Here is a 513,308-nt window from a genome sequence, read left to right as displayed (position 1 = left end):
AACTCAATAGAGATTCTGCTCAATAATACTGAGAATTCATAGAGTCCTTACCAGGATCAATTACAATCCTGGCATAATTGATGGACAAAAAAAGAAATCATCTACTTAAGTGTAAGACACCTTCTGTTTTCTTAAAAATTATTAAAATAAATAAAATTTGACTTGTAGGACCTAGATTACTCTGTATCTTCATACAGAAAACAAAAGGCAATAGCACTATTTATACGAACAACATAAATGCAAATATATTGGAATGCATTTATAAAATAGACTGGATGGATTTTTTTTGAGCAGAGTGGGGGTTTTTTCTCTGCAACATATATTATAGTGCACTGTGTTAATTTGGTTTATCCATAAATTATTGACCCAAACCAGCTAATATAGAAATATTACAGTTTACATTAGCAATCCATTTTTCATGCATCAATATCAAAGATTTTATCCTAACAAGAAACACAGATTTGCCCATTTCAAATTATACCAAATCTAATTTTTCAATTCACCCAAATGATGAAGTAACTTTGGCCAAAATGTCTTTCTGTCTGATTAATAAATATGGAACTTCAAAAGACAGCAGAGGAGAATCTTTGTAATTTTCAAAATTCTGAATGCGTAAGACTGCAGTGCTGCCAACTCTTGCTATTAAATGACCTGATTTTGGACAGGAGGGAAACCAATCTTACAACAAAAACAAGAGTGTGTTTGCAAATTTCTGAGAGCAGGGTGAAAAATGACTTACCTTTAGGGGAAATGAACATGTATTTAAGTGACTAGAACATTGCTAATAATAAGGGTGTTAGTAGGACCAATTTTGTCAGTACATTGATACTGAGGTATTCTCTGCCAGGCTTGAGTACAACAAGGAAATTGAAGAAACTGTGGCAATTAATATTTGAAAATAAAGGAATAATATCAAGAAAAAAATCACTTGGTTCACATACTATAGTCTGAAAATACACACATGGAAATTTCAAACATTCTCTAATGATTATAAATACAGACTATTTGTCCGTTATGGTATTTTTAAAAGGAGGAGTTTACTGTTTGGCATATACTACATGCTAACAGATTTACATGAAGCTATTACACCATCAAGTCCTTATGAAATCAATAAAATTGGCATTACTACTTCTCATGCAAACTAAACACTCAGACTGTGAGAAAAGTATGTGTATGTATGGTATTAAATACTTTCTGGGAAAGACTAACAGCAACTGTAGATACATATCAGTTATACTGGCTGAAAGATTGTGGAAACAAACTGCCCTCAGAAATGGTCTTAAGGAAAAAAAAGTCTTAAGACAGTAGAAACTCATCACCACTCCTACCTCCCTCTCCCTCTCTTTCTCTCTTCCACATACATATGCTATTTTACAGCCACTAGTGAATTGAGAATCAAATATGTAACATGGCAGGTATATTTCCTGAAGCAGAAATGGATTCAGTTTGCACAGAGATGTTAAAAAAAAAGTTATAACTAAAAGCCCAATTATTGTATACTGAAAGGTTACATTCCAAATAAAGGCTAAATGAAAAACAGTGCAGAGCACTGATGGAGAGTCTCTTGGTTTCCATGTCACCCTCTGCACACTATATACTGATAAAAGCAGCTATAAAGCAGTTCAGACTTCTGTCCCCAGTATGCCACTGTAGCATTTTTGTACTTCATGTATATGCTAAAGTTTAATATTTAAAAAGTCAGTAAATAAAGAGACTAAAATAATAACAAAAGCTTACTCAACAGATACGCTGTCTCTTACAAATACTTACTTAAGAAAAAACTGCAAACTCAATGAACCAGTGTTTTTAATACAAAACAGCAGGTGGTTCTGCATAATAAATGAAAACGCGGGAAAACCAGCCATATTCTTTCTACCTATATCAAAGGCTTTAAACACATTTTAATCAGATGCAGTTTAGCAACAATAATAATAATGAAGTAGAATTAATTAGATGCAAAATTAGAATTTCTCAGGGCTCGTAGTCTGAAAGAGAAGAGGAGGGAGAAAAAGGGAAGTAATATATGAACAAACAAATAACAGTTGTGCCTTTTATAAAACGTGTACGTTCAGAAAAGTTGTATGAAAATAATTAGGAAATAAATTCAGAACCATACAATGGCTCTTGCAACCTCTCCGAAAATAACTGAACTTAATTCAAACTATTTTTGGTAACCTGAAGGTACTTTACAAAATTTAATTAAACTATTACCTTGTGAGAATCTCAGTTTCACACTTTGGAGAATAAAGGAACACACTACAGGAAAGCTGCTTGTCTAGGGTCACTGCAAGTAAGTGGCCGAGATGAAAAGCATCCAATTCTCTGCATATTTTGCAAAGATGGACTTTTACTTCTTCCTACATGATGCAGAAAAAAACACGTTAGTCCAAACAGTGACAGGAGTAGATCACAATATAACACTTCCAGAGCACAATTAGCTACTAAGTCTAGAAATTATATTCTTTATGAAACAAACTTTATGCCAAACAAATTTCTCCTTATGTCTCTGTTCTGTTTTTTTCTCAATTTATTCAGATTAAAAAAAAAGAAATCACACATTCAGCTGCTTTGCAAACACTATAAATATTTGGAAGGAGAAAACCACAGATAACCTTGCATGATTTAATCACATGAGCTGATCACTTGAGTTTGACATATTTCTCATAAGAACATTTAGCTCAGAACAGAAGTAGCTTTATTTACTAGAATTTACTAAGAAATATTTTATTTACAGCAATTATGTAATCTCACCAAACCAAAATCCCAGTTCAAATGCTTCCAACATTTAACCACTGTATTTCTTAAAATTCTGTCTCTATCTAATTTGAACTTCTTTTAACTGTCTGATGCTGGCCAGACTTGGCATGCACACTGTCTACAAAAAAGCAGAGCATGCCAAGTCTAAGGCAACAGAGAGGAAAGCAATTAATACTCCTAATTATTCCAGGAAGAAGACCAATATGTAGCAGTGGTACTAGAATCAGAAATACGACTTATTTTACCTTCAAATTCTAAGCAATTGGAAGCTTTGTAATCCTAAAATTGATCCTAACAGATTTGAACACAGTGGTCACAATGCTAAATAGGATAATCAACTGATCATTCGTCAGACTTTGTTAAAAATGTAAATTTAACTTTAGCGTGTTGATTATTTTCATTTTGCATATGAAAAATATGAATAAATATAGAAAGTAACACTCAATCATAACTGATTTGCTTGCTAGTGCTTTTATGAGATATGGTGAGCCCCAGACCTCCGTAAATAGTAAAATCACCAACTGCACATTTCTTTTTCAATATATGGAGATTAATTGATGCTCTTCTTCTCAATTGAATAACTGCTGTAATTCTCACTTGGTGGTGACAATTTTATTTTAAATTTCTGAAAGCATTATATAGGAGGAAGTTTATTATGGTTTCAGCAGTGAAATAACATTTAAAGCTGCACCAATATTGCTAGATTATTAGCACAAACAAAAGCAGAAAAAAAGTGTATTCCTTTGCTTCATGAAATTGTCAGCATCAAGGAAGAAAAAGTGGGAAAAAAGAAGGCAGGGAAGGAGAACAGGAAAAGAAACATAAGAAAGCGAGGTCAAAATACTTACTAATGATAAAAAAAAATTTGTTTCTGTGCTGGGAAAAAATTGTGATGGGTTAACCCTGGCTGGACGCCAGGTGCCCACCAGAGCTGTTCTATCACTCCCCCTCCTTCTCAACTGGACAGGGGAGAGAAAATATAACAAAGAGCTTGTGGGTCGAGATAAGGATAGGAGAGATCACTCACCAATTACCGTCACGGGCAAAACAGACTCAGTTTGGGGAAAAATTAACTTGATTTATTACAAATCAACCAGAGTAGGGTAATGAGAAATAAAACCAAATCTCAGAACACCTTCCCTCCACCCCTCCCTTCTTCCCGGGCACAACTTCACTCCCGGATTCTCTACCACCCCCCCCAGTGGCACAGGGGGACGGGGATGGGGTTTACGGTCAGTTCATCACACGTTATTTTCTGCCGCTTCATCCTCCTCAGGGGGAGGACTCATCACACTCTTCCCCTGCTCCAGCGTGGGGTCCCACCCACGGGAGACAGTCCTCCACGAACTTCTCCAACGTGGGTCCTTCCCACGGGCTGCAGTTCTTCACGAACTGCTCCAGCATGGGTCCTTTCCACAGCGTGCAGTCCTTCAGGCACAGACTGCTCCAGCGTGGGCCCCCCACGGGGTCACAAGTCCTGCCAGAAAATCTGCTCTGTGGGCTCCTCTCTCCACAGATCCGCAGGTCCTGCCAGGAGCCTGCTCCAGCGCGGGGTTCCCACGGGGTCACAGCCTCCTTCGGGAACCCACCTGCTCCGGCGTGGGGTCCTCCACGGGCTGCAGGTGGATATCTGCTCCACCGTGGACCTCCATGGACTGCAGGGGGACAGCCTGCCTCACCATGGTCTTCACCACGGGCTGCAGGGGAATCTCTGCTCCGGCGCCTGGAGCATCTCCTCCCCCTCCTTCTTCACTGACCTTGGTGTCCACAGGGTTGTTTCTCTTACATGTTCTCACTCCTCTCTCCGGCTGCCGAATACCGCCGTCCCAACTTTTTTTTCCTTCTTAAAAATGTTATCACAGAGGCGTTACCACTATCGCTGATTGGCTCGGCCTTGGCCGGCGGCGGGTCTGTGTTAGAGCCGGCTGGTATGGGCTCTCTCGAACACAGGGGAAGCTTCCAGCAGCTTCTTACAGAAGCCACCCCTGTAACCCCCCCCGCTACCAAAACCTTGCCACACAAAACCAATACAAAAATATATACAGCAGTAAGATGAGCAGCCCTAGAATCTGACTTCTCAGTACTGAAGAGAAGTCCAAAAGCAGAAATATAAGTGAACTCAGCATATGAAAGCTGCAGAGATAAAAAGTTGCACTTAAAAATTCCCCTAAGGAATTCTTCCATTCAAACTGAAGTAAAGCAACAGTATATAAAGCTATCACTGCAGATGCATCAGTCATGTCACTTGTGCATAACTTTGCATCTACTTACACTTACCAGCAAGCAGTGTTTAAAAAGAAAAATCTTTGTACTGCTCTGAATCCACAGTTCACTGCCCATTCATCAGCACTGAAAACTTTACCTCTTGAACTGCAAGCTTTAGATAGATGGAAGTAAGAGACACCACTTTTTACCACAGCCCTTTTGCTGTTATATGGGCTGATACCATGTCATTGCTTTTCTGCTGATCATGGTGAACCTAGCTCCATTTTTACCACTTAACCATAGTAAACCTAACTCCATTTTAACCATTGTAAACCTAGCTCAGTTTTTTGTTTGCCTCAAAGGAAGCTACTCAAGACCTTCACTGGTGTCAAGACTCAAATTATTCCTGGCTCTGTCATAACACTTTGTTCTGAAGTGCACTCAAAATTTTACACATCCCAAGAAGAAACAGCTTCATTTCTATTTTCAAGAAGAAATGTGGTGTTACTTTATATTGACTAAACTTTCTTCTGTAGGAATGGGATTGCTCTTGATTTCAAAACATGCTGATTTTGTGAAGTACTGAACATATTCAATTTTCTGGGAGACTGCAAAGCAATTGATTTTGAATCAGTAAATGATCCAGATATTTATCAAGATACTTTAAAAGATGTTGTATGTTTTCCAATAACATTAACTTAAGAGTTACTGAAAGTTTTCACTGGCCAGGAAAGCCTATGTCTGAATGAATCAGTTTACAAGAAAGAAAGAAGAATATAATGTCTCTGTAAGCTGCAAAATTTCAATGCAAATATTCATTAAACTCCATACTTTGCTATAGTGTTTTCTTCCTTTTTGGTTCTGTATAAATTACTCTTATCATAAAGAAGTGGAAAAAGTGTGGGTTTTTTTAAGTCAAGGAAATTCTTCCCAAAAGAACTCTTACTATTACTACCTTTAATTACATACTGTTTGCTTGACAAATTTTCTGTCAGTCCATGCTACAGTAAATGCTAGAATCTAAAACTGATTTGAACTGTTTCACAGATTGATCACACATTAGTCACTGAAGCTACTAATGAATCTTTTTCCTATAATTTTTTTATACACTGCTCTCCAGCTGAATAACCCATTTCATTCCATTAGATCAGCTACATCTACAATTCCTTCATCTGTATGCCAAGATGGATGCCAACAGCAGAGCATTCCAATTCAAATGAATATTTCTAATGAAATCTGAATTTGATGGTATTAGTACTTTGCTGATTACTACATGGAAGCATACAACATGTTTGGTAGCATTAATTAGAGATTTTAAAAGTAAGCAAGTTTCTGATTTCCATTCTTTCAATGTAGACTCATTCTACAGTATTTTTAAATCTGAATAATATACAGGTCTATGGCATCTTTTCTAGATATTTCATAACCCCCCCAAAAAAGACAGAGCACGTTGTCTTCACAATGTCATTATTTCATTATGTTACTGTCAATTAAGTTGATCAAGAACGGACTATCAGTTTCTTTGTAGCTAGTTCTTTGCATGTGTTGGACTTTTCAGCTTAAAAAGAAAATGGCAAAACTAGACCATTAGCTGACAATAACACACTAACTGCATGAAGATTAAAAGACTGGATGTACAAAGTAAATTGCCTAAATAATTAACATGCTTCTTCAAAAACATCCTCAGATCTTCCTAAAGTAAACTGACTTTGCAAACTTGTCACCAGCTCTTTAGTGTCAAACTCATGAGAATTTAATATGAAAATTTTACTCTGCACTCTATGGCCTCTTGAGATACTTGTATACAGATGCAGCAAGAGAAGTCTGCATTGACTTGTGTTTGCAACACTACTTTCAAAATGTTATCCTTATCCTGTGAAAGACAAAGTTCTGCAGAGATAGTGGTCTTGCCTCTCCATTCCATGGAAAGCTTTCTATTCCTCAATGCAAACTACCAAAGTGGATTATCTCACACTCCCTGTGCTCTTTCACGCTGGACAATCCTAGAAAACTTTCCCCCTTTATTTTCCATTGTCTTAATTATTCCTTTAAATCTGTCTCTGATGTTTCTCTTAAATGCTCGTGCTATTTCTTACCCCATTTGTATCTTTAGTATCTGCAACAACTAAGCTGCATCTACTGTTCTTATTTCAGCTGAAATAGCTATTTCAGAATTCTCTTTTTGTAAATAAATTGTTTATCTCATCTTAAGCACAGCCTCAGCAGTTTCTATGGTTTCCTCAGGGAAAATAATTTAAAATTTGAAATTTAGTGTAATGTTAATATATTTCTGTTAATACTATACATGATGCCAAAGCCTTGATGTTCTATCATTATAAGGAGTTATGATCTGAACTGTGTCATAATCAGATTTATAAAATTCACCTGCTACTTCTGTTGCTTGTGGGACCTTTACTTTCCAACTAGTAGTGACCAAATGAAATAATTTAGTGGAAAACAGAAATGAAAAACCAGAAATTAGTTTAAAGTACATTCCCTTTAAAGGAAGGCTGAGCATATGACTCATATGATATACTGGGTTGTTAACACTTATTCCCATTCCCCCAGTTTTCTTGTAAGAAATATTTCTACTAAGCAGAAAATACATAATTAAGTATAACCCATCTTCAAAAAGGAAGGAATTATAAAGTATAAATCACAAACCTGCCTGTACAAGGGATTTCAGCATTTGCTTAGAAAACTAGCCGTAAGCCAGATCTAATCTATAATGGGACAATTCTCATGGAAGTTGTACGTCCTGATGTGACTTCCAATTACTGTTCTTAATATTTCCATTGCCTTGAATGCCATGTTACCTTTCTAACTACCCATTTCCCTGTCTATAGACTTGGATAAACCTTGTATCTTTTAGAAGTAATATTAATCTTTGGAGGTGGAAAGCACTGAAAGTGTATAGTTACTATGATTTAAATAACATTCTGATCTTAAAAAAAAAAAGTCTTCTACATTTAAAATGTGAGTTTATAAACAATATTCCACTGATCTGTTCAAACTCTTGCTTATAAAACAAGATACTGATATCCCTTGTATTATGCTCAATGATAACAGATTTTAAAAAAAAAATTATGAAAAAGCTAAAAGGTTTATTTACACAACATTTGCATGGAGAAAAATATACTAAGAAGAGTTGCTTTGATGACTGGGGAAAGACAATCAGTGTAGAATTTATTCTCTTCAACAGGATCTAACTGTTGAGCTTTGAGATAAGCTGTAGACAGTTCGTAAAGGTATACTTTGTCTACGAGCAGTTACAATTGTTTATTAATACCCGATAATTTATCAGAGATGAAATAAAAAATATTTTATTCTCCCTTCTCTATGCACAAACATATTTTTACATATCAGAACAGAGTCAGATGTCAAGCAATGCTGCCTAGAAAAATGACTAAACTAAATAGAGTTGGAAGCCTATAATATACAAGATATGATTGAACATTATCAGAATCCACCTTTTTAAGGTTAGAAGAGGACAATCTTGAAATGAAATACATCACCTAGATCCTCTTAGAGACTCAGAAATTGCTGTCTATGGAAACAGACCTGGGAGAACACAAAGCAAACCAAACTGCATTGAAGTTGGTCAAAATATATTACAGGCAAAGCTGGGAAATCCTGTAACACCCCATTTTTTCAGTATAAAAGAAACCCTCTCATATCAAAAACATTTTTAGAAATAGAACTTTCATATTAGTTTATTTACTCATATTCTCAATAAACTTATTAATACTAACATGAGACTCAAAAACATTTACTTCAAATCACTTTTTTGAAAGAACAAATGGTGCCTTTACCCTCTTCATCAAATGTTGATATAATAATGATAACCAATGGACTCTTTTTTTTTTTTTTGTTGGGGGGTTGGTCAGAGTGGGGTGGGAAACATCAAACACCACCACCACCAGACAGATCTGGAGGGTGGGGAAAAATAGGTAATTATTGCATCCTCTCTTGTTTTTCCTTTAGTTCCTTTTTACAAAGAGAAAAGTTGGGTGTAAAATTAAAGACCAGACTGAAAGTGCTGGAAATTAACTGTCATGGGCAAATGGTCTCTCATTCAGAAACATTCCTGATAGTTGCACTTTGTTAAGAATTTGGAAAATGCCTAATGGATCATGTGGATAAAAGGCACACACTGAAAGGGAAAAAAGGACCTATTTTACTTATACAAGCCAGTTAGTTATTTCCCCAAAGTTCATGGTGTAATATCTATGTATTTCAAAGCTGGTCACAGTGATGGATTGGTCATTAGATATATTTACTCAGCAGTAGTTTAATCATGTAAAAATATTAGAATGGTAAAATTTTGGGCCAAGATGTTCAACTTAATGGCCATAACATTGAACTTGGCCCCTGAAAATTGGACTTAAAACCAGCCTGCGTAATACCAGCAATGTAACTTCTTATCTGAAGTCACTTTCCAGCATAAAGCACAAACATGCCAAAACCGTGCATGTCATACCATCACTGGAAGACAGATTGTATAGTACTTATGGATCGACAAAACACATCTTCTGTTATTAAAATCTACTACATAGTAACTTGTTTTCACTGAAGTCAACTTGCCAGGGAATGAATGCCAGGATTAGAATGGGCAAGCTTCCTAGATCAAGAAACAACTTGGAATATGTTCCCAAAAATGTGCCAGAAGCTTTTAGAATAGGATAAGCTATTGAAATTTTGAATGTCTGCTCTAGAACACATACATGCATAAAAAAACAAAAAATTCATGCATGTTTCAAAATATTTTCATGTATTAATTACATAGTTGCAGTTTGATATTCTAGAAAATTCCACAAATTTGCCTGTAGGACAAAAATATTCAAATACTCCTAGCAGAAGCAGGATGCCAAAGATAGATAGTTATTTCTGTAGGCACATTATATAGATGTAAGATACCACAGTATGCAAGAGAAAGATCTTTACTGCAAGGAAGTTCTGCATGGAATTAGACTGGCTGGACAAATAAGGTCCTTACGATTGACTGTGAGAATGGTACATGGCAGGAGGGCATGCAAGGAAGATTGCTGAGATGTCATTCACTGCTTTCATGTTCTACTGATAGTTAGGCATTCCCTGAAAGTTAGTCAGGCATCATCCAAAGAAAGCAGGTACCAATCTGGCTACCAAGTATTTCTCAATGAATTACATTTTGCAGGCTGTGGATATTACAGTAAACAAACCACCTGGAAAGCAAGCTACTACTTGGAGAAGACCACTACAAAAGACCTTCAAAAAACTCTGGCTGTTTTATTAAAGACAGTGTCAGGAGAAGGAGCATGCCAACGGATTTTAGCATTATGGTGCTCAATTGTTGTAGTTACTGCTGAAAAACACCTCACGGTCAATGTAACATCAAACAATTTGGACAGCACCAAATATGACTTGCTTAGGATAACGCTACAGCTTGTAACTTATCTTAGTTAACAGAGAATCATCAACAATAATGAATGAAAGCTACATATGCTTTCAATATTTGGTGACTGCTAGTTTTTTCGTTTTCCAGAGGTTTTCTGTTATTGAACTTCCACTGCTGTGTCCTTGAATTTTTTGTGATTTTGAACAAAAAACCAATGGTACTGGCATACTGTGTCCATATATTCTAAGCGGATTCTTTCCAGTAGTTAAGAGTTATGGGTATATCGTGCTAGTGAAACCATCTGGTTGGAGGCAGACACCCCGGACTGGTGTTGCTTGCAACCAGACAGTCTACTAGGCAGACTGAACAATCACAGCTCATTTGGAACAATGGTAAAGACATGCCATATGCTTTACACACCAGGTAAAAATGAATGGAAAAAATGCACTAATCCACTAATGCAAAATGAGGCAGGCTGTTGACAAGTCTGTATAACAGCCGTACCTCAGTCAAAGGTGCAAAGAATGTAAGAGACTTTTTTCTTCTTCTAAGTAAGTACACTACACTTGGTACAATTTTCTTAAATTTTTCCTCACTCTCAGTTCAGATAAATTCCATGCTGGCCAGAGAGTTCGTACTATCTTAAACCATTAAACTTTCCAATTTCTTTTATTACTATTTTGCTTTCTAACCTATCTTTTAGCAGACACAAAAACACCTACTAAAGACAAGGCCAATTTCATTCCTACAGCTAGTTAATGTAGAAGTGACAGTTATTTGAATGAAACTGGCACAGAGCCATTTTAAAACTATAAAACTCCATCTATCCGTTACCAAAAGATGTACAGAATATAATAATTTGGTAGAATCACTGAAAAGATTCTCATGCCCTGTACTCATGCCCAGGAAGCTAGTCTACTATTGCAAAACTTTCTCTTCATCTAAAAGCAAGAAAATCATACTTCAAAAGTTTCTCTTACCTATTTTTATGGGGTTGTGTGGTGCAGGTTTTTTTTGGTAGCGGTGGAGGGGGCCGCAGGGGTGGGTGGCTCCTGTGAGAAGCTGCTCGAAGCTTCCCTAGCTCCAAGTCGGAGCCACCTCTGGCCAAGGCTGAGCCCGTCAGTGACAGTAGTAGCGCCTCTGGGAAAACAGATTTAAGAAGGGGAACCGGTAGTGAAATGTGAAAGGAACCCCTGTGCAGATATGGGGGTCAGTGAGGAAGGAGGGGAGGAGGTGCGCCGGAGGAGGGGATGCCCCCGCAGCCCGTGGTGAGACAGAAGGCTGTCCCCCCCCAGCCCATGGACAGGAGCGGAGGCCCCCAAAGATGGCTGTGACTCCATGGGAAAGCCCGTGCTGGAGCAGTGTGTGGCTGAAGATCGGCCCGCGGAAAGGACCCACGCCAGGAAAGTTTGGGAAGAGCTGAAGCCTGTGGAAGGGACCCACGCCAGGGAAGTTTGTGAGGAACTGCAGCCCGCGGGAAGGACTCACACTAGAGAAGTTCGTGAAGGACTGTCTCCTGTGGGAGGGACCCCACGCTGGAGCAGGGGAGGATTGAGGAGTCCTCCTCCCCCTGAGGAGGAAGGAGCGGCAGAGACAAGGTGGGATGAGCGGACCCCAGCCCCCCAACCCCTGTTCCCCTGCTCTGCCGGGGGGAGGAGGTAGAGAGAACTGGGAGTGGGGTTGAGCTGGGAAGGAGGGAGGGGTGGGGGGAAGGTGTTCTAAGGTTGGTTTTACTTCCTAATATCCTTGTTTTGACTTGTAGTAAATTAAATTGATATAGTTTCTTCCCCAAGTCAAGCCTGTCTTTTGCCCGTGACCATAAGTGGTGAGTGATCCTTCACAGTCCTTATCTCGACCCACGAGCCTGCCTTTATATTTTTCTCCTCATCCCACCATGGCTGTGGTGGGGGGGCAGTGAGCGAGAAGCTGCGTGGTGCTTTGTTACCGGCTGGGCTTAAACCACAACACCTATGCTTCTGGAAACTCTATATGGACATGCTACAAAATAAGTATTCATCTAATTAACACAGAAACTCTATTCAAATGTATCACATAGTACTCTTAATGGGCCTGGTACCTATTAGATGAGTGTGAAGGAAGACAACTTACCCCCACCTCAAATTATGATATCAACAAAAGACAGAACACATAGGGTAGCAAATGATAATCGTAAAGTACAGAACAGGACATGACTTCAGAAGAGGACATGACTTCCCTATAGAAAAATCCAACATCCAGTCATTATTAATCAGTTTAAGTATCACAAATAAGCTTTATTGTACAGTTTATAGTAATAATATAATATCTTCCTGCCCCGAATAACCATATGACATAGCTCTGTCCAAGCTACCAGAAACTCTACGTGCTCTTTAGTGTATATGGTACACTGGAGGTATTAGGCACTTACACGCACATTTCATGAGCTACCTCATATCTAGAGAAGTTTTCCAAGGTTCATCACTCTCTCTGTAGCTCTTTTAAGTAGCTGGTAACAAACTGCATCTGCTTGGTTTCTAGAGACCACACACTATGCCCCTCCCTTTTCTGTTTCCTCCCTTCCTCTTTCTCTCTCCCCCCCATAAAAAAAGAGAAAAAGAAAAAAAAAAAAAGGTTTGTCCTGTAAGGAAAGTGAAACAACCTAGCTTTTTTAGAGTTTTGGCTGAAGTATAGCAAAGATGAAATTTCAGTTTGATTTTGATCATAGGCTTCTTTCATTGCTTCTCTGCAAAACACTCTAGACTCTTCAATGTCAAGCTGACAGTATTCCTACTCTTCTTGTATATGGCACATAGAAGACAGTATCTGTAACTGAGCTCAGAAGTTAGTGTCACATATTAAATCACTAATAGCACTAATCACAGCAGCCTTATCGCAGGCCTCCAAGTTAAATGATTCAAATTAAATTATTCCACCTTTAGAACATGGTAACTCAAAAGTCATAACCAGAAGTAGAACAGGGGTTTTTTTTTTTCTTTTTTTTTAAAAGCAATCTTAAAGAAACCTTTTTAGTAGGGAAGAAGAGGAAAGTAAAATTTTTTCCCCAACTATTCATTTAAACAGAATTATAAATCTCTTTCCTGTTTGCACAATAGGTAGATTAACTGGATATCATGAAAGACAAAGAGCATCTGAACACTTAAATTCCTAAATATCCTGTTTGAATACAGAGGAAGAAGCATCAGTGAGTCTTAATATACAGCTGCATACCAACTGTTGTTGTAAAGGAGTGCAAATCAGAACAAAAGAGAGGGTAGCTTAAACGTGCATATAATTAAGATTTTGCCCATTTAAAATAGAATCATAGAATCATTTAGGTTGGAAAAGACCTTCAAGATCATTGAGTCCTACCATCAACTATGCCCACTAAACCATGTCCTGAAGTGCCTTGTCTATGCGCTTTTTGAATACTTCCAGGGATGGTGACTCAACCACTCCCATTGGCAGCCTGTTCCAATGCCTGACAACCCTTTCAGTAAAGAAATTTTTCCTAATATCCAACCTAAACCTCCCCTGCCGATTTCCTCTAGTCCTATCTCCAGTCACCTGACAGAAGAGACCAGCACCCACCTCACTACAACCTCCTTTCAGGTAGTTTTAGAGAGCTATAAGGTCTCCCCTCAGCCTCCTTTTCTCCAGACTAAACAACACCAGTTCTCTCAGCCGCTCCTCCTAAGACTTGTGCTCCAGGCCCCTCACCAACTTGGTTGCCCTTCTCTGGACACGCTCCAGCACCTCAATGTCTTTTTTGTACTCCAGGTGCGGCCTCACCAGTGCCAAGTACAGGGGAACAATCACCTCCCTGCTCCTGCTGGCCACACTATTTCTGATGCAGGCCAGGATGCCGGTGGCCTTGTTGGCCACCTGGGCACACTGCTGGCTCATATTCAGCTGGCTGTCAACCAGCACGCCCAGGTCTTTTTCCGCCGGGCAGCTTTCCAGCCTCTCTTCCCCAAGCCTGCAGCATTGCATGGGGTTGCTATGACCGAATTCCAGGACCCAGCACTTGGCCTTGTTGAACTTCATACAATTGGCCTCAGCCCATCGATCCAGCCTGTCCAGATCTCTCTGTAGAGCCTTCCTACCCTCAAGCAAATCAACCCTCCCTCCCAATTTGGTGTCATCTGCAAACTTGCTGAGGGTGCATTCGATCCCCTCATCCAGATCATTGATAAAGATATTAAACAGAGCTGGCCCCAATACTGAGCCCTGGGGAACACCACTTGTGACCGGCCGCCAACTGGATTTAACTCCATTTACCACAACCCTCTGGGCTCGTCCATCCAGCCAGTTTTTCACCCAGTGAAGAGTACGCTTGTCTAAGCCACGAGACGCCAGCTTCTCGAGGAGTATGCGATGAGAGACAGTGTCAGAGGCCTTACTGAAGTCTAGGTAGACAACATCCACAACACAATGGAAGTTCAAGACTAAGATTTTATTCTTGAAGGCTGCAAATGCAGCTGAACTATCTCTTAACGTTATTGCCCCCATTAAGTTGGAGTACCAATACATATAATGAAAACAGAACAGATAAAACTTCAAAATTTAAACCTGCATTGTAAAAAAGTCAGCAACCTCATAAAAATAAAGAGCTGGAAAAGACAGGTTCCCTATACTCTTTCAGAAAAGAGTAAGGTAATTCAAGCTTGTGTGATGTATTTCATCAGAAGTACAGCTGAGACAATCTAAGAAGTGGAAGAATTTAAACCTAAAGTTTTCATGCTCCCAGAACCAGTTCTCAACAAGTAGTTGGATTACCCTCAGATTTATTCGTGAAGACCTGTAACAGAACTACTCAAACAAAAATTCACCTTCTGCAAAGAGATGTATGCAAAATTGTCAAATATTCAGGACCAAAAAATTTTGGAGCAGAAAGTGTGACTGAATATTTGAAGTTAAATCGTGGCTTAAGGATGCACATTTAAAGGTTGAATTGACACAAGATTCTGGAAATAATGCTTATCAATGGTATGCAAATACAGCTAAGAAATAAGAAAAATACACTTACAGCTTCTTCATTCCATGATGTGGTTCATAGTTATGAACATTCAGATCAAGCTATTTTGTAGCCGCATTGAAGTACAAATTACTATTAATTCCCAAGTCACTTTTCTATTCAAACCACAAAGAATGTATTTACACTTTTCCAAATCAAATGTTACGCTGACCCTCTTCTTGACAGTCTTTTTCCTTCATATTCATCCTAATTCAGTATGATTTGTGAGTTTTAATATGAAATTTAATCTCATTGCCAGAAGCAATAATTAAGCTAAACAAATGCACACCAGTTTTCATGCTTTCCCATTAGAAACCGCTTCCAGCCTAGTTAATGTTTTACCAAACCCTTTTAAAAGAAGACAGGTGTTTTAAAGACCCATAATGTATACAGATTTCTGGGGTGGTGGTGAAGGGGAAAGAAGTGTTTTTAATGTCACACTTTGTCCAGAAAAACATTGGCAGGATAATTTAAATACAGTTTTAACAATACTTTTATGTGTTAAGATAGAGAAATTTGTCCAGAAAATGAAGTGCTAGGGGAAAAAAAAAAACCAAAGCAGCTGTATTTTATGACAATACAGTTTAAATCCATGGATTATTTCTGGAATAAATATAAGTTAGAACAAATTAAGATAATGTAAGACATCCAAAAATGCTATTTAAATGGCTGTAATAGTATATACATCTTTATGTAATTTAAGATTTGTACATTTTCATTCAAACTTGCATTTAATTTTTTTATGTCATTAATCTTATACTAGAAGTATAACTTAATCTGATATTTCTTTTAATATTTTTAAATGTAGCAGAATATGTAGGGAATTAATTTTATGCAACATGATAACACAAGCTGAGTATTCCTTTACATTAATTAGAGGAAGATAAAAATGCTCTTAGCTCCTCTGTTGGGTTTCTGAGATACGTCAGCCACCTGTTCACTCCTGTAACACTCAATGTCTATGCCTGCCAGGCTTTTTACCTACTTAACTGGTCCTTTTTCCTTCAAATCATTGTCCCTTCTCTTTTCATCTCTTGGTATTTCCATTTCTCTATCTTTGTATAATATACAGGTTGTTATTTGTAATCTGCTTAGCAAAAATGGTGTTCCTCACTGTTGTGTGTGCAGCTTGTTCTGAATTTTAGACAATATTATCAGTAATTAGTAAAAACAGCATAGAGAGGATTACACTGCATTACTTATAGCACACTATTGATAGACCCGTATTGATGGGCATTGAATAATACTGAAAAAATAATGTCATTTATTTCAGTTTAAGATATTAGGTCATTATTGTTTTTCATCTGACATGCAAATCTGGATGTTACACCTTTTACAGCATTGTCCCATATATTAAAAGGTAAAGTTACACAGGGTAAGTATAGACAGTATAAGAACCTTCCAATAGCCTTCTATTATATAAAATATGACGGATCTAATTCTAGTGGCACTGCTAATACTACGGAACAAGAGGTGATCACAAATATCTAAGTCTTCAGTCATTTAGGATTTTATGGATTAAACCTAACTGCATAAGCTCAACCATAACCCAAGCAGGAAACAAGTGCAGATGGCGTACTACTCAGGCTAAAAACCTGTTAGAAAGTGGGTATTCTACCACAGTATCTCTTATCCAAATGATTACTGAAGAGTATATGTAAAGGAACTAGATCTACAGAGGAATAAATATTATTTAACTCTTTCATTAGTTGTGGGACAGATTTGTTAATAAACTGTAGGCTGTAGGTAGAAGTGAGGTATCTTGTTCATTTAAATATTTCTAATGATCCATGGCCTTGGAAGAACTTACACATGTGACAAAAGCAATACTAGGCAGGTGGTGTTACCATTGTCTGAACAGAATAATTACAAACGGTCAGTCTCTCGCTTTATCTCCTGTGTTGTCTGGAAGCTAAAGAGAAGCAATTCTGCTCTAATAATGTTTTGCCAATTACCACTGTAAATCAGCATTCTGGGGTCAAAGTTAACAAATTCCAGAAAGTGAGGTGGGTATAGAATATTAGAGAAAGCAAAAGAGAGGAACAGAGAAACAACCATGATAGATCCACATACGATAGCTCATGCAACTAACCACTTTTTCCTAATCTGTTAATGTAGTATGGAATTTCTCAATAGGTATTTCTTAATAGGTAACTGTGGAATGCAGATATTTTAAAATAATAATATTCACCTGTTAAAATAATTACTCAGTAAGTCTTTATTCTTCTCTAAGCTATAAAGCTTTTCAGTGCAACTGGCTACTGAGATGTAAATCCTACAAATAAAGATGTACCATAACAAAAAGCTAAAAGATGAAATTGTAATTGAAATTGAAACATTTCCAAGTAACACTTGTTCAAGTATCCTTGAGAAACACAGGATGTCAACCATAAGAATTCTGAAGTAACTGATATTATTTTAAAAAATTGCAGTTTATAAAGGCAATTTGATGGGGCCACAGTAGATTTGTTTGGTTGTTTTTAAATTGGGGGGAAGGATATTTTTACTGTAAAAGGGGCTAAAAATTTCAATCTTTTACAAAAATAAATCTGAAATTCTCATACAATATGAATCTAGAAACAGGGATATCAATCTAGAAATGGGGAAATAAAAGCAAATCAATCTTAGCCCCTTGTACCGGGTTTGCATGGCAAGGTTTTGCTAGCAGGGGGGCTACAGGGGTGGCTTCTGTGAGAACCTGCTAGAACCTTTCCCTATGGCCGACAGAGTCAATGCCAGTCAGCTCCGCTGCTGGCCAAGGCTGAGCCCATCAGTGATGGTGATAGCACCTCTGTGATAACATATGTAAGAAGGGAAAAAAAAGTTGCTGGGGCACAGAAACGGCAGCCAGAGAGAGGAGTGAGAATATGTGAGAGAAACAACCCCGCAGACACCAAGGTCAGTGAAGAAGGAGGGGGAGGAGATGCTCCAGGCACCAGAGCAGACATTCCCCTGCAGCCCGTGGGGAAGACCATGGTGAGGCAGGCTGTCCCCCTGCAGCCCATGGAGGTCCACGGTGGAGCAGATATCCACCTGCAGGCCAGGGAGGACCCCACACCAGAGCAGGTGGATGCCCAAAGGAGGCTGTGACCCTGTGGGAAGCCCGCGCTGGAGCAGGCTCCTGGCAGGACCCGTGGCCCCACAGAGAGAGGAGCCCACACTGGAGCAGGAGCAGGTTTTCTGGCAGGACTTGTGACCCTGCAGGGGACCCACGCTGGAGCAGTCTGTGCCTGAAGAACTGCACCCTGTGGAAGGGACGCACGCTGGAGCAGTTAGTGAAGAACTGCAGCCTGTGGGAAGGACCCACATTGGAGAAGTTTGTGGAGGACTGTCTCCCATGGGAGGGACCCCATGCTGGAACAGAGGAAGAGTGTGAGGAGTCCTCCCCCTGAGGAGGAAGGAGGGGCAGAGACACCGTGTGATGAACTGACTGCAACCCCCATTCCCCGTCCCCCTGCACCGCTGGAGGAGGTAGAGAAAATCGGGAGTAAAGTTAAGCCCATGAAGAAGGGAGGGGTGGGGGGAATGTGTTTTAAGATTTGGTTTTATTTCTCATTACCCTACTCTGATTTGACTGGTAATAAATTAAATCAATTTCCCCAAGTTAAGTCTGGTTTTTGCCTGTGACACTAACTGGTGAATGATCTCTCCCTGTCCTTATCTCGACTCATGAGCCTTTTTGTTATATTTTCTCTCCCCTGTCCAGCTGAGGAGGGGAGTGATAGAGCAGCTTTGGTGGGCACCTGCTGTCCAGCCAGGGCGAACCCACCACACCCCTTGATTAAAAAACATGTGATAATGCTAAAACTGAAATAGGTATAAATCTAGCATCAGTGTAATTGAGAAAAACAGCCAATATTAAGATTAGGGTATATTAGACAAAGACAAAACAGAAATATAAATGTTGTAGAGATCTTAATGTCCAAATTCACAGGGTCAGGGGTACATGACCTTGCATATGTAACTATGACAAGAGGCCAGAATTTCCCAGATGGTTTGTAAATTTAAAGACATATGCATACGCAGGTTAAGAAGCAACAAGATAATGTCCACATTTTTTGCAAAGTTATGTCTCTTGAATATATATTATTGAAAGAAGAATAATTAAAAACATCAGGGCCAACACTGTGTGGCTCTTCCTTTGACTGAGGACTTAAGTAGATTCAACATGACAGTTTACAGTATTTAGCCATGACTTTCATTAACTCAAGAACACAATTAGTGTTTAATGTCTAGGTGAAACATTATCCTCCTTTACTACTGCTTTTTTTTTCTCATGAAGAAATCTGCTACTGATTCTCCTTTCTCAACTTTTATCCTTCTTTCACAGCGTATTCTTAAACACCCACCATACTTCAAATGGTATCACAAAACAATCCAGCCTGATTGAACTACCATCTTTCTTCTCCATTTATAATTAGCAGGGGAAAAAAAAAGGCAATAGCACTAGAAAATCTTTTCCTTATGTTTATGAAATAAGTAATTTTTTATAATAGATCTAACTATGCATGCTATCGATTGACTACCAACAGTTTCCTAATTGTTTGATTTTTGTTGTTAACTCCTCTTTCACCAGAAAAACAGGATTCTCGTTTGTTACTGCTTCGTGAAGCATTAAAAGCGCTAATTGCTTTGGAACTGATTCACAGTTGGGATGAATTTTTTTTTTTAGAACTTGCAATGACAGCTGGAAACAATAGTTTTTTTGAAAAAGCACCGATAACATTAATCAAACATTTAATGAATTTCATTGCAACTCCCTTTGTGAAGCCATACTTTGTTTACCCTTGGGATACCTTTCTTTGTATTTTTATTAGAAGTATTTTTTGGAAACACTGTCTAGGGAAGAAAAGGTATTTATTATAATGTTCTACCCACACTATACAGCATTATGACTCATACACAATTCATGAAAAACCACAGAATTAACTCAGTATTGGTGTTCAGAACTCCATGAAACTTCAGTACCTGCTAGTTAAGATACTGAGGAGCTATAAAGGTAAACACAGAGCTATAAGATTAATTCCTCAATTCAAGTCACTCAATCACTCAATTTAAATACTTTCCTTATTTTACATATGAAGGAGACCAGTCCATAATAACTTTAAAAAACGCAAACCAAGTTCAGTCAAAACATAGAATCATATTCTCATCCCTCAAATTATGGTAAGCCTTACCACATTTTCAGCAAAAGAAGGTTTTAAATGTATTTTTGTTAATGACTGCTGTTATCTGCTATGTATATCCTTTACAAAGACTCTGCTTTGAAGATATACAAATAGCCTTACCGGTATTCACAGCTTTACAGAAGTTACCTCAAAAGTAGCAGTTTACCTTTAATTTGCTCTTTCTCCTCAAGGTCCTCCTCTCAAAATGGTCTATTTAACAGTGGAAAATACATTCTTAGGCCTCCACCATCCTCCTGTTTTATTTTCATCTAATAACAATAAATATTTATTGTCAGTGTTTAGTGGAACATTGAAGATCCAAGACAGGTCAGCAAGAGCTTGTCATCTTTGGGTTTGGTTTCACTTTCCTAGTAAGAAGACACTCTGTACTAACAAGGCCTAATTCTTAGAATGACATCTTACAAGCACAATTTTCTGGACATGAAGGTCTATATGAATAGTGGACGTGAAGGTTTTATGCTAGCGGAAGGAAACAGTATCTTTGCTAGTGCAGAGTACAAATACGTTCTGATTTCACAGTGATCAGACACTTTCTGCATATAATCAAGAACCTCACAACAGAAATATGTATTTATATTTTGCTTCTATTTCCTACGATATATTAAAATAGAAAATTATTGTGTATTTCTCGCTAATAGCACATGTTTTATAAGAGGGTTCGTGGCAGGGCAAGACTGAACAAGAAGAATTAGGTAAAAAGACCCTTTTTAAGAACAGTTCATACACAATTACATATTAAATACAAGGTTTCAAAACCACCTGGCTGAGGATTCGTTTTGGTTGTGTTGAAAATATTTTGATAAAGAAATTAAAATCTAATTATATATAAGAGTTTGGTTTGATTAAGAAGCAGAAAATTGTGAAGCATAATGTATAGCAGCGTTAAGTTTGAAATGTAGTCATAGAAACTTTAGGAACTGTGTTATGTGTGACCATAGGAACCTTAGTATTGTTAAGTTTGAAATAAGCTAACCATAGAAACCTCACCAGGAAGTTACTGGTCTTTCTATGTTTTGTTTCAAGAAACTAAGGAAACCGTCATGGACACCAGTTTGCTGCTTGGAAACCCCCTTATCGAGGATTCCAATCAGTAGAGTTAAGTGAAATTGACCAATGATTGTTTTAACATAAGAATATTAATAAGGTGGTATGATTAAAAGACCAATCATTGAAAAGAAATTAACATTTTGCTTGGAAATCTAGTGAATATGTGTAACAGGTGTGTATTTAACTGTATTGTTAGACAAGACAGGTGCACACGATAGGTGGAGCAATCCCCCGTGTGCCCAGAGCTGCAATAAAGGAGTGCCTGCTTCTTAACTTCTCATTGCTGTTAAGGAGTTTTATTCTGGATTTCGGCAACAGTTTTGGCGACCCAGATGGAACCTTGCGAGTGAGACTGGACGAGATCGAGTGGTGATCGAACTCCAGCCGGCACCGAGGGATTCTCGGGGGGAACCATCGCTCTCGACTCGCAAAGCTCCTCGCAACGTTCCCTGGAGAAAGGGTAAGGCACTTCTTTTTTGGAATCTGTTCGGATAGCCTGCCCGTAAGGCGTGGCGAAAGCTTCGCAGGGTTGGGGCTCAGAGGGTACCCGTCTGTGTAGAAGCCTAGGCGTCTGCCCATAAGTCATAAGCGAAAGCTATTGCTGGGTTGGACATCTGTGTATCTGCATCTGCCCGTAAGTCATAAGCGAAAGCTATTGCTGGGTTGGACATCTGTGTATCTGGGACAATTGTCATTTGCATTTGTTTGGTATTTGGTATTTGATATTTGATATTTGGCATTTGGCATTTGATATTTGGTTATTAATATTTGGAACTTTGATAATTGATATTTGGTGCATTTGGTATTTGATATAAGTATAATGGCATTAGCCAAATTATTTAAGAGTAAGAGTATGGGAAATATAACCACTGATGAAAAGATACCGAAAACATCACCATTGGGATGTTTATTGGCACATTGGAGTGAATTACATGATGATTTACGTAAAAGTCAAATGATTGAATATTGTAATCATTGGTGGCCTTTGTATGTTTTGGAAGATCAGGAAAAGTGGCCAACAAATGGAACTTTAAGTTATAATACTATATTACAGTTAATGTTATTTTGTAGGAGAGAGGGTAAATGGAGTGAAGTGCCATATGTGGATCTGTTCTTTTATTTGAGGCAGAGAATAAATTGGCAAAAAGAATGCAAGTTAATTAGTCGAGACAATTTAGTGATGACATTAACTTCAGAAAATAAGAAAGCTAAGAGTTGTTGTTTGGCTTGTGATATTGGAAGGAGGTGCATTAGATGTACGGTACCAAAAGAAGATGAAATGGAACTAGAATTAGAAATAACCCCACCAAGGGAGGAGCAGGATCTCTCTCCCTCACATTCACGGGAAAGGAGTATTGAGTCAGGGAGAATAATTTATTGAATAGTACTGAAAAACAGATGGTATTAAAAACTGGAAAAGCACAAGCAAGGCAGCACTTATGAATGAAATGCTCTCTGGAACTTTGGAACAGAGTTTTCCTTCGGGAGATCCCCAGTGGGATCCAAATGACCCTGTACACAGGAGAAGGTTAACTCGGTTTCAAAAATGGGTATTGTATGGAGTAAAACATGCAATGCCGAAAGCTTTGAATTGGTCTAAATTATATGAGATAAAGCAAGATAAAAATGAATCTCCCTCTGTGTTTTTGGAAAAATTGAAGGAAACTGCTAGAAAATATACTGATTTGAAATTGGAAACAGAGGCAGAACAACAGCAATTGACTTCGATTTTCATGGGGCAGTCAGCAAAAATGATGACTTTAAATGAATGAAGGGGACCGGAGGGGAACCCAGCTGAACCTCTGGTTACAATTAAACTGGGAAATGATAAAGTTGAATTTTTAGTTGATACGGGAGCAGTATATTCTGTTTTGAATACTTATAAAGGGAAATTGGGAAATAAAACAGCGAATATAATTGGAGCGACTGGGAAACAGGAAAATAGACCATTCTTTCAACCCCTTGATTTAAAATTTGGAAATAAGGCAATTACACATGAATTTTTGTATGTGCCAGAATGTCCGATACCCTTGTTGGGTTGAGATTTGTTATCCAAATTAAATGCACAGATAGCTTTTGAGGGAGGAGAAATTCTTTTAAAAATACCAGAATCAAAGGCAGGAGAAATATTGATGATACAGGAGAAGGTTAAGATTCAGGAGATGCCACAAGAAGTTGATGATGCTGTGATCCCTACGGTTTGGAACACAGAGATACCTGGAAAATCTAAGATGGCACAACCTGTAAAAGTAGAACTGAAGGAAAATGTGAAGCCAGTGAGATTAAAGCAGTATCCAGTTAAACCTGAGGCTAGATTGGGAATCAAGAAATTAATTGATAAATTTTTGGAATATGGAATCTTAGAGGAGTGTGAATCTGAATATAATACTCCAATTTTACCAGTGAAAAAGCCATCAGGAGAATATAGATTAGTACAGGATTTGAGGGCGATAAATCAGATAGTGAAAGACATACATCCTGTAGTGGCCAATCCATATACACTTTTAACAGCTCTAGGGGAGAATCACCAGTGGTTTACAGTGCTTGATTTAAAGGATGCTTTCTTTTGTATACCCCTGGAAGAAGGAAGTCGAAAATTATTTGCTTTTGAGTGGGAAAATCCAAAAACAGGACGAAAGACACAATTGACATGGACAAGATTGCCGCAAGGATTCAAGAACAGTCCAACAATTTTTGGGAGCCAATTAGCAAAAGAACTTGAGATGTGGAAACAAGATGGTCCCAAACCTGGACATTTGCTCCTACAGTATGTAGACGACATATTGATAGCGACAGAAGAGAGACCAGTGTGTATAAAGGTAACAATTGATCTTTTAAACTTTTTGGGGTTAAGCGGATACAAAGTCTCTAGAACTAAGGCCCAGATAGCAAAACAGACTGTGATATATCTGGGTTTTGAAATCTCACAAGGGCAAAGACAGTTGGGAACAGACCGCAAAGAAGCAATTTGCAGCATCCCGGAGCCGAGAAATACCCATGAATTGAGAACCTTTTTGGGAATGACTGGGTGGTGTCAGCTATGAATAATGAACTATGGTCTGTTGGCTAAACCATTATATGAAGCTCTTAAAGGTCCACCATTTGAATGGGGTCCAGATCAGCAGAGAGCTTTCAAGAATCTAAAACAGGCCCTGATGACAGCACCAGCCCTGGGACTTCCGGATCTGACTAAAGACTTCCAGCTATTCGTACATGAGAAACAACACATTGCACTGGGAGTGCTGACTCAGAAGATGGGAAGTTGGAAGTGACCGGTTGGATATTTTTCCAAACAATTGGACTTTGTAAATAAGGGCTGGCCTGCTTGTTTGAGAGCAGTAGCAGCCACTGTGATGATAATACAGGAGGCCCGAAAATTGACTTTGGGAAGGATGATGGTGGTATATGTACCACATATGGTGATATCAGTGTTAGAGCAAAAGGGGGGCCATTGGCTCTCCCCAAGCAGAATGATGAAATATCAGGCAATTTTGATGGAGCAAGATGATGTAATTTTGAAAACCACTAATTTAACTAATCCTGCAGTCTTTTTGAGTTCTATACAGGAAGAAGGACAACTGGAACGTGATTGCCTGACTACCATTGAGTATGTATATTCCAGTCGAGAGGATCTGAAGGATGTACCTATGGACAATCTGGACTGGGAATTGTACACAGATGGTAGCAGTTTTGTTGAAAATAGAATCCACTATGCAGGATATGCGGTAACAACTGAAAAATCAGTTATAGAAGCCAATGCTTTGCCAAGCACAGCTTCAGCTCAGAAGGCGGAATTAGTGGCTTTGACAAGGGCTCTAGAATTGAGTGAAGAAAAGACAGTGAATATTTGGACTGATTCGAAATATGCATTTGGTGTGGTCCATGTCCATGGGATTTTATGGAAGGAAAGAGGATTATTATCCTCTCAGGGGTCCAACATTAAATATAAAGAGGAGATTTTGCATTTATTACAAGCAGTTCGGAAACCAACTGCAGTAGCAATCATGCACTGTAAAGCACATCAATCAGGGAATACAAAAGAGATTGTAGGGAACAGACTAGCAGATAAATCAGCTAGGGAAGCAGCCAAAAGGAATGCCCTACAAATGGCATTAATTCCTACAAAAACTATTGCATTACCAAAGGAAAAACCTAAATATTCAGAGGAGGATGAGAAATTGGGGAGACTATTAAATGCAAGGAAAAATTTGGAAGGATGGTGGGTGACATCAAAAGGACAAGTAGTAATTCCACCATTTGTAATGAGGGAAATAGTACAGACAAAACATAAGGAATGTCATTGGGGAGCAGAAGCATTAGTAACTCTTTTGAAAAGGCAAGTAGTATCAGTAAAAATGCTAGAAATAGCTAAAATGACAACTGCGAAATGTGAGATATGTTTAAAGAATAATCCAGTTGTAAAAAGGAAGGTTCAAATGGGAATGTTGAAATCAGGAATGGAACCAGGGGATTATTGGCAAATAGATTTTTCGGAGTTAACTCGACAGAATGGGTATCGATACATTCTGGTGGGGGTTGATACGTTTACAGGATGGCCAGAAGCCTTTCCCTGTCGGACCAATCAAGCAAAGGAGGTCATTAAATGGTTATTACAAGAAATTATCCCGAGATTTGGAGTACCAATTGGAATCTCTTCTGATAGAGGTTCCCATTTTGTTGCAGAAGTGGTCCAGGGTGTTAGTAGAATTTTGGGAATTACATGGGACTTACACACACCTTGGAGACCACAATCTAGTGGGAAGGTGGAAAGAATGAATCAAACATTGAAAAGACAAATTAGTAAAATATGTCAGGAAACTAATTTGAAATGGCCTCAAGCACTCCCACTGGCCCTTTTACGAATTTGGGTTCAGCCAAAGAGTGGGACATTAATCAGTCCCTATGAGCTATTATATGGTAAACCTTATGAATCTCCTGAACCAAATCTGAGCATGCATTTAAAAGGAAAACAAGATGTATATAACTATCTGCTTTCTTTAGGAAAAACTTTAACTGCACTTCGGAGTGCGGCTGTTTGGAACAGACCTCTGTCTTTGGAAAATCCAGTACATGATTTCCAACCAGGTGATTATGTCTATGTGAAGACATGGACTTCTGAACCTCTTCAGGAACGCTGGAAAGGACCCTTTCAAGTATTGTTGACTACTTTCACTGCTGTCAAGATTGCTGAATCAGATGCATGGATCCACTATACTTGGGTGAAGAAAGCTCCATCATTTTGGAAAGTTATATATAGAGACCCTAGAACCTTAAAACTGACTTTGAAGCATGCCTAATCTTCCATATAATTTTGGAATCTGGGGGAAATGCATTTTGATTTGGAAAATAATATTGGTGGGGGTCTGGTCTGAGATTGTGGCTGAACAACAAGTAACAGTGAACCATGGAGGTATTCTGGGATTGGGATGTAATTTTACTCAGATTCCAGAATTTAATCCTGACAAATTAGAAATTAGTTAGATGAGAGATAAGGGAAAAAGCGAGTATCTAGCAAGACAAATTGAACTGAAGAAAAAGGCAAGAAATAAGAGACAAGCTGAACAATTAATTTACCTCCCAAAGAAAACTCAGGAAGAAAATTTGATGGTAGGATTGATTAAGGGATTTGCTAATTTCTAGAATGTGACACAAATTACTGCCTGTTTACCAATACCAAGGGCAGTTGGTGAATCTATTCCATGGGGAATTTTGACAATGAATTTGACTAATTTAGAACATAGAAATGTGACTAGCCACTGTGAACAAAGACCAGTAGTTGGATGGCAAGAACAAGTGACAATTATCAAGAAACAATGGAAGTCTCCAGGGAGCAGGGCAGATTGTGAAAAATTATTAAATTCTTTTTTTATTAAAGTTGGGAGATTTCATAATGTAAGATATTGTACTTATGATGAACAAGTTAAGAAAAATACAACTCGAATGATCATGGAATGGAAATGTGACAAGGCTAATCAGACAATGTTAGAAAGGACAATTAGTTGGGACTCAGTGTGGTCTATGACTATACTGTCTCAATTCCAATATATGGCTAAAGCTCCTTGGTGTTTTACTTGGGATGGAACCATTTTTACAACTTGACCATCAGTAAATGACAAAGGGAGTACATTAAGAAAGAAGGAAAATTCAATACCTTGGTGGAAATGTGAGAAAATATACAATTGCAGTACTAAAGACATGGCAATCCAAAGAATTCCACCTTTAGCAGCAGCCGTGAAGTATGGCTGCTTGTGTAGAGGACTTAAAAATGATCTTCAATTGACTGAAACCTTTAAACCTAAAAGAGGAACAATATTTAGTTGCAGAAAAACTACTATTCAGAGTCCAGGACACTTAGTTTAGGCAATGAGTGATGAAACCTAGACAATCCACCTGCCTCTTGATGAGAAGGTAAAACAAATCACTTTGGGAATGCCAACATTATGCCCAATTTGGAAAAAGTCTCCTTTTAAAGGATCATTAGAAAATTTAAAATTGGAATGGGCAAAAAGATCAGAAATAGATGATGAATGGAATGAACCCTCCACTGGAGTTAGAATTAGTTGGGCCCTAGAATCTCTACTAACCCCTTTGAAGATATATAGGAATCGAAACTGGCTGTACCAACTAACAAGACAAGTAGAGAAACTAACCAATGTGACCAGAAAAGGATTTAGAGATCTAAATATACAATTACAGACCACTTCCAAAATGACTCTGCAAAATAGAATGGCTTTAGATATGCTTTTACTCAAAGAACACGGAGTGTGTAAATATTTAAAAGACAGAATAGACCATTGTTGTATACACATTCCGAATGTAACTCAGGATGTAGAACATGATTTGGAATTATTGGGAAAAATTGAGAAAGACACTCAAGAGTTGCAACAAGATATGCAAGAGAGTTGGATAGACAAGATCTTTAAGGGATTAGGTTGGAATTTAAGTTCTTAGATCAAATCATTGATTAGTACAATATTAACTTTGTTGATAATTTTTGTAATGATCATTTTGATTTATTACTTTTTGAAAAAGCAAATTACTCGTAAAACTTCTTTTAATCGCATGATCATCCAAGCTGTTACAAGACAGCAAGATGGACAAACAATCTCAGAGTTTCCTCCACCATATAGTGAGTAATTAGTAAAATGATAGTGAAAGTATTGGAATGATTTTCAAAACTTTCAAAGGGGGGAATGTTGAAAATATTTTGATAAAGAAATTAAAATCTAATTATATATAAGAGTTTGGTTTGATTAAGAAGCAGAAAATTGTGAAGCATAATGTATAGCAGCGTTAAGTTTGAAATGTAGTCATAGAAACTTTAGGAACTGTGTTATGTGTGACCATAGGAACCTTAGTATTGTTAAGTTTGAAATAAGCTAACCATAGAAACCTCACCAGGAAGTTACTGGTCTTTCTATGTTTTGTTTCAAGAAACTAAGGAAACCGTCATGGACACCAGTTTGCTGCTTGGAAACCCCCTTATCGAGGATTCCAATCAGTAGAGTTAAGTGAAATTGACCAATGATTGTTTTAACATAAGAATATTAATAAGGTGGTATGATTAAAAGACCAATCATTGAAAAGGAATTAACATTTTGCTTGGAAATCTAGTGAATATGTATAACAGGTGTGTATTTAACTGTATTGTTAGACAAGACAGGTGCACACGATAGGTGGAGCAATCCCCCGTGTGCCCAGCGCTGCAATAAAGGAGTGCCTGCTTCTTAACTTCTTATTGCTGTTAAGGAGTTTTATTCTGGATTTCGGCAACAGTTGTATCCAAACCAAAGGCCAACTTGGCAAATCAAATGGGCTATTTAAACCCCATTCATTTTTGGGGGAAAAAACCCCAAACAAACCTGCAAAACATAAAAAGCTTCCGCATGATAAAAAAAAAAACAATCAGACTCATAGTCCTTGACAATGATCAATAACATGTTTTCAGAGACCTCCAACTTAGAAATGTTTCTGAGATAACCAGCAATAATGTATACTGCCTCTCCATTTAAACTTGCTGGACTGGGACCTTAATATTTGTAATATTTATAATACACTGCTCTTTTACAATGAAATTTTATATTTCCCCTCTTATTATACCAGCTAGTGGAAGTATTTTACAGAGGCACAATTATCCTAAGCATTATTTTAAATAAAGAAATTCTCTTGCAAATGTAACGTATATTTCCTGCCCTGTAAACATTTATATATTTAATTTATTTACTACAGGTGATCCCACTGTATGAATCTTTGAATGGCTGCCTCCTTTAAGTCACATGAGCACTATACCAATAAGAATTCCGTTTTATTTTGAGAACTCTGTGGAACTATCTGGAGGACTAGAGACAGAAATAACTAGCTGAGACTAATCTTCCAAGTACACGTGAACAATAAATTCACAACAAATATTTAGAAATTCATGTGACTATCACACATTTCTTAACAATTGCTGAATCACAACATTGGGGTTTTTTTTTATTAAAATCTACAGTTTCAAGAACTTCGTATTTACTCAGCATTGTTTAAATTTTATTTTTGAACAACACTTTAACTTGGGAGATGTGTTATTTTAAACACTTGTCAACACTAAACTTTCTGGGAGAACATATATAAGGTCTCTGAGCCTTGGACTGGAGGATCACTCTGGGAAACTACTACCCCAGTAGCAATTATGAATGAGGATATTTTAACTCTCCATTGTTCTACCCAGTGTGCTAACAGAAAAAGAATACATACAATTAATTGCCAAGAGTAGTAAAAGTAAGTCCTGCACCCATAGCACGTGGTCAGCTTTACCTTTACAGTCTTTTACAGATTCCAGCAGCTGTCCTTATTTCATCTGCAAAAGCTATAACCTTTGTTTGGCTGCAGAGCCGATTCATGAGAGTCTGGGCCAAAGTTTATGACATTTTGAAGACTCCATATTATTTCCTACCAAACTCTCTTATTTCAGCCTGCAGTGGTTTTGAACCTTTCTACACAGGGTTCAGAAGGAGAGACTGAACCAAATTTGAGATGAGTGAGGTCTCCTGTCCACTGAGGCAGCACAGCATCAGCTACCCCAGATTTGCTCCCTCTGTTCCCTTAGGCAGCTCACTGGGGAAGGTGGTGTTTAACTACGCTCATAAGAGTCAAGTAACCAAGAATTTACTTTTAAAAAAATTATTATTAAACATTTGTAGGTGGCAGGTTAAGCTACCTCCCGTGAAGCCACAGTGCCTGGAGCAGTCTGGCCTGGCAGCCTTTCCCTCCGCAACTGGGGGGCTGCCTGGCTCCGTGGCTGGGAGGTCACCCGCAGAATGGCACCTCCCAGCACCGCTGTGGGACCTCTGACAGCCCGGAACACCATTATTGCGAACATAACAGCAAGATCTCTCTCTGCAGTTAGGACTAAGTTGCCAAGACCAACGCTGTCTAATAGCACAGAGACTCCACAAACTTAAGTAAATCTGACCAACCGTACGCTTCTTAAGCATTTCCTTAGGGACCCGTTCGGACCTGCCTGTGGCCAGCGCAGCCACCACCGGCAGCCTCGCCTTCAGCTGGGTGGACCGAGACGGTCCTGTGCCTCCTTAACTCCTTCCGGGCCCGCCGGGGCGCCCTGCGAGCGGCAGCCGCCGCCGCTGCCTCCCTGTGGGTGGTGGAGTCAGGGCAAAGCGGCGCCCCGGGCGCCCTCAGCGGCCCCGCTGCTCTGTCCCTGGGAGAGCGCGGCGCTCTCGCTCCGGAGTCCTTCCCTCGAAACCCCGTCTGCTCGGGGGAGGGGATGAGATCTCTGTGTGCTTGATCTAGGAACTGAAGTGATTCTGCTTTCTTGGAAAGAAGGGGAGGAGAGGGGAAAAAGACGGCGGTTTCTTTCACCGGTGCCCCAAGTCTCGTTACTCTGTTCAGATCACGGGAGTACCCGGGTTCCCTCTGCACGACCACTGCAAAACCAGTTACGTTTGCTTCTAACTCATCGCAGGATCTGCTGAAGGTGAGGGGGCCTTAGAAAAGCAGAACAAGGTTCAGCTGTCGAGGCTGAGGGAGTCAAAGGGCAGGCAGCGTGTTGGAAGGCTGGGGTCTGCATTTTTTTAATGTCTTCTTAAAGAAATACTTATATATATAAGCTTCTTAATACAGGCTTCCTCAAGGGTCATGCAAGAGTACTACCTGGTTTCATGGAGAAACAAAAATGTACTGGAAAAGGTAGCAGAGGAAAGGTGTGGGCAGTCCTGAAACAGCAGCTGCGGTCTTGAGCAGAGCTCAGGGTCTCCAGAAATGCAACAAGTAAAAGGTGGGGGGAAAAGCAAACAAAGTTTGTCTGTACTATTCAGAAAATAGCTTCTTGGGTTTGTTTTTTTTTTTCCTCTGAGTCACTACATTTAGCTAATAATACTGTAAAGTTAGGTGAGATTATTTAAGTTCTAAATAATTATAAAATTATTTTCAAACAGTTTTGAGGTATATCAAACTAAGAATCACAAAATAGGAATAAACTTGGAGACACTTTGAACATTTTGAATGGTTAAAGGTAATCATGGACTGCTGGAATTTTGTGGAACCCTGTATGAGACTGGATTGTAATGGAAGCAAGACCCAAACCAAAATGAGAGTATTAGAACACCTTATTTTAAAACAAACGCAGATCAGACTGCAAATTTTGCCAGGGATGAAGTAATTAATGATAGGTGTCCCTCTGAGAAAATAGACTGATTTGGTTCTAGCTATTAAGCAATAAAGGAATTTGGAAGCTCTTCCTCTCCTTTGCCTGTATATTGTTTAATCTGTTGTAGAAAAAAAAAGATCTCTGACCTTATTTTATGACTTCTTAATTTGACATTCTTTTTAACCACCATCCAGTATAATGCATCTCAAAACATTCTGTGGTCAAGTTGAGATACACTGAACCTAAGGGATTAACTTGACTAGGTAGAATAGTGAACTAATTGAAACAGGTCACAACATTTCCTTGCCCTATTTTTTTGTCTCTTTATTAGATGCCTTAACATTAATTTTGAACAGTTTTCTTTGTTGAAGCTGGTTAGACCATTTAATAATCTGAGTGATGGTGGTCTTCTATACCTGGGCTCATACCTGTTCTTACCTAAGCTCTGGCTTTAGCTAGGCACTGCTTCATCTAGGGTGCAATGTCTCTTTGTAATTGATTAAAGTTAATATATTCCTTTTCTCATCCAATATATGAATGAAATTGATTATATTACACATTTCTAGAAGAGATTTTGAGCCTATGTTAATCTAAAGTAGTAGATGAAAGTAGATTTTTTTTTTTTTTTTTTTGCATTTTTAGCATCTTTCTTTCAGATTTTGACTCCTGTATCTCGGGAATATTTGGAAGAGTTAATTGCGTAATTGGTTTCTACATTTTTCCCGAGAGGTCATATCTAATACTTCCCGAATCTTGTTACAAAAGTTAATTAAAGCATCTCCAGCACATTTTAATTTGCTGCAACACAAGTCAGATTAATACTACAGTTGAGAAAAAGCATCGATTAACAACTTGTGACAAAAGCCTTATATTTGACAATTAAATCACCTATTTAAAGCTGTGGAAAATTAACAACAAAACTTGAAAGTAAAACCAAGTAAACAAAAGAGGTGACATAAGTTGGAATATGCATAAAGGAGAAGTGAGAAAGACTACTTCTTTCTAAAGTACGCAGCAATTACTTACCAATAAGCTTGTGCTCCACCAAAAGGCACTCAGTGCAGCACAAGTCACCTTCTCTATGGGAGAAACTTTTTAGGCTTGTTTTTTAATCATTAAGAAGTGAGGGAGCACTTCTGTGAACTCTTTGCAGGTAATATAAAATTTACAATTGAACCAAAGGTAAGTATGAAAGAAGCACAACAATTTTGGATGACAATAGTTAGGAAATTTTGTTACAGTGGTAGTTATTTTTTAAGGGGTAAGAATGGGAGAAAGTAGAGATAAGGATTAATTTGTTCTTAAAGGAGCTGTAAAACAGAATCTGCCCTTCTAATGGTCATTTAGAAGGGAGTTTAGCAGCTTTGGGAAATTGCTGAGAAGCTACCAGATGGTAGAAACCTAATTCATGAATATACTGATGGAAAAAGGGCCATTAGAAATTGGTCAAGCGAAGGCTTCTTAGGCCTTTTCTCACAATATGTCACATGCAGCTTTTGTCTTGCATATCTCTGTTAGGTTTTCATGTTCATTAGCAAATTGCTTCCCTACCACTTATTTTCATTTTTTGTATTTACTGAGCAGAATCTGAGACTTGCACAGATCAAATAGTGTAACTTTTTTTTTTTTTTTTAATACAACTGAAGTAAGAAGAAGAATCTGTGCAGGCAGTTAAAGGCCTGCATGCACTTGTTGAACAAATGTTGCCAGCAGACAGCTCCTTTCATATGTAATTATGGAAAGAGAATTAAAGGCAGGTAGAGAAGGAGACCTCTGGTGGAGGAAAAATACTGAAGAACGGGTTTGTTGCACTGGAAAATTAGGAGTTGATAAACAGTAACACAGGAGAAGCTGGGTATTTTACAAGCCCTAGATATGGCTCATTTCAAAATACAGCTGTAAATCTTAGCTCCCATTAGCATTCCTTGGACTACCATTAAGCTTACCCCATTTTTGTTGCTCTCTTGAAGTAAGGCTGTCAAGATTTCTGATCCTGGAAGTCCAGAACAAGTTAAGACATGGAACAAAAAAACATGCCTAGGAGACAAATTTGGTTTAGATAATGTTACTATAAGCCTTTATAACTCTGAGACCCAAATATGAATTCTCTTAGATTTCTGTGCCAATATCACATTATTTGCAATTCTTTTTTTCTCTAATGCCAGGTCAGGTAGTTTGTTATATGGACAGCTGGCAATTTGATCAGTATGTGGAGATTTGTAACAAATAAATGAAAATGTTTGAAGGCACCAGAAGAAATGGCAAAACAAGGGTTAAAAGAATGGCCTGAAATAATAACAGTAGTAACAACAATAAGGAACACCCTTCCCAGTGGTCCACTGATTTCAGAATTTTTTATCAAGACCAGAAAGCCTGCTCTCTCATAAGAGGATAGTGCTTGTCAGTTAGACCCTGCAGTCTAACAAGAAGGGCATGGTAACAAGGTTGCAGAATATGGCATATGCTCTTCCTTGTCCTGTTTGCTTACCAGGGAAATAGACATTCAAACCTACTTTTCAGACAAACAGAAGAAAACACACAATGAACAGCAATCTTGCCCAAAAGCTCTGTTCATAACCTACTGCACTGTTGCTGATTAAGAACTTCAGGGATGTGGTGAAGACTCAGTAGTTGGCATCCCTTGTACTCAGTAATGTGCGTAAGTGATTCTGGCCAGGCTGCTTGGGCAAACATATCTTGGAGCTTGCATGTGAGTCTGAGTGAATAAAATCTATGAGAGAATGAGTTTGTAAAGTAAACTTCAGGGATTTCTGTAAATAAATAATACTAAGTAAAAACTTGCAGTGAATGTTGTTACACATTTTTTTCTGAGGAAAACACCACCAACTCATTAGCAGAAACATGAAAAGAATAGGCAATAATTAAAAAATTATGTGTCATAACTAAATTTATTATCAGTTTTATGAAACATTACCTTTAAAAGCATTAAAGTTGCTAGGACTACTTAACGATGGTTTGTTGTGAAATTATTGTTAAGATTAATTCACAGTCATTTTTATCCTTGTACCTGAATGGTCACCAGATTCTTCAATTAAGATGTTCCCACTTAAGGTACAAATAAACACAAGTTTGCTGTCTAACAATGATGGAAGGAGTGTTGTGCAGAATGCCTAATATTTCTAGCAGCACTTCCAGCCTCTGCTACTGCCTCACAAATACGTCGTGTGCATTCCCAGTGTTAGAAAATAGCTTATGGAACAAAACATAATTCTGTTGAATGGTCACGACAACTGATTGTTGCAAACAGACTTCCACTCTGTGACTATACTTTTAGAACTTAGTATGGACACTTTATCTGATTAGCAAAGCCAGTGGCGTGTAATTTCTTTGATGGAAATCAGTCTCTAACTTGTAAAAATAACTAAGCTAGATGTTTATTCAAAGCTTTATAAAGATATGCAAAGGTATATGTAAAAATACCTGTTATTTCTAAATGTAACATTTTTACAAACAGGCATTCGATTTTCTAGGAGCTATTCTGTAACCTTTGCACATACTCCGCATATTCTAACTGTGAAGTAAGTGGGCCTGTAAGTACCCCGAGAATTTTAACCTAGCTCCTGCAGGAGCACTACTGGATCTGTGCACCTAGACCTGCCGCAGCTGGAGACAGGCATTCCCTCAGCTCGAGCGGGTTTGCAACTCAGCCTTCAGTTACCCTAGTTTGAAAACAGTGGCTTTGCTTAAGGCACCGCACTTCTCTAGACACCCAGGTACAAACCTGAGAATGCTCTTAGAAACAAACGCAAGACGAGGGATACCGAAAGTAAATACCTCTGCAATACAGCACTGCGGTGGCTTTTTTTCTCTTTCTCCTATGTAGAAGAGCTCGAACGAGACGACACCGAAACCGAGCGCACAAAATGGCGGCCAGGTTTGCAGTGGCCACGTGGCGCCTGCGCGAGGCCGCGGTGCCAGCAGGGGCCCTCGGTGCTGCTTGGCCGTAGGAGGGGCCGGGGCCCGGAGGCCGCTCCGGAGGAGGTGGACGTTGCGGGACGGGGAGGGAGAGCGAGCTGTGGAAAGTCTCCAAACACGATGGAAACTGAAGAAGAAAAGAGAGGGAAGGTGCTCCAACGAGGAAGGTGAGCGAAAGGTGGGGTGACAACTGAGGAACACAAGGAGGGGGCGAAATGTAAAGCAAAGGGGGTGGGGGCTGCTGCTGCAGCAGAGGCGGGGAAGGAGGCTGAGGGTGGTAAGGGCAAGTGGCAGAGGGGAGCTACGCAGAAAGACTGGTTTGCCCCATGAAAGTCACCATAGCAAAGATGAAGTGTGGAAGGAAGGGCGGTGCAAGCTCACAGGTGCTGCAAGTTTTCAAATAGTTTTGGAAAAGAAAAAAACAAACCAGCAAAAGGAGGCTCTAAGAAGTGTGCGTTAAAATAATGTCTCAGAAGAGAGATGCAGGCTTTCCTTCCCTCTTCTGCGAGTTAGCAGCTAGCAATGCAGTGCATCCTCTGAGAAGAGGACTCGGGACCTGGAAAACAAGAGCACGTGGAAATACAGAAGAAGCAAAAATTAGATTTGGGGTGGAATTGCTGAGGTGTTAGGTAAGCTGGAGTAGGTAGCAAGCGGAAAACCAAACAGGGTATTGGGTGAATGTGGGGAGAGAAGAGTGGGTATTACACCTCAAACTAGCTTCACACTAGTTGTAACACTGGAGCCGTGCAAGGGTGGAGAGTTGGTAGTACTACCTTGTGGGAATGAAGAGGTGAGAAAGTTGTTTGAACAAGGTTGGATTAACAAAGGATGTGAGTTAATGGGAGCTAAAAGCCCCTGTTGTTCGCGGGAAGTTCGACTGAAAACGGAAAGTAAGCAGGAGAATTGAGTATTTACGTTAGCTCATATATGGGAGGGAATGATACTTTAAAAATTACAGGAGGCTTCCTTGTGGGTGATGTTGAAGACTTGGTTCTGTAAAGGTTGTATGTGTACTGTGTTGCTGTGTATAGTACCTCACACCATTTCCTTAGAATGACTTCTGCAGTACTTGAATTTAATTGCAGACCTATAGTAAGATTAAAAATACTGTACCATGGCTTTAGAAGAAAGCATTTGCTACATTAGACTTAAAATTGCAATCCTTTAGTGCCCCATGTGTAAAGTGTTTTTTGATGCCACAGTAGTGTTGCATAACATTTCCTTCAGTTGTTTTATAGGCAGCACTACGTATAAATTCTTATTTATTACAGTTTCTTTTACTAGTGCATGTGAGGAAAAAGATGTGGGGTTTTTTAATTTGGTGTCTTAAAAAGAAGTTGGAATTCTTTATTGAATGGAATACAAGTCTCGTTTTAATTGATTTTTTTACATCTATATATTATTGGTAATGCCAAGTTTGTTTTTAAAAATGACTATTTTCTACAACTGAATTGTAGTTTCCATATACAGCTGTTCAAATACAACTTCAGGTTTTGAAATCCCGTATTTGTAGGTTAGTAGGAGGTGGAAGGTTTTGTGACAAGACTATTGCAGCAGATTTGCTCTGTTCTATTACTTTTTTTCTGAAGTATTGACAAATGGGCAGTACCAGAAACAGGCAGCTGGGCTGAACTGGCCTTTACTTTGACTTAGCAGCCCTTATGTAACTTTCTAATTTTATTTGCAAATCTAATATAAATGTGTATATACATTTTCAATTTATGTGGCTGTCCAATTTGAGTTAGGTCTAACTAGAACTGGCAAGATAAAGACCATTATGGTTTGTATAAATAATGGTGGTATATTTGGTATACCCAGAAATGATACCTGTTTATGTGATACACAGTCTAATTACTATATGTCTAATAAACTAGAGTAAGGTTATGGACACTTAAACTTTGTAAGACTGTACTGTCAGCATAATATACAAGGCAATTGTGATTGTATAGTGATAGTCAGGATGCTTCTGACATGAATGGAGTTCAATATACACTATATTCAAAATTGTTTTTGACTATTAATCGCTTCCTATGACCTTCCTAAAGAACCATTGAACCAAGCTGGTAAAATGTCATTTGCAGACATTTTTCTCTTTAAAATTACACGAGTGATTCTAATTCTGAGACCTGATTCCAGAAAAGTGAATTGATCAGACTTTGGAATAATGGTACTCAGTATGTCAGTGTGGCCTTACTTTTCAGTCATTGATTTTAGCATTTGCTGTATATAAATGAACACTGAGAATGCAGTCTTGCAGCTGGCTGCTTTCTTAAATGGGCTAATTATTAATTTTTTTTATTACTGGCAATTTTTTTTCGTATCATCTCCTTTAATATTTTATGCATCAGTTGCCATGGTCAGTAGTTATGGCTGGCGATCCTAGTTCATAATAATCCAAATCTATTATAATTTCATAGAATATGAAAATAATCTAAGCAGTAAGAATTCTATTGTCACTTTTACTGAATTTTACTATTGATATCAAGGTCGTCATTTGTTACAGGAGGTGTTGTGCTTAGTGCATGCATCTATAGCTTATTTTGGGCTTGTGTGACTGTGGCATGATTGTTTGCAATTATGGTGGACTCGACTTCATATGCATAAAAGCTCATGTCTCTTTATATTTAAGACAATTTATCTAGCATGGTTTGTGTCACAGTCACTTATCTGCTGTCATGTATGGCTCCAGGATCTTATGTGTGGGTGGGTAGGTGTGTTTTTTCTTTATTTTACACCCCCCCCCCATCTTTCCCCCAGAAAAATTGTCTGAATGTTTTTTCTGTACCACAAAAAAAATCTAATGAATGCTACTGATGACAAGCTGTATAATTCATGTTCTCCTTCTTTTAAACAATTGGGGGGGGGGGGGAGGGGTGTGTGTGATACAAAATGATGTATTCCTTCCAGGTTCATAGAATAAAGATACTTCTTTTCCATAAAATATCTTAATTTTTTTTTTTTTTGTAAAATAAGATATGTTGTATAGGGAATAAACTTTTTGGAGCTATCTTTCCTTGCAATTCCTGGGAAAATTAAACCAGAAAAAGCTTCTGATGCTTTACAAATAATGGCTTGTGTGTGTTTTTCTACTGTACATAAGATTTGCTTCAGAAACATTCTTCTTTAGTGTGTATTGCTATTTAAAAAAAAGTGAAAAATCTTGCACTTTATTTTGGTTTCATAACTAATGGGAGATTTTTTTCATTCCTTTTGCTTTGTCCTTTATAGCTCTTACTGATTAAGAACTCTGTGCTCTTTGTATAGTTGTAAAATATATCTAGGAGAATTCATGTTACCGTTGTGTCAGTTTAAGTCTTATGCTTTATAGAAGTATGATATGGCATAATTCAGATCTGGATTAAAGAGGTTAGAGACTCAGCCACGTATTGAATTGAAGTCAACTCAAAATTGCAGACCTACTTGTGCATATGGAAATTACAATCTGTAACCACACTTAAGCGTAGAGTTTCTCTTCTTTTCCATGTAGTTTCAAAGATTGAATTCATATGTACTATTTTGTGAACAGACAGTAGGTTTATATCAAAATATAATTCTATTCCTTTAAAGTCTAACAGATTTATTTCATTATATGCGTCTTTTGTGCTAAGCGCTTTCCCAAGCATGCAGATTCCTCCACATAGTTTGTAAACTTTGTAATCTGAAATTTTTGATGGTACACAATAGATTAATAAAAATGCCAATTAAGAGATGGTTGAAATAATAGTAGAGACCCATCTGCTTTCATCACTTATTCACTTTCATCTCAGTAATCGCAGCTTGCCAAATTTTACCCCATAATGTCAAATTATATACTATGACATACAAAACTCATGGTTGGCTTTTGGTGAGAGGGTGTTCTGAGAAAGTTGAAACTAGGCAAGCCAGCAAAGCTACCAAGGCTTGGATCTGAAGCAAGCTGCCAGGGAATCAAGAGGATGTTCATGTTGTACATTCTAAAGATCATTTTATCATATTTAAGTTTATTAGTAATGTTTATATAATAAGGAAGTGATTGGTGTGTAATTTTGGTCATTAGGAACAGCCAACCTAGCATGGGGCATAGTGCTACTCAGTTCTTAATAATTGAAATACTTCACGATTGTTAAAAGATATTATTTTAAGTTGCAATATTTCTAAGTGGAGCTTAAAATATGTTCTCTGAGGCTCCTTGGAAAACCAAAACGGATCTACGTTGCCAACTATTCTTATACAATATACAATTCATAAGAAAGCAAGCCAGCCATAAATACAGGCATCAGTTAATAAAAAGGGAGACGTATGAAATAGGTAGTAGGAGACCCAGAAGCGTAAGGGGTTAGAACGTAAGCCACAAAACAAAATACCACAGGTAAATGTTAGTGTTGGGGAGTAGGATACTATCAACGTACACTGTAAGTTTCTCTGGTTCCTGTCCCCATCACAGCTGTCCCTTCTTCTGAGCATTTTTCTGGAATTGGTATTTGACTAGGCTTACTTTGTGATACAGTAAAAATTACTTGCAATAGAAACTATGCATTTCTTAGCTTCTAATTCTTTCTGTGCTACTGTGAGATCTCAAGCTGAACTGGCTTTATGTGGAGTTATGTCAGTTGAAAATAGGAACTTATTAAAGATGTTCAGTATTTTCAATAAATGACCATAAGTCATTTTCTGTAGTCAGAGTGTGTATTAACACAGTTAATTCTTTTTAGAGGAGGAGTGAATATTGAAATATTTCATGGAGTTTAATAATGTAGATTAATTTTTATATAATCATTTTATATACGGTAGTTAAGTATTTATGTAGAAAAGCTCTGAGAAAAGGGAGGTAAATCAGAAACCACAGTAAATCCAATGGAGAATGCTTGCACAATTTTCTCCCAGGAAGTCCAAAAACAGTATTGGGAGACTTATTTTACCAGTCACAGCTGAACAACACAGCTGAAGCACTGTATATATACAATCTATTCATATTTAGCTGTTCAGATTGGAAGAATTATAGTAAATGTATTGACAGCAATTGCAATGGTCTTGCAGGTAGTTAGCAGCTACAAAGCATTGAGATTTGTAGAGAAAGTTATTTTTAAAGTTGCAGCTCTATAATTAGCTGATATGGTCTTGGCATTTTATGGTGGTAATTCTTTAACTACATGGTAGATGCAAGAGAATCTCTTAACTACATGCTAACTCTTAATTTTGTCATATTCTATTTTGATAATTTATCATCTGACTTATGTCAGTACTCGTGTTTAGGACAGTCAGCTACTCAACATTGCTACTTCAGAACTTTTTTCTGTCTCAGTTCTTTGGAAATGGTTAGTTGTGCTTTTATTGCTACCAAACTGAATTAGTGCAATTCTCTGTTGGCTGATGGGCCGAAAATTTTTTGCATAAACTCCAGGTTGTTCATAATATGTTGCCATAGGCACTTCCGTAAAATCATAATTTAGTTTCAGTGAACTCTGTTCAAAACATTGAAAATCCCTCATTAAAATTTCCTAATTGGTCATTAAAACAGTCTATATTCATACGCTTATAGAAGATTAGTGCTGAAACTGTCATGCTTGATCTATGCCAGATGGATAAGTTTTTGGGAATATATGACAGGAAAATAAAGAATTTCAAGAATAAAGCAAGCTTAAAAATATAGGTTTGTCCATATTATATACACAAGAAACTTAGTAGTTTGGAGCAGAAACATGAAATTCGGTATTGGTGTAATTTTGAGATCAGGAATGGTTTTTGTTTTCCTAGAGACAATCCCATCATATCTTGTAACTTTTTATGAGTTATAAGACACAAAACCAGCATTTGTACTTACTCACACTCATTAATTAAATTCTTATTCTGCTTAACCAAAATTCACAGTCCTAGTGTTTTACACCATGTAAGCTCTAATTTATTTGCTATTCGAAGCATTGGCTTTAAGGACCTAGTCTGAGTTAAATCTATCTGTGAAGTTCAAGTGAAATGTATTTTCCTGTTCACTTCTTGAGCCCCAGTTTCACTTTTTGTTAAGTCTTGCTATTTGGTGTGGGAATAGTGCCTTGTGTACATGAATGTGTTATTTTATTGTGATGGGGAACTGAGGTGGAAATTATGGCCAAACAGTGAAATATGTCTGCTAGTGTTTGTGAGTTCTGCTTGGGCCATCTAGAACTGGAGATTTTGGAGAGATGTAGAAAATCTTTGTTTTGGCAGATTTAAGTCAACTTGGATTGGAATAACTGTGGTTTTGGAAACAAGAGAAAGTCCTACTCATGTATTGGCATTTCAGGTTTAGGAGGAAACTTGTGAGCATACTTTTTCTTTGGGTTTCGTTGTTTTTTTTTTTTTTTTTTCCCTGCTTCTGAAGAAAAATGAAGAATCTGCAATGTCAAAGTTCATAGCACCATAGACTATAGTAAAAAATGTGTTGCGGAATTTATAATAAAATTGCAAATGAGACTTCCAATGTCTTAGGTTAAAATAATGTGAATGGTTACACTTACCAACTTAAGTCACAGGCTTTTTCTTTTTTTTTAACTTATACCACCAGATGGCAATCTAACATAAACATTAGATCATTGGTGAAAGAATGAGTTTTGAGCATCTGTTCTGAGATACTGTCTTTTCCTCATTTTGAATTAAGTAGTGTTGAAGTTGCTTGGAAAGTCACTGAATTAGGCCTTACAAACAGTACTGATACTATGCTGTGGATTCAGTAACGCTATAATACACTTTATTGTTTCCGTATTCATAAGGAATTGCATCAAAGATTCCCTCAACTTCTAAAAACAAAATGAAACTTTGTGCTATGTAACTGTCCTGGTTTCAGCTGGGACAGAGTTAATTGTCTTCCTAGTAGCTGGTACAGTGCTATGTTTTTGAGTTCAGTATGAGAAGAATATTGATAACACTGATGTTTTCAGTTGTTGCTAAGTAGTGTTTAGTCTAAAGTCAAGGATTTTTCAGCTTCTGATGCCCAGCCAGCGAGAAAGCTGGAGGGACACAAGAAGCTGGGAGGGGACAGAGCCAGGGCAGCTGACCCAAACTGGTCAACGGGATATTCCGTATCATGTGACATCACATCTAGTATAGAAACTGGGGGGAGTGGGGGTGGGGGGATCACCACTTGGGAACTAACTGGGTGTCGATTGGTGGGTGGAGAGCAATTACACTGTGCATCATTTGTATATTTTAATCCTTTTATTATTGCTGTTGTCATTTTATTAGTGTTATCATCATCATTATTAGTTTCCTCTTTTCTGTTCTATCAAACTGTTCTTATCTCAACCGACAAGTTTTACTTTGTTTCCCGATTTTCTCCCCCATCCCACTGGGTGGGGGGGAAGTGAGTGAGTGGCTGCGTGGTGCTTAGTTGCTGGCTGGGGTTAAACCACGACAATAACAAAGCATTGACATAGCATATGCGTAAAGCCCCAACAAAAGTAATTTTTAAAAGGACAGGGAAAAATGTAGATGAACTTTGGAAATATGTGTAAATTAATAAAACCATTTTCTCTTTAAATTGCTCAAACTAGTAATCTTCTGATGAAGGTTTTCCTCAGCTTGACTAAGATTCTACATTTTCCACAGTAGATTGTAATTTAATTCCTACAGAAGAAATAAATAAAAAAAAAGCCCAAAACAAACTAAAACTTGTTAAGTGCAAATTCACAGGAGTAGTTTTGTCTTCTGTGAATGGAATTTTAACTTGTACAAAGTGCCTAATGTTTGTGAACTGGACAAGTTGACTGCCTTAATGCATGGGCTGAAAATAGTCAACATAATGAATTTGAATACTTTTGTGAAGTTTTTGTAAAGGAAACAATGTGTTTCTTTTAATGGCTTTTTAAAAACTGTATTGATACGTATTTTTGTACTTAAGTGGAGCATAAAGAATGCAGAGACATGTCGGTCTTTTAAGCAGTATCTAAGTTTTAGCCCTTAGGCCTGTAATTATCAGTGGAGAACACCGTTTTGACTCCGCCCAACAGACTCTTAGGTAACTGATATTACCCATGCTTTTGTAAATGCCAGCATGCATGTTTTTACCATTACAGGTTTTGTAAGTATCTTCTATTAGGTATTTGATCTGTCTTTGGTGGTGTAATTCAATCTTCAGAAAGGTGAAATACAACAAAAAGTGGTTTAGATTCAGATATTCCTTTGTTACAGCAGTATGATTGTTTAGTTCCTTTTGTAAAATTCATGTTACTATTTTATTGCCAGGCTACTGCCACTATAAAAATTCTGAGTTATTGTTTGGTGGCAACAGCAGTGAAGCCTGCCAAAAGCTAACCTAGAATCAGGAACTCATGTGAAGAGTCACTCAGCCTGAATCCCTTAAGTGAGAGGGAAGAGCTTATGTTGGAGAATAAGCAGGCAGCATGTTTGTGCTGAAAACAGAAAGGAAGTTTTCCTTAAATTTGTTTTGTAGACAAGTTCTTTTGGTAGCTTTAAAATACCATAGAGTCTGACCAGAATGTATTCAGCAGCAAAAGTGCTGAATTACAGATTTACAATTGATTGCCATAAATAAGATATCAAAAAATACACAGTGGTCCTAATTCAGATTATTTGACCTGTGTGGGTTTCACAGTGGAATGCTGCACCTTACAGTCATCTCCAGTAAAGCAGTCACTGTGTGTATATGTATATACACACACACTGTGTGTGATATGTGATCATTTTGGATTGATTTACTGGGATGACCTGATGTCACTTTCTTTCAATCATGGCTTAAGTAAATTTAAAAAAAAAAAAAAAAAGAAAGAAAAAGATTTTTTCAAGACAAGTTAGTGTTAAGAAATTAGAAATGCAAGGCATTGTACTTTGTGTAAATGAGACTTCTGGTTAAGTGTGGTTCCATAAACAGCCAAATCTCAATCTTGGAACAATGGGGAAGTCCTGGAAAAAAACTAAATGTGTCTTGAGGAGATGTACATTTCATTATGCTGTAGTAGCTGAATATTTTTCTCATTAAACTTACAGGCATAATACCAAGCAGAACAAAACTCTAAGGAGTAGAAGTGCTATGAAATGGTTTTGCAGTTCACTTGACAATTCTAAAAAGATGATATCTAACCAAAATATTTTGCTTTGAGGCAAGAAATTGTTTCCCAAAACAATGCACAGGCTACTTTGTAAAGCTGAGTATCAAACAAAGAAAAATAGAGGGACTTACAAAGAGAAAAAGAAACCTGTTGGTGAAATTTGACATGAATCAGAATTTTAGATGTCTTATATGATCTCTTACAATGCTAGAGGTATTACCAATATTCCTTTTTCCATATGCTTTGTCTTTTGTTTAAAAATGCAAAGTGAGATCCTGGCATGTTGACGTCTGTTTAAAAAAAATTAAATTGGTAACCTCTGTAGCTGCCTTTATTAGAAGTTGCAGACGTAGGTGTCTGTAGCTATCTATATTAACTGACATAAATATAATATTTTACTCAAGAAGTGTCTCAAACTTTCATAGGAAGCATTTTGATGGAATACTCCAATATATGAGGAAAAGACTTGAAAAGTTATTTTTCTTTTTTTCCCCCTTTCCATTTGATTCAGATAGATTTATCTCAGCTCTGCATGTTCAGAACTTACTATCTGGAAATCTTACTGCAGTAACTGAAATAAAACTTGACTAACAGATGTACTGCATGACATTGATTTCTGTTTGTGAAGGAAATAGAACACTTGTACTTTTTATGAGTCATGAATTGCACTTTTTTCCTCAGGTTTCTACGTATTTCATGTTTATAATCTTTCAAAGCAAAGCAGTATGCTTGAAAGGTTGTTTCATATAAGACATTACAGAAAAGCTGTCCTTACATGTGTAGATTTTGCCATGCAGTACATGTATCAAATCCATTCTAAATATAAATGTATAGATAAGCATGTATTGTCAGTAGGCCTCTCTACCTGATCTGTTTTTCAGTAAAAACACTGAGTGGCATGCTTTGACTTTAGGCAAGTTTTCCGCACTCCTCTGATTTTTTTTTTTTTTTTTTTTTTTTTTTTCCCCCTGGAATAACTATATTCCGTAAGGAAGATCTGTTAAGTTTTGTTCTTTGTATTGATGAAGAAAGAAGTAAAACATTCATTCAAAGATGGCTGGGGTAAAAAAACGCCACAAGAACCAAACACAAAACTGGATGTTCAGAGCAGCAACCAAATCAGTTTTGTGGCACTTCAGAGAAATATTTTTCTGCCACATTGCCTTTGTCTTGTACAAAGCTATCTTTTTCTTGCTCACAGCAACCAACAAAAACTATGGGATGAGGGGAGTCCATGGACTGGCAGGGCCAGCCTGTGCAACTATGTCAGCTAGAGGCTTCAGAGTTGCTTTTGGCCTGAAATTGCCTGTTGCTGAATAATGGGATTGTCATTTTTTGGACGGAGTTTCTCAGGGTAGTAAGAGGGAGTGAAATAAAACTTTTTTCAAAGCATTTTGCCCTTCAAGGAGAGAAACTGTTGGGTATCTCATTGTTTGGCTTTTGTAAATTTTTACTGTAATTAGTGGAAAAATCAGAATACTACTGGGGGGTGGGGGAGAAGGGCAGTATGCATTGGGTTCCATGTCCAGAGGACAATTGTATATAAACATAATAGTTTGTGGACATAGAGAATCTAGTTTCAGTTTTCACTGTGCTACACTTGTCCTTGTGACCCCAAGAAAGTTATACTTCCCTTACCATCATGCCCATGTTTCTCATTTGTAAAACAAAAAAAGGCTTTTACTGAGAAAAAGACTGTATACATATGGTACACTGTAAAGGTATGTATTGATGTAAATACGGACAGCACAAAGTTTAGGTAATGCTTCTTAGGGGTGGATTGTATGGGTAGGCTATGGTTGCAACCTTACCACAAAATGCAAGATCATATAGTGAATTGGCTGGCTAGAGCCTCCTTGGTGCTCTTTTCTCCTGTTTCCTTGTGTCCTTTCTCTTTTCCTCCTTTCACTTAAGTAAATTTTGTTCTGGAGTTGATCTATTTTTTTCCTTGCTCATTTGCTAATATTGAAGTAATAACTATCAATTTTCATTAATTAAAAATTTCTTCATTATTTAACTAGAATTTAAAGTTATTTTAAGTTTTATTTTAACATAACTGTGGTTTATAGGTCGTGAAGTAAATTTGTACCATCCTCTATACGTATTCAGGTGCAGTTCTGAAAAGGTACAAACAAAAACCTTGCAGTCCTCAGGATATATGTATAAATACCATTTAAAAGGATAGCACAAATAACTACATATAGTAGGTTCAGATCATTAAGTCATCTTGGAAATCAGATTTGCAGCTGCTTATGCAGAGAAGCAAGACACGGAAGTTATTGTAAGCAAGCTGAAAATATCTGCTGTTAAAATCAGCTTGTCCTGTGATCATCTGATTTACATCCTTCTGCTGCACAAATCAGTAGGTTCAAAGCTGCTGAATTTGGTACATTTCAGTGCAAAATTGGGTACCCTGATCTGTGAAAATGGAAGTGCAAGCTCTGCTTTCATTAACGGTTCATCATTATTGCTGTTTTGACCAGACAGTATCTGGGGAAAAAAAATCAACACCTAGTGATACATATAATGCTTCCTGCAATACCTTAACGGTAGCCTCTAGGGTAGAGAGAAAAGGAAAAGAATTGCTTGCCATGAGCTGGAAAAGCAGCACAGTTGGCTCTGGCAGTGAGGGGGTTGACTGACAGTCTGCAGTGCAGTGGAGTTAGCTGAGCTCCCTATATGGCTGTGGATTAGCTATATGCTAATACTGATAGGAGAAGAGGAGCTGTACCGAGTGCAGTGAGCTGACGGTGGAGGCGATCAGAGTCTCAGCAGAGCTGACTCCTCAAGAGCCATGGCTGAAGGGGGTGAAGGAGGGGAAGATGAAATACAGTTCCTACGAACTGTAAGTATCTGCTTTTTATAGGTCATGTACTACAGGATTTTATGTCTCACATCTATTCCTTTTCTGTTGTATTAAAAATAAAGTGTTATTTCTGTGCTGGGCTTCGCCAAACAGGAGAATTGATTTAGTCAGTGGAAAAAAATAAAGCAAGAATATGAGCTTTAATAGCATCAGGCTGTCTCAGTGTGTTCTTCCTTGAATCTGCTCAATAGCCAGTTTGGTATAAGGAGACCTATTTCCTCTGTAATCCCCTGTGTTTGAAGCGTCCTCGTCAACTTTGTACTTGGGTTTCTAAATGTAGCATGCCAAATATCTGACCTCTGAAACTTCTGTCTAGGTTAGATTTCACTGACATTAACAGAAGCTTTGCAAATAGGAGAGCCTTAAAATGATGAATAAACCAAGCAAGCCCTTGATGACCTCTTCTGATAAACATGCACACAGAAGCACACTTGTGTGTAGGGAATACCAACAGATGTTGAAGTCAGGGGTCTACAAATGTTTGGGGTCTTTTCTCTGCTTAAAAGAAGCTTATTTTAAAAGGAGATAAGGATTTCTTTGGGAAGGGGTGTTAATTAGTGAAATAGCCTTCACTTGGTGTAATTTTCTATATAGAGCCCTCACACCATTCTTTTCTAAAGCTTTACACAAATCTAGTATGACAACCAATTTGGACTTATAAGCAAGTAGTGTTCATGTGTTAATTTTTGGGAAGAGGATAAGATCCTTTTCATGTGTCATCTTGTGTCTCATTATTTTTACCCTGCATGACTAAGAGCATGTTGTTGTGTAACTAGCACGAAAAAACTGCTTTGATGTGTGTATTCCCTCCTCTTTCCCCATACTGTATTTACTTTGCATTTATCACAAATAATGTTCCAGAAACAGTCTCCTCTAGAGTTGATACAACTTTAAAAGTTTAAGTCTCTAAAATAAAACATGTTAAGTGCCCAAAGTAGGAAATTACAAGTCTGATTTCTAGGAGGCTGGGAATATTTATTTCTGGGAATTAAAGGTTGAAGAGTGGTGATGGCTGCTGCTGCTTATGTAAATTGTTTAGGTGTAATGAAGTGTCATTAGCACTTTTATGCCTGGGAGAATTTCATGGGGGGAGGGAAATGGATAATCACAATGAAGTATCCTTTCCAACATCCCTTCCCTCCACTCCACTTTTTAGAGATATCTATATTACGTGGTTTAGTAGATTACTCAGCCTTTAGGAGAAGGTTTTATCAGAGACTGGAGCTTTAAATGCATGTCCTTCATCCTTTCACTTTGTAAGATGTTGCCTTGACTGAACAGTCTTCCTCAGCGATGAAGTGAGAAGCTTTGCCTATTCATAGATAGCCTGTGTGTGCTACATGAGATAGCAATTTCTGCTGCTGTGACCCATTCTCATGCTAGTAGAACTCTAATGCACTTCTTTCCAATGGGTAAAATAAAGTGCTAAATAGAGGTGGGGGCCAAAAATGGAAACAGCAAAAGTGAGGCTATGCAGAAATGTTCCTTCCCCCTAGGTGTTAGGAAGTCTTTTACAGGGTAAAAAAAAGGACTAGATTTCTGTCTTGGAAGCCCTAGCTTCTCCTTTCTGTGAACAATCATACCATTTACGGCTGTCTCCTCTCAGTTATAACTTCCTTCACCTTAGTGGAGAAGGGAACAATTGTTGCTTTGCAGTATACTGAGAAAGGAACCCTTTATTAGGTATTGAGTGCTACAGTGATGTAAGCCTTCAGTACTTATTACTTACAGCTTTTATTGCTGCCTAATCACTGTTCGTACATACAAACATGAAGTACAGTAGCCCTTTAGAACTCTTCCAGTGAAAGTGTTGATCAGTCAGGATCTTCTCCAGATCAAAATGTTTTCTGGGAATTTGGATTCCTAGTGAATGTTTCCTAGGCTTGTGAGCTGAATGTTCCTTTGAAATTGTTGATCTCTGTATTCTTATTTTTGAGTCTGTAGACGGAAGTGCTCTAGGATGTTTTAGTCTCTCGGAGATAACTCTTGGTGAGGTATAAAGTAAGATTAGATTTCTTTTGAACAAAAAATATCCTGCAGTATTTTTTGAAAGAGCAAGAGTATTAACTCTTAGAAGTCTAGTAAAATTAATTTTTGCTTCCTTAAAGGGAAATTTTCCCCTTGTCCACCATTTTTTGTTGGTCATGATGCTTTTTTCTTCCAGATCTAAGTTATTGTATGGTTTTGTGCATCATTTTTAGTCTCTGCTCATGTAGAAGGGCTAGAAGCTCAGTAATGCAAAAAAACCCCTAACAACCAAACATGTATTTGTTTCTAGGGAGCAGCAAACTTACGTGCATATTTATAAACTTTGGAAAGTTTTTCACTATCACTTTTTGTTCCAAGACATTGCTCATATTTGATTAATTTGGCAGCAATGGGAATGACAAAAACCTTAAGAACAAATTCCAGAGGGGAGAGGACAAGAACACTTTCATTGTCATCATTGTTGTCGTAGTAGTGTGTCTTCAGTACCCATTTCAAGGCAGTCCCAGTTCTTGTGTGAAGTCTTTATGTGTAATGATAGCATTTAAAGGAAGATGTTACTAGTACAGTGTCCCTGACTTGTAAGTTCAGTATGAATATAAATAAATATATAAATACACACAGCTTTTCCTTACACTGCTACCCTGCTGCTGTGTCTTTGTTATGAAATCTTTGATGTTTTGTTTCTGTAATAATGCTTGGAATTGTTTCTCTAGTTTTCTAGTTGGTGGCTTTCATCTAGATTTGACTCTGGATATTTTGTGTATGTGTGCCTACTTATGAGTTTTGTATGGATGGGAGAAGCAAAGCACTTGTTACGTGTGTGTAAATGCAATACTGCTATCTCTTAGTTTCCTGCCATGGTAGTGTTTGTACTTTAGATGAATTCCCCCTACCATTTGTTTGTTACCCCTTCCTAAGGTAGGAATGCATAAGAAATTAATGAAGTTTATGCAGTGTTAGGTGAGAACACATAGGTTAACCTGTGCTGTTTCAAGATAACATGCTGACCTATATAGAGGAAACCCTGTTGCCCTTGGCAGTGTGGATGAGTGAGTGTAAAGTGTTCTCATTCAAGCCTTTCCTAGCTACTGAGACTTTATTGCTGTGACAAAGTCCTCTCCTCTCTGGAAATTAATCCTGAATTCTCTGTCATTTCCACTGCTGCCGAATTAATAAAATATGAGGTGATACCTTCAAGCAGATAGCTTTTGTCTGCATCAGAAATACCTATATAGTCACTTGCTAACAGAGAGCATGATTGGGGGGTAGGGTGGGGGAAAATCACACCCCTGCCCAAAGCATAGGAGCAGTTTAAATGTACTTGTAATGAAGCACGTCAAAGTTGTTTGCCATCTTAGAGTCCGTGTTATGGTGGTAACATTAGTTAATAAGTGTATTGCTTTGTTATTTTTCCTGAATTTCATTGTATTAATGGAAAGTGTTTCCACTTATTTTAATACAATCTTTTTTTGAGGTGGCTCATAACACATTAGTCAAGAAAGTTTTGCCTTGTTTTCCATGGATCTGAACAGACTGTGTGTTGGTGTGTATGGGTATTAGCATGTGTATGCCTTTGTGCATGTGTCTCTGTATGCATGACTCTTTCCCCAACTGGTTACAAATTCTTCATTTCTCTGAGTGACAAAGGCCTTAACAATTGATTCTTCTTTGAGTTTTGCTCCTTTAACAGATTGTCTCAATGACCTAATTTTAAGTGTTCTGATAAACCTCTCCAATCACTATCTAAAAATTTACACATGGGAGTGGGAAATAGTTTTCTGTCACAGACTGAGTGTAGTTATCTGTTATACTTAAATAGCAAAGTAGTGTTGTTACAAAGACCTAGAACAGAATATTTGGATTTAATTTTTTTCAAGATCTAGTTCATGTACATAGATTTACACAGTGAGTTTACAGATTTTTCAGGTATGTTTTTGATCATTTGTGTGTTAAATAGCTGCTCGGAATCAAGACAATTGGGTGGCTCATACACATTTATATGTGGATACACTTCACTATCTATATTGCTTGAAAATGAGCTCTTCTACTGTTCAGGTGTTACAGATGAGAATGGGAAGTTATCTCAGTTTTACAATATGAACTGTCAGGTATAGTACGAGTTAGATTTTCTTTTTTTCAATCACTTTGTTGCCAAATATAAATATAAGAAGTGATTATATCATGCCTTTTTTAATTATTTTAGTAGTTGTACTCAAGTGCTTCAGTTTACCTAGGATTAGTTTGACATAGAACCAGTTCTTCTTTAGATGCTTTTAATACATGTTGTTTTATCAAATCTGTGTCCCTAATGGTGTATCCCTAGTGAAATAACAAAGAACGTGTGAAGTGGAACCATTAAAATAATTCATTCTTAACCGTCCAACTTAATATCTAACAGTTATGTTACTAAATGCATGTTGATATTCTGTACCACAGATCTCTGTGGCTTGATTCAGTTAAGTATGAATATCTGCTATATAATGCTCACCAGATATATACTTGCAAACAAATATATCAGACAAATGTCCAAATGTCAGGCAATAATGGAAGATACTTCTTGGGAGAAGTTTTTAGCGGTGGTTAATTAAAAACTGGGAAAATATGGAAATTGTTCTCAGTGAGTTTATATAAAAATGAGATTATATAAAAATGATATAGAAATTTATGTGTAGTAAAAGTCACAAAGGCGAAGGAAAGCTGTAAGATCAAATCAGTGGAATTTTCCTGAAGCCCCTTTTAAGGGAGCTGGCTCAGGTTCTACATGCTTCTTGAACAGCTGAGTGTGTTCTGTGGTATTGTTTTCAAGTTAATTAGGACATTTTGTCTGTTGTCACTGAAATGTACTGCAATTCAGGATACAATAGTTGTCCATTAGTCAGTCAATTCCTTTTAGGAAAAGGGTAAAAAGAAAGGAAGAATAATGTTATATAAAACTTGAGTTGCCTCTGAGAACTGGTGTGTATTGGGAGCTTAAGTGATTTTTTTTAATTAAATGTTTAAGTATCTGTGTATCTATTTATCTCTGTGCATTAAATCTCCCCCTTCTGATCCTATCACCACAATTTTTAACAGTTGTATAGCAGTCCATACTTCTAAGTCTTCTAAGAAGAACAAAATTTGTACAACAAACTAAACAAACAACAACTCCACCATGTCTTTTCCACTCCATTTAAAAAAAAAGTCTTAAAAATAGATTTCTTTTTGCTTCTTAAGCTTCAGGCTATTACCAGTATAGCTACTTGCAATCACTCTTCTTGCTTTATTATCCTTCAGTTTCTACCATGGAAATCATACTTAATTTTACGAATTTATCCTGAGTTAAGTTTCTTAGAACTTGTAGTGTCCTTCTTTGTAAATAACGTTGCTCTGTTTATTTTCACTCATCAAATTGCCACTTTTACTCCCTGCATGTGTTCTCAACTTTGTGAATAGGTTTGCCCAGTTTGTCACTATATGCAAAACAGATAGCTTACGCTCATTCTTTGCCTAGGACTAATTCCTTGCTGAAGCTCTGGGTAATATTATAAGATAGACTTACAATATGACAAATTTTCCAGTGCATCATATGCTGTAGTACTCTGTGAGTGTTTATTTTTGATGAAATAAAGATAAGATCTTCTGCAATTAGTTGTAACCCCTTGTCAAGGCGGAATTTTAAGCAAATGCTCTACTATACTATAAACACAACAATCATGCCTTCAGACTGTGTAGTGTGTCTGGTTTTTAGCTCTTGACAGACTGGAGTAGTGGCTTGATATCTATATCAGTCATTTAATTAATTTGTAACAACTTCTCTTTTGGAGTGAAATCATCTCATTTAAGCAGGTATTTCAGGCTCCTGGTAAGGAATAGTTCTTTGGGAAAATTGCATCATGTTTACATGAAAAGGGAAACGCTTAAGTAGTTTGGTATGTTTAATATAATGAAAGTTGAAGTTTATTTAATGGTTGGAATTTTATAGCTGCTGTTGAGGAAAAGAGGGTAAGTGGTATCACCACAACTGCACTATAATTTCATAGAACTTCACGTGATTTGTCTTGATATACTTGGGTCTTTCTTATTCTCTAAGTTAGGATCTTGAGGTCTGTTCCCAGCTTGTGGTACAAATACAGGATGAGTGGAATGTTTATGCCACCAAAAGCTGGCAATTAAAGTAAGAGGAAAGATAACAGAGGAAGGTAAAAAGGGAATACAAGAAGGCAGTGAAATGATATCCAGTATGTTGTTAGGTAGTAATTTTTACTTTCTAGTTACAGAAACAATTATAAAGTAGATTTACTGGTGTCATGAGGAAAAAAAAACCACCTTTAATAAATACTGGGAAAAATGCATTTGCTAGGTGATAGTGTATTGAAAGACTATATCAGGTAAAGGGCAGGCAGAAAGGAGAAAAGGCAAATAGAGTTTTTGCAGATATAACAGGTAGACAAGGCTTGCATCATGATTAGTCAGAGGTGAAGGCTGATTTCTCCCTATCAAATTAAAGGTAGTTGAGTTAGGGACACACTTCTCAAGGTCCTGATGTTACAGGCTGCTGTTGGAGATGGTACATTGGTACCATGCTCTGTTTCCCTGATACCTTTCTTACATTTTGTTTGGCATGGATGTATAGAATAGATTGTAAACCTCGTTTTTCCTACAAGGACATAGAGCAGTAATGTTCAGAGATGCACTGTACAGCATTGCATGTTGTATTATATGATATTACAATGTAATGTTAGTACATGTATGTATGAAATATGTGTCTATACATATGTCATCATATATACATATATATGGGATATATACATATATATGGAATATGTGTAATAAGTTGCACTTTTGCAAGCTGCTTCATATTGGCCCAGTCTACACCAGTTAAAAACAAAGCAACGTTGCACTACATGAACTCAGCGTCATGCTTTACTACTGTTTCTACAGCTTAAATTAAAAAAAATTGCTATTTCAAAAATAGATCAGTGCATGTATTACAATATTATAAATACAGTATATTGTTACAAAATAATTGCAAGATTGGATACAGTCATGATCAATTTAACTCCTAGGATCTAACTAACTCCTTGTCAGTTTCTTTTCCTTTTTTTTCTTTTTCAGTTTTATTTTTTGGGGGTACAAGCATCAATGCAGGTCTGCTGTAATAACATCGAATTTGTTACAATCAAGCAAAACTCTTCAATCTCACCTTAGAATGCTAGTGAGTTAAAAGCCTTTTTGATAGGATTTGTGACCATGCAATAATCCTAAATTAATACTTCAAGTACACATTTCCCTATTTCCCCCTAGCCCCACTGGTGGCTGTTGTGGACATTTGTCTTCTGCTCAAGCTCTGCTTCTTGGTGCCTGAAGGGGGATTAATATCTTCGGTAATAAACAGTGAGTTTGCTAGTGATGTTCCCATGTTTTTATAGAATGTAGCAAGTGGGTTGCCTGATCTCTGTGCCTTTTTTCTAATCCCCTGCCATGCTAACTGGGTATGATTCATATTGAAATCCAGCTGTGACTATTGCTTCTTTCTCAGTTCCCATGGCAGTGCTGTGACCACACAGCCAAATGCTGCCAGGTGCATTAGATACAGATTCCAAAAATTAAAACAGATGTGCATGCAAGGAGGAGAAGAAAAATAAATTTGGCATGCAGCTATTTAGAATATATTGAATTCAATCACAGGACACTAGTTTAAAGTCATGTATTTCTTAACTTCATTCATGAAACATGTGTTTTCCCCAAATGGCACATAATAGCAGTGCAGATATATAATAAGCACAGACTTCTATAGACAGTAAAATTATCATCTCAATTTAAGAAAACAATTGCTAACATAAATACACTTTAAAGATTCAGAAAGAAAACATGAGGCATTAATGTATGCCTTAATGAATGTTTTTGTTTATTTGCCAAATGTAGAAATTTTAAATTTAACATTCTTTTCTTAATGTCATTAAAAAGTCACCAGACTATTCCTTATGTCTATGAGTTAGTAGGATGTAGTGGTTTTGGTGCTGGAAGATTTTAAATTGTGTACCAGACATTAGTTAAAAAGAATGTGTGTTGTTCTAATTGCAGGAGATGTTTTCCTTCTAAATACTTAATTTGCTTGGGTAACTTTTGGAAACTTGTTTTCTTAAAATTGCAGTAATGTTCTGAAGCACAATTGGCAAATATGTGACATCCTCAGAGTGTGTCTAAAGTAGTTCAAGATTGGGATATGCATAGGAATTATGAAAACCTACAGGAAATTGGATTCCCCCCCCATCCTAGATGTACTTTTGGTAGTGTCTCCCCTGCAGTATGATGCATACATACATGTATTTGTCAGCTATTGAGCACCTGCTGTCAGTCAACTCTGAGTCTTAACAGATGTGGTTCAGCTGTAAATAGGAGCTGATGGCCAGTCTGTTGATCAGGTAACCTCTCTCTTCCAGTTCCTCCTTCTGGCACATCATGTCTATGGTGAGGAGTGGCAGCTTCAGTCAATAGAAGCAATGGCAGAGAAAACAGCAACCTAAGGTGAAAGATTCAGTAGTAACATCAGGTTTGTTCCTTCTACTCGGCTTTTATCCAAATAAGCAAGTGCTAGTTCCTTAGTAAGATGAGTAGTCAGCACATGCCTGAGCTGTTTTTAGTCCACAACAAACATCTCTGTCAATCTTGAGCATTTCAGCTACTTCAGCGCTCAACCAGGTTCTCCAATACCTTGTACCAGAAAACCAACTTCCTTTGACCCAATTGGAACAACTTGAATTCTCTCCAATAACAATATAATACAAAAGAACTACAGCTTAAATAAAATCCTTTACAAATTACTTGTACAAACAATAGAATTTCAACTTGAAGACTTGAAACAGCTGTTTAGCAGCAGATGCAGAACTAATTTAAAACACTGAAGATTTAATATGCTTTCAGATTGCATCAGCAGGACCATGTACAAACAGGAGTACAAGGATCATCAGTCTTAGAATATATACTGAAATGCCTCAGATGATTCACTAAAATGTTTAAGGCCAAATGACTTCCATCTCCCGAGACTCCCTCTGAAGTTCATTGACTGCACTGTCTCATCTTTTCTGTACATGAAAAATGCCCAGAAGACCTATACACCTGGTACATATTAAAGATACTTAATGTCAGTAGTTTGTAGAATTCAGAAGCTGTTTGATAATGTGTAGAAATGTTGATACAGTCAGTGTACAGTCAGTTAACATTTTGATTAAAAAAAATTAAAAACCCCAACCTGTCAGTATTATACTCCCAATAACCTTCTTCTAAAATGCATATCCATTTCTGTTGCACCTTCCAAAAGATCAAAATCAATAGACTTTATAGTTCCTATGTAGCCAAAGCTGGGAAAGGTAGACTTTAGAATTTGGAAGACCTCAGACTGATCTTGTATGTCATGCCTGCATTTTTTGTTACCAGGTAACCTTTTTGTGAAGAACGTTCACAGGACGAAAGATTCTTTTGCATGCATGCATGCATGTATGTTGACCATCACAGGAAAAAGTGCTAATAGGGATTAATAAGATTTGATTTCCTCATCAGTCACTGTCTGTGGGAAGTAAATAGTAATTGTATTAATAACGTGCCAAACTTTCATTTAAAACTTTGCATTTTTTCCTTTATTTTATGTGCTATTTACATACATACATTAGAATTAATAAGGAGTGAGGCTTTTAAAATGCGTAGAACAATATTAACTTTCTAATATGCAGACCCCAAACCTTTGCTGTAAGAGTTCTGGGTTGCTGTGGACTGAATTTAAGACCCCTTACTTGCTTTCTTAGTAAGGTTTTGCAGATCTCTTGAAAATAGTCCTGTCTGAATAATGTGGAATTCAGCCTTTGTTATCTTAATTTAGTTACTTTATTACCATGCCTGGAAATTGTTATAGCTAGTCTGGTATAGGTGAAGTTACAGGGAGTGGCTGATGGTGACTAGCACTTTTGATGGCTGAATCACCCAGGTGTTTCCACTGGGATGTTAGATGCATTTTTTTAATTTTTTTTTTTTTTAACACAATCTAACAAAAACTGTGAGCTCAAAGTTCTCTACTTACTCTACTGGATCTTAGGTGACTGTTTTAGGTAATATTAAATTGTCCCTGTCTTTAATGTAACTCTGTCCCATGAGTGGATAAAATAGTTGTGTGCTTGAATACTGAGTAGTATCTCAATACTAACACTTAAACGAAACCTTGATTCTAACAGATAGATATTCTCACTGGAATTGGTGATCATTGATGTTATTATAAAAGTTTCCATTAAGCCTCATTAAACTGAAATCTATCTATTTTAGTGAACCTTATGCTGTTAAAACCCTTTAAAGAAATTGTGTCAATCAATGTAAATCTCTTCCATCAGTCACTGGGAATGCCAATTATTCATGTTTGCTTTAGGTGTTTGGTTTTGTTCGTGATTTATTTATTGCGTATGTTGTCGTTTTGCTGAAGATAGCCATCAACTTTTAAAAATTGCTTCCATAAAACGGAAATCAGGTAAAATTTTGGATCTTGTACAGATCCAAAATTTTTCAACCTGTAAAATTAAGTGACATTGCATCTCATATTGTACCAGGTAATATGAATGTAGAATATTTGGATTATAGGATTATCTTTGAATTTGTATCTAATCAAACCCATAACATTTTTTCTCATGTTTTTCTTTATCTTAATAGAGATGTTGATTTTTTTTTTGTATAATCATGATATTGATGAATTTCTTGTAGTGATTAAAACTTTCTTTTTAGTATTTTGATTTTTATAAACATGGAAAAAAATGGTTGCTTTGTATATACATGATGACATCAACTATAATAGCACTTACAAAAAAAGCATCAATATTAGAAGTGTGTTAATATAAATTTGTGTTTTACAAGAGAAGGAAAATTCAGCAACTACTGTAGGACTTTTTTTCCCCACCCTTACCTTACGGTTTTGAAGCAATGATTTTATGCAGGACTGAAAAGACAAACTTAGTGGCCAAAGTTTGTTTCATAGAAGTGAATATAATGGTGTTACTGGAGAAGTGTATAGGGTGTGAGATTATATTCTTCACCAGTGATGTGAACATTCTCCCATTGTTACTTCAGTTTAATGTGTGAAATTGTAAGAGCTTAGTATATCAAACTTAGCTTGATGAAGAACTGCTTTGCTTTACTCATGCAAATCAGCCTGAGTTTCAGAATTGTTTGTTACCCATTTTGCACCCAATCTCCTTTATGCACAAAATTAACTATGCTGTATGGTGTGCTCATATGATTGTGAAAGTTAAGAGCAGCATATAGCAGCTACTAAACCAGCTAGACATAAACAAATGGCGAGGTCTAAAAGAAGAACTTGGTATGATATGTCATTTGTTGTAAACATTGTTTAAACAGCCAGATTGTTCTTCCAGTATAGAATACATTCTAATCACTAAGTTGTTACACAATAATGAGTTTGCTCAAGGAGGAAAAAAGTCGGTTATCACCTGCATTTAAACTTTCCACTTATGAAAATATATTGATAATGTTAAATAATTTACTTTATTAAGGAAGATAATTTTATCAGAAGATAAAATATTTTTCTCACTCAGGCTTTTGCTCATTTTTTGCTTTGAAATACCACAATTTGATGACTCATTGTGAATGCCCTAGCTAGCCTAACTGCAGATAAGTTACAGAAGCTGTCGTTAATGACCTTTTACTGCTAGCCAGAATATAGTTCCTATTTCTTGTCATACCACTGCACAAGCAGTAAGCTGTAAAGTTGTATCCACTAGTGCCTTTTTATTGAAAAAACACCAACTTTGAGAGAAGCTGGATCAGGAAGTACAGTCTCCCCATGATTAATCTGAAATTCAGGAAGCTTGATGGTATGGAAGATTCTAGATTAATTCTGTGCATGTAACTTTCATTTCATGACAGAAGTTTGGTTTTGTTAGAAAGACTTACCCATTATTATTTGCCAGGGTTCTTCCCAATTCAGCTTCTCTCAAGGTGGACCTTAGGCTTAAATAAAATTGTTGACTAAACATGGTCCTGTATATAAGACTTAACTTGCCAACCTTTCCTATCCTTGCCAATACTAAGACCAACTAGAATCATTTCACAACATTCTAAAGGGTGAAATGTGTTCACCATAACATAGAAAATGGGGGGCAAAATCTTCAGGGAAAAAAAAATGATGGCCAAAACATGATAGTGGTGATACTGTGTTGTAGGTAATCTGTGACATCAGTAGAATGTTTCTAGTGCTGTTTAGAAAATTAAACACGTAATCGAATAGTTCTATCATGTATTCGTGCAATCTAAGTTTATCCTAATCCATTTATCTTTCACATCTGTGTTTCTTTTCTTTTGTTTATCTAAAAAACCAGTGTCAGTAATAACAGAAGTCAATAATAACCTGGGAGCTGATGGAAGATTATCCTGACCTCAGGCTACTTCCAGGCAACATCAGTTAACAATATCAAACCTCTATTTTTGTGCATCCCTTAAATCTCCAGCACCCATTGCTGTAGGGAAACACCCTGTCAGCTAGCTGTGTAACTTAGCTATCTCAGAACACCAGATTCAGATACCAGTTTCTGTGTACTGTTTTCTCTTCCTACCATTTCTTGAGCCAGGTGTTTTCACAGTGAACTGGAGCTTGCAGTTGTTACAATAGAAGTCACTGAGCTATTTCTCTCAAGTGCAGCTGCAGAGCACAGAGGCAAAGACACAGTTATTTTTTACTGAAAAGCAGGTATATTGTATAAACATGGCAAAAGTAGGGGGCTTTTAGCAGTGCTGAGTTAGCTTCCATCAGATCATGTCACTGTCCAGGTGCGGTTTTCTTTGGTGTTTGAGGTGGCATCTCAAGCGTAACTTCTATCTCCTTTTGTTTAAGCAGAGATTTATGTAGTCAGGGTTCTTGGCACACATGACCATTATTTGGTTTCTTTAAATGGTTGTGGGTTCTGTACTTTTTCACACTAATCAGATGCAAGGTTACTGGTTTGCTTGTAGGATAACGGTGCATTGATCATGTAAGTGTTTTGGGGGGGATAAACAAGGTGAAGTGTTACAATGTTTGCAGAAATGTTGCTTTAGATAATTGTGGGCCATGTGCTGCTGTCCTAAAATAGTGGTTTGAAGCAATGGCAACACCTGCTTCTTCGCAAGTATTTCCTCTCCTGTTACAATATTATATACGTATAGCAATTGCTGTTTGGTTACTTTCTGTCTAGTATATGCATAGTTTGCGTGGCTTTTGTGACTACTAGATGTGTTTGGATCACTGGCTGCAGGCCTTAGCTTCAGTTATTTGCAAGTTAGTGTAATGTTCACGTGTAGAGCTTGATAAAATGTTACAGCTGTGTGTAACAGTCAGTCCTTGGTAGTTACATGTGATGAGAGTGTAGTGTTGCTAAATAGTTGGAAAGCAGATGTGCTGGACTTGAAAGCTTGCAGATTCAAAAAGGGAGATCTAATGCATATGTTGAACAACCAAAACTAATCAGAAATTTAATTTCTATGTTTATATAAAGATTTACTTGTGAAACAATGATTCAACATTAAACAAGTAGAATGACCACTCCTTATGTTACACTGAGCACTAGTAATTTCAATCCAGTGATCTAGTGATGGCCAAACTTGAGAGAGTTATCTTAAACCATGGTTTAGCCTAATTAATGTGCTCTGAAGGATTCTATTAACGTTTGCGGCTGTTCTTCTTCAAGCTGTGGTGTTAATGTAAGTAAGCAAAATAACGTCTAGTACCTGTGATTGAATACAAATATGTAGATTATCTTGGTAAGCAACATTTTTCTTAATATTTGAGTGGTTTTGATTTAAAAATTGGTAATACTGTTGCATCCAGATAAGGCCATCTAGGTGCTGTACAAACACAAGAAAACAGTACATTGTCTAATACAAAGAGTTTACCTTGTTCTGTGAACGGACGGGCTGCAAATGAGTGCACAAGGAAAAGAGACTTTGGTCATTGTGAAAAGCAGTAAATCATAACACAATTGAAATGTTACACTGCAAAATGAAGGTGTTACATAAAATAAAAAAACAAAAACAGAAAAGGGGAAAAAGGTAGTGGGTTACATCTGCAGGGAAGTTCCATCTGTGGGAGGTGGTAGGTGATGCCCCAACCAAAACAAAAAACCAAGCCCAAACTTAAATATTTTGTAGATGGGCATTTGTGATTAGTACCACAAATTCATCAGAAATGGGAATTTGCTTGACTTGAAGGGATGGCAGCTAAAGGAGGAATAAGTTGTAAAATATTTAATTATTTAATGTGATAAGAAGGAAAAGGGAAAAGACTAAGGTGCAACTATCCCACAGAGGTGGATTTTTTTGGTGTAACAGAAAGGATAGTAATACCATAGTGATTAAAAAAAAAAAAGGAAGTATGGGGGTAGACTTGACTAGGGAGACAAAGAATCTTTATATTCAGTTACTGTGAGTATACATTAATAGCGAATATTCACAAGGAGAGACTGGAAAGAGAGAGAGGCTGAGACACCAGGTCGTACACATTTCCTCTTTAGCTCTACCTGAGGCTGTAAAAACCAGAGTGAGAACAACTGTCATCCTGTCTCTTGTTGCTTGAGGTCATAAAAAATTCAAGAAATTATGAGAAATGGCAGGCTTCTTATTCATTTTTGACATGCATAGCTTGCCAAAATTGGGAGTCTTAGAAGGAGTTTGCTTGCTCTTGATGGAAAATTACAAATAAGTAGGTATTTTTTGTGGAAAAGAAAAACTTCAAAGTGGAATCTACATTAAAAAATGAGCAAGGTCCCATCTTTTTGAATACAGAAGGAATGCAACAAACAGATAAAGATACTTTGCTGAGAACATTGAAATTCTTCTGTCATTACTACTCAAAGTTCATCTTCATAGGTTCTTTTTCAGACTTGTAAAGTCACTGAGACTTTCCAGTCTTTCCGTTTGTCTGCTGTCTGTGCCTTATTTTCACCACAGCATCTATCTGAAGTATCTTTGCTTAGATTAGTCTTGCATTTGCTTTCATTACATGTGGAAACATTTATTTATGTATCACAGGAACATAGAACTGGAAAGAACTTTCTAAGTCATCGACTCCATTTTGAACTGCAGTTCAATTTTAAAGCTAATTATATTTTTTTCCCTGCTGCTTTTATCAAGGTACCAATTCATTGTTCTAGTAATCTTCCTTCATTTTTTCAGCTTAAATGTATTTATATATTTCTAGATTTTTTTTCATGTATGTCAACAATGTTACTTGTCAATATATTTATAGAGAAGAATTCTATTCCCTCTCTAGTTTGAATTTTCTGGAATAAGTAATGTGAGTTTGTTTACCTTACTTTCATATAACTGGAGCTTTGGTTTCCTCACAATTTTGTTATCTCTTGTTTATACTCCTGCTGGCTGAGTCTCCCTTACACTTAGGTGACAACCACTTGTTGGACAGTGACATAATACTTTCCTGTTTCCTTGGCTAGGACATGCTCACCTTTCATAGCAAGGCCATATTGACATATTTTGAAGAATATAAATTCAACCTAAAGACCAACCTAAAAAGAGACAAGCTACACTTTTAACCCTTTTTTGAAAGCTGAAAAGTCTCTGACTATGCTCGTAAATGAAATAGCCACCGTCAATTCGCTAGCCTTGAGGTGAAGTGGAAGCATGCAGCTTATGTGCATACAGCTAAACTAATTCCCCAAGGTGACCTTCCTTATCTGTACTGCCTATTGGGAACAGTCCCTGGCCTGTTTGGTACCCCAAGTCAGGCTAAGGTATTTTCTGGCAAGGTTCTGGTAGGTACGGGGCAATATATTTCCCAGGTTCATGCTGAGTTAAATGTGTGGTCTTGTGTCAGTGCAGTCACTCTCTGTACTGTCTTAGAGAAAGTAGTGAAATGTCAGGTACTCAAGCAGTCACTAGTCTATATATTGGCATTGGTTAAAGAGAAGCTTCATACTGCTTTTGATACTCCTAAGGGTATTCTCTTCTGATGGTTATATTTCTGTTCAGTATCACATTTTAGTTTTGAAGGAAATTTAATTTTAATTCAGAAAGAAGGAATTCCAGGAATATACTTTCTCCTTATAGCATCATAGAGAAGAATCATAGCCTCGTTTAGGTTGGAAAAGACCTTTGAGATCATTGAGTCCAACCATAAACGTAACACTGCCCAGTCCACCAATAAACCATGTCCCTAAGCACCACATCTACACCTCTTTTAAACACCTCCAGGGATGGTGACTCCACCACTTCCCTGGGCAGCCTGTTCCAGGGCTTGACAACCCTTTCAGTGAAGAAATTTTTCCTAATGGCCAATCTAAACCTTCCCTGGCACAACTTGAGGCCATTTCCTCTTGTCCTATCTCTTGTTACTTGGGAGAAGAGACTGGCACCCACCTCACTACAACCCCCTTTCAGGTAGTTGTAGAGAGCGATAAGGTCTCCCCTCAGCCTCCTCTTCTCCAGATTAAACAACCCCAGTTCCCTCACCTGCTCCTCATAAGACTTGTGCTCCAGGCCCTTCACCAGCTTTGTTGCTCTTCTTTGGACATGCTCCAGCAACTCAATGTCTTTCTTGTAGCGAGGGGCCCCAAACTGAACACAGTACTCCAGGTATGGCCTCACCAGTGCTGAGTACAGGGGAACAATCACTTCCCTGCTCCTGCTGGCCACACTATTTCTGATGCAGGCCAGGATGCCGTTGGCCTTGTTGGCCACCTGGGCACACTGCTGGCTCATGTTCAGCCGGCTGCCAACCAGCACCGCCAGGTCTTCTTCTGCTGGGCAGCTTTCCAGTCACTCTTCCCCAAGCCTGTAGTGTTGCGTGGGGTTGTTGTGACCCAAGTGCAGGACCCAGCACTTCACCTTGTTGAACCTCATACAGTTGGCCTTGGTCCATTGATCCAGCCTGTCCAGATCCCTCTGTAGATTCTTTCTACCCTCAACGAGATCAACCCTCCCTCCGAATTTGGTGTCATCTGCAAACTTGCTGGGGGTGCACTCAATCCCCTCATCCGGATTGTTGATAAAGATATTAAACAGAGCTGGCCCCAATACTGAGCCCTGGGGAACACCACTTGTGACCGGCCACCAACTGGGTTTAACTCCATTCACTGCAACTATTTGGGCTTGGCCATCCAGCCAGGTTTTTACCCAGCGAAGATTACACCTGTCCAAGCCATGAGCAGCCACTTTCTCCAGGAGAATGCTGTGGGAAATGGTGTCAAAGGCTTTACTAAAGTCCAGGTAAACAACATGGATCATGTTTCTATGGATGAAAATCTGATGTTTCTTAGGCTGTTTTATAGGAATCCATTTTAGGACAACGACTTTCATAATTCTGTTGAGAAATGCCTGAAGTCACATTCTTGAGATGTATAGCTGTTTTTCACCATTAGTTACGAATTAGTATTTTTTTTTTTAAAGATGTGCATAGAACTTCTGCAGACCTTTAGATTCTGAAATACTTTGAGGTGAGGGTATGCTCTGCTTTCTCTGGCTGTCTTCAGTGCACCCTGTTCAGAGACTTTTCTCACAAGAACCTGTAACAACAGGTAGAAGGTTTAAAATGGTTGAAATTTCTTGTTGGTTTGAGAAAGTGTATATTTCATCTTTGTTGTTTTTCTAATTCTTTATAGAAACAATCCTGGTTCCTGACTCTGGGGGTGTAAGGGTTTTTACTTAAGAGAAAAATGACAGCTCTGGCTTTGGCAAATTATTCTCTGGAACCGCTGAGCTGTTTCATAACTCTGATACATATTTCAGTCTGAAATATAAATAATTCTAAAATCTCACATTTTCAGTATAGTGTCTTACTGTTTGCCTTTCCATTGTGTTGGTAATAGATAACAGATGAATAACATGAGAGGCAAGGGTGAATGAACTTGGATGGAGGAGTCTGTTAACAGATTATGTGTTACCACTGACTGACTTAGTTCTTCTAACAGTGTTTACTTACCCAGCTTTATATTGTACGAGGCACAGGACTTTTCCAGAATTGTACCCTCTGAGACAGAATCAGCCAGCAAAAAAGTCTTTAGTGGCAAGTCGGAAGGAAGAATATAGGAATAGCACTGTAGCTTTTCTACAGGCCAAAACCCTCCAAATCAGGTTTGCAGGCTTAGCTGGATTTCTGTCAGTGAGAGAACTGTCCTCAAGTAGCAGGAAGGGCATTCCCAACCATTGAGTGTTTATGAAGAATACGGTGTTAGAAGAAAATGTAAACAAGTCTCTGACTTACAGGGATGTCAGTCTTTTAATATGCTTATCCTTGCTATGTGAGATAGTGAAATATTTTTGCTCATGTATAGTGGAGATCAGGGGTAGCTCTAAGGTTAAATGACTTCTGCTCATGATGCACATGGTAAAAACTTGTATCCAAGCTAAAACAGACAGTCAGGGGCCGTTAGGGCAGAACTAGAGTTAAGTGCTATATTATCCTTCTTCATGAGTGCATGATGGTTTACTTCTGCAGATTATAGAATAGTTTATGCTAAAAGTTTCCCAAAAAACTTTACCATGCCCTTACCACCATGGCTTTAGAGCTGGCAAATCCTCTTTTCTTGGAGTATGCGTTAATTAGGTCTGAGGCAAAAGACAAACACATTTCATGAAAGACTGTGTCTTGCCCAACTACTGAGAGCTAATTTTTATAGCTGTAATTTTTTCAGGCATGGGGTGCCATTTATATTATCAAATTCAACAGTAGAAATGCAGTTCCTAACAAAGGGGAAAGACTGAAGTCAGCATTCTCTCTCTCTTTTTTTTTTTTTTTTTTTTTTTTTTACATTCACGGTTAAACAATGCCCCTCAGTTTACTTGGAACCATTGTTGATAGCAAGTAATTATATTAATATGGTGAAGACTTGCATTGCACAAGAAACTTCTCTGCAATTCTCAGGCAAAGATTTCTAAATTAGAAATGCTATGGCCGAAATACTCGGTAAAAGCCTGTAAAAATCCCTCCCCTGAGCTTCCACTTGCAGGTAGAATTTAAGTGACCTAATAAAGCCTGAAAGTGGTGCAGTGTCATTTATTTGGCTGCCTGTGTGCTTCCAACAAATGTTTCAAAATGCTGTAATTTTTTTTCTGTGGGAGTCTTAGCTCCATGGTAACCATATCCAGTTTAACTCTTAAGGAATCTTGTCACTGTAGAGAAACCCTCTTACCTAATGAATAAATCTACCCCAGTCTCCTTTTAACAGTCTGCCTTTCCTTCCTACCTTACCTCTTCCCCTGAGCAAGGTTTTGTCAAATATGAATGCAGTTGATCCTCTGGTTTACGATGTCATCATTTCAGAATAATTCTTCATGTTTTCTTCCTGAACAAGCAGAGAAAAACAGGGTACGGACAAAGGAATGCTAAGATGATGAGTCAGACTGTAGTCTCACAATTTACAGGACCAGTACCACTGCCACCTTTGAAGTTCAGGACATGGGAAACAAAGCATGATGAGTATTGAAATATTCTTGCATGAAATGATGCTGAAATAATTGTGACCTTTAGAAAACAAACAGGGCTGTGACAGATATAATCTGTAAGTTACATAGGAGTGCCTTTCGGAGCATAAGATAAATTTTGAAGGTGAAAGGTGAAAAATTCCTTTCTAAAGAATCATATTGAAGTAAAAGTCTCACGTTCAGAAAGAATTAAATGCTCTAGAGAATATAGGTTTTATAGTAAGAAGAAATGTACAACAGTTTTGCAAGGAGTCCTGCACCCTAGTACATGAGAAATAGGGTAACCTCCATACATTTGAAGATTTAGGAGGAAGTTTCCAAAAGAATGTTTTAAAATAACTGACTTTTTCAGATTTGCATGGTAATTTGTGGAGTGTGCAAGGAACGGGAAGGGTGGTTGTGAATATTTTCTACTACTTTCCTCCAAACACCAGCGTTCACTATAAATCACAGTGACATGTCAGTAGCTAGACCACTGATCTGACTGCTGAAATTATTTGATCCAAAACTTAATGATATATATTTTTGTGGATTTCAGTTATTTTCAATCAGCTGTCTGTGTATAACCAAGGACAGAAAGTTCTGTCTCATCTTGAAGTCTGATGCCTGGTGCATACTGAATATAGATTATTTTTTTTAAAAATATATGTATACCTGTTCTCTCTTAAGCAGATACCATGTTGGCAATCTACGAGGGCATTAAATTCAACTGATATTAGTCCTTCTGCCTACACTTCCATTTTACTATCATTGTACTATTGCTTAGTCATTACAATGAAGCCATACTGAAATACTGATGACTTGCCTGAGACCTTCACTTCATTCTGTGTTGAAATAAATCTGTATGCTACTATTCTGATAAGATTCACAATAGATTGATTTTTTTTTTTACACTTTTTTGGACGTTATTCAGAATTACTGTTTTTTCTACTTAGTAGAAAACATAGCTATAAAAATTTAGCACAGCTTGAAAACCATACACAGTTTATTATAGCTGAAATTGTTTTGTTATTTGCTTGTATCGCCAGAGGCTTTAATGGTACTACATGTAGTACTCTGAATACAGCATTTTAAAAGAATGTCCCACTTCTGTGTACCTGAATCTTACTGAAACCAAAAATTATTTGTTTGAATTATTAGTTGTCTTTGTCCCACGTTGCTTACATAATACTGTCAGAGAGCACGGATCCCTGTCCTAGCTGAAACACTAAGCTAGGAAAACATAAGATTAAATGCCCTCTAGAATGATAGCACGAACCATTTTGTTAGTAAAGTCAAATCTATTTCAAGTCTTACCAGACAAGCTGCATTAACTGATGAGCAGAATAGGAGTCTCCTCTCCTGTTTTTCAGGAATAACACATTTGAGGGAAGTTGTGGTTACAGCCCCAGGACTATGTATATATATTTTTAACACTTAACCTGGAAATTCAATTTACTTTATGCTCTCTGTGGCCATCACTGACCAAAAATGTGCATATTAACTTCACAGAATCAAACCATACTTTTTTTTCTTTTTAAATCTTTTAGGATCTTGTGTTTTAAAGCTATGCCATGTTATATTAACTAAAATATTTTTGTGCTAAATACTCAGAGTATACTCTCCTCTCTAAAACAGGGAAAAGGATAATTTTAAAGGCTGGTAGTAATTGGAAAGGGTCTGTTGTCAGGTGATCCGAGAGAGCCTTTTCCTTATTTTTAGTATGCAGTTACATGATAAATGCTCATTGCTTATTTAATTAGTGTCTTTTCAAACTGATATACAAATGACAGTGAAAGTTTCATAGCTATGATCTTTAAATATTTGTTATGCTAAATTGTTTTTTAAGCCATCCTTTCAGACCTTTTAAAAAACTTGGTCTCTGGATTAAAATTTCAGTGTGACATGAAAAATGAAATTATAAATATTTCCCTGCCTCCTTTAGTCACCCTTACTGTTATTTCTACTGATGATACACACTAGTTTGAATTTGATTTTTTAATTTCCTTTATATTTTTGGTGTAAACTTCTGTTGAGCAGAGCTCATTGGTTAAAAAATGAACATAATCAGAAATTGCTTCTGTGCCGCTGTGGTTAGACTTTATTCAGTCTTTTGACTGAGAGCGTGATGAGTTCTTCATGTCTTAATGTGTGTGACAACACATAACTACTACTGTTTAGTGAGACAAATTATCTTTTGTAAATATTTTCAGGCATTTTCAGGGAGAAAATTGAGACCAGCAGTTTTATTACCTCTCTTTTTTGGGGTACTAACAAGTTGACTTGTTCTTTGTATCCCCAAATTGGGTATCTGTTACATTAGCATAGCAGAATAAATAATAACTGAGTATCTGATTTATTGCAGTATTTTCTTAAGTTTGGTGAACAAAGGATTTTATGTAAAATTAAGAATATTAGAGCCTCAAAGAAGAGGAGGGAAGAAAGGGAGAATATTAAGTCTTCTGAGTAATAATTTTTGAATTCCCTTTAAAAAAACCCAAACCTGCCTCTAAGAGATTCTGCTTAAATAAGACAACTTTGGTCAGTTTTTTTCTATTACAATAATTGAAGCACTAAGTAAATACTCTATCTAGCTACATCTCTATTTCTGTATAAAGAAGTAGAATAAGATGGTTTCTTCTTCTATCGCAGATGACCCATAATCCACAATAGATTTGAAAGTCATATCACTTCCTGCCTCAACCTTGATTCACCAGCTTCCTAATTCAGAACAGAAAATTCAGTTCACTTTTCCTTCTGGATTTTGTCAGCTGCTTATTTTTTCCATGTAATGATATCAAAGTGTTACAGCCTTGCACCAACTTTTGATTATGTTTGGTGTGCTAGAATCTCAGACCACAAAGGTGATCTTAATTCAAAAAGTCAGTCTTTCACATCTGTCTGGTAAATAGCTCTTGTAACATTAATCAAACATCACATGATAAAATTTAATAAATTACAAATACCATTATTATCTTGATTATGGAACTGATTGTCTTGAATATGTATTATCAGTTTTGTGCTTTACCTATTTATTTTTTAAAATTCTCTGTGAAAGCCAAGAGGAGACTGAAGTCTAGGAGATACATTACTTGGAAGGTAGGAAGCAGAAAAGAGTAGAATATTAGCATGCTTGACCGGTTCCAATATAAAAAAGAGCTTTAGTAATGAAAACCATTGAAGAAAATAAAACAGTTACTCAAGTAAAAGCATTGGAATTAAAATATAAGATTAGCACTTAAACTGTGGAGAGAAACAAAATTATGTACTTTCTGTACAAAAAGCAGAAAAGTGCCAATTGAGTCACTGAATTTGTGCTCTTAGACAAATAAAAGAAATTTAAGGAAGATACATTGGGAAGTTTCTCTGCAAGGAAGAAGACAAAGGGAAACAGAATCTTGTAGGAACAAGGGAGGCAGGAGTCTCTTCAAATGCGAACCAGTACAGGCCTCTACCATTGCCGAGTTTGGTCATATTGAGAACAGCCAGTTCAGTTCTGAGATGCTGAGGTTGAGATGTTTAAGCAAAACTCTGAGGGGAAGCACTTTATTTGGGAGATGGGCTTTATTTTAAGTTCTCCACATACGTTATCAGGTGCAGGGTGAAATCCATCTTGGGACAAAGTGTTTTATACTTTTTTTAAAATGAAGAAAGATTAACATGAAGGCTATCCCATGAAGGCTGCTGAAGTCATGAACAGCTGATTGATCTGATTGTGATAAGATTTGTGGAATATACGTTTTTGCCAGATGTGGGGTTTAGAATAGGCTTATGTGAACAAATTAGCTGTGAATGTTTATCTTAATGATCATATAATGTTCACTAGAAATACATATTGAGTACTGGAACTGTAGATTGTACTTTTACTAATGGTGTAATCTCTGTGAAGCATGCTATACTACTCCAGGTGTTTAAATAAAAATATAGTAAGATCTCTTAAGCAATTTCAGGCTTAGCAAACATAAATGCCAGTTTTTCATTATGGTCCTAAACTATCTCCAGTTAATGCAATATATTTAAAAATAAAACCTGTTTTAGAAATTTGAGTCAGTTATTTATATAAATAACATATAATCACCATGAAATTTTAGTGCTAGCTGTAGCAGATGACTCTGTAGTTACTTAAATATTTTTGTCTTTATCAGTGATAAGAGTTATTCCTTTAATTTAAAATTAGTTTTGTTTGGAGTTATTAAATAATTCTGAAATTATTATATTAAGAAAATATTCTAGCATGCAGTAGAACCATCAAAGAGTTTTTTACACTTGATGCTTAGCAAGTGACAAGCCAGTCATGCGAAAAGAAATCTGATGTCCTAAATACCATGACATGGAATTGGAAAGTTCAGGAAGTCTCTGTACAGGAGTTTTCTCAGGCTTGCATTAGCATATTAGTCCAGATCTTTCCAGCATTCACAGCTGTGCTTTGTTTATGCTGATTTTATATGTTAATCCATGTCCAACCTTAATGGAACTTACACAAGTATTTACATATTCTTATTGCCTGGGTGACCGTGTAACCCTTTTCAATTTTTTCTGTGTATAAAAAATAGTTTATGTAATTCACTTGGTAAAGTATACTGCATTTTGAATTGCAGTTGGCTGAAAAGCACTGGCAGCGATTTTATGTTAACAATGCTTATTTTCTGCAGTAAAAAAACTTTTATTCATGGTTTACTATGTAATTTGGAACTTTGTGCACAGAACTGCTGCTTTCTGAACTTCGTTCTGATTTCTTTTGATGGCTTATAAAAACTAATAGAATTTGTTTGATATGAAAATAATGTAACAGTGTATTGGCTAATGTATATCCCAGCTATTCTTGCATTATAACCAGAAATGCTTGGAGATTTTACGTATGTGTGCTGTATAGGATTTCCACTGAAGGTAGGGGAACGGCTCGGTTTTGCACCAAATGATAATCATCAAGCCTGTGATTGGTTCCACTGTAAGTTAGCAATACCAGTCCTTCATATCATGAAGGTATATGATGTCAGGTCATCATATACCTGAGTGTTTGATGAGCGTGTGGTATATGATGCAAAGTTGTCATATACCATAGTGTATATGACAGTGTATACTCGTAGTGTATACACTCCATAGTGTATACTCAGCTATGGAGAAAACATTAAGAACTAGGAGGTTCTAATATAATAACCTCTTAAAAGTATTCCTTGTTTCCATTGGTGACTACAAATCAAATCTGCTTTTTTAGAGAGCAGGATTTGTTAACAATTTCAAAGATAAGTGTTTCAGTGCAGGCTATTTGTACAACTGTGTATAATCTTAAGTGTATTATAATGCTATGTATAGCAGACTTCCTCGATTATTATTTAAATTACATTTTAAATGAGCCTACTGATAAACAGTAGAAAGCATTAATACTATATATAAGCTCGAGTCTTCACTATTTTATGTGATTTGGGGAAAAAAGTAAATTGTATTTTTGGGTTTTAATTTAGGTTTTTCAACAAGTTGATCTAATGCTTTTGAGGCAGAATTTTGATACTGCCCCTACAATGGCTTTCTGTCATATTTCAGTAGTCTTTTTAGTTAGCAAGGTATTGCATATGATACTCTGTAATACGAGAGAAGCATTTTATACTGCGTGGACCAGAAGACTTTAGGAAGGGATAGTACTTTTCTTGCCTCTGAAATTAATGTGCAGTGCCTCGCAAATACGCTAGAAGCTTCCGCAGGCTAAGTTTTCACATATTAAAAAAGTAAGTATACTGTCTGGTTTATTGTATAGGTGCTGCGAATGCTTACGTTTTCTGATGTACTTCTTAGACTAGAAATGAGATCTCAATTTTATCTCAATTATTTGTGCGTTGGAAATGCATAGAGTGAAAAAGCTTGGTGACAAAAGTCCTTCAAATTTAGTTGAACCCATTGCTTGTCCTATACATTTAGTGAAATAACTACTTAAGAATACTTTTGTTTGATCACGTTGTGCTTTGCTGCCTGTCAGATTCTGTTACCTGCTTTTCTGTTTCTTTTTTATTTCTGATAAATTGAGATGGAATTTCATCTTTTTCTTCAGTTTTCTTTAGATGGAAGAAATTAGAATCACAGACTGTGTTGAGGTAGGAGCTAATATCTTGGTAAAGAAAGAGAAGTAATAGTAGGGTAGGAAGTGCCAGTGCGAGAAGTGACTCGATGAGGAAGGAGATAGATATGTAGCATTTGAGATACAAAAAAGAAGGGTGCTGTGCTCTTTCAAATAGATCATATTCACCCATTTGGGCTTCCCACGCAGAACTGAGGAGATAAGAGGGGTAGAAGTAAAGATCCTGCTAAGCAGCAAGTGACTACATAATAAAGTAGAAGGAGGCACAGTGATAGAGAAGTAGAGAAAACTGGGACTTTTTGTTCCTCTTGGCATTTGGGCTGGAGAAGGGAGCATGGAAGAGGTGGTAGAAGCCACTGTCCCTGACCTTCTTGTCACTGGTGACCATGAGAATACATATGCTGTTTGTGTTTGGATACGTTTGTATGGCGTGGAGGTCTTTTGATTGACGTCTGCCTCTTACACAGATGCTCCTAGACTCTTGTAGACAACCTGCAACAAGCTTGTGGTAGACAAGTCTCTAACCTGTTACGTTTTGCTCATCCTGACAATCGGTGGTCAGACAACTGTATTTAGCATATGTGAAGTGATCTTTGAATGGAATATATATGATGGCATACCTCAAAGAACAGACTTAGTGTAGAGATAAAGAGATCTTTGTCTTATGTTTGGGACTATTTACAAATAAGGAACAGATTAACTCGATTAATGGAGCCCTATTAGCACTACCCAGTTCAGCACGTAGTTACATATTTTTCAGTAGAGACTCTCTTTAGTAACGGACTGTCATGGTTTAACCCCAGCCAGCAACTAAACACCATGCAGCCGCTCACTCACTCACAGATCTGCATTTTCTCATGCGTAAAAAAACTGTTTATAGCGCTATTGTGTAATAAATTGTGCATATTTTTTTATATGCTTTACTGGGTCTGGCTGGGAGATTTGGCAACCTTCAAACCACAAAGCTAACAGCCATTTAGAGTTTACAGCAACTTCTTTGGTTGCATACTTTAAAACAATTTCTTTACTTTTTTTTTAACTGGGTATAAAATTATCACACCAGATGTGTCTGCATTGTGAAAGACAATTTAAGTTTTAAAAACAGTAGTTGGGCATTTGGTATGCCCATGCAGATCAGAAGTAGCCAGAACTCTCCTTTAACTGAAATTGAAACATCGGGTGTGGGGTGGAGAAGGCAGACAGAATACACAGAGAGAAGCAGTTACAAGATTGACATGGTAAATGAAGAGTGAAGAAAATCAATATACGACAAAGGCTGAGGTGAGAGATGATGCAAGGAATGGACATGAGAGATGTGCAAAACTGAAAAAGAGGAACTGATAGCTAGGCTAGGTAGGTTCAACTTTTAAAAGCTTTCTTTTAGGGTCTTTATGTAGAAGAGCAACTGTTAAAAACACATGTAAACTCATTAAGATTTTGCTGATTCCGTATAGAGTGTAATTTATAATAATCTAGTGTCAGGTAGGTTGCCGTGAATCTTTGGAGACACCTTTTGAGTTCCCGTTAAAACAAAGACCATGAAAAAATTATTGGTATAGGCCTTAAGCTGATGTTCTGTGAACTTTGTAGCTAGTGATGCAACCTTTTGAAAGAGAAAGAATGGCTATAGTTAGTAGTGATGCAGAAAACTTTATCTAGAAATAGGAGGATACTTCAGGAGTTTTATTGTTCACATAAGCATGTATTCCTTTAGCAGACATTGTTGAAAGTACAGGAACAAAATAATTGTGTTGGAGCTTCAGGCATCTTTGAGCCCTGTACTAATGACTAGATACAGAACCAAGAATGTAGAATTGAAGGTTTTGCTAAGTTTGGGTGTAGTAGGTTTATAAGTTTTCTGAAATTCTAGCCAATACTAGTTTGAACTAATAAAACTGTACTCTGTTGAAGATGGAAGAGAGGGTGTGAGAAAACTTGAACATGGCAGAGAGTCCTTTTGCACTCTGATTGCAGTATAAACCACTTGATAGTTAACATCATTACTTTCATACCTGCCTTTCTGCAAGTATATAACTCTTCATACTTTAGCATATCACCTTTGTAGGGGACTAAAACAATTAAGCTTCAAAGAGGTCTGAAGTACTTGTTTGTATGTGGGACAGTATTATTCTTACTATAATTAAAATAATGTCAGCAGTCTTGCGAACGTTTTAAAAGAAGATAGTGAGTGGTGTCTTTGCAGTAGAATTGCTTTTTCTGCAGTATAAGTAATCTATTTACACAGTGTCTACAAGTAATATGTTATCTGACTGCATTAATAAACTGTAGATGCCTATAAAGTATGAGGAATAAAATATTGTAATTCCTGTCTTGCTTAGAAGAACTGTTAGTGGGAGACATGACTGGAATCAGTCATGTCTCATTTAATTGTGCAGTAGATTTAAACACTAACTCAATGCCTCACTGTAACATCTGATTTTATAGGTAACAATATTTGGAGAATACTTTAAAAAAAAAAAAATTTTGTATCAGATACAGCTTTAAGTAAAGTCTCTTTTCTTTAGTTCTCCTACAAAACTGCAGAGAAGTAATCATTAAGGATGGTTAGTATGTTTGTGATCTTTGTCATGAATGAAAGTGCAGAAAGGCTAATTTTCATTCACTTAATTGTCAAAAGTGTCTGTCTTCTAATTTGTGTTTTTGTGATTTTAACTTTCAGCCCTATATACTTACGCATTTATGTGCTGTGTTTATGATTCAATTATTTGGCTGCTTCTCCCTGTGAAGGAAATATTACTCCTAGCAATTAACTCAGGTTTACTCTTAGGGTTTTATCATAACAACCACACTCAAGGGTTCATGCTGCTGAAGGTGACTAAAGATACTATGTAGCCTATTATGGTGATCTGAAATTTCAGTTTTATTGTTAGATTTTTCTCATCTGAAATCTACCAGCTGACAGAACGAACAGTCAGAATTTAGTAAATAAAAGTGAAAAGACTCCTTCTTATTGTATGCTCAATCATAACATGCTTAAGCACTGTTTACTTATTTAACCAACTTAACAAAAGGTGTGTATGTGGGGGCTAAACAGCCCTATGCATGCCTGTAATTTTCTTGGTGTATGTAGCTATCTTGGTGCAGTCATTTAAAGAGAATGTCTTTTACATGTTCAATTAATTACTAAACAGTCAAATAAGGTTGGAAGTTTTTCTGTGTCTAGTTATCCTACTGTTCTCTATTTCTGCCCAAAAATCTTGTCTGAGGAGGAAGAGATGTTCCAAAAGTTCTTCAACATACAGCCAGTTTTCACCACCATGCATACACGTACGCATATAGAATTTATCTAGAATAGGTTCAGTTCTATCCTTTTATTGTGGCTTTAGAAAAGTTTCTGGTGGATGTTGAAAAAATATTTTGTAAGGCAGAATGCATTATTGACTACAGAGAAGGAAGAATAATATGAGGGTCACGTGGCTTCCTGGAATTACATCAAATAATTTCTACGTTATTAATATTGCTGTAATATCTTCTGTGACTGTAGGCAGAATATGCTTTAGCGTAATTTTGGGGGGCGTGTGGTTTCTTTGGGGTTTTTGTTTTGTTTGGTTTTTTTAACATTTTAAGTACACAGCCATTGTTGAGTCATGGTTGTAATTTTGGCTGCCAAGAATGGCAGGACTATTGCCATGTGCCAAGTATTTCCTGCCTGTTGCTGTTGATACTGTAAATCTTTTGTAATGTTCTCTGTATTGTAAGTAATAGTAGAATAATCTAATGCAAATCTTGTCAAATATGAATGAGCTGTGCTTTTCTGAAGGTACTGTTGACATTTAGCAACTTCTTTCTGACTAGCTTTTCGGATATCAGCAAAAACTTTCACCATTAGAAAGAATTACACAGAGCAGTTCTCTGAAAATGCTTGTGTTAGGTTCAGTAAATGTTTACCTTTGTTTTCCATGGGATATGATGTAAAACAAATTTTGTCATTTCTAGTGAATTTGATAACTACAGGGGTTGCTACATTTGCTTTCTGAGTGGCAACTCTCATTTCTTCCTGTAGGCCACTTGACTAAAAGTCAAGAAACGTCAGGCTGAAAATATTTGGATTCTCTGTGGTAGTTTAAATTGGTATTTCATCTTTTACTTTGTATTCATGTTAAATTGAGATATAAGTGTTAAACAACTAACATGAAATTCTGAGTCTGGTTCAAGATCAAGTCAGAGCCCGCTGGGTCCCCAGATTATATTGAAGTCAAATATTCAACCAAGCTTATCCTTAGATTAAAAAGCATTTTACAGATTTCAATATCTGAACAGAACTTTATACAAAAGTCTTAAGTGTTTTCTGTCCAGAAGATTTCCTGCCCACCCCCAAATAATAATAGTAGAAAGTATCATGGGCCAGAGGCAGGAAATTTAGATGCAGATTCAGATTTTCAGGAACTCAGGGATACAAGTTAAGAGGACCTAAACAAAGGAGTTCAGGCAAGAATCTGTCTTTGCTTCCTAATATTTGTATCTGGCACACATCATAGTGTGTACCTTCGAGCCTGTATTGTTGGAACTTGAATGAATGAAATAAAGTCCAGTAAAGAGTTTGTTTATATAATATCTTAATTTTCACTGTTCAATGAGTGAGACTTTTCTGGAAGTTTATTGTGGCTTCCAGGTCAAACTACTTGTATTTTCTAGCCAAAAGGTACCAAAATGACACTGTCAGAGAACGTCAGTAACAACTGTTGAAAATCTCTGTATTATTTTACTTAAGAAGTCAAATTTTTGTGCCTTAAAACAAAAGAAAACAGTTGTATACCAATTTGGTTTTGAGACAGTGTAGCATTTGAAATAAATAAATCAGCCTATATTGTTTATTTAATAATGAATGAGTACCTAAAAACCCACAGAAAATTCCATGGCTGCAAAAATTTGGTGGTGGTGAAGCATAGGTTGGTGTTGAATTGGTAGAACTGATAACAGAAGGTAGATGTGCAGATCTTGTTTAAAAAAATAAAATATCTGGTTACCTAATTTTGAAGATCTATGCTTTGTAGTTCATTCTAATGATTACTAGACTTTTACAGGAACTACAGTTATTCTCTTCAGCTATATTCTGTGATACCATTTTTAGTTATCTTCAACCTCCTGGCTTGTTTATGGCTTCAAGGTGATAATTTGAGATGATGTTTATATGGAGATAATAAGAAGTTTGTAGCAGAGCCAGAATATTTGTTAATCCAGGGTAAGGTATGAAAGGAAATGAGAACCACATTTTACAGGAGGGAGGTGGTGGTGCCAGGTGTGTTAGTTTGGAAAGATTTTTCTCTGTATGTCCTGGTTTCAGCGGGGATAGAGTTAACTGTCTTCCTAGTAGCTGGTACGGTGCTATGTTTTGATTCAGTATGAGAAGAATGTTGATAACACTGATGTTTTCAGTTGTTGCTAAGTAGTGTTTGGTCTAAAGTCAAGGATTTTTCAGCTTCTCAAGCCCAGCCAGTGAGAAAGCTGGAGGGGCACAAGAAGTTGGCACAGGACAGAGCCAGGGCAGCTGACCCAAAGTGGCCAACAGGGTATTCCATACCATGTGACATCACATCTAGCATAGGAACTCGGAGAGTGGGGGTGGGGGATGGCCGCTTGGGGACTAGCTGGGTGTCGATTGGCAGGTGGTGAGCAAATGCAGTGTGCATCATTTGTACATTCCAATCCTTTTATTATTACTGTTGTCATTTTATTAGTGTTATCATTATCATTATTAGTTTCTTCTTTTCTGTTCTTTAAACCATTCTTATCTCAACCCACGAGTTTTACTTCTTTTCCCAATTTTCTCCCCCATCCCACTGGGTGGGTGGGGAGTGGGTGAGGGGCTGCATGGTGCTTAGTTGCTGGCTGGGGTTAAACCACGACACTGTATTACTGTTGTATAACTGTGTCTTCATTGTTTAAGTCAGTGGCTTGAATTCCTACTAGCTTGTTTGTGTTTAGGAAATTGCTCTTGTGATCTTTCCATATAACTTCTCAACAAATGGATGATTTGTTTGTACTCAAGTTTTTGCCCTCAGTTCACTCCTATTGAATAAGCTCTGTGAGTGATATTTTAAAGCACACTAGCCTCTACATGAAATAGAAGGCATCGAAATAGGAAAAAACAGTATTTGAGTATGTATAGAAACACTGATGCTATAGAGGCTGTGATTTTTGCAGATTTCCAATCCTAGATTTAGTAACATCTCAGTGTTGTGAATGTGAGTCACAAATGGTAGAGCACTCACAAGAGTCATACTAGTTGCTCTAGTAGTTGTTTATTTCCAAGCTTTTGGTCTTGTCTGGACTCAGCTATACAAAAGTTGGTTCTCATCCATTCTCTAATTTCAGACACCTGATTTGTAACTGAATTAATTTTCAATCGGATCTGAGTAAAATTGTCATCATAAATGTTCTGCTGCATGTTTCTTCACTAGCTTCCCTGATGTGGATCTTAAACAAGACTAGTAACAAAACTGGCTGTGCTAGCCTAGCTTTTTTAGAACATATAGTTATTTCCTGAAAACCATCTTTGATAGGCAATATTTGTTCAAAGTTATTTTCTAGGGATGGTTGAGTTTGGGACTGGACTGGGTAGACTGGGAAGGGAGGGATGGTTCCTTTCCTGCTGCTAAGCTTGGGAGCAGTGAGGGGTGGGAAGATTCTACTGTGGTGTAGCAGAAACTTGGAAATAGCATGCAAGTGGGAGGCTACAGCTCAGGTAGCATCTTCTGAAAGGAACCTGGTGCAGCCATTGAGGCCTCAGTGAAGACAGAACTTTCTGAGCGCTCAGATTTGCAATCAGTCAAAAAGTAATTGATCTTTGTACTACCAAACTTTGAAGCAAGGACGTGTATGCAGGGGCAAAATGGGCAGGCAAAAGTTGTTTACCCTCTTCTGTTTGTACTGCTGGGTCTTCCCTACTAACTTTATTTTTTCCTATTTAGAACAGAATAGTGCAGTTGGAAGGGACCTACAATGATCACTTAGTCCAACTGCCTGACCACTTCAGGGCTGACCAAAAGTCAAAGCATGTTATTAAGGGCATTGTTCAAATGCCTCTTAAACACTGACAGGCATGGCGCATCGACCACCTCTCCAGGAAGCCTGTTACAGTGTTTGACCACCCTCTCGGTAAAGAAATGCTTCCTAATGCCAAGTCTGAACCTCCCCTGGCACAGCTTTGAAACATTCCCACGTGTCCACGTGGATCCCAGGGCGAACAGATCAGCACCTCCCTTTCCACTTCCCCTCCGCAGGAAGCTGTAGAGAGCAATGAGGTTGCCCCTCAGCCTCCTTTTCTCCAAACTAGACAAGCCTAAAGTCCTTAGCTGCTTCTCATGGGACATGCCTTCCAGCCCTTTCACCAGCTTTGTTGCCCTCCCCTAGATGCATTCAAATACCTTAACATCCTTTTTATTTTGTGGGGCCCACACATTTTTCACTATTTAAATTTTACTATTTAAAGTTATTCTGTTAAAGTCTGAAATTTTATTTATCTGTATATATTTTGGTTTAAAGCCTCTCTGTTTTTCTTGTCAAAGTCACTATGAAGAGAAGGTCTAGCAGATACACTCCAAATCTCTGGCTATCTCACCACTACTGTTTGTTTTGAAGTATGAGTTGAACTGTTAAAGTAACTTTGCTCACTGATCTACCCAGTGGTACTAAAATTAGAACAAGAGGTTTTGCTTATCCATTGCAGGTTTAGATGAACAAAAAGTTATAGATTCTGTATGAAGCGAAATGTGGCTCTAGATTTGGGGAAAAAAAAAAAAAAAATAGAGTGGGTCATGGAATACTTGAAGATTCATAACTCCAAGTAATTTTCTTACCCCAGATGAGTTCCGTACACATTAACATTTTGAAATCATGGATGTCAAGCAGTAATTTCTGTGGCAGAAACCCACTGTGGGAATATAACAGTTCCCCTGCAAGACAGCTTGAAGTGGTGATAGATTTTGTAATTTCCTTTTTCTTCATGTGTCAAGAAAGATATGAATCCAACTTAGCACATGCAAGCATAAAATCAGCCTCAGTATTCCTGATTAGAAAATCTAATTTAGCTCTCCAGCGATAACTAAGTTTTCATGGAAGCAGGCAGTACGGTCGTGAATTTTGAAAGTTCAGGCACATAGTAACTTGTAAACTTGAGGAAGAAAATTTGTAACTCTCTGAAACAGAAGAGTGTCTGCATTTGAAATAGGATATCAAAAGTAAAACTCTCTTCCATTTTATCCCTTACAGCTCTGTGCTGCATAGTATCTGCATCAGCAATCAGTTGAACCAATGGTGTTCATGATGGTGTAGCATTAAAAAACCGCTAGTGTTCTATACATCTTGGGCCATGTATTTTGATCATATGCAAACCTAACATGCTGTGAAGCCTTTAGCTTTTTCTGCTGCATAAAGCGCTCATCAAGGAGTGCACCTGTTGTAGCTGGTTTTGAAATGACAAACTTCAAGCATTCTACGGGGTCTTTCCCAACTCATTTCATTCCTGAAGTAGCATGAAAATCTTCACTGAATCTTTTTCCTTTCATTCTTAAAACAAGGGCCAAGTAGAGAAAAAGGGGTGGAGGGAGGGAGGGATTGACAGATAAACAAAAACGCACAGAGATACAAACCTAGTAGACATGGGAAAATGGAGATAATGACAAAGACCGAATCAGCTATTAATTGATGGTCCATTAAGAAACTACAGCCAGCACCTTGGAGAGGGCCAGTCTGGACTTTGTAACTGATAAGAAGGCAAACATGAAGATTTTGAATATTTGGGGGGGGGTCTGTAGGACTCGGCAAAACTTAGGAAGAGACGTTTAGGGGAAGGGGATTGGGGAAGAGCAAGGTGGTGCTAGGGGATAGAGAGGAGAGGATATAAAAAGGGCTGGTTGTGTGTAAACTGTGTCCAGTCAGTATGCTTGCCTGACAGCCTGGTGCCTGATCACTGCAGTTTATCCTCCTATTAAATACTTTCTTAACTATCTTTCATGTAATCTCACCCTCTACCCTGTGCTTGAGTGCTGTAAGGAATGAGTGCTAGCAACTGGGGAAACTAGAGGGATTGAATCTGGAGCCAGCAACCGGAATCAGACCTCAGGTGAAGCAGCCGCTGTGTCTATGGTGCCAGCAACTGGAGCAAGTAAGAGTATCTCCATCAGTAGCTGGAGGGGCCATGGATCATAGGTCCTGTGTGTCCTAGGTGCAAGCTGTGGGGGTCTGGGGTGAGTGAAATAAAGTGAGGGTCTTAGCGTGAGCAGCTGGAGTGGCAACTATGGCTCATAGGGCCTATGTGCCTAAGCACCAACTGCTGGGGGGGACTGGAGTTTATATTTTCTGCTAACCTGGGGTGTGTGGGCATGTGTGTGTAATTTGCTTAGCAAACTACAAACTGGACTAGCTGGCAAGTATGAGGCCCAGGTATTAGGCAGGCAGAGGGCCTGTGCTGGTAGTTGAAGAAACTGCAAATCTTTGTGTGTTTTGTGGGTCTAGAGAGTTTCACTAACAAACTCCAATCCTGGTCCTGAAAATAAAATAATTTTTTCTATGGTGGGGATGGTCAAACACTGGAACAGGTTGTTCAGAAAGGCTGTGGAGTGTCTGTCTCAAGACATGTTCAAAAGTTGACTGGATGTTGTCCTGAGCACCTCACTGCTTTTGACTCTGAGCACAGGAGTAGGACTAGACAGTCTCTAAAGGTCACTTCCAACTCAACATCATTTGATGTGACTCTCTGTGGTTAAAATTTGTAAATTGCAAAGGATGTAAGTGATTATTAAATAGTAGTAAAATGTTATGAACTTCTCTGCTGAAAACTTATCAAGGTTTGGTGCTCTAATTTCCAAGTGAATGTGATGGCTGATTTTTGGTAGAACAGATACTACAGACTTCGTAAGTGAACCCTATGAAGCGATTTGCAAATAAGCAAGCACTGCTAACATCTTATCTGGGATAGAAGCAGTGGGAAATACAGTGATACTGACTTTTCTATAGAAATCAACTAATTACAAAATTAAGTGCACTTTCCTTTGGCAGGGTCCACCATCTAATTTATGAAAAAAACAAAGCAAATTAACATGTCTTTATGACGCTTTGTAACATCAGTTAGGTAGACGCTGAGAAATATTTGTCTTAATTTTATGGGAAATCATTCTATTCCCATTAATTGTAGTTGTTCTCAATTATAGATCCAATGTAATGAGAGCATGGTTGACATAAGACATCTGTGTCTGAACATGTAGTTAGCTCACATATTTCCACTCAGTTTGCTAAAGGGTACTGATTGATCTGTCACTTTTTTAAAACACTGCTACTGCTTGCAGATTTGTAGGTATCTCCTGTTGGAGTAGCAATAGCTGTAAGACATCTGTAAAATCACTATGCGGGGGAAACTGCCATGCAGCTGTTTGTTGGTGGTTTGAATTTTTTATTTTGGGGGATATATATGATGGATATGATTCATTTATGTTCTTTCAATATCCGGTCCTTGCCGGTTCTTGTCTAAACCTTGAGTATTCCACTTTCTGTAGTCCAGCCTGAGTAATATGTGTAAATATTTGACATGGGGTGGACAGCAGTTGAATGTACTTCAATTTTCACATTTTATTTCTGTGCCATCTTTTTTACTTTATTCTGTCCTTTTTCATGTATTTTGTACGAAGGCTGTTAACATATCTGTTGTGTTTTTCAAATCCTGTTTGAAAAATTTCTGTTGGAATTTTGCCTGCCTCTGATGCCTTTTCTCTTTTAAACTGTAACAGGTGTGGTTGATTACTGAGTATAGTGAGGTTTTTGTTTTAAAGAATTGCCAAAAATATGAGAAATCTCACTTCTGAAATAAATTTTCAGCAAGTCATTTCAGGATTGTAACATAGTTAAGTTTAAATATACATGATAGTAATTTATGGTTTTCAGAATTTATAGAAATAGGAGTGTAATTCACCTTCGCAGATTCTTGTTTGAAAAGTTTTACTGATAGAAAACATGGTAAACTAACAGGTATGTGCATATACATAGTGCAGTATCAGCATAGTCGAGTATGGACTAAGAAATGGAAGATGTAGCTGGATTTCAAAGGCATATCCTCATATTAAGCATATTTTAAAATAATTTGTAGGTGCTATAGCTCACTTTAAAAAGATTCTTTTAATTCTGCACTTTAACATTGAGCAAGTAATTACAGTTGATGATGAGTTGTGTGTATATAGGCTCTTGGTTCGCAGAATGGAATGTGCTATCGAAATGTAGTAATTTTCCTAGTGAATTTTAAAAGCTTTGCCCAGAATTTAGGGGGTTTTGCTAGGTAACATATACTACCATATATATGGTGGCATTATGTGCTGTTCTGACATTCAGTCAATAAGGATATTATCAGAGAAGTTTAATTAATTGTTTGAAGAGGAGCACTGCGTGTAAAAGCTCTTTAATGTTCTCTACATTCATTAATATATCTGTACATTGACTGAATATACCCATATGTGCCTGTACCTTAATATATCTGTATATTCACTAGTATAGAATAACCATAGGTATTGTAGTTCCTTTAGGATTGTTCCTTTGTATAATTTAAGATCCTCCCTGTGTACATGTAAACATTTGACCCTGATTCTTATCTATTCCATTCTTACCAACACCTGTATGCAAGCCTGGCAGCTCATTTGCTATATATTCACAGCCATATTTCAGTCTTGTCTATAGAAAGTTTGGGGAAGAAGCCTGGGATTTACTCTAAATCTGCTTTCATGATTGAAAACTCCTTTCAAATGTCTCATTGTTTTCCCCTCGATATAAAACAGTTTCGGTTAAAAAGGCATCAAGTAATTCTAAAGCCTGTGGTTCCCTGCATTTCTGCTTCAGACCTATCTTGCCTCATCACTGATGTCATTCCACCTTTGGGTCTTTGGCAAAAACTTTTTATTTATACAGTGACGTTCCAGCTCACATGTTGTGGGTTTTTTTTTTTTCCTTGCTCCTAAAAACTGGGTAAGTAGTATTTAACTATTTATTGGCTATTCATTCACAGGCTCTCTCTGGTTCTGAGACCTGGTGCAAAGACCTGGGTCTTGCAAACACTCTGTATGTCTTTAAATGCTACTGCCTGTTTTTTTGTGGCTCTGCTGCCTACACCTGACAAGGACAGGACTTAAATTTAGGTAACTGTGACACTGTAAAATGTCCTGTCAATACTATTTTAAAAAATATTTTAAAAGGTTTCCCCTATCTTCATGTAGAAAGCAACTAGCCTATAATTTTATATACTGACTGAGCAAATACCTGCTTTGTTTCATCTTTTTGTAGAACCTTTTCCAATTTGTTTTGACATCCTAAAATTTAAGATAGATAATAGTTTGTCCTGTTGTAGGTCCCTGATTTTCAAAGCTGTACCCTAAGTATCCCTCTTGCCAAGAGTTGGTATAGACAATACGTAAAATCCTGAATGGTATTGCTTTCTTTAAAAAGATCCACAGGATTTTTGCCTCAAAGTCACCATTTAAGTTTCCTAGCAAAGGCAGTTAGTCCAAAAGGGAAATCTTACTTTTTTTTTTTTTTTACAAACTGTGCTCATAAATAAACATCTGAGATATTTGTAGTTAATAGTTTAGAGATAACAGTGATCTTATATACAGAATACATGATTTAAAGAATATGCTAAATACTGTGCACACCCATTCTCATTTGAAATAGATATGACCTAAATGGCTGCTGCTATTGGTATCTTTACTAATCTGGTAGTGGTCATGCACTAAGATTCCAAAAGGCTGACAGCTTCTATTTGGATTCCTTCTTGCTGTCAGGTGCCAAGTTTTTTGAATTGGTTAATCTGTAATTGAGACAAGACACTGGCTATTCCATGATTTTTTCTGATAATCTGTTGAACAGTAAAAATTTATAAGTTAAACCTTGCAGATTGAGTTTATTATGCCAAAGTTTTTCTCTTATATTTGCCAACTCCAGTTACCAGTTAATTGCTGAAATGAAAATAAATTTGTTGTTATGGATGTCCTATGTTATATCTTTCTGTTGCTAACTGGTTGGTCTGCCAGTATATCACTTGCACCAGATGTAAGAGAAATGGGGAAAACAAACAAAACATATGCAAGTATGTACATATGCAATAATGTTTCTTGCATTCATTTCTCTATCCAAAAGGATGCTTCATTAAAATGAACTATAATACCCTCCTTTCCTAATAAATCTTGCCATTTCTTCATTTGCTCATTTAATAATATGCCAGAGGTCATGAATGTCAGAGGTGCAAAGCATGCCAATACTGACACCACAACTCACAGAATCATAGAATGGTTTGGGTCAGAAGGGACCTTTAAAGATCATCTAGTCCAACCCCCTGCCACTGGCAGGGACATTTTTCAATAGATCAGGTTGCTCAGAGCCCTGTCCAACCTGACTTTGAACAGTTCCAATGATGGGGCATCCACAACTTTTCCCTGCACAGCATGTTCCAGTGTCTTACCACCCTCATCCTAAAAAAATTCTTCCTTGTGTCCAATCTAAATCTACCTCCTTTCAGTTTAAAACTGTTGCCCCTTGTCCTGTCACTACAGGCTCTGGTAAAAAGTCTCTCCCTATCTTTCTTATAAGCCCCCTTTAAGTATTGAAAGGCCCCAATCAGGTCTCTCTGGAGTCTTCTCCAGGCTGAACAACGCCATCTGTCTCAGCCTTTCTTGATAGGAGGGGTGTTCCAACCCTCTGACTGTTTCCATCGCCCTTCTTGGGACCTGCTCTAACAGGTCCTTTCAGTAGGTAATGATAAGGTTCTTATGGAGGATACACCTTTCTTGGCTGATTCTACTTCCTTGATCAGCATGGAATATATCTTGATGCTTTTAGTTAACCTGCCATTCTGAGAATTAATGTGTGTACTTAAAGTCACTTCATTTCTTAAAGCAAGACAGGACTCTGCCTGATGGGAGAGGATGTACTTATTTTGCCACTGATTTGCATCAAGGGGGTCTGCATGACTAGTTCACCCCAGCTCTGTTAATAAGGCTTCTTTTTCTCCTGCCTTACACTTTGAAATCAAAGGAGTGATTTTAAGGAATGTTTAGTACTCAGCTTTTATGACAGATAATGAATAAATATTTTGGATGTTGCTTTTGGTCTTGGTATTTGGTGTGGTTGTTCCTTTGTTGTCGCTATCTCATTTCCATGAAGAACTTGGGGAGAGGAGAGGTGGGGAAACCTGTGATACAAAAGACAGCAAACTATGTAAATGCTTCAGTGGCAAGTCTACAACCTGGAAATTGTATTGAAAAAAGCAGCAAAATGGTCAATACTGAAATACCTAACTTTCTGAAGCAATTTTTCATTCAGAAGTATTAGTTTTTGTGAAAAGGACTGGCTACAATTTATTGCTGTCTAATGATTTGCTTATTCTGCCTTGCTGATGACCTGATACAAGATATGGAAGTATGTTCGAGAGTTGAGATTAGGCTTTGATCCAACCACTGCTGAAGGAGTAGACTGACAACGGAAACCCCAACTCTATTTTTAAAATCTTCTGAGAACTGTCAGATCGTGGTGCATGAATTTCCATCAAAATAACTCTGCTGTCATCGTAAGGATCCATTTGCAGTGAACTGGCTGTGTTTACTGGGAGAAATTCATATACTTACTGAGGGAAGAAAGGCCTTGGTATGTTACTACCAAATAAATAAAGGCTTTTAATTTATAAAAAGATGTTAAAAACAACTGTTAACAAGTAATAGAAGTAAAGCTAAATCTGCTGAGAATCCACACACACCCCCTCCCCCCCCAGATTTAAGACCTCCTCTGGATATTGGTTTTCTTCATTTGTTTGTGGGTTTTGTGATGATTTACAACATGACAGTTGTGTCTGAGCACACTTTTGTTTTAGAAATTAACACATGCTGCTTGCCAGATTTATTTATAGACATTTAAAGCAAAGGAAAGCCTAAGATATATTCATGTGACCTCTTCCTAATTCAATTGCATGACTGTGATGTCTGTATTTTGGGACCAAAGTATTTGTGTAGTGTGCACTTCTGTGTGGAGGTCCTAAAATAAACTTAATCGTATTGCAACGGAGCTGTATACACTTTTTAAACTGCAGGAATGAAAAACATAACTTGAATCTTTTATGAATCTTTTTTGGTTCATAAGCTTGCTGTGATACCAAAGTTTGCTTTGGTGCTTGTATACATGCTTTAGTAAACAATATTCCTAATATTAATTTATGTAGTAAGTAAATTAGAATTTATTGAACAATTGGATCTTTGATATTGTAAGTGTGTGGTGTGGGGAAGAAAGTGCTCTCAAGAGATGTACAGAAAAAAGAGCCAAACTTTTGGCAGAATGGCAGAACATAACTGCTGGGAGACAAAACTGGGAGTTCTGTAAACAGGAAACGTCTGCTTTGCTGGCATATATAGTGGGACAAAAACCAGTACAAATGTTTTCGTGACTGGCAATGTAGAATTTAAAAAAAAAAATGGTAGTAATTTAATTCATCCTAACAACTTGATTATCTTTCTTAGCAGTTTACAGGGTTTTTTTTAATTTTTTCCTTGTTATTATTTTTATTTATGTATTTTTTGATGAGCATTTTGGGTTTTTTTCCCCTGCTGCCAGGCAATATGACTTGAACTCTTAAACGTGGAAATACTGAATATAAAATATGGCAGTATGAGTATGTGTTGTACAGCCTTTGAAGTTGAATAGAAATATAAAGTTACCTATAAGAACATTTAAATTAGGAAAATTAAGTATGTCCAAACATAAGGTTAAAAAAATAATTGTTCAAATTCCAGAACTTTTTAAATGTTCACACAGCTTCAGTATGGGTCATACTGAAGTATTGCATATTGCTTCCTTGTTCTGTTTGTTTCTATTTTTATAAGTACGGGATTAAAGTTCGTATTACTTGAATTAACTTACTTTCTTAAAGTAGTGTTTTGTTTTAGCAATACAAATGAGGCAGGAAAGGGTCAGCATCAACTAGTTCCTGAGACAAACAAGAAGGAGGCTTTACATTCGTCTTCACCATTATTTATCCTATTTCATGTTCTGTTTTCCTGAGGAGTTACTTAATGTTTTAGTATTAATTGAACTGAGATTTCTTTACGTAGCTTGTCTCTTAATTTCCAAAGGAAACAGAGTTCATACAAAATCTCTTTCTGCCCATCTATTTTTCAGTACTGTCTTGAACTTGTAAATGTTTCTGTCCAGTTTGGACTTCAGCCTGTGTAAGCTATACTGTCCGAAGGGGCAAAGAAGTGGCAACCCTGATTTAAAAGCAAGGTATCAGGTCAAGTCATATTATCAGTTTAAAAAAACAACCAACCAATCCCCCTACATACACACATGTGCACACACACAAACTAAGGAGGATAAACTTAGGGTGAACTCGGTCTTTCTTTACCTGAGAATGTATCTGTAAATGAAATTGGGGTTTGAAAGTTTAGTACTCCTCTGAGGAGGAGAGAGGGAGAGAAAAAAGAAAAGAAAAAAAGAGAGACTTGACTTGTCAATGAACCAGTTGACTTGTCATCATTTTGATCAGGAGAAGGAAAGAGAATAGAAGAATACACAAAAGAATCTGTCCTGGTAGATGTAATAAACTTACTTTCCTTATGTACATTCTTAGATTATGTCCAAAGAGGAGATTCAGATCACCTCCATTTCCAAGTTGGCAGACCAAGGGTGATGGTTCCTGCTCCTTAACATAACTGTTTCAGTAATGTACCTTTCCTCATGTGCTTGGTAAGGGAAAGCTGCTTGTAATAACTAATCAGTATTCAGTCAATCTCAGGATCCCAGGGGCATCTGTAGTCATTTTTGGAGACTGCTGGTTAATGTGGAGTCATAGGTAAGGACAAACTATACCTCACCAATATGTTGCATTTATAGTTACTACAGCTAAGCCTGTAAGCTTAGCAGGGTGTTGGTTTTTTTTTGTTGTTTGTTTTTCGTGTGTGTGTTTTGGGTTTGGCTTTTTCTGAGGCTTAAAAACCTTTTTTGAGGTTTTACTTGGTTTCCTGTTTCTTCTTTTTCATGACTGGTCAAAAAAAAAAAAAAATTAGTTTAAGTTGACAAAGAGTAGGCAAAGCAAAAAATCCATGACATATATTAGTTTTGTATCTGTAATAAATGATTTTTTCAAGTGAGTAATCTACTGTCTTTCGACAAAAGCAATATCCAGAACTTCAATGTATATTGCATAGTATACATCAGTAGCAGTAATAATGTTACAACAAACAATGTTTTTGTTTATTAACAATGGAATAGCCCTTTGCACAATAAATAAATAAATATATAGATAAATAAACACAGCAGAGCTTTTGAAAATTTCCCCCAAGGAATTTTTTGTTGAGAGTCATACCTCGGGGCAATTTGGCAGAGGAAAAGTGATATGACCATGCACCAAGACTTCTGATGCAGATATATACTTTGCCCTGAATGTAACTTCTGCATGGACATGTGCTACATAATTACCAAACTGTTGTTATTAATTACAGGAAAATTATACCGTTTTCTCAGTACAGGAACCTAAACAAACTGCATTGTTTTAGCTAGATGGCAAGCGAATACATTTAAGTTATTCTTCTGGATCGTAGCCTCAAAACCAAAACAATCTGAGTAAAATTTAATGAAAGAAGCTTTTTGTTTTTATGAACTAATTAATTAGGAAGCCCAAATAGTTAGCACTGTGTTGCCTTGGTAAATAATAAATTCAACAGTCAGAATTTTCCACATGCTTCATCTGAATTAGAAAAGCAGTAGCAGAAATAAAATGCCATACCAGGACTGTTTTCTGTATCAGTTATATTTTCACAATGTACAAGAGAGAAAGTATATAAATCTTGACTTACCAAGTGTTGCAGTAATAATTCCTGAAGTAAGAAATCCTAATAGTAATGTATGAGATTATAGGTTTGCAAAGTTTTGTTCTTTTCAAATGTGGAAGTAGTAGAATCCTTTAAAGTAGCATTGTATGAAGCTTCTGTTTTAGAATGAGTGGAATGATTAACTATATCTGTTAAGAAATTGGAAACTAAGTAAATTGTGGACTTTTTTATTTTAAAAATGGATCATTTATTCAGCAGAAACACAGAAGTAATTTTATTTTTATACTAGTATTTAGGAAGCCTTAGTATACTTCATCAACTTTCTAACTTGAGTCACCTTTCTTCATTTTTCTTCTTTAATGTAGCAAACCAAGGGTCAGCATTTCATATACATTGTTAGCCTTATACCAGAAGGTGTGAAATTCAACTACAGCAAAGTGATTTATCATTCTATGAAAAAAAAAAAAAAATACTGTCAGATCAAGTAAAAAAGTACTTGCTTAATTCTATGCTTTTCGCTATCATCTGGTGACTTAGAATTGCTCCCTGCAGAACACTGCGTAGAAGTTCAAAGGTCTAACCTACAGGTTTTTTTAAAGCTGGTGTATTACCCATCATGAAGATGGATATTGACTGTATCTGATAAGCTATATAATCTTCCTTTTTTATAAAAACTAGCTTTGATACTTTGGGTTTTTTTGAAAATAATACTTCAATGCTTTATATAATTTTAATGGGCATAATTTGTACAATTTTTTAACAATTATTTCCGATATTTAAGTGAATTTGCAATATGTTTTCTAAAATATCTGATTCCTCACAAGAATTTTAGTATTTGTTATTCTACTGATTTGAGTTCTACATAGTTTACAGTACTATACATAAGAATAGATTTAGACTCAATTTCCATTTTCCCAACTTTTTAGGGTCATACTAAACCTGTTTGGAACCAGATATATTTTTTAATCACAGTTATACCTTGTTTATATAGGTGAAAAGCTCTGGGCAAAAAGTATGTGTTTTACCCTATAGAACTTGAGATCTTTAATCAGAAACAGAATTGCAAAAGGGCGAGTACAAAATATTTGCACTTGGGAGCATCAGAATTAAGTTATCAGCAAATGTTTTGATATAGAATATCTCTATGAACACACATTGTTTTTAAATGTACATTGATTTTACTTTATTTTAATTGTGGTGTTGCATTTCATTCCCATGTTGAAATGAACAATTGTCTTGGTTTATTCTCCCAGTCTTTGTCTTGTTTTTTCTCTCTTGAAAGAAAAGTCACTGTCGGAATAGGGCTAGGTCTTGCAGGGGGAACTACCCTATGAGTTACAAAGAAAGAAGAAAGTAAAAAAGAGGACTTCTGTTATGAAGATATTCAAACATTAGCATGCACCAAGTTTTAAAGTAGAAACATTAGTTGTATATGCACAGTTTGTAACAGAGTAAATAAAGTCAGGATGTTTGTTCTCTGGAACTCAACAGTATGAAATTAATGTGTTTTCTGTTTTGTTAGCATCCTGACTGATGGTACATTTGGTAGAAAAGGTAGTTGAGAGACGTAGTGGTAATTTTTTTGAGAATATTCATTGTGATTTGATTTATAATACAATTGTCAAATGTTGATGGATAGAGAACATGAGCACCAATGAGGAAATAAAGCAGTTAGAAATTTAGAGTGCCTTGTTATTTCCCCTTATTACAATCCCAGGTTTAATAACAAAGCTGATTAATTTTCTAAAACTGATAAGTTTTCAGTGTCATGTCAATTTTATTTTGTCAGTTCATTTTCAGTGCTGAATATAATAGAGAATATAGAAATTTGGTAACTGTTGAATTGGTAGGTAACAAACGAAATCTAGGGTGTAATTTTCCAGCAAAATTTGCATATTTTATATGTATATGTAAATATGCATGTATATATTTAGTGTATTGATGGTTTTATGCTTCTTAATATGAAACATATGGAAGTGTGTCTATTGTTGAATACAGCCTCTATACAGACATAAATGTATTGTATAAATGACTATAATTTTTAAATCTGGGATATATGCAACATAAATGAAGGAGTTTCATTAGCTGTTGGAATTTCTTTATTGCCAAATTCTGAGTTGAAAAACTAGTGAACTGAGCAGAAGCAAGGTCATACCTACAATACATTGATTTGCCTTGATCATTGACTCACTTTGCAGCAAGTCAAGTTATTGATTAATTAAAATAAATTTTGCTTATGTTTTGGCTTATTACTCCACCACAAGAATCTCAGTTTAAGTTCGCCATCACTTTATTCTGAAACCTGAGGAGGAAGACAGCCTGAAGAACAAGACTAAATACTGTCTGGTAATGAACCACTGGACTGTGGTTCATTAAAAGCTCTTTTTGAAAATTAGATAGTGTGCTGCTTAATGCTATATTTCTGAAGGCTAGGAATCACCATTTTCAGTTAAAGGAATTTTTTAATATTAGATGTACTTTTGCGAAGAGCCAAGTTCTATTTTGGTAACTTGTTCTGTTTTAAAAGCAGAAGATACTGAGTGAGTGACTCTTGTTTAGAAATACCTTTGTGTCTCAGCCTATGCAGACATTACTATATAGTGCAAATTCAGGTTGTAGCTTCAGCTCTGGCCAAAGCAAATAGAAATTTATGTTTTCCGTACAGACAGTTATGCAGTTCCCTACTTTCAAAAAAAGAAAACAAATCTCCAAAGCTGGTTTTTTTTTTATTTTTGCAAAAGTCATGCATTTGTGTGAATAGATGAGTAATACTGGACAGAATTGTGACAGACTAGCTACACGACACTTGGTAGATTCTGCAGGATTTCAGACCACCTGAAATATATTTTAGTAATATCAATGTGTTTCTGTGTATAAACATTCTTAGAATTGGGGTTGGAGTTACCTGGTCTGTGTCCTTTTGCTAAAGGACTGATGGATGAATCCTAACCAGGAACAAGATTTCTGGATGGAAGGGGACAATTTTCACTTCCTCTTCATTCAGAAAAAAAAGTTAAAAATTGCTGTTCATCTGATTTTGTGAACAGATATTCATTATGGTAGTATAAAATGGATCTAATGGTTAACTTTATGTAATTATTGATGCTGCTGCTGGCGGAAACCAGCTGTTAGTAATTGACACTTACAATGTGTGTACTATTTGAGGAACAATAGTGAAGGCAGTTTCTTGTGCAAGGCATAGTGGCATGTAAATGTATTCTTTTTCTGTGTGCTCAGTAAATCATAGAAGTTTTTTGATCAACCTGAAATTATTCCCCCCATTTGCTCACTGAAGCAAAACCTTGAAAAATTTAGAGAACTTTGATACAACTGTTGCATGTTACAGTTTTGATCTGAAGAGATCTAATGTGTGGTGGAGAGAGAGGTGTAAATCTGTAACAATACCTCAACCTGATCAGAACCTTGAAATGGACTTTGTTCTTAAATTAAGCACATTAGATAATCTGAGAAATGTGATCTAAAGTAGCCCTTCTCTAGTGAGGTGTTGGACCATTGCTTACAGAGGTCCTTTCCAGCCTGTGATTCCATGCAGTCTAAATCTGCTTTATTAAACAAAAAAATGACAAAACCCCCCACCACAACTAAAAGGACTAGAACAAATTAAATTTCTAAACATGGAAGTGTCAGAGCTGCCAGATGAGAGAGACTACATTTGAAACACTTATTAAATTTAAAATATTTAAATTTGTTAAATTACTTGTTGACAAACTGGATCTCAAGGAAGTTGTGTGGGTTTGGTTTTTGTTTTGCTTTGTGTTTGGTTGTCTTTGAGAATTGGCTGTATATAACTTAACTAACAACTCCACTGCTCGTCGCATGAGTCTCTGCATCTCATTGGGCATGCAGGCTTCTCCTTGTCATACTAAAAAAGGTATATTGAAGTAAGTGGATGAAATTCTGTGTAAGAGAAGTGAAGATCAAGGTTAAATGGTTCTGGCACCATGTGAATTTAAAAACTAAGGGAAGAAGAAAATGAGTTTACCAGGAAAAAAGTTGTAGAATACCAGAATTTGTGTGTGAGAAGAGTCAAGAAAACAAGATACTACTGAGACATGGTCTGCAATTTCATTATAGGATAGCAACTCCATAAAACTCCTTTCTATTAGCATCTTAAGGCCAGAAAAGCAATTTCAGACCTCAGCTAGAATGATCTTACTTAAGTAAATACACTACGATACTGAGTAATCTTAACAGCGAGTCATTGTCTTATTTGCAGATTATATAGATTTCTCTGATTCCTTATTTGCAGATTATATAGATTCCACTAATTCCTTATGCTCAGTCCACCTGCACCTGAATGATAAACTCTTTAAAACTCTGCTCCAAAACATTCTGAAATACACTATTACTGCCACTTTTTAGAAACTGTTAGAGTTGTTCATCCTGTGTAGCAAATACGTAGTTTGTTAAATGTTGTAGCACAAATGAAAGAGTACATTGGAAATTTAGGGCAATAATGTGAAACATCGATGTTGAATGCTGCATACAGTCCTTACTTAAGACATTATCAGTGTATTTGGGGGTTACAGCATTTAATGATTGATAGACTTTGTGATGCTAGTGTAAATTCTAAAAAGAAATGTTTATTTTTTGAATTCTAGAAAATCAAAGTATTCATTTCATTATGCTAGAAACTCTTGCCCTTTTAAACATTTGGATTTAAAAAGAAAATAGTTCATTTATTTGAGTAATTCTAATTTTAAGTAAGCTTTTACGTATGTTGTTTGAAGGCATCATTTTATTTTTTAGAAAACTATGAATTACAATAGATACTATGTATATGCCTCTGTGGGATGATGAATACTTTTATGTAGTAGGGAGATTAAATCAATTTCAGCTGTATATAAGTAATCTAATGTAATCCACTGATAAATGCAAGCTAAGTGGCAAATCTCAATTTAATTCTAAATCTTGGTATTTATAAATTCATGGTTTAGTATTTTATTCTTTTTAAATCTCTGAAATATGCATGTTCAAGATTGATACAGGAACTAGATAATGAAAAATGTTTTAAATATCTTTATATTTATCTTATACATGTTCTGGTTTTTTCCCCCCCAAATAGAAATGCTTCTGATGCCAATTTTTAAATATTCATGAGCAGAGGGATGTAGTAATGAGTGCTTAATTGTATTGTTTATATTTTGCAACTTAACTACAGTGAAGATTAAAAGGCAGAAATGTTTTTACTAATGAGTTCAAAAGCTGAGAATTTCAGAGAGCTTTTTACAGAAACGGAAGCAGAAGCACCAGGGGGAAAAAAAGAATTTATTTAGCATTAATTAGCTAATTCTGTCTACCTCCTACTTAACTATACATCTTAGAATTGTTTATACAAATTTCTTGAATTCCCATTCTGTACTGTTAAAAATGCTATTGATTGTTACGCAAAGCTAGATAAGGAAAAGGCTGTCTGGAACTGCCGATTAGTCTGAAATATAATAGCCGTCCATTTTAGTAGTAGTAAGTAGGCAGTGAGGTGTCACCTAAAAGAAAGCCATGTAACCTGCACACACTTGCAAAATCACACAGGTGAAAAACCTGCTTTTGAATTCCCATTTTAAAGGGCATGTCACTTAATTCCTTTGGTGAAAATCACTTTGTCACTCCCAGCTTTTGTTTCAAGTGCCAATATATGTGCTACTGTCATAGTATTGCAGTTGCATAAGGGGACTGGAAAAAGCAGTGCTGCTTTTAGAACATAATTGTTCAAGTGATCTCTGAGTTCAGTACAGGCGGCTGTTGTGTATTTGCTTTGACAGTAATAACTAACACCAGTATAACTTCATAGCTGGATGGGACACTGACATATCGTATTGCTCTTATCAGCTTCCACCCTCTTAAAAACTTCTAAGGCAGTGTCTTTTGGTGAACAGTTACATACCTGTATAAAAATAGGTTATTCTACATGCTAGTCTGCAAGTGGTGTTTTTCTTGGTTAGTGGACAAGTTTTGGAAAATAAAATGATTTTTAATTCTGTATATACCTTTGACACAGTTGAACACTAAAAGTAATCTGTTTTGGCTCTCATATCAGCTTTAGTATCACATGTTAAGAGGTGAATAAGGGCATGGCACTTTATAAGCAAGTGTGTCTTTGGCATTGCATTATGTAACAATTTGTAAAAGAGCTTTTAGAATAATTAGGATAACTAAACAATAGGGCTGTTTCATGTCACTTTTCCAGAGTGTTCTTGTTCTTGGAATATGTCTTTTGAGGAGGCAGTTCTTATGACGTAATTGAACTGTCACTTGAAAAAATGCCTCTTGGATCTTTGGTTGTATTCAGAGGTTTCTAAATTAAACAAGACCTTAGAAGTTAAGATCATGCATTCAGAGGACTTGTGTTGAGGGCTTACTTACTGTGCTAACAAAATAAATTTGTTTATATTTAGGGTACTGTTGTTTGCAAAATCACAGCAACAGGTTTTTACTGTAAGCATTAAACATGTTTTACTGAGTAAAACCAAGTAACACTGTACTTAGAGTTTTTTGTGGCACCATAGCAAGCCACCGCTAAAGCAACAGAAGGACACAACCCTTGTGAAAGCCCTGGAGACAGTATGTAGTCTTTGTCACTTTGATACAGTCTTGAATATAAATCTATATAAACATCTGTTTACATACACATCAAAAGAATCTCTGCATATGTACATGATATCAATTATAGAAGTATAATGTGTTCATGTTCAACAGATTCTGTTCTAGGATTTCTTAGCGTTATAGTGTGTATGTAACTTCCAAATATTTACTTTTTTCCTCATACCTTGTTTTGTGACAGGATGACGAAGTAGTACTTCAGTGTGTTGCCAGTATTCACAAAGAACAAAGGAAGTTTTGCTTGGCAGCTGAGGGACTTGGGAATCGCCTGTGCTTTTTGGAACCAACATCAGAAGCTAAAGTAAGAAGTTGATACTATCAGCTGGTCTAACTGATCAGTGAATGTTAACCTACTTATTGTCCACAAATACGTTTTAATTACGGTTTCTTTAATGTGATGCTAGATGCACCTTTTGTATGCTTTTCTTTTTATGACTGCAACATGAGATTTCTTAGAGATTCTAAATATACTTTGAGGCATACTTGTCAATAGTCAAAAGCCACTATTCTTTATCTAAAATAATTTCTGTAACTGAAATACTTGGTATTTTCAAGATTAAGTCTCCAGACTGTTACTAAGACTTAAGTTCACTAAAAAACTTATTCCTATTACTGCTGTAGGTTCAAATATCTTGATATACTGGATTGATAATTTTAGAAGTGTTGTCACCTGTTGGGTACTGGTGTGAAGTGTTGCTTCTAACTGTGTTGATTAATCAGAAAGTTGAGAGTACAGGGAACAGAATTATTAAGTAATTGAAAACTTTTATAGACAACAAGTGGCAAATGGAAAAAAGAAGCTAGAGAGCTGTGAAGAAAAAATAAAAGAAAATAGAGTAGTAGGAGGAGATTGAGAGGAGAAAGGAGAGATGAAACTTTAGACCTGTGCTAGAACAGAATGTTAAGAATAAATGCAAATGGAGGAGGATCTCCTCAATCTCTTCTTTGTTCTTATTACATCATTTTATTTTTCTTTGTTTTGTGTCTTTATTTCTTTTCTCCCTCATAATTTATTTCTCCTCCTGATTTTTTTTTTTTTAGTGGGGTCTTTGTATCTTTTCTCTTGAAATGTTGCCATGTGGTTCTATTTTTAGTCTAGGTATTATGACCATGTTACATCCACAGTGTTTGTTTATGCAGTATGAGAGGTCCTTGTTCATCTCTAAAGCGAAAAATTATGCTGCTTCTAAATTTGCATTTCTTTGCATTCCAGGAGTTCAGTCAGATAATTTATCTCTGGTGTACTTTACAAATCACCAGTAATCTTTTCACATGCGTAAGTAAAAGCAGTTAGTTTTCACATATGTATTTTGAAAAATTGTCTTAAAATTTAAACAGTGATTGGGAATTTTTTTGTGTGGTGGGTTGACCCTGGCTGGACAGCAGCTGCCCACCAAAGCTGCTCTATCACTCCCCTCCTCAGCTGGACAGGGGAGAGAAAATATAACAAAAAGGCTCATGAGTCGAGATAAGGACAGGGAGAGATCATTCACCAGTTAGTGTCACAGGCAAAAACTAGACTCAGCTTGTGGAAATTAATTTAATTTATTACCAATCAAATCAGAGTAGGGTAATGAGAAATAAAACCAAATCTTAAAACACATTCCCCCCACCCCTCCCTTCTTCACGGGCTTAACTTTACTCCCAATTTTTCTCTACCTCCTCCAGCAGTGCAGGGGGACGGGGAATGGGGGTTGCAGTCAGTTCATCACACGGTGTCTCTGCCCCTCCTTCCTCCTCAGGGGGAGGACTCCTCACACTCTTCCTCTGTTCCAGCGTGGGGTCCCTCCACGGGAGACAGTCCTCCACAAACTTCTCCAATGTGGGTCCTTCCCACAGGCTGCAGTTCTTCACTAACTGCTCCAGCGTGCGTCCCTTCCACAGGGTGCAGTTCTTCAGGCACAGACTGCTCCAGCGTGGGTCCCCCATGGGGTCACAAGTCCTGCCAGAAAACCTGCTCCAGCATGGGCTTCTCTCTCCACAGATCCGCAGGTCCTGCCAGGAGCCTGCTCCGGCACAGGCTTCCCACAGGGTCACAGCCTCCTTCGGGCATCCACCTGCTCTGGTGTGGGGTCCTCCACGGGCTGCAGGTGGATATCTGCTCCACCGTGGACCTCCATGGGCTGCAGGGGGACAGCCTGCCTCACCATGGTCTTCCCCATGGGCTGCAGGGGAACCTCTGCTCCGGCGCCTGGAGCATCTCCTCCCCCTCCTTCTTCACTGGCGTTCGTGTCTGCAGGGTCGTTTCTCTTACATGTTCTCACTCCTCTCTCCAGCTGCGGTTTCTGTGTGCCCTATGACTTTTTTCCCCTCCTTAAATATGTTATCCCAGAGGTGCTACCACTATTGCTGATTGGCTTGGCCTTGGCCAGTGGTGGGTCCTTCTTAGAGCCAGCTGGTATCGGCTCTGTCGGACACAGGGGAAGCTTCCAGCAGCTTCTCACTGAAGCCACCCCTGTAACCACCCCCCTGCTACCAAAACCTTGCCACACAAACCCAATACAATTACTCCAAGGTTTTGTTTACCTGTCTGGTTTGTTGGGAAGTAGAGACTACTTAATGTGTAGATTTTTATGTTTATAGCAATAAAATATTCTAAATAAGTCTTTCCAGACTTTACTAATAAATATGAGACACAAAATCTAACCTAGTTTCGTTTGTAATTCATTTAACTGAAAAAATGACATTATCTTTCTGTGTCTGGTTATGAGAGGCCTTGAATGTAACCTATTAAAGAGTAAGCTTCCAATTACAATCTGTGTGCGCATGTGTGCATGTATACAGATGCTGCACACACACATGCACACATACTTATATATGTATAGTGTGAGTTTATATAACAGAATGGTGTGTGTGTGTATATGTACACAGATGCAATTAATGAATGCTAAAACAAATAGTACCTTGTAGTGGAGATGGGTGATGACAAGTATGACAGTTTAAGTTGTTCCTGTAGCAGTTAATGAAATTATGAACTACTTGCTATTTACAAATTTAGTTGTGTAAGAAAGATGCAAGAGTTCACTTTACCTTAATAATATATGTAACAACTCTCTCTCTCTCCCCCCCCGTATGCAATTTCAATGTCAAGTCTTTTGCCTAAAAGTCTCTTCCAAAATGTGTTTCAAAACACACGCAGAAAAATAATTATAGTCTATAGTAGAGACTAAAGGGTGGGAACTCCAAGACTGTACTTGATTAGCTTACTATAAAGACTTCACTTCAGCAAGTTTAGAAATCTCTGAATTGTGTCATTTCCCTTTCCACCACCTTAAAAGTCAGCATTATCAAGAATTTTATTCCCTCCTGTCACACTGATTTTAAAGAAGAAAAAGGAGTGTATATCCACTTTAAAGCTCATTCATAGCCGTGATCTATATCATACATCACAGAATACTGAATCATTGAGGTTGGAAAGGACCTGTGGAGATCATCAACTCCAACCCCTCTGCTCAGAGTAGGTTCAGCCAGAGCAGATTGCTCAGGACACTGTCCAGTCAGGGTTTGAATATCTCCAAGGATGGAGACTCCACAGCCTCTCTGGGCAACCTGTTCCAGTGTTTACCATGCTAACAGTACAAAAGTTTTTTTTCCCTCTTGTTTAAATAGAATTTCCTGTATTTCAATTTGTGTCAATTTCCTCTTGTCCTTTCACTGGGTACCACTGTGTAGAGTCTGGCTCTGTCTTCTTTGTACTTTCCTGTCACATATTTATATGCATTGATGATTCCCCTTGAGACTTTTTTCTTGGACACATCTTTCCTTGGACACATCGATGCCAATAAATTGAAAAAAAGTCTGCTGTTCTTGAAGTGAATGTAAGTTTCATGTTTCAAAACCGGCAGACATATTGATCCAACAATTGAGAAGATCTCCTAAAATAGTTTTATTGTATTGTAAGGTTCTGAATCTTTGCCATTTAGTGACAGCTACAAATATGTTCAGAGTATCAACCTTATATGTCAAATAAGATCATACACCTTCTATTTTGTTTTGTCAGTGACATTAAGGAACAAATACAATGTTCACTGTGTAATTCTAAAGGACAGGAAGGCAATAATATGTAGGGAAAAACTTCTCACTTTTGGACCTGAAGATGTTTCGTTTTCCTGCGAGGAATACAGCACTAGGAAAAGTAAAGTTACTGCACTGACAAGTTATGAAGAATGGATTTATATTATTTTCATACAGGGAAATAGCATGTGTCTCAAAACCAAATGAGTAAACATTAAGTATGGATTTTAACATTAAAATACATGGGTGTTCAAATACACTTTTCATTCTGTTTTATCTGCTCTGCTGATCTGTTCTTACACTGTTTAATTTATTTTACAGTATGTTCCTCCGGACCTTTGCATCTGTAATTTCGTCCTCGAACAGTCCCTATCTGTCAGAGCTCTTCAGGAAATGCTGGCCAACACAGGGGATGATGCTAGTGAAGGTGTAAGTAAATTGACATCAAAGAATATTAAATTTCTGAATATGGATTGTTCTCATTTCTTTCTTTGCTCCAGGATTTTTTAGGAGAGGGGTGTCATGTCATAGCAGGTTCTTCAGTTTTCCTGTTTTCCTAGGACATTATTGCTCCACTACTATACTCATATTCATTTCTCTTTAGTATTGAGGAGCAGATGCAGTTAGTCTTTCAAAATATTTACAAAACCCAGAAACATCATCTTCAGAGATCATTTATTACCATCAGTCCAGAGCTGGATACTGAAAAAGGAATCAGAGAAGGCTTGGACTGAGTCTGGCTTTTATGAACCTGAGGAGAGTATATGAGACAGGTTTTGTCTGAAACATAAATCATTGCCATAAAAGCATTACTGTATTATAGTGCTATTTATTAATGGGGAAAGCAAAATAATTTTCTCATCATGTAACTATTCTGTTTATTTGGGTTTCTTAATCTTTTACTATATTAGCACAGGCATACTTACTGGAATGCTTACAGTATAGTGTAAAGTGACTTTGCAGTAAAGTGAAATGTTGTAACTATGCTTGCATTTCATATTACTAAAGTTTCAATTGAATTATCACTTCAAATCTAAGATATACTAAGAATAACTGAAAGAGGACTTCCACACTGGAGCGATCAGGACGTCAAAAAGTCCCTGTGCACTATATTATACATTATTATTGACAAAGTTATTTAAGAACTGTATTTTTCATAGAACTTCTAAGCTATTTGGCAAAAGGCGATGGTGTTATAAGCAAAAATTAAGCCTAATCCAAACCCCAGATACAGATTTGCCTGTGTTTTCAATGATCTGTGTGAACAATGATAATTTTTCAATGATCAGCTGAATCTTGTTGCTAGTTTTTGAGATGAGACAGACTTATCTCTCATCTATGCACTAATACTTCTGGAAGTTTTAGAAGTTACATTTGCTGTTGCATCTGTGAATGGCTTGTAAGTAGGTAATTCAGGTGAATTATCTAGTTCTATAGGCTTAGGTAGAGCTGGTGTTTCTCTGAAAGTAAATGAAATTGACCTATGGTCTCCACTCAGTTGGTCACTGCTCTGTTATATTCATGTGTATAAGTTTTAGGAATTTAAAATAAAATGTGACATCACCTTTATTGTTTTATTCTATTCAGAGAACAACTGAAATCTGAAAAAAACTGGAAATGCCACTTCTTAATGTATAGGGTGAAGTATTATTAACAAATTAATATTAAATAAGACTTTACAATGTTTATTTGTTATGACAGATTCTGTAATTGCTGTCTGGTACCATGAAAATGACAAAACTTGTCTAAATAAAAATCTTCTGCATTTCACTCTCACTTAGAGTTAAATTTGGTATTGGTCACATGTACATCTCTTAAAGTTGAGAAAATTCTTGAATTGGTTGCGTGCAATGTCTGTGCATTGATGTTTACTATACCTATCAGATTTTTGCTGCCTGATCAGATCAGCTTGCTCTTATCTTCTATGATGCTGTGCTTTAATTGATTTCCCAGCATAGTCCAAAAGCTTGGGTGGAAGACTTTTATCTTTGATTGCTTTGACCCTAACTCTCCAATTTCAGCTGAATTGAATTGAATTGAACTTTTATTCTCTTATGAACAGAGCATGATAAAACTCTATGGCTTTACTTATTTTATGAGACAAAATGGCAACTAATTACGATGCAAATAATCTGCAGAGCTAGACAGTTTTCATTTTTATTTTATGTAGAACCAGAAAGCTTGTGTATTTTCTTTGAGTTGTAATTTTTCTTTTATTGTACTTACACACAGAGTTAAGACTGTCACATTAAGTAAAAGGAAAAATGAGTGTCTGAGGAAGAAACCAAACATAAAAATACAAGTAATCTCAGTATTATCTAAAGAAATTTACTTAAAGATAACATTTCACTATAATATTTTGGGGGATCAAATATAGATTTATGTGAATTTGTTTCATGATGAGAGATTTCTTTTGATTTTTTTCTGGGATTCATATACTGTGCATGCAGTTTTAGTATTTTCTTCCTTTTTTAGTACAATCCTAGAAAATAAAATAGAATAATGTGTGGGAGGAGGGGAATTCTATGATTTAAGTAAATACCCCAGAAGGGAGAATCAAAAGGGTGTTTTATTTACTTGAGGCTAATTTTTTCACTGTCATATCCATCTATGCAGAAGTAATACATTCAAAATACATATTCTTTTTTTAAAGACGAAAATGTCTATAAAATAAATTTTTGGTATTTTTTTTCTCTTGAATTATAAGCTGCCATTCATTCTTCAGTCTCTTCATTGTTGTGCAACAATTCACCATTTTAAAACACTTTTTCATAGTATCTATTTGTAAATCAGATGCATCAAAGCACTACTTAAGAATTTGTTTACCCAACAGTGAGTCTTGTTTTTCACAGGAAATCTAAGTGTAACTCTGGCTGTGACTGGCTAGACAATGATTGCTTATTGAAACTTTTAACAGACTGTATGCTCTAGGTAATAAGGAAAGAAAAAAAAAATTGGTTTTGAAAACATTTTTATTTTTCAAAAGTATAAAAGTAAAGGTGGTCAAATATATATCTTAATTTATAAAATTTTCATTTGAAGTCAAACAATTTGCCAAAGCTTTATATCATCCCAATGAAACTAACACTAATGATGGACCTTACTTTTTTTTTTTTTTTTTTCCCCAATTAATCGCTGCAAGCATTCAGGGTGACCTATGGAGTCTCTTATTTCTGAAGGAAGAAATTTCACTTTGCAAGATGGCTTCTCAGTTATATAAAATTAGAAAGATGTTTAGAATGCTTGTGGATTAAAATTCCTCATTATTTCATACAGATCAGTAAATATTAAATGACTCAAAACTAGGATTTGTTTTTATCTGAATAACATGGTTGCAGAATTTAAATTTTAAAAAATGAAGGGAAGGTTGCAATTTAAGAATGATTGACAAGAAAGTGAAATTTTACAGTTTTATTCTGTCACAATTTTATAATGCCATCATCAATACCTACCTTTCATTCTATTAAAGAATATTGATTTTTTTTCTTTGTAAGCTTGTTTCTGTTTTACTTAATGTGTGGAAAACATATCAGTTCAATTAAGAGAGATATATATATATTTAGCACATGTAGTACCAAGGTATGTAAACCATATTTATATAGAAATATATGTATGCATGCATAGAAGGGGCATTCTTACTGTCTGTTTTGTGCTCTTTTAATCCTCTACGTTAGGTGCAGTTCAGCAGGCTAAAATCATGAGAAGTGTTTTGTATTATAATTGACGGATAGTGGCCATAAGTCTATAGGAGTGCAGTTTGGGATTAACTACAGAAAGTATCTTAAAATGCCCTAAGGTATTGTATACATTGTGAACACTGTTTGCATAGTATACATGGTGGAATGAAGTAATTTCTAGTGAGAAATTTTCTTATGTGTTAAGAGAATTGTTGCAGATTCATACATTTAATACTCAAAACTTCACTGATAGGAGTCCAGTAGGCCTCCATCAGGTTGTTTTTGAAATGCATGAAACCAATGATTTTATTATTTTATTTACGATTTAAAAAATTTCTTTCATAGCACAGTATTAAAATTAAACTATGGTAGTAAGTGATACATCAGCATAAATAGCAAAATAGAGTAACTTCATATATTGAGATGTTCTTGAATATGTCTCAGGAATTAACTCGTTTATACCAAATTGGGAAAGCATTTAAACAGTGTATAGACTAAATGATATAACCATGAAATTATCAGATACAAATTTTAGTCTTTACCATAATAAACAGTTATTATTATAGTTTATAAATCAAAATCCCTTAAATATTTTCTATCTTTTTTTATATCTTACAAATTAAGAGATAAATATGATAGTGAAATAACAAATATGGATTCTATTTCAAAAATATGTCAGCTTGAAAAGAGAAAGGGAAATAAATTGATGTCTTATGATCACTCATTGTTTTAATTCCATATTAATTTGTCATTCTTTTAGCCACCTTTCTTGTTTAGATTCCATGGGGATGAGATGTGCTGTAGAAATATGTGCTGTGTATTATATGCACTCAGACTTCAATATTTCGGTTAACGTTTTCTCATCACATAGAATCATAGAATCATTTAGGTTGGAAAAGACCTTTAAGATCATCGAGTCTAACAGTCAACCATGCCCACTAAACCATGTCCTGAAGTGCCTTGTCTACGCACTTTTTGAATACCTCCAGGGATGGTGACTCAACCACTTCCCTGGGCAGCCTGTTCCAATAAAAGGATTAGAATATACAAGTGATGCACAATGCATTTGCTCACCACCTGCTGATCGATGCCCAGTTAGTCCCCAAGTGGCAATCCCCCCACCCCCACTCTCCCCAGTTCCTATGCTAGATGTGATGTCACATGGTATGGAATACCCTGTTGGCCACTTTGGGTCAGCTGCCCTGGCTCTGTCCTGTGCCACCTTCTTGTGCTCCTCCAGCTTTCTCACTGGCTGAGCATGAGAAGCTGAAAAATCCTTGACTTTAGACCAAACACTACTTAGCAACAACTGAAAACATCAGTGTTATCAACATTCTTCGCATACTGAACTCAAAAACATAGCACTGTACCAGCTACTAGGAAGACAATTAACTCTGTCCCAGCTGAAACCAGGACAACCACAAGGATTTGTTATATTCAGAGGTGGACTCTTAATTAGCTTCTGTCAACAAGCTGTTTGTAAAATGGATGGGTTATTTTTTAAGTTACAATTAACTGATTCTGTTTTGAGACACGTCATAACTACCGATCGAGTTAAATATTTTGTATTATGAGGCACTATCTTTGGCACCATGAAAGCAAATTGATATGGTAATAACTATTTCTAAACTAGATTTCCAAAAAAGATATTTTTGAGATGAATAGTACAAAATGCTGTCTTTTAATAGTTGTTATATACGTTGAGAAAAATGACAGCATGAAATGTAGGAATGTACATCTTAAAATGTTCATTTACAGTCTGTTCTCAATACAAAGGCATTGCTAAGAATAGAATTTGGTCTCATATAATTAACATTAATCTTTTATTGGTTCCACCAGTCTATCATTCCATTGAATTGTTTGCTTTCCATACTAAATTTAGTTTGGAATAGAGTTGTGCTGTTAGTTTCAGATTTTTCTAGAGGAAGAACATAGCTTATTTAACTTTTTTTTTTTAAATGAGTCAGCCTTAAAATTACAAGTGATTCACTTAAAAGCTTTCAGTAAAAAAATATCATGAGGTGTTTTATTGCTTGTTTTCAGTATACATATATATGTTACAAACTGGCTACGTGTCATTTTCTTCTGACAACCTTTCTGTAATTATAGTTGATTTTGCTGTTAAGGTTTTCCTTGTTGGTTAAAAAAAAAGTTGTAATTTATAAAACAATTATTATATACACTGTTACATGACGTTTTTCTGGTTTTCTTCCCCAAGCAGTGATAAGTTCCTGTGGGATATATTATTAAAACCATTTTTTATGGATGACATATTTTGGAGGAGCTCTTGGAATTTTTTTATTCATTGTTTCTGATCAGCCTTCTATAATGATATCTGAAAGTATGCTGTGTTCTCTGAATGACTAGCAAAAACTATCCTATATTTGTCTCCAGTTTTTTCCAATTTTCTATGTAGATCCAAAAATCATTATCCAGGAGTTTGTGGTGGTTTTTTTGTTTGGTGTTGTTTTGGTTTTTTTTAACTTTGCTACTGGGTATACTGAGAAATTTTACATAATTATATGGATCATATTGTGAAAGAGATTATACATGGTATCCATATAATTCTGAGAAATTTCTCAATAAAATCTACTACTTAAAATTACATAAGACTCTCTACTATCTGTTAACAGCATTAAGTTCCAGCATAAGCAGGTCCCAAATCCCTATTTGTTAATGTCTTTGTTATTAGCTAGAAAAATAGAAGCAGGATTTTTATTTTATTGCAGTTGTAATAAAAGCCCTCTGCTGAATTGCTTTTAGATTTTTATTCTTTCTGTTTGGACAAATAAAATTTCATTTTTAATCCTTTGAATTAGTATTAAGTATTCTTTATGTCAAGCTACAGAATGTAGTAGTTTCCTCAGCTTGATATCTTCTAAGGTGGGGTTCTTTACAACACAAGTTGTACATAGCTTGTAAACCTATTGACCTTATTGGTGATTTAACTGATGTATTGTTCATAGAGTGCAAAATCATTTGCCTACACATGTATAACTGTTATTTGAGTTCCAGGAACTAACTTTAATTATCTTGGTCCCTTCCACGTGAATCCAAGGAACAGAACTGACCTTAAAGGCAGTCCTTTCTAGCAATACGTAACGTACTAGAGACGATCCCTGTTCTGAAGTTATATTTTGGGGAATCATCTGTCATATTTAATGATTGCCTAAATATACCTGAAACAAGAAGACCATAAAGTAAATGCTCTTTTAAATGGAAAAAAAGCTCTCTGTGTGTGTCAGAACAGTTTCAAGCAATTACATGAGAAGTTAGTTATTCGTAAATCAGCAATTTCTAACTTGTTATTAGGATCCTGATGTTAGACCTTTTATTATTACTCAGGACTTACCAGGTGCAAATGTTATGATCTGGACTGAGATAAAAAAGTGAAGTATAATGTTGCCCACCATAGTATAATTAGTATTAACATTAATCATGATATCCAGTTTTGGTGGAGAGCACCACAATAAATCAAGAATTTAATTTCTTGGTCATATTATTTATTTAAATTTGAATAGGCTTGTTATTTATAAATAACTAGGAAATAAGATGATAGATGCAGATGAGAGAGGCAGACTTGAAAACCTATAAAGCTGTTTGTCTGTTGTTCCATAGGTAACTTGTTAAGATTTTTCCCTTGAAATTTAATTTTTTTTGTGGTCACGAAAAGGAGGTCAAAAGATGTGTGCCAAATTCTCTAAAGGAAATGTATGGAGAACCCAGTTTTGCCTCTCCCTGATCTTGTCATAAATTTCCGTATTCAAAACTAATTCAAAACGAATTCAAAACTTTGCTTTGTTGAAATTATGGATGCAGTTGCTTTAATGAATCTGGTAAATGCTTAAGATAACATTAATCCTAGCAAGTAGATATCCTTAGTATGTGCTTAAACCATTCTGGGCATTAGGTGCATTTTTCCTCTTTCAGATTTCAGTTTGTGTATGTGTGTATATACTTACTTTATTATTATTTTTTTAATGCCTCTGAAAAGTTTATAAGAAAGGTAAGTAGTATCTTATTTAATTGAAAACATTTTTTTGAAAATGCTGTGTTTTTACTTTATTATAATAAAAAATTAGGTCACAATAAGAGTCTTTGATCAAGAACAGTATTTGTTCCCTTGGCAGATATTTGGCTATTGCTGTAGCTGCTTCATTATCGTGATCTTTGCCCAGCATATGCATTTCATAATTTGCTTGAATATTTGCACTTACTACTTGAACTGTATTAGCTCGTCTTGTTGTTACATAATTCTGATGGTAGTCCACGCAGTGCAGTGGAGTTCTGACCTTCTCTGTCATGTTGTGTAGGCAGCTCAAGGGGGTGGTCACAGAACCCTGCTGTATGGCCATGCTATACTACTTCGACATTCGTTTAGTGAAATGGTAAGTGAAAGAGGACTTTCACAGAATCAGTAACATGAAACTCAAATAAATGTCTTTTTATCAAAATAAAAAATAGATAAATTTGGAAGAATGTTCTAAGTTCTCTTCTGCACTAGATAAAAAAATTTGAATAGCTTATGGTGTCTCAACACAATGGAAATGGCCCTGATATTTTAAATTCAGATTCTTCAATCCATTTCACTCAGAAATGTAGCTGAAAAGCTCTTTTAGCCATGGATTATTTCTGGGTCCTTAAGGAATCCATTTTAATGATAATTCCTTTAGCAAGTTGTTGCTATCGCAAATGAATTTGTTGTGATATGTGGGGTTTTTTCCATCCTATTTTATAAAATAAGGTGTTGCTTTTAACATCCCATAGTTCCCAGAGACTATGCCCACAAACATGCTATCTTCAGGCTACCTTGTGTAAATTTTGTGTCACTACATTGTACAACTGGAAAATTTTAACTGTTCTGGACCTTTGACTTATTAGGGCCCATGCAAGTATACCTAATAGGAGGTTGAAGAAATGAGAAGTCAAGAAAACTTCTTCCCTCCTTTTTCCTGTACTAGAAGACTCTACATTAGTCTTTAAACTCTGGTATTTATGTTTATGAACCATACAAATTGTAGTTGCCTTGATATACCAGAGTTGCAAGTATGATTACTGCCTTTTGGTATGTTTGCTATGTTTTCATGAAGCAAACTTACTACAGTAATGCTGTAATAAGATGTTTGCCTGTTGTTATCTGATCAACTATGTGAAATTTTGCAAGGCAGGAGCTAAATTACACAGAGAAGTATGTGCTGAAGAGGAAAAGGATTTTGATGTTTTAAAGTCAGGAGGAGCTTGTATACAAATAACATGCTTAACTAATTTAAAAAAAAATAAACACAGGCTGATGGTAAGATGGAGTAATGTGAATGTATTAATTTGGCATGTGTGTTAATGGATTCTGTTGGGGTTTTGTTTTCAATAACTATGCTGTTTTGCAGTATTTGACATGTTTAACATCATCAAGATCCCAGACGGATAAACTTGCATTTGATGTGGGACTACGAGAAAATGCAGCAGGTATGGCAAGGAAAATGTCACGCATTTCTGTTTTTAGAAGAGGCGTTTAGATTAATGGCACTGTAAGCTTAGGAATGTTGTGTTTATGTGTTCATTAGAAATAAGATGACAAAGTATATGATGACTGTCAATACTGATGACTTTCAGTAATTTAACTGACTTTGTGTAAGAATGTGAGAGTGCCTTGCAATTAAACTGAGTTACCACAACTGCAATAAGACTGGTGATAATGGTCAAAGTAAAAAACTTCTGTTGAATAAAATAAATTCAATGCATTTGTCTTCTATTTGTATGGCTTGTCACTTTCAATAGAGTACAGAAAAGCCATATATCGGTGCATTCACAATATACATTGTAACCATGCAACAAAAGAAGTATGTAACTTGTAATGCAGGAAAACAGAAAAAATTTAATGAGCACATTGCTAAAAGAGCTGAAGAAAAATAAAAGCATAAAATGGAGCAATATAATAGTGGGACAGAGTGGAAGAGATATGACACAAACAAGAAATGACGAGAAAGCTTTAAAATCTAATCAATAGATTTCTGGGAATACTGCCAGTAACAGTGCTGCTAACAGAAATATAGGAAAAAAAAAAAAAAAAAGTGCTTCCATAAAATCACATATAAATTATGAGATGCCACCGGGAGCTATGTTAGATTAATTTAAAAGCAACTCAGCCACAAAGAGCCACAAATAGTTTTATGTGCTGCTGTATACATAGTGTTAAAGGTTACTGAAAGTGATGAGTACTCATCAGAAAGTAACAGGTGACCCTATAGTACCCAGGCACAGACATATATCTTGAAGGGAAAATCTAAGTACCTATATACATACCTCATTAATGTGAAGCTTCAAATAAAGAAATGCTAGTTGTATTAATATAAAACCTGTGCTTTCTGTTGTTTTGTCATTATTTTGAAAATAAATTAAAATAAAAATAAACTAACTGATGATGGAGAGGCACTGCCAATGTAGCTGTTAAAATGTTTGTGGACTATGGTCTTTGAAAATTTCTTTTCAGGTGACTCTGATTATCTACATGACCTTCTGTTTTGAATGAGTGAAGTTTGTCTTTCAGTTGTTTGTAGCCATACAGAAGATGGTCTCACAGATATCAGCAGCCTATTACTTGATTGTATCTTTGGTTGCTGCCTTAGATGGAGACCGTTTTCTTTAGGCATGTTGATTAAAGGAATGTGTGTGTTCTCTCTCTCTCTGAAAATAGTTTCAGTGAAATATGTCTTTATAATTTCATAGTTTTTTTCAGAGTTATTGTGCATGTGCCTGCTTGTGCCCATGAGGTTTTGTAACTAATATCTGTAGTTGTCTCATACTGGTATTTGCTTAACTGTACATATACAAAAAGGCCCTTGTACACATAGGTATGATATAAAAAGCAACACATAAAAGGAATGCTTAGTTGTGTTTCTGCACAGAGGATTTTGATAACTACTGCATGCTTGTAAACCTTATAAACTGAACACCATGATATCACTTCCCCTTGCCTTACTCCCCCACCCATGAAACTGTCCTATTGAATCAATTGCAGCTGCAGGAAGTATTCTTCGCCTAGCAGGTATTGAGTGAAAAGCCACTAGATATTTTAAATTATTCCCTTTTAAAGATTTAAAACTTTACACTTTTAGGGGTGTAACTTTTATTTATTGTTTTCTTTATAATTAGTTTCATAACCTTCAAATTTTGTTTTAAGGAGGTTTTACATGAAACTTCTTAGTTGACCAAACAGATTTTTGTGCTTTATCTTATGTTACCAATTTTGCCTTTGTTTCATTTTCTCCCACTTTGCATTGCCCAGTAAGAGAGCTGTATTCAACTTGTTTTCTTCAGGGTCTTAACTAAACTAAACTTGTGGTGAATGGGGTGAAGTCCAGTTGGCGGCAGGTCACAAGTGGTGTACCCCAGGGCTTGGTGTTGGGCCCTGTTCTGTTTAATATCTTTATCGATGATTTGGATGAGGGGATTGGGTGCACCCTCAGCAAGTTTGCAGATGACACCAAGTTGGGAGGCAGGGTCGATCTGCTTGAGGGTAGGGAGGCTCTACAGAGAGATCTGGACAGGCTGGATCGATGGGCTGAGGCCAATCGTATGAAGTTTAACACGGCCAAGTGCCGGGTCCTGCACTTGGGTCATGGCAACCCCATGCAGCGCTACAGGCTTGGGGCAGAGAGGCTGGAAAGCTGCTGGCAGAAGAAGACCTGGGGGTGCTGGTTGACAGCCGGCTGAATATGAGCCAGCAGTGTGCCCAGGTGGCCAAGAAGGCCAATTGCATCCTGGCCTGCATCAGAAATAGTGTGGCCAGCAGGAGCAGGGAGGTGATTGTTCCCCTGTACTTGGCACTGGTGAGGCCGCACCTCGAGTACTGTGTTCAGTTTTGGGCCCCTCCCTACAAGAAAGACATTGAGTTGCTGGAGCGTGTCCAGAGGAGGGCAACCAAGTTGGTGAGGGGCCTGGAGCACAAGTCTTATGAGGAGCGGCTGAAGGATCTGGGGTTGTTCAGTCTAGAAAAGAGGAGGCTGAGGGGAGACCTTATTGCTCTCTACAACTACCTGAAGGGGGGTTGTAGTGAGGTGGGTGTTGGTCTCTTCTGTCAGGTGGCTGGAGATAGGATGAGAGGAAATGGCCTCAAGTTGCAGCAGGGGAGGTTTATGTTGGATCTTAGGAAAAATTTCTTCACTGAAAGGGTTGTCAGGTGTTGGAACAGGCTGCCCAGGGAAGTGGTTGAGTCACCATCCCTGGTGGTATTCAAAAAGTGCGTAGACGAGGTACTCCATAACATGGTTTAGTGGGCATAGTTGATGGTTGGACTTGATGATCCTGAAGGTCTTTTCCAACCTAAATGATTCTATGATTCTAAACCCTGAAGGGTGTGAAATTGTGGAATGAATTGGGTGATCTACTCAGAATCAGGGTGTGTGTATGAGTGCAAAGTAATCTGGAATCTTGTATTTAATGTATAGGAAATGTTCTATAGTTGTCAACCTTAGGCTTGGCTATCCTGTAGTCACATGGTCTGTAGTGCTAATGGAATTGCTCCCAGAACTGATATTTGTAGTGTAGCAATATTGTAAAGTTATGGAGTATTTGTTTCAAAATTCTGTATTCTAGAACATAAATGCAGCTTAGAGTGGAAATGATACAGAAGATTGTGAATTAAATATGAACATTATGCAAAAGAAGACACAAAAGGTGATAATTAAGACTGAGGTAGCTGTCAGCAATTTACTGGCAGTGAGAGCCTTGAAGGAGGGCAGTTCTGAGCAGTGTTTTGTAAGTGGTTAGCTACTTTAAAAAAATACATGAAAAGAGAAATATCAGCTTCAGTGATGACAAAGAAAAAAATTCAAGCGGATTGAAAAGAGGAATGAGGTGGTTTTATAAGGTGAATATTTTATAAGATGCAATTCTTTATTGTGTTATTTCAATGTTGTATAAAGGTATCTGTAAATTTCTTGGGAGTTGTCTGTTTTGTGTACCTTTGTTAAATATCTCTGTCCTTTAGGTGAGGCATGCTGGTGGACAATACACCCTGCTTCTAAACAAAGGTCAGAAGGAGAAAAAGTTCGAATTGGTGATGATCTTATCCTGGTCAGTGTGTCCTCTGAAAGATACCTGGTAGGTTTGTATGTTTAGCAAGTGGACACATGGTGGGAAAAATACAAAGTGCTGTGAGGAGTTGGGGAAAATGGTTGAGATTCTTATGAACAAATTTTTTTCTAATCTAGGAAATGATGCCTGGTTGTAATGCATTTTTTTTCTCAGTGGAAGGTTTTCCTCTGCTAGAACAAGACTGTTTCCATGCTTTTATCCTGAGGTGTACTTCAGCATTCTCCATCTTGGGAAGCTTTTATTTCTGTAACTGTGGAAGATTTCTAAGCTGAAGCTGGAGTCTGCTGATTAGATTTAGAAAAGAGTTCATTTTAAAAGCAAGTGACTACTGATTTTTAAAGAATATTTGTATATTTACTTTATTATGTATTTCTATTTTGTTGCAAAATTAATATACTAAATATTTTTAAGTGCATAAATTTCACTGTTTCCTGTTACTGTTGTCTTTCAGCATCTCTCCATGTCAAATGGAAGTATTCAGGTGGATGCCTCCTTTATGCAGACGCTATGGAATGTACATCCTACATGCTCAGGAAGCAATATTACAGAAGGTTTGTAATTTTATTTATTTAGAAAAGTATATACTTTAGATGACTTTGTATTGCTTTTCATGAAGAGTGAAAATGAAGAAAAAACCACCCTCAGAAAATCAAACCGAAGAGCTTAATGAAAATAAAGAAAATTAGCATAGGAGAGAAGAATAACAGAAGGGAAAACGGGGAAATACAGATACATCAGCCAGATTAACTGAAGAAAAGCTATATAACTGCTGTGACTTTAGAATAGCAAAGCATAAAAAGCTGTATGAGAAATGAAGACTGAGAATGCAACAGATCAGTTTCTTGTCTTCAGTTTAATTTTGGGGAGTAGGAGCTGCAAAATAACTAAAGCTGGTAAACTCTAGATTCTGTATAGGATTTTCAATCACCCTGTAACAGAGATAACAGAAGAGAGATAAAGGTACATGCAAAATGGAAAGCAGGTTTCTTATAATTCCTATTCAGTCTCTTAGATGTGTTTTTTTTAAGGATATTTGCTCAATATCCTTTCTGGATCTCTCAGCCATGCTTTCTTATTGTGTCTCTGTAATAGTCAATGAAAATGAGCCCTCTAAACGCACTCTCTTAATCAGCCTTAAATCCCACACCACAGGGTCAGGACTTCTTTCTTGGCACTTGACTGCACTTCACAACCGTGTTTGAGAAGCATTACCTTATTCTGTTTGAGAAATGTCTTGTTCTGTAATGAAAGGCTCATCTACTCAGTATTGCTCCTTATTTCAATGCCATACTCTGTCATTAACACTGTCATAACAAGCATTGTACTTTCCCTCTGCTGTTCTCTGTTTGAAGTGTCAGCCCTCCACATTAGCCAATGGTAAATGTCTTAAGTCAGGACCATTTTGTATCACTTGGCCCTAAAACTAATCATGATATAATAATATACAGTCTCATAGGAAAAAAATGGTGCTATAAGGGACCTGAAAGAGACATTGCATTTCCCTGGGATCAGCTAGACTAAGTCTTGGTAGAACTAGACTACCCTGGTGCTAAAGACTAACAGTCACTAGGCTTATCTGAACTATGGTCGGGTCCTTCTAACCCCATGTGGTTTAAATCAGCATCACACAGTGTTTCTGTGCACTGGCCCGTAAGAAGCTTGTCTCAGAGTGTTTGTAGGTTTTCATTTTAAGAGCATATGCGATATGGATTTTCCTTGTGATACTTTCTGATTGCTTTCTGTTGCAAGAAGTGTATTATGCTGGAGCCGTATATTTATAAATGGCTGGCTGGTCCCCTGCCATCATAGGTCATAAATAGAATAGAGGTTAACTCTGGAAAAGTCCCCATGTTCTTAGGTTTCACAGGTGAAACAAAACCAAGCAAAGAGAAAAGCCATCGTATAGTAAAATTAAAAACTTGTAACAGATGACAAACGTAATGAGCTACACGGAGAGATCATGGAAGATCAGTGGTATATTTTAGATTTCTGTAATAGCAGGGGTTTGGCAGGTAAATTTCCTCAGTGCTTACAGAATCACAGAGTGGTTGAGGTTGGAAGGAACCTGGTCCAATCCCCTGCTCAAGCAGGACCACCTAGAACAGGTTGCCCAGGACCATGTCAAGGTGGCTTTTGAGTATCTCCAAGGAGGCAGATTCCACAGCTTCTCTGGGCAACCTGTGCCAGTGCTCAAGCACCCTCACAGTGAAAAAGTGTTTCCTGATGTTCATATGGACCCTTTTGTGTTTCAGTTTGTGCCCATTGCCTCTGGTCCTGTCACTGGGCACCACTGAAGAGAGCCTGACTTTGTCTTCTTTACATTGATGAGAACCCCCCAGAGCCTTCTCTTCTCTAGCTCGAACAGTCCCTGTTCTCTCAGCCTTTTCTCATGTGTGAGATGCACCAGTCTCTTAATCATCTTGGTGGCCCTTTGCTGTACTTGGAACTGTTGTACTGTGTAGCTCAGAATTGGACACATAATCCAAAACTGCATAATCAAAGAAGAAAAAAAAAAAAGAAGTTAGGGTAGGGTAAGCAAAGAAGTAGGTTTTCTGTGTGTCAGTTTTTTCCCCAACCACTTAGGCTTAGGTTTAGCTGTATATACACTTCTCAGAATGGTTTACATGAGGGATGATCATATGTCAAAAGACTTAGCAGCCTTGCTCAAGTTGAATAGACAGACTGAGAAAGTAGGATTTCCTGAGTCTAAAATTGGACTGGAAGTCAGACAACATACTTTTTGTGATGTTTGAAGTACTTTGACGGAACATAAATCTCAGGAAAGTTGGGTTGTGGGTTTTTTTTTTCTTTCTTCATTCTTTCTTTGCTTTTACCTTTGTATTAATTTGCAACAGGATAGGTGCCAGTTACTGTTTTCCTAATTTACAAATTTATATTGAATCAGCCACACAGTATGAAAGTTTCCTTCTACACTTCCTCCTTTATGTGTGTTTGTTCTTTTAAAAGGCATTAATTTCACTTACAAGGTCAGAACAGTTTGGACTGAGGGTCTGATGAATCATTCTCATCCTACACCATTTTTTTTCTTTTCTTTTTTTCTGTGAGGCAAAGTTCCTGGTTTTGACCTGTAGTCTTTGTGTTAAATGGGTTGGAAAGTTAGCTTCTGTTAGACTTAATGTTCAGAACTGCTAAGTATTTTTCTGTCCTCTTGTCTCCTGCTGCTTCTATGCAGTTTTGATTTTGACACAAATTATAAATGTCAGAACAAACTGATGAACTCATGAAATTATTTTGTATTGAGAACATTTAAATTGTATTAAGGGCGGGGAAGCTGTGGTATTATATATTTGATTTGGCTTTTACCTAAAGCATTCAATTTTCATAACAGTAATTATTGTAAAAGTTTTTATTTTCCTTTTCTGTCCCAGAACCCTAATTCGATTTTTAAATGTTAAGCGATTGCTTCCTTTTTGTCTTCATTTTCAGAAGAAAGACTTTTAACTGAAAAAGATACTAAAAAATAATATGTTGTCATACTAAATTTGTTCTTGCTGAATTGCAGTTACGAGTGAAAACTTGGAAAACAGATTTCACCTAGGTCTTTTGAATGTTTTAAAATTTTTTTGAGGGTGTTATTTTCATATTGTCAATGTTTAAGTGTCGTGGTTTAACCCCAGCCAGCAACTAAACACCACGCAGCCGCTCACTCACTCCCCCCCCACCCAGTGGGATGGGGGAGAAAATCGGGAAAAGAAGCAAAACCCGTGGGTTGAGATAAGAACGGTTTAATAGAACAGAAAAGAAGCAGCTAATAATGATAATGATAACACTAATAAAATGACAACAGCAATAATGAAAGGATTGGAATGTACAAATGATGCGCAGTGCAATTGCTCACCACCCGCCGACCGACACCCAGCCAGTCCCCCGAGCGGCGAATCCCTGCCCCCACTTCCCCGTTCCTATACTAGATGGGACGTCACATGGTATGGAATACCCTGTTGGCCAGTTTGGGTCAGGTGCCCTGGCTGTGTCCTGTGCCAACTTCTTGTGCCCCTCCAGCTTTCTCGCTGGCTGGGCATGAGAAGCTGAAAAATCCTTGACGTTAGTCTAAACACTACTGAGCAACAACTGAAGACATCAGTGTTATCAACATTCTTCACATACTGAACTCAAAACATAGCACTGTACCAGCTACTAGGAAGAAAGTTAACTCTATCCCAGCTGAAACCAGGACATTAAGCTAATAAGTAAATATCTTCTACAGGATATCTTCTTGGTGGGCATGTAGTACGTTTGTTCCATGGCCATGATGAGTGTTTGACAATTCCATCTACAGATCAGAATGATTCACAGCAGAAGTAAGTGGTGGTGCATTTTTATACATTTCCTTCTCTCAAAAAAGAAATAGATTGTTGGTTGTCAGTTGAATTTGAGGTTAGATAGGTTAAACACTCTTTACAGCAATCTTTAATTAGGCAGTGACATTGTTACAAGAAGTTGAGACTACTAAGTAGAAAATCAGTCACGGGTTCTTTTATTGCTGAAATTCAAGTAGTTGATTTCCACTGATATTTCCAGCCTGTTCTGTTGTTTGTCTTTAATGTGTATTACTATAAGCAGAGGTAAGCATGCATTAGCAGGGAAGATGGTAATTTCAAAAAAAAAAAAAAAAAAAAAAGACCTAAAAAAAAAATCTCTGAAAGTTCAGCATCTACAATGACTTTCATATTTTATATATTTCGCACCTTTTTGCAAGTCCTTGCTCTCTCAAATTTGATTAATATGTTAAGATAATTAAATCATATTAGCTAAATCAATTTGTATTAAACTTAAATCTACAGTTGTTATATATTACGTTGATTTATTATTTGAATTTAACTTTGCATTTTGCTGATAATCAAAAGCACAGCAAGCTAATAATTTTGATACACAAAAACCCCAGTATTAAAAATCATATTCAACAAATAAGGTCTCTATACCCACTGTGGCAAATACCATAAGTAACATTCAGTTATGTCAAGTAAACTTTTTAGCTCTGAATTTTCCATTTTTACATTTCTGTGGAGTAAAAAAGTCTCCAAAAGACTCCAAAAGAAAACCCAAACTGAATGTCAGAAAACTTTGCTTGATTAATTTTTTAATTGCTGTTTTCTTCGTATGTGTATAGAAAAAAAAGATACAAAGTTTGCACTGAGTGTGGGAATGTGCACACCTAGTATAAAAATACTAGCAAAAGTATTAGGATCTAGATACCTTGTGTGGAACAGATGTCATATTCAGACTAATTTTGTAAACAACCAGTCTTAATAAGGTTAGAATAGGTATCGAGCCTTTTCAGTATGTTTAGAAATGCTGTACTTTGCTATTGCTGTTACTTACCTAGAAGTCAGTTATAGTTAAAACCCAAAATAACTGTGGAGTCCTATTGCCCTGTATGGTCCTCCTCTTAATGTGTTTGGTGTGTATTGTTACTGACTTAAGCTCTGCTTCCATTTTTTTATAACTACATAAATAAAAGGGTAAAATTAAAAAATGTTTTTTCTTCTGAATGAAAGCTATGTATTTATATTCCCAAAATAGAGGAATAATGTGAATGCTATATTGAACATTTTCAAATGTGTAATAGTGATACAATGTGCTAAGATTGATGATTTGGAGTTGTCCTATCTTTTGGATTTGTGAGCTGCATAATAGACATAAGGCCAAGTTTGTACTGTGTCGTAGTTGTAGGAATCATGTTTTTACATTATACAAAACAAAATGAATACATGAAAAAAAAACAAATAGCAGTAGGAACAGGAGAAAGAGCTGTAGAAAATGGTTGTGTTTATTTCCATCTCTGTTTAATCTGTTCTATGCATTCCATTAGGACTATTAAATAAGCTAAGTTAGACAAGAGTGATAATTTCTCTTTTCATAGAACAGACATTTGATTTTCTGAAGGTTTCTGTAGAGAATGCTCCTTAATAATTCACACAGTGACTATTCTTTGCCAAGAATCTTAAGGTCTTTTATTACAGGTCAAGTGAAAACACAGGGGATAGACTTATTGAACATCAAAAAAGGCAGGCTTGGCAAAAACTCAGAATAAGATGGATGGTTGGTTGGATAGATGGATGGGGTCAAGGAGAGGATGAAGACATGCTATGTGGATGCTGTTGTGAAAATCAGCAGTTGTCTCTTACTTGCAGTTTTGTTACCGTAGGAGCAGATCACTAACGCTAGTACAGTGTTGCATATAGAAAAAGCTGGAAAAGGGTTAGAGAATTTAAGTAGTATAGGAATTTAAGAAGTGTAAAAGGTGAACACAGACATATCTATGGTATTCCTTCAGTGAAGGAATGGGTGAGTTGGGCCAAGGAGAAATGAGGAAGTCAAAAAGAATGGAAGTGAATTATTAGTTTTGAGCTTAGCTAGGAAGAGGTCATTAGAGTCTGCCAAAAGTAACATCAGTAAGGTGAATGGGACCAAAGAGAATCCAAGATGAAAATGGAAAAGAAAAGCTCCAGACAGTTACCGTGTATTCAGTATATTCATAGAATCATAGAACAGTCCAGGTTGGAAGGGACCTTGAAAGATCATATTCATAGAGTCTGGAAATGAAGATGAATTGACTGCTAGGTTTTTTTGTTGTCATTTTGTATTTTGATTCTAGAGTATCAAAAACATTATTACGAAAGACAAGATGTGTAGGAAATGCTACTACCTTTACTGTGAGGAATATAGATTCTTACTCTTACGGTGAACTATAATTTCAAAAATTTTGAAATCACATGTGTGTTCTTAAATGTGACTCCTAAATAATGTACAGGTGTAGATCTACAAGTCCATCATCTTATAAAGATACTGGATGCAAACAGTTTGTCACACTCCAGTATACTACATGTTAATATACAGATTCTTCCTGGAATGTATTGGTGTTGATCAAGAAGCAGGGTATCATAGAAATTAAAACCTTAAGTGTTCTCAATAGAAGAAAAGTTCTAGGAACACTTGCTCAGATAAGAAAAACACAACTTTCATTTCATGATTTGAGCTCCAGGTCCCATAGTTGCACGAGAACAATGCGAAACAGATTTATTTATTTTCTTTCCTGTTAACTGTTGAACAAGGAATAGAATTTGACAATCTAAAAAGCCACTTAAAATTCTGCATTTCAAAATGCTACTTTAATTCAGAACAGACTGTATAACAGCTAGGTTGTGACATTTTTATGTATGTGTGTGCAGCATTCAGTCAAGTTTGCCAAAGCAGGAAGGCAGATTTTAAATTCTCCTGCTGCACGTTTTTTCAGATACGTAAGTACAATAGAAGGTCCAGCTCCCATGCATGCTAGGGTGGATTAGTCTTGTTTACAGCAATACATGTAACAAAGATTTTAATCTTTCAGTAATCATTCATGTCTTGTCATCCAAGCACCAGAATTTTTATAACCTTTCTCATATATAATGGATACAGGAAATACAATGGATGATAGGAAAGGATCTGAAACTCAGGATAAATAGAACTTTTTTGTTTTGTTTTTCTTTAAAAATAGAAGCCTTTCTCTGCTGTACTGCTAGATTTTTTTGTCTGTTTGTTTTTAGTGAGGTGTAAACAAAATCCTTTCCTAAGAACAAAATTACAGTTTGAACTTTTTTTTTTGTACCTTAATCATATTTTGATACAGTATTTTTTCATTCTGCATTATTCTGTGTTTTTCAGTTTGACTGTCTTTATGGTTTGGGGTCAGTTCCTGTCATCTTAATTAAATAAGGAACAGTGGAACTGTTTTCTTCATTTTTCTTCACCCTTTCTTTCATCTAGGAAAAGGAAGAACAGGTTATATGAATTACCATTCTTACCTCTGACAAAGCTACAACAAAATTTATCATTAGAAATTGATGAAAATGTTTAGGAATAAGCATGAATCGAATAATCTTGCTGAAAGGTTCAATCAACCTCTCCATAGGTATCAATAAAAAAACGTGAACAGAAAGAACCACTGCCATCAAAGCTGAGAAATACAAAAAAGGCTGTCTGCTTATGTTGCTCTAAGAAAAATTGAAGAACCCAACAAACATTTGGAAGTTTGCTGCGCTTTTGAAAAGAAGCTAGTGAATCAGTGTGTTTTGTATCTAGAACAATTTTGCTTGTATATCTGAACCCTTCCCTCATGCTCAAATTATGAAGGAATGTACTGCAGAGTATTACAATTATTAAGAATATGATTTTCTTATTGGTGTCTGCCTGGAGGGCTCAGTTTCTGACCACACTCACAGTTTACACATCATAGATGTTGTCATGTAACTCTTTCAAGTGAAGAGGTATGCATAGCAGAAAAGTAATTGTGTCATCCTCTAGTACTATTTTGCTGTGTGAACAGATTTCCGCTCAATTAGAGCGTCCACTGAGCATTTACTACCAGTAACAGAACATGTCAATTTATTGTATAATGATGGTGCAATAAACCCTTACATAGTACTGTATGGAGGACAGCTTGGGAGTCACATTGTGAAAGCAAGGCCTTCAGTCTAATACAGTTTCCCAATAGTAGTAATGTTGCAGATAGTAGCCTAAAAATGTGTAAAAGAAATTAAATTTACTTAGTTAAGAGATTCTTAAAATATTTGAAAATAAATAAGGTGCACATCAAACCTCCCAAATTATTATTATAACTAAATAAAGTATTTGATTAGAAGTTTATTATTTCCTAGTTTTTTACTGTTGCAGAATGTAACAAATACAATTATTATCTAAAAATATTATTAAAATTATTAATAAAACTATTATTTTTTAAAAAAGGTTCTATGTATCCTGAGTTTCAGACTGAGACCTTTCCTATTATCCATGGTATTTCCTATATCCATTGTATATGAGAAAAGTTATACAAATTCTGGTGCTTAGATGACAAGACTTGAATGATTACTGAAAGATGAAAAGCCTTCTTGCATGTATTCCTGTGAACAGGACTAATCCACCATAGTTTGTATTTGTTTGTATTTCATTATTGAGTAGAATGAGTTTCAGCATCAAAACATGTCAGTAACCCCTGGCCAGTAATTCAAGAAAACTAGATTATATTGAAGGCTGAATCCCTTCACTTCCTGTTATTTATTTCTCTGAGTTTCCTAAAACTAATGTATAATTTTATCTGTATTATCTGTTTTGTAAGGATTATAATACAAAATTTTGGTTTTATCACCACCATTTTTGTCTTTTAATAAGAATGTTAGAAGTAATTCTAGGAATGAAGTCTCTGATGTCATATTCATGCAGATAATTGTATACACATTTGCATACATTAACTTATTTTAATATTTTGTTTATATGTATTTAAGAGCATTAGTAATTTAGATTAATCTCTTGGGAGCTGTATGAATTACGTATTTTTATGACTGATTAAGTAACAGCAAAAGTTTCGCAGGCACTTTGAAAACAACATACTATATCAACTCATGAGAGAGAACAGCTTAATGGAAATAGCCTAATTAACCTGGGACATTTGGATTGTGTGTCATGCTCTCACTGATGAGTAGGAATCTTCTGTCCATTCAACTCCATCTGTTTATCTGGGGAGAAGAGAGTCCTAGACATTTTGCAGAGGAATAAGTTATAAATAGTGTGTAGCACAAATAAACACAAGAGGATGATCTTCTGAATCTTTTCTGTAGGAAAGTACTTTATGAAACCGGAGGAGCTGGTGTTCGAGCAAGGTCTTTGTGGAGAGTAGAACCCCTTCGAATAAGGTACTAATGTTTTTTGAACTTTTTTGTTAGCAACTCTTGTTATATTAACAGGAATTTGATTGTTACAGACCCTTAAGGCAGAACATGAGTAATATATTTGTCCTGCTATATGGTATATGTTAGTATGTTCATTGTCAATAATAAAAAGTAATCTAACATGATATAATCGTACAGGGAATGTCAGTATTTGAAGACTACTTTTTTTTTTTTTTGTCTGGTCTGTCCCATATCAAAAATAGTGTTGCCTGTGAGGTATGTCTGCTTGAGACATTGCTTCTGTCCAAAAGTAAAATGCTTTCCTAGTTTTCACTTGGAATTGTAGAAGTATGGGTGGAAATCAGAACAGTAATATCCCTCATGGGTGTTTTGTTTGGTTTGTGGTGGGGTTTTTTTGATTTTTTTTTTTTTTTTTAGACACTATCTCCTTCCTAGGTGATTAGTTATCTGTTAACTTGTTGTAATCAAAAGCAAAAAGGAATATATATAGCAAACTCTATTTTCTGATTGTCTTTTAAAGCCCCAAATAGAAATATTAGTTTTGCTTACTTCATAAATTATTTTTTGATGTCTCATATGTTTAGCTGGAGTGGAAGTAACATCAGATGGGGACAGCCTTTCCGTCTTCGACATATTACAACAGGAAAGTACTTGGCTCTGAATGAAGATGAAGGACTTGCAATGTTAGACAGAGAAAAGTCGGACACAACATCTACTGCCTTTTGTTTTAGAGCATCAAAGGTAAATAACATCAATGCAAATTTGTCTTAAATGTGGAGCACTCAAATACTAGATCTGAGTTGGTTCAATGACTTTATAAATTATTTGTAATTTCTAAATTGAAGCAATTGACAGGGATTATGCATTTAAATACAAAGGTATATAGTCTGAGTTGAGAGTAACAAAAGTTTCCTTGAGGAAAAATAGAGATGATGAATAAATTTTAGAGTAAAACTAAACTGTTAACAGGTTAAAAAAACAAGATTGAAAACGAATACAATGCAAGACACAGTGGTTTAATCATTATAGAATCATTTTAGTTGGACAGAATCTCATTAGAATGTTACTTGTTCCAGCTCTATATGTCATAATTGAAGTCAGCTGAATTCAGTTCAGTTGGGGAAAATTCTGCCCTTGCTATTCTTTATGCAGTGTGTTGATAGGTGAATTGCAAGGAAAACGTAGTCAGTGATTTCTAAACCATATGTTTTCAAACTGTGCTCTTTAGTGAGCTGCTAATTACATGTTACTAGCTTTTTCATTGTTTCCAGCTGAGAAAAACAGTAGAAGTCAGAGAGAATGAAGAATGATTATGGAGGTAGGCAAAATTAATAACTTTCTTCCAGAAAGTGAAAGGTTTTTACACCAAAGATGATGAAAATTTTTTACGTGCTTTCATGATAATACTTATAAATAGTTTCAATATCTGCTACAATAGAGTTTTTTATTAAGTATGAGAAGTTAAATGTTCCATGTAATTCTGAATGCTGTATGGTCCCAGAAGGGCAGTGAAAAAGAATCTTTAAAGTTAGATATGTACTAGATAAAAGCTAGCATTAAGGGTCTTGACAGATGCTAGACTTTTGTTAGTATAATAAAGCAAATAATTCTTTTTAGCATGTTTAAAATAACAATGTTTATTTTATTAGCGTGACTGCATACAGTATGCTGAGAATTTCTTTTTAACCAATCAAAATAATTGAAAAACTGTCAGGAAACTTACTTAGATTGTTAGATACTCACCAAATAGTTTTTGGTTCTTTCTTCAGTGTAAAGGCTATGCAGTGTAGATTGTAAGTACAATGTTGTGCAGGGGCATTTATTTCAGCTGTAATTTTTTCCCATTTTTTTCAAATCATGGCACCTTGGTAAGGATGGTGAGTATGCCAGGAATGTCGCAGTTACTGGTTTAATATTATGTTCAAATTCCTATAACGTACTCACTGGCTAATTGGGCATCGGCTGTCCTGCAATTTCTTAAGATTTTAATCTATGCATATAAATGTATAAATTTTAAGTATATTAATTTATGTTTATGTATGCATACTCATAAAATAAATAATTTCTGTTACACTGAATAAACATAGCCTAATTTCTCACTTTTTGTTGAGGAGTGCCTCAAAGACACATTAGTGACATTTTTTACAATCCCCAAAATGACTAAGGTGAAGTACAGTAGTAATTAATTATGCTGAAGTCTGTAATGACGGTGTAATGCATTCATGCCTTGTGCTGTGTTTGTACATAATATGGTTGTTAATGTACATTTTTATATGAAGTACAGGCTCAGTGTCTCATCATCCTAGGATTTGTGCTGTCCTATATAGAAAAGAATATTTTAACCTCACAATAGCTTATAAATTTGCTTTTGCCTGTGCCAGGAATAAGAATAGTTGTTTATTGTCTGGGCAGTTGAGAGCTGCACTGGCCCATGGGTAGAGACATTAGTGTTTCCAAAGGTGAGGGGAACAAGAAGTGATAACTCTTCCTGAAGAAAGAAAGGTGAGGTTTTGGAAGCAAATAAACCCTCAGAATTGATCTGGACTGTAAGAAGGAAAGGACTCTTGAAGCTAAATGCTGATTTCATACAGATTGAAGGGAAAAAGAACTGTAGAACTAATAGTTAGGCTAGATATATGCAAGTGTGATTATCTTAATTTCTGCACATATGTGTTTGTAAACCTTTGTCTTGTTCATTTTCTCAATGAAGAAATATTTTCACTTGCCTGGACCTTAATATGGCATGAGTTAAGGGAAATTTCAAGACAACTGTCTAATACCTTCCTATCCAGCTGTGTACAGATCCTTAAAAATAGGGTGCTGGAATACCTGGCTTTTTACAACACTTCTGTCCTTAGGACTCATAGAATAATTCTGATTGGAAAGGACCTTGGGAAGGCATCTAGTCCAGCCTTCTGCTCCAGGTGGGGTCAACACTGAATTCACACCAGATTGCTCTAGAATATATATTGCTGTGGAGTATCCAAAAGGAAATAAAACATTTCTCCATTGAGGTATTCTTTACAGTTTGGAAGCCAGCAAAAGGGTTTTTGTGGAAAAAAGGGATTATCTTTGCTGGTAGGCAGAGCTATGAGGAGTATACCAAATCCCCAAGGCTTCCCAGGAGCCTGTAACACATGACTTAAAGTCTTATTTTTCCAACAGTTGTTATAGAGATCCTCTTGTTGGAAAAGCACACCTTCATCTTCAGTATTGTTACATACCACTTCAGCAGTCTTGTGTGTTCCTTGCTTTTCAAAACCTGTGATTGCATTCACAATGTATTTATTTTGACTGTTTTGTTTCCTTTTACTGTGTAACACTGGAAATCGAAACAGATATTTTAAATTATAAAATTCAAATTAGAGTTTTCCTTAATATGTCCTTACATAAATAAGAATAGAAGGAAGCTTTAAAAAAGGTGAAAGAATATGCTGAAGAACATTATGGTGCTGATTTCAATGAAAGCAGCATATGCAATATATGTCTGTTTACTGCAGATTACTGCAAAGTAAGCTTACAAGCATCAGAAATTGATGGAGACGCCCCAAAATTATGCCTTTTGTTAGGTTTAATATGGAGCTTACTTTGTCAAAAGTTTTGAAATGTCAACCCTTATATTTTAGGGCAACAGTTTGTAATGCCTTGTGACCACAGAGACACCAGTTTCCCTACAGCAGATGGAATCCTATTTTGAAATGGGATGTTGTCATTCCAGCGCAGTACTTGGCTCAGTATACTCTGCTGAGCAGAACCTTGGTTCTGCTTATAAATTTCTTTGAGAACAAACACAGTGAATAACAAGAGCTTATTTAAAAATATCTGTTTATTTAAAAATTGTTGTGGCCCAGAATTAATGTTTGAGATTTCATATTTTATTTTCATGATGATTTATTTCAATTGACAATGAAGAAGTTATTGGTGTAGTTTGAGTAAGTAACATTCTGACACATTCAAAAGTCACAGATGACTCATGCAGAAGGATTTGATATCATTTTAATATTACTGCCAGCATGTAGCTATCTTAGGGGCTCAACATGGCATTAGGATGTCGTAATAGTTTAGTAGTAATCATAAAGTTTAATTCGTTTTTGGAATAAGATGATAGATATTACAGAGTCCTTTACCTACAATTGCCTCTAAAAGTTCAAGTGTTTATTTGTAAGTTCATATTTTACAATTATCATTTCCCAGTAAGTACTGCATTTCAAATACAGTATTAAGCTATTTTTTTCTACTAATTTTATATGAGAGGAGCAAGTAGAAGGTAAAATTAAAATCACCTTTTTTTTTCATGCCTACTGGCGTGTAGAGATGTATACAGCAAAGTATACAGAGTACAGTAAGCCCACTAGCAAGATAGGTAAGTGTATCAGTCCTCTGCTCTTACATTTGTAGAATTTTTATCTTTTTCTTTTGTAAAATTGGGGAAGCCTGTGGCAGTACTTTTAATGCAATAACAGTGTGCAACACCAAAAGATACAATTTTAATTAGCTGCGTAGGTTAGATTTAATAAGAGTTCAGCAGTCAGGTTGTTTTACCATTCTTAGGGGTACGTAAACACGCCCTTAAGATAGCAAGAGTTTTTTCCGTGCTCTGTTTTTACAAGACAACCGTTGAAAAATAGTTGTAAAGACAGCTCGGTTTACTTGTTCTGTTCACACTGCCATTCCTTACTTTCCTTCTATCACGTTGGAATCTGATTCTATGAATTCTCTCATTTTCTAAATCTTGCCCTTCTTCTAGTATATTAAATATCTTGTGAAAATTGCATCTTTGACAGCTTTGTCCTCAAGTTCCTTTGTTCATTCCTTCTTTCTTTTATTTTTTTGTTAGTTATTTTTCCTTTGCCATCTTCCTGACCCATGATGTGATTCGTTTTCTTCGACTTGATTCATTCATGTCCTGAGGGAGTTAAACTGAGAATAGGTTGTGAAGAGAGGATTTTGAAGGAGAAAGTATTTGGATATTTTGCTGCTAAGATATGTACAAATATCTAGACAAGAGATATATTTTTTTTCCCTTCTCCGATAATCTTTATCTGACTATACTTTTCAGCTGTTAGAAAACACACCCTCTCTTTGCACACTGCTTTCAAATGACTTGGCTGAAATCCTAGAGAAACTGGACAGAGCATAAAGAGCAAAACATCATGAAGAGGAATTTATGCTGTATTGCTTAAAGTGAGAACAGCCTTCAGGCCCCCTAAATCATTCTAAAGCTTTATTTCTGAAATTTGAAAAATCTTGGTTTTTCTTTTTTTAGTGTTGTCAGAAAAGATCAGTATCGCTCAATTTTTTTTAGAACAGTAACTTAATTGGATCACTTGTTACTACATTATGATTTCTTTCACTGAAATTTTCATTGATGCCTGATTCTTGACTCAGACGTAATATGAGAAAAATGTTCTAATCTTCAGGGCGCTATATAAAGCCAAATAATTAATTGCTGGCAGTTAATGAATTTGTGCTACTTTATTGTATTTTTCATTTAATGGCCTCACCATAAATGTGTATTGAATGAGTTCATCTTTATCTGTATCTGATAGTGCAGTCCGCATAAATGTGATGTGACATGATTTCCCCATAGTCTTGACACTGTAATGGTATCCCCAAGGAATGTCTTGTAATTTCATTCTACTTCATCTTGGCATTATAATGCTATCTGTTTCAACTAATGTTATTGTTGAAATGTGACAGCTAAATTCCGTATAAATGAAAGTAGATTAGCGTAGCTAAAATAGAGCTTCTCTTTACTCCACAGATGTTGCACATTCAGTAAACTGAAATAAGAACCTGTTACACATATAATAATTTAAACTGTGTATCAATGTCTAACATATTTTGTTTACTTAGCAACAAATGAGCAACTATGTACACTTAAGGTTAAGTCCATCAGCAGTTGAAATCATGGAAAAATGATATAATCTAATTATTCTGTTTACTTAGAGGTTTTTGTTTAATCATACACGTGCACATGAATCCATAATTTGCTATTACAGAATTTGCTGTGTAATTCTGTTCTTATTCCTGAATTCACTTTTGAAAGCAAAACTATTTTATTTAAAAAAAAAAAAGCTACTTGCTGTTGTGCTGGAGATTTAAAATCCTCTGGTTGTAAATGAAGACTAATGGGATTAAGAAGTAGGTGGGGCCTAAAAATTGCACTGAGTATTCCAGCCAAACACTGAGCAATGTCTTTAAAAGAGATTTGAAAGAATCCAGTTCCTCTTATAAAGAGGATAAATGGAAAAATAAAATAAATGTAAAAAAATAAAGAAATGCAAAAGTAAAAGAAATTTAAAAGCCAAATTTTAATTATTTTAAAAATTAATATTTTCTTTTTTGCTGGTTGTTGCAATACAGAGGCATTATTCCAAGTGAAGTTTTTATCTGCATCTAGTATTTATAAGCAAAAAATTCTTTAGTATAAAAATATTTTAACTAAATTTCAAAATATGTTTCTGCTCATTTTTCTTTTTCATATTTAAGATAAAATTTCAAAATTTTAGTAATGTAGAGTTCTACAGACTGAACTAAACTGAAACTTTAATTACATCAGTAACTCAGTTATTGATTAGGTTAGGTTAAATATTTAAAGATTATTTTTTTAATATATATTTCTTTACATGATAATAGATTTTACTTGATTTTTCTTGCTTCAATGAAAATGATGCTTCAGATGTGAAATTATTTTTAATTGGACTCTGACTAATTAATTGGATAGAAACAGAAATTATGTGAAATTAAATTTAGTTGCATCTTAACAACATAAATAGCATAAGCATTGTTCAGTGTTGGAATGTGTTTCAGTGTAGAATTCAATGGTTTATCCTGTTCTAGTATAGAGATTAAATGCCAGCTTTTATTTTATCTTCTTAGGAGCTAAAAGAAAAGCAGGATTCTAGTCTTAAACGTGACATTGATGGAATGGGAGTCCCAGAAATAAAGTACGGTGATTCAATCTGTTTTGTCCAACATGTGGCCAGTGCCTTATGGTTGACTTACAAAGCACAAGATGCTAAATCAGCACGTTTAGGTCCTGTGAAAAGAAAGGTAACGTTTGAATTTTTTTTTAATTACTTGTAAAATGAACGTTAGTTGCGTAACAGTTTTGGTCTGTCCTGGTTTTTGCCATTTTTCCAATGTGGCAATTGTGGGTTTAACTGTTTTGTGCTGGTTTATTGAAAATGGTGTGAATGTTTCATTCTAAAAATGAAAACAATGGTGGATATTAACATAACTATGTAACTGAAGAAAAACTTTGCCACTAAGAAATGTATTTAGCTATTTTTCTTGGCCGAAGAAATTATTAATTTGGGGTCGGTTTTTATTTTTGACGCTTCAGTGAAATGTGGAAATTCCTGATTTGGATGGTCAAATCACTTTTTTGAAAATCTATGTTTAACTGTTTAAGGGCGTAAACTTGTAAGTCATCTTACATTCACTGGTGTTTTAGATTTTTTTTAATTGAGTATATTGTATGAAATGGCAATTAAATTTGTTACGTAAGGAGTTTCTAGGGCCATTTGTTAGGCTTCTTGAGGGATATTAACAAACAATTTCCTGCCAAAATATTAGATGTAATTGTGATGTGGCATTGATAAGGTCAGTCTTTCTCTCAGCCTTATGATCAAAAGGTATGAGTATATTCTTCATTAGTGGCATATGACCTGTTATCTCTTCAAATTATGTTTATATTTCATTCAGAATTAAGGGGTTTAGTACTAGCTTCGCATAACTGCATCATTGCCAAATGATTCTTTGATTCTGTATTCATAGATTTTTACAACTCGAACCTATTGCTAGAACACAAAGAAAAAAAAAGTTCATGACTGAACAGAATTTGCAATTCTTCTTTAATTACTTGTATGTATGTACATTCACAAAAGAATATCCATACACAAGCACTGTAATACAAAAAATGAGGTCTTCAGGACACCCTTGGCACAATCTTATTTATTTCTGCAGCACACATGGTCATAAATGGGCAGTGAGTACCCAACCCCTTCACTACTTCTCAGCAACCTGTCTGATGAGAGAAATTCTTCTTTGTATGCCAGTCATTCAGTATTTTCTTGATAAGAGATTTAATCACACGATGATGGCCTCTTCCTTTCGCATGCCAGTATTAGCTATGGGATTCTGTTTCCTCAGAGGGTCCAATTTTACTTCCTGAAAAGGCAACATATAGATTCTTCCTCTGTATTCAGTGAATAATTTTGCAATAGCTTTCTGTGAAGTTTAGTATTTTTTTTTTCCCCAGTTTTCTGCTCAGCAGCAAGGGACTAATAGAACCTCCATAATTGCTATCACTTTTATTCTCCTTTCAAACTGTTTCATTCTTGTTCAAAGACTCTTTTGTTGCCTCTCACCTGGAGAATTCTTTCCTGTTAAGTGCCTTCAAACAGAAGAAAATCCAGACCTTCTTGCTTCCTGTAACTGATATTCCTGTGGAGGCAAGAAACAGTTTTTCATCCTTTGCAAAATACAGTACTGGACTATAATTTTGTAAGGTAGTTTACATGTATACATCCCTCTTAAATTTCATATCAGATTTATTTTTCTACAGTAAAAGTGAAGTCATAGCTTTGTATGCATACTCCACCATCATTTTGTCAGGAGATTTTCACTTTCAGTGACTGTAATCCTTCTCAAGCTGACCTGCAGTTTTTGTAACATGCCTCAGTAGCCCTAGGAGGATTGAGAAATACCTTACATTTACAAGAGGCAAAGGGTGGTTTTTTTCACATAAGCTAGCTATAATCCACTGACAGCTGCTGCAAATCTATAGAGGGGAGAAAACAACTATGGGATTAGTTTTGTTATAAAATACTCAAAATGCCAAGTAAAAATTTCTATTGTTTTGCTTTCATGTAGTTTCATGTATCTAGTTATCATGCTGTCTTTGCAAAACACAAATATGTAAGAAATTCTAGCATCATTGATGAGGCTTCTGTTGCACATTTTCTGCTGGAATTTTGATCTGTCATATCTCTCTCTGAGATCTTGGTAACCAAGGGTTCAAGACTTTGCCAGGTAGTGATGATGTTTACATTGATATTCTGTTCCACATTCCATTCCCCCACTGTCCAGTGTGAGTGATGGATGCCTGTCTTCGCAGTTTGAGAGTTTGCTTCTGTGCAAGCTATGAACTCCTGCAGAGCTCCAGAATGCTAGAGCTCAGAGAACAGAGAAATATATGCTATGTGTTTTGAATTCATATCCTGGAGACCATTGCTCAGAGTGTTGGTCAATATCAATGCCCTGCTGTACCGCAACAAGCAAGGCAGTGCAAAATGCCCCTTTATACTCAGGGAAGTGGTTTATCTGAGGAATTGGAGTAGGCAGTGCTGGATGCTTCTGGCTGTGATCTACTTACTGGAGATCTAAATAGAACTTTCCTTTAGTTGTGGTGTTTCTGGATGATTTAGTTAAGGTTTTGGGGTGGGGTTTGGGGTTTTTTTTGGGTCAGAGAAATAGGGAAGATTAGGTCCTTTTAAAAGACTTCTCTCTTCCCTGATCTACTGTATATTTAGGGAGAAGTGTGCATATCTGCTACACAGTGGTGAAGGTGCAATTACTTTGTAAAGCGTGGAAGCTTTGGTATCCAATCTATCAGATGTTTTTATTCCTGTACCATTACTGTAGCTGCAACATGTGGAGCTATATGCAATGACCTGAGGAAACGTAATCTGATTGTCAAATGTTTTCTTACTAGTTCTGTGATGGGAAGAATGGTTCCTTAGTTATTGTTCAGTTAAGAGACAGACCTCAGGACCCTTCTTTATGGAAACAGTGATATGTCAGCTAACAAAGTTACCCACAGTGTGACTCTATATAAAGAATTACTTGAAGAAAGAGGAAAAATGACAAATATGTAATCTAGTCTCCTTTAAGATAATATTATCAATATACTTGTTCAAAAATGTCTTCTCCAACACATTTCCATGGATTCTGGGGTCCAGAGGAACTCGTAGGGTGATGTTTGCCTCTTTTAAAAGCACTTCCTCAGCATGTTGGAAGGAACAGAGCACATGTGTACTTTGGATCCTGCCAAGTACAGAAAAACATCACTTTCCAATGCTTTGGTATACCTATATGCCAGTATGTACAAAAAGCTGTTGGTAAATAACCTTCCCATTTGTGGCAGTAACCACTTGTGTAACATTATTAGTTTCTTTGTTAGCTATTTAGTGCCTTCAGAATTACTCATCTAACTGGGAAGTTGGGCAGCAAATTTTTACTACCTCACAGGTAAAAAAAATACATTTTTCAGTGGAGAATTCAGTAGGTTACATCTTGGGCAAAGAAGCAGGATAACTCGTGTTTAATTCTTACAAAAGCGCTGTAGGATTTCAGTGCCTCAAAATGATCAAGACTGGGTTTTGTGATACCTAAAAATTATGATGGCTTTTTGTGAAATTGGGTGCTTATTTAAAGGGAAAAATTAAAAACCCACCAAAGGATCTCTATTGTTGCTTGAAGTTCATATGATATTCACATCTGGTTCTGATAAGAATCCAACATAATGTGTAGAGAATAGTTAAATGAATCAGAATTTACTCATAAATGTTGTTTCTCCTTTAGCTGCATTGTAATTTTTATGATGTTTGTCACTCCAGCTTGATTTTCTTGTCAGTAGTCTTATCATGTGTGAATCCTTTAGTAAATGATGCTTAAGATAGTGAAAAGATAGTGAAGATCCTCTCTCCCTGACAGCCAGAACATAGAAAGAATGACATTTTTTGTTTCAGTTGGAAAATATTTGGTAAGCATGTATGTTTAATGAATTGCGGGAGAATAAAGGTGCATTAAAATGTCTTCTCTGAATAACTTTTATGCGATTGACAAATTTGTAATTAATTAATAAACAGGTGTTCAGATAAAGTGTTTAACAAGTAGTAGCTCAGTATATATGCAATTACTGGTTTTAGTGCAGTATTGAAATAAAATACAAAATATTTTAAAGCACAAAGGTTTTTTAAGTAATTATTGTGATAATTACTGACTTTCAATAGGTTATATTACACCAAGAAGGCCATATGGATGATGGTCTAACCTTACAAAGATGTCAGCATGAGGAATCCCAGGCTGCTCGAATCATTCGCAATACTACAAGCTTATTCAGCCAGTTTATAAGGTACTTGTTACCATCTTATATACCATCATTTTTTGTTTGGTTTTTTTTTTTTAAAGTATTCTGAAATGATAAGAATTTCTCTAACAGAGTCCTTATTTCCTGCTTTCAAGTATTTTTATTTAGAATCTATTAGCAATAGATTTTTACTGACTTAAGTTTGTAATTTTGATGAGTAATGCCATTAAATAGATAAAAGAGCTTATTTAAGATTACACGAAATCTAATACCTTGAAGCCAGAAGCAAACTGGATCATAATCCAGGTTGTAGAAAACATGCTAAATGATCTTAGCGTAACTCCATTAGTAAGTATTCTACAGTAGCTAGAACTTCACAATATTCATAAAAGGGTTCTTATTTTTCTGTTTTTCTTGGTAGACCCAATATTATAGCTCACTCTATTCAGATTTGTCAAACTAATTGAAAGGAATATTGATGCCTAGTACTGTTTAGATCAAAAACACGATGGGAAACCATAGCAGCCCCAAGTCCATGCAAATAAACAATAGAAGGAAGTACAAAATAGATCTGTACATGTCTGGGAGGAGAATACTAATTTATTGCCTTGAAAATCTGGGCTGAAACATTTTACCTGTGCCTTTTTAATCACCCATTCTGTTGATCCCCCTACTTCTCTGTCACCCCTCTGATCATATCTGGAAGATGTAAAGATCAGAGGAGAGGTAGTTCTCTCTGGTGATCTGTATGCAGTATAACAGATTATATGCAGTAACAACAATTACGGCAGAAGGATAACTGTCAGCTGAGAAGGTAGAAGGAACAACTTCTTAACCTCTCTCTCAGCTAAATTATTACGTGAGCATTCCTAAACTTCCTGTTTAAACCAACTCATTTATTTGCACTGGAATGGATTTATGGGTATTCAAAGTCAGTAACAGCATCTTAGAGAGAGACAGTGACTATATCTGATTTTAAGGAATAATTCAAGTTGTGATTCTAAGACTTTAGAATAGAATCAATAGAATTACCTTCTGAATAGTATTTATTTTCCAAATCTTTGCTGTACTAGAGGGCAATGCAGTTAGTAATTATACCTCAGTAAGAATTATCTGAGATTGGGCTGTTCCCCTAACTGTATAATAGAACTAAAAAAACTAATTCCTATTCCACAGGCTATTTCCGCAGATCAAAACACCAAAGCCCTTGGATACCTGGGCATTGTGAAACATGCAATATACGAGTACCCTAAGCATGGAGTCAGTACTACAAAGGATATTAGAAAGTCAGGGAATTTAAACAATTTAATGTGATACCAGACTTGCTCTGTCATAATCCTGGTTTATTGAGAAGGTTATATAAAGAGCTGTACTTGTTAAGTAGTTGCCTAATATCGTTGCCACACATAGAATCATTTTGGTTGGAAAAGACCTTCAAGATCATCGAGTCCAACCATTAACCATGCAGCATAATAGCTTTCTTTTCATGGAAAAATACAACCTTGGCCAATAACAAAACAAATGTGTTGGACACGAATATAATTTAAAGCAGTTTATCTAAATTTGTATGTTGCTGACTAAAGAGCCTTTGCATCCTTAGGAGATGTTGAATCTTAATGAACCATTGAAAAAATGAGCATGAAAATTTACTGTATTTATCACATTTCATCCCTAGTTTGGTGTTCTGGATTCAAGCCTCTATTTAAACAATATTACTTATGAAATAGATTTTTCCGAATCAAAATTTGACTTGCTTTTACCATATTAATGCACTTGCTTCAGCTTGAATTTTTCCAGTCCTCTTGAAGTATGTGTTGTGCTTAAAAAGGTTTGTTCTACTGCTCTGTATCATCTGGCTTGCCAATTTGTGCAAGACTGTTCAGAATGTTTTCTGTCATTTGGTTTAGCTTAATTTTGACAGACCTTAGTTACCAATAAGTTTGAGACTTTACATGGAAATAGTTGTAAACTGATTGTTCTGATGAGGGATTTAGTATTCGGACAGTGAAGGGAGTTATCATGAAAACTGCCTTACATATGTGGTTGTGTTTGACTTTTTGAATAATACCTTTAGCTATGTTAGTTTGAAAATATGGGGCATTTTGAAGCATAATTTTATTATGCTATTTCTTTTGTTTCTTTTGCTCCCCTTCCCTTAATTTTTAGAGTAAATAGTTCATGACATTTATCTTACATTACTAAACTTACATGATAATAGCTCTTTAACAAGCAGCAATACAAAGATCTTCAATTCAGTGAAAGTTCAGTGTTTCCTTCCCTATAGCTCTTCCATACGATATGTTTGTCTGAAGATTTTTAGGGTAAAATACAATTCTGTGTCAATGCATATTCATTTATAATTGCCGAGATCAGCATATAAGAATACACAATGAAATCAGTAAGAATATATGTAGTACTGAAGAAACTATTTTTTCATAATGCTTGGCAGAAGTTTTAATTATTATGATCAAGTGGTCATCCTTGTATTACTGCCTAATAGATGAAAAAATAAAGAAAAAATAGTTTATAATTAAGAATTTCCTTCCACAGAACCCACCATATGAGACTGCATTTAAAACATTACTTCTTCAGTATCACAAGGGACTATGCTACGCCTTTGTATTTCTTGTGCTGAGGATATAAAAACAGAGCCACCTCTGCCAGCAATCAGCTCCTCCAAGCTTATACTATTTATAATAATGAGTCAGACTCTGAAAAATTGGGTTGTCACCCAAGATTGAGGAAATGCTTGAAGAGGAAAGAGACAATATTTTACTGACAACTGAGATTCTTTGAAATGCTTTATGTTTTTTAAATCCCACCCTTCTTTATTTCCTATATAGAGTTGATACAGAAGACCTAATTAATGGTTAGGATTACTTGTTATTTTTGTATTCTTTGTCTAGAAGACTGGGGGTGTACAGCCTCAATAACTGCTACTATTTTAGTCCATCTGCACATTATGCCTATATCATCAATAGGATTTAAAGTATCTAAACAAAATCAATTACTGTAAGAAAGGACTTCAGTACATCTTTCATCTGTTTCATCTTTTTGCTGACTTATATTGTTTCTTCTGCTCATTTTTTCAGTTTTTTTAATCATTCTCTCTCTTTACATCAGTGCAGAAAGGGAAACGTCTTTCCACTTCAGGAAGCTCTGAGCACTGGACACCTAAACAATTGATGTTTGAATGATTTGCAATTCAGATTAGCTGTTGCTCATATACATATGTCATACATATAGCAAGACTTGATTTAGATACCAACAGAAAATAGGCTGTTACATAATACTGTAAATTACAGTGGGAAGATGACTAATGCCACCAGTCTGTCTTGTTGTTTTCCATAGTGGAAACAACAGGACACTATCACCCTCTGCCCTGCCTATTGAGGAGATGGCTCAGACTCTGCAAGACCTGATTACTTACTTCCAGCTTCCCGAAGAAGACCTGGGACATGAAGATAAGCAAAGCAAGCTTCGGTCACTCAAAAACAGACAAAATCTATTCAAGGAAGAGGTAGAGAGAGAATTGTTACATTATTTTAATTTTAAGTGTATCGTGTCACAAACATTGAGAAGAACCTAAACATTATCATCTAGATGCATGCATATGATTTATAATGTAAAGTTCTGTAGCTGATATATATACATAATAGACTGTAATGCTGCATGATAACTTGCTGTTACGTATTTTTCCCTTCCATGCTTGTTACAGGCCACAGGCGTGCTCTCATAAAATTCGGTCTTAATACTTCTGAGCATCTTTAAACAGATGTAATTTTAAAAAGAGATGATTGTGACAAGAAACTTCTTTTTCACTCTGAAGTTATACATTCTGGATACCCCAAATAAAACTGGGATCAATGATAGATGTTATTTCTGATGTCTTTTCTGTTCACTAGGGTGTGAAACAGGAACATCTTATTTCTAGAAACTGGAATAATGCTAGTTTTAGAGAAGGATATATCTTACATAATTGTAGAATTGGAATAATTACACTTCTGTATAAATAGGAAATATATTTTACAATGTTTTTAGACATTTGGATTGTTTGCAGGTTTTCAATACTGTTTTAGTCTCCAATCAAACTGAAATTAAAAATCTATTCTAGTATTTGAACTTTTTTATTTTACAGATATTTTATTGGACAGTAAAATTCCCACCTTTTTTAATAAACAAAAATTCCTGTGTATATAAATTTAAAAGTGGTTATTTTTTTTCCTATGTAAGGAAGATTTTATGTAAAAAAGAGTCTGTTCACAAAAATTATTAAAGCCTTTATTGTCAGCTTTGTTTATTCCTTACTTTTTATAATACTTAGCTGACCAAGGAACAGTATAGAATCATTCTCTAAAATGGATGATTCTGATATAGAAAAATACATATTGAAATCTTGTAAGCACAATAGTTTGGGGTTTTTTTATCTAAGATGGTGCAACTTTTAAATGCGTACAGGAAAAAAATAATCTTTTAAAAGGACAACAAATGCTTTTTCATGTACAGTTCGCTTTCCTCTCTGTCATATGCGTTTAGGGAATGCTGGCACTAGTTTTGAATTGCATTGATCGCTTAAATGACTACAACAGCGCAGCTCATTTTGCAGGAATTGCAAGAGAAGAACATGGTACAGCACGGAAAGAAATTTTGAATCTCCTTTACAAATTGTTAGGTAAGTTCTTCAGTAATCTACTAATGTAAAAGACTAGGATATGTATTCTTTATATTCTTCTTGCTGCTTCACCACCAAAGGATACTTTGTGTGTTATTCATTCTGTCATGTAAATTATAGAATTTCTTCCATATACTTACTGATATTTATTACAGAGAACAGAGTTTATAGAGCAATGATACAGCAGAGAAATAAAGCTCAGCTGGGAAAAAAGATTGGTGCAGCATACCAAATGTGGTTTTGTTTTTTTTTTTAATTATTTAAATGTAAATGTACCTGTGGCATGCAAATAGGTGTGAATTATTTTAAAAGTTAGAAAAACTGTAAAACAGTCTTTATATATGAAGCTGAAGAGAAACCTGAAAGTAATAGTCAGAACTTGTAGGTCTACTGAATCCATGTTTGTCACTTGAGGCTTAGATTTAAATGTTAATAAAAATAATTACATAAAACAGAAATTAAAAAGTTTTTTTTCAATTTCAGTGCCATGCCTTCTAGAGCAAACTGCTTCTGTGTTGTAGTAGGGCCAAAATTATACTTTAGGAGAAGTACGTATATGTGTATTTCTTTAAATCACTAATTTGATACCTGAGTTTTGTAATTCCTCATATGGGAGAATCTTGTCTTCTGATGGAGTTTGAATACATTCTAATTTCATTACAAAGTTAGTCCCAAACCATAGTAAAATACGCAAGTCGAGAGTTAGGACAAGAATAAAAGAAACCAGGGGGAGTGCTTTGAAGCATGAGGTTATTCACGTAGCACAGACATGCAGGTGCTTCTGGTGAAATCTCATTGCTTTAGAAAGTAATGAGATACCATTGCCTGCATTTTAGTACAGTCTTAGGAGCTCAAAAAAAAGTTTGATGAAAAAAACCTCTTTAGTGCTATGTAGGCCTTTTCAGATTTTGTCTTGATTTTCTTCTGCAGGTGCATCTTGAACACACTTGTTCTGATTTAATAAATATTAAGTTAATGCTTCGTAATAAATATTAATTAATGCTTCATAATAGAAATCTTTCACAATTGTATACAAAAGACTTTTTTTGGTTTTTGTATGATCAGTAATAACTTCTGGAAGAAAAAAAACAGTTTTGCTTGAAATACTTGAGTGCTGATGAACTTTCAAAGTGCAGTTGAATAACATAGTGTTCCGTGCTGTTGAAGACGAAAAACTAACCATTCAATAACATGTTTTAATCAAAAAGTAGAGCTAAAGAGCAGTACACCCAGCCTGCAATTGATCTTAAAACTTCTGCATTGACCTTCCCACTCATTGGTAGGAATAAATAGAAGAAGAAGTGTTTCAGCCTCTTGATCATGACAGTGCTTGACATTTGCATCAAACAAGGGTGGAGGATAATTTCTATTTAAATTTAACAATAAAATAAAACATAAATAAACCATATTTTTTGCTGAAATTCTTGTTTATCCGGTAGGTCCCTGTCAACTTCAAAAACCTACGTGGTCTTTAGAAGTTATGTCAGTGTCTGATATTCAAATTAATGAAAATCTTAATTCTTTATTACTGTAACATATGTATATTTAGGATTTGTCTGTTTATTATTTTGTGAAGTTGTTATAAAAATTGTTTAAAATATATGATTAACATTGGTGATTTAAAAATATATATAATTATTATAAAATTATACCTTGTGGGGTTTTTCCAGCTGCTCTCATTCGTGGCAACAGAAACAATTGTACTCAGTTTTCCAGTAACCTGGATTGGCTAATAAGTAAATTGGACAGATTAGAATCTTCCTCAGGTGAGACTCACTTTTATCAATGTAAATTAACTATAAGTACACCATACACAACTGTCTTTACATTATAAATGTCAGAGCAGTTTTCCGTGAAAACAACATGTGTTAGAAAACAAACACACTGCATTTTTTTTTAATTGAGCAAAGTATTCCATTTAAACAGACGTTTTTGTGGCATTTTTTGGTTCTGTACATTGGGTATGTTCAGTACCACATCCAATCAGTGTTGAATGTGACTTTGGTGAATTAATGGATTGGGTCAGACAGTATCAAGACTACTGTCCCATCGCTATCGAATAACACCAGAGTTATTTGTGGGCACAAGTACAAATACCATAGAGAGAGAGACAGAGAAGTTTTTTTTTCACTATGGGGTGTTCAACAAAATATCAAAATACTATACAATGCTCCCTACTAAAACCTTTATCTCTCTCATTGAAAAGAAGGAGCTAAACTTGCATTTTTCTCAGGTGGTTTTGAAATTGTTGGTTTTTTCAAAAGAAAATGGAAATTAACAGCTTCATAATGCATTTATGTCTAATGTGGTTTACATAGTCATGTCAATACTCTTTAAAAGTATTTTCATTCTCTTTTTAGGCTAGAGAAAAGATAGCATCTCTTAAGATACTCTGTTATTTACTGAGCTTTTAGATAGTATTCAGTTGCGCAGGTGATTTAATGACAGTGTTAATTCTGTGGTCTTCATACAGGTATTTTGGAAGTATTGCACTGCATCTTGATTGAAAGCCCAGAAGCTTTAAATATTATAGCTGAGGAGCACATCAAATCCATTATTTCATTATTGGATAAACACGGTCGCAATTACAAGGTATGTTTAGAAAAACTAAGGTTGTATTGATAGTCTTACAATGATTTGTGGAAAAAAAACCCAGAGGAATGTCTACATGGAAGTATGTGATTCTAGTACCTTTAAAGGAATAAAATAACCTTGAAGTACATCTGCAAAATTGCTTTGTTGAGATTAAAAAAATGTGTAATATATAATTGCTTTTCAGTTTCAAATACAGCAAATTTGTATGACAAGCAAATAGTTAAGAAATATTGATAACCAGTTAGAACTTCAAATTTGCTGAGAAAATGAAGCGTTCTGGTGGCTGTAAGCACGTGGACAGAGTAGCTTGCTTTGTGATGCAGGGCTCTGCAGCAGCAGTGAACTACCATTGTTGTATCTGCAGAAAGACAGAACTAAATCCTGTAAAGTCATTCCTAACTTGAGTAATAATAATAGTAGCAGAAAAGAACAAAATAAAATGAGAAATCGGAAAAATAATCTAAATATCTGGAAACACAGGTGTTCAGAAGAAAGAAAAAAATCCTGAATTATATGAGAAGAAATGATGGTGGAAATTAATTTAGACATCAATGTGCAATTTATTATGACAGAAGAAGGTGAATACAGTTTCTGGCTGCAATCAGGATGACATCACAACAGAGTAGGATATATAGTTTTATGTGTGTTTTTCTGATGTGAGTTTCCTTCCTCAATTAAAAATTTATTTGAAGTACTGTTAACCTGGAGGAAGAACAAAGACAGTTTTAGTGAGCTGAAATTACTGATGTACAGCAAAAGTTAATACGGAATACCTAACCAACTACAGAAAAGGTAAAAGTGAGAGAAGTATTTAAGCATGGTTAAGGAGTATGAACTGATATAAGTAGGCATAAGAAAAAAGTTGAAATTACAGCAGTAAGTTTAGCTTACTATTTTTACCTGTTAGCAAGATTATTGTGCTGTGCCAGTCACCTGCAAAGAGAACCTTTCAGCTGGAGCATCTTAATGTAGACCTCATAGTAAGAACTTAAAGCAGAAAAGGAAAATGTTGTATACAGGAAAAGAATTAGACTGGGTAACGTAGTTGTGCATTTCCATTTGTAATGTCCTTAAAAATGAGTAAGTAATGAAATAATGTGAAGTAATGAATTTATTTATTCCTCTGGAAACAGTATATCTTGTTCTCCTGCTAGGTTAGAAATTCTGTTGTGATTTAGGAAATAAGAAACAGTAATATTGTTAACCACAATTGTCTGGGAAATTATTGATTTGAAGGATTTTTTAAATGAAAAGCCTTGTGTCAGAAATATGGTCAGTGAGTGCATAGAGATTATTTCAATAGTTCATATGTAAATTCTGAGTTACTGATAATCATTAATGTTATTAAGACACTTTACAGCTGAGTACTGGTCAGAGTTCCTGTGGTTATTTAAGTTACTACCTCTACCCTTCTGTTAGAGGTTTCTGCCTAATAACAGAGATGGTAGAAAGGAAAATGCACAGGCTGGGACATAGCAAAGTTCACGATATATTAGCTTAAACTGATGTTGAGGGTGGTTTTGTGCTAACCTACTGGGCAGAGAACAGGAGTGGCTAAAATAAATGTTCTGTTCTGCTGCTCCTTGTGTTGTACACTACTTTCCAAAATGGTAATCAACAGTATGAAGATGGTTCTTTGTCTTGGAGATGCTCTCTAAGAGTTTAGACCATTTGGGCTCATTGCTCAATGATTGCTTGTCAGAGCTCAAGTGCATCTTTAAGCTTCTCTGTTTTGCGCAAAAGTGTGCAGCTCTGTCCCTTAGCATTAAACAACGCTATGTTGCTGTGTTCTCTCTTCCAAAACCTTTTGCTCCAGTAATCTGTGGGAGAATTATGTCAATCTCTTTCCCTTTTCAGACTATGACCAAAAAAAAAGAAGCTGAAATTTTAGAATAAGATCTTTCTGAAACTCTGTTTTGTTTTATAGTGAATTCTTTTAAATGTTTTTCATTTAAAAAATAATTGGATCACTTCACATATTGAGAACATGCTTTCAGAACCGAATCATAAAAAGTCTGAGAATTGCAGTTGAGAATTGTCCACTAATTTTGCTCAGAAAGTTTCTTGGGCTGCAGTAAATTTCTCAAAGAATTTAATTTTACATTTCAAAGTTTTAATGAGATTTAATTAAAAAAAATTGTAAAGAGTTGACATACCGCTGTTCTAGCTTTGCTTTTTTCTAATTGAAGTGAGAATAAGGAATCTCAAAGGATGTTTTTTTGAGGTATTTTTGAAACCCTGCGTTCTGAATTTGTGTTCCATGAATGTTTGATATCCTCTATCAGTAGTACAGACTACACTTAGTCAATATATGTGAAAAGTATTTAGAAAACAATAATGATAATATGTATTACATTCCTTCCTTTAGGTCTATTCTGAATGTAAATTAAGCTAACAACTGAGTAATCATATATGCAGCTGCCTTTACCTGACTTTCTTCTGGTTTTTTGTTTTTTGGGTTTGGTTTTTTTTTGAGGTTCTTGATGTGCTTTGCTCTCTCTGTGTCTGTAATGGAGTTGCAGTTCGTGCCAATCAAAATTTGATCTGTGACAATCTACTGCCTAGAAGAGACTTACTCTTGCAAACACGTTTGATTAATGATGTGACAAGGTATAGTGACATGTTTTATTGTTATATTAGAAAAAAATGGAACTTAGATATCTTCAATAATTAATTGAAGAAACTACTGTAACCTAAGAGATGTTCCACAGCTTTCAATATTGACACACACACTTAAGGAAGTATTTATGTATTAACTTCTGAAAAACCCATTTTTACTAGCAATACAGCAATTGTAATGGAAACTGCTCAAATAGAAATTGCTAATTAATAGTAATCTGTTCTGAAATGGAAGGATGAAAGTTGCTTGTTTCTCATTCAAAACAGAGCATGGCTTTACCTAAGAATTATTACAGAGTATGTAAACATACTGTGAACTACTTGTGTGTTTTAAGACGGATTTGATTTCCTGGCAACTTCACTCCTGTTTTTTTGATTTTGGGAAATGATCTTGTTACTCCTCTTTCGACTATCAGTTTTTCAAAGCATGGAACCTATACTTTAGAAGACGATTCTACAGCAGTCTTATAAAGTCATAAAATGGGTCACTATTTTAAATATTATAAGCAAAATGTGGACATCTACACTCTTACCATATTTGCAAAGTGAATTTGATTGTTTTACAGGAATATAACTCATATGTCACGTTTTATGTTTACGCTAACTGGCTTACATTTTCTTTCTTAGCATAAGACCAAACATATTTTTGGGTGTTGCTGAGGGCTCTGCACAATACAAGAAGTGGTACTTTGAGTTAATAATTGATCAGGTTGATCCATTCTTGACGGCAGAACCCACCCATTTACGAGTTGGATGGGCCTCTACTTCAGGTTATGCCCCCTATCCTGGAGGTGGAGAAGGATGGGGAGGCAATGGTGTTGGTGATGACCTGTACTCTTATGGTTTTGATGGCCTTCATCTGTGGTCTGGTAAGTACTTTGTTTACTTCCCCTTATTCTTACATTTAGGAGTTACCTACCTTTACTTTCAGTACCTGTGTGTATGTAGCATGCTGTTTTATAGTGAGGTACATTCAGGATTCCTGGATACCATGAAGTTACTTAGAATTTCAGATCAGGCTTCTTGTTTGAGATTTTAGTCAATATTGAATTATACCAATTACGCTTTTTAGCAGATAGCTTCTATTTTCATGATTTTGATCAAAAAATGGCATTTTCCAGATCTAGATCAATACTGACTTAAGTCTATCTGTTCAAAAACAAATGGATGTATTGATCTCAGACAAGTTCATTGTATATGGATCTACATTTGCATTATTCTTTCACTTTGTATCTACAGTTGAAGTAAAATTACATTATCATCCTCACACCTATTGATAGATTTGGTAAATTTAATTTAAATTTTGAGAAATAGTTTCATCAAATTCATCAAAAGGTAATTGTGGCAATTAGAAATAAGAATTGCTACGTTACTACCAACTTCAGTTGTTTTTAGAACATAAATTTCTGTGGTGTAATATCAAACTGAAAACCTGTAGTTGCTGTGCTGTTTGAGTAAATATTTTTCATGTTATTATCTAAAATAGGCTTAACAGAAAAAAATGGAGCTTTTCTAGGAATGCTTCTTAATGTGTGTAGTAATCTAGGAGACTCTCAATTAGTACTGCAGTGAAGTGGTTACACTTGCAATTTATAAAGAAGGGCGTTAATGGATGCCAACAAATGTATATTTTGTGGTCACTTGAAGATCAGTGAGGGTAAACTTGTGGTCTTATTTGCCATTCTTTGTTCAAGCAAGTTGAAGATGTTAGTGGGCAGAGTTAAGGAAAAAGTGGAAGTCACCACCCATGCAGTCAAAAGTAGATTTGAGTAAAAGCTCTAGAAGAGTAAAAGGAATTTACAGGAGGGCTCATTTGTAGTGTTGCAGTTCAAATAATTTTTGTAATAATGAGTGTGTTATAAAGCGTAACCACTGAGGAAAAAGGAGAAAACAAGAATCTGATTAGGATGCTTTGGAGAGGGACTAGTGAGAGCCCTTTGGAGCACATAGCTGGAAAGTGGCTTTGGAGCTACGAGCAAGGCTGTTGGCTTTTGTGTGGTTATCCCTCCCCCAGTACTATATCCAGGGAGAGGGAACTAGAATATACTTTTTATAAAAAGACAGGTTTGTCACAGCAGAATACCTTTTGACTGTGTCAATGTATGTTTCTATAGAAACAACCAGCAGAGTGCTATTGGCTAATTGTAAGAATCAAATGGCAACAAAGGAGATGCTGATGGTTGGTTTTGCTTTCTTAAAGTTCCTAAATACTCTCTAAATAAGGAACATTTCAGAGAAGAAATAATGCATAAGGCTATAAAATAAGAAAATATTCAGGTAATTAGTTGCATACCCTTAATTACATCATCTGGTATCTTTGTAACACCATTCTTAATTGAACTATCAATAAGTAATGAAAGGAGATAGAAAAGCAGTAGGAAGTGAAACAGTTGCTAAAATTTCTAGAAGATTTTACATATGTATTCTACTTACATAAATATTTAAAACAGAGCTCTGGCAATTAGGTTTTGTACCTAAAACGTGTAACAATCTATCTTAATTGGTAAAGGTCTTTCGTTCACATAGAAGATTTTGTTAAGAATATAGATGAAACTGGAGGATCACCTTTTATTAACACTGTATTAATATGGTCTAAAATTGTGTTTTCTCTGGCTTATACCTTTGTTAATCATAAATTGTTTGAGAGCAAATTTTATTGACTGGGTCTCTGCCTCAAGATAGAATTGAGATGAAAACTGATTTCATTTTCCAGAATGAGATGTGGACATTTTTTTCCAGTCAGTCAGTTTGGGCCACCTCTTCTCTGAAATGTTGAAACATTGAGTTGGGAATGTAACATTTTGTTGTAAAGGAAATTTTGTAACAATTTGTTTCACCAGGAATTTAGCTTTCTATGTTTCCTGTAGAAGTCTTTTAAAATTTGTTCAGAAGACTTAAAAAAGACTTCAGTATCAGCACACTCTATAGATTTGTCTTAATTTAATAGTTTTGTTTCTTGAGTGTGTAGCCATCCATGAGCATTCAGAAGTTTGGGGGAAAAAAAAAGACATTATTTCAGTCCTTGTGTGTACAGTCTTTAATTATGAAGTAACATGTTCTTTTTCCTTCCAGTTGTTTCTTGCATACACAGTAAATGATGGTTATTTTTTAGCTTGTTCAATTTGTAGCTTGTGCTTTATTTATGATACGCTATTCAAGGCATGTATTAAAAATCATTAATTTCCCAATATTTCTTTGTGCCTTGAAATGCTATATACAGCTAAGTACTCTTTAATTGTTCAGAAAAGAATAGTGTGGGCCCATGCAGTTAAAAGGTGTGTGGTAAATACAGCATACATAAGTACGCTGAATTTGATTTTATGGCCTTAATTCTAACATTTACTTATTTGGGTGTGTTTGACTTTTCAATTCTACTAGCATTGTTCCAGCATAGGATTTTGTATCTAAAATATCTGTGTGTGTGCGTGCACACACATAATTCAATACTTTTTTTCAGCACTACTGAACAATTCTCAAATGACAGAAATAATGATTTTGGGGAGTAGGCTGGGAGACGTCTCTAATATACTCCATTAGAAATGGCTGAATAAATCATTAATACAAAATTAAACACTAACTGAACCTCAGAAATATAGTGCTGGAAAGTCTCTTAAATCTCATCTCCTGCAGTAAGGGAAAACTCAGAGTACTTAAACTGTCCTGAACAGCTGACTTGACTTTTTCTTAAGAAGTTCCAAACACAGTAATTTGGAATAGTACTTAACTGCTTAATTAGTCTTGCTCTACAGTTAAAATACAATGTTTTCAAGGGAGCTGTTTCGAAAGGAATTCTGAAGAGATATTCCTTGGCTAAAAATATACTCAGATACTCAAGTACGACTGAAAACCTGCAGTTACCTGTGAATGTGTATAGTTAGATTACTTCAGATATATTATCTCGAGTTAATTGTTATTATAATTGCTGAGTCCTGTGCATGGCTGTAAGATTCCACCTTCCCAGGTAGGGAAAAGCTCCCTCTGTTTACTGTATGGCTGTAGTTGATAAAGAAAACCTGGCCCATTAAATTCTTGATCCGTTTTTTGATAACTCAGTATACCATTCCACCTCTTGATACTGTAAACCTGGATATTGGTCATAAACACAGCTCCAGTAGAATTATAGAATCATAGAATGGTTTGGGTTGGAAGGGACCTTTAAAGATCATCTAGTCCAACCCCCCTGCCATGGGCAGGGACATCTTTCACTAGACCAGGATGCTCAAAACCCCATCCAACCTGGCCTTGAACACTTCCAATGACAGGGCATCCACAACTTCTCTATGGAACCTGTTCCCGTGTCTCACCACTGAATATTCAGAGATATGTGAATCTGGTATTTCACAAATAACTAAAGAAAAAAAAAAATCAATGTATAGCTTTTTATAAAGAGGGCATCATTTACTGTGCCTCAGTACTCTTGCATCAGGCTACAGTGTTGTCCTGGTTTCAGCTGGGATAGAGTTAACTGTCTTCCTAGTAGCTGGTACAGTGCTATGTTTTGAGTTCAGTATGCAAGAATGTTGATAACACTGATGTTTTCAGTTGTTGCTAAGTAATGTTTAGTCTAAAGTCAAGGATTTTTCAGCTTCTCATGCCCAGCCAGCAAGAAAGCTGGAGGGGCACAAGAAGTTGGCACAGGACACAGCCAGGGCAGCTGACCCAAAGTGGCCAATGGGGTATTCCATGCCATGTGATGTCACATCTAGTATAGAAGCTGGGGGGAAGTGGGGGGGGGGCAGGGTGAAATCGCTGCTCAGGGACTAACTGGGTGTCGATCAGTGGGTGGTGAGCAATTGCACTGTGCATCACTTGTATATTCCAATCCTTTTATTATTCTGCTGTCCTTTTATTAGTGTTATCACTATTAGTTTCTTCTTTTGTGTTCTATTAAACTATTCTTATCTCAACCCACGAGTTTTACTTCTTTTCCTGATTTTCTCCCCCATCCCACTGGGTGGGGGAGGAGTGAGTGAGCAGCTGCGTGGTGCTTAGTTGCTGGCTGGGGTTGAACCACAACAAGTGTGAACTTGAGTGATTTCAGCTGAGCATGTTCTGTCTTGCAAACAGTGTCAGAGGTCTCAAGTGATTTTCTCAGTTTATGCACTTTCCTGCCATGTATCAATTTGAAGAAAGTTGACTCACTGTCTCTAAAAGTAGAACCATTCAAGGGCAAGATCATGTCTTCATGACTATGAACAAAAAACTTGATGGTGTTTTTGAGGAAATAATTTCATTGTTAAACCTGTGAGAGTCTGCTTAAAGCTTCTGATTACTGAATACTTTCATCCTAGGTCGAGTTCCCAGAGCTGTGGCATCTGTCAATCAGCATTTATTAGCATCTGATGATGTGGTTAGCTGCTGCTTGGATTTAGGTGTACCCAGCATTTCATTCCGCATTAATGGACAACCTGTACAAGGAATGTTTGAGAACTTCAGTACAGAAGGGTTTTTCTTCCCTGTTGTAAGCTTATCAGCAGGTGTAAAGTAAGTACAACTTGATTTTAATTGTTCTCTTTGCTGTCCTGTCACACAAAATATTGTCCAAATGCCTGTATGATTTGTTCTGTTTTGTTGTTTCAGTTCTGCCCAACCAGCAAGTGGGAGGGAGGGAGGCAGGAAAGTACTGATTTGTTTAGTGATGATTTCACTTCAGGGTGAAATGTGACCCTGTTAGCAATTTGACCAAGTCACAGTGTCTGAGAATTATTATTTTATGGGTATTTGGTGACCTAGGGGAAATTAATTTTGTCCGATTCCAATTATCAGTGAAAAAAAAGCACATTAGAAACATAGCATCACATTTGGCACTAATTAAAATTCTCACTGGCTTTCTCAGCAGGAAGTAAAAAACCTAAATCATCATGAAAATTGCTATTATGTTCACAATAGGAAACACAAAGAACTGACGAGAAGCAGTTTTGGAATATCATTACTAATATTGCCCATTCCTTACCTGTTTTGTAGCTAAAATACTGAGATTCGAACTTACCATTTTCAGGCTTCTGTTGTTATCTCACCTTTAATTCATTCAGAAAATCTTCTGCAAAAGTCAGTCTACTTCAGTGGCCAAAATACTTGTGTTAACATTACAAAGCTGACACAACAACAAAAGACTAGCTCTTGCACTGTTATAACCTGACCAATTTCTGTCCAGTTCATCTTAGAGCATCTTTATTCCTGGTATTGACAGGCAACAACTTTAGGAAGGAAAGATAGAAAGATAATTAAGGAGAATTCTTCAGTAAGAAAGGTTGGGATTTTTCTGTCTTTTGTAGGTTGAGCATGAGTTCTGCATAAAATATGGATAAGTTATAAAAATTTTTCACTATGAAAAAATACTGATGGTCTAGATGCCAAGCTTAGAAGAAACAATCAGGAGTGGAGTAAGAGATTGTGGTGAAGGAGTGAAAAGATGCAAAGGGCTGGCTTTTATCTAAAGGGGGATTTCTCTTCTACATGGTAATTTTTGAGAAATGAAGGTTTGGTATGGCCCAAATAGACAGTATATAGCTTTCATAAGTGTAAGAAAGCTCAGCTTATAAATGGTCCATACATTTAACAATTAAGAAAAAAGAAATCTTTGTTTCTCTGAGGTGAAGTAAATCAGATAACTAGTTCTCTGTGGGCTTTTCCTTCTGTGATCAATACATAAATACTTTGAACATCTCATGCTTAAGAGAACCTCCCAGGTGAGAATACTAACAGAGACAAAACAGCATAAAGGAGGCCTGGGAAGGAGTAACAAATCAATTTTCATTTATTCCCGGGGAGTGACCCTGCTATGTAGCTGCATTAGTACAAGAGCTTTTGAGAACATTCATTACTTTTTCCTGTAAGAAAATTAAATTCGTGTAATTATTTTTCTTGATCCTTATTTGATGTTGTTTGTGTATTTTGTGAGAGCATTTTCTCTTGTAGTTAATCATAGCTGATGACAGTAGCAGGTTATATGTCATCTTCTGTGTCTGTTAATATCAGAGAAATGTTATTACATGGGAATCCTGAGTTCATGATTGGAGGAGAGTGTTCTGCACTGGGCACAAACCCTTTATGTTTCTACTTCTGTTGTGGCTTATCTGCTTTTTTTCTGCTTTCTGTGACTTTCTCAGTCTCTGATTCTGAGAGTAATCGAAAGGTCTGAACATTTATTTTAAAATGAGACAGAAAGCCACAGCTTCTTGGAGTGTTTAGGTTTTTAAAAGAGAGTGTGCAGCTGTAGGAGGATATAGCTGGTGTGGAAGTTTAGATACTGCAGTGAAGAGCAGGGAGAAAACAGGCCTCAGAAGGAATGAGAACATCATAAAGATCAATGAGATTGAATGGTTTGCTACAACTTGGAAAAGTTGACCAAGTTGGCAGGAAGCAAGGAGGTATTTACTGGGGTGTGGTCAGCGAGGGAAGAATTGCATGAGAGTTTTTTCATTTCAATTTTCTTTGACTTTTGTCTGTTTAGGAAGTTAGTCTTCTAGGTCTTAAAATAATATTGACCTCCTTTTTATTTTTAAAGTATTTTATCTGTGTGGGGGCTTGCCATAAAGAGAGGTCTAAGCTCAAAGTTGTCATCTCAAATATTTAGCTGCCTTGGGAACATTCAAATATTTCAAACAATGTATTTTTAAAATGAAATTAGAAAGTTCAACCTTAATAGAAGTAATCAATAATAATGTATTTCTTGTGGACATTGAGCTGTTTCAGATATTTGTGACTTGTGCTTATGTACATCCTGTTTGAGAAAACTTGTGTGTCTTAATTTTTCTCCTCTTATATTATTAATGTCTCTCACTATCAATGAAATATGTTGATCTGATAGTTCTAGTATTTCTAGAAGTGTAAGTAAAAAGTGGTAGAGGCTTCTGGTCACCCCATCAATACAAATATATGGGCTATTTCCTAGAGACAACATTTGTTTTTAATTTTCTGTGTAGGCCTCTAGAGTTTGCCTACATGAGGACCATGAAGTATGAAGTTGGATAGTTTCTTTGTTGTTTTTCCTTGTATACTCTTAAATTTGCATGAAACATATATATCTGAGGAGAAACAGAAAACTTTAGGGGTTTAATGGGAATCTTAGTTACGCTTCTGAAACTCATTCCCAGTTGTAGTACTGGGTATAATTTTGTTTGCTTGATTTATGTATTATGATCATAGTAGGGTTTTTTTACCATACCCTCTGGTTTTTTTCCTCGTGTGTCAACTTCCTGCATGAGTGCACTGAGAAGTTGCTTTAAAACTTTTAAGTAGTATATAAATAGTCCCTATGGGATCTTTTAGAGTAACAATCCAATTTAAATTAGATTTGTGTTTCCACATAATTTAAATGCATTTAAAATTTCATAGTTTACAACCATTTGATTCTAAGTAAGAAACTTTTTTTTTTTTTTTAAATATGCTGCTGCATTGAATAATTATTTTTGCTTTGGCCAAAACAAATTTTCAAAAAATAGTGGGTAGGTGATGATGTTATTGATAGTATCTGCTACTATGAATGCTTGGTAACTTTTTGGTGTTTATCAAAGCATGAAATACACCTGCATTTTTGTAAATGCTATTCAAATAAATGTTTAAGTTTCTAAATTATTTTTTTATAATGTTAGTATATGCTGGCTATTTAAGAGTATAATTTCTTCATTGAAAATTGCAGAGTTCGTTTCTTACTGGGTGGACGTCACGGAGAGTTTAAATTTCTGCCTCCTGCTGGCTATGCTCCCTGTTACGAAGCATTGCTTCCAAAAGAGAAGATGAAACTGGAACCAGTGAAGGAATATAAGAGAGATTCTGATGGAGTGAGGGATTTGCTGGGTACAACACAATTCCTCTCCCAAGCTTCCTTTATCCCTTGTCCGATAGACACTAGTCAGGTATGTTAAGTATGCAATAATGGGATTGTAAAATATGGCTTAACAACATTTAAATTCGCAATATAAAAACTAAGCTAGCTTGCCAGCTTTCTTAGCAATTAATCATTTGTGTGTTGTGGTGTATTTAACTGAACTAGATGATCTTGGATCTACAAGGTGTGGTAACTGGAACCTTTTCTTATTTGTGGAATTGTTATGCTCTTTTCTTAGATTGCTCTTCCTTTTCACCTTGAAAAGATCAGGGACAAACTAGCTGAAAATATCCATGAACTGTGGGGAATGAATAAAATAGAACTGGGCTGGACATATGGCAAGGTATGTTTTGAATGACCTGTCTGGGTACAGTCACTTATATTAGGTTAAGTCTTCTACCGGAAAACCTGGACTTGGAAGTTGAACAGAGTATTTGATGGTGGTTTATACATTACTAACAATAGATGACATGTAAGCTGGCAGGAGACAGTGATATTAACTACTGATTACAAGGCAAATTTGGAATATAAATAAGGTACATATTTTAGGACTCTAAGTAATTAACCATTTGAAAAAATATCTTAATTGAGAAACATACTAGCTATACCAAGATGGAATTCTACTGAAAATCATACCGATAGTGAGTAACCCCTTACCTAACTCTTTTGTTACTGTAGTGTTGCGGATCAAAGACATAACAAGCAGAAAGTCCATTGTGGAAATTTGCTTCTGTTGGTAATGGGGACAGGGTTTTGGTGACTTTTGTAAACATTTAAATTCCTCAAAGCTCAGGTTTTTTTATTTAATTAGTTACATTTAAAACTTATCGTTATAATGATCCCTTATAATGTGGTATAACCTAACAGCTTGAAGAGAGTAAGGCCATCTGGTCAATAGTATTTAAATGCATGTGACAAGGCATTCCCTGCTCAGTGGATGTCACCAAATGAAAAACAGTTAAAAGGGTAGGACAAGAATATTATATTCAGAATGTTATATTAAATTCAACAATTATATTAAAATTGGTACCTTCCCCTAGTAATATAAAATTCTGAAGACTGTATTCTGCCTTGAATTTAGATTATTTCATCTTCTTCTCAAATTCACATTTACTGGGGTAGTCCTCCATGTGCCCATCACAACTGTATCCTGCCTCAGAAGAATCTTTTTCCTTCTCTTGCCTTCTGCTGGCTTTACTTATGGACTTGATTTACCTTTTTCTTCAATAACTCTATCATACTATCTGCTAAAATGTCATTGCTATTGAAATTCTGGGCTTTACTAACCTTTTTAATGTTTGTGAGCTTTGGCAATTGAAAAATTTTTTTCTATGTGAAACATCATAACTCTTAGTTGCCGTCAGGATAGAAGCGCTTGGCATTGAGTGAAAGAGCTTGTTTAATTAAGAGTCAGGTAAGTATTCAAAGACTTATGTCAATATCAGAAAAAGAATGTTCTGCTTTATTATTCCAGTAGAATTTGGAAAACATTACGAAATGATTCTTTAAGGTTTTTGAATCAGAATGTGTACAATAGATCAGATTGTGCTCTATTGAGCATATATTGCTCAGGCGTTCAGCAGAAATGTGCATTGAGTTTACAGGCTTGCTTTCTAGTGTTTCATGTGTTTATGCAGAACACATGAAATAGCTATGTTTCTTCTGATTTTGTTGGTTATGGAGGAGTACTTACTGTGTGCATTATAAATGAATTATGGGAAAGTTCATTTATATAAAGAAGAGTGTCATTGAGCAAAGATAATTGGTATTGTTTACAATGTCTTCATTATTGCAGAGAATTAACTGTTTTTTTGCTCTGACTCTGGCTTGAATCTGGTATCAGGAAGTACTCTGTTCTGTTGCTTTGTTGCAGATACGAGATGATAATAAAAGGCATCATCCTTGTCTTGTGGAATTCTCAAAACTACCTGAGACAGAGAAGAATTATAATCTACAAATGTCAACTGAAACCCTCAAGTGAGCTTTACATTTAAAAGAAAATAAAGTGGTGTTTTAAAATTTTTATTCAAGCACTTCATACTGTTGTAAGATATAAATACATTAGAATATCTCATTCGAAGTGTGTTCTGCGAACTTTGCTAAAAGTTCCAGGAACACATTCAGAGCGATTTAGAAAAACCTTGTCTCTACAGAGATGCAAAGGAAAAAACAACACCAAATCCTGTTGGTTTTAATAAAGTGGCATAATTTTCAAGCCACAGATTTGTACCTTTTTAGACTTTGAAGGTTTTATTTATTATTTTTGATGTTAAAATATTTGGGGTTTGAAATGTCATTATTTTGAATTACTTCCCTGTTTTTTAAATGTCATTAGTTCTGTGTATTTATACTAAAACCGAAAGAAATTTATAAAATGGGTGAGCAATATAATGTTGTGTTTCACTACTGCCATTTTTTTATGTTGGCAGAACCCTTTTGGCCCTTGGATGTCACATTGTTCATGCTCATCCAGCAGCTGAGGAAGATCTTAAAAAAGTCAAACTTCCTAAAAAGTAAGTACCTTATGATAACTGCTATATATTATTTGTAACTACAGGGTATTAATTAAACAAAAATATTTCAAGGTAACTTAAAAAATACTTGATGTGAACCCCATACTCACTACAGACTTACAGAGCACATGGTTGGTCACCTTGCCTGTGAGGAGGGTTGACTGAATACTGCTGCATTGCATCACCTTGTGGAGTGATTCACAGACACCCAGATAGTCACATACTTAAACCAAATGCAATTATATCTGTGTTACATGATCTTAGAATACATACTCCAAAGTTAAAAGCAACATTTCAGTGGTTTTCTATTGGTAGCAAAGAACAGTATATGCGTATGATGGTAAATTGATCTGCTTGAAAGAGGATATACCATTTTCCCACAACTCCTGTTTTAATTTGCACCTCTCTTTCCCTCCCCTCCAAGAAAAGGTTTGTTAAACATACACACATTTCCAGAGACATTATTAATGCATTTCTTTAAAGAAGAAAAAAAACCAGAAAATTACTCTTCTTATAATGTTGCACGTATGTAGATTATTGCATAAAATACAATGGGGTTTTTGCTATAATTTTTATTTGGTAGCTAAACTATTGCAGTCGGAACTAAAATAGTTGAATGATCTTTTTTTATGTAGACATCTTTAAGTCATCAGTAGTAATCATGCCAAAAGTGGCAAAGATTAATCAAAGATTACACCTGTATTTTAGCCTGTGGGGATTCTGTAGTCCTCCTGGGACAGATTAAAGCCCTGTCCTGCAACAAAACTTGAAGACAGAAACAGTGATTTGGATACTTGCCATTTCACATCAGTTTATCAACCCACTAGATGTCTTTCTTCCTGAAACAGCTTTATCCATGAGAAGCAATGTTAGGTTTCTAAAGAGAGCAATAAAATAAATAGTTTTATGATACGGGAGATGGTAATCTTCATCCAGTTGATGGCATTAATTAAAAAAAGGAAAAAAAGAACCTTTCCCAAGGGTCATACTGCAGGCAGTCTATCATAATACTGTTTTGATACTATTGTCTTCAATAACAGAACAAATAAATCTTAGTTTCTGACTCTTGTTAAAATATCTAGTGCCTACATGAATCATCCTAACAAATGGGAATGATCTGATTTGAGCAAGAGGGAGTCTGCATATATCTAAACCAGCAGATTAGTCTTTATATTATGTGGAAGGGTTGGAGAGGGTAGTGTCTACTGCTAAAAAACTAGTAAACTTATTATTCAATGAAAAGGTGGGAAGAACAATAGTTAAAATATGTTTTCTTCTCTTGGAAAAATGGTAACACAATCTTTGTAGACTAGTTTATAAAAAATACCATACTTAATAATGCGTAAAAAATAATTTCATAAGAAGTCATCATGCAGATCTTTAAAATAGAAATTACTTGAAAGGTTTAAATGACAAATATAAAAAAATATAAAGAGTACTCAATAACAATTTGGGGTTTTTGTAACAACCATTTAGGGATGCACATACAGATCTGGGTCACATTTAATTAGATAGGGCGCGAGTATGTGGAAAATGAGACTCTTTGCTAGAATGCAATTTATATCCTAGTCAATGACCAAATGCAATGCAGGATTTTTGCAAAGAAATGGGAGAGTGGGAGGTTGAAAAGTGGAGAGACAAAGGGGTTCACCCTATGAATGCCACATAGAAAACTTTAAATACCATCAGTGGGGTATCTTGACTCTGTTTTCCTTTGTTGACTTACAGTTACATGATGTCAAATGGATATAAACCTGCCCCCCTTGATCTTTCTGAAGTGAAATTGTTACCTTCTCAAGAATTTCTAGTTGACAAACTAGCAGAAAATGCACATAATGTCTGGGCAAAAGACAGAATAAAGCAAGGATGGACCTATGGCATTCAGCAGGTAAGGACTTCTTTAGATGCATTTGGAATCAGTAAAGAACATGAGATTTTGTCTTCTAGAACATCCGTTGGGAGTGTTAAATAAGAGGATAAATACTTAATGTCATGTAATGTCTGGAAAAGTTAGAGGGTGTGGGGAGCAGGAAAAGAAGCCTTGCCCATGCAAGTCTGAGTAGGATGTCAGACCTGCATGGCTGCAGCTGCAGGATCTATGAGAATGTATTTCCATACTTCTCTTTTATTCTTGTCTAGGTTTTTAATATTATTAACAATTGGGCTTGCATTCATGGAACTGTTCTTCATTAATATTGTTTCTTTCCTGTAACCTTAACATTATTTCAGAATACACTCTGTCTCATTATATAATATCTTTGTGATGTTTAACACCATTTTCTTCTTGTTCTTTTTTATAACCCCTTTTAGGATCTTAAGAATAAACGTAATCCTCGGCTAGTACCATATGCATTATTAGATGAACGTACCAAAAAATCAAACAGAGATAGCCTCCGTGAAGCTGTTAGAACATTTGCAGGCTATGGTTATAGTATTGAGCCACCTGACCAAGAGATAGGTATGTACTTTCAATAAGAGTCATGGCCTTTTTTTCCCTCAGTGCTGGGGAAAAAAAACATAAAACACTGAAATAGATAGAGAAAACATAAGACATGAATTAATAATAGTGTATTTTTGCAGTGGACTTTAATGAAACATGCAAATATACTTTGTAATTGACTTGTATATTACTTAGATATTTTTAAAAGATTGGTTGTAATTAATACAATAATTCTAATTTCCATGATTTTTAGATTGGAGAAAATCTGGAGTATGAGTGGACATACTGGTTTTCATTTGGAAATAATGAAAGAAAGAACATAATATGGGATTCATTTAAAAGAATATTTTTCCATGGTATGCAGATTAGGTTTGACTACTTCAATTCAAACTAAGTTCTTAAGAAGTAGTCAAAGATGTGCACCAAATTCAGTAATTTTTTTTTTTTATTGAAATCAGGAGCAGAAATTTGTTCAGAAGTTTTTCTTCATATTTACTATACCATTGTAATTTTTTGTCAAATATCTAAACCGAAACAAAACTTGTTTGGCAATTTTTTTTAAATGTTCTAAACGTATTGACTTGTGTAGGAAAGTATTTTATTGTATTGTAATACTGCGTTATTGCATTGGATTGTATTGCATGTAGTAATCTTACACTTCTGATGTTTCCTCTAGTCAGTTTTGTGTTTGGGGCTCCACGTTGAGTGATACTTTGAAATATTCTGATTCCAAATAGCGGATAATCAGTCATCCTGTATAGAATTAGAATGTGGTAGCTTCTGTATGCTGATTACTATTCCTCCGTTTTTAACATTTACTATGAAGGTTCTTAAACATGCAATGATAGATAATGGCTGTTTTCAGAGACAGAAAATGCTGTGGACAGATGAAAAGCTAAACAGTGGCATTTATAGTTTAATCTAATTATAAAAGGTGGGTTTTTTTTCTCTGTTTATTTTTACAGCTGACCAAACAGTGGAAAAAGTCAGCATCGACAAGATACGATTTTTCAGAGTAGAACGGTCTTATGCAGTGAAGTCTGGAAAGTGGTACTTTGAATTTGAAGCTGTGACAGGTGGAGATATGCGTGTTGGCTGGGCCAGGCCAGGCTGTCGACCTGACATAGAGTTGGGAGCTGATGACCAAGCATTTGTATTTGAAGGAAGCAAAGTCAGTACATCTTTATCTTTTTTGAGCTATGAACAGGCTAGGCAGAGAACTATAGTATAGTTTTCCTCTGTATACTCCAGATCAGCTACTGGAATGTTTTTGATTCATATAAAGATATCTCTGAGCTCTGTTTCATGCTGGATAGTATCTGCATTTCGGTTCTGGTCATTGAAATTACGCTAACAAAGGTCTCTTGGTTTGTATCTGTCTTCCTAGGATATACCCAACTGAGTAAAGAAGTCTGTCGTAAGCATAAACAAAATACAGCATTCACTTCCTTTTTTTTTTATAAGTGGTGTTTTAAAAAAATAAAACAAAGTTTCTTCAATGACTGGAAGAGAGAACCACAGTTCTGTTTTCCCTTTTCTGTCTTTTCTGCTCTCTGCACATTCTTTCTTCCCAAACTTGACTCCTAAAGGACCAGAAGGATGATAATGTCACTGCATGTGAGAAGTGGAATCCACTGAACAGTGGTTATCATCCAGCTTCTAAATTGCTGTTTGCTTATTACTGAAGTTAGGGTGCCTTAGTTTCTCTATGTGAAATAACTAAGATAACAATTAAATTAATTACTTAAAAGCCATCATCAGTACTGCTTGCAAATTACTTTGAGATCCTGGAAGGTGAAATATTTGTTTTACTTTATTTTGTGTTTCATTTTTTAATTTTAGCACGGTGTTTGTTTACTTTTTTTTTTGTTTAGGGCCAGCGTTGGCATCAAGGCAGTGGATTCTTTGGACGAAGCTGGCAACCAGGAGATGTGGTTGGTTGTATGATAAACTTGGATGACAAATCAATTATCTTTACTCTGAATGGAGAGTTGCTTATAACCAGTAAAGGTTCAGAACTTGCATTTGCTGACTTTGGAATAGAAAGTGGTAATTTTCTTTTTATAGTTACATGGTTATGAGAACACAAAACAAAATAAAACCCAGAAAAACTAGTCTGTCATAATGGCTTAGTGAGCTAAGAAATCATATTTCACTGACGTAAACCTTCAGGCTATGCTACACATTAAGTTCATAAAAATATATTTTAAGAGCGCTTAGATGGCACAAATTTATTTTCTTTTTTTCCTTTAACCACAAGTAGATACTAATGGGATTTCAGCAGAATGGGTAAATTTTCTTCGAGCCTTGCTAGGCTTACTCACAGGACTGAATTTCAGCATTAAGAAGAAGTGGTAATAGTAAGCACCTTGAAAAATTCCCAAAAGCTGAAAATATAGTCTCCAATTATCCCACTGGAGCATACATATTATGTTCTTGTCTGTGAAGGATAAAATGAGTACTATGTGGTGAGAGGCTGCACCAAAAGAACAAATCTTTGCAACATAAATTGAGTCTGATTTGTAATTTTTTTTTCTCTGTCCCATGCATAGCTTGTCTGCATTTCTCGTTTTCCTGGACTATTTCTCCTCTTCTGTTTTCAACCTTCGCTTTTTTGAACCATAGTGTCTACATGACTGTATTGAAGGAGGCAGGGAATATTTTCAAACAGTTTTCTTTTATTTTTTAGTTGACATTTTCTCTGGAAGCATGTCTCCTCCAATCAGTAGTAGCTTCATGCCTGTTAGTAATTGCCAGAAGACTTTGCGCTTGCTCACTGTCCCACTTTCATCTGACCATTGATACAGTTTGTCTAATGGTAGAGAATGAGGGGCTGCCTTAAGAGAGCTCCTCTGAAGGCTTGAAGTTGAAGTGCAGGAGAGAAATTTTTTCCTTTAGAGGTTGAACTGTTGGCTTTTCCCTGAAGTTGCTCCAATTTCTGTTTCTTGAGAGATGGAGAAATAATTCAACAGCTTTATTCCCTATTTATTGGCTGCTACAGGTATATGGAGATCAAAAAAGTTCTGTCATAAAAAATGCCAGCATTAAAGAAGTGTGTATTTGTCCATCATGAATGATGGAGGGATGAAGGTTGGCAACAAATTTATAGCTACTGGTGACAAACTAAATTTTTAACAGATGTCCTGAGATATCTGAACCTCATCTCAAAGTCCTTTTGAAACCTCAGTGCCCTCAGAGAGCTTACTTAATATTTGTTGACAACTTTGATTTAGCCAAGGTTGTCTTCCAGTGTCCAATTCATTGTATAAAGGCATGTTTATTAGTCTAAAAATGATGAAGATAACTGATTCTTCTAATAAATGAATAACTGACTTGAGTAAATCTTGGTTTTTCAAATCTGATTGTCCACAAAACTACCTCTTGACTTGACATTTTTTGTTTGTTTTTCACACAAATCTACTACTTACTAATAACACTTGTTAAACTGGTTTAATGTTTAAATAAATGAGATAGTGTGTGTAATGTCCATTCATTGCCTAAGTCCTCAGGGTTTTTGGTAGCAATTATATTGAACTTAGACATTAGTATTTAAGGTGGCTTTAAATCCTTGCTAATGTCATCACTTCATGTGCATTACGTGTAGGAGCTAAAGTTTAGTTCACATTAGATGGATCCCAAATAGAATGCTTGTGTTCTCCAAATAAATTACTCTTGGTTTTTTTTGTTCTTATTGTTGTATCATTTTCTTAGGTTTTGTTCCAATTTGTGCACTGGGTCTAGCTCAGATTGGTCGTATGAACCTTGGAATGGATGCCAGTACATTCAAGTATTATACAATGTGTGGCCTTCAAGAAGGTTTTGAACCTTTTGCTGTCAACATGAACCGAGATGTTGCTATGTGGTTTAGTAAACGCTTACCAACATTTGTCAATGTGCCAAAAAATCATCCTCACATTGAGGTAACATTACATGTTAGGGAGACACCTGTTTATCAACTGTTTGTTTAACAAGCTGAGACATTAAACCCTTACTAATACTTACTGTCATCAGATAGTTTGCCATATAAATCTATTAAGTCACTCTTAGATAATTCCAGATGATCTTGTCTATCTCCAACTTCATTTATGGTAGTATTGCCATTCATATGGATATACCTATCTGTTCTATTATACGTCTTACTAATTTATGTTGTTGCGGTTAGCTACTTGAAACATATCAGTTGTGATTTCTTAGAACCATTTTTTATATTCTATTTTACATTCACTTTCATTTTTTTAAAATCTTCTCTACTATACATTTTTTCTTAAATATCTAAAAATTGTTCAGCTGAATTCAACATCACTTAAGGTCATGGAAGTATGAGCTAAACAGAGACTGATTTAGGCCACTTTGCTACTGTGAGACACATTTAAATGTACCTGTGGTGTCGCTGAGTGATATCTGTTTCATTCATTCTTATGATGCACCAGTGATAGGAATTCCACAACTCCCTGACTAATCTGCTCTAGAGCAGAATAATATATCCTATTTTTTGTATAAAATATTCCATATTAATATATTCCACAATGATATATTTGAATTCCTGATCAGTTTTTTTTCTATAATCCCTAGGCCATTTACTTTAATTTAGATGTTTAGCCTATTATTCCCTAATACTTGTCTTTGAACATTTCCTACTTAAACAAAGTACACTCTACTTGAATTCCAACTGAATGATCTCAGCATTTTTTTCCATTTATCAGGATCATTTCAACTGTATTCCTGTCCTTAAAGGGTTTTGAAATGTTCCTGTCACTAAGTTTAAAAGCATACTCACTTTTTCAGCACAAGGGAAAATAATAATATCAGACTTAGACTTCATAAGGATCGTCTGAAGGATTCTAATTGATATTTCTTCTTGTTGTGGTAGAAAACTACTGATTCTTGTGAAGCAATTTTTCAGTAACTTGTGCGCTCAAAGTGAATTAATTTCATAAAATCTATACTTTTTTTTTTAAATGCTGTATGGAACAACTTGAAAATATTTACTGTAGTCAGGATATACTCAATTTCCTCATCCTTTAGTTGCTTAATGAAAGTTTTCAGCATTTTTCTTGGAATAGTATTATTTTAAAATAATTTCTCTTATTTTTAGATATGGAGAATTGATGGAACCATTGACAGTCCACCTCGGTTAAAAGTTACTCACAAAACATTTGGCACACAGAACAGCAATTCAGACATGATATATTGTCGATTGAGTATGCCCATTGAATTCCGCTCATCATTCAGCTTTGGCATGGGTGTGGAAAATGCCTCATCTGATGTTTTCCAAAAACGGTTAGACTTGGTTTTAGTTATCCTATTTCATGCTCTCAATGTAAATGTAATATGTTCTATTATTCTTTGTTATTGTACACTCAAGATTTCATACTTGTTTTTGCACTAAGCACACACTAGGATGCATGTTACTGAGAATTTTTTTGTTCTTGATGAATAAATTTATGACTTGACTGCAAAATGCTATATCCAGACAAGAGAGGGCTATTTCTGAAGAGGTGCATCACAAGGTTTATAGTTATTCATTGCTAAGCAGCTGCCATCCTTTCAAAATCATTGGGATTTGCAAAGCTCTTCAGCCAGGCTGGAAAACCAGCTCAGAATCTTTTGCCCACTGGATTAATCCTCATCTACATTATTGTTCAATAGCTCATTGGTTTTGGAAAAGTGACTAATCCATGCAAAATAAAAAAGATTGTGGGACAGATTTTTAAAGATGCCAGGTACTACTGAGCTCAGAACCTTCCAGCATTCCCTCATCTTTAGTTAATTGCTGTAAATCTATCTGTTCCCCCCCAGCTCTCTGCCTGAAATGTAATCAATTATTTTGGGTGTATATTTGTATCCTGTACAGTCTTTGCATGCTTAATTTACTCATGCATACTCAGTACCCAGCAAATATGAGTTAGCTTGTAAGTACACTTAGTTTAATAATGAGGACTTTTTTTACTTTTTTTTTTTTTAACTAATTTACTGATGTTCCTTTATCTTTAGAAAGCACAGCCAAGAAATTGCTGCTCCTTGTACTACAGTAAGTAAATACGTTGAGATGCTTAGTTCTCCTTACTTTTTGAAGTAGATTTAGTTGTGGCAGCAGGTTCATTAGGAACTGATCTGTTGAAAGAAGCCTTTTTAATCATTTGCTATGATATAACACTGTGTATAAATAATAATGCCCAGAGTTGTATAACATGAGGCATAAACCTCACTATCTTAAACCACTAGTCTGTTTTGTTTTTTTTTTTTAATTTATGAGCATTATAAATGACTACTTAAGAGAATATGAATTACTATTATTGAAGTTTGATATATAGGAGGTTTTTTTAATCACTATTTGAGTATGGCCTGATAAAATAATTTAGATTTCTATTACTAATATGTTCTTTTCCTCTTTTCAGTATTTTTATTCACTACGGATATTTGCTGGCCAAGACCCATCCTCTGTCTGGGTTGGCTGGGTAACACCAGACTATCATTTTTACAGTGAGAATTTTGACCTAAATAAAAATTGTACAGTGACAGTTACTTTAGGTGATGAGAGAGGCAGGGTTCATGAAAGGTATGGATTTATTTATCCCTTATTAAAGATTGTATTTTAATACTGTTGTTCAAAAGTGAATTATTCACAAGCTTGATGATATTTTAAATGTTAATTTAAACTAATAAGAAAATTCATTATGGAGTAGGAGTGTTCTGCGCTCATCTATATATGAATGTGTTTTACATAGACTTGTTAAAGTGAGTATATTTATCATTAATGTTCTGTTTGAAAGAATGTTTTGTGATACTTCTTTCTTTTAACATCTATATTTGGTCACTGTAGATGAACCTGTTATTTGTTTTAATGTATCTTACATAAGCACACAGAAACAGGTGAAATTGTTTCATAATTACAAAAAAAGGGGGGGGGGTGCACTTAGTCTGATCCCTTACTCATGATGCTTTCATTATTATAAAAAAGAGGGGTTGTTAATGAGAAAACAAAACTAATAGCAGCACAAGCACCTTTGAGGATCTCTAACTATTACTCCATTGAAAAGTACATCTTCACTGAATACTTAGTTAAGTTCAGTGTGACCTAATATTTGTCGTCTTTGTTCTTGCTGTTCTTTCAGTGTGAAGCGCAGCAATTGCTATATGGTTTGGGGAGGAGATGTAATTGCGAATTCCCAGAGATCAGGTCGCAGTAATGTTGATTTAGAAATTGGATGCTTTGTTGACCTGGCTACTGGAATGTTGTCATTCACGGCCAATGGAAAAGAGCTTGGCAGTTGTTATCAGGTATTATCAGATTTTCAGGAAGCTATCTAGTAAGCTGGTCATTTTGATGCTATTATGAAATTGTTTTTTCTTGTTCAGAAGTCTAACTGAACACTATTTGTGTGACAATAACATGTTTTCCTGTATTATTCTGTTTTATCCCTGTTTCTCGTGTAAGGCTACATTTTTCCAGCTTCTTACAGTTTTTTCAAATGTTGAGGAAGGGCTATTGGTACATATGTTCAGAAAAATATTTTTTTAGTTCTCAATTCTTGTGGTTCACAATTTGATTTATAATGTTAATTATTCTTTAAAATATTTTTTGTCAACTAAAACTGTTATATGATATATGGGAAATAATTATTTAAATTAGCATAAGGTCAAAATTAGACTTTAGATACAGTAATTTTTGGTATGGATTGAGAAAATAAATTTAGTTTAGTATTACCAGGGCTTGTGTCTTCAGCAGATAGCTATGATTTGGAGATCTTGTGATTTGATAAGTTTCAAAACCCAGAATTCAAATATGCATTAATGTGCAAAGCCAAAATAAATGGGATGGGCCCTAAATACTATTAATGTTCTCAAAACGTGGAGTCATTATGCAAATGGATCAGTAGTTGACAGAAGTTTTCAACACCAGATTGATGAGATTTGCTCTTAGTAAGATCAGTTAGTTGTCTATAGTAGAGCATCCACTGTGGAAGAGATTATCCAGCGTTGGGAACAATGCATCGCTTTTTTCTATGTCAACAAAACCCGCACAAATCTATAATACAGATAAAACTTAAACGTTACTCAGATAAATATAATGGAACTTTGTATACTGACTTCATTGAAAATGAATGCAGCAGGGTTGCACACAGCCTGTAAATGGGGGTGGGAGATGATTTAGCTGTGATTTTGGTATATTTTGTAAATGTGGTCAGAGACTTCAGTGCCATGCTGGGAGGATATTAAGTGCCATCACTCTGGGAAAAGAAAACAGGAGATGAAAGTGCTTAAGCCCCATGCTTTGCTCTTCTTTTTAGCTAGATACAAATCAATAAGCTTCTGAACAAAACCATGGAAGTTTGGTGTTTTGTTTGGGGTTTTTTTTTTTTTTCATGGAACAGCCTTTACCTGTTTTTCTAATTTTGTAAAGAAATCTAGGAAAATACAGATGTAGAAGATGCCTGTTACTGCTTTTAGTGTAAAAAACACTTTCTAGTTTTTCCTCTTTTGACTTGCAATTAGTGTAATCACCTTCTTTGTACTAAACTTAAAATAATCTCAGAAAATACAATAATTTCTCTTCTGTTTCTTCTATTTTGCACGGAAAAATACCTGGAGTTGCCTTTGGAAATGTTTTTCAATAAACCTGTTAGCACCTGGTCTGTTGAAGCACTTCCTGTAAAGATACAATGGTATATTCCAACAGGAGTGTTATGTCTGAGGGTGAAATATTTCTCAACTTTTGCTTATTTTGAGTAATTTAAATCTTTTCTCTATTTTTGAAAGTAGTGAAAGTAGTCTTATGTAGTTTTGATTTTCATTTACTGATATTTTTACCATAAAATAAAATCTTTAAAATACTTTAGTAAATCTAATCTCTCACCGAAATTGCAGCAAATGACTGATATTTGTCTGCTCTAGAGGCTGCAGGGTAATTATTCTAACCTTGTACCCATTTGCACTCTGTAGTTTTCTTAACTGAAGTAGAGTATTTGTATGCTGTTTTCCTTCTAAAAGGCCTATAGGTCAACAGATTGAGGAGAAGAAATTAATTTTGCTGTAGTTCTTGATCTAACTATTGAATGCTCTGGTGATACTCAGAAAAAAACCCACTGTCTATAATAGAAAAGTAAATGAAAGATAGTGTATATGTATATATTTGAGATTTTGTCATTAATTGTCAGGCCAAGGTTAAGGTATTCGTAGCAGAAAGGAGATCTTAAATACTGGTTTACAAGATATTTTCTTTTATTCTGAGTTAGTAATGGTTTTCTGACTTTCAAAGAAGATTAGAAAATACAAATTCAATTATTATTACTAGGAAGTATCTGTCTTTGGTCAAAGGCTGAGAGTCATATTGTCTTATTAAGTTACTTTCAGGCTTTACTGAAATAAAAGACACATTTTATTAGTAGTGTCTTTCAGTCCAGGATACCTTTTATTTCTGGATTTGGGTTTGTGGGTTTTTAACTTATCAAAAAGATTAGAATGTACATACCTGGCCCTACATTATTTTGTCTATCCCAATAGTCATAGTTCCGAAAAAACTTTATTCTGCATACAGATTTTTCAGTATACAGTATTATTTTACATTTTGTTTAAGTTATATTGTGTTTTGGAGCTGTTTTCTCATCTAAAAGAATATAGTTTTTTTATTTCTTTTTTGTGACTCTCAGTTTATTGTTTTGCAATTTTTGATAGTTTGCCGTCCTCAAAGTTAGGAGTTGCACTCCCTCATAGCACGAGTATTGTAATTGTACTTAGTAGGTATAATGTATATGCATAGTACACAAAATACACAATGATGTGATTAAAATATTTAATTGAACTCCTGAAACCTTGAATTGATCGTATAGACTGTACCTTTTTTCAGCCCCCCTAGAGCGCTGAAATCTTTTTAATAATATACTAGTCTATAAGTATCCTTTTAATTCTTTTTTTCATGGCAGTAAGGGTGGGTGATCTCATAGAGAATTCTTTAGAATAAACTGGTATTACTACTCTGACATGTACTTTGAGTCCAGCTGTAATAGGGAACTGAGGATAATGTAGCTGTCAAAAAAATCCCAAACCCAACCAGACACTTTAAAACTGCAGCACTGTGATTCAGTGTGATTCACTGTGATTTTATAAGACTGGAGATAAATGCTAAGCCTGGAAATAAAGAGATCTTTGAGATCTTTAGAAAAATTACATCCTTCTGCTTTTGGAGTTCAGATCAGAAATTCACTAATCTTAATAGGAAATAAAGATTTGCACTATCCTGATCAAATGATGCGCTATCACCCACTTCTTATCCACCTCTGGTTCCCTCTCTCTTAGAAATTTGTTTTTGAGGTTTTTTGGTAGTGAATTATTTTGTCCAGCATAAAATGTGAAAGAACTCTACAAGATGTGTTGTGGTCTAAAAAGCTGTATTCTACGCTCAGTCTGTGTTAGAGGTGCTTTTCCTAGAGCAAGAGCCAAAGTATGTAGCTCTAAAGAGGCTGGATTTTTAAGGAGCTGCTCTAGAATGAGGTGTTGGATTTGGATATGTTTGAGAAGAATCAACATGTAGTGTTACTAAAGTGCTTGTTACAGGTGTTGAGAGTACATAAGGCAGCAGACACACCTGCCTGAAAGTTAGGTGGGCCTATAAAGATAACTCAGCAAATGCTTTACTGTATTAGAGGTAAACTACAGGTAGACACCAATCAGCACTTTAATACAGTGTCTGCAGTTATTTGATAATGAAGTGTAAGCTATGTAGTGTTTATTTTATATCGTATCGTATTCTGGGAGGAGATTCTTGTTGTCTTTTAAATTTTTTTTAATTTTTTACTCTCATTTCTCTTCTAGGTTGAACCAAACACAAAGCTTTTTCCAGCAACTTTTGTACAGCCTACGAGCACTAACTTGGTTCAATTTGAACTTGGTAAATTAAAGGTACAAAATATTTTCTATAACGGTGCTCTTTTAAATTTGTTTATTTCCATGGAAATTCCTGCTCAGTTGAATTTGTTTAGGAAGATTGAATCAATGGCATGACTTTTTATTTGACTTTTACATTTACTTCTGTAAATGTGTCCTGGTTTCAGCTGGGATAGAGTTAACTGTCTTCCTAGTAGCTGGTACAGTGCTATGTTTTGAGTTCAGAGTGAAGAATGTTGATAACACTGATGTTTTCAGTTGTTGCTCAGTAGTGTTTAGACTAACGTCAAGGATTTTTCAGCTTCTCATGCCCAGCCAGCGAGAAAGCTGGAGGGGCACAAGAAGTTGGCACAGGACACAGCCAGGGCACCTGACCCAAACTGGCCAACGGTGTATTCCATACCATGTGACGTCCCATCCAGTATAGGAACGGGGAAGTGGGGGGGCAGGGATTCGCCGCTCGGGGACTGGCTGGGTGTCGGTCGGCGGGTGGTGAGCAATTGCACTGCGCATCATTTGTACATTCCAATCCTTTCATTATTGCTGTTGTCATTTTATTGGTGTTATCATTATCATTATTAGTTTTTCTTCTTTTCTGTTCTATTAAACCGTTCTTATCTCAACCCACGGGTTTTGCTTCTTTTTCCCGATTTTCTCCCCCATCCCACTGGGTGAGGGGGAGTGAGTGAGCGGCTGCGTGGTGTTTAGGTGCTGGCTGGGGTTAAACCACGACAGTCCTTTTTGGCGCCCAACATGGGGCACGAAGGGTTGAGATAACGACAAACCTGACCAGAGCTTGTTAAAACAAATTTGTTATAAGCATTCATTATATTGGTCTAATAGTCGCTGGTCATTATGTTGATTTATGTGTTCTTAGAGTTGTTGTTCTGGTTTTTAAAGTTCTGTTATGTATCACCTCGCTTGCTGTATGTAGTCCCTCTTCTGCTGCTTATCATCCGTGGGAGGTGGATTAAGGTTTTCGCTTTGATGTATTGTATAACACTGGTTTATGGTATGATAAAGTCGTCGGCTGTGGGATTAATCCGGTACTTGCACCCAGCATTGTCACCTTTATACTGTGGAAGCCATCTGTGGGAAACTATTAATAATTATACCATTTACCTTTCCTCCTTGGAAAACCAGTCTATGGGTGGGATACCTTTCTTCCCCTCTCCTTTCTCCTTCAGTCCAGTTACAATGGTGTTTGAGAATTTTGAAAAATTTGAATACTCTTGGGATGTTGGGACCAGCACGGTCCTAGCCCTACTGCTAGGAATTAGCATGCTTCTGAATGTGGTTCAGCTCTCGTTTAAGGTTAAACAACTATTTAAGAAAATCACCCAGAGATCTGCCCCAAGGCTGGATAATTATGAGTGGCAGGGTGTGTGGGGTAGTATGGGCAAGTACCTAGAAAAGGGGGCACCTCCAGTGTTTTGGAAATTCACCCCTGAACAAGTGCAGAATCCAGAAGAACTAGTAAAATATTTGGAAAAGGTATGCTGTCACCCCGGCAGCTCCAGAGAGATACAAATTACTGCAACGTGCTGGGGCCTGGCCCATGCCTATCGAGCCCTGTTCGACACCACTCAGTACCCTCAAGGGGAAGAGAAGGTCTCTGGACCTAACAACAAAACGATGAGCACCGCGGTCACTCAAACCTCAGCAACGGGCACTGCGGCCCCTCCAGCCCCGGCAATGAGCACTGTGGCTATCCAAACCTCAGCGACAGGCACTGCAGCCCCTCCAGCCTCGGCAATGAGCATGGCAGCTACCCAAACCTCGGCAACGGGCAGTGAGGTCCCTCCAGCCCCAGCAACGAGCACAGCAGCTACCCAAACCTTGGCAACAGACACTGCGGTTATCCAAGACCCGGCGAGCGGTACTGCAACTGAACCAGCGGACCAACCTGCACCAGTATCAGTTGCCCCCGTACAGAAAAAGAAATATACAAAAAAATCAGTTCGCTTAGCGAAGGATGAAGGCGAACCAGGGTCATCACGGGAACAGGAGGAAGAGGCAGAACCAGAGGTAATAACCCGGTCCCTATCCTTGAGTGAGCTGCGGGATATGCGAAAAGATTTTGGCCGCCGTATAGGTGAGCATATTATCACCTGGCTCCTCCGATGCTGGGACAATGGGGCTAATAGCTTGGAATTAGAAGGTAGGGAAGCCAAGCAGCTGGGATCGCTTGCCAGGGAAGGTGGCATTGACAAGGCAATTGGAAGAGGGACACAAGCCATCAGCCTCTGGAGGCGACTCCTGTCAAGTGTGAAGGAAAGGTACCCCTTTAAGGAAGATGTTATATGTCAATCAAGCAAGTGGACAACCATGGAAAAAGGTATCCAATATCTGAGGGAATTAGCTGTGCTAGAGAAAATTCATCATGATCCGGACAACCCACAATTACCCAAAGATCCAGACGAAGTCCAATGCACACGACCCATGTGGCGGAAGTTTGTACGGAGCGCACCATCGTCCTATGCCAACTCACTGGCAATAATGACCTGGAAAGACGAAGAGGCACCGACAGTGGATGAAGTGGCTCGCCAACTCCGTCAAGATGAAGAAAATCTCTCCTCCTCCCTACAAGCCTGCATTTTGGCTGTGGAGAAGCTGTCCGAGGATTTCCAGCAATTCAAAGAGGAGATGTCCTGTTGCCCACCTGTAAGGACCAATGTCTCAGTTATTAGGAGTGAGCGCTCCTCTGCCCAAGAGAGAGAATATAGAAGGTACACACCGCGAGGTGCCCTGTGGTTTTACTTATGTGATCATGGAGAGGACATGAGGAAATGGGATGGAAAACCTACCTCGGTCCTAAATGCACGGGTACGTGAGCTGCGAGGAAAAAACACCACAAAAGGGGATTCTACCAGGAAAAATGCCGTTCCGGTTTCCAAACAGAGTAGAAGGGCTGATCTTATTTCTGATCCTCTTGAAGGGACTTCTGAGCCAATTTTACGAGAAGTGAATACTGGATACTCTGACCAGAATTAGAGGGGCCCTGCCTCCAGCCAGGTGGAGGAAAGGGATAACCGGGTCTATTGGACTGTGTGGATTCGATGGCCTGGCACGTTAGACCCACAGGAGTATAAGACTCTAGTAGACACCGGCGCACAGTGTACTTTAATGCCATCAAGTTATGAAGGGGCAGAACCCATTTCTATTTCTGGTGTGACAGGGGGATCCCAAGACTTAACTGTATTGGAAGCTGAAGTAAGCCTAACTGAGAATGAATGGCAGAAACACCCCATTGTGACTGGTCCAGAGGCTCCGTGCATCCTTGGCATAGACTATCTCAGGAGAGGGTATTTTAAGGACCCAAAGGGGTATCGATGGGCTTTTGGTATAGCTGCCTTGGAGACGGAGGGCACGGAACAGCTGTCTACCCTGCCTGGTCTCTCTCAAGACCCTTCGATTGTGGGGTTGCTGAGGGTTGAAGAACAACAAGTACCAATTGCTACCACGACGGTGCACCGGCGGCAATATCGCACCAACCGAGACTCTCTGATTCCCATCCACAAGTTGATTCGCCAACTGGAGAGCCAAGGAGTGATCAGCAAAACTCGCTCACCTTTTAATAGTCCCATATGGCCCGTGCAAAAGTCTAATGGGGAGTGGAGACTAACAGTTGACTATCGCGGCCTGAATGAAGTTACGCCACCGCTGAGTGCTGCCGTTCCAGATATGCTAGAACTTCAATACGAACTAGAGTCAAAGGCAGCCAAGTGGTATGCTACAATTGACATTGCTAATGCGTTTTTCTCAATCCCTCTGGCAGCAGAGTGTCGTCCACAATTTGCCTTTACTTGGAGGGGTGTCCAGTACACTTGGAATCGATTGCCCCAGGGGTGGAAACACAGCCCCACCATTTGCCATGGACTAATCCAGACTGCACTGGAAAAAGGTGAAGCTCCGGAACACCTGCAATACATTGATGACATCATCATATGGGGCAACACGGCAGAAGTAGTCTTTGAGAAAGGGAAGAAAATAATCCAAATCCTTCTGAAAGCCGGTTTTGCCATAAAAGAAAGTAAGGTCAAGGGACCTGCACGGGAGATCCAGTTTTTAGGAATAAAATGGCAAGACGGGCGTCGTCAGATCCCAATGGATGTGATTAACAAAATAGCAGCTATGTCTCCACCAACTAATAAAAAGGAAACACAGGCCTTCTTAGGTGTCATGGGGTTTTGGAGAATGCATATTCCAAATTACAGTCTGATTGTAAGCCCTCTCTATCAAGTGACCCGAAAGAAGAATGATTTTCAATGGGGCCCTGAGCAACAACAAGCCTTTGAACAAATTAAACGGGAGATTGTTCACGCAGTAGCCCTTGGACCAGTCCGGACAGGACAAGATGTTAAAAATGTGCTCTATACTGCAGCTGGGGAGAATGGCCCTACCTGGAGCCTCTGGCAGAAAGCACCTGGGGAGACCCGAGGCCGACCCCTGGGGTTTTGGAGTCGAGGATATCGGGGATCCGAAGCTCGCTATACTCCAACTGAAAAAGAGATATTGGCAGCATATGAAGGAGTTCAAGCTGCCTCAGAAGTGGTTGGTACTGAAACACAGCTCCTCTTAGCACCCCGACTGCCAGTGCTGGGCTGGATGTTCAAAGGGAGGGTCTCCTCTACACATCACGCGACTGATGCCACGTGGAGTAAGTGGATTGCACTGATCACACAACGGGCTCGCATAGGAAACCCCAGTCGCCCAGGAATTTTGGAAGTGATCACGGACTGGCCAGAAGGCAAAGATTTTGGAATGTCGCCAGAGGAGGAGGTGGCACGTGCTGAAGAGGCCCCGCTGTATAATAAACTGCCAGAAAATGAGAGGCAATATGCCCTGTTCACTGACAGATCCTGTCGCATCGTGGGAAAGCATCGGAGGTGGAAAGCTGCCGTATGGAGTCCTACACGACAAGTTGCAGAAACTGCTGAAGGAGAAGGTGAATCGAGTCAGTTTGCAGAGGTGAAAGCCATCCAGCTAGCATTAGATATTGCTGAAAGAGAGAAGTGGCCAGTGCTCTATCTCTATACTGACTCATGGATGGTGGCAAATGCCCTGTGGGGGTGGCTACAGCAATGGAAGCAGAGCAACTGGCAGCGCAGAGGTAAACCCATCTGGGCTGCCGCACTGTGGCAAGATATTGCATCCCAGCTAGAGAATCTGGTTGTAAAAGTACGTCATGTAGATGCTCACATACCCAAGAGTCGGGCCACTGAAGAACATCAAAACAACCAACAGGTGGATCAGGCTGCCAAGATTGAAGTGGCTCAGGTGGACCTGGACTGGCAACATAAGGGTGAGCTATTTATGGCTCGGTGGGCCCATGATGCTTCAGGCCATCAGGGAAGAGATGCAACATATAGATGGGCTCGTGACCGAGGGGTGGACTTGACCATGGACACTATTGCACAGGTTATCCATGAATGTGAAACATGTGCTGCAGTTAAGCAAGCCAAGCGGTTAAAGCCCCTGTGGTATGGAGGGCGATGGCTGAAATATAAATATGGAGAAGCCTGGCAGATTGACTATATCACACTCCCACAAACTCGCCAAGGCAAGCGCTATGTGCTCACGATGGTGGAAGCAACCACTGGATGGCTGGAAACATATTCTGTGCCCCATGCCACCGCCCGGAACACTATCCTGGGCCTAGAAAAGCAAGTCTTGTGGCGACATGGCACCCCAGAACGAATTGAGTCAGACAACGGGACTCATTTCCGAAACAACCTCATAGACACCTGGGCCAAAGAGCATGGCATTGAGTGGGTGTATCATATCCCCTATCATGCACCAACCTCTGGGAAAATTGAGCGATACAATGGACTGTTAAAGACTACATTGAGAGCAATGGGGGGTGGAACTTTCAAACATTGGGATACACATTTAGCAAAAGCCACCTGGTTAGTCAACACCAGAGGATCTGCCAATCGGGGTGGCCCTGCCCAGTCAGAATTTTTACATACTGTAGAAGGGGATAAAGTCCCTGTAGTGCACATAAAAAATATGTTAGGGAAGACAGTCTGGGTTACTCCTGCCTCAGGCAAAGGTAAACCCATTTGTGGGATTGCTTTTGCTCAAGGGCCTGGGTGCACTTGGTGGGTGATGCGAAAAGATGGGGAAGTCCGATGTGTGCCTCAAGGGGATTTAATTTTAGGTGAGAACAGCCAGAATTAAACTGTATATTAGTTGCTATATAACCCTGCTACTGTATGTTATCCTTACTATAATTATGTGCTATATCCATAGTACTATAGTAAGAATCACTTAGATCAAGCAAGAAAAGAACTGTGATAAAACTGAGCAAAGCGCAGTAGTGATGGAACCAGAATTGACTCCAGCATGCAACAATCCAACGGTGCACACCATCCTCCTGCTGCGCCAAATGTCACCTGCTCGTCACACTGCACTGAAGCCCAATTCGGCTCTACCGACTGAGAGGACTTTGCACCATCCCTCCTGCCCAGAAAGACTGGTATGACAGATGGAGCCCAGAGTCGGAAACTGAATGAACTCAATGAACATTTTATGAACATGACCCATGAACTAAAGGAATGATATCTCTGTGTGTGTATACATATATATATATATATCATTGCTCATATGTCTTAAAGGGATGGAAAGGTGATGATTGATCAGGATGTAACTAAAGGTATGGGAACTGTGCATGACGTCAATGGTATAGAATAAGGGGTGGATACTGTCCTGGTTTCAGCTGGGATAGAGTTAACTGTCTTCCTAGTAGCTGGTACAGTGCTATGTTTTGAGTTCAGTATGAGAAGAATGTTGATAACACTGATGTTTTCAGTTGTTGCTCAGTCGTGTTTAGTCTAAAGTCAAGGATTTTTCAGCTTCTCATGCCCAGCCAGTGAGAAAGCTGGAGGGGCACAAGAAGTTGGCACAGGACACAGCCAGGGCACCTGACCCAAACTGGCCAACGGTGTATTCCATACCATGTGACGTCCCATCCAGTATAGGAACGGGGAAGTGGGGGGGCAGGGATTCGCCGCTCAGGGACTGGCTGGGTGTCGGTCGGCGGGTGGTGAGCAATTGCACTGCGCATCATTTGTACATTCCAATCCTTTCATTATTGCTGTTGTCATTTTATTGGTGTTATCATTATCATTATTAGTTTTTCTTCTTTTCTGTTCTATTAAACCGTTCTTATCTCAACCCACGGGTTTTGCTTCTTTTTCCCGATTTTCTCCCCCATCCCACTGGGTGAGGGGGAGTGAGTGAGCGGCTGCGTGGTGTTTAGTTGCTGGCTGGGGTTAAACCACGACAAAATGTAATTATTATATGAAGTTAATTGTTCAACAAATCTAAACTGCATTTGTCAAAGTAAAAAAGTTATTTGGGGAGAACACCCTTAATGTTGGGGTTTTTTAAATGGATTTTGTTTATTGCAATAACTTACATATTTCTATAAGTTCTTTGCTATCAGTAAATTATACTTCCTTTTGGCATTATAGGTTTATTCATAATTAGATGTTACAAAAATAATTTTAATACGCTTATTTGTTTCAGAATACCATGCCTTTATCAGCAGCAATTTTCAAAAGTGAAGAAAGAAATCCTGTTCCTCAGTGTCCCCCTCGCCTTGATGTGCAAACAATTACACCTGTTTTATGGAGCAGGATGCCAAACAGCTTTCTAAAAGTAGAAACTGAGCGTGTCAGTGAACGTCATGGCTGGGTTGTGCAGTGTTTGGAACCTCTGCAGATGATGGCACTTCATATCCCAGAAGAAAACAGGTACATTTGGAAGGAACTGCAGTGGCTTGGTGTGGACAAAATAAATGTATTGAAAGCTGATAACTGGGTTTTGCTTAAACCTGCCTTGGAGAATACTTAGACTAGAGTTCATTAAAATTTATGATCTTATCTACTATAATATCATATTTGTGAAATTTAAGTAGATCAAGAGGCTGAATAATTTTAATGCCACGTGATGATATTTGCATACATAAGAGAAAGCATGACTATTTGATTTTATTTAAATTATAAAATAATATCTCTTAAATCTCTAGGTCTTTAAACATAGAGATTTTCTCAGCTTGAAAAAAACAAACATAAAGAACATGCAAGTACTATTTTGCTGATATTTTTCTGTAATAAAAACATGTAATCTGCTTCTGTTTCATCTGCTCTGAATTTACATGTATTAAGTTTTTATGTTCTTATTGACAAGATCCTGACTTAGATTTTCAGTAAGTTTTATCTTCAGAGTGAAGATAATAAAGATGTATCCAAATATCAAATACCATAACCAGTGACAAATCAAACTATAAGCAAAAGCATAGCAGAAAGATAATTTAACTGCTGTACTTTTATCATTTTGCAGCTTCTTTTAGTAATTCAATAACCAATTTCATTTATCATTAATAAAACTGAATTAAAAAAAAGAGTAAAAAATACTGTGTTTTGTGGAAGGAATGAAACAGTAATCCTCAATAAACTCTAAAGGCACTATTTAGTGACAGTATTACGGCAGAGTTTCAGCATTCAAAGTACATTTCTTTTAAAAACAAGCTCTAATTTACCATAGCTTCCAAAGAAACTTCTCTATCTTACATTTTTTCCTTTTTTTTCTAATTGTAAATGATCTCAGCAAATTATTATGGCCATTTATTGTGGTTTAATGATGCACGTGTTAGGATTAGTCAGTATCAACTGATTATTAATGGTTTAAATTAGAACTGACCAAAATGTGCAGAGATTATAAAACTTTTCTTCTGCACATTATTATTCATGAAATTGACTGGTGTTCTGTTTCTTTATTTCATGACAGATGCGTTGATATTTTGGAACTATGTGAACAAGAAGATTTGATGAAGTTTCACTACCACACTTTAAAACTCTATAGCTCAGTTAGTGCTCTAGGTAACACTAGAGTTGCTTATGCACTTTGTAGCCATGTGGACATATCTCAGCTATTTTATACAATAGATAATCAATATTTACCTGGACTTCTACGTTCCGGATTCTATGACTTGCTCATTAGTATTCATTTGGAGCACGCCAAGCAAGCCAAGCTCATGATGAACAATGAATTTATTATTCCAGTTACAGATGAAACTCGAACTATTAAATTATATCCTGATGAAACAAAGAAGCATGGTTTACCTGGAGTAGGGCTTAGTACTTGTCTGAAACCAGGCTTTAATTTTTCTACTCCATGCTTTATTGTGACCAGTGAAGAACATCAGACATCCAGCCCAGAGATACCCCTTGATACACTTAAATCCAAGGCCATAAGTATGCTAACAGAGGCAGTACAGTGTAGTGGTACTCATATACGAGACCCTGTTGGAGGACAGGTTGCATTCCAGTTTGTTCCAGTTCTTAAACTGATAGCAACATTGCTCATAATGGGGGTTTTTGATGATGATGATGTGAAGCAGGTGTTACTCCTCATTGATCCCAATGTGTTTGGAGATCACAAGGAAGAAACAGAAGAGAGGACAGAGAAGGAAGAAGTTACACAAGTTGAAGAAAAAGCTGTAGAAGCTGGCGAGAAAGCAGTAAAAGAAACAAAAGCTCCTGCAAAGGGCTTATTACAGACAAGATTACCAGAATCTGTTAAGCTTCAGGTGACCATTTAATATAAATGTATTACATATGTTCTACTATTGATAAAAGAAAGGTAGTGCTTTTTGTCTGTTCTCTGGTTTGTAAGATTTGAAATCCTGAAGATCTTTATTCTGTTTTGCCTTATAACCTCACATTAATAACCAAATTTGATGGTGATGCAATTCTTTCTACATTCATCTACACTCAAAATAGATGTGTAAATACTTACTTACTTCATAGGCGTATTTTAAAAGAGGGAGGGTTGGACCAGGTGATCTTGAAAGGACCTTTCAAACTCAAACTATTCTATCATTCTATTATTTCTACATGTTTTGAGTGCATGGAGTGAAAGACAGTGAACGCAATATACTATTATCAATCAGATAATAAAACTGTGTAAATTTGTCACTTTTACAGTGTTAAAAGAAAAATATGGGAAAAAAGTCTCTCATTTTTTACAGTTTGTTGCAGCGTATAGTATCCACTGCAGTTCTTCCCCAATTAGAGTTTGTTAAACTGTTGAACTTAAGTCTGTTTTTTCTGTCCTAGATGTGTCATTTACTCAATTATTTCTGTGACTGTGAGCTACAACACAGAGTGGAAGCAATTGTATCATTTGCAGACTGTTATGTATCAAAACTGCAATATAATCAGAAATACAGGTACAATGAACTCATGCAAGCCTTGAACATGTCTGCTGCTTTGACTGCCAAAAAGACTAAAGAGTTTCGGTCTCCTCCTCAAGAACAGGTAATATTAAACAAATGGTTGAATCTAAAGATAAAAAAAAATCTTTGTGATGATAAAATAGAGTTCTGACTTCTAAACTACCATTGGAACTGCTAGAGAACCAGAATTGAATTTGAAATAAAATTTAAGATGCCACAAAATGCTGAATGTCAGAATGCTTATACCTGTACTCCAGAATTCAAGCTCCAAACCAAAGCTGACTTAGGATTTCTCAACAGTATAGAAAAATTGAACATTACTTCCCAATGCTGAGGAGCTGAGATTCATCCAGTTCTGCAAGATGATGGTAATTTGATAATTCTAGTTGCTAAAAGTTAGCATGAAGTTAGTGTTGTGCTGACACCTGTATGTATGGAAATATTTTCTGCCTCTAGGAAATAGCTTTATTATTAATTGTACCTGTATTTTGATGTTAATGTACCATTGCTTTAGTAATTCATTTAAGCTGTATTAGAAATCTATGTTTTATGTTAATTTGATTATAAATTTGATTATAAGCAGGTAAAGTATGACTATATATTAGAATATGTCTTAGGCTATTTCAGTTTTTTAACTATGTTTTAATTCCCTTAAAGATTAATATGTTGCTGAATTTTCAACTGGGAGAGGATTGTCCTTGTCCAGAGGAGATTCGGGATGAGTTATATGAATTTCATGATGATCTTCTAATTCACTGTGGTGCGTGGCAAGGTTTTGTTACGTTTTTGGTTTGTCTTTTTGATGCTTTACCTGAAAAAAGAACAGATCAGTTAAAAAAAAAGTACTAGTATGAGGGGTTTTTTTGTTAGGTGTATTACTGTCTACATGGTGACTCTCCAGATGACTTTGGTGCATATTACAAAAGTCTGGGAAACCTGTGCATGGTTTTACGTTTCATTGTTATATATCTATTAAATATTATCCAGTATTATTCTGTTTATATATCAATTTTAGACTTAATTAGGAAAAAATAAAAATTATCCAAACAAGAGAATTGGATTACCTTAAAAGATTTATATAGGCATGTGTATGTGTGCAAGCAGATAAAAGATATTGAAAGAACATCGTTGCTGTGGATCTGAGCAGTAGGAAATTCAATAAAAAACACTGGATGAGGGGTGCTGCTGCTGCTTTAGCTTAGTTTCCTGGTGTATACATAACTGTCGTGGTCAGTCATTACAAAACACTATTGCACTGCAGATTACAGCTTGAGTTGCCCCAGTCATTGAATTTTAATTTCCTTACAGTATCCTCAAGGGTGAGCTATATCAGATACCCTGTGCAATTTATGTGGGTTAAGGAATCACATTTTACATGTGATGCCAAAAATCTTTTGTTAGTCTATTGAGATCTTAGTCTAATCAAGAGAATCATGGAATTATTAGTCCATTTACAATGATACTAACATTTATAGTCTGAGTCATCCAGTTATTACTGCTCGTTCCCAATAATTATGCAGTTAAAACTGATACACACAAGCTTTTCCATATCTACCTACTTGGTAGATACATTGGTAGTCACTCTTCCAGTGCATTTTTTGGTCCTGTGGTTGATGGCACCCATCTTGTTCAAGAAGAAGGGCACAGGTTCATTACAGTGAATTGACAGCATCTCAAGTTCATCCCCAGGAAAAGCACGGTAATCTTAATAGTTTCTTCTTCCTCCTGTTTGATTGAGGTCCCTTTTAAATGTTTGCTAATACAGTCTGCTAGTTTTTCTTCACTGGTTATCCCTAAAACCAGTTTTACCCAGTTCATGGAATTGCATTCTTTTAGTGACCTGTAATTAACAGTTTGTGATTTTTGTATGTAGCCATGGTGCCTCCCATACCATTCTGTGCTTGTATTGTTAATGCTTCTGCTATCATCTTGTGCTGCTATTTCTGAGTACCCTATTAGAATCTCCAGCAACCATCAAGCTGTGATTTCATGATAAGCCAATTACCATTTTTCAACTACCTCAGCCAAAGATGAGTAGGTCAGTGGGGTATCTAGGCTGTGTTTCATCAGCTTATTTCTGAGGATATTGTGTAAGACAGTATTAGAAGTCCTCAAGATCAAGACTTATATCTGTAAGGTTAGCTACATTATAGGTGGAAATTTAGTTGGTTTAATGTAATTTGGTTTTGACAATCCTGTGTTGATTGTTATTCATCCTTGCTTCTAAGTGCTTACCAAAAACAGTTTCTTTCATTCCAGCATTTTTCTTCCAAATGTTAAAGTGAATAGTTAATATCCTCATAGCTACTCCTCTTTCTCCCTGTTTTTATTAAGATAGATACCGTCATCTCCATTGTTCAGTCACTTAACCTGACCTCTGGTTTTCAAAGATAATGCCTATTTGGCATCAGAGTTCTCTTGAGACTCCAGGATGAGGATTATGGAAGACCCCCAACTTACTTGAAAATGTCTTAACTCTGCAATAGATGTATTTTTTACCTTGAAATCTTGTTGCTGGTATTATTATTAAGTTAGCTTAGCTCCTGATCACTTTTCATCTTTTCATGAGGTGAAACCCTACTGATCATGGGGTTTTTTTTCTTTTTAGGGGTGCACTTTTATTATTGTTTACTACGTTATAAATGTGTATGTTGAATGAGAGAGAGAACTGAAGATGGAGAAAGCTCAGTCTCATAATTAAAATAGTTTAATGATCCTCTGGATTCTAAACAAAACCATATTCATTACTTTGTACAGATTTGTCATAGGTGGTCACTGTGGATAAATGCTCCTCATTTTCTGTGTCCTGACTTAGTCCTGAAAATCAGTACTAAGCAATCACAGCTGCAGACAAAATGAATAGGGGTTGTGCTTGGAATATTTAATCATCTTTTTAATACTAAGTATATGTTGTGGTCTAAGTGGAAAAATATGTATGCAATCAAGTAATTAAAGGCTGCTTCCTAATGAATATACACAAATAGTCTGAATTAAAGTTACTCAGGCGGTCTGAATCGTAGCATGTCCTAACTGTGAGTGGTTAATTTTTCCAGCAAAATAATAGTCCTCTGTCATAATTTTTGTGTGTTATTTCTTGGTTATAAACAAAACAAATGTACAACAGATTTTATTGCATAATATCAAATTGACACTTATCTGGGTTGGAACCATCTGTTCTGGTGCACAGACCTCTGCCACTTGAATTAAGTGATTAGCCAGTAGCAGCATGAGATGGTCAGCTTCTGAATGGATTGCAACTCTAAGAGGATGCAGAATGAATAATAAATGATATGGAGCAATGAGTGAGACCCCATCTGGAGCAGTCACAGACCCCATCTCCTCCAGTCCAATACTGTCTTAACTCATCATCCCAGTGCACTTCTTCTTGTCTGTCCATTTCAGCTTCTCAAGAGTTCTCCTCCCAGTGTGTCTCTCTTGTTTCCAGGGCCTAGCTTTTTTTTTTCAACACCAGATAGTTTCTTGCTTTCTTCAACATCCTTGTCTACTTTCTCTTTCCTCTCCTTATTGTCTACAATACTTGTTTTTACTTTCTCCAGACTCTGACTGTAGCCTTCCTTCCTTCTTAGCTTTTCATTTTGCCCAGCCAGTCTCACTCTTCCCATTCCTTAAATTCTGTATGTGGTCTCCAATTTCAATTTCTAGTTCTCTCATTCTCTCCCACTGCATCTGAATTTTTTTCTTCCTAGTCACTTAGTCAATCCTAGTCATAACTTTAACTCCCTCCTCTTGGTAGCTGCCAGCAGCAAAGTTTCTCCAACATGATACCGCATTTCAGTTCTTTTTTCCTTTCTTAGTTTCTTTTTTTAATACCAGCTTTAGCCTCTGCAATTTATTCTTTTCCCTCTGCTCCAGCTTGTATCTCTTTAGTATTCTGTCTGGAAATCTTTTCCTTTTCTCAATTTCACTTTGACCAGCAGCCAAACAGCAAAAGTTTACATTTCAGCTCAGCACAATTAGCTCTGGTCTGGAGGGAACCTGCTTAGATGTTCTGTGCTTCTGCACATAACACATGTGGTATCTGATCATCACTAAGAGGTGTGAAAGATTTGAAAATGCTTTGAATGGTTGTGAAGCAATGTAGTGAACTGAACTGTATTAAACTACCTTGTAAAATGAAATCCCATCTTACTGTATACATTTTCATTAAAAACATCTATCACCGGTATAATGTCTGAACATCTGCCTTCTTACAGTTTTAAGTTCAGCTAATATGTTTGTTTATGACTGCTTAGTATCTCGACTGAAAAATTGTACTATGTTGTGAGATCCAGCCATACATTTCTTTCTTTCGCTTATGTTCTGCAATATGAAAGAAAGGATCACATATTTAATGAAATATGACTCAGAGTCAAAATTAGTTGCCATAGTAGAATCTTGAAAAAATACCACCTCTTTGGTCATAATACTGAAAAAATAATACTATAAATCTGGATGTAAGAAGTATATGTACTGAAATAAACATAATTTGAGGGGTGTTACTGTAGCTAACATGTTAAAGCTGCTGGCCTTACTACATTTTTTTATTTCCTGTATGAAATTTTCTGGTTAAAAAAAATTCCTGTAGATATTTTGGTATTGTTTAAATATTGAAGGGATTAATCTTCAAAGGTTAAATTTTGTTTCTAAGCAGTTTTGTTATCTGCTAAGGTATTCCACTGGAAGAGGAGGAAGAGGAAGAGGAAGATTCCTCCTTGACTGGCAAACTCCGTTCATTAATGTACAAAATCAAAGGTCCACCAAAAGCAGAAAAAGTAGAACCAAAGGAGGAAGAAGAGAAATCTCCTAGTAAGTTTTCTTTCCACATAAATACTTCCATGATGCAAGTGTTAAAGGTGTACACAGTCAACAAGAGTGTTAATAAAACTTTATAGCATACTAAAGGAGACTACATGTTTAAGTTCCTTCTGCCTTTTAGAACAATTATCCTACATACTGAACATCTTAGATGCATTGTTAAACAAGAAGTTAAAATGGGTGGAAGATTTTGGATCCAGATCATTAACTCTGGCGTTGAAAATTTGCATATTCTTTACAAAGAAATATAAAAAGGTAATTATGGCACAATAATCTAGACTTAAGCATTTCAAACTTGAGAAGTTTCCATTTATATGTTGTTGGGGTTTTTTAATGCGAAAACTTTCTTCTTTGTAGCTTAACTCCATTTCATTTTTCTTTGCTGCATGAGAAGCTGTATGCATCTCAATACCAAGATATAGGTGACAAAATGGTTTTACAGTTCTTGGTTTTTGTATAAAAATGGATGGCTTTCACTTACTTCACTTGATGGTGAATATATACATTCATTAAAAACTAATAACTTGTTCTGATTTATCTCAAGCATCACATACATGCACATATATATGTCCATACTATATCCTTTCTGACCTTTCTGAATTTAAAGAAATATTCAATCATTTTGACTAATGAAACAGAAGGAACATCTTTATTTTCACAAGTATAAATTCTGTATTCATAAATGCTTGAGTTAACAGAATTTTCCAGAATTCAGTATTGCTATTTTTTATTCTGCTCTTTGCTTCTATAGATCTTTAACATGTGTGTCTAAAAACAGAGGGCAGAGAAAAATACTGTCTAGATATCATCAGTTTGCCTGAAAACTTTTCTCTTTAGTTTATAAATCTCATTGCCTTTACAGTGAGCTTTCAGGTTGCTTAAATATACATGAGAAGAACAGACACCATTTAGCAGAAATTTTTTTTATGTTCCTTTCTGCAGCAGAGTATTATAGAGGAGGAGGACTGGGATATCCCTGTGTGTTTGCTCAGTAATACTAAGCTACGAACATTTCTTAAAAATAGAAATATTTAACTGAAAACACCTGAAAAGTCTGTGTATATGTTTTGAAACTAGTGAGATAAGAGAGACAATTTAATCCACAGACCTAGGAACAATATGTATGGGAGAATGTATATTACATCACTGAAAACAGTCCTTCCACCTAGCAGAGCTGAAAAAGCATGACAGAGAATTGAGAGTAACTGTTGAAACAATACAGTAATTTATTTAAAGTTAATTAATTTAATGGTGTTTAAGAGTAAGCCAATAGATAGCCTTTATTCCTCTGTTTTCAGATCTGTAATGCCCTGTGGCAGTGATTCATAGAACCACAGAATGGCTGAGGCTGGAAGGGACCTCTGGAGGTCATGTGGTCTAACCCCCTTGCTCAAGCAGGGCCACCTAGAACAGGTTGCCCAGGACCATGTCCAGATGACTTTTGAGTATGTCAAAGGATGGAGACTCCACAAAATCCTTGGTCAATGTGTGCCAGTGCTCAGTCACCCTCACAGTAAAAGCATTTCCTTTTGTTCATACGGACCCTCTTGTGTTTCAGTGTGTGCCCGTTGCCTCTTGTCCTGTCACTGGGCTCTGAAAAGAGCCTGCTTCTGCTTTCTTTACACCCTCCATTCAGGTATTTATATACATTGATGAGATTGCCCCTGAGCCTTCTCTTCTCTAGGCCAAACAGTCCAAGGTCTCTTTTGGTTGATGCTGAGCAGATAGGTTGATGAGCTTTCTTCTTAAAAAGGCCTGACACTACATGTTGCAAGGCACTGTGGAAGTTGGTTGGACTTGATTCACATGATGTATGTATCAGTTGATAAGATATATATCCATTTTGTATATTGTATTAAGAGGAAGCTGTGCAAAGCTTGACAGATGTTAATCAATGAAAGTTTTTACTCTTGAGTTAAAGTTAGTTCTTATAAGAAACATAAATGTAGTTGAATCAAGGTTATTCTACACACAGAGGAATGATGGATAAACCTAGCACTGTAATTCATAGTTTTTCTTATACAAAAAGATGGAAATTTGTCTTTTCTGTAGAAAAGTAAATTAAAACTACATTTGTTCTTATTTATACGCAAATGCCATATTTCATATCTGTCTTATTACTTTATCATGCCTAATGCCATAAAACAAGCAGAAAAGGAGACTAAGAATTTTTCAGCAAGTTTTCTTCGTATTCCTACAACCACTTTCAGAAGCGTTATCCAGCAAGTATTTGAACATTTACAGGATATACTATATTTTGTTATATACTTTTATACAGAGGAAATAAAATAATTTTTTTTTACTGCATTCAATCAATTTTAACTTGTAAATGCTGTCAGATCTTATAATAAGTGCTATACTGTATGTGAACCATTTCTGGTTTTCTGAAATGCTGGATTTTCAGAGAAACCAAGCATGTTCATAACTACAGAGGGATGTCATATATAGCAGATGGTCATTTCTTTATAATGCTTTGAAGAATATTATTTACTTGGTTAACCAATTTAAGAAATAATGCACATGCATTAAGTAATTGATAACTGCATGCAGTCATTTTAGCAATGGAAAGCTTAAAGTAGACTATTGCATGTATTACTGGTATTTCAAAGATACACTACTTTTAATTAAAGGAAGCGCTGAAATAAAAAATTTTACAGATACCTTCCTGTAATGTTTGTTACAGAGGTTAGTTCAACCTCTTTGCTACTTGAGAGCAAAACAGATCTTGTTTGTAAATGGACGACAGGAAAGTCCTACATCCTGAAGTTATCTCCAGTTCTGTCTGCTTCAGTTGAGTAGCAATTTGTCATTATTATTTCATCTGCAATATTTCATGTTGCATTTTGAAGGTATATTGTTCTTTTGGCTCTACTTCCTCTAATAAATTATTTATTGTAGCTGGTTCTGTTACTGGCAGGGAATGACTAGTAGCAAAACAAAGTGTTTGTATTCCTTCCTACTACTACCTCTTCTTAGGGTACATATACACACAAACATACATACATACATGCACATAAACACCCTGAAACACTTGAAATCACAGATGTTTTATTCTGAGCAGTATTCCCGTACATGTACATTCTCATACCCTATTCCCTAACACAGGAGGAGTGTTCATGGTCTAAATAGGCAAGATTGGTTCTGTGCTTGCAATTCCTCTACCATCTGCATGAGCATTTTGTTGAGCCCTTTGAGCAACTCGCCTGGCTTTCACTGCCATGAATTACCCACAGTGAGGTTGATGTGTAGTGTGAATCTCAGAAATTTTGTCTTTGCTGTCACATGTTTATGAATTTTCAGTCCTTAGTAGTGACTATGGACAGTGAAGAATAAGTAAGGCAAAAAGCCCAATTCATTCAGGTCTTCCTTTAGAACATAAATTTTTACTGAGGTTTCTCATTGCCTTTGCAAATCAAGATCGGGTTTTGCCAGCTCTTAAGTTTCTATAACACCTTCCAAATATGTGCAGAATTCTGAAGTGATTTGAGGTTGGTCTTCCAACCAATAATGGTAGTAAGCGCTCCTCTTCTATTTCCAATTTTCTCAGTTTGGCAATAGGTCCTTCTGCAGACCTGGAGCAGTTAATTTCACTTCAGACTTAATCATTTCATCAAGAGTTGCATGAGATTAGACAGCGATGCTATTTTGTAACTCGGGACACTTCTTACATGATCTGCTTGTTCTGTAAAGCACCAGAGAGGGTTTATCCTGCCCTGAAAGCATATTCTGGTCTGTTAGGCTTGATACTAGATTATAAATACATTAAATCTTATAATAATCTCATGTGCTGCACGAGAAAGGGTTTTATTCTCCAGTGACTCATCTGTTAGTATCTGCTTTCTCTTCAATGGTAGTAGGACCTACTCAGTATCTGGGAAGTATAATTTCTTCTTCAGGCTTTATGTGGATTCTCTTGTCAAGAATCAGGAGGCATTCACACCTAAAGCCTCAGGGCACATGGTATTTGGTCCTTGGAACAGAGCAGTTTTTGTATTTCATGTACTGGAGCTTTGGGTCGCAAGAAATGTGGGTTCGACAAGTGATTCTACAGTGTCTGTTTTTCTAGAAATTTTAGATAATCGCTTCATTTCAGATAATCTTGGGCTTCTTTGAGTGATGCATAGTACAAATATACATATGGATCAAGTCATGTAAAGAACAATGAAAAATTATATATTATATTATATCATATTATAGTATATTCTTGACTGTAGCTGGAGCCCGTGAGATATGTAGTCCATGTGTGCACTTCCCCTTTACCCCCCAGGAAATTTGGAATTCAGAGAGTGAAAGGAAATGGGTGCCTGAGGTACTCTAGTCCTCTTATATGCATGAAGAGGGGTGGTGGTGTGCATGGCTTGTGCCTGTTGCCAAGACTAAAAGCTTCTGGCCTTGAGTGTCTGGTCATACATACTCAGGGTGTGAATATTCATAGGAAGGAACTATTTTCTACAAAGAAATCTTCCTTTCCTCTAAGCATGCATTCATATCTACTCACAAATGGACTTTTGTCTTAGGAGAGGAATGCCAGTAATTTAAACTAGTGTTAATGATGAATTAGTAAAATTTGTTTTTAAAAACAAGCTAGAACTCAGAGAATAAACATATTAAGGCAATAAATTAGTGTTAACTACGACGATAGGACTTTGTAACTGTCAAGTGATAGTTTAGATAAGGCATATATATGGAGGACTCATCATGCAGCCTTGAAAGATTGTTAAGGCACTGCAATTTTGTGTTAAAACTTGAAAATTGGAAAAACATTAGCAACTATTTTAGCTGGTTATTGATGTCACCATGCCCAGCATTCAGATTGCTCCCAGCTTCTGTTACAGGTTAACCTGCTGGCCTGCCCTTCACCTTCTTCCCCAAGCCAGAGGCTCATGGTGTGATAAAAGGGATAGTACACTTACACAGAAGAAATGCCAAAGAAAGACTTTTTATTTAAGGTAGTGAGTGATATGTCTGCTCTTCAGTTTTTCTGCAGGTAGAAATGAAAGGAGATCAGTGATCTTGTTCATGCATTTTGGGAATAGAAACTATGGCTGTCAGGTTTACTTAACTATGGCTCTTCAGGTGCCTCTAACTTAGGGAGGGTATCTGCTATTATAATATGAATCTTTCATATAGGACCATATATTCTGAAGGTATACATTTGATTACTGGTCCTAGAATGGAAATCAGGAAATAGAATTTACTGGCTTGAACAAATGCCCTAATTCAGTTGCCATGTTGAAACAATGAACCATGGATCTTTCAAAGCGATCTTAGTGTGGATGTATGAGAATATTAGTGTGAAAAGGCTAGGTCCCTGTTGAATAATATCCACTGTGTGTTCAAGAAAAAAATAAGATGCAATTGTAGCATTAAGTTGAAGAATCACAGATTGTGTCCTTTAAGACTTTGTTCCTTAGAGTGCTACTTACACTGAAACCATAGAATGTTAACTTACTAGTTATTACTTACAATAGACTTCCCACTGGCTGTTAGCTCAATTTTTTTACTTGTTTTTTAATTTTTGGTTACAGAATGTTTGGTTGCAGTACAGTATATTTGTGATTAGCAGTCAAAAAGAATACTATTGCTGACTATTATTGAGATCATGTTGGAGTCATCACATTTGATTGTTTCTCATCTATTCTCATCTTTTGGCTGAGCTGCAAGGAGATCTTTTTCCTCAAGTGCAACAAACTCAGCAGCTTCTTTGTTTTGGTATAGGGCAAAATTGGGTAGAAAGGATTAGAGGATCACTCTCACAATACATCTGATTAGAAAAAGAGACTAAGCAGACTCTCCTAAACCTAAACTAAGTTGCACAGAAGGCATAAGAGCAGCCTAGAAAGAACTATATTCTTATTTCCTGAGGTTTTTAACTCTAATGCCTCTTAATGAATTATTAATAAAGTGTCAAATTTTGCAAGTGTTTCTGGCTTTCCTCTTTGCAGTTTAGCTAGAAGTCCTGAGAGTGTACTGCTGTGCTTAGACATGGGCAAGTACATGTAAGTAGCTGGGAGTGGCAACTTGAGAAGTCTCTGGTTTCAGGCAGTAGAAACTGAACTGCAAAGTTCTGTATCTTTAATAAATATTCAGATAAGAAATTAATCCTCTGAAGGAGCCTTATACACTCAGAGCTAGAAGCACTAAGCAGACTCTACAGTTTTGGAATAATATGATGGGTAAGAGGCTGTAATGATTCAGATCCATCCAACCCAATACCTTGTTTCAAACAGTGACCACAAATGGTTATCTAGGCACAAGTAAGAATAAAACAATCAGATATGATACTTAGAACTTTGATGCTGTCCCAGTCTCCAGTTATCTTCAGCTTAGGAGATTTCCTGAGTCTAAAGAGGTTTTTCTTTTTATATCCCCATTGTATCTTTCTGACAGATATTTGTGTAGTATCCACTTGAGCAAATCTGAACTTTTAGCATCTACCACATTTTTTGGCAGAGAGTTTCAGGGTTCTGTCATCCATTTTGTGAAGAAACACCTTTCTTTTTGGATTAGCTCTTTCCTTGTGAATGGGCTTCATTTGAAGGCCTCTTCTTGTGTTGTATGAAAAGGTGTGACTGAACTATGGATTAACGTAATGGCATAATGTACTCTTCTTTAACCATTCCTTTCTTAATAAATCCGGCTTTTGATTTGATCTTTTTGACTGCCAGTGAATTTGAGTTGATACTGATAATTGAGCTGATGTTTTTATAGGTTGATCAGGGAGGTCTCCCTCTTAGAGATATTCAAAAACCATCTAGACACAGTCCTGGACGAGTGGCTATAGGTAGCCCTGCTTGAGCATGGGGATTGGACCAGATGACCTCCAGAGGTCCCTTCCAACCTCAACTATTCTGTTGTTCTGTGATTTTCATGGATCTATCTGCCAGATCTTATCTCTGTTAACTTCTCATCATTCTTTTTATAAATGAGGACTATATTTTCCTACCTCATTTTATTTACAGTGACTTTATTTAAAGTTAATTCCATCACCATTTTATTGCCTGGTTTTGTCCTTTAACTTCTGCATTTTTTTCAGTTACACACATATTTGCTATCCATCATAACTTTGTATCATCAAACTTACTTGCATCTGCTTATCCCCTTCTCAGGTCTTTTAGGGAAGGAAGATGCTTAACATCACAGAACACAGCATGGATATATGCAGAACTTCACTGCTGCTTCTCCCTCTTTGTGACCACTATCATTTAGTTTTAACCTCCATTTCTTGTCTTTCAACCAAAAATTCATCCATGCAAGGACATGGCTAAATGATTTCTCCAAGGCTATTTGCCATACTGCCTAAAAGTAATTACATATAGCAATATGCTACTTAAAAGTTTATCAGAAGAAAAAAATCAAAACCTTCAAAGGTACTAAAACCTAAGAAACACTAACACTTGTTATGGAGAAACATTTTCAAAACTCTAGAGAGAAGCTCTAAAAAACACAGGACCATTTTGTTGCACTTACACATGGGAACCTCTGCTTAGACAATTCAATATCAGGGAAACAATTTGTTTTTCATTTGTTCATTTAATGAGAATGTGCTTCTTGTGGGATATTTGTAATAAAAATTGTAATTATCTTTTAGTTGTATGTATAAATATCTGATGGTTAAATCAAGTGTATAAAATCACCTTCATAATTGAGTCAATGCAAATAATAGTTTTGTTGCCGAAGTGCAAAATAGCGATTTAGAGTGAATCGTGGTATTTTCCCTCATCAAACAACAAAAATCCAAAATATCACATTATTTTGAAAGTAATATTCCTTTCAATCCAACAAAAATTATATATTTCTAGCAGTACTAAGGAAATGAGGAACTAGATTTGTAAAACAAAAAGATAAAAATTTGTGCACATTTTGTCCTTTAGCCCTGTGAGAGGGGCCATCACCTGAGCTATCAAAGACCTAACATAATTTTACAGGAGGAAACCTTAACTCCTCCTTGAGTTTACCACTTCAGGTTGCTCTTTATCCCATGTTTATCCCCTTCCTCCCTCAGTCGGAACACCAAAGTAATTATATTCTTTAGTAAGATCACTGACTTTCTGACTTAAGAAGCGTGTTATATTTATGTAACCAGAAATCAGTGACACTCAATGAGTTGGAAATTTATAGGTAATTATTAGTTAGTCTAGGAAAGAAGAATTTAGTGCAAGAATCAAAGAAGAGGAGATTGCCTTATTGCAATAAAGAAGAAATTGTTTTGATTGAAGAAAGTTATACAGTGTTTTGGAACAAAGCTTGTTTACTATTTTCATTCATAACATGCATCTAAGAATAGGGCTGTCTTAATGAAATACAGAACCTGTGCCCACAGAAAAGAGCCTGTTTATTGAACAAAATCTGAGAATTAATGATGGTTTTCTATAAATACATCACTAAGTAAACTGTAAGGGAGAAGAGTGAAAGGATAGTGTAAACACAAAAATAAATGGGTATATGCTAGCTGTAAATACTTTTGTGCTGGAAATTGGGAGGGGGCAGTTCTTGCCATTGGAAGAACTTTGGGAAAGTCAAGAGCTAACTTTGCTGGAAATAGAGGAAAGAAACTTGCATTTTTTTAAGGGGGAAGGTGATTATTCATGTTCTACTTGATACCAACAATGAACATTTGTTGGAACAAGGACTGGAGCATGTGTTTAGTTTTCAGGTAAATTTCCTAAACTCTGTGCTCAGAAGAATTGTTTTCAGGGTCATTGAATGTGTAATATATACAACAGAACTGATTCAAGCAATATGCATCGTGTAGTTCCAAACAATACAACTTTTTTAGAAAGCATATTCACAAGTGACAGTGACTTTCCCCAAACAGATGGGAAATACAAATTAAATTCCCCTATTCTAGGTCCGTTTGCATCTCCTACTCCTTAATGTGTTTGCATCACCATACGATTCTGAGATGTTTCCAGGTAGATCATCTTTTTGAAGACAACGTAGATCCTTTGAACAACAGAATAGCTAAATATTCATCAAGTGAATTAGCAGCAAAAGCTGCTCAAGCCACCCTGGCTAGGCCCTGAATTGGCTATTTGATTTAAAAAGGCAGCTATCTCATCCTTTTTTCTGGCAGTTTTTTAAGTTTAGAACAGATTTTATTTCCTCCTCCCCTCTGGCAAGATTGATTGGCAAGCTGAGCTCACATTCATGAATATTTCTGCTGTAATTGAACTCATCCTTGTCAGCCAATAAACTGCTTACTGAAAACTTAATTACCAATTTCTGTATTCCAAACCTAGGCTGATGATCATCAAAAATACAATGTTTCTTTGGCATTATAAAATTAGATTTCAGTCATTCCTAATGAAAAGGTGTTTGTGCTTAGTGCTATTTTATAGATCTCGATGTAGAAACGAAGGATAAATTAAAAGTTTAAATATAGCATTTAACTTACAAGGATGATTCTTAGAGTCATGATGAACTAAAGTTTTCATTGCCAACAATGCTGGTAATGACTTGAACGCTGAGTAGGTGTTTCTTGTTTTCTAGCTCTCAAGAGCATCACACTTATCTTGAAAGATCTAAAAATTCTTTTTTCAGTTGAAAAATCCTGTTCAGTGTGCTTGTGTTCTTTTGCTCTCTTGTAACTGCCTCGTTGTCTACTGTTACCTAATATTTTACAATAATACATTTTACAATAATACAATTTTTACTTTTTGTGGTAATAGCTAGTAACATTTTACATGTTTTATTCTTTTAGCTACGCTGAAAGAACTCATATCCCAGACTATGGTGCGCTGGTCCCAGGAAGATCAGATTCAAGATCCAGAATTAGTTCGGATTATGTACACCCTCCTTCGTAGGCAGTATGACAGCATTGGTGAGCTACTGCAAGCTCTGAGGAAAGCGTACACTATTAGTGCTGCCTCTGTGAAGGATACCATTAATCTGCTTGCAGCACTGGGCCAGATTCGCTCACTTCTCAGTGTCAGGATGGGAAAAGAGGAGGAATTGCTAATGATTAATGGATTAGGGTATGGAATTAACTTAATTTTATTTTTAAATTTGTGTTAAGCTTTTTGTTATATTAGTAAATTCTTTCATTTTAGATCCTGGATGAAAATCATTGCTGTAGTAAAATGCAAATATGTACTAGAAATTTTCATTTTCACAGATATTTCCAAGATGGCTCCAACTGATCTCTCTAGCAGTATCAAATTTGTCAAGGTTTCTGTGAACCAAGGTATTTTCTCATCTAGAGAAAATGGACTCCTTTTACTAAGCCTAATGCTTAAAACTTCATTGAAGTTCATGTTTAGCAGCTCTAGAGAAAACAGATAACTTAAATCGTTATTGGTGTCAGTATTCCCAAACTTAAAGCTCACGTTATAGTTCATGCATGAGTGAATAAACTTGCTGGTGTCTTTTTAATTGGAAAGTTTGTGCAAGCAATTAGGTAGAACCAGCAAAGTGGTGTTGTGATCTGAAATATTTCAAACTGGTTAGTATTTATTATGTCATCATCAGTGGCAACTTAAAGTATTTGAACACGGAAGACTGCTTATTTTATCCTTTATAACATTAGAATTATAAGAAATTGCCTTTATGTAAGGCCTGCTGATGTGAGAATATTTTTTCTGCATCTTTGCTATGAAATTACTTCTGTTAAGCAGCTGTATTATGGTGCATGCCTGCACTTCTGTTACTTCTCTTATGTGAATATTGCAGGATTAGGCCATTTAATGTTGGAAGGAAAAAAAAATCACAGAAAATGAATTATTTCCATTAAAATAGTATATTTAAAGAGAGGAAATGATAGTACGGTTATCTGAGAACTGTATTTATTTGTCCTGTACCAAGAACATTGAACAATTTCTCTTCTTTACAACAGTTGTAAGGAACTTCCATTATTCTTACTATTTCACTATAAAAATGGTATTGTTCTTGTAAAAATTGCAAAGACTAATCTCTTCAGTTGAATTGAGCAAGTCATGGTAACAGCTCATTAGTTAGTATGTGACAGGATTACCTAATTTGTCCCTGATGCTGAGTTTGTAGAGTTGCTGAGAGTTCTAAGAGGGGTAAAGGGTAAGTTTTGTCTAAACTCAGCGTGTGTGTAGCTCCCTTCCCAGAGGTGCTGTATTATGAATCATCTTCTATTCCCAGTTTTCTATATTTCTTTAAAGCAGGCGTGATGTCTGTTATTTGCCATTTGTTTTTAACAGGTTGACCTGAAATGTTAGAAATCCCTAGATTTCCTATCAAAACACATAAATTGTGTTCTGGATTATGAAACCAATACAGCGAATTCTAGAACATGTTGAGAGGATGGTGGGCAGAGTGAAAATGTTAGAATATTCCTATTTATGGGGACTGTATGCCATTTTACATCTTCTGACAGATGGTCTTAGTTTTGGAAATACTGATACATTTAACAGATAACCATGAATTTTAAGTCTATTGTCATCTTCTCTGTGAACTGAGAAAATTAATTAAGGGGTTTTACTCCAGAGGCAACAGTAGATTTAGATGTCTCGATCCCCATTCTTTACTTATAACAGAATATATTCTTTTTGACTTAGATCATCACAGAATGTATTTTTTCTTTAAACGTAACAGATGGTAAGAGTAAATTAAAGATGACAAAATGCTATTTTGAAAGAATTTAAAAGTTTAGATTCTTATTATATAGAATTCATGAAAATTAGAGGAATGACAGCATATTGAAATGTGAAGCATTTAGTTGTCAGGTGTTTTTGTACTATGCTGAAATCTAAGAATTTAAAATGATGTTACTACAGTGAATGCATATTTCTGAGATCTCTAATAATGCATCATTGATTTAAATTTAAATGGTGTTTCTTAAAAATACATTGTTGCCTTTTCTTCTGTTTTAGGGATATAATGAACAACAAGGTGTTTTATCAGCATCCTAACTTAATGAGAGTCTTGGGCATGCATGAGACTGTTATGGATGTGATGGTGAATGTGCTTGGAGGAGATAAATCTCAGGTAATTTCACCATAATTTTATTGTGTGTTTTGCATTTTGACCCTTTCCAAAAGTATACTAGGATGTTTTGGAAGAAGTATCCGAAGAGAAATAACTCTCCGTCATGTAAGATAGGTTTTGCTTGTCCAAATGGAAATATCGTTTATTGTTAAAAATAGAACAGTTTTTACAGTACTAGAGGGAGAACCCAGCATTCTAGGACTTGATTTTTAAAAAGAGAGAGAGAGGTTACAGGTGTTTCATTAGTCTTTTAATAGTACTTTAAAAGCTTTTGTTCTTATTTTAAATGAAATAGCTACATTAGCTGCATTTATGGGAGCTGTAGCTCTGCTAGGAAAATAGACCTTTTCATCTTAGATAAAGTGTTATTAGCAATAAACTATAATAAGAGACTAATACCAACTTAATTTTGAATGCTCAAATTCAAATACTTGAGCGATAATTTTCTTGCAGTGTTGTATTTTCCCATTTCTTAGCATTATGCTTAAATATATATGTGTTAGTTTAAAGGCAGAGTGGCATAAATTTTGAGAAACCTAACTGGACATTTAGGCTACCAAAGAAAGTCAGAAGTGAAGTGGGCTTATCTTCTTTCTTCTCTTTGATTATGCCTGATGTTTTTATCCTATTGCCTCCCTCCCTGAAAGAAGGGTCTCCTCTGATCCCATACTGCTTGTTTTCTTTTGCCTGGCCACTCATTCTTCTTATGTATTTGGAATGATTTTCAGCCCATTTTGCTACCTTGTGCTTATCTTGTCTCTCTGGCAACTTTTCATTACTTGAATGCCTTCTATGTGCAGCTACACCCCTCTTTCTTTGCCTTTTTGGTCACATAGTTTATATACTTCTGTAAAATACTTATACATTGTGTCTGGCTGTACCATCGCAGTGTTACAAAGTATTCACATACTGGGTTTAGTTATTCTGTTTTAATATGCTCACATTTGAGTTCAAGGCAAGCTACAATTAATTATAGGATTAATACTTTGCTAATTTATAGGTGTCACAACTATCTGGTTTACTACATCATGTACATATAGGCAAAGGTGACCAAAAAAACTGCAAAACCACCACCCCACAGTGCCTTCTAATTCTATTAAAAATGTTTTCATTGAAAATGTTAGTAACACAGATCTACAAAAATACTTTACAGAAGTTACTGTGATATCCTTCAAAGAGAATGCAGACCTCGAAAATTACTTGGTAACCTGGTGTTGCAGCATTTAATGTGTCTGGCTACCCAAAACGTCCTATTTTATGTCTCTGTCATTATGAAATGTATGGGGAGAGTTAGGTATCTTAGAAGGGATCCAAAGCCTCACCTACTGAACTGGAACTGGCATAGGAGTAGAAATCTTATGAAGAAGTATGGACAAGAAAAAGGGTGTGTTTGGAATTTGATCTGTTCTAGACTCCAGTGCCTCATTTTCTCCTTAAGTGTGGAAACATTCGGATACTCGTGATTCAGAACCCATAATTTTCTTATAGAGTTACAGGGCTACAGTCACGTCATGAAATAACACAGCAAGGCTTATTAACAAAGAGTTTTGCATACCATTAGCACAGATTTTAGATATTGCAGTGGGGAGATTTCACTGAACAAACCATTGGGCAGGGAACTGTACAGGCAGAGAAGTGTTGCTTCTGAGTTCCAAGCCTGAAGTTCCCCTCACAGGAACTGCAACCTTGCAGCAAGAGAAAGTACTGCTTTTAAAATGATTGTCATCTGCTGTCTGTTGATCTTCTGCTGGCATGCTTACTATTAATCTGGCAGAGAAGTTTCACTTGAAAGGTTGTTGGCACTAGATAGAACCACTAGGCCATGAGCTGGAAAAGGTACATGTTTGCGCATGCTGTGGGTCTTTCACTCTGCTAGTAAGGTATTCTGAATAAAAAGGAGTAGGGCCAGAAACGGTGAGCATGCCTTGGTCAGCTATGGGTTTATATACTCATTGGAAATTCTCTGTGGGTTTGTCCACTGAGTCGCTTATATACAGTTCAAGTATAGTGGTGGCATCAGGCACTAGAACACTGCTTTTCCTGCTCTCAAGCACTTGTCTCACAGCTAGATTGTTAGTATGTTCCCTTTTGTTTTTTCTTTCCAGCTTCATGGACATTTCTTTCTGTTCAGTGTTATAGCTTCAAGAGATGGAATGAGCAACCATGCAATGTAGTCTCTGGTTTAGGGACTGGGCATTTTCTTAGGTTGTGGCAGCAGATGGTTTAAGGTAGATCTTCTGCTTCTTGGATTAAGTGGTTTTATCCTGAGGCTGTATTGAGACGTGTAGTGAGAGTGTTAATAGCTCACACTTTTCTGAAGGAATGGTGCAAAGGTAAAAACTTGTCAGTTCAGACTGAAGAAAATTTATGCCAGGCTTCTTTCCAGCTATGCTATTAATAAATGAGTCAGAAACAGGTGAGGAGATCTGTGGAATATGATGTGGCTAAAGGTATCTCAGTACCTTAGAAGTATTTTGCTAGTACTGGCTAACAAAACCCTGGAAAGGTACTTCATTGGTGAAATGGATATCCCAGAAAATACTCGGGCAAGCTTTCAGCATTATCATCACAGTTAGGTTTTGGTGTGTATCTTAATGCCTAAAATAGTTATTTTAAAGGCTGTGTCTTTAGATCTTAGAATTTTGGATGTCAATGTCATGTTGGTTTCTGGTATTGGTTGTTCATTCATTTTCAGAGAATCCTGAGAAACACCCTTTTTGGCTGTCAGAATTGAATCGTTTTACTTCAAAATTATTTTTTACTGATTGAAAGTTTTAGAATTCCATATTCATATATATTCCTGTCAATAATAAGGAATTTTTTAAATGACAATTTTTAACAACATTGCTGTTACTGTAATTTTCTAAACAAAGTTATGTCACACATTCTGTTAAACTCCCTGTAAATTCAGGGGGTGGAAGCTTTGTTGGATGTTTTCATGAATGAATGTTTTTTCATTAATTTTCATCTACCCTACATTTAAGAACAGAAATCATATATAATGGTGCTTGTATCTAATAGCTCCTTCATGATTTAAATAGACAAATGAGCTGCATATATTAGCAAATAAACTGTGCCAAAGTAAAACTACAGTTAATCAAGTCTCTCAAAGTTAGGAAGTGCACCTGCTGTCTTGAAAAGGTAATACATATCAGATAGCTTTTAATTACATAATCACTTTTTTTTGCAAGATTGTTGTCTCATTAAGTGAAAAGGTTGCATTTCTCAGAATGAGTTACTGTTGTGTTGTAAAGAAGGCAACATTTATTAGACTTTGTTATAATAAAGTATAAACAGTATTATTTGTAGTTGAAAGGTATGAAGTGAAAGAGGCAGGATGTCATACGAAGAAAAAGACCCATGATATAGTGATTAAAATGCTCAGATATCACCTTGGATACAATAGAATATATATCTAATATATAGAATATATTCCTGCTTGTACCTAAAGGGTACTGGTCACATTATTTAAAAAAGAATTCTTCTTGATGGTAATGAATTTTCTCATTAATTTTGTGAGTATCCTTAGGACATAGATCTGCAACTGAACTTGACACTTTTAAAAAAGTTCTATATAATGGTAAATTTAATAAATCAGATAGAAAAACATTTAAACAAGCATCAAAAATCTGTCCCATGATTTTTGATCTTGTTCTTTCGGCTCCTTTCAGTAAAATGTGAGAATGGCATAACTTGTTCATCTCAGAAGATGTTATGACTAATTGCAACTTGTGAAACATTCTTTCATGAGTGCTACAGATGAAATTATTTTCTTTTCAGAGGAGAAATCCTTGCATATAATGTGCAGCAAGTAAAGTGTTGGGGGGGGGTTGTTTGGTTTTGGTTTTAAAAGCATTGGATAGTTAATGCAATTTAATGATTTATTTTATCAGGCCTATGCATTGAACAACATAGGAGTCTTGTAGAAATGTTTTATATGAAGACTGTATATTCTTACTGTAATATGGGTGGATAAACTAAGGTTTCTGAATATTCTTTATTCTGCTATGACCTAATGTTGGGAGTTGAGCTTGTTACCATAATGCTGCTAAGATAGAGTTTTTGTATAACTGTATTTGCTGGTCTGCAGATTGCTTTGATGAGAAGCATGTCTCCGTTTTTTCCCCTTACATGTCCCCTATAGTCCTCTGCAAAATGATTTTTCAACATTTTAAACCTAATGGCCTAATGAATACAAAATTTAAAAGGAAACATGGATCCTTTCTTGTTACAAGCAAAACAACTGTCAGCTGCTTATCACCTTGGTAACTTCACTATACTTTCTTTGCTAGCAGTGCAGGAAGAAGAATTGGAACAGATTGGTAATTAACATATTTCACTGCTTTGTCAACTTTCTTCTTCAGCAGATCATTTTTCCTAAGATGGTGGCAAGCTGTTGTCGATTCCTGTGCTACTTCTGTCGAATTAGTCGTCAAAACCAAAAGGCCATGTTTGAACATCTTAGTTACTTGCTGGAAAACAGCAGCGTTGGTCTGGGTACGTCATGTAGCTGTAACAGCTAAAAGCAAGAGCAGGAGGAACTGTGATATCACAACACTAGTATCTAATTTGTATAGCAACTTGAAGCATGTGATGGAGCCTCTCTGAAGCTTAAACCACTTTGTGGTTTCACCTCTAACTCCTATTTTTTTTTTTCTATTTTCCTTTCATCCTTATGTGTCTGTGAATTGTATTAGAAACAGAATACTCTAAATCTGGTTTTGAACACCTTGAAAAATTTAGGATTCAATCCATACAGTTTGACATTTTTTTCCATTCAAAATAGTTGTGATTGGAAATCTAAGATTAAATTAACCCTTTATGGTGCTTGCCTGTTTCATCTGGTTTCATTTCCCTTCCCTCTAAAGTTTAGGCCACTGATGGGAATTTCATATTTTTCCTTTGGGGCACTGGATGTATGTTTTTTAATGTGTGTGCATTAGATTTTGTAACACAAGGAAAATTGTCTTGGCTAGATAGATGGCTTATGTTAATAAGGTATAACAAGGCAAGATAACATGTGATTTCACCGTGCTTTTGCTGTTCATGGTGACCATTTCAATGCCTGCATTTGCCCATATTAAACACAGAAAATGGGATAAGACTAAAAGAAACAAAACAAGTAACACTGAAGCTTGAAAATGTCTCTCTTAGCTGAACACAGGCGTATTTTAAAATATTGAATTGATAGGGTTGAGCAGAATTACATGGTTAACATATTGCTTTGTTAAAGAAATAATATAATATTCCTCTGATTTGCTATGTTGTTAATACTGATTTCTTCACCTGCATTTAAAACCAGTGTGGTTGAATATGTTTATAGATACGGATGTAAAGTCAGAAAAAAATTTCAGCATTTATTTTAATGTTATTCAAAACAGTTAACCATGTTCTTGATTGAAAAACAGTGATATAACGTACTATTAGTATATTTATGTTCTAGATTCCAGTGTGATTGCTGCCCTCTGCTGCATGACTGTGGTTACTGTAAACTGAATTTAGTTACTGTATATTAACTTTCTTGCAGCGTTTCCTTCAATGAGAGGTTCAACACCACTAGATGTTGCAGCAGCCTCTGTAATGGACAACAATGAGCTTGCACTAGCATTGGAGGAGCCAGATCTCGATAAGGTAAGTGACGACTCTGACCTATTTACCTATTTATTAAATAGTGTACTTCTGCTAGAAGGGAAAAGGGCATGTTTGATCATAGTAATTTTTGGATATGATCTTCTCAGAAATACTTGCTCTAGGTATGTGCTGTCTCAAGGTAGGATTGACTGAGCAGTATTTTCCCTGATTTTGCTTTACACTTAGTGGGAATCACAGCAAAAGAGATTTTTTTATATCTTCTGCGTCCTTTCACTATCGTTATCAAGTAGAAAGGATGACAAGAAAAAAGGTGTGAAACAGGAGAAAGGCATATTGAGAAACACTGTTTGGGGAGGAGCAAATTTGAGAAATAAGAGGAGAATGTGAAGAAAGGAAGCAGGTGTTTGGGCTGAAATAAATCATAGAGATTGATGGGGATGGAGGTAAGAGCTGACAGAATGGAAGGGCAGGTATCTGAAGAAGGGAAGTTGGAACAGGATTTTAAGGGCAGTTGCAGTAGGAAACTGAATTCAGGGCTCAGGTCATTGGCAATGGTTAGAAATAAAGGGAAATGTGAGGAGAGGCAGGATGAACTAGAAATGGTGGGTAAAAGGATACAAAAAAATGGCATGAAAGTTCTTTGTATATCCAGGAAGGAAAACAGATTAAGAGATGGAAGATGGGTGCATGGTCAGAAGAGGAGGAAAGCAGGGAAAGGAAGTGATATGTGCTAGCATAGCATTGGGGAACAGAGAACAGAAGGCAGGGTTTAATGTAAATAGAGGAGAACACCTAAGCACCTAAAAGCACAGTGAAAGCCTCTGTGCTGTATGGGAGAATCCTGTGATGAGAGTAGAACCAGTTGTGGGGGTGTTTGTGATCAGCATATGCTGTGAGAGAGGAAAAGCTGGGAAATGGAAATAAATGGACATATGATGGGGATAGCTAGGAGAAGACAGAGACAAGAATATGGGAAGGGTGTGAGAGAGCACAAGAATATACTAATTAGATAAGGGTAGCATTGAGATCAGTCAGCAATTTTGTATCACCTGCAAAATTGCTGAGAGTTCAGTCCGTCCTGTCATTAATAAAGATATGAAACAGTATTGGCCCCAGTATCGACGCTTGGGATGCACCACTAGTGACTGGCACGCCATCAGTGACTATCATATTTTCATGGAAAGTACTGTAGGGCAAGTCGCTTAAACTGAATTTCACTGTTGACCATTACTGCATGTTCCTTATTTACTGATTGTTTACCTTGGAATACTTGGCACCATACAAGTGCTGAATGTTCAAACAGTAGCAGATATTAGCTGCAACATATGCAGTATTTTATGCTGAAAAATCAGGCTGAACATGTCTCAGACTGGGCTTCCCAAATTCATCAGTCATTTTAGTTGTAAGAATGGTAACATATTAGCTGCAATATATTAACTTTAGTGAGTCAATAACTTCAGTGCAGTATGTGGATGTTACTCAGTAAATAAATCTATATACTGAATAACAAGAAAAAACAAATACTGTATAGCTATCAGTTCGATGAATGTGGCATATATACCCTACTCACAGAATGATACAGCGTTTCTGTGTGACTAAAGTTTGTGCCATAAAGCCTGTGTTCAAAGCAAATAAACTACACATAGACGACTCAACTTTTGAACTTTTGCCATTGCAAATGTGATCTCTTTTTACTGCAAATGTATGAATGGGTGGAAGGTAGAGGACTGCAGAAGAAAAGTATCCCATGGCCTGATGACATGCTGTAGTAAACTGAATAGATTAAAATTATGAGGTTTGGTGGTAGCATAAAATCTGAAAAGAGGTGGAGAAGAGATTTTCTCTAACGGTTTTCTCTCATTCTATACAAGGTGCATCACTAGACTCCTACAAGTGTGTATTCACTCATATCTTCTGAACGGATACTAGAAAACTATCGAGTCCTGTTAGGAATTGCATACTTTTTTCACTGAATGCACTGACTAACTTCCTTACTGCATACTGGAATAAGCAAATTTTTCACATCAGCCCATTTTTCCTCTGTTGCAGCCTTTTAGAGGCAACTTATATACTGTATCAGCAGAGGTACAATTCTTCTTCCTGAGTTCATAACTAATTTCTCTCTTAGGGCATTAGATAATGACTAAGTATGATATCATGGATGGTGGAATTGCTATAGGGTGCTTAAGCAGAATAACATATCTCCCTTTTCCAAATACAAAAACCTATCTCCCTTTTGCCACCTGTTTTTGGCTGCCTTCCATTGTAAGAAATGATAATTTGCATCTCTTCTTACAGGTTCATGAAAGGTTCCTGATATTCATTATCTATTTCAAAATATATTTAACTACTATAATCATGTTCATATGTTGTCCTTTGTGTATTTTAAATAAAAACAAAAATCACGTTTGTGCAGTTATCTGCAGATTTCCTTTTCAATGATTGAGAAATCATTCTGTACATGTTTCAGAAATTCAGTTTACTGTAATTAATGAAATTTGTCATCATTTCTCAAAGATTTCTCTTACTTAAAGGTATTCTTCTTGATAAGAAATGCTGTGTTAGGAATTTACATATTACCAAAAATTTTAATCTTTCTGGTTTCAGACTCTTAAAACTGTTCAGTGATACTTATCAGTCTTCTGAAAAATGTAATTGTTTGCATATCTGTTAAAATTGGAAAAACTTTTGATGCAGTATTTATTTTGCTGTTGTAGCAAATTAGCCATACATGGTTATTGATGTGATTTTTAAAGTTGTTAAATAATATTTTCACTGTTGTTTACGTACTGTAAAAAAAGATCTGAATTCCACAATATTTTATGCTGCTTTTCACATTCCACATTTGTTCATGATGTTGTATTTTTGTGTCATCATATAATTAGGTAACTTCAGAAATAAAGAGTGCTTGACTCTTTTCATCATCATCAAAAGCAAGAACTAGAAGCTAAGACTGACAATAATGAGCTATATTGGTAGTTTCACAGGTGGAACACCTAGTATCTAAAAACCTTGTTATTAAGAAAGAGACTATGTTCATTTTGTTTCATACTTATTTTTAGGAATTTATTTCTAAGCACATGAATAAATGATTGCTTCTGTATTGTAGGTTGTTACCTACCTGGCGGGTTGTGGCCTGCAGAGTTGTCCAGTATTGCTGGCTAAAGGATATCCAGACATTGGATGGAATCCAATAGAGGGTGAACGTTACCTGTCTTTCTTAAGATTTGCAGTGTTTGTTAACAGTAAGTGTGACTTCTTGGCATCTAAATTCCATCAAAAGGTTTCCTTAAAATTACTTTTCTAACCATAAAAATGTGTTAATACTTGAAGAGAGGTTAATGCATACTGTTCTTATTACAAATACAAGATTATTGGTATCTGATGCTTATTGTAATTTTTTAATCTTCATAGTTAGTTGCATTTTTTCCTTACTCTTTCTGCAATTTGCATAATTTAATAGAGTAACCTGTTAAGGTAGCCAATGATGTTAGGAATTCCTTCAGTAAGTAAACTGTGGTATTTACATGTACCACATATGCTGATTATAAACATAACCAGTGAGCACTGATTTTGGACCTTTCTTGGCCACTATGTCACTGAGAGAGTTAGGGGTTTGTAATTAAGCCATTTTGCATTACAAAAAGAAAATTTCCAATAGGCCACATGTTTACACAGTTCTGAGGGATCAGTGTTTGTAAAGCACCCTGACTGTGTACCTTAAATCTGATGTCTTAAAAAAAGAAAATATCTTCTCCTTTAATAACTGTCTTATAATTCCTTCTCTGGGCAATTTTCTTTTGAAATTTATGAAACAAATATGCTAAAATCAAATTTAGATTATCTGAATGCCACTAAACAAAAAGCATCCTCCAGTTCATGTGGATTTTTTTCATAAGAATAGTAATTTAGAGATTAGATGAGATCAAAAGATTTGTCTGTTCACCACCTATCTGGTCTGCCAATATGCAATGTGTTTTAAAGGACAGCTGGGGACAGCCAGAAAGGAAATAATTTTAAACGGTCTAATTTTTAGATTTTGGCTTTTCTATTCTCATACTATTGGTCTGAAATTAGCAAATAATACCTGAAACAGAAACAACAAACATGTTTACTGTTCAGTTCAGTAAACACACCTGAAGTACGTTCATTAGTTGATAAGCCTGTAGCTATTGAGCGAGCTGCTAAACTAATTTGACAAACTGCTATGATATAAGAAATGTAGAACAAGTAGTCATTGAGTTAATAAAGAATGTGGTTTTCATTGTTGATTTTATAAATAAATGTTAACAGTACTTTGTATAATTAGCTGAAGGTAACTTTGATCTTACTTGTGATATTTTACTTAGTATGAAGAGTAAACTTTGCTGGATGGACTGCTAGTCAGTAGAATTAAGTTTTAGTTTCAAGTGTTTCAGCTGCTTTTTTTCTGAAAAACAGTTATGGTTGAGGTTTTGAACCTTCTCATTATGACGGTTTTGGAGACAGCACTTTTGAAAATCAGATTACTAATTTCTCTGTGTCCTGTGCTTGAGAGGACAATTGCAAATATAAATTAGTAAAATATTTGGGTTGTTGAGATAAAAGCAACAAACACACACTTGTAAACACATGAATGAATTTTGATTCTGGCCAATGAATCCTTGGAGTAACCAAAACTTCTTTCTTCAAGCAAAATTCTTCATTAACTTGGCCTGTGAGTTAAATTAGAGCAGGCTGCAACTTATTAAAGCTATTTTCAGCAGTTTGGTATCCCATCAGAAGGGATATGGAAAGGAAATACATATATAGAGAAGGTCAGAATAAGATTCTAGTGGCGAATGCAGTGTACAAGAAACTGTAAATTGAAAATGTAAGAGACAAAGACAAAGTAATTCTTGATAAACTTTTATTGACTGCAGTAGCAACATTAAAGATTAATTTGACCTCTGTGCTTAAAGTAAGTTTCCTTCCTGCACATTTTAAATTAAAACTACCTGCAAGGGGCTTTTGCTGATATGTGCTTCCTTTTACTCTAAATTGCACTCCTCACAAAGCTGTCACTGGTGATCAAAAATGCCTGAAATAAGATAAATTTTTAACATCTAGATCTAAACTGTATTGGAAATGAGCCACTCAAAACAATATTGGTAGTGCTTTTATTAAACTAAAAATTAATTACATTTTATAATTTTGTTTGCTATTTGATTCTGCAATATGGATTCAAACAGCCCCTTTCAGTTTTTAAGGGAGTTTTGTATTTGCATCCTCAAAAGATACATGAAACATGGAAGGATTCAGGAGTATCTGGTAACTGTAGCTGAATGTTATGCATGTTTTGATGATCATTTGTATGTCTATAGAAAGGTATATAGTGAATTTTTTTGAAATTAGTTTTTACTTAATTCATTATTTTAAAACTCTTCACTTAGAAGGTTTTAACCAAATGAAACCAAAATTGCTGACTTTTGACTTCTAAGATGTAAAATCCTGCTTTTTCCCTGCAGTATGAAAATAAGATGAATGAAAAGAAGGAATGAAAAAAAAAAAGACAGAATCTGTGCAAAGTCAGTAGTTAGGGTATATAATCATAGAATCATTTAGGTTGGAAACGACCCTTAAGATCATCAAGTTCACTTAGAAGGTTTTCACCAAATGAAACTAAAATTGTTGACTTTGACTTCTAAGATGTAAAATCCTGCTTTTTCCCTGCAGTATGAAAATAAGATGAATGAAAACAAGAAAGAAGAAAAAAAAAAAAAAAGACAGAATTTGTGCAAAGTCAGGGTATAGAATCATTTAGGTCATAAGAATCATAAGATCATCGAGTCCAGCTGTAAACCTAACACTGCCAAGTCCACCACCACTAAACCATGTCCCTAAGCACCACATCTACACGTCTTTTAAATACCTCCAGGGATGGTGACTCCACCATTTCCCTGGGCAGCCTGTTCCAGGGCTTGACAACCCTTTCAGTGAAGAAATTTTTCCTAATAGCCAATCTAAACCTCCCCTGGTGCAACTTGGGGCCGTTTCTTCTCATCCTATGTTCCATATCAAGATCATACCAGTGTTTTAAGTGGGAAAAATACATGACTGGCATGTTTAGAGTGTTTAGCTGCTCCTTCTAGAGCCAGTCAGTCCCAGTTATCTCACCTACCATTGCCTTCCATTGACTCTGATTTCCTGGTAGCACCACTGCTGCTCTCAGCTAAACCACAGTTCCTGCTTTTTAGGTGGGTGCTAAAGCCGCAACATTCAGTTTAATATAAACTCGCTACTTGCATTTATGTACTGGTTTAGTATTGTAGCTTCCACGTAAAATATAGATACTGATGATCCAAGCTACTGACATCACAAGTTCAGTGACTGTGAACTGTTTCTTTTCCTCTAATTTGTGTTCTTCCTACATGTCCCATTAATTTCATATCTTCCTACAGATTGTCAGTATTCTTATAAGGTATATGTGAATTTCTAAACAGTTGCATTTAACTGTAAGCTGAGCTTTTGATCCAATTATTATTCCTATCATGTTTCCACATCCCACTAACTGCAGTCCAGGAAGCAGTTAGTTACATACAAAGAGTTCATTTATATGAAGGTTCCTTTTCCTAATGACTTGTATTCAGCAAGCATCTAGATCACAGTCTGTCTGCCTGTACTGAATGTATACAATAGTTAAACCCACTCTTTTCCCTTTTCAGATATACATACATTTTTCCACAGAAAGCTGTTATAAATGGGGTTGTTTCAGGCAAGCCATGACCTTTAAAACTGATTCTAATATGATTTTTGTAAATAGAAAAGATGAAGTATTCAATTTCAGGCTTTAAATAGCAAGCAGAAGATTTAACAAATATTTAAACATACAGTAGAAAGCATCAGGAGATTTTGCTCTAGGTATATTTAACCTAAAATACAATTTGTTATTCTTTAGTCATATTGAGAAGATTAAACTCTGAGATGAGTTTTCCACTGATGAAGTACTAAGGACATAATGTTAAACAACATTCCTTGCTTCAGTTGGCCCATTAAAAATCAGATAACTCTCATGCCCTGTACTAGGTCTGGCTGGGATGGAGTTAACTTTCTTCATAGCAATCCCTATAGTGCTGTGCTTTTCATTTATGGCTAAAACAGTGTTGATAACATACCAGTGTTTTGACTCTTGCTGAGCAGCACTTGTGCAGTGTGAAGGCTTTCTCATTTTTTTTTCCCTAATCTGCCCCTTCCCCTTTTTCCCTGGCCCCAGTGAGTAGGTTCAGGGTGGGCAAGAGGTTAGGAGGGGACATGGCTGGGACAGCTGGCCCAGACTGACCAAAGGGATATTCTATACCATGACATTGTGCTCAGCAATAAAAGCTTAGGGAAAGGAGGAGGAAGAGGGGGGTGTTTGTGGTTATGGCGCTTGACTTCCCAAACAACCATTATGCATGCTGAGGCCCTGCTTTCTACGAACTGGCTAAACATCTGCTTGGGAAGCAGTGAATGAATTTGTCTTTGCTTTGCTTGCATGCGTAGCTTTTGCTTTCTCTACTAGACAGTCGTCATCTCGATCCATGAGTTGTCCTATCTTCCTTCTCTTTTCTCCCTGTCCTGCAGGAGAGGAGAGGGAGCGAGAGGCTGGGGGGGGAGGGGGTGGCTGGATTCAAAACTTCTTTCTTGCCCTCCCCAATAACAGACTTCTTGCCTCTTGGGACTGTTAGCCTTTATACCAGAGAGAGTAGCCTTTGCTATAAAAAGCAAATTAACCTTCTAAAGTGAAGCTTTCTAGATTGAGTGTAGTAAAACTTGCAAGGCAAGTCTACACTGTCACTTTTAAACCTCGGTATATTTTTGACAAAGCACATCCAATGCTGCCAACTTGATACATTTTTGTTTTCCAAAATAAGGATGAGGATTTGGTTTATATTTTGCAAAATTTAGGGGAAAATGCGGTTGTCTTCTGACTTAAGGATACCTTTCAGGAGAAAGTATGTATAGTGCTTTTTGGTTCTCAGGTGAAAGTGTTGAGGAAAATGCAAGTGTTGTTGTCAAGCTCCTTATTCGACGGCCAGAGTGCTTTGGACCAGACCTTAGGGGAGAAGGAGGAAATGGTTTGCTGGCAGCTATGCAGGAAGCTATCAGGATCTCAGAGAATCCTACTCGTGACCTTCCCTCCCAGGCATATAAAAGAGAAGGGTAAGTAAATGTGAATGCTTGTTTGGCAAATGATGATTTAATAGCTGGTTTAATCATGCTTGCAATGTGTGGATAATGCGCCCTGTTGTGTAAGGCATTATACAAACATAGAGCATTAGAGATTCGCACCCACAAGCAGTTGTCATATGGAATTCATAAAGCATGAGCTAGATAATAGTTGAATAAGAGTTACAGAAAAGAAGCAGCCTGAAGGACAAAGCAAAGGAGAAGCCTGTTGTGAAATGAAGCTAAGGTAAAGTGAAAGAGGAAGATAGAAGGCTCATGTGAAGTCAGTTATTACTGTTCAATTGCATGCTTACTGTAGGGATAAAAACCCTGTAATCCAGAGCCAGATGAAATTAGTGTATCTGATTAATAGGTTCTGGATCGTGGATCTGGCTCCAGAGAGGAGCTATAAACTTACATTAGCAAAAATGCTCACTGGTATTCTTTACCTTTTAGTGATGATGGTGAGGAGGAAGAGATTGTGCACATGGGCAATGCAATCATGTCATTTTACTCAGCTCTCATAGATTTACTTGGACGCTGTGCACCAGAAATGCATGTAAGTTCATTTCGTCACTTGCTCAGAAAATGTAGATTTGTAAACAGAACTGTACATGTCTATAACTAAACTTCTCTATTCAAAGGCTTCTTCCCTTCAGAAGGTGGACTTTATTGCATTTCTTGCTGTGTCTTGACAGATGTGTTCCCTGAAAGCTGTTTATAAAGAATCATGGTCTTTGGATTCCTTACGCTTTTTTATTTATCTAAAATTTTGAGAATTTTTATATGACTGGAATCAAAGCAAAGATGAACTACTAGTGTTGCATTTATACTACCAATGAAAGTTCTGAAACTGGCCCTTTACTGTTCTCTAGAAAGTCATAAAAATCATTTTCATAAGAATGTGATACAGAGTTGCCTTTGTGTGCACTGATGAAATATGGTAGCTGCACCACAGGAATACATGGAAGAATACGTAAAATAACTGTTTTGACTGTAATGCCTATAACAACCATATGCAAGACTTGGTTTTAGTTAGACTGACTTCTTCTTGTCAGTATTTAAAATTATTTAGTAGCATAAATTCAGCTGAAAATGCAACATGTATCTCAATACAAGAAGAAGCAAGAAATCTGGCTTGTAGCCTCCCTACTTACTATTACCAAAGCTATTAACTTTATTAGCTGTAAAGCTGTATGTAGCTGCCTGTTGCCAGAGATAGTAGTTTCATGTTAAGAAATTTACTGGAAGAGATTTTCAGAGACACAAGTTGTGAATACCTAACTTCTGCTAGAAGTTGAAAGGAATTGGTCAACTTGTTGTTAATGCCTTTTGAAATTTTTACTGCCTAGAAATAATAAAAAAATGTGTAGATACATCAGACAGGTTTGCATCTGTTCATAGTATAAAGAGACAAGCTCAAAACCTGGCACTGTCGGTTCTGTAAGTAACATGAGTCTTTCAGAAATTTTCAGTTTCATCACTTTATCTGCTTGGTTTAGGAATCTTATCCATGTGGGGATTTTTGTGTTATTGGGAATTTGTAATATTGTGGAATTATTGATATGATATCAAAATTAGGACAGATTCAAGAGTAGGATCAGCTGAAAATCAGCAACTCTGTTAGAGTGCTGGGATGAATTGAATTTCAGTGCATTTTTTCCCAGTGTTTGAAAAAAATCTTATTAATATCAGTATTTTGAGGAAATTTTTCTTATGTCCCTGAGTACTAAATTTCTTAATTGATAAACTTTTTCTAACAGCTTATTCAAAGTGGAAAAGGGGAAGCTATTCGAATCAGGTCAATCCTTCGATCTCTAGTGCCAACTGAAGATTTGGTTGGGATTATAAGTATACCACTAAAGCTGTCAACAGTTAACAAAGGTAACTTCAATACTTTTATTAGACCAGTTAATCTTTTTATAAAAATCTTTTGGCACATAAGCCTTCAGGTGTAAAAATAGAGCGGTTTTGTTAGAGCTGAGTACATGCAGAGAACTGTTCTTCAGATTTTAGTTAGGTATGTATCAGAGCTGCTCCAGTAGAAGAGATACTTACTCCTGTGGAGCAGAGAATGTAAGAACAGAAGAAATATTTTACAGGATCACACTAATGGGCCGTCCATCCCAGTACTTTGTCTCCAGCAGTGGCTGTACAGATGCTATCTCTTTAGAAAGAATGTGTATTCTTGAACTCAGTCCCTTTGTACTTCCACATCATCCAGTCATTTGTTTAGAAAGATTAGAGTGTACCTCCCTGCCCATTAATATCTGTTTCTGGACCTGGTGTCCAAGAATATATATAATCCCTTTGGAATAATGTCTACTCACAAACTCCTGTGGCAATAAGTTCAAGAACTTCACTGTTTGCTACATAAAGAAGCGTTTTAAGCATCTCTTTTTTTCTTCTTTTCCTTTTTTTTAACTTACACTGTACTAATTTTAATTATCACCTTTGAATTGTGGTATTTTAGGATTTGGTGTATAGCAGTTCTTCATTCACCTTGTCAGCTACATTAATAATTTTCTAAATGTCAGTTATATCCTTTCTCAGTCCTCAATTTGCCAAACTGAAGAATCTCAACTTTTCTTAGCTCCTCATCATAAGATAACTGCTCCATTGCCTGAATCATTTTAGTTGCCCTTCCGTGTACCTTCACTATCTCTATTCTGTAGTCCTGAGCTATGGAAAATAGCTATGGGATGTATTCAAGACGTGAGCAGGTTGTGCTGATAATGTGGACACACAACAGTTTGGTTTATGTATTAGTTTTCTATTTTATATAGCAGCAAAATGATTCCCTCTCTCATATTCTGAATACCCCTTTCTGATGGTGCCTGATATCTTGTTGACTTATTTGGTCGCTGCTACACATTGAGCTGGTGGTTTCACAGAATTTCAGTGATGACCTCAGGATCTCTTTGTAATGTCGGCTCCAAGCTCAGCATCATGTAGGCATGTCTTATTTTTCTGCAGATGCATTAGTTTAGAGTTGTCTGCATTGAAGTGCAGCTGTCTCTACTTTGCCCGCTCAGTTTTGTTAATGAATTAACCATACAGAAGAATTTAGTATTGTATACAAACTTTTAGTCTCCTTTGTTAGCTTCCTTCTCCAGGTCACTGATGACTCAGTGTAGAGTCCTGTTTGTCCTTGCTTGATTAAAATGTTGCACATGCACATTGCGTTTTAATTGCCTTTCCTGTTTCTAGGAACTGTGCTATTTATTTCTTCCCTGGCCTTTTCAGAGGAAGTGAAAACCAGAGATATTTGCTTTGGGATTGTCCTGATCTGAGGAAGGTGCTCCTCCACACCTATTGTCTTTTCCCCAGTTTCTAGGTATAATGTTCCACTCTGACGTCTAATGTTCAATCCTAGAAGCCTGTTTCTTTTTTTTATTAAGGTGCAGGCTATTTCTGTACTTGTTTGTCTTGTCCCCAAAGAATTCCCCCTTTTGTGATCAATCTAACTAAATCCCTCTTCTGCACAACACTATCTCACCCATCCTGTAAGACTCAAGATCTCTGCCTGCCTCCCACAAGGTCCTCCTGTAAGGTATAGACAAATTATCATGGAATCCTTTTACACATGATGAAGCCACCCAGCTTAGTGTCTAATACAGCAATCTCCCACTTCCACTGCCTGCTTCTTCATATCCTTGGAGTCCCTGTCTACCACAGGAGAATCCTACGTGCAATGGTACATTCTGACATAGGGTAGAGGAGTGGTCTTCTCTTAAGAGATTAGGTCCTTCCTTCCCAGGTAGATACACTCCTTCCCCAAGACTTATGTCCTCCTCAGTACCTCAAGGGTTGCCACTGTGGAGTTGAGCCTATGCTGCTGTGTTGCTGTAGGACCTGTCTGTTTCTCTTACTACTATTCATCCATTCTCACCTCTGGGGAATGAGACTAGTCTCTGAAGACCCAAACATTGAGCACTCTGTGTACACATAGAAAACCTGAAACCAGGGCATGGCATGGACCTGCTACTCTCTCTGCATCAAACTGTGTAGCTTCTTATCTGTACCTGGATCCTGACCTGTCATTGAGGTTAAAATTGAGTTTTTGTTGGTGGAACAGCCTTCTTAACACTACCTGTTAAAGGGAAGTCAGACGCTTGAGTCTTCACCCTGTTCACTCTGGAACTCAAAAATAATTCATGGATGGTGGTGTTCTTGCTTGTTACATGACTGTTGATTCTTTCCTAGAAACGGTCAATGTGGTTAACCAGGGTGGATTTATTTCCACAAAATAACTACCATACAAACTGAAATTTTCTATAAAGCATAAACTCAACAGAGGATGAGGTTTTTATGGCATGTGATCTCCATGTTTCCTATTAATTTCTTCATGTTCCATGGGCTATAAAATATCAGTCTGTCATTTTCTTCTAGGGCAAAATAACCTTATCCTTCTTCCCCTCCTTTTGTTGTCCGTTCTGTTTCACAAGAATTGTCTATTCCGCTTTACAGTCAGAGATGGTTTATTCTGATACACAGTTAACTTCTGTGTTATTGTTGTCTTCCCCTTGGATTCTATGTTCTTTCTAGTTTAGTTTACATGAGACAAAATTCCTAACCTTCTTTGACTTCACAGTTACTATATATTTTTAATATTTGCTGTAATATTTATCTTTAATTTTACCATATAAACATTCTCCGCAATAGTAATGAAACAAGTAGAATACTTTACCATTCATTCTTAAGTTTTCATTTAAGAGTGAAAGATTAATAAATTGCAAAATAATAGGGGTTTTGAAATAATGAAAACTTAGTATTCTTTTTCAGCATACAAGAAAACTGAATAAGAATATAATTTTCATTGAACATGTGATTTTACACAATAAATGTAATTCTAGTGTGTTTCATGGTCTTGGCGTTTCTTGTTTTATCAATTATCTACTATTAAAAATTGCATTATGTATTTGTGTAGATGGCACAGTAAACGAGCCAGACATGTCTGCAAATTTCTGTCCTGATCATAAAGCACCCATGGTACTCTTCTTGGACCGTGTCTATGGTATTAAGGACCAAAGCTTCCTCCTTCACCTACTAGAAGTTGGATTTTTACCAGATTTAAGAGCCTCTGCCTCTTTGGATACAGTAAGTATTTCGCTATGAAGTTTAGGTGCAGTGACTGGATATAGTGGCTCTGTAAGTGTAAGAAATGGAATTTCAAGTCAAAACAGCTTTAAAAGAAAAAAAAGGGTGGTATAGGCTCGCTATAAACACAAACAGTAATAATTCAGTTACTGTTAATTTTTAGTGCTTAAGTCTGATCATTAGCATTCAGTACCACCTTATGAAGCAACAATGTAATGTAGTTTAAAAACTTTCAATACAGGCTTACATTATACAGTAAGTACATTGGATATACTGTAATAGGCCTTATGATTACTTTTACTTCATGTGTGCTTCCAAGAATTACACTGAAAATTCATGTATGTGTAGGTATGAAGAAATTATGTGAGATGAAAAGTGCTACTTAATGCTTTGTGGGTTTTGCTGACCTGTTTAGAGAAGGAAGCTGCATATTCTTTTTTGCTTCTATTGGTTCAGAATGTAGTGGGGCAAGAGATAGGAGATAAGTGGATGAGTTGCGTTTTCTCAAGTTAAAAAAAAAAAGAGCTTTTGTCCTCATCTGTATACTGGGAATATCATGTTAGCACCCAGCCATTAAGGGGACTTACGGAGTATTTCATCATTATGTTTTATGGACTTACTATATAGTAACCTTTATTCCATGTGATGCTAACAATCATTTACTACTTCATACAGGTTTCTCTAAGTACCACAGAGGCAGCTCTCGCACTAAATAGATATATTTGCTCAGCTGTGTTTCCATTACTCAAAAGATGTGCTCCCCTCTTTTCTGGAACAGAGCATCACGCCTCTCTGGTTGACTCCATGCTTCACACAATATATAGATTATCGAAGGGACGTTCCCTTACAAAAGCACAAAGAGACACCATTGAAGAATGCCTGCTTGCTATTTGCCAGTATGTATGATACCTGTGTGTGTACAAATTGATTTCTTTTGTGCAGTATAAGTATTTTAATAATTTCTTTCTTCATGTGTAATGTAGAACTAAGATTATTTTATTCTTGCATGAAATAAATGACCAGAGTGTATGACAGGATTTTTTCATTTTCCTAAGAGAAAATAGATTTGATTTTTCCCTTATGGGTACTGCATTATACAGGCTGCCATATTGATATGAGCTTTATGCTGATATTGGATAAATTCTGATTATTCATAAATACAAACCCCTGGTAATTACCAAAAATGTTCTGGCAAGTCTGACAGTGAGTGTGTGCTGGGGATTTAAGGGATTGACATTTTTTATTTCTGATTGTGGTTTGAAGAACCTTAGCCATAGTTTAAAAAAAAAAGAAGAAGAAGAAGAAGAAAACTACCCCCCCACTCTCCAAATCCTAAAACTGAACTGAGCACTGTAGTTTTATCAGGAATTGAAATGTAGATTTGCCAACTGAATCATAGTTCTTGGTCTTTGTCATAAACTGTAGTGCTACTTGTCTGTGCAGTAGACTGTGAAATTAGTAATGCAACGTGCATTTTCAGTTTGTGCATAGCACTGGACCCCTGCCAAGAGGATATAGTAGAAATGGAAAAGATTCGGGAAACCCTAACAAGAGGGATCAACATAAGAAATAATTTCTTTCCTTTGGAACAGCTTAGTAGACCAGGAATCTTTAGCTCAAAGAAGTCATGACTGAGGGGGAGATGATAAAGGAGCATTTTTACATTGATTTTGAGCCTATAGATCACTGAAATTAAATAGCTAGAAAAGAAATGCTGGGTGATTTATTCAGTCTTCCAGTTGAGATTTATTTCATGTAAGAATAATCATAATGTATTTCCCAGATCAGTTTCAGTTAGGAATGTTTTGTTGCTTTTTAGTGTCATATCAGAAACCATTCTGCTGGGATAATATTCTGTTTCTTTTGCCTAGATTGTCCTCCCTGTGTATTTTGAAAAAAATCCAGCACCCTTCCCTCTGCTGTCATATGGCACAATCATACATGTTGTCTATTCACTTAAGAGAGTCCACAAGCAGCGCATTTTGCTATGCTATATCCTTCTATATGTAGATGAGGCATAGTGAAATTCCTTAAGCGCCTACCATTGGTTTTTCAAAATACTTTTAATGAGTGATTTGAATTCCAATATGCAAATTGATTTCAATTTTTATTTCATTTTCACTGGATTGTATGAACTTTACTAAGAACTTCTATTTTTTAAAATTACAGCCACTTACGTCCCTCTATGCTACAACAGCTGTTGAGAAGGCTAGTTTTTGATGTGCCCCTACTTAATGAATACTGTAAAATGCCTCTCAAGGTAAATGCTTTACTTTCTGTACATACATTCAGCGTAAAACTTCCTTCACGATAATCTGTCATAGTCATGTTTTTAAAAACTGAACGGGGCAGGGTGAAGCAACATGAAATGACTTCTGAATTGAAAATAATGTTGTTTTATAAAGTCTTTCAAATTGAATACAATGATAAAGGTTGTGTGAAATCTTGCCTAATGCAAACAGTATATAGTAAGTTGATTATGCGATTTTGTTTAGCGAACAGTTGACTTTTTCACTGCTTCAGCAAAAGAGTATTTGAAAGTATCAAGTTAAATGTTAGTGTTATCTTGATATTTCTTCTTCTGCTATATGAACTATAGTAACTCTTGGTAAGACACATAGTCCAGGAATAAATTTTGAGTGGAGTCTACAGAGAATAAGATACATGGAACAGAATTCACCTGTTATTTTTGAGCAATCTTAAACTGAAGTCTTACCCGTCTTGTTGTTCTGTAAATAGAGAATTACAACTGTGAGATGATAAATAACTTTTATTTAGAATTTTTCTGTCAGGTTTGCCTCCTGTTCCTGTTGGGATGGAAGGGCCTGATCTTAGGTCTGCAGGTCTTTTTATGGCAGAATTGAAATTATGTCATACTCTAAAGCAGAGCTGCCAGATTCACAGACATATTCTGGAGCATCAGTAATTTTGGAGCAAAAGTGTGGCAAAGAGGGAGTGTTTGATTTGTTTTGTTTTTTTTTTTATTATTATTTTCCCTTCCTAAAGAAAATTGCAGGAAAAATTAAAATGTCAAGATTCTAGTCTGATGCTAAAAGAAATTTTAGAATTTCCCATGGGATAGGAAGTCTTAGTAGAAATTAGTAGAATTAATAGAAATTTGAAATTATGTGGAAAGTACACCAATAATCATATATCCTAGCTCTTTCCCTGGTATGTAACAGATTGTCTGTACAATAGTTCTTTCCATAGGTTTTCCAGAGATGAGCAGGCATGGCTAGAAGGGTGTACTGCAGGTGTCTTTCGCAGTGTTTTGAATAATACTGAGGTCATCAACTACAAATGACAGAAGTAAAATCAATTTGAATTTGTAAAATTTTTTACCAGAATCTATCGTGTCCTGTTTTATACCCATTTCATTGTCTCTATTTTTATCCTGTGAGCTAATCTGTGTTCAAATGGTGACAATCCTGAAATTCTGTAATTTTTCTACTCGCTGTCATCACTGAGAATCCCCCAGCCGCAGCTGGGGATAATACAGGCTTTATACTTTCACAGCACAGGCTCTACTGCTCTCCCAAAAAGAAAAAGAAGGAAAAAAGACCATTTTTATGAGCCATTAGAAATGAAGAGTCAGAAATAAATAATAATACTCATGTAACTGTTTAAACAGATACTGGCAATTCAGACTTCACTAACCAGTATGTTATTTTGTTAAATACCAATGTTTTATGTGCATTTTTATTTCCTTAAAAATCTAGCTTCTGACAAATCACTATGAGCAGTGCTGGAAATATTATTGTCTGCCTTCAGGAATGGGAAGCTATGGAATTGCAGCAGAAGAAGAATTACATTTAACTGAAAAACTTTTCTGGGGAATATTTGATTCCTTGTCTCATAAGGTAATGACTGTAATTCACATTACAGTATGGGATGACTATAAAAGCATTACAATGATAACTTGCTGTGCCAAGTGCAGAAAGTTCCTATTTTAACAATTCTTTCACCTAATATGGGAGATATGGCAATGAATGCTTTTAATGAAGTAACTTTCTAATGAAAAATTGAATGTTGAATCTTAAAAGATTCTCTCCAAACTAATGAAATGTCAAATCTTTGTCTTTATATACTCATATAGCTTTACACTAGTAATGAGGCACCTTGCTTGCTGCAATAACAAGTCAGTGTTGTCTCCTTTCCTCTCTTAGCTCTACTAAACTTTTAAAAATACTTTTTACTGATGTAAAATTAATTTTAAGAAATGTAACATGCTTGTCAAATTGTTTGTGTATGCACAGTAAATTTACATTGTCTGTTTTCGAACACACACTTGTATTTTGTTAGTTTTCTGGTTATTGCCCAGCTTAAGAAATATGATGCAACATTCTTAGAAATAAACATTTTTCCATTTTCCTGTTCCAATATGTGATCTTGGGATTTTTTCACGTACTCATTTTTATTCCAAGTAAGAAAAAGTTACATTTCTGATAGGAGAAATGCCTTACTGAGTAAATACTTTTTGTACTTGATTGGCCTCAAAATTCAGGTTCTCACTATGGGACAATAATGAATTTTTTCATTGCATCTCACTGAATTTGTGTTCCAGTTCTAATCAACAGATTTAGATGATTACTTTTCTAGGCAGTCTGATTTATAGTATGGAAATGAACATGGTCTCTGCATTATTCTAAAAAGGCTTTTAAAGCCTTATTTGTGTTTGATTTTAGTGACATTTACCTCTCACTGCTGTCACAAGTGCAAAGATTGTCAGGAGGGCCTGACACAATGAAATATTTCCAATTAATGCATCTTAGCTTTTTACAGATAAATGAAGATGGCATGTTTCTGCCAATATTGGTGGCCCTCTATAATAATAACATTTTCTTTTTTTCTGTAAGTGGTTATTAGTCCAATGAAAGGAGAATTGTGTAAACCTGCTTAGCTATAGTATTCTCCATTGTTCTGTTTTGTACTGAGATATTTACAGGTTTGGTATTTTCATGGCTTCCATTTAGTGGAAGCAATTTACACTGTGATCTAACTTCTTTTGTTTGTGCTATACACACCGAAGAATGTTGCAGCAAAACTAGAGGAAGTTAAAGTCTCAAAATTTTAGGCATTCTGCTTGCTGTGATATAAACATATAATTCTAACAGCAAGTATTTTCAGTGGACCTTAAACTTGTTCTTCAGCATTTTCTTGGTACAAAGTGGTCATTCAGATTTATAGAATCGTATAGTCTTTCTAATAACGAAGCAAGAGAAATACTTTTGCCATGTAAAATTTTTTTCCTATAAATGCTTGATTGGTGCCTGGGTTATAACATCAAAAAGATGCCTGTGCTATCTGAGCAAAACTTTATAAAATAATTACAATAGCATCAAAATCTTGCACTGTAGTGTTCATCAGTAAACTTTAAAGCCTTTAAAGCTGTACCATTATGCCCGTTTTACAGATGGGGAACCTGAAAGAGAAGTGATTTTTTTTTTTCTTTTCCCCTAAGCATACTAAGAATGTTGTTTGAGAGCTGGAAAGAGAACTTTGGCCTACAGTGATCTGCTGCTACTTCCTCTAGCCCGTTTTTTATAATCTAGTGTGTAACAATTGACCTTGAATATGTTTCATGGCCAATTACTAAGGACAGATTCTTCAAATGTAATTCCACCTTATATTTTTTATATATCGTGTACTTCTATGTTCTCTCCAGAGCTAAAATGACTATTTAGAAGAGCAAATGTGCCAGGTCACCTCTTAGCAGGACAATTTTGAAAAATAATCAACTGACTTTGCTGCAGTAAAACACAATTGCCTTTAACCAGTGTGATTTAAACTGAAATAGACTAGGGGAAAAGAGGGAGAAATGACAATGGCTTCTGCAGTTAAGATAGGAATTAGTCATTTTAGAACTAAGTATTTTATAGATGATAATACTTCTATAACTAGGCAAACAACCTTTGACGCTTCCTGTGTAGGCCTTAATGGCCCAAAGAAAGCTTAGGAGTCATACTTGTATCATATATACTTATACAAGTGTCAGCATACTCTTATGTTAATTTGAGTAGTCTTAAAAATGTATCAAGTTGATATCAAGAAAAATAGATGTCATGCAGCAATAATTTTGCTCTATGCTTAATTTTTAAATGTGCTTTAGTGTTTGTTTGCATCTTCTAATATTTGTACATATGGCTGCTTGGTTTTCACTAACATTTTGCATGTTTTTCTATTGGATTTTCCAACCAGTTCCTATCTCTCCTGCAGAAGTATGATCCAGAGCTCTTTCGAATGGCTTTGCCTTGTCTAAGTGCTATAGCTGGTGCCTTGCCCCCTGATTATTTAGATACACGAATTAGGTCAACTTTGGAAAAGCAGACTTCAGTGGATCCAGAAGGAAATTTTGATCCCAAACCTGTCAGCACAGCAAAGTGAGTCATATAAATCATAGTGATTTCCTTTCCTTAAATATTTTTATACTATTCCTCATTAACATTTTTTTCCTCCTCTGTAGGGAGAGTTGGCTGGTGACTGACATTTTAATTATACTAGTACCTTTCAGAACTGGTTTAGGGATTTTTGCTTTCTCCTGCCAAATACTTCACTGCAACATATCCTGTTTACCAGCTATAAAACATATTCTTCTCAGTACTGTACATATATTAAATATTTCCACATTATATCTGCAGAGTACATAGTAAATTCTATACTTACTATGTACCCTATTACCGAATAGTTCAACTATTTGGGATATATACCCCTGTAATACATTTGATACTGTCATTATTTAGAGTGTTCTTATGGCAAATGTACAAGATCATAAAAATCTGGTAAGTGATTTAACTGGCCTATTGCCCGATTTTTATAAAATCTTCACTTAGTTCTAAGAATTGATCTGTACCAACCTGATAAGGCAAAATAAGCAGATCATGCGTGATGATTTAATAGACACTTGGCCTTCCTAGTAACCTTGTGCTTTTAAAATACAGATTTCTAATACTTTTATATTCAAGAACTGAGGAACACCAGTTGATTCTTGCTATTAAAGCTTTACTCCTCCATCATTATGCAGTGTGAAATATCCATACTAACATTATCCTGTATTAAGAATTACCAAGAAAAATACCTATAGGTTATGGTGAAGCAGGCTTTTTTTTCCTTGTGATTTCAGTTGCTAATAAGTGCAACTGTTATGTATTTGAAGATTCCTTGTAAATGCCATTATAGCTCTGGTTTGTTTTGTGAGATTTCTTCTAAAGAAAATGGAATTGCAAAGCCAAATGTCTTGCCTTCATCTGGAGGTGAGCATTTTGATTAGTGCTATATTATACTGACTTTTTTTTTCATAAATCAGACTGCAGTAATTTACGATTGAATGACCATACTCCCCTTTGTTTACAGCCTTGTACTTCCTGAAAAGTTGGAGTATATTGTCAGCAAGTATGCTGAACATTCCCATGATAAATGGGCCTTTGATAAGGTAGGAATTATTTTAAGACTGGCAAATGTCAGAAAATCACTAGTAAATAATACCTGGGGTGAATATTGAAAGAAAAACTGGACAGTTTAACTGATAGGCCCTTCTTCGGAGTGCATTAATGTCTGCATATTTCTTCAGGGATATGTGGAAGAAACCTTTTGCTCAACAAAATGCTTTGAAATTTGTCACTTTTTCAAAGTGGCCAGAATTTATTAGGACAAAGATTTGAGGGGAATTAAAAAGTGGCACTTGGTTTGATTTTGTTGTTGTTTGTTTGTTTTGGGGTTTTGGTTGTTGGGGGTGGGGGGAGTTAAGTAAGAATATATAGATCTTAGCTTCATTTTGCCTGGTAATGATGTATTTTGACTAGGAGTCAGAGATTCAATTTTACTGCAGCAGTTCTGTGATCTCTGAGAGTACCTGGGAAGTCTAATGTCCTTTATTTTATTTCAGAAAATGTAGTCATAGCTTTTCTTTCTTTTTAGCATTCAGAAGGCTGTTATGTATTGATTTCCTCTATAATTTTCAAAGTGCTCTGTCACTGTGCTGTGTTTCTGTTTCACTACTTCAGAATAGCTATAAGACAAGAAAATATGTACTAAGTGATTTTTGTACCTTTTTAATGTTACAGTGAAACATGTAATAAAGGCCTTTTTAGTGTTACATTTTGCAAATAGATTTTAATGTTAATTAATATAACTTTTAGAGTTAAATTTGAGCAAAATTAAGTTTGATGGAAGTGTTGCAGTTTTTGATAACTGTTGGAAGTGTTTGGATATGATTAAGTCATTCAACTCAAGTATGAATTTTAAGCCTCTTTTCATTCAAGTAAAAAAGTAGAGGTGGGGTTAAGTAATTTATTATAACAAATGATAACAAATTAATAGCAATTTTATAGAACAGATATAGAAGTAACAGTTCTGTTGTTGTGGGGGCCTATGTATGCAAATTTGTAGACAAAGTTATACATATATATGGATGTGTAAATATACACACATTAATCTCAAACCATAAATTTCAGTTAATATTATTTAAGGTAAAGGATTCATTGAAGTTACATTCTTTAGTGCTAGATCTGTTAATGTTACTTTTTTTTTCTCTCTGTTGCTGACTTCAGCCTCCCAGAGAATAGAGACACTTTTGTTTGCCTTAGCTAATACCGTCTTAATGCGTGAGTCCATTTGAGAGGGGCCAGTGTATACTAGACTCAGAACTGGTTGCGTGAGACCTGCTACTCGTAGATGGCATCTCATCTGTCTGGGCCATGTTTTGTTCCAGTGTATCCACAGATGGATGCGTGCTCTTTTAACAGAAATTTCTGTGGCACTGAGTAGCTATTGGAGTAGACTAGTAGTTCAATATGACAAACTAAACTGGCCAATTTGCTGTTACTCATCTATGTTGTTCTCATATTTATTTTTTTCAGACTAATAGTGGATGGAAATATGGTATTTCACTGGATGAAAATATGAAGACTCACCCATTAATAAGACCTTTCAAAACTTTAACTGAAAAGGTAATGGAGGAAATTTCAGCTGCATTAATACAAAGTAGATTGATTTGCGTACTTTTAAAAATCCATTTCAAATATATGCTATAAAAGGAAGAGAGACAAACTAGAATTCTTACAGTTAAGAATAGCAACATCTATATGCTAAAGTGGTTGTTCAGTTAATCTTACACAGAGTCTTATATAGGCTTCCGTTAGACAGTCTTCATAGGCCTGGGCCAATTTGTATTCAAAGTATCAATAGCACAGGGTTTTCAGGCCTTCAGGGATGAGGAATGTCTGGCAGCACCTCCTGGGTTTTAGACAAAAGTGTTATTTAACATATCTGAAGGCAATTTTGTCTCCAAGAAAGATGGTAGAAAAATTGAAAGAAAACATAGGAGATGCTTCAGTTGAAAATGGGGAAAAACATTTAAACTATTTTGAATGCATTTTTTATTTGAAATTCTTGACTAGGCATGAATGTCTTCTAGTTGTCAGAACAGTGAACTGAATTTGAATGCTATTACATATTTTTGCAATGATTCATTGGGTGACTCAAGTCAATTACATTTGTCCCTCTTTACTATACTTTTCCTGTTCAGAAAATGGAGATGACAAAAATCAAGAGGCATTCAAAAGGTTTAATTTCCCAAGGTTTGTAAATTGCTTTGAAATCTTTGGAGTGGAGCTGAAGAATGGTTGGTTGAGTTGTTATTAAAGCAGTTCAAAGAGAATTTTCTGAATTGTCTCAGATTCGAACTTCTGAACCTAAAAATCAGGTCTTTCCATAAAAACTGTCATGTTAAGTAACTGTCATAAAAATTCTTATTTATGTTAAGAACGGAAATACTTTTATTAGGTTGATTTGAGAAGTCTTAATATGACATAATCAGAATTTTCTTCCCCACAACTTTTCAGATTTTCTATAACACCTTTACTTTTCAAAGGAGTGTTGGAATACAGGCTGTTCACTAAGTTTTTTATCGATGGCTGTATGTGAAGAGTATAGATCAGTAATGTTATGTATCCGTGAATGGATATAAATACAGGAAGACTGCAGAAAGGCCTCGTATGCTATTGCGTTCAAATGTACATACTTGCCTAATTTCATAGCACTTGTAGTGCCATCAATTTTTTACTATTTTGGGCTGGAGGAATCAATGAATAAGTTTCCAGATACAAACTACATTATTGCTCCAGAGCTCACTTGAGTGCTGTTAGTTTGCAACACATATCCCAGCAATAAATGCCACTAAGAATAAAACCAAAAAATTTGTAAGTATTTTAAAGCTTCTTTCTCATGTAAAGAGAACTATATCGTGTTTTCAGATATAATATACAGATATTGTTTAATTTTGTGGCATGTGACAATTTAAAAAGAAGGGACAGAATATTTGTATTGAGTTTTTGCTACTTGCTAAATACAGAGAAATTTTACATTATTTTCTTCAAAGGAAAAGGAAATTTATCGTTGGCCTGCCAGAGAATCACTGAAAACCATGTTGGCCATGGGATGGAGCCTAGAAAGGGCCAAGGAAGGAGGAGAAGCAATAATACATCAGCGTGAAAATGAAAAGCTCCGCAGCATATCTCAGTCTAGCCAGGTAAGGTGGAATTGCTTACATTTAGAAAGGAAAAGCCTTGTTAGTTAATTTACTAAGAAATTATACAAAATTATGTTAATTTTATATTCATTTTAATGAAAAGAAACTTTTAATGTTGGAGTTCTGAGATTGGAAGTCTTGTCACTATAATAAAAACTGTGCAGTAACACTAAAGAGGGGATTGCAAAACGAACAACTTCTAAGACAATAAGGATGTCAGAGACCATATCTCTTCAGGTCTTCTGAGAAAATGGATAGAATTTTCATACAGTCATTCAAAGAATATATGGCAGACTATTTAAAGCCTTTTATTTTATAATAAGTAAATCTAGTCATTTTCTTTTTTGGTCAAACAGAAGAGTCTGAAATGGGCATTTGTCAAGATTATAATTATGACTGACAAATAAGGTCGCGCATTTAATACTTTTCATTAAATCTACAGGCAAAATTTGGAGGTAATTATATAGTACCTAGCATTTTGATGTGATATAGACTATTTTTTCATTTGTAGCTTTTTGTAATAGCATGTTGAGACTGCTGCTCAATATGTCTGTGTCTTGGAGTGAGGAAAGCTGTTTAAAACTATGACAAGTGTTGGGAATTTTTATTGTACCCCTTGAGGTGAATTAAACACACATTTGTGCTTATATATAGTGAGATTTAATGAGCAATGCATTGGGCAGAGTCCTACCGCCATAAGCAGTTCTGCAAGGAGTGTGCAAAGATGTGTCACGAGCTGAGTCCTTACGTGCACTTGCACCAGCTCTGATCCTGTGAGCATCAGCATCAGACACCTTAGGCTTGTGATGGGTTCATTCCCCCAGCACCAGTTTTGCTTACCAAAAGTGGCCCTTGAGCACTCTGTTACAAGCATTTCTTACCTCTTCAGCAAACACCACTCCCACTCTGTTACAGGGAGTCCTTCTGTCTCTGGCATCTCTGCTTCTAGCCAGTTGAACCTGTTCTGCAGTTGGGCCTTTTTGCCCAAGAAGATGCATGATAAAGACATGATTGAGTAGAGGATTTCAGCACAGGTTTAACTTCAGTACATGATTGAAATCACTGATTTATATGTGACCGTTCACATTTAACATGTGCCTAATAGGTTTGTTGCACTGGAGCTTTCACACTTTAAATATTTAAGGACTGTGTAAGTATATCGCACTCCTCCTTTTTCTTAGTCTGTAAATTCCATGAGACAATAACCTATTATAACTTTTTGTTGTGATGTCTTGTCTTTAGTATACAGTTCATCCAGGCCGTTGCCACACTGATCTGTCATGTTTTGAAGGCACACCTTGTATGCCTCATGATTGGTCTCCTCTCTTAGGCTGAAAAGCAGCGTTCTTAGTAGCTTGCCATCTGTTGCGAATAGAGAGATCTAAGTATCTGCAACAACCTTCTTATTTCCAACAGATGTAGTCTGTTAATCATCCTGTGTATCTTCAGCACATTGCAAAACAAAAGGTGAACACGGTTTCTACAAGGACGTTTGAAAATGTGAATGGTGTTACTCTAACCAGAACAACAGAGATGTTGTAGTTGAATATTTGATTCTTTTATCCAAAATACTTTTAGCTGAAAAGAATTCTTTTTTTTTTTTCCCTGCAGGGAAATGGGTATAGCCCGGCACCACTTGATCTCTCTAATGTAGTGCTTTCTAGGGAGCTTCAGGTTTGTATTTGTGTTTTGTTTATGTTAATTATGCAAATTAATAGATTTGGGCTTTTATTATTAATGAGTTAAATTTTATCAGGTTTTATGAGTGTATTTGTGACTGTGGTTGTGATATGCTGTTGTAGAAAGGTGAATGCCGTGCTATTTACATATTTAAAGAAGAGATTTCTACGATTTAACCCATTGGTCCTTCCTGAGTTCCTAGAAAAAGTTAGCATGAAGCTAGGGAAGAGGCGGTAAACAGCATGTGATAGATGTGTATCCTGTGCCTGTGCTGACTTCAAAGAACAGCTGAATGTAGAAATGACACTTAACTGTGATGTTTCTTTACCACAAGAGTATAGACTTTACTCAAGACTGTAATAAAATTATGTAGAATTACAGAATTTTTAATTGTCACCTTCTTAATTTTGCATCTTGTTTTTTCTGATGTTAATGTAGGGAATGGTTGAGGTAATGGCAGAAAACTACCATAATATATGGGCCAAAAAGAAGAAGATGGAGTTGGAAAGCAAAGGTAAGCCAGAATTCTGTGAACCACACAAAAAAGACAAAGAAAATGAGGGAGAAGAAACAGTCTGAAAGAAGGCAGTGTAAGGCAATCAAAACCAAATAGTTCCTTTTTGTACTTGAAGCAAAATAAATCTTACAGTAGAAAAACTTACAGTTCTTTCAACTTACTAAAGGTGGAGGTAGCCATCCTTTATTGGTACCTTACGACACATTGACAGCCAAGGAGAAATCACGGGACCGTGAAAAGGCACAAGAGCTGTTTAAATTCCTTCAAGTCAATGGTATAATCATATCTCGGTAAGTTGTGCATTTTTTTGAAATACCTGCTTACATTTCAGTCCACAAACCATGATGATTTTCCTTATCTCACTGCAGTCTGTCAGTTATTAACATAATTACCATTTGGCATATCTTCTGTAAATCAGAGTCCTTGTTATTTTTATGTTCAGAAAGACCCTTCTGAAATAGTGCAGAGAGGTAACAAGCTTGAAACCAAAATGTAGGTATGCCACCAAACGTTTTTATATCCTCCCTAATTGCTTTAGAGTCATTGAATAAGAAAAGCAGGTTTAGTTCCTGCAAATGAATGGTCCTTTGAAACACCAATGGAATTGCTCAAATATTAGTTTTAATATCTCTTTGCAGCTGCGTCTGTCTGGGTTAGGAAGACAGACAGTGTGTTCAGTGTTAACTAATGGGACAAGTCAACTTGAAAAAGCCTGTTCAAACTCTTTATGGGGTACGGGCAAAGAGTTTGCAGTAATTGTCTGTATCAGGATGATTCAAGATTATCCTCTTCTCAGTGTTTTCTTCAGATGAATATGTGCATATTTTAAGTGTATATAAAATCTTTTGAAGTACTGATTGCAATTATCACATTTCCAGAATGTCATTCTGAAAAACATTGGACTAATCATTAAAACATGGAAATTCTTTATAATTGGAAACATATAGGCGGCACACTGTGTGTACTTTACGTATACCATCTGCCTCTGTTTTGATTTTTGCTCCTCTTTCTTTGTTGAGAACAATTCTGAAGCACTTTTGGGTGTTTATGACATACAGATGTATCTCGCAGGCCTTACTCAAATATATGCTAGAAACAACATGGTATTTTGTTAAGCATCTTTAAACCTCTACAAGTTCTTTCAATGTCACCTTTGTTATTTAACAGAACTACCAATGTCTTTCAATATTTAGGAAAGTACATGTAATCTTTTAGCAACCATGACTTACTATAAACACAAAAAGAGAATATTTACAGTGATCTCACTGAAAATACAGATAAATATTTAGTTGCATTATCCTCTGACAGTGAGGCAGCAGGAGATGCCTGTCAACCATACATAGCTGTTAATACATACCAAACCATTTGATTACATATGTGATAAATCAATTAATAGGAGGTCACAGAAGTATATAAACTAGGATTCTTCAAATAGAACTTTTCTTTTTTTTTTTTCAAATGGAACTGTAAGATGGAAGGTTAGAGTCCTTTCATGGTTGTGTGTAAAATGGGATTGGAACGTATTCCTTGGTTCCCTGGTTCTGTTCCCCCAGACTATAATCATTCCTCTGCTCTTACCCATGTTCTGACATGGTCAAGAACATACACTTTAGATGTTTTCTGCTGCATCAGCCTTCTCCTGCAGAATTACTTTTTTCCTTGGATTCACCTCATAGCTGTTTTTCAACTGTTAGTCTAATCTTCCATTTATTCTCCCTAATTTACTCCTACACCAGTGCTAAGGAATCTGTATGACAAGTGATCATTTCCTCCATAGCGCAACAGTGAGTCCAGCAACTTTCCTGCTTTCTTGTTCCTTTCTTGCTTTTGCCTCAGTGCCACAAACTACCAGTTCCTCACTTCTTCCCTACTTCTGACACAGTGTTCAACCCCTCTGTAGTCTGCATCTCCTTTAGCCAGGTCATTTTCTCTAACTGATAAAAGGAGAGTCTTCCTATCTACTACTATTTGAAGAGTCTGTGCAGAAGCAAATGAAGTAGCCATTGTGGGTAACCAGAGGTTTCCCTTAGTGTTACTCAGTTACTTCCTCACTTGGCAAGCCAGTTAGATGTCCTGGGTGTAGGCCACCATCTATCAACTGAAAATCTCAAGTATGGTTTAGTCCTCTAAATGTTGGAATAAAGAGACTATAAAGAAGTTGCAAACTAAGCAAATGTACAAGAAAACCTCAAGGAAACAAAGAAGAAAGAATTAATGACTTGTAAAAACAAGTATGTTTGAAAATAGAATACAGTAAAAATCTATAGAGTTATGTGACTTCAAAAAGAAAAAGAAAAAAATCCCTGTTCACATCCTGGATGACATGACAGAATGCATCCTTAGCAATTTTTTGGAATGAACCCTTAGCAATAAATTGGAGAGTTTGGCTGCCATTCAGAGGAACTTTGGGCTGGAGAAATGGGCTGACAGAACTCGTGTGAGGTTGAAGAATAAATGCAAAGTCCTATACCTGGGATGGAATATACCCAGGAATAGGGAGATTGAGCCTGACAGTGTCTATGCAGAAAAACACTGAATTCTGCAAGTTGAACGTGAATCAGGAGTGTGTTGTTGTGATGATGAAGGCTGACTGCATACTAGGCTGTATTAGTAACTGTGCTCTGCAGGTTGACGGAGGTGATTTTTTTTTTTTTCCCCCTTCCGTTTTGTGATCATCAGACTGTATCGGGAGTATGTTGTCCAGTTTTGGGCTCACCAGTGCTAAGGAAGACACTGACAAAAAGAGTTAATCAAGTGGAGGGCCACCAAGATGCTTTGGGGATTGGCATGCATGCCAGGAGAGGCTCTGAGGAGAGGCTAGATTTTTTCAGTATTAAAACAGAAGGTTACAATGGGATTTTACCACTGTCTTCAACTACTTAATGCAAGGTTATAGAGATGATGAGGGCAAACGCTGTCTCCTCAAAAGTAACAAGTTGTTACAATGGAAATTCCAGTTAGATACATGAAAATATTTCACTGTTATTTTTTCAAAGATTTCAAATACTTTTAGTAATTTGTTACTTGCATTTAGGTTTTCATTTAGTAGCTTAAGTCATTTTGACTTCAGTCTTTCGTAAAATCTAAGGACAAAAATGAAGTTTAATAGTGAATAACTAAATAAAGTGTAGTACTTAGACTGATTTTGTAAAGCTGTAATTGCTGACTTCCTAAACATTTGGCACTTTAATCTGCCAGCAGAAGAAATTGAGTGGCCAACGCATGGCTTTGTTAGATTCAAATGTACCATGGCTTCATTTATGCAATAAGATAGCTCTCTGAAGTTCTTATCCTAAAATAAATGTATTTTGGATACTTTAATACAAAGCTATTATACCTCTAGAGAAACATGAACTGATTTTAACATTCTTGCGATGTAGTTGATAACTAAGAGTTGCTATGGAAGGTAATTTTCTCCTTCTCATGAAAGTTTACCATAATTAAAATATAATAAGGAATGGAATGCTTCATATTACTGTCATCATTTGTACTATTGTCATCATCAGTGCCATTTATCTTAATGCTTTCTGAAACAGGGGTCTGAATGACATGGACTTAGATGCTTCATCCATGGAAAAGAGGTTTGCCTTTAAGTTTCTGAAGAAAATTTTAAAATACGTTGATTCTGCTCAAGAGTTTATTGCACATTTGGGTAAGCTGCAGATTTTATTTTGAAAATAATTAAAATTGCTGGTATTTAAATATTTGGATGGATATGTTTAAATTTGTAGTGACCGCTATTTTTATGACATTTAAGAAACTTAAATTCTGTCTTTTAATTTGCAGATTGAATTCTTGGACATCTGTAACTAGCTAAACTGTTTCTGCTGTTTTATTTGTACTTCACCAAAACTAAGTTTGCAAGGCTATATCAAAGAGCTATTGTGTTATTTATTATTAGACAACTTCTTATCCGTGTCTGCCTTGATTGTATCCTTGCAGAGGCCATTGTAACCAGTGGAAAAACTGAAAAATCGCCACATGACCAAGAAATAAAATTCTTTGCCAAAGTGAGTGATTTAGTATTTCAAGTAATGTATGTATACATTCCATTATACAGAACATGGAAATTTATAATGTTAGACTGCTTTTCAGGTAATAGAAATATATCTTTTTTTCATGGTAAGTAATCAATTAAATGTTGTTAACAAATATTTCAAAATATCTTCAAAAATATTTCACTATAATGGCTTCTACATGAGAAGGAACATAGAAATTAAAAGGCAGCTTATTTATTACATGAAATTAAATACTCTCGCTGAACAGAAATTATTTCTGAAAATTTTTGCCTCAGTATGTCACTGAAGTGCATAGTATCATTTAGTTAACAGGAAGAAGGATTCCTATGCGTAGTAATGTCATACACCTTTGTGTACGTGATAAGATAAATGTTGTCCATAATCAGATTTGAATTAAGGAACATTTAGGATTTAATTTAGGATATTAAAAAAAAAATGCCCTCTCCCTTTATATCTGTACTGGACAGTTATGTAAATAGTGGAGAGGAAGGGTCCTCTTAGTTCAGTGGTATTTATCACTGTTGAATGTGAGAAGAGTAAGCCTGCAATATTAGATCCAAAATAGATTGATCTGTGTAACTCTTGTTTATTATTTGCATAACTTGTAAGTAAAATTGTAAGACTTAAGCTTTTAATTTATATGACTTTGTGTCTGAAATGAGAAAATACAACTGTTACAGAACTTATAAAATTCTTTGAATGAACTTTGACCAATCAGAGCATTGTTGCTACATTTGCCATTGTGCTCTGTGAAAAATACATTTTGTATCTGTATTTCTTAGGTTCTTTTACCATTAGTTGATCAGTACTTTACAAATCACTGCCTCTACTTCCTGTCTTCTCCAACAAAAACACTCAGTAGCAGTGGATATGCATCAAATAAGGAAAAGGAAATGGTAGCAAGGTAAGTAGAAAATTAAGACATACACAGGAGGGTTCTATATAGAAAATTAAAGGTCTCTTCTTAGATTAAAGAGAAAGATAGTTCAAAAGCTGAGTTTCCTCATATAGAAAGTGAATAGTTTATTCTGTGTCAGAACGGCAGTGAGTGAATAGAATTCCTCATTTTAGTATTCTTTAATATATAATTAAAGAATTAAGTATATATACTAATTATATATATTACAATATGTAATTATGGATGATAACATCAAAAACGTTAATAAATGATTCTACAAGCAGTGGAACTAATAAAACTTAGTTTCTGATGGGTTTGTGTTTCATTGTTGATGGTAGTTTCTGGTTGAAGCTTATCCCACTGTTGGGTCATTTAAGTGGTCTCACATTTAAATTTTCAGATATCAAAAAATGTGAAAATACCATGATGCAGCTTTTTTAGGGGTAATTATGAATTCTCCCTTCTCTACAAAATTACTTCTGCCCCTGCACAAAAATTGCTGGAATTTAATAATTTTTAGACATCTGTACTGTTTCAGATTTGGTTGGAATCAGCCATTTGACTCAAAGTTATTCTAGAAAACTCAATTAAAAAGAAACAGTTGCCTTTTAATTTATAATGTGTTGCCTTTACAAAAATATGAATTTCATTTTTCTGCAATTAACATTTTAAAATTAATATTTAATTTGTTTTTAACTATGACTGTCATCTAATATTTTTGTTGCCAATTTTTTTCTCCCGCTTAAAGGTGTGCTGCCACTTATTTTCTTTGGGAAATTTTGTATCATAGTCTTTCAAACTGTATTTTACTTTCATGCTTTCTTACTTAACTATCAGTTTCTCAAATTTCTTTTGCTTTCCTTCACTATGTTGACCAGAGTCGACTACTTTTTCCAACGGAAGAGTAGATACAAAATTTGAAAGTAAAGTTACTTCCTCGTTGTTACATAAGATCAGGCCTAGCACTGAACTTCCTAGATTCCATTCTTCAGCTTATCTTCCAACGCATTTTTGTATTTCTCTAAATTAGTATTACCCTTTTGTGTCCGTCTTCCAGGTGGGTGGTAATCCTTACTTAGCAGTTGCCCATAAGAGTGAATGTTAAATCCCTAAGATTCTGCTTTACTAAGCTTTATATACTCAGATATATTATGATATATTATATACAAATATATTTTTGTATATATTAGATATATTCTAGATAAATGTGCAAAATAGTCCTCCGGTTGCTGGGAAATTGAGCTCAGGTTCAGGAGGATTGAAGTTTCATTTCATTTCATTTCAATTTCATGCTGCTGCTTTGAATATTCTTATTACTTCCCTAAAGTCAGTCAGGTCAGCTTAATAAAGCTAGAAAGATGCTTACTGGAGTTGTACAAAACACCTTTACAAAGACACATGAAGGAAGTAGATGTCTAGCCTGCATATCTGCTATTATAAATTCAGAAATATCTTACAATTCTTTGTCCATTCTTCACTGAAAAAAGTGATGATCAGTTATTTTCATCTTATAGGAAGTATGGTATTTCTTTACTATTGTGAAGATAGCAATGACGATCTGTTGTTAGTAAGAGACCATACCAATTCCTAAGGTATATTTGCTTCGTTTTGTTATGTCCTAAATCCATTTGTCAAGTATTCCACAGATGATAAACAAGTCTGTCTAGCTGTCTTTGTTTTTAGAAGTTAAAGGAGCCCCTTTAATCTTTAGAGAGTTGGTGATTTTTCCTTTCTCTTAATTATGCTATTATTTTGACAGATACGTTAGATATGCAAGTTTCTGACATGCTTGCCAGAAGCAATTCTAGTCTGTGTATATTTCAGGATTCATCTTATCATCAGCAATGGCTAAACACAGATTTATTTATTTATTTACAAAGGATATCTTTGCAAATTGTTTTAAATGGTATGAAGATTTGTAACATTTGTTTCCTGCAGAATGCCAAGTAAAACACTAAAATGTTACTCAGTTTTTCTTGTTCTTACAAAAAAAAAAATCTTATGCAGAAATATAGCCATAAAGAATGACTCAACCATGTAATAAGCAATTGTTGGAAACCACTGTAATCAAAAGAAAGTTTCACATTTCAAGTCATCTCTGAAGTATTGAAGCTTAGAAAATGAGAGAATTCAGCAGCTTCAAAAAGTTATTCTGCTTAATACAGTTATTTGCCTGACTGTTGTCATCCTGTATGATTCAAAATACACTTTCCGGGAACTGTGTTGTGTTTTCTCTTCCATATTCCTGCTACTCTTTACCTCATATTCTAAGTAAATCTTTAATCTTTGTCTTGTCTTGTCTTGCTCTTTCTGTTCTTTTCTACTTCAGCCTGTTCTGCAAACTAGCTGCTCTTGTTAGACATAGGATCTCACTTTTTGGTAAGTTGTTAAGAAAGATCTTGATAAAGTTAAAAATACAAAGAATGTGTAACTATTGCTTCTATCTTACCTGAAGCTTTTCAAAAGCTATAGGCAAAAATCTATAAAATTATGCATAAACTTCCAGTATGACTAGTGAGTGCTTTGAACACGGCTCTGAAGCTAACAGATCTAACCCTCCCTCAAGTGACCTAAGGTGGAAGACTTATGTCGTGTCTTGTTTAACCTGTGCATTGCCAATAATTACATTTTGGATCATTAGATTATCCTACATTTTCTGTACTATTGTACTCTCATAGTATCTCTTTCTATCCAGGTAGCGATTCTGCTACAATGGTGAACTGCCTGCATATCTTAGCTCAGTCTCTTGACACACGGTAAGTTTGCAACATTTGTACCAACTACGAACTACATAGGTGTCTCAGAGCTTTTCAGGAGCAGTTGGATTGTTTCTGTATTTTTTTATTCCTTATTTGTAATTAATGATATTAGCAGTATCAGTAACTCAGGTATTGACTTCCATATTAGCAGATTTCATCTGAAGTGTTTAATCTACATTTTTCTGTTCAATGCCTGTCATTAAAACGTTGAAAACTTTTGTCACCCTTTCCAAGGGTATTTGAAGACTTTATTGGGAGATATAAATGACACAAACTTTGGAACTGCAAGTATTGATACCTGTAGATATTGAGACAGTTCAGCGCATATTGGAAAATTTGGCATTAGAGGGATGCAGAATGTCTTAACATATGGGCATAGTTACATTTGCTAACTTTCACTGTTTACAGTTGAAATGTTTATGTAGATTAAAACACAGGCCAGGATAGTTTTCTAATTTGAGCTGTTTTCTGGCCTGGTTATGTTATACAGCAGCCTGACAATGAACTCATTGTGAATAACAACACTGGAAGGCTTCATTAAGGGATTGGAGAAGAGTGCAAAAAAATTAAGGAATGGGACTGTGATGCTGGTATTGCAGTTGCATTTTCTAGGTTTAGGGTGCTTTGAAGATAGGTAAGCATGTATCCTGACTTGCATACCTAGTTACTGTGGCTCCCATAAAAATGTAGGGATTAAGAGTTACTTTTCTTGAACATACTGTACAGAGGAGCTTTCTCACCACCTATGACATTTGCTGAGAAGGCATTATCTTATTTGAAAGCAGATCACAAAAACTTGGAAAGACAAGACTGAGGAAGCAAGTTCTTTGTTGTTATTTTGTATGAAATACTCCAAGCTAGTTGTTGCTTATACTGCTATGTTGAGGTAACTGTCCTTTTCAGTTTATAATGTCAAGTTCACGGATACATGTGTGTATCTTCAAAGACTGGTAGAATGTAATTAATGTGTGTATATATATCTATACAACTACTAAAGATCAATGCAAAGTTAATATTTTTCCCTTATTTTTCAGAACTGTTATGAAATCAGGATCTGAGCTTGTTAAAGCTGGATTGCGTGCCTTTTTTGAAAATGCAGCTGAAGACCTGGAAAAAACTTCAGAAAATCTTAAACTTGGAAAATTTACCCATTCACGAACACAAATCAAGGGTGTTTCACAGAATATCAATTATACTACAGTAGCATTGTTACCGATCTTGACATCAATTTTTGAACATATTTCACAACATCACTTTGGAATTGATTTACTTTGTAAGTCTTCTATTTTTAAGTTTATTGTGTTATAATAATACAAACACTTTTTAGTAATGATTGCATGAATTCAAAGGATGAAATTCTGTTTTCAGTAGCACAAAGATTTCCAGCATTAAATCTGAAATTAGCTGCATAGTACCTTATTTCTATTGCATGTTTGAAAATAATACTCAGAAAGTTTCAAGTTAATCGTGTACAGTATTTTTTCAAACATTGAGAGAGAGAAATTAAAATTTCCCCTTCAGTGCTCTCTTACCAACTGTGTGGATGAGACTAGTTTCCTACAGAAAATTAAATTATGCTTATTTTTGTTACATACTTTTACTTCATTAGATTAAAGGAGACAACTCATTATTAATTCCATGTGGATTTTTTCCTTACATTTGAAAACCACTTCAGTTATTTTGATTAAAATTTTCCTTATTTTTGGCATCATCTATTTTAAAATTACTGAAATGCCTCCTTGAGATTCAGCAATATGCCGTTCCAGATTTTTGTATATATTTGGGTGATCACAGTTGCAAAGCAGAAGATAATTAAAAGTTTGATAGCCATGAAAAGACTTTCTTTAAAAAGATGGGGAGTCTTTAGATCATGTTCCTAGAGGTTAGACACACAGACTGATGTGGTTTAGCTTAAAATTGTACTCTGCAAGTGTGATAATCTGCAGTATCTTATTAGCAAGTATCTGTGGCCTCTTGGAATGTCTGATGATCTGTTAGGTTTTCGAATGAATGTAGGTGACAGACCAGGTATCAGAGAAATTGAAGATAAATAACACGTGTGGAGTATTGACAGCGTAGTATGTTCAGTGATACATATGCTAAAAGTTTTAGACACCATTTATCAGATTCCATAAAACAGATGTTTATATTTGGAAAGTAGTCTTTAGTTGATTAAATACTGATAATCTACTTCTTATTTTCTTCTAGTGGGTGATGTACAAGTTTCATGTTACAGAATTCTTTGTAGCCTCTATTCCCTTGGGACTGGGAAGAACATCTATGTTGAAAGGTATTGAGTGAAAAACTCAGCGTGTAAAATTTTCTTTTCTTTAGGAGTGTGTTGTTTAGGTAATAAAGCAGTTTGAGAGGTGAATCTGAAACAATGTGAACATGTTTAAAATACACTTTAGCTGTAATGTAGTTTCCTATATCTTAAGAGTTCAATTCCACACCAAAAAAAAACCCCCAACCCAAAACTAAATAAAAGCAAACAACTCTTTCTGCGTATGGCAGTATCTGCAGGGAGTTTATTTTTCCCATAGGGAAAGCTAAATTTTTCCATGGGTTGCCATTAAGGTTCCCAAAGTTTGGCTACTGCATGTTGTTGTGGTAAGTAGGCTGAGTACTAAGTAGGCTGTGTCTGTCTCACACCTATGTCTATACAGAGTTCTCAGTATAGTTGTCCTGAGTATAAAATCCAGAGCACATGTAGAGCATTCTGAGAGACTTTAACTCTACAAAGGAAACCACTTTACCACTTGCATTTTAAAAAGAATAGGGTCTACAATTCCTTTAAGCATCTAGTTGCTATGATCTATTCCAAGCCCTGGATTTTAGATCCTCTTCCATTAAAAGAGGCTCAAATCCATATCTCCTACTTCAGAAAAGAGAACCCTAATTGTTGGTCTATCACAAGACAGGAACTGAGGTAATCATAACCCTTCCTTATGCTTCTGAAGGCTTTAGGTTAGGCACTTTTCATGATCTTTCTTATAATGAAAAGTTTAAGATTCAGAGGGCCTGAGAGAGAGACTAACCTGGAGGAGATACAACTCTCTAGTCTGGTTAGTAGAGGCTTTGCCTAAGTATGAGGAATACTGGTCTTTACTTCCCTCCTTCCAGAGTTTATTCAGTAAGTCTTTAATGCAAAATGCAAGAGCAGTCTGGGGGACAGACTGTCTCTTTCCTCCCACTCTGCATGCATGTACTTGTGTGCACAAGCTCATTCTTGTGTATGTCCACATTCAGTCATTTATATGTCCATCACTAAATTACAAAGCTCTACTCTTTCTTCTCTTTCTGGGCTTGAAAATATTAAATACTCTTTGACACAGATCTGACAGGGAAAATGGGAAGTGCCTTACCCATACACTAACTAGCAGTCAGGGTCTTCTGACAAGAAATAAAAGGTGATTGTGCTTGAGTTGCCTTTCGATGAGAAGAGCTCACAGCAGAGGTCTCCACTTGATTGGCAAGAGCTATAAGCACTGGGCAGTTACATTAGGCGTTGATGTTACCAACATCACCTTTTCCTACTGCAGTTGTCTTCTTGGAAGTGAAGAGTGATCAGATCAGATACATCTGAGGAAATTAATTACTCTCCTAAGGCTGTGTGAGAGGTTTCTAACTGTGGATTTAATTTAGTTTGGTTTTCACAAGACTCACTCAAGTTCTTAAATTAAGGCTGTAGGCAGAAACCAGTGTCTAGGTGGGAGGTAGGATTTCAAACATACTGCTCAATGTTTCAGCAAAATGTAGAAGTGCATGATTGAGCTGACTTGAACAGTTATTCAAGTTAACAATGCTCAGGTTTAGGATCAAAGTGCAGTTTTTCTCCTAGTGAATTTTGGCAGGGACATTATGAAGTTTTGCCTTCCATTGCAGGATGAGTCGTAGTTCACTTTTCATAGGTGAATATCACTTTTCATTGCTGATTCTACAAGACTCCTGGCTGCTGGGGGTCAGGACTAAGTTGGATTGCTGCTGCTGCCTTCTTGTGACAAACTTCCATTGTCAAGGGTTTTATCCTTTGTACAAAGAGCATTTAGCTTGTTTAGGATGTTGGAGATGTTTCTGATTTGTCTGTGGACCTTTCTTCTCTAACTGTCTCCGTGGTTCATAAATGTTGAGGACTAGATGCAAAATGCAGTAGTCCTTGACTACTTCAAGCCCTAATGCTCTACTGGCAAGTATAGTATTATTGCTATAGGCATTCTATGAATTCTATACCCAGGTACCCATTTCTTTTCATTCACTGCATCAGAAATTTAGGTCTTAAATCTGGGGTTGAAAACTCCCTTTTCATACCCAGTACCCAAAATTTGTATGTCCCTTTATGGTGTCTTGGTCTTTTCCTGGTTAGCTTATAGAAACACATTTCCAAAGGATTTTTAGCACAAATTATGAAATATCTGTATCAATAATAAGAAATAAAAACTTTGCATAAGTTAAGAAAGCATAGCACTTTTTTTATGTATGTAGTTAAATATGACAAAATTAACTGCTGTATTTAGTCACACATACATATCCAGACTGTTCAGTTTAAGACTTCAATTTGACCTATTTGAGGCTTCTCAAAATGAAGACTGCCAAAGATGCGAGAAAGTCTATTATGACTGGTATAATAGGAAATGTTTCTTCATTACTATCATCAGTTGGTGGTCTTTTATCTTTCTTTGGTTTTTCAAAGTCTAGTTTGATTTGATTACATTTCAAGTATTTTCCACTTCCTCCAAGACTTGCACATCAGCCTCTGACAGTTCTTCTTCATTCTTTGGAGTGAATGTTTCCAGTTAGTGGTCTTTCTAGCGTATTTTGTCTAAAGGGTTAATTTGGCTTTTCTTTAAGTACCTTTTACTCCATTAATTCTATTGAACCACTCAGTTCTCTGAGTGATTTGTTTTACATTATTTGCTTTTTATGTCAGCGACTATCTGCTCTGAAATTTTTTCTTTTCTAATTTCTGTCCTGCAAAATTACAGGCTTTCCCTTGGTTTCTCATATTTAGGACTTCCATATGACAGAAAATATCTGTGCACTTTGAGCAATTTTCTTAGCCTTGTTGTATAATTGTTCACTTTTTCTTCTTTTGGCTTCTTGGTATCCTCCTTTCATATGGGAAGATGGGTATGCATTATGACATTGTCACGCATGTGATTAAATAGCCTCAGTGCATTTGAGGTTAGTCTTTTCAAATTACTTTTTAATATGTGTTTGTGTACATATATATACACACACACACCGGGTTTTTCCTTCTTGATCCAACAGAAGGCAAAGAAGTAATAAAGTTTCCTTTTTAGGAAAATGTATTAAATCTCCTATATGTATAATATTGCATCTTTCATTACAATTTAAATGGGAAGAGAACATGCTGTGCTATAAATAAAGTAGGAATTCTAACATTATCAAAAATTTGCTTTTTAATGAAATGTTCTGTGGTTGCTATCTGTGATACTAATGCATCATGTATTTTGTTGCAAAATGTACGCTATATGGATGGTCAGAAGGTAAGGGAAATGACATAGATCTATAGGTGGAGCAGAGAATGAATGAGCATTCAGCCTTGAAATAGACTAATATTACGTGAATCATGTTACATTAAATACCTAAGGGAATAAAAATCCTTTTTTATAGTGTTTTTCAATTCTGTAAGGCACTTGCTTTTGCCAGTTTCTTTTGTTTCTCCTGCAACAAAACAAGTTGGAGGGTATATAGTTGCATATCTCTTTACCTTCCAGCACGGTTGTGAAATAAAAATTGACATAGGCAGTTGAAGATGTAGTAGTAGATGGGTCATGATCTTTGACTTCAGGTCATACAATTAGGAAGGCTTTGTTGACACAAAGGAATCTTTTTAGGATTGTTGTTATTCCTGGAAGTTGAACAATCGTAGCATCATAGAATAGTTTGGGTTGGAAGGGACCTTTAAAGGTCATCTAGTCCAACCCCCCTGCAATGAGCCAGGACATCTTCAACTAAATCAGGTTGCTCAGAGCCCCGTCCAACCTGACCTTGAATGTTTCCAGGGATGAGGCATCTACTACCTCTCTGGGCAACTTGCTCCAGTGTTTCACCACCCTCATCATAAAAAAATTCTTCCTTATATCTAGTCTAAATCTACCCTCTTTTAGTTTAAAACCATTACCCCTTGTCCTATTGCAACAGGCCCTGGGACGTTTGTCCCCATCTTTCTTATAAGCTCCCATGTTTCTTATAAGCCCCCTTTACTTACTGAAAGGCTGCAGGAAGGTCTCCCTGGAGCTTCTCTTCTCCAGGCTGAACAACACCAACTGTCTCAGCCTGTCTTCATAGGAGGGGTGTTCCAGCCCTCTGATCATTTTTGTGGCCTCCTCTGGACCCGCTCCAACAGGTCCATGTCTATTCCAAAAAAACTATGGAGCTTCAAAGAATTAAAGGTGTGTGCTATCTTTATCCAGTCTGTATGTCAAGCATAACAAAATCTGTAAGGCATCTGGTACAAACAGTGCTTCAGAACTTCAAAAGATTACCTTAGCTTTAGTTTTAAGCCAATGTGAGTCTGGTCTTAGGCTGAAAAGGACTGTCTCAGCATCTCTTGCACATTTGTCTGTACATTTCCACCCCTTTCTTTTTTTCTGGTCAATAGTGTTTATGCAGCCATATGATGAGTGTGTTTTGTTGCTGTTGGTTTGGCTTGGTTAGTTTTGTTTTTATGGTGAGGTTTATTTTTAGCTGGACCAGTTCCTTCATTCAGCTTACCAAGATACTGTTTGAGTTTTAGTGCTAGCACAGAACAGACAAATAGTAGGAACATAGGAAGGTTGTGTGTGGGAATGCAGAATTGCCCCTTTCAGAACACGCCACACAGAATGCCATAGTCATGAAATCAGTCTTCGATAAGTAGCAGTAGCGTTTCTCATCATTTGACTATGTAAATGGTATAATGTGTGAAGCAAAAGAAAAAAAAGTATATATCTACAGAAAAGAAGCGAAATCTTGAAAAAGGGTATGACTGCCAAAACAAATTCCTATTGATTATATGCATTTGCTCCTTGTTTAAGCAAACCGAAGCTGCGATAAGAATATGCAGTTACTAATCTATTCTTTATGTATATTATAGACATGTTTTCTATAGTTTGTAGTTGTGCTGTGGAGCAGTTTACCTTTAATATACAATATTGGTGGAGGTTTTTTGTTTTTTTTTTTTTAAAAAAGATGTGTTTCTTATACCACTGTAATTTCCAGTAATTTTGTTCATGTGAGAAATACAATTTTTCAAAATTGTCACATAGTTCCTAATGTATTAAAAAGATCAACTAAATCAGCAATAAATGTTAATGCTGCTTTATAGTGCATGTTAGACATTGAAAGCCTAGTGAAAGACTTTTCCTCCCAGGTAACTTTTAGTGTGTCTCATATACAGGCAGCGTCCCGCACTTGGTGAGTGCTTAGCATCTCTTGCAGCAGCCATTCCAGTAGCATTCCTTGAACCTTCTCTCAACCATTACAACCCATTGTCTGTCTTCAACACAAAAAGTGCAAGAGAAAGAGCAAGTAAGTACTGTTCCTCTGCAAAAAAAAAAAGAAAAAAGGTGTTTGCTGCGCACCAACTAATAGTAATAGAAAGAAATCGTAATCATGAAAAAAAACAAGTATATACCTCAGTAGAGAACTTCTACTATTGCTCTTTCATTACTGGTCATTTTAGCCTTGCTCTGCTTTGTTGAGACTGTATTAACATTGTTCCCTTTCTCCTAGAATATTTGGATATTTTTCTGAACATGATGTTAGAGTTCTTTTCTGAAGCTGCATGCTGTAATATTTGAAGCTTAGTAGAAGATGGTATCTACGTTACAAAAAATTTTTAGCAAATTGTACAGTTGTGTTCTTACTAGCAACTTACAAGAGGTGTAATATCTTATTTATGTGAACAGGAATATTATCTATATTTTTTGTTGTCTTACCAGTACTCCAATGCAGTTTGGTATAGGGAACTCCTGACAAAATACGACTTTGATTCCATGAAACCTTAATCAAAGGAGCATGAGTCCTTCTACATAGATTTTCTTTGCTTGCTTCTCTCCTGACTTACTCATGATGGACTCTCATATCTTAAAGTATTTCAGTATTTTCCTCATTGATCCATGTAAGAGTCATTACCTACCAAAATCATTGTTCTTTTAAACAAAACAAAACAAAACAAAGTAGGCAGATTGATTCCATATGCTTCCTAAGTTTTTCAATATAAAAGAAGTTATGGAAAAGCTCGTGCTAGACCTTCCTTTCTGTCAGCTCTACTTTACAGAAGCAGCACTGGTGGAAGAAGAATTTTGCTAGAGTGACTGGCATTAGATTATGATAGTTGTTAATTGCTGAATAAGCACCCTTCAGTTTCTAATGCAAGCATCTGACAACTGGATTTCTTTCTTGGCATTTTTGTTGGGAGATAGATGTGCAGAGTTTGTGAACTAGATACAATTTAATTTTAATCTTACCCATAATTTTGAGCTGTTTGTTTCCTTTTCCCTGAGGTGGATTTGATCTTTTGCAAATTGATGTGAAAGTTGTGAATGATTGTGGAAACAGTGGCCAGAGTTTATCCAGTGTTGACATAAGCTCTCATTTCTGCACTTCTACATAGCTGGTCTGCTCACCAGATAATTGCAGGACACCTTATGGTAAAGCCATAGCTTTATGGCAGCTATTGTCTACATCAGTGCTATATGCACATCATCAGAAAGACATAATTTATGAGATGAGAGACCCATGTAAACCCCAAATTCTTACTATAGTTATGTATGCCCAAGATGGTGACAGAAAAAAAACTGAGTGACAATGTTATTTGTATTTAGAGTTTAAACATAAATGAACGTAGATGTTCTCTTTTATTTTGTTAATTAATCTTTTGCTTTTCTACCCTTGCTTGCAGTTTTAGGTATGCCTGATACAGTAGAAGAGATGTGTCCAGAGATCCCTCAGTTGGATGGACTAATAAAGGAAATTAATGATTTAGCAGAGTCTGGAGCAAGGTATACTGAAATGCCTCATGTAATTGAGGTTATCTTACCCATGCTGTGCAACTATTTGTCCTACTGGTGGGAAAGAGGGTCTGAGAGTCTTCCTCAAAGTGCTGGGCCTTGCTGTACAATGATAACATCTGAGCATCTGAGCATCATTCTTGGAAACATTCTGAAAATCATTAACAACAACCTGGGAATAGATGAAGCATCTTGGATGAAAAGAATTGCAGGTACTGTAAATATTTTTAAAGGGTAATTGTACCTAATAATATTTAATTACTTTGCTATGCTCTACCACATTACCCAGTGATATCATAATAAATTGTAATTAAAAACAGTAGGAAAGAAAGATAAAGAGTAGATAAATAACAATAAGAGAAAGCTTTTTTAAAAAAATTTTTTATTATTTTTATGCATGCATTGTAGCATGACTGTAAGCAGAGAGCTTTCTATACAACATAATGGATTGTGAAAAATCTTACCTTCTCTATGCACTGTAATGCATAAATGCCTTAGCATTTAATTTGGAGTTGTGAGTTCCATTGAGTTTTGAAGACACCTAAGAACTGAATATTAGAGTAGAGGGTGTAAGTCCTGTGAATACTGTTCATGAAATATCAGGACAAAAGGGAAAGAAAGTGTATATGATGAAATAATCCTAGGAGTAACCCAAGTTCAGAATTAGTTGCTTTGCCTGAGTAACTGTGCCAGCTATTAAATGAGCAGAAAGATTTCTCAAAATGTCCTGTAACATTTAGTAGCTAGCTACCTGAAGAAATTTACTGTATCCAAATTTTATCATTCATCTTAAACAGTGTAAGAGTATAATATGCAATAAGATGGTTCAAGAAAACCCATGTAAAGGTAATAATTTCCTGCTAAATTTTAATGCCCCATTGGTACTGGGTTTTCAGTATTATTTTAAATACTGGAAGGTCTTTAATAATAATAAAGATTCCATTAAAATTTAGTAAGAACTTTGCTGCTTAATTGTAGAGAACACTGCTTGCAATTTTGTAGTGGCTGCTTATCTACTTAAGGAGATAATGTACTAGTGTGGTTCTTGCAAGGATTTTTGACTTGTGGTCTGCATTTTATTACTAATGCTTGTACAAAATAGATCTATGGTCTTAGTCATGCATTCTCTGCCTTTTAGCTTGCCCGAGGCAAAAGAGGTGAAGGAATTCTTCCAGAATATTGTCTTCTGACTATGTGCTGACATTGTATACAGAAAAAACATACACAAAAAAAACCCCCCAACAGTACTTTTGTGAGGACTTTGTTTCTCAATCTCTACTTTGTTTAGGTTCTAAGTTAGAGACATGTGACTTGCCAAAACCATGGTAGTTTAATTGACGTAAGACTGAAATACTTATAATCTGGATTCCCGGTAACTAGTTTTTAATCTCTCGATGCACACAGTTGTTACAAATCTATTTTCATAGTTTTATTAATAATTTTATAATGCTTCAGAAATATGTGAAGTACTATGACCTTTATGTTTTCTAGAACTGCAGAGTTCATATTAATATGACGAAAAACATCAATTGTGCATTAATCATAGCATTATCTATATTTTCATGTATAGTTTATGCTCAACCCATCATCAGCAAAGCCAGGCCTGATCTGCTCAAAACTCACTTTATTCCAACACTGGAGAAATTGAAGAAGAAAGCTATAAAGATTGTGATGGAAGAGGAGCAACTGAGAGCAGATAGTAAAACTGACACCCAAGAAGCTGAGCTACTCATTCTCGATGAGTTTGCTGTTCTTTGTAGAGACCTTTACGCCTTCTATCCAATGCTGATACGTTATGTAGACAACAACAGGTAAACAAGAACTAATAATTTAAACTCATATTTATTAGGTAATGTACTGGAGTCCGTGATCAGATAATCGGAAAGAACACAATGCATTTAATGTTATGCTGAGAATCAGATCCTGAGTATTTTAAGATTCTTAACTTACAGAATGATGTACCTTGAATTCACACCTTTTTCTCACACGCATTTGGCTTATTTGGTTGTATTGTAACTGCATTGTTATCATTGAGAACACATATCCTGACCAGACTCGTTATATATGCTATGACAGCCCAATGACATTACAAATTAATATGCCTTTCAAAAACTAAAAAATGGCTAAAAACCTTAACTGTTAATGAAGGAGTGAAAAACTATTTTGCTTTAATTGAATCATTCTCTTTGTAGATAATATCACAAAGAAGTTAACCTTTTGTGTTGTTTTTTTAAGACGGAAATAAAAAGTCTTTGGACAACATTGTTTTGCTTTTGGAATTACCAGAAGTTTTTCTCCTCAACTATTTACTGAAGGATTATTCTGTGCCTACACTTTCCTGATCTATTAAAAAGAGATTGTTATATTCAGTTGTCATATTTTAAATGTCTTATTTCAAATTTCTCTTGTTTTTGTAATTAGAGCCAACTGGCTAAAGAAACCAGATGCAGATTCCGATGAACTCTTTCGAATGGTAGCTGAAGTTTTTATCCTGTGGTGTAAATCACATGTAAGATAAGATGTATACTTTTTCTTCCATTTCATACTATCTTTAAATATAAACATGGCACATGCAGATGAATTAAGCTTCTGGTGATTTTTTTTTTTTCATCTTTAGAATTTCAAAAGAGAAGAACAAAATTTTGTGATTCAGAATGAAATCAACAATTTGGCATTTTTAACAGGAGACACCAAAAGCAAGATGTCTAAAGTAAGTAATAAAAATCTGTGGGTCGGTTAAATTTTCAGCATGTGTTTAGCACGTAAGAAGGCTCTGAAAATCTACTCAGACTGCAGCTGCTGTGCTGGTAGAAGAAACAAAAAAAGGATTTTGCTTCTTGATGATAGACATGACAACTATTATGCAAATATAGGCTATGTACCTTAGAGTTACTTATTAAATGTCTGCTAAGTAGTCAAAGACACAAGATTAAAATAAAGGTCTTGATTTGAAAAAGTTAGACATATAAGAGAATATGGGCTGTAATATGTTATTGATCTTTCAGGAAAAAAAACCCAGGTAGAGTGTTTTATAAAAGCAAGTGAAGAAACATTGGTTGCCGTATCTTTTTCTTGTGAACGTCAATCAGTATTGTTCTGTCAACTTTGGTGGAGGAATGCTGTCTTTGCATATACCTCTTTATTCACACATATAGTGTGCCATACGTGCACTGTTCTTCTCATTTCTTATTAATGATCACACTCTTTTTTTTTTGCTCATTTTCAATATGACAAGATGCCGACATGATAGCTGTAAAGTACATTTGTTACCTGTGTAATAGAGAAAATGCGTGTTGTCAAGGTAAAAAATGCTGCTTTGACATTAGCTGAGGAAGATTGCCTTACTCAGCTAAAGCCAGTTGAAGTCTAATTCCAAATTAGTGTTGGTAAATGTAACAAAGAACCCTTTGTTTTATTCATATTTGTAATGTGTTTGGAGTAATCCTGTTTTGAAAGCGTTCCAGAGAAGTGGTGGGGTTTATTGTTTTGTATTTCACTATATTTTGATTGTCTGTAACCTAGCTACTGTAACTCCAACTTTAGACAATAGAGAGTCAGATAAAATGTGCCATTACATTTCTTAATTCTCTTAAAAAAAAATTTGCTTCTTTTCTATTATATTTTTTAAGTTCTGAAACTTGGTTAAGCCAAACCCTGATACTGGAAAGTTTACAAGCAAAAATCACAGATTTTCTGCTCGTCATTAGTTCATGACTGGTACTGAACAGCAATTCAAACTATAATGAGAATTCAATATTTGGAGAAAAATAAATTTTTGATGTGTTTCATTGTTTTCAAGATGCAGCTCCTTGAAATTGAAACTGATAGAATTGAAATGTTTGTATTATCCTCATTAGCGAAATGAGTAGTGGGCACAGTCGAGGCTACTTAACGATCAATTGCAATAATAGTCTAACACGTAGCTCTGTACTTCTATCATATGGCAGTCACTACACATACATTTAATATGTATACTTCATGATTTATACGTTAGAATTGGTCTGAGGAGCCAAGAGTTAGGTGTACTTTTTTTTAAACCATGATAGATTAGAATCAGGTGATTCACATTTAATCTAAATTGTGTCTGCAGTATTGATAATAGGATAATATGATGTAAACTCTTAGTGTCATATTTTAGTCAATCTTGCATAGCAGGAATGACAAAACAAATCTTTACAAAATAAAGAATAGGTATCCATCATACTGGTCCCATTTGGATAAAATCACAGGAATTTAACATCAAGAATCTATATGACCCAAATTTAAGAGAGTTTGGTTTTAGGATTACATTTTCAAATGCCTGTTATTTAAATATACAGATATATTACTATAAATACTTGTATAAATATATTAATACATAACAGAGATGTAGATGCATATGTAAATGCACTTTTCTTCATATGGGTGTACAGTACAGGGAGATTATAAATTTTTTTATATGCATATAATTTTTTGTAAGCATATTAATATCAAATCATAGCATTCAAGGACACTGTGCATGGGTATTGTTAATATAGGAAGAAGTAAAAGACTGTATTGTTCATGAATGAATTTTTTATTAATATGATACTGTAACTGCAGGAGTGATTGCAGAACAGCTGATCATTTACATAGGCATTTGTTTCATGATGACTTAAATACCATGATACAATACATGAGGCATATTTTAGAAGTGTTGTATTGTTTCTCTATGGTTTCTAAGCAGGAAATTGATAACATTTCGTAATATATAATACATAATGTAAGTGCTCTAAAACCAATGCATTCATTAAAGCATACATTTAGATCTGAATAATTTTTTTTTAAGACTGCATAGTTTTAGAATAAACAAGAAATTCTCTAAGTAACTGAATTTCAGGGTTTCTTACAAGGTTTGATACTTATTTATATCCTCAGAGAATAATCAGTAGAGGACACTACATTAGGGAACATTATTTTTATAATTTCTTGCTTTAATATTAACATTAAGCTCAGGAAGTAGTATGCTAACAGAATAATTAGCACTTTCCTCTTTATCACCGACTCCTCTTTATTCACATTATTTTTAGTGGAAGCAATCACATCCAGTATTTATCAAGCATGAGAATGTATAGGTAACTGTGAGTATGAACATTGGCTGTTAACAGCTGGCCCAAGACAGAACAGTTTGGGGTCTCTTAAAGGAGTAAGGCCCTATGCTGATCTCAGACTGCTTTAGACAACTGTCTGTCTTACAACAGAGACTTAGTAATTTTCCATAATATACAAGATACTGTGATAGTACTAGTGTGTAAGGTGCGATATATCATCTATGGAAGGTTCTATATCTTTACATGCCATATGCAGAAAAAAAATATGCAGAGGATGAAGGATTAGGATTACATTATTTATCGGTAGCTAATAGCAGTGGTAACAAATGATTCATCATAACAATCAATAAATTGATTAAGTACCCATTGTATTTTGATTATATAATATTAACTTTGTTAATATTTTCTCAAATAAATGTTGTAACAGCTGAGCAAGTTTTTTAATTTTTCTTTTCTAAAAAAATGGCAGCAGATTGCTCGGAGGGGAATGGTAAGTTAGAGAACTTTCAGTCTGAGAGAGACTGGTAACTTAGATTGCACTGAAATAACAGATTTGTGATAGCAGTGTTGAAATGGAGAATTTAAACACATTCAACTCCACTAATCTGTTATTTTTGAACCCTTCATAGGTTTGTTGATAAAATGGCATTGATTAAGATGCAATGATGTCCTATTGTGTTTTACAGTTAATTGTTGTAAAAGACTAAATGTATATATTCACATGTACCTAACAAATGTGTAATACATATGTGGGCAATTTTTCTGTGTAAGTTTAAGAATCTAAATGAATGTTTGGCTAGATATATAAACTCAGTTGCTAAACACTTGCATATCCTACTGAACTTATATTTGACTGGCCCTCATTATTAATTTTTTTTGTATCTATTTTTGAAAAGCATTTGGATAGACCTGTTATAGAAGTTTGAGGCAGTCATAAAATCCAAGTTTGTATTACAAAACAACATTGTGGTTTGTGCCCATTTGTAATATGTAATACATATTATTTGCAAGTTTACAATAACTAGAGGATTTCATGTTAATATTTTCTGCAAGAATTTTAGATCTTTTCTTTGAGACTATTTCAATTGCACAGAATACGTTTCCTTTAGATATATTATGGTAAATCATGAGTGGATTACTTTTATGGTGATGTCTAATGAATGAAATATAATTAACGTTTTGTCTTTACTTACCTTCAGTGTATATCTGCTGAGCCATGTCTGCATAGCATCTACGTATTTCACGCAATTGAAATTTTCAATTAAAATTTGCTATTTGTCTGAATAAGGTATTGAAGATTCTAAGATGCTTAACATTTAATTTGATGATTAGTCTTTCAGTCTTTCTTGGCTTGTAGCTGGTTTTCTTCACTGTGTGATATCAATATAGTAGGATATAAAAAGAGATTTCAATAATAGCTTGGCTTCAACATTTTGAGGCTAATTCAAGTATCATAAGAAAACAAAGTTACTGTTAGAGCTATCACAGAAGGGGGTGCTTGTTTGTATTTATGTTTTTTTCTGTTTGTTTTTAACCAACAGTTTTCTATAGTATTTTCCCATGCCTGGTCAAGGATTCTTTTAAGTAACAGTTGAATTTTTTTGCCATTTTACTAGAACTACATGGTTTTGTTGTTATCTTCTTAAGATTGCCTCACACAATGAGTATATAGTGTTGACTATGGAATACACATTTATTTAAGTGTACATATGGTACTAACATAATAAACAGGAAAAAAACCTGTATATGTATGAGAGTTACAGTTGAGTTTGTAACAGTGTTCTCTATTCTCTGCTGAGAGATATGAGTTTAAGTCAAGTTTTCTCTCAGGCTGTCTTCAAAACAGTAACAAGCTATACAATGGGAAAATACATCTATAAATGAAATGCTGCATCTTCAGAGTGATAGCTTGATTTCCATTTCTAAACATATTTTTTTCTCAATCATATTTTGATGGGGAAAAGGGATAGAAAGAGCTATTTTGGTAAAAATGTAACTATTTTTCATTATTGGACTATCCAGAGTTCCAGACACCTTCCTCCTTTTAACAATATTGGGAAAAGATGCAGTAATTTAGTATATTGATGTGCTTACTTACTAGGTGTACTCCCTTATGTGCTGAACCAACAAATGGTAGTGCTGAATAGCAACAGATAAATTCAGAAGTTCAATCATTTAATAAGGAATAAGTTGAATAAAAATTATTTCACTAAGGTCTCATTTGATTATACACTTACAGTCTATTGTTTTAGCTACAAACTTATAATATTTCTATTGTCCTGATAAAGCTGAGTAAGTTTATTACTAACTTGTAAAATTATCATCTTTTCATCTCTTTTACTTATGTTTGTTTCCCTTTATTTTTCTTTCATACAGGCCATGCAAGTAAAGGTACAGGTCAAAGTGCATGATGTGTCTTTGTTTTAGATTTAGAGATGATCAGGCTCCAAGCATTCTTTCCATTGATCATAGCAGTGGCGTCACAAAGTGAAGGCCCAGGTTCCACCTACTATGAATTTTCTCTGAGTTAAAGTGGCAGTATTTGACCAGAGCAGCTGAAATTCCCTTTGGCACTCCCCCATGTTGCTTGATGTGAAAATGTAGTAAAGTTACCTCTTGTAATTATATTAGATATACATTCCGCCTCTGCTGTCTTTCTGCTTTCTGATTTTTTTGCTAATACATTGAAGCAGATGTTGTAAAAGCAATGCCTAAGTAGAGTCATCAGAAACATGTATTTGGCTTATGATAGGCAAGAAAAATATACGGGAGAAATGTGCTATAACCTATACCCTCTCTGTAGATGAATAGAAGATTGTATTAGAACCAATAAGTTTAAGTAAGATACAGAGTTTAAATCCTACCTTTTTCCAAAATGAAAATTATCTTTACTAAACATGTGAGATGTGACAAAGCTTTTGAATAATCCTTGTTTCTTTTACGTATTTAATTTATTCAAAGCTTTCTTTGTCTCTAGTGAACCATAGTTCACCTTTCTTTGCATCATTCATGTTATCTCTTTTTAATATGAATTTCTAATACAGATGAGTACTTTTCAACCTATGGTGTGTTCTTCATTGTCAAAGCACAATGAACAGCCAAATGAAGCATAAAACCCTTTCATCTTTCCCTTCACCCTGTGTGCTGAGAAGCACACATGATGCTGTGAATTTTTAATCAATTAAATTGGAGGCGTAAGTTAAAAAGTGAGCAGTTGTGTTAAACTAATAGACCTGTTTTCACGCTTTGCTATTGTCAAACTTCCCCAGTTATATAGAGTAGGATTTAATGAATGCTTTCATGATAATCTTGGAGAATTGAAGGTTTAAGGAGGGTTGGAAATACTAAAAATATTAATTCCATCATCTTAACCAGTTTTAGCTGGGTTTTTTTAGTATAAATATATTCTTCCTTCTTTTTTATTGTATATTTAATAGTTATGAATCTGCTGGAGAATCTGTAATTCTTCTTCTGTATATGTTTGTTGAATATATGTCCATTTGTGTGTTTAAATCCTCAGACAAGTAAAACCATTATGTGTAACCAGATTATATCATTCTTTTTGTTGAGGTCCTTTTAGCACAGTTAATTATTTATGCAAAATATATCCGATTTAATGCTCTTTACATATTAAAGGAAGGTATTGTGTATATATGCACTCATATAGTGCACATTAGAACTGAAAGAGATAATTTTAATGTCATTTAGGTTTCTGTCTGTGACTCTACTTACACATTTATCAGCAGGAGTTGTGAATTCACAGACAGCAGAATTGGATGGCAAAGGCAGAATGGATCTTCTTTTCATGTTTTAAAAATGTTCAGGTTTTAAGTTTCACCTACCTTGTTGATACCTAGTTGTTAATGTCAAATGAAAATTAAGAAAATTGGATGTGTAAAATGTCCTCAAGCATAAAGATGCAGAAAAGTAAACCAGTATGTCTCCTTTTCCTTTTTTTTTTTAAATATATCTATTACATATTTTGTTATTCCTTATTTAAGATGCATAGTGACGCCACTGGAATACAGTGATACATTGTGGGATTTGTTTGTCTGCTGTCAATGTAGAGTACAAATGATGTCATTATTATAGCCATTACATCACTGCTATTTCTAAGGCACTTCCAAAAGCAAAGCTTTGAGACAAAGTACTCTCTTGCAATTGTTAGTTCCTTAAGAAAGGAAGCCACATCCATTGTGTGTTCCCTCTGACCTGCAAAATGCTCAACACCAGCTACATACACAGAGATTCACCATCTAGAAGACAGAATTTGCCAAAATTTACCACTGAGTAGAACATGTGTGGCTGCCTTTTTTTCTTCCAGTGATTACTGTGATAATAGTGTGGTAATAATTGGTAAATAATGAATTGCAATGGATTCTGCTGTATCCTTATGTGGAACTACACAATGTATTTTAAAAACAGTAGTCAGTAAAACTTAATTGACAGAGGGAAAAGGATGTGGAGGGTTAAATGCAAACATTTGCTATTTTGTAGTGTTGTACAAGCCTGGAGGCCTAGTCCTGAAATCTTATCTTAGGCAAAACTCCCCTTGAGTGTAGTAGGAGTTTAATCTAGGTACAGAATTCAGAACTGGGCTATTTTTATGTTGTTGTTGTTTACCATATGTTCATTAAATATATGGGTCTGTTCTAAAGATTTTGGTTCACTGTCTCATAAAGGAAAAGTTGTGTGTGAAATATTGTTGCACAGTGTTTGCTGTAAGAAGATAGGGCAGGTGTTATTCTTTTGTGCTGTTTACTTCTCTGTCTCTTTTGTTTTCCTTTTCCTATTACTCATGATCTCCAGAGATGCAAAAGACTTAATTTTTCATCCCAGAGTTACTTATATTAGCCAAAGCCAAAGGGTAGTGCTTTTCCCAGAGGCACTAATTCATTGATGTTTTATTGCTTTGAATCAAAGCCTTTTAGATACTGGTATTTTTCATTTGAGGCAAATCAGATGATATTCATTCATTCAGACCCTGGAAAACTATCTTTATGTAAGTTTCTAACAAAAATGTAAACATCATGAATTTCTAACACTGAGAACTAATAGTGTCCCCTGAGACTGACTCAGCTTTTAATTTTAGGGTTGTCTCTGATTTGAGAGGTAAGATCCATAAAATATAGTTAGATTCATATGTATGAATGCACACAAAAGTATGTTACTGCTCTTAAAAATATTAGTTATTGCAATTTCTGCACTGGTGCACACCAAAAGTATTCTTTTACATTTCCCGCTCAAGACTGTACACCCTTCCTCTAATGTAGCATTTTTAATTCATTGTACTACATCAGGAATATAGTTTCCTTGGACCATTAGGGGAAAAGTGTGTTGGAAAAGTGTGTGATCAGAGAATTACAGTCATTTACTTTTCTATTTTTTTCATTATAGTCTGGAGGACAAGATCAAGAGAGAAAGAAATCAAAACGTAGAGGGGATTTGTACTCCATACAAACATCCTTGATTGTAGCTGCACTTAAAAAGATGCTTCCTATTGGTTTGAATATGTGTACTCCTGGAGATCAAGAGCTCATCTCTTTGGCTAAGACTAGATACAGCCATGTAAGTGTATACTTTGTAGTAGTTTTTAATGCAAAATAAGCAGAACTTTATAAACTGAACTTTGAGGCATAGATATCTAAGCAGTCAATATAATTAAATATATCAATGTACTGTAAGCAGTTATAGCTGCTAATGTGCTTTCACAAGAAAAAGTAGTGTGTATAGACAGCTGCCATCATTTCCATGTCATTTTCCATTTGTATACAATGTACTTTTTTACATGTGCATGTTCATTTGGACCAAATACTGAAATACCATTAGTTAGTTTTAATTCCCTTCAAAGTTTAATCCTTTTTTTGTGGTCAAAATTAAAGAAAGCCTTTGTCCCATGCCCTTCTGGTAACTTACGTACTTTGAAAACAAAAGAGGTTAAGTTTCAATATTAAAATAAAAGCTGTTCTATGTTGTACATGTTCTTATGAGATGAGTCTTTCTACCTTTCTACAGAGGGACACTGATGATGAAGTCAAAGAACATTTACGTAACAACTTACATTTACAGGAAAAGGTAATATAAAAAAAATCCGTCTTAAAGATGCTGATGTGCACTCTTAAAACACAGAAGTCACAATTGTTTTGTTTATTGTGATACATAAAAAACAAAAATGAGAAGGTGAAAAGCTATTAGAAAAATTGCCACTTAACACTTTTCTTCATTATTTTTTCATGACAATAATTGTTTATTTGTAGCTTTGGCTGGTGTTTTAAAGTTTCAGGAAGTCCTATAGAACGGGACAAGTGTACAGAATTGAGATATTTGTAGTTTAAAGCTATAATTACTTAGAATCAACTCGATCCAAGAAGAAAATAAAATTAAAACTATAGTATTTCAGCTTTTCTTCTTGAACTTAACTTGCACTGATGATTAAATAGTATTTCTAAGGATATATGCATTTTAAAGTTACTATGATAAAATAAGAAAAGCTTGTGTCATCTTAACACTTAAGAGTTTTACAAGCACATTTATGTTCCTACTATTTATATGCTGAATACACCATCAAAGATGATACCAAAATGGAGTTGTCATCACTGTGTAAATAATAAATAATTTAGATCATTGCCTACAGTCTTTGAAGATAATAGGAGTAACTCATTTATCTGTCATGGGAGATGATTGTCTGCTTGCTATAAATTTGTGCTTACATTTAAATTGGACACACTAAGTAATTCTGATGTGTTTTTTCTATTTCTGTCTTGCAAAAAACCCAAAACCTTTGGCTGTAACTCTTCACCTACTGAAATTCCAGCTGTCTTTTATAGACTCCATAAAACAGCTTTCTGCTGTCAGTACAGAAGTCCTGCAAGGAGTTAAAGTCAATCCATTACTAAATGTGCTTCCTTATTTTTATTGCAGTTAAATGGGATACAAAAGTCCCAGGATGCTTTATTTGGTCTCATGAAATAAAAATACAGAACCTTGCTTAAGAATTGAGTTCAGTTACCCAACAGTATACAGAATCCAACACCACTTTTCTGAGCAGCTAGCAGATGTTAATTTTGATTGAAAGGGGACAGATGAAGTGGGAGTATCTATAACATTCTTTATTATACTATGAGAATAATAGTGGTGGTAGTCAAATTTAATATCTTCATTCAGCAGCTTACATACAAAATATGTTGTTTTTTAGTCTGATGATCCAGCTGTGAAATGGCAGTTAAATCTGTACAAAGACATTTTGAAGAGTGATGAACCTACTGACCCTGAGAGAAATGTAGAACGTGTGCAGAGGATATCAGCTGCTCTGTATCATCTGGAACAGGTAAAAAGTTAAATGTCTATACTGTGTTTGTTTTAAAGTAGCATGAGTATTTTTCCTTGTAGAGATTATTTTGACTTCAGTGAGTGTCATTATTAAAGTTTCCAGATAAAAATCATTTTTGTGCATGCACGCATGTGCACACACACACACATACAGATGTGTATATATGCAAAGTTTTTAATGCAATCTGTTGAAGTGCCTCAGTTTAGCTTCAGGGAAAACTGAGGATGTATTTGCCTCTGCAAAACTTTGTGAACAGTCGCAAGTAGTATAGTATCCAAATCATCACCATTCAGTAGCTGAAAACTGTGTAATTTCAGGAAGAGATGTTTGCATGTGCACTTATTTTTAATATACTTGTTTTAGCCTGTCTCCTGTTTCTGCACCTGAGGATGCTGTAACAACTTTTGAATCTGTTGTCTGTTCATTGAAATGATACAATTTAAATACAAAAAGGCATTTGTACTCTTCCCACATAAAGTTAATCCATTTCATTCACAAGTGATATAGCACAGAAATTAGTTCACATGAAAAATTGAATATGCATAGTTAGAAACAGACAAAATAATCATTTTGGAATTTTACAAAGGAGTCCCATGCATGAGATACTCTGGCATCTTAAGCTTTTCTGTATAAACCGAGAGGTACTATATAGAAGGCCCCCAGTGTTTTTTTCTTCATAATTTTAAAACAAAAACCAAAATAAAACCCCAAAAGAAGATGCTTTTCAGATGATGTTTGTAACATTTTCGAATTTGCTAACTACATTAACCACTAGCTAAAAAGAAAATTTTGAATGAAAGTTGAAGAGTTTCCACTGTATGTACTAGAAGATATTTTCTCATAGGTTGAACAACCACTGAGATCAAAGAAAGCTGTTTGGCACAAACTCCTGTCAAAACAACGCAAAAGGGCTGTTGTTGCATGTTTCAGAATGGCACCATTATACAACCTACCAAGGTAAGTGGATTAAAGATTTATTTTTTCATAACTTTTGTTTGTTTCTGAATGCAAATATTGCTTGTGTGTATACCTACAAGTTTGTTGATTGTTAGGCCTCTGTAATTTTATTTCAGAGACAAAAGAGTTTGTTAGTTATCAGCTAATTCCTCACAGTAGCAAAATACTCGTCTCATGACAAATAACCAGAGGGGGAAAAGACCATAGGAATTACACTGCTTCAAAACTAAAATGCTTCATTTTTGTCAGCTGTTACTCTGTATAGTTCAAGTTATCTGTGAAAATTGTTAAGATGTTGCCGTTTCTGTCCCTTTTTTGCCTCTGATTGGTTGCTCTTCTTACTCTTTATTCTCCTGTTTATATTCTTTTCTCTTTTTTTAACTTTGTATGGCTATTCCTCTCCTATTGCATGAACGCTTCATGCTCTTTAGCTTGTCTGAGGCAATCTTTAGCTACTACATCAGAATGTTACATGCATTAAAGTGGCTATTGGGGCAGAGCAGTGCAGAATGATATTTTGGACTTGTGTTGCTCTGTTTCTTACTCCGGTTGAATGTAGATACCACAAAGTCCAAGATAAAGTGCATCCTGTGCCTGGATCCATCTACTGCATTAAACACAATATTAAGTTCACATGGCATTGGGGTCATTTCCTTTACCCTGTTCCTTCTCAACAAATCTGCTTTTTATTCAGATACAGCCTACAGCACATCTTTAAGTTTGCTTCTCACCTTCTTCTGCACTTTTTCACCTTTCATGTTTAATATTTTTGTTCAAAGATTGTTTGCAAAGTATTTAACAGAAGAGTTGCATTGCATTTTTAAATGCCTTGGTTAAAGCAATCTATATGCTTGATGTCGGCTAAAGCTCTGTAGCTGTGTCACTAACATATTGGAGGAATATTAGGTTTGCACAAGACAAATAAAAAGCCAGTTATACTGTAAAAAGTACACATCCTTCCTTTACAAAAAGTAGTAGTTCTAGACTATAATAACATCTCAGTTGTCACACTACCACCAGGCAATCTTTAAAGAACCAGAGAAATGAAAAGGTTTAAGTACAACATAAGAACAAACTGGCTAGTATCAACCATTTCATCTTCAAGAATTGTGTTTGGAAAAACAAGAGGAAGTGGTATGAAGAGCACCCATTTCAGTATGACATTTTTGTGAGCTTTTTTTTTTTTTTTTTACAACAATATTCTGGATTTATAAATTCTTAAAATGTTTGGAATATATATGAGCACCGAAGTGATAAAAATGGTTCATCTTATTTTTGCCTTTTAAAAAAAACCACTTTTATTTATTATTTTTGAGATTGATGGAACACTTGCCAAGGGGAAAAATGGGTTATGAATCTGTATTTTCATTTTCAAGAAAATTTGGAATTATACTCATTGAAGTAGAACATTTACCTTATCGGTAATTTTCATTAAAAACTTTTCTGTGTTAAAAAGATTGAGGTTCTTCTCAAACTTCATGGTAGATTTTGTGGTGGAGTTTACTCCTAATTTAAATATGAATGTGAGGCAAATCTGTCCAGTTATTTTGTCTTGTAGATTCTAAAACTGAACTGTCATAAAACTATTTTATCAAATTAATTGTGGTGTCTGCATTTCAAAACAGGCAAGAGTGAAAGAACACTTTGGACTTACAATCATAAAATCACAGAATGGTTTGGGTTGGAAGGGATGTTTAAAGGTCATCTAGTCCAACCCTCTTCAATGAGCAGGGACTTCTAGGTATAGTGCTCAATTGATAGGTGCAGAACAAAGTTTTAAAATTCATTAGTTTACAGACACATATTTTTTCTAGATAAATCATAGGATCCTGACAGGAAAATAAGGCTATCACACTATTATGCACCTATAACTATCTCCATCAGTTAAATTGATTGAGTTGTTAAGATCTCTGAACCCTAGGGAGATTATTTCAAGTGGCAATGATTAATTCTAGGAGCTATGTAAATCCCCTTGAACCGGAGTTTCAAGTGCAAGTTTCAGTCTTGTATATTTCCTCATTTTAGTTGCTGCTTTATATTGGGAGTGTTAGTTCTAAATTTGATGCTAGAAACAATTAATTTAAAGGGCAGTAAGCAAACATTATGGTGGTACCCTTTCATTTATCCTAGAAAAGATTCATATCTTCAGTGAATAATGAGCTCACTCATTTGAAAATTTTCTGGAGATTTAGGTGGGTTTCAATATAATACAATGTTAATCTCATATTTTATTCTAATTTTCTTCAAAATACATTCTTATATGTATCAGCTTTTAGGAATTCCAGTAAGGTATTTCACAAATTGAAATGTCTAGTGATGTACAGGTGTTTGTTAAATCATACAAAAATAACTTCTACCATAAATATTCCAAGTATTCCCTTTTCTGAGAAGTGCCTGGAGATAGAAAAGAAATAGTTGTATTTTAAAATATTTTTATTTTTCAAGGAAAAAAAACATCAATTAAGTTAGGAAATACTAATTCTTCATGTTCTGTGTTTAACAAATGTACATTGTGATAAATGTTTTCTCAGTGATGTGTGTATTTATGTTTGATGTTTTAAGGAAATTAATTTGTAAAAAAATCTGTCTTATTGTCTGTCATCTGTATATGCACATAGATACAGCGAAGTTGTACATGGCAATTTTTCATACACAGTTTACGAATACATTCTTTCTGACTACTTTATTGAATTTAACTTGTGCCTTTCTTCAATGAAAACCTATATGCTTTTCTTCAGACACAAAATTAGCAATTTCTTCCTGAGCACCTTTCAACGTGTTTGGCTGGAAAAAGTACATGAAAAAACTCAGTATGACAGGCTTATACTCAAGTTAACGGTAATGTAACTTGTGGAGAGCCTCTTGCTTATGCGCACACTTATTCCTTCCCAGCCATGATTTGATGTTATCATAAAACATGAATTTGTACAATTTTCAGTGGGGATTCTGATTGGTCAGTTTTTGAAATTTGATAATAAAATGGCACCAGTGCCAGCAGGAGAGCCTAGAAGGTTGGCTCAATAGCTATTCCATTATGAAATAATAATTCATGTGCACAGTGTATTTAAACAAGTCATAGTATATACAGCCAATTTGTATAGTTTCTGTTAGTGGTGCAGGATAAAAGTAAATGAAACGGCTGTGTGGAACAACCTTTGTAACCTCATGTGGTGCACCTCAGAAGAAAATTTTCCCTCAAACGTAATGTGAAGATGGAATGGTTTGGCCATTATTATGTGTAGTCTTATTGCCATGAGCTGTATTTTCTGTGGAAAGTTAAATTAACGAATAGTAGTAATTAATATGCCTAAGTTTTTTCTAAAATTGGTCATTTTCTAGAGCAGGTTTTGTGTATTTCTAATCCAGCTTCTTTGAGGACACATTAATACAGCCCTGATTTGGAACTGAAAGAAAAGAAGCTGAGGTTAGGGTTCCCTGTGTGGAAGAAGGCAATGATCGTGTGCAGATAACATGCTGGAAAGCACTTGATAATTATTTTGGTGTTGATAGCCAACTTCTGCTGTCTCAATGTCCTAAAACTAGTAAACTAGATTTACATCTTGTAGGTGTAAATCCCACCCACTCATTCTCAGTCTGTTTAAGTGTGTATTTTTCCCATGCTTGCATTAAGGTTCCAGTCCTGCGGTTTCATGTGTGATGTATATTAGCACTCCCAAAGTCTTCAAAACAAAGAGTAATGTATACATAGGTGTATAAAAAAAAAAAGTAAGAATGTTCAAAAGCACATGCAGGTTTGTCACTGAATGTTAGTTATGTTTTGCATTTTGTTTCACTGACCAATCAGAGGATCAGAATTGTACAAATACTTATCCTTACTAATCATTAACCACCTGAGCTGTTATACTATGTTCCGTTACCCCTCTTGATCTCACTCTCACAACCCCCCCCAGGCACCGTTCTATTAACCTCTTCCTCCATGGCTATCAGAACTATTGGATAGAAACAGAGGAATATTCATTTGAGGAGAAACTAGTTCAGGATTTGGCTGTAAGTACTGACATAATTGGGCATATTTTTCAGTGCCCACTTTAATGTATATTTTATGTACCTATTATAACCTACATTTAATTTTTGTGTACTGTATGCATATGCATAAACTTATAAAATATTAATCCTTATGCTTCAGGGCATAAGGTCATTTTCTGCTGTGGTCAAAAAGCCATTCGTCCTGTGATGCACACTGAAGTGCTTTAAGGTGGTTTATGCCTTCAGACAAACTATATGATACTCATTCTTGGGAAGAGAAATGGATTAGATGAACTGTCAGACTATTTTTGTCATTATGGTAATTCCTATGTTCCTATATTTTATTTACTGGTTTTTTAAAGCTTGACACAATTGATCCTTTTCCCCTTTTTAAAATTTTTGTTGATGCATAATATTTAATTTTAACATTTTCAGCTTTAATACAAATTAATTTTGCTGTTTTCTTGTTGATACATCATAAGGAGAAGTAAATATATGCAGCCATATTCAGCAAAAATTTAGTTTATATCTGTACTTGATAAAAGTGATCGGTAAACTTCAGCATTTTGTTACTGAATATTGATTCAGAAAGCCTACTGCTTTTTCTTTTCCCTCTCTGTAGTCAGTTTGTCTAAAATACTTCTGTCTAAAATACTTCCAAGGGCCTTATCTCCATAGTATCTAAACACCATGAAAATGAATATATAGCTTCATGGATCACATGAAGCTCTATCCGGAGGTGCTTCAGCGTTAGCAAAAGCAGTCATGTTGTGCTTTTTAAAGACCCACTGGTATAGAAGGTTGTATGATTTTTCAAATTTACAGCTAATATATTCTTCTCATACTCTGGACAACTATGTGGTCACAGTCTTTGAGCTTGTTGCTCCTTTCTAAAGGAAGGAATGAGGCCATTAATCAAAACAGTGATTACAATTCTTTCAGATTTACTAGAGAAGTCAATTGAACTTCTGTAATTACAAGTATTACTATAATTACAATAATTCTACAATAATTACAAACCCTACAAAGGGGTGATAACACAAGTAAGGTAAATGTGATACGCTGCTCTTTTGCCAGTGCTGGGTATGTTATATTTCAACCTGCCAAAAAATGTTTGAAGTTGACAACAAGAGCAGTCCTTACATTTGTTGAATCAAGATTACCTAGAAATGATATATGAAAGTATTGTAGCCAACAGTAGTGTGAATAGGATGTATCAGATGATATTATTAAAAATAGTTACATTTACCAATAATTATCCTGCTAAATAGTTGAGCTGGGACTTTCTTTCAATTCTGGTCCACTGGAAACACATAATTTCTGCTGAATAAGGCTTCCCTAAGATTTTCACTGTCTCATTCTCAATACCTTGCAAATGAGAAACTACTGATACTACTATCAAATATGAATAACAGATAACTCTAACTCCTTCTGAGTCATACAGGCACATAATGTTGCAGGTTATACTGTAAGCTGCTGAATATGATGAATATTGGAAGTTAATACAAATTGGACAGAATAAAATTACTGAAATCCTTTCCTAAGCTTAATTACTCAACTTTTTTCTTATTCATGAAGCTTAATTTGTATATTCTGATATAAATCTTGAGACAGACACCTCCAAAAAAAGAGGAAGAGGAAGAGGAAGAGACTGAGAAAAAACAGCCTGATCCACTTCATCAGATCATCCTCTATTTTAGTCGCAGTGCTCTCACAGAGAGAAGGTAAAAAAGCTGTGTTGAAAAGCATGTTGAGTAAAAGCACACAGTAATTGGTTTTCTGGTAACATTACAGAAGTGATTTAACCCAACTGCAGTTCATTATTGTGCGTGGTGAATACTTTTTTTGTGTCTCAGTTTCATTAAAGTTTTCATGTATTTAAACTCAGTATAACCCTTATATTGAGACAAATATTGACTATTTTTGACATTTTAAAAGCTTGGTAAATACCCAATACAGAAATAACCAAGCATGAATTCTTATAGAAACATAAAGTCTACAAGAACTGCTGGTTCATTCAGAGTACCCTCCCCTGTTCTCTGCTGGTAATAGATGTGTGTTCTTGTTGTTGGTATTCATTACATTTTATTCAGTATGTCAGAAAAGGTTCCACTGATGATTAGCATGAATCTCTTTCAGTGCCAGTTTCTGTTTGGAATTTAGACTGTTGATTAGAATATGTATTTTGTATGAGTAGAGTACTCCAGTGCTTCGTATACTTTTTCTGTATGACTAACATAATCTTGCCATCTGACAGTTATAATTACTCTCACTTATATCTCCATAATACCTTTCTGCCCTTGCAACAGCCAGTGATCCTTACTTATCCAACATGACTAAGTTGCGTGTCCAAATATACTTCTAAGTTGTTTAATTAAAAAGTTACAGAGACTTGGTTTGAGATAAGAAAATACATTTATAATATGATTTTCAAGTGTAGTAGCATTTCAAGTAGATATGTGTATCTGCTTTAATAAAATACCCTTTAATAAAGATGGTGTTTAAATATTAGTAGGAGTATGACATCTTTTTATTACTACATCATAAAATAATTTTAAATATTTTTTACTCTTTATAGCAAACTAGAAGATGATCCTTTATATATTGCCTATTCCGCCATGATGGCAAAGGTAAATATATAATTTCAAGCTCCATCCCTCACTCCACTCAGGTACTTCCCATTAATTATAGATGCTTTTTAAACCTTTTCCTTCTGTTTCTTACATGGACTGCTTGATACTAGTAATTTCTATGTTTTCAGTGAAGCAAATGCTGTTCAGAGTTATATATAAAATGAGAAATTTCCTACATTAAAATAATATTACAAAATTCCAGTAGGTGCAATCCTGTTGATATCACTTGGCACTTCGTTTTGTACAGGATTAACTCATGAGCAGTCTTAACATGTTAGTTATCTTTATTCTTTGGATAACTATTATGGAGTTAATATTTGAAGTCTGTCAAAAATAAGTTGACAGTTTTTGCAACATATTGATTACAGCTGACACATGAGGAGAGTTTGACTCTGAAGATAAATATTATGGATATAAATAGAGATATGACACAAGAACATATAGTCTGCAGTTACAGGGTGTGTATGTAGTTGGATGAATACCCTGAAGTACTCATACATTAGGGAATATCAGATTCTTAGTGTGGATGAGCACAAATATTTACGATTACAGGGATTTTAAGTCTTCTTAATGCCTTTAATTATTGCTTGAAAAAAATTCTTTGGATGTTTTTGTAGAAATACTGTAGTAAAAATAGGCATTATGTTTCCTAAGCAAAATCTTGTGACTTCTGTTTCTAACATAAAAAGAGCTGTCAGGAGGAGGAAGAAGAGGAAGAAGAAGAAAAAGAAAAGACATTTGAGGTGAGAGTTTAAATAACATTTCTTTCTCATCGCCTAATGTGCAAGTATTTTAAATATGTCCACTAGAATAAATTCAAGAATAACACAGTGTATATTGAGCTGGTTTACTAGGTCATTCATATAAAAGAAAGACAGTGTGTTCTGAAGTTTTGGAATCAAACAACCCATGGATTATGGCCTTCAACAATTTCGGATTTCTCATCTTCCTATTTTTCCTGAATCAGTTACAGTCTGTATTCTGTTCTCATTTTTGTTCCCAAACCCAGGAGAAAGAAATGGAAAAACAGAGAACTCTCTATCAGCAAGCTCGCTTGCATGATCGTGGAGCTGCTGAGATGGTCCTTCAGATGATTAGTGCAAGCAAAGGTAATGTTCTGTGAAGTATTAATAAAAGTACACGATATACATATCATGTATAATGCTGTACATATATATAGTGTATTATGTCATTACACCTATGAAATGTATATCATATACAGCTTTTATTTTGCCTCATTATATACCATATACATGTCAATTACAACTATACTAGGTAAAATTTCCAGACTGCTTTTCTGATTGAATAGTTCATAATTGCAAGTTTTAATTACCATACCCTTGTTTTGACAGGTCATCCAGGACCCATGGTTGTTGAAACACTAAAACTTGGTATTGCTATTCTAAATGGTGGGAATACCATAGTTCAACAGGTAATGCTTTTCTAACTACTGTGAGTCTTGTTTGTATAAAGGAGGCAAGTAATTTTGAGTATTTTAGTGTTGTGTTGTGTTTTTATTTTAGTGCATTTAATTTTAAGCTAAACAGTGAAGAAGTATCAGGGTATCTTTGGTACAATAACCATGATACCATTGCTCACCAGTGATTTGCATTTGGAATGGTCATTCAGGAAGTTGTTAATTCCATATAATTTTAATACAGATTTTTTTTTTTTTCCCCCCAAAATGTATACCCTCTAGAAAATGCTAGACTACCTGAAGGAGAAAAAGGATGCTGGATTTTTTCAAAGTCTCTCTGGCTTGATGCAGTCCTGCAGGTAAAAGCAGAAATCATATTATTACAGTTTCAGTTTTATTGAGGTTTCTGGCTTATTGTTCAGTGCAGGTGGATTTGTTAGATTTAAATCACAGGAGTCACAGATTGTAGAACTCCTGTGGGAAATTTCTGTGATTAGAGAAATAGCATTGTTAATCTTTTAGAGTATTCTTCCAAAGGAGAAAATAAAGCAAAGACTGTGTATGCCTTTGAAGGCTTAGTTTGGAGACGCAGAAAAGTAAAATGTAATGGCTCTTTTACTGGTCCCAGATCCCTCAGGTTTTCTGTCTGGGTGGTTCTAAGGATGGAGAAAAGCCATCACTGAAGGAGAGACAGGCCAGTGGAGCTTTATTAAGCTTGCAGTTTCTGCACATCTCTTAACGAGTTACATAATCTCTGTCTCTTCATCTGGATCCTCTGCATATGTATTAGGTTCGTTAGAGATGCCATGTGTGAGACTATAGTAGTCCATTTCCTTGATAAACCAGAAGTTCAAATTAGAAGGTAAAGGACTCGCATAAAGAAGGTGGAAAACTGTTGGTGTTTCTGCTTACTCTTACAGTAGGCAACCTCCTTTTCTCAGCCTTTCAAAGCAACAGAAGGGTTCTGAAGGAGTAGACTGGGAATTAGAAGTGGAGAAGCTGTATGAAGACAGGAAAAATGTGGAAGGAATGGTGACCTGCATTGCAGAAATTATTGCTGAGTAGTTGCAGCCTAATTAAATAACATCTATTGTGTAATTTTTCCATTTATGTAGAAAAATTTAGAAAGGACTTGCTCAAACAAGACCTGCAGAGATGATATTACCAATCATGTATGTGTATCATTCAGGACTTCATTAAAAAAGATTTTGATAAAATGACTTCAACACTGATAAGAGCATGAAAATGATGCTTTAAAAAATGCTTTTGGTTTTAACGATGTCGCTAGGTACCCGAATATGTGACTGCATCGCTGTTAACTGAAAAAATTAGATGATCATAGAATTATATTTGGACGGTTTGAATGAAAGTATTCTGACTGCGTGGTGAGAAGAATCATCTTCTGCTGTTCCACATGCTGGGCTATGCCAAGTTAGCAAAAGAAAATTCAGATATCTGTGTATTTTGACCTTGGAAGATATGGAATCTCTGATTCCATATATGTCTTCTGAGTAACATAATAATGCATAATATATACAGTAACAGTATAATAGAAATAATAGTCATAACTTAGTGGAAAACAGTGTGAGTGAGAAATAACTGCAATAATGTCCTTTTGGCAGGCAGGTTTAAGTCAATATAAAGAGTAATACTTCAGGTTCCTTTTCCACTTTTCATTTATACATGAAACCATGAATGACGTTACTGGAAGTGAAGTTAGGTAAGTGATGAGACCTGACTTGAGACTCATTTCTTTTAAGAAATGGACACTGAACCCTTATTTTCATCCCAAGCTCTTTTAGTTAATATTCATATCAAATAAATTATGAGGCAGTGCATGTCACAGTGGGTCAAGACTAGTTGTTGAAGGCCTCCAGAGATTTCCTAGAAGAAAATAGTTTTCTATTGTGTACTATAGTACTTTTTCCTGTTTTGTTTTTTTTTCAATATAAGTGTTCTTGACTTGAATGCATTTGAGAGACAAAATAAAGCAGAAGGCCTGGGGATGGTTACTGAAGAAGGAACTCGTAAGTAGAATGAAATAGATTCCAGTAGTGCTTAAGATATTATTTGTGCTTCCTTCTTTAACTAGAACTGTTATTTACTGCGGCTTGAGGTTTCTGTTGATAAACTTACTATAAGTAATTCTAGGCTTTGAGTTCTGAATATGTTTTATATTTACAAAATCTTTAGCAATAATTTTTAAGAAAAACATTGTAACTTCCAATATTCTTATCCTGTATTCTGTTATTTTTCTTTGATCCACAGTCATCGTTCGTGAGCGTGGTATGTTTGGGTTTATTAGTTTTTGATACTATTGTTGCAAATATGTGTTGCAAATACAGAGGGAAATCTTTCATTGCATCTTCCCAGATATCTTTAGGTTTAGCTTTATGGTCTGCAGCAGGTTGTGTTCAGCTTGGATAAACAGTTTGATGCTTATTAAAGAAGTGTCTTTCATATTTAAGGCATGATTTTAGTTATGACTAACCATTTACTTATTAGGTATATATCCTGTTGCTTTCTTTTTTTTTTTTCTTCTTTTTTTTCTTTAACCATGGATGCATTGGAGCGCTAACTGTTTTGGCTTTGCTTTTTCTGTCTCAGTTTTTCTTTTCATTATTATCAGTCTGTTTCTTTTAAATTGCTTTAATGCTTTTATAATACTGTTTTTTATTAGAATTCCAGTTTTAAAGGTTGCTGTAAAATTATGTGTTCTGCATATTTAATCGTAACAGTTGTCACGTAATCATTGTATTTATATATTTTAAAGGTGAAAAAGTGTTGCAACACGATGAATTTACTCGAGATCTATTTAGATTTTTACAACTGCTCTGTGAAGGGCATAACAATGGTAAGTGAACTAAATTAATTTGGGGGAAAATGTGTGATGGGTCTGTTCTTAGAGTTCAATAGAACTGATTCTAATGGGTTTTTTCCTCTAATTCATTTAGTTTTCTGAGGGGAAACTGGCATGCCAACAATTTGAATTGCGGAGTTCAATTTGAATTTTTAAGTCTTAATGTAATTTCAGTTTTTATGCCAATTGTTAATAGTAAAGCCTATTCCAAGTCATGTGGATAACAGTTCAGTTGTATTTACACTGCGATCTACTGTAGTTCAATTTCCACCACATAAGCATCTGTACCCAACAAGGTACTTAAAAAGAAGGTATTCTCCATGTCTCCATGAAAAGATGAAATTAACTTTGTATTTTTTATTCCTATATATACTAACCAAGCACAAATCACTACTTATTTCAGATTTTCAAAATTACCTACGTACTCAGATGGGCAACACCACAACAGTGAATATTATCATTAGTACAGTTGACTATCTCTTGCGTCTTCAGGTGAGGAAAAAACAGAGGAAAATGGAGTGTAATATATTTGCCTTGCCTTCCTTTTTATAAATTCACATTTTACTGGAATCAAATGTGAAAATCCTCTCTTCAAGGATATCTAAAATAAAGAATTGCGATTTAATTTATTTCATCCTTCTTTCCTTTTAAAATAGACGATCTTTCAGAATTCTGTGTAAAACCAGATGTTTGTTAATTTATTTTATTGTTAAGTTCTGCAGGGAGCATGGTTAGATAAAAATGCAAAAAGTTATTGTCATGAGAAATAGATTGACACAGAAATACTAAATTTCATCTGCTGATGATTCAACTTTTGGTGATACAAATGCAGGCAGTAAATACTGCATACAGAATCCAAAATCAGAAAATATAACGTTGTTTTTTTCTTAGGAATCAATCAGTGACTTCTATTGGTACTATTCAGGAAAGGATATCATTGATGAATCAGGACAACGTAACTTCTCTAAAGCTTTGGCTGTCACCAAACAAATATTCAATTCCCTTACAGAATACATCCAGGTAAACAAAATGTTTTGCTCGAGGTACTAACAGTGAAGTTCTATGATAACATGGCCTGATCATGTCCTATCATAAAGTTGTAAATACTTTGGCTTTATTTTTCTTAATTTTGATGGAATCACTGGTCCAGTGTAAAGTTAATATTAAAACATGTGAATGGCTGCATATTTAACGTGATACAATCTAGTATTTATGCACTAGATACCAAAGAGACCTTGGGAAGCTTTCTCACGTAGCTTCATGGAAGCCTGAAGTTTCTTTTTTTTATTTTTTCAGGGAGAAATCTTAGGAAAACAAATTGTTTTGTTTTGTTTATTTTATATAAATAAAAAATGTGTTTTAATTTTTTTAGGGCCCTTGCATAGGTAATCAACAGAGTCTGGCTCATAGTAGGCTGTGGGATGCAGTTGTTGGCTTTCTTCATGTCTTTGCCAATATGCAGATGAAACTTTCACAGGTATTTTCAGTAGTCAAGTAATCCTTCTTTACATGTGTTTATAAATTACAGTCAAGTGAATGTTGAAAGCTGTAAAGCAGTTAATGTGCTGATACTCATTGGTTGTGCATGGGCCTACTGTAATGTAGAGGTCCACGACTGAGTCTCAGGACTAGCATCTTCATATCACTCCTTTTAGCATTAATCATCAGTGTGCACTCATCTTTTCTAATATCAAACTCACTGCTTCCAACTCAATTATACGTTTCTGATAATGAAGATGGCAATTTGGTCCCTTCCTCCCTGTTGCCAAAACCTGATGATCTGTCAGAGCAGAAGCACCGTTAAAAGCATGGTTCCCATGCTACAGCTAAGTAGGGCAAGAGAAAAGCTGGGAACAATTCAAAGAGAGAGGGAATGTGACAATCAGTCAACTTGTCCAGTTAATTCATCACAGGCACTGAGCAGGAGGGCAACAGGCGGTATTCATTTTACTGTGCAGGGCATTGTGGAGTCCCACCCCTCTTCACAGTTTCAGGCTTCTATGTTCTTTTGCGACTTCTGCTTAATAGACCCGTAGAGTCAAGACACTGGGTGCTCAATGCAACAGTGCAGAGAGTCATTTCCTCACTCTTACTCAGTGTCTCTGCTACCCTCTGACTTACTTAAAAGATTTCTTCCCACCCTACAGAAGTATACCAGAATTTTGAGGATACTGAACAGTTTTTAGGTCCTTAATGTTAGTCACAAATCCATGTTAGACTTACTATGTTCTGTAGTTGAACTAAACAGTTCTAGTTCTGTTTGAGTGGTAATGCATTATGCCCTTAAATATTCCCTGTGAAGTGAGAAAGGATGGATTCTTTCTGAGATTAATACTACCAGATCTATGGAGTAATCAATTTTGTGAGTTTCTGCTGTCCCTTATCTGTACTTCGGTATTCCTTAATGCTTTATTAAAGCTTATCTTTATGGTATTAATACCTCTGCTGTAGTATGTTACCCTCATATTGTATAAGACATCTGATAGTAATCATAATAAAATGACAATGAAATGTTACTGAAGAATGTGAACTACATTTAGATGACCATCCTGCATATGTTTTTTTTCCAAGTATATTTAGTTTTCCAGATAAATACAAAGAAAAAACAACCTTATGCTCCCCCCCCCCTTTTTTTTTTTTACAGGACTCTGCTCAGATTGAATTGCTTAAAGAACTGCTAGATCTGCTAAAGGATATGGTAGTGATGCTCTTGTCACTGCTTGAAGGTTGGACCTATTTTTCTTTATGGTCAATACAATTATCTCAGCTTCATAATGTAAAGTACAACAATTATGTTAATCTTTCTAAACAGTTTGTTAATTGCCTTTATGTAATGCCAGGAAAAAAACTATTTCATAGTTATTTAATAATTATTCTGGAATATACATAGTCATGAAAAAGAGGGCTGCTACAGAAAAGCATGTTGAAAGAAAAATTACAAAGATTTAAGAACGTTTTTGTTCTGTTCGTAGCATGAATATGAAATTTATTTATTTATTCAAAATGTAACAATGCCAAATAACTTCCTGTTTTTACACACTACTTAGGTAACGTTGTAAATGGAACTATTGGAAAACAAATGGTAGACACGCTTGTAGAATCATCTAGCAATGTAGAAATGATTTTGAAGTTCTTTGACATGTTCCTCAAGTTAAAAGATCTGACTAACTCAGATGCTTTCAAAGAGCATGACCCTGACGGTAAAGGCATCATTTCAAAGAAGGAATTCCAGAAATCAATGGAGGCTCAAAAACAATACATACAGTCAGAGATTGAATTCCTACTATCCTGTGCAGAAGCTGATGAAAATGATATGTTTAACTATGTTGATTTTGTGGAAAGATTCCATGAACCAGCCAAAGACATTGGATTTAATGTAGCAGTATTGCTAACAAACCTTTCGGAGCACATGCCTAATGATTCACGCCTTCAGAGCTTACTTGAACCTGCAGAAAGTGTTCTTAATTACTTTGAACCATACCTTGGCCGTATTGAAATAATGGGTGGAGCCAAGAAAATAGAAAGAGTTTACTTTGAAATCAGTGAATCCAGTAGAATGCAGTGGGAGAAGCCACAGGTGAAGGAATCCAAAAGGCAGTTCATATTTGATGTTGTAAATGAAGGTGGAGAGCAAGAAAAAATGGAACTCTTTGTGAATTTCTGTGAAGACACAATCTTTGAAATGCAGTTAGCATCCCAGATCTCTGAAACGGATTCATCTGAGAGGCCTGAGGAAGAGGAAGAGGCAGAGCCTTGTTATGTAGTGGATATTGGAGATGATGAAGAAGAAGAAAAGTCCCTGGAATCTGCTTCAGCTTTTGCAATGGCTTGTGTTGCAGTGAAGAAGAATGTTGCCAACTTTTTTAAAATGGCCACTGTAAAGAACCTAAGAAAACAATACAGGAAAGTTAGAAAGATGACAGTAAAAGAGATGGTGAAAGTGTTTTTCTCCTTTTTCTGGATCCTATTTGTAGGGATGTTCCAACTGTTCTTTACTATAGTGTGGGGAATTTTCCAGATTCTTTGGAGCACTGTATTTGGGGGTGGCCTGGTTGAAGGAGCCAAGAACATTAAAGTTACTAAAATATTAGGGGACATGCCTGACCCAACACAGTTTGGAATCCATGATGATGTTATGGAAGCAGAAAAAGCTGAAGGCGCTGAACATGGCATCAGAGCTGAACTTGTGCAGTTTGTGAAGGGTGAAAAGGGAGAAACTGACATCATCTCAGACATTTTTGGCATTCATACAAAGAAAGAAGGTGGCTCAAAACATGGTCATGATGCTGGACTTGGAGATATTGCAGAAATCCTTGGTACTGATACCCAGTCGTCTTTGGAAAACACAGTTCGTAAGAAAAAAGGATTACAGGTATGTTAAAGAGATATTGTATTTCTTTGCAGAAAATAATAATACAAATATATTACTGAATTTTCTATTAGTAACAATTATTTGTCAGTTAACTAATTAATAAATGTTCTCAATAAGAACATACTTCATAACCCATACTCTTTTAAAAACAAACAGGAGAGTTTGTGGCAGAAAAATTCAGCCCAATGTGTTTAGATTTCACTGAAGTAAATTATTGTTATTGTTCATTTGGACTTTATTCAAAACAAAAATTGATAGCCCATTTCTAGGCCCAGTTTTTGCTTTAAATGGTTTACAGTCTTGTTTATTCTGCATACCCCATTTTTTCACAGTATTTTTCAATTACTCTTACAATCTACTTTCTCCATAATAATGCCTTATCATTATTGTCTTTCTTCTACATGCTTTACTGACCACATACAATAAAATATCCTTTTTTTCCTATTATTTGAAATAATTTTGCCTGAATTTGTTGTTACTTTAATGTATATCATATAATCATTCTTTACTTTTATTCTGTTTTATGAAAAATATATTTTGTTCCACTTAGCTGAGCTAAATATAATTTATCATTTTGTTTAAAAATGGATTGAACTAAACATCAAAACTGAAATGCATTTGTCATATTTGGAAGGCATTATGTTTCATTCTACACTTCAGATCTGTTTCTACTTGTTATTCAAATATATCTTTCCTCTCACCATTAATCCACGTGTTTGTGGTATGCTTTCCAGATATTTTCAAGATAAACCTCCATTGTAAATCTCCAAGTTAATTATCTCCTCTTCATTTGTATGCTTTTCTCCAATATTTTATTGCCTAGACTGAACTATATTTTTCCAGTTATTTTTTGTTATTTATGTGTATACTTAAAAATGACAGTCTTTTAAAATCCTGTCTCATTTAGCATAAATGTAATGTGGTTGGTATTTAAAAATACTATTTTAACTTAAGGATCTTAGCAGGTCTGAGTAAACACTGTAGAATTTTCTTTGCTTGACTTTGATTTATACATTTCTCTCAGATTTGTTTGTAACTATTGATAAAAATGCTCAGTAATTTATGCAGATACTTTGAGTCACTAATGTGAAGTCAGCTATGCAATTTATCCAGTTTTTACCTTTAATACATTATCAAGTGAAACTTACCATGATAATGTTTGCACTAATTCTGTATTACAGAAATTGCTGTTCACATTGTGTGTATAAATGGCTCAAGTAATCCAGTTAGAGCACAGGATATAACTATTAAGTAGACCTCAAAGAAGAAACAGCAATGTAAGAAAATAAAATTCCCTTCAGGAAGTCACCATGTCTGTCTTAAGCATTTACAATAATAAAACTTAGACAAATGGATAGAAACAGAAATTCACTGCTATATACTAGAAAGCAATTGTGTAGTGATAAGGTCAGTAACATTACCGTAGCTAGAGAAACTGCAAAATAACCTATGGAATTGTATATGGTGAAGATTCTTAGGACTTAGTTACTGTGAAGTTCCACAGGAATCTGTGCCAAGAGCCATGTGGGTTCACAAATAGGAAAAGAAATGAGTAGTGAGCTAACAGAGTTTGCTGGTAAATCTAAGTTACTCATAGCAGTAAAATCAAGAGCTAACTGCAAAGTTTCCTTAAAATAGCAGATGAAAATCAGTGAAGTGATGTATATGGGAGGAAAAGTTATGATTTTACATGTAAAATGTTGGGTTTTGAGCTCATTGTTACTGCTTGGGTATGAAATCTTGGGAATATAATAGAGCTGTACAGAAGTATCAGTTCAATGAAAATGTCAGTCAACACAGATCAAAAAAGCAAACTGAAATTTTGAATTGTTGAGAAAGGAATGGAGAGAGGAAAAACCCAGAATATTACTATGCTCCATGAACCTGAAGTATATCTTGTGTCTTGAAGACCAGGTTCCCCCATTTCAAAAAGAATGTGATAAAACTGAAAAAGGTTCAGTGAAGGTCAAAAAGTTATCAAAACTTGATATGGAACAACTCTTGTGTATGGAATTAAGTAGGTTAAGGCTTTTCAGCCTGGAAAAGAGACAACTGAGAGAGCATATGATGGAGGGATGGAGAGGATGGATAGAGATTTATTCATTCTTTCCCCACCCTACCCCTTAGAAGAACTAGGAATCATCAAATGATCTCTGAATTACCCTCCAGCAGCTTGAGATCTTAGGGGAAACTCTTTGTGGAAGAGTTACACATGCTTCCATCACGTGTACTAGATGAGGTTCCCCAGATAAGAGGCAAGATAAGCAAGGCAAGATCGATTTAGTAAATTCTTTCATAAATTCTTTCACTACTTATGTGCAAGAGAGAGGCATCCGGGTGAGTAGCGGGGGAAATGTTTAGATAACTGTATTTATGTATTAACCAGAAATGCAGGAGAACACACTAATAGACAATTGGTGTCTAAGCACTTTGAGAGAATACAGGAGAGGCTGAAGAGTTAAGACAGGTTTTTGCAAAAATGAATGGTCACAAATTTAGGCACTTTAGATTCCTTTGTGAATCTAGGACTTCAGAGCCTGCATCTCTCTGATTTCCAGTGAAGCTTAGATATTCAAACAGCATTTGAAATGAGTTTACTTTGGTCTTGCAACACTGAGCCTAAAGGCGTTTGAAATCCAGGCCCCAGCTTCTTTGCTGCAGTTAGTCATATGTAAAATTGTATATTGTTTTTTCCTTATCTCAAGGGAATGTTGTAAACACCTACTTAGATGGTTGTGAGGTGTGCCAGTAAAGGTTTAATGAACCATCAACCCACCTAAGATAAATAATTTGAAGAAAACATTGCGTAAGTGAAAGTTGTTTAAATATTTGTGTGTTTTCAATTGCATCAGTTGATCTTGACAAAGAAATTGGGGTTTGCAATATCTGATAATTACACAGATCTTTTGCAGGTTTTTTATGCTGTCATTGATATATTATTCCTCGTTTCATATTTGGAATGAGGCAAGCTGATGCTCATTTTCCACATAATCAGTAACTGCACTGAGTCCTTCTGAGTGACTTTTATTAGGGTATTATTCTAGTTCGGAAAGTTTGGCTTTGAATATGACTCATGTTAGGGTATGATCTGAATGTAGTTACCTTCATCCTCAACTGGTCACATAATCTGTCTGATAACCATGTGTAATTACTTTAAGTTGTTCAGTCAACTGGGCTAGTTACAGTATTGATAACACTACACTGAAAAAGGCTATCAGAAGAATTTCTGCAGTTTTCACTGTTAAAATCTAGTCTGAGCTGTCCATTTTTAAAAATCTAACACTTCAAAAGTGCAAAGTAGTATAAAAAATATAGCATGGTAGTTATTGTATTTGTTTCTTAAAAAAAAGTAACTAAAGTTACCAAAATTTTATTTGAATGGATCCATTTTGATGGTTAAAATACTTTTTACAGATATCTGAAATTGCAAAAGAAGCTGAAGTGGAAAGAAAAGCAGAAGCTGAGAAGGCTGAGTAAGTTATTTTTACACAATTCCTGTTTAATTCCTTGCTAATTCCTAATACTGGATAATAAGGACAGAAAGAATCCAAGCAATGCTCAGTATTCAAAGCACTTTATGTACAATTTGTCTCATCAGTATTTTGAAAAGCAGCACAGTCCCTAAGAGGTGGCAGACCATCTCAGTGGGAAACAAAATGGTAATCTGATTTTTGTGGCCCTTGACAATTCTGCATATATAAATCTGTGGCCATTGTCTTTTTTAAAATTTTCATAACTACCTTTAAAAATGAGCACCAGTCTTGAAAATAAACTCTGCAACTTGTCATTACTGCTATTTACACTTTCCCTACTACCCACTATAAATTTCATGCAACAATACTCGATCGTTGAAACACAAGATTTTACTAAACAAACAAGTTTTATTATTGCTGTTTTATCTGTTCTCAAGTTGTGAACTTGACAGCAGATACATTCCTTTGTCCAGTCATCCTACATATGACTTCCTTATAAACAACTGTTAAAATGCTTACCTTGCTTTAGCAGCATCCTACTTCTAAGGGGCATGCTGTCTTTCTGGACCTGCAGCCACATTGTAGGCTTGCAGCCTGATGAATGCCCTTAAAGTATTTGTAGACACACGCAAAAGATCTCCTAGAGATTCTTACATATTCAAAAGCTATACATCATATTTTTATTTGTTTTGTATTTTGCTTCATATTTAAAATGTTTACTTCAGCCTCATTTATCTTTCTCCTCTTACCTGCCCAAGTTATTTTTTTTAAGTGTGCTATTGAGGTCGGTATTTTAGGACTGGATACACTTTGTATGGCTTGTCTGAAAGGCATCCTTTTTTTTTTTTCCTCTGTATTTATATGTTTATATGTGTGTATCTATGTGTGCATATATATGTGTATATACATATATGTATATACGTATGTCTTACATGGACAAGAATGTGTATACATATATGTATGCTCACACACATTATAATGGGGGGGGGTCTGTTACCTCGTTAAAGTATGCCATCAACACTATCGATGATGGTTCAGTATATTTTCATTTCCTATCTGTTACCTTTCAGACTGCATCTAACATACTTCTTCAGTTTAAAAGTACCCTTCTTGCATTTTATTGTCACAGAATTGTTTTAATATAATTTGTCTCTCTTTTCAATCCCTGAAGGGATGTTAAACATATTATTTGCATTGTTTAGAGCACTTCCGGTAATTAAAAAGTGCACTTAAACTCTTCTGTGGTTTTTTTGGTACCAGGTATCCAAAGAACCTATTGATGAGTGTTAAGCAATTTATAAATATCTAGAAATTTGCCCCAAATCTCCTGTGCCACTCATTTTCTTATTTTAGGCTTTTTCACCTCTTATTTTCCATAAGCATGATTTCTTTCTACCTCTATTATTTTAGTGGACTTATTTTCCCTATTGCCTGTTGTCTTCTCTTGTCCGCCATGCTTAATTCTCCTCTCAGGTACTTTTGCAGCATATTCAAATTGCCTTCAGCTTAAAAATTTGAGTTTAAATGGCTTACATTTCTGAGGCTGCAACAGGGACTTTTTTTGGGAGAAGGTAAACACATTTTTGACGCCCATCATATGATTCCTGCTGCAGTAGTAGTGTGATAAAGTGAACCACATACTGCATTTCTTTATCCTCATGCCTAAAACTTTCAACCACCTGAATGCCTCAACAGTCTTCTACATATAAGCAAATTCAGCTTTTTTTTAAGTTTAGTAATTAAATTCCCATATTACTACATACAGTCTTGATACTTAATTTTCATAAAGGCAGTTCAGTGGTGCAGGAGGAATGATTGTCATCTTCTACATACTTTGTAAGGTGCAACCCTCTGAAGCAAACTTCCTTGTTATTACTTGTTCACCTCTGTAACTACAGTGATTGCCTTGACTGAAATGAATTCATTTCATGATACTGTGATTGAATTATGATACTGTGTACCAAATCCTAAAAGCTTTATTTCTCTTCTTCAGCCCCAGGCTCAAGAAAGTACATGTGAACTCTTAAAATTTTTATGTTGCTTGTATTGAGTATATATGTACATCACTGGTTTTGGCAAACATTATCCACTTCACACTTCGTGCAGTAATTTCTGCCTGTTTTTTCGCTTTCTACCCTTTTGATCTCCCCTCAGCGACTCTATTCTTGCATATCATTTGAAACTACGGTCACTTTTTTTTACTCTGGGTTTACTGTCTACCTCAAGTCTTTTACTTGCAACCATTTTTCTCCCAGTGTTAAAACTACCTTTCAAAGCCAAACTTTCCAAATTAGCATTCCTTCTAAGTGAATGCATTTACAACACAGAAGTTTGGCTAGGTATTTTTGTTTAGATAACCTTTCTTCTAGCATGGAAGATGGTGAGAAACAAGACATAGCAAAGGAAGTACAATCTGAGCAGCTAGAAGAGGGAAAAATGAAGAAAAAGAAGCGAAGGCATGGACAAAAAATTGAGAAACCAGAGGCTGTGATGGCTAACTTCTTCAAAGCTTTGGAAATTTATCAAATAAAAATGCTTGTAAGTTTTTCTTAAATTCTTTTAGTCATTGACTTTTTATTTATGTAATATAGAACACTTGTTTGATATAGAAGGGAGAAATGTCATCATAAAAGGAACATTGGCATGAGTTTTCAAATGACTGGCTGTATTCAGTCTTTTGTGATTTTTGTATATACTTCATAGACTTATACAAATAAACTGTTTGTGTGAGTAATTTCTCTTACCTTGGTCAAACAGGACAGGTTAACCTCTTGAGCTCCTTGTTAGGAGCTCCCTATTTTCCATAATTTAACTTCTAGAATCTGTAATTCTATTTTCTGTAAGATTTTTCTTTGTTCTTAAAAACATCAACTGATGAACTGTCTGAAACCTCAGGTAGTTTATTCCAGTATTCTAGCATTTCTTTTCCAGACTTCCTTCTAGAAAGTTTTCCTTAATATTCTATTTCAGTCTTCCCAGTTGCAATTTTAAGCTCATTATTTTTAATCCCGCTTACCATGAAATGGGAGAATAGGCTGACAAGAAATGCCCTTGCTCATTATAACTGGTGTATGAAGGCAACACAATTATGTATTTACTTTCTTACAAACCTTGCTGCCTACTTTTCTTATCTCGATATTAGCTACAGGCCACTTCTAATTTTTTTTTTTTTTTTTTTTTTTTTACTTTCAGCACTACTTGGCAAGAAATTTTTATAACTTAAGGTTTCTTGCTCTATTTGTTGCATTTGCCATCAACTTTATTCTTCTATTTTACAAGGTAAGATTATGCATTGTTCTTTAAATGTTTTTTGGTTACTTCCAGAGGAATATTTAATGATGGTTTCAAGGCTTGTTTAATAAAGCCGTTATTACAAGCCCTTCAAACATGAACTAAAGCATTTCGACATGAAGTAAAAATAATATTTAAATTTTGTAACTAAAATTTGTCATATTAAACCTACTCTGTTTTTATTTTACTCAGGCCAAATGAAAACAGATTTATTTCATTCATCCTTTACAACTGAGCCTGCGTTTCTAGGCATTTTTTCATTTACTCACATAAGTCTGTTATTGTTTGGATTGTTAATCTTGTCATGGGAAGTTTGAAATCTGACTAAAATAACTCAAATGTCAAAACTGTTGCTTTTTTTTTTTTCTCTCATTTGTTTTAAAGATAGTGAGATACTTCAGTTCACCTGATTAATCTCAATGATTGTATTTCTGCTTTTTCTAAAGAACCTACTGACTACATTCTTTTTGACTGAGAAATAGTTTATACATAATTTCAGAATCAGATTAATGTCTCAATTTAACTAGATGAGCTCATATGTTTCAGTTATACTTAATTTGTTCATAATTTTTTTTCATGCCTTTCAGGCCTGGGGTTTGGCCTTTTTGGGGAGAGTGCTTGCTTTATTTAATTTCTTTTTTCATATTTTTTCATGAATTTAGTAACCTCTGATGAACATCAAATGTATATTTTTTTCCTATTCTGTGTTTCCATATGAGAGTTTAATTCAGTTTTCATACTTATTTACTCCAGTTTTTTTGTTGTCATTGCCAATATGGTTGTTAGTGACTATTGTGATGAAGACATTTCTATACTGGGATCGGGACTTTAATTGATTGGTGTGAGCAGGCAGAAGAAATATAAAGCAAGAGAAGCCTTTTCGTAGTAGGCTACAGTTCTTTTTTTTATATCACTGGTGAAGAAGGTTATACATCCATACTTCAAACTTAATCTTAGGGTTTTACCTGAATCTAATGAGTCATTTCAGATTCTGGTATATAACCCAATGATACAAAGCAGAACATCTTTAGCAGCCTTCACTAATTTTATTCCTGAATCTTCACAACTTCTATCCATGAAAAGGAGTAGAATTCACTAAAGAGAACTCCCATCCATAAAAGCCTCTTTCTTTTTTTTTTTTTCCTTTCCTTACAGATTTAAGTTCGTAAGAAAAGTCCTCGTTTATCATTATCCTGGAATCTGGCCCTTTTGATTTTCCCTTTCCAGATATAGGATGCAAGTTGCAATAAGCTGATGAATCTGGTGTTTTCCAGTATTACATTTTCTAGTTCTGTTGTTGACAACCAAAACCTTCAGAGAAGACAAAAGCAGCTGGCTGAACATTCAGTCTAGAAGCAACCGAATTCTGATCTCAGATATCTTGACAAGCAACTCCTATAACACAGTTATAGTCTCAGAGACAGGGCAGGTAAAGACGCAAAAGGCTCTTGAAAACTAGGTAGAATGTACGTGCACCATTCCAGGAGAAAGACCATCAGGGCTATTTAAGGCTCTTCTTGCCTCTCTCTTTCCGTCCCATATGGTTAGAGAAAATGGACTTCAAAGGTATATGCAGAAGTCTGCTTTTGTCTATGCCAGTCCTTTTGTCCCCACTCTCTTCTGCTTTTCATTGGGTCTTGTGGGTCAGCCAACAACCCATTCTGTTCCAGAGCGAGGACAAAAGTTTGTGTCTATCAGTGCAAGTCCATCTGTCATAGATAGGAAGGGGTCAGTGGGAGCCAAACAGGACGACTGAACAGGACTTCAGCTTTCAGATAAAGCTGTCAAAAGAAGGGCACTTAGGGCTTTTATTTTAAAGGCCAGGTTTTTAAAGTCACTGGAAGAATTTAGGGCAGTATGTCAGCTTCACGGCTTGGAGTATGAAATACTGATTAAACACTGTATTGATTTGAAGCTCTAAACTAAGTCATGAAATGAAAATTTATGGACAATATGCAAGTTGGTAACGTGGGAACTTTGTTTCTTTCTAGACTGTAGTGATCAGGGACAATGTAGATTACAAAACAGACCCTAAATTCAGTCTCATTAGATAACCCTGTCATTGCTTGGTTCTTCCAAGAAAACATTTTTGCATAACTTTTTCATTGTTTGTTTTGGTTTTGCTATGGCACTGTTAAAGGAGAGATTTGTAAGCTGTCATATGCCTGTACTTGCTTTTTCTAGATTCTGTTTTCAGTGATGTGAGATGATGTGGAGACTTCTGCTGTGAAAATGAAGGACATTACTGTTCAAAGCTAATGCTCTACCATCTTCCCATGAGCAGGCTTTGCAAACTTCATTTGTCATTATAGTAAAGGAAAAGCTTTTAAGCTTATTGTGTGTTTTCAATGTGCTTGAATTTCTCTCAGGTGACAGAAGAGCCACTTGATGAAGTAGACGAAGACTCTAATCTCTGGAACTCTTTTGATGAAGAGGACGAGGAGGAGGGCATGGTGTTTTTTGTTTTAGAAGAAAGTACAGGTTACATGGCACCTGCTCTCAGGGCATTGGCAGTTATTCATACTATCATCTCCTTTGTCTGTGTGATTGGATACTATTGTTTAAAGGCAAGTCCTGAATCTTATTACTAATACATTATTTGTTGAAGAACATTGGCTATGCCCAAAGTGGGTTTTGGAGCTAATACTGGAATACCTATTCGTACCTACTTGTTTACAAATTCTCACTATTCAATATGTAGATGTTTTTCTCATGTACTCAGTCTGGCAGAGACGGAGTTAACTTTCTTAATAGCAGTGGTTTGGATTTGTGGTTAAAACAGTGTTGATAACACACCCACCTTTTGATTATTGCTGAACAGTGCTTGTACAGTGGGAAGGCTTTCTCTTTGCTTTACCCCCTCTGTGCATCCCCCAGCGAGTATGTTGGGAGAGGGCAAGAAGTTGGGAGGGGACACAGCTGGGACAGCTGACCTGGATGGACCACAGTGATATATCATGCCATATAACATCATGCTAAGCAATAAAAAACTGGGGGAGGAGGGGGGCTTGACTTCCAAGGTGGCCATTGCTCAAAGACTGGCTAGGCATTGATCTGCTTGTGGGACGTGCTACTGTGATGTTTGGTCTTATATAGTATTATAAAGAGTACTTCGTACTGTAGGTGTAGATATCATGGTTTCTGTCCTGGTTTCAGCTGGGATAGAGTTAATTGTCTTCCTAGTAGCTAGTATAGTGCTATGTTTTGAGTTCAGTATGTGAAGAATGTTGATAACACTGATGTTTTCAGTTGTTGCTAAGTAGTGTTTAATCTAAAGTCAAGGATTTTTCAGCTTCTCAAGCCCAGCCAGCGAGAAAGCTGGAGGGGCACAAGAAGTTGGCACAGGACACAGCCAGAGCAGCTGACCCAAACCGGCCAATGCGGTATTCCATACCGTGTGACATCCCATCTAGTGTATAAACTGGGGGGAGTGGGGGCGGGGGTTCGCCGCTCGGGGACTAACTGGGTGTCGATCAGCGGGTGGTGAGCAATTGCACTGCGCATCATTTGTACATTCCAATCCTTTTATTACTACTGTTGTCATTTTATTAGTGTTATCATTATCATTTGTAGTTTCTTCTTTTCTGTTTTATTAAACCGTTCTTATCTCAACCCATGAGTTTTACTTTGCTTCCCAATTTTCTCCCCTATCCCACTGGGGGTGGGGAGTGAGTGAGTGGCTGCATGGTGCTTAGTTGCTGGCTGGGGTTAAACCACGACAGTTTCTAAAAATATATAAACCATGACAAAGATGTCCTCTGTCATTTTCATAGGTCCCTCTGGTTGTATTCAAGAGAGAAAAGGAGGTAGCTAGAAAGCTGGAATTTGATGGACTGTACATAACTGAACAGCCATCTGAAGATGATATTAAAGGACAATGGGATCGCCTGGTTATAAATACTCCGTATGTAAAATTAAATAGTTATATGTAAACTGTTTATAAGTATTATAGCTCATTAAGCCACTCATCTGGAACCTTCCCTGTCCATCTGCCACCTAGCATTTTTCACCATATATTGGATGCTACAGTAGTAGATTCTAATGTGAAATCCTGTATTATCTGTTTATTTATTAAATACTATCGTAACATGTGTATTCCACCTCCTTTTCATTTTTCTAGGGTTTGCAAGGATTGTGCATCTTGCCTCACAAGCTTTCTCCCAAGACATTTCACATATTAGTCACTATTGAGAAAGTTTTAAAAAGATAACTTCCATCCTTTTCAGTGACTCAATTTCACATTCATATTGTATAGCAGTATTCTCCTGCCTTTTTTCCCCCACTTCTTGCTAACAAGATTTGTATATGACAAGAGAAGTAAATCTAGTGTAAAATAGCAATCCTAGAATTTGAGTAGGTCTGACAGGAATTACTGTCAGGTTGTATGCATTAGCAAATACTGTAGTAGTCACATACTAATTCTAGGAGACTCGCCTGCTGTTCTGTGAGTGAATGATACAAGTGTAGGCAAGAAAAAGAAAAATATCAGTAAGCTGCAGCAGTCTGTAGGAGTGACACAGAGAAATATAGCAAGTCAGCTCTCTTCTCTTGAAACAATGCCTCATCTACAGGCTATTTTTTCAGAATTTACTCTTTCAAAACAACTAGAATCACGTTTTGGTACTAGTTAGTACCTAGGCTTAGGTTCCTGTCTTTCCCTAATAGTATCTTAATTTAAGGACAGTAACAGAAACCTGGAAAAGAGCAAAGTTATTTACAAGTCACAGAGTAGTTGTGGCTAGTTTGTGTAGGCATAAGTAAGTATTTGATAAAAACAAGCCAGCAAAAATAATCCACTAAATGCATCAGAGTGACAATATGCTGCGAAATAGCCAAAATATCAATCTTATCAGTCATACTCAATTTTTGTACATTATAAACAGTGCCCTTAGTACTTTCATTAAAATTAGAATGTCTAAAACATTGGAAATTCTTTCTTTGTTTTTCTACATCTGAATTTTAAGAATTTTCCTTAATTTCAGTTAGAAATACAGAGCAGCACATATTATTAAAGTTAAAATAGAAGGTAATTGGGAAACTGGAGAGCTTGCTTAATTTCCAACCCGTTTCTTTAACTATTGATAGCAAGCTATCTAGACATCCAGTAAGTTCATCCTCAGCAAAAACAAGCATGAATTAATAAGATATATTGTCAGCTTATCCCAAATGACATGCTGTACAGTCTGTTCTCAGCATGATGCACTATCATCTACTGAATAAAAGATTAAGGCTAATTTAAGCAGACTAATCCTTCTCTCTGATGTGAACTGGCTCTCAAGGTTTAGTGCAGGTATTGTACCATCAGGATAACCACTGCTGGAGGGTACCCAGTGCTGTGTATATACTGAAGTATACTTTCTATAAATGAAAAAAAAGTAATTAAAAAGGCAAAAGAGGTACCCTGATAAATGCAGCACTGTTAGATGTTTATGGTAAAAGAGATAGACATAAGCTGGCTATGTTAGAGACATGCTTTGCTTAAAAGTCAGAGAAATCAAGGGAAGAATATAGAGCACTGGACCAGAATATACCATCTGAGTCACTGGAACCATTTGCCTTTATCTGGAGTAATTTCATTCAGAAATTCAATTCAGAAAAATAAAAAATTGAGCACTTAGTAGTAGTTGGGAGGTTTGCCTCACGTCCCAGCAGAACAGTGCTCTGGAATCTCATTCTTCTGATGTTAACACTTGCTTTATTTTACCAATACTGTCCTTCAGTTTAAGCAGTTATCTTTCTTTTTTCCCTTCCTGCATATTTGCTCAACTCAGCGTTACATCTAGGAAATGGGGAGAGAAAAACCCTAAATTTTGTAGTGTTTCCTGCTAATTGGCATTCTTCAAAATTGACATAAGCTACAGTAAAGACCGTCAGAATGAGGATTTCTTGGGCACTTGGGCACTGCTATTCATAAGACAGTTCAAGAACAGTATTTTTTATTATCAAGTTGAGGACCAGGGAAATGTCACTGATAAGAGAGAACACTATCTTTTTTTCTTGCAGGTCAAAGCTGATGTATTTCCTAGTGTCTGTTGCAAGACCTCCTGTGGATAAAACTGGTTGCTTATCAAAGCATCACGGTTGCTCACTACTCTCAAAAAAAGCAGGGAATTTTCAATAAAAGATACCCTGATGCCTCTTCAATATTTAAGATTTACTGCTTCATTTCTTTCTCTTTTTTATACACAATAGCTTTTCTTTTAATTACAGGTGTGGGCATGGCTGCTCAGAGGCAGATGATGCAAAATGCTCTTTAGCTGAACTGTCTTGCAGCTTTAGAATAATGTTTTTTACCTTGTCTTGTTCTGGGATGTCAGATCCAGTAACAACAATATGATACACCTGAGAACAAGATTACCACTAACCTCCATTTTTGCCAAATGATCTTTGCAATTTTCTGGGGTTCTTAAAATATTTTTGAATTTTATGTTGGCAAACTGTCCGCTGGTTCCCAAGTGTTCAGCCTCTATTTGACATGTAATCCAGTGAACTTAAAAATTATTTATGCTACTATTATTTTCCTCTGAAAATCATTGTCTGTATTGATTTTATGGCTAGGAGCAATAAAGTATTTGTTTAGGAGATGAATGATATTATGGTGACTACCCTGCTACTATTGAGTTGTTGGGCTCATTAGGTGATAATATTTAGCCTGCTGTCCTTTTGTAGCCAATCATATTTGTGGATTTGTGAAAAAGAAAAGTGGTCCGGGGGGAAAGATGATATTGCAGTGGATGACGATTAGTAACAGTTGTTGTCCACATGAAAAGAAATTGTTTTTATAATTCAAAGTGCAGTGTGTAAATAAATGAAATTGTACCAAAATCTGCAATGATCAGGAACATGGTATTTTCTTTTTTTTGGTTGTTTTTTTCTTTCCCCTAACAAATTAAATAACTTGAAATATATGTGCCTTATCTATGTAGGTCCTTTCCTAACAATTACTGGGACAAATTTGTAAAACGGAAGGTAGGCTTTTTATATTTCTATTATGTTAGTCATAGTAATAATCTTCTATTCAGTTAATTCAGATATCTGTATAATATACTTCTGTACACATAAATACACAAATAATTGAGAACTGAAATTTGTTTTGTGGAAGTCATTGTGGTAAATGTCTCTGAACAGGCAGCTGCAGTGTAGGTGGGAGGAGAGAGGAAGACAGAAGGCTGTGGTTTCCTTCCTAGACTCAGGCATTTGAAATAACTGTGCTGTCAATCTGCCACGCAGGTCTAATTTACAGTCATTGTCATCTTTAGGATACAAAGCCCCCTCATCCCCCTAAAAAAAGAAAAACATGCCAGCTTAAGTGATGGCAAATTATACATAAGCTTTCAGATAATAGCCTTTAATGCTTCTATTTTTCTTTTTTATGCTCCCCTGGCTTCCTGGGAGTTCTGACTGTTCTAGTAGTGTTAATTGTGAAAGACTTTTTTTTATTTTTTAAAAGTCTGGCAACTACTGGCTTAAAGTAGGGTGAATGTCACTGAGGTCTTTCTTTAAGCAAAAGCTTCTCTTCCTCCATTTTTAGGTTATTAACAAGTACGGAGACTTATATGGAGCAGAGCGCATAGCAGAACTTTTGGGTTTGGAAAAAAGTGCTCTTGATTTTAGTCCAGTGGAAGAGAGCGAACCAGAAGAGGCATCTCTTGTATCATGGTATGACTGTTGAACTTCGCAGACTAATTATGTATTGCCATAACTTCACTGTCAAAGATAAAAATGGACTTTATATTGAAACTGTAGTGATGTTTTCCTCGGCATGGAAAATTCGAATGCAGAAGTCTTCCTAGTGTGGAAGCAAAATAAAAAAGCTTTTTGCTCGTTCTAAAGCATACGTATACTTGTGTTATGAAAGTAAGAAAAAATGTCAACGAGTTGACGCTGACTGAAATAGTTGGGCACTCTTTTATTTTAAACAATAATCAATGCAGCATTTAAAAGTTCTTGAGGTGTTACAAGAGAGTTAGTTTATAAACCAAAGGACAGAAAAAGTATTGATAACAAATATCTAGATGCCAGGTATCTAGAAAAAATTCAGAGATGTTTTCCTGACTTAATCCATCAGTGAAGATGAAAGTTTTAAAGTAGCCAAGTCCCAAATGATTTAGGCTACTACAAGAGTTTGGTTTCCTTGTGTCCTAGTTTCAGCTGGGATAGAGTTAATTGTCTTCCTAGTAGCTGGTACAGTGCTATGCTTTGAGTTCAGTATGTGAAGAATGTTGATAACACTGATGTTTTCAGTTGTTGCTAAGTAGTGTTCAGACTAATGTCAAGGATTTTTCAGCTTCTCATGCCCAGGCAGTGAGAAAGCTGGAGGGGCACAAGAAGTTGGCACAGGACACAGCCAGCGCACCTGACCCAAACTGGCCAACAGGGTATTCCATACCATGTGACGTCCCATCCAGTACAGAAACGGGGAAGTGGGGGCGGGGGTTCGCCGCTTGGGGACTGGCTGGGTGTCAGTCGGCGGGTGGTGAGCAATTGCACTGCGCATCATTTGTACATTCTAATCCTTTCATTATTGCTGTTGTCATTTTATTAGTGTTATCATTATCATTATTAGTTTCTTCTTTTCTGTTCTATTAAACCGTTCTTATCTCAACCCACGGGTTTTGTTTCTTTTTCCCAATTTTCTCCCCCATCCCACTGGGGGGGGGGGAGTGAGCGGCTGTGTGGTGCTTAGTTGCTGGCTGGGGTTAAACCATGACACCTTGATACTTAAGGCACACAAGAAGAAGGATTTCCATTCACATGTGATCTAACGGCTAGTAAAATATTTAGAATTTTGCAGAAGGCATTCCCTTTTCTCTTGGTAATTTTGGCAACATTTTACACTAGACAGAACACTTATCTCTTGAATTCAAGCAATTCAGGTTCCACAGAATTCAATACTTAATTTTGACATTGATGCATTTCAAAAATTTTGTATTTCCTAGGTTAAGCTCCATTGATACAAAGTATCACGTTTGGAAGCTTGGAGTTGTTTTCACTGATAATGTGAGTATGTTAGCCTAGAAGAATATGCTTTAGATTTACTCTAAACATGATTGTATGTCTTCCACCATCTGCTTTTATTTTAAACAAACACACAAATAATATTGCATTACAGAGCCATTTTTAAATAGTTTTTTCTGTCTTGTGTTGTAGCAAATTGCTTTAATTTGTTAGAATTTTCTTTTTGATTCTAAAGGGCAATATGCACCTCCTCCCCATTAACGAAATGTCAGCATTTTGGAAGTTAGTGGTACATTCATTTAATTTTGTAGAAATCAATCTAGCAACCAAAGGTGTCTTTTCTAAAATCAAGCACAGTCTACAGAAAGTTACCCTTTTTTATTCTTAAATCATCTGTTTGACGTGGTTGGTTAATTCTTTTCCTTCATACCTTCTCCTTTGAAAGGACCACGCTTATGTTAAAAGTCCTTTTTTTGTGAATCCTCTTTTTGCATTCTCTCAAGCGTTCCCAAACAAACAAGAAGGCCAAGGGGAATCAGCTGAAGATCTATAAATTCATTGTGTGCTAAAAGCACACTGAGCCATTGTTCTTCAGTAAGAGCTTTTATGTCAAAGCGGCTTCAGGTTCACTGCTTGTTAAAAGAATAAGCTGTGTTATGCGCCTTAGGTTTTCTGGGTGTCCTGGTTGATGTGGTCTGAGACATAAAGAGAGTAAAGTGTCTCAAGAGTAATACAATGCATTTTCTCTCCTCCAGAATCAGTGTTAAAATTTAAAGTACTGTGTAACATGGTCCCCAACCAAAACAGTTTTAAGGTAGGGGATTTTGATGTTAATAACATATATGCTGAAGACTGCATTTAAATATGTAAGGATAGAGGTCACATAAGCATAACTAAGCAATAAACACTCCTTAAATGAACAGTGGAGATCATAAGAGATGGAGTAAGAGTCTTTTTGAACATGTAAAATAGAGGTATTGCATTCAGACTGTGATTCAAATCACATCATGATAGTATTACTTTATTTCATAACTTGAGCAACTAAAAGAAAGGTATATTCTGGATCCAATAATGCACATTAGCACCTGCTAACATTCTGCCACTTTTCACTTTCTCTGCAGTCGTTTTTGTACTTAGCTTGGTACACAACTATGTCTATCCTTGGGCACTACAACAACTTCTTCTTTGCTGCTCACCTGCTGGATATTGCTATGGGTTTCAAGACACTGCGAACCATTTTGTCTTCAGTCACTCACAATGGCAAACAGGTTAGTGCTACATGCAAAGGTTTGAAAATGCATGTGTTTTTTTACAGTACTGGAAAGTCTCGTGGTACCTAGGAAATATTGGAATGCAGTCCATTTTAAACATGATTGGATTAAAGAGTAGTTCCCGTTGGGTCTTCTGCAGCACATTAAATACATGTTAAATCCTATGAAATTATAATAATCTATACCCACAAAGCACTGATAGCTAAAGAAGTTTTGTACACAATAGAAAAATGCATCATTTTAGAAAAATGTAAGATTATGAATTATGACCTAACCAGCTCCTTGTCTATGCTCAGTGATGAAACTGATTGGTGATAACTAATAAGAATTCAGTCCCTCCTTAGCTACAGAACTAATAATGATCTGACCACTGAGATTTCAATACTTAGCTAGTAAGAATATACCTACAGGTGTGGGCATTCTGCAGTGTCGAATATATTTATATGTCACTTTGTCATGCAAAAATCGGATTAATAAAACCTACTTCCAAAACTAATTGTTGAAACTTATGCAGGGAATCATTCTCTGATCTCTAAAGGCTCTATGTTCCTAGCTAGCACACCGACAAAAAAAAGCTTTTTCACTAACACACTTTTTAACTTACATTGAAGAAATCTAACAGAACTTCCCAAAAATTTCATTTCAAACATACATACTCCATTCCTTTTCAAATGCAGTAACACATATTCTAAGCCCACTCTTACGCCCTGTTAGACTTGTCAAAACATTTTAAACCACATAATGTTTTGGAAAAGGCTTAAGAATATCCCCTTAGCTTAACTGTGATATATCCTTTGTGTTTGCTTAATCCTTCCTTTCAGCAGAAATTGACCAATGGAAGTTTCTTCCCTTATCAGGAAAGGAAGTTTCTATAACAATACATATGAGAATGTTTTCAGTATTATCGCACAAAGAAATGAAATCTCTGTTTTTACCCCATTCATTTTCCTCCAGGATGACCAAAGTCATACTTCTTTTAATGTAATGGTTGATACATTTTCTTGATGAGATTTTTCTAAATGTAATACTCAAAACTGAGCACAATTGACAAAACTGTTTCAAGACCACAGCTTTCAGTATACATTCTTAACAAGCAAAGATTAGTTTTTCTAATCCTGTTGCTTTTCTTGCTAGTAGACATGAACACTGAAAGAAAGCTGCAGATTTTTCAATTGAAGTGTTCACTTTGGGGGCATACTTACAGATCTGCAGAAGGTGATAAACTGACAATCAGCTCATTCAATACTCTTAGATTTCTTTTAAGAGTAATACCAATTGTTGCACTTGTTAAAATATGTAGCCTTCAGTAACTCCACTCCAGAGCTGCATCTTCTAATGCCAACTCCAAGAAACAATATAATCTAGTCTCATTAACTGCTGAACTTTTTCACCTAAGGATTTTATTTGCTTAAAAGCAGGACCTGGAAATTAATTACTCTTTAGTTTTCTAGAAAAATTTCTATCCACTTTATTGATGGCTTTGCTAACCAGCTTTGGAACAGAAAATAGACTATGGTAAGTCATAATAAGTCCCAGTTGAAATTATTTATCAAATTAACTAAAGGGGTTTATTTTTTATTGTTTAATTTTCACTGTATATCCAGTTTTTCAAGTTACTAGAATTTAACTTTTAAATTAAATAGTAGAAACATTGCTTCAGTGATATGTGTTTGTATGCATACAGCTCAGAAAGGTGGAAACAACTTCAGTCTCTTGATACGATTTTTCCCCTTGATTTTCACATGAGAGCATGGTAAAGTAACACCTCTATGCTGATCCAAGCAATAGTGAGACCTTAAAGCTATCATAACTGCTATCTTTAGTTTCCTTATTTGGAAAGGTACAATATGATACATTTTCATTACCTAAGGCAATACACTGAGCTAGCATCTCTCTTCTGACAATGCAATTGAAACCTACTTTCATTTCGTGTCTCCATACACAGCTTGTGCTTACTGTAGGACTCCTCGCTGTAGTAGTCTATCTTTACACTGTTGTGGCGTTCAACTTCTTCCGCAAATTCTACAACAAAAGTGAAGATGAAGATGAACCAGACATGAAATGTGATGACATGATGACGGTAACTAAAACATCACTAGCATGCTTCAAATTTCATCCCAAATTTTCAAATGGATGCTTAAGATAAAATGATAAGCAAGGAGGGGTGTTTCTGTTGTTAAATCCATGGGTCTCTTCTTCTTGCTACATGGCATTTTGAAAATGTGAATGGCCTTGAAATTCCCTCTGCATTCTCCAGCGGCCTAAACTGAACAGTAGATAGATGACACTCACCAGTATAGGAAGATATTCTGGATTTTTCTCCTAAATACTGTGGTATATGATTTGCTGCAACTCTTTTACATGTGAAGATGGCAAACCGTTGAAGTATATGGAAGAAATTTCATGACAAGCTGGTCAGCCCTGCAAAAAGAAGCTGTGCAGTCGCAGCACAAATAAACCCAATTTGTCCCCAATGTTTGCAACTGTGCAAGCTCTTCCTATCCTTATTTAGGTTATATGAAGTATATGATGTTATTAGCACTAGTTATAAAAGCCTGCTCCAAACTGCTTACAATTAGTAATTTAGTTATGAAGTAAGAAGTCCAGAGTGAGTAGAGAAGGGGGCAATTAAAACTTATTACAGGTGATAATCTAATGCTACTAATTTCCCTTCTGATTTCCACCTGTTGCCACAGAATGTTGTTTATGTCATATTAAAAGATACGCTACAGATACGTATTATGGTATGAAGAGGATTTGATTTTCTTACTGTATACAGAAAAAAGCACAAATTCAGGTATTAAAAATGTAACATTCTGAGTTTGTGGCCAGCTCATTTCTTCCATGGAAAAGTCACTCTTTGCCCTGTCTTACACACCAAAGATAGAATAAAATACCTCAGAACAGAGGTGTGTCATAGTCTTCACAAAATGATCTTTCCTACTCTTTAACTTTCAAACACTCAGTGCAAGTCAGATATGCAAATGATAGAAATTATGAAAACTGCCCAAGCAGTAGTAATTTAATTGGTCCCTCTGCGAGCTGGATACAATTGTCTGGTCATAAAATAGATGTAGGAGTAATTGGAATAATGAAACTATTACATTTTAAACCACTCTACCAAGTGAGGTAAATCAATTCCAAGTTACATTTTTAAGTATGATTAAACTAGTACCAGCATCTTAGGTCAACAGTAAAGTTGCATTATAGAAACAGATGTATAGTTCTGTTTAGTGTCTGCTTATGAAAGACCAGATTTGTCAGGTTTTACACTGATTATTTAACACCAGCATTGCTGTCTAATGTGACTTCAGAACACTGGCTGGGCTTAGACATTCCCATTGTTTTTAACCCACATTGTGTGACTGAAGGTGGTTTACAAGATTCTGTAACTGATTCATGCAGGAACATCAGTAGTGTATCACTCCAGCAGAAGATTCCATTCTAATATACTTACTTATATAGCCAGACTTTTAAAGATTTTTCCATGAAGACTTACACGTTCAAAAAATATGACGCAGAGCAACATTTTTGTAAAGTGATTTCTTCCACATGAACTGAACAGAGGCTATGTTTCCCAGATCGTAAATAATTCACAATATACTAAACCAGACAGCTAGTATTGCAAAATAAAATTATCCAGAAACCACCTAAACACAGATAGACCTACCTGTTGTGAATATGTCACTCTTTATTTTATGGCAATATTTCTAAACTCCATTAAAAGACTTTAAAAGATGTCCTCTGCTTACTCAGAGCAAGCTAGAACCTTAGGAATTAATATAAGGGGTAGAATATAGTTGAATACAGTAACAAATACAAGAAAAATGCCCCCCAAATGGTCTTCATCTGTAAGTAAGACCAAGGGAGTGAGGAGAGGGTAACAGCTGATGCTGACTCCCCCTCTTAGTAAGTGTCCTTGAAGATGTAATCACATTGGTTAAGAAATAGCAGATTTTTGGTGCAGTGTGTGTGATACATGAGGGATGATATTATGTATTCTCTGTTACTATAACTTGTGAAGAGAATTAGCAAAGTCGAATCATTTTAAAAAGAGAAAAAAAACCCAAACAGAATCATTCATGGTAAATGTGTCTGTAATTTTCTTCTCTTTTTCAGTGTTACCTATTCCACATGTATGTGGGGGTAAGAGCTGGTGGTGGCATTGGAGATGAAATTGAGGATCCTGCTGGAGACCCTTACGAAATGTATCGAATTGTCTTTGACATCACGTTTTTCTTCTTTGTCATTGTTATCCTACTGGCCATTATTCAAGGTACTGTCACTTACTGTAGTAGAGACTGTCAGAATTTAGTTTACTTAAGTTCTGCAATGTATTTAAACCATATTTGTGTTTGAGGTAAATTTAGCAGTATTGCTATAAAGACTTATTTCTGAACTGATAAAATCATTCATTCTGAAATTAATAATCTTATACTTAATTTATAAATAATGCATTGTCCCAAGTACTACACAAAGACAAAGCACAAGAAACATAATTTACCTGGGTTACGGTGTTTATGAACACATTGACAACTACCCAGCAATGAAACAGCTTGTGCAGGATCACTGTTCTTCCTATAATAACCATTTAAACTTGGAGAGCCTTGCTGTAGACACTCTTCACACCTTTAGTTTGGAACTACCAGAGCTGGCTGGGGAATGGAGACTTTCCCCTTGGAAAGGGGAAATGGCATGGAGAAAGTCACCATGGCCACAGACCCATTTCCCCCTTTCTTTAGAGGATGGTTTGCAGTTGTGGTTTACAGAGAATGAGACCTCTCTTCAATGACTGTCAGTATTCAGCACTCACTGTATAAATTGACCTAAGGCTGTTAGGGAAAAACACCGTTTTATGGCAATTTGGTGGCAAAGAAAAAAATGTAATACATCTATAGCGAGAAAAAGTTATCAATGTCACAGTCCCCAAAATGATTCAACTCTATTCTTAATATGTTGGAAGTGGAGGAATAATGCTTCAAATGTGAAGCAGCATCCCACACTGGCCTGGGGGCCTGTGGGAGCAGAGTCATCTTTGTTGAATGAAAGTTGGGATACATGAGTTCCACGAGAAGGAGAAGGAAAATTAAATTCTTTCATGGGAACAAGAGAGATGAGATTATGGAAGCTTAAATTGACCAAAATTAAGTACAGGAAAGCCTTTCCACTCTCAAGATTGTACTTCTATGTAAGAGAAATCCTTACTGCTACGAGTGCAGTGTGAACAAATGTTAGATGTCTGGAAATTGATAGATTGTAACTTGAATTGTTAACCTAGACATAAGTACGCTAAACTCCAAAGACAGTGGAGGATGTCTGATAGGCATTACTTGAAGTATGAATATCGCTAAGTACTAAAGTGTTGCTACTTTTCCATTTGAAATAGGTCTGATTATTGATGCTTTTGGTGAATTAAGAGACCAGCAAGAACAAGTGAGAGAAGATATGGAGGTATGAGTAAGCACACTACATTTGTCATTACTCTTATTCGTCTAGATTGCTACCATTTAAAATAGTGTCTTTGAGTTAAAATTCATTTGTAACCACAACTTGTGTTTCCAGACCAAATGTTTTATTTGTGGAATTGGCAATGACTATTTTGACACAACCCCACATGGCTTTGAAACGCATACTTTGCAAGAACACAACTTGGCAAACTATCTGTAAGTATATTTTACTACTGGAATTACGATAGAGAGACCTTTCAGCTCCAGAGTAATTTAGGTGCACACATTGCTGACAATCCTAAGACGGAATTCTGTAGAACTGAGGAATATCTCTATTCCTTTCTGGTCTCCCTTCCTCTACTCCACACTGCTCGTTGTCTTTAAAGTGCTCACCTTACCCATGAGCTACCTTAGTGGAATGAGACCTGAAAGCACACCAACACCTTATTCCTCTGGAAGGAAACCCAGATACGTGGAATGATAGCAAACAACAGTTTAGTAAGTTGCTTTAGTTTGGAAGTTTTGATTGTGACTTCTGGGGGCTTGGTAACATTGATGAGACCATTGACAATTAGCCTCAATTTGACAAAAAGAAAACCCAAATCAAAACAAACAAAAAACCAAACCCATTATTTCAGGAAGATTCCTGAAAGATAAGCTACAAAAAGTAATGTATAAGTCTGATCCTATAGTTCTTTAGTGATAGTGCAGCCTTCCAAAACCTCGAAGCAATCAGGAGTTTTATGTGTTTAGACAATTGCCCAGACTCCTAAGACAGTGATCTTCTACTTTCATTAGTAAATACTGAGCAGATCAAAGAGGATATTTAAAAAGTTAATTTGGTAGCATTAGTTTCTCATACAACAATGATAATTATATGAGCATTGTGCCACCAGAACCAAAGGAGCTGAACTGGTGCTATCTTATAGAAGTCTGGCTTTGGAATACTGCACCTGAACTTTTTTTCTGGAGTGGAGGCTGCATTATTCCTTGTATAGCAACTGGCACTGCAAAATCAATGCACAGTGCTTTTGTGAGGCAAATTTCCATTAACATCCATAGTTTTACCAGTCTAAAACCTCCAACCTTTTCTTACTATATTGAATTGCTTAACTGGTATATGGGAACCTGTAATTCACAGTAAATTAAAAATGGCCATTTCCTTAATATTAGAATATATAGTGAACAGTCTTTCTAACCAGGTTGCCCTTTAATTAGACAAATGTTAAAGTCAGTATACATTCCTTTCTTTACAATGAAAGCACATACCAAGAGTTGTACTACATATAAACAGACCATTGTTAGTACTCTACAGCCTTTCGAATTACTTCAAGCTCTCTACATTTGAGTGAGTACAGGTATCTGAGATAGATAGGCTCAGCTTACAAGCTGTGTGGCATGAGTGTTTGGAAATCTTGGTGCAGCTGAGTATTTGCCACACTTCTTGCGTAGTAGCCATATTAACTTCTTCCAAGGTGAGACGTTGGAGCATAAGTGTATAGGAGTTGACATATGCTTAATTCAGGTATTGCTCCTAGCGCTGAAATGAAGAAAGTGCTAAACCACCTTTTTGCACTTCCACAGATTTTACATCTGTTGGCACTTCCATAGGAGAAGTGCTGGAGGATAGAATTTTCTCCTTTAACATAAGCACTTTAGATGCCTAGCAATATCATTACTTTGAGGTATGTGAGGGAGATTATGCCAACTAGCAGTCTAGGAAAGGTTAGGCAGAGATGTTACATTTTCTGCATTAATACCTGCTTCATGTGTTTGTTTCAGGTTCTTTTTAATGTATCTCATTAACAAGGATGAAACTGAGCATACTGGCCAGGTGTGTAGAAAATAAAAATTTTTTTCTCAAGATTATCTTTCAATGTTTTTATCTTCTCCAGTCTTGTAGCTGTGTACCACCAGGTGGAACTGATGTACCACCAAGGAGTGGAGATAATGCCAGCCTCCCTGAGAGTCTTTGGGGAATTTAAGAGAAGGAAGGGTTAAAAAAAAAGGGAGGGGGTGAGCTGCAGCCATGTGCTGTTCTACCCAGTGCTGAACTCTGTCAGAAGTCCCTTACTAATAATTTTCCTGTTGTCTTATCTCTGAAGGGAAGCCCTGAAATGTACCAGTTGTAGTTTATTCCCAAAAGATTAAGTAGTTAAGCTGCTATATTTATAGTCTAAAACCATATATATAGTGATAAGTATATGGATGCATGTATGTATGTTTAGTGTTGTTAGGACCTAAATGTAAATAAATAAGAAAATAAATAGGATTTAATTATATTTTATATCAAATACCTGTTATACAAACACTAAAAAAGTACCTTGCACTTCAATGTTTTCCAAGCAAGCGAAACCACATTTTCTATATACAGATTGTGTACAGGTTTGCTCTGATGTAACTAGACTGATTAATTTACGCTTACTTACACAGTTTTTTAATAGGGCTTAAATTTCAGTAGTACTGCATCAAGAACAGTGCAGAACAATACTTTTACAAACGTTCTTGAGTTGCAGTCTTTGAGTTTCAACGTCTTCACAGTTCTACTCCACGGCAATAAGCGAGAGTACCTGGTTATTGCTAAAATTTTATCTAGAGCGCTAACTGCAAGGTGTCTGTTAACATAAATACTCTTTATGATTTTCAGGAGTCATTTGTGTGGAAGATGTACCAAGAAAGGTGTTGGGATTTTTTCCCAGCAGGCGACTGCTTCCGGAAACAGTATGAGGATCAGCTTGGCTAATGTCACAAAAGAAATTACTTATTCACAAACTGTTAAGATCCCATATACAAAAAAACCCTTTTCTTTTCATGGTGTAATTTCATAGCTTGTATTTGCTTTAAATGTCTTTGAACTTCAAGACATATATAAAATTTGACACTATTTCACAGGCTTTTTGTACTTACCACATATGAAACAGGTCTTTTGTTGGAATTTTAATTAGAAAAAACTATGCCAGATTAACTTAAGCCTTCCAGTTCAAACATGGTCTGAAATTGTAACAATTTTTTAACCACATCATTAACCTAGTGTTTGGCAGTACAGTTGAAAGGGCTAAAAGGTGTCTTAATTGCACAACATTTGACATTTAAGAACTTGAACATCAGAGGCCATGCCTCAGAAAAAATATTTTAACTAACTGCTGTCCAGTTTTTCCCCCCAGTATTTGCTAGCAAATGTACTGAGCTACAGCTTGAAAAGCTTTAAGCAGTTAAAAAGAAAACATTTTCAAACACTTTGTTGACCTTGAAACATCAAGTGCCTTAAAACCTCTGTAGACATAGCTATGCAAACTTTTTATTTATATAAGTGTTCTAGATGAACAGATCCATTAACTGTATTGCTTTTCTGTCTTTCTGTATGAAATTGCACTTGAAGTTTGTTTATATACTACCTTCAATAACAGCTTACTAGATGCTGCTGTTAAGACATACACTGTATCAAAATGAATACAACTTAAATCTTAGGCCAAAATAAAACAATGCTCTATGGTCACCTGCAAGTAGAATCTGCTAGCATTATGCATTTTTTTTCTTCTGATAAAAGTGCCCACTGCAATAAAGTATTATAAACTAAATATTACCTTTGCTGTCATCTTTCTCATTTTTCTACAATATGGCGATATGGCATGAGGATGGTGACTAAAAACACATGTATTCATTGTTCATTCATAGCTTTATTTTAAGGACTACATAGAGCAAGTACAAGCTGAAATAATTGTTCTCTTGGTGTGCTGTAGCCTGCATCTTTAGCAAAGAAAATCCTAATTTCATCACAAATTTTAGACCTTTCTAAGAATATTAGTCTCAGACAATTGTCTATCAATCACATCTAAATGAATTTTGATTGCACAGAATTTTAGGTGCCAGCGAAGAAAACCAGGCATTTGGCATACTGAACAAAGTGAAATAGATGAAGGAAATAACAAGAAGATAAAGGAAGATTCCACTTCCTACTTCATGTTTGCTATATTCAGCTATTCACATAAGAAAATCTGAGCTTCAGGAAATCATGCTGTCCAGCCAGTCTTCAAGTTCTTCCTCAGTAAAGTTTTTAGATGTACTTTGCTGTTGCTGTGATGCTGTACTCTTCTCTTCAGGCATATCTAGTTTTAAAGGGTCTAGAAAAGTGAAAAGACAAGACTTGAAATCTGGAAACCATGCCATACCAGGTCTCTGTCCTGGATCATTTTGCTTTTTAATGCACAACAGACTCTCTTTAAACACAATCTCTGTTTCTTGAAGAATAGCAAGTCGTATTCCAAAACTAGTAGCAACAACAAAAAAAATGAGGCAGCTTAATAATAAGCTCAACCAGAGCAATGTGGCTTCCATCTGATTCAAGGGGGGCAGGGCCTAGTCTGCAGCAGACATATTATAAGTGATCGCCCCTGCTGCGATCTGTTCGCAATCCTTGTCCGATACAGAGTTTACTTTAACGTAGGAGAGAAGCAGGAGGCCACAACAGCAGATCGCCCTGCATGACTATTACAGCATGGTATGAGTCCATATTCTGATGGCATTGTTTTCTTAAGGGATTTACACTGTGCTTTGGAGTGGAAAGCATGACACACACACCACTGAAACAAAAGAGCATTTCGAGATGATTGTTCTTCTGCAACAAGGCTTGCTGTATTGCTTGTGGTGACATCTTACATGTTCAACCATCTTGGACTTAATCTTAAAAATTGCAAGAAAATCATACACAAAAAATCAGAGATGCTAAAAATTCTTTTACAGCATTGTGGACCCAGGAGGAGTAGCAAACCATCTCCATCAACACCAACAAACAGGAGTATAACTTCTAGGAATGCAAACAAAAGGAAGGGTTTGCCAATTTTCTGACATATGAAAATTTTTGTGTATGTTTTGTTTCCATACTAAACTTGATTTTGTAAAATCAATACTAGTAAAGTTTGAAAATAGCATTTATAACAAGCCATCAGAAATAGCTGTCACTTCTTCTGTATATTATTAGCAGACTGGACTAAGGGCTGATAATGTTAAATGAAAAGTTTATCTTCCTTCCTCTCACTAAAATTCTATAGCAGTACATTAATTCTTTTTTAAGTTTAAAATTTTGCTGAATCGTAAGACCAATGCTGTTCTGCAGAAGAATTTCTGTTAATGCTTAAAGTAAACTGATAATGGTGAAACTTTAACTCCCCACTGAACTAAACTTGAAAAGGAGCAAATGGGTCAGAACATAGCCACAGATAAATGAAGTGCAGTATGAGAGAGATGATGACAGCAGTACTGTTGACTGGCTAATCAAGAGTTCAAAAACATCAACAAAACAGAGAGCAGTAAATAAAGGCATATTGGGGAAAAGAGAAATCTTACCATTTTCCTTACAATCCACTTTCAATTCTTTCTCAGTTGATCTGTTGTTATAGGATAATGCACCTGAGACAGGTTTCTTTTCTGTATCAATGGGGGCATCTAGATTTAGGAGAAGATCTAGTTCTTCATCCAAATGGTCAGTCTCTTGCTTTGATAGCAGATGGGCTCTTTGAAATGGTTCTGCTGCACTTGCCCTAGGACCATTTTTACTTCTGGGCTCTGAGGGAGCAAGAGAATCACCAACAGGATGGGAGACCAGCACCGTTTCACTTTGAGCCAGAGACTGTCGGAACAGAAGCTCTCTCCTCTTGCTATCTTCAATAATTTTAGACTTCATCTGTGGGAGCTCTACAGGTATTGATGCCTAAGAGTACAAGAAAGGACTTGAGTCTTTCTAACAATTAAGTCCATTTTTGCTATTCTATCTTATTTGGATTGTAATTCATGCTTCCTACATCTGATCACTTATGAAGGTATGATGAATTTCAGCAGAATTGAATTCAGAAGTAAAAGTACACTAAAGTTATCTTGATGGTACTTTTACAGAAGCAACTACAGAATACAAACTCCTTTTATCCCTTATTATGGAATATGAGATTGTATGCTAAATCAGCAAGTTCCATTGTTTCACATATACTTCCTGGAGAGTCACTTTTCTTTAATTTTTCTGTAATTAAATCCCATCAATACTCTGAATTTTGGAATGATTGAAGTCAGAATTCGGCTAGAAACATTATCCCATGTTTGGGGTCTCCATTTGGAGGCCTTCCCTCCAAAATTCCAGTCTTGAAAGCAAACCATACTACAGGTCACTGAAAATCATTTAGCAGAAGTTATAGTATATAGCTGTATTATTTTGAAAAATGAAACCAAATTACAAAACATTATCAAATAGTGAAACAAGCATTGGCAATTCATTAAATAACCGTGGAACACAGATTCTGCTTTTACCAGGACGCCCGGGCATTAATAACACTGCAGCATATCTGATGACCACATCACCATTCAGAATGACAAGACAAAGATTAAATGTCATAACACACACTTTATAAGCCTGATAAAAGTTAAAAGACCGTGACAAGAACTCTTAAGAAGAAAACTGTATTTGAAAGTAACATTTATTTGCAGATTCCCTTGGACATCACATCTGCAGACATATTTGAGCTCCCTTAAGAAAGAGCATAGTTGTGTCAGTTACAGAAGCACTTCACACAACCCCAAACAGAAGTAAAATAAATTTCTTCTGTAAGGAAGGGTCATGTTTCTCTTTCCTTGCTTGAGCAGATAAATTTTTTTTTTTTTTTACAGATTTTGTTTTTATATTTAAGTCTCATTGGTTCTTTTGCCCTTACATTAATATTTTCTTTTTCACAGCCTGAAGAAACATTTTTTCCTACTATTCTGTTGCTTTTTTTTTCCACCAGAGCATAAATGACATTTTCTTCACCTGTCTGATTGACAGTTCTACCTGTTCTAAGACAGATGTAAGTTTGATTCATGGAATAAACATGTATGTTGATATTAGCTATATAGAAGAGTAAGTCACAATTAAAGTAATTAACAGGAAAGAATGTGAAAGCACTTTCAAAATTTTGGTGCAAGTTTTTAACAGCTGCTAACAAGAGAAGTAAGTACAAAAACAATGCAATCATTCCATGTCAAACACTCCAGTATCTGTCTTCAAATCTAATGTGCTGCACATCAAAGCATTTTGTTTAAAGCCAACAAAGCATAAAAAGTGCTGATAGAGGGGTATTCTGCATTACATGCCATTTGACACGCCAGTTTCAAGAAGCATATTTACTTTTAAAATACATTCTACTTACGTTTGAAGACCAAGTTTAAAGTAATCATTCTTGCACAGATTGTTTCACTTACTTAAAGTATTTGCATTTTCTTGTGAAAATTCACAGCATTACCTGCACAAGTTCAGCAGCTACATTCAACCTCAGATGTAGAGGCAATTCCTGAAGGGCCTGGACCAAAGACTGGCAGTCAACAGAAAGTGCAGATAACTGAAAAATAATTCAACACACAGTACGCTTGTATTAAAAAAATATGAACTAATAATGACTTTAATCTATTACATTCCCCTGTTCCACAGGCTCAAGGAATGTGAAAAACAATCTAATGAAATACAGGAATTCATAGTTTTAAATTACACATGTACAAAGCAGTTTGGCTAAATTACCATATAAACACCTACAATGCAAATAATCACTTAAAGGTTTAAAAACAAGGTATAAATGGAGCACTCCTTAGGCATGCCTTGAAAATCCAAAGTAGGAAATAGTTCTGCAAGTTGACAATGTCATAAGAGGCTTTTCCAACTCAAACATCTTTTAATCTGTGAAGCTTTCTATGCAGTGGGAATAGCCATTCTTTAATGAGTTGCTACTATTTTCTAAGCAATCAAACCGTGTAGCTTGTGTGTAGCTCTACTGGTTCTAGTGCCTAAACAACATGGCCCTTTTTATACTTCCCCATCTTTTAAAACATTGTTTCAATGCTTACAAAAGCAACAAACTATAGTTACATACACTTCTAAAATGTTACTCAAGATATTCAGGAAAGGTAACTCTACTGCTGCCTAGTTGCTTAAAAGTGGAATTGTCCCTTACCAACGTGACAGGTATTGCAGTTTCCTTTTCTCGACCCCCCCTTTTTTTGGCTGTAAACTATTAAAAACAAATTTGCACAAAATGGACCAGCAGTATTTGATGTTTTTACAGAACACCATAGACTTTTGTAGACTTCAACAGATTTCAAGCTCACAGTACAGCAGAACATTCTGAGCATGTTCACCAATGAAAGATAATTTGATATCCATCACATATTTTAAAATTGGACAACAAAATGCTGAAGTTCAGTCTATACTTTCATTTTCATCAAAGCAGAGAAGCTGCATCTCAATCTAGCTTAGAGACAAAAATTTGTCCCTCTCAATATGGTATAGACTGACACGGACATTTAGAAGTCCAAATACTCATAAATTAGGAGAGACTTTTGTGCCATATTGCAAGAGATTTGTCAAAGGAATTCACGCTGCTCCCGAAAGCCAGTCAACAGGATGGCTTTTGACACCTGCACACACAGCAAGAATGAACATCAAAGACACAGTGTGTTCTGATAGCATATTTACAAAATTAAAATAAATTAATAAAAAGAAACAATGCAGTTGGCTTAACAGTTTCTTGTATCCAAATTCTGGTTCTGGTATGCAGTAATGAGAGTAAAAGGACAAAACAAATATCTGATGGTTAGAATTTTTCCTAGTTACTAACAACTTTATTTTACAATGGATTAGATCACCATCAAAGATGATTCACTGGTACAAGTGTCATGGTTTAGCCCCAGCCAGCAACTAAGCACCACGCAGCTGCTCACTCACTTCCCCTCCCCCCCCCAGTGGGATGGGAGAGAAAATCAGGAAAAGAAGTAAAACTCGTGGGTTGAGATAAGAACAGTTTAATAGAACAGAAAAGAAGAAACTAATAATGATAATGATAACACTAATAAAATGACAGCAGTAATAATAAAAGAATTGGAATATACAAATGATGCACAGTGCAATTGCTCACCACCTGCCAATCGATGCCCAGTTAGTCCCTGAGCAGTGATCCCCCCGCCCCCACTCCCCCCAGTTTCTATACTAGATGTGACGTCACATGGTATGGAATACCCCGTTGGGTACCAATCCCTACTTTGGGTCAGGTGCCCTGGCTGTGTCCTGTGCCAACTTCTTGTGCCCCTCCAGCTTTCTCACTGGCTGGGCATGAGAAGCTGAAAAATCCTTGACTTTAGACTAAACACTACTGAGCAACAACTGAAAACATCAGTGTTATCAACATTCTTCGCATACTGAACTCAAAACATAGCACTGTACCAGCTACTAGGAAGACAGTTAACTCTATCCCAGCTGAAACCAGGACAACAAGTAACCTCAAAAAGTCTTCAACAAACAATTCTTGTTGCCCAGCAATGAACTAGAACTTCAGAAAACCCAGTTCTTTTGACAGATATTAAAGATCAAATATGGCTTCCGCATATTTGCAAAGGACAAGGAAATCCTATGAATCCAGTAACATAAAAAATTGTAAAAAGTCAAGTATCATTGATTAACATTTAAATGAATTTGGGAAGAGCTAAGTACACTTGCAAAAAGATTAACGTGGATGAACACTGTGAATGAAGGTGAAAATCGAGATGGGGAAGAGGGGGAAAGGCTGAGGATGAAGGAAAAGAGGAATTTGGAGAAATAACATAATGTAAGAAGGAATTCAATATCCCAGTAGAGATTTCGCTAAAAGTGGTGGTTACATAAAAAAAATAAAGGGATCAAAGCAGTATTTGATAAATTATAAACACTTCATGGCACATGTAGTTATTTGTTCAAGAAAATAAGTAGAGGCATACTTTGTTGCTGGAATTGCCATATTTACTGAAAAATCCAAATTACTATTACCTGTTTGATTTTTAAATTGCAAACCGTGTTCTGAAACATTTTTATTGCATTTTATTGATATACAATAAAGCAAATCCAGATCTACTTTTTGTAACAATGAATGATAATATTCTTAATAAAATTAAAATTTGTTATTGTTGATGTCATTGTTACATTTCTATTCCACATTTGAAACTGATGCTTTGCCATTGCTTTCTACAAATAATAGGGAACAGGAAATATCTACTCATTCTGCAACTATTTTTATGCTTTTTCTGCTTTATTGTGTTCTATTGTAATCACTTCAGTTTACAATTCTCTAATCTTGTACATAGACAGGCAAAGAACTAGAAACAGGTGAGCTAAGAGGCAAAGACAAGGAATTTGGCAAAGTGGATCTAGGATGAAAATTAGACCTGGGTCCAGCTTTCAGGGAAAAGAAAGATGGGCCAGAAACAAAAAGGAGGTAACAGGCTGAAGACCAGAGACAATGTGAAAAATAAGATAATGCTATGAAACCATCTGGGCCAGGATTCTGAACTAAAATAAGAAGTCAAAGGAAGGGTAATGGTGACTAGTGCAGTAAAATATTTCAAACTGACATAAGAACAGTGGAAGAGAGGAAACAGTTTGAAACAACAAATTTGGATAGGGCAGGGCAAATGACTACAGTTTGGTAGCGACAGAGGCACAAAAACCTGCCCACCACAGTACACTTCACAATGAGTGAGAGCATGGGACCAGCTTCAGAACTGTGGAGCCTCATCACTGGCAGCCAGAAGAATATTTGTGAAATTCACTGTCAACGTGCAACTTCACTCTGCTCACAATGGCTTTAGCCATTCAGAAATTGATGTGTTCAAATCATCTAAATACTACAATGACAAGCCTATGAGGAAATTATGAAGAAATTAATATTCTAGATATTGATATCCTGCACACTAGGAGCAGGAGGAACTGATAAAAAAATACAGTCATTGGAAGACTGTATCCCACTGAACAAACATGATGGCTTAAACAAATGCTGCACTTGATTGTATTTCCTCATTTTAATTTGACTTTGCAACTTTAATGTACCTTTAAATATCACTTCCCAGGGCATAATTATTGTCAGTATTTTAGGAAATAAATAGAAAAACTTTTAAAATTTGAATATGTATGTATGTTTCAAGAAATGCTCAAGCACACCTTCGCAGCAATTTTAAGAAAAGCTTGGAAGACAAAAGCATTTATCTTGCAGTAATTTAGGTGACTTAGTGAGGAAGACAGCTGCAGAGATTAAGACACTTTCCAGTATCTTGATACAGAAAACAGCTGACTCCTATTGCTTTGCTGCTTTTTATTCCAGCATAATGAACCTGCGCACAAATAATCTAAAACCTAGTTGGTCCCATAGTCATTTTGGAGGTGAAGTTTCAACCAGAGGATATGAACTGTTAATTTGAAAGAACTAGAACAAGCTTCATAGTCAAATATATAAATATACTCACATAGGTTTTGTTATAGTCATTTTACTAAACTATTTCGTCTTGAATACAGCTGAAAAAGGCCAACTTGATACCTCAGTAAAACAAAGTGACAGTCCCTTATTTTCCTTCCACTGACTCTATTTGCTTGTTCTTTTCTTCCAATGTTACTTAAAATCCTAGCCTAAGAGCCTCCAGCATCAGAGACAAATTAATAAAAATATACAGAATAAAGAGTGCTATTATTCTATTAAACAATTTGTTGCTGAAAGCACAACTGCCTAGGTATTCTGTGCCAGGCGATTATCCATACAAACTCATTTGAGTGATAATTCTGTTACCTGCTTATGGCATATGCTTTCTCTATCCCATTCTTTCTCGTCAGCAAATCGGAACTGTGTAAAGGAATCTCCTACAGAAAAGAAATAAAAAATTTTTTTTTTTTTTAAAATAACAAGCTCGCTCCAAAGTTCCCAACCCTACAGAAATAAATTCAATCAATAAACATCACACCTTCAACAAATTTGCATTTAATTTTAATGCTGCTTGCATTCACAGTATTGAACTTCTTTAAGCCAAAGTTCTACAGAAAGACCTTTTAATCTCTTATTTGCAAAACAGTACTGAAAAACGCACAACAAATTCAAAACTGAATGAGGAGGTGCTAAGTGCCATGTCAACAAGCAAGATTTTAATTGATAAGTCCAATTTGGACAACATACTAGGAATACATACAGTGTTCACTGAGTGCATTTTTATGAACAGCTTTGAATGTGCTGTAGATAGACCTTCTCTTATCAACACGCAAATCTCTCTTAAAATGGATTATAAATGTCCTAAAAATCAGTTTGTACAGGCCAAGTAAAGACTTCTTGTTGTCTGGTAGCTGAATTCTCCAGACTTTCTCTTCCTTGAACTAGTCCCTACTTCAGCATGTCATCAAAAAAAGGCACTGAACCCTGAACTCCAATTCATATGCATAAGGGACTGAATTAAAAGAAACCTTAAATAGGGCTAATTAAGCTACATATGTAACCTCAGTTATAGGATCTTCTAACCTCCTACCACATTTCTCCAAGACAGTAGGAACTTCATCTTACTATAGGGGAGCTTGGGTTATTATTTTGTTCTAGATGTAATATTTTTATTGCAGTACCATGCTGGGTTGCAAAAGACAGTCTACAAAGTTATTCACTGAAAAAACACACAAGAATTCCAGGAACAAAAATTTAGTAAGGTCTGTGACAGGGGAAACATGAAAGATGAGGGTTGCAAGATGATGGCCAAAGGTCTAGTACAACAGAAAGCAAAGATGTTGCTGATGCAGAGTATGGGACATACGCCTTCTTAGACCATACAGTTTGAGAACAAATAGCTCTACCGGAAAAAAAAAACCAAACCTGCTGAATTATTCCCTGAAGGAGATTAAATTTGATCCCGAGAATTGCGGATCACCTATAAGTCACTAGGATTTAGTCCAGCAGTTATCTGAGAAGCCACAGCTCATTCTTCCCAACCCCTAATAGAGAATGAATGTGCTAGAGGAAGTGTTCAATGGCATTCCCAACAACTGAGCATCTAACTTTCATTTGGCTCTCAGTATCCTAACTGACATTCATACCTCTAACAATTCCTGAATCATGCCCTTAATCCTGCATACAAAATCCAAACATACAATGTGCTGTCACCAAAATTGGCTTCTTTACCATTGTCTGCCTGTCCCAAAACACTAGGGGAGTTCAGCCTTTCAGCAATTTTCCTCAACAGTGCAACCATCAGCCAGCTTCTGTTTTGCAAACAGAATGAATAAGCAGCAAAATGGCATAGTAATTGGCATATTTCTTTGCCAAACAATAAAAAAAGGGAGACCTAACCACCTCCCAGCTGGAATGTAAAATTTGTTGGCCATGGCTTTTTTTTTTTTTTAATATCTAAAGTGCATTTCTAATTCATTGCATTTCATGTATGCTTATTGGGTATGTACAGTGTGCTCATACACTAATCACACTGTGTACCTGCCACATCCATAATCGTCATCTTCAGAACCATTCCAGCAAGAAAGTGACCTTCTCAGCTGAGTATTTATATAGATATTTATGACCATTACCATGTACAGCTTGAATTTGCATCTTCCTGTTTTCATTAGGTTTATCCAACATTGTTCAGCATTAGTGGGCTGACATACAACCTTCCATGGTCAGCTAGGCTTTGGTTTACATTCAAAGTCTCCAGATATTACTATTTTGAAAACAATTAGTGTCAAGCAGTACAAGTGCAAATAATTAAAATTAAGCACTGAAATTAACATTTAGATATCTAAGCAGCAGCCTATTTTATAAATATAATTCACAAACACCAGGTTCCATGATAGCTAGGTATGCTCAGCAGTATGGAAAAATAAGATCCTGCCTTTATGTATCTATCTGCAGATGCAAATACTTAACTTGAGCACTCACAGTTGGCTCACTGCTGACAAAGGTGCCTTCCTCTTCATTGCACACAGCACAACAGTAAATAAATCCCTCTGTTTCAAAATATCTAGAATACTGCTAATAAGTAATAACTAATGCTGAAAATTAAAGAAATCCAAATTCATTCTTCAATCTCATGATTTTAAAATGGGTATGAAAATGTGCAAATTCATTTATGTTTTAAAAGCTCATATTTTAAAGGCTCAACTTAGTAACATATGTAAAGAAGTTTTACTGAAAAATAAACTAAATGATCCTCAAAGTCTTCATACTATTAGAACAAAGGCATAAGCATTTTCTTCCAGTATGCCCAAGACTCCTTCAGTTATTTCACATGCAGTGTCACAGAGGAAATAGAGTTTCCTCTGCTCTTATAAGGACTAAAATTTAACTAAAGGATTAGTCAAATGCTTTCAGTATCTGAGTATGACCAGATGAACAAACCTACTTCATCAGGAAAATCCACTGGGGTCAAGAACTGGTTTATGATTCTCTACACTCACAAAGTTAGTAATAACAGATCCTTAGTTTGATAATGTATTGCTGAATTAAAAGGTAATGACTTAAACTACAGTTTAACTAAGCTCTTTAAATAAGTTAACAAAGCATGCCTTTCAAATGGAAAAGCAATAACTACAATTCACAGTAGCACATTTAATGCAAATTAGGTTAATGAGAATGTTGGTCTAACCAATTATCTTTTCACAAATTCCTTTACCCTGAAAATAACTTCCTTTTATGCCATGAATACTAATCAAACGTCTTGCAATGACTCCGAGTTCCTTCCAACATAAAAAAAAAAAACTTTTCTTCATGTAAATAGTTTTTGTGTTACTTACAAATATCACTTGGCCTTCAAATAGTAACTAAAAATAATGCATTCAAGTGAACCTCACACACCATCTCTGGCAACATTCATAATAAGCCTTAATATCCTTTATTGTATAAAATGTAACTTTATTATGAAAGAACAGCAGATCTAAACCGCCATGCTTTCCTACCACTTTAATATATTTTAAAGCTAAATCAAATGATTTAAATAGAATGCATGTTTCATAGTCTCATTAGCCCAATTATCTCTTCATACAAATATTCATTGAATAGCAGAATCAAACAAACCCTACCTGTAATCTGTAATAAATATTTTCCAATCTGTGAAATTGAGTCTAAAAGTTGAAAAAATTGAAGAAAAAATGGTCTTCAGCAAGAAAACTGAAATATCAGTGGAACGATTTTGTTCATTTTAACTCTCTAATTCATTAAAAACAAGACATAAAACATTACTGAAGACAGAGGAAAAATATTCTATAGAGATTTTCAAATTGGAGGGGGGGGTAAAAAAACAATGTAACAGGATCCTTCTAAGACTGATGTGACTGTAAAGAAGCACTGCAAGGGCAAATATAAGACTCTAAACCCTTTTTTTTTCATCAGAATTTACCTTCTCCTAAATAAGCACCAATGATTTTTATAACCTTATTTGGGGTTTTCCAACCTTTTTCTATCTCCCATTGATTTTGGGGGGGGGGAATTCAAGCCTCTGTCTACAAGTCTGTTTAGTCAGCTAAAGAATATGCAATAAATTTATGACAGCAGTATGCAGCTGAACCAAATAAACCACAACAGAAAACTACAACTTAGCTACATTTGGGAAGTTAACAATGAGACCTAAAATATCTCAAAAAGCACCCTTTATCTACTACGCTAGTCAAAGTTCTTCCCGAGTCACTAAATTGAGAAGATTCTCTCCAAAGCAAGTCCATCTTTAGGTTCTAAGCTTGCAAGAGATCCCTTTCTCTCTACATTGATCCCCAGGTCATCACTATTTATGAAGGATATAATATCAAAACAAGCTACCTGCCTGTTCCACCAGTCTTTTTCATGGGTTGCAATTATGCAGGAGGAAACGGGTGTTATTTTTAAGGTGAAAAAAAGAACTAGATCCTCCCATCTAACACTTTTCTGCAGGGAAAAACAATCTGAATTGCACAGTTTAGGCATGAAGGATCATATAAGACTGACCAACTCCCTTGAGGAGTCAGAGGGAAGATAACCAACACATTCTTTCCCTTTTAATAGTGCAAGACTTCATGTAGAAGGTCCAAGAGAAGACAGAAATCTATAGATCAAAGAAAAGGTGGGCAACCACTAAGTCATGAATTTTGAGCTAACTTATGAGCACAAAGAGAAAACTAAAGCTTACCAGTGTTTTGAATTAGGTGTGAATCTTTCTCAAACTGGAGGAAAAAGCATGAGAAAGAATTTCCACCCATCCATGCCATGGCTTGCTCTAATTAGAAGATTCTGAAAACATCAAGAATCACAGACTGAGTGCTTTGGGACATCATCAGAATGAAAAGATGTCTTTTCTCCTTACACAGTGTTTCCACATAGCACGATATATATATATACACTACAGATATATCTAGATATTTTTATATATAATCTATGTATTAATTGTCATTTTATATAAAAAACTCTTTGGATAAATACTACTAAAGATTTCCTTTTATAGGACACCTAATGGTTTTCCTTTTTTTCTCCTACAAAAGGAGACTTACATAGATACAAATTCATAACAAATATTCTTCCAACACTATAAAAAATACGTTCTGCAAAAGTTTTATATGAATAATGTTATATGCATCATAAACAGCTAATCATCCAGATACTGTAATTTTCCCACAATAAGGTAGCCTATAATACTGAGAAACAGACTTCTGGAAGACACAAAGCTTCCAAAGACTTTTCATGGCAGTTCTAATAACATCACTAATTTCTATTTCTGCTTTTTTAATTTCTCTACTTTGGTAGAGTACACACTGTAACTATTATCTTTTGCTATGACTAAGGCTGCAATGTGCTACTTATGCAATTTGCCACGAGCATAGACTGAGTAACAGCAATTTTCAGAATGTGAGAATACAAAAAACACAGATAAAGACCCTGTAAGAACTCAACATCTATTAGTTTTCTTCAGATACTATTAAGATCAGTAATATTGCAAGTCACTGCCAAGTCTGTCTTTTACCAAGAAAATGACAGGTATTTCCAAACAACATGCCTTCACCACAAATACTTTAGCACAACCTACATTTTTCCCTTGTTCTGCTGCTTACCAGTAGGTTGCACAGCCATGTATTACAAACTCCAGAAGGCTTATGCAACAGCTCAGCATAAAAATTCTAACTACCAGCAGAATACATATCTCAAAGAAAATATTTTAAATAACATTCTACTGTTACCAGTAGAAGTTCTTGAGCTCTGTGCCAACATACTGATGTCAAGGGTATTTGTAGCCTGCACTGCAAACTATAAAGAACATTTGTAACCAGATTCAAAAATAACAATATTCTAAATTAATTTACTGGCACAATTACACAGTACTACTAGTCACAATTTAAAAAATAAATATGTGAATTTGACCAAACAGCAGGATCATCTGATCAAGGCTAAACGATGTCCTCAAAATTTAAAACATGTCGCAGATAAAGGAATAAGAAGGAAAGATCTTCAGAAACTAGTGCTGCTTCTGGAACAAAAGAGTGTCTATTCAGGAAGAACAGAACTAATTTAATATAGAGAGGAACTGCAGCCTATCGAAATCAAGGTCAGATGACAGTTTTTCAAATGAGGAGCAGGGTCAACAAGTGCCAGAGAACACAATGTGTTATTTAAAAAACAAAAAAAACAACAAAAAACCCCACAAAAAATTATCTTTTTTTATTCATAGCTAAAGCAGAGATTAACACGAGTCAAAACAGGAAAACAGAACAAATAAAATAATATTTGAAGAAGTTCAGAAAAACAAACAGTAGTACACATGCTTCTGCATGAACACCAGGTGACTAAGAAATAAGACAGAAGAAAATGGAATGCCTTTAAGCCTTTAAAGCTTCAGAAAACTAAATAACAACATGGGAATACTGGGAGCAGTGAAAGGAAGATTGATGAGGACAGTGCAATACCAGCTCAACGTGTTTGATGGACAGATTAGTAGAAACTGTAAGAAATTTAATGGATATGTGGATAAACATAGTATTTGGGGGAAGAGTCAACACGGCATTTGAAAAGGAAAGTTCTGCTGCATGATCTAAGACAATTTCTTGAAAGAAGCAAAAAATCATGCACATAAGCAGGATCTAGTTCATATAATTTACATGTGTTTCCAAAAGCTCTCACTGACGTCCTACTCCCTTTGCCACCCAAGACTTCAGAGCAGCAAAAAGAAGAGGAGGCTTTGTATGAATAAATAATTGCCTAAAAGTAGGAAGAAAAAGACTAAATTGTCAATTTTCACATTAAAAGAAACCACCAGTACAGTGTTCTCAGGTTGTAACTGTTTAATCTCTCCACTTAATTAAAACAGAAGAGGAAAAAAAGATGAGAAAAATGAAGTAACAAAGTTTGCTGATGATACTAAGCTTCTCATGGTACTGCAGATAAAGGTAGGCTGTGGAGAATGACATAAGAAGTCCCCAAGACTGAGAAAGTAGATTTTAAAATGGCAGATGAAACTCAATACCAAAAACACTGCAATTCTAACTTCATATACAAAATAAGTTCACAGCTGACCAACACCATTCAGAATCAGAATCTCTGCTCCGCAGTGCTTAAAGAAACAAACTCTTTGTCATTATTCAAAAAGCAATAGTGAACAACACAGAGAACATCATTACACCCCTATCATGTATTACTATCTTGAATACTGTGCACAGCCTTGGTTTCCCAGGCCCAGTCTCAAAAAATGTAACAACATCAGAAAAGGCATGGAACAGTTCCTGTATGAGAAACAATTCATTAACTTAAGCCAAGGGAGGGGAACCAAGGGAACATGACAGAGATCTAAAAACCATGAAAGGCATGAAAAGGGCAGATAGGAACTCACTGCTCATTGTCTCTTCTCACAGGAGACCTAGGGGCATCAAATGAAGCCAGCAGGGAATGCACTCAAATAAAAAGTGGCAAATCTTTGTAAGTTGAAGCTAGCTTGTGGGACTTCATGCCCTCAGACGGTGCAGATGCTGTAAGTTCCACAGATGCAAGGAGGGAGATAACTATTTTTAAATACAAAGGTTCTACATCTGGCTCAGGAAGTCCCTGGGACGTAAATTGTCGCAGGTCAAGAAAGTATTTGGGAAAGTAGTATATCATATAGCATGTTCAGGTGCTTTACCTCAGGCGTCTCCAGATGGACCTTGAGTCTAATTCAATAGAACCAACTTTAAATTAAAGCAAATAACTATTTTTTTTACTTGTAGAGCTCTACCATTCTCTTAATTAGTTATCTTTCTGCAGGAAAAATAAGAAGGAAAAGTAGGTAATCCACAAATTTATTTTTAATCTGTAGCTAAGGGCTCTTTCAAGTCCATGCACATTTTACATCTGTAGGGTGTATAAGGAGAAAACAGACAACATTACCATATGGGAAATTGTATAAGCAACATCAAGCAGACTCTCTCTGCTTTCTGATTAACTCTTCCACATTTTCTTAAATGTATCACTATTTTTCATATGTAATTTTTATTATATATTTAATGATTATAGCTCTTAGAATGCAGCAAAAATGCAAAATATTAAAGCAAAATGCATTGAACAAAAAAGTATATTAAAAAATTCACCCAAATACAGTAGCCTGATGTGGTTATTCATAAGTACCAATCCCATGTTCTCCATTATTCACTTTTTTACTGAATAAACAATAAAGTGATATTTAAGTGTGAAGTTACTGATCTCCCCATAGGTTAAGCTTAAACCTTTCATTAAGTGTAAGCTAGTCACCTTAAATATTTACATTTTTCCTGATGCTCTATGACATTTTCTAGTGTCATTTTTTTCAGGTCACTAATTTATAACATACTTAGTGATTTTTAAATGTCACTGCAATCAGCTTGCTAGATTAGACAAAGTATAAAAATCCATAGAGCATACTGGTTTTTGAGCAATACCATTCAAGAGAAAGGCTGAAAAAAAAGGCAAAGATCAGCATAACTTAATGCATAAAAACTCAAGACCAAAGAATTTTTTTTTTTCGTAGCATCAGTATGACATAGCAGGAATTGAAGTTTGTGATCCTCGGTAGGGACAGGGGCAGACAACCTTCTTTGGGTGAAAGGGAGAGGACTCTCATATTTTCATAAGCCTGGACCCAAGAGGAAAGAGTAGCTTAACAGTAGAGGTTTTGATCCCTGCAGACCAACAGGGTAAGGAACCTAATGATCTGGCCCTTCATGAAGATCCTGTTTTCTCCAAGACTATATACGCAGATAATATCAGTACAGCATGTAGCCATAGCAGGAAGCACAGCTGGAATTCAGCACTGGAAGAAATGAAGAAATGGCAGGGTTCCCACCCACAAAGGAAGTTTTGCATAACGTCAAACTGCAGGAGTCAACAGAGGAATCCGTTTGCATGTGCTGGCACAAGGTACTCTTGTCAGATTCTGGCTTGTAAGGGAAGAAAGAAGAGACAGAATGAAAACAAGAGAATCTGAAACAAGAGGAACAAGGTTCAAGCAGAATGGAAGCTGGTCATCCAAAAAGATCCCTGATTTACCTTCCCTATTGACAGGAACCGCTGTGCAGCAGCCACAGTGAATGGGCATCAGAGGATGAGGGAGAGGGGAAAAGGATGCATTCCTATGGATTCTATTAAGCAAAAAATACTGCCTTGAGACCTTGGGGCAGACAGTACCTCTAAGCTCACACAACCACTTCGAAGAGGAAATGAGAGCTCTGACGAACAGTTTATACAGAAAAGGGACAAGTAACTCTGAGGTTAAAGCTGAAATGGCACCCTTCATTCATACCTTAGAGAGTGCAGCTTGTAAGTAATTCAACATCCTACACTTCTGAGCTCTAATATTGTGAGAAGTTAAAAAAATATTCCATAATGGATGATGCAGCTTCTGCAGTTTATTCAGGAAGTTTTCATTTTTTCTAAATTACACACAAAGAGCAAATTTTACAATGTTTCCAAATTCAAATATAATGAATGTCCTACTGTATAAAGACAAACAAGATTTTCAAACTTTGCCAAATGGTAGCTAGATCACTCATTATTAGAAAGCTCAGATTCAAAATTCAGTTGCTGGTCTAAACTCGGGAGAGTGCTCTACCCACTAAACTACTGCTTTTTTTGTAGATGGCTCTTTCTCAGTCCTGCTGGGACCTGAAAGTTCTTTCCAATTAAACTTTAAGTAAAACATATGTATTTCAAAAATGCAATAAAACTTCTACTGCTGTTTAGATACTTCATGTCATGCTAACTACAAGAAAGAACATCAGAAATGGCATGTTAAAATATTTTGGTAAATCACGGAATGGCACTCACTGGCCTAGGTTTTTTACCTTGTCCTATTTAAGCGAAGTTCCTCCTAATTATTCTTTATTTGGATTATTGTTCATTCTATCTCCTGTGTAAACAGTGCGTGCAAGTATATTGCTGTATTGTATCTGAGAGGTGAGAATGTCACACAATTCATTGATCAGATTTATCCTTGCACCTTTCCATCTCAGAGAACTTTATAGCTAACTGGCATGCTTAACTAAGAGCAGTTGCATTGCATAAATTTACACTAGGATAACCACTGTTTTCTGTAAGTAGGCTGTCAGAATATTTGGTCTGAAAACTTCAAAATTCATGAAATATCTTTCTTATCCACAAACAGCAGGAGTATACAAAATAAGCCTCATTTATTCCACATTGTACCTCCACCCCAAAATTTTCTACTTTAAAAAAAAAACCCAAACCACAGTAATCTTAGAGCAAATGAATAAACTTAAGAAATACTTTATTTTAAGCAGCTTACTATTTTCATTCCAATAATAGCCACTAACTTGACACAATTAGAGAAAATAGTCTGCTATCTGTAGTTCTTATGTGCCACACAAACACTGGAATACTTCCCTTTCTCTCTCCCCCTTCCCTCTGATTTTTATAGCAGACAACTCATGAAAGTTTACAATAGTTTTGACAGTTGACTATTCAAGCTTCCGTTTTAAGCATTTAAAGCCAGTCTTAATTTTTGATGATGGTACTCACATTATTTGACAGCCCTTGCATTATTAGAATTTCATAATGCCCCCAAAATATTCTAAATTTTTCTTAGAGCTAGAGTTTCATTCCTTACTCTGTATTTGATAGAACACTTACAGCAAAGACTGCAACTATATAATCAATAAATATTCTTTATGCTGCTATGCTGGATATTTTTAATACCATCACATCCAAATTAGTACCATTCTTTCCTAAAGCAGAATTCACTATTCATGCAAGTGGTACAGTATGCCATGTCTATGTGACTATCTTTCAAAAGCATTCATAAATTATACATAAAGGTGCAGGCCTAAAAATATTCAAGCGGTTTGATATAGTGAGTACGAGGCTTGGCTTTCTTGCATCTATGAAGGGTTCTGCAAGATATGACAAGTCATAGTACTAACACAAGCTTGCAAGATTCTTTTCGTTTAACGTAATGAAACAAGAAAAGACAAGTAGCTTCAGAAAATGAGACAGGAGGATTTTCTTCTGATATGTTAATAAAATGACAAGGATTACAATTAGCAAAGAGTAAATCTAGTAAAGCTCCAGTTCCATAAGCATGCAAAAACTTGGAAAGTATTTCTTTGCATATGCGAGTTACTCTTAACTCTCCAAAGATAGTAGTGTAATGGCTTATCAGAGAGTTCTGAACATCAACTTAAAATTAACAGCAGATTGGTAAGGATTCGCTTCAGATCAAAAATACAAGCAAGCAGCATACTGGATTTGTCTCGCCAAAGGCTTAGAAAGCCACTACATTCTTGGTCCAACTTACATTTTTAAGAAAAATAATCCACGAGCTAGAAGCTCACGTTTATTTTTCAAGAAATGTGCTTTTTAAAAAGTTACCTAATCAAAGTTTTCCCATTGCTACAGATTAACTGGTCAACACAAAGTTTCAAAACCTGTATTAGTAGAAATTAAGAGTTCATCTCTAAAGTGAAAAGGAGAAAAAAAATAATTACTTACTATCTACAATTCCTTGGGTCATGTTAAAAATCAAGTTGTAGCCACATACAAGCTTCTGCTCATCTTTTGTATCAGGTACCTTGAGGGGTTTTCTAACAAATTTATCATAAGTAAATAAAGCTTGGGTTAGCTCAAGTGTAAAGACCGTTATCGCCATGTTGACCCCTGCGCTTGCTCCTTTGCACTGTACACACTACAGCATTCCATATTCTACAGCTTACAATACCTCTTAGCAACACATCCCCGGGCCGCCTTATGCAAGTTCTCCTTGTATGGTAGTGACAAGAACTACAGCTCTCACCACAAATCAAAAAACATTAAAAGATGATACAGAATGGAGAATTACAGTTTTCTGGATGACAAACACCATCTGGGCTACGTATTTATCGCTGATACAGTGTTTCACAGGTCTGAATAATGTGGAAGTATTGATTTTTATTTAATTATCTTCTGTGGTCAAACAGCACAGAATTGAAATGTGCACTCTAGTGGAGAATTTATTTTCCATCACAGTATTGGCATACTATTAAATAGCATCATGGCAATATCAAAATTCAGGTTTTAAGATATTGAAGACAGTGACATATCTGGTAATAATAATAAGGTTAAAATGAAAAATCGTCTGTATCATAGCTATTCGCTAGACATACTTACTTTCTGTTGTAAATTATTCTATGATCTAGTTCTATACAGTCCAAAAAAAAAAAAATTAAAAAAAATAAAGGCTTGCACAACTTTGCCCCCCAAGGACATTACTTCATGATGTGTTTTAATGTTGCACTAAAGCCTTCCCTGCTTATTCATTCATCACGCTGCCTGTTCTAGCCCTGTTTATTAGATTTATTTTAGCTTTTTACCTTGTTTAAATAAATTCTTCCAGATTTCTGACCATGATTGTGGTACTTTAAGTCCCTGTAGCCTCCTTGGAACATAATAACCAGGTGCTGATCAACAAATTCTTTACTCTAGCAGGAAATGACCTGTGAATCACACAGAAAGTACTAAGTACTCTCTCTGCTCTGCCTTTTCAAATTGCTTTGCTTTGTGGTAAACACTTCTCTGTGCACAGAAACATACAAGGCATCATTCAAACATTATTCTCATTGCTGGTTTTCATTTTGAATGTTGTGAGAAAATAGTACTTCAAAACAAAAAGTTATGACATTTTTCTTTTGTATACAGGAATTTCAAAATGTTTCTTTTTTCCTTTTTTTTTTAGGCAAAAGATCAGTACTGAGTATATATTTCTACTATCATGTAGAAATATTTTTATTTTATTTAACCATCTTAACGAAATGGAGCTCAAATTACCTAATTCTTAATCTAATCAAAATTTATTTTAAAAAGCAGTATCGGGGACATTGAGATTTGTAGCAAGTTTTTGGATTATCATTACTTTCTTCCACAAAATCAACTGACTCTCACTTTTCTTCAGCAATTACATAGGGAAAGGTTTCACAACCTACCTTTCTCACTGAATCAACACAAACCTGCAATAACACAGAGCCAAAGCTCATTCAGTAATCTGAGAACAAGGATTAGCAGACAATGAAAATGTGCTTAGAACAAGTAACAGATGTTTGAGTTAACAGTTATAAATCTTAACCATATATATGTAAAAAGGAAAAATAGTCTTCACAGCATAAGAGAAAAAAAACTTTCATCAAGATGCTGCTCTTGGCATGTGTTTCCCTACTGATGAAAAATGAATGACCTTTTCTCTAAACACACATTTGGAGGTTTTTTAATACCTCTTCTAGTTTTGGTCAGCACTTTTTTTTTTTAAATTAACATTTATAAAAGCACCTTTCCTCATTGTGTTTTTAAGCTTCAGAGACTAGAAAAAAATCAGAATCTAACAAAAGTTTTAGGATGACAAGATGGTCACTCGTGACTCTACTGATAGCTTAATATACAACCTCAGAGATACCATCTTCTTCTGGGCCAGAGGATTTTTCACCACAGGCTCCAGTTAGCAAACAGTTTTGTTGCACATCTGAAGGTCAACCCAAAAATGAGAACAATCTTCTCAACCAGGAAGGAATGTACTGGGAGAAGATGGAAGGGAAAAAAAGCTCTCTCTATTGTTACCAAGAAAATGATACATGATACTGCAGTGCCAGTTCTCACGTTTCTAAAATACAGCCCATTTACACACTTAAACCATTTTTTGTAAAACACCTTAAGATCTACACACAAGTGCTAAGATCTAACACCAGTATTTGTTGCCAGTCCTACTACCACTAAAATAGCATCTTCCTGCTGAAGCCTGACATGTAAGTAATCATTTCAAAATCACTTAAAAATAAAGATTATGGCTACTGCAGAAGCAAAAAGAGATAAAATGCTTGGATGAATGACAGTCTGGTTAATGAATTATCCAAATTCTAACAAATCAAGCAACTGAGCTCAATTTTAAAAACATCTCCACTTTACTACAATCCACAGGTCTCAAAGGGAGGAAGTCAGTTTTGCTTGTGTTTTTCACATCACGCGGCTTGCTTATGCCAAGTGCAAATACACAATGCAGGTGTTCTACTAACGGTTCCCAATTTTTCCAAAACTGAGTTTGAATAGCAAAGCTAGGCTTTTAACTCTTTCAGAAGTGAATAAAGATATTGATCATATTTTCAGATAAAATGACAAACCACAAATTCTTCCAGAGTATTGCATACCCATTGCATACCTTTCAGTTTTCAGGGGACAGGCTTCAAAGTATTCAGAGGTTCAACATAACTGTCCAGTAATACCATACAGAGGTTTACAGGGGAACCAGTCCTCTGATGTGTATTTTCCTTCCACAATAATTTTTTTGTATGTGTTTTCAAAGTCACGGAAGTGATAGTGAAATGAGTACGTCAAATACAAACTTCTACAGATACTTCAGTTTGAGAATACAGAACAGCACACGCAGGAAACTGCAGAGTTGGGTATCTGAGCCTTCTCAGGAGAGAGTACTTCATCACACTGACTAGAAAATACTCAGAATACAGCAGAAGTTCAATTCATTAACAAAAAGTGACAAAACAAAAGTTAGAATGATATATCAAACTATATACATAAAAAAATTAAGATTTAAATTTAAGAAAACAAAAATGAAATTTCAAGGTTGCGTTTCAATTCATCTAAACACATTTTTATCCATTCCTAATTTCTCTACTCAGAGGACTCTGTATCAGTGGTTTTCAACCATGGGTCCTATGGACTACCCCTCAGGGAACCTGTAAAAGGTGTCCAAAGCAACAGGAGACTGTCATACTTTCACCACAGGATGCCACACCCCACTGAAAAAAAGAACCACTAAAGGTCTACAAGTGGAAAAAAAAAAAAAAAAAAAAGATTAAAGTCTTTTCAAGTCAGTTTAACTACTGCAATAATTCCATTTTATATTACACATGGGGCCTCTAGGGTTCTTTGAAAGTCAAATTAAAAATATACTTGAACTGTGAAAGCTCACTTGCACTTTATTCCTATACAGTTTTGAGAGATGAACTGCTCTAACCTGCCGGCTGCAGTTTCCTTACCTACATCAAATCCATGATGAGTCACTGCAGAAGCTAAACATACTGCAAGGCCAGTTTTGATGGATGACTCAGAACTAGGAATTAGCAACCACTGGAGGGAAAAGCAAAACCAAGGAGAACTTGGGAAGATCACATATTTCCAGTCAAATATACATTTCAAACTAAAAAACTTAACTATCCCTATACCCTCAAAGTGGGTGGTGGGGAACCTATCACAGGACTCCTGGATTAATGTCAGGAGGAAATAAGGTACAGGAGGAAATGGGTTGTCATCCTATTGTACTTAGTGATCAAAAAATGAATTGCTGTGCTTTTAAAAATGTTTTTTATTACACTGTACAGTAGCACAACATCCAAGATTAGTAATTTATCAGTACTGCACCTAGAAAAAAAAAGGTAAATTAATGCAAACATGAACACTCTTAAACACTGAAAAGCCATGCATCTCTCTGGTTCTACAAAAATGAAGACACAACAGCTGAAAATTACTCACATTTAAAATATACTTACAAAAAATATTGTCAGCCTCAATTGAATTTATTAAGTTCAGAAGAATAAAAACCAGTTTGGCAATTGATAATCTTAGAAACAAGCTCTCTTTCTATGACTGTCAAAATGCACACCAGGGAATTTTGGAAAATGCCACCTACTGAATTCATGAGCAATCTTTCTGTTTATCATGTCTGCATTTCACTGTGAGACTTTCCAAGCAGGATAATAAAAGGGAGATAGAAGTCATCAGCCTAGTGTAAAGCCAGACTGACCCTCACTATTGATTGACCCTGCAAATGGGAAAGCAGCAGCCACATCCATCAGCCTGAGGTGGAGAGACCCCAGGGTCTCTGGGCTGAGCAGAAAGAATCCCAGGAGCTGCTGGGGGTGGTGGCTACTTATGCCCTTAACAAAAAAAAAAAAAAAAACCAAACAATCAAAGAACTTGCTCTAAAATTTTTGTTCTGAATAAAATGGCAAATCTCTTTGTAATCATCACAGGACATATGGAAGAAAACTAAAGCTATAGCTCAATAAGTCAATTAACACCATTTTCTTTCAGTAGATGAGTTCACTGTGGTTGAGAAAGACTTCTTTTCCTCATGGCTATGAGGAAAGCATCCTTCATGAAAAGGTGTAGAAGTGAACATGGCTACCAGACGAATGAGATGTCATTAGAGAAGAGCCAGATTCATGACTCATATCACTTTGGTATAATAAGAAATGTTATATCCTCTGTACAGTGCTGCTGTAACTGAACATGAAAACGTCAAGAGACTGTCAACTGGAGAGTACTACATATACATGCTAGATACAGACAAACTGTGGAAGAGGTTCACTGACTACATGGAGAAAACATAATACAATGTATTTGATAATGTTAAGTACAAAGAGAAATGTGACACTGCTTACATTATCATTTAAATCTTTTCATTTGAAAACGTGTCGTCTTGTATGATTTCTTTCTACAATTAAAGATGATGATCTTAAAAGGTGTAATAAAATCTTTTTAATTTAGACAGCCATTAACATTCTATTGGGTATAGTAAATCAAATTACTTCCTCCTGCTTTTGACATCAGGTGTGTCTTGAGAGTCAAGCATATAGATTGTACATGTTTCAAATAATTAGGAAAGACAAAATTGCTGGCCTACTTTGAGTTATGAGTAATTCTAGGTTACTTGACAGTAATAGCTCAAGGTAGAAAAGCATGTATCAGCTGATTCAATCGTAAAAACATGACTCTCTACTAAGCCTATCTTCCAGAATTCCACAAAGTTTTGGTCTCTCTCTCAAAAAAAAAAAAGTCTCTGCAGTTTCTCTACAATGCACTTATCTGGACTGTAGATTCATTTCGCTTCTCCCATGTCTATAAATAAATAATGAAAAAAGCTATTGCATGAGGTGCTACATGTCTGCAAGAGGTCACATGACCTAAAAGGTGACCAAGTTCATACTGGAAACTGCAAACTTGATTTCACAGTGCAGTCTGGCATCCATTAACAGTGCATTTACTCATGCTTCTGTTAGCCCAGAACTGTGGCCATAAATTTTACAGGGCAGACACAGTAAAATGGTCTACTGTGTACTTTCTCAGGGGTACCCTTCATAAGAGGTTCCTCAAAAGAAAAAAAGAAGCCCTCTTCTTTAGCTACATATTGTTTGCAGGCTTCCTTTGACACCTTTTATATTCTTGTACCAGACCGATGACTGCATTTGGTAGCCTTCGAATTTGTTCACAGGAAATGTCTTTTGTAAGCCAGACATCTTCATATATGAAGAACTGCACAGCCTGGCAGCATACATAGGCCATTATGACTGCAGTGTTTTCCTAAACGTTCTCACTGCTACTGAAAGTTCAAAGCAGCACCCTGTACAAGTGCTTAATACAGGAATATAATATATTCCAAGTGAGGATCTCAGAAGCTTTAAGTTGGCTGGATGGATACTTATGAAAGTAGGTACCTTTTCTATTGCTTTTAATCTGATAACGGAAATAAAAAAGTGACCAATGTGAATACAACACAGCAGCTGAAATCATTCAATTCCCTCAACTGAATTCACCTCCTTTCTTCTTCGGAAGCAGGAAGTAATAAAGTCTCCTCCTTTGAGATAAGATGATACAAATCCCATGCCTCCAGCAACAATAAGGGCTTACTGTCTCTTCGAATAGTTTTTCAATGCGACACGTTCCTGAGAGCAGAAGAAGGACAGCTAGAAACAGACAGCATGTGCATTTTGTGGATTGTTTACCTCTTTGATCTTCATCGGTGTTCTCTATGATATGAAAAATTAATAGAGGCACTTTTCTTATGAGTAAAGGATTACAAAGAACAGATACAGTCAAGATCAAACATCCAGTCAGAAAGTGTGCTTACTTGGTGAACACTGTGTCAACTGACCTGCCGTGATCTTCCTGGGTTTCTTTGTAGTTTTTAAACACTGACAGTACATAGCCTCAGAAATCTGATAATGAATATCCCTGTAGTAAAGGTTCATCAGATAATTTTATACTGATACATTTTAAATTTGTTTCTCTGGACAGGTACTGTTAAATATTGGAGTTATGTGAGAGCAAGAAATACCGCTGTTTTATAAAAGTTCCTACAAATTTGACGTTTAAGACTTTAATACGACTAGCTAATGTTTTATTCCATCAGCAGCCCAAATAAGACTGCTACATGTACAGATGTTATAGCTACCCAGAAATAGAAAGAACAGTGGGTTATGTAAAAATTCTCAATGCATTTTTCATGCTATCAGTTGGTGAATGCAGTATTAGTGGCTTCTGTTGTACTGAAAAAACAATAGTAGTGGCTCTGTTTTATTGAAAAAAATATTTCTGGTTGTTAATTAGATCCTGGTGGAATCAAAAGTTTTAATAGCATCTATTTCTTTTTCTGAAGCATTTGACATCCAAGTATAAGCTGTAATTTTCATCTAAAATCCAGCCATAACATAGGAGAACTACTGTATCTGGTAAAATGGGAGTTTTGATCTCAGCGTGCTATGTCCTCGGAGAGGAACATGAAAAACAAGTGAGGGACCAGAGAATTTAGTTCACGTGCTGTTGTCACTGAAGTGACAGCCAAAGAGAAGGTAATTTTTGGAATAGAAATCTGAACTTCACGGTCTAAGAATATGACAACTAACCTTATGGTGACACTGGATTTCTTCTCCCTGTGGGCCAGTAGTTCTTAGCTCCTAAGGTCAGACCATCTAAGCAGATCTAAAGGTTTTTTTATGTATGGAAAACATCATATAATATTCTAGCTCGCTCTTGTAAGATTTTTGAAAATAATCTAAGACAAAATGCAAATACAATTTTTTTAAAGCCTGAAAAAACATTTGCTGTATTACTGCATTCTCATTTTAAAATACCTCGTACATAAATCTACCATCAATAAGTACGCATTACCCTACTTGGCAATATGTTTCTTCTTTGCATTTTTCTGCTCTAACCTACAACACTCCTTAGCAGATATTTAAAAAAAAAAAAAGTATCCTTTAATTTATAAATAGACTAATGATGAAAGACTACATTAACTAGTCTTAATGAAAAATTTAAAGATGCTGAAACAGAAGCTGTTGTGCTCTGATGTTTACTCTCAGAAAAGTACATACTTTCCCTTGCAAGTTTTCTGAGAAAGGGAAAGTATTGGTCATTATATGGTACATGTATGAAATAAAATCACAAGTTTTAAGCTTTAGCTCCAATAAGTTCTTTTAAAACAACCCCTTAAAAGAGGATTCAGTTATTACTGAAGACCTATGAAGTACGGAGAAAGCAAAAATATTTCCTGTAGTCAGAACTTAAGGACTAGAGTAAAACTGTCAGTTATGTGCCAGAATCTTCTGTCATTTTTGCCCTCTATTTTTTCAACTATGTATTTTGCAATACTTGGCTCAAGTTAATATAAAAATGAAAAAACTTTTACTAATAATTCTTTTATATCTTTTGAAACAGCTACTTAGCTGCAGAAATACAATGAAAGTTTCAATAAAGGTTAAAAAAAACAAACAAAACCAGACAGCCAAACATATGTAAAACAGAAACACAAAAGAAAATCTGGAATTAGAAGAGTAATATTCCAAATAAACACACTAGTTAAAAGTGAAAACAGACTGTTTCAGAAACTGCAATTAAGGAACAATATAAAAAAATTTAAAAATCTTATTTTGAGTGAGATGTTTCTGCAAGACAGCTGCATTTAGAAGTGCACAAAAATGTACAAGGATCTAGTTCCACTAAAACAGTGTTCAATCAGTCCAGAAGTTTCATTTCCACAACTAAACAAATACCCAGCAATCCGTACTCTGACCAACCTATACTCCTCAGCTGCATTACCTTTAGATAACATTCTTGGGCAGATGACATGGAAATAACATTTTTTTTTTTTTTTAGCAAAATATGAAGGAAGCTATCAGACAATACAAAATATTTAGGCAATTTTTACTGCAAGCTACCAGCAAAAAATCAGACCACTTCATTCTAGGAAGTACACAGTCATACCTACGATCCTACATTTCTATTCTAAAAAATACCGAGTAACTTCCCATATCACAAATATTTACTGTGTGAAGTTTATGGCAGAGGGCTTTTTATGCTAATCTATGCTGTAATTCTTAACACCTAGCATAAGTATATAAATTGCAGTGTTCAGCATAGCAGTGGCTAACATACAGGTAGTATTTGTAAGCACTGGGCTTCTGGCACAGAATCTACCACTCAGTCATGTCAGAAAGAACACTGTCCCACTCACCCTTCCTTCTACCCACACCCCAGCTATATAATCATATACCTTCTCCCTTCCGCTGGCTCTGGGGGCTCTTCCACTCACACCTCGTCTTGCTCAGGTCCTAGCCATGTAGCTGCACATCCTCCCTTGTGCTGAATCCTTACCGAACTGACTCACCTTGCTAAACTGTCAGAAAAGTATTGCTTTTCCGTTTGTCAATTAAACTTTCTGCCATTTTGGCAAGCAGATTCCAAGAAGCATCAGAGCTGGCACAGCAGAAAAAAAATGGATACATGCTGTCAGGAGCAGTGAAGAGAAATGATAAACTAGGGTAAAGCAGGACTCTAGCTCCATTCAATATCAGAGCATTACATGAGTACCTACAATCGTGTCTCTAAAATTGAAGAAATAAAATTGCAACAAGCTCAATTACTTAGGAATGAATGTCTGAAAATAACATTAACTGCTAATATTAAAGAATCCATTCACTCTGAAACTGAGCATATTATTCAGAACGAAAACATATTCCCAAGAAAGTACGTACAATGTTAAAAAAACTGAAGATGTAATATAAAAGCACAAGTAAGAAATGGGCTTGCATGTATCCTGCATGTGATGAAGTCAGCACAAAACAACAGCAAAACTATTGGCAATCACTTCTCTCTTACTAACACTTTTTCCTCAGCCTTAGAGAAAAGCATTCAATTGTGAATCCTCAGTAAGAGATATATAAATATTTCAGAACATATTTTTCAGACAAAATTGGGGCAGAGTAGCCATGGACTGGAATTTGAACCTTTAAATAAAATTTCTTGATGTATGTTCAGGGAGGAAGGGGAGGAAGAAGGAAACAAAAAGCATTGCAAGGACTGCACAGTAACTGTTACAAAGAGTTTTAACAAGAATAGCTACTAAGCTTAAAGAAAATGCACCATTTTCATCAGCAAAGCATTATACGAACCATTTTTTACTACATTCAAACTATAAATAATTATTATTTTTTTCTTCTGTAATCAGAACAAAAATATCAGACGGGTGACCACATGAATTTTAAAGATATTAAAGACAATTAAATGAAAAATCCAGCCCAGTAATTTTAACAAAAACAACTTAGCTGGCTTTAGTTACAGGAAAGTTAAGCAATATGAAGTTTTCAGATGACACACATTTTGTTTAGCGGACACTCCCACATTTTAGCATGAAAATGGAGCATGTGTTTACTAACAGAACTCTCAGGAAAAGTCCTCCTGGGTAGAGCCTTTTAATTTCTTTGCAACCTAGGATTATATAGTCACAGTATTTAAAAAGATATACATACATATCTGTGGTATCAGTTTGCTACTAGGGAGATTTACCCTGTAGGAAAAAAAAAAAAAACCAAAAACAAAAACAAAAAAACCCCACCTCTACCTTGATCTCACTAATGCTAATTTTCAATTTAAAGAATAAAACACTTTAATCCATGCAAAAATTACTTTGCATGTAAGTCCTGTTCTGGAAAATTTCAGATAAATGCACATAAAACTTTTGTTTTCAGCACACGCACAACTGATACGCAAATGGATTTAATGTCTGGAATGCTATCTAACTTATTTTGCTTGTTAATCCTCCATTCTGCAAAAACTATTTTTCCCTTTTCAATTAAACCTGTTTCTCAAGAGCCTGCTGTCCCCGCAACTAACTTAAGAAGCTCCGTGGCTCAACCAAAACAATGAATTATTAAAAAAAACAAGTATCTTACACTTTTTCTAAAGTAACCTAGAACACCCTCACTTTATTATTATTATTATTATCCTATTAAAAATCAACATTGTTGCAGTATTACTTATCTTTTAACTTCAAAATAAGTAAAGATCATCGCATCAAAATGACTGGAACTTGCACAGAAAGTCAGCAAAGTCACTAGTACACAGATTAGAGCTGAAATGAAAGAGAAAACAGCAATATAAAACCACCATTTACTAAGAAGCTTGAAACCTTATGATAGATAGCAATTAAAAATAACTTAAGATATCCTCCATCAATCAGTCTATATTCTTGCAATTATCTTTATGATGCCTCATACATGTCTGTGATGCCAAACTGCTAAATTTTTACTTTATTTATAAGAATTTTCCATCATAAAATACACTAATAAACTATGAGTCAGTCACCCTGAAATTAAATACTAAATAAAATTATACAGGCAGCCATCCTATTATAGTCAAGAGAGTCTTATTTTTAAAGAGAATCACCGTTTTTAAAAAGAAGCTTGAGACGTCAACTGAAGTGAAAGTCCACTCCCAGAAAAAGAACAGATTTAAGCCAACTGTCTACACGCGGAAGAGGCAAGCAGCTTTGGTTTAAAAATGATGCAGCTGAAGAAAGTGAACATCATATCTCTGACACAACTGGATAACTAACAAAAGTTGTATAACTCATCTATAGATAAGTCTCATACAAAACCAAAACAAAGCACAAACTTCCTGAGATATGTAAACAAATACAGTAAACCTGTTGAAATTAGTACATCTGGAAACCTGAAAGCAAGTACATCAGATTTGGGAACAGCGTGCCTACACCCATTTTTCTCACAAAGAGTTTCTATCTGTTAAGCTAAACACACTGGAAATAAAAGCTTGATAACTTTCAAAACAACTTTACTAAGTTTTATTCAGAAGTCTACAGTGAAGGGCTCTCTATGAATAGGGGAATATTTCTAAGGGAAAAAAAAATCTGCATTAACCAAACGATCATGTGGGATGACTGTGAGATTCACTTCAAAACTGCATTTCTTTACCCAAACTAAAATACCAGCATAGATGCATCCAGAGGATGCAAATAAGACAGCTTAGAGATCTTCTTCTATACATCTCTGCAGTAAGCGTAGTGTGCTCATATGAACCCTGTCCACAGAACGAAAAAGCAGGTTTATCCTGTAAACTGAAACCACATAAGTAAAACTCATCACCAAACATTCATTTAATTTGGCTTTGTTTACTGTTAAGTTTTTTTTTCCTCTGGTATTCTTCTGATTTAAGCCTCGGATTAAAATAAACGATCGATTAGATTCAGTGTTATTTAAAGTAAAAATTCGGACGAAGCAGTCAGCTGACAAAAAAGTTGACAACAAAGCAATAACAACACTCACACTGAACATGGGGTCAACATATTTCATTTGCTCACGTCACTTCTGGAGTGCAGCTGGCTCACACCTGCACCACTTGGAGCCTGTCCGTGGGCAACCACCTGCATAGATGTAACCATCTCCAACACCTGCCTTTTGTTCTTGTTGCTTTATTGAAATGCCTACAGTTTACATTTCCTACTTTGTATAAATAAGGAAGTAGACTGCACTTCTACTTCACAGGAAGCATTGCTCATGAAGTTACAAGACTTAGACTCATTAAAGTACTCACCATTGTATTTATCAGTACTTTACAGAGAAAGTATTTTAATTTTCAAAGTTTATGGGTCAAATTTAAGATTTAAATTTACATCCAATAAGATGAAAGCTTAGATAGTATGAGAAATACATGGTGAATAATTTCTGTATCAAGAAAACCACGGCATTTCATATAATTTAATGAAGTGTAGAGTCTTTCTAGTCCATTAAACTACAGCAGCCTTTTAATAATTGAACATTTTTCTAAATAGCATGAAGCTGAATGATTAAAAAGAGGTCTTTCATTTTAGTAAGAAATTAATCTATTTGTTTTAATGAGGGTTAACCATGCTGGTTCTTATTTCAGTGCCAAGGAGCCTCATGGGAGAAAGCAATTATTAAACAGTGCTAAGTATCTGCGTGTAGGCTGGCACAGATACTTGTTCTAAAAGGAAGACACATTCTGAAAACACTTTACCCTGAAGTCTTCCACTTCCATAGTATAAATACTCCACACCTGGAAAATCGAAGGCCTTATTAAAATATTATGTTCTTTAATAGGTAAATTAAATTGCATAATACCAGCTATGGTACTGCAGAAGTTATATGGCTATGCATGGATAAAACTATAACGGAAAGTACTGTAAAGTGCTTGTGCTGTCACACAGTAGTCATGCCCTAATACTTATAAAGCCTACACTACAAGGCCTACCAACTCTTTAAAAATCAGAAGCTCTATAAAATACCTGCTAAGGACAGTAGTCTGTCTTTAACTCTGGCAGGACTCTCCCTTAAAATTAGCTTTTACCCTGAATTTTTAGTATTTTATGGTTTTCATTCTCCACGCTGTCTGTAATTCCTCTCCTCAAAGTATGAGATGTGCATATACATGTGCAGTTTTAAAACAGTTTATACAGTTTTAAGACAGCTATATGGAATTGTATCCTTTTTCTAGCTTGTTCCATGTCTAAAGGTCCAGTTGCCTCATTGACCACAGTCAGGACTTCAAAGACATTATTTCATTAACTAAACAGGTGTTCACTGACTCTCACATCCAAAACAAAACCTCTGGAGAGACTGAGTATCTCTTTTCAACTTCAGTAGCAAGGGAATCGGTCATAACTGGCTACACAGCATTGGATTAATTTTAAGTTCTAATCCTTACAAAACAAAGGTTGGAGGTGAGTAATCATCTCTGAAGTCAAATTTGTCAAAAAATGCAAAGCAATGATGTAAAGCTCATTTCCTCCAATGAGGGATAGATATCACAAACAATCCTGTTGCGTCACTAAAAAAAGAGTAGATGTTCTGTCCACTTCTTAATAAACCTTTTATTTCAGCTTTTTAGATTTCTCTCTCTTTAAAAATCCTAGATAGCACACCTCCCTTTCGCACATCTCACAGTAACACAAATTTCTTGTGCACTTCCCTTGCTGCTCCCTCTTCTTCTCATTGTCAAGTCTGTGCTCCCCCTGGAATAACTCTCTTCATTTTCAACCACAGGAATAATTTTGTGTTTTCCTCTGCACTGACATAGGTGTTAGCCTGGTCTCCCAAAGAAATGAAGCTTACAGCAGGAATACGCATATGTGTGTGTCTATTTGTCAATATATAAGAACTGGATACAAAGTCCAATATCAACTGAATTTGAAAGGCAGATAGCAGTTTATGCTCCTCTCTAATATACATCTACCCCCAAAAAATAAACACCCACTAAGAGTCAATGCATCAATATATCTATAAATACATAAAGGTTTTTTAAAAAACACCAAAAAAACCCTACAAAACCTGGGTAGGAGAACAGGATTAAAATTCTATGCCTAACAAACAAAAAAACCAAACCAAAACAAGCCCTTGGGATTTTTAGTGTATAGCAGTAAATGTGATAGTTTTCTGTATCTGAATTGCAGAGCCCTCAGCCTTGCTATTTCTTGCACTGCTAATCAGAAATCAAGCTCAACAGCAATTCTATCAAAAAAGAGGACAGCAATTAGTGAAAGTAACTAAGCATTTCTGGTTTTATAAGTGATACAATGGCTGACTCAGAAGGACAGTTAACCACCAAATTATAATTGAACATGACAACAAGATTGTTCTATATTGAAAAAAAAAAAAATCAGGATCATGATGTTTACAGTCTTCATTTGCACTGTCATGCTATCCTTGTTAGTTACCAGCATTCTGTATCTTTATACTAAGTACCAATGATCTAGTTTATTAACTGCTGGCAGAGGAAAATGTAAAGGAAAACTTAAACCTTCTTACACCTTAATTTCTGTCATACTTCACAACAGCCTCAAAACAGAGTATTAAAAATCTAGAATTAAGTATTCCAGTGTTTATTAATATATAACATTTTTTTCAATTATTTTACAGTAATACAGGATTAGAGCTGGAAATAATGTTTGCACTTTTAAATAGAAATTTATTGAATTGAGTGATCTCTTCTTCATTTTACTCCACCAGCATATTTACTCCACTCCATGCCTATCCTCTCCCAAAATTCAAGTCCTAGCAAGTGGTTTATTAAAAGCTGGCAAGAATCTAGCATTTTCAGTTACTGGTGCTAGCAAAGAAAATAATTAGAGGCACCCCTCACTGCTATATCCTCATCCTTCTCCAGTAACAAAACAACAAAAGCTTTCAGCAAGCTATAAATGCTATTCTATTATATCATAAAATGGCGACCCTTCAAATGACATTTTAATTCAGACAGAAAAATTCAAACACAGCCATTCTTTTGGGGCCTTTTTTAAAGTTTTGTTTTCCTCCCTCCCTGCCCCTAAGCCCCACGTCTTCATTGGGTGAATCAAGAACAGTCAAAAATAAAAACATCTAACTAAGCACTTGGAGGGCAAAATAACTACAAAATGTATTTAATAATGTTTTGTTGATGTTATTTCTGCATTTGGACAGAACAAGGCTATGGCACGCAGCTGCCTCATATAACATGGCTGTCTCAGTATCTAAATCTTTGCAGAGAAATTACGATAGATGGGTTCTTTTCTCTCAGACTCATGAGCCTGTGTATTATTTCTAGGGTAACATTAGCTAATGAGTGTGAAAAATACATGTCCATAAGTATGACTGACATTGTCCTAAATTTATCCTCATACAAAAGAATGAAAACAACTTGGAAATTATAAACAAACAGAAGAGTTGAAATTATTACAGGACTGAAGTGAGATGTGAAAGAAAGGAGGAGTATTTTCTACCAATCCCAGATAAAATGAAAGTATCTTTTGCTGTAATTAACTGCATCCATGGCTGGAACAGATTGCTGTACTAATGATATGATTAGGACCATACTCCCTACTATTCCTAAAATACTTGTGAGCATTTTCTTTCTTACAACCTTTGGGACAGTTTACGTTACTAAAACAATTTACACTGCTTTCAATAAGCAATAACCAATTTATACAAAGACTTGTTTTCAGAGGATATTGATCTTTCAGCAAGAAATTAAAGGAATATGACAAACATCATATTAAAAATGTACACGCAACATGTTTAACGACCACACAAATATCTAATAAAAAAACCGCACCAAATGCATAAAAGAACATACACTGAGTTAGTTCATTTTGGGACATATTTAGCTACTTAAAAGAATAATTCTTAAGGAAACATGGTTTATGAGATATACCATTTGTCTACCTACCCGTAACTGTTGATCTATTTGGCAAACTTCAATTAAATGTAACAGCAGGTGAAGCTTTTGAACATATGAAAGTCCAAGTTTCGTGACCAACACTCATCAGGTAAAAAAGAGCCCTTGAATGAGTTTATCAAAGGAAAGACAATTAAAACTCATCCTCTTATTCATTCAAAAAAATGCAGCAACCAGCAGGGCAATCAGCAAATCTGTAAGTCTAAACCAGTAACAGCATGGACTGACAATTGTCCAAACAAAAAAAGCTAGGAACAGAGAAAAGAACATGTAGAAACAAACTATAAAAAAAAAAAAACAAAAAACTTATCAGTTCTCTTGCCCATGGGAAAACATGTTTTTAAGAAGAGCTTTCAGAAAAGACCTTTTTTGTTATCAGGGTATTATCTCATGGCATCATTAAAAAATTTCTGTGTCACTGTCAAATCTTGGGCTGACTACACAGTCTTCCACTTACTCTGATTCATGTTAATGACTTTCCAAAATTTAATCATTAAGATATGACAGAGAGAATGCTACAACCTTCACAAAAATTTTCATTTAAATCACAGAAAAACAACTGAATTTTTCTGACACCTTAATGTTCATTTACTTTCCAATTTAATTGTTATACATTGTGTTTCCTGGTTACTGGCTGAGTTTGGCAGGAACTTTAACATACCGCATTTCTGAATGCCTAGTTTATAAGGTCTTCAGGGAAAGGAATTTATCTTCCAGTGAATCTTACTGTGAAGCATATAGATGTTATTATAAAATAAATAATGAATAAAATATGGGGAAGAGAGCTAGAAAATGTGCTATCATTGCCTTACTTGACTGATTTACAGTTCATACCTAACAACCCTCTTTTACCTCTTTCAGATTCTTTTACTGTCAAGGTTTTTTGACACACATACTCTATTCCTCTACATGTAAATGAAGAAACAGAGTATCTACTGGGGAGAAAGACAAGAGGACAGAAGTAAGCTGAAAGGCAGTCTCAGAACATGAGATGATTATATTTTCTAAGAAACTCACATTTCCATTAATTATACAAAGCTTCTTACGTGAGAGAGCATAAAACGGTACAATGAATTTAAAACTGTACAACTAAATCCCAAGGGAAACAAACAGGTTCTACCTCAGTGGAATTCTACTCTTACGGTGGTCCTTTAAAACCAAAACAATTGCTTGCAAAAGAGGGCATAACTTAATATGAATGAAGGTGGCAGAATCTGTCCTTTAATCTATAATGCTATTTAAAGGATTATTTGTACTACTGCATCTAGTAAATTAGTTTGCAAAATGCGTTATATAAACAAATTAGTAACAGTTTTTTCTTAAGCTTGTAAAGGGGACAGAGGAAATGGCACTGATTATTTCTACTATTACCACCATAAACATTGAAATTAAGGGCTGCAGAAGGGAGCACTTAGTTTTAAATCTCTCTACTTCAGTCTTTAAAAGGAGCCTCTGATACATTAGCCATCTTAGGAATAGAAAACTAAATCTATACCAGAGAAATTTCACTGATACCCAATTAGACATATACAAAATATCAAGTGCAGGTAATACAAACTTAGACTCACCAGGAAACATTTTAAAAATAACAGAGCAGCATAGACAAGACTTGTTCTGTGTGTATCTTTAGGATACACTCACTCATAAGCATGATCAGTCATGCAAACACATTCAAAAACCTCAAGACAAAGCTAGCATTAAAAATTAATACCAGAACTACAACGTGAATTTACTATTTCTCCAGTTTCATTAAGATCAAAATTTCAGTCAAATGTTTACCTGAACACAGATGACAACACTGAAACTAAACTGAGGAACTGGAGGAAGGAAAGAAGCCTTCACATTCACTTCAGCCTCTCCCCTGCCTTCAGGCTAACTGCTCTTCACTCTGCTGAGCTGGCATTTTTTAAAGCAACATTTTGCCTTTCACTGCTGAAAACTACTGGAGACAGCATTTTAAGACCTCTAAGAACTGCAAAGTAAGGAACTCTAAATAAAAGCTTAATTCATCTCAAGCTACTATTTCTGAGGGGTTTTTATATTACTGCTCTTATTAAATAGTCTTAACTTAGTTCATTTGGAAGATCTGCACCATTTTCTCAAGCAAATTCCCCTCAAAATTTATTATGATGCCAATAGTACATTGGGATAAGATTAGTCGTAAGCAATCATTTTGTTTGTAATTGAATAAACAACAGCAATTAAAGAACAGCAGATGTCAATACACATATAGATAGCCATAAAGCTCCAAATCAATACCTACCTCCAGCTCCATTAGGGAGGACACATTCCCATTCCCTAATGGCTACTGAAAGTGACACAAGACGACATAAGAGGAAATATTTGCAATTTTTGTAGAAACTATAGACTATTTGACTCTTTAGTACCAAACTACTTTATGAAGGAAAAGGATTAAAAAAAGAATAATGAAAGATTCTTCATGTTTTAAGATTAAAAGTTACATAGCCTTTCGGGCACAATTTTTAAGTAGCCCATGCTCCTGGAGAAAGAAGATGCTTCCCCACTGCTTCTTCTCCCGTTGGGGTGACAAGCAGTCATGGCCCATGGCTTCTCTTCAGTCCCGCACAGAACTGGGGATGGGGCACGTACTACCTGAACTGCTCCCAGTCCCCTCCGGAAAAACATGCAAGTTAGATAATTTTTATTTTTTAAACATCATCTTGAAGCAGTTTCCGTGTCATCTGACATGCATACAGACACACATAATGGTTTGGAAACTTCTTATTTAGCCTATCAGAGAAACCATCAGAAGCTAGTAATAATGCTGGAACCCTCTGGTGTGGAGAGACTGGGCAGATGAGAGGATTAAAACTTGAAAGTGAAGGTTTCACCTCCAGATTTCCTATGACTCTACATGCAAGACCAGACATCCCACAACTGTCACTACCTAATTTGTACAAGAACACATACTTAAATAAGCCAGAGGGTCTCGGTCCAATTCACAAAAAGACAAATAACTCCAACATATAAACCACCAAGCAGTAGCTGTCATAGTCTTGATTGACACAGACCCTGAGCAAAGAAGCTTACCCAAACTGAATAGTGTTAGGAAGGGGCCAAACGACCTAACAAACAGTACTATTATATACCCTCCCAATTTTCAATACTCTTCATTTAGTATCGTTTCATTTTGTTGCAAGTTACTTTCTTCCACTGGACAGTCTTCTGTCTTTGTTTTTATATACTACAAGAAGAAAGCAACAGATTTTTTTCTGTGCCCTTCATTTTTCACACATCATAAAACCACTCACACTATTTGACACTATGGATAGCTTCTTAAGAAACAGTAAGTAGACACTTTCCATGTGTGTTTGCATACAGTTTAGTAAGCGTGATATGCAAGAAGTCTACTATGTAAATTAAATAATTTCAAAGTTTTACTACTGGTGTTATCTTTAGAACGTAAATAGTTTAAATGATTTACTGAAACAGAGAGATAACTGAATTTCATTGAGAAAGTGAAGACTGATATTTGTGTAGTGCAATTTAAGAATTATTTTTCTCCCTTCATTAAGGCAGTTAATTGCAATAGTCCAAAAAATCAGAATGATGCTGGTAGCTCCTAAAGAAGTTATCAGATTACAGGCACAGTTTGTCTATTATACGCAATCTTCCAGAAAGGAAAAGAAGTCACTTTATAAAATAATTAACTACCTCACAAAGAAGCATTTTAAACTTGAACCTATACATTTACCTACATTAGATTTTTCAATGCTAACACTTTCAGTGCTAACATTAAAGCAGATACCTAAAATATGGGGGGAAAAAAAAGTAGAAGAAACCAGAATCAGACTTGATGTGCACTGAGTACCTAAACTTGCTTACTATATTTATTCTCTTTTTCTGAAAATATTACCTAAATCTAAAAACATCGAAGAGGTACTAACACAATGAATTTTATTGTTACCTCATAAGTAATGGGAAGAGTATTGTTTATTCAATTTAAAATTTTAAAATTATGCAGTAGGAATTGGCAATATGATTAGTATTTTTCAGACTTCTGCAAAAGTCATCTTTCCTTTCTGCAAAAAACATCCTATATTACTTTATCCTAGAAAGAATCTAGAAGGGAGTTTAAGCATTATTTCATTTTATTTTAGATAATTTCCCAACTTTCCTGATCCACTTTAAGGAGAAAAGGTAACCTTTTATGTTGCATAGCAATGAAACTTCATAATCCTAAACAACTTGTGCATTCTGCAATGCTTTGGGTTCTTGAATGCATACCCAATTTCACTAAAGATAAGTGGAAAACCCAAGAAAATAAGTTTGTCCACTGTGCAAGCATACCTGTGATAAATTCTCTTCCACTCTGGAAGCCCTAAGTGGGGATTCTTTTTTTGTGGTCCTAGGCTAGTACATGTAACCATAAGAAAAGTAGAACAGTAACAGTATAAGGTTTAGGCTAAGAAAAGTTCAAATTGTTTTAGCTGTTGAAGAACATTTTTTTTAAAAAAGAGAAAAAGAAGAAGAAAAATCAAGGAAAACAGAAGAAAATGCACTTAATAGAAATTTATCTTCTGTTTCCCTGAAGACGATTAGTGACCTTTTGCGTACATTTTTTCAAGCACTTTACAAATGTAAATTTTTTACTGTGTAGTATATATTAAAGCATCTGGCAGATTTAGCAAGAAGTGTACCTTTTAAGAAGATATTTTGAGAGTCTGAAAAGTTGTTTTTCCTGCATTCACTTTTCTACTGCCATTAATTCAGTGTATCTAAGTATTTAGGGGATGAAAGATGAGGGGGAGCACATCTTTGAAAATGGAATTTGGAAAAGAACAGTAAGTTATTGGTTTTTTTGAAAGTCTCAAGACAGGACTAATTTTTGAAAGCAGTGTCATAAACACGCCTGCATTAAAATCTTCAAAAGAAGATAACTATGAAATAAGGGAGCTCTTAAAGTTTATAATTTGGAAAAAAAAAAATCACAGGTCTAATAACTATTAGCAAGTAAAGCACAGTTCAACTTTTAAATATTTTTTATATATGCCCATGTGCATGTACATAATTGAACCATATAAGGCAGCTAAAACATTTACAGATTTCTATACACTTTTATGAGACATGTACTAATACTCAAGGACTTGTCAAAAATAGGTTGGAATATTAAGATCTACTACTTCTTCCTTTACATCAAAATACACTTTGATATTGCCTTTTTCAAATTACTTTAAGAAGTTTGTACTATAAAGAGTTAAATATGCAATCTTAGCTGAATGTATTTTTCATTAGTGAACATCTATTTCAGAAAACATCTCTATGGCATTACTCTTCCAACCTGATACACCCAACCATACTCACTACAAAAATTACTGTAAAATGGCACATTTGTAACATCTATCAGTTAACATTCCTGGAATTATAAAATGGCTACCAATATTAAGATGTACAGATTAAAATATTTTAAGAAAGCACAATTCAGTGCATTCAAGACTGATTTTAGAAGTCTGGACTTCCAAGTTATAATCGTTCTATTAACATGACTTCAACTGACATTAAAGAATTTTATCAATTTGTTTACATCTTTGCCTTTTTGACTCAGGTACACTATTTACAAATCAAATATTAATCTTTGGGGTTGGGGGGGGGGGCAGGGCTGGGGAGGAGATAAGATGGGGGGATGTGACCATGCTTGTGTTCATCTATTCAATGATGATCCATTAATTCAGTTTCCTACTTCCATGGCCATCTAAGGAAAATATGGGGAAAAAATTAAAAACAGGCATTTATATAAATACATATAATCACATATATTAACCTATTTCATTTAGTTGAAAGCTAGAAAGCTATTAGAAAGCTAGAAAGCTACTAGGTACCATGGTGACAGATATGATAGAAATACCTATAATGCTACATGTCATTCTGTAGTGATCCTGACACTAACAATATACTGTGGATAAGTTCGAGGAGAAATGGCAGACCACCATCATTGGGAAAGGTAATGATGACAGTTTACAGTTAAGTTATTCAGTTCGTTCATTGCAACTAATAAAGAATGGCTATAGCTGAAATGAAAGAAGAGGGGTGCATAGGCTGCATAAGGACAGTTACAAGAAACGTAGTTAAATCTTTAAAAAGGATAGAATTCCCAAAAGCAGAAAATCTCAATGTAGTTCTCAACATAGCTTTTGAAGGTTTTAGCATCTGGGAAATTAGTCTAATATGGATGCACACCTTCTGGGTGTGACCCGTCACACCAACAAAAATTCCTAACTAGGAAAGTAATGCTGAGTCTAGTCATCTTGTATGGATTCAATGGAACATGAAAATATCTTTTCAAACAAGCACAGAAGTAAGAAACATGAATAAACCATTCATATTTTGGAGGACAGCACCAATTTCCTTCATCTATTTAACCACATCCAGAACAAAGACACACACCAAAAAAAAAAAAAAAAAAAAAGCGGGAGGTGAAGAGGGCACAATATAACAACGTGGAGGGGGGAAATTATTTGTCTGTTCTGGTTGGTGTGTAGCTCTGAACACAAATTAACACACACACATCTTAAAAGGGAAAGAAAACATTTTAAAGGATGGACACATTGTCAAATAAATAAAACTTAACAGCTACACCTTTGTCAGTAAAAATTCTGCAAAAACTGTAGCAACTTCATTAAATGATATGCAAGAGTATTTTTTGTACCTGAGTCAGAAGGAATCTACACATAGCAAAGCAACTATCCTGAAATTATAGTGTAGTATGAGATTAAAATCAGAAAGAACAGAATTCTCTTTTGACTGTCCAAGTATGGGGGAAAAAAAAAATGGTAATTTTAAAACTTTCTTTTAGTTTTACTCTTTCACCATCCCCGATGTATTTTATCATTTTTATGAAGCATTAAAAAATTGAAATGCTAGAAGTGGTAATATGCAAAAGCCCTCATCTCTAAGGATTTCTCTGATTTTTTTTTCATATTTAAAACAAACAAACAAAAAACCCAAACACAAACCAAACCCACATCTTATTCTTCCATATGAAGTCAATAAACTATGCATAATTACTTTTATATCTTCTAGGACAATAAGCCATTTAACCTTTAATAGCTAGATGCAGAGAAATAAAACCATGAATTTTGATCATGTATCTTCTCATTAAAGCTCAAAGTGTGAAGACAGAAGAATAAGCTAATATCTTGCATGTATGCGTGGCAAAGTACTGGTAGCCAAGCAACCAGCAGGAAATACGTCACAAAGAAAAAGTATATTTACAGTCCTAACAGTCTCATTTATACACAGCTATAGATACCAACTGCAAGAGGAAAGGATCCAAAAGCAGCAGAAAGCAGACATTGCACCTTCTTTTTTTTTTTTTTCCATTTTGCTTTACTACTGATATTCTCTGGTTTTAATCAGATTAATCTCACATCACAATAGCTGCCTTAATTCCACATTTTATCCTAATAAAATAAGTAACATGCCTAAAGTCTGCATGAATAGATGCACAAATACAGAATGCATCCTGAACTTATGTCCTACTTGTTTGGGTTTGTATTTTAGTAAGATTTTGTATTAGTATTGGATGTGAATTATTCACTTTTTCTGTAATATCAACAGAACACTCAGGTAAATACATATATAATATTAAACAAACACAAATATATGGTATATATATTCAGGAAGATTATTCATGTGAAGACAGTTATTCACATACATAGCATAATTATAGAGTTATACCTTTAGCCTTTAAGTTCTTAAGGCTTAGTACAAAGTAAAAGAAGTTTATTAAATCCCCCAAAGCAGAAATTATAATTTTTTTTATTAATGTAGTTGTCCCTTTTAAACAAATAGCAAATAGGAAGGTTTTCAGATATATTCATACTAAAGTGTTTCTGAGAACACAAGTATAGCAGAAGCAATGTCTGTCAATGTTTTTTCAAACTAAAGGATTCTCAAGACTTTGAAAAAAATAATCTTGTATTGATTAACTTGAAGTATTTATCTGGGGAGTAGAGGAAGGAATGAGGTGCTAAATACATTTCTATTATTATGTTTAATTTTTAATTATTTTTATATTGCTATCTAATGTTCACATAAAGACAACCATTAATGCATGTACATTGATTGAGCAGTGAAAGCAATAGCAAGCCTGGTCCTAACTACACCTAACACATACTTGCCAAACACACCAGAAGACATACACGCATGGGACAGGTATCTTTTAATTTGGGTTTTAGTTGGGGCTACGGGGGGAAGGGAAGTCTTTCCAGGGCAGATTTCTCCTTCCTCAGAGACAAACACCATGTTGAAGTATCACTCCTACATAGCATACATCATTTCTATTTTTGATACAATTATTGGTGCTAAATAATCTGAAGTCTATCACTTAAATGGACACAAATTACAAGAGGGATTGCTCCTAATTTCTAATAAAGATTTCTAATAAAGTTTATTTATTGCTTTGTAATCAAAATTTAAGAATACAGTAATTACACAGTCATCTAGAAGCCCACTATATAATTTAATTTTACTTGATCACCATGATACTTGTACTCTTTATTACAATCATGTGTACAATTGAAATGATGCTCACTGCATTACAGCTTATTAACTCAAAGAAGATTTAATAAGATGACAATATAACCAACATGATTCTGAAATAAATCTTTAAAAGGCAGATCATGAAAAGAAACAGCAAAGAAGTACAAGTGGTAATTTCTAGGACTTCCAGTGGTATCAGCTGCTGCTTCTTTCAACTGTCAGTGATATGGTAACACTTTATATACCATAACCAAAGAACAATATATAAGAACAATATAACAATAATCAAAGAAAAGATGGAAACAATACCATTGACTGTGAGAAATATAAAAGGGTACTGCTAAACAAGACTTGCATGAGAACTGAACTTTAATACTTCATTGGTTTAAGATACACAGATTTAAATGGAATGCAGAAGAGAAATGGTGACACGTATGCTTGTATATTTTCCTCTGTTTTCACTTCTACAGGTTATGGTATGTAGGGTTACATTCATTCATATAAACATAATTATTTCATGCAAAGTTAGCTTAAACAGCTACTAATATTTAGAAAGAAAACGGGGGGGGGGGGGGGGGGGGGGGGGTTGCATTCCTGTTCAGACTATTGTGAAATCACAGGACTTGAACAAGCTTCATGTGATCATCTAGACCTCTTTCCTTCCCAAGCAGGCTCACCTATTCCTGCATCATTCCTGGAAGATGTTTTTCTAACTTGTCATAGATCTTCAGCAACAGATACTCACCAGTGTCTTTAGAGAGTTTACTCAAAATGTTTTGCTGTTCTCACATGAGAATTACTTTTTTTTCCATGTTTAACCTGAAACCTGTATCACTTCAATGCACCTGCTATATTGCTTTTGGCCTACACCATGAAGATGTGTCCAGACTACAACCAACTGGCTGCAACTGGGGCCTTGCCAGGCAGCGAGCTGCACAGGAGCCAGCGGTGCTCCCTCAGAGCTTGTCAGATCACACTGAGAATACTACACTCTGTTTTAGACCCCCAGTACAGACACCGATAAACTGCAGCGAGTTCAGCAGAGAGCCACCAAAATGGTTGGGGGCTGGAGCACTTGCCCTGTGAGGAGAGGCTGAGGGAACCAGGCTTGTTCAGCCTGCACAAGAGATGGCTTTGGGGGGACCTAACAGCAGCCTGCCATTACCTACAGGGAGGTTATCAAGATGGTGGAGCCAGGCTGTCCAATGTGCATGGAGGGAGAACAAGAAAAAACAGGGACAAATTGAAAAGAGATGTTCAGACTGGATATAAGGAAAAACCTTTTCATCATGAGTCAGGCAGTGGAGCAGGTTGTGCCATTGCCAACATTTGAGATTCCCACTGGATAAAGCCCTGAGCGTCTGACCACAGCTGACCTTGCTTTCTTCAAGAGGCTGGACTAGAGACCTCCTGAGGACTCTACCAACCTGAATTATCCTGTGATCCTATAATATCCATACAGCTTCTATCGTCAAACATGCAAAGGCTAAATCCCTCATTTCATCTTGTTTTCCTTTACAACATAAGAATGGATGTACCTACTCAGACTGATGGTCCATCACACAGTATCACCTCCGTGAGTGGTCACAAGTCGTTGCCTAGGGCAAAGTAAAGCAACAGAAGGAGGATACTCTCTCCTCCCTAGTACTTCAACTAAGTGGACTTTTGAGCCTGACAACATTTCCAGAATTCTCTAATAGACCCTGCTTCCAAGTGCTGTCAAATATGTTAGTTATCCAGTCAGAAGGGATCTAGTTAGTGTGGATTTATGCAAAAAAAGACATTCAAAGCTTCCATTTTCCTGCTTTCACCTGCTGACAACTTTCCTCTCTGCTCAGCAGCAGGACAATTCCTTCCTTATTTTCTTTGCTCATATTTGTTCAAAACCCTGCAGCACAACTAGTAGCAGAGATAATTAGAAAAGAATGGCATCTTTAATTACTCTTATGCTAGAGCCTTTGCATGCTTCCTCTCTGCTTTTTTGCCACAGCATACTCTTGCTCTGTTCCTTGATGACACCAGGATCACCTCCTTTCTTCTACCCCTATCAAAAGTATCAAAAACAGGTACAAGATTTACAAACTGCTGAGTAATCTCTTTTTACCAGGCCAAATTCAGAGTTCCTGTAGTTTGGCTTTTTGGTTTTTAAAAAGTGTCCATTTTCTTTTTCTATTTTTCTCCAGTCTTCACTCTCTCAAATTATTTTTCCTGGGTTTTTGAGCAAAATGACAATTATGGATCAGTAGTGCAAAAACAGGAAGATCAACAAAATTATGGCAAACCGCCTCCTATCATCTGATTTTTCATCATGATAAATGGAATTACAGTAAGTGTCTACCTGGACAATAAATTAGTAGATTCCATTTTTAAAGACTAATGTTTTACAATTTAATACACGCATTCTACAATAGCCTACTTTTTTGTGTTGAGTGCCAAAGTTTCTAAGTAAGAGATTTATTATTTAATCATAAATGTTGAGAAAACTCAGCGCCAAACTCACAAAAAAAAATACAAATACATATTATGTCTAGTTACAGTTTGTTAGAACAGTGTGTTCCAATATGGGCTTCAGTAAACCAAAATTATACAACTTGCAGTATCATTTGAAGTATTTATAACTTTTAGTGCACTGAAGTTGCCAAGAAACCCTGAGAAGCAGATGGGCATTACTGCTGTTACAATGCAACCAGTTACACGAGGAAAGAATTGGGTCTGTCATACTTACAGAAGAAATGTCTAATATTACAGCTTCCCATTATTTAATTTCTCATTTTTATGAACAAAAAGCATAAAGGAACTTCATTTTTTTAAATCTGATTTCCTTAGAAGATTCCACTAGTGGCATCACTATATCTATTCTATTCAAGAACATGATCATAAAAATAAATAAATAAATACATAATCACTATCTGGGCAACAGTCACATTCACAGAATTCCCAGCAGCAAGCCACCTGAACCTCTGCCTCTATCTAAAGCTTTTCTTACTGACTGACATAAAACAAAGCTTGATTAAAATCTTAATTTGTTTAAAAAATAAAAAAAAAACCCAGCAGCTTCAAGACAAGAACTAAATGTTAGTGTTTACTTTCAGCTTTCAAGATTTCTTCTTTAAATTCCATTAAAAACATACCATCACTTATCATTATTCACTAAATAAGCAGCCTTCACATCCACAAGGTTATAGTTCTTATACAAGTATAAATTCAAGTATAAATTATAAAATTTATGAGAAATTCCTATTTCAGATGAAAAATTATTATTTCAAAGTCACTATCACTAACATAAAATTAAGGCTTACCTGGGACAAGCCTTCTATGTTTGATTACTCCAATGTCATTTTTCTGAACATCATTCCCACCAAAGAAGGTGCTTGCTTACTCCAAGAACATCCAATAAAGGACTGCCAAATGGCCATGTTATTTTGTTTCCTCTCTTTAATTGAAGTTTAATTTAACATTTTTGAATGTATATCCTATGGATTATCTAAAAATGCTACAATAAATGTTGAAGTTGTCTTACCAGCATAGTCTGCATAGGTTACAGTGATTTGGAACATAGGTAGGAAATCAAGTGTCTAAATCAACATGCTCAACATACATTTTTCATGACTCTCATTCCAATTATACAACTATATTCTGTTATACCAACTGAACATTGATCATCTCTCTTACTTTCAGAAGCAGATTGCCTGATCAAAAGAAACTGTGCCTTGTAATAGAAGGTATGTTTTGTACTCAGCCATCCTCGTTTGGACCAGCTGCAAAGCTGAGACTGTTCACCAAGGTGTTTCTACAGATAGCAGCATCTCTTAGGCTGTTGGAGGTAAATGTCATCTTTAATTAGTTAAACAAACAGCACTTCCTTTCTCCTAGGCAGAAAATGCTGTCAGCCATAACATATTAAGATTTTTTTTATATATTTGAGGTATTTCTTGCAGGTTTTGTTACTGAGATAACAGGAAAGTGGATGATGGAGAGGGAGGTCTCTGAAGCATGAATATGTCTCCATAGAGCCAATGAATGATATTTTTTAAAAAAAGGCACTCAAATGTCTTTTAACTGTCTCAACTAATACACAAAATAGTCTCAAAATATTCTTGGTATCTCACTGATTGATAAAGTGTATGAAATTGCTCTTGTTCCTCTGATCTGTTCCTAAAGGTACTGAAAGAGCATGCAGCTGTTTCACAGGTCCCATTTCCTGCTAGAAGGTGGTTCTTTTACATTTCCTGGACTAGCCAAATAAAAGCTGAAGCACACAGGTAACAGTCAACTTCTATATTCTAAGATTTCTTTTTTTTATGTCTCTCAGTTAAACTGTGCTTCATGACACTGTAATACCCTTCCCATCCCCCCACTCCCAGAGGGGGGAAGAAAAAAAAAAAAAAAAAAAAAAAAAAAAGCCTTTTGGCTAGCTACCCCCAAAAAATTAATTCAAATTGTAAAAAACAGGTGACTGGGAAGATGCACCATCCTGAAAAGGCAGGTCAAAGAAACCTCCTAGAGAGGCAAAGGACAGAACAACAAAACTGCCACCTGCGTACACAGCCAATTCCATCTGAGGGCAGAGCTTCATGGAACCCTTCTGCATTCAAATAGCCAGCAGGAAGCAAAGTCTGACAATTCCAAAGGTACTTGAAGGCTCAGGATGAACAGAATCACAGCTTAACTTCCTATTTCTTCTCATCACACAATCGGTCATGTCTCCATCAGACACATTTTAACGGAATACATGTATTATTTTGCAAGTGCTGAATTTTAATGTTAGGCTCTATTTTAAAGTGGCAGTCAACAAGATAGGCTTTCCCAAAAAGCAGTTCTCTGAAGCATACTAGAATCAAATGTAGAAGGTGCATGCCTTAAGCAAAACAATGGGAATGGACAATCCAGTTTAGTGATAACACAGGCATACATCTGTATCGGCTCACGTAAAACACATGTCCCTGTCCTACAGGTACCACAACTGCAAGATGTGGCCTAAGTCTTTCTCTGTGCTTCTGCACAGCCTTATTGCCTTTCACCCAGCTCTTGATGCCCATGCCTCTTTAGTCTGCAAATCTATCATTTTCTACTCAAGTATGCTTCACACGTGGGCTGACAGAAGGGTACTGAGATAGCAGTCTTTTGCTGCCAGTATGCAGGATGCTTGCAGTGTGGCAGGAGATCATATGATGAATAACAGAAGCATAAGCCTTGTGCTCCCCTCTGAGACTTGACACTTGTGTAAATGAAAGAAAATATAAAGATTCCTTAAAAATAAGGCTGAGATAAGGCATTAAGCATGATATTCATAATCCAACTGACAAATGCATTCATACATTGAGTCACTCAGAAAAGCACATAATGAAAAAGCAGTCTAATATTTTCACAATTCCCCAGTTGAACGGAAATGGAAAAGAATTACACTCAAGTACCATTTAAATAACTAGATAATTATTAAAAGTTATTGGGTCTTTCCTACCCTACGTTCCCAGTCCAGATGTAGAAAAGAGCACTGGCCACTAATCAACAGCTAAAGGTACAAGGAACACTTTTGAACCTGTAGTTTAAGTGACAAATCCAGAGTTGCATGCCCAAATAGATGTTTGAAGATGCTATTTGCATTACCCCAGCACTACTCACCAAGAGGCTAATTGTCTCCTAGGACATCTTTATTGACAAACTTTTAAAAATGCAATTCAAAAAATTGTAACTGAACATAATTAAAACACCAGCATGTAAACAGGTAAGTAATGCATTATATATAGGTTAGTTTGTCCTCCTTTTGCTTACTCAAATGCTGAAGTGTAGACAGTTACTTGTTGGACTATGTTGCAAACAAAACCCATTATAATCTATTTTTCCTACCTTTCCTTAGTTCCTGCAAATATAGCATCCTTAAAATCATAAAGATATATCTGGTAGCAAAATACAATCTTTCTCAAAATTCTAAAATAATTTTAGAACAGTTCATTAAATGAGAGTTACAATGTGGAATCCGTCATAAATGGTTATGAAGGTGGTGTTCTTTTTTTTTCCAGTTCCCAACTCTGCAGCAATAAATCCCCAGCAGGAAAAAAAACCCAAACAAACAAAGAAACACACCACCAAACAAAAAAACCTCCAAAAACTATTTTCATAGATGACCTTAGAAGAGACATCTCTTCTCTTTGGTTTTTTTTTGTCTCCTCCGCCTGAGAAAGAATCCTGGTCCCTTCTCCACAAGTGGGCAAAGATGAGAAAGCTCAACTCCCAGGATTCATTAACCAAATACTAAAGTGTTGACTAAAATGCAAAAGAACCAAGCTACCAACAAAGAACACCCCTTCATCCATATAAAACTGCAATACAATGTATACCATGATGCAGGGACATATGAAAATTTCCCATCTTTTCCGATTTTTTGGCCTTTCAATAGGCACTCTCAATGGTGCCTTATTCATCGATATTCCCATTCCAAATGAGAGCAGTACTGGATTCCTTTCTCCTTTAGACTTTCTCGATCTATTGTTAGAAATGGTTTTTAACTAGCCTGTGAAAGCAAATTCATTATTTCATTCAGTCTTCTTATTTCTTGCAAAAGTTCCAGTAGATATTTTTAAACTGGCAAAATTACAGCATTAAAATGTATAAACCAGAAAAGGTTACTTAATAGACTGGACAGTAACATACACAATTAGCAAGAGTAAACTAAAATTCCAATATTTTTTAATATTAATTTGCAAATTCATTGCATAATGAGCTAGATTTTAAACTGTACCACTGCAGTAGTCCTTAATTGTTCCTGTCCTAATTATCAGGCAGCCCAAATTATATTTTTTGTGTACTGATTTCACTTCAAAATTGCCAAGCTGATAGAATGAGTCTTTAGAAAATCCTGCATACAGTCTGAAAGCAGGAAGAAAGGATTTATTTTCCCACACAATACATATACAAAAGCAGACATACAGCAGGAAGATTATAGAGGTTCTTGAACAAGATCCGGTTTTCTACCTCTTCTGGAAGACTTCAAGAAATCATTCCTCATTCACTAGAAAACTGGCAAATTTTGTTTGTGTCCTTCGCAGGACAGCCCTGCTTATTTCCAGAATATAAACATCTAGCTCATTTGTCACATCACAAGACAGAAAATGAGGACCACACAACACCACTATAAAACCACCTGAATTATGGGCATGTGTTTTTCAGACATGTGACTATCTACTGGGTCAGACCTACACACATGGCTCACAGAGAACATTCTTTACACTAGAAAAAAAAGTACAGGAAACTAATAACCTTTCAGATAAGGTTGAAACTTAACAAAATTTGAACCTAAGCTCAACTGAAGGCTGAACAATATCATTTCAGTGAAATGAATGTTTATCTATTTGAAAGCAAAGACAAAATTTTACATTAATGAATGTCCAAAAAGGTCTTTTAAGCTCAGTAATTTTGCAACCATGTAGTATTTTTGAAGGAAATGGTTTTCAAAATTACATAAGACATGAGGTAAGAAGAGAAGGGATCTATAACTGATTGCTTTCTGGAAACAAACTGTACCTAGGCATTTATGGATAATTGTTTTTACGATTTGCAAAACACGGGCTTTAAAAAAACCCTGATTTCTGTAATTCCATTTAATTCATCCCTTCATAGATACACGATACTTCCACTACCTGATCTCTAAAATTTTAAGAGCTTTTGGAACAACTTAGCCCAACAACTCAGACTTTATTAGTTCTATTAGTTCTATACTGCTGTTCCAAAATGCAACTGACATCAAACCTCATCTTTTACCCCAATTTTCATTGACAGAAGAGAGATATCTTTGGTACAGAGAATTTCTAGCAAACCCTTTTAACTAATGTAGAGTTTAATAGCTCCAGAGAGTTGCATTACAAATTTCAAAATAAATGCAGACAGACTATAGTTTACCCACAGCCTGCAACATTAAACTATTCCTGTCAATATTCCCCATCATCTGAAGAGTACTACGAAGAAAAGTACCAAGCTAATATTAAGCTAGGATTCTCTTTGGATATTTACTCAAAAGAAGGAAGTCACAGACATGAGACACTATCACTTCCGATAGCTATGAAATCTGAAAAGGATGCAAATGTTTCCATGAATTCTTACTTATCAGAGAGAGGCCAAAATCTTTTAAAATTAAACTCAAAACAGAACACAGAACCTAGAAAACAACTAAGGTGAATAAACCACTCATGCTAAGTTTTAACGTTAATCCTGCAGGTAAAAGAACTCTCTGAAGTTCAAAGCTCCACAAATTCTGGGGGTGTGGAGGGAGTAAAAGTAGAAACTAACAGAAGATGATAGGAGAACAAATACAGACTTCTGTAAAACCTAGAAAAAGTAGCTTTTTAAAAGTAATTTTATTCAGGAGTTAAGTGGGTTTTCTTGCAAAATTTATAGGGTTTTGGCTGTAAAATCTAATAGTCAGGTGGAAATGGAACACTCCGAGATCAATTTTGTGAATATGACTTCAAAAACATAATAGAAAATGGCTAAAAAATAATCAGATTCTGGGAGGGAAGGGGAAAATACATTAAAAAGCGACGCAATAAAAGGACAGTAAGTGTTTGGACATAGGAAATCCAGGTTGAATATTTCACCTGTCTAGAATCAAACAAAGTCTGCGCCAGACATCAATGAGCTTTTAAAAAACTATTAGTATTTTTCAGTTGAGAAGTACCCACAATCTTTCTTCAGTGGAGGATATACTGAAACAAATACTTTCTAAATAGGATGATTAAATTAGATTTAATATATTCAAAGTTTAAACTAGATTTTCCTTTAAAATAAAAATCAAGTAAATTGACCTCTGAAATAGCTACGCTTACTACAGACCATTAAAATCAAATCAAATGAGTCTTTTAAAGTTACATGTTGTTGCTGAAGTTTTTCAAACATCAATCAACTGAAGTGATACAAACAAATGTCTAAACACCTGCAATTAGATGTTATTACAGTGAAGAAATAACACAGATGAACTAAAAAAGAACATACTTGCTTCACATTTAAGTAATTTTATGTAAATGAAGACTTTAATTCAAAGTAAAATAAAAACAATAAGGGATTAAAAAGCAGAATAAGGTTTGTTCCCTTCTAATTTATGACTAACAATAGTACAGAGCAGTTTCTAAAATTGTATAATGTACTGTCATAGTGTTGTCTCCTACAGCAAAAAGGCATCATTTTGTTTTAGGGGCAAGTGTCTTGCAGTACATTTGGCAATAAGATAGGTTAAAAAAAAAAAAGGCAAACAAAACCCCCATGAGTCCTCACAAGTATACAATTCGTAATTGTTCAGGGCAGCAAGTTTGTGTTGTGCCTTGTAAATTTGCCTGAAACTAATGCGTTTAAAAATCAAAATCCATTTTGGTGGAGGAAAGTCTTGAACAATCCCTTTATCAAGCTCCTAGTGGAATACTTGTTACAGAGCATGGAGCAGATCTTTGGCAAATTATGTAACCACTTAGATGGGTTTTCCAGGTTAAACAATCTCCAGATTTCAGAAAGCTGCACTAAGTTACGCACAATTCCTTGCTAAAACGGCACAACAGGAACTGTATCTATAATGAAAAACTGACTTTTTTCAGTACTAGCTTTTGTTCATAGACTCCCCCTCTACTTCTTGCATTTCAAAAATCACCCACTATCTAATATAGCTAGTCTTTATTTAACGTAAGATTAATTATAAAAGTATCGAAGAAGTCAAATGCTTATTTCTTAATGAGATATGAAATTCTCTTATTAAAAAGGTTATATTTTTCTTACTTCCCAAAAAAGCACCATGTTCACACTAACCTTTTAACTAACAGGAACAGATGGGTCTAACTGGATACAGGCGTGACAGAGCACTGTGGCAGAGCAAAAGAACATGTTGATTCTCATACCTCTGGCAGATGGGAACCAGTCAAAATTAGTTTTAAACTAAAAATATTTTGCTACTTCTCGGTAAAAAAGAAAAAAAACACTTGAAACAATATGCTATTTTATACATGCCATCAGAGATCAGAAAACAGCAGCTTTCAAAAAGTTGGTACCATACATTAAAACCAATTACATAGGCTTACCGTATGTCACTTTTAAGCCTGTGGATAAATTACAAATTCCTGAAAACAGTAACTTATAATGGAAGTGCTGACACAACCTTAACTACAGCAGCAAATGCGCTGCTTTTATGAAGTTGTTATGGCAACTAGAACGATCTCGTTGGGAGAGAAAGAGTAAGAGTGCGCGTAAGCAAAACTTAAAAATCTTTGACACCCCCCCCCCCAACTCTTCTAAAATTTGTGGTCACAGTGTTATCACTCCTTACTTTTACAACAAAAAATTTAACCACAAAACTTCCCTTTAACACAGGTGAGGGGAGAGTGTAAATGATGCATGCACATATCAATAGTCTACAAAAATAGAGTCAGTTGAAAGATATCTGGACAGCATCTGCTGAGCACATATTCATCAGGTATCACAAGTTAACCAACCACAATTATGCAGAACTGTTCAATCTTCGATACAGTTTCATAATTTGTTACCAATCTGAATAGTTTAGCAACAGCACCCTGCTATAATTTGACTAAATGAACAGCACACTCACAAATACTGATCCATTAATTAAAACATCATTAAAAATATAACCGAAGCTCATATATTTGTGGAACAGTCATTACTTATCCTTCCTAATACTGTGTTAGACAAAAGCAGAAATCTTTGGGTGTTTCCAATATTAAAATAATGGCAAAAAAACCATAGCAAAGCAGTTACATTTTAATACACAAAAATGCACAAAGTATAGTTGATAAAACATATTAATTAAAACCTGTGCCAGCACACTAGTTACCTTTCTCAAAAAAACATTTTATAGTTTAATTGCAAGTATTATTCTAGGAAAATTTCACTGAATAAAATTTCCAACAAAATGTTAGTAGCAACCAACAGTCCTAGAAATAATGTTAAATAATCATTATTATACATTTTTATTGAAGCATTCTGTCCAAATACATCTACTAGCAACACTTCCACTAGAAAAGTAGAAAACAAATTATTTGTCTGTCTTCTCAAAGGATTTCATATTAAAGCCACTTTGTCTCAAGTCTAAACTTGACTGCCATAACTAAAATCTAGGAAACACAAAAGCCCTCAGATGTCTGACATGATAAGAGTTGTGCTAAGTTCTTATACTCCCTCATTTCCTAGGTAACAAAACCTCCTTTTCTTCTAAGCTATCTCAATCCATTTCTCTTCTGAGTTTGTTGTTCTAAACCAGTTTTCAGACTACAGGGAAGACCCACTTTATGAGGAATAGTCTCATTTTAAGAAATGCAAAAGCATCTATTTTCACTGAGAGCTAGCAGATATTCCTGTTAAATTCACAATAATTTTAAGATTTAAGGTTGTCATGTTTTTAAATAAAAAATTACTCCGTGTTAATTATCTGATTGATCGCAAAATTTTAAAACTTTGAAGACCATTTTTGTTTATATAGACATTTATTGATTTTTTTTTTAAAGAAACATAAAATGTATTCTATATTGATCACTGAAAATTACAGTTTTGCAGATGAATTTAATTTAGCTGGAAGATAATCTCATATTCCACTGACAAAACAGTATTATTTCATCTGCAATAACAAGTAATTATGGATATGAGGTCACAACAAACCACCCCCCTCCCTCCCCCCCCCCCCCCCCCAAAAAAAAAGTGAAAAAAGAATAAGCCTGAAGAGTAAGTAGGAAAATAATTTTGTTCACAAAAGCAAGAACTACTTGCAGGCAACAAAAGAAGCGGCAATAATGATGACATTTTCTTCAGAACATTAGCTCTTCAGCAACTTAAAAATTCTGATAAATACACTGCTTTTCTCTGAAAAGCAACCACTACAGTTATCAGCTCACTTAAAACACGTAATTCCACAGATCTATAAAAGCTGAATGACAACATTCAGAAAAAAGGTAAAAATGGGATTTCCATGTGCATAGCTGTTTGTTAGATAAATACTAGATAAAATTCTCAGAAAGGAAAATGCTTTGAAGTGTTCTCTAACACTATGTCTTCTTTTAATTTTTTTTCAAATTTATTTGCAGTACTAACATTAGTGGTTACCACACACATTTATAATTTGTAGAAACATTTCATTGCAGTATGGCTTTACTGATCACTCAGTTTTATTAGAAAAATGTTTTTCCTGATATATTTGACAAATTATTTTCATACAGTAGGGGTAACACTTGGCCTTTCAGACTTGCAGAATCCACAATTACTAATCATGAGTGGAGTAACACAGACAGTCATACGTGGTTTAATACTATTCGCAAAGCTATCAGCTTTGATACTGTAAATATCAAATCTTGCTGAGATTGCAATGAAATTTCAGTGAGCTTTCAACTCAAATGCTCACGCACTTAGAATGTAAAACATTTTTAAAGAAAGCTGACTTCTGTGCTCACTTCTTGTGGAACTTTTAAAAAGCAATCTTCTTAAAACAGGTAAGTGCATTATTCACCTTGGATCTGATTTTCAGGTGCAGAGTTTCAATATATTGTTAACCAAAGCTACGTAGTAGTTATTTTGAGGTTTCTGGCTGTAACGTGTACATGCATTGACACCACTCAAAAAACAGAGGGAACTGAAACAGAAGTCTATCCAAGAAGTACAGGACTTTTTCCTCACTACAAATTAACTTTTCTGTTATCAGAAATTATTGCAGAGAACAACATGTCTGTGAACCAAATGAAACAAAGCAGAGGGATGTAGCCAGTCCCCTGTGATTCCTTACTCCTGGTTTAGAGGTATGAGAACTTCATGTCAACTGATGTTATTTACGGATGTGGAATCCCTCATCCCACCATTCTGTGAGTGCAAGATAACCAAGCTCTGCAAGGATTAATCACATACTACAGTGCTGACTGTAGACATCCAGTTACAAGACAGACTATAGGCCCTATGAAGTTTATAGTTGTGCATGCTTGAAGCTTTTGCTACTTCAGACATACCAGCAACATTCTCCACTGGAGATGTTATTTATCTCCTTTAGTTATGCAGCTTATACATATAGCTTATTCCTGTTGTAGCTTGACCAAACAGGAAAGATTTTTAGAACACCATGCTAAAAATACAATTCCTCTTCTTTGTGCTATATTCAAGGTTGAAACTTTTAACCAGCTTCGTCTTCAAAGTTTGAATTCTTAACACCAATCATCTCCTTATCTTAGACTCAAGTTGCACACCAAGATGTCAAGATCACTGCCATCCCCTAAACTTCAACATGCTGCTTTGTCCAAGTTTACCCTCATCTTCAGGCTTGAGGCAGCAGAATATTTTTGATATTAGCATACAAATAGCTCAGCTTACCTAGCTCTGAAGAGGGGGAAAAAAAAAGTGGGGTTTATACGTATATATTTATGCGTGCACTCCCACACAAACGTGTATTAAAAAAGGCTCGATTATTTTTGCACTTCAGGACTTCTGTTGGGGATAATCACAGAGCAGATATTTGAGTGCCCTGTTTTGGGATTTGCAAGGGGAAGCAGACTGGGGCTAGTGTTTGTCTCCTGAAAGATTATCTGAGAATACAAACTGCATAAAATTATCTTATTGCTACACACAGAAAGATTGTGCCTTGTCAGATTCCAATTACATGGAAGGGTTTCATAAGAATCAGCACCTTTATGAAATATACTAATAAATTTAGGACACTTTCAGTTCAGGTTAGGCTACCAACTCCAGATATGCATTGTATGCTTGAGGACAGAAATCATGAGACAGAAAGTGTTATTATTATTTCAGGAAGTATGCCTCCTTCCAGTACTTTCAGCATGGACTTTACATCATGTACCCATTGTATCCTTGACAACTCAACTCCTTATCTAAAGAGACAAGATTGACAACTTAGATTTAAAGTTACAGCCATCATATGCTACTAGGCTTGCATTTGGTCTGAAGCTAGATAGGATGCAAGCTAGAGGCCAAAGGTATTCCAAAAGTTATTTGATGTGATGTAAGGGCACAACTGTGCTCATCGATATTGACTGGATAAACCAAAAAAGCTTTATCCAGATGCTCTCCATCATTTCATAACAAGGAAGATGAAGATAACTTTGCTGTTTCAATGAAACAAGACCAGGACAAATTATAAGAGAGGTTCTTCATACTTATAGTAAAGAAGCACAAACCTGTAAAAGTAGCCCCTTCTCCCACAATCTTTTTGGTGTGGTTCATGTTTCACCCCAGTTCTAAAGTAAATAGACTAGTTTCTTTCTCTCATAATTTTATCTCTTCTTCACCTTCAATGTACAGAAGGCAAAAAAGGAAATAAATTGATTATAAACATTTTCTTGTCAATAAATTAAAAAGAAATGTTACAGTAAATAAGGTTCCAAGGGGAAAAAAAATGAAACTATATTCTAAGGAAAAGTTCCAAATGTTGCATTGTTTTCCCCACAATCAGCATATGTTGCCCCTAACGACATCGGTACAGTGTATGAAGATTTTACCCATCATATTTTAGGACAGATTTCTGAAGGGCTTATGCTACATTAAAGTCAGTTTTTCAATATATATTATTTCCTACATATTAACCTCAAGAGATCAGTTAATTAAATCAATTTAAATTTCTAAATTAATTAGAAATGGATTTGTGAGTCAGAAAGCCTTTGTTTGATACAAAGTGTGCAATGAATTTGAACATCATACACGGAGTCCTTTGAAAAAACATTTTTTTAAAACATTAAGGTTTCTTTTTGCAGGGTGAAAAAAGAAAAAGAAAAAAAAAAAGAAAAGGACAAAACCCCCATGAATGTGTAAGCTTAATCCACACATTAAGTTATAAATGAAAAACCACAAGACTACAGCCACGTTCCCCAAATAAAAGGCTACATGAAGCAAAACACAAACCACGATTTTTAAAGCAAATCTTTTAGAACATCTTTTTGATAAAAAGCTAGCTATGAATAGACTTTAACCTGAATGGAGTTTTTAACCCTGTACATGACATCTACCATGTCAAAACAACTCTGGTCCATTTTACCTGATCATATCCCAAAACAGCAGTTTTCTTCCTGGATTTGTTTCTTGATGACAAGCTGTTCAAACACAGAGCACCTATCAAACCTAGTATTATCATTTGCTGCTTTTTTCTTCTAGTAGACACTGCTGTCCATCAAAGAAATAATTAATGGGTTTATTATGTATGAAAGCGTCATCCTGTCAGTTCAGTGACTGGTTTGAATAGCTCATATCTGCTACTCATTGATGCCACGCGTGCTCACTGTCCTGAGAGATGACAAAACACGACACCCTTTGGGATTTTTTTTTGCCTCTGTTCTAAAGCAGCATTTCACATCTGTGTCTGACAGAAGCATAAGGAGCTGCGAGAGGCAGACCTTCATCATCCTTCACAGAACAATGCTGCATGGGTTAAAAGTTAAGACCTGATGTCTACTGATCCTGCATATTTCCTACAAAAATCTAAAATGTGGAGGCTACCAAAATGTGTAGGGAAATAACTTTTGAGCGTTGGAATAGCTACAGAAAACAGATGGGATTTACTGGATACTAAATCTTTAAATGTTTTTTTTAAATGGGTGCTGAACACTTGAGTTAACCGGGGTCAGTGCATTTGCCTTTTTTTTTTCTTTTTTTTTCTTTTTTTTTTTTTCCTTTTTTTGTAGGTGGGGAGGGATGGGGAAGATGCAAAGTTCACAGGTTCTTTTCTGTTACCTGATTAGGGCAGAACAAACAAAAATGCTGAATGTGGAAGAAATCAGATATTGGAGATACCTGGAAATAAACTGGAAACAACCAATACCACAAGATGAAGCAGCACTGAACAACAAGATGCTGTGGAAAAAGAAATCACAAGACGAGAGTGCACAATGCATTTCAAATAGAAAAAAGCTTCCTATCTGCTAAGTGAGTCTCAGCATATTCTGACAGAGCACAGTTAAAGCTTCAATCAAGTATCTCCTAGGTAAGTTTTTATTTCATATACTGCTTTAATTGTTTATCAAATCAATATATACCTTAATGTAGGGACAATAACTCAATGAATTTAAATTTCTTTATACTGATACTGAAGTTTAAATCCTTCTATGACAAATATTTGATGTTCCTAGATTTCCTATACTGCTCAAATAACAGCTCTCTTTTGATATTAAGGTTATTCAAAGGAAAACTATTAAATGCCTTCTATCTTAGCTTGTACTAGAGTGAAATATTTCCTAAGATTTAAAACCTTCAAAATATTTTAATACATATTTCCATGCATGGCTGTTTAAGAAAAAAGAAATTAATAAAAAGCCATGCTTCTGTTAATATTACCAAAAAACATTTACTGTACTTCATTACCTATTTAATGTGGCAAAGCAAACAACATTTTGCACCACAGCTTTAAATGTAAAAGGATACCTTTTATTATAGGATAATGAATCTTTGTTTATATAAAAGGATATTAAATAAAGCTACAAGTGTTGATTAGTTATTTATGAAAGGTAAAATACAGCATAGTAAGGAAACAGCACCATATTAATACACCCCAAGGTACTGTGTACAGAGTTTCAATAAGACGACTGGACATCAGTGCTCCAGTAAAACTATAAAAAAGAAGGTGCAGGTCACCTCAGTTATTTCACTCATTTGGAGCATCTACTACATAAGCCACATAGACATGAATTCTACACGGAAATAACATGCAACACATTTTAGAATGAGATTCTAACATCTAATAGGGCTTGAAAAATAAACACAGTATCTATTAGTCAAAAAACTACACTTACAAGTCATGGAGAAAAGTACCTGTGCTCACACACACACAAAAAAACCCACACCCCTTGAAACTGAAAAAGCATAAATAGTCGTATACCATTTAACATGCCATTTTATCACATTGGTCAATTTTGTATGTAATATTAGCTTTGAAAACCTACACCTGTGCTCCTACTGTCTTTTTCTGGTTTCACACCATTTTTTCTACTTACTAAGACATAATACTTCTTTTTCCAGCATTGTTTTAAATCTTTCCTCTACTTCTCTCTGTATCACTTCCCTCATTTCTATTTAGCACATCTTTCTTATTTAATGTATCCATCAATCCTTTTCCTGATTTTTTTTCATGTTTTGCTAACTTTCTAAAATAATCTCTCTTTTGCCTGATGCTTGCTAGACTAAGACTAGCATTTGCCATTCACAAACACCTCTTTTGAACCCTTCACTTATGCACTAAGGGTTTATGAATTCTACAAAGTGCTAGAAGACTAAACTTACTTGCCAAAGACTGATAGAATACCATGAGACTAAAAACAAGAAGTTGATACTATGCTGAGCCTTGTGTTGTATCAAGAGTCAACAACAGACTCCCCCCAAAATAGAATTCCTACCAGGAAAGATATGTGAAACAACTTCTGTAGGAGAGCGGTCATCTCATGCATATTACTGTAGAACACTTTATATATTTGAAATTCCTCCTACAAGATCCCACTCTTGTATGCCATGATAGGGGAGAAAAAAAAAAAATGTTTTGTATTCTCTAAACATTCACACTTAAGTCTTCTGCTTAATACAACAGGCAAAGAAGTTTCCATTATTCTAACCTTTATCCACTTTCCCATTTGCTGTATTTGATGAGAACTTGATGGGAATTTTTGCTAGTGCACCTATCACTCAGGCATTTTGGTGCTGACAGGTTCCAGCATTCTCTACATTTCTGCAATTTCTGTCTTTTTCTTTTATAAGTAGCTCCAACTGCTCTCTTCACAACTGCTCGATCAAACATATCTCAATCTTTTTTTCCTATGCCTCACTTCACATATTACATCAATGCAGTAAGAATTCCTCCTGCCTCCTCACTGTTCCTGAACAACACACACTGATACTTTGTCTCTCATCTAACATACCAGGAAAAAAATCATCAGTTAAGAAATAGGTTCTGCACAATCCAAAACAAAACAATATGGCTATAAGTTTCAATGGCACAAGTTCAAGATTTCCATAACTTGAACTGTCAAAGCCTGCTACAACTCAGTAACACTTGCAACAAGCAGCAGATGTAATACAGCTTTTGTCAGCTGATTTCAGAAGACAGCTTTCTATCTGTTGAATCTGGTTCAGAGTTGGAAGTAAAAGAGAGAAAAATAAGAACTGTAATTCAAGTTTTGATTCTCCTGTTACTGCTCTCACACTGGAAAAGTTTTCTCACCTTGGACACTGTGTGTGAGTTTTTTGCCTCCTCTTTTGTAAAAAGTATTGTTTATCATGGCTTAAAAAAAAAAAAAAACAAAAAAAACCCCACCCAAAAATCCAAACATAACAGCTAGCCAACATGCCTATTTAAGAGAAATCATGTTATTATTCAATAAAGCAGAGTTGCAGTTACAACTTTTTAAGCTCTCTGTTGAAAATATGAGAAGGCTAAGAACAAGTGGAAAGCTTGCTTGTAGGAAGGAGAATTGGATACAACTAACGTTTTTTAAAAGACTGGATACAGCTATATAATATTTTTAAAAGGAAAGGTAGATCTTTTTTTTTTCTGATGTATTCATTACTAATTTTTAAGTCATCGAGATAAACATTATTTTTAAGTGCATTATTCCTCTCACTTATCTTTAAAGAATTCAGATGCATTAACAAAAGTGAACAGTTCATTATCAAGTTCCAAAACCTAAACCTCTGTGCAACCATAAATAAATATATCACAGAATGTTTTCCAAAATGTGTAATTATGTAAAATCACCTCACCTGAAAGCAGTGAGTCGATATTTATTTTCCACCTTTATCATAATCAGTTGTTCAAGGATCACTAGGCATCTGACAAGGATATCTTTTCATTTCCTCTCTGTATTCAGTTGCTCGTCTATGTGAAATGAGTAAACCACATCACAAAATAACTACAGTTAATTGCCTGAAGAGAGTACATCTGCTCAGCAAAACAGCACACATGGCACATACAAATGGGCCCCCCTTCCCACCTAATTCAGCAGGTGACAAACATTAAAGTGGTGTAGCATGGTTTAATGAGCCTTTTAGAAACTATGCGAATGAGACACAGACCAAAAGTCCAAACTGCCTCTTCTGGGCAGTTGTCAGCTAAGAGAAATCAACTAGTAGCAGCACAGCCTTATAGGTATACATATTCCTAAACTGTTGGCCTATCTTCTGCATTCACTTCCACACCTACTCAAGACTATTATGTTACAGGTAAAACGTGAGATGCTTTTACATTTCCACCTTTTTATTAAGAGATATAACTTACATAACCTAATAGAAAGCAAGGAGTGACATCCAAAACTTCTGCTCTTACAGTTAAATCACTGGCCCAATATGTCCTTTTCACCTTGAATTACAGATGAACACAAAATTCACCATGGCCATTTGCATCTCTCTCAAGCCCCTTCATTAAATAACCCCCACCTCCGAGAGTTATTGTAATGAGAAAAAAGGCACTAAAACACTTCAGGACCACTTGCACTGTAAATACATGCAGGTAATATTATGCAGTATTTCCAACCACATGTAAAGAGACATCTTCCAGAAAGCCAAGTTGACCAATGTTAGTTATGTTCATATCCTTTTGTCGTGGAATAAACAGGCAGAGCCAGGTCAGGCAAAACCAGTTTATTCCTACAGGAGAGAATGCACAGCAACAGATGTTCAGCCCTCTATCAATACGAACTCTGACTTAGAACAAAAGCACGAGGGCTTATATACATTTATGGCAGATATAAACTGCTTTGTGAAGGGGCCTGATGTCATAACAGCATCTGCATAGAAGGAAGCTTTGTTACAGCAGATGTAACCGTGTGCTCCTGGTAACTCAAAACCTGCAGCCCTCAACTTAGGTCTGTTCACCTCACCCCTCTCTTTTGCTTGTGATGCTGCTGGTCCTTGACCAACATTTAGGACCAGCAAGGCCTGCCTCCACACTTTAAATTGTGATTAACCAAATCCTGTATCAGCTTTTCCATTCTTTTTTTCCAGGACTGATGTCAGGTAAATGTAGGCCCATGTGCTTAACTCATTCCATTTGATAGTATTTTTTCAGTATTCAGGAAAGACATTCTTTGTTTGTCTTCAATATTCCTGCAATTATGAGACATTCAAAATACCAATTTGTACAGTCTGCCCCACTGAGCGGTATTGATGCTTTACAAGGAATTCAACTTGCTACCCCCCTACTATATACCAAACAGTGATAAGTCAGCAAGCTTGCTGAAAAGACTAAAATTACAGAAAAGTGAATCCTTTACAGGACCTCAATACCTTCCAATAGTTTTGAACTGACACCATCTCAAACTTTAAATATTAATTTATTGATTCTGCAGACTACAAACAGGGAAGAAAGAAACACATCACTTGGGAAAGGTCACACCAGATCAAATCAGAGGCTCCATATAGCCCCAAATTCTGCACAACAGTGCCCAACAGTGTAAGTCTAGGGAAGCCTGAGAAATGGCACACACAGAGGAATGCTTCCTCAGAAATATTCTGCCAGCCTCTAGCTATTTGTAGTTCAGGGATTTCTTGAGGCAGAGATGATGTCTTATTTATAAGATAACCTTCAAAGTATTTTTCCAGCTGTGTTTTGAACCTGCACAAAACTTAAGCTTCCACAAGACCCTGTGACAAACTTCCATATTTAATTATAAGTTACATCAAAAAATACCTTCTTTTTTTGAATTTGCTGCCAGCCAGCTTCACTCAGTGCTCCCTAATTCTTGCACTAGAAGAGACAATAATAATTTTCTATTCAACATATCTATCCCTCTGTGACTTTACAGACAGCAACACCACACCATTCTCAGTCACCTGTCTTTGAGGCTGAAGACCTCTATTCTACTCTACTCATACCATCCTCAGCCATGCCTCATATGTAAATTCTTCCACACTGTTAGTCATCCTGCTGCCCTTTGCTGTACCTTTTTTCAGTACTACTGTTCCCTTGTGGAGCCTCTGGGATGCAAATTGGAAAAAGTTACATGATATGCCTATGTCACTGATTTACACAGTGACACTATGATGTGTTTTCTGATATGTTCTCTGTTCTTTTACTAATTTCTAGGGTTCATTTGCTTTCAACTAGTGAGTAGTAACAATCACCTCAGATGTCTTTAAATGTGATGGGGACTGCTTCCCACACACACACCATGTACATCACTTAATCTTCATCTGCACTGAGTTTAATCTGTCATTTGTGTGTTTTTTCTGTAACTCTTTGCAGTCCTCAGGCTGTACAGAATTAGAGGGGAATTAAGATGCACACTTTTAACAGTGACGGTAACAGCACATCGGATCAATCCAAGAGCCCAGTGGGACAACCTTCCAAGAGCTCTGGCGGCTTCTCTGTCACTGAAATTGTTTAAATCAAGACTGACAATAGCTTTTGACAGTAGCTATACTAAGAGACATGCCCAAATTCAACCAATAACTAGTTCATAACTTTCTTTGTATGACTGCTCACGTTATCCAGAAAAGTTCACACAATCACAAACGGTTTCTTTTGCTTTGTAATCTATGAATTTTACTGTCTGTGCTGATGTTAGCCTTCCACGTACAATTACCTACTAGAGAGAACCTGGTCCACAGTCCTTCAAGTCAGTAGGGGATTTAAGTTAGGAAAAGAAACATCAGCAAGTTTCACTTCCTCAAATTTGCCCCAAACCTTACTGAAACAGATTTTTTACTACGTTTGCTATTTCACATGTTTTGCAAGTTAAAAAAGGAACAAACTGTAATTCAAAGATGTTTGTTGGTAGTATTTTACCTCTAACGTCTAAAAGCAAATAATGGCAAATATTGTGTCACCTAACTATTAAAATTATATATGTTTTAAAAAGTGTTGCAAGGAGATGAGGAAATGGAACCATTTCTAAGTTTAGCAGTGCCAAGCTGTCAGAACTCAGATACAGAAAAACAGACTCTGGAAAAAGTCATTTTCCTAAACACCTATACATACTCTTGTTAAAAGGCTGTTCAAGAACTCTTTTACCTATTGTAATGTAAATTAGATAAATCATCCCTAATGCCATTATGTGGACGTCATCTCTTCCTGACTGATATCGTAGGCGTACACTATCACTCACCAAAATATACCTTATCCATGTCATAGTCTCCCTGGATTAATCTACTGTGCTTTCCTTTCACGATTAAATGAATTCTAGTCACACGAAATTACATTTTCAGTGTAGTTGTTCAATGCCTCAATTTTAAAAATGCATTACAGCAGCTTTTTATTTATCATACAGTATAGCTTGCTCAGTGAGTTATTTTTGTAACAGAACAAACTTATTTCACTAGTCTTTTTTGAATTAAATAATTTCAATTTACAACCAGTCTGGGAGATTGACAAACTTCAGGAATGTAGCTCAGATTATTTTATTCTAGATACTCAGAAAAAACCATTGTCTACAGCATCTGCCACCACCATAAACTATTTGCAATTGTGAGGTAAAAATTATTATATCTCTCTGCAGCTTTTTTAAATTAAAAAACGTCCTCCAGGGTTTCTTTATTCATGCTAAAATTTAGACCATAAATACTCTTTCCCTCTACTGAGCAAGTTTGTAAACACATATCTTTAATTCATACTTCAATTTTGCTTCCCAAAGGGGCTCCACTGTTCACTTCCTCAGTTTCCTATAATCACTGCAGCAGTAGAATATGGTAGTATGTTAAAATACTTTATAGTAGAAAGGTTTGCAAAAAGACAACCCCCAAGAACTATCATAGGACTCTACTATTAATAAATGAACAGCCAAAGGAAAATTGTTACAGTTCAGATGAACAGATACAGATAAACTATTTTGAAGTACACGCACCGAATTCAAATAGTCATTATGGGGCTTTTTGTTGTTGGTTTTACTTTTTTAACACAAAGATAACATGACCAAATCAAACACTTTGGAGACTTTAAAATGCTTTGTCTCTAGTTAAATATTACTTTACACAGAGATATTTATAAAGATCAATTTTCTCTGACAAGCTAAAGTGTGCTTGTAAATTACAGGTATGAGATCTGATGCTTTCAGATTACATTTCTACGAGTTAATTTAGTCATCTCATACTTGTAGGCAATTTTCCTCTAAGTGACTAGATTGTTCTCAGAGATTTCTACTCCTCCTTTTTTCTTTCCCTCCTCCTCTTTTTTCATATTCAAATACAACTGGGAGAAATAAAGTTGTCTGTGGGATAGAAAGAGGATATATAAAAATAAGAGTAAGCAAACACTTAATAAGGCATTATGAAATGAACAACAGAAAAAAGGTAAAAGAAGGGGCAGACAGAATCATGTGGAGTTACAGAATATAAATTTAAAGCAAGAGAGACTGTAGTCTCTTATTTGAATTAGAAAATTTACTTGCTGTCAATATTCTAACTGCAAATGTATGTTAAAATAAATCAGAAGTAGGCATCTGGATTTAATCCAATTTAATCCAATACACATGCATGCTACCACCGAAAAAGGAGCTCTTGCTTCTTCCCTTACTACTACAAACACCAATCCTAGTATTTCCCCCATTCCCTAAGATCTTTTCCTTCTCAACAGCTGTTCCATTTCATGTTCCTGCCAACTCTTTTGCACCATTCATGCAGTCAAATCAGGCAACTAGATCTATAGCTAGCGATGGACCAAATCCATAATATCACAGAAGTGTCTTTCAAACTCATTTCTTCAGAACAGTGTAGGTGATCTTAATTTATTACCAAGAGCAGAAGCAAAATATAAAGCAACTTCAAATTCATTACATTTTTATTGATAAGAACTCTACAGCTGCGTAACAAACAGAATAACAAAACCAAACACTCCGTAAAAGCAAGAGAAGCAGAGACATGCAAGAAGCAAAACACAGACATCACTAGGTTCCTCCTAGGAATGTACAAAAGGAAGAGAAAAATCGAAAAAAAATTATAGCTGCTTCATCAAAATTCACGTTTTACTAGTGACTGACATGACAACTAAAGCAATTAATAATTACTTATACAACTACTTAGAGATGAAAAATGTCATCAAATGAAGCCAATTCACAAACGTGACTCGTAACAGCTACAGACTTTTTCTCTGGTATTTAATGCGTGGGAGCAGGGGAAGCTCATACAAGTCCACTTCTTGCAGTTGGAACAAGCAGTGTTAGCCAGCCAGCCCATTTTTGGGCAAATGAAAGTATTTTGTTACTTGGGATAAAAGTTAGTTTCTCCACTTACACAGAAGTTATTTTTTGCACCGACTCCCATCTGAAGTGACAGGTGACACGATACAACGAAAGGGAACATGCAAACACCTTCCACTCTCACTGTTGTGCCAGTGGCACCATGTCCCTTTCAAACACAGATTAAATAAAACCACTAGTAAGTGCTGGATACAATTCCTTGTCAGTTTTTGTCCTAGGGGTAATGTAGTCCTCTAAAGGGCACTGGAAAGGTACAGCAAATATTATGTTTTTCTTAAAAGGAAAAGCATGCTTTTCAATATAAGAAGGTAAAAGGAAAGTGCACAAAAATTAACCCTGTCCAAGACAGAGGAGAGAGTAAGAGATGGAGAGAGAATGAATGCTCCAGGCCTTAAGAAAGACTTCCGGAATAATTAACCAGTACCTACAACTTGCTCCCTGCGTAAAACAGAAGGTGACAAGGAGCAAGGTTTATTGGTTTTTCAGGAGACAGATCAAGTTACTAGTCTCTGAAGTAACATGCAGAGACCTGTGACAGTTAGCAATGCTGAAGGTCCCAGACTATAAGGACTTTCTCAAAGGATCCTATTTGCATTTTAGATTTTTTTTTTTTCCAAGTTAATGGATGACTTCCCCCAAAATGAAGCGTAGAATGATGTAGAAAACCTGGATAATGAACAAAGGACAGTAATGACGTCTTTAGCCTGACCTAATATTATTGGGTTGGGTAAGCTGTCTCAATTCCCAGTCTTTTTCAAACTAATTGCTCCCCCCAACCCCTGGGCCCACAGACATTGTGACAAAGCCCTGTGCAGACAGCAAGATAGTCAGGTGAGATGTAGTTACTGGCTTTCAGAATGAGTCTGTCTTCCAATCAGTCACATAGGGTAGCAACATGCATTAAGAGATACATCTACATGAGAAATTCAAAACATCCTTTTTGAATGTTCTTTGCCTTTGAAGGCTGTTTGCTGCTTCAGCTAAGCATAACTTCTGACTTGCTAGTGTCACTCTTTATTTCTTTGTCTAAGGATTTCAGTCAAGAAGTGGGTTAGCCCAAAGCAAATCTTATGTTATAAAAGCCAATCAACATTTGTCATCTGTCATACTGAACTCTTATCTTCTAACAACTTCAGAAACATAAAGTACACCTAGAGGAAAAAAAAATAATAGAGACTCCATCAGTAAAGAAGCCAGGACAAAAGTGCTGTTTTCCATTATAACCACTTTGGTACACTTTGTCGGGCATCAGAAAGGTGACAATGAAGACTGCACACAGAGTATCTTTTCCTGAAAGAGTACAAATTGTATAGACTTTCTCTCTGGCACTATTACTCTTGCACGCCTAGCACTTCATTTACTCAGAAAAATCTAACCCAGTTTACCTCCTATTACCACCAAACTGACAATTTTAAATACTTAGCTTTCCAATACCTCCATTCTGCCAGCACTTTCCCAGGAGAAAATTAACCAAGTGTGTTGAATGAAAATTTCTTTGCTATAAATATCTGCAAATATGGCCTCTAGCCTTTATGACACCAAAATTTTATGACACAAAAATCAGTAGAATGATATCATCCTATTAAAGCACTCCCATCTTGAATTAGTTCTTCCACCTTGCCCCCTTACATTTTGTAGCTAGCTGATACACACTTTTCAGTGACACATTTTCTGCATGTTGAAGCACACACACATATTCAAGAAAAAAATACCACATTATCACAGGCTGTTTTCAATCAAAAGCTTAAAAAGAAATAGAGAGGGTATGATCAGTTTCACAATCCAAATTATCTGCAGCAGATTCAGAAATACCACGCTTTATAAACTGAGATGATGAGTGTGTACTGTCAAAGGAAGGTCATCTGATTCACATTCCAGTAAAGGTTGAAAATGAGTCAGAACCAAAGAAAACGTAATTCCTCCCCACTCATACACCATTCTGTCCCTCAAACATGCTTTTTTATTAAGAGTTTCTAGTTCACAATTTTACACATGCAGAGGGTTTAGCTTGCAAGAAAGGACAACAGGACAGAAGAATTCCCTTGATGGTGGAATAGTTAATACAACTCTTGTTTTGAAACAAAGACTTTGGCAAGGCTCAATATGCCTTTGACATTCTTCAAGAAAATTACCCAAATCTAGACAAAAAAATAAGCCTTTTGGTTTTAAGCGCTCAGAAGAGCCATCTTCCTATACAACAGCCAGAAATGCCAAAGATGCCACTCCCAGGACAGCTGAGAGTGAACAACAGGCAAGAGAACACAAAACAGATGGAGCCAACATGTGATTTCAACAGGTGCAAAAATATGGGGCCATGGAAGGCTCAAGAGAAAGCATAGACTAGAAGTTGGATGTAGGAACTGGGAACTCTTGAGCAACAGGATGAGATCAGGGAAAGAACAATGGCAGAATTAATAGGTGTGACTCAGAAAGCATTAAAGGGAGAAAAGGACTAGGAGAGCCCAAGCCATCAGTAGCAAATGTGAAGAGGAGTTTCAGGACCACAAATGGGATAAGATGAAAAGAGGAGCTGCAACTGAGATTAAGGAAGAAATAGGCACTCTGTGTCCTTTAGAGCACTTCACAGCCCTTCTTTCACTCCAAAACCAATGTTTAGAAACAGCACTGCTCCCTGCAAACAAATTTCTGAGAATCGTGCTAGAAGAATAGGTCTGTCAGTCTCTTTTGATGGTAGTTTACATGCAGTCTGATTGCAACGCTGCTTTGGAGCATCCATCAATGAACAAGGAAAAGTTCTTATCACAGTTTTGTTTGTAAACTGATGTTAGGAATAAGTTTATCCTTACGAGAAACAGAACAGTAAATGAAGTCTGGCTTCTGCAATTAAACCAATCTTCTACATCTAATACTCTCATCATCCTTACCACAAAGAGAAAAATCTGGTTTTATAGAATTTTATAAAATTTCCGTTTTTTATTTCTTGCTCTAATGTAGGCTGCTGAGAGATGGAACAAAAGTATTACAATTAATACCCCTCCAAATCAATCAACATCTTTTAATATTACCATAGAAGTAATATCTACTAACATCGTTATTGGAAAAGAATCAATACTTTAATGGGCAAGCAAAAGAAAGTCCCTGCTCTAAAAAACTTACAGTCTAACTCAGGTGATTTAACAGTGGTTCAGAATCAGAAGTGTAAAAAGGAAACCAAAAGAAAAGATTAAAATCAATCAAAAGTAATATATGGCAACAAAGAAAATCACAAAGTTCATGGAGTAAAAGGAAAATTCAAAGGAAGGGGGAAAGGCAGAAAATAAGTAAAAATAAGTAAAAAATAGGAGAAAGGGAACAGGAATGTAGTGGCAATAACATACTAAATTTTGAAAATGAAGACTGGAATACTAAATGTACTGTCTGAGTACAAGAGTCAGAGTAATTCATTTTTGGTTAGGGGATTTCACTGGCAGGAAAGTCGGAGATGATGATGTGGCAGAAGCCGTGATAACGAACATGAGGCCTAGTCAGAACTGGTTTTAAGGGCAGTATAAAAACAAAGGAAACGGTTAAACAAGAGAAACAGTGAATCGGGTGAGTAGACATTTTTATCTAACTCTTAAGCCGACAAATTCAAGTAATGAACATGACAACAGCAAGACAGGAATAAGGACATATTGCTCCACATTTAAACTTGCTGATTTGTGATTTCATAACCAAAACATACTTAAACACAATTCAGCAGAAATACCTCAGTATATAGTAGCAGTAAAAGATTAAGGCCCAAGATTAGAGAAGGATATTGGTCAGACAGCTTTTTAAATCCAGAAATCTGGAACTTAAAGAAATGAGTACAATCAAGGTATGAAAAATTAAAAGAATGGGAAAAAGCTTAGCACACTGATTTTAATGGGAACAAAATTTAACCCCTCTAGTCTGTGAATCTTACTCTATTCAATTCTAAATCATAAAGCATACAAATCTCTCTGAAACATTGACACCTTTCAGTTTATTCTTTTATTACTTACCATTAGTTTTACAGTACTATCACTGACACATATATGGTCACATAGTTGTAAGATATCAGACTGCTAAAATTAAAATAAGAAATGTTCTTCTACATTTATATGCATTCAAGTCATGTAATCACATTATACTTCTATACTTCAGTCATACAGTTTTAGTTACATTTTAAATAAAACTTATGAGGAAAAAAAGGCACAGATATGAAAGCATATATAATGAGCACAGATTACCTATTACAGGAAAATACATTTATCAAGAAAATGTAATTAATACTTAAAATCTGGCACTTCCTATTTTTAGTTCAGACCAAAAAAAAAAAAAAAAAAAGGACAGCTTGCCTGATTAGAACAAAAAAGATGAATTTCTGTAATGTTAGGAACAGTTCAGGAAGAAGCACTGAGCAGATGGAGAACCAGCTTCCACTGATGCCAAGTCCTGTGATTTTACTGCAAATCTTTATTGTCAAAGGGTTTTTTCATGTTTGTTTGGGAAAGTTACTTTGGCTAGGGAGGAGGGAGGGAGAGGGGGAGAGGCTGCATTTCAGATACCTACAGGTATGTCAAAGAGCAGTATCTCAGGTCTATCAAGAAGTCGAAAGTTGCATACTGCCCAGGGCATAACTGCCACAACTAAAACCTTTGGAAATGAGACCACGTGGATAAGGAGCCTCCACAGCTGGAAAATGGCATATACCACAGGACTATCAAAAAGGAAGGAAAAGTTCTGATATGCTGGAATGGGGCTAGAAGGAGAGGCAGGAGAGGAGAGCATGCCAGGGAACCTCAGAGAACATTTATGGAATGAGGTAGCAGAAAAGGAGAACGTGAGGAAAGATGCAAGTAAAGCACATGCCCTTAACTGTTTATTTCAGCACATATACTAGGAATCTTCAAGTGACCTATTACTAATCCTTAGTTGCAACAGTATAATCTTCTTTCAAGACCAGTAACCTGGTACTAATATCTTAAAGCTGTTGATAAGTAATAAGAAGTAACCAATACCTCTATGTTCTACACAGAGCTCATGTCACTTGGTGAAGACCAAGGACATTAAGTTTTCCATCTGTTGAATTTCTGACCAAGTAAGATGCACTAGTTGAAAACACATCTGTTCCACACGCAGTCATAAAGACATGCAAAAAAGAATTAAAAATTACTTTTCACTATTTTTCACACAGAGCAATAATGCTTTCGGACCTGATGAACATCAATTCTTCATTAGTCTAGATATCTCAATGGTACAAGAAACAGAGATGCAGAAACAGAGTTCTATAGAGACAAAGGGACACATATAATTTCACAAAACAGACATACAAAACAAAAAGTAGTAGAAGTTGGCAATCAAATACCACTGGAAAGAGGGAACCCTGATATATACAGTAATCCAAATCAACAATGGGTTAGGCAGTTCTGTAAAGAAAACTGATTTTCAGCTATTCTCTACAATTTTAAAACTCAAAGGATTCTTTTTTAGCATCCAAACCACGCCCCACCATTGCCATTCTTTTTGTTTGAGCAGAATTAGCATTGAAAATAAGAACACTCATTTACTCTTCACCCTACTTTTTTTTTTCCAAATCTCTGTTAGTATATACTTTAGAAGAGTTGAAGAAAAACCTATTTTTAACACGAGCCTTGCTCCACAAGTTTATCTGTTCAGCTTTTCCAAGGCAGACAATGGTCTTCTGTATACTGCTAATTCTAATGTACGTATCAACGATGAAAATGACAAAAATGCAGCAATATATTGCAGCTGACACATCAAAATTAAACAGAGAGGCCCAAAACCAAGAGGTTAAAACCCCAAAACAACAGGGTTTTAGGGAACAGAAAGTAACTGCTACCTCACAAGTCCTATACTTACTGTTCATTACTATTATGCTCCAGTGACTGCTCTTTTGATTTTTACTCCACTTTTCCTATTGTATTCAAGTGCTAGGTACCTACAGAAATTATATGTATTCTTACAATATCAAAACCATTCTGTCAGTTTTGTTTGAACTACGCAGCATTTCTCTTTCTTACCCTTTAAGGCCATCAGAATTATTCGGCCATGGCCAAAAAACCAAACAGGAAAAACTTCATGTCCAAAATTATATTTTTTCATCTTGATAATCATCACATCCTGCAACTCAGCACGCTGTTATTGAGGCATGTACTTTGGCAGCTTTTGGCTACTGTACTGGTAATGCCTACCATGTTTAAAGGAAAGTGGTCAGGTCCCTAGATACATTTTCATCAGCTCTGTAATGAGATTTTAAAAGCATATTTTTAAACCAAAAGCATCTATTCACAGCCAAAAACCTAAGGACTTAAATCTATTTTGGGACACTTAACCCTCATCAATCAAAAAAATGAGGACAGCTCTTCAAACATGGCAAGATTCTTCTAGCAAAGTAAAGTTATCCTATCACTTCCACTTCTCTTGCTCTTTACGCTTCAACAGCGTTTTTACTAAATTGATTTAAGACATATTCCCCGAAGGCTTCACAATGGACTTGTAGTTTACATCAGCCAGACATGAGAAGCAATACAGAAAAGTTTGCTCTGCTATATTCAAGGTTAATTAAAAAAATATTATAAAATGCTAAAGTAAGGAAAGAAACAGACTTAAAAACTAAAGTTATCACCCTACTTTACACACAAATATAATAAGCCCTAACAAAGCAGCTCTGTCAGGGTAGTGACATCAGCTGTTATCAAAGCCACCTGGCAGTTCTTACTTAAGACTATTTTCAGCTGCTTTTTTAACTATTCAGTCTGAAATTTTCCATGTCAATTGTCTGCTTCAGGTAGTTTTTCCTCACCCACCCCTCACCACCTTTTAAAAAAAGGTCAGAGAATGGCTGGAACATTTTTCTACTGTGAAACGACCTGGGGAAAAAAGCCCTTGTAAGCTCTTTCTTTGAAAAACTGTAACCAGTTTCCTGCCCTGAATCAGTAACTTGAAATCAGGCTGGACAATATTTTCATATAAGATACACTCTGCTCATTTTGTGAAAAATCTGACCTGATTTAGCCAAGCTACAACCTTCTAGAAATCAGAGTTTGTACATACTTTTTGGCAAGTTCTGCTAGAGCTTAACAACCAATCACCACATAGTCCATCCTCAGTGACCTTCTGTGTATCATCTCAATGTGCAAGGCAACTGAATTAAGTTTTCTCTAACCTCTGGTTATGAGTGAAGAGCCAAATTTTCACTCTAAGAGATGTCTGCATTTAACAGGCATTAGGTACAACACTGAACAAAAAGTGTGATCTTGCATATTTCTGCAACCTCACCTATTCCGATACCCCTACCATAGTTGAAAACAGTGGCCTGTCGTTTCATACTGTTGGGTAACTGAGTAGGATTTAGGGTATACCAACAGATCGCATGGAGGGAAGATGGAGAAAACAGCCTGTACTGGAGAGTAGAACTGGAAGCTCGAAAGAATTAACTGGGATTGACCAGACAAGGAAAGAAACTAAAATGAACATAAGAAGAAGATGTGGTAGCGGATGAGAGAAAAATTAAGCCAAATGAGCAGTCCCAGGCAGAACAACTCAGAACTGGGGATCACCAGGACTGGATAGAGCAAGGGACAGAATATACCTGACAGAGCTGGACTTCAGTGAATATAGGTGGAAGGGAGCTGGCTCACAACAAAAGACTGAGAAAAGACCTACCACCTGTAATCAGAAACATAGACAAGAAAAATCAACAGAAGAAAGGGAAAGTGAGAAGAATTAGTAGGCAGGCAAAGGCTGACAGCAGAGAGACAACGTACAGTCAGAGACAGTCTGGGACTAGTCAGGCCTAAATATTTGATTGAAAGACAGAATCAGTGCTGCACTGGTTACTGGCTTGAGGCAGGGACAAACTGGAAGTATAGGCAAAAAACCTAAAAAAAGTGTGTGTCTTCAGAAGCTATTGAAAAATGTAAAATAAAATACCCTGAAGACTTATCATCCTCTGCAAATATCTCTAAACCCCCTCCTTCCCCTCTCAGAAAAAACACCCTACTTTCCTCTACTACTGATAAAATGCAGTATAACAACCCAGAACTCTGTTACTTCCTTAATTCAAGCAACAGTAATGTTCATGTACTAGATTTAAAAGCTCCAGTCCTGCTAATTATCAACAGGACACCTATATCACAGAATATTAGTCTTCTCATTTTGCTATTTTTTGGCTGATTTTAACTAGAAAATTACATGTAGAAGCACATTTACAAAATATTAAACAAATAGCAAGCTTGGAATTTTAATTCCTTGGACATCAGGAACTCCTCCATTTAAGTTTGTCTACTAGCATTAGTTCTGTCTTCATTACTACATTATCCCAAACTATTTTTCCTACCTTATCTCATTCAATTAACAGGGTATTTGCTGGGAATAAATCCAAGTTGTATCTTGAAGGATGGCACCCTAAGACCCTGCTTTCAGTGTTATGGAACCTAAATGTTACATAGGAGAACAGGTTTTTAATCTGAGCTTTTGCCAAAGGATTCTTAACTGGCTGCATTAACTACATTTTTGTGTATTAATAGTAAATTGCAAGAACTTTCTAAGCTTTTATATTCATGAAAAATGGCACTTTAACTCCATTCCCTCTCCAGTACTTCCCTAACTGATTATTGCAATTGAATTGGATCCACTGTGCAACTTCAGAATGCTAAACAGCAATATACTAACAGAAGTCAAAATTATCAAATAAAGCAGAGATGCCAGCTTCTTTTCAGACCACTAGAAATAAAGATGACTGCATTCTTGGTTTTCACACGAGCCAAAGAAACCCCCCTGCTTTTTATGTGACTCCAAGAAATGTGCATTATTGTTTAGAAGGTACTTTTTTTGTCCTCTGAAGGTACTTTATTTCATTGCTGTTTCTTATCAATTTATTTTAATGTCAAGAACAGTTACAATATATCCTAAAATAAAGCACTCTTTAAATGAAAGATTTAGAATTAACGACTTAGCAAGAATACTAACTAACAAGATTTTAATTTTAGGCATTAAGACAATCTACAGAGTAAAATAAATGGGCTGGTAATAGCTGTATTGGAGTATAGCTTACCAAAAATGCAAATTAGCAGAAATATATAGTATTTCCTTATATCTTCAGTTCAAAAGTATTATTCATCAGAACACTTTAAAGACATTCTGAAGGCTAAGCATAAAGTTAGAGATATTAAAGTTTGTTTTAAAAAGCTGAACCATGGCAACCTGCAGCTTAGGGTAGGTCTCTTGATTTTAAAAGTTTTGACTTGTGATATCTACTTCGCTCCCCAGGCTATGTTACCTATGCAGTTCTGAGGTCCATACCAGGCATCTTGACTCCAACACTGTTCACCATACAACATACCATTCAGAGAAGTCAATACACATCTCATGATCCTATGATTAAAACTGGCAATTTAGGCACAATTCTGCAATGTCCACGCAAAACTGAACTTCAGAAATTGATTCTGGCACAGACAAAGCAAGCTCTGGTCCTTGTTTCTTTACCATAGGTAATTTCTAACTTACCCCTCCAAGCTGTGGCTGAAAAATCCATTTAGATTTGACAGATTTCAAAGCTTCCAAGTTGCTCAAAAAAACCCCATAATACATTGTTTGCAGCTTTTACTAAATTGTATTCCAACACAGTGGCACATCAAGAGTTTCTAAAATAATTTTAGGGAACTGTTTTTTGTGCAACTGCCCTTACTATTCATGTATAGATAAACAAAAATAGGATCCAGTACAGCCTGTCCCTCCACCTCCTCCTCCTATTATCTCCTTTAGAGAGGGGAAAACAACTCATCTTTATTCTCAAGGAGAGTAACACTTGCTATTCATGCACACCTCTGTACAGTGCTGATTACAAATCTTTGTCAAAACAAACAACAGCAAGCAGCTGCTTGACTGCTTTGCTGTGTTTAGTCAACTAGCAACCTTTTTTTTTTTTCTGGAAGGCAATGCAATGACCAAGATTGGCAAGAAATTCATTATCAGCAAGAATAGGCTCAAAGTAACTGCATGCTGCACACACTCAAGACCCATACATAGTTTCATGAGAAGTCTATAAATGCAGCAGCCCTCTTATACTCCCCATCTGTCACAGCTCGGTGCAGCCTGTATGCTATAAGGTTGCTCCCATAGAGACTTTCAACACTCCTAAATACATCAAGGAATGGTATTCTAGGGTCCTGTTTCATCATCAAGGACAACAGCCAGAAAAGTAGTAACATCTCAAAATGCAAAACTAAAAATCTATAGAGTAGAAAATGCTTACCTGCTGAGCTAAGCAAAACACTGAAGTCTGTCCCTCTCTGCGATTCCCCACGTTCACTCTGTCCCTCCTTTTCTGTATCCTCATAGCGACTCCAGTTGGAAAAAATCTTTCTTCTCGAGTAGCTTTTCAGTTCTTCCTTCTCTTCTTCCTCTCGTGATTCAGTGTCATCATCCTCCTCTACCTGTGACATAAACAGACAGTGAACCCACTGCAGCTCAACAGCATTTTGTTCTGTATTTAAACAGTCATTCATACAAACAACTTTAACCACAGAAAGACATATCAGCCTGGATCCCCGTCAAAATCTTAGATCAGGTGCTACCATCTTCCTGAACAGCATGTAATTCAACAATAGTATAATTAAAAGCACCTAGTGAAGCTTCAGTTCTTACAGGTGTCAAGCAGTGACACTGATGCAAGTTCCACTGGTTTCCCTCCTATTCTGGAAACCCATAATGAACAGCTTCCTTCCTGAAACTGAGTGCAATGTGTAGGGAGCAGAACTAAGAATTTAATCACAATATCTCTGTCCATGTGTTGCAGTGATACAGATGATAACTGAAAGAACTGCTATTTATAGAGCAGAATAGAAAAAAGGTAACAAATACTGCAGAAAAACATCCGGAAAGGGTGATCTATGTAAGAATTTCCATTATAACCAACTACAGGGTCTTAAGTTAACATGGAATAATTAATCAAATTAATTGCCTTCATGAAAGCCATTTCTGGAAATACACATGGAAAAACTAAATAGACTGCCGGCAGTCAATCTACTAGCCCAAACTCTTAAAAAAACTCTAGGGTCAAAAGGAGAACTCATTGCAGAGTCCACTCAAGATGCAAGCAAAATAGGCATTTGCCACAAGTACTCAACAGATGTGGAAAACTCTCCCCTCCCTTGAATCCTCTATATTAACAGAGCTCTCAACAGGCAAGAGGAGAACTGAGAGCAGCCAGAAAAGTTCTGTACAAGATACTTTCTGCAGAGGTCTAAAGCTCTGAAGAGGTGGAATAAAGGAATCAAGAAAGAAGAGATTCCCACTGTGTATGCTCCCAAACATTCCTGCTGACAGGTCCACTCTCTCTTCTCTCCGTTACTCCACCGCTCCTTTCACAAATCACAACGTGCTGCTGCCACAAGATTAAATTTTGCTGTCCCAACAATAAGTACATTCTTCATGACCAGGGCAGTGAAATTCAAGTTTATCTACACTACTGTAAAGCTTAAAGCCATCTCCATTCACTATAAAATAATTTGAAAAGCAAGCTACCTTTTGGCAAGTCATTATATATCTATAAACCAAAACACCCTTACAGCTCACCATCAGACACTGGCTTTAAGGAGGACCTTGGCTTTGATAGTTTAAGCCAAATGTAATTCTGAAATACATGGGAAGAGCAATTACTTACGTTTAAAAAAAGCCCTTGTGAGTGAAAATCTGCAACATCTTGTGCAGAAAGAGTACTAAAATCTCTAGTGGTTACTGTGTTTCTAAAACTACATTAGGGGTTTTTGAAGCACACACTGTGGACTTACATACTGGTACAACATCGGACAACCTGGTAAAAACAACTGCACAAAGCACCAAATCAGGAACAAACCACCATCACTTCATTAACTTGTTTTATAATCAATGAGTTACTTTCATAGCTCAAGAAAGGACATAGATCAATGCAACATATGTTTTAGATTGATTTTAGAAATCCAGCTTGAAGAAGGCTTACCTACTCTGTAGAAAATTTTGTAGTTACATTTTGGCTCAGGTAGACAAGGACAAACTGTTTGAGATTTTCACATTCCTTTAGCATCCAATTACACAACAGAAAAATCTCTATCAATGCCAAATAAATCCCTGTTGTACACCAAGTACTATATTTATATGCAAGTACATCATCATAAAAAGAAGACTGACACAGACAAAAAAGTAGGAAGCAGTTTGTGGACAGTGGAGCATTACTACTCCTTAGCTCTGAAAATATGTTAAAAATGACCAAAAGTAGCAGTGAAGCCTGTTTCATGGCTTTTACACAAATGCCCACTAAAAGGTAAAACATCTTCAAACACAATTGTGAGAGTTTAGATTCTCCCATGTTTGATATCTTCAAAGTGACTGTCCAGCATATCATACAAGTAGCAAAATCAGAACTAGAATAATGACTTCCCAAGAGAAATAATCTACCAATCTTCATAAACAAGCTTCTTTCAGCACTGTTTGAGAGATCTGGTTAGGAGGAGCATGAAGGAATGGTAAAATCATCAAAGAGCTTAAAAACAGATTAAAAGCTGTCATAATTATACAAGTATACTCCCAGTTGTCAAACAGCTGACAAGAAGGAAAATACTCTGTGCATTCTCACTGGTTCTGTGCAATTTTAGGTAAATTCTCTTTTCTTTCTATTCATCAGATAAATACACTAAAATGGTTGTTGTGGACAAACAGGTGTTTGCGTGAGCACGGGGATGAAGTCATAACTCTATTACTGGGGACTGAACCAGAGCCATAGTTTCCACAGAACAAAGGCCAGATCCATTTATATCAAGATAAGAATCAACTTATTTGTCTTCTGTTCTCCTCCTATAAATTGAATGATTTGCTATAATCAAGCAAACCTAGTGAAATTCAGTGCCCAAAATAACTTGGAGTTGATACAATTCACAAGTCAAAGCAAGAATAGAGCTACACAGATAGATCGGTGTTGTACTTTGTTTTTAAGAAAAGATCAGAATCACCTTAGGCAACTATGACATTACATATACTTACTTACTATAGACCTGTTTAAAGGATTCACTCCTTTTGGCTGTCAACATAAACAAAACAGGAATATCACCTTCTTATTTTAACAAGCTTCCAGTAAACTAATAAGGATTCAAATGTTTCCTCTTAAACTGGACTAAATTCTTTTTCACATTCTATTATTAGCTATGTTATACACCACACCTCAAGGAAATTTCATTTCTTAGAAGTAAAATCGTTAACTTGAACTTTGAGAAATAAACCACAAATTCTCAGGAGTATGAACAGCAGTTGTGCAGCCTGGTTCTCCAAGTACTGTCCTGAGGTTTACTTTTGAAATGAGTAAATTTCAAATACAAACCTGCTTACATTTCCAATAAATATTTAATGGAAAATTTTACATGATGCACTGCCATGGTACAAGATAAAACTGCAAATAATCACATTTGAATATTCAACATTCAAACAACTTAAAGATTCACCATTAAAATTATCAAATACATAAAACAAACTCTGATCAGTGAAGCTTCAGAAAATAATTTGCTTTTACCATCTCATGAGACATCTACCATCTAAAGTAACAACCTCAGAAACACGTAAACATAAATCTTCATTACTTTCCTCTTAGCTGCCTATTCAGCTAGACTATAGGCTGCTACCATTGTCATCATACCTTACTGAAAATGAGTCTTAATGAGTACAGAGCAAACATCTGTCCTATGTGTAATGAAAGAAAATAACTTCCCTCTTGCCCCATCCTCAAACAACAAATTATACAAGCTGAAACAAATTCTAGAAGCCAACTCAAATATAACCTTTAAAACAGTACTACTCAGGCAAAGGAGAAAAACTTTTGCCTTTAAACAGTATTGAATCATAGAATCATAGAATCATTTCGGTTGGAAAAGACCTTCAAGATCATCAAGTCCAACCATTAACCATGCCCCCTAAACCATGCCCTGGAGTACCCTGTCCACTCGCTTTTTGAATACCTCCAGGGATGGTGACTCAACCACTTCCCTGGGCAGCCTGTTCCAACACCTGACAACCCTCTCAGTAAAAAAATTTTTCCTAATATCTAACCTAAATCTCCCTTGCCACAACTTGAGGCCATTTCCTCTTGTCCTATCTCCAGACACCTGACAGAAGAGACCAACACCCTCCTCACTACAACCCCCTTTCAGGTAGTTGTAGAGAGCGATAAGGTCTCCCTTCAGCCTCCTCTTTTCTAGACTGAACAACCCCAGATCCCTCAGCCGCTCCTCATAAGACTTGTGCTCCAGGCCCCTCACCAACTTGGTTGCCCTTCGCTGGACACGCTCAAGCAGCTCAATGTCTTTCCTGTAGTGAGGGGCCCAAAACTGAACACAGTACTCGAGGTGCGGCCTCACCAGTGCCGAGTACAGGGGAACAACCACCTCCCTGCTCCTGCTGGCCACACTGTTCCTGATACAGGCTAGGATGCGATTGGCCTTCTTGGCCACCTGGGCACACTGCTGGCTCATATTCAGCCGGCTGTCAACCAGCACGCCCAGGTCTTTCTCTGCCAGGCAGCTTTCCAGCCACTCTTCCCCAAGCCTGTAGCGCTGCATGGGGTTGCCGTGACTGAAGTGCAGGACCCGGCACTTGGCCGTGTTAAACTTCATACAATTGGCCTCAGCCCATCGATCCAGCCTGTCCAGATCTCTTTGTAGAGCCTCCCTACCCTCAAGCAGATCGACCCTGCCTCCCAACTTGGTGTCGTCTGCAAACTTGCTGAGGGTGCACTCAATCCCCTCATCCAAATCATCAATAAAGATATTAAACAGAACTGGCCCCAGTACTGAGCCTTGGGGAACACCACTCGTGACCCGCCGCCAACTGGATTTCACCCCATTCACCACTACCCTCTGGGCTCGGCCATCCAGCCAGTTTTTCACCCAGCGAAGAATACACTTATCCAGGCCACGAGACGCCAGCTTCTCAAGGAGTATGCCATGAGAGACAGTGTCAAAGGCCTTGCTGAAGTCTAGGAAAATAACATCGACAGCCTTTCCCTCATCCACTAGGCGGGTCACCTGGTCATAGAAGGAGATCAGGTTGGTCAAGCAGGACCTGCCTTTCGTAAACCCATGCTGACTGGGCCTGATCCCCTTCTTATCCTGGAGCTGCCATGTGAGTGCTCTCAAGACAAACCGTTCCATAATCTTTCCCGGTACCGAGGTTAGGCTGACAGGCCTGTAGTTCCCCGGATCCTCCCTCCGACCCTTCTTACAAATGGGAGTCACATTGGCAAGCCTCCAGTCCTCTGGGACCTCCCCTGTTGACCAGGAACGCTGATAGATGATAGAGAGTGGCTTGGCAAGGACCTCTGCCAGTTCCCTCAGTACTCTTGGATGGATCCCATCAGGTACCATAGATTTGTGAGTGTCCAGATGGCGTAACAGGTCCCTAACTAATTCCTCCTGGATTAAGGGGGGTATGTTATGCTCTTCATCCTTACCTTCCAGCTCATGAGGTGGAGTACCCTGAGGATGATTGGACTCACTATTAAAGACTGAGGCAAAGAAGGCATTAAGTACCTCGGCCTTTTCCTCATCACTGGTTGCTACGTTCCCTTCTGTATCCATTAAAGGATAGATATTCTCCTTGGGATTCTTTTTACTGTTAACATATTTGTAAAAACATTTTTTGTTGTCCCTTACGATAGTGGCCAGATTTAGTTCTAGCTGAGCTTTCGCCTTTCTAATTTTCTCTCTGTATGATCTAACAAGATCCCTGTACTCCTCCCAAGTTGCCCACCCTTTCCTCCAGAGATTATAAACTCTCCTTTTTTTCTTAAGTCCTAGCAAAAGCTCCCCATTGAACTACATCTACACGTTACTGCTCAGTGCTGTAAGGCACCATGATACCACAGGAGGTATAATATTTATCTGTTGTGCCTCTGTTTCAGATAGTATTACATGCATTACCATTTGCACATTTCATTGAAATTTTGAAAGTGGGGAAAATATGCAAAAGCCCAGTTGAACAAAACCAGGAAACCTTCAGACTGTTTTGCCTATCAGAAGAATGAAAAAAAAATACACAATGTTCTGCCTAAACACTAAGTTCATCAGAGTCATTCAAACAACAGTGAAAGAGCCAAGCCCCCCTGCGGAGGACCTTGCATGATTTGGGGTCTTCTGTCAAGGAATGTATTTTCATCCTTTACCAGAGCCTATGACTCTGCTTTCCTTCTGAAGGAAAGCAAAATGCATAGCACACATGACCCCAATCTACAGTCTAACACAGCAAAAGGCTATTTTAGTACACCCTCCTTTATACACTAATTTTGCATACAGGGTTGGGGATGGTATGGTATTGAGAAAAAATAGGAAAGCAGGCTTTCTGTTTGACTGTTCTTACAGACAAGAACATGTTGATGCACACGGTTCAGGGATGAAGGTGTCAAAATGAAGTAAACATTGTTCTGAACAGGCAATTTCCCCTGGGTTCATCCTTCTGCACTTCCCTGGAACCCAGAGTGGTTTGGATCAAACCAAGGCTGAAGTACACAATGGATAAAGTGCAACAGTGACCTCTTACATACTGCTTCAATTACTCAACCACTCTTTGCTGTAAGTGCAGTCAGTCCTAGCGTGTTAAGCACACGTGTGCAAACACTCAACAAGAATTGTTGAGCTCACAGCCCTTTAAAAAAAACTAAAAAGTGCATTAACAGTCAGAGCTTCCATTAAGACTTTCTAAAACTGTATTTATTACCCTTAGGAAGCCACAGGAGTTAAGGCTTAAAGCCCTCTTCCTGTTCAGTTCTATTAACTCTGTAAGAAAAGTTTAAAACATTTAATCTCTGTCAGTATTTAGAATATTCTACAAAGACTGGGAGGAACATAGAAACAATGTATGTTCAGCTTGCCTTTCTTGGGCCAACTGGCCTTCCCCATTGTGTAGGTATCATGCATTATTAGATTTCCATTCTATTTATTTTGTAGTATTTCTCCCAATTCTCTTCCCAAGAATGTCACTTTACAGAACGTATGAAAACATAGTTTGAGCTTTTTTGTTCATCTGTTAGAAAGAGCATAGCTATTTCTCTCCTTCACCTTCTTCCCAAATTTATACAATAACTTTTCATTTTATCTTTAGAAACTCTTCACAATTATATTGATCAAGTGCTACTTTTCCCCTTCATTACTGTAACTTCTGTATTACTGTTTTGAATGCTACACCTCTCAAAAACATATCCATTTCCTTAATCTTTTCCATTCTTTATCAGGGACACTTACCTACAATACCCCAGACATCTTATAAATTCACACAGAGTCCACAATAAACAGTTAGCCACTGCCATGCATGGACACTTGCATGTTCATGGACAGTGATAACCACTGTCTACTCCCTGCATTTGCTGCTCTCCTAACCAGCAACAGCACACACCAATTCCTTGAGTAAACTTCTGCCTTGATTCCTTCTTCCCTTCTTGGAAACTGCTGTAAGGCTGTGGCCAAGTGTGATGACTTTCAGGCTTATCTGTCTCAATCCCAATTTCTCTTCTTATCAGGGGAAAAAGCTAGCAAGACAAAATGAAAATATCCTATGGGTTGAATCTGACCTAGGCTATCAGCTGCATCACAAACGGGCATATATCTCTTCCTCATTTGTATTTAAAACAGTAGGTGTCTGTACAGAGACAATTTCTCCTCTCCTCCTCATCCCAGTTTAAGCAGCATCTGTTACAGTCAAATTCTCACAGACGGAACCCTATGACCCCAAGTCATAGGGTCAAAAAAACATATATAATTAAGCAACAAAGCAGTTCGTGATCTTTACACTTTAAATTGTTTCGCAGAATAGAAGTCTGTACACAGAGGCTTGCATGAGTGACAATAAGTAAAGTAGCTTGGCTGGTATTAACTGAGTGGTTCCTCTAGGCAGACATAAGTGGAAATGTGAACGGCAGCTACACTTCAATGACTTAAATTGCTCTTGGAAAGACATACCTGCTTTTAATTTCATGGTTCAAAGTTATTGCTGGTGTAACCAAACAGGAGCAATGAGATTACACCAGGAACTATCTTAGCACAATATGAATACAACACAATCTCAAAGAGATTTCATTTTTTTCTAACAGTGCTCATTAAATGCACTTTTTTTACCTTAAATCCAGAAAGGTACAGGAGAATCCCCTGACAGCTTAATTTTCTCTATGACAATGATTGATAGGCTTATACCTTATGATAGTTATATATAGCATAATAATCCTCAAAAAAGTTGTTCTGATTTTCCACATTTACCTAATTACAACCCCCAGATATATGTCCCTCTTCTCTGTCTTGTAAGTAATTAGAGATTAACATTAAATCTTAAGTTGGCAAAGGAATACATTATCTGATTTATTGCGGTGGAAATTTAATGGGCGCTCTAAAATACAAACTGTATGGTGTATTAAAGAAAAACAGAATATATACTCAGAATTATATCAAACAAAAGCAGCACTGCATTTTTAAACGTATTTCTTAGATTAATGCTATTATTTTACAAAAGACAAAGTACTAGTGCAATTTTTTCGATACTGATGCAAGTTTGTAGGTGTTTAGAATCAAGATGCCCTTACCTACAAGAAATAATACAGAACGTTATCTTTATGAAGTTACCTAGACAGATGGCTGTAATTCAGTGACAGAAATTGAAATGCAATTCACAATGACAAACAGGAATTTAGTTTTAAAAATAAAAAAATACCAATAGTGAATTAACAAGGTAAACATGTCTGTCAGTATATTACATACATAGTCCACTATCTGGGAAAATCCCATGAAGCATGCCAACACATTGTTCTGTCTACCTAGGAATACTAATGATAAATTTCTGTACAGAGGAAAAAGAGCAAGTTAAAACAATATAAAAAGATCAGTATGAGGTAAGAGTGGAATACAATCCCCCAAACCATTCTTATTTAGTACTCTTAATCCAGATTTTAGAAAAGTAAATGAAAGATAAGATTTTTAAATTTCCCTGAAAAATAAGATTTTCCTAATGCAGTGATACCATAGCTTCTTCCAGAGACAGAAGAGAATGTTTTGTAATAATACTCAGCAACATCTGCCAAAAACGGTGAGCTGTTAGCTTATCTATACTGAATTGTTTTCAACAGATATCATATTCACAAGTCTGACCACAATAACAGTGAAAAAGTAAATATAATAATCATGCCCACGAAACTATTTTGCTTCAAAGTTCCTGCTTATTCTGTCTATGAGATGCAAATAATTGGAACTGATTAAAAACTTCAAATGAAAAGAGACTGTTTTCTCATCACTGTTTAACTGAAAAAAACAACTCTAAAAAACATTCTTTGCACTCAGTAAAATTATAACATAATCAAGCGCCAGGAGGCTACACGTCATTCTTCATCTTTCTCACAGATCATTATTAATATTTCCACAAGCTATAGCCATATTTTGTACGAATCTTAAGCCTCACTGAATTGGAACAACAGCTTCTATTAGGAGCTAAATCTCTCCCTTAGACTCACTGAGCCAGAGGGAAAAAAAAAAAAAAAAAAGCCCCACAGGCAAACAGCTTGGTTATTTTGCTTGTAACTACCGAGTTAAATGGCAGACTATCTTCCCTTTCAAAGAACTAGAAAAGAATCCATAAAATCTGATGTTCACTTTCCACTGCTATCTCAGAAATACCTCTGGAACCTGCTAGCACATGATTAGCTGCATGGTCCTTCAAATGGGTGGCTTACAGGGGCAAAATGAACCAACCTCTACTACACATTGCTGAAGTTTTGTACTGCAGCATCTAAAGACCCAGTCTGAAAACTGTTGACTCATAGATAAAATAAACTTAATAACCATACAATGTACATTCACAGAAAGGAAGTCTCAAAAGCTCCATTCTCTAACATTAGAAGTAGACTTGGGAACTTGGTAAAGCCTGTCAGGTAAGTATTTATTTTGGAAACTGTGTATTTCAACACTTCGCTCATGAGATACAGGATTTTCCAAACAACAAAGCCACCCACTAAAATTTAGCTCTACTTATTTAGATTAAAACTCCAAACTGAAGGATATTTGATGGGCTATGTTATAAGAATGGCATCATTATAAATTCAGCACTCATTCTGCACCATTTTGTGAAACTCAGTAGAGACTCAACAAGCTGCATTAACTGTAGTAGTCCTTTTCCTCCCTTCCCCAAGGCTGAGCCATACTGTGAGCAAAAAGCCTGTAGGAATTTTGTCCAGCTGCTGTCCATAGATAAAGAGACTTTTGATTTTCTAAACTTGCCAAGCCAATACACTTCCACCAACAAAAAAGCAACTGTATTTTTCCTTTAATTCAGCAGAAATGATTATATGAAAGTTACTGGCAACTATGCAAACTCGTCAAGCAATTTATACAAAATTGTCACATGGACCTGCACAAAACCTGGCAGCTCTATTACTTTCAAATTGACAACAACTTAAAAAAGCCAAATGTTTTTCTTACAAACGTTCAGTCAAAAATATGAGTGCAAACATAAAATAGGAGCCTCTGTCTTGACAGAAGTAACAGGTTTCAAGAAAACCTTACAAAGTAAGTACTTTGCCACAAAGGTTATAGCATTTTCAGTCTGATTACTGATTGTTCCTATATATAGGCTGTATTTGCCAAAGTTAGGGGGTTTATATATTGCATACATATGGATCCACATATGTGAATGTTGTATGTCATATTCTAAAACCAAATTATACTTAGTATTTTGGACAGGTTAAGGAAAATTTCTACAGAAAGTTATTTGTTCTTACCAAATCTGCCGTTCCTAAACAGAAGTATCCTGAGCTGCATTAGAGACTGACTGTACCCAGAAATGGATTCAATTCTTATGTGTTAATGTCACAGTATTATAGACTAATCCAAGCTGAAAGGGATTGCAAGAGTCATCTTGTCTAGCCACCTACTCAAAAGACGGTCAAAACTGAAATCAGACCAAGGAGTTTGGGGGTGTGTCCACTCAGGGCTTGAAAACCTCCAATACTGTACCTAATTCTTAGTATTTCGTTTTGTTGTTTTATTTTAGCACTTCTAAAATTGCAAAAGCAGTCAGTTGTATTAACAGCTTTAACAATAGCTTTTAAAGAACACACATGAGCAGTTCTATAACATCAAGAAATAGTTTATTGAGGGTATATATTTACATCAACAGTTCAATAACAGACTTTTTAAAGGATATTGCTATTTTGCTAGTCTTCATGAGTCAATAAGACAGCCTCTCTCAATAAACATATCTGTTATAAACTGATATGTATTGAAAAGCTTTGTACTTCTGTAACCATGTCAATGGTGAAGTAAGAGTATGACAAATCATGTAAAAAGCTCACCCAAAGCAGCATCCATCTGTGGAACAGAGAAAAATTTGAGTCTTGATCCTAACTCACAAAGATTACTTCAGAAACTTAAAGTCTGCTCAGAAGAGTAAAGTTTAGAGAACCTCAGTTCTACAGACAAGTCTAATGCTTATTTAACACCCCCGACATGCCCACAGTTTTAGAACAAAACCAACACAAATCCAGTAACTCTCTACCAAGATCAAAACCAACATGCTGAAGAAGCTTCAGGGTTTCTCATGCAAGGAAAAATATGCCACAAAGTTTCTCAATAGAACAATGTTTTACCACAAGGAAAAAAACCAACCAACCAAAAAACAACATTTCGAAAGATTTCAGCTGTGTTATATAAAGAATGAAGAGAGTTCTCCAGAACTTATGTTACATTTGAATAACAAATAACAAGATAACTCTTTCATACATTTAAATTCATAAATATTTGATAATATGTAGTACCAAGTTAAATTCAGGGTTTTTTAAATGCATCTATTTTGTAAAAAAAGAAAGGACATAAGGAGTAAGACATTATTTTCCTATGGATTTCAAAACATGAAAATAACTAGTGATATTCACCCACACTGTTATATTTTCAATTGGCACAGCATCAAAGAAGAAAAAATTATGAAAGACACCAAACAGAACAGTAGTCTTTGAAATTGTACACCTAAACTGGCAGAAAAAATAATCAATAGTTTTCTTCCCTTTCCTACTGTTAACCTTCTGCAAGCTTAAATTCCTTATATCAGTTCACATCAAAATCAGACAAGCACAAATAATGGTTAGATAGGCTGGAAGCATGCCATGAAATATGGGATCTGGGAAGCAGGTTCTTCCTTCATATCTGGCAGCAGTTTTCCACTAGATTGGCTAAGGGTACTGGTAAGCCATATCCTTGGCTTTAATTTCCTGCAATGTTAAACTTGTTTTTCTAAAGCCAATTTTGTTTTGCAAATTCTCCATTACTATTCTTGTTCCACTTAATACATGTGGACACAGGTGTTCTTTGTCAAATTCACATATTTTTTTTAAATAAAAATTTTAAAAAAAGATACTTTGCTACAAACATTTATGTTGATTGGTAAAACTTTCAACATGAACTTTAGAACATTTGGGACTGGTTTTAGCCCCCTTTTTCAGTTACTGCTTTAAGACCGTCACTGAGACAGGTGTAATGCATCATTTCAGAGGTTCAGTATACAGGTATTGATGTTTGGTTCACAGCGGAAAATTCTGTCTTGAATTTAAATTAAAACACCTAACATCTGTCACTTTTTCAGATCAACTATCACATAACAACAGCATATTACAAACACAAAAATATTCACATAATGAAAATTAAATCTGTGAAAGGAGACACTTTCATTACTAATATACTACTATTTCCTAATTATAATTTCACGTTACTGAAAAACCTCACATCTCTACTACCCTTCTATCACAAACTGGCAGATCCAGCTGCCATGCATTTTTTAAATTAAGTTGCATTATTACATTTATGGTGTGGCACAATGAAGCAGTAAGACTGCACTTACAAATAGCCTCATTTGACGATATTTTCAGAAAGGGGGGTCAAAAAGGGATAATTTTTAGGACCAATACACAGCCACATAGTAAATCAATGAACAATAAATTATAAAAAAGATACTGAGGATAAAAAGCAGATGCCTAACATGCAAATAAAATGTATAACTAGAAAGCAGAATGCAAAACCACACATCAAGGAACAAGCAAGCAGGAGAGATATAGATATATATATATATATACTGAATTACACTGATGAATCAAGTCACACCAGACAAAATAACCACATATTAGCGCAATGTTGCATCAAAAAGATACTATCCTCAACTCCCAGGGTTTTAAACAGCATTTCTGAGATCAACACTAAAATTAATTTCTTTCTTTAGATGGTGGAAAAACAGTAAAGACGCAAAGAGTACTAACTACCCACTTGATAAACAGACACAAACCCCCTTCTTTTTCCTTGTCTTTTCAATGACGTGAGAAATGTATGGGCTGGTCAGTGAGGAAGCCCAGTTTTTCTCCTTTCCATTTTCATAGAAGTCTGCAAACCACACAGTCAACATAGTGATGCAAGGAAAGGGGAAATGAGCAGAAAAGTAATTCATCAAGGATACGCTTCCAAACTTATAGATTGCAATTTCTGCCTTTTAATCAAGGCAGGATTTCCCTGACAGTATACCCAAGCAGTGAAAAAAAGCAGCCACTCACACCCTCCATTATCAACTTTCATTGTGCAAGTCAGCAGCCCCCTTCCTAGCACAAAGTCAGCAAAAAAGAGGAACTAATCAGCTGGAGTTCCCTCAGGCACCATGCAATGCGCTGTCCCATAATGCAGCAAATTACTGCCAGACATCTGATTTATGGTGGGTTTGCCTCCAAGAGAGATAAGCTTGTGTTGAATCCACATGCACTGTAATTCAAAATGTAGCTGTACGATGGATAATGTGTCTCTATCATCCTCCTCCAAAACAAAAGGCAGCAACACACCACATCCCCCATTTTCAAGCTCTTTTAGTAGTATAGCTCAAAGATGGTAAAGGTAGTAGTATAGCTCCCAGAGCAGTACATACTCCAACTGCTATACTATAGTTTGAGAATTAATGATGAACATGTTTGGGGACTCTGTCTATATATCAAAGTATCAACATAACAGATAAAAAAAGGTGTAGAGACATCATGCTGTCCTGACGCAGGTAAGTCAGAAGCCGAATTTTATACCACCAATGCGTGGCATGCACTTGGTCTCAAATCAGTCACCCGCTACAGGCAACAGAAATACAAGAATTTATCAAAAACCTCTAACAGCTACATCACCACTTGACAGAAGTGTAAAAGTTTCACCAGCAAAAATAGTTCTGCTTGTCCTGAAATGACCTGAGAATAGATGGGGACTGGGGCATAAGAGAGAGGAGTGCCAAAACAAAACATCTCAAAGAGATAGTGTAAATAAATACAATCCATGTTTATTCAGCTACTGCAGAACTACAGCATTTTATCCAGAAAGTGGAAATAAATTCAATTCCCTTCTCCGCACAAATGCATTTCAAGTCGCATCTCCCACATCCCATGTGAATACAGTGACTCTGCATAGTCTGAAATGGGTGATCTAGCTTGTTTTCTCAGCCGGACCTATTCTACTTTGTACAGCAACTGGACACTCCCAGCAGGAGAACTCGAAAAGTTGGTGGCCTATGCACCATGCAGATGCCCAACCACCACACACGCAAGAAAAAAAAGAAACAAAAACCCCATAACACTTCACATCATTCTTTCATTCCTGCTCTATCTTTATGACAATATCATGTTTTTACATAAAGTACAAAGAGACTGAAAGAAAGGGATTGAGGGAAATTCACTTCAAAAAGTATTTAAAGTCCAATGGCAGGTCGCTTATCGGGAAAGTGAAAAAAAACTTGATTGCACTTTGTATTTGGAAACTGGGAAGAAAACAGACCACAGTTTGAACTTATTCCTTTTCTCCACATTCTCCAAATCCTTCACTTCATTATTCATTGCAGATTGAAACCTTTTCATCATGCACTCTCTGTATCTAAAACAGGCTCTGTATGTCCACTGACTGCCTTCTTACAAAAAAGCATCAGTGCTAACGGCTCTGTAACCTTATGCACAAGCTGTTTCTAATGTAAACTGGCAGACACAAGGATATTTTGAGAAAGAGCTGAAAATAATACATTACCTCATTAAGAGACATTTTTTTCTGCATAATAAACAGCATTTTCAGTGGCTAACAAAGGATACAATAAGGCAAGAAAATAAACAATTATTATTGATAAGCTCATCAATCTGCTTTGCTGTCTCACTGAAAATAATTAAACTACTTTTCATTATACTTTCTCCTTCAGTGTTTCACGTACTTTAGATAAAATTTCTTCCCCTTCCAATTATTCAACAGAAAACAAGAATTTGTAAAAGTCACTTAATTGCAATTCTTGGCAGCCAGCTTAAACAAGTCAGTGTAGGTATTTGCAAATCCTTTTGCTTTTATGCTTTATTTTTCTCCAGACTACACCCAACGAAATGCAAAGACAAAAAAATCCTTCATTTTTAATTTAGTGCATTGCACTTCATGATTTTTCAACAGTATTAATAAGATTAAATAGTATTGCCAAATGTTAAATCTATTCCATCATTACAGTGATAAACATGACACAGTAGGTTAAAAATTATTTCTTCAAAAGTAATAATGGGAATGAGGTCACATACATATGTTTGTATGTTCACAGTCTTCTCATATTGGCATATTTACCTATTGATGAACCTGTAGTGAGCCTCCAGTGATTTTTAAGCATTGCCTGTCATTAAGAGAAACAATTTACTTCCTTATTGCTCACCTAGACATCATAGCTCTTCCAGTACAAGTTCAAGTTTATAATAGAAACTGTTTTTTCAACCTGAGGGCAAAAGGAAAAAGCTAATGCTTTTTTTTTTTTTTTTTTAAGTAAGGAAGGAAGAGCCTCAAGAGAGTTTTTTTCATGAAAAGAGAAAAAATACCCCTGCAAAGAGTAATCCTCTTCACTAGTTTGCTCTATTGGTGACCTTTAGAGAGATCTACCAAAGCTAAGGAGAAGCTTAATTAGCAGAAAGGGCAACTGAGAGAACAGGTAGCATGAAGAAAAAAGCTTTTAGTCTTTATTGTACAGGATGAGAATTTTTGAAAGAGGGATGAAATCCTAAGACTGCTTCATAAATGTTGGATACTGGAATTCATCACTTTGGGTGTAGCTAAAGATAGAATTAGCCAAGAGAGACATCCTATTCAGAAACCTGTTTTGCATAAGAGGAATGATGCTCCAGTTAAAGGGAAAAACATCTCATGAAGCACACAAGAAAGAGACCTGTTCTTGAAGTTTTTACATAAAATTGCTCCAGCACTTGCAAAGTATGGTTCTAGAAGCTGTCTTACTAGCTTCAATAGCAAAAGACATTTCTCTCCCCTTGAATTTTAAAATGTTTTCTGGGTAATTCAAACAGATTAGTCATGTGACTATGACCTAGTATGAACTATAGTCCTCTACAATATGTAACTTCTAGATAAAGAGTGTAACCAAAGTTTCCTCCCCAAAAAGCATCATTGCAGTTGCAGAAAAACAACCTGAAATAACAGAAGAAAAAAAGTCTAGATCCTGACAAGTTCTTATGTTCAAACCTATTTACAGCTAAAGAAAAAAAACATGACTGCTATCTGGACAGAACATCTGTAAAAAGCCTATCATTAAACAAGGCTCAAATAATTCTATACAAACAGAGGTAAACTTATCAAGTGCTCATGAAAAATTCCACTGTGTATTGTATCTCCATGTTTATTTTGTGACTATGAGCCTCTTGAGAGGCTCAAGAAGCAGTAGTGTTGTTTCATTTTTAAATAGCCTTTATGAAATTGTTTTATAACTACATCAGAGTGGTAGAGTACCATGGATGTTTTCAAATATCTGTCTTTGCACTCACTCAACCCCCCCCACCTTTATTTGTATATCAAATTTTAATGCAACTTACTGCAGACATTTTAGAGACCACTCAAAACTCAGAAAGCCCTTCTTCATCTCCAACTTTTCTTTGGGCGGGGCGGGGGGGGGAATCATCTGAAAGATATTTTTCCAAATAGCCTTAAAGAATCTGCTTTCTTAAACCCAACATGCAACACGAGATAAAGTAGTGAAGAATCGTTGTCCAAGGTCCTCAACACCCTAATGCCATACTTATAAAAACAAGATGTTAAAATGTCAATTCATTTTGCCATTGGTCTAGAATATAATTCTAAAAAGTAAGAGCTACTGCACAATGATGCTCTGATCCTGCTGTTAACACTACTGTGAAGAAGGTCTAAGAATCATTTAGAACTTGCTGAAAGTACAAACACATCCAAATTACGAACAAGGTAAAGGAGGACTGGGCTGTACTTGCTGGGGTGCACTATGATCCCAGGATTTTATGTGCACATCACATCTCTACCTGCAACAATTTGCACTGGTTGCCAGGCCTAGGTACATACAGAACAGTAACTGCAGGAGAACTTCACATCCATTTTGCAGTGGTGAGCTCTAGACAGCGCTCAACTGTCTAGACAACTGGTGGCCAACTACAACTGTGGTTCCATCAGGAAGGAAACAACTTTGAGTCCACCAGTATTACACTTTAGTGTAACCCACAAGGCAAATTTGCACCAAAAAAACCACCCTTGACAGTAACTCAAACTAAGTACAAAGAGCCATGCCAAAAATACTGCAGGAGCTAACTTTTCTCATTAGCACAATTCATTTTTTAATTCTATGTCTACAAGTAAATTTTACTCCGAGACAATAATCTTTTAACACCCTTGCTAGGGTGAAGTGGAAGGAAAAGAAATAAGGAGTATGGGATCATTTGAGCTTCTGTTGCTTCCATGGGCGTGCCACATACTGTTACAAATTAATGGGAACATAATCAGCCAGTGAAGTCAGCAAAGCAGCATAACCTGAGTAATACAGCCTGAAATAGAATACAGAAAGGGGAAAAAAAAAAAACCAACAAAAACACCAACCCACCAAAAAACAAACCCTTAGTTTGTCAGGCAATCAGAAAAAGGTCAAGGCCTCACAACATGACAGTGACAGAGCAGTAAGTCTAGGAAGAGCTATGGCCCAGAATCATCACTCTGTTCTCTACAAGACAGAGATCCTGGTTATTCCAGGGTTAAAGAGAGAGTCTGTACAGTCTGTAACTGTATGGTTATCCTCTGGGAAAAGTAAAGCAGGAATGGAAACAGGACCTTGAGGCAAGGTTCTCACACACTGCAGCAGATCTACGGGTTTTACCAGCAGGATATATTATTAAGTCTACCTGCACAAAAGTTAAAACCTTATTTAAAAAGAAAAAAAAAAAAGAAAAACCACATGCATATAAAAATCCAGAGGAATCGCATACATGAAAGAGTGGGAAATGGACCCCCTCTATGCCTTACCGTAGAACACCAAATCACACAGACTTGAAATCCTTTGATTATGAAAACCTCTAAGAAATATTCCTTTGTACTTGTTATAAGGATCTAAATCACCACTGAATCAATAATCAGCATTTTTTTGTTTCTTTAAAATACATTGAAACCTTCTGGTAGCTAGAAAAAGCTGTGCAGCACCATTAGACTGGCTGGAAACCCATAACAGGGCTCCTGAAACTACCCGGTTACTTTTGTGAGGAAAACAGAAGCAGAACTGTATGGAATAATTTTTTAATCAAATTTCATCACTTCTACAAATTTGTTTTTTCTTCAGCATGAACACCTACTATGTCTCACTTGATGTACCCATACAAAACCCTGTATGAAGTTCTCTGGGAGCAACTACTCATCCCAGTAGCACAACAAGATTTTTAGCTCAGAATTACTAAGCGTTCCCTTCCTACAATTAACCTTCCTTCAGGGCTGTGTTTGGAACAAATACCCAGTAGCAAGTCCTAATAATCCACACGTATGTGTGATTTTCATACGTTCCGCTGTACGTTCAGAAAACATCCCCACCCCATGACGTGCACACATCCTTCCTCTTCACCACTGAATTCGGGCACTTTCTCCGCCCGAGGAAGCGCGGCTGTGCCGCAGGGCAGCACGGATAGCGACCAGCGCTAAGGGGCAGGCTGCCTGCCCCACCTGCTGGTCACTGCCAGCGCTGTGTCATCGCCGAATTGTATTTTAAGATGGATGGGTGGATTCTTAAATCCGCAGTCCTTCCCTAAATTCTAAAATGTTTAGTTAAACGTGATGGGAAGTTCTCGGGAGAGCTTCTCCAATATTCAAGGTGTTAGCGTTTTACACTTCCTCCGAATAAAATCCCCTCCATTTTACGGGATAATTAAATCTAAATAAGGTAATGATTGAAAGTTGCCTTTCATACAATTAACAAAATCTGGAGCTGATAAAGTTATTTGTTTAAGCTAGCAAATTTTCGGAACAACCTGTTTGAAAGTTACCAAATTACTACCCCAGAGATCTGAGGGGAAAAAAGAGGAATAAAAGCATTTAAGTAGGCAGGGACAGAAATGCACAGCCATCCAAACCATAAAAAAACCCCAAGCAATTTCCAAGGAAGTTACAAAAAAAAAAAAAAAAAAGTCAGACATAAAGCTGTTATGCAGCAATGATGCTGCATATTCACCTGTGTAATGGGATGCTTTCAGTACAAGTATCTCAAGTTAAATCAGCAAGGAGGTTGGTAAAATACGATGAAGGAATAACAATAAATATCACTAAACAATCAGGGATTATTACGAAACCTAAACAATCAGGGATTATTATGAAACACTGCAGTCCCCGGTGCTGTGAAAAGCTGGTTTCTCTATGGTCTAGAAACTGAAAAGAATAAATTAACTTTGGCTGGATAAAAAGCGTTTATCTTTTTCCTACATAAATGATGTAGTTGTGTTATATTTGACTTTGAATTACACTTTACTGAAGGCTGTTTTCTCCCATTCGTTGAGACTGCATTCTGTGCTCCACCCTCCTGCCTACCCTTCCAGTTTAGCACTGTCTGCAAATTTTAACACTGTATATTTTACTCCTTCATCGGAATTATTAATAGAAACACTGAACATGAACAGACACAGAATGAAGCCTTGCAGAATCCCATTTAACAAATACCAGTTTGACACTGAACCAACCCTAGAGAAGTTTCCAACCCCTTGTTGACACACTTTTCAAGAGGCTTAATCTAAATCAATACACTCAAAATAACATAATCCACACTTCATTCATAATCAGTTAGTGCCTCTTCACACCTCATCACAGTAGAGTAACTCCTGAGAAGGGAAGCTCTTCACACCTCATTAGTAATTAAGTACAGCTCACAAATTGACATACCTTATTCTAAAGTTTTTTCCTAGTTGCTTTTGAGAACATTAACATAAAATGTCAAAAGATTTACTGTGTTCAAGACCCAGAAATCTATTCTTCTCCTATCTATACAAGCTCTGTTACAGTGTTCTAAAGGAAATCAAATGTGTCTGTATTTGAAAAATCCAAGCTTTTGTTACCATGCCTGCAAACAGATTGCTTTTTGCAGTTGCTTAGACTGTAAAGATTTAGCTCATACTAATTAGGAAAAATTTATCTGATGCTGACAGCATTATATGTTCTCTTAGATCAGTTTTACATGTGCATGGACCACAAGAATGAAGATACAACAAACACTAAATAAATGTGATGTCATCTTGAAACTAACCATAAGAAAGACTGCACTAAAATCGGTCCGTAAACCTCTATTCTTTAACAGTAAAATGTTTACTGCAACCAATGTCCAAAGCCAGAAAAGGAATATTGAAACAGACCTGCCAATTCCAACTGCACTGAAGTAATAGTATGCATCACGTACACTCAGTGCATCACTGAAAAGAAAGTTAAAAGAACACTTTGTAAATTGCAAATGTAATAAATAAAAAGAACAAAAGAAAGTCTCCTTAAAACACCCACAAAATGATGTGGTCAAGGACCATCAAAATAAAACCCAGTATCATGCCCACAATTTCAGAAAGTTGTTTTTGTTTTAATAGGTTATATTTCATAGAGAGCACAATTTAAAAATTCTGACAGTACATAAAATACGAATTCCGAGCAAGTTAGAGGAGTTAGAATAAACGTGGGAGAAAATACTGGGCCAGAGGCAATCGGACCTTTTACTTTAAGCATTGTAATTCTACATTATTTTACGAAAAATTAATAATTGCAAATGTGTTCTATTTATTTAACATAGAATAGATTAGTTAAAGCAGACAGAAACAACAGAAAATTATTCAAGATGACAGATATACAAAGAAATCTGCCATTTGGTAAACCAGTTGGTCATAGTTAGACTTGGATTCATTTTTGAAGGGAGGACACAAAATCTTCAAGTAATCAAGCCAGTTAAATGAACATGCACACTAGTTACAAAAAGATCTAACAAGTGCAAGATCCTTTTTCCTCTTCACAAGGAATAAGAACACTTTTCCTCACGGTTTCTAAATGTTTGAGAGAGGCAGCATCTTGTTTCGAGAGTGGAGCTGGGGAGTTCCTCAGACAGCTATCTCCTCAAGAGCTGACAGAAATCATGAAAGCTTTCATCTTTAAGACTCCGATCCACAGCTGGATCTACTATGCAGGGAATGAGTAAGTCAATTATTTATAAACAAATAGGACCCTGATCTTCTATATTAGCACCCAACAGAGAAGAGGAGAACTGACTCAGCAAGTACTGGGTCTTGACAGGTTTTACAAGTAGCATAGCTGATCACTCATTACTAAAAACAAAGAATTACAGTACACTTACAGTAGTGTAAAACATGTAAAGTGGTGTCCAGCCTTTACTGGTCCACAAAAAACCTGAGAACCGAATGTGCCACCACTACACTTTCTTCTGGTATACAGGTCAGAAATAATGTCCTCCTGTAGCTTCAAACACAAGCTTAGGCACCATTAAATTAAAACATCCAAAACACAAAATTGGAAGATGAATAGTGGTTTTAAATAAATGCAACTGACTAAGAAATACTGCTGCCAAAATATTATGCCAATTTCTACTTCACTGTAAAAACTGTTTATTTCCAAGAGTTTTTAACGAAGTTTGGTTCTATTAACACTCTTATTACATTTCACTGAATCCATTCACCTGTAATTTTACTTGCATTTTACTGCTCTGTCCATAGCAGGCTCAACAAATCCAAATCCATTTACTTTAATACAATTTGATGTAGATTTTGTCATAAAGCTTTTCATAATTGAAGACACAATAAAGAATAAACTTCTCAGGCAACAACTAAAGCTCCAGGAATAAAAAATTACTTAAATATCAAGCTTAGCAGCAATAGTTTTATAAACAAATGGGGTATAAGCAAATAAAATTATAAATTTAGCAGAGCTTTAAAACCATGGAAGAACCTAGACTTAAAATTATTTTCAGGAAATAATACCAGGTCATCTAAATCCTGATTATACAATGCTAGAATGACCCCAATCTAGTAGGAAAATTCCTCCAAAATGCCACGTTGACACCAGCAGTGTGGAAATGCAGAGTGTAATCCTCCATGAATTTTACCCTAGAAAGCAAAAGGGTTAGAATTGCCCTTGGAAATCCTATATATTACAAAATTACAGCATTCTTAGCCTCTCTTCTCCAGGGAATTTCAAGGCCCATTTGAAAAAAAGACAGGAGATTTTCAGAGAAGACTCCAGCTTCTCAGCGCACAGCAAAGAAAGTGATATGATAAGACCACTCACATTCCCCGTATTATTACCTAGCTCTCCAGGTTTGCAATTTACTCATCATCACTTGAGAAGATCTGAGCCTTGTTGCTGAAAGACAGCAGGGTCTCCTTTCACGCAAACCGCTTACTCTGGGCCAAGCACACTCTCAATGAGCTGGTGCACTTGTGTAAAACAAGGCACTTTGCTGAACAGAGAGAACACTAAGGAACTGGGAATAAAAGGGGGTAATTTCCTGCCAGGTAAGAGCTGAATCTGTTTGGAAAACATGGTCTAGCACACAACAAAGACAGTACAAGGGAGCCTGTCTGACCACACAGATGGAAGAAAGAAGAGGAAGAAGGAGGTCCTCCCTGTTTCAGAAGTGGTAAATTATGAGATTGGCTCAGAGGTAACACTAGACATCAGCAGCTGCAGGCTGGCACAGCTGTTGGCACTATGGCTGCATTGCTGGAAGCCAGTCCCCTCCAGGCTGCTAAACACAAGATTTGTGGCAGGTGTGCTAAGAGAGCATACAGGGCTTAATATCAAAAGCCCCCAGTACAGGAAGAGTGTTATGCTTAAACACTCTTTAGTAGAGTTCTGGGAAAATCTTACCTATTGCTTCACTTTTAAAGACCCAACCCATATCAGCCTAGGCCAAAACCAAAGTCACTGTGCTAAACTAAGTTGAAGAGCATATCAAAGTCAATAACACAGTGATCAGGCAAAACATATTGTAAGCTATCCCAAAAGAAAAATTTTAACTGCTTTCTGAAATACTTCGAACAACAAACCAGACAAAGGCACATACATATAACATGATTCCCTTCCTAAGTGCACCTTTTAAATTGTGAAGTGGGTCCTGCTGGGTCAACAGTACCAGAGAGAAGACAGGTATAAATATACTTCAACTTAGTACGAAATGGTTGAGAATGACTTCCAAAAAATCAGTCCAGGACGGAAGTTTCCTCAGCTAATACAGGTGCTGAATTTTCCCCCTACGCCTCTGTGGCTTATAAGGGAGCACTACTGTTTCACATCCAGAATCCAAACCCATCTGCACACATCAGTATGAACTCAGCAATTTATATCGCTTACAAGTGAAATTACCAACCAACCCTCTAGGTAACAGCTCCAATCCAGCTGCATCTTTTATCTCCCAAAACACAAGTGCTAAAATGTACCTAAATACAATGACAAGAGGGATGAATATTTTACATTTTTTAAATCCACCAGCAACCATGGGAGTTCTAATATAGATAAAACACTGGCTGGGTCCAACCGAAGCCACAGCATCATAGAAGTCAAAGTGAATCTAATCAACGTGATGCTGAAAATGGGATAGCAGCTGGTCCATCTACATCAGGACTCCCAGCACTGCCAACACCAATCAGTATTAGGTCGTCACTGTAATCTTTTTGCCAATCCAGGGACAACCATGATTTCTATGTTGCAACAACGCTAACGGAAGCAAGACAATCTGAACCTAGTACTGTCAAAACATTTATAAATGGAAACTGTTTTTAAAGGCACAGTGTTGATCTCATACCATGGTGGGCTGTAGAAAGCATTTTAACATCTCCACAGGAAACTGAAAGTGTAGTTGTGGTACACTTAGGCACGTCTGTGCTGCTTTTAATCTGATAAAGCACTTTATAATTGGTCAAAGCACAGCCATCAATTTGCATTAATGACAAATACGTGTTCCAGTGAACCACAAATACCAATTCTGTAAGACGAGCTACGCTACCACGTCTTCATTGCTAGTACCACAGGCTGGACAAGTCACACACTCATTTCAACTTCTAATCAACTGTGCCAAAAATATTCAGCAATTCTTCATCTCTACTTGCAAACAGGAATGTATTTTTCAGATGCGTTTTTCAACCGAGACTAGTATTTTTCAGCACAAAACTGTAAACGCATTTCGGCCAGAAAATCCCTCTCTCTGTTTCCACTAGAGCACGTAGGTGCTGGCTGCCGCTGCATCAGGGGAGGAAGAGGGGGGCAGAGGGCGGCTGCAGGTGCCGAGCTGACCAGGAAGGTAACGCTAGCAAGCCCGCCGCCCCGCACCCCTTCCCCGCCACCTCAAACTCCCGGGAGAGGCCGCTGGCGGCGGCTGCCAGCCTGGCTCCGCCTCAGGGAGGAGCAGGGGAGGAGAGGGAAGGGTTGTGCCCCCACCCCGACGGCCGCCCGCGGGCCCCGCCGCGCTCAGCTCCGCCTTCCCCCGCACCCGCGGCGGGCGGGCTCTCCTCCTGCTTACCCGCCGGTGGCGCTGAGCGGCGGGCGCCGCCGCTGCCCCGCGACTTCGAGGCTCTCGCCTGCCCCGGCCCCCGCCTCCGCCTCCTCGCTGCCCGCGAGCGCCGCCTCTTCCACGGCCCCCGCCTCCTCCGCGGCCGTCCCCGCAGCTTCCGTCGGTCGCCGCCTCGGCCGCCCTCTCCGCGCCGCCGGGCCGCCGGCGGCCGTGCCGGCCACCTTCCCTGCGGGGCCGGCTGCCGCCCCGCTCAGACTGCATGGCTGCTCAGGCGCCCCTACCCCGCGCCGCCTGCGGCCGGGCCGGCCTGTGCCGCGCCGGTCCCCGCCTACTCCCGGAAAGAGGCCGCCCAGGGAGGGCGAGCGAGGGAAATGGCGGCGCCCGCGCCCTCAGCAGCTCCCCCTGCCTGCGGCTGGCGCGCGGCCGGGCCAAAGCACGGCAGCGGGCCCGGCCTGCCCCGCTCCTCCTGAGGCGAGCCCCTGGCAGGCGCCTGGGGAGCGTTTGCCCATGTCCCCTCTGCAAACGTCGACGAGCAAGGAGTGAAAAACAAATAGCTTCCCACATGTATTTCAAACAAAATGCATTCAATGTTTAGAAAAGAGCGCTCCTAACTAAAGCCATACGAATCATAGAATCATTTAGGGCGGAAAAGACCTTTAAGATCATTGAGTCCAACCGTAAACGTAACACTGCCCAGTCCACCGCTAAACCATGTCCCTAAGCACCACATCTACACCTCTTTTAAACACCTCACAGGGATGGGGACTCCACCACTTCCCTAGGCAGCCTGTTCCAATGCTTGACAACCCTTTCGGTGAAGAAATTTTTCCTAATAGCCAATCTGAACCTCCTCTGCCGCAACTTGAGGCTGTTTCCTCTCATCCTATCGCTTGTTACTTAGGAGAAGAGACCAGCACCCACCTTGCTACAGCCCCCCTTCAGGTAGTTGTAGAGAGCAATAACGTCTCCCCTCAGCCTCCTTTTCTCCAGACTAAACAACCCCAGTTCCCTCAGCTGCTCCTCATAAGACTTGTGCTCCAGGCCCCTCACCAACTTGGTTGCCCTTCTCTGGACACACTCCAGCAACTCAATGTCTTTTCTGTGGTGAGGAGCCCAAAACTGAACACAGTATTTGAGGTGCAGCCTCACCAGTGCCGAGTACAGGGGAACAACCACCTCCCTGTTCCTGCTGGCCACACTGTTCCTGATACAGGCTAGGATGCGATTGGCCTTCTTGGCCACCTGGGCACACTGCTGGCTCATATTCAGCTGGCTGTCGATCAACACCCACCCCCAGGTCCTTTTCTGCCGGGCAGCTTTCCAGTCACTCTTCCCCAAGCCTGTAGTGTTGCATGGGGTTGTTGTGACTCAAGTGCAGGACCCAAAGTTAGCTTTCTGTAGCAAATGAGGGAAAAAGCAACAAGTCCCAGCTGATGGGGTGTGGCACACAAGCCTGCGCTACGTGAAACGCATGAGGTGACTCTGCAGCCTCTTTAGGAGCATCTTGCCCTGAGGACACAGAGCAGGGACATGGGAACAGCTTTGTGATGTAGAGCTAGGCTGGTTTGTCCTGCTCTGCTTGAACTAGGCAGGCACCCGTGCTGTCCTCAGGAAAGTTCACCAGTTCCCTAACAGCAGGCTTGCCTCATCGCTCTTGAGCACGCAGGCTGTCATTTGACAACACACATTAAAACATCAATCTGGTTTGGCAGGGTTTTTAAACCCAGTAGTCCTTACAGCAAAATGTGACCAAAAATCCCATACTGTGAAATCATGGGCTGTAGTGTCTCTGCACTACTACCTGTGGTAAGGGCTGCTTAGTTCTGGGGCATAGCGTGCAGCAAATCAGTAAATTAGCTTAGCATGACTCCAGTGCAACACAAGCAAATAAATCGAGTAACAGGGAGCAGCACTGGCAAGCACATTGCAAAGATACCTGAACGATTCCTTGTGCGGCCAGCACAGGTCTGGCAGACCCAGTGCTGAGCTAGAGCTAATAAAACCTGGCAAACTCAAGCTGTGCCTGCATCTGTGGTGCAATTAATCTGTGACACCAACAATCTGCCTGCAGATAACTGTAAGCTGACTATATGTATAAATTTAACAACTCACATTAATTAATACTTACAGCTAGATTGAAAAAATATAACTAATATTTGGCAACAAATAGCAAACACCATCACAACTCACAAGCGTGAAGTTCATGCATCAATAATTATGAGACAGATAGCAAAGTCATGATACTGTACCTGTGCATTTTGATTTTGTAATTTAATTTTGATCTCCCTATTATTATTATCTCTTATGATAGACAATTAATATCAATTATGTTACCATAGCACACAGAAGTCGTACTCACAGGCATTATTGCCTTGAGTGATACACAAATAGAGAACAAAAGGTAACACTGCAAAGTGTTAACACAGACCGATGAGACAAAAGATGACAGAGTATGAAGAGATGACACGAATGGTCAACGTGCCAAGAAGAGATCTTTGCATACTAGCAGCTTAGCTACTGTCAATTTTTGTGGGCATCACAGTAAAACAACCCATTAGGGAGGGAAGGCTTTTCATGATGATAATAAGAGTGCTTTTTATTTAGAAATTAATTATAGTTTCTATACCATATTACCAGTGTTCCTCCCGCCCATGTCAGTTCAAACCAACAACAATTGTGTCAGGACAATTTCTGCTTCTCCTGTTGCTCTGAAGTCTGCAATCCACATGGGGTAGCTTCAGCAGTCTTTCCTCCTAAATCCTAATGTTAGGGAGAGTAAGTGACCTAAGAGGGACACACACTTGCTACCTATGGCAAAAGACAAAGCATTACAGGCCACAGCACCTAGGCAATTTCTAGTCTCCCCTCTTCTGAGAAAAGTGTCATCTGGCAAAAAAAGGCAGAAAGTTCGAACAATCTCCTATAATCATCCTAAGTGGCCGCTCAACCCCCAGTGTTAGGCAAATGTAGAAGTTAGTAGATGTTTATCCATGTGCCTGACATTCATAGCTCGTGCCTTTTTAAGACCATCTCTAGCGTTTGCTGAAATCTTGCAACTTGCAAAAAAGTCTTGAGCCCTGGCAGTGTTTCAGGTACATTAGCTGTCAAGGCCCGGAGCGCAGCCCCATTCTAGGAGTGCCGTTGCCTATGTTAGAGTTTAGCTGGCTAAGTCCAAGGTCAGCTGCTCTGCTGGTAAGACCTGTTGTGAAGAAAGCTAGAAGTGAGGGCCTCCCTCTCCTTTCCCTTGGGAACTGCTTTTAAGCTGAGGCTGTACCGCTGGCCCTTGCCTGTGCTACATCGCAGCTGGGTGGCAGCTACATCTACACCTGGTCTCCTACCTCCTTGATCCTGACTCTGATCCTGACTTGGACCTGCTGGCTGGGCTTCCTGGCTTGGTCTCAGACCTGCGTTATCACTATGGACTTGCTGTGCAATCACCGGACTACGTCTGACCCTGATTACTGTCTCTGGCCCTGATCATAAACCAAATGTGCTAAATGTGCTGCTCCATATCCTGCTGCTTCTTGGTGATGTCTCTGCTCCCACCTGCCTTGGTATCATGCTCCACCCATGGCTCACCTTCCCTTGCAGAGCAGCTGGCCCCTGCTGCCCCCTGACATTGCCACACTTAACCCATTGCTGCACTGCCATGCTTAAAAATTTAATCACACAGAGCTGTTGACATGCAGAACAGCTGTGCTGACTGTCCACAGAAAAAGCAGCATAAGCCACATGAGGTAGCAGAGACACACAGATTAATCTCTCACAGCTCAGCTACCTATCACAGCCATGCAGCTGCTCCACACACCTTTGTTTCACATTAAATGAGTTCCTACATTTCAAGGTTGTGTAAAGATTTGTAAAGCCAGCGCACCCAGCCATCAGGACAGTTCTGACTTGTGGGAAGTCTTTGCAGAATGCAGAGCCAGGATGAAATTTCTTTCCTTGCATGGAGCTCGTTAGGACTGCTGTGGCACTTGAGCTGTTCTTGACTGCTAGACTGGCTCTGGAGGCTGTAGAGGGCCAAGCGTACAGATGGTCAACATGCATATATTATGATTATTATTAGGCTGCAAGGCCTATACATGAACTAGAATCCTGTTGAATTAGGTTCAATATACGTTGTGTATAAACAGAATACAGATGCACAAACATCTAAATGTAAGACAGGAGATGACAGAGACACACAGAGGGAGGAGAACCATTTTGGGTAGTAGGATAGACAGTGGTCTCAGTACACCAGGAAACTTACCACTATCGAATTTCATCACAACAAGAGATAATCATTAGGGAGGGTTTGAAGAAGAAAGATGATACACTTCTGTGGATATTTAGGAGACCTGGGACAAAAGTGAAGGAAACAATGAAAGCAAATAAGAGGACAATGAAAGAAAAAAGATGCTTTTCTGAAAATTCAGCAAGTGGCTATAAAATATTGATGTATTCAGCTGATGAGAGACAGGACCCAACTACTTGGTACAAAAGATAGATGATGACATGTGGGAAAGGGATAAGCTGTGAAAGCTTGCAGTTAATAAAAGACACTTGCCAAGACCAAAGAAAATAATGTTCTGACAGTTAGGATGAAAGATGAAAACACAGAGGAGTGGTGTGGATGGTTAGGGAGGACCAAATAATAGAGATCTGCTGCAGAGAGAATCCTGAAGACTTAGAGTTGGACCTTAAAAGGTGATTTATGTGATAATTTTAGCTGAACCTGTGTCTGCTTTGAAAAAAGGGGATTGTCTTACCGGTTTTATACTGGCTAGATGCCCAACAAAAAAACTGCTAATAATTTATCTGACTCAGAAAACTAACTACTGTTTGACTATTCCAAAATTACACAGTCTTGCAAGATTAAGCATCAAACAAGTGATTAGCATCATCTGATGTGATAGAATGACTCAAAAAACAGCAGATATCTGTGAAAGAACCAAATTGCCTGATTCAGGCATGCATTCAATGGGACAAGAAAACAGCAGTGAAGAATGTAGGAAGGGATGGGCATCAGAAGCATGTACGCATTAACAGAGTGACAGTGGTGCCATTTCTACCTCTCACTGCTTATGCAAGTATTAAATTGGTTTTGTTGCATTGTTTGTCACTGTGGTCATCTATTGCTGCTTCCTCTTCAGTTTACTCCTTTCTATCCTCAACCCTACTATTCACTCACCCAAACTACCCAAACTGCACTTCCACACCTCACCCAATCAATCTCCTCTGGCCCAAGATCTCTAAATAGAGAAAAGTCTTTTCTGCCCAACTTACTTTTCCAAAAACATCTTCTTGGCTTTGCCTGCTTCCTTAATGCAAAGATTCCCCCTCAGTTGCCCCAACCACTTCTAACACCTAATTGTTTCCCACTGCCACCATGCCAGCGTGGTTCCTAACTCCCTGTGCATTCTCAGTTTCCTCCTACTCTCTTTTCTGATGTTGGTGACTTCTCCAAATTTTCCAAAGATAATTTGTGAAATCTTGACACCTTCTACATAGTACTGTAGGAAACACCACAGTGACTCACTGTCTTACTGCACTGCAAAACTTTAAATGTCTATCTAAGAATATGTGGAGTGTCTCCTAAGGTATTCAAAATATAAGACCTGGCGTGATTGACTGCCTTAAGAAACAATAGTTGTTTTGATTGCATTTAGAAATTTCATAAGATGCCAGAGTACATTGTCCTAAAATGTACATTTATGTGTTTTAGTTAAGTTCACAATGGTAGAAACAATAGTCAAAATGCAAAAAGAGAACACAAATAATTTGATAGATTGTTTTAGAAGTGGTTTATGGCAACTCTAATGGAAGTCTGTGCTACTTAATGAGCTGCTTTCTTTTTCTGTTTTTCCCTTTGATCTTTAGAGCTGTCTCCAAAAGAATATTTTTGAGTACAGAAGGCAATATGCAACAGTGCTAAGATCCTGATGACAATACACCAAGAACAAGAATGGAAGTAAATTTATTCAGCAATTCTACTGTTGTAAACAGTTCATCCATCAACCATAAGCAGTTAGAAGGGCATAGCCTCTGGGAAGTCATTACTATTGCCACTGTAACTGCAATTGTAAGCTTAATAACCATAGTGGGAAATATTCTTGTAATGATATCCTTCAAGGTTAACAGTCAGCTCAAAACTGTCAACAATTATTACTTGCTCAGCCTTGCCTGTGCAGATCTCATCATTGGAATATTTTCTATGAACCTTTATACGTCCTATATACTCATAGGCCATTGGTCTCTTGGAAGCCTTGCCTGTGACCTGTGGCTAGCACTGGACTATGTAGCTAGCAACGCCTCAGTAATGAACCTCCTAGTCATCAGTTTTGACAGGTATTTTTCCATCACAAGGCCTTTAACTTACAGGGCCAAACGCACGCCCAAAAGAGCTGGCATCATGATTGGTCTGGCTTGGCTAATTTCCTTCGTGTTGTGGGCACCCGTAATCTTGTGCTGGCAGTATTTTGTGGGTGAAAGAACAGTACCACCTGAAGAGTGCCAGATACAATTTTTATATGAGCCTATTATCACCTTTGGTACTGCAATTGCTGCTTTTTACATCCCAGTGTCCGTGATGACCATTCTGTATTGCCGCATCTATAAAGAGACAGAGAAACGTACCAAGGACCTTGCTGAACTGCAGGGTTCAGAGTCTGTGGCAGAGTTTGAGATGATAAAGCCTCAGAAAGTTCTCCTGAAGTCTTGCTTCAGTTGCAGGCAACAAAACTTAGTCAAAAGAGAGAGGTGTCAGGCTTCCTGGTCTTCATCTAGTCGAAGTACGTCAGCTACTGTGAAAGCCTCTCAGGCAGGGAGTACTTGTAATGACTGGGCTAAGGCTGACCAGTTAACCACCTGCAGCAGCTACACATCTTCAGAAGAGGAGGATAAACTTGCCACTGATTCAGTTTTCCAAGTAACTGACAAAAGTCCATCTAAAGGTAAGGCAGAAGAGTTTAATGAGAGTACGGATGTTGTTGTCAAAGACCAACCTGAAGAAAATGATTTTGAGAACCAGAAATACTTTTTGTCACCGGCCAAAGGCCATGTACAAAAAAGTAAAAAATGTGTGGCCTATAAATTCCGGTTGGTGGTTAAGGCTGATGGCACCCAGGAAGCCAACAATTGTTGCCGTAAAGTAAAAATAACTCCTTGTTCTGCTGCTCTGTCAAAGGATCCTTCCATCAAAAGCATGGATCCAAATATAAATAACCAAATCACCAAAAGGAAACGGATGGTTCTTATAAAGGAACGCAAAGCAGCACAGACTTTAAGTGCCATTCTTTTGGCTTTTATCATCACATGGACTCCCTACAATATCATGGTTTTGGTCTCCACATTCTGCTCTGACTGCATTCCCTTGACACTGTGGCACCTTGGATATTGGCTATGCTATGTGAACAGCACTGTTAACCCCATTTGTTATGCCCTCTGTAACAAAACTTTCAGGAAAACTTTTAAGATGCTGCTTTTCTGCCAGTGGAAAAAGAAAAAAGTGGAAGAGAAACTATACTGGCAGGGCAATACCAGACTGCCATAATTGCTCTTATGTAGGGGATAAGGGGGAAAATAGATATTGACGTAACCTGGTTAATTGACTGTAATTCTGTCTTTTCAAAGCTGTTGCTTTATATGTCTAGGGGTTAAAAAAATTCTGCAGAAAAGTAAAATTTTGCATGAAAGTAGTGTGCTTGGGATAAAGAAGTCAGTGGCTGCTGTGAGCAACACAGCGTGGTTTTGATTATGCAGTAGATCTGCATTAAAGTTATTACGTTTAGGGTCTTCTGTCCTTTCTTTCAGCCTAAGAATATGTAGAGTAAATTATAAACCACTAGAAATTAGAGTGGGATGGCCATCCAGTCATCAGGTTAGATCACTCAGTCTATCTCCCTGTAGTGCAGATCTGTTTCTTCCTATAGTTCCTTTCTAGTGTACTGTCTATTTAGTGTTCGGTGTACCAAGCAATGGAGCTTGTACTACTTCTGTTTTGAGAATTTTCCACCTGCTGTTGGAATGAAACAAGGACTATTTAAAGGGGGAAGTGCTGTCATCCCCAATACTAAACAGTTAGGGAGATTCATAATACTCCAAATGAACACACATATTATAGGAGAATGTAATACTGAGAAAATTTCCACTTTAAGGGTGACTTCTGTGGAGACATAGGAAGGGCTCATAGTGGAGGAAACAGGTAATGTATTTGTATATGAAGAAGCCTGTCCCAGTCTCAGTTCCATCATGCAAGTCACTGTCATCTGTAAAAAATAGTGATGGTTAGCAGATACCTCCAAACTTCTCCCTTTCCCAATGCCTCTGAAGGAAATTTTAAAATTTTATGTGATATTGACAATAGTACAAATCAGAACTGACTGTAAAGCATAATGGATGTAGTCTATCTACTTTGCAACACAAGGAAAGTCTTTTTTGCAGTCTCCTTTGTTGCGCTTCCCCTTGCCCCAGAAGTTTCCGTTACTGATGAAATGATGCAGAAGAAGAGAAAAATATGTATTGGTGCCCTGTGCATTTACCTATATATTATGAGATTATTATAAACAGTGACAGAATCAGCATCTCTGAAAGAAGAAAGATTTTTTAAGTAATTTTTGAATATTTCTATAAAACTATTAAGGACACTTTGCACTTTCATAGCACTTTTAATCTTTAAATAGCTTTACAAATACTAGTCAACATGAGGTGTTTGGAAACATAAGTTATCTCCAGTCACTATCTTTTGGTCCAGCAGAACCATATCTGCTACAGTACTGGGGGCTGGAATCAACCCCTCTGACAGCTGTGGCTTCTGGGACTGGGCTGCACTGGCCTGGTCACAATGAGCTGAGACTCTGGCCACTAGCTGAGGTTTGCTGGGGTTTTGGGGCTGTGGTGAGGACACTTCTGTGGCAGGGTTGAACTGCATGTGCCTGTCTGATGTCTGTGTTAGATTGGCAGGAGTCCTGCAGCATTGACCAAGTGCGTGCATAAGCGAGGGGCTGCCTTCAGCAGAAGGCCATTGGAACAGAGCTGGTGACCCAGCTCCTTGTGGTGGGAACAAACACGAAGCCTCAGAAAAGGCCACAAGTTAGTGGCAACAGAAGTCATAAGGAATGAAGTCCTAAAGTAAGAAAATGTTTATCAGTAAATGGGAAAGATCTCCATGTCCACAAAGTTCAGATTCAGTTCTAGTCTTTCTACCAAAATTCAGGGTGAGATGCTCTGGAATATTAGTTTGGGCCAATCTTCATATTATATCTACTATGCGCTTTAGTGGGACATTGCAGTAGTGACATGACCCAGTTGCACATTTCAGGGATTGTATTAGTCATCCTGAATGTACCATTGCTCTCAGTGAAATTGTTCATATAATTTATTAAATTATCATACCATCAAAATGTTTCCCTACAGATAAATAAGTCCTCCATGTCAACAACCACAGCAGAAGTAATTAATATTTTTTATCCCCAATCTCCAGAGGGGAAAATTGTGTCAGTGAAAGATTAGCAGTGTAGTAATATAAAAATATGTTCTCTAAATTCACATGATTGATTTTGTAACACACCATACTGTGCCTATTATTTTTTGTGCATTAGCATATGATTGCTTAGTAAAGGAAAGTATGGGTCTTTATAAAGACCCTTTCATCAACTTTCCTCTGTCACTATCCAGAGCTTTTCCTGTGTACAGTAACTACGTACAAGTTGGTTATTATAGTGGGTTTATTTTATATTACATTGGATCAGACATTCAGTAAACTGTGTTTGATTTTTAGCAAATGAATGTGTCCCTCTGTGGCACAAGCTGTAGTTAAATGCAAAATTTATGAGGTAGTAACATTTCCTGCTAGCTGCAGTGTTGTTGCTAAAGTAAAGCATTGGCTTCTGCTGAAATTAAATGGGATATTTTTTGTCGGTTTTGGCTTCTGTTGAACAAGAGTGTTCTGTAAATGTTTATGGACTCTGTGCTCAGTAAATGTATTAGAATACATGGTGATGAATGCAACAATGTTGGTTCAATGTAATTGTGAAATATGTGCTCAAACTATGCTGCTAGCACTTCACCGTGTGACACGTTACATGGTCAAATATGGGTACATTGTAAATACCTAGAACTATATAAAAAGGTGTGTGCTGCTTTATTGTTAGGTAGGATGTTTATTCTCTAAAAAATCAAAACCACAAAAAGAAAAACATGATCCTCATCAGAGGATTAGTTAGTACTTAATTATATTTTCTTTTCAAATTATATTTTGTACATTTAAAAAGTGTTGTGGGACTTTCACAGTGTAGAACAATCTTGTTATCTGTATTTCTGTCTTTTTAATGAACCTTTTACCAATGCTATAATCGATTATGGTCATGGTCATGGACTGGTGAAAAGATCTTTTTTCGTAAAATTACATTTTATTTATACATAATTACATACACATACATATATATAGATATATAGTGTATGTATATCCCTAACTAAGCTTTTCAGAGACCCAGTACACTTTAATATTTTTTAATTTTCCCACAGACAGGGAGTATAATTTTTGTCTCTCCCTTTTCATACATACCAGCCTCCCTGTACATTCTGGATCCCCATAAATTATCAAGTAACATTCATTTCCTGTAAATATAATTTGTTTGTAGATAAACACTTGGAAGAGTTCCCAGGATTTTTGAATGGGTATAGAACACCTAGCTAGTGTTGTGCACTTTCTGTGACTACTTAGCACAGAGTGAAGAGCTTGGCAAAAGACAGAAAGTAAAGATAGAACATAAATGCAGGGGTTTCCTTTATAGAAAAAATCCTGTTGAATTGAGGAAGGATGAAATCAAAAGGGTTATAGAGGAAATACTGTAAGAACCTGTAAAATATTTTGCCATTAATTATATAATTCAATTGCTAATCATGGTTATCCTACTAAACTATGCATGTCAATTAGTAACTGCTATTAATTGTTGAAAGTAATTTTTATATGTGAATTTTTGTTCCTCATCTCTACTGTACCCATGAGACCTGCACTGGAATATATGGACTTGATGAGTCTAGATCCAGAGACAGTGATGCACGTCAAACAAAATCCTTAACTGTACTTCTTTATCACCCTTTAGATATTGTTCCAGTTTTAGAGCTAAGTCTCATGAAAAGTCGTCATCTCTAATTTAATTATTCTGATCATTTATCTCCCACATAGGGCTTTTCTCAGAAATCTGTGACATTGCCTCCTTGTCATGTTTGATAGATGACCTGAACATGTCAAACTAACTGATAAATCCTAATGCAAATGTAGCTAAGGATAGTCACATACCTGAAGGAATAAAAATGTTCACTAGGATGTGGAAAGTATGTTAAATTTAAATGAGAAGTCATTACAACAATTAAAGAATCCCATATCAGTCTGGAAGATGCTGCTTTCTCGTAGAACGCAATTGTTATGAAACTGGATACCCAGTTTGAAACCGAATTGAATACCTGTGGACTTTTTTCAGATTCTGGATTTTGAATAGAATTTTGTAAGATGCTTCTTTACTTGCGGTAAGAAACAGTTTCCAAATCACACCTTCATAGTTTGGGATTCCCAAAATCTTCACACTGAAGGAGAATTTTTGGATGCTTCTTCTTTAAAGTTACTCTGTAATTTTTAGGGGACATACGTACTTCTGCCTTCTCTGGATTCTTTGCTCTAGGAAAACAAACAAACAAACTGAATGGTGTAACTTTCCTCTGAAATTAATTTTCTTTGCTTTCTATAGAGATAGAAATAATATGAAGGAATCACTTGGGCGTGGTGAGAAACAAATACCTGTTTCCTCAGTTGTATACAACAATCAAGCTGGAGTTACCATTTGCTGTGACATGTGCATCTAGGTGCCCCTCTCTTGGAAAGGACTCTGCCCAAAAACCTCCATACTGCTTACTTCTTTTTGATATTACAGAAAGGTTTTTAAAAAAAAAAATCCCAACACCCCACATTCACTACTTTTATGAGCTACAGACCATTACAGGTCAGAACCTCCCTTTGAAAGGCTCCAGTGTTTGCCTTGGGGACTCCAAGGGCTCCATCAGCTCCTGAAATGCTCCCACAGCCACTGGGTGGTCAGTCGCTTCTCCATTTTGAAATGCCCTTCCAAACCTGAACTCCAAAAAGGGATACTGTGTCTTTGCACTTAAATACTTGGTTTTCCTTCTACCAAATCAGAAAGAGGCCATTTATTTCTTATGTGGTCATCCCAAATCTCCATTGCTGCCTTTTGCACTGACTAAGGTTTTCTTCCACACACAATTGACAACTAGGTGTCGTAAAACCTTAAAAATTGATCATTCAATTAAACTTCTTGTTTATGATTTTATTAATAGTTACCCCATATCCATATCTAGTGGAAGAAAAAAATTGATTGCATTGTGTTGTAAAACTAGAGATAAACTATGACTATGAGTGGTTTCAGAAAGGGATGGTGTTGCAATTGTTTTTTTCCATCTTGGTAAATCTTCAGGTTTAATAGGTACTGCTGGTCTATGTATCAGATTAGGAACTTCAGTTTTCATTACACTCAGGAAAACCACTGCCTTTTACTCAATACTCATGCCATTAGCTACTAAATGCCATTAGTTTATTCATGTATCTGCTGATATATCAAACAAGTCAGCCTTCCTCAAACCACCAGATATTTAAAATCCTTCAAAAGTTTTCTTCTCAACAAGTACTTCTCCAGACCCTGGTCGCTGGTGCCTCCTGTTTCAATAGACCTCTGAAGTTTGGGGATTTTTACTGAATTCCTGGATTACTATGCCAAGATATAAACTGGAATATCTTTTACTCCTTACATGAGGCAGCCATCTAGACATAGTGGACGTCAGACAGTTGTTTTTACTCTGTGCCATACATAAGGCCTCCTTAGATTTGCAATTCATCAGGTAGCTATAGGAAGAAGAATGGAGAGAGGGTATGGTGGAGGATACCAGCTGCGGAGTGTGGCTGGATTCAGCTCTGTACCGCACCATTCTGCCTGGGTCCTGATGCCTTCTGAAATGCAGCAGACGTGAGAGTAACTAAGGGACTCTGCTTTGTTAATTATGGGAGAAAAAATGAGCCCAGGCAGGTAATGTTGCTAATTTATTAATGCACAGTATTCAATGCTTGGTCCTAAAAGCACTTTGTCATACTTTTAAACCTATGGTTAACACATGAATAAAGGTTATGTGAAAGTCTGGAAATTTATTGTTTAGGTTACACATACGAAAATCAGAAACAAAAGCAAGCACTTTCTCATATAAAACCTGAATGATTTTTAAAGACAAATAATAATAAAACAGTGTTTTTGCTAGAAAGAGGTCATCAGACTCTCTTATTTTGTCAGTTGATGCTTTTTTAGGAAGAATTTTTCCTTCTGCTAAATTCTGAGTTGATTAATGTGATATTGTATGTGAGAATGTACTTACACATTATGAGATTCCATTTTTAAATTAAAAAGCAGAGTTTGCCAGTATCTGTTGGTTAAGTTTCTGTAACTGAAATATCTGAGAAAACATAAAAGATATTCTAATTAATTATCCTGACATTTTGTGTAATGCAACAATGAAAACTTGTCTGTGGTCATTCAGCTATTCCAATGATATAGAAATGTGTGAAGTAACCCAAACAGCTGTAAAAGAAAACAATGTCTTCAGGGTTATCAAAACTGAAATCCTTTTATTTATTATTTTAAAACACATGAATTTATGATGAAATTTAAAGATTCTCTCTTTATTTTATAACCAGAAAAAAGGCACTGTTTAAATAATGTCAAGGTTGAGTGCCAAAACAATTGAAGCTAGCAAATGTGAAATAAAGCCAACACTCTCTTCTTTTCTCACAGTGGTATCAAAAAAAGAGAAAGCTGAAGCACATCATGGAACAGGGAGAAGCAACAGTCAAAACATTATAAATGGAGTAATATTCAGAAAAAAAAACGGAGCAATAAGTAAACAATTGTGAAATCAATTTGATCTTTTAAAAAAAGTGTTCACTGAGTTTCTTGGGGAAAAATTCAGAGGAGTTGTAAGCTTTGGATTAGTAGCTTTAAATGGGAAAGCTGATGATCCCATTAGCTATGAGTGCTCTAAAAAGAAGAAAGAAAAGAAAAGCCCATGCTGAATAGTTCATTGTGTATGGGATCATTAAAAAGTAGAGATAAAAAGAAGAGTCAATGAAGGGGAAAAGAAGCCATGGGAGGTGAGGCCAATTCCAATTTTATATTTTAAAATACCTTTCACTAAAGGTAAAAAGGAAAGGCCTGATGCTGCCCTATGGTACACCATACTCTCCAATATGTATTTTGTAAATGTAGGTACTTCACCAGAAATATCCTTCCTGCATATGTGAAGATGTGCAATTACAGGAGATCAACCATGAACATTCATACTGGAGCAAAACCTTCTGAAGTGCATGTATATTCATGTGTATCTCGTACAAGACATCATATCCTGGATTTCATACCTGACTTCTCTTATGGCTAAAATACTGTAAAATTAATTATTTAAATCTTCTGGTAGAGGCCTCAGTTTCTGACAGTGACTTCTCACTTGTGTGGTTGGTAGATGTCTATGTCCTGGTCCAGTCCTGGATGATATGCTATCATAAAGACCTTGCAGAGGCCCAAATTAAATTTTCAATCATGATTACTTAGTGTGATTATTCAGTCAATGAGAGTGTGAGTTCACTTCAGTCACTGGACAAAGAATCCATGTTCCTGTCAAAGTACACATGGCTTATCTACAGTTCAACTTTCTGACATAGACAGGGCTTGGTTGGATATGACAGGCTGTGGTCAATGGGTTTGATCATCATCCATGCAAACTTGCACATGCGTTGCTTGTTGCAGTCCTTTTGCCAGTATATCACGTTCCTACGGTTTAGATTTGCTCCAGCACACGCATCGTACCACCAGCCTCCCCCAGGAACGCCATTGTGTTCCAATTTAGCACAATTCTGAAAGTAATTATCATTGTCTCTGTCCTTGGTGGTGAACTTCTGGTTGTCATGGAGATAAGCTTCTGTGTCCAGGGTCAGAGCATCAGTGGCATTGCCTTTGTATAGACCAACCCTGATTCGGTATTGAGACGCTTCATCTTCAATAAGGAATGGTTCATACTGTCCCCATTTGATTTCAGCGTTTAGGTTTACAAGTTTAACTCCAAGTATATATTGCACAGAGCTGCTAGTTAACTGATGCATATATTCATTTCCTAACCAGTGGTTGTCAAGAACGGAGCCAAATCCGTATTTGTAATCCTGCCAGGTCCTATCAAAGTCGACAGTACTATTGGCTGTAATGTGCTGGATTACTGTCCAGCCACCATCCTGCATGTTACAAGAGACAACAATTGGGTCCTCCTTTGGTTGGATGATGTAAAGACCATCTCTGGAATTTCCTTTGGAGCGCTGAAAAATCTCAAAACAATCCCTTGGGTAGTCTGAGTGGGAAAAAAAAAGTTTTAAAGTAAATTTCTATTCAAATAGTAAATTTTAGATATTGAACTCTGTCCTTTAGAGTGAGTGAATAATCACCTTCTGACTGGAAGCTGACTCTGACTTCATCCCAGCTGGTGGGCACCTACTTAGCTAACAGGGGAAGATTTCAGGGCAGAACAAGCAGGAAATGTTCAGAAATTCAAAAAAGGGTTTGTTACCCTGCCATACAACAGAAGTGTGATTTTGCATTTATGACAGAAATATGGTTGAAAAGCCAAAAGTTATGTACAGACCATTCCTTTTCCGCCTGCGTTCTTCCAGTTTGAGTAGTCAGCAAGTTTGCAATTCCTTGTGCCATGTGTTGGACCATTGTGTTTAATTACTAGAGCTAGCCTTATCCTCAACAAATAAATCTAATTTCTCTTTAACCAATTTATACTTCAGGCATCTGTAACATCCTTGCATTAAATTCCAATAAGTATGCCATGTGTTCATTGGTAAAAGGGAGATATTAAAGTGCATTTCTTGCTAATATGAAACTTACAAACATCTGAGGATTTTCTTAGGAACAGTTCTTGTCATTCAAACTCCAGGCTAAATCTTACCACTGATTTGCAGGTAGAACTACAGTGCTGAACATCAATATCAGGAAAATAGGTGAAAGTGCTTTTCCACTTTAATGCTTATCCAGTAGGCTCAGAGGGCAATAAAAATGGCATATAAGGGTTGGGATGACCCTCTCTATTGGGCTGAAATATATATACACTGTGTTTTTCAAATGTAACTTGCTTATAAGGTAACTTCTTGCTATAGTATAGTATCAAGCATCTCTGAGACTAAGGCACAATGCTCTGCTTTTTACAATTGGCTGGGAGACTGCTAAGAGCCAGAATATAATTTATTTAAATATACATTTATGTATGGATGGATTCATATATAGAGAATTACTTTTGTACAGAAGGATGATATTCAATCAGTCTGTTCCGTTACTCAGAAACATGTTTATGAATTGAAATCACTCGCTTCTCCATAGAGTTGAAAGGCATATCATTATGTCATTATACTATGGAATATTTGTAATTTATATTTAATAAAAGCTTGACAATTTTAAGATCTCTATGAGAAAAATTCCTACAGACCACCTGTGATATAAAATGACAGTTCTTCAGACCTATGAAATCCTGTGTTCTGTCCTGACAATGACTGATAGGAATTTAGATACTGTATTTAAAGCTTAATTTTTTCTTCTGGGAAACTGGGATAATTCAGGACAAGTATGGCAAGATGTCCTAATTTTTAATTTTTTTTTCCTCAAAAATTTGCCAAAATATGATTAAGGAAAAATATTTCCAAATACAAAAATTTAGAATAAAAGCTCAGAAAAAACCTCTTCTCTGCCCAAATCACTGACCAGAGAGCCCCTGCTGATCCTTCTGCTGAACACATTGTTTTTCTTTACCTGAACAGAAGAACAGAGTCTGAAAAGAGTCAATCTCATTGTATGGTCTTGCGACCAACAGATCAAAAGTACACTGAACAGTTTAGTTACTGTGGGAAAAAAAAAAAAACAAACAAAAACCCCAGCTTTCTGCAAAGAGAAAGGGACCATGAGTCACTATTTTACCTACTACTGGTCCTGTGGGGAATTATATCATGCAGTCTTCTTCACAGAATTATTAAATTTCTTCTCTTCCAACTGGAAAGCACTGTAGACTTCAATAACTGTCACTACTCTGTTAGAAATACTCATCTGGTTCCCAATCTAATTTTATTAATGTCCACTGTCCATCTTTTTTCTTTCTCATGTCATGTTGTCCTTTAGTTAAATAGTGCTTATTCCTGAGTAATAAGCACCGATGTACCATGAGGACAACTATATTTTTAATCAGCCTTTGTTTTGTTAGGGTAAATTCTGTTAGGATAAATAAGTTCTTTTATTATTTAGTGTAAGATAAATCTTCTGTTTCTGTATTGTCTTAGTAGCTTTTCTGCACCACTTCACTGCAAATTAATCTCCTAGAATGTGGGTAAAATTTGCACACAGTATTGCAGACGGCCTTATATAGTGCCACCAATTCTTCCCAAGTCTTATTAAAAACATCTGTGTTAATATATTCCAGGATTGCATTTGTATTGCTTAGTTTCCTTTAATCTAGAGTCTGGTCTTTGGATCTTTGTAACTGGGAAGGTCCTCACCTTGCAGTAAAACCTAGAATTTTGTACTTTATTTTTCATCTCAATGGTATTACTTAAGAATATCTGGTTATTATTTTTTTTCTGTGCAATATTCTTATTTTTTGTATTGGCATTTCTCTACTTCATGTTATCATTAAATATTATCAGCATATTCTTATTTTTGCGTCAGTATACTTAATAAGAATACTGAAAAGATCACTTATAAGCAAGTACTTTCAGTTTCTCCTTGACTTTATTTTTTTACTTTTCTACCCAAGTGATTTTCTTTTCAATCTCTACTGAAATTATAATGTAACTCTACCTTCTCTGATTTAATATTGTGTGAAGTATTGTATCATAGGCTTTGTAGAAGTCCAGATGGACTAAACCTGTTAAATAGTATTACTCATAGTAACAGTATTGTGTTAAACATAGTCTTTCATAGTTGATATTCAGAAGTTTATTGGTACTTGTAAGCCACTCAGGACAGATTTTCAGGAGTATATAGGCTTTCCAAGGTCTTATTTTCATGCATTTCATTGCCTAATAGAATCTGCAGCCACGAATAGAATACTTTAAATCTCAATACTATCTGCATGACATTATTAAATACCCTGAAAGAGCAGAACTGTGTACATGACTTTGTACCCCAGTTGTTAGAACATCTGCGTGGTAGACAGCCTGACTCCAAACCTGGCCCCATGATTTTATAGAATCATTATTTAAGTGATTCATATAGTGATGTCCAAGCCAGCGATATATACAGTGACACTTGTTTTTGCCTTTCTCAGTGAATATTATTCATGCAAAATAGAACAACTTCTACAGATGGATAATGAGAAAATCTTTTAGGCTGATTGTTAGAGGATTCACTTGGAAAGTGAATTTTATAAACCCTCAAGTGCCATCAGTTGAAGGAAGAAAACGAATCAAACCCACTACTCTTTTTGTGTACATTTTATGTGGGATCTACTCTAGTAAATGTATTAGAAAACTTACCAAGCTGGACTGTACAAGCTAGATAGGCAGAAGGATGCCTCAGTTATAAGTACCAATGGGATTTAAGTACTGAGGTGTCAGATGTAATCTAGATATGATTGTCCTAAGAGTAAGTCTTCAAATGCCACAAAATATTTTTTTACAAAAAATCTGTTAATTCTCTTGAATTAAATGGCAGCTGAGCAAGGATTTTAAAGATTCTGGACTTCAGGGCAGGACATGTTCATATTGCAAAGTATTTTTGCAGGGCTAACTTTCAAATACATTGGCCAAAAATGTTACAGCAAAGCAATGAAGTAAAACACAGCATGCATCCAAATTACTCACTCTCTTCATGAGTACCTTTTTCATTGGTGTTACCCAGTCTCTCATAGCCTCTTTGGGGGAGAAGGTGGGCATTAGCCAAGACCACTGCCTCTTTGGTGCTCACTGACACAGTGCAATGAGAGAGCAGGAACAGAATAAATCCCGCTGAGCTTGTCAACAGCATCTTCCTTCCGAGTCAGTCCTCCTGCAGCAATACAGAACTGTAACACAGACTGGAATTGAAAATGGAAAGATTTATGACTTTTAGTATGAAAGTCCTGAAGGAGAAAGGTATTGAAATACCTACCTTCAGTATAGTGAGCCTCTACCAAAATTGGCTTCTCCCATCTTTCAAGGACCTCTCCTTTTCCTGATGTCTCACACACTATTTCTGACTGGTCATTCCTCTGACATGGAGCGCTGTGCTGTGACACTTAGAACATCTCTCACCTCTGTCACCTTGTACCATGCGGGGCAATGAAACATAATGTAATCTTGTGTGTGACGAAAAGCCATAGAAAGTAATGTAATGACAAAAGAAAAAGCACATCTTATATTTATCAGAATTGAATTTTGCTTATTCCCCGAGTCCAAACTGCAGTGAAATAGAGGCACCAATGGTCGAACTGGCAGAAACAGCAACACTGGCTCTGCTGACTGTCTGTATTTCAAACAGTACTCAAAGACATGGCTTTCTGAGCGCTGGGAATATTTCCATGCACTGGAGAACTTGCTTCAACACATGGGCTACGCTTTTTATAAATTTCCATTTACAGCTTTAAATAATAGGCCACGGGTTTAAATCAGATCAAAAAAAGAGAAAAGCTCAATAAACAAAGTAAAAAGAACTTTTCTGCAGCCTCTTCAAAACCCACAAGTATTCAATATATTGAACCAAAACAGTTTTGAGCCTCATTTTGTCCTCTTTTTGGGGTTACACATCTGGTAACCCTCTCCATCCAGCATAGCAAGAATGCTTAGGCTATTACTGGACTAAATCCTGTGGTCCTCGCTTCGGCAAATCCCAGCTTGACTGAAGAGGAATTTCTGTATCAATGACAGCTTAGACTGAATCAGGATAGCACAGGTTTCCCATACTCTCAAAGGACACATTTACTTAGACTCTAGCCAAACTCTTTAATATTTTTTTTAAGGACTGAGCTCCCCACAGTGGCTTTGACGAAAGCAGAAAACAGATCTAGCAAGCAGCAATTCAGTCAGAGCTTATTTCCTGCCGGCGTCAGCACAGAGCCTACAGAGGCCAGTACTCTTCTCCACAGTGGTTTATGTTGCAACAGAGCCACATTCCTTATAAATCTAATGACTTAGCAGCAGATTCAGCAAACAGTTTTCCAGAGAGAAAAAATATTCAGCACATTTTTTTAAAAATGCCCAAGATGAATCGTTGTAATAAAGTTCAGGTTTGAGAGTTAATTTTTATACCTACCAAACAGAAAAACAGCAAAACAGAATTTTCTACTCTACCTAAAAATATTCAATAATAATTCTGATTTACTATTAACATAAAATTTGCTATTTTATGCAAAGCTTCTCATTTGATATTGGGACTGTAATAAACTGGAAAATTACCTTTCATGAAATTCAGCACAGGATTTCCCTTAAAGCATTTAAGTTCTGCTCTGTGGGCATTTCCCACTGTCCTTTCCCTGAAAGGGGAATACTTTTCCCTGAAAGCTTCTATTATTGTTGCTGTTATTGATTATTATACTATAAATTACTTTAAATCAAAACCTAACCCACAAGCATCACTAAACTTCAAGAAATCTGTATTTGGATCTGGAGTTATTTTTTTAGCTGTTTTGTTTTTCTTTTAGCATTTTCTAGTGAGTCAGTCTTTTTTCTTCCCTCATATTTACACATTGAAATGATTTACAAATCCATTCAATTCCAGAATAGAACTTGGTATTATAAATTATTAAGAAAGCAACTGAGGAAAACAGCACCAGGCAGGCACCTTACCTCTTTCAAGTGAAGCTTGGCAAAGAAAAACACACACAAATGAATGAGCTCATTCTCTACAGTTGTACTTTGCCTGCTACTTAAGTCCAGGTGAATAAATCAGCTCCAACACGCTATCTCAAATGCAGCAAAATTGCATCTTCATTATTTCACACTGTGTGCTTACTCTGGTGGACTTTGCTCTGACATATTACACTTGCAAGTAAGTATGTATGAATTATAAAGTACAAAGTTCTTCCATAAGGATTAAAACAACATAGTAACTAAATTAAATTTTCTTGATTAATAAACAGACACACTGGTGGAGAACCATGAAGAGGATTTAGTTCAGTAAATTACTTATGTTGCTTAAATACACACAGGCAGATGCTCAAATTTACTATCTCATTTTGCATAGGTGAATTAACTAGATGCTATACTGCTAGTCACATTTAAAATTGTATAGAGATAACTTGATTTTTAGTATTAGGAACAAACCAACCATAAACCTTGTTGTTACTTCATGTTTTAATGTGAATGAATCAGAAACAGTGTCTCAGAGCTATAAAAATGGAAAAAAACAAAAGCAGATGTGATGGGTTAACCCTGGCTGGACGCCAGGTGCCCACCAGAGCTGTTCTATCACTCCCCCTCCTTCTCAGCTGGACAGGGGAGAGAAAATATAACAAAGAGCTTGTGGGTCGAGATAAGGATAGGAGAGATCACTCACCAATTACCGTCACGGGCAAAACAGACTCAGTTTGGGGAAAATTAACTTGATTTATTACAAATCAACCGGAGTAGGGTAATGAGAAATAAAACCAAATCTCAGAACACCTTCCCTCCACCCCTCCCTTCTTCCCGGGCACAGCTTCACTCCCGGATTCTCTACCAACCCCCCAGCGGCACAGGGGGACGGGGATGGGGTTTACGGTCAGTTCATCACACGTTATTTTCTGCCGCTTCATCCTCCTCAGGGGGAGGACTCATCACACTCTTCCCCTGCCCCAGCGTGGGGTCCCACCCACGGGAGACAGTCCTCCACGAACTTCTCCAACATGGGTCCTTCCCACGGGCTGCAGTTCTTCACGAACTGCTCCAGCATGGGTCCTTTCCACGGTGTGCAGTCCTTCAGGCACAGACTGCTCCAGCGTGGGCCCCCCACGGGGTCACAAGTCCTGCCAGAAAATCTGCTCTGTGGGCTCCTCTCTCCACAGATCCGCAGGTCCTGCCAGGAGCCTGCTCCAGCGCGGGGTTCCCACGGGGTCACAGCCTCCTTCAGGAACCCACCTGCTCCGGCGTGGGGTCCTCCACGGGCTGCAGGTGGATATCTGCTCCACCGTGGACCTCCATGGACTGCAGGGGGACAGCCTGCCTCACCATGGTCTTCACCACGGGCTGCAGGGGAATCTCTGCTCCGGCGCCTGGAGCATCTCCTCCCCCTCCTTCTTCACTGACCTTGGTGTCCGCAGGGTTGTTCCTCTTACATGTTCTCACTCCTCTCTCCGGCTGCCGAATTACTGCCGTCCCAACTTTTTTTCCTTCTTAAAACTGTTATCACAGAGGCATTACCACTATCGCTGATTGGCTCGGCCTTGGCCAGCGGCGGGTCCGTCTTAGAGCCGGCTGGTATGGGCTCTCTCGAACACAGGGGAAGCTTCCAGCAGCTTCTTACAGAAGCCACCCCTGTAACCCCCCCCGCTACCAAAACCTTGCCACACAAAACCAATACAGCAGAACAGGCTGGTCAACAAGTTTCTGGTTAAGTTTATTTGGATTAACAAGAGTTAATTAACATTGATTAGGGTCAAAACTGTAATGAATTGGATGAATTAATTGTTACTTTATATCTGAAAGTTGTACTGTCTATCTGCATGGCCTCTAGATGATGTCTAATCTAGCATTTACCCTTTTCAAGATGAGCCAACACTTAAGTTTTTGTGCTCCTTGATCCAGCCTGCAACCCACTGATCAGATTCCATCCCTGAAACAAGCTACAATTAAAATTGATGGAGCATTTAAGTCCTCTGCAAGCTCTACCTGAGGATTTGTACTATGCATAATTTCTGTTCTTCAATAATTCATCCTCAGTGAAAGCACATATGTGAGTATTTGTATTTCATGCACAATTAAATACACATAACAAATGTTTTAGGGAAGATTTGCTTGTAACATTTAAAAGTCAGTGATATTTCTCTTCATTTTTAAAGTACAACCAATGCTTTATTATATATGAGGGTGGCCACAGGGAGTCCAAACAGTATCTTTTCCCTCACACTGGTCAGTAGCAGAGCTACAGGGAAAAGTTTAAGAACACATTCTCTCTGCTTTTAGCATTATGCAGCTCAGGGAATTTCAGATATGTGTGTGTTTGACATACCTAATTTCTGGTTAGTACCGTGCTTTATAAACCTTGGCTAAGGCATGAAAATACTGTATGTAGCTTATGAACTAGTAAAAGTGCTTTGAACAGATACAGATCTTGCTGAAATAGTGTACTAAGAAAGGGCAAGAGAAGATACCTTTCCACTCTGTCCATACTGATACACTCTAGAAAACACCATTAACTTTAGTGGTATTTATTGATAGGTCTCCTGTCATCCTGTAATAAATTGGGATACATCTTTGCTTTGTGCCTTTGATTCCTACATTTTCTATCACTGTTTATCTCCTCCCCCGTCTTCCCATTTTTCTTTACTTTCTTGCTGTTTGCTTCTCTTTGTTGATTTCCAAACTTGCATCTGAGCTGGCAGAGCAGAAGTGAAGTGGGAAGCATTTAATTAGAAGAAAGAAGAAAGGGCAACAGCATTCATTCACTCATGCTCAGAAAGGCATCTATTTCTGTAGATGAAAACTTTGAAAAACAACAAAAATAATTACATCTCTCTCTCTGCTCTTGATCAAGTATTTTGAGAATAATTTTTCAGCCCTGAAAATTATATAATGATCTTAAGGTAGGACTACATTACATTGGTATGGTTTGGTCATATACAGATTTCAAAATAATGCATTACTATAATGACTTATTGTTAGCCACATTAATTAAGATACTTAGTTTCTCAGCCCAGTGACTGCGTATTCCTTCTCCACAGTATGTTGAAGTTTTAATTATCCCTCTGATTCTGCTCAGATTTAACAGGCAAGCATTCATTTGAATTTTTCCAATGCAGCCTCACCTATGTGGAAAGTCTCTTTACAAGTTCTCTATATTTTAACAACTCATGGCACACCCTTGCAAAGGAAGAATTTGACTGAGATTGATCAACCTACTACTTCATCAAGCTCTGAAGTTAGTTGCAAAGACAATCCGGCTACTATATTGCAACTAATCAGACTCTCTGTGTAATGGATATGAAAAATATCCATATCTAACCCATATAATGAAGCCAACAGTTCTAGCAAGGGCAAAGCAGTGTTAATTTAACCTTAGTAGTCTGAATAATGATGTCAGTAAGTTCCAGTAAATATGATAGAGTCATAGAATAGTTTAAGTTGGAAAAGACCTTTAACATCATTGAGTCCAACTGTAAACCTAACACTGCGAAGTCCACCACTAAACCATGTCCCTAAGCACCACATCTACACGTCTTTTAAATACCTCCAGGGATGGTGACTCCACCACTTCCCTAGGCAGCCTGTTCCAATGCTTGACAACTCTTTCAGTGATGAAATTTTTCCTAATAGCCAATCTAAACCTCCTCTGCTGCAACTTGAGGCGGTTTCTTCTCATCCTATCGCTTGTTACTTGGGAGAAGAGACTGACATCCACCTCGCTACAACCTCCTTTCAGGTAGTTGTAGAGAGCGATAAGGTCTCCCCGAGCCTCCTTTTCTCCAGACTAAACAACCCCAGTTCCCTCAGCTGCTTCTCAGAGGACTTGTGCTCTCGACCCTTCACCAGCTTCATTGCCCTTCTCTCAACACGCTCCAGCACCTCAGTGTCTTTCTTGTAGGGAGGGGCCCAAAACCGAACACAGTATTTGAGGTGCGGCCTCACCAGTGCCGAGTACAGGGGAACAATCACCTCCCTGTTCCTGCTGGCCACACTATTTCTGATACAAGCCAGGATGCCGTTGGCCTTCTTGGCCACCTGGGCACACTGCTGGCTCATATTCAGCCGGCTGTCAACCAGCACCTCCAGGTCCTTTTCTGCCGGGCAGCTTTCCAGTCACTGTTTCCCAAGATTGTAGTGCTGCATGGGATTGTTGTGACCCAAGTGCAGGACCCAGCACTTCACCTTGTTGAACCTCATACAGTTGGCCTTGGCCCATCGATCCAGCCTGTCCAGATCCTTCTGTAGAGTCTTTCTACCCTCAACGAGATCAACACTCCCACCCAACTTGGTGTCATCTGCAACCTTACTGAGGATGCACTCAATCCACTCGTCCAGATCGTTGATAAAGATATTAAACAGAGCTGGCCCCAATACTGAGCCCTGGGGAACACCACTTGTGACCGGCCGCCAACTGGATTTAACTCCATTCACCACAACCCTTTGGGCCTGGCCATCCAGCCAGGTTTTTACCCAGCGAAGATTACACCTGTCCAAGCCATGAGCAGCCACTTTCTCCAGGAGAATGCTGTGGGAAATGGTGTCAAAGGCTTTACTAAAGTCCAGGTAAACAACATCCACAGCCTTTCCCTCATCCACTAGGCGGGTCACCTTGTCATAGAAGGAGATCAGGTCAGTCAAGCAGGACCTGCCTTTCACAAACCCCTGCTGACTGGGCCTGATCCCCTGGTTGCCCTGTACGTGCCGTGTGATGGCACCCAGGATGATCTGCTCCATAACCTTCCCTGGCACCGAGGTCAGGCTGACAGGCCTGAGTTCCCCGGATCCTCCTTCCAGCCCTTCTTGTAGGCGGGCGTCACATTAGCTAACTCCCAGTCGACTGGGACCTCCCTGGTTAGCCAGGACTGCTGATAAGTGACTGAAAGTGGCTTGGTGAGCACTTCCACCAGCTCCCTCAGCACCCTTGGGTGGATCCCATCCAGCCCCATAGACTTGCGCGTGTGTAAGTGGTGTAGCAGGTTGCTAACCATTTCCCCTTGGATTATGTGGGCTTCATTCTGCTCCCTGTCTTTCAGCTCAGAGGTTAGGTACCCAGAGAACAACTGGTCTTATTATTAAATTCTGAGGCAAAGGCGGCCTTTTCCTCATCCTTTGTGACTATGTTTCCCTCCACATTCAATAAAAGATGGAGATTCTCCTTAGCCCTCCTTCTGTTGCCAACGTATTTATAGAAACATTTTTTACTGTTTTTTTACAGCAGTAGCCAGATTAAGTTCTAGCTGGGCTTTGGCCTTTCTAATTTTCTCCCTGCATAACCTCACGACATCTTTGTAGTCCTCCTGAGTTGCCTGCCCCTTCTTCCAAAGGTCATAAACTCTCCTTTTTTTGCTGAGTTCCAGCCAAAGCTCTCTGTTCAGCCAGGCCAGTCTTCTTCCCCACTGACTTGTCTTTCAGTACACGGGGACAGCCTGCTCCTACGCCTTTAAGATTTCCTTCTTGAAGAATGTCCAGCCTTCCTGGACTCCTTTGCCCTTCAGGACTGCCTCTCAAGGGACTCTGTCAACCAGCCTCCTAAACAGGCCAAAGTCTGCCCTCTGGAAGTCCAAGCAGTTCTGCTACCCACACCCCCCGCCCCCTTACTTCTCCAAGAATTGAAAACTCTATCATTTTGTGATCGCTATGCCCAAGATGGCCTCTGTCCTTATTGGAAAGGCATCGACACAGGCTAGCAACTTGTGTACCCAGGGTCTTGAAAAGGCTTGAGATGGGTGATTTATGGCTTTGTATCGTTGCCAGAAACATGTAAAAATGCTAACTTTCATGCAATAATCTTGTTCAGCATAACAAGGAACTCAAGAGACGAAGTTCTAACAAGGCAAAACACATAAAACATAAAAAAGGGCTCACTGAGTATCGTTCCCGAAAGAAGTTTTATGGGTGCACAGCACAAGTGATTGCTTTGGGAAAACAAACCAACCAACCAACCAACAAAACAAAACAACCAACAAAACCAGGCCATAGAAATACTTCTGCAACTTTGAGTGACTTTGAATTGCTTTGCAACCTTGGCTAAATGCAATTTGGTATCTTTGTATAAGATCAGTAACAAAAAAAAAATGTTCATAACAGTTCTCACTTGTTCTTGAACTTCTGAGCTGGCAATAGCATATGAAGTGTGTTTTGTCTGACAATACAGCAGTTATTAAATGCTGAAACACATTGCACATAAGACTATTCTCAATACAGCTTCTAAACCTCTTTTTACACATTCATTATTTGTGAGATGAACCATTATTTGGGAAATGAACTAAGGTATATATTTTTGACTGAATGTAAAGCAGAACAAATGCTTCCCTCTTAAAAACATTTGACTTTTCAAATGTTCAGCAACTTTTTTTTTTTTTTTTTCAGATTTCTCTACGAAAATATTCCAAGGTCTGAAGTAAACATTAAAACATATTCTTCATGTCTTCCTGTTGAACCATAGACTAAATTCTAAAGGTGTAGAAACTTAACTGAATTGAAAAGGGTTCACTTTCAACAAAAACACTGAAGTAGGACCTAACTTGAAAAATAACATCCAAATCCATCATCATGGAAGACCTTGGAAAATAATTGTTTGGTTAGCTGACAGATAGGACTAGTGGTAATGAAAAACTTGTGACTCAGGTAGCTTTGGAAAAGGGTATGATAGGCCATAACTTGTAAATGAGGTGGCAGAAATGGCCAGATACACTCATTGCAGGTGAAAACTGTTGGGGAGTATTTGTGTGGAATGCAATTTAGGTAATGCCTTTCTTAATATGGTAGAATTTGTGATTCTGAGGAAAGGAAAAGTATGTGCAGCATTGTAAGGACAATATATTTAAAAAAAAAAAAAAAAAAGCAGACCAAGAAACTTAGGCAACCATTTTCTCTCCTCTCTTGCCAAGAGTCTGAGAGAGAGAGGCTCTTTAAGGGGGCTGGCAATTAATAAAAGGTACTATAATGAAGGAGAAATGACAAACTGTCTCATGAAGAAAGGCAGGAACAATACTAGAACTCAAAATGTCTGGTTCTAGAGTTCTTTAAAAATTTGAAAGTCAGAATGAAGTTGTGCAAATGAGTGGAATAAAAGGACAAATACCTAAGAGTGACTACATAGGAATAACACAATAACAGACTAGGATAAAATTAGAGGTTAAGATTAAAAAGGTTACCATTAGCAAGGGACAAAACCAAGACAAATATTCTGTAAATGCATTGGAAATAAAAAGAATTCAAAATGAAAAATCCATTATTTAATGAGGGAGGAGGGCAAATGGCACAGATTTGATACCTTTTTTGTTGCAGACTTCATAAACAGTGATCAGATACTTAATGAAATTAATTTTAATGAAGGAATAGGACTGAAGGCCTGATTAGGTGAAAAACTTCTCAAAGATACTGAAGAAGTTAAGTATTTTCAAAGTGGCAAGGACAGATCAAATTCTACAGGCACCTTATGAACTAGCAAAAGACCTCTCTGAATCATTTATGATTACCTTTTAGAAGTCACGGACATCCCAGAGAACTTCAGTGGGCATAGTAGAGGCCTATCTTTTAAAAAGGGGAAAAATTAAGAGAAATAAAGAACAGTGAGCTACATTTCAAAACTCAGAAAATAAGAGAACTAAAAAAACCGGGGGATGGTAAGGTGATGAAAAGCAGTCAGCATAGACTGGCCAAGAAAGAAATCAAACCAGGCTTCTTCCTCCCCGCCACATGGATCCTTCCCTTTCCTAACCTTTGGTCCTTCCTCTAAACATTCCATAGAAAGTTTCACACATTCTCACAGTCCCATAATAACCTTTAAACAATTCCAAAGTGCCCTTCCCCCTGCAACCGACAGAGAGTCCCCTGTAGGCAGTAGTTCACTCTGCAAGGAGTTCTGAGGGAGTTTCTTTGGTTTTGACAACAGTCTAATCATTCTCCTTTGGTAGTCTTGGGAGCAGTCAAGTCTGTGTCTTCCAATTTTCACTGATTAGGTTAACTAGGGTTCCTCTGCCTGTCAGTATTCATCTGATCCTCACCAGGCTTTTCTGTTTATCATGATTAATCACATAGTCTAACCGTAATATGGTGCAATGACCACAACCTGTGACTTGGGAGGTTCAAATTGGACACTTGGGAAAGCTTGCTCACCAGGAGCAGTGCAGCATGGGAACAGCTTTCCCAGACGGACTGGGAAACCTCCATGCTTGGAGGTTTTTAATACTGGCTAGACACAGCACGACTGAACTGGTGTTGGTGATAATCCTGCTCAAAGTGAGGTTGATTAGAGACCACCAAAACAACCAATGCTTCCATCATCAACTGCCTGGACTTCAGAGATAATAAACCTTAAAAATATCTAGCATTTCAGGTTTGATCCAGATTTGGCATATTGCAAAATATGATTCAAACTCAGAGTCATATTTTAAACACAACTTATCTAGATATCAGTCAGTTTCAGGATAATTTCTACTACAAAAAAGACAATTAGTAAAATCAGTAAGATGAAAATAGTTTCCACTTCAATGTACCAGTTTTACCTCAAGTATCTGATCAAAAACAAATAGCAAAAAATATTTGATAAGTACCTGCACAAATATTTGGTTTAACAATGTTAGCTGATTATTAGCCCAAAGATTTTTAGCAAGCAATGTATTGATCTTTGATTTGGATCAATTAGCTATACCATTTAGTTTAAAACGTTGTAGCCTAACCTTGTAATGTAAAAGTCTAAAAATTATTTTCTCATCTGGGACAAGAAGCAGCTAGGAGCATTGCCATGGCAACCATCTCATTTCCAAAGAGAGATTCTGTGACTTCTGTTGCTCTCTAGCAACCTCACAGCTGAAGTAGCATTGCTGAAAAAACCAGGAAAAAAAGAGCAGCTTTCCATATAGACCAATATACTGTCACAAGAAATGCTTGGAAGGATCATAAAAAGAATGCTTCAGAACATAAGGCAGACTTTAAATAAATTAAATTCTCAGTTTGATGATGAGCCCAGGGAAAAAACAAACCAAAAAACCAAACCCAAAATACATATATCTTGCCACACTAACGTGTGTCTGTGCAGCTGACTGTGGAATCAGTCTCTCCTGGAAATGATGGTTATCACAGATCTCACTGTCTCACACTAACTACATGACTTAGTTTCTTGATCCTGGCATTGTTTAAGGAAAATGGATAGCAACGTGAATAATACACAGAGGGTGGATAGGGTGGGAGCAGAAAAATTTCTACCAAAACGAGACATTTCACTGCCCACAGTCCTCCCCAGGAGACAGGTTGAGATCACATCATAAGAATTAGTCAGATTGCTCCATGACTACTGAAAGGTTTTAAGGAACTGAGGTGTTAAGAACCTATAGTCTAAGAACCTATACAGACTAGAAAACCTGTAATACCTCTTTAACGCACTGATTCTGAAACTTAACCTATAAAATTTAGAAATTAAGGGAAGTTCATGCACAGATCTCAGGGTTATGGTTTAAAGTCTCATTTATTTACCCTTGCTTCAGTTTGGTTAGCTTAATGACCTTTCCCAACTACTGCATTTTAAGCATTCCTTGTTATGGCATACTTAGGCCACAGATGATGGTCACTCAGAGGAGACTACCTGGAAGTGCTACAGCAGTACAAGGCCATACACATGTGAAAAGTACATTCCTACAGTGTAAGCTAGGAGCTTTTCATCATCTACTGTCTGCAGCCATCATGTGGAATAGTCATAATGCTGTGTTCAACAGCTGAGACCAATACCCCTTGCATTGGCTGGAGAAAAAATACTGAACTTCCTTTCGAAAGAAACATTGCAAACACAGCAGAGCCCATTTCATGGTTTGGACTTCTGTTGATAAACTGTATTAATATTCTCAGTAACACACGTTGTTATTGCAGAAACACCTGCTTATTCAAATTCCTAACTTGGAACATAAAAGAATTATTAGGCAGTAAAAGTATGTAAACACAAACTATATGTAAAGTATTAAAAATACATGAAGAAAAGAGTAGGCAATGTGAGCACCATTTAAAGAAAAAAACCCAACAAACAGTGCTTAAATCAAGTTAGAAATTTCAGTCTTTATAGTGGTAATCACTTCTTACAAAGAAGCACATCTGAGAAAGTGGAAGTTTATCTAGTTAAAAAAAGGCTATCAAATTTGAACAATGTACAAAAGATTAAAAAAGGCTAACAAGGTACTGCAAAGCTATAAAGGCACTTAATGAGCTTCAGAAGGCAAGTTCAGTCCATCATATTTAAAAGGTGCATAAACAGCTACAACGTATGGAGAACATGCAGATTTTTTTGTAATATACATTTAAGATTGAAAGAGGCAGAATTCCTCAAGTGTGTTTCTTTCCTATATGATACCAATGAAGTGGGCTGAAAGCAGCAGTTGACTTTCAGTGTTAGGTATTGGGATTTAAGTTGACATTTTTCATGAGGAGCTACCCAGGCCCTCTGAACATTCTCTTCTTCCCCCCCCCCGCCCCGAGGAAAAACTGTAAACAGTGCATTTTGTTAAACTCTTGTATTTTCAGTGAACTGTGGCTGACTCTGTACCATCTAATACTCTCCTCAGGGCACGCTTAAAGGGGTTGAAAAAAACCCCTACAATAAAATAAGCCTCAAACATATTACAAAGAAAGCACAGCAATTTGATCAGCTCTTTCCAGGACAAATGACCTCTCCACCATTAGCTAGCTACTTGGTGATAGAAATAATTGGTTGCTACCACTGAAACACTTGAAAGCACAAGTGAAGTATAGAATTACTTCTGCCAGCACCAGCTGAATAGATTTTGCCACAGCAATTTCAACAAGACCTTTGTAGTCTTCATAAAAATGAAAGGCAAACAGAAGTGAAAACCTTTGTGTAAATACCATGTGAACAGAATTAGCAGGAAAACAAACCTAAACAAAAGAGGGAATATCAGCAATATAATTCAAATAAAAAAATTGGAGGATGACAAGATAAGGTTTCTCAAGGAATCTCTACCAACTGTCTACCACATGCTTAACATGTTGGGGACCCTTACGAAGCTACAGGTAGCAAGTATTATTTTTACAAAAGGACCATCTGGATCCTTTAATCACATACCCGGTAACACCACCATGGTTCAATTCTCATCACTTTTGGTAATTATGATGATGGATGCTGCACTTACTCCACTATAAGCCCGTCTTTTAGTAACTGTTCCACCTCTCATCTGAGCTCCTCCTCTTTGTAAGAGATAATGTGTAGCACTGCAAAAATACAACCTCATTAGGAGGCTTAATCTTGTCAGATACTCTTTCTCCTCAGCATGTTCTACTAACTACCACAGTCAAGAACTTAAATCTTTATTAATACAGCTTATACATTTCCCACCTGTCATGCTGAAGCAATCTGAACCACATCTATGGAAGGCTGAGAAAATGAACTGGTAGGAAAAGAAACACTCCTCCCCACTTCCCAAAATTAGTTCAAAGTCTTATTCTGTTCTGATCCCAGGAATGGGAAGTATTAGTCCAAGTATTTAACTGGATTCTCCTTGCATCTGCATGGTAAACAGCAGTCCTGTGCCCTGCTTGGGTGACTATGAGCTTGGGTGTCCTAATCTCCAGTCTGAAACACAAAGGGAAACGGTACACCTGTGTGTACCAGACAGCAAGATCCTTAAAGAATCCAGAGAGCTTCTGAGAACATTCTAATATTTCAAACAGAAAATATTCTATTAAAAAACTTTTTACTTTTTTACTTGCTCTGTTTTCAAATGAGTTTCACCACCTTTTATATTACTTTTTGTTGTTTGTCATCAGCTTTAAAGAATCAGTTCAAAACCCAGTTTTGGTCAAAAAATGTCATGAAAGGTTTTCTTTCTGCTGTATATTCACTACCATTTGCCCTTGACTGAATGACAGTCTTTAATTAATTTTATTCCTATCAGCCATGCAGAACCAAATACATAATAAAAATGAGCTCAACTGTAATCTGGTTTTGTGCATCATCAATAAAAGAGCTAAGTAGCTAAGTTCCACTTGCACAGAAAATTATATTGTCATTAAATCTTCATAACCTTATTGGAAACAAAGTATTACACAAGGGTCACTGCCAGCATAATTTGAAGGAATAACCTTGTAATTTCAAAAGTAGACAGGTTTTCCTGAAGAATCAATATTTATTATGATAGAGGATTCATAATCCTTTATGGATTTTGAAACAACAGAAATAAAAAAAAACCCCAAACTATTTGTGACCTCAAGCAGCTTTCACTAGCTTAACCTGAAAATAGACTAAAACTCAATACTATTCCTACAGACAATTTTGTGACTAAAAGCTCCCTGAATGTTGTATTATTTTATGGTCTGAATCACCAGATTTTACACAGTATCAACTTCAAAAGAGTCATTAAGATCTAAGATCCTGTCTTTACAGACACTGAAATGATGAAAGCAGTAAAATTTTTGAAATTATATTTTTTTTCCACAATTGATACTGCTTGCTTTTTGGCACTTAAAGTGTAATAATGTGTTTTCTAGTCAGCCCATTGGCAGACTATCACTTCCCAACGCCCTGTGCACCACAGGTGCATCTTGTGCTTTTCTTGCCTAAGAATGTGCAAAATGTGCATGGTTTTTTAACCTTTCAACATACTTTCTTCAGTAAATCTGCTTTTCCACTGAAGTTCAAAATTTAAAGTTCTTTCTGTATTCCTTAGCCCATCAACAGTAGATGTAAACACTTCTGTTCTCCTTCAGTTCATTAAAGAAGCGTAATATATAGCCATATATATCCATATTTCATTCTGACACATCACAATGAAAAACATGCATTGCCACTAAGTATTTACTATTATTTATATTTCATATTGATTATTTTCCTAAAAGAAGTTTCAAATGAAACAAAAAAATCATAGGAATACAAATTCACTATCTACTATTAATAGCAACAGGATTAAGGTCAGACATGATGTCTTAAAAATTAAAGTGAAATCCTTTTAGTACCTTAAGGTACTGCTATCACTGTTAGCCTGCAAAAATAGGATCCTTTTAACAAACTGTAAAACAAACTTTGCCCTCTTTGAGCTACTGATCACACACAACTTCTATGCAATTAAAGGTCCATTAACACCCAGTGGAGATGTTTAAATGGATCTTAGTGATTTAATACACTTTTCACTAAATTGGAAGAGTATGTACTTAAATTACCTAGATTACTTGTGAAATCTTGACGTGGTTTCTTAAAAGGGTTGGTTTAATAAATATGTATAAAGAACTACATATAAATGGTTAATAAAGGTGCTCTTTAAGATTACTTACTGGTTTTTCTTCAGTAAGCTCATAGCCACACTCTCTGAGTACCCAATATTCACTACTAAATTTATCCTTACAATTACTTTTGTGAGACAAGCTTCTCATACTTCACACACAAGAAACTGAAACAGAAATCATAAATGATTTGCACAAATCCCGACAGTTGCATCAGAACCCAAGGCACTTGATTCTAGAGTTTTAAGTCCTCTTCACAAATACAAATCTTAACCACAAACCAGCCTTTCCCTCTGAAGCAATACACACCCCATTTACAGAGTCATTATCATCCCCGCTTCATCAAAAAGAGAAAGAGCACCAACAAATATTTCCTTTGTTTAAAAATGAGGTGAGATATCTATATATCAAATTTCTTCCTTACATGTGAAGAATGGAAGCATCTTTGATGAAGTAATTGATAAAATTACTTCAAACTGTTCTAAATACTTTCCAGGCCATCTTAAATGACTAATAGTTGAAACAGACTTAAGCAAAATACGTCTCCTCTCCCTTCTACACAGCCTGTCAAACTCAGAGTTGCCCACTCATTCAGAACATGACTAAATGAGCTCTTAGGCTACAAATCCTTAAGATGCAGTGAGCTGACTGTATTATTCTCACTCACTGCCTGAAACAGAGAAGAGCTCCTGCTTCTGACTGCATGCCTCTAGTGCTTACTTTCTGCTGGTTCTGGTATTTGATCCTTCCGTGAGCTGATTTAACTCTCTCAAACATAACAGAAATCTAGCAGAAAGATCAACAAATTTCTCGTTAAGTCAACAAATGGCAAAGCGTGAGAAGTACCAGAACTTGTAGCCAGAAAGCAGCAGGATTATACAGTCCAAGCTGAGGGAGCAGGTCTTCCTCCTTTTGGCAATGAGGAAATCAGCCTTTCTGCAGAAAGACAATCTTGCATTATACTAGTAACCGCAACAGGAAAACTATCAAATAAGCTTTGCCTAGTGGCATTTATGATAGCCCAAGACCACGTTAGAACTTTAAGTGCCCAAGCAACTTTAAGTGACTAAAGCACTCTGGCTAGAACCTCTTTTCTCACTTGACACACACAGATTCCAGCTCTAAATTAAAAAAAAAAAAAAGTTGGTACCATTGTAACTAGCATTAGTTCAGCAGCAGACCAATACACTTCTACAAATCACTTCATCACAAAGGTGTCTGAAAAGGAGGGGAATAACGTACATAACTGAGGGAATAACATTAGGTAACAAGATTTTGGGGCTTGGATTGTTCAGGTAACAGGTTTCTGGGGGTGGGGCAGAGTTTTCTGTTGAGGAAGGCAGGGAAATAGTACACTGCATCTGATCCTGATGCACAAAGAAATGGCCTGGACCTTGATATATCAGTTCTAAGAAAAAGTGTTGGATATTCCACATGCCCCTTCCAAAGTTTTATAGGATCCTTACAATTCTTGTCAATTTTTTCACTCTGAACTCTTCAGAGACTTTCATCTTTTCATGGCCTGAATTCTCCATTTGCCCTTTAAGGATGGATCAAGACCATGAACAGACACAATGAAAGAAGGTGGAAATATTGTTGTTCTTACCTTTGTAACAAGGAAAAATGCATCAGTATGATTAACGACTGAACAAACTGTGATTAAAACAAGTTAATGCAATTTAATTGTCATTCTAATTACTGTTAAACAAAAGTAACTTGTGGCTTGTACTTTCCAGGACAGCATAGTAACAAAGCTAATCGCTCCATCTTCAAAGAACTGTTCCCCATTTTCCCTATGAATTTTTCAGTAAGATACTGCTGAAAGAGGAGTTTTTTGATTTTTTTGTTTGTTTGTTTTTTGCAAAGGCAACATGACACTCATTTCAGTAAATCCTTCTGGCAACAATATCCAAATATCCTCTTGTCTCTATTGTATGTGTTTCACTTAATATACAAAACAAAAAGACCATTCAAGCAAAACAAAAAACAAGACCAAAAATGTGCAGCTTATTTTACAAAGACTGAAATCTTTCATTGTCCAAAAACCATTGGTTTATTTCTTCTCCAACATCTTAAAAGTTGACTTAATCCTATGAACGAGTACTTATTATTTTGCAGCTTTTGTTTCATAGCATACTTCTAAGTATGTAATCTAAGACAATTCATAGTCCTCCTAAGTGTTTGGCAGAACAAATAAACACTTCAGGTATACTTTAGGTGAATGTTAAATACCATTTTTGGAATCAGATATACATTACCCATACTGCATGGATACTGTCACCTAAGAAGTTAGCAATTCTAAAAATAGAAAGGAACAGCATTCATGCTAAAACAAAACAAAATAAATTTATGGACAGTTGCTAATGGGGTTTGGCAGGTGTTGCTGTCATTGTAAATTTGCAAATGTTCATCTAGTGGAGAACAATTTTTTTCAACTTTTCTCTGAAGTTACTGGGTAGCTTGAAAAGATACTGCACTACAGACACACAGGCATGCTCAAAGTTCTGCCAGTGACTTAGCATACCTAGAGATAGTCATATACTTTGGAACATAATTTAAAAAATTAGTGGGATTTACCTTCCTACTACCCTTTTTGTTTTTTTCTTTCATTTTAAACATTTTGTTCTGTATTATTTGGCCTCAAATCATACCACTGATAAGATGAATGCACAGCACACAGAAAACTAAGAACCTGAAGTGTTGCAGAAGAGATACATGTGATTTAGAAAGGGAAGATCCAAGATAAATGTTCATCATGTTACATAGATACCTTGGATTCATAATTAACTTAACAGAGCTTAAAAGACTTTCTGATGCACGATGCTTTGCATTTCTTCCCCGCCCAGAGTTTTTAGCAGAAAGTAGATCAGAATCAAACTGGGCAATAAAAAGTGGAAAGTCTGTGAACTAAAGTGTACAGACAGCAAACAATGTAAAATAAAATCATTTTATAAGTAACACATACAACAAGCTGAAAAAGCAAATGACATACTCAGTAAACCCACAACTCAATTTTGAAAGAATTTGTTCATTTCAGAACTCAATAGCAAGTATAAAACATTAAAGCCATCTTAAGATTGAACTCCACTTCTACTATCTTTGAAATTTTTTTATACATTGTCTTATGATTAAGACATTCATTACAGTTTAGCACATCATATAATTTACAATCATTCTCTACAGAACAATATAGTTAATTCAGTATCATGAATAACTTTATACAGATACAGTATTGAAGCCATGTCCTCTTTTGCTTACCGTCAAGTACAAAACAGCTTATATAGACTAAAAAAAGCTACACACCACAGTTGTAGCATACCGTATTTTGTGCCTGATTAAAGTTTACAGTAGTGGCTTTTTGATCTTTCAAGACAAATAAACATGATACCACATAACAAACAGTTGTGCAAACTCAGGCTTAGGAGGAAGACTTAACTACCTCCTTTTTCCAGAACTACTTTTCCCTGCTTTACTGCTGCTACTACCAGACTTGCTGGAAGATTTTGAAGAGAAAAGTCTTGTCATGAATTCGGAGACATCTGGCAGCTCATGGTTGGAATTCAGCATGTTCATTGATTGCTCCATTTCCTGTGTGCAAAGATTAGATAACCTTAATAGCTCATAACAGTTCTGGCTGTTTCTAAGGCATCAGTTGAAAGATCATATCAGAAAGATGCCAGATTTTCCCAAATACTGTTTTACTATTTGTAGTCCTCCAGGGTACATATTGCTACGTATTTTCATGCAACCACAGCCAAATGCCCAGCTACACACAGAAACATAAAACCCCCAAACTAAAAGCACTGGTGTACGGAAAAAGGTAACCATGTCTTAAGCAGCTTTACAGGGCAACCACCCAATTAAAAAAAAAAAAAAATCTAAAAGAAAAAAATGCCATTATTTATTTTCAGCATTACCTTCCTCCATTTTAAAATTTAAGCTTTTGTTTAGATTTTCAGATCTGTGTTCTTACAGATTTCACATACTTTTGTATTTTCAAATTAGTATTATTTATGCTAAATCTAACAAATTTTTGAAGCTGTTTGAAGGGATTAGCTATTTTTATTGCCCTACTTTGTAACATCAAGCTATTAGTGTACAGCAGCTAAGTTTTCTTTGTTTCATGAAAGGAAGGATTTTAATATGAGACCGTATATCCAGCTAAGCTTAATGTAACTTTAGAGTTTAGCATAGTGGCTCTACGAGACTAATTAGTACGGTTTAAAACAAACAAATCCTGAAGTACTTTTAATGCATACAACAGCTGAACTGCACATCTACAATGTGATAACGCTTATAGTAACTGCCAATTTAATGTGGGATTGTCACCTTGCTCTTCTGGTTACCATTCAGCATGATACAGCTTTAACTGTCTTCAAGGTACAAACAAAGCAAAAGCTGTTATGGTAGCCTTCGTTACTATTGCATCTATACTACATCTGTACTTAATGCCTCTACAACAAGCACAGTAACTAAATCATTAAGTTTCTGTATAAACTAGTACTGTGCTGATTCCATAAAGAAAAAAACAAGCTAACCTGAAAAATGTAATACAAGCTCCATAACCTCTACAAGCAAACTGGAGAAAGTATGGATATACACTTAAGAATTTAATACATGGTCATCTAGAGAATGCTATTACAACCGAATTCTTAAAAACTACCTTCTCCTATTCTTTAATTTAAATTACAAGCAAGATTCCTTCAACTTAAAATTTCTCCTTAACAAGTCCTATCAGTCAGCTAGTAACAACTAAATCATCAGAAGTTCTGATGGTTTACCATCAGAATGGACTGTCTGTAAGCAGTGTCAGATCAGTGAAAAAAGGAATAAGTGATTTTTTTAAAATTCAACTTCTAAAGTTCAGCTTGGTTTGAAGAACATGCCACAGATATCTAGTATATCTTTGTATGCTATTTTCAATCAAAATTAAAGCCAAAAAAGCATTACATAGCTCTGCTATGCTTTTTATAGGTATTACTTAAAAAAAAAAAAAAAAAAAAAAAAAAAAAGACTCAGACACCTATAAAGTACTACTGAAGACAGTGGTCATTTAGAGGAAAAGGAGTTTAAATTAACAAAACCCTCAAAAAGCAGCCACCAAGACAGACAAGGAATACTTCTAAAAATACTAAAAGATTTAACAAACACCTTGAATCTCCATTTTGTCCTAGCCTTCTGCTATTCAGTATTTTGCATGATGAAACAACAATAAATCAGATAATTTATTGACTACATTAAGACTCCATATCATATACACTATTGTGACATCTGGATTTAACAGTCTTGTAAACTATGTGATTTAGGTTGATGGGTAAGAGAACCCCACATCATATTCTTCTCAACACACCTGACACTTATTAAATTATGTCTAAACCCAAAGTGCTAGGCTTAAGCATAGTGCATTGGAAATCTACAGAAAAAATAGCCTTTGAGAAATCATATTTATTGCTCTAAAACTCAGGAAAACACCATTCATACTGTAATACTTTCAAAGCTGTGCCAAACAATTTAATTCTGTGTTGTGCTGTTTAACAGCAAATTCATGAGTTGGAAATGTTAGAATTCATTGTTAGAACAGCAACACTGTATTAACTGAATAAATGATGCCCATTAAGACTTCTTTAAAAGTCCAGGTTTGTTTTTATTACTTTTCTGTACCTTAAAATCTCATTATCTTTGTTCTCTGTATCTGTATCAATTGAACGTACTTACCCGTCTCATATCAGGATCACTGGTGTTGACAACTTTAGGCAAAAGCACAAATATCAGTAATGGAAGAACCATCATCATCACCTACACAGAAAACAGCAAATACTTCTTCAGCTTATTTGTTGCTCCAGACATTTTTAGACATACTGACATAAAGCTTTAGCTAAACAGCCAAATTCTCGAACTACTGCATTCTGAGTCAGTAACCCAGTAACAGCAATCCACTTGTCACACAAGAAAACTGGTAAGGAAGTATTATGTTTTAAACAATAGATTTCAAAGTTGGACCATTAAAGTAGATGCTTGTTATCACTTTCAATTGTTATAACTACAATCTCGCAACATGTTGATCTCCACACTACTAGACCAGACTATGGGCTATTTTCAGAGGACATACGTTAATGGAGTGAGTATACAGGGGAGGAGAGATCATAGAAAAACCTTCTATTTGTAAACACATAAAAACCAAAGAAAAAACAATCCTCTCAGAAGAGCAAAGCGTGCACATGTTTTCTCAATTGTTTTACTCCTGGTATTCTGAAGGATAGTTATATTTGGATCCTTAGCATACTTTTAACCTTTGTGTGTTGCTTGTACGTACCATAGGGTTCATGAGGAAATCTGTCCACCCCCAAGATTCCCTCTTTATAAAGTATGAAGGAGGTCCAGAAGATTTCATCTGGAGTGGGTATGGCAGCCTGACAACTTCAGAGGTTTTAATGTAATTCACATATCTTGCTCTAATAAGCAAAATGTAAATAATTAAAAATATAAATACAATCTCTAACAAAAAATAACAGTAATTTAATAATATTCCAAACAAAGTTTTAATAATAGACTACACACAAAACCATCTGCGAGGCAGTGTCAGATAGGCTTCACTTTTCAGAAGCTAATTTCTCTCAGCAGCATACTTTATGGAATCAAATGATACTTTACCTTTTTTCCAGGCTAGCTATTAGGCTTGATATGGAAAACAGACTTGCAGATCAGAAACATCAGAACTATTTTTTCAAATGTGACTTTTGCAAAACATTTTTTCTTACCTTGGTAAGGAGCAAGAAAAGCAACAATGTTTAAAGAGAAGGTACAGCTTTGAACAGTGTAGCGTAGCTTAAACAGAGTTTGCTCTGGGCAACAATTATTTATTTATATATGAAGTTAATACTACCTTTTCCCCTCAGTGCAATTTATCATAATTTGCATTTATCAATACTGAATCTCAGTCTTTTTTATTTTACAAGGTCTTTTGATAGTTCTTCACTAGTATTCTTCACTTGGGCCTAGTATTTAGATAGTTACTTGGTACTATCATCTAACTTTGTCACTCTTCACCCATTTTTCATGATTTATGAATATTTACCCGCCTTGAGCAACTCCAGGCATGACTTCTGCCCATTACAAGAGAAATAATTTATTCCTTCTGAATTTTTCACCAAATATTCATCCACAGAATGTCCTTCCCTCCTACCTTGTAACTACATATTTTCCTCAAAAGCTTTTGAGATTTTCAAGTAGCTCTTATCAAACACATCTGTTATCCACATGCTGTTTTGTCTTTTTTTTTTTCAGTATTTTTTTTAAGGCAGAACTTCCCTTAGAAAAGCCCAGTTGACGTTTTCCCCCGTGTATCACATTTTTTCACGCATCTCCCAGCTGTATTCCTCACTATAGTTCCTACCTGTTTGACTGGTAGAGATGTCAAGCCCACCGGTACGTTGCTCTGCAGACATACCCTAGTAATTTACTTAAATGTCAAATTTGTTACCTCTAGTTCTCAGACACCAAAACAGTGCTAAGTCAGAGGTTATACACACTATTGTGTCTATTTCACCAAGTTCCTTCCGTATTTATTATGTATTGATTGTTGCCAATGAGATACTGCCTAACAAAGTACAAAAATAAAAATTTCATAAACTTGGAAAAAAAAAATCTAAGCACAAATTGTGCTATTATTATTATAAACAGACTGTTTGCACTGTTTTCAGTTTGAGATTTCAATTTTTAACCTCCCCTAAAAATACTGCTGCAGTGTTTTTATTGATGTTTGTACTCCTAAAACATAATAGCATATTTCATAAGATACTGTAAAAGACAAACTGGAAGATAATACATATGCGCCTGAACAAAGAAAAATGAACTACAAACATATTCATTTAAACAAAAATCACCTTATTAGATAGGATAGCTGTTTTTCTGTATAGTTTTACTTACTGAATAGTGTGCAGTTACAGATGCACAGTTATAGTTGTCAGAGATAACGTTATCTGGCCATAACATAAAAAAATAGCTAACAATGCTACAGAAATACTGCAGGCTGGCAACTACTAGCATTTGCCAGTAACTGTAAGGAGTATCTTATGGAAATGTAACAGAAATTTTTTGGAATTTAGAATTAGAATTTCATTGTGCCAAGTCTTGACAGAACATTTACGAAAAAAGAAAGGAAAAAGGGAAGAAGAAAAAAAAAATGTATTGGCAAAAGATAAAGCAGTTAACCAGATTTTATTTCAGGATAGCTGCATAAGAAAATAACAAGAGTAAACAAGTAAAAGGACTCTTTTTATCCATTTCCTCTTATTTAAGGCTATACATATGAAACAAAGAAAGAAATGAGACTGGATTTTAAGAAATGTGCTCCCAGAAGTGATGTTAAAAGAAGCTGAAACATGATCTGAAATGGAACATGAGATCTACAGTACTGTCTACATTACTTCTTATACTGTGCTGTCAGGCATACTTAATAGATCAATACAGAAGCAAATCAGGAAAGGCTCACCTCATTTTGCCTTTTGAAGTTATGTCGACTCGCACAGGCTCAAATTTATGAGCAGGGGATATAACTTCCACTACATAAGATCCTGAAGGTACATCGTGAACCACAAAACTTCCATCTGTCCTGAAAAAACAGTAAGTTCCACTACATTTCAATATGCTCCAATACACAAGAGAGGGTGCTTTATTTGTTTGAAAGAAGAAACTGTAATAGTATCATTTAATATTATAAATCTTAATATAACAACAATGACCAAAAGGAAAATTTAAATCGCTCAGCACTCGTAATATCAAGCCCCTTAAGGTCATTCATCAATGTGTGCCACAACAGTAGCAGAAATTACCATTTACATTAAAGATTTTCTCATGCCCTCAAGCTATTGTCTTGATGGAGGAAAACTTAACAGCCAAAGTAAGATTTGAAATGGTTAGATTTCATGTATTCAAATGACTTACATCTTCCTTCCTCCTTCTGAAATACATACAATGAAGTTTACTTTGCTTCAGTACGCATACAATGAAGTTTACTTTGCTTCAATACTTCTGCTGGAAGCAAAAAAACCCCAAAATTGACATCCTACATAGTGTGGGTAGATATTAGAGATGACTCGCAATGCACAAAAATTGTGGTTTGTGCCTTTATTGCAAAATAGAGGTTTTTACTTTTAATTGCTCCCTTTAGGACTAGCCCACGCTGGAAAGCTCTATCACAACAATAAGGAAACAAAGAGCTCTGAACATATCCACAGAAGGGATTTTTAGACAGACTATTTGCATTTTAAAATACGAAACTTCAATATTTGGTGAAAATATTAGTAAAAGGATACTCGAAAGCTTCAGTACCAGTTGCTATTGAATTAAAAGTACAGAAGCTTGTAGTTTTCCTCCTACATGCTTCCAGAAGTTTCCAGGAAGAAAAAGTTAGTGTTATCTAGCCTTTTACAATTAATATAAAAGACACCTCTCCTAAAAAATAAGAGTCAAAGTTAAGACAAAAAAAAGTTGTTCAAAGAGGTAAAAAAAGTAATAAAACCTGATACATCAGAAACTTGCATCAGAAAAAAAAAAAAAATGAACCCTTGTAAAAGCAAACCCTCAAAAAGAATTTTGTGCTTACGTCCTTCACACAAGTTCTCTCTCTCAAAGATGTATATCACTTAAGGACCTTCCCACCACGGAGACATATAACCAGTACTGTGTAGATGGGTTTCACTAATACTTTACGTGATGATTTGAACCTCCAAGAATGCTTACACTATCTTGTACTGCAACTGCTATAAGGATGTTTTCCTAGGAATTTCCTTTTAATTTTTAATTCTTTAGAGTATTATTTTGGATAAAATTCTAGGGTTTTTTCTAAAGATTTATTTATATGACAAAGCAAATTCTCACTTCATATACTGCTATCCTACACTGCCTTTTTAGAAGAAAAAAAGTTTCATTTTTGTTACAGTGGGGAAACCAATCAGATTTATAAAAATGCCTGTACTAGAGAATGATTCTTGAAATACTCAAAAAGCAGCTTTGCTGTGTCAAATAATTATTTTCCTCTTTTTGATAACTGGAATGATATCCACGTAATATATAATCAAAACCTACCAGAGAGATGGTGACAAATATATCTCCTGATATACCAAATACATTTAAATCTGTCACCAAAAGTGAAGGGTCTTTCTACTGAGCCTGAAATATCACTGTTATTTAAGAAAACTGTTCTTTATTCTAACACAGTTCTTACTATAAATATACTGCCATCCAGTACTGTGCTTATTACAAGTGACAAAAAAAATCCCAACCAACATTAAAGCACTTTTCCCAAAAAGTACCATGCTTACGGTAGCGCAACATCTACAAATATGTTTATCAAACTGAATAAATGACATAATATTAATTGCTTGGATTTAAGTTATATCAATATAATTTGATACATCTATAAACAGGCATATCAAAGTAATGTAATCAATAGAGCTTGGTATCTAGGTTACACTGTCATAAATACGGTATGCTCTTAGGTAAGACTATTTCCTCATATTTCAGACAACTCAAGTTCCAAGCAAGCATTTGGAAGCTTACCAACTCCATGGTATTTATTAAATCAGCTCCTTATTATGCCAGGCTCCCACAACATGGTTGTACTGGCTTATCAGGTGCTACACTGACAAGATTCTGCAAGTTTTGCAGAGTAAAATCTGTTGTGTTAACCTATTGACAGTTCCCAGAGTCAAAGTTCAGTTCAACTTCTACAGCGGAGGGAATAATTAAAAATGATTGGTATTTATGAGATGGTGTATCTTAATTCCATATAAACTTTCTCATTTTAATACATAATTTTAAAAGGAATGTATTATACTGTACTAAAGATTACAAAAATTCTTTTAGAATTAGCTTCTACTCTTCAAACTATGAGATCAGTTCAATCTTAATTGAGGACATTTTCTATGCCTTATTATCTCTAGATCCTTTGCTAATCTAAATATACCTACTACCACCTGAGACTGCTAATGTGATTCTTTACAGCTTCCACATACATGTGCATGATCTTGTGTGAAGCAATAACGCCATATCCCTTGAAATGGCTTTCGCTGGTACAGTGAAAAAGTTTTTCACAGGTACTGCAATAGATAACTACAACTCTTCACTTTTTGCCACAAACATTTCTCCAGAACGAGTAAATTCTTAGCTAAGGAGGGGGTCTTAAAAAAAGTGTCAGAATTTGCACCCGCAAAAGCCGAGAACACCACCCTCCAGAATTTAATGCAAACGTGTTTTTTTTAAATTAAAACTCAGTTCCACCTTTTCGATGGCTGAAAAGCCAGCAGCCTTAGTCACCGATTTGGTTACGTCTACAGGAGGCTGAGAACAGCAATCCCTACAGCACTACAGGTTCCCACTGCAGGCCCGGCCGTTTCCAATGCCTTACAAAGTCAGGGACAAGCAAAGCCAAAGTCGGACGCGAGGTGTTCGCCTCCGCAGCTGTGCGCTGCTAACCCGGGCAAGGCCGCTAACCCGCAGTGACCTGCTCCCCTCTGCCACAGCCGGCCGCCATCTTACGGCCGCGACTGCAGGAGGGAGGCTAGGCGGGCGCGTAGGCGGAGGGTATCTCCGAGCGGCACCCGCGGCGCCGGGCGACACCGGCCCGAGCCCGGCGAGGGACGCCTACTTCCCCGCCGGGACCAAGCCCCCCGCCCCGCCCGCCGCTCACTTCAGGAAGCCGACGTGCTCCTCCCCGTCCACCAGCACCCGGGCCCCCGCGATCCAGTCCTGCGGCTTCACCCCGGGCACCACGGCCCGGCCCTCGATCTTAAACCGCTCCCCAGGGCCCGCGCCGCCCGGCGACTCCGCTGTCCCCGCCGCCTCCGAGCCGCAGGCGCCGTCGGGCAGCGGCGAGGCCAGCAGCCAAAGCAGCGCCAGCCAGGTGGACCCGCTCCACGCCGCCATCACGCCGCCGCCGCCGCCTCCCCCCTCCCGGCACCGGGCAGCCGCCTTCCACGCACGCGCCGAGCGCCAGCCGTGGCAGCCCGGAGCCCAGCCCGCCCGGAGAGCCGGGCCGCCGGCCTGCTGCGCGTGCGCGCCTGGCGGGCGGGAAGGGCTCGCAGGCCGCGCGCATGCGCACGGGAGAGGGCGGCCCGAGCGGATAGGAGCGGGGGACGCCCTTCGGCCGTGACGCGTCGGCCGGCGGTAGCGCGCCGGCTGCTTCCCTCGGGTGAGGCGCGGCAGGGCCCAAGCGCCGGCGGCTGACCCGGGCGGGGGCGGCGGCGGAGCAGCGGGCGGCCGGGGCTTCCCTCGGAGCTGCTTCGTCTCGGCCTGCGCACGGCGGGACGCTGCCCGCCTCCGCGTCCAGGAGCGCGGGCTGCGGGGAAGCCCCGTACCTCGGGGACAGCGCCCGCAAGGCCGCGGGGGCACGTGCCGCTCACTAGAGGCGATAGGGCTGGCTGTCACGGAGACCTTCCCGACCTTGCAGCTGGTGCTCTTGGCCCCTAAAAGCGGCACAGCTGCTAAAAACGTTTTGGGGAGCTCGCTCTGACCCTGCGGCACCAGTAGCTCGCAAGCTGGATAATCTGTCCCCGCACACCATTCGCTCCTTCCAAGATGAGAAATGGAGCGGGTGTTGGACAGGCAGGGAGGGCTCCTTTGTTTTTCAGTTTGTGAGTGAAAACAAAGGGTGAGATAATTTGCTACTTAAAACATTGAAGGACACAAACGCGAACCTGAAGAACATAAATGTGTGAAAAGTAGATGCTTCTTCCCTGGTAACAGATGGATCCATTTATAATCAAGACACTTTAGTTTTGAGTTAAAGCTTAATAGTTATGCAAAGAGTAATAATCAAGCTTTTTCTAGGAAACAGTCAAAAAAAGCTTACAAAAGAAAAAGCTTAAAATTGGTCATTTAATCAAGGCCTAAAGTGTCATCTTTTTGATTTATAGTACTACAGTTTGCTTCTGATGAATAACTAGAACTTGTTGACAGTACAATAGTATGAAAATCTGTTACTCGGCAGGCAAGCACAGAGTTACAGGAGAAACCAAGAGGGCTGTAATACCTTCCCTACCCCTATTTTCCCTTTACACAGCATGTCCTGTTATGTCATACACATTTCATTGGCACGTTGTGGCTACACTTGCTTCCTTTTTACCTCTCTTACTTATGTCAGAGTTAATTACTGAACACATTTAAAACATTATTTAATTATTAAGCATGATTATGTTAGAGGTGATGAACCTGGTCATCAGCTGATACTCAATAAAAACATCATATTATACTAGGCATGATTTTGAAAGCGTATGTCACCTCATGTGAGTGGGATAATGTGAATTATTTCGCTGGTAGTATTTTTGAGATGTCTCTACTTTGGAGACAACCAGGAAGACATGATCAATGAGGTTCTTCTGTCACAAATTCACAAGAGCAAGAAACTCCAGCAGTTTTGTGGGTGGAAACCTATGAATGCTAGAAATGAACTCTGAATTGAGTAACTTTGAGCATTACTTTTTTCAGTTTTTGTTAATGAAGCAAGTACTTACCAATAGAATCACTAAGCAGTAGGATGTATGTTAAAGCCAGAGACAAAACGCTGTTGCCAGTTGTCCTGGTTTCAGCTGGGACAGAGTTAATTGTCTTCCTAGTAGCTGGTACAGTGCTATGTTTTTGAGTTAAGTATGAGAAGAATGTCGATGACACTGATGTTTTCAATTGTTGCTAAGTAATGTTTAGTCTAAAGTCAAGGATTTTCAGCTTCTGATGCCCAGCCAGCAAGAAAGCTGGAGGGGCACAAGAAGTTGGGAGGGGACACAGCCAGGGCAGCTGACCCAAATTGGCCAACGGGGTATTGCATACCATGTGACATCACATCTAGTATAGAAACTGGGGGGAGTGGGGGGATCACCACTCTGGGACTAACTGGGCAGGTGGTGAGCAACTGCATTGTGCATCACTTGTATATTCTAATCATTTTATTATTACTATTGTCATTTTTTTAGTGTTATTATCATTATTAGTTTCCTCTTTTCTGTTCTGTTAAACCGTTCTTATCTCAACCCACAAGTTTTACTCTTTTCCTGATTTTCTCCCCCATCCCACTGGGTGTGGGGGGGAAGTGAGTGAGTGGCTGCGTGGTGCTTAGTTGCTGGCTGGGGTTAAACCACGACACCAGTATAACACCACAGAAAGACATCATCTTCACAGTGACATCTCATGTTGCTAGCTTTTATATGCCGTTAGTGTAAAAATGCTCCTATTTTTAAAATATCCTCAAGCACCTGTATTAGGATGCTGTCAGACCACATAGAATGGTCATGTCCTCCAGTTTTGAGGAAATCCTTAATCAAAGAATTTATTTTTATAACCTAGATAATACAGTTACTTGGTTTAAATCCTCCTGAACCCAAAGAAAAGAAAACCTCATTTGTTCTTTCATACTCTAATCCAGGAAGCTTCTCTCTGTATCATCCTCCTAACAAACTGACAAGTTACTTAAACAGCCTCTTGGCTAGAATCCCACCCTCATGTAGAAATCCTGACTGTGGGTGCAGCTTTCATTGCAGAGGCATATCTTAATACAGCTATTAGAAACTTTGCATATATAGGCATGCAACCTTTTTAATGTTAGGTAAACAGGCCCTTTTCCTCTCACTGTACAGCTTCTTTACATATTAATAGTACTATTTCATAAAAACAGATACATCAGTTACCCTATTTTTAAGTGTATACAACTAAGAAAATAATTAATTTGGTTAATTACTGCCTTTTCAATTAAGACTAGCTATAACAGCATCTCTTTTGAGTGGATTGCACAATGCCATTTGTGAGTTTTAATATCATGCTGTGGGTGTTTGCCTTCTAGGTAAAAAGAACAAATCCCAGAACAAAAGCAGTGGAAACAAAGAAATAAAAGTGTCTGGGTATAAATTTATCAAAATATAACCAACTACTCGTTTTCTCAGTACATCATCCAGTAGATGCTACCTGGTTTTTTTCTGGAAGGAATTTCACTACTAGCAAAGTTGTGTCTGCAGCTTGATGTCAAGTGAATCCCTGATCAGAAGACAGATAAAAAACTGCTAAGCCACAGTTTCAGTTCAATTGAAACAACTGAACAATTCCATCAGCCTCCTGAAAGTGCAATCAAGGATGACCTCCATGTTTATAGCTGTCTCTTCATTGATGGATTCACTCCCTGAGTAACAGCTACGTAGAAACTGGCAAGTTTCTTAGAAGTTCTAACCTGCTCACAAGCAAATTCTCAGGTTTGTCTGAGTTACTTCAACCAGCTGTCGCTAATGCCACAGAACTGTCAGCCAGATGGATGAGAGCTGACAGTCCCTAATGGATTGAACAAAGAGGAGGTCTAGACTAATGTAATGCCATCACATTGATAACACTGAAATCCACATCTCCAGATTCTTGTCACTTCCGGTTTCATGTACAAACTGAAAAAGCTGAGGAGACCCATTAAATCCCTCTGGGCTCTCCAAATGCAACATCAAAATCCATGAGCATCACAGCCATTTACAGAGAATCATGTAGTCTGGCATACTGGTAGCTACTCTTTAAGTAGCAAGAGAGGTTTTTTCTCCCCTGAGGGTGAAAGGAGTTTACAAAAAGTGTAGCAGAACTTATTTTTGTGCTGAATCCTTTTCACAGTCAGACTGCTAGCAAAACTTGCTATATAGACTTTTTGCTTGTAGTTGACCATTAGTAAAGCATTTCGTTCACCTTTGAACATTTCAGTGCAATTGCTCTGAAAACTTCTCTTTCTATAAAGCTGAGAGCACCTTGGCTAGTATTTAAATATTTGCTTTTGAAAATGAACATGATCCTGTCATTGATACTGGTGTACTTTAATACACTGGACCACAAAGAGCAGCAACCCACAATCTGTTTTGTGTATGATTCAGGCAGCAATAAGCAAAGCTGTTGACTTTCAGCAGACAAGCAGGGAGCAGCTTCAGCCATCTGCTTCTAATCTTACTGTAGTCTTTGAGTCAGTCCCCCAATACAGGTAACACCCAGTGCACCAGATGAGCAATGCTAGTTCACAAACGTTCAGTGGAAGTAAAGACAGACCTGGCTGATACGAAGAATAAATAATATGTGCATCAGAATACTCATACCTACATCCTTTTTTTTTTTTTTTTTGAGAAACTAATTAGAGGTGAGAAGAAATCAAAATGCCCACCCAAGCAAGCAGATCTATGAGAATACACAAACTGAAGGTAGATGGAAGAATTCAGCATAAAGGTACTGTAAAAGGCCACAGCAAGGTAACTCATTTACTGAGCTCTCTCCTTCACAAGCTTTACTATGATTAAACAGAATTAACAAAAATTGTGCAGCATATTTCCTTCAGCACTGATTTTTTTTTTTAAATAAAATTTATTGTAGGATGGAATCATTTTGCCATCTACTGGCAATTTACAGTGCTACACTAGAAACGTTTACTTAGTTTAACATAAGAACATGTACAGAACAAGTCAGGATTGCAGCCTGGATTCAGTGACAGTCTTTGTGCTGTCCTGAATGTAAAATGACCTGAGAGGGTCCTACTTCTGAGTTGGGGCACAAAGGTACTCAGGCTGCCATCAGGTTTACCTTACCTCCATTTTCCACCCCCAACTTGAGGACTTTTTTTTTCCCCAGGAGTGAATTGTTTCCACCTTTCTGATAATATATGTCCAAAAACATAAACAGGATACTACTTCAGTACACTCTTCATAGGAATTAGCAAACCCTGACATTGAGACTGCCAGACAATAACCAGTTTTGTCTGGTTGCAATTGACTGAACTGATCTTTACTGAACTCAAATTTCATTCTTTGGTGGAAGAAATTTAATTACTAGCTTAAGCGCAGGGAAAAGGAGCATAATTTTCCTCCTGTAAAAATTTCCAGATCCCCTCTTGCAAGCAGAACAAATACAGGTGTAACATGATGGTAACCTGGAAGTTGGTTTTACAGTACTTTGCAATACTCATCTGCTCCTGTTCACTGTAAAATTTGTCCCTATATCTGTTAAGCAGCAATTGTGCAGAAACCACGCAAGCAGCACGTTTTAAGAACTACAGCATCCATTAAGCTGACTATGTAAGAAGCAATGCCATGCAGAACAGTGCTACACACATCCTCAGATTCCTGTGTTGTTGCCTGTACAGACACCACCTGTAATAATTCACATAAGGCTAGAATGACACATCACTGTGCCATTTGGTTTCCAAAAATACAAGCAATTTAAAATCCTTATTCCTTGGTATGCAACCTAAATGCTGTGTTGTTTTTTATATCTGGATCCTACTTCCACAAGGTGGCCTCCACATAATATAGCATTATCACATCCTTTACGGAATGACATACGGAAGTATTTTTTTGCTTTACTGCAGTATTGGTATTAGACCACCGCAAAATGTCATTCCTTTCTTTGTATTTCAAACTCAAGAAGTTGTTCACATGCTGTGTAAAATTGTTTCACACCAGACGGGAGGTCAGAGCAACACAAAGCAGCTGCAAGCACTTTGGTAGGACCTTCTACCAGAGAGAATCCTGTTCAGGAACCAATTGACACATTCACAGTCAAAGCAGGCCTGCAAGTTGTCTGCCCCACAGAGTCTGGGAAATCCTGTGTCCAGCATACAAAGGGCTGCTGTAATTCAGAGCACCTTAAGAAGTTGCTTAAATTATGCTACAGTTGCTTCTGTGCTAGGAGAAACTGAAGCAATAAAGGCCAAAAGCAGCACAAAGCCACCTTCTGTCTGGAAGTTTAGGCATTTCTGGCCTATCATGAAACTCTATGCTGGTTTTCAAGGGGGTGATTGACCAAAGGCCGCTAAAGATTGATTTGCACCATTTCAAAGCTCATCCGTCCTTAATTTTTTGGGGGGGTCTTTATTATACTTTTAAGTCCCACTATAAATGATGTAAAATAATGCAATTGTAATTGGAGCGGCATTTTGTAGATGATAACCATTCTCTTTGGTGTATTAAACATGTTGTTACAAAAACTATTACAGTGTGTACTGTTAGCAAATCTGGATTCAAACTAAATATGGAAGTAGTAAAACCCATGCACTTTTACTATTTGACAAAGCAAAAGAAACAAAGCTGGGCCTTCAACTCATTCTCTTATCTATAGAAAATTACAGTGGCTCTGAATTCAGTTGGCTATTTCTTGATCTCAGAAATGAAGAAATGTTTCTGCAGTGCTGTTTTTTTTCTGAAGCTTTAGCTACTTCTACTGCTTGTCATCTTCAGCAGTAGCTGTAGAAACCTTTTTTTTTTTTTAAACAAACACATTCTGGCTGCTCTTGAGAAGCCAAGAACTGTAACTCTCCTTGGCTTTAAGTTCCTCTGTACATACCTTTCTTGTACAAGACTGGCATTTGAGATATATATAACCTTATACATGCACAGCTGATACCTGAGGGAGTTTACCAGCTGCTGCTGCTTTGAAATTCAACACTTAGAAGAATAACTGCACACAGCTTTTTCCTGTTGTCTTATTTTACTGTATTGGCTTGTGATTCTTATGTAACTATTTTCAAGCCATTATTGAAATAAGCAACTTTTGTTCTTCTACCTTTAAATCTCTGCCTTATCTGAATTCTTTGGAGGTGCATTACACCTCTATTACACTGTAAGAAAGCTAAATATGAATCCTGGTTTTATGCTTAAAGGGCATTCCTATTTGTGTGGGCTTTTATGCTGAATCATCAGACTGTGCAAGTAAAGACTTGCCTTGATGAGCCTGAGTTAGTACAACCACAGAGAATTGCTCAAATGAACCACTATAGTGAATTGCACACATTATCTATCATTAATCAATGGCAAACAAGCTAATTTTCTATGCGTTGTTACATTGCTATTCAATGTGTTAAACAGCTTCATTAAAGCAACATGATTAGCAGCTTTGCAGTAAGTAGCAGTACTTCCTGTTTGACTCAAATATATTTATCTATGTCAACCTTAGACTAGAGGTAAATAAGAGTCCTATGGGAATACAGTGATTCTTTCTATATTATACTTTTTTTTTTACTTTAATAGTTCAGCCTGAAGCAGGATTTGCCACTTCTCAGATCAGCACTGTGAGGTTAAATTAAGTAATTTTTAGATACTTAATATAAAATTTTATCATATAAACATCTTTACAATTGCAGCATGAAGTCTTGTACTTGCCATATAACTCATGGGTTTGGATGCCTACATTTTTTTACTCCTTAATTTTTTGAGCTGTTTAAGAATGGGTAATTTTTGTATTTCCCATATAACAGTTTAAGTTTTTGAAAAAATAGTAACATGAGTCATCTTCAAATGCCTCTTCTTCCCCTCCAGCTAGTTGCTTTCATTATTTGTAAACATATTTGACAACAGGCTCCTCTGGGAAACTCCGTATAATGTCTGGTGAAATGCAGGGCCCACTGGAAACAGTAGCTTTGCCACAGACAGCAGGAGTCCTGAATTTAATTTTGCATTTTGCTTTCAGAACTTTTATTTTAGGCAACTAAAATGACAATCATCCACCGAAAAAATAATGCAGGATTTAATTTATAATCTTTTACTGTCTCCTGCAAGCCTAAAGAATTCAGCAAAGCATCTTAACAGTGGTGGTCACTCCAGGTGACAGAGACTCTGGTGTCTAGTTTAGAATTACTTTTTGTAAGGGTAAAGATGTGCTTTTAGATATTGACATGTTGAAATAAGAAGTTTTGGAAAGAGGAAACAAAATCAAATAACTGCCAGGGCTACTTTGTATTCATGCAAGAGCTGGGGCAGGGGAGAGGTGGAGGAAGGAAGAAATAAAGTGTATAATACATCAACAAACTGAGGGCCGAGGTAGTACCTATTTAGGAAAGAAGAAAAAAACCCAAACAAACCGCCAAACCAAACCACACAACAAACTAAATAAAAACCACCAACCTGCTCATCTCTGAAACTGATAATCTTACAATACATGATATCTCCTTCTCCATAAAATAGCATGATGCTTGATGAAAAAGCAACTGGGCCTTTTAATGGCTGCAGTGTAGGTATCTGGAATAGAAGCATTCTTCAGCAAGGCCACAGAGAGCTTGAGCTCAGGTGGACCATCAGCAAGTCCCACTGCAGGCTTTCACACAGCACATTATCTGGCTGGACAGTCTCTGTGGCAGACAAAACATGGGGAGATTAAAAAGTCTGAGCTTGTGCATTTAAAATTAGAAGATTCTCCTGGCATAAAAGCACACAGTGGCATCTTGACCAAGAAGAGGCACATACAGGAAAGAAAAACAAGTACTTTTATAACTGAATCATGGACACAACTTTAGATATGAGTTTGGAACATTCTAAGGGAAGTTCTGCTAGGAAACAATCCTACTGAGGGTTCAGCAAAAGGGTTTCCTATTTTCTTAGCAGAGATGATGCTGTGTCTGAAGCTCACACAGAGCAGCAGATCAGGGAGCAGTGCTGCAGCCACTCCACACATGCCACAACTCTGTATGACTGACTGCTGGCAGTGCCATGAGGAGAAAAAGTGATATGAGACAGTAGCTGTTGTTGAGGCTGGGTTCAAATACTCCCTAAAGCTGTAATTATTGCTTATCTTCCTTTTATCTCACTGCTGGATGTGGGAGCAAAAGGAGGTTTGCTGGAACCACCTGACTCAAATTAGTTCTTCCTCTCACTCAAGTCTCTCATTGTAGAGATGGTAAAATTTAATTATACTGCTGCAAAGCCACCGCAAATAATACTTTCATCAGAAAGCACAATGCTCCTAAACAACTGTGAAGATACTATTTCAGACTGTTAAAATCAGTTCAAGTTCTGAACACATTTCCTGGCCAAAAGACAACTTCAAATAAATGCCTGAAAAATCTGACAGTTATGCTGACCACCAGGAAATGTGGGCAGCAGTATCTTGGAGATATACCTCAGAGCTAACGGACAGAACTTGCTCTATAAGGTATGAAAAAACCAGCATAAGATTAATGATAATCAAATACCACAAAGGAACCACAGACCAATCCATTTTGTCAGAAAAAAGTGTTAATGAAGATACCAAGAACTGTGGATAAACAGGTTTCTCAATACAGAAGCCTATTACAATCACGGTTTAGATTTGCTGAGTTTATGGAGGAAGAGAGAAGGTCTTGCAGTTCCTTTCACATAAGCAGAATTCTTGGTGTGAGAACTGTTTCATCCAAATCAGACTTGAGTGAGTCACCAGAGGCTAAATTCTCATTTTCCAGAGCTCCTAGAGAACGATTAAATGAGGAAGCATGTATCAGAAGTAGTATGCCAAAGCCTGCATACAGAAATGCTGAAATACGCCTCACTAGTCCCCAAGGTAAAGGCTGATGTTAGCAAGCTGCCAGTTGTGAGGACAGCTCCAAGGGCGTTCCCCTATTGACAGCCCTTCAGAGTAAGGTGGCCGAGGTCATGTACCAAATATTCAGACAATCGAGAAAGTAAACTGCTAAATCACAATGCAGTAATCCTAAAAAAAAAAAAAAAACAAACCCTAAACCTACCAAAAAACCCCCAGTAGTGTTAGAAACTCCTCAGAGAGGCATTCTTTATGTCCCCTTTTTAGTGAAAAATGGGTGGCAGCGTTTGTTGTCACCTGGCCACAGCACTACTTTATGCTAGAGACAAGCAAATTCTAGTTTTTCAGTTTGGGTGGGTTGGTTCCCCCACCCCCACCCCCTTTTTTTTTTGGTTTTTGTTTTTTTTTTTTTTTAGCATTAGTAGCAAGCTTCTCTGTTCAGCTGGATTCAAAAAGCAGTATTAGTTGCTTTCAAGAATTATGAGATGGAAACAGTCCCTTTACAGATGTTAAAAGACATGCCACCAACAGAAGCATAAATGCACTGGAGTGCAGAAGGAAGTGTAAAAATGGTACTTCTGCACAGCAATGACTGCGTACACGTGCTTACACAGCATCATGTGAACAAGACATGTCCTCACTCTGCCCAACTCCCTGATCATTTTCTGTGGGGTCAGAAAACCCTAAAAGGCATAAGCTTGCAAAAAAGAGAATTCAAGGAGGCACCAACAAATTTAAAGACCTGTACTCAGAGGGGGAGGCAAAATGGGTGAAGAATAGGAAAAAACAAACAACCCCGAACAACAAACCACTCACCTCTAAGCAGCAGGATTTCTCCCTAACTAGTCACCAGCCCACCATTTTAAGTGTTCAGAACTGTGGGCATTTTTAAATAATACTTGATAGAATACTTGTAGAATATTTCTGTTTAAAAACCATTTATATACATACACGCACTCCTAATACAACAGCTTCATCTTAAACCTGGTGACTGAAATAGCCATTACGTTACTGTGCATCATTCTGCTTCTCTAGTGTTAATGCAAGGGGTAAGCAAAGTGGTAGCATCCAGCTGCCACGTGTAACTCAGAGGTATAAGCCTGTAAGTTTTCACAGTTCAGTGGCACTAAGCTGATAATTTGGTTTGTAGTGAGAACCTGGAAGACTTGAGATACAAGACATCTCTTGGGAAACCAGGTGTGCCAAACATGAAGGCATTTTATTCTTACTTGGATAAGTGACAAGGTTGATGTGGAACTGGGAATTCAGCCAAGCAGATGTGCTCCAACACGTCAGAGGGGTGGGAAAGCAGCAACTGGGAGGGAACGTGACTGCTCTGCAAGCACCAAGTCTCCAATCTTCCTTTGCAAAGTGCCTCACTGGTGTGGAATTAGACACACAGGACTGGAAAGACTTCCTGTATCATCAAACCTGAATCTTCAACTATCACAGGCACCCTTCTCAGGTGATGGGAATTTTTGTACCTAGAACAAACACTCCTCCTTCCCTAGTTTTAATTTTACTCAAGTCAATTCCCTACATCAGCAATCAGGGAGGTACACATCAGCCACAGTCCTGATGAGAATTTGCCTGTGTTCAAGCCCTCAGTCCCCTTCAATGATTATTAATGCCACCACTCAGAGGGCAGTAAATATTTTTAAAGGGACCCCTTGCAGCACTAGCCCAACATCCAAGTAGCAGGATATCTAGAAATCTTCATCTTCAGAATTCCCTCTCGCTAGCAGAAAGCACACTAACTGTAGCATCTTTAAAAAAAAAAAAAAAAAAAAAAAAGGCAAATTCAGTTTTACCTAAAGTACCCAAAGGTTCTTCCTAAGAAAAATTTATTTCAGAAGGCAGTTGCTCTGGTGGGCAGGGTTCACTTCACAACCAGCTACCCAGCTTATTCTTATGCTAATGCTGGCTGTTGGCATTGAATTACTCCAGAATTAATGCTTCCATCGATCTCATTTTGGTTGATTAAAAAAAGTCTAGCTTTTAGACTTACCAGAACATAAGGCAGGGAACAGAACTTGCCAGTTATTCTTTAGTCCTGCTTTGCTTTACTGCTTCACTAACAATAAACAGAACCTTACAATGTTGAAAATAAAAGTTTTACCACTACTTGTACAATGATGGTTAATTACATTTTTATAATTTACTTTTTTCGGCAGCTGGAACATAGGGTGGCACAGTCATCCAGCAATGAACTAATGCAGCAAGGATTTTTTTTTTTCCTTTTCAGTCAGAAATTTAATGTTATTCTAAACAAACACACATAAATATCTATGCCCTTTAGCTTCAAGACAAAGTACTATTAGCAGACGTAGAAAGAAGCAAGAGGTATCTGCTCTCCAAACCACACAATAGTTCCTTTCTGCATTCATTGTAGCAGTTTCATCAGCACGGAAATAGCATTTTTGTTTCTTACAGCAAAGAGTTGTTAAGACTTCAACTCCCCAAGAACCCACCATTTCACTTTTATCAAGTAGATAATAGCACAGCTGACTCACATGCAATAAGACAACTCGACAGTAATGAAATACGCATTCTCCTAACAGCTGACTGTATTTGTGCAACTTCTCCTCTGTTTAGAGCCAAACGTGCCACAGGCTTCTTGGACAAGGCAATCCTCCTCTAAAATTAAAATTAAAGAAGGGTGTGGGTTTGTTTTAGGTACAAAAATCCACTAGTTCCGTTTGTCAAGCCTATACATATAGAAAACAGCCTCCTTCCCAAATTTACAGAACACTATTATTCACAGAAGTGTAGTAAAGCAAGTCACAAGCATATTTGTAAAAGCATTTTTATCATGTGTGTTTTGGCAGCTGTCACTTCCCAAAGGGAATTCAAATGGCTTTAAGCACTGAAATTGAGGAATGGGGGGGAGGTGGAAAACATGAACATGGCATCCTTGTATATTATTACAGCAAAGTACAGATGTTTGACAGCCCAATAGTTAGTTGTTCATCTATACTGTAGTGCTCCAAGTAATGACTGACTGAACTGAAGCAGTGATATGTATGAATCGGAAACAACAATATACCACATTCAACCTGGAAGTAGCAGATCTCATTTTATAGCAATATGATCAGCAGCTACAATCTATATAAAGAGATATACTACAAAACTCTGGTCAGTATGGAAACAAAAATATTCTAGGCCTGCAACAGCTGAAGCCTGTGTGATTATTTCTACTCCATCCTGTTAAGGGACAGCACTACACCTCCTGCCTCCCATACGGCAGGTTGGTATGAGTCCAGCTTAGTACTGAATGAAAAAATAAAAATTAAAAAAAGAATACTGCAGCTATGGTTATTTAGAGTGAACACACTTTATTTTTTTCAACCAAGTTCAAACTCAAACTTGCAGCCATGAGTGCCAACTTCAATTAGTAGGTATTAACAAAATTTGTGAGAAAAGTTTTAAAGAGGGAAAATTTTCACAATTGCTTCAAAATGAATAGTGTTAAATAGCTAGCCCTGTGTTTTATATAGAATTTTCATACTCCCCTCCCTGCTTCTAATAACAGATACTCACAGTATATTTAAATTAGAAGAGGAAGAAATATCATTAAGTGCTGAAGAATGAATGCATGGGGGCAGAGAAAAGAAATACTTGCATTTAGTCTCATTCTAAGACATAAAACAAGCCATTTAACTAATACGGAATAAACATAAATTGTTTAAAGAAGTATAATATAAGCACTAACACCACAAGCATGCTCAATCTATTCTCCCAGTGAATCTTTATCTGTAGCCTACGATGATTACTATGTGTAGGAAGGTAGACTGAAGACAAAAATTAAACTATGCTGTCTGGCTTTTACCAAGGCATTAATAACTGCTTCATCTTTTTCTTCATCTAATGCAGCATCAGTTCAATATAAAGTTCCTCACACAAGAACCAACTGCTTTCATAAACTAAAGCATTTGCATTGTACAGAAGTTGGAATAACTTCACACCAGTAGCATGATTTGCATGGTTTTGTATTCTGAAAATGTTGACTATGAACCACCTGTTTCCTTTGTACCAGAAAACTGGGCAGAAAACTTAGCTGCAAATCTCCACACCAAGACAGGCATTGTCTTCTGTAAAACTGGAAGATCTGGCAAGAAGAACCAGCAAAAGCAACCACTTGCTAGTTTCAAAATGTAAGCTTTCCACAAGATACTTTCAAGCTTTTACACACAAAAATGTCCACCCTTTCAAGAAAAAAAATCCCAAACAACACACCACAAATCAGCATTGTAACAGCCACCTTCAAAACTTTTATCTCTTCAACTCAATGGAAGTATTTACTCCAAACTTGCCTACTTCAGATACCAGAAAATGAAAATACAGCCTGCTTTAAGATACATATGGTATAATGCAGTGGGGCTGATGTCACTCAACACAGGGCATGAGTAATTTTTTGTCCTCTCCTATTGTCCCATCCCTCCTGCACCCCAAGTGTTAAAACTGCAGCCTCTGATAACAATAAGGCAGCCTACAGAAAGGGAAAGATCATTTTAGTTATCTATCACTGCAGAAGATAAGCTCCTGGAGGGCTGATGCTAGTATTTTAGCACCAGTGACAATTTGTAAGCACTATTAAGTAGCCTACAAGTGCAGTACCTGTGTGATACAAGGGTGTTCCACTGCTGAGTACTCTTTACTAAGAACAAGGTGTAACTCCTTCAAGACAGAGCTATACATAATAATTAAGACATGCTAGCTTCTTTGTACCCAGCTAATTACTGGGGTAGCTTTTTCCATTTCCGCTCTTCAGCAAGGTATCAGCAATATCTAAACTTTGATTCTTACATTAACAGAATATTGGGGGATTTTTAGCTCTGCAAAAGAGGCAGTTTACCAGAAGGCTTCTTTAATTTCAGTTTAGGGGATGGGTAAGTCCTAGTTCATGCTTCAAATAAAAACCCTTTCAAGCAAAACAGCCTCAAGTACTCTCAGGGAACACTGAGGCAAAAGACATACTGTTTTTCAAAGACATTAATTTCATATCAAGTGGTATAACATGAAGAACAGCTCTGCAGAGGCATCCTTCATCCTCAAGTACCAACACGCTTCTGCATCACAAAAACATACAGGATAAAGGATTAATTCTGCCTGATCTTTTGAAACATCCTAGAAACAGCATTTTCAGAAAGTATCACAAAGATTAGCATTTATGCACATGATTGTTCATAAACTTAATTCTTAAGATTCACTGAGACAAATACATGGATTTCATGGAGTTACACAGCTATTAAGACATTTTACTCATGTCACCTTTGAGCAGATATCATACATATACATTCTATTACAGCAAAACTGATTCGTAGCCATTTGAGAACTGAAGAGCATACAAGCTGAGCCTGAATGTCAGCCTGAATAGTTTAAATGAGTGCTTTAAGATCACGACAGAAAAATCATTTCATAATGGAGACACAAGAATCCTGTTCTTAGTCTAGCAGCTGCCTGAAAACAGTAAAAAAATTCATTTAAAATAAGGCACAGATACTAATGACTTAATGTTTAATACTGTATTATTGATGCTGTCAAAATACAATTTTTGGCAGTTAAAAATAATGCATTGTCTTATTAGATATTTCTCAATAATGATCCTCAAGTCAATCTTACCTTGCCACTAGAACAAAAGCACCATCCATAGTTACAGTTTGGAATTCTGCATATGGCCACGGATTTACATTATAAGCCCAAGTATTTACATCTACAGTCAAGCTGGATTTTTGAATACTAGAGTATTTCACTTTAATCAATTACAATGATTACTTCTTGTATTATCAGAAATAAATGGCCATGAGTTACTTCATTTTGTCTATTAAAAAAACAGGAGAAAATAAGATCTGAGTTTCCATCACCTTTACAGTATTCTCCTTGAGGAATAATCCAAGAGTTTCAGCAATTACTACCCAAATTATGAAGCCAGTCTTTATGTTACTTTTACATTTAAGTGCTCAATAGAACAGTAAAGTAATACAAGAATGTCATCATACTGTAGTTCCTTTACATTTTTAATTGACAGCAAGAACATTTGAAAAGTACTAAGTTCTACCTCAAACTCTTTTGAGTGTGAAATATCTCTAATGGTACATAACAATTCTAGCAAAAAGAATTTGGCTATGTGCATATCTTGAGATTGTCCCACAGAGTTCTCAGTTTGGGGATGTCCCAGAAACTCTTTCCTGTAGCTGACTGCCCTGGGAAGCACAAAACCTTTGGTGGTTTAAAGAATATTCAAATAACCAAAAGCACCAAGTTCTGATGACAGATTTCTAGTTGGCCTCCAGCATTGAGCAATAATGATATGTAACTTAAATACAAAATGAAGCAACAGGAGGCCTAAAGCTGTTGACCACTACAAGACTTTAAAATTAATTTATTTCATCTGTAAAGCAAAAACCACTTGGGGCTATCAAGACTGTTCTCCTGCACATCAATAAAAGTGCATATGCTTAATGCTAGGTATGAAAACAACCCATCTAAGTACTTAAGTTTAAGGAAGTAGCCTATTTGGTGATACATGCTGTGCATGTATATTTATGTTTTAAGTGAACAGCTAGCACTTCATAAGTGTTAATTAGAAAAACATGCTGCTTAATCACAAAATAAAAAAGGCAATAGCAAGCCTAAAATCAAAACTCCCTCAGAGCTACTAAGCTATAGCTTTTAAATTAAAAGAGTACAGGATAGCAATAGGACAGTAAGAGTTTATAGCTGTATTTTCAATGCTATTGTTGGTATGAATTTGCCCTCATTGATCAGGCTAGAACTTGATTAATTTTGCAAAAGCTCTTTGTCAGTTTCTTAATGGAGGTAGTATAAAAAGGGTGCGATTTGAATAACATGGCCTCATCTGGCTGTAAACATTTCAAACAACAGACATAAATATCTATGATAAAAAGTACTGTGGAAGAGATTATTCTAGAAATTGTTTTTATGAACTTGAAAAGAAAAAACAGTAGATACATTTAATATATTTACTTATTTGCATGTAGTTTAAATGATACAGAACAAGCTTACTGTGTTAGAAATCCACATACAATATAAAAACATTTGTTAGACATAAATTCACCATTCTGCTGACATTTGCAATAACTGTTTATCCAAGCTTAACTTCAGGTATTTTTCATACATGAATCTTTGTATATGTGCAATGTTTCATTAACTACACAATGTGAAACCCTGATTTTTGTAGTTTTGCATCACAATCTGAACATAATAGCTATTTGCATCTTAACACATTGGCTTTTTGAAACACTAGTAATTAAGGCATCTTTGCTGTATAGTTTCCTCAATAGTGCAAACAAAAAATGTCTTTAATAACTTGATTAAAACATAGAAGTAATTGAGTATTCCTAAGTTTTGTTTTTTTTAAAATGTAATTGAAAGATAGTTGTGCATTTTGGAGTTCTCTTGTGAAAGAAACATTTAAAAGCTCTTAATGCTGATTGCTTTTGTTGGTTCCTTATAACTGGTTCTGCTGTCTTGTCTTCATGACAGTGTAATTCATCATCTTTTATGCGATGTAGTAAAATACAGTAGCATTTAAATGAATACCTAGTAACTGAGTGAATCCCAAATGCAGCAAAGGCATACAGTTTTCATAGTGCACTTTCACCTCACTGAAGTAAAAGTTGCTCCTACTAGACATTTTTCCACTTCAATGTGAAGTAGATTGTTAGGATTTTTTTAGTGGTTTCATTAAACAGCTTGACAGTTCAGTTCTCTTCTGCCAGTATTTCTCAAAAGGCTTTCAGAAATAGTACATATTTCAGGGATACTTTAGGGGATTGTTTCACCACATAAGCACACATAGTTTCCCAATCATGTCAGTGTAGCTGTAATAAATAAGCATTTACATCCTAGAAGGAAAAAAAAAAAAAAGAGAAAGTGTTTGTCACATTACTTACAGCTGTAACATCGACTGTATGTCTGAGGCAGGGTAACAAATCAGGACCATAATAATTATGTTTAGGCCAAATTTCAGAACAAGTTATCTTCAAGATTACTTTAAATTACTGCTTTCAATGGCATTTCTTTATGTCCTAAAAAGCCTGCAAGAACAGTAGGATTAGTTTCCAAAGCCATCAATTTAGCCTGTTTTTTCCTCTGCTCCCTGCATGCACAGGAAAGAAAATCATCATCATGAGATCATGTATTTGAAATGTGTTTATTAAGAGTGATACTCCTTCACCCCATCCCTCTGACACTCTTGTACTACTGCTTTCGCTCCTGACTTGTTCAGGTGGCCTTGGTCACACTCTATCCTAATATACATTAAGAAGTAGGCAAGTGAACAGAAAGGAAACCTGAATCCTAGAGAAACAAACTGACACTGGCTATAACTGCTACCAGAAGAACTAGGCAGTCTATATTACAAGCTCCCGTTACTCTACCAGCTAGGAGTTAGAACTCAGTTCTTCTGCATCCCTGCTGACTGCAGCTCTGTAAGAAGTTTGTAATTATCCTTGTAGAGACATCAAAATTGAAGTCAGAGGTGCACAACAGTCCCAGAAAAACAAGAAATAACTTATTTGTTTGATACATCAAAGTGACAAATTCTGTACCCATAAAGTTATAGATTCCACAAAGCTCCTTCAGATGTAAGTAAAGAGTGCAATCTTCAAGTTCTTTTTAAGTTCACTTAAATCCTGCACATAACCAAGTCCTTTCTCACTGTCTACCTTTATCAGGTCCCTCCACATGGAGAGGTTTCTTACTCAGTGTAACTCTTTGTGCCCAACCTCAGAAAGCCATGTTTACAGAGATGAGTATCATGAGCAGCAAATCATGCATTTACCAGACACTCTCATTATATTACTGATACCACAACGTACTGAGAAAAGCAAACAGGGATTCACTTCAGATGGAGACACTCTTCTGCTCTCCACAAACTCATCGTTTTCTAAGCATTAGGCCAGCAACAAGCTTTAGAGTTTAGTATGTTGTCACTTGCCCCAGTCACCTGATGTGCAAATGCTAACACCACTACTGGGCTAAGATTCTCCATGCTGCATTACACTGACAACAACGGGTACAGCAGATTTCAGAGAAAACACCTGTCCTTTCACAGTTTACCTATTCACCTGGGCCCTTTCTTACATCAGTTTTAAGACTTATTACTATTAGTTGTTTTACTAAGGAGATGCTGTCTCTGTAAAGAAAAAAGGATAAAAAAAATTTCATTGTTAGCATTATAAACCACACTACTGTTAGCACAGGGAATCCACTCCAGAATTCTGTAAAAATTGTGCAATATACTTGAGCATTAGTGGAAAATAAAGGTGTTTCTATCCGTCAATAGCTTAGCATAAATAACAAAATGAGAATACTGCAAGTGATTCAATATGTTCATTACTAAACACAACTAGAACTGGATTACCTTAGCTATATTACCAGTATATCCTGGAACCAGAGTAAGATGATTCTCCTGTTCCCATAATCCACTTAATTGTTGTTTTAAAATATTAATATTTCTGAAAAAGAATGAACAACACTTCATAACATACATACTACATTTCAGTAGACTTTTTAACTGAAATACGATTAATACTCCATAGACTTAGTCTATATGATAGACATTACCACAATATCAGAAAAGTTTTGATCCAACTTCTATAACACCTGATATGATGTTCTACATGTATTAAAACTCCAGTAAAAAAAAAAAAGTCAGTCCTTAAAGTAAGTTTCCAAACACCACCTGCGTCTTAAGAACAGAAGAACTTTTTAAATACTTTTAAGCTTTTACTTTCAAATTATAATTTTTTATTTTGTAGATAAGGTGTGCTCCTACTGATCAACATTAAAACAGATTTTGAGATGGAATAAGCTACAGAAACATTCAAATAGTTCCCAACACTATACTCACCCATCCTCTGCCTTTTCTGTATGTGCAGATAGTTCTGACCACCATCTTTTAATGACAGCCTGAAGCCAGTTTAAACCAACTATCACATACCTGTAACAACATATTTTACACATCATGCTTTTTTACCTCTGCCTCCAATATCTACAGGTCAGCTAAAGTGTCAAGACAAATTGGTAAGCAACTTAGACAGCAACACGTTTTCTATTCTGGAAGGAAAATAATCTAGACAAATTGGCAAGTTTAAATGCTTGCCTGTGTTTTCAATTTCAACAAGAGCTTCAGTTTACCACTTTGAAAACGTAGAAATTCTTCAAGAATTTTGCCTGAAAACTTTGCCTTGATTTCACATTATAAAGCATACTAAAACTTCAGCGCTATTCTGTTTTACCGTTTAGGATAAATAAATCTGCATAAGTGCAAAGCCAGCCCCGGTCCTTAACGTTGCATAAGAGTTTTTGCACCACTGGTTTGTTAAAAGGGAAAGGTTCACAGTAAACCTCCCCTTCAGGTAGGTGTTCCCCAAGAAAGGCAAGGCTGGGAGAAGGGGCAGAAGGAACAAGAGTCAGAGGACTAAACACCAATAACTTCTAGGGCACTGCATAGCCAGGAAGTAATAGTGTTTTGAAAACATCCGAAACTGATACTTACTCTTCATATTTGCTTTTAAGCAGTGATTTCACTAAAGGCAAAAGATCTACACAGCAGCCAACTGAAATATACGGTTTTTCTTCCTGTAAACTTAAAAAACACGATGTTTCAGTAAGTGAGTGAACTTCAGTGTTGTTATAGCAGATTCTTATCCCCCACTTCTTTTTGTTTGTACCTGTTTGTAAGCACAGGAAGGCAGTCTACTACTACTCCAAGATCCTGTATCCTAGAAACATTAAGAATAAAATCAGAAATGTTACTAGCAGAGCACAGGTTGAAGTATATGCTTCTAACATGACTTAAAGAATAACAAAGTTACAACATCTAAAGAACCCCTAAAATACTGCAGCATATTTGGGATTGCTACCACTTTAAGAATATAAAAGGAGACACTCAGTTTACCTTACTAAGTAGGCTACCAGTTCACTTATACTTCTCCTTCTCCAAAAGGTTAAAGCTACGTTCAGCCTCAGATTCCTGCTGAAAAGAACTTGAGCCATAGTTTCATGGTCCTGAGAAACCTGTATATTTTTGAAAATATAGAAGTTTACCACAAGTTAAGTAGCCAGCAACACAGTAAGCTGCTTTAATACAGCAATTTAGTATATGAAAATATATTTTTCTACCTGTATGCTGAGTTTGTTTTAAAATTTAGCTAACAATGACCTTAAAAACACAAATTTCTTTTAGAAAGGGGCACAAATAGATTAAGACTACTTTACCCAAAAGCTGCAAGTATAAGGTCTGTAGACACCTGAATGAATTATTTAATAATTAAATAGAGCATTCATGAGCATCAACCTATAATTCTCAACAACTCAGAATTTTTCTTAGATGCTTATTAATTCTGACACAATTTAGACACAAGTAATTACATGTATTATTCTGAACTTTGATAGAAAAGGTTCATTTCTGAAAAAGCTCAGTATTTTATTAAAATAGACCTTGGACTGGAATGAACCCTGCAGAGCCACCCACATCTCTCAAATCAGTTAAACAGTCATCTGTGGCCAGTGATCTGGTCTTTAGTTTGTCAGAGGATGAATCTTGCCCAGTCTTCATTTCCACAGCCTCTTTATTCTAGCTATTCTGCTGCTCCTGCTTTGAAACCATCACATTCAATGGAGTGCAAGAGTGCCACAGACTTGTACCTCCAGCCCACTGGACTCTCAGGGCTCCCTTTTCATGGCAGCCCACACTTACAGTACCATGAAAAGACAGCATGGTGATAGTCTTCGATCTTATCTTCCCTGCCATGCCTCACTTTAAACACCTGCAGGCCTCAATGGGTAACAAACATCTATGGTGACAGAAATGGAAACTTCAACATTAAGGGACTTAAATAGCCTTCACTGTCACAAAACCTGTTTAATTTAAAGTATCTGACCTTTTAGCCAGTTTCAGAAGCCCGGCAAGCATTCACTGGGTTTCATCAAGCAATCTTAACAAGAAATACTGTTTTATAGAAACATTTAAGTTAGTTTCATACACACTAAGCTGCTATTGAAAATGGTCCTATCCTACCTCACCAGCTTATTCCCATCTATACACTAACACTTTCACACTTCCATAAACACACATGTGGCCATGCGTCATACCAGATCATGAAACCTAATCAGCTCAAAACAATGTTTTCCTTTGGTGCTGGTACAATTTTAACCCAGACTAACCCAGATCCAAGCTTCTGTGCTGACACAAACATGGGGAAAACTGGTAAGACTACTACTGCTGGCAACTGTATCACCATAAACTAACGGACAAAGACTGTAAATCTCAAGACTGAACCCAATCTGTATGTTAGGAAAATTAATCTCTTTGAAAACTTTCACAGCTAACCACACAAAGAAACTACCCGGAATACTTTTATTTTAAACTGAAGTTTCTTTAAACTCTACTTACCTCTGAAAAAAATCCACTATATTTGGATGAGGGGCCTTCTGTTTGAGATGAACCAGAGTCACTAGAATTCAGCAAGTGTGTACGACTGTCGTTGTGCAGTTTTGCTGGCAGATTCCCTGCACAAGCCAGTTCATTTTCTTTATTTGCCATGTCACAGCCCCTAGATTTAGGGAGCTGTTTCTTTCTGTAACAAGGCTTTGGACTATAACAATGAACTTTTCTTTTACAATATACTACTTTGAAAAGAGAGAGGGGACTGGTCACCGTTTTTCCAACTGTTATTCTGCAATAATAAAGCAGTATTTTAGTGAAGGTTACTCTAAACCTAAGCAATACTTTATGTTACTAAGTTAAAATATATCATTATGAATTCAGCAGTCAAGTTGCAGGCTACTTAAAACATTTTATCCCCGAGATATACCTTCATGACATTTGACTTATCAGAAGTAAGAGCTACCACGAGTATTTCTCCTGCTTTTATTAATGCAGAAACTCATTATTATGGAAGTGGACGCAAGAACCAAGTATTGTCAGTAAAATTAAGATCCATCTTCCATTTGTGTCTGCTTGGGTGTTGTAATAAATTTAAACTGCTTCTTCCTCCCTGCCCCCCTCTCACTTGAAACTCAGACTCTACACAGAACAGCCCTCCTACCTGTTTGTGTATGAAGCCAGCTGTTTTGGAGATTTCTTACCCTGGGAGAAAGGAAATAGAGAAGAAAAAAAAGCTGTATTACTCAAAAGGCTCGAACACTCCCCCAGTTTGTCAAAAAGAAGTCCTGCTTTACCATGGCCTAAGTTTACCACAGATTCCCTCCCTTCCACCCATTCTTCCTATTCTGCAACTAAAGCACAGCTACATTAACCTTCCTATAATCTTCAAGCATTTTACAGTGACCTATAGATGGACTAGCTCTGCCACAGCTGTCCTTGGAGGACCACAGTCAGCTGTAGGCTCGGGGTATCTTTGGCAAGAGGCAGGATTGTGACATCAGAGACAGATTCTTTAGTTACTAGCAAACTAAAAACTGTGACTAATGTAAAAAGCCTGCTGGAATCTGATGGCAAAATTGCATTACTTGTCTCATGCGTACATTTAAAGGCCCATAATACAGCAGATGCTAGTATTAGGAAGGATGACAGCAGAACATTTCCTCACCAAAGCACAACAACAACAAAAAATAAAAAAATCAAGACTGCTCTAGACAACACCAGCTTGATTATCCTGAATTCATTCATAGGAAACAGATTAGCACCCTGACACCAATTAGGATGCACAGAACAGTGATAGCCTAGAGGAATCACCAAATTAATTCAAGGTTGTGCCACACAGATTAACAAAACCTTTGAAAATTAAGCAACAATTTGAAGATGAATTTCTGGAGACTTTTTTCTATACAGCAGTCTTCAATGTTTTAGAGCTTCATGTAATGAAGATGAGTTGAATTGTGACATTCTGGTCTATTTTTTTTCAATAGTAAACAAATTATTAAAAATAAAAAAGCACTAAGATGCTCAAGTTAGAAATATGTATTTTCATATAAACAGGTACTATGCTTATATACTGCAGGCATTTCAACTTGAAAATTTATACTACTGTTAACATTTATGTTGTGCACATCAGCAAAACAATGCTATGATCTTTTTTTGTTAACACCAAGTCATAAAATCATGTGGGGTTTAATACATAATTTCAATAAGCAAACAGACAGAGGATATTGGCATCTTCACCACTGTTTGAAGTGATCTTACAGTAAGTTTACCTCCCTAGTGCTTTCTCCATACTCCACTGCCTTACTGTTCAGCCAGTAACACAGGTAAGAGGTTATGAGAAAATATTATCAACTAGCATGAATCCAGTGAAAGTATACGTGTTACTAGACAACATGGTAGATCAAACTGTATGATAACAAGATGACAGGTCCATTTCAATGTAGGTATTTCACCTACCCCACCTCTCACTTGTGTCATGTAGCTCTCTTGGCAAGAGAGAACTTTTTGATGATAGAATTCCTCTGCTGAAACAGTTCTTGGCTAGACTGCATAAAAGCAAGCATGAGTAAAACCATATCAGTACCTATTGCTCATGTGGACGATACAATGCACGTATCTGTACAGTCATTGCCTGTGCCTATAATAATGCATAGTTTTCATAATATAATTGCTGTTCAAGCTAAAGTTCTATTGCACATCTAAACATGAAATGTCCAGTAGTGCTGTGCTTCTAGTTTTAGACTGCTCAGAACTATGAGCTTGTTTGAATATTTACTTCAGTTTCATCAGAGGAAATAAAAAAACCCCACAAAACAGCTTACCTCCTTCATGATCTTTTTAGTGGAAGAAGAGATTCTTTTTCTGGGGAGATCAATGGGATGACCTTCGATATGCAGTACTTTCTGTTTTCTAACATTGTGGGCTTCAGATGCCATAATCTCTCAAATCCCTGTTTTCAAGGGAAAGATATTTAGTTATATTTTCTAAAACAGTCAACTTTCTTCAAATGCAGCTGCCAAAACCAATTAAAATAGTTCAACTATTCACAAGAGGTTGCATCACATAAATAACCCAAGACATCATCCTTTAGCAAGTGTTAGCTGGAGGCCTTATCATTAGTAACATACTGATGAGCACTTCAAAATTCCTATTTAGTTTTCAAAGAAAAAAAAAAAAAAGGAACAAAAACAAGCTCCTCCAAAGAAACAGAGGCAGAGATCTTGTTTTCAGACCAACTTATTACACTTGCACTGAGGGGTGCCATACAGACAAGAAATGAGGTAAAGAATAAGGCAATTTATGAGACTTTCCTCTACATTTCACACTATGAATTTTACCTGCCATCTAGAGAAAAATAACTGGTCCCACAACTGTTTCCAAGTGAGGAAAGGCAGCTAAATAAGAATAATCCCTGTTTTTCAGGAAGAAGGCAAACTTCATCGAAATAGCAAATGTTAAAAAAATGGAAGTAAAATATCTCCCCTTAATTTATTGGCAAACCCACTCCCCACCCATTTTTCTCAGTATGTAACTGGCTATTTTTCATATTAAAAAACCCCTATCTTTATTCCACAGTTAACCAATAAGAAAACGTCTGAAGTACTTTGTCTTGAAGTATGCAAATATTTCTACAAGAATCAAACCCAAGATTGAGAGAGTTGTACATATGGTTTTGCATTTTTTATAAGTGATTCAGAAAATCCATTGCTTGAGACTGGATTCAAAAAACACATCATCATGGAGCACTATTATTAAAATGTTTTAGCAAGACATCCTACCTTACTTTTAAAAGCCAACCACTTGCTTTAATTTTATTGTTTTCCCCTAAATAGCAAAACTCTGGTCCCAACATGAGTGCCCCAATCTCTCCCCTCCACCCTTAGTACAAACAGTCCTACCCCTTTTCCTTTACATAGCAGATTTATCCCACATTAAGGACTGCAGTATTTAAAACATTAAGACACTAAGCACTGAAAAAGCCAGATGGGAAACAGCTTATTAGCCACAGAAGATCTTTCAATGCAGTAGCTAAAGGCCATCAAATAAAACAAACACGTGGCAGGCTCAAAACAAAGTAGAAGGTACATTCTTCACATAATGCATGTTAAATTCCATATTGTAGGATACAGTGGGAGCAAAAAAAAAAAATTATTCAAATGCTTCGGTTTTCTTTAGAACAGGATCAGTACTGAAGAATCTCATCTGAGATAGCTCTCCCTCAAAAAAAGGAAGACTTACTGACAGAAACCCTTACCCTGTAAGATGGGAACATGGAGCCCTCAGACCAACTACTTCAGCAAGCATTGCAAATGGCAGCATTATTTAGGGCAAGACCTTTAACAGTTGGTGGTCCATACTTTTTCAGATAAAAGGCTGGCTTAAGACTGGTTCATTAACTTTTCTCCTGCATACTGTGCGATGGTGATAGAATAGTTGTCACCCTGTGAGCTCTCCACACTTTCAAGGCTTCCAGCCACCAGGCTTATAAATTAATAGTAAAAAAGTATTTTTTCCCAGAGTTTAGAAGAAACCACAAGAACAAACAACTTCTCCTCTGCTTATCAGACTGGTTAAAACCATTATTTGGACTCAAAATGGGCTATACATCAAAATTTGAACTTGGAACACAACACAAAGGCAAACAACTGAAATTTTGAAGAAAAGCCCAACTGAACAACCCTAAAATGCAAACAAATCCAGCTTTATATTCAGACTAATGATGAAGGCAGAAAGCTAGGAAGACTTGGAAAAATCTTGACACACACCCCCCCCCCACCCCTCATCCCCTGTTTGAGAATGTTGCTGAGGGGAAAGCAATAAACTCCAGAAGAATAGGGAGGACAACCTGCAACCACCAGAGCTAAACTCCATAGAATCATCCCGTCAGATGCTAAAAAAATCCATAATCTCTGTTCTTCAAGAATCATTTTTGCAACTACTCCTGTGACACACTGGCAGCTTACAACTCTTTATGCAACAGAGTGATCTCTCCTTACTTGCTTAATAAATGATCTCAAACTACCCTCCTCTTTCATGCTAAGCAGGAAGTAAGAATCTGATCTCCGATATGTGACAGCAGTGTTAAACTAGCATGCTTTTTTCTTAATAGAATTGTAAAATATCAGAAGGCTAGAAAGAAATGTCTTACCAAGGAAACTCAAATAGCATATCAGTGTTTAATATCGGGCTTTAAAGACCCTAAGATAGCATCTCAAAATACCTGAACTGGAGGTATCTGAACTGGAGACAGATTATCCTGGAGGGAAGGAAGTTCCCTACAAAAAGTTGAACGTGTCCGAGAGAAAAAAAAATGTAGAGACTTACACACTCCGACAAATTTGATATAAGACCATAATTCTCCCTAGCCTCCCAGGTGAAACAGGAAAAGACAACAAAACTACCAATTTTTTCTTTAAAGACGGGAACAGAAACCCAGAAGGCCAATAGATGATCAGATATAAAGGAACATCTGATGAAGTGAAGTAAAATTGAAGTAAAATCCTTATGTCTGTGTTCACTGTCCTACAGTTTGGAGAGGTTTCCATAGTTTAACCTGTTTTGTGAAGGTCTCTGATGATACAGAAGCAGCAGTGAACATATAAGAAGCAATGAAACAGCTGTGCTGTTAACCAAGGTGCAGAACCTTTTCCTTAGAGCTGACAAAGCACCTGAAGAAATCACCTGTGGAAAATACAGTCAGTATCTAAAGATAGCCTCAAGGAAGATCCAGACTGACATCCCTGTTGTGCAAATTCGTAAACAATGTAATCAAGAATAGAATTAGTGGACACAAACAAACAATACATTGGGAAAGATTCAACCTGACTGTTGCAAAGGCAAGTCCTGCCCTGCAAAATTAATGGAGTTCATTGAGAGTATGAAGTAGTACAACATGGATAAAGGACAGCTAAATGATAGAGTCTACCTGAGATTCCAAAAAGCTTCCAGAAGTCCCTCACTTAAATCTCTCAAGGAAACTAAGCAACCAAGTGATAAGAGGGAAAGTGTTTGCATGGAGAAATAGCTAAGAAACAGTCATAAACTGTCTAAGCAGTTCCCACACTGCAGGGTACCAAAGGAATCCTGCAGAAAATCTGCATTCGTTTATGCTGTTCGATATATTCATAGATTACCTCACAAAAGGGATGAGTAGTTAAATGATGAAGACCATTGACAATACAAAGTTATACCAGACACTGAAGATGAGGGCTAAGTGAAGAATTAGAGAAGGATTGTGATGTACAATAAGCAGAAGCAACAATTATAGATTAATATAAAGCAAAGCCTGTGTGTCTGCAGGTGTGAGGAAATTCTGGGTTCCCATATGGAATTACAGGCTCTGAGCTAATAATTGCCACTCACAACAAGATCTGGACATATGACAGTTTACATTAGATCATTTGGATTGCTCAGTGCTCCATATGGATCAATAAATAGTTAAAAAAATAAACACAACACTGTTGTGGCAGTGCATAGCACTCACTTGTGCCTGTATTTCAAATACTGAGTGCAGGTTTAGTCTTCCTCCTTTCAAAAACCAAAAAAACAAACCAACCCCGAAACTCAAAAGACTTCTGAGTAAAGTAAAAAAGAGCTCAGACAAAGGCAAGTTAAAAAAAAAAAGTATGGAATAGCTTCCATACAATCAACAATTAAATAGATCAGGCCTTTTCAGTCTGAAAAGAGGGCTACTTATAGCAGAGAGGGGAAATAAGACAAGGGCTTCCAAAATGAATGGCTTGGAGAAATTACATAGAGATTGTTCACTGTCTTGCCCAATATAAGAATGAAGGGTCAAAAGACACTAGCTGAAGGCAGGTTCAAAACTAAGAAAAGGGGGTGGCTCTTCATGCAAATTATAATCAAGCTGAACTTACCACAGGATGTTGTGGACCCAAATGTTTACATGGGTTCCAGGGCAGACTGTGCAAATTCATAAAAAAAAGAAATACACTGAAAGTGATTAAATACAGAAACACAATCCAGGTAGCCCAGAGACAGAGCAGAACACAAGCAGAAGAATCTGGTACATCCAAACCTAATACTGCTATAATAAACTTAGTCTGCATCCCAAGAAACCTGCTTCCAAAGGCATAGTAACATACGATAAAATGCTAGCTGGCCAGCAATTAAAAAGACAAATGCTAGAGGATGAAAGACACTTTACAGGGCTCTTTACAACTTTTACTTCCTATCTGCTATCAGATATCATCATCTAGGGATAGCTAATTAGACACTACCACCCACTTATTTTGGGATATATATGGAGGACTTTCAAACTGGCATTAGATACTAATTTGTACAGGATCAAACAACCTATACCTTAACGTCTTGAATCTTTGACTATTCCCTTGTGATGAGCGCAGCTAGTTGTATTCGTTCAGAACAATCTGTTATACCAGCTCTGCCTTAGCTCTTCATCATACAAGCCTAAACCGCTTTACAACTGTAACAAAGTAGACAACAAATCTGGACAGAGATGCGCAATTTCATTAAGATGATGGGCTCGCATTCCACCCATTTCCCCCGTGCCACGCGTCACTTCTCATAGCAGATGCCAGCCCTCCTTCCTCTACCTTTTACTCTCCTCATTTTTCAGGAAACAGAAGGACTAGAGTAACAGCAACAATATATCCTGGTAAGTCAGCTCATTTTGTCTCCACAGTCAATAGACAGTACCTGTGCAAAGTTTTCTTGATGGTTCTACTGCTATTTTCTAACTCTGATCTCTCCTAGTTGCAATACAACTCTTCAAGTCATACCAAAATCAAGCAAAGAAAGTCCGCACTAAAAGGCTTTCAAGTGCATATCTATCAAAGGCAAGTATTAACAACTCTGCCACTCCCTCCCATCGTCCTGTGTTCTGGGCACGGCCCCCAGAGAGGGACAAACTTTTCTTCACATGTTATGTAACCTACACATGTATTAACATAACATTAATTTCTTCCAGAACACAGACTGGAGTACTTTGCATGACAGCAAAGCAAATGTAAAACAGCCAGATTTCTTAAGTCATCAGCAATACCCTTTAAAACAAACATTCTTCCTGTCCTACTCTGCCCAAATTCTTAACAGCTATTTTTTCCTGTAGCATTCCATGTACACTAGCCATTGCAGATTTTCCTGTGATTCTCCCCCACCCCATAATAAATCAAGTACAAGGTCAAGAATGACAATATTAAACTCAGATCAGAGTTAACTGTTACTCCCCAAGGAGGGGAGTTCATGCTTTGAAAGCATTCAAAATAGGTATACATCAGGGAACCAGTAATGGTCAACTAATATCACTAGTCATTATCAGATTTAAAAAGCTCACAAGAAACTTCCAAGAATGGTTATTCCAAATTTACTTCCTAAAGGGTAATTTATCTGCAAAAATAAATTAGCACTATCTTAGGATGTAGAAGTGATTCTGTAAGCCTGGCATAATTTCCTTTCATTTTAACTCTGACAAATGTTACAGAATCCATCTGTCTCAGTTTTAGATGCCTTCCACATCCTTTGAATATGAAACAGCTTTGTGGGGTTTTTTTTTTAAAGCTCCTTTTTTAGTAATTTATGCCCTGACAGTTCACCAGGTGTTAAATACTGAATTGTCTTAAAAAAAGCGCAGTTCAAGATTCTAGGGAGTATGTTAATGCAAAATTTTTCTGCAACACTATAAAAAGTATGTCTTATATGCCAGCAGGTCACAATTTTTTAATGTGCTATACCTGTCAGGCCATTTGTTCCAGTTTAAAGTTTCATGTGTGGACAAAAATTACAGGAATGTCATTAAATTTGCAGTAAAGACAAACACTATTTGAGTAACTAGTTATGGTAAGTTAGCTTATTCCTCCAATTTAAGCTCATTTTCCTATTACTCTTACATATGGAATTTGTATGTGGCCCACTGGCACAAGCAGTCATAATGAACCTCCGAAAATGACCACAGTCAGAGTTTGGTTAAGTTTACTGAGGATGAATCCAGGTGTGAGTTAGCTCTTCTTGTGGAGCTAGCCTAAGAGTCTAATAACTGAACCTTATTCACATTCTGGAAAAAAAAAAATCTAGAAAAAAAGTAAAATAAACAATTACCCAGTTTTCTGCATCTAGAGGAACCATTTACAGATATGTTAAGCTGCCATAAAGTAATATTGCTTGTCAGTGTTTCAGTCCTTTCTAAAGTCATCCTTCACTAATGAAAAGATGCTTTTACCTGTTGATTTTCACTTCTGAACACTCTAGGAATAATAAGGTTGGAAAAGTTCTATTATACATTATCTGAGGGTTGTTATATAGGAAATAAAAGTCCCAATACACTGAAGGTCCCACATTAAATACAGTAATTTTTTTCTATTCATTGCTCAACACAAATTGCTTCAAAAACCTGCAACAAGAATTTTAAATTCAAACCTAGGGCGAGACATATTGGAAAACCCCTCAAGCTCCAAACTTAGTGGAGGCATAGGTATCCTCACTTGGCTGAACATAGTCTGTGACTACATTTCACATAGCTTGGGATCACATGACTTTTTATGTTACCCTCAAATACACTTCCATTATTTACTGTGGTCTGTTTATAGTATTTAAAAAGCCTTCTTAATTCATACTCAAGCTCTTTACCCTGGGACCAACATACAAAACTGTTAAATTAAAAAAAAGGCTTATTTAAATGATTCAAATGGAAATATACTGAAAAGAGATGTTTCAAAACTGAGAGAGCGAGAGAATATATATCCGCTACTATAATAATACATATGTATCAGTATACTCACGTATGTGTTTTTTTAACATATATATACATAAAATACCTTAATAATATTATTTCTAAGATACTATAATGAAATTCTGAGTTATAAATGACAGCTTTTGACTAGAACAAAGTGCTGTTCTTTCCAATCAGCAAGGTAAAAGAGGCACTAACCTGCCTTCTGTTATGCTTTAATTTTGCTAAACACGGGTAACTAACCTCCCCCCCCCTTCCCTGATTACAGCCAGAGAATAGAAGGAATGAAAAAACCAGGGGAGTAGGAAAAGCAAAATTCATGTTCCAAGAGGAGACGGAAGAAGCTGTCTTTAAGCAAACTGACTTAACCTTGCTCCAAAGCACAGCATGTTACAAAAACAGCAACAAGAAGTTTCTAAACCTACTTCTCAACAGATCTCACTCTTCAGAATTTCTACTAGAGGTACACTCAACAACATGCCAAGCTACACCAGCACAACAGTGGAAAAGAAATATTTGCCGACTTTTTGACAAACTAATTAATGCAGGATCTCGTCTTCAAGCACCTGAGGATTCCCCACTCCCCCCCCCCCCGCCCTTTTTTCCCCACTGGAATCTGTCTGAGGGAATAAAATCCATCAGCAGGCCTCACACCCAGCTTGTTACCCTCCCTTTCGGCAGCGCTAAACCCTTTCCTACTCTCCTCGCGTTCATCCACCACCGCACACGCTTGCTTTGAGTTGTGGCTGATGTCACCGTTTCAGAAAAGCCCAAACTGCCAGAACTCGCTCGCTGGAGACTGCGAGGACTGAAGACAGCTGTGCCGCAGGCCGCTCGGTGGGCGTGGGGGTGTCCCCGCACCGGCGCGGCCCAGCTCTCGGCCGAGGTGCCGGACGGCGCAGGCGGCGGCCGCCGCGGGAGCAGGAAGGCGCTAGCCCCGCTCCCCCACCGGCGGCCCGCCCGCAGCATCACCCCCCCCCCCCGCCCCCAGCCCGGGCGCGGCGCCCCGGAGCCGCACCTGACGCCGGCGAGGCAGAGCGCGGCCCGGCCCGCGCCACCCGCCCCGCTCCCCCAGAGCTGGCGGCGAGCGGGGAGGCGGAAGGCCGCGCCGAAGATTCCCTCGCCCCCGGTCTCTCAGCGCCCGGGGACGCGCCCCGGGCCAGCAGGGGCTCCCCCCCGGCCGCTAGGGACCCCGCCCGCGGCCGGCTCGAAGCGCCAGCTTCTCGGCCGCGGCCCCGCGAGGCTTCACACCCCCCCCCCCCCCCCCCCCCCCACTCACCCGCTGCTCATGGTACCGGGCCGGGCCACGCCGAGGGGGAGGGAGGAGCCACGGAGACCTACCGCCGAGGCCCAGTGTCCGGAGCCTGCGCCATTCAAACGGCGCCGCGCTGCATGCTGGGCCGAGCCGCGCCACGCCCCATCGGCGGCGGCGCGGGCACGCGGCGCCCTCTGGCAGCCGGGACGGCTGCCTCGCGCCCCGCCCCGCCCCTTCCCGTCTGCGTCATGCGGCCGGGCTGCCCGGTAAGCCTCTTAGGGCCGGTGCCTCCGTGATTAGCGAGGTCGCTCGTCGGGGCAGGTCTGCCTTCGCCCTGGCGCCCGGCCTGCCAGCACCTCCTCCGCCACAGACCTCCTCCGTCCTTCCCGCCTGGCGGCCTGCTCCCGCCGCCTGCCGGGCCGAGTGCGCCTTGGGGCCGCCAGCCCCCTCGGCCTGACCGTGCCTCACCTGTGCCGGTGGGGTCCAGCTTCTCGTTGGGAAAACCTGCTCGTCCTCCACCACCTCCCCGCCCCGAGTGGAGCCTCCGCAGGCCCAGGCTGGGTTCAGCCGGCCTTCTCGCTTCCCGGGTTGCGCCCAGCCTCATGGGCCGCAGGAGCACCTGCAGAGAAGGCGCGAAGGCGGGCCAGCTCTTCAGCTGGCTCAGCGGGCATTGTGCATCGGAACTGCAGCTGTCGCTACCGCCGGTGCTGTTTGGTGCTGCATTCCAGCTTGGTGCTGCTCAGCGTAGCGAAAGCTTGCTGATGTCTAATTATCCTTGAATATTTATATTGTATCAGGAACCTCGCAGCCCTCGCTCCCCACAATGTCTGCAGGCTACTAATGACGAAGCGCGGTTATGAGTGCGCAATGCTCAAACAGGCTGAGAAACCCATGCTAGCTCCAGATTATAGCTGAGTATGAACAGCTTTAGTATTCCCGAGGCATGGGTGTTACTAAGATTCTCTCTTTGATCTGGTATAACATCTGAGAACATACCAAAGCGGGTGAGAAAAGTGGCGTGGTTTAGTGATAAATGGAGAGAAAGGTGAGATTTATTCCACATCTCCCCTCGCTTTGCTCCTTCCCATCATAAATTCTGACACGAAGTGCGTTATTTTCTCATGCAACCTCACAGCATCCCTGTCAAATAGAGACTTCATCTGTCCCTATTATAGGCTTATAAGTTTTGGCTTGGCTGAAAGTTTTTTACCTAGTGTACCTTAGTCTCACTTTTGGGGACGAGAGGACAGGCTTTGACAAATTACATCCTTTCTTCAATAAGTTAACTGGGCATGACAATTTAAATTGTAACTTGGTTATTTAAAGCATTTCCTCAGTGTCTAAACAACTTCAGTTACCACTTCTTGTGACCAGCTTTTCATCTTACGACATCATCAGACTTTAAAATAAGGTGATCCATAAGATATCAAGCTTATGACACAAAACTGCTGCACAAAGAAGGCATTTGATAGCATTAAAAATGAGCTGCTAATATATAATCAAGTCCTTGGGTCAGGCAATGTTTCATCTGAAAAGTTTCATAACCATATCGATCTTAAAAGTCATTAGAGTCTCTCACCATGATCATTCTCCTTTTGACCCAAAATGCCCTGGTGCTTAGGAATCCATTCTAATTTCCAGTCTGAATTTATTCATGTCCTGTTTATTCTTCTAGTGCCAATATTGCCCTACAGTTTAAACAGTTCTCACCCTCTATCATGTCTGTTTGCCATAAGAGAATAATTTTATCCTCTCAACAATTTCATTTTGCTAGCCTTACAGTCTTAGTCTCCTATTGCAGGATAGCCTTTCTGTTTGCTTAATCATCCTAATGTGATGACCTTTTACCTTCAGTTTTGCAGATGTTGCAGTTTCAGTTCAAGCTGTCCTGTGTGCATAGTGTTTAATATACACATGGTTCTCTTACTCATCTGAGCACTTCAGCTGTGGATATCCAGGTACATATGGTCGATAAGGGTTTTTAAAAATTATTTTCTTTGAGCTGTGCGTGCTGACAAAAAAATTTATCAAAGGAAACAAATGATAGGTTGTTTTAGAGAACGTGACAATTACCAGATGATGCACACTTAAAAATGCTTGGGCTTTCCAAAACAGACCTTTCCTGTGAAGTTTGTCAGGAGCATATAGTAAGATACCAAATGGTTTTTAGAAGGTTGCCAGCTAAATGTGGCTAAGTTGGATGCTGACGCTAGACAGTGGCAGAAATGGCAGAAGTTCTTCTTACGTGATGTGATCTTATGTTTAGCTGTTAAAGGGCAGAGCAACTGGTTTGTTCAGTCAAGGCTGCCAAACAGAATAATATTTTTGTTACTGGGCCTGGTTATTAAATACCTCTTCTGAAAAGAAGCTGTTCTGCAAGTCCACATAGGGGGCAAATTTTGTAATAGTAATGTAATTTATGTCAAGGGCCCAGTTCCATTTCCAGAAGCACACAAGCTATACCCTGGCTACGTAGCAATGACCACAGACCATCTAGCTGCTGATATTAACAGGTTAACCATCCCAGGGCTCAGTTGCAGACATTTCCATTAAGAATTCCCACTTCCTTTGATTCTGTTTTTGATATGCACACTCTCGCCTGTTTTACATTTCTATCTGGGCCTGGAAAAAGAGTCGTCTTAGCTAAGCTTCCTTAAACTTTTTCTAAATATCTTCCTTAGCCTATTTTCTTTTAACTTACTTTTTGCTGCGGTCTTCTCTAAATTAAAGAAAAAATCAGAGTTTCTTGTAATAACTGCAAGGTACTGAAAATTCATATTCTTTTTTGAAACTTTCTTGTCCAATTCCATGTTCCTTTTCATGTTGGTTTTTTTTTTAATTTGTGTAAATTTGACTGGTAGAGGAAAGATCTAATGCTGCGGCTTCTGCACAGGGCTGATAGAGGAGTGCCAGTCTACCACACTTGTAGGATGCTTTTAACGTGTTAGAAGTTTGCATTAAGAAATTGATACTTCTCTAACATTGCTTATTTTAATGCTTTTGAGCCAAATTTGCTATACTGGTATAAACAGGAGATTTTGGCAGAAGAGCTAGCTACATCAATCTTATTATTGAAGCTGAAGAAAGACAATGTCATGCTTTTTAAATAATTACTTGCAATAAATTCAAACCTCAGACAATTTTAGCTGCAGTTCTAATATAGAAAAGTGTATACTTGGGGAATTTTTAATATTTTAAAATTTTTGGCAAGGCCTAATTATGTATTTTCAAGGACAACAATTACCTGTGAGAGATTCCAGTCTATGTAATCTACCTTAGAACAATGCTTTTTTACTACTATTACTATAACACATAGCCTGATGTGATAGGATGGCTTTATGGACAAAAGATGGGGTATTTTCAGTCCTTAGAGACATCATAGTTGTAAATGAATTAAGTGGGTTATCAGAAATAAAACCAACCAAGCACTTACATATACTGCATGACTTTCTGTACCTGCCATAAGTGAAGCTGTATGAAACATGAAGTGAGAAATGAACACTAGGACATCTAAGATAGCACCAAGGAGCTATGCTTACCCTTTCCTCTTTCTCAAGGGCAGATTTTGTACAGTTACTTTCATGGTTCCCTTGTAAATGAGTTCTTTGTGCACTGCTTGACAGGTTTGAATAGTCAAATTTTCCAGATGGGTAAAAGAGTCTAACTAGATAAGGTAATTATGGCATAATAGGATTTTATAAGATCATGATATGTAATCTGAATCATGTTTTTCTGCAGGAGTGAAAGAATATAGATCCAAATATATGCAGATCTAACATACAGAAATGTAAACGTATCTACATATAAAAAATAACCTACTAGCTCCTTCCTCTTGTGTTCTCATATTTTCAAATTTTATATTGGTATTAAACACACTTGCATTTTTAAATTATTTCAGTGATTGAGTCTGGATATAGACAATCTCAGGAATTCTTTGAGTTGTTTCCTTTGCAGTTACCTTGAACTCCAGATTATATCTTTGGTGTCATCTTCACAAATATAACAGTAGTTCCTCTGGCAATTTATGGTGGAAAATAGAAATTTTGGTATTTTAGATGCAACATAGAAGTCTAATGTATAAAAATTAAAAGCTTGAATGTGCAGCAAAGCAAAGTACTTGTGCAGATGCAAAGAAAATTATAAGGGTAGGATCGATAAATGAACTGAAAAAAACTAGTTCTACTGTTCAGAACTGATTAAGGTGTTATGACTGTGTAGTGTTATACTGATACTCTGATTTTTTTCTGAAACCTGCAGAAGGGAGTTGCATCTTAATATTTTCTGCCTTTCATCTGTGTTTGCATTTCCTTGTTATGATGCCCCCCCTCCTTTTTCCAGATTGCATTTCTCACAAACAGCTTACTTGTATTTTTTACTTTTCCTGATACTTTATCTGCAGTAGACTTTTCCCTCTAGCTGTTGTGTAAGTAGTACTATCCCAATTCATGCTGTTATTTTACCAGCCTCTCTTCTTTTTTATTCCTCCTTGGGTAGAATTTACATTCAACAAAGTGTACTGACATTTATGGATCTCCTCCTAGATCTGCCCAGTAGATGTTTGGGATGTATAGTAGATGGGATATTTGAAGGGGTGGTATTTACTTCAGGACTATTAACTGTTTAATCTTTAGCCTGCAGGTTGGAGACAGGATGGCTCAGGCAGTTAGTAATGAGATAAAGCTTTTCACCTCTGAATCACCAACTCTGGGCCAGATTAGTAGGAACAGAATATTTCCACCATCTGGTGTCTGGTCAGTGACGCATATGAGAGAAATCAGTAGCCATCCCTGCTACTGGTGAACAGCTTTACAATTAAAAAAACCCAACAAACCCACTGTGAGAATGATTGCACCGCAAACAGCTCCAATGAACATGAGGACAAAAATCCCACTAGAAACCTAACAGTCAGGCCTCAGCACCCTGAAGGGACGATAGGGAAATTTGTCAGTGTGGGCTGTCAGGAGATGCTGTTTCACTGGTAATATTCAGTTTATAGAAAGCTAGTTTTTTTTAAAAGCAAACAACTGATAATTCATGGCTGAAAATTACAGCAGCTTGTAAGAAAAGTGACTTGATTTTTCTGTGATGTGGAAAAGCAGATATCAACATCTTCCAGAACCCTACTGGTCTTCAAAATTCAAATATCCATCAATAATATTTCTGGTTGGCATATGATGGCAATACTTGAATAGGACATAGTTCAGCTGAAAGAGATGCTCTATTCAAATGTATGAAGTTTTTGCCTTATTGCAATCTGAGACAGGTGAGCTCAGGCTGACTTAATGAATGATAAGTTACAAATCAGTATGCCAAGTTGAAATTCTTTGTAACATAGCACTTCTGAACACTGCATCCATTTCCTATGTTAGAAATAAAGTCAGATGTAATTACAGAATCTGTGAATTGGGCTAGCGTCTGAATTTCTGTAATCTTCTGAAGCAATTTGCTATCTGAATGAAAAAAAACAAGTTAAATAGCCACTTAACAGAGAAAGAAAAAGCCCTTACTGTAATATTCAAAAAAAGGTTATATTGAAAATTATTATTTGTAACTATAATCTTTTATTTTAATATGGAAATCGAAAGCTAATACTAACCACTTTAGGGCTTTCTTTAATGTTCCTGAAGCAAAGCTATGCTTTTAGGGTGGTAATTTTGAGAGAAACTAAACACCTAGGCCTTAATAAAGAGCTTTAAGAAAATGCGTGAAGAACTTAGGATCTGATTTTCTGGGTTGCTAACACTGTTCGGTTTTGTTTGAAGTCAGACATCTGAATGACAATTATCGTAGTTTCAGACCCATAATTAAGACTACGACGAGATGATAGCAATACAGTTTGCGTTCGCCTTCGCATAGAAGTGTCGGTGTTCCGTGCCGTGTCCTGTAAGAATGAATGGAGAATTAGTTTTAAACGTTGGTTTTCCTGCCTTCCTGCCGCTGACCAGGAGGTGGTGCCAACACACCGGCCGTCCCCGCCCTGTCCCGCCGGGCCCGGGGCCGGGGGCGCGGCGGAGGGGCTGGGGCGTCCCGGCCCCCCCCAGCAGCCCGGCAGGTCGGAAACCCGGCTGTGGTGTAAGTTTCAGTGGGCTTTCGTTAGGCCGAGCAGTACAGTTCAGTCAAACCCAGTAATACTGTCCTAGTTGAGGTCGCGTGTGTCTTTAAAAAGGTGGAAGAGCAAGAAACAAGCCATTTAGAAAATCGGCGTTTTGTTCATCTGTTCTCCCTTGTCTTAGCTTTGTGTTTTGAATCCTTTGTCCGGTTTCTTTATGCATCTACATGCTTAACACTTTCCTCTTCCTTCATTTTATTCTCTTTCTCGGTAACTGATTCTTCTTTCTGCCTGCTCCCCCTTACCGTTTCATCCTTTTTCTTAGTCTCTTGAACTTCTCAGACATCCTTACTGAGATGCCCAGATGCTGTTTATTTTTAAAGATTATCAAAAAAAGAGGAAAAGAGAGGTGTCATTAAGGTATGCTGAAGTAACTCCAAATAAAAGCTGGTATCTATTTTTCATACCTTATTCTCTTTGCATAGCTTTGCTGAAATTGATATTCTCTTGCTGAAATTGATATTCTCTTGCAATTGTGACTGTTTCATTAAAAAAACCCCACCCTTTATTCATATATGTTTACTGTTGTATACCTGTGGTTATCTTGTGGTTATTTTATCTTCTAGCAACTTCCTGCCTCATGAGCCATGGATCACCCAGGCATCATAACCCTTGAATAATTTTTCTCATCCACAATATTCAAGAAACAGAGCCTGTAGATTTTCTTTGCAACAAATATAGTGAGTTAATTCTCACTACTAATAGCTTACAAGGGCAGTAGCCTTTTAAAATAAACAAGCTTTGTGAGCTTTGTAAAATGTTGTAACTCAAGGTGGCGTAAGGCAAAGACTGGAATCCATTTTCCATCTGTATAGCAAGAATCTTCAGATTTTAGTAACAGGCTGTGGTGGGTGTGATGTCACCCATGGTTTGTATACTGGGATTACACTTTCATAGCAGCTACAGAGTACATAATGACTTTACGTTCTGGTATACAAAGAAGTCAGCTAAGACATTTCACCTCAAATATGTGCTTATTTTGCTAGGTCTTTAATCTCAGAAGCATACAGATCTTTTTTTGAAAATATTTGTCTCTGCAGATTCAGTTACTGAATAGCAAACAAATGCAGCAAAATCATGTTGCCTTCAATTGCAACTATTTTACTTAACAATTCTTGTTTCAAACACTTTACTGAATGTGATATATTTTTTGTGCTGCCTGCTATACTTTCATTCTCTTCAATCTAATTTATTTATTTCTCCCTTTAATCCTTCCATGTCCTTAAATCTTTTGGTTCAGCCTAATCCTTCAAATCCTATAATTACTCAAACAAAGCATTTTAACCTTGTGGCCTTCCTGGACTCTTGCCTATTGCTTATGACGTGTAGGTCTCGCTTGACTAATGATGTTTACTGCTGCGTTTTTTTTCCTAGGATACTCATGGAAAATTTCATGCCACATAGCTCCTGTTTATAGCAGGGCTCAGTGTCACAGTATTACTATGAACATTGTAAAAATTGTACTGGCTGCTTTCTACTATTTGAACAATTGCTTCTTTTAGTCAGAACTTATAGCTGACCTTGATGTAATCCCAAATAATAGAAGTCCAAAGCCTAGATTTTGATTTCAAGTAACTGTTCCCAAGTTCTTTGTGTCTCTTCAACAAGTATGTTTTTACATACTGTGTAAAGCGTATAACTAGTTTAATTCAGGCATCTAAGAATGACAGCACTATGTTGGATTGCCTGAATATTTTTCTAAACACTTCATAAACACATTGTATTCATTTCCCTTAGGAAATTTTGAACACTAGGGTGAGGTCACTGATTTATGGTACTTATAATTTTTCATGTAAAATATATTTGTAAGAAGTAGTCAAACTTTTACTTTTTATTTTATTTTATTTTATTTTATTTTATTTTATTTTATTTTTTGAAAGAGTAATGAGTAGGCCAGCCTCCAACTAAAATTAATCAGTTGGTTTGTTAATAGGTAGGAGCGATATTTAAAAAGGTGATGAAGAACAGTTTTATCTAATGCTATTAAGGGGAAAAAGGAAATAAAGGTATGCCAGGAATTTTAGAAAAAGGTTACAAATTTTAATGACATATGGTACTGAAAAAAAATTACTTGTTGACAGTGGTGAAAGCAAATGTTAATGTCTTAAGGGACTGGGTGATACTAAGATGCAGAGGAGAAAAGAATATAGAGACAGAAAGAGACTGGAAAGATATCAGAGAGATATCAAGAAGAGAGGTATCAAATTAAGCATGTGAAAGTACAGGAAAACAAGTACCTGGAATGTGAGTAACAGAAACAAACTGGCCTGAAGGAATAAAGGAAGTATATATGTGTGTCTATAAATTTTGTATGTAGTTGAAAATGATCTATTAAATTTAATGGTTCTAACTGAAAAAAAAGATCCTACTTTCAACATTAAGCATCTATGTTAGGGAAAAATTCTAAACTGTTCTGAATATCTTGTGTAGTGAGAAAGACATATTTCCTTGGGGGTAATGATAAACAGAAAAGTCATGAAAACTGCATCTGTATTCTGTGTTCAGCTGTTCAGAAGCTGTCATGGAGGATACATACACATGGTTGTACGGAGATGTACACAGATAGCTTAAATTCTACAAGGTCAAATAGCAGGAGACTCTGCTTGTTACTGTTTTTATCACCTGTGAGCAAAATTCTCTAACAAATGTTTGAGCCACAGCTTCTGGTCCTGAACTCTGTGCCTTTTATGTACAGTTTATACATCACATGTTTACCAGATATACATTGAGTGATTTTCTTCTAATGTACACGCATTACTTTAAACAGCCTAAACAAACCATGGAAGCATTTATAAAAATAAGCTGGGGTGACTTTTAGGCACCAGAATCTTGCACATCTGGACCTGACACAGATTTATGGCCTTACCTTTTCCAACATGTCTTTGAGAGAGGTTCTGCCTAAGAAAATATGAGTTCTCCTTATAAGGCACATTAAGCCCAGCTGGAAACAACAGAATGCCTGGAACTTTTTTCTCAATATGATTTCTTGGGAGAATATTTTTTCTGTGCTTGAGTAACCAAGCCTAAGCTATTGAAAATGAAAGGTTTGTAAACCAGCTGTTCCTTTTCCTCTTTCCTTTTTTGTATTTAGAATAACCAGACAGACTCCTAAATTCATTTTCCCATCCCATCCCAAAAAGGACATAATTTTAGGTACCAGAAGGGGGAACAAGCATGATAAGAGAGAGAATGTGGGAGAAAAGGCATTTCCAGGGAAGAGACTTTAGAAAGACCTGCACTGTACAATTTGCGGAGGAGACATATGAGCTCAGATTTCCTCCTAGTGAAGTCAATGAGAGCAGAGCTGTCTCATGAAAAAGCTTACTGATTAATGAAGAACACTGAGAAAGACACAGTACCCAGGATATATTTCTTGTATTCGTAAATACAGTGAGATTAAAGAAACTATGAAGCAGCAATTAAAATGCAGATGCTGTGGCAAAACATGTAGGTAGAGATAATACAGTTTTTTAGACCAAGCTAATACTGTTGGAAAAATGGAGACCTTTTGGGACACACACAACTTTTGTGCGTGTGAACCAAGCAAACAAACATCTATATCAGCATAGATTAACTAAGCAGTTGAGTTCACCTCTGCAGGATGTTGCTTAGACAAACAGCACAATATGATGTGATATAATATAAATGAGAACAGGATTTCAGTTAGACTAAAATTAAAATGTTACAAACACTGATAATTTAAGGGATAAGATTGTAATCGGTAGGAACATGAAAAAAAAGGCACCATTTTAATACTGCTGCCAGACCCATTATTTTCCTCTTTCCTTTAGCATTTGTCGCTGCTGATAAAAATACCCTAGATGTACTGAAAATATCCTAGACTACTACATTGCTTGACTGTTTGAGAGAACTCACATCTGCAATGTCTTTGAGCTTGCCATTGCTTGCATGAAATTATTACAGCTGTGAAGAGAAGCTGTAAGTGAATTAAATCAATTTAAGAATCAGCCATACTTGTTCACAATGAGCAGTGTTGAATCCCTGCAGCCTTTTTAGTAATATAGTCATAATAGGCATTATGCACAATGAACATCAGAAGTCTACTATTATTAAAGCAACAAAGCATCATCCTGGTTTCTTCATTTTAGACCTGCTTCTTGCTGTTAATCAGGAGTAACTTGTTAAGTGAGCAACAAGTTCTGGGATATTTTCCTCTTTTCACTAAATGTTAGCCACAGTGCCTTAACATGCAAAATCCTCTGTGTCTATTCTACAGCTTAATCTTGTACAGATCTTAGCCCTGTCTTCATAGCTCTTTCTTGTTGGTTAGTTACCATGTTCTTATTTTCTTTGTTGAAGCCTGTCAAGAGAAAAAAATGGTAAATCTTCAGGCAGTTTTGATTTGACTAGTTTTTAAACTTCTACTTGGTTTCTGCAAGTGTTGGCTATGACATGATAAAAATTTTACCACTTTTCTAAATCATGAGGAGATATTAGGTTCTATTTTTATCCTTTTAAATCTGGCTCCATTTTTATCCTTTCTGTTTACTCTGTTTACTCTTTTGTATCTGTATTTTGCAATATTTCCTTTTTTGGCTACAGTTTTTCCAATTTGCATTCAAAAAAATTGTATAGATAACTTGCAGGCTGAGCTTTTTTCTTTAAGTAAGGGAAATAAGTCTTTAAGCAATCTGATTTTCACATTATAGGCTACATATTCTGTTCTTGACATGGTTCACTTCCATGAGATACAGATTTGGAAGATCCATAAATAAAATTATTCTTCTTCCTGTCTCTTTTATTATCTTTTTTTTTTTGCTGTGTACCTGCTCCTATACATCTGCCATCTAGGTTGTCCCCACAAAAAGGGGAGGGAGAGCTGCGAAGGGGCTGTGTGGGAACTTCCAGATGTTGTCTGCATCTTGTAGAACCCACCTATTTTGGTCTGTTGCTATGGGATTCTTTGCACCTCTCTGCACTTAATATGGAGAGTTGCCTCCTCCTCATTCACATTTTAATAGTGTGTCTTATGCTGTTTTTAATGGCAATGGCATCTTACACTGTCACATTACTGGATCTCAGATGATACCTTCATTTTTATTTTTAATCGTATTTTGCAATGCTGTCATTCTTAGAGAGTTTTTTAAAGATAAATTCTGTGGCTATTGATTGAAGTGAAGCTTTGTGGAGACTTCTAGAACTATTTCTGTTATTTGCTGGTTTATTTAAGAACAGGGATTCAAAGCAGATAGTTTCTGCCAATCTTTGTTAAAGATATAGGGCTTGTTTCCATTCAGAGTTATCTACTTGATGCCCTGGGTTCCGTAGGAGACAATTTGTCATAACTCAAGTAAAACAGCTATTCTCAAAATCAGATTCAAATAGACTACACTAAGCTGTTTTTAAGCTGCAGTGGAATTAAAATGTGAAATACAACATAAAATGCTGTGGTTGAGACAGTCCCCATCCAACAGTGAGAAAAAATAGTATGCAGCTGTTAGGCTACAAATGTGTATCCAGGCCTACAAAGAAAGGAGAGGAAATGTCATTTTAACTGCAGTACTGCAGTACAATATCCTAACAATCTCATCTTGTAAGTCTCTGTTCTCCTGTGCCTGTACTGTCTGTTCCTCTCTTCCTTCAAAGTATAGAAAGTTTAATTCTGGGCCCAAATGATCTCAGACATGTCAAAAAGAAGCCAGTTATAACTCTAGTTTTGATCGTACTTCTAAGCCGGTTGTTCTGCATCACTCCACATGGCGTCTTCATGGACTGTAAATCCTTAAAAATAATTCGGGAGTCAGTTCCCTTCGAATCCAGCCTTTCATTCTTCTTTCCTTCACCTTCTTCCTTCTCTCCCGTGCACATACATTTTAACACACAGATCATGTCTGACCCACTTGTGCACTTTACAAGATTTAAAGCTGTTTACTTTAAAGGCTAGATTTTTTTCTGAAGGAAGGTGACCTAGTAGATGAATAATTTTAAATTGCTTTAGGGAGTTAAGTCTGTTAGGAGAAGCTGATTTTATTTTTGAAGGCTTTGAAGGGATTCTTCTTTATTTTCCAAATGCATACATTCAGAAGCAATGTTGCTCAATATGCTGCTGTAGGTGAGCTTCCCAAGTAAGTCAGTGGAAGGCAGCAGGTGAAGAATTCCCCTAGAAGAAAGGTCAGAGGAATGGATTTTTTTCGGTCTGGAGAGGAGAAGGCTTGGGGGGATCCAGTCACAGTCTTCCAGTACCTGAAAGGGTAGCTATGGTGGAGAAGGAGGTGCTCTCTTCTCAGGCATGCACTGTGACAGGACAAGAGGCAACAGGCACAAGTTGCTTCAGGGGAAATTCCCTCTGGATACAGGAAAGATTTTCTTCACCATGAGAACAACTAAACCCTGGAATAGGTTGCTCAGAGAAGTGGTGGAATGTCCCTCACAGGAATTACTCAAGACTTGGCTTGGCAGGTACCTGGATAACCTAATCTAAATTCCTGCTTTCAGGAGAAGTTTAGACCAGATCATCTTGAGAGCCACCTTTCAACCTGGACTATTCTATGATTGCATGGTTCTTCTTGTTACCTAACTTGTAAATTCAAAGGTCTGAAATAATCTGCCTTTAGGGAGAAAAATCAAATATTATTTTTAGTGTGCTGGTGAACTATTGTGATGAGGACTCAAAGCATAGTGGTATACAATATATAGAAAGACAGAGAGACATATGGAAAGACATGCAGAAAGCCATAAGACATACAAAAAGAATATGATACATAAAAAGTCATCCAGTCAGGCAAAGTCCTTCACAGGCTCCTTCTCCCAGTGACAGCATCAGTTGCAGTGAATGTCTTAGTTACTGAGACTGGGGTAGGATGGAAATAAGCTTCTCAGACACTTCCCAGACTTTAGAAAGCCAGAGTAGCCACTATTTTCATTGGTATTGGAAAAAGTGTCAGAGTGCAGGGGTCTTCTACTGAGAAAGCTGTCTTCCCACCTAATCTTATAATTCAAATATTTGCTGTTTATAAAGCAGTAAGATCTTTTGGTTTGCTCTATCAAGAATAAAATGATGATTTTCATAGGTAAGAACTGCCTGGAGACCTGGGTCAGCTATTACACAAGCTAAAAATTATTTTGTTAGTTTTGTGGTTTTGTTTTTGTTTTTTTTTCAGAAGACTTTTAGGGTGGAAACAAGAAAAGAGAAGAGAGGACTTTTTAAAAATAGGTAGCTAAAAGCATGACAGCTTGTATATTCAATTCTTTGTGTACATTGAAATTAGAGAACCAGTATAAGAAAGCCTGGAAGTCCTCAAAAAATCAGGGTATAAAGGCAGTATTTCAAAAGATCAAGGTGAATGTAAATGAGAGGTTTCACTGAATTAGTATTCATTAATAGTAAATAAAGATAAATGCCTACACTGCCTTTATTTGGTGTAGAGAAGGCTTTACAAAGCATGAAGCATACAGCATAAACTGTAAGTTAAAGGGAAATAGATACATTTAAGAAATTACATCATAGCAAATTGCCAAGGACAATAAAAGACTTGGAAGCCACAAAAAGCAGGTGTCACTGTGCCTTTTATGTAGCCAGTCGCTGGTGTTCCAGATCCAGAACTGTGTGTTATATACCTTGACTCCCTATCCTATGTATGGGAACATCAGAACCTTTAAAAAATTATTTGAACGTTTTTCACTCTGAATAGGGAGCCAACTCAGAAACAGTAAGTACATGAATGTGCCTAAAATCCCGTGCCTTAGTGGAGCAAGAATACTTCATATACATGGCAGGCAAGTTCTTCATATATTTATCTCCAGTTTGTGTCTGCTGCTGTGAGTGAGTACTGTGACTATAATGGTGATAGTGGTAGTGGTTTGATACTACACAGAGTCTTCCCTGCTGTGATAGGGCCATATGTCCCAATAGGTAGGCTGGGCAGGGGTTAAAGCTCTGTTAGTTGTCTCCACATTCCCCCAGTGTTTGCCCTGCCTGCATCTAGATAGTAAAATAATAGAGCATCCTGCACTGTTTTATTTCAAAACCCTACTGCAAGAAGTGTTTATAATATCTGCTGGTTCAGAGCATTTTTTTCACCAGGAAAGTGGTAGACGTAGATTTGGTGCACTTCTTAAGTGAATGGAGTTGAAACCCACTTTACTGCTTTCCCGGAAAATGCCTTAGTCACCAAATTATTGCCTACACTGGTTGGAGGGCATTTTCTTGCTCCTCTGAAACTGACTGACTGTGAAGAAGAAAAGAGAAATTCCAGGCTCTGTTATAGCATGAGAAAGCCCAGAAGGAAATATGATTATTTAGGCAGCATTCTGGCACTTGCAAGGTGTTGGTCCTTGTTTACATGAATGTTTCTGCTTTTTTTATCAAGCATGCATTGACATTTAAAATGCAAATAAAAAGATTAGGGAGCAAAGCACAGAATCCACCCCCCCCAACTGAACTCCCACTTTCCTGATAGTTTTCTTACCCTGCAAGTCTTACATTCCTTCCTGCATGGAATCATGCCACAGCTCCAGCAGGAAGGGAGGACATGGTAGTGTCTAACAGAGGAGGCAGAGCTCTGAGTTAAAGCTTGTAAATATTCTTATTAAGCTTGTAAATAGTTTTATTATAATAAAGCATAAATTAACTTACATATGAGACAGCAGCTTTTAAGGAGGGAGAAACTTTTCTCTCCAGATCTTTGTCAGGATGCAAAACTAGCTCCTGCTGTTTGTAATGAAAATGTTCCAGTTGCGTTAGGGAAAGAAACCTATAGTCATGCAAGATTCTTCCCCATGCTTCCTCCTTTCCAGGTACTTGTGGGATAAGCTCACAGGAAATAGTAATTTTGTCCATCAACATCTTAAATCCCGCTGGGAGCTTGAATAAAACACTGTCCACAGTGAAATAAATTACAAATCTTTCACTGTTATTGTTCAATAGTAGGTTAGGATTTTATGCTTGGCATCCTTCATATTGTGTTTTTGAAGTTTGTTCATCAGCTGGTGCAAAAATCTATGTACAGATACCTCTCGTTCCTCTTGTTTCATAAATTTAGATATTTTATGTCAATCTTACTTGGTAATTTATAATTTTTTCTTCTCATATCACTTCTTTATCATATAAGCATTTTGTTCAAACTGCTTCAAGTAAAGTTCTTGAGGATCTATAATATGATTTAAGTGAAAGAAGATTTGGGGCTGATACTCCCTTTTTCTCCGTGGTTTTGAGAATTCCCAGGTTAACCTTGGTAATATAGCAATAAGGTGTAAAGGGTATGAGCCATTAATAGGTGCCACTGGTTCATAGCCATTATGTTTAAGTTAAAACAAGTTTGCAGATGCTCACAGAACCACCATTCCATGGCCTCAGTCTCTGAAACAAGTTTATTCTTAAAAAACTCCACTTTAGCAATGTCAGAAAGAAAGAGAAGCTAAATCCCAAATTCTGTTAAATGAATAAGTAAGTAAAGTAAGTACATGAGTGATGAGTAAGGGTTTAATTACTACAGTAGTCAATTTACATTTTAATAAGTTGCAAATGTGGTCAGTTTTTAAGAGAATTTTCACAGAAGACAACTTCTTGTGAAGCATAGTGTAAAATAGTGCCCATTTCGTTACAGTCCTTGATAAAAAAACAATAATTTGCATTCAGTGAGAATATAACAGTCCAGCACCACATATATTTCACATTATTCAGACTCTGCTTTTCAGAGAAAGTGATTAATTCCCCCATCCACCTTTTTTTTTGCATCCATCAATAATATCTCAAAAGTGTACAGATATTACTCATTTTCACCACAACTCTGCAAAAGAGAGACATTATTAACCTTGTTTTATGGAGAGGAAACAGATTTAAAGGGCGGTGTTCACACTATCTACTGTGATCTCCATTCGGGATAACAATTAGTGGTTTAAGCCAATCGCTTTTCAGGGCTGCTAGACCCTGACTGCCAATTTTGCCACCAAAGGGAAGCTAAGATTGTCTATTTGGTATTATGAATTGCACAGCAGTCTGGTGAACTTACACTATACTAAGACGTTTGAATACTGCTCAGAAAAATCAGGTTAAAAAACCCATAAATTTTGAGTATCTAGCTTGGGACATTCATGGTGTGATTTCTTCATTGAACTTGGCATTAAACATTTCATATGTTTAGACACGACTTCCAATATATTTTAGGTACATTTGTGACTGATTGGTATATTTGCACACCAGGCTGAAGGTAATAAGCTTGTTGTCTAGAAGCATGATCTACTGGTAGCCTGTGAAACGTTCAATTTAAATGATTTGTCAACATTGCCCAGGAATTCATAGTAAGTGTGATATTGGATGAGGAGGAGCTGTGGAAAGAAGACTATATAATTAAAGGCTCTATCATAATGCAGTCAGAAACAATGATAATTTAAGCAGTTCCTAACTTTTAAGTGATTGATTCTACACTCAAATAATATTTTCTTAGTGTATTTTTGTGTGGATAATTTCTTAGCTTAAAAAAAGAGAACTCAAAAGCCCCAGAAACACCCTAGTGCAGCATCACAGTGAAGCACAGATTCAAAGAATAGAAACCCTACAAACTGCAATGCAAATGTATTGACCTAACAGAACAATCAATAGAAAGTTGCAATTTTCTCTGTGGAGTAACACTGGAGAAGAGTCACTTCTATTTAATTCCAAGTTCTGTAGAGCATTCTTTTAGTGGACACAGACAATTTTGTTTGATTTTCTCAAACTGGTTTATTTTTAACACGTTGGCCAAATTTAGGTGAATTTTCCCAGAATGGTGAAGTTATCTTCCTGACAGAAAGAACGGTGTTTTGCTTCTTTCCTTTTTATAAAGCATGGGAGCATAAAGGTGACCAGCATTTAAAACTGAAACTCATGCATTTCTGCTTAGCTTTTTCTGAGAACTGATGAAATGCAATGGTTGAAATATAAAGAGAAACAACATGGAATATTTGAGCTTAAGTGTCCAAAATTTGGCAAAACTTTAAGTAAATGTAAATATGTTTCTAAAAATCAGAAGTATTAGTTAATCTCAATAGTAGCACAATCAACCCTACATAAATTAAAATACAGAAATGTAGATTTTTTTAAAGGAATTTACACCTCTAATTCTTCTGAATTAGCAGAATTTATTTTATAGAAAATACTGGCTGTCTATGTTCACTTTGTGGGACTAGGAGAAGTATCTTTTTTTTCTGTAAGTTTCTGTTCCTGTATTTCTCCAAGTAACGTTGAACTCATTGGTAAATTTCAAGAAGGTTTTGCACAGGTGTAGAAGTCTTAAGGATACCAAATGTTTTTCAAGTATTGTGAAAATTTGTAGCAGAAAAGAGGAAAATGACCCACATCAGTGCTACTATGGAGAGATACGGTAGAGCAGAAACTCTTCTTGGTTGCCATGTGTCCTACATGTGTATCAGAATGAAGTATATCTGCCAGATAATAAAAATAAATCCAAACAACTGCTGGATACAATAAATTGTTATTTTTAACAATTCCTTTATCTATGCAATCACATTTGCTAATCCAATTTTTATCTTTACTGATTGAATCTTGTATATACTAATCCATCTTTATCTTTACTAACCCAATCTTATATAATTTCTTTACTTACACTAGCATTTCTGCATTTGTGACTTTTACAAAACTTATATATTACTATTTATATTTTCTCCATAATGGTGTATCTGGTTGAGTATGAATGCCATTTTCTTAGAATGCTGGCGTAAATCCACGGCTAAAAGGAAAATGGAATTTCTTATGCTCAGTGGCATGTCCAATAGCAATAGAAACATGAAGCTGATCATTGCATTTACACTACCTCTGTTCCCCATTAGGTTAGCTTTCTGCTAGCTTTAAGTAAGCAGAACATCCTGGGGAAGATCTCTCTTTTGAGCGATAGGAGAAATAAGCATTCCTAGTGGTTATTAGAGATGAAAGATTGTTGAAACAATATAAAACACCAGAAGGCAACAGTCTCTTAGGTCAGCTGCTTTTTACTTTTCTTTTTGATTCATTGGTTGGAAAATTCCCAGGACTCCTGAAATGCTTGTGGTCAGTTTGGCATTTCTTTATAATTTGTGTTTTATAGATTACCTGTCCAACCCATATGACAGGTACCTCTTTTAATGACAATAGACATCTATGTAACACTGTACTGTGGGAAGTCAATTGGGACTTAAAAAATATAAAGTATATGGATTTACAATGTTGTGCAAGTAAACTTATCTTTTCTTCCCAAAAGTTTTTTATACAGCTTAACACAAAACTGAAGTGGAGCTAACCTCATATGCTCTGGAAAAATTTAAGAATCAGCATGAGAGAAGTAGTATTTATACAATCTTCTTGTGTACTTAAGTCCGTGCCTCTTCTTCCCCATTTCCCAATATATATACACATGTTCTCAAGAAACAGTATGTTTTACAGAATAGGGAGATGAAGTCTTGTTATGTAATTTTTTATATTTTTGTTGTTGCAAAATGGTTTGGGTTTACAAAGAAGATACTGTGGTTTCAGCCTGTACAGCCTCTCAGCATAACCTGATGTCTTACATGGTTGGCTCTTTGGAATAAAGCTTTAATTACTGTTTTCCTTTTATAAATACATATTGAGATTAAAGTACCACCAATCAATTGATTTATTTGAATGCTTAGCTAGGAATTAATCAATTTGAGGAGGATTTTATGTATTATATGCATCCAATCAACTTTACGAGAGAAGAATTTAACATTTAATTTAAAGATTTCTAGTTCTTACCTTTATCTCTTCCATCTGCCTTTCTTCTCTGTTGTTGCTTTTGTGCTGACTTGTTCTAATTTGTCTTTTAAATTAACAGCTGTTCCAAGGTGGGTTATTGGGATGTTTGGCCGAGCGATTACACTTTGACCCCTCCTCTTATAACTTGATATGTTTCTGCAAAGTAGAATGCGTATCTATGATACAATGAAGTGCACACAACATTTTAAAAGTTGTTTAAATTCTGTAGCTTTTCTCATCTTTAAGTCTGCAAAATCTTTAAGGAATTCTGTGTGAAACAAATCAAAGCAATGATAAAGTCTTTTTTGATGACTTTTTTATTTTTTGAAATGAAGTCATAAACACTGTTGTGTTGGCTGTTTTAACACATTAATTCACATGGGATTTCATTTGGATTCCATGTGGCCAAAATAGTTTTGTTTTAATAACAATGCAAATTGATTATAGGTTTGTTTTGTCTATTAAGTAGCTGGCTATTTTCAGTGATGTTTTGTAGTTCAAATAATAAACTCCAGTGACTTCCCTCAGAAATTTCAAACACCTCTTTTAAGGCTAAAATTGTAGCAAACCCCCTGAAATAGTCTTTGATGTAAGTGATTTTTCAAGCAGTGACAGGTCAAAGTGACAAAAGGGGACTTTCTCTGGAGAAGTTAACGAGTCTTTTCCCATTCTGCTCTCATTTACACTCTGCCTGAAATTCTAGGAATCTTACCTGTCCAGCTACTGCTTTTTCTGTAAGAAAGCCCCCATGGCTATGATCAGCATGGGTTTTATAAATCCTTTTCATAATGAGGTGTGTTGTGAAGTAGCAAAAATTTCTATTATGAACTTAATGAACTTCTTTGCCAAACCCGTAGAGAAAAGACAGCAAACACAGGGAAAGAGCCAACACTTCTGACCCCATTGAATTTCTTAAGATTGGTATTCCACACAAGTTTTATGGGGATATTTGTATTTCTACTCATTAAATAAATCTTAGTGAAAATAGGAGGCTGTGAGATCTGACCATTCAGACTTTCCACTATAATTTTCATTTCCCTAATTTGTACCTGCATGTAGGTTCATATACAGTGAGGAATAAAGGTACTATTTCACAGCTCCTGGGTGCATTGAATTTTGATTTTTACAAAGGTAAGGACTGTTCTCCCCTGTGTGTTTTCCTCTTGTTGTGTGAAACAGCAAAACAAGAGCACCTTTAACATCACCAGGGGACTTGCACACAGATCTAGGTTAGATTTTTCATTCATACTAAACGACTTTTATGATGGCCCTGAAATGGCCATTTAGTTAGGTCTTCGTTTATGTGGAAATTTTGGGTTAATACAGAAACCACTGGTTAAGTTGCTGTTAATGCTTTTGTCTGTATATTTTGTGGTGTGTTTTGATACTTGATTTTGCTGTGAAAGGATATTGTTCTTTAAAAATCCTTGTTGCTCTGCCCCTTTCATGACCTTCAAAGAAAGTCAAAAGCCCTCCTCTTCTATGCTGGCATTCTCCTCTACCACAAAACACAAATATTCTTTCCTGGAATGTTTCCTTCTAAGTAGCTGAGAGGGCTAGACTTCCTTCTTTTCTAATAGCTTGTTTTATGGACAATACTTACAAGAAGGAAGATGTCTTCTTTCCATTTGATTTTCATTCCTGAAGCAAAGATTTTAGCCTCTTCATCTACTTCGCTGCATTTTCAGACAAGTGGAATGGTTCATTCTTTGTCTAAGACCCCTTAACCTCATTTTTTTCAAGTGAAGTCAGCTTGTGTTTCAGCACTGAGGCTGAAGAATAGATTAAATCCTTCATGGTGTAGGTACATCTTTTGTAATATGTATTGGAATTTGTGTTTATGTATTGCACGCATTATTCTCTAACCAATTTGATAGCTTACTGAAATATATGGTAGTTTTTAAAGGGAAGAGAAAAGCAAAACTTTATTAAACTGAGAAAAGATGTATTCTTTATATAGATATTACAATAGCTGCCAAACCATAATTTGAGCAGAATTACACATTACAAATTATTTTTGGAGTAATTTTCAAGCACAAAGTGCTTGTCTTATTCTATTGCCTTTGAAATTATCACTAAAACTGTCACGCACGTGGTTAGTACAGGAAACTTATGGAAAGTATATCTTTACAGTTTATGTTTTAATATGGGAGCCTTTCATAAAAACTCTCTATATTTATTATGTGTATAAGGAGAAAGTCATGACGAAAAGAGTTCTTAACATTTTCCAAAATGCTACATATAATTTTTATAACTCTGGAAAAATGTTCTATTTTAGAAATTCCTGAGGGACAAGTATTGCAATGGCCTTAATTTAGTTTTATAACACCTGCCCTTTGAACAGTTATGAAGTAAAACAGATGTTGTCCCATAGCTTATCAGCATGAAACAGAATTCTAAGAAATTGTATATCTTTTCACATTCTTGTAGGCACCATGATTTTCAAATTTATATTCAAAGAAATTGCATATATCATTTTGACATTCTAATTTACTGAAGCTTTTCAGATAGTACCAAAACATATTTTGTGAGCACACAGTTCTCATTTTGTACAGAACGATGAGTCATTTTAGCCTACTGCAATTGTAAACAAGAAGAAATTGTTCTAAGAGCACACATGCCTTCCTGCTACTCTTCATTTTAACATTTATGTAGGACAGGGTGGAGCAGCCACAGAATTTTCACTGTCAAATCTTTTCAATTGCTGGACTTCTATCTTATTTTACATGTTTCTAATCCAAAATTTACACCTGTAAGATAAACTAAGTTTTAAAAAAATCTTTTATTTAAAGAAATCAAGACTGACCTTAGGAAGGAAAGTATATCTAAGTCTGCACTAGCTGATTTAAGTAATAATTAATACAGATTTATTTCTATGCTGGCAATATCTCGATAATTTGCCTTTGATGTTCTTACTTGGTAACAAGAAAAAAAAGAAATTAAAGGCCAGATTCAGTAAAATTTGACACCATAACACGTATGTTTTTAGGCACTTTACCCCTGGATTAGACTTCAGAACCCAGTTTTTATTATTACACTCCCTCAACAGTGGGTTTGAAGTGAAAGATTTGTAAAGGTCAACTGCTAAGAAGGAATCTAGGCCGATAGCTAAAATGAGGTGAGGGAGAATCTCAAATCCCATTCCTCAGACTATTTCTTCCAGTCTGCAGGGACACATCCACTTACACAGGATCTGCAGTGCTGAATTACCTCCTGGAGGTGGTCGCTGATGTCCCTTTTTCCTCAAAGCGCAAGTTAGGCATATTCTTTCTTTTGTGAATAGAGAGTGGTAGCTGGAGGATATTCTGAATTTAATTCTCAACTTTTCTGGAAGGTATTCACACCCACATCCAAGAGAATTTCCTGATCAGTAGGCTAGAGATTTCTGCCTGGCCACTTTCTACCTTTCCTGAAGAAGCTGTGCAAAACATTATCTGAGGTTAGTCAGGGCCACCCAGCTGAGAGATGGGTGATTGCTTATTTCCTGATTCAAAACATGCTTTCTGTTGTAGCTTGAAAGAGAATACAGAAACAGACAAGACTGAGAGTATCACAAATGTACTTATAGCAATTTATTCCTATTTGGATACCCAGCACTGGTCACACAACACATTGCCACTTCGAAGGAGCACAAACTTCACCATTTTTTCTATGAAAATTCAGAACAAAATTATGAGGCAGCATTCCTCCAGAAATTTAAAGCAACAGCAATCTTTGCTTATGCTTGACTGGATTCAGTGCATCAGGTTGTAAGATTTTCTGTGGTGCAGATACCATTCCAGCAGAAGAGTCAAAGCCATAATAGGCCAAAGGCATATGGAGCGTGAAGGCATATTTTTCTTACTCCCCTCTAAAGAATGTCCCAAAAATATATCATGATTCCAGTTGACATTGCCCTTCTCAGAAAACGTCATTCTGAGAATTATTAGAGAAGTGTTGTCCAAGAAAAAGCCCTGCTGCAAAGTCAGTGCTTGCTATCAGGAGCCAGAGCTATTGTGATGATTCAGTCTCTCCTCAGATGCAGTGTGATTGAGGGGACAGTCTCCTTTAGGTGATCTATGGATGTTTCTTGCTAGAGCCTCCTCCTGGAAATTTCACAGGTGTGGATCTACTCCTGTTCCCTGGCTTCAGGGAAGGCTGGATTTTTGCTGCTGTTATTAAGAACAAAATTTGGGCTTGTGTCTCTAGCTAGTTACTTAGTGAGTAAGGTCAAGAGTTGTAGTAAGAATAACAATACAATGTTAGCCAAGCCTTCAATTTGTGATAAACCTGAGGTTGTTTTCATACTTTAGGTAAATCAAGTTCAAAACTTAGTCATTCTCCACTTGAAGTCAAGAGTAAGATACCCATTGCCTTCATATGTGCAGAATCAAGCCTTGGGGGAAGTAATAGATGGCCCAAGGAATTCTAGCATAATATATAAGGAACTGAGTACAGTGCCTGGGAAATGGTAAATAATTTAATATACATATTTCTTACCGTAAGCCTACTTTTCACTGCAGCTGATTTAGTCAGGACGTATTACACTAACATGCATTCCAGTATCTGGCCAGAAGTCCAAACAAGTGATCAGTCATCTCAGGAGCAGTTGTTTTTCAGTATACTTGTTTTTCATGAGGTGTTCTTAATCTTGGGATATTTGTTTCCTTCTCATTCATTTAAGAACAGAAGACAGTTTATGTAACTGCCTAATTTTCCATAGCTTCCTATCTGCTTCTGGAACAAATGTTAGAATATTTAATTTACAGCTGAAAGCACCCACCTTCATATTCAAATGACCCCGTTAAGATGTGTGAAGAAGCTATTTTAGTACTTTCTTCAAAATGCTTTTGTTTTGACATTTCCCACTGTAATAATGAAATGCACAAACTTAGATCTTTTCAAGTATTTTGCTTTACAGTGTCTGTGAGTTGTGTGCAACTCAGAAAAAACATTTGTGAGTTTGAGAAGCACTACATATATATTAGATATTTGATAGTATATTTTTTTTCTCAAGGAATATAGACTAAATCTCACCACTTGGAAAAGTCACAAATTTAGAAAACATTACTCATTTTAATAAAGAAGAAAACTATTAATAAGCCAAATCTTGCTAAATGTGAAGATCTAAGTAGTTGTATGGGATTTTTTTAATTACTGTTATGATTACTTCTGGATTATAAGTAACAATACTAAACAAGTGCCACTCTGTTGGAACATGACATTTTTTAAAGTATCATGTGAGTTGGAAAAGACTTCACGAGGTCATCTAGTGCAGTCTCCTGCTCAAAGCCTCTTTAGGGTCCTTGCCTTTACCTCCCTTATTGCTTGTGGTATGAGAAGTGGCAGAGGTTCTTGTGTGCAAAGTGTTACTTGTGAGCCACAGTTAGGACACCACTGGCTTGGTAATAAGAAGAGCACATTTGTTCTTTAATTAGTCTTTGCTTCTCTAGTTTCCATGGTCCTTTGAAGATCTGATGAGTAACCTGATGCACACCTGTGATCTTGACCAAAGTAATGCAGAAAATAACCAGTTAATCTGCATCTAAAATTCAGAAAGCTGACTCAAAATCATTTGCTCAAACTCTACTCTCTCTGGACTGCTTTGAAATTCTTATCTGGGAAGGTCCTTATGGAATTGTGTCTGAGACTTACGCTGAGGCATCAAACAGGAAAAACTGTGTGTATCATGGAATAATTGCTGCATGATGGTGCTGCACCATATCCAGGAACATGTTCAGCTCTGTACTTATCCACAGCATTTATAAAACATGAAGAAGAGATATTTTCTATTGTTGTCCTACCATTGTTGGTGATCTGGAAAAAATGAAGTCAAAGAAAAAATAGATGATCACATTTAGATACTGTTTTTTGATTTTGTTCCCAACACAGGCCCTGCATTATTAATAAATGTTAATCTGAGCAAAGTTTTACATTGGCAGATGGTCAAAATTAAGGATTAAAACTGCTCGCTCAACAGGTCTTAGTTAGAATTAGTTTTATCATGTAGTAATTGGATAAAACATAATTTTCTGATAGACTGAGGAAAGTTCACGTTTAACACTTTCATTATATAAAAACAATAATTTCCTTACTGCTGCACTTAATAGGTTCTTAGCTAATGGTTAGTTCAGCAATTTTATTGCTAGTTGCAATGTTTGGTCACAAAACATCTCCTAAAGAAAAGACATTCAGATTTTTATTTCTGTTGAGTCTGCAGAATGTGACAGGTGAGATGTGAGTACAGATTCAGGGAGTAGCAGCTTTCTGAGCAGACTTTTGGTGGGGTTGTGGGACCTGCAGCTTACAGGGTTCTGTTCCAGCTCCTGTGTGGTACTGGAAGAGCTGGCATCCAGTGTGGGTTATTTACTTCTCAGGAATAATGCATACCATCACACTGCAGGGTACTGTATTTCAAGTGCTGTCCTTACTGACTGTTTTCTAAGGGGATATTTGATAGCAAAATCAAAGCTAAGATTCTAATGTACAAATTACTATTTTTATATAATCTTTATGCAGCACAAAATTTCACAGTGTTTATAAACAGGGATGATAATACAAGCTCCATGCAAGCAAAGGCTGGATTATACCTGTTCCTCACCTGACTGTTGGATACACAGTAGCAGGATTCAGGATAAACGAAGATGGCATTGCAACTTTTGATTGCTGCCTCCTTTTGATGTGAATGGCATCCCAGTAATGGCTGAAAAGCGTTATGATGCTATTCCAGTCAGGAGGAGAAGCTAATGGTGCAGTCAATACCGTTAAAAGAAGGTTGAAATACAATACGAACTTTTATTTCCCTCACTCAGACAGTAATAGATAAGAGGAAGACATAATGAGTAAGAGTTGCCCAAAGCTCTATAACCTTTTCAACCATCCTGAGCCACAAAAACCTCTTGCTATCTTTTTTCATGGCACCTTACTAAAGGTGCTTGTTCCTGGGCTACCTTGCTGTTTCTGCATTCAAGGCTGTCTGCTTGCTTTGCTAGATGCTTAAGCCTTCACAGTATAGTTACCATATGTTTAAATTTAGTTGTGTTTGAATTGGAGGCTTTACTTCTTTTGGCTATCTGGTTCCTTCCATAAAGGGATTTTGCTTTCTTTATGCTTCTTTCAAAGTATGTGTGCCAAACGTAATCCCATCCCCAGTTTCAGTTAAGTTTCCCTGTTCACAATGGTATGAAAGAGAGGAGCTGGCGAAGAGTTGGGTTTTGAATAGCTTCAAAAAATTGAGTGGAATTACTATTTGGGTTTTTGCGTTGTAGTGATAATGCAGGTAGTCTCTGATGGAGTAGGAAGAGGAAGTCAGTCTGCTTAAATAAGTAAATGTGTACTGAGTTTGGTGGAACACATAGGATGTTCAGCTGGAGACTGTTAAAAGCCATCCCAAAACAGACTTCCTTCACCATGTGAACCAGCGGAGATTGAGAAAAATGCAAGCAGTCCCTTTCCTTTATGAATATATGCATCCTACTAATCTTTACCAGGAAGGGTCTGTTTTTCTATTATAATGTTTTCCCAAAATATCTTTTCGAGGTATTTCTCCCTTAGAATAACATGTTCTTGCCTTTTTTTTTTAACTCCAATTGAGGAAGTGGTCAAAAACATTCGCTATCAGGATTCTTTGCAAAATAGATCTAGACACCTGATACTAAATGTGTATTTTTTAACTATTCTGTTTCCTTTGAGGAGATTCTCATGTGAGGTATTGCACTGAAGAAAATTTTGAGAGCTCTACATGGGAGCGTGGTGAGCCCTTCACGTTTCCACACTTCATATTTTTAAAGTCTTTCATCTTTAGCCAAAGTCTGAAAGTTCTACTCACATCTCTCTTAAAAATCCTGGGAGGAGAGGTGGGCACAATTCCAGCATCCCTTCTAATCATACCTCAATGTAATCTCTAGTAACATCAAAGCGGTTGGAGGATGATGACAGAAAAAAAAAAAGAGTCAGCTAAAGTTCAGTCTCTGAATAGGCTGTATTTGCCTTTAGATTTGTGTGTGAGGAGTAAGGGGGTGGTGGTCGTGTCAAACTACTCACATTGAAAAGTTAGCTTTTCCTGAAATTAAGTCCTTATATGTCTGGATAATGAATTTTCCAATAACTATTTGCCTCCATCAATGTGAGGGGAAATAGTTCACGTAGGAATTCAAGCTAGTGATTTTTATCCTTTAAATATCAGACACCTGAGTTTCATTTCTAGAAACAATGTCTGACTTGCTATGTGGCAGTTTTAGACAAATTTACAGTTGATAAATCACTTGAATTGCATCTCTAGTTATAGAACTTCCCTGCTTCTGTATGGAGCCAAGTATAGCCTGTATATATTTAATTGATTTGCAGAACTAGAAAGAAACTAATGCTGGATGTCTCTCGCACTAACATTTTGAAAAACAGTCACAAACCATTTACTATATCCAGTTAGGGCAGGTAGGAGGGTACATTATCCTTTGCATAAAAGCGGTAAGCATTAATAGAAGTTCCTTTCAAGAAACAGCCAATGAATGCTGAGACCGTAAGAATATAGACTTCTCCCCACATCTGTTATATTCACTTTAACTCTGGGTGAATTATTTACACAAATTCTGCCTGTTTTTTGCAGAAGGCTTGTTAACAAAGTTATCATTTCTAACGCTTCAACTCCTGCAAAATATTTTCTGCTGATCATGTCTTGCGTTTTTGCTGCTTTCTTGGAAGGAACATACCTATTAAAACATCATCAGTGATTGCCTTGTAGATCATAGCCCAACAAAGTGCTTTCTAGCTTGGACTTTTCTCTTACCTCTTTCTTATTACATCAGATGGTCTTCCTCCACTGAGGTATCCTGACCAATATCACAGTTAGTGTTCCTGGACATCTGGTTACTTGAAGAAATGTTATTTATCACAGGAAAGGGCTCAGGTTCAAGAGAAAGATATGTTAGGTGTCTGACTGTTGTGTTTTCTTCCCACTGTGATATTTGCCAAGTTCTGATCCTCCTGATGATAGCTAAACTCATGAAAACTTTTTGTCCTTTTCTGTTTACAAATCTGAGACAGTGGAAAACATAAGGAACATTTGAGTAAGAATTAGTTTGGATGCACTAAGAATGAGATATTTTGCTCTGTGTGCTATTACTCTAGCAATTTACGGAAAGATACAGTTTTCCACTGCAGCAATTTAATTGAAATTTATTGAAAAAATTGTGCCTGAACACCTTCACCAACTTTTTGTTTCTCTTTTGAATGTAGTATCTGTGACTGAGAAAAAGCTAATAATTTCCTATTTATCATCTGCATATTCATTTGCCTGTACCCAAGTACCAGCTATGTAGGAATATACTAGTCTTAATCACAGACATGAGCCGAACACAGTATGTTTTCTTTCCTCCCTCATTGTTTCTTATGGCAATCCTTTTCTTCTAATTGTTGACTCTGCAGGTTGTTTTCCCTAAAAGTGCAGTAATGATCTGTTTATGTCAATTAACATAGCTGTGATGGATTAAGACTAAATAGAGTTTAACTTTAGGCCAAATGAAAGGTCTTGGAACTTCGAGCAAATCAAATAGACTTGTACCTTGTCTAATACGTTCATGATTTTATAGACCTCATGGTAGCTCAGTGTATGGCACGCTCTGTCCTTCCTCATCACACCCGCATACAAATCGGATGACTCATTCAACTTGCTAATGCACAAGTGCACACAACTGTGAGGTGGCTTCAAGTGCAGTGTAAGATTTTCATAGGGTACAAGTAGAGTTCTGTGAGGAAGCAGGTACTGAAAAGTGACCATACATTTTCAGAGCAAAGATTTTTACTTATGCAGAAGAAGAAAAGGCCAAAAGTCTGCAAATGACCCATGACATGCAAAGACTTCTACGTAGAGAGAAATGTAAAAAATTCATGTTTAAAAACAGATGAATAAGGAATGTTGTAAAAATCGGAAATGAGAAATACAGAATAAACCCATTGAGCTCTCCCAATTATAATTTTTTAATAGCAGAACAAACCCACACTCAGTTAAACTAAAAGCTGATTAGAAAATGAAAAAGTAAATGCATATGTAGCATCTGAAACTTATTGCCAGCATTTGTCATGGACACTGAGAGATTAATAGGATAGCTACCAAACAAACAAGAATATGGAGTTTAACAGAAAATAAGGGAAAATAGAAGGAAGAAATACTGATGGTTATAAAGCTATTTAATGCTGAGATCTAGAAGGAAGTCCCTTTTTGGACAAACTAAATATTTGCTATTTATTTTATTATAATATTTAATGAATTTTACTAGAAATTGTAGGGGTTTGTCCCTTCCCAGCCATTGTTAGAGAGAAGACACTGCTCTACATACATTACTTGTCTGACACCATGTGGCATTTCATATATTGATACATATGTGCATTGTATTAAATTGTCTATGTATCTTAAGAAGTTGTATTACAGGATGACTTCAAACTGTCTTTACAATTTATTTATGCTTTCAATTTTAAGCTTGCAAAGGTGGTGTAACCTTAAGTAGAGAAGGCGAGAGAAAGCAAAGTTTCTCTTCTGTTTATCGCAATTTGAAAACAATTCAGCAAGCTTGGATTGCTCTTAAGTGGTATGGATCAAATGTGGAGCAAACCTGTGATAACTGGTAGCTTACAGTGGATATCATAATGGCTGCAAGAATATGAATCAAATCCAAGCAAACATCAGATTTAACTCCTATTTGAACTATTGGTCAAACTATTTGATTTAGGTCTATGACAGTGAATTGCCAAGGCATTCTTTTAAGAAAATATTAGTCCAATCAATAGTCATGGCTATAATGTACATTTAATGTTCTAAGTGTTCAGGGCTTGGCAGCTTCACTTGCAATAGATATTTGTGAAATAACAAGGCAGTTCAGTGCTTTCCTTTTGCAGATATCTTTACCATGTAATTGACCACAAAGAAACCAAGGTCTTCTGAAGCATTCCCTTATGGAAACGTTCCTTTACATTTCAAGGGTATAAAGCAGAAAAAGGATAGACTCTGAACTTACAAATTCCATTGCTTGAAGTCAATGCACTGGTCAGAAAAGCGTATTGGAAGACCATATCACAGTTTTCAAAGTCATTGTTTAATAAGGCTTAGTGTACATTCAGAAATGTTTACACTTGGTTCATATACATGTAGACAATGTTAACAAAGTTGGACATGGCCACTTTCATCTTATTTTGTATACACTGAGTAGCTTGAACTAAAATCCTTAGGTCTTCTCAGTGAACATTAACAAGTACTGGAATTGCTCGTATTCATCCTGGCCTGTGCAAGGAAGGTCTATTTCAGACTGACAAATATCTTTCTGAACTAAAAAATTAAAAATAATAGCTATTTTTTGGCAAATTCTTCAGTTTGTTTTAGGAAATGCAAACTTCCGGAGCCAGCTGTTATAACATTTGTTAAGTGTTAGGAAAGTTGTAAACTTCTTGTATATACATCTGTATTTCTGGTTTGGTCAAATCTCTATGCTTGATTTGTCCTGAAAATTGCAGATTTATTCTTAGGATAGTGGAATATTTCATTATATGTATCCCATTCCTCAACTATATAAAACATTTATAAATTATGAGAAAGCATAATATTGGCTTTTTTTGTTTTGTTTTGTAAAAATTGTGTAGTTTACAGATGAGGTTTCCTATTTGAAAGATAGTAAGATTACCTGATCATAACACTCATCTTTGTGCAACTTTGGAACCCATTGATCAAATCTGATCAAAATAGATGAAAAACAGAGGTACCTGGTTTTAAAGGCACTACTCTATATTTGTCATTGTGGGAATACAATTGACTTTTAACTATGAGTTTATTTCCTATAATAATTAAATAATAATTAAAATAAGCCTGATATTTCAGAGCTGTTAGAATTCAAAACTAAATTGTGTTCTTCCTTGTTGTTAAAACTTTAAATGGATGTTTCCCAAACAAAGTAGCATTTGCAAACTTCTATTTCAGTACTTTTTAGCAAAGATGCTCTGAATCCAAAACTCCTGTCCTGACATAAGGAGGTGGTGTGAAAGTTTGGAAATTCCTTAATAGAATTCACAGGCCTAGTTTAAAAGTATAAACTCTTTTTTTTCCTACTAATCCTATTTAAATCAACGAAGAAAAAAGTTTAACTCCTGGAAAGCTGAACTTATGCCTCACCAGGTGTAATTCATACACTATGATTTCTTAGTTTCTTTCCTCCTTCATATACAACTAGATGATCATACCAACTTGTTCCAATGTTCGTATGAACTTGTTGATCTGGGCTTTCTAGGACATAGCACAATCTTATTCATCCTTGTGGGTAAACATGTAATTCTCAATAAGGCAGCATGCTTGAAGATATGGATTTATGAGGGAAGAATTTTTTTCATGTTAGACAGTTGAAGCAAAACAAACTCTGAGCCAATCTGGACAGTTTTCAAGCCCAACCAACATAGCTGCACATTATCCTGAAAATCAGTATCAAGAAAAGTGGCTTTGTGGCTTGGACGACAACATATTTTAATGCTGTGAGGGTGCTTTGAGTGTGAAAGCGAGCCTATGGCTTCCACTCTGCATGCATAGCTGCTGGACATCTGTCCAGCCATTTACTTTATGAAGTGGCCTTCCCTCTGCTTCAGGTGAGGACTTCTAATGCCTTGGTTGGCACAGGATGCGTGCAGTCCCAACCAAAAAATTCCAGTTGTCTGACACTCAATTTTTTGCCTTTGAATACCAGTTGAAACACATCTCCTATTAAACAACCTTCTGTTCATTCCTCTTACTGCAGTGATGTGTTATTGAATAAACTAAACTGATGACATCACTTGATGAGTTAAAGGTACTCAGCACCAAACCACTCAGGAAATACTCATACTATTGCAGAATTGGGCCCCTAATTACAAACTTATGTGCAGTGTTCTGGTTCTTTTCTGTTACTGATCTCCCATTTCAGTGGCAAATATTTTTTTTCTCAGTAATCTGCCTCTGTGACTCTAAATATGCTCCAAGGATAAATAGGCTCCTGCAGAATGTGGGCCAAGGTTCCATAGTTGAATTTGAGGCACAGCTTATATTATGAGAGTGTGACAGAAACAATGTCTGTCTTTTAAAATTCTATTATTGTCTCCATTAATTAGGATCAATAGATTAAAACCTCATTTTTATGCTAGCCTGCATAGTAATGGGCCTGACAGTCTAGAGATCAGCAAGCAGCCTTTTGGGATTTATTACACAGAAAACAAGCTTTTTGACAGTCAAACACAATATTCTTTTCTTGACTATCATTCTGAATAAAATAATGGCCAAATTGTTGATACTTTCACAAGACAGTTTCTAAGCAGCATGTAAGACTGACACAAATTGATTTGCAACTGTACCTCTAGAATATCTACCCCAGAAGTTAGAAATGCTGTGTAACTAAATAATATGAATTTTAAAATAGATGGCTAATGCATTATAATTTTGATGTAGGAAGATAGAGGATTGGTCAGCTATTACTATATTATTTTCAACTTCACAAACACATTTTCTCTAAGACCAGCCAGCAACAGGACTGTGACTTTTCTTTCGGCTTCCTTCAGAACTGTACTGGCCCTATCTCTTACAGACTATGATTTCTGGCATAACTCTGGTAGTCTATGTGCTGAGGAGAGGAATGAGCACCGTACAATCCTACTCCTGTTTACTGACTACACAGAGTTCTGTCTAAAAGTGGGCGATATGACTAGAGATAAAGGAGAGAACTGTGGCCTGGTGTAACGTCTGCAGAAGTGAAGAAAAAAGCAGCTTGTCATGGAATGCCATATTGGCCTCTACAGACCTGGCATT

General features: G+C 36.5%; 6 protein-coding genes across 11 annotated transcripts; 2 read left to right on the top strand and 4 right to left on the bottom strand.

Annotated features, from left to right (window-relative positions):
- The first annotated feature begins 47,875 nt into the window (after positions 1-47,875).
- On the top strand, positions 47,876-299,999 carry RYR3 (ryanodine receptor 3). The gene is made up of 103 exons (XM_052782467.1): positions 47,876-48,011; positions 98,125-98,244; positions 102,279-102,386; positions 109,948-110,022; positions 111,019-111,097; positions 114,621-114,733; positions 115,179-115,278; positions 118,956-119,049; positions 124,345-124,419; positions 125,001-125,157; positions 131,299-131,472; positions 135,438-135,559; positions 138,866-139,034; positions 140,051-140,186; positions 141,857-141,952; positions 142,660-142,778; positions 145,258-145,391; positions 146,028-146,269; positions 150,692-150,884; positions 154,042-154,258; positions 154,469-154,573; positions 156,104-156,207; positions 156,660-156,743; positions 158,472-158,631; positions 159,054-159,201; positions 160,149-160,354; positions 161,058-161,232; positions 162,895-163,103; positions 164,279-164,463; positions 165,178-165,214; positions 165,582-165,742; positions 166,299-166,464; positions 169,996-170,082; positions 177,601-177,827; positions 178,864-179,665; positions 180,195-180,395; positions 180,971-181,073; positions 184,982-185,119; positions 194,832-195,105; positions 196,969-197,083; positions 201,451-201,580; positions 202,611-202,714; positions 205,785-205,920; positions 210,655-210,835; positions 211,298-211,400; positions 212,605-212,725; positions 215,772-215,941; positions 216,617-216,837; positions 218,111-218,201; positions 219,661-219,801; positions 222,158-222,321; positions 223,292-223,370; positions 224,797-224,886; positions 226,317-226,466; positions 228,078-228,140; positions 228,585-228,660; positions 228,830-228,953; positions 232,200-232,315; positions 232,606-232,673; positions 233,465-233,586; positions 235,910-235,959; positions 236,276-236,336; positions 237,374-237,612; positions 238,548-238,629; positions 243,742-243,872; positions 245,248-245,568; positions 246,927-247,167; positions 247,778-247,865; positions 247,974-248,066; positions 255,823-255,993; positions 256,441-256,500; positions 257,621-257,752; positions 258,600-258,712; positions 262,624-262,720; positions 264,314-264,423; positions 265,278-265,329; positions 266,022-266,075; positions 266,342-266,441; positions 266,685-266,764; positions 267,032-267,108; positions 268,703-268,776; positions 269,018-269,035; positions 269,523-269,603; positions 270,013-270,101; positions 270,501-270,629; positions 270,982-271,086; positions 272,254-272,335; positions 272,657-273,981; positions 277,396-277,454; positions 279,824-279,992; positions 280,647-280,733; positions 283,115-283,312; positions 284,519-284,649; positions 287,672-287,714; positions 288,277-288,404; positions 289,685-289,745; positions 290,825-290,971; positions 292,920-293,054; positions 295,094-295,250; positions 296,361-296,425; positions 296,537-296,637; positions 298,204-298,255; positions 299,069-299,999. Exons 1-103 carry the CDS (start codon positions 47,961-47,963, stop codon positions 299,162-299,164), a joined length of 14,595 nt encoding a protein of 4,864 aa, XP_052638427.1. The 5' UTR covers positions 47,876-47,960; the 3' UTR covers positions 299,165-299,999.
- Positions 300,000-300,085: 86 nt separating this feature from the next.
- On the bottom strand, positions 300,086-402,753 carry AVEN (apoptosis and caspase activation inhibitor). The gene is made up of 6 exons (XM_052782461.1): positions 402,416-402,753; positions 377,829-378,009; positions 308,016-308,086; positions 303,684-303,779; positions 301,765-302,128; positions 300,086-300,542 (listed from the first exon to the last, which is right to left on the bottom strand). Exons 1-6 carry the CDS (start codon positions 402,665-402,667, stop codon positions 300,424-300,426), a joined length of 1,083 nt encoding a protein of 360 aa, XP_052638421.1. The 5' UTR covers positions 402,668-402,753; the 3' UTR covers positions 300,086-300,423.
- On the top strand, positions 358,583-413,786 carry CHRM5 (cholinergic receptor muscarinic 5). The gene is made up of 2 exons (XM_052782460.1): positions 358,583-359,397; positions 408,269-413,786. The coding sequence occupies exon 2, from the start codon at positions 408,354-408,356 to the stop codon at positions 409,938-409,940; it is 1,587 nt and encodes a 528-aa protein (XP_052638420.1). The 5' UTR covers positions 358,583-359,397; positions 408,269-408,353; the 3' UTR covers positions 409,941-413,786.
- Positions 413,787-415,483: 1,697 nt separating this feature from the next.
- Positions 415,484-437,479, bottom strand: LOC128139696 (fibrinogen-like protein 1-like protein). 3 transcript variants are annotated; one of them, XM_052782464.1, is made up of 4 exons: positions 432,011-437,479; positions 430,808-430,858; positions 421,350-421,546; positions 415,484-417,835 (listed from the first exon to the last, which is right to left on the bottom strand). In XM_052782464.1, exons 3-4 carry the CDS (start codon positions 421,495-421,497, stop codon positions 417,135-417,137), a joined length of 849 nt encoding a protein of 282 aa, XP_052638424.1. In that variant the 5' UTR covers positions 421,498-421,546; positions 430,808-430,858; positions 432,011-437,479; the 3' UTR covers positions 415,484-417,134. The 3 variants fall into 3 exon arrangements, with proteins under 3 accessions (XP_052638424.1, XP_052638422.1, XP_052638425.1); XM_052782462.1 differs by having other exon boundaries at positions 430,808-437,479; XM_052782465.1 differs by lacking the exon at positions 430,808-430,858 and having other exon boundaries at positions 434,398-437,479.
- A 727-nt stretch (positions 437,480-438,206) lies between these two features.
- On the bottom strand, positions 438,207-448,491 carry EMC7 (ER membrane protein complex subunit 7). Its single transcript, XM_052782466.1, has 5 exons — positions 448,237-448,491; positions 445,039-445,158; positions 442,861-442,999; positions 442,263-442,343; positions 438,207-440,135 (listed from the first exon to the last, which is right to left on the bottom strand). Exons 1-5 carry the CDS (start codon positions 448,470-448,472, stop codon positions 439,983-439,985), a joined length of 729 nt encoding a protein of 242 aa, XP_052638426.1. The 5' UTR covers positions 448,473-448,491; the 3' UTR covers positions 438,207-439,982.
- Positions 448,492-455,612: 7,121 nt separating this feature from the next.
- On the bottom strand, positions 455,613-480,862 carry KATNBL1 (katanin regulatory subunit B1 like 1). 4 transcript variants are annotated; one of them, XM_052782458.1, is made up of 10 exons: positions 480,732-480,862; positions 472,566-472,693; positions 470,906-470,946; positions 470,251-470,533; positions 468,754-468,872; positions 468,527-468,577; positions 468,352-468,441; positions 467,704-467,793; positions 467,215-467,308; positions 455,613-457,754 (listed from the first exon to the last, which is right to left on the bottom strand). In XM_052782458.1, the coding sequence occupies exons 2-10, from the start codon at positions 472,677-472,679 to the stop codon at positions 457,731-457,733; spliced, it is 906 nt and encodes a 301-aa protein (XP_052638418.1). In that variant the 5' UTR covers positions 472,680-472,693; positions 480,732-480,862; the 3' UTR covers positions 455,613-457,730. The 4 variants fall into 4 exon arrangements, with proteins under 4 accessions (XP_052638418.1, XP_052638416.1, XP_052638417.1 ...); XM_052782456.1 differs by lacking the exon at positions 455,613-457,754 and adding an exon at positions 463,337-465,694; XM_052782457.1 differs by lacking the exons at positions 455,613-457,754; positions 480,732-480,862 and adding exons at positions 463,337-465,694; positions 480,471-480,660.
- Positions 480,863-513,308: the final 32,446 nt, after the last annotated feature.

Source organism: Harpia harpyja, chromosome 3 (assembly GCF_026419915.1).
Source record: "Harpia harpyja isolate bHarHar1 chromosome 3, bHarHar1 primary haplotype, whole genome shotgun sequence".
In the NCBI taxonomy this organism is placed as follows: Eukaryota; Metazoa; Chordata; class Aves; order Accipitriformes; family Accipitridae; genus Harpia; species Harpia harpyja.
This window is presented reverse-complemented; position numbering and strand designations above follow the sequence as displayed.

Bases quoted from the DNA above. Each gene is read 5' to 3' on its own strand.
- RYR3 (XM_052782467.1), top strand. From the start codon at position 47,961: ATGGCTGAAGGGGGTGAAGGAGGGGAAGATGAAATACAGTTCCTACGA. The intron at 140,187-141,856 runs GTAAGTTCTTCA...GGGTTTTTCCAG, and splicing joins TCTCCTTTACAAATTGTTAG to CTGCTCTCATTCGTGGCAAC. The intron at 235,960-236,275 runs GTAAGTTGTTAA...CTTTCTATCCAG, and splicing joins ACATAGGATCTCACTTTTTG to GTAGCGATTCTGCTACAATG.
- AVEN (XM_052782461.1), bottom strand. From the start codon at position 402,667: ATGCAGTCTGAGCGGGGCGGCAGCCGGCCCCGCAGGGAAGGTGGCCGG. The intron at 378,010-402,415 runs GTAAGCAGGAGG...TTTATGTCACAG, and splicing joins CCGCTCAGCGCCACCGGCGG to GTAGAGGAGGATGATGACAC. The intron at 302,129-303,683 runs GTAATGCTGTGA...TTGTACTCTTAG, and splicing joins TAGCTGCTGAACTTGTGCAG to GCATCAATACCTGTAGAGCT.
- CHRM5 (XM_052782460.1), top strand. From the start codon at position 408,354: ATGGAAGTAAATTTATTCAGCAATTCTACTGTTGTAAACAGTTCATCC.
- LOC128139696 (XM_052782462.1), bottom strand. From the start codon at position 421,497: ATGCTGTTGACAAGCTCAGCGGGATTTATTCTGTTCCTGCTCTCTCAT. The intron at 417,836-421,349 runs GTACTCATGAAG...TTTCCCACTCAG, and splicing joins GGGTAACACCAATGAAAAAG to ACTACCCAAGGGATTGTTTT.
- EMC7 (XM_052782466.1), bottom strand. From the start codon at position 448,472: ATGGCGGCGTGGAGCGGGTCCACCTGGCTGGCGCTGCTTTGGCTGCTG. The intron at 443,000-445,038 runs GTGAGCCTTTCC...TTTGCTTATTAG, and splicing joins ACTTCAAAAGGCAAAATGAG to AGCAAGATATGTGAATTACA. The intron at 442,344-442,860 runs GTACGTACAAGC...TTTTCTGTGTAG, and splicing joins ATTTCCTCATGAACCCTATG to GTGATGATGATGGTTCTTCC.
- KATNBL1 (XM_052782456.1), bottom strand. From the start codon at position 472,679: ATGGCATCTGAAGCCCACAATGTTAGAAAACAGAAAGTACTGCATATC. The intron at 470,534-470,905 runs GTAGGAGGGCTG...TTATTATTGCAG, and splicing joins CTGGCTTCATACACAAACAG to AATAACAGTTGGAAAAACGG. The intron at 467,794-468,351 runs GTAAGTATCAGT...ATGTTGTTACAG, and splicing joins CTTAAAAGCAAATATGAAGA to GTATGTGATAGTTGGTTTAA.